General features: G+C 44.1%; 3 protein-coding genes and 1 pseudogene across 13 annotated transcripts; 3 read left to right on the top strand and 1 right to left on the bottom strand.

The window, feature by feature from the left end:
• Positions 1-8,662: 8,662 nt before the first annotated feature.
• On the top strand, positions 8,663-13,656 carry LOC142008286 (zinc finger BED domain-containing protein 5-like; annotated as a pseudogene).
• A 48,914-nt stretch (positions 13,657-62,570) lies between these two features.
• Positions 62,571-272,176, bottom strand: PIGN (phosphatidylinositol glycan anchor biosynthesis class N). 6 transcript variants are annotated; one of them, XM_074985941.1, is made up of 30 exons: positions 272,041-272,176; positions 244,712-244,774; positions 242,444-242,703; positions 238,609-238,730; positions 229,879-229,977; positions 220,088-220,194; positions 206,138-206,262; positions 193,690-193,820; positions 183,448-183,564; positions 175,771-175,811; positions 173,257-173,316; positions 170,874-170,966; positions 169,062-169,117; positions 146,737-146,815; positions 143,748-143,927; positions 130,742-130,881; positions 129,679-129,778; positions 129,466-129,558; positions 123,863-123,954; positions 121,958-122,069; positions 110,463-110,571; positions 107,089-107,191; positions 105,929-106,031; positions 103,782-103,868; positions 96,448-96,503; positions 94,362-94,437; positions 92,864-92,937; positions 77,922-77,964; positions 75,333-75,385; positions 62,571-62,937 (listed from the first exon to the last, which is right to left on the bottom strand). In XM_074985941.1, exons 3-30 carry the CDS (start codon positions 242,668-242,670, stop codon positions 62,814-62,816), a joined length of 2,802 nt encoding a protein of 933 aa, XP_074842042.1. In that variant the 5' UTR covers positions 242,671-242,703; positions 244,712-244,774; positions 272,041-272,176; the 3' UTR covers positions 62,571-62,813. The 6 variants fall into 6 exon arrangements, with proteins under 6 accessions (XP_074842042.1, XP_074842043.1, XP_074842044.1 ...); XM_074985942.1 differs by lacking the exon at positions 272,041-272,176 and adding an exon at positions 245,783-245,842; XM_074985943.1 differs by lacking the exon at positions 96,448-96,503 and having other exon boundaries at positions 103,795-103,868.
• Positions 272,177-272,532: 356 nt separating this feature from the next.
• RELCH (RAB11 binding and LisH domain, coiled-coil and HEAT repeat containing) lies at positions 272,533-397,604 on the top strand. 5 transcript variants are annotated; one of them, XM_074987793.1, is made up of 29 exons: positions 272,533-273,195; positions 294,839-294,928; positions 307,550-307,621; positions 307,728-307,783; positions 307,893-308,006; positions 311,671-311,871; positions 311,967-312,058; positions 314,040-314,345; positions 323,233-323,308; positions 323,591-323,686; positions 331,815-331,927; positions 335,124-335,214; positions 338,885-338,956; positions 342,758-342,898; positions 346,578-346,742; positions 347,724-347,871; positions 350,822-350,978; positions 351,530-351,653; positions 352,856-352,904; positions 353,450-353,529; positions 363,293-363,399; positions 363,951-364,050; positions 371,013-371,095; positions 371,283-371,346; positions 375,669-375,807; positions 376,412-376,528; positions 378,066-378,154; positions 384,023-384,093; positions 395,770-397,604. In XM_074987793.1, exons 1-29 carry the CDS (start codon positions 272,709-272,711, stop codon positions 395,888-395,890), a joined length of 3,621 nt encoding a protein of 1,206 aa, XP_074843894.1. In that variant the 5' UTR covers positions 272,533-272,708; the 3' UTR covers positions 395,891-397,604. The 5 variants fall into 5 exon arrangements, with proteins under 5 accessions (XP_074843894.1, XP_074843889.1, XP_074843891.1 ...); XM_074987788.1 differs by lacking the exon at positions 371,013-371,095 and adding an exon at positions 369,834-369,916; XM_074987790.1 differs by lacking the exons at positions 323,591-323,686; positions 371,013-371,095 and adding an exon at positions 369,834-369,916.
• A 15,933-nt stretch (positions 397,605-413,537) lies between these two features.
• On the top strand, positions 413,538-463,525 carry TNFRSF11A (TNF receptor superfamily member 11a). Of its 2 annotated transcripts, XM_074985940.1 has the most exons (11): positions 413,538-413,962; positions 440,274-440,355; positions 440,822-440,947; positions 441,713-441,856; positions 443,037-443,130; positions 446,205-446,299; positions 447,209-447,316; positions 449,984-450,036; positions 452,857-453,682; positions 459,780-460,003; positions 462,924-463,525. In XM_074985940.1, exons 1-11 carry the CDS (start codon positions 413,906-413,908, stop codon positions 463,029-463,031), a joined length of 1,917 nt encoding a protein of 638 aa, XP_074842041.1. In that variant the 5' UTR covers positions 413,538-413,905; the 3' UTR covers positions 463,032-463,525. The 2 variants fall into 2 exon arrangements, with proteins under 2 accessions (XP_074842041.1, XP_074842040.1); XM_074985939.1 differs by having other exon boundaries at positions 459,780-463,066.
• The last annotated feature ends 58,150 nt before the right edge of the window (positions 463,526-521,675 follow it).

Here is a 521,675-nt window from a genome sequence, read left to right as displayed (position 1 = left end):
TTGAATTGTCTCCAATCTTGAGCAGGACAGGATATAACATATTATTAGCAGGATGCACCAAACCTCAGTGAAGTGACTGACTCCACTGCCAAGTCTCTGTGGCAGCTCACACAGAACAAAATTACATTCCAAAGCGGCTTGAAGCTAACAACTCAGAGTTCCCACTCTCAAATGCCTAGCAGTTTTCAGTCTTACCAGTTTTGTATACAGCCATCCCATCAACGAGCAGAGCACTCCTTCCCTATTAGCAGCTGCACTGATCAACCTATTCTAGCAGCCTGGAAAGAAAGCCAGACTAGATGCTTTAAAAGCCTGTTGTTAGCACAGGGACTTAGGCTACTTCTACACTAGCCCATAAGACACGCCACACCCCGCCTCACCCCGCTCAGGGGTCACTACTTCTCATGAGAGAAACTCTCCCATTGACCTTGCTCAGTAGGGACAGCCAAGTAAGCCGACAAGAGATAGGCGATTCTAGCTACACACTGGCCTAGCTAGAATTACGCATCTGCAGCTGACTTAATTTGCCTAGTGTAGACATAGCCTTAGACTTAGTCTACACTAAAGCTTATATTGGTATAACTTATATCACCCAGAATTGTGACTAAATCACCCGCCAAGAGACACAAGCTACACCAGTCAAAGCATTAATGTGCACAGTGCTGTGTCGGTGGGACAGCTTCTCTTGCTGACGTAGTTACAGCCTCTCACAGAGGTGGAGTTATGCCATCAGCCTAATGCCCCTTCAGCAGATGTAGCTGTCACACAGCTAATGCTGACAAGCCCTAGGAGTTAGGTCGATGCAAGATCACTTACAATGACCTAATTATGGCAGTGGCTATGTTAGAATGCTACTTCCACCAAAATAAGTCCTCCCCTATACTGATAACTCCACCTCCACAGGACACACAGTGCTTATGTCAGGTAGTGAGGGCGATGCAGTATCTGCATACGTACTGCGTTACTTACACGGCCTGTTGGCTGTCAGCCTCCAGAGAAGCTCACCCAGTGCCCTGCTCACAGCTCAGACTTTCAGCTCCAGGACAGGGAAGGGACCAGCTGTCAGGCACATGTGGACCACTGAGGCACACTGACAGCTGGAGCCCAGCCACCCTGGGGCTGACACCAACAGCTGTCGGTGTGTCACACTGGCCCACTTCAGTTGGTGGAAACATTCTTGGTGAGGACACACCGCCAACAGAAGGAGCAAGTGTGAACAGGAACCACTGTTTTTACTATGGTGGTGGCTGTCGGTTGATTTAACTTGGCTGACTATAGTGTTGTGTATATGATGGGGTGAAATTACAGAAATTCCCCTGGATTGTCCTCCCAGTGTGCTGATCAGGTCAAATGATGCCTGCTTTCTTGCTATCAGGGGCTTCCCACCAACCCATCTACCCACAGACCAATGTAAACATTGAACCAGTTCAGCTCTGAGAGGGCTCATCTCTAAGGGTTCGGCAGCCAGGAAATCAATCACCAAAAGGGACCCAAACCCCCAAACAAATCTGCCTTACCCCAGTCAAAGTTTTACACAGGGAAAGCTCATTAGTTTAGCTCACCTTATCAGTGACAGAGAGATATGCATAGAGGTTGCTCCCTTCCCTAGATAAGAATTATTTACACTGGGCTTGATAATGAAGAAAAGTATTTTTATTAAGTACAAAAGGCAGGATTTAAGTGGTTGCAAGTGAAAACAGTCAGAACAAAGTAAATTACTAAATTAAAAATGAACAAAAAATTCCTAGCTAGTTCTAATCCACTAAGAAACCTGTTGCATGCAAATTCTTACCCTAAACAGCTAGTCGTACTTCAAGTAAAATCTTCACATCAGAGTTGATCTTTTATTCTGTCGTGGGTCTACAGCAGGGGTTCACCAGGATTAGACCCTGGTGTCAAGGATTTTTATCCCTTGGGCATCATCGTCCCCGTGGGCCAGGGAAAACAAGCCCTTGGCTATATAACATCATGCAGGCACATGAAAAATCCAAAGTTCCATAGGCTGCCATTTAGCAGCAGCACCAACGGTCACTTTTTGTCAGTTGGTTTCCCCCAGTAACCTGAACTCATAAACAGGTATTTGAATCAAAGGCCTCTGATTGGGTGACACCTGGAGTTTCCAGAACCTTCCCTGAATCAGAGGACCTTGTTGAAAACCACACAAATATGATAATCATGTCATGAATGATTCATGAGACTGCTCTATATAAGTAGAGCTCAGGGCTCTCACTGGGGGACTCACTCACTCCAGTAGGGGGCTGACAGCAGAAAGGTGTGGCTGCACAGAGCTGAGCTGAATCACTCTTGGTGTGGCTGCATCGCAGCGTCCACCTGACAGAAATCACTTCTGGTGTAGCTGCACAGCAGCGTCCACCTGACTGAAATCACTGAGCCAAATCGCTCCTGGTGTGGCTGCCTAGGCAGCGTCCACCAGAGCTAAAATCACTGTCAGCACTGCCACACCACTGCTGTATCAGCAGCCCAGAGCGCCGCCTTCACCACCTGAGGTGCAAGATTTCTTGCCGCCACGTCATCTGCAGCACTCACCAGCCTCAGCTGCCAACGATCCCAAAAAGGTACCAGCGCACCCAAGCGGCAAGCGGTCTCAGCGGGGACGTGGCTGGGTGGCGAACTGGCCCACTGCCCCCAGGCGGTGGGTACTGTGTACCCAGCCACTGAACCCCGAGGCCGCCTTCACACCGGCAGCTTCACCATCTTGCCAGCATTACCATCTGTGCCGCCATCTTGACTGTTCAACACCGGCTACTTCATTACCGATAAGGGCACCTACCCAAATGTGACCATCACCGGACTCGACCACTTACCATAAAGTAACTACTGGACTTGACTATTTACCCGTAATAAAAACCACCAATCTTGACTATCTAACTTTACATAGGGCCTAGCCTAAAGGCTCAGGCCAGGTTCCTTCTGTACTATACTAATTGACTATACTAATTAACAGTTAACAATTAATCAATTGTTTTTATATATTACCTATCTATGTAATAATTGACTATACTAATAAACTATCTTAATACTAACAATACTGACTAATAATTGATACTAACAATATTATCTAATAATTATACATACTTAACTTAACATTAGTATATATAACTACTAATTATTAGTATTATTAGTATATATAAATACTAATGTTATGTTAAGTATGTATAATTATTAGATAATATTGTTAGTATCAATTATTAGTCAGTATTGTTAGTATTAAGATAGTTAATTAGTATAGTCAATTATTACATAGATAGGTAATATATAAAAACAATTGATTACCTTATCCCATCCCTATTGCTCAAATTCCCTTGCTACTAATTAGTTGTGGTAGGAAGTGGTACTACCTACCCGCTTCTCTTCGGAGATAGGCCGGTGTCATAGCATAGTCTCCCTGACACCAGCCGAGCCGGGTTAGCACCCCAACCCAAGGATTGTGGCAGGGAGTAGTGTCCCTGCCCGACCTTTTAGGCAGCTTGAGAATTTCAGCACATTCTTAATCTATGTATATCCATATATATGTACACAGTATAGCACAGCATAGCATAATATAGTAGTATAGTATAGCCTCGTATAGTATAGGGTAGTATAGATAGCTAGTTGTTCTAAATAGAGAGTTGTTATTAACTATAGTGTGTATTCAATAAAAACAGTACTTTTGTTTGTTCACCACTCTCTTGTCCCAATCTTTTTCTCTCTCCGCTAGCTCCTCCTCTCTGGGTGGCTTTAGGTGGGGTCACGTGCATACCCCCGGGGTGATGCGTCTCCTGATGCCTGGGGGTCGCAGCAGGGTCAGGATCGGGTCCTGGGAACCCCGGGGGGGAGGTCTTCGACCCTCCTCATCAGCGCTGCTTTAATAAATTTGGCCACCATTCCCATCTATTTTCCATCAGCTCATGAGTGATTGCGTCACGACACGTGGAAGGCTGCCATTGCTATATTTACCTGCACCTCTCCAGGTAAATATGGCAGTGGTGGCCCCCCGAGGAGCTGACCCTGGGGAAATGGATGTGGCTTGAGGGCCAGTAATTGCCCACTTCTGGTCTACGGCTTCTTCAAAGTTCTTTGTATCCTTGTAGGGTGTGACAGATTTAAAAAAAAAAAAAAAGCCAGAAGAAGACAACAGCTGATTGCTCCCATTGCTTAAATAGACTTTCCCTGGTGTAGGAATCTTTTGTTCGACATCCCCCAATCCCATGGAAAATAACCAGGTTCAAGATGAGTTCCAGTACCGGGTGTTATGGTCAACTATCTTTCTTGGACCAAACACAGTTTAGGCTTACAGGACAAACATGACCATTCACAGGTTGTTGGTTTGAGTACTGAATCATTAAATACCTGACTTATCACTAACGATCCTCATTAACACATTCAGACTATAAACAGATTCACACTTCATATTTTTGTCTTCACATGCAAGAATGATATACATAAAAACAGGATATACAGATCCAGCATATTGTAACTAAAAAATTGATAGGGTACGTGGCCCATTTTGCAGAAAGTATCTTCAAGTTATGCATCTTTGTATTCATAAGCCAATTTTCATAAAGCATGGTGGGTCCCCATGACACCTCCCCTCTAAGATCACTGCAAGAGGATTGGACAGTGTCTACTGCAGAGGCAGTGTGTCCAGGGAATTCTCTTGGGCTTTGGTTACACGGTTACCTTGTGTCACTAAATGCTATGATGTCATTCACAGGAGTTTATCCAAAAGTCTTGGTTCCTGCCCCACAACAGCCCGAAAACATGTTGGGGTATAGCATTGCCCACAGAATGCTGACTGCAATGTCTTTTGAAGTATAGGTATCTTAGCATTTAGCCACCAATGCCATAAGGTAGTGTGCCTCAGTTTCTTCTTTAACATAGGGAGTAGGCTTCCTACACTTTAACTGCTATACCCAGCTGTAAGCCTGTGTACAGGTATTTGCTTAGAAGCTGCATGCTCATGGGAAGTCTTTTGCTCTTGCTTCTAGAATGTACAAAAGCTTTTCCCAAAAACCATGTGTTACACAATTTCAAGGGGTTTACCATCAATGTGAGTTCCTTTGTGCTGTGTTGTAGGAAAAGATATTTGCAATCCTATGACAGAGTAGCATTTGTATGTATAGTTCTCATTTCATCCCTCTGTTCAACCCATTTGTGGTGTATGATATTTCTTCTCCCTTGCAAACCCTTTGTGTACCAAAATGTGTATTTCCTTTTTCCTTAATAAAGCGTGCCAGACTATGTACTCTTTTGAGGCTTTGGGAGAAGGAGTTTTCAATGGAAATGCACCTCCCTGCCTGAGTTGTGGCATTTTCCACACCCTCCCTTGGGTGGTCTGTTAGCATAATTGCATACACTTACAGATTACCAGGGATTTTTACATTCCTGTCTCAGAGAGATGGTAGCAGAAATGTAGCACTTTAAAGACTAACAAAATGCTTTATTCGGTGATGAAGAAGTGGGTCTGTCCCATGAAGCTCATCACCAAATAAATCATTTTGTTAGTCTTTGAAGTGCTACATTTCTGCTGCTTTGTTTTGTTGTAGTACAGACTAACACAGCTACCTCTTTGTGACTATTCAAAGAGATGGTGTTTGATTTGTCAGATACTGACAAGCTGACGTCTGGCACCCATGTGTTTTGGATCAGTGGGTTCCTATTGATCCCTCAGGTTCTGCTCCCAAGAGACTAATCACAGTCACCCCACTCCAGGAGTCCAGACTCACCACTCCCACCATGAAGCCTGAATGAGAGGTGGGCACCTTTGAATTACAGATGCTGACCTTGTACTTCTCTTCCAGACCTTCCTGCCAAAGATGGGGAAACAGCTGTGCTCCATCTCCTCCATGCCATCTGCCAAACTGTAGGCACACAGTTCCCAGCATGATAGTGTAGGATGGAGATTCCTGAGGCAGGTTATGGTATTCTGCTGAAGACCCCCTATTCGAATCCTAGCATCTGGAGTAGGCCTATAATCCCATAGTTCGGAAACCCAGTTAGCATGAGTGGAAGGTTATCCCCACTTCCCACCCCGCCATCTCACTCACAAGACCCAGTGAACGTCGTCCCAACTCAGACAGGACCTTGGAGTTTGGAGGGAGGGATAGTTGCCCTGGGAACCACATTCCAAGAAGAGGGCATGCAAGTGAGAACCAGGATATAGCACCATCCCATTTGCTATCCCAGGCTGGTGCTCAAAACAAATGTGTTATTGCTCTGTGTTGTTACTGTCTGTTTTGCTTTAATGTTCTAGCTAAGCACCCCTGAACGCACCTGTGTAAAGGCACCATCACTACTCTTGTAGACGCATCATACATCCAATTAGACACATAGGTGTTATTGCATGTCTGCTTTAAGTAACTTGTTAAGAAAAAGCCACTGGTACTAGAGATAAGATATTCTATAAGCAATGGGCAGGGACACTCTGTAACCTTTTTAGATTATTGGCTTATTGTGCTCATTTCATCTTTCTGCTAGACCTATCCAGGCCTGGGTAACACCCATGCCATAGTCCACCTCTGCCCCGCTCACCAGTAATCAATTGTAATCTATTGGTTGGTAGTGCTCTACTGAATCCTGATAGATGAAGTGACACTCCACCAGCACTGCGTGTAATAAACCCTCCTGCTTGCTACATACATGGTGTCCAGACTTTGTTCCAACAACTAGGGGCTTGTTTGGGATCCAAGCTTGTGAGCTGCATGGGAGACAGAGACTGACATCCAGCAAGGGGTATGTTTACTTTACCACCCCACTAGGCCAGGATAGAAGTCTCTCTCTCCCTGCAGACACATCTTGGCTCTGTTTTTCCAAATTTGAATTGGAGGGAACCTGGACACGCATGAGCCAAGCACAGAGAGAGATTGGGGGGCGGAGGGGCGGCAAGCGGGGATAACCTTCCAATTATGCTAACTGAGTTTCTGAACTATAGGATTATAGGCCTACTCCTGACTCTAGGATTCGAATAGGGGATCTTTAGCAGAATACCATAACCTGCCTCAGAAATTTTCATCCTACAACAGACCCTTGCTTGGAAAGCCCTACATTCTGTTCTCCTTTTGCTTTGGGTAGATTCTCAGCCATAAGCCCCTGCAGCAGCTTCTTGGACCCTCGTCTCTTCCTGAAGGCTTTCCTTCAAGACACATGCCTCAGTGCATCCCCAGGACTGGAACTGCCCCCCTGCTGCTCCTCCACCCCTCCAGGACACTTCAAAGCTTGAACAGACTCTCGAATGCTAGGCAATAAACACAGGGGCAGGGCTGGCTTCCTTCATTCCTCCCCCTTGCTGCAAATTGCCTAGCACAGCTGAAGAAGAATTAGAACGGTAGTTCCCAAACTGTGGGGGGCATAGGGTGGTTCTGAGGGGGTAGTGGGCAAAGAAGGGAGGAAGCCATGAGGAAAAAAATCAATTTTTAATGTTAAATTCAGCTGAAATACTCAATATTTTTAGACGCATTTACCCATACCTTCCCTAAGCACCCATCAGAATTTTTAATCCATTCTAAATATTTTTTTTTTAAATTTAAGTGGCTAGATTTCAACATTTGCCAGTATTATTCATCACCAAATAAAGAGAACTGTGCAGCATTCCCTCCTGCATATCCTTAAAAGAAGAAAGAGAATTATTTTTAACAAAGGCAGAGGCACGTAAAGCTAACTTCTTTGTACCACAGATATTTCTACAAGGCCAGTGTTCTTTCTCTGCCTTTCAATTGCTTTGTTGGAAAATAGCATTCACATCCTCTTCAAGCCCCACATTCTGCTCAGTTTGCTGATACTCATTGTCAGGATAATCCCTGTGTTATTTCTTCCAACAGAAGCTAAATTCTGTTCTTTTTAAATAGCGATTATAGGCCTATAATAGTTCCCCATGTCTGTGTTCGTGTGTGTAATGCTTTTCAATCAGTTATAACTGTTTTAATTAAACATAGATATTCATTAAATTTGGCACCTAAGTCTATGTAACCAACAAGTACTGTTAATTCTTTTTATATATATTGGTCTTGTTAATTACAGAATTTTTAAAGCAGTTTTAATGGCACTTTATTCAATTTCTGTGAGTTGAGAGGCTGAAATTTTTCTAATATATTGAAGGACCAAAGAATTTTATTTTTCATATTTTGTAGAAATGTCTGTGACACAGAAAATGAAGTATGCTGAAGAGTTTATCAAGTTTGGCTTCTCTGTCACAAAAAAAAGGGGGGCGGGGGTTTGACCTCCCTCCATGTGTCTTATGTCATGCAGTTCTCAGCAATGATGCCATGAGACCTGTCCGTCTGGTGCGACATTTGAAGACAAGCCACAAGGCATTGAAAGACAAGCCAAAAGAGTTTTTTGCTGCCAGACTTCAATACTTGAAATATGTGAAGCTGGACACTACTGGAGCACTTCATCAGGAGACAGCAAAACTGGTGGAAGCATCTTAGGAGCTGCCACTACTCATTGCCAAAGCAAAGAAAGCACACACAACCATACCGACATTTGTGAAACTACTTACTGAGTGCTACAAATATTGTGGTTGGTGTCAAAAGCCAGAAAAAGTTCTCAAACATTTTGCTCTCTGCTAACACAGTGAAGCGTCACATTGATAAACTTGCAGAGGACATAAAAAGGTAGGGGGGGGAAAAATAAAAGCTTTTTTTTCTTTCTACAGTTCGGTGTGATGATCTTACTAATGATTGTTCTGACCCTGCTGGGAACACGAGACTCCCTTCAGCATCGCTTTCAGGTTCAGTGGAACACACAACCCCACTCACCACAACCAGGTGATGATCCAGAGAGAAAGAATGATCTTAAAAAGTCCCCAGTGGCCGTACAGGTGGAGGATAGCAAAGGTCACGCTACCACAGCTGCGAAGGAGGATGAAGGCTTCAGTGGACAGGAGTCTCCCAGTTGTCATGGATTCCAGGCTATTGGACCTGAGTCTTCTATCCATCAAGAACTATGTGGTGGCTGCAGTACAACAGTCCCCCCACATTAAAAGAAGTCATGCACAGAAGTCTTCCCCGGTGCACTACTCACTTAAACTTAAGCCCTACAGTGGCTGATGAATGGCAACAGGAGCAGGATTGTGAAATCTGGAAGCTTTTAGTCATGAACCAGCAAGTAGGCTGTGGATGTATGTGTCCACCGTTCTGTTTCGAGGACTGAGGTGGTAGACAACAGTCCGGCTGCTGCATCCATGATTGAGCAGCCCTATTTATGATCCACTCTGCTCACCCCACACTGGGAGGGGACCAGAAAAGATGCCCTAACCTTAGTCCACCTCAATCCCCCCTGACTGGATAACTGCCTCCAATGGGTTCACCTCCATGCGGTCAAAATCAAACATTAGCTTTGGAACATGAAATATTCAGACTCTAATGGACAACCCAGATAGCGAGCAACCCAAAAGATGCACAGCAATGATCACCCATGAACTGTGACAATTCAACATCGATATTGCTGCTCTGACAGGAACACGTAGACCAGAAGGACAGCTAAGAGAAGAGATCAGAAGGAAGAAAAACGAATACATGGAGTAGGATTTACCATCAAGAACAAACTGACAAAGATCCTATCTGAAGACCCTGTTGACATCAATGAGCATCTCACAATTCTCCACATGAAGTTTGCCAAAAACCAACAGGCAACTGTCATCAGTGCTTATGCACCAACTCTAGACACCGAAGATGATATGAAGGAGAAGTTCTACACCCACCTGGATACAGTCCTGAAAGACATCCCCAAAGAAGACAAGATTGTTCTCTTGGAAGATTTCAATGTCAGGGTCAGAAGAGATGCAGATCTCTGGCAGACTACCGCTGGGAAAGAAGAAGTTGGCAACAGCAACTCCAATGGAGTGCTCCTCCTTACAAAATGTGTGGAACACGAGCTAATCATCATGAACACCCTGTTCTGCCAGAAAAACAAATTTAAGACCTCATGGCAACATCTTTGATTGAAGCACTGGCACCTCATAAACTATGTCACATCCATGCTCAGGATTGGTGTGATGTCCTTCTCACACGTGCAAGCACTAGTGCTGCTGACTGCTGGACTGTTCACCACCTTATTCGATCCACAATGGTGATTAGGATTGTCACCAAATGGGGAAATCAGAGAAAACATAGCTGATGAAAGATCAATGTATAAGGCTTGAAGGACCCCATCAGATGAAGTGACTTCCAGATAGCACTCCAAAGGAAGCTGCCGACAGCACGCCCTGAAGATGTGGAGGAACACTGGTGTCAATTGAAAAATGCCATCATTGGAGTTTGTGGAGAAACCATTGGCTACCAGCCCAGGAAGCAGCAGGAATGATTTGATGAGAATGATGTGAAATTGAACACTTGATTGAGGCAAAAAGGAAAGCCTTTAGGGCTCATGAAAGCGGCATCAATTGCACAACGAAGAGAAGCTCACACCAAGGCCAAGGCTTAAGTGCAGTGTAAAACAAGGACTCTGAATAAAAACAGTGGTGGACTGAGAACGTGTGAGAACTCCAGCATCTCACAGACATCAACGATACAAGAGGTTTCTTTGATGCTACCGAAGCCATTTATGGACCAAGAAACCATGCAATCAAGCCTCTGAGATCAAAGAATGGTACGCAACTCTTGAAAGACAGTGAAGTCATTGCTTCTCACTGGAGGGAGCACTATAATGAGCTTTTGAACTGCCCCTCCACTGTGGTCCTAATAAACCCTTGACCAAATCACTCAGCAACTGCCTTGAGACAATCTTGCAACACTTCCTGCCCTAAGTGAGGTCCAAGCTGCAATCAAAGTGATGAAGTGCAAGAAGGTAACCAGACTGTATGGAATCTCCACGGAAGTCTTCAAACCGGGTGGGCCAGAGCTCCACAAACATCTCCACCCTCCGATTCTCATGATCTCGGATAGGGAAGAGATGCCACAAGATTTCAGAGACCACATTGAGCATCAGTCTTTTCAAGAAGGGAGACAAGTCGGACTATGGAAACTATCATGTCATCTCCTTCCTGGCAACATCAGGGAAAATCTTAGCTCAAATCCTTGCAAACTGACTCCTGCTGCTCTCAGAAGAAATTCTCCCAGAATCCCAGTGTGGCTTCCAACCATTCTGAGGAACAGCAGACATGGTCTTCACTGCCCGGCAACTGCAAGAAAAATGTCGTGAACATGGCCAAGGCTTATATATGAGTTTCATTGACCTGACCAAACCATTCAGTTGAGACAATTGTAGGACCCTGTGGACCATCCTTTCAAAGATCAGCTGACCCAAAAATTCATTAGCTGTTAGTGATTAGCATTTTAAGGCTGCTTCACGACAACATGACTGACACAGTATTGAGCAACAGCAGATCCCAAAGCAACCCCCTTGAGGTCAAAACAGGAGTCAAGCAAGGCTGCGTCATTGCCCCATCACTGTTCTGCATCTTCATCACCATGACCATTCACCTCATTGATGGAAAGCTTCCAGATGGTGTGAAGATTGTCTATAGAATGACCAGGAAGCTTTTCAATCTCAGGAGCCTAAAGGCTAAAAGAAAGACCTCCACAACCTCGATATGGCGCTCCAGTGTGGATGACAACATGATTGTTGCTCTTTCTCCCACAGCCCTTCAGACCATCTTAAGTGCCTTTGCTGAAGCATATGAGAATCAGCCTCACACTGAACATCAAAAAGACCAAGGTGCTCTACCAACCTTCACTGATGAGACAATTTTCTGCACCTTCTATTGAAGTCAATGGAGAACTGCTGGAAAATGTGAAGCACTTCCCATACCTTGGAAGTCATCTTTCCACTAACGTTGATGTTGATGTGGAAATCAAGCATTGTCTGAACCGTGCAAGCTCTGCTTTCACTCACCTGAGACAGAGGGTCTTTGAGCACCAGGACATCTATGCCAAGACAAAGCTCTTTTTATATCATGCCGTGGTTGTTCCAATGCTACTATATGCATGTGAAACCTGGACAACAAACAAGCATCATTTGAAGGCACTTGAACAATATCAACAATGCTGCCTCAGGAGAATCCTAAATACCTCTTGGGAGGACAGACACATGAACACTAGTGTTCTGGAAGAGTCAAACATGACCAGTATTGAAACCATTATCATTCATCAACAACTTCGTTGGACTGGTCGCATGGTTTGAACGTCTGAACGGCAGCTCCCAAAACAGATTCTGTTTTCCGAATTGCAGGAAGGACAGAGGAGCATTGGGCCCAGTGGAAGTGATATAAGGACAAGCTGAAGGCACATGAAAAAGTGTTGACACTTGAGATAAACTTGCCCAACACCATCCCTAGTGGAGAATGGTAATTGGTGAGAAATCCCACCGCAGTCCAAGGTATGAGAAGTGCTTCACATTTTCCAGCAGTTCTCCATTGACTTCAATAGAAAATGCATGAGATTGTCCCCTCTGTGAAGGCTGGTGAAGCACCTTAGTCTTTTGAGTGGTCCCACCACAGTGCAGACAAGGAGAGGTGGAGAAGAAGAAAAGAGCCTCAAAAACTGCCCCGCACCCCTCCAACAGCTACCAACTCCTGACCTTTCTGTATTAAGATCCGCAGCTCCAGAACTGGGCTGATCAGCCATCAATGGATTCACAAATAGGACAGTGACATGAAGCTGTCCTACTTGTTACTGAGTGACCACGAAGACCACTAATAAAGGTCAACGCTATCAGCTGCTCGCCTATTCTCCATTTGTGGATGATGGATCTATGAAAGAAGAAATGCTTTTCCTAAAAGCATTGGAGACCACGTCAAAGGCTTCTGATGTTTTGGCAAATTTCTGATTTTTTTCAAGAAAATGGTCTTTCATGGGAAAAGCTATTAGGTATTTGAATTGACAGTGCCCCCGTGATGCTTTGCTCTCGATCTGGATTTGTAACATTGGTCAAAGAAAAGAATCCAGCCATAACTGGGAATCAGTGTATCATCCACAGACAAACCTAGATGGCTAAGACCCTTACAGATGACCTATGTAATTTGCTGAAATTGGCAATCAAAGTTGTCAGTTTTATGAAGAGGAGCATTTTAAATACAAAGCTTGTTGCAGCTCGTTGCACAGATTTGGGAGCTGATCATAAAGCTGTCTTGCTTCATACGGAAGTCCGCTGGCTCTTGAAAGGAAATATGCTGAGGTGACTCTACGAACTGAAGCATGAAGTGAAAATTTTTCTCCAAGGTCACTAAAAAGACTTGCATGGGGCTTTCACAGACAAAACATTTTAGCTTTCACTGGCATACACTTATGGACATTTTTGAAGCTATCAACAACCTCAATTTTAAACTGCAAGGAAGAAATGCAAACATCACTGCTCACTACAATGCAATCAAAGCTTTCCTGGAGACTATTCAGCTTTGGAAGTGCCGACTTCAAGAGGGAAACTTTCTGTCATTCCCTCATCTCAAAGACCTCCTAGCTGAAAAGGAAGATCTTGTTCAGAATAACCTGGATCAAAAGAACAAAAATCATGTCTCATCTGAAGTGCCTTGCTGAGGAGTTCATGCACTGTTTTTCAGATGCCGCCTTGGATAATCTTGTTTGGAAGCTGATGCGAAATCCATTCAACATTGATGTGGATTCATTGCCAGACCCTTTGCAAGAACAAGCTATCGAATTGCAGTGCGATTCAAGTGGAAAGGATAATTTTGAAACCATGAATCTGGAAGAGTTTTGGTAAAAGAGCTCACTATTTTTCACAAAGCTAAGGAAGAAGTCCTGTGTTCCATCAGTCCCTGGTTTTTGCAAAGCTAATTTTTCAACTCTCACTGTACAGTAAACCCTCAGTTTTACAGACCCTGATTTAGTGACTTCGGGAATAACAGACATCCACCAGATCCCTGTTGTTCCTGAAGTCTGCTTAATCGAGGTCCATAAAATCTTAAGTCATTTCTCCCCACCCCTCAAAAAAAAGTAAAGGACTTACCAGCCACCGGAGCTGCTGCTGCTGGAGCTGCCACCCACTCCTCCCACTGGGGTGGGGTGTGTATATGGCAGAGGACACTCGTGTATGTCCCCACCCCTGGTGGGAGAAGTGTGTGGTGGTTCCAATGGCAGTGGTGGCTCCTGTAGCCATGCAGTGGGCTCTGGAAGCTTTAGCTGCATGGCATGGGGGCAGCTCCAGCTACATGCCCCGGGGTCCCCTGCAGCCACGCAGCACAGGGGCAGCTCCAGCCATGTGGCCTAGGGCTCCTTGCAGCCTTGCAGCCCAGGGCTCCCAGCAGCCATGAGGCACAGGAGCAGTTCCAGTGCAAGTGACACTGGGCTCTGGCTTCTCTAGCAGCAGGTGAGTAGCAGGCATTTTTTTGGCGGGGCAGGGGTTGGGGCTGGGAGAGCCTGGCAGGAGAAGGCCTCAGTAAACCCTTGACTGAACAGATTTTCAGGTTTAACAGATATCTTTTCCCTGCATTAGTCCATTAAATCGAGGGTTTACAGTACGAAAAGAAAAAAAAAAAAGTGCAATCAGCTGGAAGTGGAAAGTGACTTGTGCTGTTTTCTTTCATCCTTTAACTCTGGAATTTCTGAGCTTGTGATGGAAAAACAGTATCATCCATCTTGTTAAATTAATTTCACTCAAACTGATTTTATTTGCTTAAATTTCTGTTTTTCAAATTTCTCTTTCATCTACAAAAATAAGTGACTTTGGTTAACCGTTAACTACCAGTATGTTGCTGTCTCATTCTGTTTCCTGCAGTGTAGTCATGTTTTAGATAGGGACAGAGACATAGCTGTGTTAGTCCCTATTCTAGCAAAACAAAAACTTTTTGTTTTCACGTTTTAGGTAGTTTTGAAGTGGTTTGAATTTGAAGCGTTTTTGTGATATACTATATTATAAGTGTTGAATAAAATATATACACTGACATTTTTGTTCATTTGGAAATTTTCAATAAAATAAAATATTTAACGTTTTTATACCTATTTTTCAATCTTTCCCACTTGCACCAGATACATGGGTAAAATAATTTTGAGTTAATTGGTCATGAACAATAATATAAATATACACGTGAAGGGCTAAATTTATAGTAATCAAAAATGGGAAGATGGGTATGAGGGTTTTGTGAAAACCAAAAGTGAGGTATCATGTCAAAAAGCTTGGGAACCACTGAATTAGAGAGACAATCTGTTACTTCTTCCAGAGCACCCATGGCTTTTCCTACCCCTTCATACTTCAAGATTCCTTCCTGTTGCTAACAGTTCCTGCAATGTACTCAGCCACCTCAAAAAAAGTCACTTCCCAAAATATATGGTGCAAAATGCTCTGAGACAGCAGCAACAGTTAATTCAGCTTGTTTTTGCCCTGCCTGACCTGCGCTCTGGCCAAAAGGGCAATGGTCTTATGGCCACCAAACAATTCTAATTCAGCCAAATCCCCACGGAGGATCTTTTGTTCATTAAGCAAGTTGTTCCAAACTTCAGAAATTTCTGTCCCAGTATTCCTCCATGCAGGAATGGCTTGGCCATTCTCCCTGTCAGACTTCGTCAGCCAGGCTTTGAATTAGCTAGTTTTACAAGTCATGTGGGATAAGTAATCACTGTCTGGGAAGCAGCACCTTCATGAGTTACTTGTTGCTTATCCGACTCACAACTAAAAAATAAGCATTTCCTTCCATTCAAATTAATTCATAATTTTGCAATGTAAACCACATCCCTTTATTTTCTGGCCTGTATAAAACTATTATCTTCAAAGCATATGTTGCATGTTTTCAAATCTGAATATGGAACAAAAACCCACTAAATTAATGAAAGTTGATCTGAAAGCAAAAACCAATATTTATTCATCAAAACTTGCAGGACAAGGTTAATATTAGAACTAATATGCAAAGGTAATTCTGCAAATGTCATCAGGAAGAAAAATTAGTCTGAATCGATATACATGTAGTTTTTGGTTTGGCAGGGATATGACACGCATTTTCCTCATGCAAATATCCATGAAATACATAACACATAGAGCTCCTAAGAATTCCCATGTCCCTGCCATGTTATCAGTCTTGTACACTTTTCATGTCAAGTCATTTAAAACTTTAAATGTTAATACATTTTCCATATATTCAATTTTACAATGAACAGTAATGTTACCTCACATTAAGGCCATGTTGCATTCATGTCACTGTGGAGTTAAATCCTTGTACTTTGTATTCACCGTCAGCAGAGTCTCTTCTGAAGTAGAATCATAGAACACTAGAACTGGAAGAGACCTCAAGAGGTCATCAAGTCTAGTTCCCTGCCCTCTTGGCAGGACCAAACACCATCTAGACCATCCCCGATAGGTGTCTGTCTAATCTGCTCTTAAAGATCTCCGGCGATGGAGATTCCACAACCTTCCAAGGTAATTTATTCCAGTGTTTAACCACTCTGACATTTAGGAAGTTTTTCCTAATGTCTAATCTAAACCTCCCTTGCTGCAGTTTAAGCCCATTGCTCCTTCTCCTATCCTCAGAGACCAAGAAGAACAATTTTTCTCCCTCCTCCTTGTAACCCTCTTTGAAGTACTTGAAAACCACTATCACGTCCCCTCTAAATCTTCTCTTTTCTAATGTAAGCAAGCCCAGTTCTTTCAGTCTTCCCTCATAGTTCATGTTCTCTAGACCTTTAATCATTCCTGTTGCTCTTCTCTGGACCTTCTCCAATTTCTCCACATCTTTCTTGAAATTGGGTGCCCAGAACTGGACACGCTATTCCAGTTGAGGCCTAATAAGTGCTTAGCAGAGTGGAAAAATGATTTGTCACGTCTTGCTCACAACACTCCTGTTAATGCATCCCAGAATCATGTTTGCTTTTTTTGCAACAACATCACACTTTTGACTCACATTTAGCTTCTGGTCCACTATGAGCCCTAAGTCCCTTTCTGCGGCACTCCTTCCTAGACAGTCACTTCCCATTCTATATGTATGAAGCTGATTGTTTCTTCCTAAGTGGAGTACTTTGCATTTATCCTTATTAAACTTCATCCTGTTTACCTCAGACCATTTCTCCAGTTTGTCCAGATCATTTTGAATTATGAGCCTATCCTTAAGCAGTTGCGACCCCTCCCAGCTTGGTACCATCTCCAAACTTAATAAGCGTACTCTCTATGCCAATATCTAAATTGAAGATATTGAATAAAACCAATCCCAAAACAGATCCCTGAGGAACCCCACTTGTTATGCCCTTCCAGCGTGACTGTCAGCCATTAATAACTACACTCTGAGAATCTTTGTTTGAAGTCTGAAAATATGTGGTGCATAAGCCCCCAACCTGGCATCAGTTCAGATGCCTAATGCTTGAACTTACTGTAAAATTCCATGCAAGAGCACAGATGATAAGTCAGGATTTAAAGGCCAGCTTTTCAAAAGTATTTAGGTGCCATTGATTTCCCATTGCTGTTTGCCATCCACATAGCTAAAACTCTCCTCCAGGCTCTCACATGATCTCACGTCTCAATTTCAGCAACATCATGTTCTCTGGCATTCCCAAATGCAGTCTGGTCTCGCTGTCATCCATTCAGAAAGCTGCTGCAAAGAACATTTCCCTAGATAATTGCTTTGCCCATATCATTCATCTCTTGGCAGTCTTCAGTTTCCAGGCCCTTCATGGCATATCCCTATTGCATGGATCATCAGTTACTCAGCACTGAAAAGTTCTGGAGATGGTATGCCTTGGATCCCCCGTGGTGGCACGAAGTGTGTGGCTTGTTGCAGTGCTTACCAAGTTATGATGTTCCCTTCGTCATCTTCCTCTGGATACAAGCACCAAAGAAGTACTGAAAAGTAGACTCTCTAATCACCTCTAATTAGTACACTTGTTAAATTTTCCAACAAGCACCTTCACGTTTTCACCCATGCTTCCCCCCACCCGTAACTGAGAAAAATTCCCTGTTAACATCTGCAAAAAACTCATTATCTTTCTTCAAAAACCTTCCTAAAAGTTTTCTTTTGCTATGATGCCTACAAAAAAAATTGACACTGGTTAGTTAGCAGCTGGCATGCTGAGACACTGCTTCCCTAGGGTTACCATATTTGAGCTTTCAAAAAAGAGGACACCCCTGCGAGTGTGTCTGTATCAGTTGTATTAATATGTTATACAGGTTGAACCTCTCTTCTGGCACACTGGGGACCTGACTGATGCCAGATGAGAGAATTTGCCGGATGACAGGAGGTCAATGTTTTCTAGCACATTACCAACACTTCCACTACCTATTGGGCTCTTAGAAGAGATGTATGGGCAAAGTACAGCTAAATAACAGCACAGAACACTGAGAGCTAGGACTGGTGGCTGTAGACAAACTTTATGGGACCACACGAAACTTGGCAATACCCCTGATAAGTGGTCATCCGCCTTACTGAAATCATGCCAGATTAAGGATGTTCTCCGATGAGAGATTTCTGGATTAGAGAGGTTCAACCTGTAGTATATATAGTACATTAATATAACATGAGTTGCTAGATACTGATACAGTCCCAGTAAAATGTGTCCCTAGCGTACCATACTGACCAATATTGTCTCACAATTTCCTTGTGCTGCCCTATTGATAATAATCTCTTGTATTGTGCTTAAGTTGTAGACTCTTTGCAATGAGGTTTATGTTTTTAATTCTTTGTTTACACAGCACCTCACACAATGGGAGGGAAGGGGCATGAGCCAGGACTATCAAGCCTAGATCCTGCAGTAATGCAACAAACCAACAATAAAAATACCAAGCATGTCATATGCAGAAATAACGTAAAAACTCAAGAGTTACAAACTCCTCAGGAATGTTCATAACTCTGAAATATTCATAGCTCTGAAAAAACATTATGTCTGTTCTTTAATCTAAACATGGACTTAATCCATCTTTGAAACTACTATGCAGAAGAAGAATGCTGCTTGCTCTTTATTTTTAAGTAGTTTATGTTTAGCACTGTATTGGCGGGGGGGTGTCAGTGGCAGATTAACATAAAGGCAAAAGGGGCAGCTGCCGCTGGGCCTCCATAACTCCATTTTGTTTAACCAATTCGCTTTAATGGAACAACAAAAATGTGTCGTGGCACTCTTATTTTAAAATTAATTTGAGTGTAATTTTATTATACATCATGAGTAATTGTAAGCATGAACAGATTCTAAATCATAAATAATGACATTATATGAACATTTTAATATGTTGGGGGGGGCCTTGTGACTGTGCTGTCTGGGGGCCCCACCTTTTCCTAATATGCCCTGGCATATATATGTGTGTGTGAGTGTGCACACGCGCGCACTGCCACTTGATAATGTACTACCAGTTCCAAATGAGGTGTGTAGTTGACTGGTATTGGTAACTCTGAAGTTCTAATGGCTTCTGGAGCTGAGCACAAGCAGTGAAGGGAATGAAATGTATTTTGAGGTGTGACCTACAGCAAGCTTGCAGAGGGGAAAGGTTAGTGCAGTTAAGCCGGTAAGCCAGCTAACCCCCCTGTGGGTTTTCACTTTAAATGGTAATTGAGTCAAGTAAGGAAAAGAACAGTTTTCCCAGCTGACCTGCTTTTCAGTCTTCTGCCATGGCTCCAAATTGTTCTAACGTCAGTCTTTGCTTAATTTCCTGCATTCTGTATGAAAGAAGTCGCTGACAAGCCCTGGCTTGTAGGGAAGCTGGATCATCATCATCATCATCACTATCCATACTGAAGAGCACTTTATGCTCCAGACTCTGCTGCCAGTGTAACTATAATGAGATGGTCACTTCCCCCCTGTGGAGAGAAAGGCTGTTTCTGTTACATGATCTAAGGTAAACTGCACTGTGGCTCGCTTAGGTCTGGCTGACACATAGAAGTGAGGTCAACATAGCTACAGCAGGCAGGGCTGTGAAAAATGCACACACCTGAGAGCAGTGGATAAGATGAGCTAACCCCTGGTGCAGTCACAATTAGGCTGACTGATATATTGTTCCACTGACCTACCACAGGGGTTGGCAACCAAAAATACAAGGGCCATTTTTTTTCTGATTTTGGTAAAAAACTGAGTGGCTACAGGTACACTGCATTCTGCTTTAGGAAGTGGAATGCAAATGAAGGAGATCAAAAATGCAAATGAAACACCGATTTACATATTGTGTGCCTCATTTGCATATTCTTGCACAATCATGCTTCTGAAAGAGGCTTTTCCGGAAGTGAAAACAATTGTGTAGATGGGGTTCCTTTGAAAACAAACCTTATTTTTGAAAGAACCCTTCTTCTGGAAACAAAACACGTAGAAGGTTCTTTCGAAAACGAGGTTTGTTTTTAAGGAACCCCATCGACACGTCTGTTTTTGCTTCTGGAAAAGCCTGTTCCGGAAGACTGATCACATGAGAATATGCAAATGAGGCACAAGAGATGTAAATCCATGCTTCATTTGCATTTTTGAGCTCCCTCATTTGCATTCCACTTCTTAAAGCAGAATGCAGTGTAGACATAACCAATAATTCAAGAGCCAAAATATATGTGAATATGAGACAGTCCTTAATAAATAACATCAAACCATACTTTTGTAACCCCTATTTTAAGAAAAGCATGCACAGATATCCCACAATGCATTGCACGGCACATATTCAAGCAGAAGTTACCCCATGTTTTGAGCTCAAGTATCATTTGCTATTTAGATAGGAGTTACTCATCTGAGATAACTCAGTAGTTTGAGCATTAGCCTGCTACACCCAGAGTTATGAGCTCAATACTTGAGGCAGCCATTTTGGTAGCTGGGGAAAGTAAATTTTAAAGAAATTAAAATCTGTCAGTGATGGTGATAGGTCCTGCTATGAGGGCAGGGGACGCGACTCAATAATCTCTCAGGGTCCCTTCCAGTTCTGGGAGACAGGTATATTTCCATATATTTATGATTGGGCTTTTAGATATTAATCGAAATATCAAAAATTATCAGGAGGGGTTTTTTTACACTCTGCAATTATCGCATCAGGATCCCCAAAGTCCTTAAACACTTGCGTGTGGCTCCAGAGGCGCAGATTGCAGACCCCTGCCTAGTAGCACCAGTGGGGAAATGCAGGAAGTGTCTATGCCATGATACTGTAGCTGCACTACTGTAGCCTCACATTGCACGGCTATGGCTTATGGGTAGGTCTATGCTTAACACTTGGGTCAACGTCGCACTCAGAGGTATGGATTTTTCACAGCCCTGAGTGCTGTAGCAGCGTCAACCTAGTTCCCTGTGTAGCTGCAGCTGGGTGAACAGAGAAGAATGCTTTTCCGTCAACCTAGCTACAATAGGTCAGGCAAGAGGTGTTTCTACAGCAAAAGAGAAACCTCTTTGGTTGCTGTAGACTGGGTCTGCCCTATGAGGCAATGATGGCATAGACATAGTGGCACAGCCCTGCTGTGTAGTCCCTGCAGTGTAGACATGGCCTTTATGCAGAGGCCAGTGGGTCCCAAAATCTGGGCACTCGCTGATCCAAAACCTTTACACTGCAATTTTACAGACCTCCAGCCCAACCCCTGCAAACTGGCATCAGCTGACCCAGACCAGCTGCAGGTGTTTAATTGCTGTGTGGACATAACCATGGTGACAAGATGTGTACGAACTGCCACAGTTACTAACTATGCATATGTAAACCAGGTTCACATCCAACTATGTGCCCCAACCAGTGTTCCCTCTAATTTTTTTGCTCCATGGGCAGAATAAATTTTGTAATGTGCTCCGAAGCATACGTGGATGTGCCCTACCAGTAGAAAAACATGCTGCCAGCTGTGGATGCTCTGCTAATCGGTTGGGCGGCACCTTACTTTCTGCTGGGTGGTTGCCCAAGCATTCAGCTTATAGGGAACACTGGCCCCACATGTTAACAAACTCAATTAAAAGTTTTGCAAAGAAACAAGGGAAAGTAGGAATTTGGTAGATTCTACACCACTGGAGATGGTTTCTGTAGGTCTGTTGCAGGGACCCAGATGAAAGTACCCCAGTCTCATTATTTCATATTTACTAATGCTATTGTCAATAAAGATGCAGACGAGCATATGTATAAAATGTGAATAATAGGCATTAGAGTAAAGGTTTTATTAAATGTAGTGAGAGATAGAAATCATCCCAGCAGACAATTCTTCTTCTTTGGTGTTCCAGACAAGGCATTTCCTGCACAGAATGAAGATCAAAATTAAATTCCTAGAAGTCTGTTAGCAATTCTGAGTCAGACGGAAGTGTCACAGAATATGCTTGGCTCCACCAAGAAGAGGCTTGTTTTTCTCCTTAACTCTTCACTTAACATTTTTGAGTAACGGCCACATATTGTCACATCAGGAACTATGTTTACATTAAGCAAATGGCAGGGATACACTTTCACAGCTGAGTCCATCAAGTCGCTGTGGATTTAAACAGTCCGTTTTTTTTCCTGGATGGCCTTAGCCTGGGGCTGTGATCACTGCACCTTTCTGTGCCTGGGCTCTGCCATTTGAAGAAAGGGGAGATAGATACTGAATAACAGCTAACCACTCTAATTGGGTAAGTCAGAGAACCACCAGCAAACACACGTAGTTTTCACATAATCAGCTTATTCAAACATGTTAAACATTAAAATACTCAGGGGCTTATGCATGTCAGGCTCACATATGCAGTGCAGAGAGGGCAGCAAACAGACATGTTAGGAAGCAGCTCCATTACTTTCTCCCTCTGGACCCCATCACCATGCTGATGACCTTCCATTTCCATAGTCCGATGGCTCTCCGATTTACAGAGTGTTGGCAGGGAAGAGGAGGAACTAGGAAGCATCTGTGCAGCATACGCCACTTGGGTCCAAGCAGTTTTCCAGTCACACGTCCATTTGGAAAGTACTGCTGGTTGAACCAATAGTGAATCCTCTTTTGTGGCTGGTACTCCTTTTCCCTCCAATACCTCTCCAAGGGATTTTGGCGCAGCTGCAGGCAAGAACCTTATTTCCAAAAGTACAATGGAGAAAACTGCCACAAAAAGTCAAATTGAAGTACATACCACGTATCATTTATTTGCTATTATGTGCAGTGCCTGCCACAGTGAAGCCCCAATCCTGATTAGGGCTTCTTGGGAGGTCTAACTGCCTCGTGAATAACTTGGAGCATTTCTTAGCTTTGGAAATGTGCAGAATTTCATAGCTCTCAGGAGATCCTCAGCATCAGGGAAGCATGTGTCTCGTGTGTGTGTGTGTGTGTGTGTGTGTGTGTGTGTGTGTGTGTATCTTAATGGAGTTATTTACATATTTTTAGAGGGGAGTACAGTAACAGGATCCAGATGCCTTGCTTGACTTCTACAAAGGAGCAAATTAATCCCTGCTTAGACCTCACATGCATGAGCAGGCCATAACACCAAAGCAGGGCTGGCACAGCCCCACTTTTGGATAGGATGCAGGAAACCCTAGAAAAACAATTATCTGTTCGTCAAATCAGAAGGTGGGAATGCCTTTGGGAAAGCAGAGCTCTATTCTACTCACAGTGCTGGCTGCAATCCCACGCTAGGGAGCTCTTCCATTTATTTTCTGAGTCTGTTAAAACAATGTATTTTCCTGTTATGTTTTTTATGAGTGTTCAGATACCAAAGTGATGCAGACAGACAGACAGAGACAGAGACAGACAGATAGACAGGTAATCCTCTAACCATGACGAATGAAGTGCTGATGAAGAGCATTGACCATTTTGTTACTGAGGCACTATCAGTGCGTACATGCATATTGTGGAGAAATTGTGCACCATTTTTAAAGGATGCTTCCAACCAGGCTACAGTTCCATTATTCTCTTCAAAGATGCCTTTGGTTTCTAGAACATATGAAGCTCTAATAGAAGAGCAAAGAAGTGACCAAGGAAAATATTATACCATATGTGGCATCAGATTTCTCTGCAGCAAATTCTGCCACCCTTACATTTGCTGAGAACTCTTGAAATCAGTGGGAAAAATTTTACTTCAGATTTATGGGGATGGCAGAATCCAGTCTTTACGAGCAACAGGTCCTTGGAGCATATGACGAACAATGGTTCTTGCTAATTTTAGAGGAAATAAAAGCAAGCATTAATGAGTGTACATGATGATAGTGCCACTCTGGTAAACTTTTAAGGCTAAAAGGTCCATAGTGTGAGGAAAATAAGGTCTACAATTGAACTGGAGGTTCATTAGTTCAGCTCAGGCATCAGCCAACAGCACTGAATTTCAAGTGTACATATTTTGAAGGAACTTGGAGCAAACTAGTCTAATACTTTTACACTTTCATTTTTTCATAACAGCCACTAAGAAGCAGTGAAGGTAAATTTTGGTCATATGGCAGCAACAGTCAAACTCTAATGTAGCGGTTTTAAAAGGTGAGACGATATAAAAGAACGATGTCCTTGGGAAAGGGAAGACATACGGATGCTGCTGTGACATCATGTAAAAACAGCTGCAAATCTCCACATTGAGGCAAGCTGTTTCAGGACGTGTTCATTATGCATCTAGAGAGCTATCTCTTTAGACATTCATGCAAAATGAATAGCCACATAAAACACCTCTTTGTAAGAGCTGCATTGCCCTTCATTTTGCAAAGGGATTGTTATACATGGGAGGAAAACAATGCCCAATGTAATATAATAAAGCATTAAGCCCTGAGTTATGACAACGGCCTGCCCGGCTCAATAAATTAATGGCCTGTGTACTTGTGCACAGTACAGCATTGTCCCGTGTTAACCCAGCACCTCACATTAGCAATGTCAAAGCATCTGACATAGTCCTGTGAACACTGACCCTCCAGGGCATTTCTCACTGCAGCCTAGAGCTGTTTATCATCTACCGACGTGCCAGTCAATGCATGTGGAAAGGCAATTAGTGAGTACTAACATTTCATTAGCCAGCCAACAGCATGCAGGTCCACTTTTAAAAAAAAATATACAAATACAATCAAATACAATCAGATGACCCAGCAAGAGACATGAATGGAATATCAAAACATTCATGGTTTCAATTTCTCTGCTTTCTTTCCTGCGTGCGTTTGACAGGGAAAGCATATGGCTAGAGGCAGAGGCTATCTATCTGCCTTTCATTGCCAGATTTGGCAGAATGGCTGGAACCTTTAATAGGACTCAATCGGACTATTCACAGTTTGCAGTCAACAGATAAGCACCATAGTGGTTCTTCGCCAGTATGTTGCTGAAACACGCATACAACGTGAAGATGTGAGATTCTTTTCCTCCCCCTTTGCAACATTTTTAATGTCACCCTGGCTTCCTAGTTACTTCAACAGTGAAGGCAACTCACAAACACATCTATGGATTGTTAGCACTGTGTACATGTAATGTTTCTAACTTATTTGCAGTTTTCTCTGTGCTTGTCTTACTAATTAGGATTATATTGGCCAGCGGAGGGTGAATGGGGGAAAAAAAGAAGGTGGAGCTGAGCTAGTCCAGTGCAGTAAATAAGGACCTGCTGATGAAAGCCCGGTTAAAAGAATTCAGAATAGGCCAAAGGCTGTTCTATTTTAGGTTAGGCCTGGCTGCTCATGGCCCAGAGAGGTTGGTCTGATAGTAAGCTGATTGAAACAGGTCTCCAGCCAGGCCCCAGGTGACAGATACAGGAATTTCTTGGGCAAACCTTATGGAATCCATTTTAAGTATTTTAGGAGTTCATTCCTTTAAAAATGCAAACGTTTATGTCTTGTTGTGGAATGGTATGTAATATCCTCAGGGAGAGACCTGACTATTGTAAACCTCCGAAAGCCTTGAAAGGACACTTTGAAAGGATGTGCTCGACTAACCAAGTGAAGTGAGATTCCTAGGAAGTGCCTGGGGGAGAGATGTAACCTCATCTCTATACCTATTCTTTCAAAGCTGCACCCTGTGTCTTTGTTGACCACCAAGGCCTGAACTGGATAACAGAGTGACTCACAGATTCATGGGTGTGTTTGTTCTAAACCAAGACAGCTAAGAGTTTGTAACAACAGGAAAATCCATCAGTGGGGGCTGAAGGACAGCTCACTGGCCAGAGCGATTGTTGGAGTTGGGAATGAACTTTGATAAGCTTATTACCACACAGCTTGTTTTATTGTTTTAAATATGTTTCCTCTTTCACCTTCAGAATAAATGTGCAACCTTAAAAATAGCTGTGTGGTAACATAACAATGGGTATTATGCCACTTATAGCCTACAAGGAGTAAGCAAAGCCCAGCTAGTGGTCCATTGAGGTGGTCTGCCAAGTTGCCCCTTAAAACTTTTTTACTAGTGTCCAGCAATAGTGTGATTTAATAGCATTTTTATACTGGCCAAATGCTCCTCGTATGAACAAAAGTTATAGCAGCTATTGCATCTCGGTGCAGCTGCTTGAAGCAACATAAGCAGTACTTGTTAAAGCATCATTTTGCCAGTATAATAGTGCCTAGACTAGGAGATTCTGCCATTACAGGTATGTTGGTCACAGATCACACCAAATCATACCTGACTAGCATAGTTATGTTTACAAAATTTGTAGTCCAGGAGTCAGTAACCCCCAGCACATGCACCAAGAGTGGCACGTGAGTGGACTTCCATTGACATGTAAGATGGGAGCTCAGCCCCACCCCTCTTCCCCCCTACAGTCGGGAGCTTGCTCAAAGCCAGGCCGCCTGTGGATTAACAAAAGACCAGCTAATCAAACCAGCTACTGCTACCAACCACCACCTAAACGGTAAAGCTCTGCATCTCGACTTCTTTGTTAATTTGTAAGCAGGACTAGTAGTGACTTTAAAAATTATTACCGGCACTCAGGCTATACATAGAGGTCACAAGGTCAAATTTTGGCACTCTGCCTTGGAAAGGTTGCTGACCTGTGTTGTAGTCTAAGCAGGAATGGAGACATACTCTGCCAGGGCTGGGGGCCCAGCTCTGGGCCCATGGAAGGGGCGAGGCTGGGGCAGCCAGCCTTCATCCCTACCTAGACCACACCTTTCCAGGCAGTCCTTGGCACTGCCTGAATTGCACTGCATAGGGCTCCAGCAGCAATTTAAATGGCCAGGAGCCCTGGGCCCTTTTAAATCACCTGGCATTGGAACAGCTGCCCCTTTGCCCTCTGACTCCCATCAGCGGCCCTGACTCTAAGCCTGGCCATCGAATTAGGGAAGTAGGAGCTTTCTCTTTATTCCCCTTCACCAGGGAGAGGCAGTGTATCTAGACAGCCCAACAGACCCTCTACAGATAACAGAAGGAAGCCATCTATATCGATAGGTCTCTGAATGTCTTATCAGGGGGGCTGGAGCCACACTGTGCTCCCGCAGACAAGGAAGAGAAGAGTGAACTCTAGCCCTAGGAGGAGTGAATGGGGAAGCTGGTAGCACCAGCTTTCTCCTCCCAGTAACAATCAGAAGGTTGGCCATGGGCACTCTTCAGAGAAATGGCAACTGTTGGAGGGGTGGAAAAGCAAGATTTCTCAGATCTGGGCATTCCCCCAGGCATGAGTGAGGTTCATAAGCCCATCCAACTTCAAACACAAGGCTGGGTTCTAGTGAGTCCAAGGCCTTGATGAAATGCTTTGCAGAGCTCTCACATCAATTTTTGTTTCAGCAGAATTTTTTTTTTCTGAGGCTGGAGCTTTCCCTCTCCCTGAGTCAAGCACAGCCTGTCAGCTATGTTTACAAATGTATTAGAAGTAAATTACTTACAAATACCAAATGCCCTTTTGTGGACATAATACATATATGAATCAAAGCACTGATGCATATGATGAGCATGCAGATTGTTTTCTCCCTTTCATAGCGAGTGGCCAAAGAGAGTGACCAAGATGCTAAACATGAGAACTGTGGAATTAATAGTTTGCATTTAAACCCAAAGAAGAGATTTCAGACAGCCCACAGGTCTTTAATCTAGCAAGCACAGGAATAATAAGATTCAGTTGTTGGAAGCTGGGCATGTTCAGACAAGAAATAAGATGCAAATTTTGACCAGTGAGGGTAATTAACAATTGTAACAAATTACCGACAGGTGAGAGGGATTCACCATCACTGGCAGTCGTTAAATCAAAATTGGATGTCCTTCTGAAAGAGGTCTCTAGATCAAACAGGAGTTGGGAGCCTTGATGAAGACATTAATTGATGAAATTCTATGTCTTGTATTATATAGGAGGTCAGATTATCTGACTACTCTGGAACCTGTTCAGAAGTGTGGTGGCTACCAGCACTGGATAGAACTGAGGCTTCATCTCTGTTCCTCCTCTTGCCTTGGGTCCCTGCCCCTGGCCAGGGCTGAGCCAGAGCTGGGCCATAGTAAGAGCTGCCCAGGAACAACAGAACCTCCACCTGCCCTGGGTGATCTAAGAGCAGCCCTGGCCTGTGTTCACATCCATGACAGACACAGCTATGCCAACATAACCCCCAGTGTGCACAGCTGGTCACACTGCCATTTCTAAGAGTGTAGCAGAACCACTGTGTTTTAAGTGCACGTGTGTATACACATTGTGCACACACAGTTAGAAAGTTAGTGCCAGTTAGAAAATTAAGTAACCTCCATCTACAGGCTTTACCCACCTCAGTCCCTCAGTAAGGCAACTTACGGAGGAAAGCCAGAAACATATTCCAAACTAACTCGTTTCAGATTTAGATATTGTTTTTCTGACCTGGTTTTGGACTGCAGGAGGAAAAGAAAAGATCTGCAAATTCTTATTCTCAGAAATAGGATTTATTCAATGGGGAAACCCAGGCATGAGAGTGGGACAGAAGGGAATGGGGAGGTTGTGCCCAATTACACTTTTCAGGGAATTTTAACAATGCCAATAAAATTTACCCTCACTAAAATGTCACTCTCCATCCTTTCCTCCCCTTCCCCCATTTCACTGGTTCCTAAGGTATGCATATGACCCACAATACTGTAGCAGTATTTGAGCACCTCACAACATCCCTGTGAGATAGGAAAGTAGTATGACTCCCATTTTAAAGATGGGAAACTGAGGCTTATAGTGACTAATGGCTTCTCCACATGGGAGAACTTTCCAGTCATATTGGTATCATTATATTGATTGTTCTATTTAGACTTAAATAATAAAGATGCCTCCAAAGCTTTAGGTAGCTTGACTTAATTAATCATATAGTAAATTAAATCTCAGAGCACAGAAATCACTTCCATAGGAACTTGACATGTCAACCAGCCACCTGCCCCTTTCATCATCTAAATCATCTGCCTTCTCCAGACTCCCTAGCAGGTGGCCTTTGTAGCATGCCTAGAAAGTCACTGCATTTTGGCCATTCCTGTTAAGAGGGTTGTGCATTAAAGTTTCATGTTTACACTGATCTGCCTCCCCAGTTCAAACATTTTTATTTCAAAATGAGTGATTTTTCTTCAGCTATAACAGTATAACCAATATTGAAATCATTGTTATACATATAACCAATTGTTATAACCATATATATATATAATACCACATAACCAATATGGTCTCTAGCCATTTGGAGAGGCCTATAGCTTGTCTGCAGCCAGACTAAAGAGCAACAGGCATTAACTGTGAAGCTACAAGTCACATACTCACATTCCAGCTACATTCCAGTACAACAGTGTCACACCAGGCTGTTCAGAAGACGACCACATCCTAGTGCCACCCATTGTTAAACAGATCTCAACATGAGTAAAGAAAACTTAGTTAACAGCATTTTGTCTGGCAGAAAATGACTTATCAATAGCTGAGGTGGAACCACCATTCTCTGATGATTGTCTTCACTTCTCTACGGTTTTCTGTATACTGTTTTCTGTATATTCTCTGTCTGGTTTGTAATGGTTCCTGTCTGCTGTATAATTAATTTTGTTAGGTGTAAATCAGTTAAGGTCGTGGGTTATGATTGGTTTGGTAATTCTGTTACCGTAGGCTATTATTGGTTACACACAGAAAGCACACTGAGGACTTGACAGACACCCACCACATCTGCAAGAGATGCAGCAAGGACTGTCACTCTCGTGTGGGTCTTCATAGTCACAGTAGACGCTGTAAATGAAGTCCTCAATTGAAACTATAAAGGGCGCGATCCATAGTCTATGCAGACTGAAGGATGCCTACAACTAAAATTGTACAAAAATACTTGGTCAAGATATAGCTAAGCAGGACTCAAGTTTTACTACTTAAACTGGGGTCCAAGAAGGAGGGAAAAAAACTCAGAACATTAAGGGGAAGAAAGAAGAACAGAACATCAAGCAGGAAGGAAGAAGGAACTGCTAAGGAGGACTCACCCCCCAATCCCCGCCACCTGCAAGATCCTGAGGTACAGCAACCAGCATCCAGAGAATGATTTTGTCTGTCCCAACAGTGGAAGTCTGCCTGCCTGCTTTATCAGGACTGGTGAGCATGATACTGTGTGCTTAGCATGTGTTCTGCTTTCTTGGCAATTGCAAACAAATAGAGAATAAGAATATTACTGTGTAAGGCTTTTTCAGTGGCACAGATCCTGCATACCTGCAGGGAATTCCACCCTTACCCAATTCCTAGGGCTCAGGGTGTGAGTTTAAATTAACAGGGTCATGCCTTGAGCCCTACAGATAGAGTTAAGGTGTGTATGTCCCTGAGTGTGGAAGGGGTGAGAAATTTGTGCGGGTAACACAGCTTAGCTTAAACCACTTCCAAAGTGACGTAGACCAAGGTCCTTAGAGGAAAAGGCCCTCTGATACGGAAATAAGTGTATCCACACAAGGGATTCCTCTGGTACAACTGCGGTGCTTAAATTGAAGTTCTACCTTAAACAAGTAAAACTTTCTTACGGAAACACACCCTAAGCAGGTTCGTCAAGTCTAAGGCAGAACAGGGGATTGAACCCAAGTTTTCTGAGTTGTGAGTGCATTTGTTTCAGAAAGGAAAGAAAGTGTTCACATGGGAAGCTGAATCTCTTTTCCCACTGCCATCAACAAAAGGAATTGCTTTTGTGGGCCGCGTCTACACGTGCATGCTACTTCGAAGTAGCGGCGCCAACTTCGAAATAGCGACCGTCACGGCTACACATGTTGGGCGCTATTTCGAAGTTGAAATCGACGTTAGGTGGTGAGATGTCGAAGTCGCTAACCCCATGAGGGGATGGGAATAGCGCCCTACTTCGAAGTTGAACGTCGAAGTAGGGCACGTGTAGATGATCTGCGTCCCGCAACATTGAAATATCGGGGTCCGCCATGGCGGCCATCAGCTGAGAGGTTGAGAGATGCTCTCTCTCCAGCCCCTGCGGGGCTGTATGGTCATTGTGTGCAGCAGCCCTTAGCCCAGGGCTTCTGGCTGCTGCTGCGGCAGCTGGGGATCCATGCTGCAGGCACAGGGTCTGCAACCAGTTGTCGGCTCTGTGGATCTTGTGTTGTTTAGTGCAACTGTGTCTGGGAGGGGCTCTTTAAGGGAGCGGCTTGCTGTTGAGTCCACCCTGTGACCCTGTCTGCAGCTGTTCCTGGCACCCTTATTTCGATGTGTGCTACTTTGGCGTGTAGACATTCCCTCGCAGCGCCTATTTCGATGTGGTGCTGCCCAACATCGAAGTTGAACGTTGACGTTGCCAGCCCTGGAGGACGTGTAGACGTTATTCATCGAAATAGACTATTTTGATGTCGCTACATCGAAATAAGCTATTTCGATGTAGCGTGCACATGTGGACGTAGCCGTGGTTGCTTAAACCAGAACACTGCAGAATGGTCACCATAACAGTGTAACATAACAAGAGGTTTGAGGCACACAGTGCCAAGACAACTTGCACAATTTGCATTTTTTTCTTATTAGAGATGGGTGAGTGATTCTGGGGAGGGAGCAAGGGAGGGAAGACCATTCAAACCAATCCTCAAAAGCCTCAGTATTTTCATTTCTGTCAAGATAGTATTTTGGATGGGTGCTTTAATAACACTGCTTGGCTGGCAAAAGCTATTGCAGAGCAGAGGATCACAAAATGCATGCCTCTTGCTTGACTGCAAAATTTAAATAAATTGGAGCTGACTGAGAACAAAACTCCTTTGCAAGTTAGTCTCCTAGTTTGCCCTGGGACAGGGGTCTGCAACCAAAATAGAGAGAAGAGCCATTTTTTCAAATTCGCTTACAAAAATCAGTCCTTCAAGAGCCACAGTGCATGTGAATACGAGACAATCTTTCATAAATAACATGAAGCTGTAGTTTTTGTAACCACTATTTTAAGAATGTCACGCACACACACAGAAAGTTAGTACCAGTTAGAAAATTGTTACCTCCATCTACAGGCTTTACCCACCTCAGCCCCCAAATCCACCCTATCCCCAAGCTTTATCCCCGCATCCCACCCCTCCATCCCCAGGCTTCACCCCTGTCAGCGCCAAATCACACCCTCCCCCATCCCCAGGTTTAACCTGCCTCAGCCACCCTGCCCCAACCTGCCCACTGAATCCGGATCTTACTTGTCCACTCTCTGCTCTCCCTGCACACGTGCTCTGGATCCCCTCCCTGCCCTCCCCCTGCTCTGGGTCCTCCCCCACAAACTTCTCAGGCCAGAACGTGCCAACAGCTTTCTCAGCCGCTCCACAACCAGTGGCACTGGGTTCTACTCACCAGGTCCCAGGGCCAGGCAGAAAGCTGGACTGGGTCCTGGGGGAGCTGACATTCCACTGCCTGATGCAGCTCCAGGGTCCGGCAGCTGTTGTGGAGCACGGAGGAGCTGTGGGGCACTGCACAGCCTGGGAGGAGGTGCTGGCCCTCTGAGGAGGAAAGCTGTGCCCCCTTCCACCTCTTCCTCCGTTGCGTGGCTGGGCAGCTCCAGCAGGGGCAAGTATGGCCACCTGTCCCCCTGCTCACTTCCCCGGCAGGCAGCGCAGGCGGCTTCCTGCACTGCCCACGCTGAAATAATGGAACTAGATTGAACTGGTTTGATGCCAGCCATGAAACCAATTCAATTCAGTTCCATTATTTCAGTGGGGGCAGCTCAGGGAGCTGCAGAAGAGGAGTCAGCAGTGGCAGATCCCAGAGCCGCAAGTGGCTCCTTAAAGAGCTGTAGGTTGCTGACCCCTGTCCTGGGACAAGCCGTTGTCATGTGATTTGGGGGACTAAAAGACAACTGATGGCATGAGTTGCCTCAGGATCAGGACTCTGGCAATGTGGTAAGTCACAGATGTTTTGAATATGTGTTCCACTTTCCAACTCTGTGAACGTGTGAGACAGATGGTGGGGGGAGGGCTGCTAGTTGCTGGGACAAAAATTGGGGCCTGATGTAAAAAGTTTGCTCACTCCTGGTCTAAGTGCCATTACATTGCCAGTAGGTGTGGGGGCCACGCTGGCATGTGATTGTGTCCCATGCTGGGAACTCCTTGCAGCTGAACTAAAAACATATCCTGCATTAACGCTTCTATCATCCCCTTATACCAGCGCAGCTGTGTATGGGAGTTGTAGCAAAAGCAGAGTACTTGAGGGTTAACAAAACAACAGGAAATAACTGTAGTGGGGTGCTACCTGCCAGAATCCCCATCTAAAGCTTGGGCTACCCTTAAAAATGTTTTGGCTTAGCCACAGAGCTCAGGGCTGTGAAACATTTCATGCCCTGAGCACTCTAGTTAGGTCATGCTATCCCCTGACATGGACATGGCTAGATGAGAACGATTTTTCCAGATCGGAGTCTATACCAGAAGACTTGGACCTGGATGAAACAAAGCAGTAGAAACGTAGCACTTTAAAGACTAACAAAATGATTTATTTGGTGATGAGCTTTCGTGGGACAGACCCACTTCTTCAGATCAATCAGTCTTTAAAGTGCTACATTTCTGCTGCTTTGTTTTGTTGGCGTACAGACTAAAACGGGTACCTCTCCGTTACTATTTTACCTGAATTATTAGTCTTTCTATTTTGTTGCTGACCATTGAAGAAACCATCTGCAGAATTAGTTCTAGAAGTGCAGATTTGAAAGCAGCATTAGCATCTGGAAATAAAATCTTAGCTGCAAATTGGAAATTCTATGCCTTCTTCAGAGAACAGACAGACATATTCACCCTTATCTGGCAAATGCTCTATCATATTTATCTTCCATCTAGGCTGAGGGATTTATATATATTATAGTCATGCAGTAGCGTTAGAACTAAAGGTTGCAAGCACTTTCCCATGTAAAGCCTTATTTTAATACCCACATAAATTTGCCTCAGAATATTGGTTTGGTTTGAAATCTTCCAGAATATTTTTGCCAGAGTTAACGGAAATGGATGGAATTGCTTTGAGCAGTTAAAAAATTATTGGCTGTAGCACCCTCTAAATCTGAAATAATGGTATTGATGTGTGAACAGTCACAATATAAAATCGAGCTAAGTGCCTTACTTCAAATTTATGCTGTAGTGTAGACATACCCTTAGGCTGTCCTAGAACCAGCGTCCCACATGGTGCAAATATGCTTAGTCTCACTGAAATCAGTGAGGCTGTATCAATTCATGCCTATTGAAGTTCTGGCTCATTAAGTTAAACCTGACCTCTCTGTAGCTTGGAGAGGGAGAACTTCTTATGGCTTGGGCTTTCTTTGGAAGACAGCCTGAAACTTTTGAACAGCTCCAAACAATTTTTTCAAAATCACTCACGTTTGAAATATTTGCAAAGTGTCAAATGTAGGGGTGAGCAAACTTTTTACATCGGGCCCCCACTTTTTGTTCCTGCCCCCTCAACCTGTCTAATGTCATCCAAACTGATGGAAATTTTGGTTATGTTCACGTGAAAAAAAAATCCTTTGGGTGTATATAAGCAAATAAGTCGGTAGAATGTAAAAACTTTATTAATCGGCATATAAATGTGAACTATGGTCTGAAGAAGTGGGTCTGTCCCACGAAAGGTCACCTAATAAACCATTTTGCTAGTCTTTAAAGTGCTACTTGACTGCTTTTTGCTTTGATATGCATAGAAAGAGTAACACATGTCCACATATTAATGAGGTGGATGAGCCTGAGACCCAGCAGCAGATTGTGCTGCGCTCCACCTTCTGAAATTTCTCTTTCCCACCAAAGAGACCCACCCCCGCACTTTGTGCACTCCTGGTCTTTTGTCAGCCAACAAACCCATATTACATCAACTTCAAAATAAAAGCTGATGTGGTAGATACATCTTTGTTTTAACTATTTTCTTGTTGGAATTTTTAAGGATTGTATCAAGTCGTTTTATGTATTGTTGTATTAAGCCCTGTTATGTAGAAATTTAGTTATATTTTGAAGAACAGTTCCTAGAAACAGGTAAGGTAAAGAAAGGCCCCTCTGTACCCTTTATTTCTGGATTGCTTAATTGATTGCCCTGTTGAGTGAATGAGGTGTGAATGGAAAGGGGTGGGAGACAAGCACCTCCAGGTACTTGTCAGAGTTGGAGAAAGTAGATCCAAGACCAGTAGGCATCCTTCAGTCTGCATAGACTATGGATCACGCCGTTTATAGTTTCAATTGAGGACTTCATTTACAGTGTCTACTGTGACTGTGAAGGCCCACACGAGAGTGACAGTCCTTGCTGCATCTCTTGCAGATGTGGTGGGTGTCTGGCAAGTCCTTAGTGTGCTTTCTGTGCTCTCGCTTCTCCTCTGTTAGCTGTCTGATCTTCATCTCGCCCTTCTGAAGGCCCTTGTGTAACCCCTGCCTCCATCTGCTGTGGTTGTCTGCTAGTTCTTCCCAGTTGTCCAGCTCGATGTCTGCCTCTCTGAGGTCTCTCTTGCAGACATCTTTGTAGCGCAGCTGGGGGCGTCTGGGAAGTCTTTTGCCAGAGGCTAGCTCACCATACAGGATGTCTTTTAGAATCCTTCCATCATTCATCCTGTGGACGTGGCCAAGCCAGCGGAGCCGATGCTGCCTGAGGAGGGTGTGCATGGTTGGGATTCCAGCTTGCTCGAGGACGGTGGTGTTGGTCACTCTGTCCTTCCATGATAGTCCAAGGATGCACCTGAGGCAGCGCAAATGGAAGACGTTCAGCATCTTTTCCTGGCGGGCATACAGGGTCCAAGTCTCGCTGCCATAAAGGAGGGTGCTGAGGATGCAGGCTTTGTAGACTTGCATTTTGGTGTGAGCGTACAGCTTGTTGTTATTCCACACTCTCTTGCTGAGTCTGGACAGAGTTGTGGCCGCTTTTCTGATCCTCCTATTTAGCTCAGTGTCCAACGACAGGGTGTCAGTGATGGTGGACCCAAGGTAAACGAACTCGTGGACGACCTCTAACGTATAGTTGTCAATGCTGATTGATGGGGATTCAGCAACATCCTGACCGAGTACGTTTGTCTTCTTTAGGCTGATGGTAAGCCCAAAGTCCTTGCACGCTTTGGAGAACTGATCCAGCAGTTTTTGAAGCTCATCTTCTGTGTGAGACACGACAGCAGCATCGTCTGTGAACAGCATGTCTCTGATGAGGACTTCCCGCACCTTAGACTTAGCTTTCGGCCTTGCAAGATTAAACAGTTTCCCATCAGATCTTGCGTGCAGCAAGATGCCCTCTGTTGAAGATCCAAAGGCATGCTTCAGGAGGAGTGCGAAGTAGATCCCGAACAATGTCGGAGCAAGCACGCATCCTTGTTTGACGCCGCTCCTGATTCTGAAAGCATCTGATAATGCGCCGTCATATTGGATGGTTCCTCTCATGTCTTCGTGGAACAACTGGATCATCTTGAGTAACCGTGGAGGACAGCCTATCTTGTGGAGCAGTTTGAACGGTCCATCCCTGCTGACCAAGTCAAAGGCCTTGGTCAGGTCGATGAAGGCTATGTAGAGTGGCTTTCTCTGCTCCCTGCACTTCTCCTCCAGCTGCCTTAGAGAGAAGACCATGTCAACGGTAGACCTCTCTGCGCGGAATCCGCACTGTGGTTCGGGGTACACCCTCTCAGCAATCTTCTGGAGTCTGCCAAGGATGATGCGAGCGAACAGTTTACCAGTGACGCTTAGGAGGGAGATTCCACAGTAGTTGTTGCAGTCGCTTCTGTCTCCTTTGTTCTTATACAACGTTACAATGTTAGCGTTGCGCATATCCTGTGGAACCTCACCCTCTTTCCAGCACAGGCACAGTAGCTAATGTCGGGGTTCCAGGAGTGTGTCCACGGCACACTTGATTACCTCTGGTGGTATACCATCCTCGCCAGGGGCCTTTCCTACTGCAATGCTGTCGATGACTCTCTTCAGTTCATCCACAGCTGGTTCTTGATCCAGTTCGTCCATTACTGGTAGGAGCTCGACGGCATCAAGGGCTGCGTCAACCACAATGTTCTCGCGTGAGTACAGCTCCGAGTAGTGCTCAACCCAGCGCCCCATCTGTTTGGCTTTGTCAGCAATGACTTCATCAGATTTGGATTTCAGAGGTGCCATCTTGTTCTGGGTGGGTCCTAATGCCTTCTTCATACCCTCGTACATTCCTCTGAGATTACCAAAGTCAGCACAGGTCTGGATGCTGCTGCATAGCTGGAGCCAGTGGTTGTTGGCACAGCGTCTGGCTGTCTGCTGTACTGTTCTTCTGGCCTCTCTAAGTGCTTCCTGGGTACTCTGGCTCGGTGAGCGTTTGTACTCCAAGAGTGCAGTGCGCTTCTTTTCAATGACTGGAATCATCTCATCAGAGTTAGCTTCGAACCAGTTGTTCGTGTTTCTAGCTCTTCTTCCAAACACTGACAAGGCCGTGTTGTAAACTGTATCCCTCAGATGTTGCCATTTGGATGTCGCATCGGCACCCCCAGGGCCACTGTGCAGATTTTCCTGGAGGGTCTCTCTGAACTTTTCAGCTTTCTCCAAGTTTGCTGTCTTTCTGGCATCAATGCGGGGCCTTCCAGCAGGTTTAGAGCGGTACAGCTTCTTGGGTCTCAGCTTGAGCTTGGAGCAAACTAGCGAGTGATCTGTATCACAGTCAGCACTATGATAGCTGCGTGTCAGAAGCACGTTTTTGAGGTTATTACGCATAGTGATGACCACGTCTAGTTGATGCCAGTGCTTCGAGCGTGGGTGTCTCCACGACACTCTGTGCTGTGGCTTCATTTGGAAATGATCCAAGACCAATGAGAAGAAAAATGGAACCTGTGAAGTGGGCCCACTGAAAGAAGATTGGACATATGGACCCTTGGGGCCACCAGCAAGTGCCTGCCTTTGGAAGCACCAACCAGAAGAAGGTGCTAAATGTATATTTGTAAGATTGCTCTTCCTGATTATGCATATGATGGAGATAGCTAACTGGTGTCAACATAGTAACAGAGAGAAAGCCGTGCTAGTGTATATACTATCAAAACAAAAAAGCAGTCAAGTAGCACTTTAAAGACGAGCAAAATAATTTATTAGGTGAGCTTTCGTGGGACAGACCCACTTCTTCAGACCATAGCCAGACCAGAACAGACTCAATATTTAAGGCACAGAGAACCAAAAATAGTAATCTAGGTTGACAAATCAGAACAAAATTATCAAGGTGAGCAAATCAGAGAGTAGAGGGGCAGAAGCGGGGTGGGGGTAGTCAAGAATTAGATTAAGCCAAGTATGCAAACGAGCCCCTATAATGACCCCAAAAATTCCCATCCCGGTTCAAACTACACGTTAATGTGTTGAATTTAAATATAAAAGAGAGTTCAGCAGACTGAACTACACTGAGCTTTTCATCAACAGCTTTCAAACTGCTTTGAAAACAAGTCAGTATTTGCTTTCTATGGCAGGGCTGGGAAAGATATGGCTCATGAGCCAGACTGGGCTTGCCAAACAGCCGGATCTGGGCCACAGGCACCTCAGCTAACTCCATGCCTGTCATGCACCTGCCTAGTGCTGGAAGAAGCTGGCTGAGGGGTCACATGTGCACCTGTGACCGCTGAGCACTGGGGGGGAAGGGGCAGAGGCATTTCATGCTACTCCCGTCCCCGGCAGATCCCGGTGACTGGGCCAATAGGAGTTGCCTGTTTGTAGGACAGGCAGCATATGAAGTTCCCCTCCTTGGGCTCACAGTGGTCAGTTCAAAGCAGCACACAAGGCCCCTGTGGCTACTTTGAGCAGGCGCGGCGGCACAGAAGGCAGGGACGCTGGCTACGGACACTGCTGGGCTGCTGACCAGAGGCTGACCAGGTAAGTGCCTCCCAGCCAGAGCCTGCTTCTAGCCCTCCTCCCCCACCCCCCTCCCCACAGCCCTTTGCCACCCAGTCCCCTGCGCTGCTCCCCATGTAACTCAAACTCTATATCCCTGCTCTGGCACTCATAGCCCTTCCCAGACTCTGCACCATGATATGAATGGAGGAGGTGAGGGGCCTTGGATTGAGGTGGGGTGCAGAAAGGAGCTTGGGGTAGACGATTGCCGTGCGGCAGGGGCTGTGGTGTCTGGGAGGGAGTTCAGGCGAAAGAGGGGGTTGTGACTTCGGGTGGCTGACTGGGGTGCAGGATTGACATGGGCTATGGGTGCTGGAGAGGATTCTGATCTGGAGGAGGGGGTTCCGAGTCTGGGAAGAGTTTGTGACCTGGGGCAAGGGACTGGGGTAAAGCATCTGGGCATGGGTATGGGTGTAGGAGAGGAGTCTGACCTGCTGGAGGGGTGTAGGAGGAAGTGCAGCGTATGCGAGAGGGTTGTAACCTGGGGCAGGAGTGCAGGAAGGTGTGCAAGAATTTGGGTTGTGACAGGAGATAGGGTATTGGGGTGCAAGGTTTGGGAGGGGGTTGTGACCCGGAGGAGGGGTGTAGGAGGTGGTGCAGAGTCTGGGAAGGGCTATGGGTGCCGGTGCAGAGATATTGAGCTTGGGTTACATGGGGAGGGGCGCAGGGGGTTGGGTGGCAAAGGGCTGTGGGGAGGGGGGCGTGGGAGGAGGGCTAGAAGCAGGCTCTGGCTGGGAGGCACTTGCCTCGTCAGCCTCTGGTCAGCAGCCCAGCAGTTTCTGTAGCCAGCGTCCCTGCCTTCTGAGCTTCCTGAACTCCCTCCCAGCCACCACAGCCCCTCCTGCATGGCAATCCTCTACCCAAAGCTCCTTTCTGCACCCCACCTCAACCCCAGGCCCCTCACCTACTCCATTCATATCATGGAAAAGTGGAGCTCTTGGCCACTTACTGTTGAAGTCAATGGAATGCAAATGACTTACACCAACTAAGGATCTGTCTCTCTACAGCTTTATGTTAATGATACATATTAATCACCTTCAAATGGAAATGATGCATGCATGCGTCATTTTAATATATATTGACACTGCCCTACTTTTCCTATTAAATTCAATTCAATGCAGTATTCTCAAGGAAGAGTCACTGTAACGACCTTACCAAAAATTCCACCATCAATTTACAATTCTGCTAATAATTGAGGGTGATTAAAAATGCATTTATCTGTACTTGATAAGAATGCATTTATCAAATGGGCAACATAAAACTTGTGATGTACTTAATTAACCACTTAATTGCTTTTAAGCATTGGGATACTAAATGGCACTATAAGTAAGTTTACTGTCCTTATCTAGTTTAAAATCAAAACAACAGTGGTTACATAAATTTTGTTTGCTTTGGAGTTAGCTATTTTACATCCACTGTCATAGCCCCACCAATAACTCTAATATGTGCCAGCATTAAAAGTCATGACAGGCTGTGTTTTACAGGTTCAATAATAACATGCCTTGGGTGCACTGTTGTCTGAAAGCCTGCAACTACTTGAGGCATTAATGGACCACTAAAACAAACTCTGGGCTGTCTTAATACTCTCTCAGAAATGACTATTAGATGTTTTCGGTTATTAAGCTAAACCTAGTCACTTAATTTTCCTATTCTCCTGATGGATTTGGTGTTGGCCAAAGGTGCTCCTTGGTAAGCCCTGGAGCATGTACCCTCTTTCAGCATTCCCTCCTTCCCCTGCCCCACAACAACAGGTGCACCAGAATACCAGCAATAACAGAAAACCAGCCACATGAGCTTCCCTCTCCCTTTCCCCAGCACGTCTCGGGTATAACCTTGTAGGGAGTCCTTGTAGGGTTGAGAGGGTAGTTCACTCACCATTGTGTTCAAGCCAGATCATCCTTCTCAATGCGACAACATGGGTGACGTAATATCTCATTGGACCAACTTCTGCAGGTGAGAGAGATGCTTTTGAGCTTTCAGTGCTCTTCTTTCAGGTTACCTCCTTTCTGTGGGTGGCAGATGGAGCCCTCCTTCAGGGAGGCTAGTTCCAGCTTTGCCCTTTCTGCTTCCCCACCTCCTGCACCTGGAACCCCGAGACCTTCTGCCTTTCCTTCCTGGGCCATGCTATGCTTGATGCAGAAGGACCAAGGTTGCCTAGTATTGGGAACTGTGGTAGAAAACCCAAGGATGGTGCAGAGGGGTAGGATGATGCTCCCTTGATCACCCTGCCCTGGCCTCTGCCCCCCCCCACACCCCTCCCAGCCCTTTTAGGATTTCTGCTGGTCTAGTGTACTTCTCTCCCTCTCACGTGCAGGCTATGGCTGGAAACACTAGCACAGAGCTTAAAACCAGAAGCCCAAATGCTTCCAAATTAGATTATTCTAAGCTCTGCTCTGTGAGCGATATAGCCAGAAGGAAGTGCAGCTGGACCCAGCTGCTGAGAGAGGCAATTTAGCCATCTGGCTACAGTGCTCCACTGACTCAGAAAACTTCCTGCCTAAGTACATCCCCTGGCAGGGTGGCATCCATCAGGAGAGGTGTAATAGTGCTGATTTAGCATTTGTAAATACTGGAGCGATCCCCTCAGGGATATTGCATTCAAAGGTGGAGAACGGGATACTGTATTGATTAGGGGTATTTAGATAGCCACTATGGAAAGGAAAAGCTCATCAAGGCACATGTTGCTGGAAATTTCACTCATTTCTTTTCTAAGGGGCTTAAATATGAGCATCACCAAAAGAATCCAGTGCTCACAGCATAGCCCTGGGCAGTCAGCTTCTGAAGACACAATGGTGACTTTAACTATACCACAGCCAAGAGGGTGCATAGAACACCCAGATGAAATTTTTACTTCATTTACTCAGAACAGTGTATCCATTTATTAGCAATCATTATACAACAACAGTAAAAACAAAAGCATGGTTCCATACCCTAATAAAATTAAAATGTCACAGTTCAATAATTTATTAAAGAATGTCTAGGAGAATATTATGTAAAGAATGATACCTGTTATTACCTTTGACTAAGTGGGTCTTTGCCCATGAAAGCTTATGCTCCAAAAAATCTGTTAGTCTATAAGGTGCCACAGGACTTCTCGTTGTTTGTGTTATTACCACAGCTTTTGTCCCATATCCTGTCCTCTTGCTGATCGTGGTAACAGCCTTCATGGCTTTGGGTCAGGAGGAGCTGCCATTCCTGTCAAAAGACATTTCATAATGCATTTGCCATGGGCATTTGAGTGATGTGTCAGAAGTGCCAGAAGAAGTAAGAGGGAGGTGACATTTCTGCCATTACAGAACCCAGTGCACATAATGAATATTGCAAATGTGTAAAGGAGACAGCTGTGGCTTTTCATTCTGACACTCCACATTGTTAAAAAAAATTCAGTGTTTTTGATTTTATGCTGTATTCTTCATATTCATCTTGCCTATGATTCTTCCAGTATCTTCTTTTGAATTTACTTAGCCTGCAAGTATTTAACTGTAGTGCCCCCTCACCAAACCCTAGCAAATGCCACCCATTACTCCAGCAATATGTAGGAGACCACAGGAGCAAACTAGATTTTATCCCATGCATTCCACCAATGCTGTTCCATGATCTCCGTTGTCCCTCCTTGGGAGAATCCCTCTTTGCCTAATGCGCCATCACCAGTGTCAATGCCCCAAAAGAAATTGTCACTCAGTTAGAAGAGTCAAATTTTGTTATTTACCTGTAAATTGGAATTCTGAGAGAAGCACCCTGGTCCAATGCCAAAAGGCAGCTCTTTTCTCCTCCCAGAAAAAGTAATTTTGAAGATGAGATAAGTGCGTGTTCTGGAGCATCTTGGAAAAAAATATCAACTTACAAGCAAGAGAAAAGCATTTATTTTTCTGCTTGAAGCTCCCCCAGTCCAGAAATGAAGCGTTCAGTCTAATGCCAGAGAGGTTCCTATCCCATCGTGGGAGACCTGTGATGATCAGATGATCAACTTAGCTGGGCCTGTCTTAGACCACATCAGTTAGAACCCCAGTACTTGAGACCCCTATCTGAGGAGATAGTATCCTGGACAAGTATGGCCTAAATGCCAGATGTGCTAGCAGATTCCTCAGGTTCAGACAGATACTTAGAACTCCGGCTGCCAAGGACTGAGGTGAGGGGGCGAGACTAATAGAAGAAAAGGCCTTGAGGATGATGGCTGGGGAGACAGATTGTAATTTTTCCTGTTTGATTTTATTTTCCTAGAAAGAAAATTAACCTTTTTTTACCCAAGCCACTGATCACAATTAAAGGTCTAGGGAGTCGGTTCAATTTGCAATAAGAAATCTATGTTGGAGTCAAGTGTTTCTGTAATTCAGCCCTATTTATGTATAAAGAATGTACAAAATTCTGTTTCTCTGAACACAGACAGAATCAAACAGCCAGAGGACATTTCTTTGCTCACAGGTCTTAGCCCTAAAATGCTAAGATTTTCTCATGGCTACTTTCCTAGTGCTGTGTTCTGACTTTCTGCTCCTTCTCTCTGAGTCTTTTTACGATGTTTAATCTGCTTCTCACATCCACACAAACACAGCTCCGCCAGTCAATACTCCAGTCCCTGAATTTGGTGCATCAATCTCCAGAGAAATCCTTTGGGCTACAATGGTTCAGTTTCTACTCAAGCCTTGCTATAGACCTGGGCTTTGGGTGATGCCTCCTATTATTTCAGCTCTCTGATTTCGTAAAGGAGTTGAATGGGGCTTCTTACAACTTTTTTAAATGAAATGCAATGGTTACATCCTGGCAATGAGGGTGTGCTTCAAAATTTACAGTGTCTTTACATCAGATTAAGGAATTTGCCAGCTATTGGATGAATTTTTAGTCACCTGAGACCCAATACTGTGTGATGTTCCCAGTTCCATGCAAACACACTTGAAAATCAAGTATCCCTACTTTGGAAGAAAGGAATATATAAGTGTTTTCACTTTTAGGGTTGCCATATTTAGCCTTTCAAAAAAGAGGATCCCCCGAGAGGGACTGTGTCTGTATCAGTATATGCCAGCGTACGTTGTATGAATATACTAGATATACTATAACACATGAATACACCATGGCTGCGTCTACACTACAAACTTACTTCGAAGTAAGATGATACTTTGAAGTAGCTTACAGAGCTTCTACACACACTTTTCCTTACTTGGCAGTCAGTACTTCATTCCCGGTCAGGCTCAGCCACTCCATGCACACCTCCATGAAATGGCCCCTCGCATCCACCAGGGCCTGGAGTACGACCGAGTGGTAACCCCTCCTGTTAATGTAGGTGCCCCTGCTATGGTCTGGAGTCCAGATTGCCATGTGCATCCCATCCAGGGCTCCGAAACAATTGGGGAAGTTCAGGTCCGCAAATCCAGCGAGGGCAGTGTCCAGGTCCCCTAGGGTCACGACACATCACAGGAGCACCCTGTTGATGGCTCTGACAACCTGCAGGTGGGGAACAGTGGGAGCGGGGCGGTGTTGGAAGACACATCCATGAACACCTGACTGGGAAGCCCACCTGTCCCCTTCCCCCTGCCCAGCAGCCCCCTTCCCAGGGTGCATCCATAGTGAGGGCTGGATTTACATCAATCATCACTGCTCTGACAGTGGCCCTGCCAACTCCAAATTGGTGGCAGACGAACCGTAGGCTGTCGGGGGCGGTCTGCCTCCAGAGTGTGATGGCCACCCTCTTCCGCAATGAGAGTGCTGGCTGCCTCTGGGTGTCCCGGTCCTGGAGAACTAGGGTGAGCCAGTGGCAGAGGTCCTCAAAGGCCTCTGATCATATGAAAGTTCCTCAGCCACCAGCCGATCCCACCACTCCATGCTGGTGGCGAATACCCACCAGTGCCAGCTTGGGGGGCCCAGAGGAGGGGCAGCAGAGCCATGGCCAGGGCCTCTGGAGGCTGGGTCCCATGCAGGCAACCCGGCCGCGTTGTTGGAAGAGCAGGGAGACCAGCATAGCCAGCAGGTTGGCCAGGGTGGAGAAGACCTCGTCTTTGGGGAGGGTGGGAGCAGGCATGTTGGACAGCTCTTCTCCCCAGCATGTGCTCTGCTGCTGTCCATAGCATGGCAGTCCTGAGCAAATGCAGGGTGGGTGTGTTGGGAAGGGCCCTTTAAGGAGTTGGCAGGCTACGAGCCCAGAAGGGCTTGTCGGCCATGCAACCCCATGCCTGCATCATCCTGGCCCCTTACTTCGAAGTAGGGATTAAGTGTGTGTGGGGGGGTTAACTTCCAAGTAGGGGGAAGGATACTTCGAAGTAAGGGAGGGTGCACTGTGTGTGTGTACGCGCTCTACTTCAACTTCGAAGTAAGCAACTTTATTTTGTAGTGTAGCTTGTGAATTGATGGATAATGATACAGATACACGCCTTCTTAGGGGTGTCATCTTTTTCATATGATAACTAGATTCGCCAGTTGCCTATACAGGGAGAGATGGACAAGACCGCCATTTCAAATACAAGCCACAAGTAGGGGGAAAGCATAAAACTCCTCCTCCCCGCCCCCACAGGCCTTCTGTGTCTGTCATAGTGTGGCAAAGAAAGGTGCAAGCCCTTCTTGTCACTCCCAGCCCTTGACAGATCATCGTTACATATTGGCTGTGTCTACACGTCAGATCTTCTGGAAGAACACAGGCGTCTTCCAGAAGATCTGGGGAGCGTCCACATGTGTAAGGCGCTCTTCCGGAAGGAATCTGGAAGAACACACCACTTCTTCCAGATCCCAAACTCCTGTTCTGTAAGGGGGATATGCCTTCTTTAGGAAGATTCTTCCGGAAGAAAGCATGTGGGGACGTTTGCGTACCGCTTCTTCCAGAAGGAGTGGTCTGCCATGGCAGCTCCCCACTGAAGCTGGGAGACAGAATTGGCAAGCCCACAGGGGCTCTGTGGTGCCTGCGTCCAGCGGCAGTTAAAGCTGCAAGGACCAAGAAACCCCGGAGCAGGAAGCACGGGCTATGAGGCTGGCAGCATGTGCTGGACTGCTGTGCCCAGCCCACAGCAATCCCAGCCCCAATGGCCAGCGGCCAGCCCACCCGCACAGCCCCAGAGAGTCCCAGGGAGCTGGAGGACGGCATCCCAGAGGGGGAGCGGCCCTGGAGGAAGAGGGCCCCTGCTTGGACTGAGCCAGAGCTGCAGGACCTTCTCGCATTCTGGCAAGAGGAAGACGTCCTCAGGGACACATTGGGGCACCAGCAAAATGCAGCTGCCTGCACCTGACTGGTCACAGCCCTGGCCTCCCGTGGCCATCCTGCTTAGACCACAGACTAGGTCCAGTGTGAGAAAAAGGAACTGCAGCAGGAATATACATAGGCCAGGGACAGTCGCCATTGCTCTGGGACTGCCCCGGCCAGATGTCCCTATTATAGAGAGCTGTGGGACATCCTGGTGGGCGATGACACCTCACCACCATGCCATGTCATGGACATGGCAGCCACGGACCCCCACCACACTGGAGAGGGAGGAGGGTACCTCCTCTGAAGAGGCCAGGGAGGAAAGCGAGACCACTGGCTAACCCCAGGGACACTTGGACAACTCTGTGCTCATTGATAGCCCTGGCCTTGGACCCATGCAGCTGGACCACATCTAGCCAGGCATCCCCAGACCTGTACGAGATACTGTCAGGTAAGCATGTGGCACAGGCCATTCCCCAGTGGGGACACATCCAGGCCCCCCTCCATGCTCCCCGATGCCTTGCACCAGAGTGCACCCGGGGCAGCAGGTGAGCCACAGTGCACCATGCAGCACCCGCCCCACCCCCGGGAGCCCCTGCACATGGAGGTCCACACAGGGGGAAAACCCAGGGTACACAACCATGCCCAGCCTACCCGTTCCCCAGGCACAGTGCCCCCTGCTCCTGACCACATCTCCCTCACCTGGTGCCCTGTTCCTGGCCGGGGCCCTTCACAGGTGACAGCATCCCTAAGGCGAGGTGCTTCCCAGGCTGGGGCCATGGCCTGCGACACAGAGGCCCTCTGGGTATGGCCCAGGGGGTGACCAGGGGACCACCACACAGGGTTTGGCTGAGGCCCTAATCCCCCTTCCCCCTCCCCTTGTCTTATAGCAGTCCCATCCCAGGGATGGGAGAGGCGCCAGAGGAGCCTGGCAGTGCGCAAGCTGGAGGTACTGGCACTGCCCTGTGGGGAGCACAGCCCAGGTGCAGAGGACCTGCTGCCGGAGGCTTGCAGAGGAGGCAGTGGCCTATGCAGCTGCCCTCCACAACCAGAATGATGTGGCGGAGAGGTGACTGGCTCTGGAGGAGGAGGACCTCCTGTGGCACCGGGAAATCTGGGGGTGGGGGGATGCTCTGGCAGGTGTGCAGGGCCCTCATGGCACTCCCCACTGCCCCCCCAGTCCCCCGTCGCTCCCCCTGCCATCCCCCCTTCCCTCTCCCACTCCCTCTCTGCTCCCCCTGCCGTCCCCCCTTCCACCTCCTCCTATCCCTCCCCACCATCCCCTGCCCCTGAGGCCCTAGCTGCCCTCCTTCCCTGGGGTCTTCCCACAGTAGCCCTTTGGGACCTGGGGGCCTGGCTCCTGGCCACAGTGGACCCTGAGAGGGGGCCCCCCGCACTGGGAACCATCACCCTCTTCCGCCCCCGCCCCCCTGCCACCAAGGACTGCCACCAGCTGCCCACAATCTCCTCTCTGTGTTCCCGGGGCAGGAGAGGCAGCCGCGGGGGCCAGGGCTAACGGCCCTCCATCCCATCCCTCATGTAGGGCCCCCCACTCCCCCTCCACACCCACAAGTACACCCCCGTTGCCCAGACACCCCCTTGGAAATAATCGATACCCGTTGTTTTAAGGAAAACATCTTTACTATCTTTACTACTGTGCTTAACGTTCTAACCCTTCGATGCTGTTTACAGTTTGATACAGTTCGTTTGGCAACCCCGTGTCCCTGTTCAATGGGGGGCAGTGAAGAGCAGAGGGGACCTGTGCTGGGGGTGTGGCTCAGAGGTCCCTGTGGGTGAAGGCCTACCACCATCCTGGTGGAGCTGCCAGCTGGGGGCTGTGGGTGGCTGCTCGTACTCCAGTGGCAGCGGGGCCAGCCTGCGCTGGTGCTGCGTCCCCTCACTTGCCTCAATGAGACACGTGAGAAGGCATCTGAACTGCGCCTTTAGGCACCCGAAGGCCATGCTCCACCGTGTTCCGGGCACGTCCCAGCTGGGTATTGAAGAGCTCTTGCAATGGGGACAGGTGCCCTGTGCAGGGGCGTTGCGACCACGGCTGCAGGAAGTATGCTGGGTTGGCTACCAGGCATAGTGAGACAGTGACATTGCTGATGACAAGGTCCCACTGGGCGACCTATGTGCCCGCCTCCATCCGGTGGCACAGGGAGGAGTTCTGAAGGATGTGGGCATCGTGTGCCTGGCTGGGCCAGCAGACGTAGATACCAGTCAGCTAGCCCCAAGCATCCACCGTCGCCTAAAGCACAATCAAGTGGCACCCATGCAGTGGATGTACTGGCTGTCTAAACAGGCCAGGGCCCTCATGGGGATATGGGTGCCATCCAATGCCCCAAAGCAATGGGGGAAGCCGAGCTTTACCATGGCTGTGTTGACGTCCCCGAGATGAATGAGCCACTGCATGAGCACGACGTTGATGGCCCTCATGACCTGCAGTGGACAGAGGACGTGCACACTCGTGGGTGTGCCCAGGGTACCTTGGGCCAGGTCCCCAGCCACCCCCTCCCTCCCTGCCCATGGCCTCCCCCACACGGTGCCCCCCATGAGCAGGCTTGTATATGGGTGGGGTATCGGAGTCCCCACTGGTGGGCCCCCCTGGCCCTGTGTCAGGGCCTCCCCCCAAGGTCCCTGGGCTCCCTATTGCTTGCTTCCTCCTCCCTGCTTCCCAAGCCATGCTGGGGCCCAGTGTGTGGCCTACCTCCTGTACGATGGCCCCGACAGTGGACTTGCCCAGCCCAAATTGCTGCCCCATGGAGCAGTAGCTATCCAGGGTAGCCAACTTCCAGATGGCGATGGCTAGATGCTTCTCCACTGGGAGGGCTGGCTGCATCCCCGTGTCCTGGCGGCGAAGCCGGGGAGGGCGGGGGGGGCAGGTCAGCCAGACACAGATCTTATGGAACGTGCCCTTCGCCATGCACAGCCACTGTTTGTCATCACACTGCACCATAACCACGTGGTCCCACCAGTTGCTGCTGGCGGCGTGGGTCCACGCATGGTGGATGGGCTGTTGGGGCCTGGCTGGATCAGGGCCCCTGGTGCTCATTCTGTGTTCATGCAGTGGGCTGAGGAGGGTGGCCAGGAGACTCCCCAGCACCCCTGTCAGGGTGAGCCTGTTCTGCTGCAGCAGCTCAGGGTCCATGGCCAGCACATGGCTGTTGCAAGAGCAGCAGGATGATGAGCTGTGCTGGGAGCAGCACAACAGGCCTCAGCAGCTAGTGCAGGGAGGGGCTGTTGCAGGGGGTGCCTTTAACAGGCTGCGTGGCCAGTGCTCCCCAGACTTGCGACCCCATCTGAGGCGTTTCCTGTCCTGCTCTTTCAGAAGAGCATCTGCGCATGTGTGGACACAATCTTCCAGAAGACTGGGCAGCTCTTTCGGAAGCTGCTTTGTATGTGGAAGATGGCTTCTGGAAGATCTGACGTGTAGACGCAGCCATAGAGAACAGAGTCTCTCCATCAGATCCTGCTTCTGCAATTTTTGGTTTGGCTGACTGCCATAACTAGAGTTTTCTTCTCTAGCATTTTTGTTCTTGTCTGCTGCTAGTGGCACTTAGTTGCTTTTGGTCCTTATTGAGTAGTTGGCAGTTTTCTACTGAAAAAGAAATCAATAAACATTTAATCCAAAAATACAGGAGGTGTTGAGTAAAATAAATGGCTAATAAAGATAAAAAGCCTGACTGTGCTTGTAGGCTTTCTAAATGAGAGTCCGTGGAAATAAAGGTCCCTTTAGGGCAAACACAAGAAAATAAATAAGGGAGTTTATACTTCAACCACAGTATTAAAATACAGATGCCTTGGTTAAGTTCCCATTGAGGCTGAGCATTTAATGCACAGAAGTTAGAACACAAAGGAAGGTTTCTATGGCAACATTAACTGGGAATTATTGTATAGGGTGTTATTGATTATACAATTAAATTTATGTAGTGATATATACTTGTACTGTGATCAAGTTACTGAAGACTTCTTCTTAACTGCTTCTTTGAATGGAAAGTGCTTTTATGTGCCTTTAAAGTGCAACTAATGTGGTTTTACCTCATCAGTAAATGCTGAAACTTAACAAAAACATAACATTTATGAGAGCCACAAGACCAGTTTTGTGCAGTCTTTCCCATGGCAAGGTGATAACTAGATGCTAACTCAGAGATCACATTTACAGTAAAATTGTAGCTGACCTAACCCCTTCCGAACTGCTGTGGAGAAAGGGAATTAGGGAGTGTTATTTACCTCTTCACTTAACACAAAAGTCAGGGGCCACCAAATGAAATTAACAGGCACCAAGTTAAAAACAAACATAAAAAAATGCTTCTTCACACAATGGACAGTCAACCCATGGAACAGGTTGTCAGTGGATGTAGTGAAGGCCAAAGATATTACAGGGGTCAAAACAAAATTAGATAATGGACAGATCCATCGAACTAGTAATAGACTAATAAAACAAAACAGCAGTAATGTGGCACTTTAAAGACTAAAAAAATGATTTATTCAGTGATGAGCTTTCGTCGGACAAACCCACTTCATCAGATCAACAGCACCAATAGCATCTGAAGAAGTGGGTCTGCCCCACGAAAGCTCATCACCGTATAAATCATTTTGTTAGTTTTTAAAGTGCTACGTGACTGTTTTGTTTTGTTAGAATACAGACTAACACAGCTACCTCTCTGTTAGTATTAGACTAGTTCAGGGAGGCAACCCCATGCTCTGGGTATCCCTAAATCTCTGAACATCTGAAGGAGGGGCTGGATAAGAGGAGGATGGATCACTTGATAACTGCCCTATTCTCTTCCTTTGCTCTGAAGCACATAAACACTGTCAACAACAGGATACTGGGTTAGATCAGTTCTTGGTCTGACCCAGTATGGTCTTTCTAAATTCTTATGAATTTAACTGCTTCTTACATTTATCCTGAATAAAGGGCGCTATCATAACCATCAGTTTCAATGGGGTTCCACCCGGTCACCATCATAACAATAAGGGTTTGCACTGAAATGTCTACTAACAGAGAATGTGGCAGTGTTCAGGCTAAGCTTCCCTACTGCATGAATTATGCTGCCCAGACAATATAGAAATATATGAAGTCACTGTAAAAGTTTTGTAAGATTATGAAGATGGGATAGGTATTATTTTTGTGTGTTTGATGGAGATGGAAGTGAAAGTCTTATGGAGCACTCCAGAGCGTTATCTACAGTGTTATGGGCAATATAGAGGTAGAAAGGAATGCACAAATATTTCCCCTTGATTTAAAATATTTGGGATGGATAGGATGTATCCTGTCACAACCTTAAATGTAGCTTTTATTTGGTAATTTCATCTGATATGTTGCCATGTGTACTCTAAAAACAAAGAACAGCGTTTCCACCCCATCTGAAAAACATATCACGCTATTTTTGAACTCTAGGTAATTAAAAATGAACTAGATTTGAAATGCTGACTTCTATCTAATGTTTCTCCCTCTGTCTTTGCCCCCAGGCTCAAAACCAGTTATTTCTACTGCTCAAATTCTCTCTGTAGTTATAGCTCCTTGGTAACATACCCAGCTATAATTGACAAAAATACCTTGTAATTAAACAAAATCATTAACAATATTCATGACAGATCATTTGGAGCTAGACAAGGCCAATTGATGGAGGGATGGTTCAAACTACTGAAACTTGAAAGATTGGATTTGCAGAAGCACTCAGGGTACATCTACACTTACTGGGAGGTTGACCCAGTTAGGGTTGATCTTGTAGGGTCTGATTTCATACACCTAGTGGGGATGTGTAAAATTGAACTATCAGGGCTCAAAAGTCAATCCCTGTACTCCTCATTATCATGAGCAGTAAGAGTGGTCAATGAGAGAGTTTCCTCACATTGATCTCCCCCAGTGAGGACAGCCAGCGAAGTCGATTCCAGCTATGCAATTGTTGTAGCTGGAATTGCATACCTAGGATCGACCTTCAGATATAGTGTAGACCTACCCTTTGCGTTGGTCCAAATCTATGGCCCATGAACCTCTGCAGTGGAAACAGTGCTTCTTCAACTCTGAATGATTCTGAAAATTGCAATCTAAAATTTCATGGCTCCAGAACAGAAATATTCATACTAGAGATGGGAAAGCTGGTATAAATGTTAACTTCCTGCTTAACACTTCAAACCACAGGCAGCAGCTTTATGAGCTGCTGGAGGATGTTTCCCAACTCCATCCCACCCCCAGCTCCCACACCACCCCTTCCCCCAAACCTGTATTCTTACCTTGTCTCTTTTCATTCTGCCCCATCCCACTCTGCTCCGCCCCACCCCATTTTCCCCTTCCCTGGGCATATCCCACCCTCGCTCCCGCCTTGATCCTCCCCAGAGTCTCCTGCATGCCACTAAACAGCTGATCCATGGTAAGTGGGAGGTGCAGGGAGCTGGAGGGGAGCTGATTAGTGGGGCTACCGGCAGGTGCTGGCAGGAGGTGAAGGCACTGAATTGGTGCTTATGTCTCAAACATTGTAAGAGAGCAGGTATAAACAATAATCTTGGCTGTAATCTAAGAATTGCCATGCGTCTGCAACACCCATTTCAATCACTAGGAGCAGCAGCTGCTCAGGGCCATGCAAGATCTGATCTGTTGTTATTCCTACATATCACTGCCACCTAGAGCTGGCCAGAAGACAATGCCTTTCCATTACAAATTTTGAGGTATTGTAATTTGTTGATATTAAACATTGAGACATTGGCCTAGAAGGTGGGAAGCCCACACCTTGCTCTGCCAATCAGGAACAGAAGGTAGGAGGCCCAGGTCCTTGCTCTGCCAGCCAGGAACAGATTCTCAAATTTCGTCAAAACCAAGTCATCTCTGCAATGCATTTTGGCTTTCATGATATAGCAAAAATGTCCTGATCAGCTCTTCTGACATCAGAACCACAACTTAAAAGGGCAGTAGAGGCAAGTGAGACACTATCTGGACAACTTCCGTTGGTGGGAGAAACAAGCTTTTAAGCAACACAGTGATGAAGAAGAGCTCTATGTAGCACAAAAGCTTGTCCCGCTCACCAACATAATTCAGTCCAATAAAAGACATTACCTCACCCACCTTATCTCTTTGATATCCTTGGACCAAAAAGCTATAACGGCACTGAAAGCAGAATTTAAAATATACTTTTCCAGCTTTTGTAAGACATCTGAATTACAGCACATGCTTAACTTCAAGTATACATGCAGTGCTTTTAAAAATTACCAAAGGTTTGATCCTCGCCCATTGGAAGTCAATGGAACTGTCACCATTGATTTCAATGGCAACAGGACCAAGCCCAAAACTGCTTATAGTTAAGCACGTGCTTAAGTGCTTTCCTGTATTGTTGCCAAAACACTCACTCTTTTATAGCTGTCATTAATCATCCTGCTTATGTTCTGGTATTTATGCTTGTGTGTGCAAAAATGTAAATTACTTTTCTAAAGCTGCATATACCAAGCACAAATAATGCATTCCCAGCATTTTACATAACTTCTGCAAACATCCTCTTGCAGAGTTTCATATATCAAAATGCAGTTAAAAGGGGCAATAAGCTTACTTCTTTGTTAGTGAGATGGAATCATCTCAATAACCTAATTGTTAATAGTGAGGAACATTCACAGACTGCAAAATAAGTGCCCAGATAATAAATAATCCCATCTATCTTTATTTTGGCAAGGGTAACATTTTCTTACTAGCAGGCATGTGAGTCTTGTCCATTTTACACACATACAACTACTTGGAAATTAAAAAAAATGGAGTAAACCCTCCGACACAAGATACATATTTTTGAATAACTAGAACACAGGGCAATCTATTCAAATGAACAGACTGAGGGAAGTAGCACTTTCTTGTGAAATATTTTTCACTAACAAGTTTTCCCAAAATTTGCAAGTACCAGGCATCTGTGGGGCAAGCTGTCTCTTGTCGCTCACTGAATGAGAGCCTTCTTTACAAAACTGTAGTTCATGTCACGTGAACACAGAAAATGCACTGAGGCAGCTTCTCTTGACGAGTAGCATTTTTTGTCCCTTGGAGTAGTTGATTATGTTAACACTAACTACTGCTGTTTGACTAAACTGTAGAGCACTTAGAAAAATGTGCATTTGAGTCCAAAAATAGCCTATTGGATTCCAAGACCCATCCTAAGAATATACAGCTCTTCTGTTGAATCCCCATTGATTCAGATGCTAAACCCTTGCATTAAGATTCAGAGTAATTACTGATGAGTCATGCAGGCAGGTGGGACTAATAAACTCAAACCAGGATAGAAGGATATTAGGGACAAGAGCACAGAGTAGGTCAGGGAAGAACAGTAAAACTCAGGCTGAGTTTAACATATTTACTGCTTTTGAGTAATGAATTATAACAAACACTTTGAAGCAGGTGAGTTTTGGCAATGATTCACAATCTAGTATGATAATAATCTCCTAGTACGTCAGAATAAAAACTGGAGAAACAGCTCATTTCAATGAAACCTGGTTTAGTTTTAATTTAGTTACTGAATTAAAAATGAAATGGACATTTTATTCACCTCTTTCTTTCTCAGAGGGAAAACTGTGACTCAGGAAAAGTCAGGATAACAAAAATACTACCACCACTGACCTCTGGGAAAATTGAGAGGGTTTTTATTACAATACATCAATGCAAATTGGGAAGATAGAAGAATGATGCTGCCTTTGTAAAGCAACTTGCTGCTATAAAAGTACATATGAGATAGCTCAGTGGTTTGAGCATCGCCCTGCTAGACCCAGGGTTGTGAACTCAACCCTTGAGGGGCCCATTTAAGGATCTTGGCCAAATAGATTTAAAACAAAAACGAGGTTGGGTGGTGCTTTGTCTTGCTAAGAGGGCAGGGGACTGGACTCAATGACCTCCCAAGGTCCCTTCCAGCTCTATGAGATGTGTTGCTCCGTTTATTATTAAAGTCAGTATAATATACCTTCACAATAGATCAACTAAATCCAAAAAGCTTCCTATTCAAAATCATTGGTGGTGAATATTCTTCTTTTGGGTGCCTCAGAAGGTGAATACAGAAGCATACTACATCTAATTCTGAGTAATAACACCTGGTACAGAAGATCAAGTCTCTCATCTTAGCATGGAAATTGACTGGAAAAATATAATGGCAACTTTTTAAAAGCAAATCCTGTCTGTGAGCTAAATGGAACTCAAACCAGAAACGTCAGCACCAGTTGCTTATTCTGTAATCATTTTCCTACACTATCTCCACTGTCAGAAAGGCAGAATAACCAGGCCAAACACAAAAGGCCATTATCTATGGAATTACACAAAGGTTACTCCATGGGAAGCCCAGCTGAGCACTGCACTCAGAATACTTTGTCCTTTAAAATTTGTACAGGAGTGATAAGCTAAGTTTAATTAGAGGATGTTTGGCCTTGGTCAGTAATTTCACAGCCATAAAATGTCAGCAATTCTGTTTCATAATACTTGCTGCTGAACATATTATTTGGGTTGTCTCAGGAATACTGAACCTTCGATTCAGATTTGGAGAGGCATTGCTGAGAGGAGACACATGAAGCAAGTGCAGTCAAGAGAAAATCTCCATAACGTACAAACTCTACTGTTTGTTTCTCTGTCCATCCAGTGACAGCAGACCTGATAGAAATGAGTCTACGGAGAGCTTTATTAACTTTGGTGGAGAACAGAATCAGCCTCTATGATGTATTCAATATGTTTTACCATTTAGTTCTGGCTCATATAATTTGGTTGGTTTTTTTTTTATACTCACTGAGATAAATCTCAGCTATTGACAGGTCTGGAAGCAGTAACACAAGCAAAAGCTAAATGTCAAACCTGTATTTCAGACTCACCTTATATACGTTGTCATGGAAATAAATTGCCATGCACTTCATCTGTACATTGAAACAAACAGAAATAGGTGTGGTTTCCTTTGGATCCATTTGACATTGTCCACCTTTAAAAGGTTAGGCAAAGTAAGCTTGCTGCTGTCAAATTCAAGTGAGGCATGAACAAGCTAAATTTAGTAACCTTAAGCTTCTAAAGTGCAAATTCAATCATACCCAGCACTGATCCACTCTGAAATGTAACAGAACACTATGACTGGTAGGTGCCAATTTTGTCTCCAGCTACATAGGAACAGAATGCATGTTTTGAGGAATATTGGAAATGCTGGGGCAGGAAAACTGGACCTGATCCTGTAAATCCTCACTAGCATTTTATGGGAAAAGGTGCTATGGGAATATATGCTTTGTCAAGTCAAGACGGCTAGCTACATACAAGCAAAGGGACTTGACTCCATTCCCCATTCTGTCAGTGTCAGTTGTTGCAGGCCCCAGAGTACACTTGGCCCCCAGAACCCATTAGAAGCAAGCGGAATTGTGGAGAAGAAGGCATTCTCCTGCCCACACCAATCCAAATATTAAATTCACATGAGATGGGTTATCCTACCTCTGTGAACAGGAACATCTTGAGCAGCCACCAAAAGGACAAGAAGAATGGTTATTTACCTTATCATATTTGTTTTTTGAGGTGTACCCACATGGACACTTCCCTTAACGCACATCCACACCATCTAAGAATCTTCTAACCAGCCATGTCTGCCGGGGCTACACCTGTGGCCCGGACGTCCCTATCCTTCCTGCCCAGGGCAACACTGCCTATAGGAACCCAGCCACCACTCTTTCTTCAACACACAATAACCCTAATAAAAGGAAACCATGCAGCCATGAAGGACAGTAGGTTGTATAATCCACATGGACAGAACATCTTAAAGAACCTCTGTGTTTCTGTCCATTAGAAAGATTTCTCCCTTCCTGATTCTTAAACATAGTTCTTACCTCTCTGACAAAACATCCTTTTAAACAACACCATCATGCTTTTCCATGCCGCTTGTCAATTAAGACTGCTTTCTTAGTGGCAGTTACCTCAGCACAGAGGGTGAGTGAGGTGCAGTCTTCAATGGCTGGCCCTCCATAGACTGGTTCTCATAAGGACAGAATGACGGTAAGACTGCACCCCCATTATACACAGGAAGTGTTTTCAAACCTTGACATCAGTCTATATATACTGTTGCCAGAGTTTTCCCCTAAACCTACTCAATCTCCTCAGGAAACAAAGCGCCATGCCTTGGTTGCTATCTTATTATCTGTTTAGTATGAAACCACTTGGTAAATCACCCAGGTTATTTGTAATCTTTGAAGAAAATTCCAGCAGTCACAAGAATCAGGGTCCCCTGATATAATCTGAGCTTCATTTATGACTACGAGGACTTTTCTTCAAAGGCTACAAATAACTTGCATGATTTACTAAGTGGTTTCAGCTTAGGCAGATACTAAGATAGCAACCAGAGCATGGGGCTTTGTTTCCTGAGGGGATTAAGCAGGTTAGGAGACAACTCTCATTTAACTGAGTTGACTCCCCACCTCTTAGATTAAACCGCATTCAGCTAGAGATCGCGCAACTTCCAGTGCATGATTTAGACAGGTCCCTATAGCTGTAGTTTGTAGTACAGCTACTCTGAGAGGAATTCAGACTTTTATCAATCAGTATTGTCTCACGTCAGTCTCTTGATTTGATACCCAGTTTGGCCACGCTGTCTTATGTTCATGATTTAGGCAGCACCCCTAGCTCCTGTGTCCTTAGCCAATCACCCAGGGTGAGAGCCACCTGGACAGATTCTCTAAAAGCAACCCCATTTTTCTTGTTAGCTCAATAGGGCTTCAGAGTGAGGCAGCAAGAGTTACAACATCCTGGCTACAGGTGCAGCTAGGGGCTGGTTAACCTACTAGACTCAGCTGCTACACATAAAAAGAGAAGGTGTTTTTATTTTGGACTGTTTAACTTCTGCAATGGAGGGGAACTTGCTCTGCTGGGGAGGGGGAGGAGAGGAGGGAGAAAGTACGTTCTCACTTAGCCTAGTCAGCAGCATAAAGCCTCAGAGCTGTAGAATTTACACCACCTCACAGAACTGAAGTAATCCCAAAAGTGCAGTCAATCCAATCCTACAAGAGCCCCACCATGGGGAGATTCACGAATAACAACCAATCAGCCACTGGAACTGCTCTCAGGGAGTGGGCTGGGAAGGGAATTAAGAAATGTGCATTGAAATACAAGATACTGGCAGGGAATGGGTAGATGTCAGCTAAGGTCCCTGCCATCATCACCTAGACCGAGCCAATGGCAGATACAAATAGCCACTCAGGTCCTTGCAGGGGACTAGTGATGGAGAAACACACCAGACATGTGGTTTCTCTCCCATGCCCACTGTCCTCCACTCCAGTTCCAGACCAAAAAATGGCAAATATCTGCTTGGAGAGGCAGTTAACATGAGTAAGAATCAGTCAGAATGCACCACTGTTCACCTCACAACTCTAGTTTTGTGTGGGTTCCAACTCTCCCCTCTTAGACAGGGACTTCCACCTACCTACCTGTGAGGCTTTTGTACCCTGACTACCATTACTACCCCTTTATAGCAGCCGGAGGCTATTCAGTAAAGTAGTAATTACAGCCCAGCAGTGTCATTGGTCATAGTTGTGTGTATGATATTTTATTACCACCACTATTAACTGTCGACCCTATGCTCAATCCGGGAGGATGAAGATTTCCTTGACAGAAGGGTGCGTTTAATCTTGCAAGCAAGGCAGGTGGAAGAACCGGGGAGGGTGGTAAGGGATGAGGAAGAGAATTGGCAGCATGTAACTTCTAGAAGAAAAAGAAGGCCAGCACGAGTCCCCCATCGATATAGAGAAATAATCGCTTTCAGGCTCTCTCCACCGGTTCTGTGATGGTGAATGCTTTGGAAGGAGCCTCACAGGGAAAAAATCGGAAGGGATCTGCTTCTACTGCAAGACATGGGTGGGGGTTCAATGACCACAACCCCCATAAGATTAAGACAGGTGGTGGTGGTTGGAGACTCCCTCCTAAGAGGGACTGTACCATCCATCTGCTGACCAGACCTGGAATCTCGTGAGGTGTGCTGTTTACCGGCAGCTCAAATTCAGGATGTGACTGAGAACCTTACAAAACTGCTCAAGCCTTCAGAATACTACCCCTTCCTACTTCTGCATGTGGGAACTAACGATATGGCCAAGAATGACCTTGAGCGGGTTACTGTGGATTACGTGGCACTGGGAAGGAGGGTCAAAGAATTTGGAGTGCAAGTTGTGTTTTCGTCCATCCTTCCTGTTGAAGGGAAAGGGCTAGGTAGGGACCGTCGAATTGAGGAAGTAAATGCATGGTTACGCAGGTGGTGTCGGACAGAGGCCTTTGGATTCCTTGATCATGGGACACTGTTCTGGGCACAAGGATTATTGGGAAGAGATGGGGTCCAACTAACCAAGAGCGGAAGGAGCATTTTCGTAAGTAGGCTCGCAAACTTAGTGAGGAGGGCTTTAAACTAGGGTCGCTGGGGGACGGTGACCAAAACCCTGAGGGGAGAAAGGAACTTGGAGGCCGGGAAGAAATGCAAAGAGGAATGTACAACAAGGTGTTTGTACATCAATGCCAGAAGCCTGGGTAACAAGCAGGAAGAATTAGAAGCCCTGGCCCAGTCCAAGAACTATGACTTGACTGGGATAACAGACTTGGTGGGATGACTCGCATGACTGGAGCGCTGTCATGAAAGGGTATAAATTGTTCAGGAAGAACAGGCAAGGGAGAAAAAGAGGAGAGGTTACACTGTATGTAAGAGAGCACTAAGACTGCTTGGAACTCCAGTACCTAGATGGAGAAAAGCCTCTTGAGAATCTATGGGTCAAGCTTAGTGGTGTAGGCAACACTGGAGACGTGGTGGTTGGTGCCTTATTGAAAGCGCAGAAAGAAACCATCCCGATGCACAGCAAGAGACGTAAATATGGTAGGAGACCAGGCTGGTTTACTGGGGAAATCCTTGGAAAATTTAGGCACAAAAAGGGAGTTTACAAAAAGTGGAAACTTGGACAGATGTCTAGGGAGGGATATAAATGTATAGCTCAAGAATGCAGGGCAGTTATCAGGAAGGTGAAAGCACAACTGGAATTGCGAGTTGTGAGGAATGTGAAGGATAACAAGAAAAGTTTCTACAGGCATGTTAGCAAGAAGAAGGTGATCAGAGGGGGAGTGGGGCCCCTACTAGATGAGAGAGGTAACTCAGTGACCGATGACTTAGGGAAAGCTGAAGTACTTAATGTTTTCTTTGCCTCTGTCTTCACGGACAAGGACAGCTCCTGGCCTAATGCAATAAGTGATGCACTGTGGGATGAAGGTGGACAGACCTTAGTGGGGAAAGAACAGGTTAGGAGCTATCTGAAAAAGCTAAACGTACATAAATCCATAAGCCCGGACCTAATTCATCCGAGGGTTCTGAGGGAGTTGGTGTATGTCACTGATGAGCCCTTGGCCGTTACCTTTGAAAAGTCGTGGAGATCAGGAGAGATCTCACATGATTGGAAAAAGGCAAATGTAGTGCCCATCTTTAAAAAAGGGAAGAAGGATGATCCAGGGAATTATAGGCCGGTCAGTCTTACATCAGTCCCTGGAAAAATCATGGAGGGGCTCCTCAAGGAAGTCATTTTGAGGCACTTGGAGGAGAGGAAAGTGATCAGGAATAGTCAGCATGGATTCATGAAGGGCAAGTCATGCCTGACCAATGTGATTAGTTTCTACGATGAGCTAACTGGCTCTGTGGATAGGGGAAAATCAATGGATGTGATTTATCTTGACTTCAGCAAAGCTTTTGACATGGTCTCTCACACTATTCTTGTCAGCAAGTTAAAGGAATTTGGATTGGATAAATGGACAGTAAAATGGATAGAAAGCTGGCTAGAAGGTTGGGCCCAGCAGGTAGCGATCACCGGCTCGATATCAGGATGGCGGTCGGTTTCTAGTGGAGTGCCCCAAGGTTTGGTTCTGGGTCCTGTTCTGTTCAACATATTTATCAATGACCTGGATGAGGGGTTGGATTGCACCCTCAGCAAGTTTGCGGATGACACTAAGCTGGGGGAACGGTAGATACGCTGGAGGGTAGGGATAGGGTCCAGAGTGACTTAGACAAATTGGAAGACTGGGCCACAAGAAATCTGATAAGGTTCAATAGGACAAGTGCAGAGTCCTGCACTTGGGCCGGAAGAATCCCAAGCATTGTTACAGGCTGGGATCCGACTAGCTTAGTAGTAGTTCTGCAGAAAAGGACTTGGGAGTTGTAGTGGACAAGAAGCTGGACATGAGTCAACAGTGTGCCATTGTAGCAAAGAAGGCTAATGGCATATTAGGTTGCATCAAGAGGAGCGTTGCCAGGAGATCCAGAGAAGTGGTTATTCCTCTTTATTCGGCTTTGGTGAGGCTGCATCTGGAGTACTGTGTCCAGTTCTGGGCCCCCAATTATAGGAAGGATGTGGACACACTGGAGAGGGTCCAGCAGAGGGCGACCAAAATAATTTGGGGGCTGGAGCATATGACCTATGAAGAATGGTTGAGGGAATTGGGTCTTTTTAGTCTGCAGAAGAGAAGACTGAGGGGGGACTTGATAACAGCCTTCAACTTACTAAAGGGAGGCTGCAAAGAGGCTGGAGAGAGGCTGTTCACAGTGGTCACAGATGGCAGAACACGGAACAATGGTCTCAAGTTGTGGTTGGGAAGGTCCAGATTGAACACTAGGAAAAACTTTTTCACTAGGAGGGTGTGAAGCATTAGAACGGTCTACCCAGGGAAGTAGCGAAGTCTCTGTTTAAGTCTCGGCTCGACAAAGCCCTGGCTGGGCTGATCTGATGGGTTTGGTCCTGCCTTGGGCAGGGGGCTGGACTTGATGGCTTTTTAGGTCTCTTCCAGCTCTATTGTTCTATGATTCTATGAACTGCTGGGATACATGATAGTCAACTAGAGTGTTAGCCTGTTCCCAGGTGAATTTTCGAAACTGTGGATACTAACTGCATCCTGTGTCTTCATCTGCACAGTGCAACCCCACTCGGCTGTGCCGTGCACAAATGGTGTTCTTCACCATGCCTGGAGAAGCTGCTTCCATCCCTTTTTTTTTTTAAACCCCACTTCACTCTGGCCAAAGGAAAGCAGAAGACATCATTAATGTGTCTCAGCATTTTGTATCATTAATTTCTGACCTGTTTCCATTACATCACATTGCTGCACCTGGCTGAGCTGGATGCTAGAGCTGCTCATGCTGGGGCCAGGGGGAAAGTGGGTATCTTTCCCCTAGCTGCCACAGCTCAGTGCTGGGAAGCATGTCTCTCCCTCCAGCCACAGCAAGTCAGTGCTGAGGCCAGAGGAGTGCCCCTCTCCCCCAGCCACAGTGTTGCTCCCCAAGCTGTAGCACTTCTTTGTTGGGGCTGACAGGCAGAGGTGATGCGCTGTGCTGGAAGAGACACACCGCTCTGTGTGGCAGCCCTGAGGCCTATGCAGGGCTTATTATTATGCAGCTGCATGGCTGTGCAGCTTAGAGGGAACTTAGCCTAAGATCTCCTGTAATGTTTTGTGCGGTTTCAACATATGAAAGTCACGGCAATGACAAAAAAGCTGTAGGATGAGAGCCAAGGTTTTGCAGATGTGTGATGTAACTCATCTTGCAGCCATTTATAGTTAAGAGAAAAAAACCAAGATGGTTGCTGATGTTTTAAATTGGACAATCGCTGTTTTTATTTAAAAAAATATAGTTAGTGAATAAAATAAAAACTGCTTTATCCCAGCTGGTCTCTAAATTCCAATGTCCAAGCATTATCTTTGTCACAGGAAAGTAGAAAATCCCTCAGTGGGTTCCTGCATTCCAGTCCATCAACTATTTACATTCCATGGGTAGACACCAGCTCACAGAAACAGTGAAAATTCAAATAGCAACACCAAGACTTGCAGCTCTGTCACAGGGAATGGCGTTTAGTTCTTCCACAAAGTTCAATTCTCTTTGTAGTGAGCAGCTGGGCCAGACCACTCAGCAGCATGATGAAGATCGTGAAAACCATCACGAGGATGTAGTGGCTAATGCTGCAATAGAGAAAATCAGATCCAATCAGATACGAGAAAAATACTTTAGAACTTTGTAGTAGAAAACTGAGTTAGTCAAGGAACCTTGGTAACAATTTTTTCACATAATTATGGGACCAGCCATGTTGTTTTTAGTAAGGCTCACTGGTGAACAATTCCAAAGAGACGACATAGTGTATTTTTATGAGATGTTGTATCATATTGAAATGGCTCCTCTTTGGTTCACTTTCCTGTTAGTAGCTCATCTGCTTCACCATCATGTTTCACCAGTATTCCTGGATGAACATTACACAGCCCTGGTGACTCACTGCAATTTAAATGATCGCTTCATTCTTACTCCTTAACAGTACCTAAAATTTACTACCTAACCCAAAACTATGCTTTGAAGACATGTCCCCCAGCGTTTTCTTGTGTCATACTTCATCACAAAAAGTCATACAGCACCTCTTCAGTGCTCTTTTCTGCTACAATCACTCCCTTTGCTCTCACATAATCTTAGTTCCTTGGTTACTTGCTAAGTAAGACCCAGGCTCACCTCTTGTGCACCTTTTACATACATATGAGTGAGAGTATCTGGGCTAGGAATAGGTTTGTGAAGAGGGAAATCAGCTGGAAAAGGAGTAAAAGATATTAACTGAAGATAAACAATTCCAGAGTTTTATTGCTTTGACACAGAAAGGTCTCCCTGACAGTTGAGATAATAGTGCTTGCCATGATGTCTGTCATTAACTTTACTGCCTTTGATTTACCAGTAGGTAAGTGTAAGCAAGCATTTTTGACAGCTTTCAGTTCCAAAAGATTGTTGTAGAGCAACTGTTCTTACAGTGTATCAGAGAGGTAGCCGTATTGGTCTGTAGCTTCGAGAACAACACAAACTCTCGTGGCACCTTACAGACTAATAGATATTTTGGAGCATAAGCTTTTGTGGGCAAAGACCCCCTGACAAAGACTCACATCCCTGTCTGACCTGACTTGTTTTTTCCTCTTTTGGTAAGTACTGTTGATACTGGGCTATTTCCACCTTGCTGAATAGACCTTGTCAGCTCTGGCCCTCCCTCTTACTGGGACCCCACTCTTTAAATACCCCTCTGAAACCACCCCCCCCCCACGCATGCATCTGATGAAGTGAGTCTTTGCCCACGAAAGCTTATGCTCCAAAATATCTGTTAGTCTATAAGGTGCCACAAGACTTCGTGTTGTTCTTACAGTTACCATCTTCCTGAACCTTGTGCGGGTCCAGATATGCCCCCCACAAAGCAAATGTGAAGCCTACAATATCACTATGACAGCAGGCATCTGTAAGAATGGAACACCTGTGCATGTTTTGGTTGGGAACTTTGCCAGTTTTAGAACCCACTGGCAGAACAGATCATAGTCTGCCTAGATTTTTGTTTGCTTGGTTTGCAAACTCTTTGAAGCGATCCCTGTAGACCCTGGAGGTGTAATCTGGCATGGGGCACTACGTGACACAAACTAACAAATGTGCCAGCAGTTGAAGGGAATGTCTTACCGTTACTTGGTCTTCACTGAATCTTTGAGATGAAATTCGCTAATGATAAAAATTTTCTAAATAATAGGTACGCTTTGCTTGTCACTGTTTCCAGGAAAAATGATATCCAGACATTGTCCTGGAATCAAAAGGAACTTCCTGAGATTGATTTGAAGGCATAGGCTCTGAAACAGGGAACATGTGACATTTACTGATACCAAAACTTCCCGATGTAATCTGCACCAATCAGCCACTCATCTAGGTATGGGAAAACTATTATACTCAAACAATGTGTTTGATGAAGACACAGGGTGCTCCCTTTCAGCCTACTGATAGTCCTGTTTACTTGAAAACAAAGAAACCTCTGGTGTGAAGGGGGAACAGCAGCATGAAACTGTGTGTCTTGTGGGTCACAACTCTCAAACGAATTTCCTATTTTTAAGACAGGAAAAGACCAGTTACCTGTTCCGTAACTGGTGTTCTTTAAGATGTGTCAGTTCCAAGTTAGGTGTGTGCACTTGCGACATGCACCAGTACCACAAGTTTTTCCCTGAACAGTATCTGTAAAGGAGTGGCTCTGGCAACCCCAGAAGTGGTACTCTCACCATGCAATGTAGGGGGTGCTACATGCGCCCCCACCCTCAGTTCCTTGTTAGAAACTCCAACAGAGGGGAATGGGAGTGAGTCATGGAATGGACATGAGCAACACATGTTGAAGAACATGAGTTACAGAACAGGTCTTGTCTTCTCTGAGTACTTGTTCATATCTGTTCCAAGTTAGGTGACTTCCAAGCAGTATCCACGGCGGTGGGTACGAGTTCAGATATGTGTTGTTCGGACCACAGAATTGCCAAAGCCAACATCCTCCCTATCTTGTAGGATAAGGGTGTAGTGAGCCATGAATGTGCACACAGAAGACCATGCTGTAGCTTTACAGATGTTGTGGCTCTACAATTGCCAACAGCAGGATGTGTGCCAGGTCACAACACACTTTGATGCAGTAGTGGGTGCATTAGGGTAAAATATGGGGAGGAAAATATCCTGGTTAACATGGAACAATGATGCCACTTTCAGCAAAAAGGCCGGGGGTCGGGGGCAGAGCTTGACTTAGTCTTTGTAGAATCCTGTATACAGCATTTCTGATGCCAAGGTTTGGGAGAAGGTCTGACACTCGTCTGGCCGATGTCCCCTGCCTGAGGAAGGTGACCTTCTGTGATAAGTGAGTTAGGGAGCTTGAGACCAATGGCTCAAAAGGCTGTCCCACAAACCTCGAGCGGACCAGACTGAGGTCCCATTGATGGATGGATCCGTGACAGTAGGGAAGAGCCTTTCAAGGCCTTTCAGGAGCTGAGCTTGTGTGAAAGCACTCATTTGCCCCGAATAGGGGGGAAGGGCGTAGAATGCTGAGATGGCTATAAGATGAACCATAATAGACAGGGTCAAGCCCTGATGTTTCAGACATTTCAGGACGGAGAGCAAGGATGAACCCATGGGAATATTCTCTGCTCAGCTGTCCAGGGAGGATAACCTTGTCCACTTTGCCAGATAAGTCATCCTAATGGGGGCAGTCCTACTGCCTACCGGCACCTCCTGCACCTCCCTAGGGTGTCCCTAGGGACAGCTGGATAGAACTTATAAGGGTGCGTCTACGCTAGGAACTAACTTTGAAGTTAACTTCGAAGTGAAGCATTACATCGAAGTAGCCAGCAGAGAGTCTACACACCTTTTTCCCTTATTTGAAGTTAACTTTGAAGTAGGGAGCCCAACTTTGAAGTCCTTACTCCATTCCTGGAGACTCCTGGGAATGGAGTAGTGCCCTACTTCGCAGTTTAACTTCAAAGCAGGGTGTGTGTAGACACAACTTCGAAGTCTGTTACTTCGAAGTTGTACTTCAAAGTAAGAAACTTTGACATTATTTTTGTAGCGTAGACACAGCCATGGCGTTGCAACGTTGCCAACTCCTGTGATTTTTGTCACAAGTCTCAGCTGATTTTCTTAATAACATGTCATCCTAATGGGGGCATTCCTACTGCCTACCGGCACCTCCTGCACTTCCCTAGAGTGTGTGTGCTCTGCCGGTGTAAGCCATGTAGCAGACCCACTGTGAGGTGGAGAAACAGGAGGCTGGAATGCAAGAGACAATTGTGGTCTTGTGATAGAAGATCCAGGCAATAGGACAGTGTCCTCTAGGGGGCTACTGCAAGGTCCAAGAGCACGTAGAACCAACACTGTTGCAGCCACACAGAAGATCAAGATGATTTGAGCTTTGTCCTTGTTGATCTTTGCTAGGACTCTGCTAACCAGAGGAATGGGGTGTGTCTCCTGATCAAGCCAGGAGAAAAGCTCCTGAAAGAGCTTTATCAGGGAGCAAAACTGATGACAACCAACCAAGCACCCTACTTTACAAACCTCATAAAACTGCAGCCTGGATCTGTGCAAGCTACCAATTGCACATACTTTAACTAAAATAGAAGTACTTCCTCAAGTGAATTAAATGTTACTTCATTGAAGGCTTCAATTATATACGAAGAGTCATTTGTCTCGCATTGCTTCTCTGTAAAGAAAATACTCCCTCCCCCGCCTAGTTTTACCGAAATAGACACTATCTTACATGGTTTTTGTTTCTGCTATGCTTTTACAGAGAACATGCAAGTTCAGAAGCTGACAATGTTAAATTGGCTTTGTCAAAGTGCACAAGGCAGCCCGGTCAGCACTCTTTGGACTCTGTCATTCACAGGAACACTTGCAATAACCAGATAACATGACCTCTTCTCAAGACAAACACCTAACCCCAACATGCCAGCTGCCTGTGTTATATAACTTGTTCTAAGTTTCAGTGTAGCAAAAGAAGGAACAGAACCATAAATAAAAATAAAACAATCACACACAAAAATAAGAAAACTATTTTATCAGCATTGTAAACTAAAAGCTGAATTCTAGCTCTACCTGCCTTTCTTCACCCTCAACATAGGAAGTTGCACAAACCCAAAGGGCACCATTCTGTTCAGGGACAGCTGGATAGAACTTATAAGGGTGCGTCTACGCTAGGAACTAACTTTGAAGTTAACTTCGAAGTGAGGCATTACATTGAAGTAGCCAGCAGAGAGTCTACACACATTCTTCCCTTACTTTGAAGTCCGGAGCCCAACTTTGAAGTCCTTACTCCATTCCTGGAGACTCCTGGGAATGAAGTAGTGCCCTACTTCGCAGTTTAACTTCAAAGCAGGGTGTGTGTAGACACAACTTCGAAGTCTGTTACTTTGAAGTTGTACTTCAAAGTAAGAAACTTTGAAATTATTTTTCTAGCGTAGACACAGCCATGGCGTTGCTACGTTGCCAACTCTTGTGATTTTTGTCACAAGTCTCAGCTGATTTTCTTAATAACAAGACTCCAGGAGCTAGGTCTTGATGTGAGAATTTTGGCTTTCATACAAAAGAAGAATGATAATTGTTTCATGGTTACGAGTCAACCCTGACAATCTGAAACTTAAATACACCAAAGGCAGAAGCCACTAAGAAACCCAACATTTTATTATTTCAGAAATTCCTTTAAAGCCAATTTCCACACCATGCAGAGCCAGGTTCAAGATTTCTCAGTGCTCAGTGGTGGCCATACTGAATTCATCCAATCACTTTACTCTTCCCTACTGCTCAACGACTAAGTCCCAGGCTTTTTCACACCTCATTGCTATATGATACATTGTGGAAGCACAGCACATGATTCCCAAAACTGACTGATATGTAGCTGAGGAGAAACACTGCACACCGCAGCCACTCCCAGCTGTCAGTTCTGAAACAGAGGACAAGGCTCACTCTAACAGAGTCTAACGGAAGGATCCCTGTATCCATGGGGATCTACAATGAGAGGGTGGGAAAGAGCGAAACAGAAATACCCACTTGCCTAAAATATTTTCTATTTTCATAGTATGTGCATTTGGATATTGAGCCCACTCTCTTGCCCAGATGCAGTTTCCTGGGCATTATTACAGGCTTACTGCCCATCACCTAATAAATCATTTTCTTAGTCTTTAAAGTGCTACATGACTGCTGGTTTGTTTTGTTGGCTTACTGCAGTAAAATAAACGAGCTCAGCACAAGCAATGCGAAGGACTGATACACAGGGGGATGCTTGATGGGACAAAAAGCTCATTTGTTTGAACTTCCTGGCCTCCAGGAAACTCCCCAAGGAGTCAAAAGTGAAAAATAACTCCCACTCTCCCTACTGTGCTCTGAGACTGACCATCTTCTCCAGCAACAGGTGACTCAGCACAGCAAACAGAAACAAAAATATATTACCACATAGATGCATACACACCAGGACCAGGATTCTTCTCCAAGGGACATACTCTCACAAAAAGCTGATCCTTTTTTTGGGCTTCCCTCGCAAACGACTGTTAGTTGACACCATCCCTAGCCTACTGATGGACTCTTTTGAAGTAATCTTTTAAAATAAACACAAATACTAAATGCGATAAAGTCCAAGTTACATTTACAGGATGTTACTGTTTCATTTTCACCACTGTGCTATCCCTTTACAAGATGCCAAAGGTTGGTTCCTTCAGGCATTTAGAAAGGAAGAGTATGTAGAATCATGCCACTCCTCCATTGTACACTGCGTTACACTGACTGAATGGCTGTAATTCTTATCTACAACAGGAGAGATTTGAAAGAGGAAAAAAGCCACCCCCACACACAATGCATTGCACTAGCCAATTAAAAGCAATGCTCGCCCAACTGTTACCACATAATGGCGTTCTGCCAATACATCTGACGCTATGAGCCATTAGTACTGTAACAATGCACAGGCAGCTCTGCTTGGAAAATTATTTTAATGCTGGGATAATGCTGGTATTTTAAAGGAGGAACAAAAATTCTCAGAGTGAAAAGCAGCATTCAAGCTGTGACTGTGGGGAAAGTCTTAATATCCTGTGTTGCACCCTGGACTGAGTCTATGATTACAGTATCACTGGGAACTGCTAATACCAAATTAATTCATCCAAGCTCAAGGCAGAACTAATACAGATAAAGAAGTGGGGTTTCAGGCTTCAGGTGAGAGATCCTAGAAGTTAAATTTGTGGAGTGTTGTTGTACAGTAAAAGACAGGCCCGAGATGGGGCAATGCTTGGAAAGAAGAGATTCCTGGACAGAAAGGCTGCGATATTGCAATGGAAAGACTGGTAGCTATATCTGGAGGAAAGAGTTAATGAGAACGGGGTCAAGGATCATAGGATGTAAAGAGGAATCTCGAAATAAAAAGCTGAGTAACTTGAAATGTGATGATCAGTGATCAACACCAAGGCTAGGGCTGCCCGGAAATCTAAATAACAGGAAGGGCCACACTGTTGGCCTGGGAAGTAGAAAAGAGACACGGCAACAGGTCTTCTTAAGGGCATGCAACAGAGGGATGGATCAGGAAATTGGAGACAAGCAGGGAAATGAGGAAGGAAACAAACGGAGAAGAGGAGAGAATACAGACAGGGAGGAAAAAAAGGAAAAAAATAGAAACGAGGAGCATAGAAGGGGGGAAATGGAGAAAATCCATCCCCTCAGCACAGAATCAGGCAGTTACAGACAGCATTTTTTGTCAAAAGGAGCTGATGCCAGTATAATGGGTAACAGGAGGAAAAAAGCATAGACTAAACTGCCTTGCATACAAGGTAGAATAACTGGCATTTTAATGAAAATCAACCAAATGGATAGAAAAGAGGGATTTTTTTTCCATTAAAAGGTTTTGATGCTATATATTTTTACATGTGTGTGTGGGAATGCCGGCGATCCTTACTCCAGACCTTGATTTTGGATTTGGATTCAAAACCTACTGCAATTTCAGCTTCTTACTTAATGGCCATGTCTACACTAGCCCAAAACTTCGAAATGGCCATGCAAATGGCCATTTCTCAGTTTACTAATGAAGCGCTGAAATACATATTCAGCATCTCATTAGCATGCGGGCAGCTGAGGCACTTCGAAATTGACGCGGCTCGCTGGTGCATGGCTCGTCCAGACGGGGCAGATGGGAATAAGGGGACTTCGAAGTAGGCGGGGTCCTTTCGAAAAGGAGCCCCGTCTGGACGAGCCATGTGGCAGTAAGCCGCGTCAATTTCGAAGTGCTGCGGCTGCCCACATGCTAATGAGGTGCTGAATATGTATTTCAGCGCTTCATTAGTAAACTTCAAAATGGCCATTTGCATGGCCATTTTGAAGTTTGAGGCTAGTGTAGACATAGCCAATTTGGCCCTTCTGCCCACTCACTCTTCCAGCCCCAAGGGGCCCCATTTCACACTGAATGAATTACAAAGCTAATGCCTGTTAAATGCTGAGTGATGGTCAAAAATTCACAAGGGTGCTGCTCCTGCTTCTTTGGTCTCAGACATTTACTGATAAACAGTCCCTAACCCCTGCCACCAGTTTCCTATTTAAAAATCTTCATTTTAATAGTCAGGTATAGTTTCTGAATATCCAAAACTACAACTTCTTTCCTATGCACACCAAGCATGCCATGCATGGACACCTGCTAGCTGCACTACTGAACAGCTAGAAGAAATGAATTCTACTACAGCCATTTCTACAGCTCTTCCATAGATGAAGAGTACATTTTACACTTCTAATTTGGGGGGCAGGGGTAGGAGAGGGGAGGCAGGGGAGATGGTCCCAGAATTGAACATCGACACCACAGTTAAATAGTCACAGAACCTGAGCCCTGTGAGCCTGACCTAGTGGACACTGGCCAGTTGTGGGTGTTTACCTGCCAGTCTACACTAAGTATTAGGTTAGTAGAAGTACACTGCTCAGGGGTGTGAAAAATCTACATTGCCTGAGTGATGCAGGCATTGACAGAACTATGTCAATGGAAGGGCTTCTTTTGTTGACACAGCTGTCTCCTCCCAGGGACATGGCAGCATTAAGTGTAGATCCACCTTCAGCTATCCTCATGTAGACATAAAAACAACTTCCTGTGCTACAGCTATGCCTCCTGGATTTTGAGCCTGCAGTAGGACAGTTCCAATTATACCTACTCCTGTAACTTGACAACCCAGTTTAACTATTGTATAAACAAGGAGTGGCTGTCCTGTGCTTCTGTATATATAAAAAAATCCCTATGAAACACCCAGCATATAAGAAGGATTTAATAGTTTAGTCTTTTATTCATGACTGGCCAAATCCTTTTGCCCAGTAAGTTGTTCTTATTTCAACTAAATATAACAAACGGGAGACCCTCTACTTTCAATGTAAGGGTCTGTTATTCAAAATGTAAGAATTTGTCAGAATAAACACTGCAGGCAGATAAAGATTCAAATACACGCAGGACAAAAAAGGCTGTAGTTTCCTAGGGGCAGAGCTTTAAAAAATGTAATGAGGATTCCAAAGCAAATTATGCAATTTGTGAATATATTAAGTTTCCTAGGGCATAGGGTTTAACTAAGTATTCTAGTGCCAACCACAGAGCCTGGCACAGAAGCTACCAGTAAGAATTCTGTGGGATAATGCCACAGTGTTACCTTAGTCATATAAAAACAAGCTAACCCCCCTACCCTGTTTGCCAAGGAAATCCTCATTGCCAAATAAATTAAAATCACTTTGGATCTGAGTATTAAATGAGAGAATAGAAACTTTCTAAAAATAAACAAGTATGACAGTTGACAGTTTACTGAGCAGAAAAAATCTGCGAAACTGACAATTTACTGAGTGTTGTGCCATGGGGATCAATGTTAAGGTCTGCTGTCACTTAACATCTTCATCAATGATCTGGAAGAAGGGGGAAACACACCAGCCTCATTAAATGCACAGATGATACTGATTGGTAGGGGATGTAAACACCAGTGAGGATAGAATCATCACAAAGTAGAAATATGGATATGACAAAGATAAAATTATATGCCATTTGGGAAAATTCAAGCGAATTCATATGTCATTTCTGTAGGGTTTATGAAACTTCATCTAATTAGCTGTTCAAGATAGCTGTGAGAGATACATAACTGCCCTGCCTCAGGTGAAGGGGATATATGCCAGCCCTCCCAACGATCTGGATGCCTGGGATACTGGACTCAGTTCAGGATAGCTCCCTTCCAGAAAGAGGTGGAAAAAAGATGGAGTGAGACTAGGGATGATCAAATAGTTTGAGAGTGGTCATTTGACTAAAACTTAAAATAAGATTCTTGGAAAAACCAATGTTGAGGTGACTGAAGGAAAATAATTATGTTCTCCAAGCCTACACATGTTGTTTAAGGACAACACTCTCTTCCTTGGGTTTGGCTTTATTGGTAACTCAGATAACACTGACAGAACATAAACCTCACCCAGAGCTTTCTCTTCAAACTTAGGTGTTCCCTTAGAACTCCTGGAAGGAGTTTTCCCCTGACAGCTGCTCCGACCCCCTCCAATACTCCTAGCCTGGTTGTATCTGCTGTAGCTTCAGGGTAATGCAGAAGCAATTACTTTCTACCAGAGCTGGTTGGGAAGGAAAAAAAAGGAAGGGAAATTTTGCCAACTTAAATTTTGTACTAGCAACACCGATAAAGATTACAGAAGGAGCTCGTACTAACCCTTACACAGTTGCTTTTAAAGATTTTTGCAATTGTTTTTCTTAGAAGCACTAATACATTATTGTACTCAAAAGGGTTCTGAAATGTGATGGGGTAAAGCTCTGAGACTAAAGAAGAGTCTTTTATTTCCATCTAGGTTTTGCTGAGATATAAACTATTGAAAATAATGATTTAGACTGATTTATACCCACTCACACTTGCATTTCTCAGGAAAATTTTTGCAGCTCCCAAATAACAAGTGATCATGGAAGTTCCAAGGCTAGGGTCAGACTACTACCAATGCAGCTGTACAGAAAGGGAAAAAGGGAGGCAAGATTATTCTCCTCCCACACCCCCAGGCAATCTCCCTGACCCCAGCTTGTCTAACCCTCCTCTGAGGTATCCACCTTTCCCCATTCCAACTAATGTACTTAGTTTTGTAGCTCAAGTGGCAGAGGTTCAGGGATCAGAACACCACTGATGATATATGATGAGGGGGTAGTTTCAGTTGTACATAAGAATTCACCTTTTTCTTAAAATCTTTAGAAAGTTACGAACAAAAAAAGTACATTGAAAGAACATTCTTTAGGTTGCAAAGCCAACTGCTCAGAGTTAGAAAATGCAAAATGTAAGCTTGCTTGTGCATTCTGCCCCATGATGCATATGTTTTATGAGACAATCCTTAATTACACAGTCATGTATGTTCTTTTCTGCAGGATTTTTAACTCACTCAGTTCACAGGATGTATACAGAAAGGGACAGAACACAGGTTGCACGCATTCAGCTCCTGGATGACACCCTTCACTTCCTGCACTAAATTTAACTTGGCAAAGACTCAGGCCCAGGACAAAATAAAAACATATAACAGCTGTAAGTACTATGTTCCACAGATCAGAAAAAAATAGTGGTTGACTACTCATTACTTATTTATTTATTTTTGGGTCAGTCAAACCAGTATGTAACTTTGCTCACTGAATTCTACAAGTTCCCACAAACAAGACGTCCCTCAGATCTTCCACATTTCATTAAAAATTCATTTTTAATGGCTCATCTCCACTACAGGGTGTATTGATGCTACAGCAATTGATCCACTGGATGTTGAGTTAGCAGGTCTTGTTTAGACCTGCTAAACTGACCACTGATCACTCTCTTGTCAGTTCTGGTACTCCACCAAAGTGAGATGAATAAGGAGAGATTCTCCTGTTGACCCAATGAGATATGGACCCTACTGTAAGTAAATCTAATCTACGTGAATTCGACTTATGCTACTAACATAACTCAAATTGCATACTTTGATTGACTTGTCTCCACAGTATAGACTCTGTGTGTGTGCGTGTGCGTGTGCGTGTGCGTCCATCCATCCTTAAAAGACCAAAGGACGAGACTATCTACTCAATCATAAACTGAGAACATAACAGTGTGATGGTAAAATACTCTTCTGCTACTTAATCTACTTCGATTTATTCACACTGAGAATATTGCAAATGTGGGTAAGTGCAAAGGCTCAAACAACCTGAAAACAGGCAGGAGGGGGAGAAGAATAAATATACTCTTCAAGCATGCAAAATATAGTAATAGGTGACTATTCAACTTTTATTTGAACAAGAGTTTCATGTGATAACTAGAAGGAACTACAATGAAACAGTTTCTATTAAAGAGACACTACCAAGCTATTTCCATGATTTCTAGCATTGTTTTGGAAGTCTATACCTGAAATTCATACTGTTACTGAAATGCTTCCTTCATTCTCTCTGTGCTAGTTTGTTGTTGCAGGAGTGTGGCTTTACGCTGCACTGGAGTCTGTAATGGGGACACTCACACAGATCACATAGTAGGCTGTGGGAAATGGGTTTATATTAGTCAGAGCCCCGATTTCTGTGACAAAATCTGTGACTTACATTCCTTTACCATGAAAAGTCATGGTATTTGCCACCTTTTCCAGTAGGACTCCTGCATAATTTGCATCTATAAAATATACAATGTAGGTATGCATGGGGATTTAAATAGCTACCAATTATTAAAGATTTAAAACAATTTTATCTGTAAAATAAAGACGTCTTCTCAGAATTTCCCATGAGAAACAATAATAATTTAAAATTGTGTGCCCTGCTTTCCAACTTTTTAAAAAATACTATTTTTTGCATGTTCTGCTATGCCAAATCCATTATTTGCCCACTTTTTGTCATGTCTGCCAACCAATCTTAAACATGATTTCTAGGATGATGACTTTACCCTCAGTAGGGAAAGCAGCAATGAAGCACGGGGTTTGGGGGAGAAGGGCAAGTGGTTTGGAAAGAATTACAGGAATGCTAACAGATAAATCTTTGGACCTACCAACCGGAGGCTATCCTTTTAAGAAAGCACTGGAGGCAGATATACTGTACCTTGTTCCAATATCCAGCCAGCTTCCATAATCTTTAACCAAAAAGAAGAAGTGCTAAGAAAGAAGAAAATAATTTTGTTTAGTATGGAAACATTGCACAACTGGAAAGACCAGACTAAAGCCAGTGTTTTCAGGTTGTTCACCCCAGGTTTCTAACTTTTCAAGTGGAACAAGGACAAGACCTTTGAAGGAATGTTGATTTGGACTAACCTGAATGATAGTTTAAGGGCCAGTGGAATCAAACGCAAGCAGCTAAGGAAGACTCACTAGTTCTATCAAAATGTGCTGTGAAAAGCACAAAGGATTTCCAAAAGAGAATATTCTTCAAGAGAAAATGCCCCCCAAACAACTTAATTGTTTGGAACAATGGTTCTCAAATTTGGCAGTGACCTAAGAACAGGCTACATAGCTGTTTAATATGGACTTCACCACAGAGATTTTGCATGACCTTTAGTAACCTCTGTGTGTCTCAGTTCTTAATCTGCAAGATGGGAATAGTACTACTTCCTTATCTAACAGGTATGTTGTGAGGATAAATTACACTGAAGAGTGCAAGGTGCTCACCTACTATGATAACCGAAGCTACCTAAAATAGTTTTTTAAAGAATTGCCCGGATTTAAAAATAAAAATTAAAAAAAATCTTGATAAAGCAAACACAACAATGCATCCTGCTGAAACTTAAACACTAACAGTTTTATTTGGGTATACACTTTCATGGGTTAAAAACCCCATTGCTTTTTTTTTTTTTTTGACAAGTAGTTGACCTATTTGGGGTAAGCAAATACTCACCAGGGAGGACTGCATAACCTGGACAATTATTACTACTACTAATAAAAAAAGTGTTCTTCCGTTTTTAATATGTGAAACTATCAAACATATATGGACTAAATATAACATTTCCCACCTACAGCCATGAATAACAGGTTGAAATAATTAACCATTACTATACATTGCACAGTGGGGGAGCTGAGTGAAACACCAAGATTCTGAGAGGCAGACCAAAGAGATCTGGAATGTCAGGTAACGTAAGAAAAAATATGTCATTTTGAGGTCATAAATGAAAATGTTTGAGAAACTGTTTTACAATGCAGAGAATGTGCATATTCATCTACTATGAGACAGATACTTCAGTCCCTCTGACTTTCCTCACTCACATCTAGAGTGCTGTCACTTTCTTCCCTACCTTTTACCTGTGAGTAAAATAAAACCCATGAGAAAAATGATGATCCTCCCAACTCCCTATGAAGTAACAGAAAAAAAAAATCTTACTCTGCCCCCTCCTTGCTCTCCCCACCTGAAAGAGTGAGTAAAGAGTGTCATCCCAGGGCTCGAGTCACATAGTTATCAGGCCCTGGCTGCCTGGTCTCCCCTCTCCATACCAGTTAGACAGTCCTCCATAACCTGTCCTTCCCCAGTGACTAGCAGGAGAAGTTGGGAAACGGCAGCATAGGGAAGAGTGTCATGTCCTGTCAGTGAAGGAGGTGCAGGATTCATCAGAAGCAGGGATTTAGGGTAGGTAAGGACTAGCTTCACTTCCCAGTGACCAGGCACACACTCTCCCATTTCTACCACACAACAGCCTTTAATGACCAACAAATAACTTCAACAGTTAGCTACCTCAGTGACTAACACCTTAGATTAAACTACTAACAGAGAGAGGTAGCTGTGTTAGTCTGTACCTAACACAAAAAAAGCAGCCGTCATGTAGCCCTATGACGATTAACAAAATAACTTATTAGGTGATGCGCTTTCGTGGGGTAGATCCACTTCTTCAGATCTGGATATAGTGCTGTACTGGAAATGGTGTTGGAAGCAAATCAAGACCATCATGCCGATTCACTTCCAGCACCATTTCCAGTACAGCACCATCTCCACATCTGAAGAAGTGGGTCTACCTCAGGAAAGCTCATCAACTAATAAATTATTTTGTTAGTCTTTAAAGTGCCACATGACGGCTGGTTTATTTTGTTCGATTAAACTAGTTTCTTAAAGTTTAATTGAAAAGATTAAAACCAGAGACTCCACCATCTGAAGAGGTATATTTAAAGCTAGAGGACTGAGTATAGCTAACCTTTTAAAAATACATGGAAAAGTTACTTTAAATTTCTAATTTAAGTTAAGGTTTTAAAATCTTTCATGAGAGAGACCAACAGAAGAATGATCCTTAGTACTTTCTTTGAAGCAAAGTACGTGAGGAACTCAACCCAGTTAAACCATTACCCTGAAAATCTGCAGTATTTATACTGCCTTCAACTGCACTGCAAATTTAGCATTCCCTTGTGTTTTCACACTGTTAGCTTGAACGCTTGGTTTGAAATAAACGGAAAACAAAAATACTAGCTTTAAAATCACAGAGTGAGAAATGAGGTAAAAAGGAATTATTCGTCTTAAGAAGTGTTCCTTACATGATGTACGGAGCATGAATATGAGGATTTTTATCTGTAAATTACACCAGGATTTTGATTCAATTCAATGCCCTAGTTCTAAAAACTTTGACGTCGGAAACTAATTTGCATATCTCTTGATTGAATTAGCTGAGTGCTCTGCTTTCTTGATCTTATTTGAACAGAATGACCAACGTTAGCTTACCAAAGCCATAATGTCTGAAATCACAAGAACGATGAGGAAAAGGCTGCAAAAAGAAGAGACCATAATTCTTAATTCATAATCACAGACACAATTACCAAGTTATTAGAACTGCAAATTTAAATATGAATTAATATATAATTTCTTGAAGCTACCTTTTCATTCTCTGACAGATAAGTTTCCAATGCATTTCATAAAAGAAGTTAACACACAAATCAGGACTTAACATGCCTAACATGTTTGGAACATATAATTTTATCATGAGACTCTGAAAGGACACTTATTTGGTAATGTAATGACAGTTTCACAACAGGTCCTCCAAAAGAGAGCCATTTCACAGCAAACCTGAGTAGCCTGTCAAATGGTAAGTGCTGCTGATATTTTAAAAGAATATTAAAAGCAACTGAAACATCATGGCATCTGTATCAGTGTATACTGTGAATACACAGTGGGTGATACCCACTCCTTACAGCACAAACCCTATAGACCACTTCAAGCCCTCAGAGTAGGATGGCTTGAAAGCTCCAGAAGGATTCAAGAATGCCACATATGCTTGTGAGCGTAAAATTCTACTCAACATTCTTCAAAAAGAGTTTATTGAATCTGTGCTGACAAACCAGCCTTACAAGATGGAAGGCTGCTAAATAAGATGCTATCAGCTGCTCCTCCAGCTTCTTGAATTATTCAGAGCAAAAGTGCTCCACAAGATCCCAAAAACTTTGGGATAGTGCTCCTGAATCCCCTGAATGCACAAAAACCCAGGAGTGTGAACCTACGGTATGTAGGATAACCTTTGGAAAAGGAGATTTCTGCAAGTAAAATGGAATGAGAGGAAGGTAGTAGAGCTAATAAAGCTCTCTCATTTTCTTAACATTTTATTCTTTACATTGAGTTTTTGCAGTGGTAGATCACATGAAAGTGGTTATTACAACTGGTTAATGACCAGCTTGTTAGCTAATGCCATTAGAGCATTGTTGCAAACAACTGACCCACTAGCAGTCAGGTCATTAACTGTAATGGTTTAATTCATACTGCATCATCATTATAAAATATAATCAATTCACAGCATGAAACTTCATTAGAAAACACTATATCATAGTGTTCTACAAGCATCTGCTTGTGGGCCCTAAAAAACTGATTTATCCCTTTGAGAAAACTGAACTCAGCACTGTTATTTTCTAGCACGATCTTGATAAATCAATTATGCTTCATTAGTTAATAAAGATGTAACAGATTCACTATTTCCTGATCCATCTACAAACATCTTTTCCATTGGAAACTTAGGTCAGATCTACACTAAGAGATAAAAGCAGTTTTAGATACATAACTCCAGCTACAAGAATTGCAAAGCTGGAATCAATATATCTAAAATCAATTTTTGCTGCCATCCCCACAGTGGAAGGTTGATGGGAGAAACTTTCCAATCCACTTTGGTACTCCTCACAGGCTATGTCTACACTATGAGATAAATTCGAATTTAAGACAGTTAATTAGACATTAAAACATTGCTGCCTTCACTGTAAATATGATTAGCTTGAATAGAGAGCACTAATGTCAATATCATAATATCGTCAGAACTGGCTGGGTGCAGTATCAAGTTGAAATCTGAAAGCCCAACTGAAGGCCAGCGTGGAAGCGCCGTATCTTATAATCAAATGTATTAACCTCCAGAAGTGTCCCACACGTATCCCACAAAGCTACGTGGTTACCCACCAGGTATGGCCACTTCCTTCTCCGCTGCTCTCTAGGGCTACGTCTACACGTGCAGCCAACATCGAAATAACCTATTTCGATGAATAACGTCTACACGGCCTCCAGGGCCGGCAACGTCGATGTTCAACTTCGACGTTGCTCAGCCCAACATCGAAATAGGCGCAGCGAGGGAACATCTACACGTCAAAGTAGCACACATCGAAATAGGGATGCCAGGCACAGCTGCAGACAGGGTCACAGGGCAGACTCAACAGCAAGCCGCTCCCTTAAAGGGCCCCTCCCAGACACAGTTGCACTAAACAACACAAGATACACAGAGCTGACAACTGGTTGCAGACCCTGTGCCTGCAGCATAGATCCCCAGCTGCCGCAGAAGCAGCCAGAAGCCCTGGGCTAAGGGCTGCTGCCCACGGTGACCATAGAGCCCCGCAGGGGCTGGAGAGAGAGCATCTCTCAACCCCCCAGCTGATGGCCGCCATGGAGGACCCAGCAATTTCGATGTTGCGGGACGCGGATCGTCTACACGGTCCCTACTTCGACGTTGAACGTCGAAGTAGGGCGCTATTCCTATCTCCTCATGAGGTTAGCAACTTCGACGTCTCGCCGCCTAACGTCGAAGTTAACTTCGAAATAGCGCCCGACGCGTGTAGACGCGACGGGCGCTATTTCGAAGTTGGTGCCGCTACTTCGAAGTAGCGTGCACGTGTAGACGCAGCTTAGGTGTTCAGGAAGGCGGTCACAAGAAGCCAGCGAATTTGAATTCATAAGCACGCAGGCCTGGAAATATAAAGGGCACCCATAATGAAAACTTTCTTTTACACCTTGCATCGCACCATATAGGTAGCCATCATGAGCACTCAGGGTAATGATCTGCCTAGTGGCTCTCCGACTTGCAAGAGACCACCATCATGGAACCATCAGGAGATTCTGGATCTTCTTGCAGTCTGGGAAGATGAATCAGTGGTGAGCAGACTTTGGGTATCCAAGAGAAACATGAGCATATCTCACAGTTGATGATTGCCAGAGTTTACTCCCAGGACTCTATGCAATGCTGGGTGAAGATGAAAGAACTCCAGCAGGCCTATCACAGAGTCTGGCAGTCTGGGTCATCTCCAAAGACCTGCCACTATTATGAATAGTTGCACATGCTTCTTAAGGGGCACCCCACCACATTGCCCAGTCTTCATTTCAACACTTCTGGAGGTCCTGGTCTGGAGTCTGGGGTGAGCTGAGAGGAGCTGGAGGGCAGGAAGAAGAGGCCAATGGAGAGGAGGATGGGGGCAACCAGCAGGGGTCTGAGGAAGTTCTTCCTGATAACCTGGAGCTCTTCACCCTAGAACTAGAACTGGTCCTCTCTACGCTGCTCCAGGAACACCCAGGACCAAGCAGTTCTGGTGAGTATTTTTTGCTGAATGCTAGAAGCTGTTTGCAGCTGGGTATACGTATATGTTATATATAGGTGTGTGCGCGCACACACACACACACACACACACACACACACACACACACACACACACACACACACACACACACACACACACACACACACACACACACACACAGAGAGAGGGATCCCTCCCTATCCAGTCATCCCTGAGGCTGGAATAGAACTCTTCCCCACCCTTCCTCCTTGCCATGTACCTGCAGGGTCTGTGGACCCTGCTATCACAAACCAGCATGTGCAGCACTGGTGGGTTTGCTGACCTTGACATGGCCCTTTTTTCCCCTGATGAGGACTGCTCCAGTGACTAGTGAGAAACATTTTTCCCCTGACCTGGCAGATGGCTGGAAAACTCTCCCCCAGCCACCCCCAGCATTTCTTTTCACTTTACAGGGGTCCCTCCCCCACCCATCCATCCATGCAGCTGGAATGGACCCCTTCCCCACTATCCCTCCTCATGATGTGGCTACCAGGCTCTGCAGGCCTTGCTACTTGTGGAGGATTGCTCCAGGAACAGCCAAGAAACCTTCTTCCCCTGCTCCAGGACACTGGATGGCTTCCTCCTCTTTGCAGTCCCTCTCCTCCCCCTGTAAAGTGGACAATAGCTTACCATGTCCACAACGAAATATTCCGGATAAATAATGGTAAATGATGGGTTGTGCAATGCACGCTTTGAATTCTATCCTTAATAAGCCTTAAGTGGTCTTGCAAAAAGAAACTCTCCCTGATAGTAGAGACAGAGAGCCATTCATTCCATGGGTAAGGGCTTAGTGTGAATTGTATCTCAGTTTTGACCTTCACTTTCCAGCTGGCATCCCCAGAATGGGGGACAGGGTGAGGAAATACAAAAGGTCCAAGCAGGATCTGATCCTGTAGCACATGGAGCAGACTGAAGCAAAAACCACTGATATGAAGAGGGAAACAGTGGAGTGGTGGCAGACTATCTCTGAGCTCCAGAGAGACCAAGCAGCAAGCCAGAGGGAGGATAAGGCAAAGCTCACAGCAGCAGTGAGCAACCAAATGGAGGTCCTGCGCTCCATGCTGGAGCTGCAGAAGGGCTCCCAATGCTGCAATGCAGGCTACACTCACTTCCTTCAGGAGTCCCCTGAAGACAGGTTGCCCAACCCGCACTGTCACAGCCCTGATTATGGGGAGGGAGGGCAAGGACAGCCTGCTGCTCTAGCCCCAAGTGCCACTGCAGAAGGCTATTCCACCACCCTTGACAATGCTTCTTTCCCCTGTTACTTAAACCTCTCCTTCCCACAAAATAGACTTATTCTTTCGAGCTTGGTGTGATGATTTTGGCATGCACAAGTAGTAGGTGCACAAATCATTGCTGGGAACAGGGCAGGGGTGGGGAGGGCTGATAGCACAGCTGCTCGCTGCTATGGCAAGGGCTGCAGAGGACTCATGGCAGAGGCATCCAGGTGGTGGTGGGGAGAGGGCTGATAGCACAGCTATCCACCGCTACACCAGCATCCGCAGAGGACTTGTGGCAGAGGCACCCGGGTGGTGGTGGAGAGTGCTGAAAGCACAGCACCACCACCACCCTTTTTTTTTAGGAAAATAACTCTCCCTTGACATCCATTCTTCTTCTTCCTGCAACTTAACCCTCTCCCACCAAGTAAAAGCATTCTTTCTATGTAAGACATGGTCTTATTTATTGGTTCACATCTGGTGGGGAGCACAAATCAGTTTGGTGAGTGGGGGTTGGCTGGTATTACAACAGAGCAATACATCGCTGTCACGTGCATGACAGATCATTCATAAAGTTATGTTTTAAAGCATCGCTGATTGCTGAATGGCTGTGTAGGTGGCTGCAAGTAAACCCTGCTCATGGCCTCATTCTCAGAACTCCAGGTGTTCGGGAGATTCTCCTGCCTGAATTCACAAATGTTGTGCAAAATAACATAGGCTATAATCATGGTGGGGACATTAGTTTCTGAAAAGTCCCAACAGGTCAATAGGCATCTCAACCTCACTTTTAAATGGCCAAAGGCGCATTCGACAACCATTCTGCACTTTTTGATTCTTTGATTGACCTTTTCCTTGCTGCGGTCCAGGGCGCCTGTGTAGGTTTCATAACACAAGGGAGCAGAGGGTAAGCAGGGTGACCCAATATTACAAATAGGCATCTCCACATTGCCAATCTGGATTTTCTGGCCTGGGGAAAAAGTCTGATCAATTAGCTTTCTGTACAGCCCAGAATTTGTGAAGATGCATGCATCGTGAACCTTCCCCGACAATCCCACATTGATGTTGGTGAAACGGCCTTTGTGATCTATCAACAGAGGCAAAACCATGCAGAAGTACCCCTTTCTGTTTATATACTCAGAGGCCAAGTGGTCCGGGGCCACGATGAAGATCTGTATGTTGTCTATTGCCCCATCGTAGTCAGGTAACCCCTGGCCAGCAAAGCCATCCACTATGGTCTGTACATCCACCAGGCTCACGGTCTTCCTGAGGAGATGCCAACAGATTGCACTGGCTACCTGCATCACCACAGATCCACTGTAGATTTGCCCACCCTGAATTGATTTACCACTGACCAGTAAACTGTCAGGCATGGCATTACAAACTTCCACAGAGCAATTGCTGCTCATTTCTGAACCGTTAAAGCCTGCCTCATTCTTGTGTTGCTGCGCTTCAGGGCGGGGGCCAGCAAATCACAAGGTCCATAAAAGTAGACTTGTGCATCCAAAAGTTCTGCAGCCACGGCTGGTCATCTCAGGACTCCAAAACCATATGGTCCCATCAGTGTGTGCTGGGCTCATGAGTCCAAAACCACCACTCCACTGTCAACAATGCATTAAGAGCAGCCAGCACTTGTGAGTTCTTGGACCACAGTTGAAAGATTTCTTCTTCAAAACCGTCATCATCATACTCAACCACCATCGCCATTTTTAATTGAAAGACAAAGTTCACAACAGTCTGGCAAGTTGCCGTAATGGTGTGTGCAATGAGCTGAAGCATTCTGGGATCCATGCTTGCACTAGCACTGTGACAGAGAAAAATGGTGCAATCTCCCATTTATTTTCATGCAGTTACTGGGTGCTCTGAATTCTGGGACAGTGCTTTGCATTCTGGGATACTGACATCAAACGCTCACAAGCAACCGGGGCTAAGCCACTGTAGGATAGGTACCCACAATACATTGCTCACGTAGTCAATCTTGGATAAGGCAATAGGGACATGGAACCCCGACATGGAGAAATGTTGGGTCGAATTTTCAGAAGATTTGTGGACACAAATTTAAGTTTATAAGAATGAGGTTAAAAAATTTTATTAAAAATCAAATTTATCTCATAGTGTAGACATAGCCACAGCCGCGAGAAGTAAAGGGGGGTGGATTCACAGCAGCACCCTGACAATTTGATTATGATGGCCCCACTAGGTGTGCACTGGTCTCCCAGTAAGTATAGACATACCCTTAGTATAGATTTAAATAGCCAAGGAAGTCACAATCTTGCATTATCTAACAAGTACTTAGCTAAGGTACCACACTGACAGGAGACGTGTAAGTGCATATGCAGAGGGTACGGTTTCATGAAGACATGAGGTACCCTTCCAAAACTGAGCTGAGAGATTGGGAGGCCATTCACATGACTAGAAGAATCCTCACCTCTCGACAGTGCAAATCTACCCCCCCGGAATGCAGCCAGGATATTGCAAAAGAAGAACAATGTTAACCTTGGTGCCCTCTTTTCAAAAAGTAAAAGTTAGAAGAATGTTATTCCAGTGGCAAATTCAAGCCCTCACAAGTTAGGAAATGCCAGAGTTAAGGTTGCCTGTGGAACTTTAATTTGCCCCCTTTGTGCATATGCATTCTGATGGTCTTTAATTACATGATCACAAATTGTTTTTTCCATAGAATTTTTGTAGTAGAGAGAATGGATCTAGTCTGGGGATTATTAGGAATTTTTAGTAAAAGTGGTTGTATTCATATCAGAAGTACAAGGGATGTTGTGAATAAGGAGGGACAGCACAAAGGGAAAGGATGACCTCATGGTTCAAACAGTTAAATGCTTCTCTGGAAACTGCACTCTCCCCTTTCACTGCCACAGAGTTCCTGCCTGAGGCTGGGCAACTGAGGCTTTTCACAAGTCATCACTTACTACATATTCTGTATTTTCTGGGTTCCTGACTTACGACTCAGATCTGATCTGCAGAAAGGCTGAGCACTCAGAGCAGCAGATTAAGTCAGTGAAATCTGGAAATGAAAGTACTCAGAAAAATCATGTCCATTGTCTCAGACCGAGCACTCAAAAGGAGTGGAAATGTTTAACCTTAGTATCTCAGCTGTACAATGGGGATAAATAGAAAAGCTAATGATGATGTTTTCTTTTCAGAGAAAGCTTTGAATAATTCCCTGTAACTAAGGCCTGTGACCACAAACTAAACAGGCAGGGGTACTGTGGAAAAAATGCCATGTGAAATGTATTTAAAGATTATGTCAGAATGCATACACATGAAGGGGGGCAAGATGTGCACTCAATTCTTAACCCTAATTTCTGACAGCTTGATTTTGCAAATGTATTAGTGTTCTTTTAAAGCAGCTTGCGTGTAATTATTTACTTGAAAGGAAACAGTAGTTCCATCATATGGAATCATACTGACACCCACCCTGGATCACTGGCAGGGTTGCACCTTTAGATTCGCCAGAGAGTCCTCGACCAGCTGAGCTAATGGAGTAACCAACAGTAGCCTCAGAAAAGAAATGTTACTCACCGTAGTAACGGTGGTTCTTCGAGATGTGTCCCCGTGGGTGCTCCACAATAGGTGTCGGGCTTGCCCGGCGCCGCAGATCGGATCTTCCAAGCAGTTTCTGCTGGACCGCGCATGCGCCGGCGCGCACCGCTCCCTTGGGCGCTCCTGGCCATATGCGCGATCCGGTCCCCGCCAGTTCCTCGACCAACCGCCTCGGGTGCCCCTGCAAAACACTAACAGAGATCCGAAGCGGGGAGGATGGGCGGGTAGTGGAGCACCCACGGGGACACATCTCGAAGAACCACCGTTACTACGGTGAGTAACTTTTCTTTCTTCTTCGAGTGTCCCCGTGGGTGCTCCACAATAGGTGACTACCCAGCAGTAACCCAAGATAGGAGGTGGGTAATCGGATTATGTGCAGCTTGTCCCCGAGAGGACCGCTGCAGAGAGACGGGTATCCTCTTGGAATACCCTGTGAAGGGCGTAATGTTTGGCGAAGGTGTTGTAGGATGACCAGCTCGCCGCTCTGCAAGTGTCTTTTAACGCAACGCCCTTGAAAAAGGTTGTTGATGCTGCCACCGCCCTAGTGGAATGAGCCCTGGGAGTGGCCGATAAAGGAGCCTTTTTGAGCTCGTAGCACATTTTTTATGCAGGATACAATGTGCTGTGAGATGCTCTGCGAGGAGAGACTTCTCCTTTCGATTTGGGAGTGAGGGAGACTAGGAATCTATCCGTTTTCCGGAAGGACTTGGTCCTGTCTACGTAGAAGGCTAGCGCCCTCCTCACGTCCAGGAGGTGTAGGCGCGCCTCTTCGTTGGAGTTATGAGGCTTTGGATAAAACGAGGGTAGAACAATAGGTTCATTAATGTGAAACTCGGAAGAAACTTTGGGAACAAAGGCTGGATGCAGCTGTATGGTTACCGCCTCCTTGGAAAAAACAGTGCAGGGTGGCGTTGCCATGACTGCCGCGAGCTCGCTCACCCTACGAGCTGACGTAATTGCAAGAAGAAAGGTCGTCTGTACTGTAAGGAGGCGGAGGGGAACCGTGGCCAAGGGCTCGAACGGTGGTCCCATTAGCGTGGTAAGCACCAGGTCCAAGTTCCACGAAGGTGGAATCGGTTTCCGAGGGGGGTATAGGTTTACCAACCCTTTGAGGAACCTGGTAACCATAGGGTGGGCGAACACCGTGTGCCCTTCCTCCTCATGTCTGAACGCCTAGATGGCGGCAAGGTGGACCTTCAACGAGGATAGCGAGAGTTCTCCTCTCTTGAGGTCCAGTAAATACTCTAGTATTGTAGGTATAGGCACCGAAAGGGGGGCCAGCTGTTTGGTAGAACACCAAGCCGTGAAGCGAGTCCATTTTTGCTTGTAGGTCTTCCTGGTGGAAGTCCTCCTGCTACTTTCTAGGACTTGCTGTACTTCCACTGTGCATGTGCTCTCTAGGGAGCTGAGCCATGGATTAACCACGCTTGCAGTCGCAGGCCTTGGGGGTGCGGGTGCACTACGGACCCCATGGCTAGCGTGAGCAGATCCGGCGCCACCGGAAGAGGCATCGGTGGACGGTCCGACATGCGCAGGAGTAGGGGGAACCATTGTTGTCGATCCCACGTTGGGACTATCAGGATCATCCGGGCCCTTTCCCTCCTGGCTTTCTGCAAGACTTTGTGGATCAGCACTGTGGGAGGAAACGCATAAAGCAGGGGGCCCCTCCACGGGATCGCGAATGCGTCCCCCAGGGACCCCCATCCCAGTCCTGCCCTGGAGCAGAATCGTGGGCACTTCTTGTTGTGCTGAGTGGCAAACAGATCTATTTGGGGAAAACCCCATGCGTGGAAAAATCGGCCGTAGCAGATCGGGGCGGATCTGCCACTCGTGTGTGAGTGCAAAACGCCTGCTCAGCTGGTCTGCCTTCACATTGTGCGCACCCGGCAAGTATGAGGCTTTCAAGATTATATTGTTGGCGATGCACCAGTTCCATAAGCGGATTGCTTCCACGCATAAGGCACGGGATCGAGCTCCTCCTTGCCTGTTTATATAAAACATGGTGGAGGTATTGTCTGTACTGATCCCGACGACTTTGCCTTGTATGTGGTCTCGAAAGTGTCTGCAGGTGTTGAACACTGCTCTGAGCTCCAGTATATTTATGTGTAGTGACTGGTACGCGGGTGACCACAGTCCTTGAGTCACCTCTTCGCCCATGTGCACTCCCCACCCTATGAGGGAGGCATCTGTAGTGAGAAAAACCGATATTTGCGGCTGGTGGAAGGGTACCCCTGTTAGCAGGTTCCTGGGGTTTACCCACCATTGTAGGGATTTGCGCACCCCGGCTGTGGGCGACACCACCCTGCGAACGGTGTGTACTGCCGGTTTGTATACACTCGCCAGCCAGTGCTGCATGCTGCACATGTGTAACCTGGCATTCTGTACTATGAACGTCGCCGCTGCCATGTGGCCCAGCAGCTGCAAGCACGTCAAGACCGGCACCGTAGGGCTGAAGGTGATGACCTGCACGAGGGAACCGATGGCCCGAAAGCGAGCCTCTGGTAGATATACTCTCACTGTAACCGAGTTTATGCAAGCCCCTATGAACTCTATGTCCTGTGTGGGGTCTATTTTTGATTTTGCCAGATTGATAACCAGGCCGAGTGAAGAGAACGTGTTTGCTGTGACGCGTATCATGCGCAGAACCTCCCCCTTCGAGGCCCCTTTGAGCAGGCAGTCGTCCAGATACGGGAAAATAAATACCCCCTGTCTGTGCAGGTAGGCTGACACCACTGCCAAGGTCTCGGTGAAGACTCTGGGGGCCGAGGAGAGGCCAAACGGTAGGGCCTTGTATTGGAAGTGTCCGTTGCCTACCATGAACCGGAGGAATCGCCGGTGAGCCGGATGGATAGTTATGTGGAAGTACGCGTCTTGTAAATCGAGGGCTGCGAACCAGTCTCCATCATCCAGTGCTGTAAGGATGGAGGCGATTGTGGTCAAACTTGTGGCCTTTGGCCCCGCCCCGAGGACGCACGGCTCTGTTGTGAACGTCACCTGGGAGTTCTGTACTGCTGGTGCTGTTGATGTCACCCTTGCTCGTAACCCCTGTGGTACTGGGGGCGCTGTTGCTGGTACTGGCACCGTCTTTGTTGAGGGTAGTACCTTTTCTTTGTGTATGGAGGGGTGTAAATCCCCAGGGTCCTGAGTGTGGCTCTTGAATTTTTACTGGAATGAAGGACCGAGTTAGTTGATTCAGCAAACAGCTTCTGCGAGTCGAAGGGAAGGTCAACTATCTTCGCCTGCAGATCCCTCGGTATACCCGAAGTCTGGAGCCAGGACTCCCTTCGCATCACCACTGCCGTTGCTGTGGAACGTGCTGCTGTGTCCGCAACGTCCAGGGCGATCTGAACTCCCGTCCTCGAGGCCGCGTAGCCTTCTTGCACTATGGCCTTGAGCACCGGCTTTTTGTCCTCTGGAAGCGAGTCCATGAGGGAGGTTAACCTGGAATAGTTGTCGAAATTATGGTTCGCTAAGTGCGCTGCGTAATTTGCCATTCGCAACGTTAAAGTGGAGGAGGAGTAGACCTTTCTGCCGAACAGCTCTAGCTTCCTGGCATCTTTGTCTGTTCCCCCTGTCCTGAATTGAGATGTCTTTGGTCTTTGTTGCGACGACTCCACCACCAAGGAATTTGGCTGTGGGTGGCTGAACAGGAACTCCATGCCCTTCGCCGGCACGAAGTATTTCTTATCCGCTCTGTTTTGGACAGGCGGAATAGTCGCAGGGGTCTGCCATATTGTAGTGGCAGACTCTAAGATCGCTTCAGTAAGCGGTATTGCTACTCTGGAAGGAGGCCGGAGGTCTCAAATTTTTGAGGAGCTTATGGTGTTTCTCTTGCACCTATGCTGTCTGGATGCCTTGCGTGAAGGCCACCCTCTTAAACAGCTCTTGAAACTGTTTGAGATCGTCCGAGGATGGACGTCCCCCGGGGCCGTAGCCTCGTCCGGGGAGGAGAGTGAGGAACCGCTGGGGTACGTCTCTCTGGACCCTTCCGGTTCCTGTTGGCGATGGTACACCCTCTCGCTAGAGGTTTGCGAGGGAACATCTCGGGGTTCCATAACCAGTCCCCCCTGAGATGCTTGAGTCTCTGTCCCCGGTCGCAATTGCCCTCGGGGGTACGAGATCGTCTGTGGGGATCTTCCCCTAGTAGATTGCCGATGGTGTCTATGCCCCGCGTGGTAGGGGCGACCATGGCAGTATAGGCACTGTTCTTAGGAAGGTGACCTAGACCACTCCCTTGGTGCATACCCTCTGCGTCTGGGGGAGGGAGATCGTCGAGACACTGGAGAGAGCGATTTTGCATAATAGTCCAGCGGTTCAAACCCCAGGAAGGGTGAAGGTGGTCCCAGCCAGGGTGAGGCTGGTTGCAAAAATGGAGAAGGGGGCTCCGGGTAGGCTAGGGGGGACCCCTGCCTTCTGGTTGGAGTCTGCAACATAAGCGGAGGGCTGTGAGAAAGCAACTCCACAGCCCTGTCCGGAGAGGGGCTGCAATGCCTCCTCTTGTGTGCAGCCTTCCCCCTCCCTTGAGGAGGTAACTCCGCCCCCTGACGCACAGGGGATCCCCGCCCCGTCCGCACCATGCTTGGCACACTCGAAGGCAGTGCCGCACGTGCGGTGTCCTTCGGTGCCTGCAGGCTACGTGCCTGCGTGCTCTGCACCGCCGGTTCCCCGGGGGTCGGTGCCGCTGCCTGCGGTGCCGCCGGTACCGGCGCTTGTTTAGCCGCCGCCCTGCCTGCGGTGTGGGGCGGCTGGCTGATTATCGGAGGCTGAGCCGCTTCCACATGGCTCTCCGTGCCGCCGCCGATCAGCTGTTGCTGCGGCTGGGGGCTGCGCGCTCCTCCCGCCCTGCTCGCTGTTGCTGCCGGCAGGGATCGGGCTGGGGAGGCTTTCCTCTGTTTTTGCGCTGATGGGGTGAGGGAGGCAGCTTTCCTTTTATGGGCCCCGGAGGGTCCCTCCTGCTGCGGCCGCTCCGGCACGTCTGGCTGGAGGGCCTTATGAAAAGCAGTTTTAAGCCGCCGCCCTGCCTGCGGTGCGGGGCGGCTGACTGATTATCAGAGGCTGAGCCGTTTCCATGTGGCTCTCCGTGCCGCCGCCGATCAGCTGTTGCTGCGGCTGGGGGCTGCTCGCTCCTCCCGTCCCGCTCACTGTTGCTGCCGGCAGGGATCGGGTTGGGGAGACTTTCCTCCGTTTTTGCGCTGATGGGGTGAGGGAGGCAGCTTTCCTTTTATGGGCCCCGGAGGGTCCCTCCTGCTGCGGCCGCTCCAGCACGTCTGGCTGGAGGGCCTTATCAAAAAGCAGCATTTTAAGCCGCATCTCCCTGTCTCTCCTTAATCGCCTCTCGGCAGGACTCACATTTTTTAAATCCTGAAGAGGACATTGTTGGTGAGTCTTTCAGTTGTTAAGCGGGTACTTAGCACCTTCTCTGTGCTGTTTTCCCCGTCCGATGACCTGCCTCAGCAGGAGGGCTGATGGCCCGATGCTCCTGGCCTCCGGCGCTTGTTACTGGGACTGGATTGAAGCTGTCCCGCTTGTAGTTTGTTTGTTGTTTTTTTTTTTTGTTTTTTTTTTTTGAAAAATAACAACCGGCTAACTTGCAGTAGCCTAAGTACTTGAAAAACTTTAAAGAAAAACAGTTAAAGTCATTGAATACGCTACTTGGCCTTAGCCTAGTTCGGATTCCGTCTGCAGCCGACGGCGGTTAAGAGGAACTGGCGGGGACCGGATCGCGCACATGGCCAGGAGCGCCCAAGGGAGCGGCGCGCGCCGGCGCATGCGCGGTCCGGCAGAAACTGCTTGGAAGATCCGATCTGCGGCGCCGGGCAAGCCCGACACCTATTGTGGAGCACCCACGGGGACACTCGAAGAAGAACCAGGGATTTTATTCCAGGCTCTGGAGAGAAGTGTGTTCTAGTGGGCAGAGACTTGTGCCTGTCCTTACCAACATAACCTCTGTGGTCTCTTACCTGGTAATTTGTCCCACTTCTGCCTCTTCCCCATCCACAGTCCCATTCTCCTTGCCTACCCATCCCAGTTACCTCTCCTAAAGCTTCTCATTCCAGTACCAGTTTTCCCCCTGAGTTTTCTGTTCAGGTCCCAATCTCTACCCTCCGAACTCTACTTTTCTCTTCCTTCCCATGACCAATCACTCTTCCACCCTGCCATATCCTCATCTGATCTTCCCTCCCGCTCGACTGGCTCCCAACTCTTGCCTCTTCCTTCAGGTTCCTCATCCAATTTCAGTCTCCCCATCCATTCCCACAAACTCACTCCTAGGCTCCTTGTCCCTGGTTCTTCAACCACTCACCCAATCTTAGTGTTCAGCCCTCGGTCAGCTGGCTCCCAGTCTGTTCCCTATTTCCCTCTGTTGCTCCCAGTCCCCATCTCATTTTCGAACCAGCCCCAGTCTTCCCTCTCCCTCAGCTCCCAGTCTCCTTGCCCAGTCAGTCCCAGTCTTCTCTCTCTCAACACAGTTTCATTCTCATAGTCCAACCCCTTCCCCCCTCACCTGGCTTTTCTCCCATCTGCACCTGACTTAGACAGGTTTTGTTCCTCCACGCTGCCTGAGATCCAAAAAGCAGTGTCCAAAATATGAAAATGCCTAGCCAAAGTTTTAATGTAGCTGGCTTTTATGCTGCTTAATTAAAATATATTTGTACTAAACGGAGAGATGCAGTTTAAAATATATTTTAATTTAATTTCCTAATTTTCCACATAAAGACAGAATTTTTTTTGTATCCTTTGTGTTTTAAATGCAGAAAACTAAATGCTTAATCATTCATACCAGGCCAACCTTTAAAACCACCATACATTTTCACTTATTTGTTACTGAGGCAACTTTGAGTTAAGGAAGTTTTAACATGTGCAAAGAGTGAGGAAGAAGTGACACATCATCCAAATAGTTCATTGGTTATTTTAGTCTGAAACCTGATAAATCCAAATTCTTTCAAAGTAACTGCACTGGTGTACTAATGGAGTCAAATCGCTGTTAGTTATACTGCTTGATTCACCCTACCTATCTACTGCTGTCATATTACATTTACTGTACCTTTTAGAAGATAGCTGTGTTGTGACTTGAACAGCTTCAAAAGCACATGATACAAGGACAAAAGGGATTACAATCTGTTAAAACATAAATTGCATTATGGTTTAGAACAACATTTGTAAAGCAGCCCATTAGAACACCACAAGTGGTCATGGAAAATTGTCATGCTTTTCAAAAAGCCATTATGGGAAGCTTTCATTGTAGCACATATTGTAAATGTAAAATATTGACAAAGAAAGGGTGAAAAATCATTTGGCAGAGAGCATGCTTTGTAAGCAGATACAAAGTCTATGGACATGGTCTACCTGAAGGAAAACACTATGAGTCACCAAGCAAGCCAATGATTAAAACATATTAATGGTCCTTGTTTTAGCTGATCAAATCTAGCACTGATGATAATATTTGAGCAATGCTGTAGCGTATAGATATTGCAACATTTTTACATGGTAGTTCCCAGAACTCCCTGTTACGAAAGGGTTATTTCAGCCCATGCATAAGTACTTGTATGTGACAAGTACTGAGCCAGAATAGAATAAATACTGCACTCACTGTCCTCCAAGCAAAGCTGTAGAACTTCATGAATTAAAAAAAAAAACACTCTCAAATGTGTGTACTGCATTATTTTAGAAGTGACCCACACTTCTTTAAGTCTAGAAGTACACAAATAAAATGTTTTTTAAAGACTGAACCTGCCATTTCCCAGCTCCTACCTTTACAGATATTGGAAAGTGCAGGCTGGGCTGCAGATGCAGTAACATCTCAGGCAGAAAGAAAGCACAATACTGCTAATGGAAATACAGCTCAGCACCTAGCAGGTGTGAATTCAACAAAGTCTGGTTTGAATTGATTCTGGTTCCTATTCCAACCCAATGTTCTTCTTGGGAAAGGAGGTGGCAGACTGAATATACCATTTACCTTAGATGTAATCTATTGGCAGGGTTTCTGCTTGTTGTCCCTTACGGCTGTCTAATTATTTCTGCCCTAACCAGAGAAGCAATCCTGAACCTCATCTTCAAAATGGGAATGACAGCATGGGTAGGGAAATGGGAAGTTCAATTTTTAAAGACTTTATAACTTGTTTCTCACAAAATCAGAGAGAGTAAAGTTTACAAAAATAACAATAGAAAAAAACCTCTCAATACATTTCTATTTAGTACGAGTGGGATCGATGGATGTGGTAAAATATATATGTATTTCCCCAGATTTGTTTATTATAAACAGTGTGAGAATTTAAGATGTTTTCAAATTTGAAATTCCTATTTAAAATATAATAAATATATCTACCATGAGTCACTCCTTTATTGTGTATACTGAAGTCAAACACGCTCTAGGATTTAACCTTAGAAATTCTGTAAGAGCAGGTAGTTGCATGCAGGATAAAATGGGTTAATAAATGTTAAAAAACACATATTGCATAAATTGCAAAAGAATTCCTGCATGCAGGATGTATTACTCATTAATCTCTTCTTTGAGAGAACTGCACAAAGATGCAATTACTAACCTTCCACACCAGCAAGCCACCCATTATAAAGGGATTAAACACAGTCAGGAAGCAATAGACAGAAGCAGGGTCAAAACTAGATAAACAAACAAACAAATAATTAAAATGAACCTTTGTATTTTCTTTAAAAACGAACAACATTTCATTTTTTCCTGCTGATGAGGCATTTTAGATTTTGTTCAAAGTATGTGCATGCAAGCTGCTACTATATTGTCTTTCCCAAGTATGGTATCTTAGCCTATGTATCTAAGCATTTTCTTTCTCTGTGTTTATTTACAGCCACATAAAACTCTTCCTCAGTACAAGTGTTCTCAATGCCCACTAACAACTGGAGCTGAAGCAACTTAGTATCTTGCAGGACTGGCCCTTTACGCCAGTGTTTCTTGAACTTTTTGAGACCACAAAACACCAAAACAATAATATTTTTAAGGTGGAACACCTATAAAAATTTTGTTCAAAAATATTGTCAGACCAAAACCAAAAAAACTAAAAAGCCAACAACAAATAAAGAAATCCACACAGCAACATATACAGCAAATGAAGTAACTTAATCAGGTACCATAGAAATGAAGGAGTAACATTGTATTTGGTTTAAATAACAAAAAACACAGTCGGCCTACATCTACACGAGAGGGTTTTGTCAACAAAACCTGGCCTTTGTCTACACAGTCCACCAAGTGTCTACATGGCAAACACACTCTGTCGGGAGTTTCTGACAGAAGCTGGCACATCCACCGACAGTGTTACACCTTTCCCCATTGAGGTATAACGCCTTTTTTGACAGTATACTGTTGACAAAAGTGCTGTGTAGATTCTCCGGAGCCCCTCCTGTTGACAGAAAAGTCCTTTGTGGCGCTGGCTGCCTCTCAGAGTCATTCCCCCCGATGTGGTGTAACAGACCAATCAGGAGGAGAGACAGGGCCGGAAGCAACCCAAGTGCTGCTCTGGCCTGGTAGCGGTCTGGCAAGAATGAGTTCCCACTCAAACAGTAATGGAGCCCTGAAATGGCTTTGCTGTCCCTCCAGGAAGTACCCAAGCCTCAGCGTGGGTAGGGAGTGTGGATCGTGAGGAGGGAAGGGCTTTAAGGGAGCCCGAGACCAGCGGCCCAAGAAGAGCTTGCCTCAATGCAAGCCACATTTCTGGGGTTATGGGGCCGGTTCTGTCAACAAAGCAGCCTGCACACGTGGACACCCTCTGTCAACAGAGGGGATCAATATCACGATACACTTTACTGTGTAGCTGCCATCTGTTGAGAGATGTTTTACTGGATAATCTCTTCCAACAGTGAAACCTCTAGACAGAGACTTCCCATGCAGATGTAGCCTTATTGTAAAACTTCGAATTATTTTTCCAAATGCTCACGGCACACCTGCGAGTTGTTCACAGAATACCAGTGGTCCATGGAAAACAGTTTAAGAAACACTGCTTTACACCACATACCACAGAAAATAATACTTACATATAACCACCATTAGATTACTACACTTATGGTTATCTCTTAGGCCGTGGCTACACTAGCCCCCCCCCTTTCGAAAGCGGGATGCTAATGAGCCACTTTGGCAGATACTAATGAGGTGCTACCATGCATATGCAGCATCTCATTAGCATAATGGCAGCTGCACACATTTTGAAAGTGCCGCTTTTGAAACGCATGCTGCCGGTGTAGACAGGGGCCTTTTGAAAGGACCCATTTGTTTTTGGGAAGAAAGGGCTTTTGAAATCCAGTGGGGTCCTTTCAAAAGGCCCTTGTCTACACAGGCGGAGTGCGTTTTGAAAGTGGAGCTTTCGAAACACATGTGGCCACCATTATGCTAATGAGGTGCTGCATATGCATGGCAGCATCTCATTAGTATCTGCTGAAGTGACTCATTAGCAGCCCCCTTTCGAAGGGGGGGCGGCTAGTGTAGCCACTGCCTACGAGATAACCGTAAGTGTAGTAACCTAATGGTGGTTATACGTAAGTATTATTTTATAGTATCAGTAGCCATGTCCTTACTGTTTTACTAGGCATGTACTTTTGAGTATTTTTTTGTGATATCTTCCTCTTTTGCACTCAACTTCTCTTAACATCATCAGTAAGATTTACCTGTTAACAGAAGCTATATTTCCTGTACCAAAAAACGCTGTCACGATGAAGAATACCTAAATATGGCTAAGGAAAAACTAAAAGACATATAAAATATGCAATAAAAACATGGTTTGCTGCTGAACATTTCTTTATAAATACTTACCAGTACCACATTATGTGGAGCTCATTTACTATTGTTTTAGTTTTACACTTCATTTAAAAGCACAAAATCAAATATGCTTGCCAGATTGTACATTCGGATCCTGAATTTCCGTTAAGGGGAGGGCAGTCCACATACAAATCTGGTGAGTGACCTGTCTGCCCCAAAAACCTGTTTGGAAGACCTAGGGAGTCACCTTTTTCTCTTGGTCAACTTGTGAAGTGGATACCTCCAGCTACTATAAAACCACATGTGGAGGAGCAGGGAACAGAACAGAAAGCTCCTGCTTCCCCTCAATGGTGAGGCCCAGAGCCAATATGGTCTCTCATGCCTCTTTCATCTTGCTACTGATCTGGCAGTTCTCCCCACACTGTGGAGTGGGAAGGTAATGAAAAAGGACTCCTGCCTTTCAGGCTTCCTTGGGGGGAAAGGCAGAGACTAGCATAGCCTCTTCTGACCCTTTCATTCCAGTCATAGGACATATTTAAATACTTTAATATAAAAAGTTCAGTATTAAAAATATAACAACAGTCTTCAAGCATTTGCAAGCAAAATTTTGGAAGGAATGTGAATGCAAATAAAGAAATCTATAGCATCTGCCTCCCAAGAGAAACTAACTTACTGTTGCAGATTTAGTAATGTCACAGTCTAACAATATTGCAAAATTCTTCCAGTTCAAATTCACAACAGTTACAGTTCTCTGATAACACAGGAACAAGCCCAGTAGCTTAACAGGCTTGGCTGCTGCCTAATCAAGATGCTAAACATACGCAGTCTTTTTCTGGAAGATCAGACTAACAAAGGCCTAAGGCCCCTCAGCATAGGCCAACTCTCAAGCCCTAAGTGAGGATCTTGACATGTTCGTTTAATTTAAAATAGTTTCATGGTAGCAGTATTACAGTTCAAGTTGAGAAGTCATTTCTTTCTTCACCACTATAGTAATTAATAACATCCTAAACTTAAAAAAAATGCTTTTGAGCTGAAATTCACTGTTTGCTTGGTCCCATTAAAAAAGATGTATGTATTTTTTTCAGCTGATACAATATATTTCACTTCTTTTAGATTAAGTTGTGCCCAAGGGATTACTACATTTGGGCTTTTAGAACCATCCAGTCTGTTATTCAGAGAAAAACTGATTTTTAAATTTTCAAAAATGGTATGCTGCCTGTGCTGAAATTCCCAGTAATTTTGCTAAATTTTAGAGGTTTTGTTAAATAGCAAAGCTGTGAAGGAAAAGGACAAGCTTACTATTCAGTAAATAAAGCTGCTTCTAAGGTACCTGAGGAGAAGCCCATTGTCATGGGGTTGTCCATAAGCTTTATGAAAATATGGCTATTAATAGGAGTATGACATAACTGGAATATGCTTTATGCAGTCTAGTGAATATGATTTTCCCATTGTAGGCATGTATAATTCCTGTATCTGAAATTAGGAATACCATCTGTAGATTTATTATCAATGCGTTCACACTGGGAAAGTCAATTACCAGCCCATCAGGAACAACAATGAAGAACAAGCAGTCCTGTGGCACCTTAGAGACTAATGCATTTATTACACAGAGCTAATGCTAATGCCCCTTAGCAAGAGACAAGTGACAGGGGAGAAGCGCCTTCTTGCAGTTGTACTACACTGCTGCTGACTTGTGAATTCTGGGGTTCTATCAAGACCTGTTTCCAGCCTGCTATTAAGACATGGTCACACCTTAGACTAAGCAGGAGAAAGGACTGAGCTCAGATTGAGAGGCTTTTCAATCTGTGAAAGAAGCTTACAAGAACAGCTATGAAGGTGAGATAACGCGTGTAACAAGTTTCAGAGGGGGTTATCTTCGCTAGCAGTTAGGCACTACTGCAAAGTAGACTTCAGAGAGTTTACACCTTTTCCCCTACTTTGAAGTTAACTTCAAAGTAAGGGAGCCCCATCTCAAAGTCCTTTCTCCAGTCCCAGGAATGGAGTAGTGCCACCCTTCGAAGGGTGTGTGCAGATGCTCAATTTCAAAGTTGTACTTCAAAGTAAGCAACTTTGAATTTATTTTTGTAGTGTAGACACAGCCTTAGTGCATAAAGCTTAGATTGCATGTTCTGTTTAATAATGTACATTGCTCTGTGTGCTATCCTGCTTTGTATAATTAATTAAATCACTTTTATTTTTATTTTATTTTATTTTATGTATAATTACACTAAATCTAGTGTAAGTAACTGTTACTGGGGGAAGGGGGCGGAGGAGCAAGGAGTCTGTGCGTCTCTCTCTTTACCTTAAAAAAGAGGGTGAACTATCTGAGCTTGCTCCATACTTTATATACAGTAAATGGATTTATTTGGGGCTCAAGTCCCACTAAGGTGGTGCATTTGTGTGCCAAAGCAAGACCCGTTGGTGAGCTGCCCCAGAGCTGAGCTGATCTCATTATCTGTATTCTGCTAAGGGCTGTCATTCTAACTCTGTGTTCATGCTGGAAGAGGCCAGATGGCCTGGATCAACAGGACAGAAATGAGGGTGCCAGGAGGGCACAAATCTGGGCTCAATAACATTTCAGCACATCAAGTGACAGTCTCAGGGAGGTCTCGGTGATCAAACCCATCACACCTGTCAGAACTACATTTGGGCAGGTTGAGCTGGAAGGCAGAGGCTGAGCTTTGGGCAGCAAGTTGCAGCAGGGATGGCACCACAGGGATTGATGGTCTGTAACATTTTTGGGGGGCACTCCATTCTATGAATTCAAACTCTGCATGCTGTAGGATTTGGATTTACCCTCCTCAGATGGATGCCTACAAATTAAAGCACTGTGTTCTCCATAGACCACAAAGGAAAGCTCAGCAGACAGGCTGCCAAACTTGCCAGCTTCTTTCTAACATTTAAAAAAGCTAGGTGGGATCTTAACTCTCTTCTGTCCTCCTCCCTCAGTCCCAGCCACTGCGATAATCCCATTTCCCCACAAACCCACGTTAACTCGTCCGAGCAAGAATTCACTACTCATTGCCAAATTTCTCTCATCTACCTACAGCCATGTAACAATCATTTCACTCTCTCCAGCTACTTAGTCTTCACAATAAAAAAAAAAGAGGAAGAGGATAATTAAACAATTTAGTTTTAGAAATAATTAGTACGTCTGCTATGAATTTTTGGTAGGATTGTCCGGCCAAAATTGTAAAATGACAAAGTCATAGACAAACAGGGACAGTATGTGCACGCACACGCTTTCAGAATTACAGAACTGGAAGGAACTTCAAGACGTCATCAAGTTCAGTCACCTGAATTCATGGTGGTACCGAGTACCATTAGACCATCCCTGACAGGTGTTCGTCTAACTTGCTCTTAAAAAATCTCCAATGAAAAAGATTCCATAACCACCACCAGCAATTCATTCAGGTGCTTAACCACCCTGACCTTTAAGGAGTTTTTCCTAATGGCCAACTTAAACCTCCCTTGTTGCAATTTAAGCCCATGGTTTGTCATCCTACTCTCAGCTGTTACTGTTACTATTTTTTCTCCCTCCTCCTTTTATGACTTGAAAGCTATTATCATGTTTCCTCTCAGTCTTCTCTTTTCCAGATTAAACAACCCAATTCATTTAATTTTCCCTCATAGAGAGTGCGTCCACACTAGGAACTAACTTTGAAGTTAACTTCAGTTAGGCACTGCATCCAAGTACACACATTTTCCCTTACTTCTACATTAACTTCAAAAGTAGGGAACCCAACTTCGAAGTCCTTGATCCAATCCCAGGAATGGAGCAGCGCCCTTCTTTGAAGTTTAACTTCGAAGTAGGGTGTGTGTGTGTAGACACTCAATTTTGAAGTTCATTTTTGTAGGGTAGACACAGCCACATTGTCTTCTAGACCTTTAATCGTTTTTGTTGCTCTTCTCTGGATCTTCTCCAATTTGTCCAAATCTTTTCTGAAATGTGGCACCCAAAACAGGACACAGGACTCCAGTTGAGACCCAATCAGCATAGTATGGACGAATTACTTCTCGTGTCTTGCTTACAACACTCCTGTTAATGATGGGGGGGTTGTTTGTTTGTTTGCAAGTGTCACACTGTTGACTCACATTTATCTTGTCATCCACTATGGCCCCTAAATCCTTTTCTGCAGTACTCTTTCCTAGAGAGTCACTTCTCATTTTGTATGTATGAAACTGACTGTTCCTTCCTAAGTGGAGTAGTTTGCATCTGTCCTTGCTGAATTTCATCCTGTTGAGATCAGATCATTTTGCCAGTGCGTCCAGATCATTTAGAATAATCATCATATCCTCCTAAAGTACTTGTAACCCCTCCCATCTTGGTATTATCTGCAAACTTTATAAGTGTGCTCTCTATGCCATTATCTAAATCATTGATGAAGAGACCTGATCCCAAAACTGATCCCTGCAGAACCCCACTTGTTGAGCCCTTCAAACATGACTGTGAACCACTGATAATTACTCTCTTGGAACAGTTATCCAACTAGCTATGCACTCACTTTATAATATAGCCCCATTTAGGCTGTATTTTCCAACTTTGTTAATGAAACAGTCATGCGAGACTGTATCAAAAGCTTTACGAAGTCTGGGCATATCATATCTACCACTTTTCCCTTACCCACAAAGTTTGTTGTCCTATCAAAGAAAGCTAACAGGTTGGTTTGATGTGATTTGTTCTTTACAAATCCACATTGACTGTTACTTATCACCTTATTATCTTCTAGATGTGTGCAAATGGACTCAGCCATTTGCTCAATTATTTTTCCTGTTACTGAAGTTAAGATGACAAGTTTGTAGTTTCTGGGGTTGTCCTTATTTCACTTTTTATAGATGGGCACTACATTTGCCCTTTTCCAGTGTTTTGGAATCTCCAGTCTTCCATGACTTTTCAAAGATGATACTGAAGACTCAGGTATCTTCCCAATCAGCTCCTTGAGTATTCTAGGATGCATTTCATCAGACCCTAGCGACTTGAAGATAACTAACTTGTCTAACGAGGACAAGACGTCTTGTGGCAGCTTATAGACTAACAGATATTTTGGAGCATAAGCTTTTGTGGGCTAAGACCTGCTTCATCAGATGATGAAGCGGGTCTTTGCACATGAAAGCTTACACTCCAAAATATCTGTTAGTCTATAAGCTGCCACAAGACTTCTTGTTCTCGAAGCTACAGACTAACACAGCTACCTGCCTGATAACTTGTTGAAGTTATTTTTAATTTGTCCTTTTCTTATTTTAACTCTGAAGGTACCTCATTTTCTTCAGCATTCACAATATAAGGTGTCCAATCACCAACAACTTTCTTGGTGAAAGGCAAACTAAAAAAGTCATGAAGCACCTCTGCCATTTCTACATTTTCTAATTATGGAGTGAAGTCACTTCTCTCCATTATCGGAGGGGTAGCCGTGTTAGTCTGGATCTGTAACAGCAACGAAGGGTCCTGTGGCACCTTATAGACTAACAGAAAAGTTTTGAGCGTGAGCTTTCGTGAGCACAGACTCACTTCATCAGATGCTGGTCTTGGAAATCTGCAGGGCCAGGTATAAATAAGCCAGAGCAAGGGTGGGGATAACAAGGTTAGCTCAGTCAGCAAGGGTGAGGCTTACTACCAGCAGTTGATCTGGAGGTATGAACACCAAGGGAGGGGAAGCCGCTTTTGTATTTAGCCAGCCATTCACAGTCTTTGTTTAAGCCTGAGCTGAGGGTGTTGAATTTGCAGATGAATTGTAGCTCAGAAATTTCTCTTTGGAGTCTGGTCCTGAAATTTCTTTGCTGTAGGATAGCTACTTTTAAGTCTGCTACTGTGTGGCCTGGGAGATTGATGTGCTCTCCTACGGGTTTTTGTATATTGCCATTTCTAATATCTGATTTATGTGGGTTTATTCTTTTACGTAGAGAGTGTCCAGTTTGTCTGATGTATGCAGCAGAGGGGCATTGCTGGCACATGACGGCATAAATTATATTGGTAGATGTGCAGCTGAATGAACCCATGATGGTGTGGCTGATCTGGTTAGGTCCTGTAATGGTGTTGCTGGTGTAGATATGTGGGCAGAGCTGGCAACAAGGTTTGTTGCATGGATGGGTCAACCTCATTGCAGCTCTGCCCACATATCTACACCAGCAACACCATTACAGGACCTAACCAGATCAGCCACACCATCGTGGGTTCATTCAGCTGCACATCTACCAATATAATTTATGCCATCATGTGCCAGCAATGCCCCTCTGCTATATACATCGGACAAACGGGACAGTCTCTACTTAAAAGAATAAACGCACACAAATCAGACATCAGAAACGGCAATATACAAAAACCCGTAGGAGAGCACTTCAATCTCCCAGGCCACACAGCAGCAGACTTAAAAGTAGCTATCCTACAGCAAAGAAATTTCAGGACCAGACTCCAAAGAGAAATTTCTGAGCTACAATTCATCTGCAAATTCGACGCCCTCAGCTCAGGCTTAAACAAAGACTGTGAATGGCTGGCTAAATACAAAAGCAGCTTCCCCTTCCTTGGTGTTCACACCTCCAGATCAACTGCTGGTAGTAAGCCTCACCCTTGCTGACTGAGCTAACCTTGTCATCCCCACCCTTGCTCTGGCTTATTTATACCTGGCCCTGCAGATTTCCAAGACCAGCATCTGATGAAGTGAGTCTGTGCTCACGAAAACTCATGTTCAAAACTTTTCTGTTAGTCTATAAGGTGCCACAGGACCCTTTGTTCCTGTTCTCTCCATTAGTATCTGATGGATCCAGTTATGTTTGCTTATATTCTCACCCATGATGCTCAGTTTGTGACCTACAATATTTTAATGTTAACACATTCCTAAAACATGAAAACAGGAATTATATTAGCATAACCTTTTCAGGGCACCTGTCAGTACAATGTAACAGAAATCTTGGAAAGAGGCTACAATGAGAGTAAAGGTTAACTTTAATCATAACGATTCTAAGAAACTGAGCATTTCTAAAGGGACAAGGAAAGAAGTTATAGGTCAGCACTGTTTGAACTGGTTTGTGCAACAGCAGATCAACCAGGAGATTAACTTGGTATTTGTGAACAAAGACCTGAATCAGATAATCTTTAAAAGGGGCTGTGTATGAATTCAGCTATAACCCACCAAGAGTGCTAAGTACAATACACTCAAATCAACCACTGTGCCACTGGCCAATCTTTTTGATGAAATCTAAATTACATTGTCATAATCACCACTTTCCAAAGAAGACAAAAGGATACAAAGAAAAAAGACCTGCGAATGTCATCCAGGTGGAGTTGCCGAAACTGAGTTATATCAGTAGTGTAGGAGAAGTTGAGAACAGCAAGCTGCAACGATAACAAGCAAAAAAACAAAAAAAAACAAAAAAAAACAAAAAAAATCAATACATGAGGCCAGGTGATGCACTTTGATATTAAGGGTATGTTTTAATGTATTCAATGGGGAATTAATTCACTTCCCCATCAACAGACAGAACCATTTGTGATGAAGACTGTAATATTTTCCTATTGTTTTCTTATACTTCAGTGAGTCTTCCAGAAGAAGATACTGTGTAAGTAGAATAATCAAAGGAACCCGAGGAGCTTCTGTTACTGTCTTCAGAAAGAAACAACTCCTGTACCTTTGGTTGACTATTTTGCTCGCTGTCCTCCCCTCTATGTTAAATGGTGGTGGTGGTTTGTTTTTTTAAATGCATGTTCACTGCTCACAGAAACAGGCAGATAAGATCTCCTACTATGAAGATTGCAATTATCTTCAGGTGTAGGAGTGTGTGAATGAGTCTACTGAAAGTTTGTTCAGCTTTTCTACTCCACTCTCGACATGACACCTGTTGACCTGGGAAGAAATTGACTTCATAGTTTAACTCACAGATGGAATCCTTTTCATTGGAAAAAGAAAAATGTAATGTAGTAGATCTGAAATACAGACTGCATATTGCTTAAAAATAGCCTCATAACCACAGAGACATGAGTGGATTTCGAAATGCAGGGCTTTTGGGCAGATGTTAAAGTGGGTCTCTAGAAGAGGTGCTATGTTGTATTGTTGTGGATTTTGTTTGTTTTAAAAATAAAGAGAAAGATTTCTTCTCACTGAAAGCAAGGCAAACATTACACTGTATGAAGGAAAAATGATAATGCTACCAATCACTGTTTTGAGCTTACATATAGTCTTTTTATTCATAGTTCATTCATATGCAAAACCCAAACCATGCATCCTTCACACTGTGCTAGTAATTCTACTATGTGAGGAAACTGGTCGATGGGATATATAAGCCTCACTTTGTTAAGTTATGTAACCAAATAACAATATTCACAACTTGCATTTCTAATGTTCTGCCTTGTATCATAAACGTATCTGAAGTTTTAAAATTGCTTTCCTGAAGCTAAAACATATCGTAATTGCCACATCAGTGCTTGTGAATGCTTCTGCTGCAATTTTACCCTCATTTAAGTATTATTAATCACCAGAATCTGTTATCCCAGTTTGTAGCTCAACATGGTATCAATATACCACTTGTGTCGACTACCTATAAACTATAAAATTGGTGAAAGCTCAGAACTATAGCTTCCCCGCTATATAACTCTGGCAAATTCCACTGATTCTTTGTAATTATCATCAATGATGACATTCCTGGAAAGTAGAGCAGGCATATCTCCTGCCCATCTCTGTACTAGGTCTTTGTAACAGGCATTTTGGTTCTAACCTAACAAAGGGCACAACAGCCTAGACTTAGAAAGGAATCACAATGTGACCCTGGGTACAGAGCATCGCTGACACCACAGATCTTAAAGACAATAAAATTATATTGATACATAGTGTAAACCTCTCAGGGTAAATCCAAGTATTTGCTTTTGTAAAATAAAAGATCACACTGATAAGAAAGACAGGTGAGGAGGCAGGCAGAAATTAAATAACTCTACAGATATTTCCTTTGGGTAATTTCAGAAATCAATTGACCATTTTCTTCTCAGACTCCATCAACAATACTCTTCTGCTAGGTCATTTTATTTGTTTAGATTTTCCCATCTGAAAAATATACAGTAACATTTTGTTTCTCTTAGGAATGGTTTTCACTCCTTATTTAGAATTAGCATTGAACTCAGTGGAGGAAAGTCCCACCTCTAACTTACAAAGCATATTACTTCAATCATACTGGTTTCCTATGCTCTTAGAAATAGCTCTAATATGGAATATAGCAAATAAAATATTTTATAAATCTCTTATGTTTTCTTGTGAGATGAGCACTTGAAATAGGCTCTCCATACTCAAAAAGATGAACATGAGCTTTTTTACAAACTGTTCCCAAAAAAATTGAGAAATATTTTATCTAGTGTGCGTAAGGGGATCTTGTGATGATGAATCAAATGTAATTATCTTGAAATGCTACCTTTTGTTTAAGTGAATCACCACAGAGCTGCAGTGCTCCTGTTTCCATGTATATCCAAGCAAACATCAACCCAGACAATGCCAGTGGAAAGAGAGCTTCGTACCTAAAGAAAATAAATAATATTATACATGTACATAAACCATAACAGGCATCGCATAATCAATTATACAAATAATGCATGTACTTTGAGACCGCCTCCTTGTCAATACAAATGATATTATGTCAGAGATTGATAAAACTGAAAATTTGTCTGAAGGGGAATGTGTGGCGGGAGATTAAACATGTCTCGGTTGATGGGCTGGAGATCAACTGACATGCAGTAAAATGTGAGGAGGATGTTAGTTTATTTCAGACAGATTGCATTTTGCAACTTCTATGTTATTGTGTTTTTAAATGGACATCAAAGGATCAGGTAGCCCAGGACTTCAGATGAACTCAATTTGGTGTGCATTTTCTTCAGAAAAAATTGAAGTATCGTAAGTTTTTCTATTTCCATTTAAGCCCTGACTATACATGAATGCCAAAACAACTTGGAAAGAAACACTCCTTTTTCTCCTTGAGGACACACTTGCTTTAACCATGACAGAAAGACTGGATTTATCATATCTATAAATCCAGACTTGAGGAGACAAAGAGGTGGGACACTGACTGACATCATCTTGACCCACTGAGGATAGAACTAAGTCTTTGGAGGCTAGCAGGACATTTCAATTCAGAGTTGTTTAGACGATCTGTCACAACTTTCTCTACGCATGAGACGGTTTAACCACCCAGCCCTTGTAGATGGAAGTGTGACACTGCCTTTGTTTTTCGCTCCTTTGTCTCCTAGATTTAGGGTGTCCATACATGCAAACTTGCACCAATATGTCAAAAGATCTAAATTAAATCCAATTTAGTTATTTCAGTTCAAGTGGGGATGTATATACACCCTACAGGCCACTGTATGAGGGGTCCTGGAAAAATAAAGTGCATGTTATCTAAGAGATTTCTAGGATATTTTCCGTAGTTCATTAAAAAGATGAGCTACTTTTTCTAGGGAGCAAGCTTTCCACCTTTTTAAGAGCATTCACAGATTCAGTAACTTTTTCACATTCAACACTTAAATGTTTTAGTTTAATATATAGGACAACATGCACCAAATGTAAATAAAATGAAAGTACCCTGTGCTGAGGAGTAAATAGTTTGACATCAAAGAGAGAATTATGCTAAGCAGTCGCTGGAAGAAAAATGTAGGACTCAGTAACGGCACAAAGAAGGATGAGGCTGCAACAAATAGAGAAGTTTATGTCATCACCACAAGAATAAGAGATGTATTATATTATTTACATTACAAAGATAAAATGTTACATCTTTGCAAATACTATGCCTAGAGGTTCAACCCAGATCATATTTGCCTTGGGCCTTTTGTTGGAGTTACTTTTGCTGAACAATTTAAATAATTGATCACTTGAATTATTTAGTTTTTTTTAACACTTACTAAAATAACTGTATATTCCCTATTATACTGTTGAAGAATGTTGTAAAATTTTGGAAGTGCTTTTGAAAACATTTTATTTATGTAAATAATATTAATTTATCAATTTTCAGTCTTGAATGAGCAAAAATAGGAATGTTTAAGGAAGCTACTGGGGCACAACAGAAAGTTGTAATTAGCAAGCCTTTCTTTTCGGGACTGGGGTTAATATCAAAATTACTTCACTAGTGAAAAAAGTGAGTTTCTTCAACCAAGTGTCAAGTCCGCTGTCAGTTTCGCATCATAGCTTGTGAGATTCTATGCTTATGTGAGGCTCGGAACAGGAAGAAAGAGCAGAGGCATTGCATGTCAAGACTGGCAGTAAGAAAGAAAGCATGGCACCCTGTCCTCATTTTGCTTATCTCATGAGATTGCTATTATTCACAGTCTTACAGTGTTAAAAAAAGATATTTTTTTACCTACCATGGATGGCACTGAATGATTGCTTGGCAGAGTATGGTTTTTAATCACATCTCTGAAGCATCAAATCTAGCTTTAATCATAGATGTGATCATGATGGTCCAGACACCCCAAAGGGAGAGCAAAAAATATTAAAAGCCCAGAATAAGCACTTACAGCAGCTGACTGAACACTGTTATTCCACCACAGAATTATATCAAATACAATCTTTTATGAAACACTTGTAATGCACTGAAGTTAACAGTCATTATGAGAGCCATACACTGGCTACAATTATGAATGAAGGTGCACATATAGAAAACTGGCTGGACGACAGCTAGGCTCTTGACTACAGTCTTTTCTGGCTGGGGAGGTAGTCCTTCCCTACTTCCCTCCTCAGTCGGAAGAGATTGTATTCAACCATCCAGCCATTGTCCAGCAAAGGGACCAAAACAAAAAACAACAAAAAACCAAAACAAACAAACAAAACAAATGAGGAGCTATCAAAACAAACAAACAGCTTGAGTCTCAAGGCTTATCTACACTATCTATGCTGACAGGACAGCAGCTCCCATAGACATACTTGATACAGCTCCCTGAGAGGTGATAGCTAGGTCAGTGAAAATTCTTCCATCTAGTACAATCTACACAGGAACAGTGAAACTACACAGCTCAAGGATGCTGATTATTCACAATATTATGGCTCTGCTGAAACATTCAACACATCTCTGATACAGGAGACAGAATAATTTTTGTACAATTAGTTTTATTTTTGTCTTATCACCGCCTCCTCCACAAACATTACCCTTGAGGCATGTAAGACAATTTCCAGCATGTTTTTTCTTGTCATTCTAATTATCAACCTTCTTCTATCCAACTTGCTTCCAATTTAAAATATTATTCTTCCACTTGCTGGTGTTGGTAAAATTTACACAAAAGGAAAACAAATACAAACAAAAAAAACCTAGGTAACACTTCAGTCCTGCACTGAGATTGGCACAAATGGATTGTAATGACTTCAATGGTTTTTCTTCACTCTGACAAAATTGGAGCCTACTTTAAAACACAAGTAAACCAGGAGAAAGGCTGACAGTACTGTAAATTGCTCAAATGAAAACTGAAAAGAATGAACAACAAGCAGTCCTGTGGCACCTAATAGACTAACAGATTTTTTGGAGTATGAGCTTTTATGGGCAAAGACCCATGTACGACACGCATCTGACAAATGGGGTCTTTAACAGATTTTTTGGAGCATAAGCTTTTGTGGGTAAAAAATCCCTTTGTCAGATGCATGTTGTACATGGGTCTTTGCCCATGAAAGTTTATACTCCAAAATATCCGTTAGTCTATAAGGTGCCACAGGACTGCTCATTGTTTTTGGGGATACAAACTAACATGGCTACCCCTCTGATATTTGAAAAGAATGAGAAAAAGCGTATTTCCCCTAATAATGTTCAGTTGTACTAATTATAGGTGTTACTGTACAGTGGTTAGGTTTAAAAGGCTCAGACAGAAGCATGATTTTCATAAATTGACAGCGTCTCACTAAAATATAGCAATTCTACTCATGTAAAGATGCATACAGCATATAGAACATCAAGCGACCAGATAACAAAAGTCAACAAACTAATAAAGGCTGAAGCTCGTATTTTGGTTTTTGAGTTTCAGCTATCAGAAAATTGCTATCAAGCCTTAAACGGTACATAGTTACTTCTAAAATAAATCCATACATTCCTAAACTACTATAGCCATGGATAAAGATAATTTTTGAGACAGTCTCTACCAGAACATCTACAAATGCCTAAAATTACTACAGAGATTACCTTTATAAACAGAAAGACTGATGGTTTCATGTTACTATGTTTCACAGTGTCAAAGATAAGTACAACTGCTTAGGGTAAATCTAAATTCTTAATATTAGGATACTTGTCTACAGAGGCCTGTTTTTGCTACTTTAATGATATTAAGCATTTCACTGACGTTCAACATATACTACTATCAGACCACAAATATTTTCTGAGGCAGTTCTGAACAGTTTCATCGCATGTTCATGGAGGCACTTAATTTTCTTTGCTATTATGTTTCTATAACAACTGAAATCCCAGCTGATGAAAATAATTTTCCTGAAACAACACTGTCTCACCTAGATTTGTTAACTGTTTTGGCATGTAGATGGTCTTAGTTTTTTTTTTTGTTTGTTTGTTTGTTTGTTTGTTTTAAGCTGTAGCTAGGGAAAAGCAAAGTATCTTCAAAATTAATTTTTTATAAAAGGTATACCAGAACTGTGAAAAAATGTCACAAAATTACTAACCCAAAGTTTTTCCACATTTCTTTATGAACTTAAACATAGGCATTTTGAGAACATTTTCTTTGTTTCATATTTCTCAGGAAAAATGGACCCCTTTTTAAAATAAAAAAGTCTAGATTTTGATCAAGGATTATTTTTGCAGGCTGAACAGAGCTACATAAAGGGTTCTGTCAAAATTAGTTATAAAACAATTGAGAAAATTCTGAAAAATTGCACAGAAAAACCAAGAGCTAGTGCAAAGATCTGGGGGGAAAAAATCTCTTCTTTGCCCAAAAGTTATCTATAAACTGGATTTAGCTAGAAGAGCTCCTTACCTAGAGTTGTCCAACTAATGATTTGATTAATTACAGGCAGCCCCTTCTTGTGATGAAGACTGCTGTGGGTACTGTTCACAACATATGTTGAAAGTGCTATGCTCAGCATCTAAAGGGAAAAAAAAATCAGTAATAAGAACAGACAGTTAATCTGGTCGGCTCTCCTATGCCGGGAGTCGGCAACCAAAATAGGAAGATGAGGCATTTTTTTTTCTAATTCAGTAAAAATCTAAATAATTCAAGAGCTGCAAATGCATGTGAATATGAGGCAATCCTTAATAATTTCAAACCATAATTTTTGTAACCCCTATTTTAAGGACAGGGCACACACAATGATTTATAATGCAATATATGTTTATTGCAGGATGTTCACAAATTTTTTTTACATATTCTATTTCCTCACACTTTACAGCTGTGTCTACACGGGCACAAATCTTCGAAAAAGCCATATTTTGAAGATTACTAATGAGGCACTGAATTGAATATTCAGCACCTCGTTAGCATTAGGACACTTCCGGCCGTGGCGCGACTACATGGGGGCCCTTTTCGAAAGGACCCGCCCCTTTCAAAATTGCCTTATTGCAATTAGTGATCGGGATAAGGGGATTTTGAAAGGTGTGGGGCCCTTTTGAAAAGGACCCCCGTGTAGTTGCGCTAAGCCACGCGCTTTCGAAAGCGGGGCTTTCGAAGTGCTGCGGCCAGAATTTTCCTAATGCTAATGAGGTGCTGAATATTCAATTCAGCGCCTCATTAGTAAACTTCGAAATGGCCATTAGCATGGCTATTTCTAAGATCTGTGCCTGTGTAAACACGACCTACACGTGTATGTTTGTACTACTGTCTTACTGACTCTCTCTCCCGTACCTTCTCTCTCTCCGGAGGACACTAGATTCTGAACAATTTTGCTTTTGCTTCTGAAATCACTGTACAACTGCTGTGACACTTTGATAAAGCAATCTTTTATATATTCACTACCCGCGAACGGCTTTCCTCATTTCACTGTCTCTTGAGTTGCTACAAACCTAGCCACAGTTATGCTATTTGGTGATTTCATCCATTTAGTGAATGTGTTGGTACTTTGCTCTGCTTTGTGCAGCATTTCCTCCATAGTGTTTTTTCTGGCATCTCCAGTTTGATACTGTTTAGCAAAAATTGTGTGTTTTTTGTGAAAACGCTTCTCGAGGTCACTTTTTTTTTGTTGTTGGCGAAATTCTCACTGCAAATGGATATAAAGGGAGCCCAGCTGAACTCTAAATACATGAGAGGGATTGGGTCCATTCAGTTTGAAATTCTTTGTTTTCATCTTTGATTTTCCTCCTTTTTGAAACCATTCCAACCCCACTTTTATTAAGCCAATTTTACTTCATGGTTAATTTTAGTTTTCTTCCTTAAAATATGTGTTGCCCTTCACAGTAGGAATGCTGCAAGTTTCCTTTTCCTTTTAAAATCAAAACTTTATTAGCAACACAATTAAAACTGACATACAATATCATCCCACAATGCACTGAACATATTAAAGGGAGAGTCATCCAACATTTCAAGATCACGTATTGTTTGCTATTTAGATACAAGTTGTTCATTGTTGGGCTTTTAGATTCACCATTTATTGAAAATCATCAGGAGGGTTTTTGTTTTTTTTAAATTTGCAATTATAGTGTTGGGAGCAACAAAGAAGTTTTAAAGAACCCATGCAGCGCTAGACCCCTGTCCTAAACTAAAGGAAGAATATGTAAACCATTGCTTCATACTTGCGTAACTGTCTCACCCACATGACACTGAAGAGAAGCGAAGGAGGGACTGCATGAGAGGAAGACAGATTTAAATCTAAAAAATAATTATTTATAACAGAAGTACCTTTTTTTGTTCTTACATATTCATAGAAACACAGTCATTAAAGTGAGATTATTTAGCACAGTGGTTACAGTCAGTTCCAATATATCCCTAATACTTGTCTTTAGCTGTGTTCTACAAATCTTGGACTTTCATTTCTAGTAACAAGAAAAATGGCTCTACTGATCTCTTCCATTCAAAGTTCATATCAAGCCAGCTTTTTAACAAGGGAAAGACCAAGACAATGTGGATCAACCAGTCCGACAACACCACCATCACACTAAGAGGGGATGACCTCGAAGATGTGGAGCAGTTCACCTCCTTGGGGAGTATTATGGGCATAGATGGAGGAACAGATACGGATATCAATGCCAGGATAGGGAAAGCAACAGCTTCATTCAAGACTATCCATTCCATAAGGAGTTCACAAATAATATCTGAAGACAAAACTTCAGATCTTTAATACAAATGTGAAGAGTGTGCTCTTGTATGGATTCGAGACCTGGCATACTAAAAAGTCTTCAAATCACAAGCTACAAACATTCATAAACAGATGTGTGAGGTACAGCCTTCATATCAAATGGTAAGACTTCATCACAAATGGAGGAGTTTGGAACAGAGCAAGACAAGAACCGACTGACACTGAAATCAAGAGAAGAAAGTGGGGATGGCTAGGTCACACTCTCAGAAAACCACCATCCAGCATAGTCTGTCAAGCTCTGACATGGAATCTGCAAGGAAAACGCAAAAGAGAAAAACCTCGGTCAACGTGGAGAAGGTCTACTGAGACTGAAGGACAACAACTGGGGTACTCCTGGAGCCAAACAATGGGAAGTTTAAATGAAACAAGTGAAGTGAAGACAAGTGAAAGAGAGAGGTTCATTATTAAATCACAGTATTGTTTACTGTTCCCTGTCTTACATATTCTTTAAATACCTGCCAGGACTCCCCACTGCCCCACCACCTACTCTCTGATTTGCTCACCTTGATAATTTTTTTCTTGATTTGTCAACCTTGATTAATATTTTTGGTTCTCGGTGCCTTAAATATTGAGTCTTTTCTGGTATGGCTATGGTCTGAAGAAGTGGGTCTGTTCCACGAAAGCTCACCTCATAAATTATTTTGTTAGTCTTTGAAGTGCTACTTTACTGCTTTTTAGTTTTGATAGTATATAGACTAGCATGGCTTTCTCTCTGTTACCACAGAGAGTGACATCTAGTGGCCATAAAATTATATGCTTCATAACAGGGAATTTATGGCTCAACGTTCACAACTGCAGAACACCTGCAGGACCTATTTACTACCATCATTTTTAAAAATCAGGCCTTAAGAGTATATACCAGATATTTCTGCATACACCTATTGTGGCTAGTAATATATGATAAAGCTCCAAAAGCTCAAAAGGATCCACTCAGCCATGCATCCACATGTTGGAAAGCATTTGCAGGATTTAGAGGAGTTTGATAATCCCTCTTCCCTTAAAATTCTTCTTCTTCAGTTTGGAAAATAATTTGGTGCCCTGGGCTCTGGCTGCCTTTAAGCTCTGCCCTATCCACAGGGGGAAATCAAATCACATCTAGTAAGTGATATTCCCCATAGAGTACACTTCACACCCCTGTGGTGACCTGGGTAAGATGCTAACCTACCAAAGTGGCATCAAAGTAGCATCAATGCCAGGTTCTGGGCATACCTAATTCTGGAGACATAAAAACATTCAGACTGGTTGCAGCTTTCATTAATAAAAGGTCTCCAGTGTTTGTGAACACAACGTTGACAATGTGAACCCTACGCTAGAGTTAGGATGACCATATTTTCCAAAGGGAAAATGGGACACTGCGTGGAACTAGCCTGAGCTCATGCCCGAACAAGTTGCTGGCTAAGATGCTCAGCTGGGGCACACACTCCCCTCCCCACAAAGGGCAAGCGTCAGTGCTCCCTCAAGCCCTGCCCACCAAACTGGAATGGGACTGTTGTCACTACTCACCTATGCCCTGCCTGCCTCCTGCCCAAGCCCTGCTCCCCTCCCCATGCAGTGCTGGTACCCCTGCCCATCCTCACCCTGGACATTCAACCTTTTTTTATTTTTTTTTCTTTGTGGACAGAAGCCAGCATTTCCCTCATTTGCTCTTGCCAACATGGTCAATGGCAAGAGCAAAAGGAACAAATAGCCACTTTTGTCAAAAAACAAAAACAAACAAACAAACAAATTAAAAAAAACCAAACAATCAGGATGGCTAGCACAGGAATTACCAAAGGGACTCTACTGGAGAATATAGAGTGTGTGGTCAACCTAGCTAGAGCTGCAAATCTTATCCTTGATTTTCCCTAAACCTCACAGGCTATTCATGATCCAAGGACCTACAGATGCCCACAGCTGGCCTTCAGGGTCTGTAAGAAACAGAGACAGTTTTCGGCTTCTCAGTGGACACCAGACCAATTCCGGGGTATAGAAGGTGATATCTGAGCTACTATTACTGAAGATCCGTCCAGTCAGCAATTGAAGCAGTTCAGCAGCTAAGCAACCAAAATGATCTATAACCACGAGGAAAGAGAATGGTGGGAGAGAGAGTGAATTATGCCTAAGACTGATGGCCAAGAACTCCTGTGTTCTAATCTGAGCATTGACAAGTGACTTCTGTTGTGGCCTTACTCTAGTCAGTCTTCCCTAATTTCCCCATATCTAAAATGAGAATAATAATTCAGCTGTTTCTTAGGGAATGTGTTACCTTCACAACCACATGAAATTCAATCACAGAATCCTAGAACAATAGAGCTGGAAGAGACCTAAAAAAGCCATCGAGTCCAGGGCCCTGCTCTAAGCAGGACCAAACCCATCAGATTAGCCCTGCCAGGGCTTTGTTGAGGTGAAACTTAAACACCTCCAGGGATGGAGGCTCCACGACTTCCCTGGGTAGACTATTCCAATGCTTCACCACCCTCCTAGTGAAAAAGTTTTTCCTAGGCTGTGTCTACACTAGCCAAAAACTTCGAAATGTCCATGCAAATGGACATTTCAAAGTTCACTAATGAAGCACAGAAATACATATTCAGTGCCTCATTAGCATGCGGGCAGCCGCTACATGCCCTACATCATCTGTCACTGGGTTACCTCCCTCATCCAGTCGGGGCCCCACGCCCTCTCTGATCACCTTCTTCTTGTTAACATGCCTGTAGAAGCTTTTCTTGTTATCCTTCACATTCCTCGCGAGTCACAATTCCAGTTGCGCTTTTGCCTTCCTGATAACTGCCCTGCATTCTCGAGCTATACGTTTATATCCCTCCCTAGACATCTGTCCCAGTTTCCACTTTTTGTAAGCTCCCTTTTTGTGCCTAAGATTTCCAAGGATTTCCCCATTAAGCCAGTCTGGTCTCCTACCATATTTACTTCTCTTCCTGCGCATCGGGACAGTTTCTTTCTGCGCCTTCAATAGGGCTTCCTTAAAATAGTACCAATTTTCGTGGACTCCTTTTCCCTTCATGATAGCATCCCAGGGGATTCTGCCCATGAGGTTCCTGAAGGAGTCAAAGTCTGCTTTTCTGATGTCCAAGGTGAGTAATTTGCTGCTCTCTTTCCCTCTTTTGGTCAGAATCCTGAAGTCTACCATCTCATGATCACTGCTTCCCAGGTTGTCCCCCACCTCTACCTTCCCTATTAGTTCCTCCCTGGTTGTAAGCAGCAGGTCGAGCCGCGCATGACCTCTGGTTGGGTCCTTCAGCACTTGTACCAAGAAGTGATCCCAACGTTCTCCAGAAATTTCCTGGACTGCTTGCGTACCGCCGTATTGGTCTCCCAACAGATGTCAGGGTAATTGAAGTCCCCCACGATAATGAGAGCCCGCGATCTGGAAACTTCTCTCAGTTGTCCAAAAAAAGCCTCATCTACCTCATCATCCTGATTTGGCGGCCTGTAGCAGACACCAACCACCACATCTCCAGTGCTGCCTACACCACTAAGCTTGACCCATAGATTCTCAAGAGGCTTTTCTCCATCTATGTACTGGAGTTCCAAGCAATCATAGTGCTCTCTTACATACAGTGCAACCCCTCCTCCTTTCTCTCTTGCCTGTTCTTCCTGAACAGATTATACCCTTTCATGGCAGCGCTCCAGTCATAAGAGTCATCCCACCAAGTCTCTGTTATACCAATCAAGTCATAGTTCTTGGACTGAGCCAGGGCTTCTAATTCCTTCTGCTTGTTACCCAGGCTTCTGGCATTGGTGTACAAACACCTTCGATAACCAGTCGATCTCTCCGCCCTCACTACTCGAACCAAGGGTCCACTTTTGTTGTACATTCCTCTTTGCATTTCTTCCCAGCCTCCAAGTTCCTCTCTACCCACAGGGTTTTGGTCACCGTCCCCTAGTGAACCTAGTTTAAAGCCCTCCTCACCAAGTTTGCGAGCCTACTTGCGAAAATGCTCCTTCCGCTCTTGGTTAGGTGGACCCCATCTCTTCCCAATAATCCTTGTGCCCGGAACAGCATCCCATGATCAAAGAATCCAAAGCTCTCTCTCTGACACCACCTGCGGAACCACTCATTTACTTCCTCAGTTCAACGGTCCCTACCTAGCCCTTTCCCTTCAACAGGAAGGATGGACGAGAACACCACTTGCGCTCCAAATTCTTTGACCCTTCTTCCCAGCTCTACATAATCTGCAGTAACCCGCTCAAGGTCATTCTTGGCCGTATCCTTAGTTCCCACATGCAGAAGTAGGAAGGGGTAGTATTCCAAAGGCTTGAGCAGTTTTTTAAGGCTCTCAGTCACATCCTGAATTCGAGCTCCCGGTAAACAGCACACCTCACGAGATTGCAGGTCTGGTCGGCAGATGGATGGTACAGTCCCTCTTAGGAGGGAGTCCCCTACCACCACCACCCGCCTTTTTCTTCTGGGGGTTGTGGTCATTGAACCCCCACCCCTAGGACTACACATCCCCTGTCCTGCAGTAGAAGCAGTTCTCTTGCGATTTTCTTCCTGTGAGGCGCCTTCCAAAGCATCTTCACCACCGCAGAACCAGTGGAGAGTGCCTGAAAGCAACTACTTATCTCTATATTGATGGAGACTCGTGTACCAGCCTTCTTTTTCTTCTAGAAGTTCCATGCTGCCAGTTCTCCGCTTCATCCCTTACCGCCCTCCCCGGTTCTTCCACCTGCCTTGCTTGCAAGATTAAATGCTCCCTTCTCTCAAGGAAATCTTCATCCTCCCTGATTGAGCGTAGGGTCAACACTTGAGCCTCCAGTCCTCTAATTTTTTCTTCTAAAATGGAGACCAGCTTGCACTTAATGCAGATGAAATCCCTTCTTTGCTCAGGGAGGAAGACAAACATGGCGCATCCCGAGCAGGTAACAGCAGCAGACCTGTCACTATCCATGCCTGCCATCCTAGAACAGTGATTTAAAAGAAAGGCAAGTCTCTTAGGAGCCATAACTGAGCGCCATGTTAGTAACACATGGACAAAACAGCTTCCTGGCTTCCTACACCGGCTTCTCTAGACAAATCTGCTGTGACACCCCTGTGGTTAACTTAAACTAATGTGTACTGCAGTGAGAAAATTTTAAGTGAGATTCATTAAATACTGTACAACTGGCAAATGATAAGTGTCCCACATTTCTTCTCATCCCTGCTTATGATTCTTGATTTTTTAAACACAAAACCACATTAAAAAGACAATACCTTATTCTTTGTATTGAACAAAATGCAACGAAAAAAGAAATTTCTGGTCTAACACCATCAACAGGAAACCCCTGTTTGCTGTTTTTATCTTTACAGACTACAGGGGAATAATTAGTATTTTATAGCTCAAATAAACAGTGAATTGTGTCAAACAGAGAATTAAGGTCTACAACTGAAGTCAGGACATGAACAGGGCTCAGAAATGGAACAATGGGTCTATCTTAGAGAATTATCATGCTGCCGGAGGGAAAGGAGTGGGTTGCTGCTGGCGATAAAACACATGCTGTCACTGTTTTTGCCTACCTTGAGGCTTCTGCTGCCAGGTTGCAGAAAATGCTGATTGTAGCTTCTGCCAGCCTCCTACTGACAGAGGTAGTAACAAGTCTCCACATGAATCCTTCCTGCTGAAGTAGAGACGTATGCCACCAAGGCCTCACTACCATCCCACCCCAAAGATCTTAGCTGACAAAAAGTCAGAGTAGCTCAGTAGTGGACTCCTCTGTGCTGTTCATCTATGCTGCTTGCTGGCCTGGAAACCTATGAGTGTGTAGGCTCACAGCACCTCTAAAATCTAAATGGTGAGGGAAGAAATGTGCAGGGATGTGCTCCAAAAGCAAAAGGCCTGAAACAAGAGAACTGCCCACTCTCTGCTGAGAAATTCTGAATGTTGCTTAACTGAAGTGCCCCCTGATCAACTATGGAAGATGCTGGCAGACAGGCTAAGAGTATCTTGGGCACATGATTAAAACTGTTGATGGCGAAAGGAGACAGACAGTGAATCAATTGGTGGCTTATAAAGAAATATGAGAATGATAGGTAGCTTTGGCAAAAAGAGCCACCTCCACCCTTTAAGTCCCAGATCCTTCTAGAAAAACTAACCAACCAACACAACTATGTTCTTGTTCCTTGGGTCCCATATAAAAATGTTGACGCCTCAGTGAAAGAAGGTCTGGCTTCTTCAGCCATGCTGCAACCAGAGAGTGCACTTCATAAGACAGTAGTCAAGAAGGTGAAAATTACTACTAAGTTTGGAGATGACATAGGCAGAGATACCTTGGAGTCTAGAGTGATCAAAGTCTGTCTTTTAAGATTTTCTTCAGAGGGGCAAGCAGGTAAAGCTGTTTCTCATCTTCAAGGAACCTCAGCAGTTGTCTGAAATCCTTTTCCCTCTTGAGCTCTGATACATTTAACAATGAAGAAAGATGTGTTTGTGAAAGTCTGTGAAAGGCCTCTGTAAGCTGCTTTTCCAAGTCAAAGTCTGAATTAATCTCACTGAAGAAGCATGAAGGGATGAGAACCCCCCTGGGACTCTCGGGTCTTTGGAAACTGGAGACACATTTGAAATAGCATGTAATGGAGATTACTGATTACTGGTCAATGAAAGGAAGCAACCACTTCTCAAAAGAAGTGATCTGGGAGATTCTGAAGATCTTCACCAACCAACCAGATAAAAAGTTGCTGATGCACTCAAGTGTTCTGAGAATGGGTAGAATTTCCTCTTAGCTGGCTCCTGAAAAAGCTGGCATTTTCCCTCCCCTCTAACTCCAGGTCTGCTTCCATGGAATTTTCCACTAGCCTTGATAAGGCTGTGTTTCCCATGACTGGAACACTATAGCACGGACCTGCAACTGAGACAGCTATTGCCTCCTGAGTGACAGTTATGAGACTTTTAAATGTGGAGCTAAAACAAGCAGCCCTGGAAATTCAAACACTTCTTTTCATGGCATTGAGTCATCGGGGCAAAATGTTACCTTTGTGCCCATATACATACTTACTTTAAAGAAGCATTTTAGGCACCTGATTTTTTGGTGTTAGTTAATCTGGACTGTTCAGTCTTCAAGAATAACTCCATGATCTACAGTAAGGTCTCAGAGGAGGCGAATCCAGAGTACACGACCCTGCTCTTACGCGGCTGACCCCCAATTCATACAGTAAGCCCTCGCTTTACACGGCTTCACATTCATACAATGCAAAACTGCTGGGTTCTCAGGCAGCGAGGCAGGCTAAGGGCCCCTTCTCCCTGCTTCCCAGAGCAGCACTAGGCACTGCCCTAGGAAGCTAGGGAAAAGGCTTAGAGCTCACCAAACTGTCTGCCACTGCAGGCAGCCAGGCAGGCGAAACCCTGCTTCCTCATGCTTCCCAGTGTGGCACCGCTTGACAACTATGCCAGTTCACCCCGCATTAACGCCTCCACCAGCCCAGCCCCCACAACTCCCCCACCCCCATGGCCCCAGCTCACCTCCCCGAGCAGGGGGCTCCAGCCACATGCCTGGGGCTCCCCTCCAATGCCCCCTACTCCAACCCCCCACGCACCTGGGCCTTGACCCCCTGCCACCCAGCTCCAACCCCTGCAGACCCCGACTCAACCCCCAAATCACCCCTCCCACACACAGCTGGTTCAGCACATGCAGGGCTTCAACCTGTCCCCCTGCTCAAGCAGCCCACCCTCGTGCATCTCCGTTCCACCCCTTCCCTACCCGGCTCAACTCCTCCCTCCCACAGCCCCAGCTCACCACCCCTCCCATGCTTGGGGCTCCAGCTGTCGGTTGCTGCCAGCATGCACAGGGGCTCTACCCCCACTGCCAGCTCTACCCCCCGCCCCGTTTTATCCCCGTTTAATCCCCCCTCTGCCCGGCTCATACCCCTGCCCCCAGCTGACACCCCCTCCCCCAGCACGCGTGGGCTGTCAGCTGCCAGTGCGCGTGGAGCTCCAGTTGTCAGCTGCTGAAGGTGCATGAGGCTAACCCCCTGCCCCAGTTCACCCCATTCAACCCCACAGCCTCAGCTCACACTCCCTGGCACCCAGGGTTCCATCTTCAACCTGCACCTGGGGCTCCCAACCCCCAGGGATCCAGCTCCAACCCTGCTACCCACCACCCCTGCAGCCCCAGCTCCAACCCTCTGGCCAGGCTCAACACCCACCCCAACCCCCTGCTGCTCGGGTCCAACCCCCTGTAAGCCCCAGCTCAACTGCACCCTCCCAACACCCCTGCTGCCCTAACTCACCCCAGGTTTAACCCCCCCCGCCCCTCCCAGGGTCCCATCCCATCACCCTAAGCCCCCACAACTTACACGAAATTCAAGCTACATGAAGGCTGCGTGAAATGCAACCCTTGAGTACCTCGAGAGATTACTGTACTGAATGAATTGTTTAGGTCAATAAGAAATTTCAACACCTTAAAATCATTGATCAGACTTCTAAAAACTGTTAGAACTGAAGTCAGGGATGGATTGGAGGACAAATGCTATAACACGTTTAAAAATGAAGACAACAGATGTGCAAAATTAATTTTCAAAATCCTTCCTATAATTTACAATTAATATATATTGTGCAAGAAATACCAAGCAATTTCTGGAAACCATGGGTAATTCTCAACTTTGTCATAATAGAAGAACCAGTTTTAGTCAATGGAAAAAAAACCAGATTACAGATTCATGCTATTCTTCAAGTTCAACCCTTAGGACTACATTGTGTCCTTGTGCAGTACCCAGAGGCACTGAGACCTCATACTAAGGTGAGTGAAGTCTCTGCTCTACAGCCTTGGCTGGGAGCCAGCTGGCCTTTAGCTCATGTGGTAGAACACAGGGTTTTAGCTCCCGGGATCACAGGTTCAACCCCTGGTGCCAGCAATCCAGGTCTGTCAACGTTACACTTGGATTAGTGAAAGGAGTTTACACAATGGTCACTGGAGGGTAAAGACACTGAGCTCTAAGAAGGCATACATAAATATGCATTGTGTATGTTCCCACATAACTATCCATATCCACTGATACACAGCTTCAGAGATGAGTATCTGATGCTCCAAATATTACCACTTTTGGAAATGGTTAGTGCCATGAATATGATATCATTGAGAAAGTAGTCAACTGGGTAACTCCTGATAATAAACAGTACCTCCAGGTAGTTTGAAGGATTGTGTCCTTACATAGTACATACAAATATACATATATAAATTATTTTGCAACATTAAAATGTATTGAAAATTAGCAACTGACCTGAAAAAAGTGTATTGACAGATCTTTCATGGGCACATATTTATTTTTGCTTTTACAAAGAGAAATCACGGAGAAGAAAGAGATCAGGAAACTCAGCATGCCTGCTACTGTTCTGTAAAAAACAAACACAAGTTATTTAGCCATTCCTCTTTATAAAACTCGCATAGGAATTATAAAATTACAGCTAGAAACACTCAACACCTCTTCCATCTATCTTCGGGAAACTAATATCCAGAGCCAGGGGGTTAAAACTGATGACGTGGCAGATTTTTTGTAGGTTTATCATCCACTCACTGTGGCCTTTTATTTTTACTATGCTGAGTCCTAAGTTAACGTGATGAACAAGACACACAAGCAAAACAAACACCCATCATTCTTTGCTTTCTTTGAATTACCTTCTTTGCAAGTTGATAAGTTGAATTACAAAGAACTGTGATTTAAAGTAATTTGCTTCAAGGTTTTTCTGGTCACAAATTAACAAATTGCATTTAAATGATAATAAATAGTAGTAGTAGTACAAAGTCTGATTCTGATGGAAAAAAAGTTTTACTATGCATTGAGTGATAATTTCTTTCCTGAACGATTGTTGCAATTCACTTGAACAGAATAATCTAACTTCTGTTTTATTTTGCTATTATAAAAATGAATAAAAATTGAAAAAAAAACCTTATAACAGTGACAGCTGTACATATATTTTTACTCTCTATTATGATGTTTAGGCTACACATTAGGAAAAGCTTCCTAAGTGTCAAAACAAAAAAGCAGTAAAGTAGCACTTTACAGACTAACAAAATAATTTATTAGTAACAGAGAGGAAGCCGTGCTAGTCTATATGCTATCAAAACAAAAAGCAGTCAAGTAGCACTTTAAAGACTAGCAAAATAGTTTATTAGGTGAGCTTTCGTGGGACAGATCCACTTCTTTTGCTAGTCTTTAAGTGCTACTTGACTGCTTTTTGTTTTAATAATTTATTAGGTGAGCTCTTGTGGGGTAGACCCACTTCTTCAGACCCTAGCCATACCAGAACAGACTCAGTGGCTACGGTCTGAAGAAGTGGGTCTGTCCCACAAAAGCTCACCTAATAAATTATGTTGATAGTCTTTAAAGTGCTACTTTACTGCTTTTTTTGTTTTGATAGCATATAGGCTAGCATGGTTTTCTCTCTGTTACTATTCTTAAGTGTCAGGGTGCTTAAATAAGTGATGCCTGCAAGAAGAAGCAGTAGTTGGCAACGAGAAAGGAATAGACAATGGAAATAATAGAAGTGCACAAGAAAAAAGAGATAATAGTATAACGGTGGAATGGACAAAAGGCAATAAAGAATAGGAAACTCATAAAATGGGAAGAAGGCAAAGAAAAATATCAAGGAGGAAAGGAAATAGGAAGCAAGAAAACAACAAAAAAGGTAGATACATAGAATAAAAAGAAGTCCATCCTATTAATGTAAGTGCTTCATTTGCTACTGACTTTTATTCAATGACAAATTACTTAAAATTAGATACTGGAATTTAAGAAGATAATGTCAAAGCAAACTGCTTTTGGATATATGATCTTTTTTTGGGTTTGTCAATATAATGCACCATCTTTGCAACCAAATGAATACTCTCTGTTCAATAAGGCCTGTATTTTTGCATACTATTTACACGTTTTATTAAGAAAATCTTCCCTCTACATGAGATTCCAGATCACTCTTTTAAGCAAATGGATGTAGCTTTTTAAAAAGTAATGTAGGAAAATTAAAAGTCTTGTGTTAATGACTGAGATCTCTATAATCCCATTGTTTACATTCTGAATTTCATTATCTGTCTCAGCTGGTTTTCAATAGTACAGTTGCTTACATTTGACTAAACTAAGCCTAAATTTGTGAATATTAAATGGAAAAACAGATCAATAAAACACTCTTACACGAGAGAAATATTTGGCTCTCTTCCTACAACAGGCATCAAGGGAAACACTGCCAAGAGCAAACATAATACAGTCCAGCTCATTGATGCTACCTGAAACAAAGAAACAAAGGAGAGCATCTTTTGACATCATGTCTGCAGACAAAACTGACTGCACAAAGAAAACATTTCAGTATTTGCTACATGGAGCTAGAAGTACAGGCAGCTATTGGAATCCCCATCAAAATAAACGGTTGCATACACCATGGATAGGATAAACCTGAAAAAAAATGGTATGGCTATTCATATCACAGCACTTTGATCCTGATTCAGGGTAGCATTTAAAGAATTGCTAAAGTCCTATTGAAGTTAAGAGGAATGAAAATTAAGAGTGTGTTTAAATGCTTTCCTGGGGCATTTGAATATATCTTGTTAGTCAGAAAACAATGACGGAAATTCATCAATAACTTTATGGAAACGAGTGAAATGCAAGATTAGATCTCAATAAAATATTAACATCACAGAATTCTACGCTATTGCTATTCAGAAGAACAAAACTGTTGTCTTAAATACCATAAAAAAAATCAAACAGTCAAATAGGGAGCTGCCACCTGGCCAGCTTTATAACGCTGTATAGCCACGTCTACACATGCCAGCTACTTCGAAGTAGCCGCGCCAACTTCGAAATAGCGCCCATCACGGCTACACGTGGCGGGTGCTATTTCAAAGTTGACATCAACATAAGGCGGCAAGACGTCGAAGTCGCTATCCCCATCAGGAGATGGGAATAGCACCCTACTTCGATGTTCAAGGTCGAAGTATGGAACGTGTAGCCATTGCGCGTCCTGCAACATCGAAATAGCGGGGTCCGCCATGGCGGCCATCAGCTGAGGGGTTGAGAGACGCTCTCTCCAGCCCCTGAGCTCGATGGTCGCCGCATGCAGCAGCCCCTTAAAGGTCCCCGCCCCCTCTCTTCCTGTGCAGGAAGCTGAGAGAGCGTGCAGGCGGCAGCCCAGACACACGGCCACCCTGCACGCTCCTCTGCAGCCACAACAACCCCCCACTGCTGCCCCCCAGCCCCCTAGAGCGCCCCCAGGGCACCCCCCCTCCAAGGGGAGCCAGGGCTCCCAGACCGGCAGCCAGGCTGGGAAGCGGCAGCGGGGCCCCTCCTGGACGGAGGCCGAGCTTCGGGACCTGCTAGGGTTCTGGAGTGAGGAGGAGGTGCTCCAGGTAATGGGGAGCAAGAGGCGGAACGCGGATGCGTTCACTTGGCTGGCCGAGGGCCTGGCCGCCCGGGGTCACCCTGCCCGCACTCCTGACCACGTCAGGAGTAAGGTGAAGGAGCTGCAGTAGGGTTACGCCCGGGCCCGGGATGCGGCCAGCCAATCTGGGGCCGCCCCGTCACTTGTCCCTCAGCTCCCTGTAAAAGGGGCATCCTGGGCCCCCGGTACACCTCCTCCCCTCTGGCCACTCTTGATACCTTGGCCGACGAGCCCCAGCAGGCCCCGGAGGCGGAGTCCGCCCTGGAGGTAAGCCCCACACCCCAGGGGCCGCCCCCAGGAACCCACCCCTGGGGCACCGGAGGAGGAGGGGGAGTCCTCCTCCAGCGACGGGGGGCTCCAAATAATCCTGCCATCACGGAGCTCCAGCAGGGCGTCCGCCCACCGGGTGTCCCCCGACCGTGGGAGCGGACCATCAGGTATGTACCCCCCCTGGTGCACACCCCTGGGGTTGAGGGGCGGGGGTAACAGGTATGACCAGGGCCCTCCCCATGCCCAGATGACCATGGCCCCAAGGACAGCAGTGGCATGTCCCTCAGATGAGTGCATCAGCCCCTGCCCCGCCAGCATGACAGTGCCATGCCCCATCCCTGGGGATGGGGGGAGCGGAACCTAGGGTCCCCCGGGGGGAGGGGTGGGACACCCATCAGCAGCAGCAGCATCTCCCAGGGACAGGGATGGGGAACCAGCAGCAGAGGGGTGGGGGGACAAGGGCCACGGCTCAGGGGCCATGCTAACGGCTGTCTCCACTCTTCTTCCCCCCGTGTTCCGCAGCTGCACCATCGGAAGGACTGGAGAGCGCCGGCGAGGTGTCAGTGATCCCGGAGAGCCCACCGGGGCCATCACTCCAGGACAGCCCCTCGGCGGAGCACCGACCGGCCCCAGGGCGGGGACGATGGCGGAGCCAGCACCATCCCTGGACGGCGACGGACCCCCAGCTGCTGGCCATCCTTCATCAGCAGCTGGAGGTCTCCAAGCAGCATCTGCAGGTGGAGGAGCGGTGCCTCCAGCTCCAAGAGCAGGCACTGGTCTGGCGCCAGGAGGCATGGGGGGCCTTTATGCGCACTTTTGAGCGCATAGCAGACTACCTGGCCCCCCATGCTGCGCTGGCTGCCGCTCTGCCCGCCCTGCCTGCTCCACCGGCCGCTCCACCCGCCATCGCACTGCCGTCTGCCACTGAGGGCCCATCCGCCGAGGGGGACCTGGGGCCAGCTGACATCCGCCGGCCTTATCTCCTGGTCCGCCCAGCCCCCAGCCAGCCCCGGCGTGGGCTGCGGCCGAGGCGTGGGTCGCGGCCGCCCACCCCCAGCGCTGGACATTGGGGGGTGTGGGGCCCAGGACGTGGCCCCCCCTCCCCCTTTGTATATATCCCCCTCACCTATGTTTTGTAAATAGTTTGTATTAGACCCCTGTTCTGTTATGTTATGATGATACCTGCCCCCCCATGTAAATAGTTCTCCCCTTCCTTGTCTTCCCCTTTTTTTTCCTTTCATCTTATAATACATATATATATAATATTTATTTTGGCTGTACATAGTTATCATATAAGAAGAAGAGTTCAACATATATATTCTGGTTTGACGAAAAACATGTCTGTTTTTATTTACAAGAAAAGTGTGGGGGGGTGCTCTTGTGTGCTCTGTGGTATGGGCGTAGGGGCAGGGAGTGTTGTGGAGGATGGGGGGCATGCAGTGGGGGGCCTGCCAGCGTTCATCCCACGGCCTCATCGAACTAGGCCCACAGGGCCTCCCAGACCCGGGTCCCTTCGGGGTCCACCTGGCGACTGGGGGCAGCGGGTGGCTGCACATCAGCCCTGCCAGCTTCCACAGCCCAGCCCTGAAAGAAGGCCTCCCCCTTGCTCTCCGCCAGGTTGTGGAGGGCGCTGCACGTGCCCACAATCTGGGGGATGTTAGTGGGGCCCGCATCAAGGCGGGTGAGGAGACACCTCCAGCACCCTCTGAGGCGGCCAAATGTGCGTTCCACCACCTGGAGCACGTGGTTCAGGCGCTGGTTGAAGCGCTCCTGGCTGGCAGACAGATGGCCCGTGTAAGGGTGCATGAGCCAGGGCCGGAGGGGGTATGCCGCATCTGCGATGACGCAGAGGGGCATGGTGGTGTCCCCCACGGGGATCTCCCGCTGGGGGATGTAGGTCCCCGCCTCCAGCCGGCGGCACAGGCCCGAGTTCCGGAATACCTGGGCGTCGTGGGTGCTGCCAGGCCAGCCCACATATATGTCCAGGAAGCAGCCCCGGCTGTCCACCAAGGCCTGGAGGACCACTGAGTGGTAGCCCTTCCGGTTTAGGTAGCGTCTTCCACTGTGCTCCGGGGCGCGGATGGGGATGTGGGTCCCATCCAGAGCCCCGACGCAATTGGGGAAGCCCAGGGTGGCAAAGCCCACAATGGCGGCATCCGGGTCCCCAAGCCTCACGAGTCTGTGGAGGAGCAGGGTGTTGATGGTGCGGACGACCTGCAGGGGAAGCACATGGGAGAGCAACAGTGAGGGGTGTGCAGGGTGTGTGTGGCCCTCCCCTGCCAGGGCTCCCCTTCCCGGGCTCCCCTGCCCTGCCAGGGCTGCCTCCCCCTCCCCCCGTGGGTCCTCTTACCTCCATGAGGACAGCCCCGATGGTGGCCTTGCCGACGCCAAACTGCTGGCCCATGGATCGGTAGCTGTCTAGAGTGGCCAGCTTCCAGACAGCGATGCCGACCCATTTCTCCACAGTGAGGGCACGCCGCATGAAGGTGTCCTGGTGCCTCAGTGCGGGGGTGAGCCACTGGCATAGCTCCAGAAATGTCTGCCAGCTCATGCGAAAGTTCCTGAGCCAGCAGTCATCGTCCCACTCTCCGAGCACCAGCCGCTCCCACCAGTTGGTGCTCGTGGGGTAGCTCCACAGCTGGCAGAGTGCGAGGCGGGGGGGGGTGCGGGGTGCTGCAGGGTTGGGGGTTGCTTCCTCCTCCCCTGTGGGCAGCTCCTTCTCTGTGGCTAGGATGTGATCAGCTGCCTCCTGCATGGCACTGAGCAGGGCGAGCACTGCTCCTACAGGGGCGGCTGTGTGGACCTCTGGCTGCTGCTGCTGCTGGGGGTCCATGACTGCGTCGCTCGAGGTGTGCGTGCCTGTGGCTCTGCAGACCGCGTGTTGTGCAGGCTGAGTGTGTCTGGGAGGGGCCCTTTAAGGGAGCGGCTAGCTGTTGCCCCAGAAGTGGTAGTCCGCCCTTTGACCTTGTCTGCAGCTGTTCCTGGCACCCTTATTTCGATGTGTGCTACTTTGGCGTGTAGACGTTCCCTTGCAGCACCTACTTCGATGTGGTGCTGCCCAACGTCGACGGCACCGGCCCTGGAGGACGTGTAGACGTTATTCATCGAAATAGCCTATTTCGATGTCGCTACATCGAAATAAGCTATTTCGAAGTAGCATACACGTGTAGACGTAGCCTATAAGACACAGGAATCTCTCTCAGTTGAATACAAGAGAAACCAAAGATATTGAGAGTTGTCAGAATACATTTTAAAAATTAAAAATTTGCTGTGGTTTTTGGATGGAAAAGGTTTCTGAATAAATTCACATCAATGGCTGATGTTAAAAGCTGCAGCTTTCCTATGCTCTCAGGGGGAAACTGTGACACCCGACTCCAACCCTACAGCACCAGAGCTTTTGCTGGGAAGCATTAATACAACAGCAGCTTCAGATGTGAGACAAGGTACACCATTTGGTTACTCACACAGTGAAACAGCAACAGAGGATCACAAGGGCTAGTTTAAAAAAAAAGGAGCTTTCAGGAATATTTGTATTTAGTAAATAACTACAAGCCTACAGTATTATGAATAATCACTGTTAGCCTCCTTTAAAGACTTCAGTTATTATAATTCTACCATATTTTAGTGCAATATCTATGCATGTTTTATGACTGTTTTCATGGGATTTTAATACAAGCACTTTTAAGTCCTGTATCGCAGACTGCAGTAACTGAACACTGGTAACACTGAAGCTAGCCGGAAAATAGGATGGCAGCATGACACAGCTAACTAAGATACTAGACTTCAAGAGAAATTGGTTTTCTCAGTCAATTGTCTTGGCCCATGACAGTGACTGCCAAAAGCAGCGCAGACACTACCGACAGGATCAGCTTTCAACCACGTATCATGGAAGTTCTGATCGGTCATCACCCCTACAGCATACACTATTGGCATTATTTTTCTCTGCTTGAAGTTAGTAATTGCAGCGATAACAGTAAGCACATTACAAGAATAAGAATCAGGAGACCATAGTCCAAAAGAGGACAGCAATAATTTATTAAAAGACAACCAACCACTAATCAACCAAATTCCTTTTGGCAAAGCCTTACTGTACCTTTGCTTGAGCCCACAGTCGTGTGATATATGGCCAGCCAGCAAAGGCAACAAGACCAACAGTAAGAGTAGAGCGGTAGAAAAAGCTGAAAACCTAGTAAAAAATTTCAAGAAGAAAATGAAAAATAAGTTTGAAGGAAAGAAACATCTCCTCAAGCAGATAAAAAGCTAACAATAAGGTCCTTTATAAAAAATACAAAAATAAAGTACTTACTAATATTTCAATTCCCAGAGTACCAATTACTAAGAATCCAATAGACTGACCCAGAGGGAATGCCAAAAGCAATGACACAAGGTCTTGAATAACTCTGAATCTGTTTAGAAAGATTGTAGAGGATAATCACTGTCTTTGGTTAAAACAAATGAAATGGAATCACTGCCTGACACTGGAAGATTAAAAAGTGCAAGTTCTAAGAAGCAGCCCTCATTTTTTCCAGTTTTTACAACCATCAGAACTACATTCACCTGTATGGACTCTTGAGTTAACAAATATTTACCCTATGCTCAGCATCCACTGAAATTGATAAAAACCATGAGGCTCTGACAACAAATATGCCTGGTGAGCTTTATTAAATGTCAGATTAAACAAGTCATTACGAAAGGCCAACAAGAGCTTGTCCAGTTTGCTTTGAATAATACCAACAGGTACCTGATGTTGGTAGAGCTGCCGGTATCAGGCAAGAAACAGCAACTTCAAACTTACACAAATATTTCTATAATTGACAGTAATTTTTCAGCACAGGTCAGAACCATCAGCCAGTTCTGAAGCATTAGAGCCTGATTCTGAATGGTGCTGAGTATCCACTACTACAGTGTGGGCTGAGGGTGTTCAGTACTTCAGAAGACCAGACTTAGTTTGAAATAACTGAAATAACTGAAAAAAGAAACATTATATTCAACTTATTAAGGCAGTTTCTGTATATTACGCTCCAACACTTGCGAACTTGCATCAGGGACTAGACGCTAGAGGCATTTCTCTCACAAGGATTCTGTTTCTGAAGGGTGTGAGATCTTTTTTACCCATTAAAAAATTTCCACATAGAAGCAGTATCATTTAGAAGGGCCAGCTATAGCTGTCAGTGTGGAAACCTCAACTCTACCTGCCTGGGAGAGGATAAAACAGAGTGTACTGGAATGTCCTGGAAAAATGAATATTTAATGAATTAAAAAAGAAGAAAAATATTTCTCAATGACTTTCTCAATAAGTTGATTGACAACAAGGAGGGAGCAGAGGATGAGTGAGATGGGTTTATTAAACAGCTTGATTCTTTACTTACTCTTTCACAACTGCATACCATACTGTTACAGGTAACAGACAATATACGTAATACATCCAAGGACAGGTTTGAATCATCAGGAGAAAACCTATTAATACTCCAATAGCTGCAAAACCATACAAGATGAGAAGAGTAGATGCCTGAAATGTAAATGATTCAAATAAACATTCCTGAAGCAAACAGCTAATGTTTCAAACTCCAAAATATTATTTCCCAGTTGCCTGATGCACAATACATTAAACATCATTCCAAGAAAGCAATTATTCTAAAGTACAAGGCAACTTATCAGCAGTGTTGTGTTGCATTGTGTTTTCAGACAGAAAAATATTTTGGAATGACATTTAGGGCTAAATATTCAATCTTTTTAGCTGAAATTTACACCAATTGCTTCCTGTTCTATTATCAGGGGTCAAGGAGAACAATTTTTCTCCTTCCTCTTTGTAACACCCTTTCAGGTACCTTGAAAGTGTTATCATGTCCCCTCTTAGTCTTCTCTTTTCCAAACTAAACAAATCCAATTCCTATGGTCTTCCCTCATATGTCATGTTTTCTAGACCTTTAATCATATTTACTGCTCTTCTCTGGACCCTCTCCAATTTCTCCACATCTTGCTTGAAATGTGGTGCCCAGAACTGGACATAATACTCCAACTGAGGCTTAATGAGCGCTGTGTAGAGCAGAAGAATTCCTTCTCATGTCTTGCTCACAACACTCATGTTAATACATCCCAGAATCATGTTTGGTTTTTTGCAAGGGTACATGAAACTGCATGCTCCTTCCTAAATGGAGTACCTTGCCTCTGTCCCTATTAAACTTCATCCCATTTACCTCAAATCATTTCTCCAGACCATTTTGAATTATGACCCTATCTTCCAAAGCACTTGCAACCTCTCCCAGCTTGGGACTGTCTGAAAACTTCACAAGTGTACTCTCTCTGCCTTTATCTAAATTGTTGATGAAGATATTGAACAGAACCAGTTACAAAACTGACCCCTAAGGAACCCCACTTGTTACGTATGCCCTTCCAGTATGACAACAAACCATTAATAATCAGTCTCAGAGAACAGTTATCCAGACAGTTATGCACCCATCTTATACTAGCCTCACCTAGATTGCTTTTCCCCAGTTATTTATAAGAAGGTCAAGCAAGACCATATCAAATGTTTTACTGAAGTCTAGGCATAACATGTCTTCCACTTCCCCCTTAGCCACCAGACTTGCTATCCTATCAAAGAAAGCTATCAGATTTGTTTGACATGATTTGTTCTTCATAAATCTATGGTGGCTGTTACTAATCATTTCAGGCATTTGCCAATAAACTCCTCAATTATCTGCTCCATTATTTTTCCTGGCACATAAATTAAGCTGACTGGTCTGCAGCTTCCTGAGTTGTTTTATCTCCCTTTTTATAGATGTTCACTACATTTGCCCTTTTCCAATCTTCTGAAATCTCTCCCATCTTCCATGACTTTCAAGAATAATAGCTAATTGCTCAGATACCTCCCCTGTCAGCTCCTCGAGCATTCTAGGGCACATCAGGCTCTGGTGACTTGAAGACACCTAACTTTTCTAAATGATTTTTACTTGTTCTTTTTCTGTTTTAACTTCTAAAACTACCCCATTTCCACTAGCTTTCACCATTTTAGGAATCCAGTCATCACTAACCTTCTCGGTGAAAACTGAAACAACACTGATATATGTGTATGCACACCAGATACTGCTTCAGTTATTTAGTATTTTGGAAGATAAGAACTTTTTTATGTTGTTTCCCAAATATCCATTTAGGAGACTAAATTTCAGCACCCAATTTGATAAAACATTTACTATGTCCCAAAGTTTCAACCTAAAACTCCATTTACAAACACGTTTCTTTTATGTAGCAAATTAGTGGGAGAAGAAACTTCAGTAATTAAACTGGAATACAATTCTTAAATTGCTACTGGAAAATCAAACCACCTTACAGGAATTAGAGATTGATTCTCCACATCTTTCTCTTATACAAGTAAGTTTTTTTCTGTCTAAGACAGGCTTGAAAGAAGAAACGTCAAGTTTGCATTTACTTGCTGAAATAAGTTCACTTGGTATTAAACATTTTTTTCCCTAAACCTTTTTGAATTTTCTTGTCCATACAAGAAAGAAACCAAGGGACACAGCTATTATTATTTGTATTGTACAGTTTCTAGAAGCCCAAGCCCCCGTTAGGCTAGCAACTGCAGAAATGCATCACAAAAAAGATGAAACTTGTCCTGAAGAGCTTACCATTTAAGCATAAGACAAGAAGTGCTTTAGGTAACTGTTGCATACAAGCTTCGAGATACAACTAGCCCTGTGATGATTTAATGATTTTAAGGAATTGGGCTTCTCCAGAGAGTTTATAATCTATCCCTAAAAAGAATATTCCTTTTAGTAGCAAAAGGCAACATAGATTGTTTTAACATACTTATTTATTGCAAAATAAAGTACCTGTATGAAAGAAATTTCACAAAAGTATAAACCTGATGTATACTTAGAAATGGGTGACATTTTCTGAAATGATAGGCTACACTTAGAAGTGCATGTCATCAACTCTGTGTCTTCAAAGAGGAACATTAAATAAGAATTTACCTGCCTTGTCATAGCTCTCACTTACTCTGATTCAGGAACCATTCACTGTAGTCTGGGAACATTCTGACATTTGAAAGGTTAAAGTCTTACTAAATATTTTAGTTTTCAAGCTCATTACAACTTCACAAAACGTGCAAAAGCCTTAGGATCCAAGGGCAATCTTGGGTACATTATGCTGAAAAAGCATTTTAAAAAACCCTGTTTTTTTAATTCTAAAAGTTGTATCAACTTCTTTGAAGAAGTAAACATACAAAGTGAGATATCCAAACGCATTAAACATCTAGGGGAGAGAGACAATTAATTAGCAGCCTCAGTAGCTAAATTTAAAACATTCATTCCTCTTCCTTCCTTCCCTGTAACTGACATAAAACTGTCTCTTTTTAAACTGACAGCAACTATCAGACCTAAATGACTTTTAAAATAAAATACCTGGCATGTTATGTCATTTTAAGTTAAGATAAAACATCACTCTGAAAGCTGACTGAATGCAACTCATTCAACCACAAATTTTAATATATATCTTTTGGCTTAACTACTTGGTCTCAAATTGCAAATGAAAGGAGATTTACATTATCTGTAGATGTTTAACAATAGGAAAAACCCAGTTACTTGTTCCATAACTGGTGTTCTTTGAGATGCGTTGCTCGTGTCTTCACCATGTGCCCTGGTGCCAAAATCTTTTTTCCCCCTCAGCAGTACCCATAGGTGAGCACCGCTAGCAACTCCTGGAGTGGCAACTCCATGGCACACTGTAAGGGGCACTGCATACTCCTCTTGCCCTTTTCCTTTTTGTCAGAAATTTCGATATTGGGGAAGAAGAGTAGGACATGGAGTGAACGTGAACAATACATTTCAAAGAACACCAGTTATGGAACAGGTGACTCCCGCGATGACATGGCCCCTCGTAAGCTCCACTGTAGAAATGAAGAGTTGAGTAGATTTCTGGAATGGTTTAGTCTAGTCCAAGTAGAAGGCCAGGGACCCTCTCCCATACAGCACGAAAAGGCATTTCTCTTCACCCAGTGTGTGTGGTTTGGGGTAGGACTGGTGGGAAGATGTCCCGCTTACGTAAAACGCAGACACCAACATGTGGAGAAAAGCTGAGTGTGGCCAGAGCTGGACCATGCCCTTGTGGAAGACTGCACAAAGCAGTACTGAGGTCAAAGCTCAGAGATCCGTCTGGCCAATGGTATAGCCATAAGGGAGATCACTTTTCAGGACAGATGGGACCAGGAGCATATGAGCCTGGCCATGACAAAGTTTGGATCCCACTGGAATTTGGGGGCCTGAACTGAGGGAAGAGTGGCTCTAGGCCCCTGAGGAATCTGCTCATCATGTTGTGAGAGAAAACAGTGTGGACCGGGAAGTGAAAGACATAAATGGCCACCAGATGCATCTTGACTGAGGAATGTGCTAGACCCTGTTTTTCAGATGGAGGAGTTAATCCAATATTGATTGGATCATAGCAGTCAAAGGGGATATGCTGCAGTCGGCTGCCCAATTCAAGGACCACATCCATTTTGACAGGCTGATCTGACAGGTTGAATGTTTTCTGCTTCCAAGGAGGACCTGGCAGTTACCCTCCAAACAGGTCTTTTACTCTGAGTTCAGCGACACAACATTCATGCCATGAGCTGGAGGGTCACAAAGTTGGGGTGTAGTGACATGACCATGGTCCTCGGATAAGAGATCTGGTCAGCTGAGTAGTGGTTAAAGGGCAAGCACCAAGAAGGTAGTGAACGACAATACTGCCTGAACCACATGGAGGCAATTCTGATGCTTGGGCCCTCTCCCTCTTGATTTTCTGCAGAAGCTTGATGACCAGGATCCTCGGAAAACACATACAGCAGATTTCCTGCCCAAGACACGAGAAGGCATCAGACAAGGAGCACTTGTACAGGCCCCAGAGGAGCAGGACTGAGGACATTGCCTGTTCTGCCTAATCTCAAAAAGGTCCACTCAGGGAGTGACCCAGTTCTGGAAGATCTTGGAGGCCACCTCCGAGTGGAGCATATACTCATGGTTAGAAAAGAATTCTCAAAGGAGTTTTAGATGTCTGGTAGGTGACAGGCTTCCAAGCTGATGTTATAACTCATGCAGAAGTCCCACAGCCCAAGGGCCTCATGACAGAAGGCTGAAGAATGAGCTCCCCCTTGCTGATTGATGTAAAACACCACAACCCTGTTGTCTGTTAGGAATCTGACTGCTGCCACCATCAACATGTAGTTGGTAAATGCCCTGGGTGCAACTGACAGGCCAAATGGATGGACTGCAAATTGGTAGTATTGCAGACCTACCTGAACTACAGAAAGAGTCTCTGGCATTTGAAGATTGGCACGTGGAAGTATGCGTCTTTTGCATCGAGGGCACCATACCAGTCTCCCAGATACAGGGATGGTATAGTGGAAGCCAGACAGACCATACAGAACTTCATCCTTGCTAGGTATTGGTTCAGGTCTCATGGGTACAGGATAGGCTGGAGGGAGTCTCTGGATTTGGGGATGAGGAAATAGCATGAGAAAAAAGAGAAGTTACTCACCGTAGTAACGGTGGTTCTTCGAGATGTGTCCCCGTGGGTGCTCCACGTTAGGTGTCGGGCTTGCCCCGGCACCGCAGGTCGGATCTTTCCAGCAGTTTCTGCCGGACCGCGCATGCGCCACAGCGCGCTGCTCCCTTGCGCGCTCCTGGCCACGTGCGCGATCCGGTCCCCGCCAGTGCCTTGACCAACCGCCTCGGATGCTCCTGCAAAACACTAAACAGAGATCCGAAGCGGGGAGGATGGGCGGGTGGTGGAGCACCCATGGGGACACATCTCGAAGAACCACCGTTACTACAGGGAGTAATTTCTCTTTCTTCTTCGAGTGTCCCCTCAGCTGGTCTGCCTTCACATTGTGAGTGCCTGGTAAGTACGAGGCTTTCAACGTTGTATTGTTGGCGATGCACCAGTTCCACAACCAGACTGCTTCCGCACATAAGGCACGGGATCGAGCTCCTCCTTGCCGATTTATATAAAACATGGTGGAGGTATAGTCTGTACTGATCCCGACTACTTTGCCTTGTATATGGTCTCGAAAGTGTCTGCAGGCGTTGAACACCGCTCTGAGCTCCAGTATATTTATATGCAGTGACTGTTCCGTGGAGGACCACAGTCCTTGCGTCACCTCTTCGCCCATGTGTGCTCCCCACCCTATGTGGGAGGCATCTGTAGTGAGGAAAACCGATACTTGCGGTTGGTGGAAGGGTACCCCTGTTAGCATGTTCTTGGGGTTTACCCACCATTGCAGGGATTTGCGCACCTCTGTCGTGGGCGACACCACCCTGTGAACGGTGTGTGCTGCCGGTTTGTATACGCTCGCCAGCCAGTGCTGCATGCTGCGCATGTGTAACCTGGCGTTCTGTACTACGAACGTCGCTGCTGCCATGTGGCCCAGCAGCTGTAAGCACATCAGAACCGGCACCGTAGGGCTGAAGGTGATGACTTGCACGAGAGAGCCGATGGCCCGAAAGCGTGTCTCTGGTAGATACACTCTCGCTGTAATAGAATTTATGCGTGCCCCTATGAACTCTATGTCCTGTGTGGGGTCTATCTTTGATTTTGCCAGATTGATAACCAGGCCGAGCGAAGAGAACGTGCCTGCTGTGACGCGTATCATGCGTAGTACCTCCTCCTTCGAGGCCCCTTTCAGTAGGCAGTCGTCCAGATACGGGAATATAAATACCCCGTCTGTGCAGGTAGGCTGACACCACTGCCAAGGTCTTGGTGAAGACTCTGGGGGCCGAGGAGAGGCCGAACGGTAGGACCTTGTATTGAAAATGTTCTTTGCCTACCATGAACCGGAGGAATCGTCGGTGAGCTGGATGGATAGTTATGTGAAAATACGCGTCTTGTAAGTCGAGGGCTGCAAACCAATCTCCATCGTCTAGTGCCGTAAGGATGGAGGCGATTGTGATCATCTGAAAGCGTTCCTTGCGCAGGTACCGGTTGAGGCCTCGAAGATCTAAGATGGGCCTCCAGCCTCCTGTCTTTTTCTCCGTGAGGAAGTATCTGGAGTAGAACCCTTTCCCTTGTAGTTGCTCCGGCACTCTTTCCACTGCCCCTATGAGCATAAGATGGTCTACCTCCTGCTTGAGTCTCGCTTCGTGGGAGGCATCCTGCAGGTGGGGCCTGGGTGGAGGTCGTGGCGGTGGGAGCGACTGGAAGGGGATCGCGTACCCCGTGGCTATGATCTCGAGCACCCATTTATCTGTGGTGATCCTTTGCCACTGGTCGTAGAATGGTCGGAGGCGATGGTGGAATAACAGCTTCAGATGACATTGTGCGATGGTAGTGATGGCGCAGCCCTGGATCTGTGTGTCAAACTTGTGCCCTTTGGCCCTGCCCCAAGGACGCACGGCTCTGTTGGGAACGTTGCCTGGGAGTTCTATATTCTTGATGCTGTTGATGTCGCCCTTGCTCGTAACCCCTGTGGTACTGGGGGCGCTGTGGCTGATACTGGTACCGTCTTTGCTGAGGGTAGTACTTTTTCTTTCTGTATGGAGGGGTGTAGATCCCTAAGGTCCTAAGAGTGGCTCTTGAGTCTTTACTGGAATGAAGGGCCGAGTCAGGTGATTCAGCAAACAGCTTCTGTGTGTCGAAGGGGAGATCGACGATCTTCGTCTGCAGATCCCTCGGTATACCTGATGTTTGGAGCCAGGACTCCCTTCGCATTACCACTGCCGTAGCTGTTGAGCATGCTGCTGTGTCCGCAACATCCAGGGCGATCTGAACTCCCGTCCTCGAGGCCGCGTAGCCTTCTTGCACGATAGCCTTGAGCACTGGCTTCTTGTCCTCTGGAAGCGAGTCCATGAGGGAGGTTAACCTAGAGTAGTTGTCGAAATTGTGGTTCGCTAGATGCGCTGCGTAATTCGCCATTCTCAACAGTAGGGTGGAGGAGGAGTAGACCTTTCTGCCGAACAGCTCTAGTTTCTTGGCATCTTTGTCCGTTCCCCCTGTTTTGAATTGAGACGTTTTTGATCTCTGTTGAGACGATTCTACCACCAGAGAATTTGGTTGTGGGTGGCTGAATAGGAACTCCATGCCCTTCGCCGGCACAAAGTATTTCTTGTCCGCTCTCTTGTGGACAGGCAGAATAGTCGCAGGGGTCTGCCATATCGTGGTGGCGGACTCCAAGATTGCTTCGTCAAGCGGTATGGCTATTTTAGAGGAGGCCGGAGGTCTCAGATTTTTAAGGAGCTTATGGTGCTTCTCTTGCACCTCTGCTGTCTGGATGCCTTGCGTGAAGGCCACCCTTTTAAACAGCTCTTGGAACTGTTTGAGATCGTCCAGAGGATGGACGTCCCCCCGGGCCGTAGCCTCATCCGGGGAGGACAGCGAGGAACCACTAGGGTACGCCTCTCTGGACCCCTCCGCATCCCGTTGACGGTGGTACATCCGCTCGCTAGAAGCTTGCGAGGGAAAATCCCGTGGTTCCAGAACCAACTCCCCCTGAGATATACGAGTCTCTGTCCCCGTTCGCGATTGCCCTCGGGGATACGGAACCGTCTGTGGGGATCTGTCCCTGGCAGTATGCCTATGGTGTCTATGCCCCGCATGATAGGGGCGACCATGGCAACATGGGCACTGCTCCTGGGATGGTGACCTGGACCACTCCCTTGGTGCATACCCCCTACGTCTGGGGGAGCGAGATCTTCTGGAGACATGGGACGCTGGAGAGACCGATTTGTGATAGTACTCAAGTGGCTCGAAGCCCAAGAAGGGCGAAGGTGGTCCAAGCCATGGGGAGGCTGGCTGCAGAAATGGAGATGGGGGCTCCGGATAGGCTAGGGGTGACCCCTGCCTTCTCGTTGGAGTCCGCAGCACGAGCGGAGGGCTCAGAGAAAGCAGCTCTGCAGCCCTGTCTGGAGAGGGACTGCGGTGCCGTGTTTTCTGTGCTGCCTTTCCCCTTGCTTGTGGGGGTGGCTCCGCCCCCTGACGCATCGGGGATCTCGGCCCCGTAGTCTGCACCGCGCTCGGCACGCTCCTCAGCGGTGCCGCGTAGGTGGTCTCCCCCGGTGCCTGCAGGTCGCGTGCCTGCGCGCTCTGTGCCGCCAGTTCCCTGGGGTTCGGTGCCGCTGTTTGCGGTGCCGCCGGTTCCGGCGCTTGCCTGGCCGCCGCCCTGCCCGCGGTGCGGGGCGGCTGTTTGATCATCGGAGGCTGAACCTCCGCCACGTGCGTCTCCGCGCCGCCGCCAATCAGCTGTAGCTGCGGCTGGGGGCTGTGCGCTACACCCGTCCTGCTTGCTGTTGCTGCCGGCAGGGATCGGGTTGGGGAGATTTTCCTCCGTTTTTGCGCTGATGGGGTTAGGGACGCGGCTTTCCTTTTATGGGCCCCGGAGGGTCCCTCCTGCTGCGGCCGCTCCAGCACGTCTGGCTGGAGGGCCTTGTCGAACAGCAGCATTTTCAGCCGCATTTCCCTGTCCTTCCTTGCTCTGGCTGTTAACTTGGTGCAGAAGGAACATTTCTGAGTGACATGGGATTCCCCCAAGCACCTTATACACTGACTGTGCCCATCAGACGCTGGCATCGCCTCGCGGCATGACTCATACTTCTTGAATCCTGAAGAGGACATTGTGATGAGTCTTTGAGTTGTTAATAGGGTACTTAGCACCTTCTCCGTGCTTGTTCCCCTCTCGGATAAAGCCTGCCGCGGCAGGAGGGCTAATGGCCCTAGGCTCCTGGCCTCCGGTGCTCCGCTTGTTACTAGGATTGGAAGCTTTGAATTCCTTCCCTTTCTTTGGTTTTTTTTTTTTTTTTTTTTGTTGAAAACAACAACCGACTAACTTAATCTAAGACTGAAGAAACTTTAAAACAATTAAAAACGTTAAATACGCTAACTCTGGCCGTAGCCTGAGCGGATTCCGTCTGCAGCCGATGGCGGTTAAAGAGGAACTGGCGGGGACCGGATCGTGCACGTGGCCAGGAGCGCGCAAGGGAGCGGCGCGCACTGGCGCATGCGCGGTCCAGCAGAAACTGCTTGGAAGATCCGACCTGCGGCACCGGGGCGAGCCCGACACCTAACGCGGAGCACCCACGGGGACACTCGAAGAAGAATCCTCTCTTTCTGTGCTCTATGGGAATCACTTCCATTGCTCCCAGACCTGTGCATCTCTTGTCTGAAAATATGTTCACGAGAAGGGTGGGGAAGAATGGGAGGTGTGGTTGGTTAGAACGTAACTGGAGAGTATAGCTCTGGAAAAAATGACATTGAGGTCCCACTAGTTGGATGTTTTCAATGGCTATAATTGGAAGGGGCAGTTGGAAAAGAGGAAGCAGAGCTGGATACACTTTGCAGACTAGTAAGTCACAGCTGAGCATCCCATCAAAAGGGGCACTTGCTATCCTGCTTGCCCTTGGAGGAACTAGGCTGGGAGGCTTGTTGAGGCTGGGAGAGGGGTTCTTCTTATAACCCCATTCATAAAAATTACAGTACACCCTCCATTTCCCCGGAAGAACACACGTTCTGCAGCTAGGAAAGCAGCAGGAGCACCTGAAGCTCCTTTTGAACAGTAAGTCCTGGGGTTGGGGGGGTAGTTGGGTAGGGTTAGGCCGGGTAGTGGGCTGGGGGCATGGGAGCAGGGCACGGGGGTTAAACCTGGGGTGGGTTAGGGCTGCAGGGGGGGTGTAGGGTTGAAGCAGAGCCAGGAATGCCCGCGTCTGCCACTTCCCGGGGCTCCCCAGGCTGCTGCTTCCCCAGGGCTCTGAGTGGGGAGCACTTGTGGCTGCCTCTTCCCTGGGGCTTAGTGCAGCTGGGAGGAGCTGCCTCACCTGGTGAGGGGTGAGCCGAAGCTGTGTGTGGGGATGAGCAGGGCGGGGAGCTGAGCCGGAGCCACACGGGGCTGGGGGCGGTTAGCCAGGGCTGAGTGGGGGAGAGGCATTTTGAGTTGCCCTTAACTCATGCTAATGCAAATTAGGCGCAACTCGAAATCGTGCATTTCGAGGGTTTACTTTATAGGACTCATGGCAGAGATGACTTGCCTAACTCTGAGCCTGCTGGGGCTTGAATCTAGTGTGAAGTGAAGATACGACATGGAGACCTACTGTCTTCAATGTCATATGCAAGTCTTTAAGGCCATGGAGTTTGTGTAACAAACATCTACTAAGCAGGGTCTTACCATCAAAGGGGAAACTCTACAGTGAACTCTATGCCTCCAGGAAAAGGAAAGAAAGGAGGAGCCTCGACACCCTGCACATTGACCCTGCTGAAGCCGTGGTCCAGGCAGCAGCGTCCAAAGCTGCCTGCAGAGCTGTCCTGGTGGATGCGGTGACCTCCACAAGGAGGGCCTCGTACTCCTTCCTGGCAATTTCAGGAAGGCAGCACTCAGATTTACCCATGTTCTACCAGAAGTTAAAATCATAATGTTCCAGGAAGGCCTAACGGTTTGTGCCCTTCAGTTGGAAACTGGAGGACAAATAAATCTTATGCCCAAACAAGTCCAATCCCTTTGAATCTTTATTTGTGAGGGTCACTGAAGGCTGTCCCTGTTGTTCTCTGCGGTTAACTGTCTCCACCACTAGTGAGTTGGGGTCAGGACGGACTTAAAATATTAATGGTCCTTAAAAATCATGAGTATTTCTGCAGGCAGCAGGAAAGATGGAGTTTGCCACCGGTCATTTGTGATCCTTGCCCCCCTTTCACAGAGCAGCAGTGTCACCTTGGCCAGAGCTGCAGCACTGAGCACATTAAACAGAAAATCTGCAGGCTCCTCCAGCTCTTCCACTTGCCGACTGAGACTGGCAGCCACCCTCCTCGTTAGCACTTGATGACGTTCATGTTACGGGGACATCTGGCTAACTAAATTCACGGATGTTGCCGGACAAGAGAGTGCTGGACTAGAGAAGTTCAACCTGCACCAAGCTTTTGTTTAAAAGAGCTATAATATTCTGAATAGCCTTCATTGGTTTGTTTATTATGTGATGAGTGTTTTGGAATATTTCCTTAGATACTTGACAACAGCTTTTTTAAAAAGTTAAGTAGTATTTGTATTTCTCCATTTTTTCCATTTGAAAATTTTTATTAAGCAGTAAGAATATCTCCTGTCAGTCCACAGAGAGTAGATGGTTAGGGTCTTATCACTATAGCAATTTTCTCACAGAAATTTACTAGAAAGAGATCACAGAGATCAGATTTGTAACACAGATCCTCATTTACATTACAATGAAACAAGTCCTCTTATTATTAAACAAATATTGAAAAAGATTTTTGAAGCCTCCAATCACTGACTGAAAAAGATTTCCTAAGAATCTGAACTTGGTGGCTCACACTCCTTTTTGCTTATTTCAAAATTTACCTCCTGTATTTCCGATATAGTGTGCTGCCACTTTACAAATCAGAATGAACAGGCATGCAAAAGCAAGAGCTGATCTGTGAAACCACAACTAACGTCTCTTAGTGGAACAGGCTATGTGCTTTACAAATGCCAAGATGAAATGACAGAACTTCAGAAAAATATAATTTTAAATGGCCATACAGGGGTAAAAAGAAATAAGATTCTCATGGAAGAAGGGGCCTCTGGAAGAAGGACTTCCTTCCGGAAGACACCCTGGGAGCCGTGCTTCTAAACGGCGTTTTGGAGTCTGGAAGAACGTCTTCCAGACTCCAAGTCGTGTGACCTTATGCTAATGAGGTGCGGGGAATTTGCATCCATGCCTCATTAGCATATTTTGGGCCATTTATTAGCATGCCACTTTAAAAGAAAGTGGCCTGTGTAGAAACAGCCCAGCAATAAATTAGAAATACCAATATTAGAATGAATTCCCTCAATCACCAACTAAAGCCTGCATTTTTAAATAAATTGCCCATTACTATGCATAGAAAGAAAAGTGTCTGAGTGAGGTTTCAGAGAGCGGCTGAGCAAAATACAGGTAGTTTTCCTTTAATACAACTACACTACATTTCTAAACATAGGTTCATGAATGGCAAGCAGTGGGAAGTACTGAAAACACAAACAGAGAACCTATGACCGAAATTCATCCCAGTAAAATGACTATAAAGAGAACAAAAGAAATTTGGTCCTCCACTGTGTGCAGACTGACCTATGGACATATGGGCTGTGTTTCATGATTTTAATGAAGCTACATACATATAGAGTTACAATGAACTACAAACCTACACAGAAGGAATAGGATATGTTCAGTTCTCCTCATACATAATGGCTCATCTTTTCAGATGTCCTGAATGTACCCACAGGTTGGTGAGGAGATTTTCCCCAATCTACAAGTAGTTGCTGCTAGCCAGGATCATTTATTCCAGCTTTGCTTGTGAAGGTACCAATTGACCCACAGGTTTTTTTTTAATACAAATGAGACTATGTATGCATAAATTGCTGATATTTAGGCAGCAACATCTCTTCATATTTCAACCTACCTTATTCTCCTGGTTACTCCTAGTCAGACTGGTATGTGTCTTGATAATCAACAAAATCACATAAGATGTCCAGCCCATAAAACCCATGGCAACACTTATGCCCAAGAACAATCTGTCATAAGTATGGTAATATGCCAGTCCTTCCAAAGCAAGGTTAATCAGGTTTTTGCAAAGAGATACCTTCAAAGAAAAACAGAACATATATCACAACCATTTACAACATAATCAGCTTGAACACACTCAAAAATAAATTTACCAAGAAAACATAGCAAAGAAAAATGACTTGCCTAACAGTAACTAGAATCCTTTGAGATGTATTGTGTATAAAGTCTGATCTTGGGGCACTTGCACCCCCATACATTAGAGACGAAACTGTTTTGGCTATCATATTCATTGATAGAATGCATGAGCCCTTGGAGTTCTGCTCTTATACTGAGTGCAAAAAGGACAGTGTGGACTCAGCTACCATTCTGTTCCTTCGTCATCACAGAATCCAGATTTTCCAGAATTCTGTAGTTATGGGGATGGTGAGCAGATGATGGACTACACGGACAACACAACTTGAACTGCAGCTACTATAAGTTAAGTAAATTTTCTATCCTTAAGTGGTTCTCCACTAATTCCGCTCTTGGGCTACATCTACATTAGAGGGTTTTGTCAACAAAACCCGGGGAGCATCCAGATGCCCAAGTGTTCTGTTGACAGGAAATTGACAGAATGCAGCACTTTTGTTGACAGTCTTATCCAACACCCCACAAGGCATAATGTCTGTTGACAGAGATCTCTCAACAGAAAGCTGGTCTGGAGGGCCCTCTGTCAACAGACAGGGCTTCCAGGACACTGGGCAGCCCTGTCTGCTGTGCTTCTGGTTGGCCATTTTGTCAAGAGAGTGGACAGGCAGTCTGGCTGCTCCCTGTCTCTTGCAATCCGCTTGGCGGTTTGGCCGCAATCTGTCGACAGAAGCTGAAAGACTCTTAATCCATATATCAAAGGGATTGTTTTTACACAGATAAAGAATGGGAGGAAGACATAAAAGACAAGAAAGGTTTTTAAAAATACCCCAAAAACAAACAAACAAAAAAACCCTTTTTTTTGCTGGTGCAAAGCTCTTTTTGATGGTCTCTTATCTAGCATAACTGCATGGTGTTCACTGTTTTCCCTCAAAAGCCAGTGTAAAAAACTCTAAAAGAGAGGAGAGTGTGGCCCAAGAGTCCTTCAGTAGGGGAAAAGCCTTGTCAGGGTTTGGTACTAAACACATTCAGGCCCTTTAAGGGAAAATCTTCCATGATCAATGCATCTCTCCCTCAGGATGCCAGAATGTTGGACTCAGAATAACAACAGATGACACAGATCAAGAGGCAGTATCAGTAGCATTCAGAGTTGCCTGAAAGTACATTTTGGCAATTAAAGATTATTCAGAGATCAAAGAATTCAGCTCCTTCCTGTTTGCTCAAAGAGTTTGTCAATAAATTCTGAAAATATTAATATCTTTAATAGGTAATATATTTTAATGGACCAATTTCTGTTGGGAAGAGACAAGTGTTTGCGTTTACACAATTTACTGTAATTTAAGAAGTCACAATGTCAGTAAATGCCTGATACTCAGCAACTGAGAACTTCAGGTAGCCTACAAATAATTTACATATGAACAAATTTAGCTGCTTAGACATTTTATCTCCCAGAATCATCCTTGGTTGTTATTCTCTGCTCTTTTTTGTACACTGCCACAACCGCTAGTTAGCCAAATACTGGATGTCTGTCAATTCACTATGGCAATACCACCCAGTGCCTTTTATCAACTGTTAGAAAGAAGTCAGAGCTACTGTCACTCATGTTTCCCAAATATGCCTTGCCAGCACTACAAGGGCTTTGTTGATGGGAAGTGTCAAATGTCTGGAAACAGAGTGGAGAAGGTTCAAGGTATGTAAGGGACCTTCTCCCCTTGGGCCTTGTAGCTCAAGAAAATTGGCTGTACAGCTGAACAGCTCTTGGAAGCTTTTATAGTCAACCTGCTCAAATAGGAGCAATTGCTCAGCTTAGGGATGAAGATGAAATAGCAGGGGATGAGATTCTTAGCGTAGAAGATAGTGCAGAAGTGTGATGCCTTGCGCATTGAAAACCCAGTGTGCCAATAAAGCCATTTTGGCACATTACATAGAAAAGAGTTTGGGTACCAGGGAGAAGGATTCCAGGGCATGCTCCTGAACCTATGCAATCTAGGCATGCAGGAAGCTTTCAACTTTCTTTCAGCCTCATACAACTTAAAAAGACTCAGACTATGTGGGGGGATTTGTCCCTGCTGTGCTGTAAGTCCAACTTGGGCCATGGTGTCTTCCTCAGCTGGAAAGAGCAAAGAGTTGTGGACCTGTTTTGACTGAGAAATCTCAAAGAGGATGTGCCCATACTCTTTCTAGAGGAGCAACCTCTCTCTCTCTCTCTCCCGCTGAAACTGTCCTACTCAAATATAAAGCTATGTCAGCCTTTGATGATGAAACCTGGAAGCTACTGGAACCAGAACTCAAAGGAGCACTTCCTGAACCAAGATGGAACTTCTCCAGAAGGTCTACCCCACCTGATTTAGAGCTCCGCTGCCTAAAGAAGTCTAATAAAAACATTATGAATGTCTCTCTCGTCTTCAAAATCCTTCTTGCCAGACAGCATTTTTAGGAGATGGGACCCATCAGCAGCAACAAATATGGTTTATTTAGTCAAAAATATTAGCAACAGCAACAAACAATTTTAAAAATATGAAAACATTTATCATTTTTAATAGGAAATCAAAATTATTGTTCAGAATTGAATGAATGAAAGCATGAGACCATGGAGACTGACTATAGGATTAATTTTATGATGATAAATGACAAGTCGGTAAAACCAAAAAGAAATCAACAACTACTTATATGAAAAACAGAAAAAAAAGATGATGGAAATTCAAGATTCAGTCTAGGTTTTTCAAAGACTTGTCACTGCAGAGTGATGATTCACTTACCGCCTCATGATATTTTTCCTGATGAATATAAGATCTTGCTTTTCTTAAAAAGTTTATCTGTTCAGCATCTGAAAGCAAACTGTGTAAAAAAAAACATAAAGGTCTTTTTTAAAATGGTACTTTTTTTCGTAAGAGGGACAGGAAGCATGGAAAAAAGAATGCATTTAGTTTACATTTCTTAAAGTAGACTGCCTGGCCACTCATTTAAAAGTATACCGCACATGCTCAAAACACAGGGTGTCCTCAGCCATTTCTCTACCTGCACGCTCATAAATTAGTAAATTTGAGAATCTATTAAAAACATTTTCTTAATTTAGAACTTCTGCCTAAATGTGTAGGTGGAAATCCGATCCACAGTTTCCAACAAGTGCATTGTTACTGTCCCTGGCTGGGAGCTTTGCCAAAAATCAATCAATCCATCAAATCAACCAACAATACTTCTACTGGTAGTTCAGATGATATAGGCACATCTTTTAAATGACGTAGCCTTTGAGGCAGATTTTGTTACTTTTCCGCATTTAACTAGTGGCCATCATAATGGGACCTCAGTCCCAATTAGGGCCCTTTGTGCTTTATTCTATGAATAAATATAATGAATAGATACTTTTTTCTTGAAGAACTAGCATTTATTTTCACACAGAAACATAGTGATTCTCTAATGCGACCTAAAAACAGCAGGTGAAATACTGACCTCATTGAAGTCAATGGCAAAATTCTCATTGATTTTAGTGGAGCCAGGACTCCACCCTACACTTTCTGAGAACTTCCCTATCACAGCAAGTGACACAATACAAATGAGGGAACAGAATGGGATGGAGCAGCATGAGTCTTCACTCATTTTTCCAGGGTGGAGCAGTGCAATGGAGCAGAGAATTCCCATGCCTGATCACTGAGCTGCTCCCAGCTTTTATTATTCAAGGAACCTCCTGGTACGTTCTACCACTGCCTCTTCATTTGATTCCAATGTTAGCAGTATCCCAAATTACACATAATAAAAGTAAATATAAAACCTCTGCAGCTTCCCTCGAAGCAGAGGAATTAGCACTCCAGCTATGACTGTGGACACAAAATCAAAGGAATGGATAAGAAGCAGCTACAAGGATGGAAAATGATCTATGCTTTGATGGCTACAGAGGCCATCCAATCAGGTCAGGATCCACAGTACAGGATCCAAGGAAGATAATCTGTATGTGTGAAAATTAGTGAAGTCAGGTAGAAAAAAAATGGAAAATATTGTGTAGAGGAGGAGAAAGAGGTATTTAAATTGGACAATGAGTTGATTTAATTTTACTTGTACTCCCACCAAGAAGGGACATGGCCAAGTATTCAACCACTTTACCCCCCCGAGGCCTTGCTTCCTTCTCTGGTGACAGAGGAGACTGTCACCAGGACTTCAACAGATGACGGCCAGAAAAAAGGATGAGAGACACCTGCCAAGGGACATGACAGGAGATGACAAAGGACCGCGCCAGGGGAAGCATTGGCTTCCATGGCCTGATGACTGAGTTAAACTGGACTGAGTTAATTATTATTATTATTATTATTATTATTATTATTATTAATCTTACGACATCCCCAAGAGGGGCAAATTCCTGCAATTAATATATTTACTTACGTTGACAAACCAAGAATCTTCTATGTGTCATGGATGGTTGCCCCGGGGTTACTTATTGGCTAAAATGTAATCTTCCCACCACATGCGTCCAGGGCAAGGTGGATTACGATGTACATTTGTTAACCATGTTCTGTGCTTTTTACTGCTGTAACCCACCTCTGCACTGTGGATGACTTTTTTTTTTTTTTTTTTTATTTCTTACCCTATGCAAATTGGCTATTAATTGGTTGTAAACATTTGCTCAATAATACTTTACAAGGTCTGTTTTGAAATCCTAGGTAATGAACAATTAAGACAGAACCACTTCTGTGCTTTACACCCATTCATAAAATGTTCCCCTTCTAGGCCATTGATATTTTATAGAGGAAAAAAAAATAACCACCACACCATTCCCAGTGAGTGTGCATCAATTTTGGTGCTGACAGGATTATAATAGCTAGGTTGTAGATTGAAATATCAGGCTACACTCAAAAGACCTAAGCACTGTCTACACAAGTGCTTTTGAAGGGTACTGTATTCACTTAACAACCTTTTCCAGTACCTGTCATATTCTAAGTTTGTTCATTTGTTCTGAGAGAGGATTGGGAACAATAAGGCAGGACAGTTTTATGGAATAATCCAAGAAAGGTAGGTTGACTATCCCTCCCATATTAGGTGGGACAGTCCTGCATTTAGGACACCAAAAAGGTGTACCTACTTATTTTTTAAAAGGGACTCACTGTCCCATATTTAGGCCCTTCCTGGCTGACCTTTTCTGCCAGCAGCTGTGCAGGCGCAGATGCTGGCGGGAGTCACTTCCCCAAGCCTCAGGGAACTGGGGGACCGTGGGCAGCTGCCACATCCCTGCTGCTTCCCCGGGGCTCCTGGAGAGCACTGGGGGCTTCCACTTCCCTGGGGTTCCCGGGGAATACCAATAGCTGCTGCCTCCTTCCTGGCTCCCTGGGGCTTGGTGGAGCCGGGAGAAGCAGCCTCTCCCCTCTCATATCTCCCTGTCCCGTATTTGGGATGGGAAGATATGCTCGCCTTAAAGAAAGAAAACAGTTTAACATCATATCTGATTGTACATCTAATAAACATATGGTATGATTTGCACATGATGTGCATTGCCATTTATTTTATATCTGTACTAGTTTTTGCCTATTTTATCCATGTCATCTTCAAATTCAAACTTTCCCAATACCTGTCATAGTCTAAGTTTGCTTAGCATACAAACAACATACAAAAGGCATTATTTTAATTTTTCCCACAGATTATCCCATAGAGTCATTTAGACTATAATTATTCTCTAATGCTTGGTGAATAACTTTATTATTAATGAAATTACTACAGTCTTTGACTTTTCCTTTCCTCCTAGATGAAAGTTCTCAGGTTCTTCTGCATACGGAATGGGTTCAATAGAATAAGGGACCTTTCAGGTAGTACAATTTTTGTCCATTTATTTTGTAGAAATAGGGTAGCATTCAATGTGCATGGTTAATTTTTTTAAGAGCCTGACTTTAAAACCAAACCCTAAATATTACCACACTTCTATGTAAATGCTTTTATAAAATACCAAATGCTATTAACTGAAGTATCAATGAAGATGTTTCAGATAAAAATTTGGAGGCACTTTTAATTTGCTGCAGTACTGTAACTGACTGGTCGCTGGTACACCCACACATATTCACGTGTGGTGCCCCATATGTTTAAATGAGACTCTGCATGAGTATGGGATGGCACTCAAAGTCATTTGAAGAATGAAGGTTGTGAGAAGCAAAGGAAATAAATATAATGGATCCCAAAAAGAAAATTATTCAAGGGCAGTAAGCTACTAAAAATCTAACAATGTAAGGAAAGGATTTTAGATAAGGAACTCAGGACAAAAAATAGTAATGCAAAGCATAAATGAAGAAAAGTGGTCAGGTTCGGGCAGGATTAGAGATGAATAACTACGATGATTAGTTTTAACAAAGCTTAATGCATACTGGATTTCAGTCCTAAAGAACAAATAGCACAGAATTGTCTGATCTCATGAGATTTCCACCATTTAGAGGCAAAGTTCATGGGAAACACCGAGATTGAAACAAAACCTGAACATTAACTGGAAAATAAGTCTATTTGGTCTTGGAGCTGACTAGCAACCAAAACGAGAGGTCAGATTCATATCTGGGATTCAAAGCCACTTATCCCCTCAGCCCCAACCCCAACAATTTAAGGGATTCAGACCAAAACAAATATTTATTTTTACCACAATCTGACTCTTAAATTATCCCCACGCACTTATGTCACATGTATGCTGTAATAACGGGGTATATTGTATGCCTTTGCTTGATTTCCCCTTTTGTTACATGTTTACGAGTAACTTACTTTAATACTATTCACATAGCTTACAAAGTGACCAGTTTCAATAAATACTGAGCATTCGGAAAAAAAAATTTAAAAAGTTAAAATATCTAAGCTTAGTATAATGAGCACAGCTACTAACATCAAGCCCATAAGTTCCACAAGCAAAAATTAGAGGGCATAGTAGATCAGTTATTTTTTTAAAAGGAGTTTAATAAATACCGAAGAAAATTCATCTTCATTCTTTCCCATGAGTGAACAAAAACAGAACATGTAATGAGAATAAGGATAGTGCATACACTCTTCCCTCCCCTCTTCTCAAATACTTTTGGGAGGAATGAGACCTGTAAAATAAACAAAAAAACCCTCACGCGGTCCTATAGCACAGAATTCTGACCCTTAAACAGAGGTCATAGGTCATTTTACAAATGTAAAAACTCGAGCTCTTGAAAGGCTATGTCTACACTACGAGATAAACTTGAATTTAATTTATAACGATTTTCTAATTCAGAAATTTATAAGTTCAAATTTGCCCATCCTCACTTCCCATGTGCTCCTCACAAAGTCTTCATTGCTAACAAATTGGCTAACATCAACTGTTGCGGTAGAGCATTATGGGAAACTACCCCACAAATCCCTCATCCCCTTGGCATTCTGGGTATGCTCGCTGGTCTTTGACCTCATCTTCTCACATTGTATTTTCCTCATTCCCCTCCCAACCCTTGAAAATATGCCGATCCCTGGAAATAATGCAGGGACCCTTAAAGTTGGAAGAAAGAGGATAGAAAAGTCTAGGAAAAAAGAATTTTTGATTTACCCTCCCATTATATTGCCCATGTAGGTGCAACAACTGTGTTCTCAACTGGCCATCCACTGCGTGTCCCACCTCCCATCATCGTATGCATGTGACCCCTGAAAATAATGCAGGGGCCCAGACTGTTTTTTAAAGTGAGAAGAAAGGGGATAGAAAAGTGCAGGAAAAAGAATTTTTGGTTTCCCCGTTCACTACATTGGGACTGGGGAGAGTCTTTGGCTTTCTGGTGCACTATAAAGCTTCCGTGCAATGACTGTGTTCTAACTGGTCATCCACTGAGTACTCCACCTCCCATCATAGCATGTGATCCCTGAAAATAATGCAGGGGCCCAGAATGTTTTTTAAAGTTACAAAAAAAACAAGCTTGCGCTGAAGGCCCACTTGACATGGTCCCTTCATGGGCAATCAGCACCCCCAGCACATGAGACTTTCCCCCGGTGGCAGCAATCCCCATTACGGGCTTTTCCCCAACAGCAGCAAAGGTCCCTGTGTACCTTAGCCGCAAAGGAGACTTTTCCTGGGTGGCAGCAAGCCCAAGTATGGGTGAAGGGTGGACAGGTTCAGTGGAGAGGGGCAGTTAAAGTGGTCCTTCCCCACAGTGACAGCAGAGCCCCAGTATCTTAGCTGCTGGGGAGACTTCCCCTCGGTGGCAACAAAGCCTCCAGTACCTTCACCACTGGGGGAGACTTCCCCACGGGCAGCAGCAAAGTCCAGAATATCCCTCCTGCCCTTGAAGCCCTAAACACATGACTGGCAGCAAGGTCAGCACCAAACAGCGGGCACATTCCTTTACTCGGTTGGGTTGGGGACTACCCATATGATGTGGCTGAGGCAGGAAAGACCTAGACTGTGTGGTGCCTGTGGGGGAAGGAAGAGGGTTTGCGCCCAAATGTAAACCGTGGAGAAGAAGTTTCTTGGCGTGTTGTGCAAGCACGACCCCCATCAGAGCCTTGTTGACATGTGATATGGCAGGGCAGCCGCTGGCACCAGGCAGCGCAGAAAAAAAATAGCACATGTACAGACAGAGCCACAAACTCCCTGCAGGGGCTATTTGAATGGGCAGACGCACTCACAGCGCTAATAGCAAAGAAAGAAAGTCATTTCTCAGGCTGTCATTCTAACGTGAGCCCACTGCTAAAGGCTCACTGCTCCCACTTGGAAATTCACAGTCCTCCTGTTACTGGAGAGCAGCGGCCAGAGCGGAACAGTGAGGGGCATTGTGGGTTACCTACAGGACACCTCTGAAGACTAATAAATTCGACTTTAAGACATGGCGCTTCCACGCTCAACTTTAGTCAAACTTATGAATTCCAGCTTGACACCATACCCATCAGGTAATTGCGATTTTGTAATCCTGAGATTAGTGCACCCTAAATCGAGCTAATGGTATTTACATTGAAGACAGTCACATGGTAACATGGAACTAACTGAATTAATCTCGTAGTGAAGACACAGCCAAAGAGCTGACATTGTGTTCCCCTGAAAAAGTTAAAAAAAAACCAAACAAAAAGAACCCCAACACGCACACATGCATCAATACACATGTGCACGAGATAGATTCCTACTTCAAAGAAGACGGATAAGAAGCTTCAGACTGTATAAAAACAATTCATTATGAAACAAAACAATTGGGCTAACCATGCAATTACTTGTAATACTGTCCCTAAAGAGATGTGAGCTACTCTTGCCATGAGTACCCCTGACAAATTTAATATTTCCACACCATATCACTCATATGTCACATAGAAAATGGCGCTTGACAGCATTAATAGAATGTTGTGTTGAAATGAAGCTACAGCTGGTTTCTCAAGGGGCCTCCATCTGGCAAATCAGTGACTGTGATCTATCAACATTCTACAGAGTAAAGTATCGCTAGCAACATAATTTTGGTTACGTGGGATGTTGTAATCAAGCTATGAAACAGAGTCCCAGAAAAGGAGACATCTTACAAGTACACCTGGAAACACCACTGCTAGTGAACTTATTTTATTATACCTGTTTGCTATTTATATCATAATTATTGTGCAAAAGATTTTCCTTTATTAGACTAAAAAATAAAACCCTTCCAATCAGCAGTAAAGCAATGCTAATAAAAGAACCCTGAATTTAACAATGAGCGAGAAGATTGCCTCATAGATTAGGGAAAGAGGTTAGTGGAATGGTTTCCTTTACAGTAGTTGTTCTTTTGACTCACCACATTGTTAATTGAAGTAATTAGCACTTGGCTTTGCTTACCCCAGGTGTGAGCATCCCAAGGCTAAAGGTGTACTCAGGTTACTGTGTCCTCACTGTCTCTGCACTCACCAATATACACCTGTCTATTCCATGCAGAGATATTCTAGGATTCTTTCCCAGTCAATGGAGTCAACTGTGAAAGAACCTGTCTTTCAGTGGAAACTGCGCAAAGGTCAGTGGAAGATCAGCATTTGAGCAATTTTCCTTGCATTCTCACTGAAAAGTGGGCAGGTCCCAGCTCTAGTTAATCTGTAGTTGGGAGGCTAACTTATACCTCCAGCCAGGTCCATTAGCTTGGGCCTATAGCACTGCCAAACAGTACAGAGATGTGGGCTAAAATCTTGGTAAAAGTTTGAGCTACCTGTGCAGTGAATCCATAGCAGTTTAAAATCTTCACTTCGGTTACCTCATACATATCCCCATTCGTTCATTCACATGGACAAGCACAAACAAAACCAAATGAGCAAGTGATAAACAAGTCAAGCCATTTGTAATACAGAGTGAGAAAGAAGGCAAGAAGGCAATATTTTACCTACTCGTAAATATTTATAAGACATAACAGTGTGAAAGGACATCTAATCTATTCCATCTATCATCTCTCATTCACGAGCAAGATACTGACTACCCTCTCCAATAGGTGCACAAAGCCAGCCTCCATCATCTACTTGTTACATTTTCAAGGAAACACCTTCATGCTTTCTCCCATGCTGCCCCTCATGCTTGGGAGAAGCTCCCTGTAAATAATCGCAAATCTAAAGCATTACCCGTAAGTCTCTCCTTAAAACACATCTTTTCCATGATGCCTACAAAAATATTTGATAACATAAAAGCTCCTCTTCTGGGACCACCATCTTATTTCCCAATATTGTCTCACTGTTTCCCTGTACTCCTGTCTTTATTCAGGTCGTCTTACATTTGGAACTCAGACACCTCTTTTGGGTTAGGGACTATCTTTTTTGTTGTGTTGGTACACCACCTTGGAAATTGGGATTCTGGATCCTGTCTAGGATGCCTGTGTCCTACAGCAATACGAATAATTAATGAGTCACAGTATTGATGCTGCCCCTACAGCTACTGAATCCTTTTTTCCAGCTCTCAAAAAAAGGTGCTGCATTCAGTCCCCTTGAACTACCAGTCTCGGCGTTTACACTGTTAACACTACCACACTTCTTCTGACTATGGTTTGCAGCTGTATAAGGCATCTGACTCTGGACATAATTAACAGTGTAGTTAGAAACTGGTCTATCTTTTGTAACTACAACATTTGTTTTAGTGATGCATGCCAAATACCATACAAAGAATATATCATGTACAAGGCTGACAAATTTTCCACTGAAGGATCTTTATTAAAGGAGAAAATTTCAAACATTGTTACACTATAAGACTATAAGATCATTATATCACTATAAGATCATTTAGTGAACTGTGCAAAACCTAAATGACAAAAATATTTCAAAATCAAAGTCAGAATTGCAACACTTATTTCCAGTCAAACTTGTTTTTTTGTTATATGGTGCTTACAGAGGCAATGATCAGACAAAAAAAATCCTTTTATGAAAATTCTGGACTTCACAAAATTACATCTGTACACGAATTTTAATTTATTCCAAAGCTAATATTTTGATATTTAAAATGCAATTACAGGGCTTCAGGTTATCTGTGACTGCCTAAATGTGTGCAAAGCTATCTTGCTGAAACTATGTGAAACACTGACTTCATAAGATGTGGGAACCTCCCTTGCTCGTGTTAATGGCATCCTATTAACTTTGCTGAAAAATCATCGATTGCAACCCAGACTTGTGGAATCTTTTAAACCCTTGTTGTAAATCGCCCACTCCACTGGAACTCAGGGTTTCGTTTTACTAACAGTTTACAAGTAATGTTGATAGAAACAGACACTATGAAGCCAAGTAAAAAGGAGATTAACATCTGGAGTAACAATAGGAATCTAACATTTCTGTTTTAAACTCCTGCTATTCTATTTCATAGATGGTAGTGCCATGGTATGTAAGTAGGAGGAAAGTACTTTTAGCAGCAAATAAGATCCCAAAGGCATCTCTATACTGTTCTATAAGACGAGAGAAAACACACAAATAAAACTCCCTAAAATGTCTGCTGGATAAACTTATAATCCTGGACTTTCAGATTCTTAAAATTACATTTGGCTTTTCATTTCCCATAAATCAGCATCCTCAATGCAGCATATTTATATATTCAGTAGTAAGTGCCTTAGGAGACTTATGTAAGCCCCTTGAATGGTTGAGACAAAAAAAAAAAGTGCAGGCATGTTAAACAACCTTTTGCCAAAATAGTGACAGAGACAATGAGGATGGATTGGGTACATATATATTTGCATATTTGGTACATAAACTAGTATCACAAGTATCAGAGAGGTAGCCGTGTTAGTCTGTAGCTTCGAGAACAAGAAGAAGTCTTGTGGCACCTCATAGACTAACCGATATTTTGGAGCATAAGCTTTCGTGGGCAAAGACCCCGCTTCATCTGATGAAGCAGGTCTTTGCCCACGAAAGCTTATGCTCCAAAATATCGGTTAGTCTATGAGGTGCCACAAGACTTCTTGTTGTTCTAGTATCACAATGGTTATGGTCAACTTGAGGCCACTAGGAAGAAAAACATGCCGTGCAGCAACTCCTCTGGCAAATTCAGAAACCGAACTGAGAAACTCCAGTTGAAGATGGATCAGGCTGGTTTTAGCCTGAATGGTGATAAAGTGGATGTGGGACCCTTGAGAGTGGAAGAAACTTAATGAGGTAGTGGAAGAAGATCCTTGGCATGATGGAAAGAGCATTTGAAAATCTAATTTCATATTACATAGGTTATGTGCTGGTTGGCTCATTAAATAAAATGACGATACCATTTAATGAACCAATCCTTGCTCACTATAAAATGAAGGAGTAAGCAAACTGCATCTGTATAAAGTTATACTGGGGATGCATAATCTAACATTACCTCTTTAGCTCATTCTCAGCCTTACTTTCCCCCCTATTTTACTGTAAATCCAATTGTGCCACATTTCTCGGAGCTGGACAAAAGCACTTTCCAGTGAGCTTTTCTGCAAAAATTAAAAAGCTGCTTCGAGTGCTATTGAAACTGGAAAAAACCAGAAAGCCTGATTTGTTTTTGATCCCCCAGTTAAAGTCTTGGACTAATTGTTATGTTTTAAAACACTACTTAACTGTGAACTTTATAAACAGTGTATTAAATAAAACAGATATTGATGGGCATTTTAGCTGTGACTAATTGCACATTATAACCCACTTACTCATTGTTTTCAACCCGTGAGGTAATCGGCTTTTACTTTCAAGAGTAATTTTTATCCAGTGCGTTTTTTGTACAAAAAGAAGAGCCAGCACTCAGCTGGCTCCCCAGCCCCGAACCCATGGCTGGGGCCGCCAAGTTGCCAGTACTCAGTACCCGCACAAAAAAAGAACTGATTTTCTCAATACAGTACAATCGTTTTTGTCTTCAGGGCAGTATGAATGTCACCACGGATAGATACACAGAAGTTCTCAAAACCTGGAAAACAGTGAAGAATAGCCGACATAAAGACAACACAAAGGCGAGCTTGTTGCCCAGCTTGCTCAAGGTCTGCCAGCACTGAAATCTGGGTCTTAGCTTTCTAACAAGGTGAAGAAGAGGCCATACAAACAAAATACCGGCTTTCTTGCTCAAGCTATCTGACAAAAGGGAAGCGTCCACCTCTCCAGCTAGAGCACAGAGAAGAGGACATGAGCCGATGCCCCGATACACTAATCCCCCATGATGGTCACAGTACCATTTGAATCCCACATAATCCTTCAGATAACTGAGGTTGCACTGTACATTTTTATTGCACTATAAAGTAAGAAGCAAACAGAAGGGGAACAGACCCTGCATTAGTAACACTTCTCTCTACTACAGTAGCCTCTTTTCCCTCCAATTTCCTTCTGAAACCCCAGAATTCTCCAAAATAACTGTCACAGAGCATTATAGAAAACATAATATGCAATGGTATTTTCTGAACTAAGAACCACCACAGGATCCAATCTGTTAATACTAGGATGCTTCAAAAGAGGAACCATGGGCTCTAGTACCTCCCAAACCACAATCTTAGGTTAAAGCATAGAAACCAGCCACTCCCTTTTCTTTGCACCAGCTGTCAATTTTTCAAGCACACCTCACTACACCAGCTTTGAAAGAACATCAGACAAAATGGAGATAAGGCAGTTTTGCATCTTGAACTGTCAGGCAAACAGTAAAGACAGAATAAATGTGTCTGTGAATATGGCATTTCTTTGAAGTTCCCAGATTACTTCATTACTTCAAAGATGCATTCTACTTTATAAAACCTATATTTTCTTTCCTGTAACCATAGCAAATAATGCACAATTATGCAGGAAGGCTTGCCTTACATGAGCTAACCTTTTCTGGGTAAAAATTTGCATAACTAATACTGGAAAACAAAGGCTGGATTTTCAGTGTTGCGCATGGCAAGGTATGGACACAATTCTCATTGAACTATAGTTGTGGACTGAGTTCTAGATGCTCTGCACTACAGGTGCAGCAGATGACTGATCTATTGTTTAAAAACTAAAAAAAAAAGCTGTCTTTGGTATAACTAGGTTTCAGCTGTCACTAAATTCAGTTATCTCAAGATCATCATATCAGCTGTGAAAATACCTCATATGTGACAAGATACAGGCTTACTATTAAGTAGTACAAAATATCCGAACCCTATTTACTAAAATAATTTTATTTTAGGCTTTAAACAAGAAACACAATTACTGAAAAGTGAGGGAGAATTAAAATTTAACTGCTAAACCTCTGTTCTTTGTATTCACTTCCTACATATCTCCTCCATTTACCTGATTGTGAGGCAATCAGAAAGCCTTGTAAGCAGAATTCTTCCTGAAAATATGGTGAGCAAACAGTTCCATGCTTTTGGTAATTAATTTTTAACCTCTCACATGTGTCAGAATAATAACGTTACATTTATTAAGAAGATTTTGGTGAGATACTTGATCTTCTGTCTAGTCACTTCATTCTCTTGATCAGTCTTCCTGCTGCACCTTGTACTATTACTTCCCTCTGTGAGCATTTTTGCAATAGTGGCATCTGGTTCCTTTGTACTCCCCTGGGGCAATGGTGTCGCCTTTGCTCTTCTGCGGTTGCCTAAGGGCAACCATGTGGTCAGACTGCTAACAAGATAGACTGACAGACACAACAACAACCACACTGTGATGAGATAGACTGTCTGCCTGGGCATCTATTTTTACCTCTAGTAAATCCCGAGATTTATTTCACTATTTGTCTGCTCACACTATTCCTTTTATTTTTAGTATGGCATCTTGCTAACTTCCTTTCTTATGTGCAAAAGTCGAAAGGTCAGACTTTAAAAGCCTTCTGTTTTTCTAAACAAATAGCTTTTGAAGATTTTTTTTCCCTGAAACAGGAAGGGTAAAGAAAAAATACCCTACCTAACCAAATAGATTTTTTCTTCAGTTGACGTTCTACAAGTTTGAGAAAACAGAATTTTCCACTGGTATGAGCCACACAATGACTTTGCACAATGATTTTGATTTATTCTTGTGGAAGCAGCTCGTGGTCCTGTTCAATCTGCAGTAGGTTTATAATTGGCAAATAAGTACGTCCTGAATTTCACACACTTAACAATCGTATATCTAGACTTAAGGTATGATTTTGTTCATATTTGATCCTCTGCAAAGGTATCTGCCAGGCTTTCAGATGTGAACACTATTGCATCACTTGGAATCAGATTCTTCCTTATAAACAGCTAAGGCTATTGGGCTACTTCTACACAGCAGAGTTATTTCAAAATAATCCATTCCAGAATAGTTACGCACAAAATGTATTTCAAAATAGCAGACAGCACATTTCCAGACACAGTGTTATTTCGAAACAGTGCCACTGGAGCCCGTTATGGCTTATTTTGAAATAGCGCTATTCCATGTCTTAATAGCACCTATTTCGAAGTAGCAATTTCAAAATAGGCATTATTCCTGCTGCACTGAGGGTTAACAATTTCAAAATAACACACACATTATTTTGATTTTATTTCATAATAGCATGTGTGTAGTACAGACACTAGCCAAGTTATTTCAACATAACTCTGTGGTGCAGCCATAGCCTCAGAGTCCTAACTCATCTCAATCTGCTCATGCAAACACCAACCAAGTTATGATGGCAGTACAGAATGGTCACATATGTCCTCCACATCATTATACATAAGGCTGCTGAATCAAACAAAACAACTGGAAATGGGATCCACATGCAAAAGGCCAGAGTCTTCCTTCTTATCCTCTGAACATCATGTTAGCCAAAATCTTCCTCACTATCAGAGAACTTGTAGAAACCAGAAGACTTTTGCTTCATTTGAATGTAATCCCTCACTATAGCCAAAAGTTAATGTAAACAGAAGTACATTTAACTGAGTTACTCTGTGCCAACATTGAGTCAAGTGTCTTAAAGTTCTAAGCACTCTCATATTATTATTTTCAACTATACCAAACACATCAAAGGCTCTAACTTTGGAAGCACGTAATCAGCACTTGACGTATACATTTCTCACAGCACTTGGTAACAAAGTATCTGGAAAGTAGAGCTGGTTGGAAAATACAATTACTTTACCATAAAAGTGTTGACAACAATTAAACAAAGGAAAGAAGATTTTGGTGAGAAGCCAAAATTTTCAGATGTTTCCTTTAAAATTTTCATTTTGTCAAAAACTAAATTTTCTGTCAAAAGTTTCAAAAGATTTTGACTAACACACCTGGAAATACAGAATTTCTTATGTAGACATTACTAATTTAGATTGGTTCCAGAATCTCCAGTTATATGGAATGACTTAAAAAGATTGAAAATCCATGTTCCTTGTGATATGAGTCTAAGATAAGCATGTGTCCAATTATATCTTTTAAAAGTGATCTTTAATCGTTTTAAAAGGGTCTTATTGAAGAACTTCCTAAATGGAGTTTTAACATGCTTAAAATACACTTTAAAATGTGTACACTTCTAAAATAGGAATAATATTAGATGTTTGGATTTCTACAATATCTTTCAAACAGTCTCAAAGCAGTTTACAAATGTTACTTAATAGCGTCCCACAAAAGCCCTGGAAATTAGGTGAAGGAACATTACTCAAACAGTGTGCATTCTTCTTCTGTATTGCTATTTTGAGATTTATGGCATATCAGGAAAAAAAGTGCAATTAACTCCTTTTACAAATTCACCCATCACTGACTAGTGGAGGACAGAAATTATTCTTACGTTAATGAGAAGGACAGTTGTGCCTGGAGAGAATGCACACGCAGAAACAACACTGCTTATTTGCAACACCAGGCAAATATAATCATAGATTAGCACAATCTGTGTATAAATCTTCCATTAATTAATTCCTTACTTTCAGGGCGAAATACTATGCATTTTTAATGAATTTTCAGTCATTTGCACCATTTCCACTTACAATGAAATACAACATACAGGTTGTACCTCCCTCGTCTGCCACTCTCAGGATCTGAGTGGTCCCAAACAAGGGGATTTGCCAGATGAGGGAAGGTCAAGCCCTCAGGCTACCTGGGGGGGGGGGTCCCACTCCTTGCATGGGTTTCCCATGGGGTTGCCAGGCTCCCTGGTGGTGCTGCTCTCCCAGCAACCTTGGCAAGGGAACCCACAGCTGCAGGGTTACTGGGAGGGCTCTGTGCCCGAGCCAGCTCCCTGCCACAAGGTTGTGGCATGTATTCAGGCCAATTCACTTGTGTATTTAGTGTAGATCAAACAGATTACTGAAGACGGAAGAATGTATTTGACTTTGTAAAATTAATGAGAAGGCACTTGCACTGTTTTTTATTTGTCTGTATCCTTTCATAACTCAGCTTCAACCATTTACATTGTGTATATCTCTAAGTAAATAACCCATCAGGAGAAGCCTTGTACAATGCTAATGAAGGACTTAAACAGAAATATGCTAACTCCAAAGCAAGTGGCCACTCTGTGTGGTGATTGGAAGTTTAAAAACTGAAAAATGCCTTCTTCTCTCATCATAATTAAAGGAAAAGCCCATGTTGGCAGAGACAGTGACAATTTGCTTTCTGTTAAATGAAGCTATAAATATAGATTCTAGGAATGATCCTTCATTTCTGGACTCTTAAAGGGATTTGTACCAGGCACAAAACAGAAATACATCCCCCACAAAAATCTGGATATCCTTAAAAGACTTTGGGAAATGGGCTATTTATTATATCACTGCCATCATTTGGAATTGCAATTTGTTATTCATCTGTACATATACTTTATGTGCTTTAACCTCTCAATAGCCGTGTCTACACGTGCACACTACTTCGAAGTAGCGGCACTAACTTCGAAATAGCGCCCGTCACGGCTACACGTGTTGGGCGCTATTTCTATGTTAACATCGCCGTTAGGCAGCGAGATGTCGAAGCCACTAACCCCATGAGGGGATGGGAATAGCGCCCTACTTCGAAGTTGCACATCGAAGTAGGGCACGTGTAGACGATCCGCGTCCCGCAACATCGAAATAGGGGGGTCCGCCATGGTGGCCATCAGCTGAGGGGTTGAGAGACGCTCTCGCCAGCCCCTGCGGGGCTCTATGGTCACCGTGTGCAGCAGCCCTTAGCCCAGGGCTTTTGGCTGCTGCTGCGGCAGCTGGGGATCCATGCTGCATGCACAGGGTCTGCAACCAGTTGTCGGCTCTGTGAATCTTGTGTTGTTTAGTGCAACTGTGTCTGGGAGGGGCCCTTTAAGGGAGCGGTTTGCTGTTGAGTCCGCCCTGTGACCCTGTCTGCAGCTGTGCCTGGCACCCTTATTTCGATGTGTGCTACTTTGGCGTGTAGACATTCCCTCACAGCGCCTATTTCGATGTGGTGCTGCGCAACGTCGATGTTGAACGTCGACGTTGCCAGCCCTGGAGGACGTGTAGATGTTATTCATCAAAATAGCCTATTTCGATGTCGCTACATCGAAATAAGCTACTTCGATGTAGGCTTCACGTGTAGATGTAGCCAATAAGTGCTCTTGTGACTCAGAGTAACCTGACGAATGTGAATTTTCATTTAAGTGACCATTATGACAAAAGTCATTTAGGCTGGGGAGTCTAAGGGGACTGCCTGTGACTCTATGGTAAGGCTGTTATAATGGCCCAGAAGTTCACATTTGATACTGGCTTGGTGAAATCTGAATGCAGAACACACCACCAGCTTGGGTTCTCTCCTCTGTCTTCTGACAGTCTCTCCTGAGCATAGTGGAACATTCTGTCCTTCAGGGCTGGGCCCAGGTCGATTTTCTGAGTAACGTGACTTGGACTATGTTATTAACTCTCCCACCTTCACAGAGTCTCACAGCCCATCTGTCAGAGGCTACTGCAGACAACTTGGGAGATTTTGTGCACTAACAGTTTGCAAAAGCAAAGACAGTTCACCCTCGCTCCACGCGACTCCTGGAAGACTCAGGCACCATCCCTGTGGCCTGGGGTGGAGAGACCAAGGAATCACTGTGCAGCACCCTAACTCCAGTTCCAATTCACCCAATGGGACCTGCAGGAGGAGGGGGACAGTGCCATGAGCAATGGTGCACAGTGGAGACCCCCAGCCCTTTCCCAGGAGTTGCCGCCAGAGGGATGTGCTGGTTGCTCTTGGGAGCTACCGAAGGACTGACCACTTGCACCCCCTTGCATGACTAACCCTCCTGCTCTAGCCCATGGCCTGCAGCATCCCACAACCTGACCACTCATCCTCTCCCTCACCCAAACTTCCTTCCAGAGCCTGCACCTTGTACCACCTCCTGCACCCTAACTCCATGCACAGTCTGGTGAAAGTAAACGACAGAGGGAGGGGGGCATTGAGTGATGAGAGGTTACGGGCCCTGCGAAGGGACAGGACAAGGGGAAGGGGAAGGGTCTTTGGGACTGAATGATTAGACAAATGGGAAATCTAAACCTGAGTGGTGCTACAATCCTATGTGCCAGCTCACAACACTCACTCATACCCATGGAGTCAGGACTCTCTCAAATGGCAGGGTCTTTAGGGAACTTTGCCTGTTAAAGTTAATTTGTTCTTGTGGCCTTCATTTTCCACTATTTCCAAAAATAGGAGGAAACATATACATGTAATATATTATGTGATGTTTTTCAACTCTACAGATTTCTTCTCCTAGTATAGAATAGTAATAGAGCAGTAAAATTCTGTTTTGTGAAGTCACTATCCAACTTGAGTAATGATGAAACAGCAAGTAGCGTGTGCTCAGTTACTGACAATATGCACACTGCGAGACAATAGCATTACTGTCTTCCAGAGACTCAATAATGTGAGATGCTAAGGAGAGGCCCTCTAACCCAATCATGCACTTTAGCACATGTTTATCTTTATGCCACAAAGTCGATGGGGCTATTCATATGGTGTTTTGCTAGATCAGAACTGAAGTAATGAGCACGCTACAGAATTATACTCTACTATCAAGCAAACTGACTAATTGTAAATTTTCAAGTAGAAGACAATTAGAACTTCAGGGCTACTATGAGAGTTGGGTAGTGATTCCAGACAGGTTTTTTGCTCTCTTTCCCCAGAATAAAATTGGAAAGATCATCGCACGGTAGGTAAGTGCACTCATTTTCAGCACCGCAGCAAAACAAGAATATTTATCTCTAATATAGTAAAGATGAAAGATTAAAATATTCATATCATAAACTATTATGTGCCAGTCCAAATTCTTTCACCATGCCGGATGTAAACACACTACACTGAACACTTTCATATCCGGCATTCTATCATCCAGAACTCTCAATAACCAGCATTTTAACCGTAAGTAAATTTTAGTTGTTTTCCATCAGTATAGTGCAGTGTTTCCCAATTGGGGTTCCGCAATCAGGGGTTGACAACTCGGGGCTTTGGAGCCACATGTGTCTTAAGGAGTCATGTGTGGCTCTGGACACTGCCACTGCTGAATCTTCTGCAGCTCCCTGCTCTGTCACCAGCAGAATGGGAGTCACACGGGTCTTGCGTCATCCTGTATCATTACGCATCAGGCCCTCGGGACTAAAGTTGGAAGAGCACAGGTAGGTTCGTTCTCCATGTTGGGTGAGGTACTGAGGTGGGTTTGGGGATGAGCGAGATCAAGCCTGGGGAGGTGGGGGTGGCAGGAGATTGGTGCTGAGAGGGTTGTTAGGGGGTTCTGCAAAATTCTTTTGAGTTTAAAAGGATTCTTTGGGAAACACTGGTATAGTGAAAGCAAATACAAATACATACAACAAACACGGTGTAAGTTTACAGTGTGCAATACTAATATTGTTGATAAAGTACTCTGAACACATATTTGTTTCTTAATATCTCATCTTGTTTTTCTTTAGTATTATGCACTGCTAAGTATACCTCTCTATTAACCAGAATATTTGACAATCCAGCAAAATCATGGTCCAGAGGCTGCCAGATATGAAAGAGTTTACTGTATTTACAAACTATATTTGTACATTTTGGGGATTTTGTTTGTTAATCTTTAATACACACATACATACATACAAGAAAGTAAGCTATTGTTAGACTTATTACTGAATCAACTGAACCAGATACTATTAAAGAGAATCTCAAAAACTCAAGTTTTTTCTGTTTGCTACTTAGGCAACAGACTGTAAAATTACTATAGGCTCATAGTAAGTTTAAATAACATGTTTCCCAGCCACCCTGTGGAGAAACCTCACTGACTTCTGGGCTTATGCTATGTGACCTTGTGAGAGTCTTGGCTATTCGGGAGAGATGTAGAGTAAAGCCAGTACTCCTCCAGACTGAGAGAAGCCAGCTGTGGTTTTTGAGACACCTGGTAAAGGATGCCCTCTGGGAGTCTTCCTCTGGAACTCTACTGGGCATGTCCCAATGGGCACATGCCCTGAGGCCCACCCAGGACCTAGTGTAGGGATGATCTCTCTCCTAGCTGGTCTGGGAATGCTGGGGAATCCCCCAGGTGGCGTCGGAATCTACTGTAGGTCCCAGGGAGATCTGGTGCTCCCTGTTCTCCATACTGCCACCACTATCCTTACCAAGAATAAACCATAAAGGAAAAACAAGAAGAACATTTCCCCCCACCACCCACAAGCACACACATTTGTTATATTATAAATATCCCTGGCACTTCCACTTCCACTGATCTAACACGCAAAAACCAAAACAGATGCAAAACACTAGCCTACCATGATATCACTATAATTTCTTAAAGGTATATTCCACATTAACCAAAGAGAGATGTCCCTTCTAAAAAAATATGAAAAAAAATGGAAAATGTCCTCAAGGTAGATTCAGACATATGTAAAAATCTGAATGGCCCTCCTTCCCATATGGCATTTTTGTTCCATGTGGATTCACAATTTCTTTGATAACAACACTATCATTTCTAATCAGCATTTTGATTAAAACTTACTCATCTGCTTCTGAGACTGCTTTGACTGAGGGCTCAAAGCTTAAAGATCCTGAATTCCTTTGAAGAAGGGATACAATATAAAATACCACACCAAATAATCTCAATTCATAAAGTCTGTCATCTTCTGTAGCAAATTTAACCTACATCACAAAGAGAGATCTTTCAAGCTCTCGCGATTTTATAGCCCCAGTCAAGTCAGTCTCATTTCCTGAAGGAAAGGCTACTGCTCCAAATGACAAAACATTTTTGGAGCACTCCAACAACTGAACTTAAGAGAGAGGAAGCCGTGCTGGTCTATACACTATCAAAACAAAAAGCAGTCAAGTAGCACTTTAAAGACTAGCAAAATAGTTTATTAGGTAAGCTTTCGTGGGACAGACCCACTTCTTCAGACCATAGCCAGACCAGACTCAATATTTAAGGCACAAAGAACCAAAAATAGTTATCAAGGTGGACAAACCAGAAAAAATATAATCAAGGTGAGCAAATCAGAGAATGGAGGGGCAGAAGGGGGGGGGGGTGCTGAACTGTCTTTTATATTCAAATTCGACACATTAGCACATGGTTTCAACCAGGATGGGAATTTTCTGGATCACTATAGGGGCTCATTTGCATACTTGGCTTAATCTAACTCTTGACTGCCCCCCATCCCCCATTCTGCCCCTTTACTCTCTGATTTGCTCACATTGATAATTGTTTTTCTGATTTGTCCACCTTGATCACTATTTTAGGTTCTCTGTGCCTTTAATACTGAGTCTGCTCTGGTATGGCTATGGTCTGAAGAAGTGGGTCTGATCCACGAAAGCTCATCACCTACTATATTATTTTGTTAGTCTTTAAAGTGCTACTTGACTACTTTTTAGTTTTGACTTCATTAAAGATTTTTGTGAGAAGCATGAACAATCTATGTGAGAGGAAGAGATTCCAGGTGAGTGCATTGGGTGAACAGCGCTCACTGAACACCAAAAAAACATTCAGAGGACTCTACGTTGCTTTAGAAATGGAGGTCCTACAGAACATAAATTCTTCAGGGTTTTGAGAAACTGGGGCACAAGTGCACTGCAGGGTTCCCTTCTGTGTATATAGCCTGAAGTCTAACACATCCACACAATGGGAAAATTCTCTCTTCATTCAGTCTGACATACATATTACCAGCTGTCGTAAGAGAAGCAGCAAATCATGTCCCACAATCTTTTATCTATAAAACACTAAAACTCCACTCCACTTCAGTGGAATTCTCAGACATCTTCTAATCAAGTTAAATTCCCACACAGTTTATGTCTGCACACTAGTACGTTGTCAATGGAATGTTGGGAAATTATTAATAAGACGACACCGTTGGTTTTTAATAATTTCAGTAATATTCCACACACGAATAAGTATGTTTTAAAAGCTCTTAAAACTCTGCCAAGTCAAATCTAGTTTTCATGCAACAGATAGACCTTTTAACTGATGACCTACAGACTAACTTCCTGCCAGATTTTAAGTTTCTAATACCTTTGGCTGAGGCTAAACAGTTGTTTTTAAAAAAGCCACTAATATTTAATCTGAGGAGGAAATCTTCATTGTTTTCCCCTGTTCATTCCATGCTTAAAAATGGCTCAATCATTTCCGAATAAACTTTCTAAAGGGCAAGGAAGAACAACTCCCTGGCTCAGATTCCCACCAAAAGTTATCCAAGACCATAATTAGTAACTAAAATTCACCCCTTCGTAATGGAACTACTCAAGCAACTGTATCCACAGATATCACTATAGTTGATGTATGAATATATTTTGTTCATAGGGTGGGAACACACCTGGAAAAAACATTTTTGTACACTCCTTCAATCCTAAGAATGTCTAAACTATTATTTAATAGTCTACCATGCCAATGTCAAAAAACATTAGCAAACATGTCTACCGTGCCAAAATCATTAACAGATTCACTTGGCTGAAAATATATTTTAAAATTTGATTTTAAGTATGATTAAAAGTTATGTGATTAAATACTTCCACAATATAAATTCCAAGGAAAATCTCCATGCTTATATAATCATGCACAGCCCTCATTCATATCGGAGGGCAAAATCTGGGATACCATCCTCACAGAAGACTTGAAAGAGAGACTGCATTTCTGTGGGTTAATGCTTGTCTCTTCTGCTTTACCAGAGAGTAGCAAACTACAGCCCACAGGCCACATCTGATTCGTCAGACACATCTGTTCAGCCCTTGAGCTCCCACTGGGAAGTGGGGTCAGAACAGCCTTTCTGGGAGGAGCCAGCCCAATGCCTGTAAAGCACTGTGAGCAAGGGCAGACAGCCCCCTGCCCTTCTGCCCCTCCCACTCCTGCAGTCTCAGCTCCCCCAGCACCTGGGCAGTGTGGTCATTGTGCCATAAAAGCCTCAATGTTCTGGGTGGGCAGCACGACTGGAGCTCCAGCCAGCTGGCGTGGCTGCAGTGTCACCAGCCCCCATGTCAAGGAGCAGGAGAAATTGGATTGGGGATAAGAGTTCTGGGGCTCAGACATGGCTTGGGGAGCAGAGTGACTGGGGTGGGGGGTGGTCAAGGGTCAGGGCAATTGGATAGGGTGGTCTGCAAGGATCAAGGGAGCTGGACAGGGAATAGAAGGGCAGTCAAGGATTGGGGCATGGGAGGGTTGAATAGGTGATGGGAGACCTGGAGGGCAGTCAAGGGTGGCAAATGGGGGGAGGGCTGGATAGGAGATGGGTGGCAAGCCATGCCTGGCTATTTGAGCAGGCACAGCCTCCCTCAACCTTCCCTATTGTTACACAATGTCTCTACCCAATGTGGCCCTCTGGCCAAAAAAATTGTCCACCCCTTTTCTATGCCATTGAAGCACTTATGAAAATGAAAAATATTTTTAATTCAGTTAAATATATAAAAATTAAAATGCACTTACTGAAAAGGTGTAAATAAAAATGATAACGTAGATTCCTTCTTCTGAGTCATCTTAACCTGCAACCAAAATAAGGAAGCAATGAACAGAAAAGATCTAACTAGAAATGAATGCTAGGAAAGTGTTCAGGTTGAACTATAAAAGGGTCTTAATGTTGTGAAAAAAAGAAACAAAGGCCATTTTTTTCCCCTCAACGGACAGGGAGTTCAATTTTCTACTCATTTGTAAACAACAATGCACCCTAAAGATTCAATCATGCTCTTAGAAAGACAAATGGGACTCACGTACCAGAAATTCCACAGCAGGACTTCCACAATTTACAAGGTGTGGAAAAATAATCACTTTAACCCAGACCTTGATATTTATTGGGTGGTTCCACTTTGAGTACAGAATCAAAGCTAAACACAATCAAGGAATTTAAATGAACGATTTAATCACTGCAAAACACCAGAGTGGACACCAACAGATAGGAACTAATGCACCACTATAAGATGTGAAATGATGCTACTGAACTTCTCCAACTGGATGTACACTGGTCTGAAGAAGTGGGTCTGTCCCACGAACGCTCACCACCTAAAAAAATTTTTTATTAGTCTTTGAACTGCTACTTGACTGTTTTTTTGATAGTATAAAGACTAACACGGCTTTCTCTCTGTTACTATTGGATGTACACAAAAATGGGAGGCTCTGATGCGATCATAGTCCCTCTTCATGAAGGCCCTTGAAAACAACTTTCAGGCTTTCTACACTAGTTTGATGTGGGACCTAATGGATGCATACAAGAAGCAAAGAAATTTCTAGCATACTGCTTCCAAGATCGGACAGCTTCAAGCAACCATCTCCTACATATATCATGTCCATTCAAATGAAATCTTTCCCAAGAATTGCAAGCAGTGTTCAGGTCTATCCATCATCGGAAACTTACAGACCCACCTAGCATCTCTTTAAGCTGCTGAGCTACTTCTCATTAATTTTTGAGTTAGCTTACATTTCCTTCAAACGCACACAACCAATGCCCCCCCAAAACTTCAAAAATAAGCTAGCAAACAGGAAATTTAACACTGGAAAAAGACAGGAAAAGAGTTAACAAAAGCAAAGAAACAGGAACAACATTTGAAGAAGGATAGGAGAACACCCTATTAACAAAAGAGGCAAATGTGCCTGATGAAAAGAAAGGAAAGGAAGAGGGGAACTAGTTGGGAAACTTGGTCGTTATGCTTCATAAGCAGATAGATACTTGTTACCTTCTCGTTAAGTTGCTGAATGGCCTTGGACTTTGAGCTTGGCATGTTCTAACTCCAGTTCCATAGAAAACAGATTCTTTACTCTTGATTAGTAACAACGTTTTTTTCAGATATCACAATTAATTTTAGGGCTAATTTCTATCCTCACATAAGCAAGCATTGTTCTCATTTAACTTCAGTTTTAGCTGTGTTTCCAACCCCAAGGCCCAGCTGGACTCTTAGAAATTAAATTCTCTATAATGAACATAACACACAGGCACTGGTTGGATGGATATTTCTAAACAGAAGCTGGGACAATGCTTTGCAGCACAGAGGTATGTGCAATAGCTGAAACAATCATTGATGAATTTCATTTATGTCCAAAGAAATAAAACGGAGTAATTATTCAAAAAGTGAATGTTTTCCTTAAATTTAAACAAGAAATTTCCAATCCCACACAGAACTGCTGTAAATGTGGTTTCCTTTTACTGTGACTTCCTATATGTAATCATCAAAATATCTTAGATGTAAATGTTGCACCACTTTTAAATAGAGAGGCATGAAATATTTACTTAAATATTAACTTATTTACCTTAAACTGCTCAAGAATTTGAACAGCATTTGTAAACATGCTCTCAGCTTTGAAACGCACACTATTGTTCAGATAGTCCAAAGGCAGAACTCCCTGCAAACATTAAACATAAATTAACAACATTCATATTTGTTCAAATAATCCAAAACCAGACAAATGTAAAGCTAGTTACGACTCATATATCTACTGTTATAAACTACACCACTCTTCCTATAATTATTCCACTGTATTAGACCTAATCTGTGCAATTAGTATAAGATCTACATTTTTGAAACCTCACAGAAAAAAACTGTAAACGAAAGAACATACAAAAAATTATCTTCAGGCAGAGAACTGGGCAGCAGAAGAGATACAGGAGGCATGAGCAAAGTGGAGGGTGGACCCCCTCGGGAGCGAGGGGCATGAAATTTTGTAAGCTGGGGCAGCACATTTGGCTCCTGGGACTCAGGCTCATCCACCTCAATAAAATGTTGAAATATGTTACTTTTTCTATGTATGTGTATTCACATTTATATGCGGATTAATCAAGTTTTTATATTCTACATACTTATTTTTCTTACACACGCCAAAAGGGTGGCTTTTTTTCATATGAACATCACCAAAATTTTTGCTGGTTTGGATGACATTAGAGAGGTTGGGGAGGCCTTGCTAAGTGCAAGAATGAAAAGTGGGGCTCAGCACAAAAAGTTTGCTTACAGCTGGTCTAGGTGACAGTCCTGCTTCCATTTAAGTCAAAGAAAACTTTCACCAACTTCCTTCATTTCAGCATTGAACCCCACAGGTCTATTATTACTGGGCCACATATTTTAAGTGCAACATCAAGTAAGTCAGCCTCTGTCTACACTTACCTGTATTGTTGAGCTATTTCAGCCACGCAAATAGCCATACAGCTGAAGTTGACATAATTACCACAGCATTTTGCATGTGGTAAGGTTGGTAGGGGCTGATTTCCCATCAACATCAGCTATTCCTCTCATCTTGCAAGTGTACTGGCATAGATGGGAGTGAGCTCAGAGATTGAGTTATTACATGTACAGTAGACATGATAAATTAATGGCCACTGGATCAATTGCTGCCACATTGATCCACTGTGAAGTGGAGACAAGGCCTCAGTTACCCTCCAATACATTAATTTGAAGTATTTTTTGAATATTACAACTTGTGAGCCCATTAATAGTCTCTCCTTTGCCTTCTCTTTAAATAAATCTGTGTATCATCCCTGCTATATTTTAAAATATATCTGTTTCCAACAGAGGCAGGCTGCAAGGGAACTGTTACTGCTCCCTAAAGGCTTGTCTGCACAGGTAAATTCACAAGCATAACTTCCGAAGTGGAGTTATTTTTGTAGAATCAAGTCATTTTCGTTCCCAAGCAGAGAGTTCAGCTGGGAGAATAAGGGGTTATACTAACACAGCTAGAATGAAATAGTTATTCCAGTATGCTGATGCGGCCAATTTGTCCTTTTGAAAAGCTCTGATTCTAAACTTTGTGACTCTCCAGCCTCAGCTCCAGCATATGTAAAAGAATCCCCAGCATTCTAACCCGCAAGATCAGATGGCAATAGTCTTCAGAAGTGTTCCAGTGAGATTTACTTCTTGGGTGGAGAGGAAGAGTGGCATAGGAACTGATCAAGCTTACTTTACACTAGCAAATAACTCTCCCAATACCAGAGGAAGTCTCAGCTTAACACACATGGAAATGGAATGCAAAGAGACAGGACTAGAAGACAGAAATTGTCCAAAGTCTCCAGAAAATTTTGTTACCATTTTTTAAATACATGCTTTTATTTCTCCTCTCAAATTCTGTTTTTCACTGCATATACACGAGATAGGTAATATAAAAGCAAATGAAAGCTTCAGCTGCTAATTAGGGTTAACTAAATTGTGTTTCATTATATGAGACAGCCATTGATAGACAGAAATAATGGAGACAAATAAATACATTGTGAAGTTAAAAAGGATATATCTAGCACAAAGAAGGAATCAAACCATTGACTAACTTAATGAAATAAAATATCACCTCAAAGTAGCTCAGTAAACTCAATAAATAATCAGATTAAAATTATCCATACATTAAATTTTGGGAACTTTTTAAGAACAGTTTCAGCTCTTACAATGAATAAAAAGAAAAATAACCCATATCTTACTGTATCTTTACAGGATATTAACAGACTATCTGCATGTCTTAAGTAAAAAGGTAGCCATTTAATACTTAATTCTATCTACTTAGGCCCTAACGCTGAAAATACTTATGCTTAACTTTACATCCCTGACTAGCCCCCATTGACTCCAGCAAAAGTTTACAAAATTATCTTTCCCCACCCCCTTAGAACACGCAGCCTTTATAAAAGTAAACCTTGTGGGTTTTTTTTCAAATTTCTTACCACAGAATTAAGGGGGAAAGGAACACCAATAAGGGAGGCCATCAGCGGCGCTATATCAGCCTGTGCAAACAGAAATGTTCTCAGTTTGAGCATCCTTCAAAACATTTAAGCATTCAGAAATTTAAATCAATTTTAAGGATATTGCTGTATTTTGAAATGTGAATAGCTTCTTGTCTGTTAGACTCTACCACAGAAGTAAAGCATTCCAGCAAATGGATGGCTGAGATTCCCATCAAAGATTATTCAAGACCATTATTAATAACTAAAATTCACCCTTTTAATGGAAATACTGAAGCAACTGTATCTACAGCCATCACCATGGTTGGTGTATGGATGTATTTTGTTCATAGGGTGGGAATACACCTGGAAAAAAACCCATTTTTTGTACACTCCTTCAATCTTAAGACTGTCTAAACTATTATTCAGTAACAGAGAGGTAGCCCTATTTGTAGTTTGTATTCTAACAAAACAAACCAGCAGTCCTGTAGCACTTTAAAGACGAACAAAATGATTTATTAGGTGATGAGCTTTTGTGGGACAGACCCACTTCTTCAGACCTACAGCATTTCCAGTCCAGACTTGATTATATAATACAGACGTCCAAAACAAACTGCAATAAAAACTGACAAATCAAATCCATGGAACTGAAGGAGGGGGATGTTAATTGTTTTGCCTGAGACAATTACAAACATCAAAGGAAGGGAAACAGTCCTTATAATACATGAGATAATTGCTGTCCCTGTTCATACCAAGTATTAATGTGCCAAATTTGAGTATGAACCAAGTGCTACACGAGTGCTGTTTTGTTTTGTTAAACTATTATTTGATAGTCTACCATACCAAAGCCAAAAGACTTTGTTAATGAATGCACTTGGCTTGCAAATACATTTTAAAATGTTATTTTAGGTATGACAAAAGGTTATGTGATTGAAAATAATTATTTTGATTCTGAATGGAATCAAAATACTTATAATAATAAATAAATATGTCTCATTCTTTGCCCCATCCTTGAAAATGATTTGTTTTAGGTAAAGCAAAACTGTTGCAGCTCTTGAAAGCAAAATAAACAAATAAAAGTAACTCTTCACTGTGTTTTTTCCTATTTCAACAAATTTTTTGCTATGTAATTTAACAGCCTTACTACAGGTTGCACCTCCCTTGTTTGGCACCCTCAGGACCTGATCCGTCCCGAATGAGGGAATTTGCTGAATGAGGGGAAGTCCCCTACCTCGTCCCCTCACCTCCAGCCCTAGCAATTCCCTTTACCTGTAGCTGGCCCCTGCTGGGCTGATGTCGCTGGCCTCAACACAGCCCAGCCATGGCTCGGCCACAGTCAGGGAACTGCTACAAGCCATGGACGAGGAGCCAGCTCCAGTCTTGGGCAGGAAGGCAGCACAAGCCCCCACCGCTCTGACAACACTGGCTCTGGGTGGTCTTCCAGCACAGGGAGCCAACCAGTTGGCTCTAGCCCTGGGTGGGGAGCTGGGACAGGGAGGAGTCAGAAGGCTCTGCTGTGGAGCCAGCACCAGGGACAAGCCCCTGGCCTCCCCTGCACAGGGCCACACAGAGCTCCCACCCGCCCTTCCTGGAGCAGCTTCTCAGCTGCAGCTCTCTGATCCATGGCTCTGCTGGATGACGGATGTTGCCAGATGACAGAATTCCAGCTTTGAGAGGTGCAACCTGCATCAAAACAACTGAGGACAGAATAATAAAATTTAGCATGGAAAGAAACTTCACGGAGAAATGCGTGTCAGGAATCCAGTGATAGCAGCATTTGAAAATTACATGCAGGAAAAGCATTGCGATTTGCTGTTCCTGAAGGTTACACTGCAGATTCAGGAATGTCCAAGTCCTTTGTATAGAGCAAAAGATCATGGGCTAAGGCAATTACCACATAACCTTTTGCTTCTGACCCTGAGCATCTTTGGAAGGTGGGCCGGGAATGCACTAAAAGGCTCAGCTCCAGCCAAGCCTGCAAGTTGCACAGTGATTGTGGAGCACTGCCGTGCACTTCCTAAGATCTGCAGACAGAACCCCTTTTTGAAGCCAGACATCATGCAAATTCTATATGCGTGGAAGAGAGGGATACCATAGACAGACTTTTTAAGGGGCATGAGACAAGGCACTCAACTGGTATGGTATAAATTATTGCTGATGATTTTCAAGTTCTCCTTGTATCATCACACAGGTCTTGGATTCTTCGGAAAAGAGTATGCAATCCTGACACTAAAGACTGATTACTAATGCATCCACAGAAACAGAAGCTTACACATAATGGATGCATTAGCTGATGCAGATGACAGTTTTGAGTATCTGCAGGTGGAATTTTCCCCTGATACATGTTGTTTCTGAGGATAGTGGCCTATGTCATTTAATATTTAAGTGGCAAACTCTGGGAAAATATGTTACTGTAACAACTCATTCTTTCATAAATTCCTTTGTAAGTTTGTGTGGGAGATTTAAAATAATTCAAAGAGGAAATCAAGTAACTTTTGAGTTGGATACGTTTAATACCTGATTGAGATCCAGCCTTTTCCAGTTCTCCAGTTTCCATTCTAAAAGAAATAACAGAGCACATGAGCAGCTGATCCAGGTAGATTTTAGCACAGTGATACTCAGACTGAAGCTCACCTGCCACCATTGGCTCTTTTATGTTCCTCCTTCAAGTCTTTGCACCAAGTGATAGTAAAACAGAGTACAATTTAATTATTAATCAGTCTATGTTTTAACCAATCAGGATGCTTCACAATGTTATTAGGCAAATGCAATTAATAAAGTAATAATACTTGGTCAGTCATTTTACTGTGAGAATGTAACTAAATATTTCCCCTGTCGTGTTGCTGAAATATGATTGTCTAGTAGGGAGATGGGAAACCTGCGGTCTGGATCTGGACAGTGGGTCAGGGGTTCCCCACCCCGATCTAGTACTACAGGAAATGGAACTATCAATTCACACTACTGTGGCTCTTTTGGATAACGTTTATCAGCTCATTTGGCTCCTGAACCACAGAGGTCTGAGTATCGCTGTTTTATAGAAATAATTGATTTGATATTTAATGAGTTTCCAAATATTTTCTGGAAAGATTCTTTCCTCCTTAGATAGACTAATACTTTTGCTCCAGTGCACAGGTCCAAGGCAAAATATAGACAGAAAGAACAAAGTGAACTTCTTTCAGTTCAAATTTTCTTCCATTTATAAGGAAAAACCATTGGCTGTATTTGTGAGTGCAGTCATCTGAAGGAAACTTTTCTCCAAACCCAATATATTTCTATAATAGGGCACACCTTCCTGAGACAACTAAAGGATTCAAAGTGAGATCTGGAAACAGGGTGTCTATAACTCACAGGCAGCTTTGCAAAATGTAATCCTCTAGTCCTCCAGAAGCAGCTCCTTAGGACACAGGCACTGAGAGGTAAATCAGTATTATTTATGGCAGACAGTCAGACCAGGCTCACAAAAATTCTACCGCTTAACAGCACAGAACACACCAAAAGGCTGGTCTGGACAAAGTAAAATTTAATTATTTACTGCTAGCCAATTAAGCTGCTGACCTCACGTAAAGGCTCTTTTTCTACCAGGCTCCAAACAACTTCTCTTCATTGTTTCTACAATTGCTTCTTAAGAAAGCAACATCCAACTAGGAGGGTTTGGGGCCCATTTTAAAACAATTCAGCAGCTTTTTTTTTTCATAACTGCTTTTGTTTCCTAATTTTTAAATTAGTCTTCCTAGCAATGGTATCATAAGCAGAGGAGAACAGGGAGTTTACCTATCTTTTTGTATAAGCAAATACAGTCACCGCAGGAGAAACAGAGAAAAAAGACCAGGATTGAAAATAGCTGCCCCCAGCATTTTAAGCAGTTTGCCATGTATCCAGTCAAAGCAGGTCACAGACCAGGTTTTGAAATGCCATTGGCAGCCTCTCTATACTAGGAAGCTGAATTATAGTGATAGCAACACGGGGAAAGCACTTTGTAAAGTTCTCTCAGTATAATGCCCTCCATCTGCACCTGCATCTTCCACTGACATAAATGGATACCATACAGAGATCAAAGTCAGGATTCTGTCTACTACATCACATGAGTCAGACAGAATTCATTCACCTTTATAATATTTTCTGTTTAATAAAGTTTATAACCAACATGGTTCTTCATAAAGAAAAACATAAATTAATCAAACTTACCACATCCATCAGACAAGCACTCATGTAACATAATGAAGACTTCTAATTATTAAAATAAGTATTAAAAATCCCAGTCATTCCCCTGTCTGGGCCTCCTAATGTCTCTTACGTATTCTACCTTCTTTAGACGGTAAGCTTACTGGGGCAGCTATATTCCAGGTCTTGTACTGTGCTAAGCTTATTCTCATCACTTAATTCATAAAGTGACTAGATTCTGGGTTTTGATTATTGGTTTAAGTTTTTCGAGTGCCTCTGTTCTCAGCTAACACACACCTTTACAGCTTAACAGTGAGATACAAATTTACAGCTAGTTCCTGCAGTAACACATGAAGGCTGTGTCTAGACTAGCCCCCAACTTCGAAGGGCGCATGGTAATTAGGTATTGGGAGATTACTAACGAAGGGCCATGGTGCATATGCAGCACTTCATTAGGCTAAATCTCCCCCACGGCAACTTCGAAGTGTGAAACTTCAAAGTGCTGGCTCGCATGTGGCTGCAGGTCAGATGTGGGCACTTCAAAACGCCCCCGCTACTTCAAAGTCCCTTTACTCCTACACGCAAGCCGGCACCTCATTAGGCTAAATCTCCCCCATGGCAAACTTCGAAGTGCTGCATATGCACTGCAGCACTTGATTATTAATCTCCCAACACACTAATTACCATGCCCCCTTTGAAGGTGGGGGCTAGTCTAGATACAGCCAAAGTGTATCTTCACTATTAGTCATGATTAAACAGTGATATATTTACATAAAAATATATATTATTTAATTAATTAGATTTGCATTTTGAGCTACATGCCCACAAGCTGAAGAGGACAAGAGGTAAAGGAGGAAAGAGGTGCTGGTTGTCAGTCAAGGTCAACAGCCTCCTGCCATATCTGGAAACATCTGTCCTCACTGTAACAGAACATGCAGTTCAAAAATAGGCCTTATCAGCCACCAGGGGATTCACAATTCCCACACAAGATGATCATATCGGTTATGTGCGATCACTGTCATTTATATAAAAGAAAACAGAATTGATTTTCACAAGAATTTCACTTGTATATCCGTTCCCTAATTCGCAGTAGAACACGTTTTCTGATAATAAGCAAACAATAGTGCAGAAGAGACACAAAAGAAGAGCAAACTACTTGCACTGCAGTTCAAGGAGGCTGATCTGTTAGAAACTTTTGAAGTGATGAATGCTGTACTTTCCTCGGAAAATGCTTCCAAAGACCCACTATTTCTCTCTCTCATAGCTTCTCATGGTACCATAATTAGCAAGATTCAAGAGATGCTGGGATACTAGAGGGTACAAGGGAAATGACCATGTTGGGTTTGGACACACAGGACCACAAAGGAGAAACACCTTCAGAAAAAAACTCTCCCCCATCTAACTGCAGGCCAGGTCTTTCTAAAAACAACCTTAGCTGCCATTTCAGGTGGATAATGCATGGGCTCTGTATACGGTGTGCACAGCAATTTTCTTGTCATTGTATAGGATTTACTGATGGACAGGAAACATACATTCTTACCCTGCTCTCCAAATAACTACCTGAGGTCTGCTGGACACTCAGCCACAAAGGGAGTGGAGGGAAAGTAGCACCAAAATACCAATTTAAAGAAAGAGATGTGGGGGGGGGGGCAGGGGGAGTTTGTTAAGGCCCATCCAGTCCAAAGAGAAAAAGCTCCATAATATACTTTAAGAAGGGCACAGAGTTAATGTGCAGAAACAGTAAGCCTCAGCTCCCTATATAAAGGGAACGCTGTTTCCAGTAGCTTCTAGCAGAGCTGCCTCCAGAAGCCGCAATTGGGAAGGACAGCCCATCAATTCTAAGTCTCTTTTGGAATGGCAAATTCTGTATGCGACAACAAAATTATGTGATTCTACTCCCACTGAAATCAATGCCAAAACTCTAATTGACTTCACTGGGAGCAGGCCCTAAAACTGTGTAACATTAATTTCACCCAAGAATCGGAAGGCAACTTTTCAGAAAGAAGAGAATTACGCAGAAATGATTATGATGGCCAAATGGAGGATGCTACACATGGCACAAAGCAGACACTGATACAGGTGTGCTGTCTGGACTCTTGCTAAACTGGTAAACTCATTGGCCTTTAGGGGAGGCAAGATACAGGTGAAAATGACTGATAGAGAGAAGGCGGTCACTTCCAAGCAAGCAGCGTTCCCTTCTAGCCATAGGAGCAGCACACCAATCACTCCATACTAAATTGGATAAAGTAACTTTGGTACAGCCACTGCCTTGGGTAACATCCGCCCGTGATGGGACAAGGAAAAACTCACTAAATCTCCAAGGAACTGTTTGCCAGAAACAGAGAATAAAATGTTTTCCAGCATTAAAAATGATTGTGCAATTTCTTATGGATTCTTGTAAATTTGAAAAATTCAAAAGGATTTTAAAACACTGTCATGAAATTAAGCTCATCTTTGAAAAATACAAAACTACAAAAAAACAAGGATTTTAGAAGAGATCCAGAGAACTGTTCAACTCAGAGGCCTTCAATTACATCTTTTCTTTAGAAAAAAAAATCCAGATTGTTTCTCTCCATTGTGAACAATACTAAATAATCTTCAGTTTTCAACCAAAGACTCTCAAGATGGATGTGTGGATACGTTGCATACTGACGCCAGTCTCATCATCTTCAACCTCCTTCTAGAGTTGTAGCTCACTCTGAGGTCCCTCTCTACTTCAATAAGCTTTGAAAGAACATTCCTGTTGTGGAAACATGTAGAGCTGTGACTTGGACCTGCTTCAGAGATCTTTACAGCTGAGCTTTGTGACAGAGAAGGAACTGAGGGTGGTTCATCACTCAGTTCTGTATAGCCATAGTGCAGGGCATGAGAGCACACATGTACCGGCCAAAGGGACAGTACTATTTAAACAGAGTGACCATACATCCCATTTTGGCTGCGACCAGTGTTCCCAATAAGCTGCGCACCTGCACAGCCGCTCAGGAGAAATTCAAGTGCCACCTAGCTGATTAGCAGAAGGCCCACAGCTGGGTTTTGGGTTTCTGTTGGTGATGCACATTTGCACATGCCTTACACAAAATTTACTCAATGCATGAATGGAAAAGGTTAGAGGGAATGTTGGCCGGGACAACTTTTTTTTTTTTTTTTTTTTAAAGCAAAAATGGACCTTTGTACCTTTGCTCTTGCCAGCTGATCACACAAACTGAAGAAATGGACAGTTTTGCAAAAAAGTGGAGTGGGACTCCTAGCACGGCATGAAAAAATGTGGGGGGGCCAAGGGGAAGTGGCAATGCCAGCTTGCTCAGGAGGGAGGGTTCACAAGAGCAGTTCAGCCCAGGTGGAGCATGGGTAGGGCCTTGGGGAGGCCTGGAGTATGGGCAAGAAGTGGCAGGGCTAGGTGCAGGAGAGGGATTGTCCTGGGCCTCACACCTGGGGCAGGAGTGTCATGCTGGGCCCTGCATCCAGAGACAGCCCTGCCCGCAAGCTCCACCCCCACTGCTTCCATTGACCAGGAAAAGCCACCCAATGTAAGCGATGGAGAACAGTGCCTGCAAGTGCAGAAGGGCATGGAACCGTCTGTGCACCCCCAGGAGCTGAACAAGGTATGTGCCCCAATGTTCCACACAGTCTCGCCCGCATACTCTGCTTCTCCACCCTGATATTTCAGTGCGTCAGTGACTCCCCACCCCTGCTTCAGAGGAGTGCTGTGCCAAGGAGGGCAAAATAATTGACTTGCTCAGAGACCATCATGGGTTGAGGGTGGGAAAGGGCAGAGGGCCTCCTGGCTAGGATCAGATGCCAATTTCAGTGAACTCTCCATCATGAAGAAATGTAGCGGAAGTTCCCAGTTCTTGCTGGCTCTCCATCTTAATGCCAAGCGGAAATTACATTTTGGGAAACATGACTATACAAGGCAAACCACATACTAGGCATACGTGTCACTGGCTGTGGTAGCCTCTTGGCATGAAAGGCAGCATTTCCTCCCAGCATTTAAGTTCCCATGAGGGGAGAAAAAAAATAGACACAATGACAACAGTCCCTACCACAAAAGTATAAGTAAAGCTTCTTTTATTTCAAACTCTTCTTTCCGGTTTTTTTTTTTTTTAACATTTCTAAAATGAGTACAACTAATACAAAGTAAACATTAAGAACTCCCACTAAGTAACTAGTAAGATACAAGAGAAAAAACACAGCTGAGGCAAGCTCAACTGAGACACTGCTGAGATTTCAATCTCAAGCTGAGGCAGCTGAGAAGAAACTGAGGATTGTCCATGCAATTCTATCTAGCCACAGTGCAGGACGTGAGGCTGCTAAGGGTGAGCACATGAACTAAATGGATCCTGTGACCTAAAATTTCTGATCTGAAGCACAAGAGGTACCTAGAGTGGAGCACTCACTCCAAGAAGAAAAGATTACCTCGCCTATCTTATCCCTCTCATATCTTTGGATCAACATAGCTACACCTACACTGAAAACAACACTTCACCATTTCTGGCAGTCCAGTATTCATGACATAGCTTCAAAGTCAGCTGTTTTTGTGTACTATCACTATTATTTATTTTGTGGCTTATTTTCAAACCTGCTGGAGATGGAAAGGTTTTGTGCAAATATTTGAGTCTAAAAAGTGAAACGTTAGCATGATCTAGACCCAGAGAAGTTAACGTCATTTAGTCTCTGCCACCATTACTCTCCTCAAGCACACGCCACAATGAAAACTTAGGCCTGCAGTCATTTTGCCTCTTTTCTCCCCTCTCTAATACAGCAACCTAGAAACTCATTGCTCCATCGATCCTCAACACTCTTAGACCCTCAAGAAGCCTTGAGAAAGGAAATAGGCACAAAAATGGAGCACAAGAGAAAAAGAAAAGCAAGCCAAGTGCATGATGTAATATTTCAAAACATGCACAGCACCACTGCACCCCAATGAGCTTTCCGCAATCCACTATCTTAATACCATGTATTTATAATATGAAAAAATGACTTTTCCGTATTTCATGTATTAGAACTGGGCAGAGACTGCATTTTTTCTGAGAGAAAAAAATAAAAAGGGAGGAAAAAAAAACACACAGAAAGGAAGAGTCATGGCAGTGGTTTCTTTGACTCAAAAAGCACAACTACCTTACATTCCACTACAGCCACAGAGAGGAAAATGAAATGGAAGAGCCCTCAATTTGCAGAAGAGGAGCGTGGGAGGAAAGCATTGCTTTCATAGCATTGCCACGTCTTCAGCAGAGCAAGATATATGCACCTGGGGCTCAGAAGACCCTGCAGTGCCTCCGACCCAGACTCTGCACATCCACCTTGATTTTTATGTGGGTCAGTGGCCCCCAACTCGAAGAAGGTTTCCCCACCCCTGCTCTAGAGGAGTGCTGTGCCAAGGAGGTCAAAACTGTCATCAGGATGAACTAATGCCAGGAATACAGCCATGCTCTCTATTGTATTCTGTTCAGCTGGAAATCTGAAGGATTACCCACAATCAGTAGTTTATGCAGGCAGCTTTGGCCTTTTAAGAAACCCTTCAGGGATGGGGAGTATGTTCAAGCCATCTGTGAAAAACAAGACTCTGGAAGCATCACTATTGCAATCCTTCTGTAGGGCTGCAAGGAAGTCTGGAATTAATGTACAGCTATCTGGCTTCTGTGCAGAAAAATTAGCACATGGAAGGCATCCCCAGAACAATGCTCCATGTGGAACATACAAAGATTAGGAACACGGACAGCCTTCTTGCAGGGAGAAGCCCACGATATAATAACTGAAGGAAACTCCGTGAGTGTGATTTTATCCATGAGACCAGCCTTCCACAATCATCATCACATATTTACCCAACCACCCACTTTTTAACACAAGATACTCTAGGGCTAACTCCATCTTTGTTTTCTTGCCTGCAAACCTAACTGCTCTGTAACATCAGTTTGGTTTAAATGGGGTGGGGTGGATGTATGTAAGGGTCAAATATTGCCGTTCCCCTTGAAAATTAGTGCAATAAAACTAAAGTAACTTCTTTTAATGTAGCTTGGTGATGCGTTTACATACCTTTTAAAAATTCATCTTCAAAGAACTGGAATGTGACTTTCTGTGGATAATTCACTCCAGCTCCCCAAGCAATCAATGGTGTTAAAGTCTCTGAGGGATGACCAGCCCCATGAGAGCCTGCAGATATGACAAATCAAAACCATAATGACTTGATAAGCAAGAATAGTAGTGCTCTCAGAGAACCTAGGAAAAACATTCTGTCTATACTCTTCAGACAGGCAATACTAGCACCACACTTTATTTTTCTGCAATGACAAGAAACATTTTAAAAACCTCTCTTTGAAAAATTTTGCTTGTGTAGTTCCAGCCGTTTAAGAATCACAAAGCAACTTGAAAGCACTGGTTAAGGTCAGCTTCACTACACAGTCTGAAATAGGTATTTTTCCTCATTTAAAATATGTGGAACTCAAGGAAATTTCAGTTCAAATTTTCAGATGTGGGTATCTAAAGCAAAACATTTAAGCTCCAACCCTTCAAAAACATATATGTGTGCCTAACTCGCATCTGCCATTGAAACCCAAGGGAGGACTTAAGTGTGTACAGTGAAACATGTATAGATTTGGGCAACTTTGAGGCATAGGGAACTAAATGAGCAACTTGGTTTTTAAAGGTACAAAGTAGCTGTAAGCCTCTATTTTCTGCTTCCTGTGGTGAAGACACCCATTGAACAAGCTGGGGAACCATAGGAACCCTGTCCTACTCTCAGTGTACCTTACAAAGCACAGTCTACAAAAATGTATGTATGTATGTGTGTGTGTGCACACGTGTGTACACATAAGACGCCTTTGATAGAATATCAAATTTGTTTATGTAAGAAGATGAAATCTTAATATATATGCTCTAGAGGTAGAGATGAAGTTACATGTACAATGAGTGAGGATACAGATGAAAGGTTAAAGTTCACCTGCTTTCTATTAAGCCACTTGAACCCTAAAAGCATGCAGGTCTGGGAAGGATTTGTGGATTTAAATCCCCCTCCCCCAAGTACTCTCCCTACCCTTTGTTTTGATGATTGGGTCAGAGCCAGTCAGTGAAACTTCTAATCCAGGATGAAAACCCCTTGGTGCAAAAGGAAACTAGCTCTGAGCAAGGGCGGTGGGGGAGAGGGGGTGGCGGGCAGAAATGCAGGAGCTGGGAAAACACATGTTGCTTATCTGCATGGGGATCACTACAGGAGAGCTCCTCCCACAAATGAATTTGTTTCGACTTTTTTTTTTTTTTTTTGCTTATGCCAGGTCCTAGCAGAGGTCTCTCTTGCTGCTGTATATAATGTTCCACAAACTGATTTCTAGTAAAGTGGTTCATAATGGAGACAAGTCAGGTTGGCATCAGGTGCAAGGAACACCCCTCTGAATGACTTGGTGTACCCTAAATCCACTGTTCAGTAAAGCAGAAGACTACTAAATTGCTCTCTGTGGAAACAAGTGACAACACATCTCATGGAGCAGTAACCACTTCTGGTGCTATGAAAATATGCCTCAGTCGTGGCTCTCCCTTCCAAAGCAAGACTTCATCTACAAGTTCATAAGCAGGAGCCTATCCGAGTTGCAACAGCAGCTGCTTCAGTTTGTACTACTACGTATAAGGTCATGTGATATACTACTAGTGTTTGGAAGTTCCTAGACACATACATCAAAGCGTTTCCAAAAAGATTATCTCCCACCCAAACAAAGGCACAGCCAAAGAGAGAAGCAAAAAGTTAACAGTGGAAAAAATACAGAAAAATATTTTTCAGGGGAAAAAATCCCTTCCCAAAGGTTCTCGCACAGAGAGCAGAAAAGGCAAAGTTTGTTCTTCTCTGTAGAGCACAGAAAGGCTACATCTACACTGCAGAATTATTTCTAAATAACAGCTGTTATTTTGAAATAACTTTGATAGCATCTACACTACACACACACTATTTCAAAATAAATTGAAAATAGCAAGTGCATTATTCTGAAATTGGTAACTCTCATTGCAGGAGGAATAATGCCTATTTAGAAAGAGGCACTATTAAGACACAAACTAAGGCTGTTTCAAAATAAGCCATAATGGCATCTAATGGCATTATTTCGAAATAGTGCTGTGTGTCCAGAAATGCTATTTCAAAACAACTCGGTGCTATTTCAAAATGCATTTTGTGTGTAGCTGTGTTATTTCAAAATAAGATATTTCGAAATAACTGTTTCAAAATACTTCTGTAGCGTAGCTGTAGCCAAACTGGGAAGGACCAGAAATTTTCAATTTTTAAAAGGGAGTTCTGGACCCATTTGTCAGACATGGGTTAGGGCCTCTCTCCAATGTAGTGAAAACATCACAAGAGAAAAGTGATTTTTAGTGGGTTGTTTTAAATTGGCCCATGAATGTGCTTCACTGACTTACTGAATAGCCACATGGCAGCCACTCTTACTATTCCTCCCCTCTGCTCTTACTGAATTCTTTGCCCCTTTAGGTGTGTGTCTGACCATCATACCTTGTGGCATGCCAAAATTAAATTATAACTTCTTTGTGGCAAGAACTGTATTGTTTACTTGTTTTGTTTACACCTTTTGAATGGACTCAAAATAAATAACTGCAGTTGCTAGCACTGTAACACTAATAAAAGCATTGATCCACAGCCTTTAGATTCTAAGCTATGGTCCAGATGTGATTTCTTTGGGTTGGAGCCTGAGATCATTAAAGTTAATTGTAATGCACCCACTCAAAGGTAAAGGATGAGGCTATTAGAAAAGATGGGCAGGAAGAATCTCTCAAAAATTCTAAGGATACACACATTTTACAAAGTCATAAAACAGTATGGTTGAAAGATCATCTATTGCTGAGGTAGGACCAACTATTTCTACATCATTCTCAACATATATTTGGCCAATTTGTCCTCAAAACCTCTAAGAATGAGGTTTCCATAACCTCCGTTGGTAATCTATTCCAGGTTATATCCTTATTGTTCGGAAAATTTCTTCTTACACCTAATCTAAATCTCCCTTATTCCAAATTAATCTTTTTAGTTCTGGTACTACCTCCACTGGTCACAGAGAACAATTAATCACTATTCTTTTTGTAAACAGTCAAACATACCAGAAGTCTTCTCAGATGTATCCCCAACGCCTCTGCCTCTGCTTTGATCAAAGCTAAATATACCCAGGTTTTTTTTTTTAACCTTTCATCACAGGTCAGGTTTTCTTAACCTTTTATCATTTTTGTTCCCCTCCTCTGGACTCTCTCATGTTTGTCTATGTCCTTCATAAAGTGTGGCACCCAAAGTTGGACACAACACTCCAAAAGAAGTTTCTACTGCATCAAGACAATTACCTCCCATCTTGCACACACACCTGTTAAAACACTTGCAGAAAGAGATTAGCCTTTTTTGCAACTGCACCACATTGTTGGCTCATTTTAAGTTTCTTTGATTTTACTTTCCAAGGCCCTGTGCCATGATAAGATCCAAGCTAAAGACAGCCTTCTGAGGAATCCCTAAGTATTTTCCAGGATTTCCTTTTTTTTCCAGCTAATGAAACACAAATAAAAATATTTATCAACCAAAAAGCTTAGGAAGATGACAGTGACACCCAAAGCCATTAGATCTTTTTATTGTTGTGAATGCAGACTGCAAGAAGAAAGAGTCAGGAAGGAAAAATACATTCTAAAATTCACATATTCCAATTTAAATGTCAGCTAGCTCAACAATAAGATTTAATAGTCAAAAGAGACCTTAGTTTTGCATATGAGCAAATGATAATGGGATTGACTGCTTTCAAAGTAACTATAAATAAACTCTTACCCTCTCTGATGGATTTTTAGGGGTAAACAAAGCCTGTGATTCCATCTCTGAACAGTGTGTAGTTTTATGCAAAAGGAAACTATTAAACTCTGTTTTTTACTCTTGAACTGTACCTGAAGCATCAATGATTCAGCACACTTCATGCTAATAAATACAAATATACTGCTATTTACCATCAACAGCTTCCATGGATGCTGGGCTGGAAAGTTTCCATGGCTTACCACCTATTAGAATAGAATCTACAGAATTGCAGAACATTAATTACAGCAAGTTGTTCTGCTATACTGCCAAATGGACACATGGAATTATGTCTACACTATAGCGATCTGTGATCCAGACAGACGTCCTTAAATATTGAGTCTATTCTAGTCTGGCTGTGGTCTGAAGAAGTGGGTCTGTCCCACGAAAGCTCACCCAATAAACTATTTTGCTAGTCTTTACAGTGCTACTTGACTGCTTTTTGTTCTGTCAACAGAAGTTACTGTCGGGAGGTATCTTCGGACAAAACTTCTGTTGACAGACTGCAGCCAGACTGCAAAGCAGATCGAAAGAGAGATCTGCTCTGATGACAGAGAGGCCAGACAGCCCAGCTCGTCTTTTGATAAAGCAGCCAACCAGAAATAGAGCAGACAGGGCTTCCCAGTGCCCATATCGCTGTCAACAAAGGCTTTCTGCATCATGGGGGAGAGGCAGAACGCTGTCGACAAAAGTGACGCGTTCTGTTGATTCACTGTTGACAGAACACCTTGGTAATGCGGACGCTCCATGGGTTTTGTTGACAAAACTCTCCAGTGTAGACATAGCCATGTAGGACTGACCAGCGAGCGCTCAAGTAAACTCACACTGTAACTCACATTAGCCGCGTCTACACGTGCACGCTACTTCAAAGTAGCGGCGCCAACTTCGAAATAGCGCCCGTCACGGCTACACGTGTTGGGCGCTATTTCGAAGTTAACATCGACGTTAGGCGACGAGACGTCGAAGTCGCTAACCCTATGAGGGGATGGGAATAGCACTCAACTTCGACGTTCAACGTTGAAGTAGGGAATGTGTAGTCGTTGCGCGTCCCGCAACATCGAAATTGCGGGGTCCTCCATGGCGGCCATCAGCTGAGGGGTTGAGAGACGCTCTCTCCAGCCCCTGAGCTCAATGGTAGCCGCGTGGAGCAGCCCCTTAAAGCTCTCCGCACCCTCCCTTCCTGTGCAGGAAGCTGAGAGAACGTGCAGGCGGCAGCCCAGACATGCGACCAGCCTGCATGTCCCTCAGCCACCACAGACACGCACCCCAGCTACGATGGCCGCACGGCAGCCCCCCAAGCACCCCCAGGGGACCCCCCCAAGGGGAGCCAGGGCTCCCAGCCCAGCAGCCAGGTGGGGAAGCAGCAGCGGGGCCCCTCCTGGACGGAGGCCGAGCTTCGGGACCTGCTGGGGCTCTGGAGCGAGGAGGAGGTACTCCAGGTAATGGGGAGCAAGAGGCGGAACGCGGATGCGTTCGCTCGGCTGGCCGAGGGCCTGGCCACCCAGGGTCACCCTGCCCGCACTCCGGATCATGTCCGGAGTAAAGTGAAGGAGCTACAGCAGGGTTACGCCCGGGCCCAGGATGCGGCCAGCCAATCTGGGGCTGCCCCCATCACTTGCCCCTTTTACAGGGAGCTCAGAGACATCCTGGGCCCCCGGTACACCTCCTCCCCTCCGGCCACTCTTGATACCTCGGCCGAGGAACCCCAGCAGGCCCCGGAGGTGGAGTCCACCCCAGAGGCAAGCCCCGCACCCCAGGGGGCCCCCCCAGGAGCCCACTCCCGGGGCACCGGAGGAGGAGGAGGAGGAGAGGGACTCCTCCTCCAGTGACGCCGGCCTCCACATCATCCTCCCATCCAGGAGCTCCAGCCGGGCGTCCACCCACCGAGTGTCCCCCGACCGTGGGAGTGGACCGTCAGGTACGTACCCCCTCGGTGCACACCCCCGGGGTTGAGGGGCGGGGGTAATAGATATGACCAGGGCCCTCCACATGCCCAGATGACCATGGCCCCAAGGACAGCAGTGGCATGTCCCTCAGAAGAGTGCATCAGCCCCTGCCCCCCACAGCACGACAGTGCCATGCCCCATCCCCCGGGCTGGGGGGAGCGGAACCTCTAGGGTCCCCCGGGGGGAGGGGGTGGGACACCCAGCAGCAGCAGCAGCAGCAGCAGCAGCAGCAGCATGTGATGGAGTGGGGGGAGTGCAAATGCGAGACTCAGGCTACATATGAGAAACAAGCTGAAAAGCTCCCAGTGGCTAAGGATGATCCTGGGGCTACAACTGGCATGTTACACCTCTGCCCTGAACAAAGAGGAGGGAGAAGCCGAGCTGGGTTTGAATCGGGGGCGGCAGTTAGAGGCTAGGGGAAGGGAGAGCTAGAAGGCAGCCAGCCTGAGGAGGGGGAAAGCTACACCCCAGAGGGGCACCCCTCGGGGTCTTCTCCCAAGGACGGGTTGGAAGGACTGTCTCTGACTACTGTACTGTCGCTTCTGTGAGAAATTGGGCATCTGTTGCCTAATAAACCTCCTGTCGTACCTGCTGAGTGAGAGTCACTCCTGCCAGCAGACGGGGTGTAGTGCAGGGGGACCCCTGAACCCCATCACAGCAGCATCTCCCGGGGACGGGGAACCTGCAGCAGAGGGGTGGGGGGACAAGGGCCACAGCTCGGGGCCCACACTAACGGCTGTCTCCACTCTTCTTCCCCCCCCCCGCCCCGTGTTCCGCAGCTGCAGCATCGGAAGGACAGGAGAGCGCCGGCGAGGCGTCAATGGTCCCAGAAAGCCCTCCGGGGCCATCACTCCAGGCCAGCCCCTCGGCGGAGGACCAATCGGCCCCACGGCGGGGAAGACGGCGGACCCAGCACCAGCAGCCGATGGCGACGGACCCCCAGCTGCTGGCCCTACACCATCGGCAGCTGGAGGTCGCCGAGCAGAGGCTGCGGGTGGAGGAACGCCGCCTCCAGCTGCAGAAGCGGGCGCTGGCCTGGTGTCAGGAGGCATGGGGGGCCTACATGCGGACCCTCAACCGCATCGCGGACTCCTTGGCCCCCCAGGCCGCGCCAACCACTGCAGCGCCCACCCTGCCTGCTCTACCTGCTGCTCCAGCCGCTGCGCCATCCGCCGTCGCACCGCCACCCGCCACCGAGGGCCATTCCGCCGAGGGGGATCTGGGGCCAGCTGACACTCACCGGCCGTATCTCCCGGTCCGCCCGGCCCCCAGCCAGCCCCGGACAGGGCTGCAGCCGAGGCGGGGATCCCGGCCGCCCACCCCCAGCGCTGGACTATAGGGGCGTGGGGCAAAGGATGTGGCCCCACTCCCCCTTTGTATATATTCCCCCCAGTTTATTGTTCTTTTCTTGTAAATAGTTCGTATATTTGACCCGTTACTATGCTGATCCTTACCCCCGCATGTAAATAGTTCTCCCCTTCCTTGTCTTCCCCTTTCATGTTATCCCTATTTTTATAATGTATATATATTTCTCAGTTAGATTTCCCCTGTACATAGTTAGTTTGTCTTGTTCATAATATTAATAATAATAAGAAGAAGAAGAAGAGTTCTAGTAAAGATGTTTGAGTTGACAAACAACTGTCTGCTTTTATTTTTACAAGAAAAGTCAGGGGTGTGTGCTCTTGGATGCTCTGTGGTGTGGGCGTATGGGCAGGGAGTGTTGTGGAGGATGGGGAGATGCAGTGGGGGTCCTGCCAGCGTTCACCCCACGGCCTCATCGAACTGGGCCCGCAGGGCCTCCCAGACCCGGGTCCCTTCAGGGTCCACCTGGCGACTAGGGGCAGCGGGTGGCTGCACATCGGCCCTGCCGGCCTCCACAGCCCAGCCCTGAAAGAAGGCCTCCCCCTTGCTCTCCAACAGGTTGTGTAGGGCGCTGCATGCACCCACAGTCTGGGGGATGTTGGTGGGGCCTGCATCAAGGCGGGTGAGGAGACACCTCCAGCGCCCTTTGAGGCGCCCAAATGTGCGCTCCATCACCTGGCGCGCGTGGTTCAGGCGCTGGTTGAAGCGCTCCTGGCTGGCAGACAGATGGCCCGTGTACAAGTGCATGAGCCAGGGCCGGAGGGGGTATGCCGCATCTGCGATGACGCAGAGGGGCATGCTGGTGTCCTCCACGGGGATCTCCCGCTGGGGGATGTAGGTCCCCGCCTCCAGCCGGCGGCACAGGCCCGAGTTCCGGAATACCTGGGCGTCGTGGGTGCTGCCAGGCCAGCCCACATATATGTCCAGGAAACGGCCCCGGCTGTCCACCAAGGCCTGGAGGACCACTGAGTGGTAGCCCTTCCTGTTTATGTAGTGTCCTCCACTGTGTTCCGGGGCGTGGATGGGGATGTGAGTCCCATCCAGAGCGCCGAAGCAATTGGGGAAGCCCAGGGTAGCAAAGCCCGCGATGGCGGTATCCGGGTCCCCTAGCCTCACGAGCCTGTGGAGGAGCAGGGCATTGATGGCGCAGATGACCTGCAGGGGAAGCCCTCCCCTCCCCTCCCCTGCCAGGGCTGTCTCCCCCTCCCCCCGTGGCTCCTCTTACCTCCATGAGGACAGCCCCGACGGTGGCCTTGCCGACGCCAAACTGCTGGCCCATGGATCGGTAGCTGTCTGGAGTGGCCAGCTTCCAGACAGCGATGCCGACCCATTTCTCGACGCTGAGGGCACGCCACATGGTGGTGTCCTGGTGCCTCAGTGCCGGGGTGAGCCACTGGCATAGCTCCAGAAATGTCTGCCGGCTCATGCGAAAGTTCTGGAGCCAGCGGTCGTCGTCCCACTCTCCGAACACCAGCTGCTCCCACCAGTCGGTGTTGGTGGGGTAGCTCCACAGCCGGCGGCGTGTGCGGCGGGGGGGGGCAGCGGGGTCCTGCAGGGTTGGGGGTTGAGTCCTCCTCCCCTGCGGGCAGCTCCTCCTCTGTGGCAAGGAGGTGCTCAGCTGCCTCCTGCATGGCATCGAGCAGGGCGAGCACTGCTCCTGCAGGGGCGGCTGGGTGGACCTCTGGCAGCTGCTGCTGCTGCTGCTGCTGCTGCTGGGGGTCCATGACTGCGTCACTCGAGGTGTGCGTGCCTATGGCTCTGCAGACCACGTGCTGTGCAGGCTGCGTGTGTCTGGGAGGGGCCCTTTAAGGGAGCGGCTAGCTGTTGCCCCGGAAGCGCTAGTCCGCCCTGTGACCCTGGCTGCAGCTGTTCCTGGCACCCTTATTTCGATGTGTGCTACTTTGGCGTGTAGATATTCCCTCGCAGCGCCTATTTCGATGTGGTGCTGCCCAACGTCGACGTTCAACGTTGACGTTACCAGCCCTGGAGGACGTGTAGACGTTATTCATCGAAATAGCCTATTTCGATGTCGCTACATCAAAATAAGCTACTTCAATGTAGCGTTCACGTGTAGACGTAGCTATTCACAGATAAATAGAGACATGTAAAACTGTAAAATTAGTTCCAAATCACAGTTTTTCTTTTACATAAAGAAAAAATATTTTCCACATAGTGACATTTTGATACACAAACCTCACTTGTAATATCTGGCAACAAAGATTACTTGTGGAATCCAAAACAAACCTTTAAATGTGTTTACTAGTATTCAGTTTGACCACAGATGTTTCGTTGCTTGAATGGGGCTAGTCCCAACAAGAGGAAACTTTAGAGTAAATCTTGAGCAGACTCTCTCTTTATTCCTTTAGTTTGCATTCCTCCTCAGAAGCTATTAAATGATCCAGATGCTTTTAGGAAAACAGATTATTTACTGGAAAGCAGCAATTTCCCCTTGAAGTCTGACTGTCACCATAGTGGTACATTTCACCCATGCCCACCAGAAAAACTAAAGTGTCTCTAAATCTAATATGGCTTACACTACAGCACAATTGCTGCCAAGACCGCTAACTAGTAAAACGTACCTCTTTTTTGGTATCTGACATGATTATTCCTTGCTAATTAATTTATCTGGGGGGAAGGAAGTCATACGTTACCATTCTTTAAGAGGACATATATAACGAAACCCTTCCAAACGTAAGGCGAACATGTCCTTTGGTATTACTAACAATAATATACATTAACAGGACTTTCACCACACAAAAACTTTTAAGTAGAAACTGTGATGTGAACAATGTAAATTAAGGCTGGCTTTGTCCCGTTCTGTTTCTTTGGAGGTTCAGATAGCCTCAACGTAGCTTTAATTAGCAGCAAAAGACAGGTTTTGACCTTCACAAAAAGGACAGAGACTCATTTAAATCAAAATTTGACTGCAGTAAACTCTCCCTCTCTCTGTCAGTTCTGAATGCCATCCCCTCAGCATCTTCTCCTCCACTGAAGTTGTATAGAGTCATTTGGCCAGATATAAAATCAAGCACCTGGCACAGTGGAGACAGCAAACCTTTACTGGTGAGTGAAGTCCCCAGATCTCCTCATACTCTAGTAACTAGAAACTTGACAACAATCTCAAATGCTAACGAACTTTAGAGGTTTAAAAAGTCTCACCCCAATCTGTCATTCCATGGTCAGAAGTTAAAATAAAGGCTGTTTTTCCATCATTTCCATAAAAATCCTCAAGCACTGAAACAATTTCTTTTATGCCTTCATCAACTTTTCTGATATTGTCCTTGTACTCCCTGTAACAAGGAAAGAAAAATATGTTACTGGATTTACTGTGGCCTTTGAATAACATATGGCAGACTACAGTGTACATGGCAGAATATGCATTGCCATTAAGGCAAGCCGATTGATTAGATCCAACTTCATGATTTGCATGATTATCAAGCTATCAAAGGGAATGCAGAAGTGCCTCTAGCTTCCTCTGAATCTGATATCAGTGCAGGGGAAAAAGATGAGTTGACCTTCTGCAGTGTAGTGTAGATGGCCCTTGTATTGTTATGCCTACCTAATGCAGGGGTGGGCACATCTGCAGGTACAGTCACTTGCAGCTCCTGTTGATTGCAGATCAGCCTTCCCAGCCAAAGTGAGCTGCAGGAAGTAGCATGGACTGGAACACTGCTTCCGATAGCTCCCAGTGACAAGGAAGGACAATTCACAATCAGCAGGAGTTCAAAGTGGCCTTACCTGCGGAGACACTGGTGTATATAAAGTGCTGGCAGCCTGCAAGAGGCTACTGTGGTGAACCCTGTCCAGCTCACCAGATGCTTATTGCCCACCCTGATGAAAGGTCAAATCAACCTTTGACAGAAGACTCTGGAGTTAGTAATCTGCAGTAATTAAGTAGGATAACACGTAACAACTCAGCGTGTTTCGGGTTGAGAATCACTTTGTTAATCCCTTCCTCCAATGAGAGGTAGCCTTGTCCAATGCCTGGGTGTTAGCCCTCTCACACCACCAGCCAGTTAACCATTCACTCTCCTCTGGGCTCTGCCAGTCCAGTGTCTGCTTTTCAAGTCCTCAATAGGTACAACCCAGTCCTCAAGTCTCTTTGAAGGTTCCTCCTGTTATCCAGACTGACACTGACTTCTATCAGAAATTTCAGATCCTTTGCACCCATAGGAGCATTTTCTAGTTTTACCTTAAGCCACTGTTCTTGTAAATCACACAGCACTCATGACCACTTACAATAAAACAATATTAGGTTTGTTTAAAAAGTGGCAGAAACAATGACTACAATACAAAACAAGAGCATAAAATACAAACCTGGGTCTACACTCATAACCTCTCCTACATAATTAAGTAGATTATCTCCCCAAATTCAGTGTGCTGCAGAACCAGCTGGTTTCACAGAAACTAGGATCCAAACTCTTGAAAACATACCCTTCTACAAGGCATTTCCCGAGTAAATTTATGCATGGGGCCTGAAACAGTCTTTTGTCTCTATTCTTAGCCAGGGTAAGCCCCTAGCTGTAGTAGTACAGGTTGAACCTCCCTAGTCCAGCACTCTTGGGACCTGACGAATGCCAAATGAGAATTTGCCAAACCACATTGTCTAGCACATTAGCAATACTTTCCCTGCCCACTGGAATCTCAGAAGACATTAAAGGGGTAATTTAGAAATAAATAACACCACAGAACACTGAGAGTCAGGACTGCTGGCTGTACACAAATTTTATGGGACCATGGGCAATTTGACCACACATGTGCCTCCTGGAACCCCTACTTGAGCTACTGTGCCTGTGCTGGAGAGAGGGAGAGGTTCCACAAGATAAGCACGACACTAACATCATAACCTTGTATAAGAACAAAGGAGACAGAAGCGACTGCAAGAATTACCGTGGAATCCCCCTCCTAAGCATCACTGGGAAACTGTTCACTCGCGTCATCCTCGGCAGACTCCAGAAGATTGCTGAGAGAGTGTATCCCGAATCACAGTGCGGATTCCGCGCAAAGAGATCTACCGTTGACATGGTCTTCTCTCTGAGGCAGCTGCAGGAGAAATGCAGGGAGCAGAGGAAACCACTCTATGTTGCCTTCATCGACCTGACCAAGGCCTTCGACTTGGTCAGCAGGGATGGACTGTTCAAACTGCTCCACAAGATAGGCTGTCTGCCACAGGTACTCAAGATGATCCAGTCTTTCCACGAAGACATGAGAGGAACCATCCAATATGACGGCACATTATCGGATGTTTTCAGCATCAGGAGCTGCGTCAAACAAAGATGCATCCTTGCTCCGACATTGTTCGGGATCTTCTTCACGCTCTTCCTGAAGCATGCCTTTGGATCGTAAACAGAGGGCATCTTTTTGCACACAAGATCTGATGGGAAACTGTTTAATCTTGCAAGGCTGAAAGCTAAATACAAGGTTTGGGAAGTCCTCATCAGAGATTTGCTGTTCGTGGATGACGTGGCTGTAGTGTCACACACGGAAGACCAGCTTCAGAAACTGCTGGATCGGTTCTCCAAAGCATGCAAGGGCTTCAAGCTTTCCATCAGCCTAAAGAAGACAAATGTACTTGCTCAGGATGTTGCTGACCCTCCATCAATCAGCAATGACAATTATTCGTTAGAGGTCATCCACGAGTTCGTTTACCTCGGGTCCACCATCACTGACACCCTGTCATTGGAGTCTGAGCTAAATAGGAGGATCGGAAAAGCAGCCACAACTCTGTTCAGACTCAGCGAGTGTGTGTGGAATAACATCAAGTTGTACACCCACATCAAAATGCAAGTCTATAGCGCCTGCATCCTCAGCACCCTCCTTTACGGGAGCGAGTCTTGGACCCTGTATGCCTGCCAGGAAAAGAGGCTGAACGTCTTCCACTTGCACTGCCTCAGGCACATCCTTGGAATATCGTGGAAGGACAGAGTGCCCAACACCGCCGTCCTTGAGCAAGCTGGAATCCCAACCATGCATACCCTCCTCAGGCAGCGGCGGCTCCACTGGCTTGGCCACGTCCACACGATAAATGATGGAAGGATCCCAAAAGACATCCTGTATGGCGAGCTAGCCTCTGGCAAAAGACCTCCCGGACGCCCCCAGTTGCGCTACAAAGATGTTTGCAAGAGGGACCTCAGGGAGGTAGTCATCGAGCCGTACAGTTGAGAGGAGCTGGCAGACGATCACAGCAGATGGAGGCAGGAACCACACAAGGGCCTTCAGAAGGGTGAGATGAGAAAGAAAGGTTACTCACCGTAGTAACGGTGGTTATTCGAGATGTGTCCCCGTGGGTGCTCCACATTAGGTGTCGGGCTCGCCCGGCGCCGCAGATCGGATCTTCCAAGCAGTTTCTGCCGGACCGCGCATGCGCTGGTGTGCGCCGCTCTCTTGCGCGCTCCTGGCCACGTGCGCGATCCGGTCCCCGCCAGTTCCTTGACCAACCACCTCGGATGCTCCTGAAAAACACTAAACAGAGATCCAGGGCGGGGAGGATGGGCGAGTAGTGGAGCACCCACGGGGACACATCTCGAAGAACCACCGTTACTACGGTGAGTAAACTTTCTTTCTTCTTCGAGTGTCCCCGTGGGTGCTCCACGTTAGGTGATTACCCAGCAGTAACCCAAGATAGGAGGTGGGTAATCGGATTACGTGCAGCTTGTCCCCGAGAGGACCGCTGTCGAGAGACGGGTATCCTCTTGGAATACCCTGTGAAGGGCGTAATGTTTGGCGAAGGTGTCATAGGATGACCAGGTCGCCGCTCTGCAAATGTCTTTCAGCGCAACGCCCTTGAAAAAGGCTGCTGATGCTGCCACCGCCCTAGTGGAGTGAGCCCTGGGCAGGGCCAGTAAAAGAGTCTTTTTGAGTTCGTAGCACATTTTTATGCAGAATACGATGTGCTTCGAGATTCTCTGCGAAGAGAGACCTTCTCCTTTTGATTTGGGAGCGAGAGAGACTAGGAGTCTATCCGTTTTCCGGAAGGACTTGGTCCTGTCTATATAGGAGGCTAGCGCCCTTCTCACGTCCAGGAGGTGTAGGCGCGCCTCTTTGTTAGAGTTATGAGGCTTTGGATAAAACGAGGGTAAAACAATAGGTTCGTTAATGTGAAACTCAGAAGAAACTTTAGGAACAAAGGCTGGATGCAGCCGTATGGTTACCGACTCCTTGGAAAAAACAGTACAGGGTGGCGTTGCCATAACTGCCGCAAGCTCGCTCACCCTGCGAGCTGACGTGATTGCGAGAAGAAAGGTCGTCTTTATCATAAGGAGGAGGAGGGAAACCGTGGCCAAAGGCTCGAACGGTGGTCCCGGTAGCGCATTAAGCACCAGGTCCAAGTTCCACAAAGGTGGAAGCAGTTTCCGAAGGGGGTATAGGTTTACCAACCCTTTGAGGAACCTGGTAACCATGGGATGAGCGAACACCGTGTGCCCTTCCTCTTCGTGTCTGAACGCCGAAATGGCGGCAAGGTGGACCTTTAACGAGGATAGTGAGAGTCTTCCTCTCTTGAGGTCCAGGAAATACTCTAATATTACAGGTATAGGCACCGAAAGGGGGGCTAGCTGTTTGGTAGAACACCATGCTGTGAAGCGAGTCCATTTCTGCTTGTAGGTCTTCCTGGTGGAAGTCCTCCTGCTACTTTCTAGGACTTGTTGCACATCCTCCGTACATGTGCTCTCTAGGGAGCTGAGCCATAGATTAACCACGCTTGTAGTCGCAGGCTTTGGGGGTGCGGATGCACTATGGACCCCTGGGCTTGCGTGAGCAGATCCGGCGCCACCGGAAGGGGCATCGGTGGCCGGTCCGACATGCGCAGGAGTAGGGGGAACCATTGCTGTCGATCCCACATTGGGACTATCAGGATCCTTCAGGCTCCTTCCCTCCTGGCTTTCTGCAAGACTTTGTGGATGAGCACTGTGGGAGGAAAAGCGTAAAGCAGGGGGCCCCTCCAGGAGATCGCGAATGCGTCCCCCAGGGACCCCTGTCCCAGTCCTGCCCTGGAGCAGAATCGTGGGCACTTCTTGTTGTGTTGAGTAGCAAACAGGTCTATCTGGGGAAAACCCCATGCGTGAAAAATCGGTCGTAGCAGATCGGGACGGATCTGCCACTCGTGCGTGAGTGCAAAACGCCTGCTCAGCTGGTCTGCCTTCACATTGTGAGCGCCTGGTAGGTACAAGGCTTTCAAGGTTATATTGTTGGCGATGCAGCAGTTCCACAACCGGACTGCTTCCGCACATAAGGCACAGGATCGCGCTCCTCCTTGCCTATTTATATAAAACATGGTGGAGGTATTGTCTGTACTGATCCCGACTACTTTGCCTTGTATATGGTCTCGAAAGTGTCTGCAGGCATTGAACACTGCTCTGAGCTCCAGTATATTTATGTGCAGTGACTGCTCCGTGGAGGACCACAGTCCTTGCGTCACCTCTTCGCCCATGTGTGCTCCCCACCCTATGAGTGAGGCATCTGTAGTAAGAACAACCGATATTTGTGGTTGGTGGAAGGGTACCCCTGTTAGCAAGTTCTTGGGGTTTACCCACCATTGCAGGGATTTGCGCACCTCTGTTGTGGGCGACACCACCCTGTGAACGGTGTGTGCTGCCGGTTTGTATACGCTCGCCAGCCAGTGCTGCATGCTGCGCATGTGTAACCTGGCGTTCTGTACTACGAACGTTGCTGCTGCCATGTGGCCCAGCAGCTGTAAGCACGTCAGAACCGGCACCGTAGGGCTGAAGGTGATAACTTGCACGAGGGAGCCGATGGCCCGAAAGCATGTCTCTGGTAGATACACTCTCGCTGTAATAGAATTTATGCGTGCCCCTATGAACTCTATGTCCTGTGTGGGGTTTATCTTTGATTTTGCCAGATTGATAACCAGGCCGAGTGAAGAGAACGTGCCTGCTGTGACGCATATCATGCGTAGTATCTCCTCCTTCGAGGCCCCTTTCAGTAGGCAGTCGTCCAGATACGGGAATATAAATACCCCCTGTCTGTGCAGGTAGACTGACACCACTGCCAAGGTCTTGGTGAAGACTCTGGGGGCCGAGGAGAGGCCGAATGGTAGGACCTTGTATTGAAAATGTTCTTTGCCTACCATGAACCGGAGGAATCGTCGGTGAGCCGGATGGATAGTTATGTGAAAATACGCATCTTGTAAGTCGAGGGCTGCAAACCAATCTCCATCGTCTAGTGCCTTAAGGATGGAGGCGATTGTGATCATCTGAAAGCGTTCCTTGCGCAGGTACCGGTTGAGGCCTCAAAGATCTAAGATGGGCCTCCAGCCTCCTATCTTTTTCTCTGTGAGGAAGTACCTCGAGTAGAACCCTTTCCCTTGCAGTTGCTCCGGCACTCTTTCCACTGCCCCTGTGAGCATGAGATGGTCTACCTCCTGCTTGAGCCTCGCTACGTGGGAGGCCTCCTGGAGGTGGGGCCTGGGTGGAGGTCGTGGCGGTGGGAGCGACTGGAAGGGGATGGCGTACCCCGTGGCTATGATCTCCAGCACCCATTTGTCTGTGGTGATCCTTTGCCACTGGTCGTAGAATGGTCGGAGGCGATGGTGGAATAACCGCTTCGGATGACCTTGTGCGATGGTAGTGATGGCGCAGCCCTGGATCTGTGTGTCAAACTTGTGCCCTTTGGCCCTGCCCCGAGGATGCACGGCTCTGTTGTGAACGTCGCCTGGGAGTTCTGTACTGCTGGTGCTGTTGATGTCGCCCTTGCTCGTAACGCCTGTGGTACTGGGGACGCTGTTGCTGGTACTGGTACCATCTTTGTTGAGGGTAGTACTTTTTCTTTCTGTATGGAGGGGTGTAAATCCCCAGGGTCCTAAGTGTGGCTCTTGAATCTTTACTGGAATGAAGGACCGAGTCAGTTGATTCAGCAAACAGCTTCTGTGTGTCGAAGGGGAGATCGACGATCTTCGCCTGCAGATCCCTCGGTATACCCGAAGTCTGGAGCCAGGACTCCCTTCGCATCAGCACTGCCATAGTTGTGGAGCGTGCTGGGGTGTCCGCAACATCCAGGGCGATCTGAACTCCCGTCCTTGAGGCCGAGTAGCCTTCTTGCACGATGGCCTTGAGCACCGGTTTCTTGTCCTCTGGAAGTGAGTCCATGAGGGAGGTTAACCTAGTGTAGTTGTCGAAATTATGGTTCGCTAGATGCGCTGCGTAATTTGCCATTCGCAACAGTAGAGTGGAGGAGGAGTAGACCTTTCTGCCGAACAGCTCTAGTTTCTTGGCATCTTTGTCTGTTCCCCCTGTCTTGAATTGAGATATCCTTGATCTTTGTTGCGACGACTCCACCACCAAGGAATTTGGTTGTGGGTGGCTGAACAGGAACTCCATGCCCTTCGCCGGCACAAAGTATTTCTTATCCGCTCTCTTGTGGACAGGTGGAATAGTCGCGGGGGTCTGCCATATCATAGTGGCGGACTCCAAGATTGCTTCGTCAAGCGGTATTGCTATTTTGGAGGAGGCCGGAGGTCTCAGATTTTTGAGGAGCTTATGGTGTTTCTCTTGCACCTCTGCAGTCTGGATGCCTTGCGTGAAGGCCACCCTTTTAAACAGCTCTTGAAACTGTTTGAGATCGTCCGGAGGATGGACGTTCCCCGGGGCCGTAGCCTCGTCCGGGCAGGAGAGCGAGGAACCACTAGGATACGCCTCTCTGGACCCTTCCGGTTCCTGTTGGTGATGGTATATCCGCTCGCTGGAAGCCTGCAAGGGAAAATCTCGGGGTTCCACAACCAGTTCCCCCTGAGATACTTGAGTCTCTGTCCCTGTTCGCGATTGCCCTCGGGGATACAGGACCGTCTGTGGGGATCTTTCCCTGGTAGACTGCCGGTGGTGTCTATGCCCCGCGTGATAGGGGCGACCATGGCAGCATGGGCACTGTTCTTGGGAAGGTGACCTGGAGCACTCCCTTGGTGCATACCCTCTGCGTCTGGGGGAGCGAGATCGTCGAGAGACCTGGGACACTAGAGAGAGCGATTTGTGATAGTACTCCAGCGGCTCAAACCCCAAGAAGGGTGAAGGTGGTCCCAGCCAGGGCGAGGCTGGTTGTAAAAATGGAGACGGGGGCTCCGGGTAGGCTAGGGGGGACCCCTGCCTTCTAGATGGAGTCTGCAGCATGAGCAGAGGGCTGAGAGAAAGCAACTCTGCAGCCCTGTCTGGAGAGGGGCTGCAGTGCCTTGTTTTCTGTGCAGCCTTCCCCCTCCCTTGAGGGGGTGGCTCCGCCCCCTGACGTGCAGGGGATCTCGGCCCCGTCCGCGCCGCGCTCGGCACGCTCATGGGCGGTGCCGCACGGGCGGTGTCCTCCGGTGTCTGCAGGCTGCGTGCCTGCACGCTCTGCACCGCCGGTTCCCCGGGGGTCAGTGCCGCTGCCTGCAGTGCCGCCGGTACCGGCGCTTGTTTAGCCGCCGCCCTGCCTGCGGTGCGGGGCGGCTGTTTGATTATCGGAGGCTGAGCTGCCTCCACGTGGCTCTCCGTGCTGCTGCTGATCAACTGTTGCTGCGGCTGGGGGCTGTGCGCTCCTCCCGTCCCGCTCGCTGTTGCTGCCGGCAGGGATCGGGTTGGGGAGACTTTCCTCCATTTTTGCGCTGATGGGGTGAGGGAGGCAGCTGTCCTTTTATGGGCCCCGGCGGGTCCCTCCTGCTGCGGCCGCTCCGGTACGTCTGGCTGGAGGGCCTTGTCGAACAGCAGCATTTTAAGCCACATCTCCCTGTCCTTCCTCGCTCTGGCTGTTAATTTTGCACAGAAGGAGCATTTCTGCATGACATGGGACTCCCCAAGGCACCTTATGCAGTGACTGTGCCCATCAGATGCTGGCATTGCCTCTCGGCAAGACTCACATTTCTTGAATCCTGAAGAGGACATTGTTGGTGAGTCTTTTAGTTGTTAATGGGGTACTTAGCACCTTCTCTGTGCTGTTTTCCCCCTCTCCGATAGCCTGCCGTGGCAGGAGGGCTAATGGCCCTAGGCTCCTGGCCTCCGGTGCTCCGCTTGTTACTACGACTGGACTGAATGCCATCCCGCTTGTTGTTTCTTGCTTTTTTTTTTTTTTTTTTTTTGAAAATAACAACTGGCTAACGTAACAATAGACTAAGAACTTGAAAACTTCAAAGAAAACAGTTAAAACCATTGAATACGCTAACTTGGCCGCAGCCTAGTCGGATTCCATCTGCAGCCGACGGTGGTTAAGAGGAACTGGCGGGGACCGGATCATGCACGTGGCCAGGAGCGCGCAAGGGAGCGGCGCGCACCGGCGCATGCACGGTCCGGCAGAAACTGCTTGGAAGATCCGATCTGTGGCGCCGGGCGAGCCCAAAACCTAACATGGAGCACCCACGGGGACACTCGAAGAAGAATCAGACAGCTAGCAGAGGAGAAGCGAGCCCACAGAAAGCACAGTAAGGACCTGCCAGACACCCATTACACATGAAACAGATGCAGCAAGGACTGTCACTCTCGTGTGGGCCTTCACAGTCACAGTCGACGCCGCAAATGATGATCCCAAATGGAACTACAAAGGGCGTGATCCATAGTCTACGTAGACTGAAGGATGCTGCTACTACTACTACTACATGTGATTAGTAGCCCTACAGCTACTAAAATCATGTCAGATTAAGAATGTTGCCAGATGAAGAGTTGCAGATTAGAGGTTCAACCTGTATTCCTATTTAAAGAGAAACCTTCCAAGTGCTTTTGATTACTTCCAGTTGTCTTTGAAGGTTGTCCATTCACAGTCTTGGGGTGGCACAAGGTTAGAAAATTGAACAATGCATTATATCACAAGCTAACCAGGGAGAATGGCCAACTCTATCCTGTTTGAATGGGACATCATTGACAAATATTATCCCTTGGTGACTAGCTTTTAGATTCGAGACTATGAAGTTTGCTTTCAGTATAGTTATATCATTCTTTAAACTTCACTGTAACAGTCTACACCATTCTATTCACCACTTAAACAAACCTACGATAAAATGTTCAACAAAGTATTCCTTGCAAAGTACCATTGGAAAAATCATAATATACTGAACATTATTACCCTATTAAAATGGGTGTATCAATACTGTGTGTAAAGTTATAAGATTATGCTGTATAACATTTCTACAATACGCTCCAGAGTTAGAAAAGCAGGCCCAAGCCAGTTTCCAGACACAAAGACACACCAACATCCCAGCCAAGTGTTAGTGAACCTTCACCTGCTTAAACAGCCATTTTCTGGCTAAGGAAAGATATCAACAAGAAAGTTACATTTCATCACTAAGACAATTCAAACTTCATGTCCCCAAAAGACTCAGCAAAGATGTTTCTAGCACTAGAAGGAAGAAAAATAAATCGTAAAGAAGGAAAAATGGTTGCTCTCACTCTCATTCGTCATCTCTGTTCATGGCATCAATGACTCAAAATGCTGAACTGGGAGCGGGATGGAGGGAAGCCTGGCTGGGAGGATTTTTGGCCAACACAAACTGCTGTAAGCTTATGGTCAGGAAAGCCTTTTGCTCTTAAGTGAGACATTTAACTTTCGTTTTATCTTTTCTTTCTTTTGTAAACAATCTTGCCCTTTATGCCTCATTACTAGTAGCACTCACTACTGTGCAGCTGGGAGCAAGTAGCCCACATAGTACCCCGTGTACTGTCACAATTACCCATACATATATCTCACAATGGTTATTTGTCTAGATCAGGTACAAGCTTTCTGTAGATACCTTACAAGTTACTCCTTGTGGATAAACGCCCTGAAAGACCTGTGCTTAGTGTAATAATTTAGTTCGGTATGATATGATAGCTGTTTGCAAAGAACAGAGAACCATTTCGCAAGGTCACAATAAATTAAAGTGAACTTCAAGCACTGAAAGTTTAAAAATTTTAGAAAAGCCAAATGTATTAACATAGCAATTATAGGCTTAAAAGGGAAATTTTTGAAACTTTAAGTTACTATACCAATAATTGATTTCATGATGTAATGCTTGTCGTGAGCTTTTGATGAGCCATGTATTCTGTGGGCCCCAAACATGCTTTTGTGGCTAACGGTGGGCCATAAATCAGTAATTTTTATGTGGGAAAAGCCACAATAACTAGCTTCTCACCAACCAATCAATCTGCATTTTTCTAAAAGCTACAAAGAGAAACACAGGCCTCCAGAGGAAAATAAATGGATTGTTATAAATTTTGTTTTAAAATGTTTTGTTGTCTAAAAACTTTCTTTTCAATTGTCACCCAGAATACTCCACAGTTCACCTACACTAAGGCTGCAATACCACCCTTGCCATACCTAGATTTAATAATAAATAGAGTTACACATCTCATGGAAGTGGAAGGGACCTCAGGAGGTCATTGAGTCCAGTCCCCTGCCCTCTTGGCAGGACCAAACACCATTCCCTTCCCCCTACCACTTCCTATTTGCCCCAGGCCCCTAAATGATCCCCTCAAGGACTGAACTCACAACCCTGAGTTTAAGCAGGCCAATGCTCAAACCATTGAGCTAGCCCTCCTTCTTGCTGATAACCATGAAATTAAGATGTACTCTGAACTTCATTTGGGCAAACTGAAGAAACCCACAATCTCCCAAGTATTCTTTTTGATTATGTGAATAATCATTAAATTTACTACTTTCTTTGGAAATTGGAATTAAGAGGTATAATACTCAAAGTAGCAGCTCCACAAAAAAAACAAGCAGTCCAGTGGCATCTTAGAGACTAACAAATTCATTAGCTTTTGTGGGTCAAAACCACCTCCTCAGATGAACGGAGCGCAAAAAACAGAATCTAGGCTTTACATAACAAGGATGGGGAAGGAGGGAGGAAAAAAGGGGTTACCTATCACTAGTAGGACCAACTGATCAAGGAAGTTAAGTAGGATGTGCCCCATTCCAGCAAATTTCAAAGGTGGTGAAATTGCCCTTGTAATGTTATTTAAGATCTTGCAAGATCTTGAGATCTTGCCCTTCTAATGATAGTTAAGGAGTTTCAGGCCAAGGTTAAATGTGTAAAATTCCAGTTCAAATGCATATATACATCCTCTATAACATTGTGGTAAAATTCTTTTGTAGAAGAATGGCTTCTTTAAAATCAATTATTGAACGATCAGGGAGGTTAAAATGTTCTACTATAGGTTTATGTGTATTCCAACTCCTGAGGTCGGATTTACGTCCATTCATGTTTTGGCACACAGACAGTCCAACTTGTCTATAGGTACGTGGCCCCCAACCCAGAAAAGATTCCCCGCCCCTAGCTTAGGTGCTAAGAGACTGGAGGGGTCAGGGAGCCAGCAAATCTCCAACTTGCTGGAGGCAGGGAGAAACAACATGCCTCTCAGTATTTGCCCCCCTGATAACAGTCAATAATGGTAAAATATTTGTATATGCTACTGTAGCTATATACAAATTAATGAACACCTGCTGTATTAATGTAACCTTATAAGATTTTCAACAAACAAAATACAGGAATTTTAGAATTTAGTTTTTCATAACAACTTAAAACTTTGCCCTTTATATTATCTCATCAAAGCAACAAGCCTTTTATCTGAAGTGGTGAATACTGTAGCAGAGAAAACTTTGACTTTGGACAAAAAAGAGCGTAAAATGCCAACAAAAAATTATACTTAGCTTAGCAAATTACCTGGAGTTTGGGCGGTGAGCATGTCCATTTGTGTCTATCCCTAGCAAATGCAGGAATAGAACTATTTTTTCTTCATTTACTTTCAAGAACAATGTTTGATTATTTCTAGCAGCTTGGAAGAAGTTCTATAGGGAACAAACATCAAAAGGTTGTTCTGAGAACCACAGAAAAAAGGAGATGCAGCCATTAAAATGCAGATTTTATATAATGTTTCTATCACAGGAGTTGTATTGGGTACAACTATGAAAGAGCAAATGACGTGATTCTGCTTACCTGAAGAAAACATTGCAGTAAAATTTTCGTTACTGGGACTCGCAGAAATTATCCAGTTCTTAACCTTTTATAGTCCCTATGAGCATTGATAGCAGGTAGACTGTGAGCCATCCTTTCCTTCTGTATTGGTTGTCACACACTGCCCCTAAGCTTAACTACTGTTTTGTAACCTCCCTCTTATTTCTTGATGTAAAGTGAAAAACACAGATGCCACAAATCAGAATGAAAAAATAGAAAACTAAGATTCTTCCTTAATAATCACTGTAATTAAACTAAATATTGGTTTTAGCTATCAGATTACCATTATTTTTGCTTTCTACCCAAATACTCAAACAAAAAACATCCCAAAAGGGAGTGAGATGATTTGGGATCTCCTAATTTGGAAGTAAGTTTTGCAGGACTGATTTACCAAAACATGATTCATCTCCATATCCAGTCAAAACAACAATGCTTTGTAAATGTATGGAGGGTAGAAAAGGTATTATCCTGCAGGGGCTTGAACAGAAACTTCTCTGAGGCATGAACTAGAGGCCATTCTGTTTCAGAACAAATGAGCGCGGGGCTGGCCATCTGGTTTTATACTAGCCATATTACATAACGTGAAATACAATCAGACAGCCATTTTAAGGTGATCATCTCAGTGACAATGCACTGCCCAGGGAAACAGTGTCAAATGATACAAGACGCTGGGTAGACATTCTAAGGATCTTTGTCCAAGAAGACTCTCAAGCACCCTGCAACATGAATAACATGGAAAAGGACCTCACTGGGCTGGCAGGTCGGCGTGGAAATAACACTGTCAGCAGCATATGCTGATTACGATTTAACTCTGTCACCATTCTCAAAGAGAAATTTCCAGTTTCTATGTAAAATCTGTCACTGGGGCCCTATCAAATTCATGGTCCATTTTTGACGTTTCACAGCAAGTGAGTTTTAAAATTGGTCAATTTCACATGTTTACTTCTGAAATTTTACAGTTGTAACAATGGGGATCCTGATGCAAAATGCAATTGTAGAGAGGGTCACCAAGCTGTCGTGGGTAGGAGCGACTGGTGAGGGGGCACACAGGAGGCCACTGACCATGTGATGTCCCCACGTGTCTCCTTCTCACACCACCTCTAGCCCAGGGAAGGCCTGAAACACGCCCCCCCATCTGCCGCAGGCCCTGTTTCTTCCCCACAAGCCCCTTCCCCTGAGCAATGTGGCCCAGGAGACTAGCAGGAGTCTGACACCAGCAGCAAAGGTTGGGGCCCACCCAAACTCATTGGCCGTGACACAGGGAAGCAGAGCTATGTGGTTCTAATTCACTCTGCTCCCCCTCAAGTAACATACCAGGAGAGCAGAAGGAGCTAGGGCTGTGTCGCTTCATTTCCATGCCATCTCCCCACCCACATCTCCCAGCTGCTGCCAGCGAGTGTGGGGGTGGGGGCAGAGAAAGCTGACTCCTACTGCCAGGTCCCAGATCCCATGACTCCCCTGGGCTATCCAGAGAATCTGGCCACATCAGCTGCTTGCCTCTTATCCTGCACCCTCCCCCCAGGTGTTTTGGAGAGGCATACGACCCCTCATGCCCCCTATGTGTCACCCCTTATTGGGGAGGTCATAGGATTGCCTCTCTCACTTGTTTGCTACCTTCAGAGGCAGGTGCTGAAGCCAGCTTCCTGAAGCTGATTCTTGAGGCTGAGGTGACTCACACAGGTGGAAGTGGGTCTGGTCTCCCTCTGCTACTGGGTTCCTGTTGGAATATTGACACTGACAAGAAAGCCACTCACAGCCCAGGCTGTCAAGCTTTGGCAAGTGGAGAGCTTCTGCTGAAGCCTGGTTGCCTGTGGGGTCCCCACATCCAGTTGGGCTGCTATCCAGGCTCCCACTCTGAGCTGGACTGCCTCCTTGGCTCTCAACTCCCACTCCAAGTTGGCTTACACCTGCCCAGTTCCCTTCAGGCTCCCTGCTCCTTGCTGAACTGCTGCCTGGGTTCCCCACACATGGAGATGGTTGCACCAAGGCTGCAGGTTCCACTCTGGAAGTCTCATTGCATTAAGGCTCCCAGCCCCTGATCCACTTCCCAGATAGCTACTACACTATGTTTCCAGTGGGAAGCATAGTGCTAATATCAGGGGGAAGGGCACAGGCAGGCTCCCGGTGAGGAGCTAAGAGTTGGGCTCTCAGTGAAGAGCTCTGTGCAGAGCTGAGAATCCAGGGTCTTAGTCCCCCTTACGGCTCCTCTTAAATCAATGAAAGCACTGCTGGCGAGAAGACGCACTATCAGCAGAAGGAAAGTAGCATGGATCTTAATCATTGCAGTAATTTCTCACATAAGTCAAGTTAAGGTTGTCACATATACATACCCTTACATTAGCATGGGTATGAAGTGCAAGGCAGCTAGAAATTGAGGCTTGTGCAAGCCACAGTGAGACCTTGTGCACACAAGCAGGTTACAGGTGTTAGGACTCTGAACAAAAGTTGCATAGCATCAAAACACCCAACGTTACATAGTAACAGAGAGGGAGCTGTGCCAGTCTACATACTATCAAAACAAAAAAGCAGTCAAGTAGCCCGTGATTCTGTGAATAACCTGGTTAGGTCCAATGATGGTATTTCCAGAAAACTTCTGGAAAATTCACATTCTCATGTTCCTCAACTAACATCATATATGCCATCACGTGCCAACAATGCCCAGATGCTCTGTACATTGGACAGACTTCTAACTCCCTTAGACAAAGAGTTAATGGGCACAAAACAGACATAAAAACACTCCAGAGCCACAAACCAGTTAGTCAACATTTTAATGGAGTGGGCCATTCTGTTAATGACTTAAGAGTTTGCGTGTTACTGAAGAAAAATTTTTGCACCGCTCTTGAAAGGGAGACAGCTGAGCTGTCTTTTATATTCAAATTCAGCACATTAACATGTGGTTTAAACCGGGATGGGAATTTTCTGAGTCACTACAGGGGCTCGTTTGCATACTTGGCTTAATCTAATTCTTGACCTCCCCACCTTCCACCCCTCTACTCTCTGATTTGCTCACCTTGATCATTTTTTTCTGATTTGTCATCCTTGATTACTGTTTTTGGTTCTCTGTGCCTTAAATATTCAATCTGTTCTGGTATGGCTATGGTCTGAAGAAGTGGGTCTGTCCGAAAGCTCATCACCTAATAAAGAGAAGTTACTCACCGTAGTAACGGTGGTTCTTCGAGATGTGTCCCCGTGGGTGCTCCACCATAGGTGACGGCTTGGCCGGCGCCGCAGATCGGATCTTCCAAGCAGTTTCTGCCGGACCGCGCATGCGCCGGTACGCGCCGCTCCCTGGCGCGCTCCTGGCCATGTGCGCGATCCGGTCCCCGCCAGTTCCTCGACCAACCGCCTCGGTTGCCCCTGCAAAACACTAACAGAGATCCGAAGCGGGGAGGATGGGCGGGAAGTGGAGCACCCACGGGGACACATCTCGAAGAACCACCGTTACTACGGTGAGTAACTTCTCTTTCTTCTTCGAGTGTCCCCGTGGGTGCTCCACCATAGGTGACTACCCAGCAGTAACCCAGATAGGTGGTGGGTAATCGGATTATGTGCAGCTGGTCCCCGAGAGGACCGCTGCAGAGAGACGGGTATCCTCTTGGAATACCCTGTGAAGGGCGTAATGTTTGGCGAACGTGTCGTAGGATGACCAGGTCGCCGCTCTGCAAATGTCTTTCAATGCAACGCCCTTGAAAAAGGCTGTTGATGCTGCCACCGCCCTGGTGGAATGAGCCCTGGGAGTGGCCGACAAAGGAGTCTTTCTGAGCTCGTAGCACATTTTTATGCAGGATACAATGTGCTTTGAGATTCTCTGCGATGAGAGACCTTCTCCTTTAGATTTGGGAGCGAGGGAGACCAGGAGTCTATCCGATTTTCGGAAGGACTTGGTCCTGTCTACGTAGAAGGCTAGCGCCCTCCTCACATCCAGGAGGTGTAGGCGCGCCTCTTCGCTGGAGTTATGAGGCTTTGGATAGAACGAGGGTAGAACAATAGGTTCATTGATGTGAAACTCGGAAGAAACTTTGGGAACAAAGGCTGGATGCAGCCGTATGGTTACCGCCTCCTTGGAAAAGACAGTGCAGGGTGGCGTTGCCATGACTGCCGCAAGCTCGCTCACCCGACGGGCTGACGTAATTGCAAGAAGAAAGGTCGTCTTTACTGTAAGGAGGCGAAGGGGAACCGTGGCCAAGGGCTCGAACGGTGGTCCCATGAGTGTGGTAAGCACCAGGTCCAAGCTCCACGAAGGTGGAATCGGTTTCCGAGGGGGGTATAGGTTTACCAACCCTTTGAGGAACCTGGTAACCATAGGGTGGGCGAACACCGTGTGCCCTCCCTCCTCATGTCTGAACGCCGAGATGGCGGCCAGGTGGACCTTTAACGAGGATAGCGAGAGTCCTGCTCTCTTGAGGTCCAGTAAATACTCTAGAATTGTAGGTATAGGCACCGAAAGGGGGGCCAGCTGCTTGGTAGAACACCAAGCCATGAAGCGAGTCCATTTTTGTTTGTAGGTTTTCCTAGTGGAAGTCCTCCTGCTACTTTCTAGGACTTGCTGTACTTCCACTGTGCATGTGCTCTCTAGGGAGCTGAGCCATGGATTAGCCACGCTTGCAGTCGCAGGCTTTGGGGGTGCGGATGCACTATGGACCCCTGGGCTTGCGTGAGCAGGTCCGGCGCCACCGGAAGAGGCATCGGTGGGCGGTCCGACAGGCGCAGGAGTAGGGGGAACCATGGTTGGCGATCCCATGTTGGGACTATCAGGATCATCCGAGCCTTGTCTCTCCTGGCTTTTTGCAGAACCTTGTGGATCAGCACTGCGGGGGGAAACGCGTAAAGCAGGGGGCCTCCCCACGGGATCGCGAACGCGTCCCCCAGGGACCCCCGGCCCAGCCCTGCTCTGGAGGAGAATCGTGGGCACTGTTTGTTGTGCTGAGTGGCAAACAGATCTATTTGGGGAAACCCCCATGCGTGGAAAATAGGCCGTAGTAGATCGGGACGGATCTGCCACTCGTGGGTGAGCGCAAAACGTCTGCTCAACTGGTCTGCCTTCACGTTGTGCGTGCCCGGCAAGTAGGAGGCTCTCAGGATTATATCGTGGGCGATGCACCAGTTCCATAGGCGGATTGCTTCCGCGCATAAGGTACGGGATCGAGCTCCTCCTTGCCTGTTTATGTAAAACATGGTGGAGGTATTGTCTGTACTGATCCCGACGACTTTGCCTTGTATACGGTCTCGAAAGTGTTTGCAGGCGTTGAACACTGCTCTGAGCTCTAAAACATTGATATGCAGAGACTGTTCCGTGGGTGACCACAGTCCTTGAGCCACCTCTTCGCCCATGTGCGCTCCCCACCCTATGAGGGAGGCATCCGTAGTGAGGAAAACCGATATTTGCGGCTGATGGAAGGGTACCCCTGTTAGCAAGTTCCCGGGGTTTACCCACCATTGCAGGGATTCGCGCACCCCAGGTGGGGGCGACACCACCCTGTGAACGGTGTGTACTGCCGGCTTGTATACACTTGCCAGCCAATGTTGCATGCCGCGCATGTGCAACCTGGCGTTCTGTACCACAAACGTAGCCGCTGCCATGTGGCCCAGCAGCTGCAAGCACGTCAAGACCGGCACCGTAGGGCTGAAGGTGATGACCTGCACGAGGGAACCGATGGCTCGAAAGCGAGCCTCTGGAAGGTATACTCTCGCCGAGACTGAGTTTATGCGAGCCCCTATGAACTCTATGTCCTGTGAGGGGTCTATCTTTGATTTTGCCATATTGATAACCAGGCCAAGTGCGGAGAACGTGTTTGCTGTGACGCGTATCATGCGGAGAACCTCCCTTTTCGAGGTCCCTTTGAGCAGGCAGTCGTCCAGATACGGGAAAATAAACACCCCCTGTCTGTGCAGGTAGGCTGACACCACTGCCAAGGTCTTGGTGAAGACTCTGGGGGCCGAGGAAAGGCCAAACGGCAGGACCTTGTATTGGAAGTGTTCGTTGCCCACCATGAACCGGAGAAAACGTCGGTGAGCCGGATGAATGGTTATGTGGAAGTACGCGTCTTGTAGATCGAGGGCTGCGAACCAGTCTCCATCGTCCAGTGCTGTAAGGATGGAGGCAATAGTGATCATCCGAAAACGTTGCTTGCGCAGATACCTGTTGAGGCCACGAAGGTCTAAGATGGGCCTCCAGCCTCCTGTTTTTTTCTCCGTCAGGAAATACCGAGAGTAGAACCCTTTCCCTTGCAGTTGCTCCGGCACCTTTTCCACCGCCCCTATGAACTCTAGGTGGGCCACCTCCTCCCTGAGCCTGGCTACATGGGAGGCCTCCTGGGGGTGGGGCTTGGGCGGGGGTCGCGGCGGCGGGAGCGACTGGAAGGGGATGGCGTACCCCGTGGCTATGATCTCCAGCACCCATTTGTCTGTGGTGATCCTTTGCCACTGGTCGTAGAATGGTCGGAGGCGATGGTGAAAAAGTCGTTTCGGATGATCTTGTGCAATGGTGGTGATGGCGCAGCCCTGGATTTGTATGTCAAACTTGTGGCCTTTGGCCCCGCCCCGAGGACGTACGGCCCTGTTGTGAGCGTCGCCTGGGGGTTCTGTACTGCTGGTGCTGCTGATGCCGCCCTTGCTCGTAACCCCTGTGATACTGGGGGCGCTGTTGCTGGTATTGGTACCGCCTTTGCTGTGGGTAGTACCTTTTCTTTGAGTATGGAGGGGTGTAAATCCCCAGGGTCCTGAGTGTGGCTCTTGAGTCTTTACTGGAATGAAGGACCGAGTCAGTTGATTCAGCAAACAGCTTCTGCAAGTCGAAGGGAAGGTCGATTATCTTCGCCTGCAGATCTCTCGTTATGCCCGAGGTCTGGAGCCAGGACTCCCGTCGCATCACCACTGCAGTTGCTGTGGAACGTGCTGCCGTGTCCGCAACGTCCAAAGCAATCTGAACTTCCATCCTCGCAGCCGCGTAGCCCTCTTGCACTATGGCCTTGAGGACCGGCTTTTTGTCCTCTGGAAGCGAGTCCATGAGGGAAGTTAATCTGGCATAGTTGTCGAAATTATGGTTCGCCAAGTGCGCTGCATAATTTGCCATTCGCAAGGTTAAAGTGGAGGAGGAGTAGACCTTTCTGCCGAACAGCTCTAGCTTCTTGGCATCTCTGTCCATTCCCCCTGTTTTAAATTGAGATGTTTTTAATCTTTGCTGCGAGGACTCCACCACCAAGGAGTTTGGCTGGGGGTGGCTAAACAAGAACTCCATGCCCTTCGCCGGCACGAAGTATTTCTTATCCGCTCTCTTTTGGACAGGCGGAATAGTTGCCGGGGTCTGCCATATGGTAGTGGCGGACTCCAAGATCGCTTCATCAAGCGGGATTGCTACTCTGGAGGAGGCCGGGGAGCTCAAATTTTTAAGGAGCTTATGATGTTTCTCTTGCACTTGTGCTGTCTGGATGCCTTGCGTGAAAGCTACCCTCTTAAACAGCTCCTGAAACTGTTTGAGATCGTCCTTGGGATGGACGTCCCCTAAGGCCGTGGCCTCATCCGGGGAGGAAAACGAGGAACCGCTGGGGTACATTTCTTTGGACCCTTCCGGTTCTTGATGGTGATGGTGCGCCCTCTCGCTGGAGGTTTGCGAGGGAAAATCTCGTGGGTCCACGGCCAGCCCCCCCTGGGATGCTTGAGTCTCCGTCCCCGATCGCGATTGCCCTCGGGGGTACGAGGTAATATGTGGGGATCTCCCCCTGGTAGATTGCCGATGGTGTCCATGCCCCGCGTGGAAGGGACGACCATGGTAGTATAGGCACTGTTCCTGGGAAGGTGACCTTGACCATTCCCTTTGCACGTACCCTGTGTGTCTGGGAGAGGGGGATTGTCGAGACACTGGAGAGAGCGATTTTGCATAATAGTCCAGCGATTCAAATCCCAGGAAGGGCGAGGGGGGTGCCAGCCATGGGGAGGCTGATTGCAGGAAAGGAGAAGGGGGCTCCGGGTAGGCTAGGGGGGGCCCCTGCCTTCTGGTTGGAGTCTGCAACATGAGCGGAGGGCTGTGAGAGAAGAGCTCCACAGCCCTGTCTGGAGAGGGGCTGCAATGCCTCCTCTTGTGTGCAGCCTTCCCCCTCCCTTGAGGAGGTAACTCCGCCCCCTGATGGGCGGGGGATCCCGGCCCCGTCGGCACCATGCTAGGCACGCTCGAGGGCGGTGCCACACGTGCGGAGTCCTTGTGCGCCTGCAGGCTACGTGCCTGCGCGCCCTGCACCGCCGGTTCCCCGGGGATCGGTGCCGCTGTCTGCGGTGCCGCTGGTACCGGCGCTTGCTTAGCCGCCGCCCTGCCTGCGGTGCGGGGCGGCTGGCTGATCATCGGAGGCTGAGCCGCTTCCACGTGGCTCTCCGTGCCGCCGCCGATCAGCTGTTGCTGCGGCTGGGGGCTGCTCGCTCCTCCCGTCCCGCTCACTGTTACTGCCGGCAGGGATCGGGTTGGAGAAACTTTCCTCCGTTTTTGCGCAGATGGAGTGAGGGAGGCAGCTTTCCTTCTAAGGGCCCCGGAGGGTCCCTCCTGCTGCGGCCGCTCCGGCACGTCTGGCTGGAGGGCCTTGTCAAGAAGCAGCAGTTTAATTCTCATCTCCCTGTCTCTCCGTGCTCTGGTCGTTAACTTTGCACAGAAGGCGCATTTTTGTGCCACATGGGACTCCCCCAGGCACCTTATGCATAGACTGTGCCCATCGGACACTGGCATCGCCTCTCGGCAGGACTCACATTTTTTAAAGCCTGAGGCGGACATTGTTGGTGAGTCTTTGAGTTTGCTTGTGGGTACTTAGCACTTCTTTGTGCTGTTTCCCCGTCCGATGGCCTGCCTCCGCAGGAGGGCTGATGGCCCTAGCTCCCGGCCTCCGGCGCTGGTTACTGGGACTGGCTTGAGCTGTCCCTCCGTAGCTTGTTTGTTGTTTGTTTTTTTTTTTTTTTTTTTTTTTTTTGCAAAATAACAACCGGTTACTTATGGTATCCTAAGAACTGAAAAACTTTAAAGAGAAAAACAAATAAAGTCGTTGAATACGCTATGTGGCTTTAGCCTAGTCGGATTCCGTCTGCAGCCGACGGCGGTTGAGAGGAACTGGCGGGGACCGGATCGCGCACATGGCCAGGAGCGCGCCAGGGAGCGGCGCGTACCGGCGCATGCGCGGTCCGGCAGAAACTGCTTGGAAGATCCGATCTGCGGCGCCGGCCAAGCCGTCACCTATGGTGGAGCACCCACGGGGACACTCGAAGAAGAAATTATTTTCTTAGTCTTTAAAGTACTACCCAACATTACAGTGCAAGCAGTGACAGAACCCCTTATTGGTCTGGTTCCCAAAATGTCACATCCACTCAAATCTGCATGTAAATGGCATTATTATATAGTCTATGCCTATGTCCTTATTCGAGAATGCTATAATTGAAATCATTGGGTATTTAAAATAAAAAACAAACAAACAATATAGCTTGAATAGGGACACTGAAACTGAGGGACTGCGCCATTTGACTGCATTCTGAAAATTCTTGCAGAGATCCATCTACACTTGGTTGCAGGATCAGAGTTTTCTGCAAGACCTTCCAGATGTCAGCCATACCAGCAGTGCTCTATTTGAATGCAGGAGAGAGTAAGCCTGCTTTTATGTTTAAAAAAATTCTGTGAGACGAGTTTGAATATCTTTTAAACAGTGGATCATGTTTCAAAGCAAATCTTTTCGCGGCCTAATTAGCCAGAATGTCATCTGAAATGAAAGAACCAGACTGCTGGTGTTCTCTTTAGCTAGACGAGTTCCCATGAAATTTCAAAAATCTTACTTTCCTTGTCTAAAATCAAGATTTCCATGTAATAATCTCATTTGAAAGTGACAGGCAGAAAAAAAGACATACCAATAAACGCTGGTCTATAATGAAAAACAGGCACCAACAATTTTCTGGATACTCCTTCCTGCAACTTGGAAGTTACCTTATTGACACATAGCTGAATAAATGGAATGTGGCAGAGAAGAGGAGCCATACAGTTTTAAAGAAATGTTAAGTTTTCAGATTTAAAATTTCATGTGTATGCATATGTAAGGGAACAGAAAGAGTGTTGAGTGTTCTACTAATGATGCAACAGGAGCAGGAAGGCAGACTTATATTACAGCTTCTGGGGTGTGCACTACATCTAGCTTTGTGCGGACAGTACATGACAATACACAGTCCAAAATCAATGCAGTGTCACACACAGGTGTGTTGTGAAAAAAGTACATTAGAATTTTAAATTCAGGTGCAGCTTCTGAATTACCCACACACCAATCAGAAACTGAAGAGATGACTAACAGAATGTTTTACACTAGAGAATCCTAAGTCCCTCTTGTTCACAGCACAAAAATTATATTGACAAACTGTTGTACAAATAATCATGGCTTGTCCAAGAGAAACTGAACAGTGTATATATAAATTGTACACCATTATTGTCCGATAAGGTAATGTCATTAACTTACGGGGTTTTACGTGCAATAAAATGCAATTCTATCCTAAGAGACACCTGCGCAACTCCATCAAGCTCCAGCAAATTTATATAGATGTTAGTAAGGGCACTACCCCAACACAATGGAGTTACACAGATGCAGCTGAAAGCACATTTGGTCTACATTACTCATACTTATTATGACATGCAACACAAAGTGAACGCAATTGGATTCAGTGCCTGTGAATATGGAGCTGACAATTTAAAAAACACTTTTTTATCTGCAGACTCAGTGAACTGGATATATCAAAGCCAGTAACATACAATGACTATTGAACTCCACAGTGCCTTTTCTCCTTCCACCACTCTTCAGGATATGGCCCCACACTTTACTTTGGGCCTCAAGCCTGCAATAATGCAGTCTAGTATGTGATCTTGTGGGAAATTTCATTGCCAATCTCAAATTACATGCTCCTTTGATTTTATGATAATTGGAGAATTTAAACTATGTCTCTTTCTTGAACAGATATCTCCGCTAGTGTATCAAAATATGGATGGATGGATACTTACATGCTATGATGAATAACACTTATGCTGGATAAAAAGAACTTGAATAAAAATATTGGCAAAGGGATCAGAGCTTGCTGGCTCTCCCACATCAAAATGCTTTAATATGGAGATGATACACAAAAATAAATTACAAAAAAACAACCACAGATCCTTCACAAACTTGGAAGGAGTTTTCCATAACTGGTCCCAGACTAATTTTTAATATGTCTTATTTAAAGATTCATTCAACGGCAGAAAACATTTTGCTATGGGAGAATAAGCAAATATTGTTATGAAAGAGAGTAGTGGAGAGTGTTTAAAACATATTTATTATGGTTAAAACAATAAATATTTTATTACTAACCATTCTAAAACTAACAGAGAGGTAGCCATATTAGTCTGTATTCTAACAAAACAAAACAGCAGTAATGTAGCACTTCACAGACTAACAAAATAATAAATGAAAAAAAGTCAGACTATGAACAGGAGGCAGCTCGACAAATCTAACACCACATTTTACAGACCCCTTTCCTCAGCTCTCACTTTAGAATTCCAAAAGGAACTACACATTCTACTTAAAGAACTCTCTGCCTCTACTCAAGATCAAATTCACTCACACACACCATTTGAACCTCGACCTGGATTATTCTATTTACTGCTTGAAATCCACAAACCTGGAAACCTAGGACGCCCTATCATTTCAAGTATTGGCACCCTTACTACTGGATTGTCCAGCTACGTAGACTCCGTCCTCAAATCCTACACCACCAGCACTCCTAGCTATCTCCAAATACTACTGACATCCTGAGGAAATTACAAAACATTGCAAACCTGACAATTCCATCCTTGCCACCATGGATGTAGAGGCCCACTACACCAACATTCCACATGAAGATGGACTACAAGCTATCAGGAATACCATCCCTGATGTTACCGCAGCAAATCTGGTGGCTGACCTATGTGACTTTATGTGACTTTGTTCTCACCCACAGTTATTTCCAATTTGGGGACAATTTATACTTCCAGATTAGCAGCACTGCTATGGGCACTCACATGGCCCCATAGTATGCTAACATAAAAATGGACAACTTAGAACAATGATTCCTTAGCTCTTGTCCCCTATTGCCCCTCCTTTACTTACACTACATCGATGACATCTTTATTATTTGGACCCATGTAAAGAAACTCTGGAATAATTCTACAGAGATTTTAACAACCTGCACCATACCATCAATCTCAGTATTGACTATTCCACACAAGAGATCCATTTCCTCGATACCACAGTACAAATCACTGATGGCCACCTTCTCTAACAGAAATCCACGGACTGCTACACTTACCTACATGCCTCCAGCTTCCATCCAGTACACAGTACACAATCCATTGTTTATAGTCAAGCCCTGAGATACAATTGCATCTGCTCTGATCCTACCGACAGACACTGAAATCTTCAAGATCTCTACCAAACATTCATGAAACTTAATCACCCACCGGGAGAAGTTTAAAAAAAAAAAAAAGAAAAGAAAAGAAAAAAAAATTGACAGGGTCAGACAAATACCCAGAAACCAGCTACTTCAAGATAGGCCTAAGAAGATCAATAACAGAACACCACTTGTCATTACATATAGTCCCCAGATCAAACCCCTGCAATACATCATTAAAAACTTACAACCCTATGCTAGATCATGATGTTACACTCCAGAATACCCGAGATGACAGGCCTGTCCTTTCTTATAGGCAACCTCCTAACCTAAGAAAGATTCTCACTAGCAATCACAGGCCACACCACGGTAATACTAATCCTAGAAATTTTCCTTGCAACAAACCCCGTTGCCAACTTTGCCCATATATTTATTCTGAGGATCCCATCAAGGGACCTAACCACGTTAGTTACAAGATCATGGGCTCATTCTCATGTACCTCGACCAATATTATATACGCCATTATGTGCCAACAATGCACCTCCAGTACGTACATTGGACCAATCCAGGTAAACTCTTCGCCAAAGAATGAATGGACACAGAGCAGACATCAGGAACCCCAATACACATAAGCTGGTCAGTGAACACTTCAATGGAGTGGGCCATTCTGTTAAAGACCTAAGAATTTGTGTCTTACCACAAAGAGACTTTAAAAACAGTTTGCCTCGAGAAAGTTATGAATTGGAGTTCATCTTCAAATTCAACACATTAACACTTGGTATGAACAAAGACAACAATTACCTTATGCATTACGAGACCTGCTTCCCTTCCTTTGATGCCCGTAATTATCTCAGGAAAGAAACTAAACATCCCCCCACTCCTCACCCCTCTCCTTCAGTCCTATATACTTGATTTGTCAGTTTTTATTGTAATTTTCTTTTGTTTTTGGACCTCTGTACTTATAGAGGTCAGTCTGTATTGGAAATGCTATTGATCTGATGAAGTGGGTCTGTCCCATGAAAGCCCAAACAAATCATTTTGTTAGTCTTTAAGGTGCTACGTTACCGCTGTTTTGTTTAATTGTAAAAGTAGTTACGTTTGGTTCAAGGAACCAGTACTGTATATTAATTATCTCCAAATTCCAGGTCAAACATGACACCTCCAGAAACTCAAAAGGAAAGTATTTTCTTCAATTCCCTAGTTGTAACTGGTGTTTAGAGCATGTAAGTGATACAGAACAGAGACCTATTTATTCACCTTAACATGGTCGAAAACCCAAGTGTCTAATTTAGTTGCATCTTGTGCTCCAAAGTCTTCCTTTTCTGCTGTGTAACAAAACGTATAAACATGATCCCCACTAGCACCTAAAAAAACAATACAGAAACAGTGTTGGGAAGGAATAAGAACAGTGAACATCTCTCCTTTAACAAAAGAAATACATATCACGGCTACATTTTCACTACTGTGATCTTTTGAAGGAAGTCCTTCCAGAAAATCTCAAGAACATCTTTCAAAAGACTGCATCCACACACAAAAAAGCAAATCAAAAGAGTGATCTCTTTCAAAAGAGAGCATCTGCACAGCCCCTACTCTTTCGAAAGAACAGGCCAGGGATCGAAAAGTCTGGCACCATCAGGACTCTTCTTTAGGAAAAAAGGGCCCGTGGAGCATCTACATGTTTTCTTTTGAAAGAAGCTTTCAAAAGAAGGCGCTCCTCCTGATATGGGAGTTACAGAGCACTTTTGAAAGGAGCACTGCATTCTTTTGATTTAATTTCAAATGCTTTTTGTGTAGACACTCCGCTGGATATTCTGTACGTGCGCCTTCTTTCAAAAAATATTTGACAGAACTTGCCAGTGTAGACGCAGTCTACGTGTTAAGCTACAGGACACAAGAAAGTAAAATACCAACACAAACAAGAAAACGTATTAGAAAGAAGAGATGCCTCTTGAATAAGCTTAAATCTCTCTTTATTTTGTTTTCCTTTGTTCCTTGAATTGTACAACTGTTCTCTTTTCATCAAGTATATCGATATTACCAAGATCAGAGATGCACTTATGCATCTTTTTATCTGTGTTATCCCTTCAGTTCCTGGAAGGAAATATCATTTTGAAAAGCAAAAAATGAGTGTAATACTATCCAACTTTATCAGAATGAAACAGGGGCTATAGAACTCATTTAGAAAAACAAAAGGTTGGAAAAGGGTTTGTTTACATAAACAATTAGTCCACGGAAACTGGGGCATAAATTTACCCTGCCCTGCCAGACACCAAACAGTATGCCTATCTTCCAAGGCACTAATTCATTTTGGAAGTTTCATTAACTCACTTCAAATTGACAGCTTTAGTTAATCTGAATTGTCTTTCCTGTGCACCACCATCCACACAGACCTTAAGAAGATGACTTTTTCACATGAATATATTGCTTGGCCCCATATTTGAATTTAGATTTTCAGATCACAAATATTTTAATATACTGCTTCTTCTCATTCTGACACAGATCAATAACTGGACATTAAGAAAAGATTCAGAGAAGATACACCCCAAGTCATTAAAATTTCATTTTATTACAACTGTGGCAACATCAAAAGGTCAGAGTGCAGAATGTTAGTCTGGAATTGGTGATCAAAATTAAAATTGGTGACAGAAAATTAATATTAAAAATCTAGCTTTGAAAAACAAAAGACTTCTAATTTCTGGTATTAAACCTTATGGGAAACCAGGTTACACAATGCCATATTATCCAGACTTTAATTAAAAGACATTAAAACATTCAAATTTATACAAACAAACAAGACAAACAAAAAAAAAAGGTCAAAGAAAGCTTGAGGAATGATGCAAATTAGTTACTCCCAATCAATTCAGAAGGGTAACCTCACTACTGTAACATGCAAGGATAATTTGAGAATGGATTGAGACCTGCACAGTCTTCAAAGATTTTCTTTAAAAATTCACTATGATGTATAAAAAGGGTAGGAGTTATTCACAATGAATGACAATTTTCAGAAAAATGCAGACATGGAACTTCATTTCCACTGATGTGGAAAAATATAGGCTCCAGATAAGACAATCTCATTCTGTACACGTTAAAGACTATACCACGCTGTCTTGTGAAATAAACAAAAGGGAAAACACATCAAAGTACTGTATTTTTGAACCCCTGGTGAGAGCTGAAAACAGGTGGAACTTATAGAAATGCTGCAGTCTGGCAGTGCTGTTAAAATCACAGGGCTCCAAACAAGTCTATTTCTATTATTTATGCATAAATTCCCAACAGGGAAATATTCTTCTGCAAAATCATAGCAACAAAGACTCGAACTGATTTGTTGTTTGTTTCAATTATATAGCGCATTTTCCAGGCTTGTGGGTGAGCTACCGTATCAAGTCCAAGAGCTAGCATTACCTGAATTATACTCAATACCCTTAAAAAGAGATTCTAGGACAGGAGTCTGAAAGCTGTAGTCCTTCACATGGTGTCCCTGTTTTATGATGGATTTTATCCAGAACACATGCTGTAGTTTGCTGAGTTGCTGTCAGAATAGTGAGTAGAATCCTCCAAGGCATTTTTTCAAATCTGCTTATTACTGTCAGTGAAACTGAACAGAGTGGATAAAGTATATCAAAAAAAATGAGAGCGCTCACCATCTCTGCTGAGTGCTGTAACCAGCCTTATTGATGTTATAGTATGCATTGTTGTGCTACCTTCTGATGATGAGATACAGCAAGTGGGAGAAACCGGGAATCAATCTGAAACAATTTTCTGTCCTTGAGAAGTGCCAGAGTCAAGAAACTTAAATGTTCTGTATGTAGTACATGGACTGATTAGAGGAAAGCTTCTACTGCTCCCTACCTTGATCTACCAAATAGAATAATGTGTATTAATGTACAAACAAAAATGGAGAGTACAATGGGTTCTTCCATGGAAAATTTTAGATGCTCTTATAATGGTTCAAAAGGGATATTATAAACAATATCAATTGTGTATTAAGTATCTATCTTTGGAGGCGGAAATGAAAGGCGAGGGAAAAGCCTCCTTTTCCCTCTTAACTGCCAGTAAGGAGGACGCCATAGAGATTTGGGGAAACTTCCTTCAGAAGAGCAGAGGAAAGCACATGAGGTTCAGCTAGGACACATACAACCATGTGGTGCTGCTGCTCAATCCACTAACTGGACACACCGGGAGCCCCAGAAACTAACCAACTAGGTATCAGCTTCTCCCACATCACATGTCCCTGTCTGATGTCTTTTCTCAGCAACAGAATGCAATCTTGCGGTCGGGAGCAGAGTCACCTTTAAAAAGCAAAGAAGGGATGCACAGGGGTCAACACCGTGCAGGGGTCTCTTCAAGGTAAGATCTTTTGAATCTAGCTCTGCTACTCATCAATAGCAGGTTCATGCTGTGGAAACTGTATGCCAGGCACGCTATATGTAAACTGGCACAGGGTAGGACACCCTAAGAAAAAAGAAAGTCTCTCACGCAGTAAGCATGCCTCTTTGAGATGCTTGGTTTCATGGGTTTTCAGATCAGTGATGCAACTTGGAAGTTCCGAACAGTACTATTGAAGAAGCCCCGCGTGTGGCCTATCTGCGTCTCTGAGCCCCAGCCACATAGTTATTAGAGTTAGCATTAGAATTTCTGCTCTTATCTAGTCTCCACCAATGCTCCAAACAAGTTGTTCATAAATTATTGCAGGCCCACACAGGCATGGACAAAGCCAAAACGTACCGGCTTCAAGCGGTCTTCCTCTTGCGATAATATTACGTCCTCTGAAAAGCAGAGCTCTTAGCTCTGCTACTGCAGCAGTTTCTCTCTCGAATGAATTCCCCATGGCTCATTAGAGGAAGCACCACTCTAACAGAACATCTGTGTCAGAGGTGGACTCACACTAGTAAACTATAGCACAGGAGTGGCTAACCAGTTAGGGACTCAGAGCCACAGACAGACTGCAAAGAGCCACATATTATATATCTATCTTAACTATCTAGATATATATTATATACACTCATCCCTCACTCTACGAGCACAATTGGTTCCCAACTTTGTGCTCATAGGCAAAAACTCATAAGAGGGACACTAAATTCTCATTAAAATACATGTAAATGTCTCTGATTGGTTCCTAGAGCTCAGGGAAGGAGTGGAGGTGGGTGGCGCTGCTTTTGGAAGGTAAGTGAACCTTGGGTTTGTGGGTTGGAAAAGGTTAAATGCTGGGGGCCCTTTAGGGACATGAGTGGGAGGGAGGGTTAAAACCTGGCAGCCGGTTGGGTCTGTGGGGTGGGTGGGGGGTTCAGGCTGATGAAGGCTGGGTGTGTGGTTGGGGGAGGGGAGCGGTCAGGCTGTGGGGAGTTAGGTCTACCAGGCTGGCGGGGAGGGGAGGAGGGGGGTCAGGCTGCCATGGGGCCAGTCTGCAGGGCCAGCGGGTGGGGGGAGGTAAGGCTGCTGTGGGTTGGGGCCATGGTACTGGCACAGGGGTCAGGCCACCACGGGGCCAGTCTGTGGGGCCGGGGTCAGGCTGCCGTGGGGCCCGTCTGTGGGGCCAGTGGCTGGGGAGGGGGTCAGGCCACCACCGGGCCAGCAGAGGAGTGGGGGTCAGGCTCCTGCAGGTAGGCACTGCGGGGACGGCAGAGGGTCAGACTAGGGGAGGCTGGAGCCACAGGGAGGGGATTATCCTCGTATTAGCGACGGGAGTTCACTGAACTGAGTGAACTGAGGTAAGCAAATGTGTCCCTCATTTAAGCGAGCGCTCGTAAGTTAAGTACTCGTTTAACAAGGGATGAGTGTATATCTAGATAGACAGAATAAATGCACAATACATAGCTCGGTGCCCACCACCATGGCCAGGCACCCCCAGCCCTCACCCCTTCCTCCTGCTCTAACCCAATCCCCTCCCCCTCCTCCAGAAACAGGAATCCTCAGCTCCCTGCTATAACCCAATCCCCCACCCCTTCCCCAGAGCCAGGAACCCCCAGCCTCCTTGCTCTAACTTGGTGCCCTCCCCCTCAGCCAGCTAACTTCACTTCCCTGCTCAAACTCGATGCCAGTGACTCAGCAGAGCCGCCGCCACCACCACACGCTTCTACCACCATGCACTGGGATGCATGCGCAGAGCGGCAGGTGGCACTCCAGCGTGCAGCTCCCAGTGGCAGCTGCATTTAGTTGCTCAAAGAGCCGCATGTGGCTTGAGAGTTGCAGGTTGGCCACCCTGCATGTGACCAGGAGTCAGGAACCGACAGAGAAGAGCCATAGAGGGAATGGAGGCAAAAGGCAGTTAGGAACACAAGCTGTCTGAGACAGCATGAGAGCCGAGGGATCCTGGGCAGCAGAGGAGAGCTAGCTACAGCTAATAGACGTAGCTGATGAATCTAAGCAGTAGGGTTTTCTTGGCCTAAAGTAGTAACAATGAATTTTGGGGGTGGGGGACAAAACAAAATTGGCTTTTTATTAAAGTCCAAAAAGTGGTCTGTGACAATTATGTACTAAAAATGGGTGAACTTGGAGTTTTGGGGTTCATAGCGACTGTTGCGACTTAACTAGTTTCAAGGTCAAATTTTAAAAAGACCATTTTAAAAAAAAAAAAATCTTTCCTCAGAAAAAAAATATATTTACCACTAAAATATTACAGAAACTCTATTAACCTCTGAAAAATTAGTGTTAAATTTGAAAACTGAATGTATTCGTTAAAGAGAAAAATAGAAAGATTTTAACTATGTCTGTAAATTAAAGCCTAGAATTGCTATGGGTACACTGACGGTCAATGGAAAAAATAAACCTAAATCAACTGTTCAAAAATCTTTCAGAAGTGCAGATTTTAAGGCTCAGTATTTTAGAATTTAAGAAAAACAACAATTAAAAACTATTATTTTTACTAGGGGGACAAAGAATCTACTATGTGTTAGGTTTTTCTGTTGACACATACAATAAATCCTTTACTGTAACATACATTTCTTTCTGACAAGACAAAAACAGTTTCCTGACAAGCTATAGTTTAAGCACTGTTGCTGATAGAACCACGATAGCTGGTATTTTTCCCCTAGTTGGCTTTGAATGGACTATACAACTACTATATGGAAGTCACATTGAAATGTGGATGACCATACAAATGTCTGAAGGAAATCAAGGATAGCTAATATAATTATGGCAACTATAATCTAACTCATTGATGATTACTAGGCAAAAGGCTTTTCATGTGAACGTTCTGACTATTTAGTCATGATGCTGTCAACAAGTGGCATAAAAGAGTCAGTTTTATATTTTATACTATAAACATATAAAACTAACAGTAATAGTAAGCATTTACTTCTACAATAAATATCGACACAAATATATATTGGTGAAGTAATTTCTTCTTAGAAACTAATTATCCAACCCTTTTCCCAGGGCTATATCTACTCCTTAATGATTGCCTTATGAAGTTGCATCACAAATTTCTCAAGTGGTATGGTAATAACCATTTACCTTCTTTCGCAAAAAAAGCCAATAAAAGACAGCACAGTACACAAAAACTAGATTCCACAAATCCCCTCCCAAGAATACATGGCTGCAAAAATGTAAACAATCTGCCAATGGGCTGCATGCCACCTTCTCTTCTCAACACTGCCGCTGCCCCGCCCCCCCCGCAACACAAGCTTGAAGCGGCAGTCCTGGGAAAGCACAACTTCCCCAGAAGACATTAGTTTGCAGCTAGCCAAAAAACTGTTTTTCTGACTAACACAGAAGTGGACAAAAGAGGGAGGGGGCCAAACTATTATCTCTTTATCCAATCACTAAACAACAGTATTCAGGCAAAATACTATTATTGTCATGAAACATATTTAATACAATTTTGTCAGTTCTAAAATTATCAGGGGGAGGAGAAGAACTGGAATTTATCATGTATTAATCTGGTTCATGGATTTCAAGTTTAGTTACAACTGTAGTGTGTACCTTCTTCACTGGGGTAGGGAGGTGGGAATCTTCCTTTACATCATTTTCACTACTCCTAGGATCCTCAATCTGCCATTCCCCTCTTATATCCGTGTTTATATTCCCTACTCCAAGTCCCCAGAGCATGGCCACCACCTTTCTGAAGGCAAGGCTCTTCAAGCCCCTTAATTGGATGAAATGTTAAGTGAAATGCAAACTATATCTCAGCCAAACATACTGCACGCCAGTGTTCTCCCAGCCCTTACCAACCCTGAGAGTGAGAAATCAGCACTAGGAACCTAATCCTGAGCTCAAGGATAGCATCACAACACCTCATGTTTACATTTTTCATATACATTTATATTTTACTGATCTATAATAGGAATGAAAAAACAAACAGTAAATCACATTTCGATTTAATCTATACAGTAGTCATAGGAACAATACAATTAGGAAAACAATTACTAAACATAATTTCTTAATGAAACTCATATGTATATTAAATTCAACTGTAATTTTTTAACTATAAAAATTTCACATTTGCAACAGTATTTACAATATTTATATTACATGCACTGGACCTTACAAACCACCCTTGGAGCCAAATTGCACTCTTCAGGCACAGTCCTACATTGGAGAAAGTGTGGAACCATGACACCCAGAAAGAAAATGATTTAGATGGTGCAGCCTGCTCTACAGAGAAGTCCACCTCTTTGTTAAATGGCATGAATGTGGGATGGAAGAAATCTCCCATCATCTTAGGGACAATAACACGTGCACACAAATAGAACAGCCTTGGTATTCATTCAGTACAGGCATGGCGACTGCCTCTCTCCTTTGCATGGCATATCCAATGGCAGGTAAGATAAGGAAAGCATCTAAATACAACATACATAATAGTGAGAAGTTATGTTCCTTTTCAAGCCTGTTTTCATTTTTTCTGGACTGTGAAGATTTTTTTCCACTCCACTCCCAAATTAAGAGGCCTCAGTCTTGAAAAGATGTGTAGCATTCACTATATTAATGAACAACAAGTCTTGTGGCACCTTTTCGACTAACAGATATTTTGGAACAGCAACAAAGGGTCCTGTGGCACTTTATACACTAACAGAAAAGTTTTGAGCATGAGCTTTCATGAGCACAGACTCACTCCATCAGATGCTGGTCTTGGAAATCTGCAGGGCCAGGTATAAATAAGCCAGAGCAAGGGTGGGGATGACAAGGTTAGCTCAGTCAGCAAGGGTGAGGCTTACTACCAGCAGTTGATCTGGAGGTCTGAACACCAAGGGAGGGGAAGCTGCTTCTGTATTTAGCCAGCCATTCGCAGTCTTTGTTTAAGCCTGAGCTGAGGACGTCGAATTTGCAGATAAATTGCAGCTCAGAAATTTCTCTTTGGAGTCTGGTCCTGAAATTTCTTTGCTGTAGGATAGCTACTTTTAAGTCTGCTACTATGTGGCCCGGGAGATTGAAGTGCTCTCCTACGGGTTTTTGTATATTGCCATTTCTGATATCTGATTTGTGTGCGTTTATTCTTTTACGTAGAGACTGTCCAGTTTGTCCGATGTACATAGCAGAGGGGCATTGCTGGCACATGATGGCATAAATTATATTGGTAGATGTGCAGCTGAATGAACCCACGATGGTGTGGCTGATCTGGTTAGGTCCTGTAATGGTGTTGCTAGAGTAGATATGTGGGCAGAGCTGGCAACGAGGTTTGTTGCATGGATGGGTCCCTGAGTTAGAGTGACTGTGGTCTGGTGTATAGTTGCTGGTTAGGATTTGCTTCAGGTTGGCAGGTTGTGTGTGGGCAAGGACCGGTCTGCCTCCCAAGGCCTGTGAAAGTGGGGAATCATTGTCCAGGATGGGTTGCAAATCCCTGATGATGCGCTGTAGAGGTTTTAGCTGAGGACTGTGGGTGATGGCTAGTGGTGTTCTGCTGGTTTCTCTCTTGGGCTTGTCCTGTAGTAAGAGGCTTTGTGGCACACGTCTGGCTCTGTTGATCTGTTTTTTCACTTCCTCAGGTGGGTATTGCAGTTTCAAGAATGCTTGGTAGAGATCCTGTAGGTGTTTGTCTCTGTCAGAGGGGTTGGAGCAAATGTGGTTATATCTTAGTGCTTGGCGGTACACAATGGATCGTGTGGTGTGTCTGGGATGGAAGCTGGAGGCATGAAGGTAGGCGTAGTGGTCAGTAGGTTTACGGTATAGGGTGGTATTGATGTTGCCATCTTGTATTAGCACCGTGGTGTCCACGAAGTGGATCTCCTGTGTGGACTGTTCCAGGCTGAGGTTGATGTTGGGGTGAAAGTTGTTGAAGTCCCGGTGGAATTCCTCCAGAGTCTCCTTCCCATGGGTCCAGATGATGAAGATATCATCAATGTAGTGTAAGTAGAGACAGGGTGTTAGTGGACAAGAGCTAAGGAAGTGTTGTTCCAGGTCAGCCATGAAAATATTGGCATATTGAGGGGCCATGCAGGTACCCATAGCTGTGCCGCTGATTTGAAGGTATATATCGTCGCCAAATCTGAAATAGTTGTGTGTGATGATAAAGTTACAGAGCTCAGCCATCAGATGTGCTGTAGCATCATCAGGGATACTGTTCCGGACAGCATTTATTCCATCTTTGTGTGGGATGTTGGTATAGAGAGCCTCTACATCCACGGTGGCTAGGATAGTGTTTTCTGGTAGGTCATCAATGTCTTGCAGTTTTCTCAGGAAGTCAGTGGTGTCTCGGAGATAGTTTGGAGTGGTCTTTGCCCATGAAAGCTTACGCTCCAAAATATCTGTTAGTCTATAAAGTACCACAAGACTTCTTTTTGTTCTCGAAGCTACAGACTAACGCAGCTACCTCTCTGATGTATTAATAAAACCACAACCACCATAAAGCATTGCTGGAAAATTTGGTTTACCTATTGCAAAAGACCAGGGCTTATCCTACTCCCATATGTAGTATTTCTTTAAGATTCTGGTTTTATAATTTCTGTATGCAAAGGGTAATTTATAATAATACAAAGGCCTACAGAAGTACTAATTATTGGAAACTCCTGCCAATACCTCTCTTACTAATTTACTTTAAAAAAAACTGTTATACACTACACTGGTGGCTATGACATGGTTTATCAGTTAAACTGATGCACATAATGTAAGCTTACCTTTAGCAAACATAGGTAAAATATCTGGACTTCCCCAGCTCCAAGTATATTTACTTTCATTGAAAAATGAATCAAATTCAACTGGATTCTCTTTCCATCCTGTCAAAACGAACATTAATGTTAATGGGGTTTTCCAGGAGTAAGAGAGTACCAGATGCAGGCCACTGCCTGATGATTAACAGCACTAGAAAACAGAAAACATTTTAAAGGTTTATTTTAATAATATTGTCATGAGGCCCCTCATACTTTTTGAAAACTGGCTCATGAATATACATAAGTTGAAAACACTTTCTGCAAAACAGGTCATGTAACCTACCATTCAAAAGACTGTGATCCCCTCAATGTGTATATCCTATTTCTGTGCATTTATCTTTCTTTTATATGAAGTTCAAAATATTAAGTGGAAACTTATTTTGTTAGTCTATGTATTCTAGTAAAAGCCATTAGTAATACTTTGAGAACTTGATGGCTCAGTGATCAAGTCAATTACCCGTGGATGGTTTTGCATTTCCTGTTAGCACACTGTGGTTGGTCCTACAAAGATATGCGCCCAGGCCAACGGATGCTGGAACCTATTTTGAATCTGGTATTTGTTCTGGGATAAGGAGGCACTTTTACCCTGATGTGCCAATATGGCTGAGCTCCATTTGGTTTTTCTGCCTTCCTCAAAGTATTATGGAGCCACAGTTAGGTTGCAACCTGTTTTTCATCTGCGTAAGTGTGTTCATCAATACCTAATTACTTTAATGAACTTTGAATCAGGGCCTGACTGAGGCTTGGCTCTGTGGGAACCATTATCAGCCTGTCCCAGATTAATGACATTTGTATTGAATAGAATCAGGTATCCTATCCACCCTATTAAATGATGACTTCATTTAGATACACAAAGGAAAAGATAAAGATGTTAAAAATAACCCAAGAGCTGGGAAATTCCAAATCAGAAAAAATAAAACTACTTTCAAAAACCATGTCACTTTTCACATCATTCACAAAACCCAAACATTTAGAAACAACTAAATAACCATATAAGGACATAAATTTTACAATAATCATATACGTACAACATATACTTGTCAAGTATAAAAAAATGCATGTTTCATCACAGTTCAACAAACTGGTCTTTCATCTGGAATTTCAAAACAGAAGACAAAACAATATTCTGTAGAAAATATTAAAAATCTACGCGTTAACACACTGATCAACATGAAATTCTACACAATACATATAAATCTACCATCACTGATAAATGTATACATTTCCCTATTAAATGACACATGCAGTAATATAAAAAGAATAGCAATGAATATTTAATAAAAAAAATGTTAGTAGATAAATAGTTTAGCTAGTATTTTCCACCCAACAGAAGAAAATCAAGCTAACTAAATAAAACATTAAATCTGGTACTTTTCCACTCAATGGGAACATAAGAACATAAGAATGGCCATACTGGGTCAGACCAAAGGTCCATCCAGCCCAGCATCCCATCTGCCGACGGTGGCCAATGCCAGCTGCCCCAGAGAAGGAGAACAGAAGACAATGATCAAGTGATTTATCTCCTGCCATCCATCTCCTGCCCTTGTTCTGAAGGCTAGGGCACCATACTTTATCCCTGGCTAATAGCCATTTATGGACCTAACCTGCAAAAATTTATCAAGCTCTTTTTTAAACCCTAATAGAGTCCTGGCCTTCACAGCCTCCTCGGGCAAGGAGTTCCACAGGTTGACTGTGCGCTGTGTGAAGAAAAATTTCCTTTTATTAGTTTTGAACCTACTACCCATCAATTTCATTTGGTGTCCCCTAGTTCTTGTATTATGGGAAAAGGTAAATAATTTTTCACTGAGAAAAATCTTAACTGAGCACACAAAATTCCCACCTTGGGCAAAATGGATATAAAGCGGGGGGAAACAAACAATGGGAGGTAGTTGCCAGATGCCAGACCCTGACCTCCCACACTTGCCACCCAAGATGCCTGCTCGAAACATCTAAGACTGACCAGAGGAAGGGACTGGGTCCATGATAAGAGGCTTCCTAGCTTGTGAAAGAAATCATTACAACTGTCAGGGTAAGCATCTGCTTGTAACAAGTTTCTCAGTATATTAGGATTAGCTGGCCTGTTTTGTTTATTTTGGCTTAGTATCTTATTTTGATCTGTTTCTTTTCACTTGTAAGTAATTGCTACTGAGTGCAGCGGGAGGGGAGCAACCACTGTGCATACCTCTCATTAATAAAGAGGGTGAACTTACAAGATTTCCTGTGTAAAACCTATTCAGAATAAGACAGATTTATTTGAGGTTTTGGTCCTTTTGGGAGTTGGATTCTTGGGTACTGTCAACAGCCCTATAGCTGAGCTCTCTCATAACTGAGATGGTTCAGTGTCTGTGTTAGGGCTGTTACCCCAATTCTGTGCCTTGGATGGGAGAGACCATAGCTTCTGACCCAGCAAGAAAGGGGGATACAGAGCCTCAGAGGGCAGGAAAGTGGGCTCAGTGGCTTGATCAGCACACCAGGTGCCAACCCCAAGGGAACCCCTTTGAGTTAACCCATCATGGAATTTTCTAGTAAATGCTAGAGTTAAGATTACACCTCACTTCATTTTAATCCAATTGGTTTATGCTTATAACTCTAAACAAATTTTGGTTGATCTTCATTGTGTCTGCTGTTAAAGGTTTTAATAAGTCCAAGATACTAGTCTACTCTTTCTTTCCACTGGCAAGGATGACAAACAAACTTGTTATCACTTTTTTTCAAAGTAAGATAATTTAAAGACTACTTTGTGCATACATAGCTCAAAAGTGGTTGAACTTGACCAGTACTTCCAGGTATTAACCTGGAAGCTTTTCTTCTGTATTGATCAAATAATTTTAAGTGACTTAGGCTGCGTCTACACTAGCTCTCAACTTGGAAGGGAGCATGGTAAGTAGGGTGTCGGGATATTACTAATGAAGTGCTGCAGTGCATATGCAGCACTTCATTAAGCTAATTTTCCCCCACGGCAATTTCGAAGTGGCAAACTTCGAAGTGCCGGCCTGTGCGTAGCCCCAGCTAACCTGCGGGGACTTTGAAGTAAGTCCCTTTACTCCTCAAAAAGTTTGCAGCTTCAAAGTTTTCATGGGGGAGAATTAGCTTAATGAAGTACTGCATATGCACTGCAGCACTTCCTTAGTAATCTCCCAACAATAATTGCCATGCTCCCTTCAAAGTTGGGAGCTAGTGTAGACACAGCCTTAAAGTTTTGGCCTTCTCCATGTGCAGTACAAGTTGAACCTCTATAATCCAGCACCCTCAGGACCTGACCCATGCCAGACAAGAGAATTTGTCCTGGACCACAGGAGGTAAATATTGTTTAGCAGCATTAGCAACACTTCCACTGTTTACTTGGCTCTTAGAAGATATTTAGGGGTAAATTACAACTAAACAACAGCATAGAACACTGAGAGCCAGGACTGATGGCTGGACACAAACTTTACTAGATCACAGGAAACTTGGCCACACTCATGACATGTGGTCACCAAGCTAATTAAAATCATACTAGATTATGGATGTTGCCAGCCAAAGGAGTTCTGGATTAGAGAGGTTTAACCTATACAAAGTTTCCATCATGTTTAGAGTTCAATAGGAACTGGACTAAGATCATCAACTAATTTTATTTAGACCCAGGTTCAAATGCATCAAGTTAAAAAATAAATAAACAAATATTTTTTAAAAGAACAGTCTTTATGATAGCTTTGCTATATGGCCCTCCATAAGGGCCTTTGACCCCTCATATTCTACGTTCTTGTCCCAATCTCCAGATATTTATTGAGTAAATTCTGCCCTATGAGGCAGGATTTATTTCCCATAAAGTGGCTCCTTCCAGAGTTGTTGCCTGTTTCCATAGAGATAGGCAACAGAACTATACAGAGAGACAGTCCATGCCATCTCCTCCAGGGTGCGTCTACACTAGCTGGCTACTTCGAAGTAGCCGGCACAACGTCGAAATAGCACGCAACGCGTCTACACGCGCCATGTGCTATTTCGACATTCAAATCGACGTTAAGCGGCAAGACGCTGAAATCTCTATTCCCATCTGAAGATCGGAACAGCGCCCTACTTCGATGTTCAACGTCAAAGTAGGGCATGTGTAGATGATCCGTGTCCGGCTACTTTGAAATAGCAGTTTCCGCACTGGTGGCAATCAGTTATTAGGCAGAGACATGCTGTCCAGCCCCTGCGGGGCTCCATGATCTCCATGCCCAGCAGTTCTTAAAGCTGCATGGACCCAGAAACCCCATAGCAGGAAGCTGACACTGTGCAGGCAGCGGCCATGCCACGAGGTGTCCTTGCACAGCCCAGAGGGGCACCATGGCAGCCAGCCAGCCTCCCCAACGCCCGCCCTCTGGGCCATCCCAGGGCTCCCAGGCCTCCATCCGGCGGGGTAGGAAGCGGAGCCCCTCCTGGACTGACCCTGAGCTCTGTGACCTGCTGGGGCTCTGGGGTGAGGAGAAGGTGCTACATATCATGGGGAGCAAGCGGCGGAATGCGGAGGTGTTCGCCTGGCTGGCCGAGGGCCTGGCTGCCCGGGGTCACCCTGCCCGCACTCCTGACCATGTCAGGAGTAAGGTCAAGGAGTTGCGGCAGGGTTACGCCCAGGCCTGGGACTCAGCCAGCCGGTCTGGGGCTGCCCCCACCGCTTGCCCCTATTACCGGGAGCTCAGGGCTATCCTGGGCCCCCTGGGGCACCTCCTCCCGCCAGCCAACCTTGACACCACGGCCGATGAGCCCCAGCCGGCCTCGGAGCCAGGGTCGGATCCGGAGCCCAGCCCTGCCCCCACCAGGGCCAGAGCCGGGACCCTCCACCCCCGCCACCAAGTGGTCCAGCGAGGAGGGGGAGCTCGTGCTGGACATCCCATCTCGCAGCTCCAGCCAGGTGTCCGCTAGAGGGGCCTCTCCTGATCCTGGCAGCGCACCGTCGGGTACGTACTCCACAGGGCACAGACCCCCTGAGCATGGGGCGGGGGCACCACTCGATCGGGGGCCCCCCACATCCCCACAACACCCCAGCCTGCCATGGCCCAGGCAGACCATGGCCCAGGGACGGTGCCACAGCCACCAGTGCCCAGCAGCAACTCCACTCATGGACAGTGCCCTGCCCCACCCCCACTGGGAGGTGAGGGGGTGGACCACTGGAAGGGGCCACCCACAGGATCACTGCATGCACCTATGGGGGAAGGGGGGGGAACCACAGGCCCTTGGGGGGATGGTGGTGGGCCACGGGTCAGGGCTGGGTACTCACGGCCTCCCTTCCCCATTTCCCCCTATTTCTGCACCCACACCATCCATGGTCCCGAGACCACCGGACCACCAACACCCGGGGTCGCCGCCTGCACCGGGAAGGGCCCACCCCCACCAGGGCCACTGCCGCAGCACATGTGACCCGGAGGTGGCTGCTGCCCTCCGGCGCCCGGCGGACATCATGGAGCGGAGACTCCAATTTGAGGAGCGGGAGGCTGCCTGGCACCGGGAGGCCTGGCGGGAGTTTATGGCCACCTTCAACTGGGTGGCCAACACCTTTGAGGAGCTGGTGGCCCGTCTGCCCACCCCCAATGTCCTCCGTGCTGCCCCGCCCGCTGCCCCGCCTGCCACCCCACCCACCAGCTCTGCAGGGCAGGAGCCACCTGGGGCCAATGACCGGGCTGAGGACCCACCTTGGCCATACCTCTCTGTCCTCCCGGCCCCCAGCCAGCCTCGCCGGGGACCCCGGCTCGGGGGGCACTGGTCACCCGAACGCGCCGGGGGTCGCACCCTTCCACCTCCGCCCTGGAATGATGGGACAATGTGTGGCCTGCCCACATCTCCCCCCTGTATATAGTTGTCCCTGTCCTTGTATATAGTTATTTATAGTTGACCCCCCTGTACATAGTTTCTTATAGATGCCCCCACCTGTATATATTTATTTTCAATGATTCTGTTTTATTTGGTTTATATATGCTGAAAAGAGGCAAAAATTTTGGTTATGTAAATAATGACAGTTTTATTTTTCAAAAAACCTGTGTCTCATGTCCTTTTGGTGAGGGTGGGGTGTGGGTGCTGGGGCGGGTTGCAGGGATGGCCTGGGTGTCGCTCACTAGGCCCCCTGGTCGAAGTATTCCCTCAGGGCCGCCCGGACCTGGACCCCATCCTGGTGGGCCTAGCGGCTCAGGGCAGCGGCTGGCTGGGGTTAGGCTGTTCCAGCCTCCAGTGCCCAGCCCCGCACGAAGGCCTCCCCCTTGCTTTCCACCAGGTTGTGGAGTGTGCAGCAGGCCCCCACAACCTGGGGGACGTTTTGGACGCCCAGGTTGAGGTATGCCAGGAGGCAACGCCAGTGGCCCTTCAAGCGCCCGAAGGCTCGCTCGACCACTTGGTGGGCATGGTTGAGTCGGGCGTTGTAGCGCTTCTGGCTAGCATTGAGGTGGCCTGTATAGGGCCGCAGAAGCCAGGGCTGGAGCGGGTAAGCCGCATCCCCAACAATGCAGAGGGGTACAGTGGTGGTATCCCCCAGAGGGCATAGTCCCAAATTCCAGAAAACGCATGCATCATGGGTACAGCCGGGCCAGCCCACGTATATGTCCTGGAAGCGGCCACAGCTGTCCACCATGGCCTGCAGGACCACAGAGTGGTAGCCCTTCCTGTTGATATAGCAGCCACCACCGTGTTCTGGGGTGCGGATGGGGATGTGGGTCCCATCGACGGCTCCAAAGCAGTTGGGGAATCCCATGGTGGTGAATCCCTCGACGGCTGCGTCCAGGTCCTCGACTCTGATGACCCTCCTCAGCAGCAGGGCACTGAGTGCACGCACCACCTGTGCAGAGGGAACATGGGTGCCTGTGAGGGTTTGCAGAATGTGACCCCCTCACCCAGGACCCCCTCCTCAGGCCCCCCTCACCCAGGGGGTTCAGACCCAGGCCTCCTTACCTCCATGAGGACAGCCCCGACTGTGGCCTTTCCCACTCCAAACTGCTAGCCCATGGAGCGGTAGCTGTCTGGAGTGGCCAGCTTCCAGACAGCTATTGCGACCCTCTTCTCGACGGGGAGGGCGCGCCGCATCCGGGTGTCGTGGTGCCCGAGTGCAGGGGTGAGCCACTGGCAGAGCTCCATGAAGGTCTGCCGGCTCATGCAGAAGTTCCACAGCCACTGTTCATCATTCCATTCCCCCCATAACCAGGTGCTCCCACCACTCGGTGCTGGAGGGGTAGCTCCAGAGTCAGCGGGGCACCCGGAGGAGGGGGAGGAGCCGGAGGGCCCGATGGTCTAGGGTATCTCCTGGTGCCACTGGGGAGGGCTCCCATTCCAAAAGGTGCTGGGCAGCTGCCCAGGCAGCATCTAGAAGGGCACCTGCTCCGCTGGAGGAGGCTTGGAGGGCTTCCAGCTGCTGCTGGACGTCCATGTCTGCGGGCTCAAGGTCTGCGAGGCTTGTATCACCAACGCAGGGCTGCTTGTGCAGTGAAAGCCAGGTGTGTCTGGGAGGGACCCTTTAAGGGAGCGGCTTGCAGCTGCCCCGGAAGGGCTAGTCTGCTCTGTGACCCCGTCCACGTGCCTTCTTGGTCCCTTATTTCAAAAGGGGGGCTTGTGTGCGTGGACACTCCGTGTTTCGTTCCGGGTCGGCTCCTTTCAATGTTCCCCAGCTCTACTTAGACGTTGAACGTCGACGTCACCATCCCTGGAGGATGTGTAGACGATAATCATCAAAGTAGCCTATTTCCATGTTCTTCCTTTGAAATAGGCTACTTCGACTAAGTGTCCTAGTGTAGATGTAGCCCCACTCCCACATTTGCAGCTGATGCTGGCATGTGGATCCCTTTGGGAGCAGGAACACACTATTGAAGATCAAAATTCTTTTCACCACCACCTCCAGATGAAGTCCACAGAAATTTGACCCACCTATGTCAGGTGAAAGCCTGCATGCAGACCAGTATACTGGTTGGCTGAAGTCCTACACACAGGTTATTATAGAGACAACATAAGGTAAAAACATTCAGTCACTGCTAACTGGGGCCAGATCTGAATTAACATCCTAAAGACAAATTGTAAATAACCCATTACTGACGAATCCTCTAAATCAGGGGTCCACAAAGCAGGGGGCAGGCCCCCAGTGGGGGCAAGCCATTTCATAATGGGGGTGCAGCACAATCAGCTGTTGGGTTTTAGACTCATCCATCTCATTAAAAATGTTAAAATACGTTATTGTTTTTATGTATGTGTAGTCATAGTTATATACACCAATTAATAAAGTTATACAGTCTACATACTTATTTGCTTACACGTGCTGAAAGGTTGTTTTTTTTTTCTGTTCATGTGACTATAATCCAAAATTTCCCTCAGTTTGTATGACATTAGACAGCTTGGGGGTACCCCTACTAATTGCAGGGACGAAAAGTGGGGCCCAAGGTAAAAACTTTGCCCACCCCTGCTCTAAATCACCCCCAACTCAGAAGCACAATTAGCAGTCCCTAGTCCAGGTGTCATGAATTACAAACTCCAAACTCATGGACTCATGAATGAAAGTACAGTACAATAATTAACCCTCAAACATGAATAAAACTATACAAATCCTATTTCTGCAAATATTAATAGTGGAGAATTCTTCAAAAATTAACTCATGTTTTTTAGTCTATTATGTTCACATGTAGTGACCGATTTTTTACTTCACTATGCCACCAAATGAACTTATTTGGTGGATGATGTTAAATTTGTTGGGACCTGTTGCTTTCCTACCTTTAGCAACTGCACTGACATCTTCATAAAATCCAGCTATAATTGCCACATGCCCTGGTCTAGATTCTGTTGGAACGTGAGTATGAGATATTCCCCAGCTGCCTTTGTTTTCTATGATTTTCCTGAAAAGAAAATACAAGTAATTACTTCACAAGACTACATATTCATGCAAAGGTAGTTTGTTGACACAGAAAAAGTAATGGCTAGATGCTATTAGTATTAAATTCAAAAATCATATTTTTGTCACTATAACTAATACTTACCAGCCGTAATTACCATCATAGTCAGCCACCATTGTGGAGATAGGAGGTTAATACATATTATCATCCATTTCTAGTTAATACATTTTTCTATTTCTACCTTTTTATAGTAGAGGTTATTCACTTTTTTCTAATAAAGGTTATTCATCTTTTTCCTCCCTCAATTTTTTTTCTAGCTTTTGCATCTCCTTCATTTTACCTGTAAATTTCCAGGTTAGGTTTCTTTCTTCCTCAATAAATAAAAAAGAGCCCATTGTGCATATTTCTTGTAATGCTGCCCTTTTTCTGGACTAAGTTTCATAACCGAGAGGGGTCACTGATGAGGGACGAAGACAAGAGGTACAATGGAGCTACTCAATTTTACAATCTTTAATACCCATTTCTCAGAAGTAATCTTCTCCCATGAAGACGGAGGGAGAGAAAAGTCCCCAAACGGAGAGAGAGTCAAGTAAAACAATGGAACAGGAGAACCAAGAAGCAAAATTGATCTAGAACCATCAAAAAATATCAAAACTTAAGTCGTCGAAGAGTATGTGGTGAGTGGTCTCTGTCTGAAACATTATTTTCTTTTTAGGCAGATCAGTAGGTGTCTGGAAACCAGCAAACTGGACAAGGTAGAAAATCTGAGTCAACTGGGATCTTTGTTTAATTACAGGTATAAAAATCCCGAGCTATTGCAAAGAAGCCCAGAGTCCCTCAATGTGTGCAATGATTCATCACGGACCTCAGCAAAAGCTTTCAGAAAAAGGGAGATTCTAGACAGTATTTTGGTGCTTCCTAGAGAATCCAGAGGATTGCAGCCAGGATGCTCAATATACCATGACTGCCATGGAGTCATGCAGTATCAGTTGCACCTAGGGAGGTCTGTAATGATGTTCTAGCAATAAACGAACCTTCTGTTTGCAAAGTTCTGCCTGAAGGTAGTCAATAAACCAAGTGAAGTTGGAATAGTTACTGTAATTGTATTTTACCATATGAGCATGGTAATTTGCAGTCCTAAATTGTGGAACTGCTGCGGAGTAACTCTTATGGCTATAAAGGTCAAGGCATTTTTTCCTTGCCATGCTGGGTAAATTAAATGTGGTGCTCTCTGTCACATTCATTTACTGTTTAAACAGCCTCAGAGTTCGAAAGATGTGAAAATAAAACATCACAGTTATTGGCTGGGACACACTAACTTTTAATAACATTTTACATGAGGATGGTGCCATTAGCTGTAGGGTTGCCAGGCCTCTGATTTTCTTACAGAATGCAGAAGAGAGACCAAGGCAGCTCCAGTTAGCACTGCTGTCTGGGCTTTTAAAAGTCTGTTCAACAGTGCAAAAGGGATAAGGGATAAAGCAGACTCTATCCACCTTGGCTCTATGCCACTCCCAGAAGTGGCTGGCACCTAGGCACAGCAGGGGTGATCAACAAGCTTCACTTGCTAAACTCCCCGCCCCCCCCAGCACTGGCTCTCCAACTCCTATTGGCTGGGAACTGCAGCCAATGGGAGCTATGGGGATGGCGCCTGGGTGCGTGGACTGTGCACACCCCACAAACAGAGAGCCTGCTTTAACCCTGCTGTGATGCTGACTGGGAGCTGCCTGCAGTAAGTGCCGTCTGGTTAGAGCCTGTGCCCCAAACTACCTGCCCCAGGTTGGAACCCCCACCCATAGCCAAGCTACCTCTCAGAACTCTACCCCACACCTGCCCTGCCCTGAGCCCACTCCTGCACTCTATACTTCTCATCCCCAGCCTCACCCCAGTGCCCACACCCCCAGCCAGACCCTTCACTTCCTCCCCAACCCCCTGCCACAGCCCAGTGGAAGTGAGTGAGGAGGGGGGAGAGTGAGGGCTGCAGTGAGTACAGTCAGGGCCTCAGAAAAGAGGCAAGACAGAAGAAAGTTGAAAACCCAACTGCCACCCCTCCTGGTTTCGCCAGCAGTCACCTGGAAGGCTACTGAAGCCAAACCAGGAGATTTTAAGGCCACTAAAAATCCAGCAGCACAGTGGGGCTCAGGCGGTTTCACCACCTATCTTGGATCCATTCCACTCCCAGAAGCGGCTGGCACAAGCCGGGAGCAGGAGCAGCACGCAGAACCAACCCTGCGAGCACTGACTCTGAATCTCTGGCTGGTCAGGAACTGCTGCCAATGGGAGCAGTGAAAGTAGTGAAGATTGTCCCTACAGGTTGGAGCAGCATGCAGGGGCCACAAGGATGTGCTGGCCACTTCCAGATGTAGTGCAGGACAAGGGCAGGCAGGAATCCTGCCTTAGCACAACTGTGCTATCAAATAGGAGCCACCTGAGGTATGTGCCACTAAGCCAGCACCCAGGCTCTTCGTCTCTCCCATCCGAAGCCCTGAGTCCCCTCTCAGCATCCCAACTTCCTGCCCCAGTCCCCTCCTGCACCCAATCTCGCTCCAAGAACCCACATCTCTTGCACTCCAACTCCCTACCTCAGGTTCCAAAGCACCCTCCCACACGATGAACCCTGTGGTGACAGCACAGAGCCTGCACCCCCTCCTACACCCAAATCCTATGCCACAGCCCAGAGAGAGTGAGTAAGGGTGAGGAGAACAAGCAACTGGGGAGAAGGGATGTAGCAGGACAGAGACTCTGAGATGTGGCAGGAAGGGGCATGGCCTCACAGACGGGGTGAGACAAGGATGTGTGCTTTGTGAGATTAGACAGTTGGCAACCCTAATTAGCTGGGTCTGTTAGATGGTCTTGGAATCTAGAAGGGCCTCATAAAAGGACAGAGTCACTCCAAAGTAGAAGGCGTCACATACAAAATGTCTTTGAGCTTGTGCTGCAACTCCAGGAGCAACTCAAGGAGGATGTGCAATGAGTCCGCAACACATTTGATTAGCTCCTTAAATTGTTTGAAGTCATTGGCCACAAAAGTGGGGGAGGCCACTGGGGAAGATAAGGAGATACTAATTAACAGCCTTCTTGTCTGCCCTCGCTTCTTGCTCTTCAAAGTCTTCCTCCAATTATTGAGATAGTGAAGAAATGAAGTAGAGGCCTGCCTCCCCGGTGTCCCTGCCAGCAGCCCAAGAACTGTTGTAATAGGCAGCTAAGGGTCCCACTATGGAACATAGGGTCAATGACATGGCATCCACTGCTGCTCACAGCAGTGAGGAGAAGCCTGGGTTTGCGGCTCACATGAATCATCACAGTCCTTGAAGGTGTCATAGAAGGTGCCCCTAATTTGGCAGGTACAGGAATCTTACACAGAAATATGGGACTCTAAAGAAAGATCCTCCTCATCGTACAAAGGGGGAGCTCTGCCCAGGTGTGGAGTCCAGTGGTACCAGGGAATAAGATAACACACCATCAGTTTGAACTCAATTTATGTTTAAATACTTTTCTTCAGAATCCTAAGGTTTGATTTTTTTTTAATTTACTTTTGTGGAACATAATTCTGCAATATAATATTCAGCCCTGGAATCACAGAGGACCTGATCAGAAATTACCACTATTCTGAATCTGTTTCTCTTCTCCCTGAAGAGAAGGCAATTTTGCAAAATGTTTAATGGGACAGCATGACTTAAGATTTTTAGGAACAAAGTGTTATCAGAGACACTTACCTAAGGTAAGGTGCTCGAGGAGTACCATCATAATCTAATTCATACAACACATCTGCCCGCAAGCCATCAGCAACAAAAAGCACCAGTCGCTTAGCAGGTGGTGGCAATGGAGTACGGTGAGGAGTCATGCCATGAACCAAAGGAGAGGTGAAGTAGATGTCAAAAATAGAGGCCAAGAATACGCAATGCACAAGGAGACCAGCAATTACGAAGATTAGCATATCCATGCTGATATGTGGTTCCTAAAGCAAAGGTCAACGCTGAGGAAGGAAAATACAGGAAATTAGTTTACTCAGTCACATGAAACTTCTGAGCTACATTTATCATAGAAAGGCCTCTCCAGAGTCAGATATACAACCAGGTTTTTCATTATAAATCCTTGCCAGTCTGTTCCTCTCTCCCAAAATGAAAGCAAAGAAAAATGTTTCAAACTGTTTTTTGCAATAAAGATCATTAACAATTACCTTGATCTGAAATATTGTCTTTTCCTCAGTACAGTAAACCCTCAAAATGCATGACTTCAAGTTGCGCTTACCTCACATTACCGCAAGTTAAGTGCAACTCAAAATCCCCCCCTGAGCTCAACCCCGCCAGCCCTGGTCACCATTGGCGCATGGCTCCAGTTCACCTCCACCCCCATCTCCCCTGCACCCTTAACCCATCCCAGGCTTAACCCCCTTGCCCCCTCCCACAGCTAGGGCAACCATATCTGCCTGTCCCACATATGGGACAGGGTGATATGGGGGGGGCAACTCCTCCTGGCTGCACCAGTGGGCGCCCCCCACTTCAGCCCTGGGAAAGTGGTGACAGCAGGCGCTGCCCCACCCAGAGCCCCAGGAAAGTGGCAGCCGCGGGCACTCCACTGGGGAAAAAGCCACCCCCGACTTACACAAAATTTAGGGTATGCAAGGTTGTGTGGGAATGGAACCCTCATGTAAATCGAGCGTCTACTATAGATACATAGGTAAGAGTTATTGTCTGAAATGAAAACTGCTAGTTACTATTCCTGCATGATTTTCACATAGTTACTAATTCTTGGAAATTCATTCGTGGTGTGTAGTTTAAGGCCCAATGGTTTCAGAGTGAGTGCCAGTCTAAGCCACCTCCCATTAATTTCATTTTGTGCCTTTAATCCATTTACAATCAACGACAGTAGGATCAGATGCTACATACGTCCATTAAACACACTTCCCTCTGTTGGCTGGTTGTTTGAACATGCTGACCTCTGCTAGGGAATTAACATTTAGAAAAGCCAAAAGATCCATACAGTAAATAGCAATCAAAAGCCTTTCTTTAGCAGATTAATTATTGCTAACTGTTAAGCAGGTGTGGCTCATTAAAAACCACCTAAGCTTAAAGTTGGAGTTGCTATTGCCAGTACAGTTGGGTTAGTAATACTAACTACTGGCCTTTGAACAGTGCTTTGAGATATACAGATGAAAAAAAAAATTGTGTTAGTCACATACACTAGATGAGGTAGCTCAGGCAGAAAGAAGTTGGTGACTTGGGTGGGAGGCACTGTGGCCTTAGCTGTGGAACCAAGAGACCTATTGAATTGGAGGTTTGATACAGTAGACCCTCGCTTTGCGTGGACTTGACTTACGAGTTTTCATATTAACGTGAGTCAAGTCCAGGGGGACCCTGCTCTCCTGTATCCTGCTTCTCCACTTACCCCTGCACGGCCAAACAGCTCAGGGACTCCTTAGGAGGCAGCTCCTGCCTTATGGCTGCCTGGTACTGCAACACCAGGTCAGAGAGGGGCAGGCACGGCTGGAGCTACCTGGGACCAAGCTGTAGCATGGCTGGAGCAGCCCAGGGCTCCAGTGCTGCAGCAGCCCTAGCAACCCCGGGGCCAAGACACAGCTGGGGGTCAGCAGGGGTGCCATGGCTGCTCTCCATGGCCAGCAGCTGGAGCAGGAGGCACCTTATCCTGACCCTAACCTGGCCCCTGCCTGCCTGCAGCAGGAGCCAGAGTTGCTGGCTGGAGCAGAGGCTCCAGCCACCCGCTTCCCCCAGCCAGGGGAACTCTGGGGAACTCCCCAAAACCCTCTCTCCAATTTCCACAAAATATGATTGAAATGCAGGTTGCCCAGGGTGCAACCTTCACATAAATTGAGTGTTTACTGTGTGTTGATTTATCAAGAGTTATTAATGTTTGGAGTTAAACTAAACTGAGATGAGCAGGTATGCCTTGTTTTTAGGAACATGACGAATATGCATATTTTGTAGGTACGTGCACATTGAAGGCCTCATCCAAAGCCTACTTACAGTGACGGAAATATTGTCCTTCTCCCCATCCACTGCCACATCAACAGGAGGAGGATGCTGACCCTGGACATCAGAGGACACGACAAACGTTAAGAAGGCAAAATTAGGGCTGGCCCCATTCCTTCCTCAGGTCCTTGGCCTTCCAACTAGCTGTTGCAATCAGGCCAATCACATACACTTAACCACTTAACACACACAACCACTTAAACTCACCCGGGGTTTTCAGAATCTCCCTCTGTGTAGGGTAAATCTTTTTCTCAAGCTGCAGATGTCATTTGCAGCTCGAGCAGACATATGTGCACTAATTTTGACCATGCTAGTGCACCAAAAATATAAGTCTGCCTGCAGCAGTGCAGGTGACAGGAGGGTCTCACAGTTCAATCAAGTACCCACTACCACAAGAGACCCTGTCCTCAGGGCAAGTACCCATTCTGTTGCCTGTCCTGCCACAACTGCACTTCTAGTTTCAATACAGTGCCTCTATCAAAGCCAGCTCAGGTAGACACAGACACATTGAAAATTATATTTCCAGCTTGAGTGCCGGTGTATCTTAATTGTTTTTCAGAAGGTGCATTGTCAGGATACTGCAAGTCAAAACAATTGTTCTGGGATAAGGAGGCACTTTTTACCTAATGTGCCAATATGGCTGAGCTCCATTTGGTTTTTCTGCCTTCCTCAAAGTATTATGGAGCCACAGTCAGGTTGCAACCTGTTTTTCATCTGCGTAAGTGTGTTCATCAATACCTAATTACTTTAATGAACTTTGAATCAGGGCCTGACTGAGGCTTGGCTCTGTGGGAACCATTATCAGCCTGTCCCAGATTAATGACATTTGTATTGAATAGAATCAGGTATCCTATCCACCCTATTAAATGATGACTTCATTTAGATACACAAAGGAAAAGATAAAGATGTTAAAAATAACCCAAGAGCTGGGAAATTCCAAATCAGAAAAAATAAAACTACTTTCAAAAACCATGTCACTTTTCACATCATTCACAAAACCCAAACATTTAGAAACAACTAAATAACCATACAAGGACATAAATTTTACAATAATCATATACGTACAACATATACTTGTCAAGTATAAAGAAATGCATGTTTCATCACAGTTCAACAAACTGGTCTTTCATCTGGAATTTCAAAACAGAAGACAAAACAATATTCTGTAGAAAATATTAAAAATCTATGCGTTAACACACTGATCAACATGAAATTCTACACAGTACATATAAATCTACCATCATTGATAAATGTATACATTTCCCTATTAAATGACACATGCAGTAATATAAAAAGCATAGTAATGAATATTTAATAAAAAATGTTAGTAGATAAATACTTTAGCTAGTATTTTCCACCCAACAGAAGAAAATCAAGCTAACAAAATAAAACATTAAAAAAAAAGAGAAAAGAAATCCAGGGATCACAATTAAAGCTGTTGTACTATCATTGAATAAGAAATTATTTTAACTAACTGGAACAGTTTGTTTAGTGTGCAGACAATATAAGTTTCAGAACATTTGTTACTATCTATTCCTTTGCTTTTAAAGTGCTTCAGTTTTGTGTATGATGCAAGAGATAAATCCATTAGTCATTTGGCAATTTACCTTTTTTTTTTTTTTTTTTTTTTTTTTTTAAGATGAAGATCTTGGTATGGGAATATCTGAAAGGAAACACCTATGCTTAGCTACACGTACACAGTATACCAGAACGTTTAATTCTGGGAATGTTATGTTGAATTCAGACTCAAGCTGGAGCCCAGGGTCTGGGACCTTGAGAGGTAGGAGATGTAGCAGGACATGGTTGCTGGGCTCAGCTAGAGAAATCAATCCAGGGTATCTTTGCTTCAATACCAGGCTGCCTACAGCCCCAGGCTGGGATTTCCTTCTTGCTAAGGCAAACCCAACCAGCCACCACAGCACCTCTGCCAGCCCCAATGGCCAACCAGAAGCCACCCAAGCAAACCCACAGATTTCTCAGTTGCTGTACCAGCCCAGACCAACAACCCCCAAATTCAGGTGAGAGGCTCTTAAGCCTGTTTCACCAACACCACACAGATTCTTCCAGACCCCCAAAGGGTCCAGCCCCATCCCCTCGTCATTATATACTTGGAACTTACCCAAATAACCATGCAAAAAAGTGAGATCCTTAGATCTAATATCTAAGGGTTTTATTAATACGAATAAAGAACAGGGTTAGAGAGATGAATTGTTAAAGCAATACTTTACATGCATCGGTCATAACTACTGAAGTAGGCCAGTGATGTTATTGGCTGATTGTTGGAGGTCTCTGAAAGGTCATTTCAAGTTACATAGATTGAGCCACTGGAGCATTGTAGATCCAGCCCGCTAGGGTCCACATGCTGGGACATGGACCCCTGGAGGCCACAAGACAAAAGATCCAAGATGGCCAGTACTAAATCCACATCATCTCTCTGAGGGATGGGCCCCCTGTCCAGACAGTCTTAACTCATGAGGATTGAAGAACAAAGAATAGTACCTGCCAGGGCCCATCTGATAGATTTTCATATGTGGAGGGAAACTTCTTCTCCATAGGCCTTGGCTTACCACCTGACCAGGCAGGTCACTGTGCTGAGTTTCCATTTGTTGCACTCCCAGTAGGAAAACCCCACCATCACAAAACGGGTGTTGGCCATCTGGGCTTTTGCTCAGTCTATTGTCCTGGCTGGGGTGGAGCCCCACCTCCCATTGTGAACCTCAGCACTGAAACATTTCTCAAACAGCTGCATGACTAAACATCTGTAACTTTACACACGTGATACAAACATGGAAGTAACATACACAGATTCAGGGCATCATCAGCTTTCATTTGACACTGCACACCTCTGACCTCTAGAGCTGGCCAGGAAGGATACCTAAGGTACAGCTGCTCAGGCATCTGGCAACCAGGCTCTATGGCCAGCTGGGAAGGGTGGGGCTGCACCACCTGCTCAGACTGGGGTAGACTATAGGGCCTTGGCTACTGCCAGTCCCAGAGGTTTGACGATCCAAGGCTCTGAAGTTAAATTATCTCATCTCTATTTCAAAGTGGAGGCATCCTCTCTTCAATGTCTGCAGAATCATGAAAAAACAAGTTTTCCCTTCCACCATCTTCTGTGATTATGCTGAAAGACCTCAGATAATATCTTCGCTTCTGTCACAATCAGGAGAGTTCCAGGCAAGGAAATTTCAGTATTTTTTAATCTTTCTGGGCATTCCTCAAGTCAATTACTTTGTAACTGTAAAGACAGGTGTTCCACAATGGACTAGCCAATAATCCTTACTCAGGTTAAGCTTATTCCGTTAACAGGAGATTTCCTTGAGTAAGGACTGCATTGTTTTCATTCAATGTTAGTTTTGATACATCTCTTACTAGCATAGAGGAAAATGGAGAACATCAAAGGCCAAAAGAGCCTCCTGTGTTTTGAAGGCCACTTCATGGAGATCTTACATACATAATTGGCATAAAATTTCCCTTACTTCTCCAAGGCTACGTCTACACTAGCCCCAAACTTCGAAATGGCCATGCAAATGGCCATTTCGAAGTTTACTAATGAAGCGCTGAAATACACATTCCTGCCTGATGGGAATAAGGGGACTTCGAAGTAGGCGGGGTCCTTTTGAAAAGGAGCCCCATTGGGATGAGCCACGCGGCGGCGAGCCGCGTCAATTTCGAAGTGCCGTGGCCGCCCGCATGCTAATGAAGCGCTGAATATGCATTTCAGCTCTTCATTAGTAAACTTCGAAATGGCCATTTGCGTGGCCATTTCGAAGTTTGGGGATAGTGTAGACACGGCCCAAAAGAACAGAGAAATTGCTATATTCTGGACCTGATCATTATTTCTTCCTATGACCTTAGGCAATAATGAATGCTTCAAACAAAAATGCTTTCTTCTCTTTGGTCTCTCATTCAGTCTCCTAAACTGTATCTGAACCTAATAATAATAGAATCTAACCTTCAGCCTACAGTATTTAAGCAAGTTTGAAGTTAAACACAGGAAGGTAGTTCAAAGCTTAAAAAGAAAGGTAAACTCACAATTTTAGGCTGGGCTTAATTCTTTTGATACGGTGAACCCTCAGGGACAGCAGCCTGACTCTTGCCACCCCGAGAGGAGCAGTTTCCTGCTTCTCTCAGGGGCGGCAGCCATGAATCAGGCTGACATCCCTGTGAGGAGCAGGGAAACTGCTCCTGGCAGGGGCATTTTCCCAGTCCTCAGAGTAGAAGGGAGCTGGCAACCAGGTGGCAGCCTGGCTCCTGGCTCCCAGAAATGGAGGAGAACCGGGAGCCAGGCTGCCCCTGGTCCCCAGCTCCCCTCCACTGGCTGGAGACAGGACACTGACCAAATCAGATGTCCTGGTCAGTTTCCCAGCTCTGCAAGGGGAGGAGAGCTGGGAGCCAGGGGCAGCCTGGAGCCATGTGCTTGTCCGTCTCCCAGGTCCCGCAAGCAGTGGGGAGACGGGAACCAGGCTGCCCCCTGGTTCCTGTCTCCCCTTGACTTGCACAAAAATTTGAGTTATACAGAGGTTGCAAGAACGCAAACCCCACGTAACTCAAAGGTTTATTGTAGAGGACAAATCATCACCAAAGGTAAAGCTCAACCTGCAACATAATTCATTGTAAGAAATCTACTGATAATTCACTGAGACATACACACAAGATTTGTTCGCAGATGGCTCTTGCGCACATGAAAAAAAAACAAGTGCCACTACTGAAAGTTACAAAAAACTATGGAAAATAGAACACCTACAACCTCTCAAATTTACTCGATTTCATTCACTGTTTTATATGAACATGGAAAGAAAAAAAAATGTTGTAAAAAAGGAAAGGAAAAAAAAATGCCAGTAAGAACATAGGGACCCAACAGATAAACATTAGAACCGTTATGCTCACCAATATGACTCATCCATGTGATGCAAAAAGACAGCCAAAGAGGTAAATAAGAAGCCCCTGTATCAGACAAGAGCTCTTGGAAGCAGTAAGAATTCAAAACAACTACATTTAAATGTGGCAGACATGCATCAACTTTTGGGACAATAACAATTAAGTGGGTTTCCTGAAAAAAATCAATGGGTGCGTCTACACTAGCCGGCTACTTCAAAGTAGCCGGCACAACGTCGAAATAGCACGCGTCGCGTCTACACGTGCCGTGTGCTATTTCAACATTGAAATCCACATTAGGCGGTGAGACGTCGAAATCGCTATTCCCATCCGAAGATGGGAATAGCGCCCTACTTCAACGTTCAACGTCGAAGTAGGGCGCGTGTAGACGATCTGCATCCTGCTACTTCAAAATAGCGGGGTCCTCCATGGCGGCCATCAGCTATGGGGTTGAGAGACACTCTGTCCAGCCCCTGCGGGGCTCTATGGTCACCATGTGCAGCAACCCTTAGCCCAGGGCTTCTGGCTGCTGCTGCTGCAGCTGGGGGTCCATGCTGCATGCACAGGGTCTGCAACCAGTTGTCGGCTCTGTGGATCTTGTGCTGTGCAGGGCAAGTGTGTCTGGGAGGGGCCCTTTAAGGCAGCGGCTTGGGGCTTTGCTGGCCCCTTATTTCAACGGGGAGTGCTTGCGCGTGGACGCTCCGCATTTCCTTCCAGGACGGCTCCTTTCGGCGTTCTCCATTGCTACTTCGACTTTGAACGTCGATGGCACCAGCCCTGGAGGATGTGTAGACAATACGCGTCAAAGTAGCCTATTTCGATGTCCTAACTTTGAAATAGGCTACTTCGACGTAGTGTGCTAGTGTAGACGTAGCCAATGTGTATTCCACAACTCTAGTTATGCAAAAGTCCAATCTTCTGAAGCTATGTGCCGAGGAAAAGGCCACTGACCAGCCACTTCCTGTTCCTTCAGACTGGATATGAACTCTCTGAGCTGTATAAAGAAACGGCTGACCCATCTGGTCACAGTTCTGGTTCCCAATCTTAAAAATTAATATGAACTTTAACCAACGCGTACAAGTTGTGAGGTATGAAAGAATGACACCTACCAGAACCTAGCAGAGGAGCTGTGAGTGAACTCTGGTAAGTTTTAATAATGCATCTAAGTTCTTTCAGTGTGTTTTCTCTGTAATGTTTTTACATAGAGAATAAAAGTGGTTGCTTATGTAACCACCCACAGACGGACTCAAACCTGGGATCTCTGGAACTTCATCTAGGAGCTTCTACAGTTTGAGCTAAAAGCCAGCTGGCTTTCAGATTAAGGCACTAGCAGACACTCATTTTTGCGCTCTGTAAGTGGTCTACTTACCATTACATGGGACAGTGAACCACACCCAGTAAGTGTATGGGATGCACACAGAAGGAGCTGTGTGATAACCTGTAACTGCTGGCAATACCCTGTTAATACCTCTCAAAGAGAAAGCAAAGCACTGGCCTTTACACAGGCTGACTTCCTGGGGGTGTTGCTGTGTAAGGCAGGGGACTGTGCAGCCATAAAACCTCTTGATCTGAAGGGAGTGGACATGGGTCCCTATCCAGACAGGTGAGGAAGAAGAGAGACAGAGTCCAAATAATTAGGACGGGGAGGCAACCAATTTATCTACATGAGGTCTCCTCTTTCCAGGCAATTCCATAACTTGCTGACAAGAACATTTCCTCTTTTCCATTTTTTTGGCTTAGGCTTCAGGAAAACATTTTCTCTGTTAAGGTGTCTGCTGTTACAGAAGCTATATCCACAGCCTTGTGCTGAATCAGGTTCTTTAAGATTAATAGTAAGGCTGGCGTAAGTAAATGCAGAAGCTTCCCCAAAGCCATTAACATTTATTGTTTTAGTTGTTTGGTGTATTAATCTCAAAAATATTACAAATGCCAATTTTGACCAATTTAAAAAGAACACAGTGTAGGACTTTAAAAAATAATGTAAATATTTTCTATTTTCAAATATGTAGTGGCACATAGACACAACATTATTAATATGAATCTGCTATGTTGGTGGGAGGATATTTTTAAAAAGGTAATAAGATGTCAAGACAAACATCAGAATATGTTAGTCATCTCTTTTGGAAGGTGCACGCTCCACTGAGCCTTCTACGCCTGTTGTGTAAAATTAAGAGGCTCTATTTGAAATACATTTTCGATAAATATCAATGGCCTTGGTAGGTGTCTTTTGAGGAACACAATAAAATTGGCAAGACAGTTTGCTATTTTTCTGGATGACAGATACATTTTTCAGCTAAACACAATTACCTAATATTTAATTTAGATTGTCTAAAAGGGTGGCTGTACAATTTGTTCACACAAACATGATTTAATCTACCTAGGTAGGATCAGAGGAAGACAGTGAAAATCTCTGGTGCAGAGGGGGTAGAATTTTACATGGCACTGGGACATTACATGAATGTTTAAACACTAAATTGGTTCTCAAATACAGCAAACTGCTTCTTTTTCATAACTTAAGCATCAAAATTTCATAATTCACAAATACAATTTGTTGACTTTTAATGTCAGACAGTAAATTCCTATTGACAGTAACACTGAATTGATATGACTGAAAACTTACCAACCAACCTCAAATTAACCTTCCCTAGGATCAATATGCAGAACTCAAACATATGAAATTGAAATTCGTCATTTTAATGACACAGTACAGAATTACATTCTGAATAATATTCAGATGGTGATCAAGCCCCCTTTGCCCTCCTTGTCAGAGCCTGATTCTCTCCCTTCTGTATTGAGGCACAATACACAGCAGATTGTCACACAACGAAACTGCAAATATGGTACTTCCACTTGCCCTTATATTTAAATATGCTTTTGTGACTCAGGCCATCTGCTTCAAATTATTTTATGCTCAACATTTTAATTTAATACTTTGTACATTACAATAACAAATACAGCTCTTTTAAATTGTAAACGTGGTTCAGCAATGCACAGCTAAACCCAAGGCTAAAAGCTCATAGAGAATTATATATGCTGTTTAATATCACTCTGATTATCAAGATGACTCTCCTTCGCTAACTTTGCATAATCTTCAAGGGGTGATCATCAACATTACACCTTGTAGGTCATGAAATAGCAAAGACAAATCTAGCTTTTCTCCAAACCCTGCTGTAAACACTGAAAAGAGGTCATCTAGGACAGGGGCTGCAGCTCTCCTAACCATATGGCTGAAAATAATATTAAAGCTAAGGGGTTTAATATTAAAGTTAAGGGTATGAAATTGTATGGGTACTTCCATTGAGAGGGAATGATTCCATAAAGTATGAAAAACTACGCTATGGCATTGTGAAAGAATCAAGGAGCTCACCCTTAGGTGATGCACATTTACAACTTGGAAAAAATGAGCTACTAGTATGAACCTTTCATCTAAAGACACTGCCTCAATCTGCACAGTTAAGGCTGTTGCCTGAATGAGAAGGGATCTAGCCCAGAGACCCCTCCTTACATTCCTGCCTCTCAACAGGACAAAGATTCTGCATAACTGATTGTATTAAGACAGCTGCCCCACTGCCGCAGGGAAGTGGTTAAAGCAGGCTGGAGGGAACATGTGCAGCATTCCAGCCAATTAGGAAAGGGCTGCTAGGGGAGCCAATCAGAGGGCATCTTGCCGAAGAAGCCCTGCATATAAGGTGGCAGAGAAGTGACCCAGGCAACAGGAGGCAGAAGAGGAGGAGGAAAGAAGGATGGCAAGACAAGGCTGCTGGCCAAGACCCAGAGTAGTAGGCAGGCTGGGTTCCTCCCCTTCTCCTTTGCACCATTATGGACTGTGTCTTGACCCTCAAGTGAGGTGCTAGACCAGGGGTGTCCAACATGCAGCCCACAGGCCAGCATCTGGCCTGCAGAGCCTTTTCACCCAGCCCACAGAGTTGGGTGAAGGCACCATGTTGAAAGCCTGCCCCACGCCGGCTGACCCAGGACACTCAGGTGCGACGAACCCAGCATGGTGCCTCGCTGCCCCCTTTCCAGCGCCTGCAGGGTGGGACGAGCCAGGGCCCACTCACTGGGCTGGCAGCTCCCCAAGGGTGCTTGGGCTTGGTGCTGACACTGATGCCAGGCCGAAGTCCTTCCACTGCCTCTGGCAGCCCCCAGGAGCAGCGCCGCCCACCATGGAGTGGAGCCTGTAGCACTGGTCTCTTCCCTGCCACTGCCCGGAGATCAGTAGGAGGGCAGTGGAGGCCAGCTGGGAGTGCATTAATCTCCTCTGTGAGGTAGGTAGAGGGGTGGTTTGGGGCTCAGAGGGTTTTAATCCTGGGGAGGGGGAGCGGCTTGGGGCTGTAGGCAGGGAGATGAAGCCTGGGAGCAGCTTGGGGTTGTGATGGTAGTAGGGTAAAGCCTGGGGGGCATTTTGGAGTTGAGAAGGGTTAAGCCTGGATGTGGTGGGGGGTGGTTTGGGGCTATTTTGTGTTTGGTCCCTGGAACATGGAAAAAATTGCCACGTGGGCCCCCAATGAAAAAAGATTGGACACCCCGGGCTAGACCGAGATTGCAGTTAGCCGCAGTGGTGGGATGCAGAACTACTGATACCCCCAGAAAAGGGAGAGAGACTGGCAGGGAGCACTGCCAGAAGGCAGCATCCTGAAGAGGATTCTGTGATCTGGGGAGCAACATGGTCCAGAGCATATTGTGGAGGGATGCCTAACTGACAAGTGAGCTAATTCCCAGAGTAACCAGCAGGAGGTGCTGCACTGGTGACTCATGCACTGTGACACTGATGAAAGATATGGCGCATTTATGGAATTGCAAAAGCACGGCAGTCACCCAGCCAGAGCAGTTTTGCTGTCTCAAGTCAGCCATATCAGACAAGATAAGACTCAGCCCCTCAGATTTTCTAAATGTTACTAGCCACTTTAATCAGCTTTTATATTACTATACCAGATATCTCATCCAGCCTCCCACCCACAAGTACAGTAATCAATAAGACAGCAGGAAGTGCATGAGAGCTGCATCCCGATTTCTGATCTCCTTTGTTTTGTGCAGCATGAAGCACTTCCAAGCCATGCAGAAATAAAGCAGCTGGAAAAGAGGCAAGCCCACTCAAAGTGAATGAATTCAGGGGGCACACTGCTCCTTTTCTATAAGTAGAGAGGGTTGAAGGAGAAGCAAAAGTATTTTTGTGAGTGGCACAGCAAATATGAATGTAGAACATGAAAGGGACAAAATGGTGGTAGAGTGACCCCAAGTGGCAAACAAGAATATGGTGAACTCATATCAGATCCATCCTGTAACTAAAGTAAAAACCATCAGGTAACTACACATCACATCTTGCAATCATTAAAGAACTATTTAAAAACACACACACACACACACACACGTTACTAGATATGGAAGAGAACAAGAAGTCCTGTGGCACCTTATAGACTAACAGCTATTTTGGAGCATAAGCTTTCATGGGCAAAGACCCCGCTTCATCATTTGCCCAGTGCCCATCCATCATTTGTCCATGAAAGCTTATGCTCCAAAATAGCTGTTAGTCTATAAGGTGCCACAGGACTTCTTGTTGTTCTCGAAGATGCAGACTAACACGGCTATCTCTCTGACAGATGTGGAAGAGAACACTGTTTAAAATTTGTTCTATAGGAGTAAATATGCAAGAGGAAAGCTTTAAAACAGAGCTTACATACAAATCTGTCTAATCTTAACCTAATTTTCATTTTACCTGTTAACTGAGTATTTAAATTAGTGCCTCCTATCAGCCTATTTTCCAACCTAATGTATCTAGAATTGAGGTTACAATGCTGATATTGTAATATGTTATCTTCAATATTAAAGAGCTAGAGAAGAGGGTGAGAGAGAACTGCATTTCATTTGCTAATAATTTCAGTAATAGCAAGAGCAATAAAGAAAATACCAACCAGGTAAACTGCTACTTGTCTTCCTTTAATGTCTTGACTTCAATGTCAGAATTGCTCTAAATTTTATTCTCCCAGTGAGGGTGGAGAACAGAAATAATTTAAAACATTTGTAAACTATCCCTTCTTTTAGATAAATATAAATAGTGTCAATCCAAATGGCTTAGGAGGGAAGGGAAAGAAGAGGACATCAGAACATAAACCCTCACACAAAGAACATGTCTACACAGCAGCCTTATTTCAAAATAAACTATTCCGAAAGAGCTACTCCTGAATATCTTATTTCAAAATAACACAGCTACACACAAAATGCATTTTGAAATAGCACTCGGCTATTTAAAAATACAGGCTACATCTACACTAGCATTCCTTTTTCGAAAGAGGCATGGAAATGAAGGAAATTGAAAATGCAAATGAGGGGCAGATTTACATATCTGGTGCTTCATTTGCACATTCCTCTTTCGAAAAAGCTTCTTTCAAAAGAAGAAAAGCAGTGTAGACGCGGCTCTTTTGAAAGTAATCCTCATCCTCAAAAGAACCCTTCTTCCTTAAAAAAAAAAAAAAAAATAGGAAGAAGGGTTCTTTCAAAGATGGGGATTACTTTCAAAAGAGTCACATCTACACTGCTTTTCTTCTTTCGAAAGAAGCTCTTTCAAAAGAAGAATGTGCAAATGAGGTGCCAGATATGTAAATCTGCACCCCGTTTGCATTTTCAATTTCCTTCATTTCCATGCCTCTTTCAAAAGAGGAATGCTAATGCAGACATAGCAACAGTGTCTAAACACATACAGCCTATCTTGAAATAGAGCCATTGGACACAATATGGCTTATTTCGTAATAGACTCTATTCCCTGTCAACACAATCTATTTCAAAATAGCTATTTCAAAACAGGCTCTATGCCTTGAGCAATGAGGTTTACCAATTTCAAAATTATTTCAAAATAGCAGTTGTATTGTATCGATGCTAGGTTAGGTTACTTTGAAATAACTGTTCTGTTAAGACATACCCTAACAGTATGCATGATTAATGACATACCCTAACAGAATAGCATGACTAATGATTTAACTTTTACCTCTTATCTGTACTTTTACTGGGCAGCCCATTTTTCCAGTGTTTCCTCAGAAAGTGTAAATTGATTTTTAGCTTCTCAGACTTTATATAAGGTACAGTAACTTAATAACATCTGTATCTGTATAGTTAAGTATCAGAGGGGTAGCCGTGTTAGTCTGGATCTATAACAGCAACGAAGGGTCCTGTGGCACCTTATAGACTAACAGAAAAGTTTTGATCATGAGCTTTCGTGAGCACAGACTCACTTCATCAGATGCTGGTCTTGCAAATCTGCAGGGCCAGGTATAAATAAGCCAGAGCAAGGGTGGGGATGACAAGGTTAGCTCAGTCAGCAAGGGTGAGGCTTACTACCAGCAGTTGATCTGGAGGTGTGAAAACCAAGGGAGGGGAAGCTGCTTTTGTATTTAGCCAGCCATTCGCAGTCTTTGTTTAAGCCTGAGCTGAGGGCGTCGAATTTGCAGATGAATTGTAGCTCAGCAATTTCTCTTTGGAGTCTGATCCTGAATTTTTTTTGCTGTAGGATAGCTACTTTTAAGTCTGCTACATCATGTGCCAGCAATGCCCCTCTGCTATATACATCGGACAAACTGGACAGTCTTTACATAAAAGAATAAACGCACACAAATCAGATATCAGAAATGGCAATACACAAAAACCCGTAGGAGAGCACTTCAATCTCCCAGGCCATGGAGACTGTGTAGATTTGTGTGGGTATTGCAGTTTCAAGAATGCTTGGTAGAGATCCTATAGGTGTTTGTCTCTGTCAGAGGGGTTGGAGCAAATGCGGCTATATCTTAGTGCTTGGCGGTAGACAATGGATCGTGTGGTGTGTCTGGGATGGAAGCTGGAGGCATGAAGATAGGCATAGCAGTCAGTGGGTTTACGGCACAGGGTGGTATTGATGTGGCCATCGTGTATTAGCACCGTGGTGTCCAGGAAGTGGATCTCCTGTGTGGACTGCTCCAGGCTGAGGTTGATGTTGCGGTGAAAGTTGAAACTGCAATACCCACCTGAAGAAGTGAAAAAACAGATCAACAGAGCCAGACATGTGCCACAAAGCCTCTTACTACAGGACAAGCCCACGAGAGAAACCAACAGAACACTACTAGCCATCACCTACAGTCCTCAGCTAAAACCTCTACAACGCATCACGGAAGATTTACAACCCATCCTGGACAACGATCCCCCACTTTCACAGGCCTTGGGAGGCAGACCAGTCCTTGCCCACACACAACCTGCCAACCTGAAGCAAATCCTAACCAGCAACTATACACCAGACCACAGTCACTCTAACTCAGGGACCCATCCATGCAACAAACCTCGTTGCCAGCTCTGCCCACATATCTACACCAGCAACACCATTACAGGACCTAACCAGATCAGCCACACCATCGTGGGTTCATTCAGCTGCACATCTACCAATATAATTTATGCCATCATGTGCCAGCAATGCCCCTCTGCTATATACATCGGACAAACTGGACAGTCTCTACGTAAAAGAATAAGACACACACAAATCAGATATCAGAAATGGCAATATACAAAAACCCGTAGGAGAGCACTTCAATCTCCCAGGCCACACAGTAGCAGACTTAAAAGTAGCTATCCTACAGCAAAGAAATTTCAGGACCAGACTCCAAAGAGAAATTTCTGAGCTACAATTCATCTGCAAATTCGACGCCCTCAGCTCAGGCTTAAACAAAGACTGCGAATGGCTGGCTAAATACAGAAGCAGCTTCCCCTCCCTTGGTGTTCACACCTCCAGATCAACTGCTGGTAGTAAGCCTCACCCTTGCTAACTGAGCTAACCTTGTCATCCACACCCTTGCTCTGGCTTATTTATACCTGGCCCTGCAGATTTGCAAGACCACCATCTGATGAAGTGAGTCTGTGCTCACGAAAGCTCATGATCAAAACTTTTCTGTTAGTCTATAAGGTGCCACAGGACCCTTTGTTGCTATATCTGTATACTGTATAATGGAAATGGAAAAGCAGTCTGTACCAGATTTAAAGCCTAACAATATAAGCTTTGCAACTTTTCAACTCAAGCTAGCTTATTGGTTCACAGCTGGTAAATGATGAGGAACATCAGTCACTATGTCTTGCACAAAAATAAAGATCTATTCTAATGTGAAGGAAAAACAGGCTAAAAATAGTTGATGTTTAAACTTTAGGGTTTATGCACATCTAGAAAATGATATCAATGTTTATAGAAAGTATGTTCATCTGTTATTACTAGCAGGGCTACGCCTTTCCAGAGGCTACTTATTTGCACAGGTAGACTTGGTTGTTTCTAATATGTAAGCGAACACATATCCTATTGGTTTTTCAATCAAATTTTATTTTGCCCCCATACAAAGACTACATCAATTTTTCCTGCAAGCATTCATTACATCTATATCACTTCTGGATACGCAACATTTCAGGTAAGGACACTCTTAGACCTAACTTGTACATTCCGCCTTGGTGCCCTGTGGAAAGTTTGCTGATCCACATATATCTTGAGGTTTCCAGGGATGCCTACCAGACTCATAGCCACATACACAATGGGGTAGGGGGTTGCTGCTCCCTCTTTCCCTGGCAGGACGGATCTACTGCCAGCAGCCACATTACCCTCTTCCCACTGCACCTGTTTGCTCCCTCTTCCTGTCCCCAGCCCCTCCCACTGCCCCCCTGGCTACAACCACCCCCTCCCAGCTCGCCGCCAGCCCATCTCCTAGCATGCCCACATTCTGGGCGCTGCTCTATGCGCCCCACTGACAAGAAGGCACAACCCTCCAGCAGCTCCTTTCGCCGGCCCACGACTGCAGCACCTGAGGCCCCTTTCTCCTTCCTCGCCCAGTCCGGAGCTGTCTGTCCAGCCCAGCTTTGCCCTCTGACTCCTCAGTGAGCTGGCAGCTGGGAACTCCCAAGTGCACTGCAGGGCGGTGCAGCGAGGAGCCAGGGGTGCCCCCACGCGTCCCACTGTACTCATGAACATTCCCCGTGGCTGTCGTGCACACAAGGCTATGGTGGGGTCAGCGCAGGGGAGCTCTACCTCTGTGCCCACTAGCCAGGTGCAAAGCCAGGGTGGGGCTCATGTGGGGGCAGCTCTCCTGCCCGCTTCTCCATGCCACAGGAGGGAGGTTACCAAGGAAAGGAAAAAGGAAACTGTAGGGCCAAGATGGCCCCTCTTGGAAAGGAACAGCCCCCCATTCTGCGGCCCCCTCCCACAGCCCCCATGCTGCGCCAACCCAAAACCACTGGGACCCCCCGCCACAGCCTATCTGCCCCTCCTCCCAGCTGTAACCTCACCCATCCCCGCCACTTCCTCTACCCGTCGGCCCCCCACTTCCCCCTCTTCCCGCTATACTTCACTGCTTCCTTCCCCCCAGCCCCAGCCCCTTCCACTGCCCCCCCCCGATGCAACACCCCCACCAGGCTCATTGCCAGCCTGTCTCTTCACACACCCATGTGCTGTGCTCCCCACAACCTTCCACCTACTCCCTTTGCCAGCCCCTGGCTGCAGCACCCGAGATCCCTTCCCCCTTCCTCACCTGGCCAGGAGCCTCTGTCTGACCCAGCTTTGCCCTCATAACTCCTCAGCAAGCTGGCAGCTGGGAACTCCGAATCATGCTTAGGATGTAATATAGGGGAAGAAGGGCACAGAGACTGCCCCATGCCAATCCCTCCGCATCCTCGCATGCGCCATGTTAGCCCCAGGAAATGTTCATGGGATGGACAGATGGACCAACAGCTCTCCTTTTATAATAGTATAGATTCAAGGAAACAAAAGGAAAACCATTTCTTTGCATCAAAATAGTTTAAGAACCTTTAAACCACTGTCCTTGATTCAGAATGAGATTGATGTTCCTCTGCCACACGGAATTTTAACAGCATCAGTGTAAGCCATTCTTTTAGTCTTTTCTGCTTCCTTATATCTTGCAACCTTTCGTTCTGGTGCTCCTACTAACATTCGTTTTGCTCAGTGAGGTATTGGATGTGAGCGTTTTTCTGTACATAATTTGCGGTGTCTTCAAAATAAGATTGTGCATAAGCATATCAAGGTTTGTTTTGAAGACAAAAGCCTTGAATTCTGTCTGTTGTCCAAATGTCTGACACACCTCTCGCATTGTAGGGAACAAAAACTACTAGGTACATGCAGTAGACCCAGAAATTTGTATAAGATGGGCTAATTAAAAAAGGTAACACAGCTTTCAAACACACCAGATATTCTTAGCTTAGATCCAAAATCAATGGTAGCCCGGCTATGGCCCATTGGGGTTGTGTGTGTGGCCCACAAGACATTTTGTTTACCACTGCCTGTGTGCAGAGCTATAACAGTCCACCGGTTTCCATCTGCATTGTTTTTCCCCCCACTGGTATTAATAAAGTGACACACACATGAACCAAGAGCACATGAAGTTAGGTGCAAGCTGACTGCACACAACATGGACTCAGAGAGCTGTGTGCTCCCTCTGCATCCAATCAGAGTGCAGCTATGGTTCACCTGGCACATTCTGCAAATTCTAGGCACATGAGCGCAAGTAGCCAAACTACCATATCTAGGGAGACTGTCTTGATTATGACAATCTTACAACTCATTCAGCTGAGGGAGGGCCACTCATGCAGTCGACTTGCTAACTTGGTTGCCCATCTCAGTCCTAAACTATGTTATCTCACAAAGCCTGCAGGAATGAATCACTTCAGTTTGTTTAAAGCTCACTATCAGGACAGTGGCTCACATTCAGAAGGACCAGAGAGACTAGGACCTTGGAGAGCATCAAGCTGTGTCATTCACATGCACGTGTTCATGAAAGGCACACTTATACAAATGAAATTCAGCTGGCCCAGTATTCCAAAACAACGCTATAGCACCGCTACCCTCTATGACACAAGTTTAGCCAAGAAGAGGAAGACATTTCATATCATTCTATAGCTGGATCCAACATTTGAATTATTGGATAGACAGATGGGTCAATATTTGGACTGTTCATTGATAAACATGATGATTTACTAGCTTCAGGCCTCATAACTATACAAATGACTAGCATTAAGATTATGGATTATTTCAGTTTTTTGTTCTCATAGCTGTCAACATTATAAGTGTTTCAAGGGAAAGTCCTGAAAATATTTAGGAACTATAGGTCTTGATACCACATGGTTACAACATGCCATGGTGAATTTTGGAACTTACCACTGAAAGGTAAGTATCATTACTGGTATTTTACAGGAGGAAACAAAACCAAAACACATTGCAATTTGGCAAGAGCGACAGAACCAGTTGGTGTCAGAGTCAGGATTAGAATTCTAGAATCGCTTGCACTCTGGTATCTTAATCCTCTAGATCAGAGCACCTCATGCTACCAGATTTCACTCCTTGCCGCCAGAAAAACTGCCAGCTAGTTGAGCTGGGATCTTGTAGTTGTTCTACTGCAGTTCTATACAATCCCCCCCTCAAAAAAAAAAACCCACAAAACACAATTAGGTCTGTATTTTCCTCAAAACCATAAGTACCCTCTTATCTTTAAGAAAGAATTGATGGAGAAAAAGTTTTTAACCTATGTAACTGATGTAACCAAGACTGTAAGTGCTATGAGGCAGGGAATATTGTTTTTTTTACTACTGAGAAATATTACCAGGATGGATAAAAATCAAAGATTCTTTTAAATCAAAAGTGGATTTTATTTAAGCCTTTATTAAAAAAATTAATTTTTTAATTTAAAAGTAAGATACAATTAAATCTCATTAAAATATGCTATGCATACATTTACAGTCTAATAAAAATGAATTAACAGCTGTAGTCTGTCCAGTCTACGTAGTAGCTCAGGGGTCTGCAAACAAAATCGCAAGAGCAGCCATTTTTTCCAAATTCACTTACAAAATCAACCCTTCAAGGGCTGCAATGCATGTGAATACGAGGCAGTCCTTAAAAATAATGTCAAACCGTGCTTCTTATGACCCCTATTTTAAGAGCAGTGCACACAATGATTTGTACCAGTAAGAAAGTTACCCCCCATCTTCAGGCTTTACCTGTCTCAGCCCCCAAATCTGCCCCCTATCCCAAGGCTTCAGCCCACCCCAAACCACAACCTCCTTCCCCCTCCCAAAGGCTTAACCCCTCTGAGCCCTGACCTTCGCCCACCCGCCCCAAGCATTAACCTCTCTGAGCCCCAATCTTCTCCCCACCACCCACAGCCATAACTCACTTCAGACTGCACAGTTCTGCAAGAGCCATGACTGCTGCCTCCCCTGCTGCTTCCCGCCAGGTCCTCCTCCTACTACTACTGGGTGCAGCTGTGTGGCTCCAGCAAAGGCAGGCTTCTCCGCCCTCCCGCCGGCTCTTCTGCCAGCTGAGACTTCCACTCACATGGGGCAGCTCCCTGCCCAGCCAGCTTCCTCTGCAGGGCTCCCTGCCGCATCTGACTGCTGAGCGGCTCTAGCTGCCGCCACTTAAACAAACTAAATTCAGCTGGTTCAATGGCGGGCAACTGAATTTAGATTTTTGTTTAAGCGGCGGCAGCCTCTGGAGCCGCAAGAGGAGTCAGCGGCAGCGCTCAGAGCCACAAGTGATTCCTTAAAGAATTGCATGCGGCTCCGCACTGCAAGCTGCTGACCCCTGTACTAGCTCTTGCTCCTTAAAAGTTCTGGGCTTTCACTTTCTATTTCTCACCACACTAAAAGGTAACGTGCAATAAAAGACAAAAGCTGGACAGGACTGTTTTTGTTCTGTGCTTACAGGGTGGAGGACCTTGTTGAAGCGTGGCAGAGGAGTTAGTTAAGACATTGTGTTAAGATGGAGGGACAATATATGACAGGACAAAGGCAGAATACAAAGGAACCAGTATAACGGAGTACAAAAAAAAATTCAGCACACTCAGACTACATTTCCCCACACTCTTGCCAAAGAAAAACTGTTATACAGCTTCTGGACATAAGAGATCTTGTCAGGGAATATTTTGATGAAATTTGTTCCCCGAGTAACAAAAGAAAACATGTCAACTCAAGAATGAGATGAAGAGCCCAGTCGCAAGAATGAAACATCTTAAGGAAGATTGCTTATTGAGAGAAAATGAGACAGATGGAAATGTGGATATGGCTGAGTGGGTCAACTAATTAGTAACTTAAATAATTTACTTTGTAATGAATCATTCTTCAAAACTCTCTCTGTGCCTTTTAATATAAATGTGATTTGACAAGTAAATTCCTAAACTGTTTCCCGTGTTGAATGCTCCTTAAAAAAATGTTTTGCTTAGTTAATCCATGTAGCTTGTTTAATAAGTCAACTAGGTACAGAATCTGTCACTCACGTATACAATACAGAAAGCTGCAGTGCAAGAAATCTAGTGCTGCTGGTTGCCACTGAGTATTATTTTCTTATTTTATATTACACAATACATACACCTTATTTTGGAATACAATGGCCACAGACCATAATGGCGCTGTCGTAAATCTATTCCCTATTTTAGTTCAACATAACACAGATTTTCCAAGGGAACTCAATCCTGTACTTGTTTGCACAAGAAATGGAAGTGCAGGGCAAGACTCTGAAGAAAATGTTTTGATTTTGATTGCATGGATACAAATTTTGTCTTGACACGTAACAATTTGTCAAGGCTTACTTTAGAAGAAATATCCTCTCATTAGGCAAGTCCATGCAATCACTTATGTCTTTACACTTCCTTCAACTTTTAACATGTTGGCTATGTCTACACTGGTCCCTCCCGTTCAAAAGGGGCATGCAAAAGCAGTCAATTGAAAATGCAAATGAGGTGCTGATTTGCATATTAATAATGGCAGTCACTCCTCATTCCAGAAGAGCTGCTTTTGAAAACCAAAACAGCCACGCAGATGAGGTTCCTTCGAAAGGAAGCCCCACTTTCAAAAGCACACTTTCTCCTAATTTTTTTCTGCCTCTTGGCTGCCACCAGGGGCAGGAGCTGGGAAACTGACCAATGCAGATCAGTTTCCTGCCTCCTGTGAGTGGAGGGGAGCTGGAGCCTGACTCCCTGCTCTGTGCCCGCTCACAGGAGACAGGAAACTGTCCAGCATTGCTGCGCTGGTCAGTTTCCTAGCTCCTCAAGTATCACGAAATGTGACTTAATGCAGGGTTGCGCAGGAATGCAAACTCTGTGTAACTTGGGGGTCAAGATTGTATAAACAAAGATTTTCAGACATTATTATTACCCACTGCGAAATTCTGAGCGTGCATTCTTGAAAATTCCTTTATGTTGTCTTAAGTTGAGCACTAGAAGTTGGGGTATCTAAAATCATTAGTCATTTTTGAAAATTCTTAACATAATTTCATTGCTAACTTTTTTTTCAACTAACACTTGATTTCTCCCTCAAATTGCAAATCTCAGTTCATCTTTCATAGCTATGTAGATAGCCACCAGTGAAATGGCTTAATTCCAAAAGCTGTGTCTACACTTGCCCTCTCCTCTCGGAGGGGGCATGTTAATGACACAGTTCGGAAGATGCTAATGAGGCGCTGACATGAGTATGCAGTGCCTTATTAGCATAATAGCAGCCATGCATGATTTGAAAGTGACGCTTTTGCAATGCACACTGCTTGTGTAGGCAGGGGTGGGACTTTCAAAAAGACACCTCCCCCCCCCGACTTCAAAAGCTCCTTCTTCCAAAAACAAAATAGGAAGAAGAGGCTTTCGAAGTCAAGGGGCCCTTTTCAAAAGCCCCCCCATCTATAAGTTTGACATGTGTTCCAAAAGCGGCACTTTCAAACCACACACAGCTGCCATTATGCTAATGAGATTCTGCATATTCATGTCAGCATCTCATTAGCATCTTCCAAACTGCCTCATTAACATGTCCCCTTCTGAGGGGGCTAGTGTAGACACAGCCAAAATGTAATTAGTGGGAACAGAGTAAAACAGGATGTTTTGTTTTTAATACTTAAACACCAGGGATTCCTGCAAAACTTAAAAGGTACATTGCCTCTTCAATGTTCTTTCCTTACTTTCCCTTCCTCAAAAGCTTTCATCTCAGGCCTCTCTGACCACATTCATCCCCACTCCTTTGATATACTGTAATGCCAAAATAAACACATTTTCTATATCCAGTGTTTTCTCACTTTTGGTATGCACATTTAGGCAATGTTGGGGAGGTCCCAATTTTCCATAAAATATTGCTGAATAACCATGAATGTGCCTGTTTAACTGACTTTTTTTTGTCAATACAAATTACGTACCACTTCACCAAAATTACATACAGTACTGAATTGGATGAATACTTAGCTATGGGATACAGATTCACTTTGTACTCCAGGGCAGTTTTTAGCCCATGAGGCATGCATCTATACTGACTTTAGTGGAATTATGTCCATTTAGAGTAGAGCTGAATTTGCTTTCTAATAGTTAGCCAACAAGTCTAAAGTGCAGGCTAACACGGCAGTGCTTAATGAAGGCCACAAGAAGATGCTCAAAGATAAAACTATTTTTGATTTTCAGTTTTCACTCCAAAAGCAAACTGCTGGACACATTAACTGTGCATCAGATTACTTAACTCCATATAAATAAGGAGCATAGAACTTCTGCACCAGTAAAGTAAAACACGCTTAAACCAGATTTAAAAACACACATTCTGACAAAAGATTGTTCCAGGACTCCCATTTCCAGTAAAAGGCCTCTTGCAAGGCCACCAGCCACACAGGGCATTAAAGGCCCCTCCCCAACAGCACTTCCCTGCACAAGCTGCTGAGGCCTGCCATGCTGCTCACAGCAAGGCTCAGCCTGTCCCTGGTACTGACTTCCCCAACCAACAGTCATAGACTCTCAGCAGCTGCAGACCTGAGGGATTGTCCTGAACCAGATGTTGGTCATTCTCCTGGCCTCCCTCCTGGGCCTCCTGTGGCGAAGGAGACCCAGGCCTGTGGGTCCCAACCCACCACTGCACCTACTGCCCTTCCCACCACACAGGCCATCCCATGCATCTGGACCCACACCACCAGCACTGCCTGGTGGGACAGCGTGGTCATGGGCAAGTGAGATAATGCACGCTGGCTGCAGACTCTCTGCATGAAGAAGGAGACCTTTCTGGACCTCTGCATCTGGCTTGCTCCCATCCTTCAATAACAGGCACCTGGATGCAGCCACCCCTGTCCATCAAGAAGCGCATGGCCATTACTATATGGAAGCTGGCCACTTCACACAGCTACCGGTCTGTAAAGCAGCAATTCGGTGTGGACAAGTCCATTGACAGGGCCGTTGTCCTCCAGGCAAGGCATGCTCCAGGCCCCGGCCTGGCGCAAGGAGGGGGGCTGTCAGGTTTGGACTGGTGGGGGCAGGGAGGCCTGGACCTGGGGGAGCTACACAAGCCCACTGCCAGAGGGGTGCCCTGCTGGGGGGGGGAGCGGAGGGCCCTGTAGGGTGGGAGGAAGAGGGGGCCTGGGGAGCGGGCAGGGGCATTCCTGTGCACACCCATGAGTGTGCTTGCACTCTGTGCCCTGCAGGTTGTGAAAGCCATCAACCACATGCTGGTGTGGAGGCTCATGCACATGGGGAACCTGGATGCAGCTGTCGAGGGCTTTGCCAAGCTCAGGCTCCCCCCAGTGCTTCAGGGCTATTGAAGAGACTCACATCCCCATCAGGACCCTGAACCACAGCACCGGCCATTATGCGAACCGCAAGAAGTACCATTCCATCCTGCTCCTGGCAGTGATGGACTCTCAGGGGCAGTTCACTGATATCCATGTGGGCTGCCTGGGACGGGCACACAATGCAAGGGTCTTTCATAATTCCGTCCTGTCCCACTGGATGGAGGCTGGCGTCTATATCCCCCAGTGGGAGTGCACCATCAGGGATGTCGCCATGCCGCTCTGCTTTGTGGGTGACCCAGCCTGCCCCTGCAGCCCTGGCTTATGCAGCCATATGTGGGCCACCTCACCCGCTCCCAGGAGCTGTTCAATGCCTGGCTCACACAGGCCCGGTACCTTGTGGAGTGTGCTTTCAGCTTGAAGGCAAGGTTTAGATGCCTCTTCATGTGCCTCGATGTAGGGATGGAGACTGTTCCCCAGGTCATGGGCTCCTGCTGTACCCTCCACAACTTCATCAAGGTATGTGAGGAGACCATCCCCGAGGGCTGGATGGCCAAGGCTCTCCCCGGACACAAGCAACCTGCCGTGGCCCCGACCAGCATCTCAACCACAACAGGAACCGCATCCGGAAGGTATTTGTCCACAGGAAGCATTAACCCTTGCCCGAGTCCTCTCACAGTCCTCCCCCACATCCCTGACCACCCTCTCCCCCAGTAATCAGGGAGACAGGGGGTTCGAAACTAGTAAACTCTATTTAGACATAACTTGCAAAAAACAAGCAACATTTCTTAACAAATAATTAGAGAACAATAAACAGATGTTCAGTTGAAACCTGTAAAACTATTTACATGGGGAGTTAGAAATCAGGGGCATACCAAATTGGATGGAGACAGGGATGGAGGGGACCCTACTCAAGGGATGGGTTGAAGGGCCGTGAGCCCTGGCGCCCCCAGGTGCCTCTCCCGCCCTGGGTCCACAGTCCCCATCAGGGCACTGGCAAGACCAGGAGCACAGGGAGGTAGTGGTGATTGGCCATGGGCTTGGCCTCAGCAGGGGAGATGAGGGAGCCAGGGGAAGGGTTTGCAGGGTGGGGGGCCCTCCACAGGCCCCATCATGGCCAGCAGCCAGACCCCAAGGCTCCTGAGGGCAGCTGCAGAAAGGAACAGGGGAAGTAGGGTTGCTAGGACCCCAGGGGCATCGGCTGGGACAAGAGCAGCTGGATGGACAGCTCCAAGAGGGCTCTGCACACTATACAGAGCATCCCTACAACCTCCCCACTGTGTTCCACCACCAGTTCAGCCTCGTCCAAGGCCAAGCGCCTCTCAGCCCGTGTATTCTGGTGCCAGAGGGCAGGTGTATAGGCTGCAGCCTCCTCATCGCGGCCCTGGCATCAGGCCCTCCAGACATGTGGCTGCCAGGTGCTAGGGCTGGTCCGGGCCGGGCTACAGGATGGGATGGGGCTGGCAGGCCCCAGGCTCCTTGTCCGGCTCTCCCAGCCCTTGGATGGAGCTGCTGTAAGATGGGAGGAAGGGGAAGGAGAGGGAAGGTTGCCATGCCCGCTGCAGGCAGGTGAGCCCATCCCAGACCCAAGGGATGGCCATGTCCCAGGGATGCCCCTTAAGCCGTGTCCCATGTTCCCAGCACCCTGGCCCATGAAGTACATTGCCTTCATAATGGTGCTGCCAGTGGCGGGCCCCCGAGAACAGGCTAGTGGGCGAGGGGTGATGTTTGGACATGGGGGAGTCCCTGCCCAGACAGCAAGTGGGCTGGGCATAGCTGTGCACCCTGAGGTCCCCCCAGTGCATGCGCGCAGCTCATGGGGCTGTCCACAGAGTGGGGTGCCATGTGCCACCTGCAGCCATGGCCGCGGCCCTAGGGCACATTCTGGGGTGGGACACCTGGGTTTGGGCCGTTGCATGAGGGCCTGGGTGTGCCCCCCCCAGGGGACTCTGCCATGGCACACACTTATCTAAGGAGGCCTCAAAAAGGTCGGGGGATGCCCAGCTGGAGGTGGCCTGGGTGCGGGAGGCAGAGGGCAGCTCAATTACAAGGAAGCCCTCTGAGGACTCATCCCGAGAAGGAACTTCAACATGCTGGGCACTGGGCTCTCTGGCAGGTCCATGTTGGTCTTTGGCTGGATCTGCATCCCCCTCCAGTGCAACAGGGGGCTCCAGCATCGCCGTCTCAATGGTGGTGCAGGGTGGGGAGGTGTCATCCCCCACCAGTCGGACCCACATCTCCCTGAAGTAGGGAAAGCTGGCTGGGGCACCACCAGATCGGCGGGCGCTGTCCAAGGCCCTTGTGTGGTCCTGCTGGAGTTCTTTAACCTTACACTGGACCTGCTCCAGGGTCCATGATGGGTGGCCTCAGGAACCCAGGCCATTTGAGAGGGGCATTACTACAGCGCCCTCTGCTGTCCTGCAGCACTTCTTCATCCCTCCAGAGCTCCAGGAGGTCCTACAGCTCTGGCTCCGCCCATGACATGGCCCGGTCAGGGTGCTGGCTCTCCTTGGATAGCTCCCTGGGGGATCACCTGCGGGGTGTGGGGTGTCTGCCTGCTGGCCATCAGTTGGGCTTGAGGCTCAGCAGTCACTGCAGGGGACTTCGAGCAGTGTGTCTGGTACATTTGCACATGCTGCCTGTCTCCACAATCTCAGCTTCCTGTCACGGGGTCTCCGGGTCCCTCTAACTTTAAAAGCAGACAGAGCCAGAGACTGCAGAGCCCCGCTGGGGCTGCCTGGAGCATCTTTGTGCTCCAGCTGGCTGCTGTCATGGCAAACCACTCTTTCGGAAGAAGGGGATGGAGAGCATCTACACATACTTTCTTCCTGGACAGTCTTCTGGAAGGCACTTCCTGATTTGGAAGCAGAGTACGGAATCCGGAAGACAAAGAGCATTTTTCTGGATTCCTTCCAGAAGAGTGCCTTTCACGTGTAGACACTCCACAGATCTTTCAGAAGCCAGCGCTCTTCTGGAAGATCATACATGTGTAGACACGGCCCAAGGTAACTCATATCCAGCTACACCTTAAAGGCATTTAAAAGTGGCTAATTCAGTCTTTTGAACACACAAACCAAGGCTTTTTGCTGACCCAACTTTAATGTTGTGCCACAGATAACTGTTATTTAAAACGCAGCTTTCAGAGAAAGTCTAAAATGTTGATTTTGACTTTATAAAAACCTAAACATATTGGGACTTGGCTAATTGACAGCATGTCGACAACATGGAAATTTTTTAACCAATTTTAAAGAGTGTTTAGCCAAATGGGTTAGAATTGTAGATTTTAAACACTAACTGAGGGGTGGAAAAGCTACCACAGGCTGGATGAGAAATATAGAACCTCACTTAGCTCAGGCAACAGTAGGCAATCACTTTTTCATAATTTTCTTGGGGAAACACAAATGTGAAAGATTTGATATTTATTATTAATTATTATTAATTATTATTATTATTATGCCATTTGTAAACGATCATTAAAATTCACCAATTTGCTCAGACTCCCTCCCTACATCACTTGTTCTCCTGGACCTCCAATCACTCAGTTGCTCATTTTCACAAGCCTGGGGAGGGTCCCTTTTTGCGGTGTTTTTTTTCTTGAAAACTGGACACCTGACAACTATAATTTTTACTTAACATATGATCCTAATCTGAGACGTGATTATATAAGACATAGCACTTTTACTCAGATCTATATAAAGAGCTATATGTTGATGTAAGCAAACAAATAAATCTTTCATTCCTGTTAGACTGCAGGAGTTAAAACAGTCATAAGAGAGTGGGCTAACCTCTGCTACCAATTATGGAACAACACTTGTGTTGAATCCTTACTTTATTACTGCAGTCAATGCAATTGCCCAGGCATCACATAACACACATTTGGGTCTGTAAAGATCTTTTATTACTGGTGATATGTAAAATAGAAAGAACCTAGCTAGACTGTCTGAGCCCAGATTTGAATGTGTAGGAAGGGAAGAGGGGGGAACCAACTCTGGTGAACACAAGTAGCAGGGGGTAGCCAGATTAGTCTGTATCCTCAAAAACAACAAGAAGCCCTGTGGCACCTTTTCGACTAACAGATATTTTGGAGCATAAGCTTTCGTGGGCAAGGATGTATACGACCAAACGGGTCTTTGCCCACAAAAGTTTATGCTCCAAAATATCTGTTAGTCTATAAGGTGCTACAAAACTTCTTGTTGTGTTTAGTGAACACAGTGCATTTTGACTTGAAATCATTGAAAAAGAAAGCAATGTGTAAGCACACTGCAGCAATTTAGCCCAAACTGCCACTTAGTTTCACGGGTAGTTCACACACAGCAACCCACGGAGCAAAACTCCACGTGCTCAGGATAGTTACCGATCGCTAGCCACTGACAGTGCTGTGGGAGATGTGCTGATCCCAGGATGAGAGAGGTAGTTCCGTATCTTTTATTGGCCCATCTCGCGGGTGAAAGAGACACGTTTTACAGCCGTGCACACCGGAGGAGCGCCACAAAGCGTCTCTTCGCACCAACAGAAACGGGCTCAATAGAGAGTTACCAGACCCTCGTCTTTCAGCTGTCACCGGTCACCTACCCGGCCGCCAGGATCAGGGGCTGCAGCTCCCCGCCAGCCCGCCCACCCGCCTGCCGCCGTCAGCCCATCCCGCACCAGGCCGGGCGCTGCGGTGGGTATGAACCTGACCGCGCACAGGGCTCGCGGCAGCCACCGCTCGGAGCGCCCGGACGGGCAGCGACGCAGCTCTCCACCCCGATCCCGCACCAACCGGCGCCCCCGGCTGGGCCCACCCGCGCCCGGCCCGCGGACACGAGCCATGGCGCAGGCCCGGCGGCGCAGCTAGTGACAAGCAAGCAGAAGCCCCAGCCGCCCGGCGCCCCCTCCCCGTCCCAACCCACGCGACGCGCACTGCGCAAGCGCCGCTCCCGCAGCTACTTACTCGATCGAGGACTGTCAGCGCCGGCACCAAATTTCGCCCCACGCGGCCGGCCTGGCTCGCGGACTCTCTCGCGAGACGCAGCAGCCTGTCACTTTACCCCGAGCCTGGCTCGCTCTAGCTCTCGCTTCGGGTCCCGGCTGTCACCACAAACACACTTCCGCCTCCGGGCCACGCCCCTTCCCCCTGAAGAGGTTAGTCCCTGTCACGTGCTTCTACGAGCCCCCCCCCCCCGCAATCCCTTTAAAACCCGCCCATCGGGCTTGGGTCTGGCCCCAGCCTTCTTGTGCCTACGTCATCACTTGAGCTCCGCCCCTTCCGCCCTTCTCAGGCTTAGGCCTCAAGTCCCCTCCCACCGCCGTACACCTTCCTCTCCCCTCTTCCCGTGGGGGTGGGATTCCACCGCACCTGACAGGGGAAGGGGGTGGAGTTTGGGATTCTGATCCTAGCCGTTGTCCCCTGTTGGAGGGGGATCGTCTCGCGAGAGTTGGCACCCGGAAGCTGGCAGCGGAGCGGGGGGAGATAGGAAGAGAGTGGCGGCTGCACAGCCCGCTTGTGTCCGTCCACCCTGTGTACCAGTGCGCGGGGCTGGAGCGGCAGCAGGAGCCGGGCGGGGGTGCTGGGCCGGCCGGCTGGGCGGCAGCGCTGCGCGACCTGTGTCACGCTGTAAGATGGCGGCGGCGGGCGGGGGCAGCAGCGTGAACCCGTTCCTCAGCGACTCGGAGGAGGAAGAGCCGGAGGAGCCGAGAGCTGGCGGCAGCAGCGATCCCGGCCCGGCAGGCCCGCTCTCCCCGCAGCAGGAGGAGGCAGGGGCGGTGGGGGGTCCCGGGGCGCTGCCGGGTCTGCGGGCGGCGGCCCCCGGGGAGGCCGGCTGGGCTGGGCCCGGTGCCGGGGAGCCCCCCCGGGTGCCCGTGGACGCACTGGCGGCGCAGCTGCTGCGGGACCAATTCCTGCTGACGGCGCTGGAGCTGCACACAGAGCTGCTGGAGAGCGGCCGCGAGCTGCCCCGCTTGCGCGACTATTTCTCCAACCCGGGTAACTTCGAGCGGCAGAGCGGCACCCCGCCTGCGGGAGGAGCCCCGGCACTCTGGGGAGCTGCCGGAGCGGTGCCGGGGGGAGCTGCGGCCAGCGGCAAGGAGCCTGGCCCCGGACAGTTAAGTAAGTGATCCTGCCGGGGTCTGTAGCAGGCAGGTCTTGGTGGCACAAGGGGGGCGATGGTGGCCTAGAGGGAGGGATGTCTGTTGGCCGGACTTCAGTGTGTGTTGCGGTGTGCGCGGCGGGTGGTGATGTCCACATAGTTAGAGGGCTTGGTGCATTTGAGAGCCGGTATGGGCGTGGGTATGCAGCTGTATAGAGGCATGGATGGAGTGTGAGAACGGCAGGCAGGGATGAAGTACGCGGGATCATAAGTTGAGCTAGCGATGGGGTTCTGTTAAAGTCAGGCTGTTGTATTTTTCTCCTGCGACGAGTGAGATGAATTTTAAGGCGGCCTTTGCGTGGAAAGTGGGGCATTTCTGTTTTATTTCTGGGCCATTCTCGCATTTTGTTAGTTTTTCTTATCTGACTCGCCAGATATCATGGGTTCATGGTTCCACTGGGAGTGAGTTTTCCTTGTCCTGAATTAGAAGGAAATAAATTTTTGCTTATGACAGACGTACCTAAAATCTCTAATTTCTAATACAACTGTCAAAGTTTACCCTGACAACATAACACTATCAGGGTACTCAACTGTTTGTGTCCTGTCACTTCTGAACTGTTTTGATGGAAAATGTGTGTATGAGCGGGGTTGGGGGGAAAGGAGTTTGGAAGGCAGGCAAGTGGGTGGGAAATTGTCATAGCCCTTACTGTTCTTCAGAATCCCTGACTCATATGTTTGTATTAATTACATAAAATATTTGTTTTTATCAAGACTCTCATGGCAAACAGAGTGTAAAACATAAGTTTTATGTGAACTAAAAGATGAGATTAATTCTTTGAGAGTAAACCAATTCTTCTTAATCTCTTGATTTACAATTTATGGTTTAGTGACATCTTTATATTTTATTTGTAGTTAATAAAAACTTGGAAGATATGTACATATGTTCTGTTTCTGTGGAATATCTATTTTGGGTGTATAAGGTGTCTCCTGAAGAATGGGTCACTGTCATGACCCATCTTGACAAATTATGTAACTGGTACAAAGCCATGTCACATACTTAAACTTTGCAAATAGTTTATGGGGTTTCATTTATTATCTTCACTTTCTCACAAATTAAGAAGGAGCACAAGCTCATAATTTTATTGGAAGTAGACTAATAGATGATTATATCTAAAATTACATCATTGCATCCTAGCTAATGTATTATCATTTTTAATATTTTTGTAATATCTAAGGTATTGTGAAAGAGTGAGAATTGCAATTTTTTTTTCTTGGCAAAGATTAATGAGTTTTGTAAAGGCTTGTGCTTCAGGGCCATGTACTTTTCTAGAAGAAATTAAAAAGTGACCATTTTAGAACTATATAACCAGTCAGATTACTTAATTTAATAATCTCTCTTCTCTCTGAACATGAAATCTTGTAATTCTTCTAGATAGTAGTATACTAAACTAAGTGGACTGTAAGTTTGATCCAATAAGATAAATGTGGGGAGTTTTCACTAATGATGTATAAGAACAATATAATGAGAAGCCAAGTCTAGCCCTCCCCTGTAACCGCCCCAGTATGGAGTTTCTGCTAGCTTGCAAAGTGGGAATTCTAAGCCATTTCTACAGTAGTGCATGTTTGGTTTTGCTACCGCTGTAGCTCAGATGCCTCCTACTTTGATTGAATGCGATTTTTTCATCAACGTGGGCTATGTCCACACTTAAACTCGACAGCATCACAGCTGCTGCTTTCACCATTGAGGAAAACCATTGCGTTAACACGAGTCTACACTGGAGATTAGGTTAGTTTAATTAAGTCTCTCAGTATGTGGATTTTTCTCATCCCTGAGACACATAACTACTTTGGTTGTAACTTTTCCATATAGATCATCATTTTTTCACCTCTCCAAGATGCAGTAGTGAGGCTGCTGGAAGAATTGTTCTATTGATGTACCTGCGTCCACACTGGGGGTTAGATTAAGTTAAACACTACTTGGGGTGCACAATTTTTCGTAGCCCTGAACAATGTAATTAGATAATTTCTGAGCGTAAACCGGGTGGCTTCCCTTGCAGAAGATCTGAGTATGGCCAAGTTGGAGCTGGGGAAGGGGGTCCACCCAACCCCCAGGACCCTTTAGAGTTGCCAGCAGAGTGCCAGGCAAAATGATCCCAAGCTCCAGGCCAGGCGTGGCCTGCACTGATAAATTAGCTTGATACTGTACGTTGCTCAACTGAAGTAAACTCTGCAGTAGACACGGCTAGGTCAGTGGAAGAAGTCTTGTTGACCTAGCTACCACCTCTTAATGAGGTGGATTAACTACAACTATGAGAGAATCCTCAAGTGCTTCCTAATCTGTGTGTGTCATATATAGTCTTAGTGCTGATGTAGAAATTGGGGACAAGTGTGTATTTACTATGCTGTCAGGACAGCTGCACCCTGTAGCACTTTAATGAAGTCACTATAAGCCCCTGGGTCTCAGCCCTTAGACTACTGTTGGCCCACTAAGCACACAGATGCAGCCGTGTGTCATCTTCAGGGCCATACAGATATACATGTATTATGTGCATGTGAATACATGATATGCAGAGAGCTGTTTATGCTGCTCATAATGGTAATTAGGTTGAAAGCCACTTCCCCAAGACTTCAGGAGAGCACTCTACTGTTGAAATTGTCGATCCTGCTACTTAAGAAGCAATATCTGTTTCCTTGGGAGAAGCTCTGCTGCCAAGAGACCATTGTACACAACAGGTCAGATTGGTTTAACAGTGTCTCTCGAGATGTGAGCTTTGCATACACCTGAGCAACCTGTGTATACGGCTATGGAACAGTAGTGTAGGTTAGACCTGACTCTCTAAAGCTAAGTGTGTGGTAAAGCCACATGTCTGATGCTGCAGGTGTTCTGCTGTAGTGCCATAATGAGGACACTCGCTAGAGGAAGGGAAGGGGATTTCCATTTACAATAAACTTTCACATCCAGCATTCTACCATCTGGAATTCTTAAAAACTGGCATTTTAACCATAAGTAAATTTTAGTTATGTTTTCCATGAGTACAGTATAATGAAAACAAATGCCAATAAATACAGCAAATACAGTATAAGTTTACAGTGTACAATACTACTGTTGGTAAATAAAGTACGCTGCATACATTTTTGTTTGTTTGTTGGTATCTAACCTTATTTGTCTTTAGTGTTACACATTACTAGCTATACCGCTCTATTATCCAGAATATTTGACTATCCAGCAACCTCCCAGGCCTGGGACTGCCATATGTGACAGAATTTACTGTAGTAGCTAATCTGCCAGTCTCAGAGGCAGAAGCTAGGTTGGGAGAATTCTTCTATTGACCTAGACGTCTTGATCCTGGGCATTACAACAGTTTGGTTGAAGTATTTCTCACCCAAGTGACATTGCTGCTAGATCGGTCTAAATCAATTGTGTTTGGTGAGTCATTGAAAAATCCTTTTCAACTAAGGCTAAAAAGGTACTTTTCTTATTCACATTTTTTAAATTTTTTTAATCACAACTGGATGAATTTCACTGTCACGTGTTCAACTAATGTCACACAAGCTGAAATGAATTTCTCATGCTGTTAAAACCTCCACATTTGGGGAAGTGACTGAGTATATCAAGCGAAACATTTCGCAACTTAATGTGCAGGTGTAGCTCTTCCACAGTTCGAGTCTTTGTATGAGGTTAGGTTTTATAATCGTGTATAGAACAATAGTTGGAAACCCCCGCCATGCATGCCAAGAGCAACACGCCTGCTACATTTCATTGGCACACCAGCTGGGAGCTCAGCCCCATCCCCTCTGCCCTCACATATCCAGGAGCTTGCACCACTAAAACAGCTCTCTAGAGACTGGTGCCTCTGTTGCTGGAGCAGCTGAATTTACTCACCTGTTTTAATCACATTTTGTACCTTTGTTGGAGGAGAGTCACAGGCAAGACCCTCAGGTTGCTGATGCACTGAGGGTAGTGGGCAGGGACGGTGTTCCAGGGACTGGACATCAGCAAGACCATGCTTCTCCTCTGGACTCAATATGGAGCCGCAGGAGAGGAGCTGGCACTTCACTCCCTTTGAAGAAACCTACCTAATTGAGGCCTTTGATGCCTTTGAGAGGCCACTGATTTGTTTCTGTGGGAAGAAGAATAAGGATCTCTGCGTGCTGTCATTTAAAGAGGACAGTTGAAGCTGACAGCTACTGAGATGCTCAAATTACCTGGGGAAATAAAAGGAAAGGAGGAACAGGGCACTCTATGCACTAAAGTTTGTCATGTGTCCCGCTACTTCTGTATCTTCTTGGGGCAGCGATGGGATCAGAGGGATTGTTTGCAGTGCCACAGTGCCAAGCCCACACACAGCCCCTTCTCTTGCCCCTACCCAGCCCCCTGACCTGCTGTCAGGGGCTCCTCCCGACTCCACACTCTAAGTGCACAAAGTGGGGCCCCATGGAGTCTTAAACACGTTGCCTGTAAATAGGCTTTATCTTAAAACTTCCCAGGGTCACAGATTCCCTGGCCCTGGGGGTAGTTCACTGCCAGTACCAAGTGAGAAAAGATCCCCTATCTCAAGAAGACATACTCGGACATCCTCCTGTGGGGGTACCCCAAGATGTTAATCCCCCTTCAGGAAAGAGCTTGGACACACAAACCTGTAATTCAGTAGCTAACCATTTGGTCTGAGGTACAGACTCTTTGTAGGACACACAAATCAGATCAGGTGCTTACAACAGTGATTCATTCACAAAACAAGAGAAAAGTAAATCATGGGTTGCATGCAGAGAAAAATACTTCCCTGAGATTCGGCTTAAAAAGTTAGAGGGGGAAAATCTCAGGTCAAACAACAACACAAAAGAGAAAAACAGAGCAGCCAACAACAAAACAAGGTAACAAGCCAACAGTCCATTCAAATTCAAAATAACCAGAAGTCTGAATGCCTCTAACTATTCATTTCCCTTCTTCTTATATCTCTATGGTTGATTTTTGTGTTGGTGGGGGTATTTTTTTGTTTTATTTCAGTTGCCTGGGAGCCATTTCCCTTCTGGGTCTTTCTCGCTGTCGCAGAAACAAAAGCCCAGGAACTGTAATTGTTGTCAGTTTAAACACAAGTATCAGAGGGGTAGCCGTGTTAGTCTGGATCTGTAACAGCAACGAAGGGTCCTGTGGCACCTTATAGACTAACAGAAAAGTTTTGAGCATGAGCTTTTGTGAGCACAGACTCACTTCATCAGTTTAAACACAATTACTTCACTCCCATTTGCTCAACTGGGATTCAGGTTACCTCAGGAAGATTAACCCCTTCCCTGCACTCATTCATGACACCTGCAAACTGCAGCACCCCCCCATTACAGGGTCACCTCTAAACCTCATCCTGTGAGACCCCCTACCTGGCCTGTTCCCAGATGCTGAGCTGCTGTGCCCATTCCTGGCTTCCCTGTTCCCTAAAGGGGTGGGGTGGGCCTGTTTGCTGCAGAGATGGTTTGACACATGGCAAGGGAGTGCAATGAGGGAGTAGGGGAGGCCCCTAAAGCCCCATGGCACTATGCACAGCCCTGGACAGTGCAGAGGCTTGGGAGCACTGCTCTGGGGTGGGTGGTGGTGTGGGGTTGGCATGAAAAAAGGGGCTGTGCACAGAGGGTAGGGGGCTAGGTGATTGGGTAAGGGGCTCAATCAGGGATTTGCATGGAGGGCTGGGGGGAGGAGGGTTTTTTTTACTGGGGGAGTTCCCCCCAGCAAGGCTATGGACAGAGGGTATGGGGCTGCACTATGGGGGAAAGGCTTCATCTGGAGCATGTATGCAGGGCTAAGGGTCCCACACCAGCCCATGCACGGGGCGTGGGGGGGAACTAAGCAGTTGGGGGAAAGGACTCAACTCGTTTAGGAGCTTGCATGAAGGGCTGAGAGGTGGGGACCGGTACGGGAATGCCCCCTGAAGCCATCCACAGAGGTGGGGAGAGGGCATTTCCCCTGCTGCCTTGTATCAGGGTCTCACTGGACGTCCAGCTGTGTGGCTTTTGATCTGACCACTGTGACTTTGAAAGTGTTGTTTCCTCTTTTGCCAAAAGTTAGATAACTCGGACCTGCCCTTGCTGGAACAGAAGGTCCTAGCAGCCAGCAAGTGGGCTGCTGAATTCCTGTCACTCCTCAGTGGGTTTCGCTCAGGTTTCCCTTATCCAGCTGGGTATAGGGGTTCCCTGCTCAGCTGTGGTCCACCTCCTCCCCAAGATGGAAGAGTGTGTTAGCAGCAGCCAAGGCAGTTTGTTTCCAGCAGCTGGGGCTACTCTTGGGAGGGCCCTTTCAGAGGTAATATCATGTACTGGAGGTAGTATTGTGTATTGAACCAGCTGCTGTGGAGTACATTGATAGTGGGGGTGCGTGCGTGCGTGCGTGCGTGCTGATAGAACCAGGTCTGGCCATGAGCATCTGAAAACAGACCTTGCACCATCCTGGTGCATCACAGGTGTCAGGCTTCAGTGTGCTGACCAGTGTTCCCTCTAATTTTTTACATCCAGGGCCAGAATAAATTTTATGTGTGCCAAGGCATGTGGGGATGTGTACCACCGGTAGAAACGCATGCTGCCAGCTGTGGGCGCTCTGCCAATCTGCTGGATGAAACTTGAATGTCTGCTGGGCAGCTGCCAAAGTGCTCAGCTTACAGGGAACACTGCAGCTGACTGGCCCCCTGGTGTATATAATGTGCTTAGTGTGTGAAACCATGTCATCCTCTAGTACAAGGGTCAGCAACCCATGGCACATGAGCTGATTTTCATGCACTAATAGTACAGCTCTGCATCTTAATTTATTATTGGAGCTGTTATAAGTAGAAATATTAGTGACTTTAAAAAGTGTCACCAGCACTCAGACCATACACAGAGGTCAAAAAGTCTTAATTTTGGCACTCCCACCTCAGAAAGGCTGCTGACCCCTGGTAGAGAACAAGATTAAGGAGCCTCAGTTACGTTGGCTCAGTGAGTAAACAGTATCTATTTAATGAGCCAAAAATTAAGTATGCAATTACATTTTTTCATATTTCTTTTCAAAATTAAGAAATTCTTCAGTTGAGAATTGTCTGGTTAACCTCAGAAACTGCAGTTGGGATGATAATTTTAACTTTTTAATGCAAAATAGCAGCTACAAAAGACAGCTACTAGCCGTTGGCCAGTGACCTGTACATGGTTCACTAGCAAGTACTTTGCAAACCACTGGTAGCCCTTGGACCAAAGTTTGGGATATTAATTCAGTGGAATTGTTTTTTTATTAATGACGATATGAAAGATAGTAACTTTTGAGTTTTCAGAAACTTTCTCTGGCATCTCCGACATTGGTAAAATAGGACTCCCAAAGACCATTCATATTCACATGGGTGTTGGGTTTTTTATTTCTGCAAGTGTCCTCTCCATTTTGAGGTAACAATAATGTTAGACTTCAGCTGTAAACAGAGAAACAACGGTATTGTTAGAAATGAGAAAGTTGGCATTCTTTGCAACAACCCTTTCCTTTCCATGTTAATGATAATTATCTGAATGAGACCATTAAATGTTTTCCTGAAATTTTAAGAGTTTCATTGCCCTTTTCAGTCCTTTGGTTTTCAGTCAGTGTTATAGAGCTCACACCCAAGCAAACTTAAAATAATTTTGCATCCATTGTGCAGAAGCACTGCACTACCATTTGAGGCATACTAAGTTTACTTAAAATTCCATTTTTTGATTCATGAATAGTGTTCCTCCTTCCCCCTCCCCACCCCCACAAACTTTTGTTGTCTCCTTTGAGGAGATGTGCCATGAGCTGACTGTCTTAACGCTGAAATTAGCAAGGTCAAGAAATAATATAGACGGTATGGAAAAACAGTGCTGTTCAGTGATGTTTGATACGTCCTTTCAACAAAGAATCCAGACTATTCAGCCTGTGATGTTTGAACCAGTTGGAATCCCAAAAAAAGACCTACTAGTACACTTGTTATGGTTGTGACTAGGCCAAAGCACCAAATCTTTGTCAGTTAAACCTATTTTAAAAAGGGAGGTCAGACTTAATAGATTAAATAATTTAGCAGGTTTTTAACAAAAGGTAACTTTTTTCTGCTCCTCCTCGTCTGCAGTGAAATTAGCGTGTGTTTTCATGGCTGTTTTATGGAGGTGGGGGTGCAGCATCTGGGTGGGAGGAACGGAAGATGTGGAAGGGAGAGTGCAGGAAGGGGAAGAAGAATGGGATTGGGGTGAGGAGGAGGGTGCAGGGAGGTATGGGAGTATTTGGGGTCTGGGTGGGAGGGGTGGACGGAAGATGCAGGAGGGAAGAGGGGTGAGCCCAAGCCTCGGAGGCTAGATCCAGGGAAGCCATGGATGGGGATGTGGCCCTTGAGCCCTAGGTTCTCCTTTCTCTTTGCTGTTGGCTATGCAGATGGTCCTTGGTCCTGTCAAGAAGACAGGGGACTAGACTCAATGATCTCTCAAAGTCCCTTCCAGTTCTAGTGTTCCATGATTCTGAACCCTGTAGTGTAGATGCAAGATATGCTGATGGAAGGGTTTTTTCCCATTCCTGCAGGATCACCAGCTCTCCAAGCATCTGTAGCTAGACTGACAGAATCATGCTGCTCTTGACCTACCTGAACCTACATTAGTGGTTTGATCAGCATATCATGGAATTTTCAGATCTGTGGGAATTGACACTTGAGATTAATACTGATATTTGAAACCACCAGACACTACTTTAACCATCATTTATTAATTGCAAAGGTTAATTATAAATGCTATTTATACAATTGCTCTAAACCTGCCCAGAGTCTAATTAACTAAGCAGTTAGCTATATGCAAACAGTAACAAAACATTTCTAAGCATATGAACAAGATAGGCTAGACCTGTGGGTGCTTTAGATCAATATTGGTTGGTTCTAATATGGTCAGGCAGGTGCTAACAATGAAACCTTTAAGAATTTGGCAATTAGTTTCTCTTCAGTTAAAAACAGTCTGAGACAGTTCACACCCTTTTTGTCCGTCTAGTTCCAGATAAATTTTGTACCATCTTTCTTCCCAAGGCTCTTCCTTCCTCTCTGGTCTCCTTTTAATGCACCAACAGGGTGTTTTTTTGTTGCATTGGGGTTCACATAGGTGGGGGACAGCAAACAAAATAGCAAGAAGAGCCATTTTTTTCAAATTCAGTAAAAAAAAAAAAATTGAAGAGCCACAATGCATGTGACTACAAGATGGTCCTTAATAAACAACATCAAACCATACTTTCGGTGACCCCCATTATAAGAATAGTGCGCACAGTGATTTGTAGTGTGATGTATGTTTACTCTAAAAGGTTCACAAACTTCTTACATAGTCTGTTTTTTCACACTTCATGTGTGTTTGTGTCACTGTCTTCTGACTTTCACTTAGAACCTTCTCTCTCTCTTTTTTGGTGTGATACTGGGGGAGTTAGCCAATGTTTCAAGATCGCATACCGTTTGCTCTTGAGATACAAGTTTTTCATTTTTGGGCTTTTAGATCTTCACCATTTATCCAAAATAATCAGGAAGGTGGGTGTTTTTGTTTTTGTTTTTGTTTTTGTTTTTTTTTGTTTGTTTTTGTTTTGCTTGGGCTTTTTTAACTTGCAGTTATAGCACTGGGGGGCCACAAAGTCCTTAAAGAGCTGCATATGACTTCAGAGCCTCAAGTTGCAGACCCTGAGGCTTTAATTCTGTTGTGTTTTGTGGAAGGGCTTTGTTAACTCATTTTAACACAGATGCTCTTTGATTTAATGGAAAACCATCTGCAGTCATTCCTCTCAGAGGATTTTTACAAAACTTTCCCAATTTTATTAGTTATTTTTTTGAACCAGGTATCCTTCCTACTTGTATCAGAGAGGTAGCCATGTTAGTCTGTATCTTCGAGAACAACAAGATGTCCTGTGGCACCTTATAGACTAATGGATATTTTGGAGCATAAGCTTTTGTGGGCAGAGACCCGCTTCATCATCTTAAACAAAAACACCCACCTTCCCGATTGTGTTCGATAAACAGTGAAGTTCTAAAAGCAAAAATCATCTGATGAAATGAGTCTTTGCCCACGAAAGCTTATGCTCCAAAATGAATGTTAGTCTATAAGGTGCCGCAGGACTCCTTCCTACTTGATTATTTTTGACCTTGTAATTCATTCTTTGTAAGGCCTTCCTTCTGCTTGATAGTCAGGGCCTTTCTTTCCAACATACATGTATTTCCATAATCATTAAGCTAACTTCTTTAATTTTATAATTACCCTGCAACATCACTGATCAATATAGCTGTGTCCAGTTAAATGTTATGTTTCTATCAGATTTACCTTCCGAACTCCAGATGTGTAGTACTGAAAAAGCTGAAAGAAGAAAAGAATAGTTTTCTGCGCCCTTACTAGTAACCATTCTGGGGCCTAAATCATAGGTAGAGTGAGGCAAGAACACGATCATGATCATTGCTCTGTTGTGCCACACATTGTACAAATACATTGTAAAAAGTTTCTTCTGTAAAGAGTTACCAGTGTAATTGAAGTTAATCTGTATAAAATGGATGTAACAATTAAAAGAAGCAGTAAGAAGGTGAAGTAACAGTGATGGATACTTGTCATTGCATCAGCTACCTATATGCAGTTTTTGTCAGTTTTTTTATAAAAATGGAACGAAATGTGGGAATGTGCCAATAAAATGTGTGGGTGAAAGTTGAGAGTATTGCAAATATGGATGAGGATTAACATATCCCTAAAAGAAGATCTGGACAGCCTTGTAAACAGGACTAATAAAAGTGGGATGGAATTTCAGGAAACTGTTTCATATCTGGCATCCCGGAACCAGGATGTTGCTGCATAGTCAAATATTCTGGATAATAGAGAGGTATACCTAGCAAGGCATAGCACTAAAGAAAACAAATTTAGATATTAGAAGTAAATAAAATTTTATGCAGACTACTTTATTTACCAACAGCAGCATTGTACATAGTAAACTTGTACAGTATTTGCTGTATTTATTTGTATTTACTTTCACTGTATTACACTTATGGAAAACATAACTAATATTTACTGATGGTTAAAATGCTGGTTATTTGAGAGTTCCAGATGATAGAATGCTGGTTCAGACAGTTTACTGTAATAGTATAAAGTGCAAGATTGTACAATTAGGGACTAACAAAGATAATTTTTGCCATAAGCAGAGGATATATCAGATGAAAGTGACAGAGGAAGAGGGAAAAACCTGGGTGGGAGAGGAGTTATTTAAGTTAACCATTAGTGTGGACCCAAGAACAAATGGATGTAGACTAGCCATCAACAAGTTTAGGTTTGAAATTAGGCAAATTTTTCTAACCAACATAACAGCCATACTGGATCAGACCCAAAGGTCCATCCAGACAGTGGCCAATACCAGGTACCCCAGAGGGAGTGGACCGAACAGGTAGCGATCAAGCCATCTCTCTCCTGTCATCCATCTCCAGCTTCTGACAAACAGAGGCTAGGGACACCCTTCCTTGCCTATCCTGGCTAATAGCTATTAATGGACCTAACCTCCATGAATTTATCTAGCTTTTTTTAAAACCCTGTTATAGTCCTATTCTTCACAACCTCCTCTGGCAAGGAGTTCCACAGGTTAACTCTATACTGTGTGAAGAAGAGCTTCCTTTTATTTATTTTAAATCTGCTGCCCATTAATTTCATTTGGTGTCCTCTAGTTCTGATATTATGGGAACAAGCAAATAATTTTTCCTTGTTCACTTTCTCTTCACCATTCGTAATTTTATATACCTCTAACGTGTTCCCCCTGTTAGTCTCCTCTTTCCTAAACTAAAATGTTCTTTTTTTGAACCTTTTCTAATACTAATATATCTTTTTTGAGATGAGGTGACCACAACTACGCAGTTTTCAAGATGTGAGAGTACCATGGTTTTATACAAGGGCAGTAAGATATCCTCCGTCTTATTCTCTATCCCTTTTTTAATGATTTGTAACATCCTGTTTGTGTTGTTGACTGTTGCGCCCCACTGCAGAACGTTCTACAATGTCTCCAAGGTCTCTTACCTGATGAGTTGTAGCTAAATTAGCCCCCATCATACCTGATGTATAATTGAAGTTATTTTTCCCAGTGTGCATTACTTTACATTTACCCACATTAAATTTCATTTGCTGTTTTTGTTGCCCAGTCGCTCTGTTTTGTGAGACCCTTTTGAACTTCTTAAGGGTCTGCTTTGATCTTAACTATCTTGAGTAGTTTAGTATCCTCTGCAAACTTTGCCACCTCACAGTTAACCCCTTTCTCCCAAGCCTTTCATCCTTCTCAACAGCACAGGGGTTGTCTGACTGGAGGTGGGAGTTGAAAAGAAATTTTCCTGGGTCAGAATAGCAGAGACACTGGGAGAGGAGGGGTTGCTGTCTTCTGCGGCATGGAGAATGGATCAGTGGCAGGTTTAAACTAATGTAAACTATGGATTTTTCTCTCACTTTGAAGTCATTAAATCACAATTTGAAAACTTCAGTAACTCAGCCAGAGACTGAGTCTATTATAGAAGCGGATGCATTTAATTCTGTGGCCTGCAACATGCTAAAGTTCAGACTAGATAATGATGGTCCCCTCTGGCCTTAAAGCCTCTGGATCTAATCTGTGATTTCCTATTGAAATTGTGACAGCAATGAGACTTGAGAATGAGGTGTGTTTATTGACTGATCTGGCAAGGGCTGCCCATTCATAAAGGGAAGAAAAAAGTGGAAATGGGGAATTGAGGTAGGCATTATTGGCAGAGCCAGGGAGGTTGCAGACAGTCTAATAAAATAATTAATGCCCAGTGTTGAAAAGAGTAGAGTGCAAAAAGTGAGGATAAAAGTCCTGAGTTTGTTATTGTGGTGAAAGAAAGGGAGGCATTTCAGGATACAGTCTCAGCAGCATTTTTGAACATACCTGTAGATGGTTTGAGGATTGAGGGACCTGGAAGTGGGTGAGATTTAAGGATATGCATGCACGGAAGTGTGTGCGCAGAGTTCAAACTGAGGTTAAAGCCTAGACCTCCCTTCTGTCTATACACAAATCACATGTCTGAGTCTGAATCAAGATGCAGACAAGGGTTCAACCCCTATTGTTTTGCAGTGTAAGTGCTACCCACTGGACTCTTGTTCTGGGAGTCTGCAGGAAGTCCAGGAGAAAACTTTTTGTCCTCCGAACTGTCAAAGTTTGGTAAACAGCGGTACAGTTTCCCCCGCTGCATTATAAACAAAAGGCCGCATTTTAGGACAGCACTAGGAATCCTGGGGGTGTGTTTGGTTGCATTTGGACTTGCATACTGAGGTTACAAAAAGGTATAGATGCTCAAGCTCTAATTTAACAAACTTAGGGGCTATGTGTACACTAGACCAAAACTTCGAAATGGCCATGCAAATGGCCATTTTGAAGTTTACTAATGAAGCGCTGAAATACATATTCAGTGCCTTATTAGCATGCGGGCAGCCGCGGCACTTCGAAATTGTTGTGACTCACGGTCGCACGGCTTGTTCAGACAGGGCTCCTTTTCGAAAGGACCCCGGCTACTTTGAAGTCCCCTTATTCCCATCTGCTCATAGGAATAAGGGGACTTGAAAGTTGCCGGGTTCCTTTCAAAAAGGAGCCCTGTCTGGATGAACTGCGCAGCGGCGAGCCGCGTCAATTTCGAAGTGCTGCGGCCGCCCACATGCTAATAAGACACTGAATATGTATTTCAGTGCTTCATTAGTAAACTTCAAAATGGCCATTTGCATGGCCATTTCAAAGTTTTTGGCTAGTGTAGACACGGCCAGGGTGTGTTAACTTGAGTTGAGCTAATTCTGGGCTTACATTGCAGCATAGACATTCCTAAAAAGGCAAAAACAGAAATCAAAGTGAAGTTATGAATCTCAGTGACTCTCAATAATCCCAGACAGTTGGCCACCCTAGTTGGAGGAAAGGAATTTGAGGCAACAATAGAAATAAGGCAAATTTATTGTGTCTAGAGATGAAAGGAGAAAGTAGCATAAGGGGCAGATGGGATCAAGGATGGCTTTCTATAACATGTTGATGTCAGCATAATTATATTTAGAGGCAAAGGTACTTCGGGGAATTTTAAAGAAAAAAATTGAAGGAAAGATCAAAAGAAGTCAACCAGTGGAACTATTGGGTGTACTGGGAAGGGCTACAGGATGAGAAAAGTGCAAGAAGTGTCCAGGTCATAAAGTGTCCAGCTTAATGGTGGTTGCTAGATTGTTAGGGCATGTCAAATTGGCAGCTCAAATTGGACAGGAGTCAGCAAACTCGGAGGAACGGTGCTGCTTGACCAGGAGGGTATCCTCTCCTTAATTTCTACCAAGCTTACAGTGGATGCTATCCATGTGGTAGTAAACAAGCCACAAAGGTTCTGGAGAATCTGTGAATAGCTAATACTAATATTAAGTGAAAGATTTTAATACCAAAAAGGTTTCTTTTGCAGTATTTGAACTTGTTATAACAAAGAAGTGGGAAATTGCAAATGCTCGAAAGCTAAAGATTTTGGAATTAATAGAAGACATAATGGAATTACTGCTAATAAAGTTATCCTACTTAGACTAAATGTTGATTTTTAACTTTAAAGAATGTATAGAATAGTTCATCATGAGCTGGGTATAGTAAAAGAGGAAAGAATGGTTGGCCGCTGGCTGTTCTTTTGCAACACAAATAAAAAGCCTCAGAATATCCAAATACAAGTGGCTCTCAAACTTCATTTTACTGCAACCACCTTCTGACAACAAAAATTAATACGTAAGTCCAGGAGAGTGAACCAAAGCCTGAGCCTGCCCAAGATCTTTTGCCCCAGGTGTATGGGGGGGGAGGTGTCAAAGCCCAAGCCTAACTGCTAAAGCCCTCTGCAGATAAAAAAAAAAAAAAAAAAAAAATCATATCTACATCAGTCTCTGTAAAAATGAGCAGTGTATATGTGTACCCGTGGATGCAAAGCAAATATCTGTATTTGCTGAGCTCTACCCACCATACTTGACAGGGGGACCAAAACTGAAGCCCCAGTACTTCAGTACCAGGAAGGTGATGTATAACTTTAGTTACACGGTCCACAACAGAAGCCCTCTCACTTTAGTCAGGGGCCACAGAAACTAATCGAGCCCTGGCAATCCTATTAAAAAGGGGTTGCAACCCACTTTGGGGTCCTGACCCACAGTTGGAGAACCACTGCAGATGCTGGTAGCAAGCTCAGTTATTTTCCCTAAGTTGGGAACTCCACACTCATAACAAGAAACTTATTGACAGCTTGAAAAAACCTCACTGCACTCCAACTACTGATTGTAATGCTATGAAAAATGAAATCTCAAACAGCAATTAGATGGAAGGAATCCTGAAACATAGCAGCTTCAAAATACACTCTGTCGCGGTGGAATGAGTCATAGGTAGCGACTACATATGTTGGTTTTGGCAGTGTGTGAAGTCACAGCTAGGCATATTTTATTTACAAATCAGTTGGTTTAATAAAATTTGAAGAGAGATTTGACAAATAACCACTAAAAGCAACCTACAGACTTCAGGTTTTTCAGCATACTGTTGGATGTGCCTCTCTTCCTCCTTTTCACTCTTGGGAGCAATTGTAACTTTTTTTTTTTTTTTTTTTTTACTGTTGCTCTATGTTCACCAGAATGCTCATTTGTTGGAGAAATGCTCACTCTATTTGATGGTACTTGTTGCCGCTGGGTTCCGAAAACTGCATTTCCTCATCCAGTTGAAGCTTCTGCACAGTCCATGTCAGTACATTATTGCAAGGCTAGGGATGGTTTGTGTCATTTTTTCCTTGGTCATCTCTGGGACAAAATAGGTAATTTTTATAACTACAGTCTTCACCAAAAAGGGTTCACAGTTGCCAACAGAACCAGAACAACAAAAAAAATCCACCAAAATGGATAATGAGTTTGTCACGTATTGGAAGACCTACAGGACTTGGCATAACACCACAGATGGGAAAGGGAAGAGGAGTAGGTAGGAAGCATTAGCAGTATCTTGTGGGATCCCAAAATCTAATAACATGAACTGGCACAGGAAACCAGTATTTGCCCTTGTACTTGAAATTATTTTAGATATTGATTGATGGAGCCGTGAAGTCGAGCAGCTTGACTTGAAATCAGAGGTTAAGTCTCTGCTGAGATCTGAATGGACTTTTGGCTTCCATTGCTTCTCAGTAATTATTAGTCCACACCTTCTGGAAATATTGATTCTTTTTTTTTTTCCTACAAAAACTATACAGATTACATTATGAAACAGCTGTTTCATAAGCTTTCCCTACATTAACTACACTTAGTTACATTTTGTTCATTGCTCATCTCTGTTATAGTATACCTTCTGTAAAAGATTTTTTTTTAAATATACACAAACTTAAGCAGGCAGGCAATCAGCAGCCCAAAATCTGGTACCTTGTGCCTGTTGTGGTCAGCTTTATCATAAAATTCCATAGCCAGCCCCTTAAGCTGTCAGCTCCAAGCAACTGTAGCCTTATTTCAGATAGGCATATAGGGAAAACAACCAACTGGGGCAGATGAGCATAATACAAGAACTGTAAAAATGAAGGGGAGAAAACAAAGGTGGTCATGGGGAAATAGGGAGCATGGGAGAAACAGAAAAGAAAAGAGTAGAGCTATGGTAACTGTGTTGAGCATAGGCTGAAGAGACTTGGAGGAGGCTTGCCTGCTCACCAAACAAATGCACGTGGGTTGCTACAGGAAAAACTTAAGGACTACAGTAAACCCCCAATATGCACAATTTTGACTTGTGGTTAACCCAGAATCTTGGAGTTCCTAAGGGCTGGGGGTTGGGGAGCGCAGCTGCTCCCCCAGGTCCCCCAGCTGGGGAAAGCTGGGGAACAGACAGCCCAGCTGGAGGAAGCCAGGGAGAAGCCAAGCTTGGTTACCCTGGGCTTGCAGTAGTCAGGGAACTGACCAGCACATCAAAGCTGCTCCCTGGTTCCCCTCTCCCCATCACTCTGGGAGCTGGAAAACTGACTGATGCTGGTGCACTGATCAGTTTCCCAGCTTCCACAACTCCAGGGGTCTACTGTACTGGAATAAAAGTACTAGTATAGTTTCAAGGTAGAAATATCACTCCCTTTTAGAAGTTTAATATGAAGTAAAACTTTGTCAAAGTTAGAAATTAACATACTGCCTAGTCATTTTCCCGAATGGGAAGAATTATTTTGGTCATTATTTTTCTCCTTTCAAAACCAAGATGTGTGTAGTGATGCTATACTTGCACTGCTTTTGGGAGTTTTTCTAGGTATAATAGAAGCCGCAGATGAGAGTTTTGTAGCCATGGAAGAAGACATTCTTAGTTTTTATATTTCTAAATGCTGAACTTTTTAATCAGTTGGCCAAAATACTTAAGTTGGGGAAAATTCCTGCTCCAATATTCAGTTAATCATTAGTGTGCATTTTTGTGTTTCAGGAGAAGGGGGAGTTAAAATAACCTTTTTGGATAGTGTGTTAAAAGTAGTAAAAATGTTTTTAAAATGTTTTTGTTTTGGGTTGGAGTCTGAACAACTCGGTGCAGGAGAATTCTGAGTTTAATGGCCCTAAAACAGTAATCTGTTATGCTTACAAAAGAGAGGATGTTCTTTCTATCTGCCAGACCTGCAAACTCAGAATGCATTCTGTATCAAGCTGTGCTTTCTCTGGAATATTAGGCATCAGTGGTTACAAATATTGTGCACTGTGTTTCACTGAGATTTTTGAAAGTTTTGCTCTAATTGGAATTCAGATAACAAATCTGTTTGTGCCAGAATGGAATTCAGTTTGCACTCTGAAAGCTGTCTGAGAGGGGGTCTAAGGGCAAGAACCATTATGCTCTGCAATGACCACACGGGGGCAGCAAATAGGGAGCATAGTTATTCTTTAGTGTAACCACAGAGTCACGGACACACCTGGAAGACAGTAGCCAACTGGGGCGATGGATCTCCATGTTACCATCCATAGGTAAGTGCCCTCACAACCCTCCGACTAAACCCCTCCTGTCTCAGCCATAGCGCCTCGGGGAGCTGGTGGTCAGGGCTAGCTCTCTGCCCCATTGGCTGGCTCCAGGCTGCCAGCTGTTGCTGCAATGTGGCCCTGGACACCCTAGAGACCCACCACTGCCAGACCGACGCTGCCCACATGGCCATGGGTAGCCATAGTGAACCCCTCCCAGCCCCTTGCCCTGACTCCTGTATCCCCACACCTCCCAGTTCCCTGCATTGAGCCCCCCACCCTCTTCCCTGATTGCAGCATCCCCATCCCCTGTTCAGAGTGCTCCACTCCACCTCCCAGCCCTGTGCTATGACTGGCACCCCCTGCCCTGAGCCCCCACAAGGACCTGTGCAAAGCCAGGTAAATTGTCTGGTGGTTGTCAAACTCATGTGCATGCTCTCAGTGAGTTATGGGAGATGTGCCTCTTTGACTCCCAATAAATGGCTTCCGTAAAATCCCATTGAAACTTTCTTCAATTTTGTATCTGTGGCAGAGGCAAGGATAGAATATAATTCTCCAGAGTATCATTCAGCTGCCTTAACTATGCTACAAGCTTTTCTCTTCTTGAAGTCCTCTGTTTCATTACAGGAAACCCTCGAGTTCCTCCAATTCCCGCGTAACTCAAGTTTTCATGCAAGTCATGCGGAGATGGGAACTAGGCTGCCCTGGGCTTGCAGGGCTGGTCATTTTCCTGGCTCCCAGAGTGGTGGTGAGATGGGAGCCAAGCAGCAGCCTAGTTCCCATCTCCCCGTCGCTTGTGGGACCCAGGAAGCTGACCAGTCATAAGCTGGTCAGTTTCCCAGGTCCCACAAGGAGTGAGGAGAGGAACCAGGTCTTATCTGGGGCTGCCCCTTGGTGCTGGGCTCCAGCCTTGAGTCTGTGTGGTTTCCCTGCCCCCCTCCCTCTGCACTACTTCCCCCCACACCACCTCTCGCATAAAGGCAAGATATGCTCATGTCTCGGGGGATTACTGTACTACATATTCCAACTTATGCAACAAATGAAGATAGGGTCCTTTGAGTCTGGGAGTGGGTGAAGATTAGGATGTGTTAATGTAATTAAACACTGTCTTAATTAGAGATCAATATCTGTCACAGAGGTCACAGAATTCTGTGACTTTCCATCTGCAGGGGTCCACTGCAGTTGACCCCCTGGGACACCAAAGTAGCACCAGGGCCAACTGTTCAGGTGGATCCAGAACAGCCACCAGCTGCTACTCCAGTAGCACCTGGCAGGGGTACCCCTCCCAGCCAGGTAGATTTAATTACAGGTATTTTAGGAAAGTCATGGATAGATCATAGGTGTGAATTTTTTTGTTTATTGCCCATGGCCTGTCCATGATTTTTTACTAAAAATACCCATGACTAAATTCTAGCCTTAATCATAATGCATATACCCAAGGGGGTTGAATTAAGGATGCATTGGCAACCTTCAGTCTGTCATTTCCAAATTTTCAATGGTCAACTTTGCAACTTAATGTTCTTTTGGTATCTAACTATAAATTTGTGGCTTCAGGCTGAAAATGTATATTAAGCATCTAGAGAGAAAATGAAACTTTTGAAGTTTTTTGGCAAAATGCACAATTTAATCTTTAGAAAGTTTGCTACTTCAGAAAATTGGTTAACTTTTTGCTCTCATTCTTTTTTGGCAGTTTTGGGGTAACCTGTTAAGGGTTGTCCATACAAACCGTTAATGCATATTATGGGAGTGTGGGTTCTAGAGCACTGTAATGTATTGCACACTGCAAGGTCTGTGTAACCCTGCTAATAGTCACTAAAAGTTCTCCAGTACATTTTCATGTTGTATTTATTATACTGCACAAGAGGACTTTTAGAGCACACCAACAGTATTCTACACAGGCGCAACAATTAGGGCACAATACAGTGCACTTTAGAAATGACATCCTGGTAGTAGTATACATTACTTCTCTGTATAGACAAGTCCTGAGTTTCAGTTCATACTTGTAGTCAAGGCTTGTCTTCACTTACCTGGAGATAGTGCTCTGGTTTAATGGGTCTAGTAAGGACACCCTGGTGACATTCCCATCAACCTCAGTACTCCACTGATTATGAGGAGTGAGGGAAGTCTCACAGTGGGAACACTGCAGAAATATGACATAAGATACTTCAATGCCACTTACACTATTCACGTAGCTGGAGTAGCTATCTTAGGTCAACTTTCTTTGGTTGTGTGGACCTGGCCTCAGTTCCAAGGCTTTTTAATTACAGATACAAGATAGCTTTTGTTCACTTGCTCCATGACAGTATGTTAATTCTTCGGACCCGTAGAGATTTGGGACCTGCTGTTTGTGTTCTGGGAATACTGAGTTTAGTTCATATGACTTAAACTTTTCCAGAGAACTAGATGGAAACTTACGTAATTTCAAAGAATAAAAAAAACTGTTAGGCTATTCAGAAAAAAAAAATTAAGCTGTGTCTGTCTTCGTGTTTTGAAAGCATCTCATATTTTGGTCACCAGTACAATTGGAATATTTGCCATGTTCATTTTCAGAAGTTGCAAATTATATTTTGCATTAAATCTAGTCAGACACTTCCAATTGTACAAATATATATATTTAAAAAAAAAAGGAAGTATGTATACTGTACTTAAAACAGCATAAAAGGAGTCCAGGGCTTATTTTATAGTATTGTTCCCCGCATATAGATTTAATTTAAATATCATATAAACATAGCTTGTCAGTTATAAAATATTTTGTGTTTGTGACTAGAATGTTGAACAAAACTAACTTTTTGCTTCATTTTGTCAAGCATTCATTGAATACATACACTGGCTTATGGTTGTGTTTTCTAATAGTTATATGGCTAGCATGAGTTGTTAGAGAAGCATTTCTTCTGATTACAGTATCTCTGTTGAACTACCATTAAAACATTAGAATGAATTCTGCTAGCCACAAAACTGAACCTCATTAGAAACTAAACTTTCTAACATGATTTCAACTTGTATTCTTGAAACCCATTACTACAGGGCTGTGGGGAATAGGTTTTGATAGTGGGGACACGCCAAGATTGGTATGTGTTAAGGGCTGCCCGAGAGGTTGTGTGCTATGGGGAGATCCTGGTAAGAACTGGGGTGCAAGAGAGGGCCTGAGGTATGAGAGGGTGTCTGTGAAGGAAGGGATTGTGACCTGGGGCAGGGTTTTGGGGTGCAGAGTCTGAGAGTGAGTGTGGGTACAGGAGAGGATTCTGGCCTGGGGAAGGGATGCAGGAACAGGTGCAGGGTCTAAGAGGGAATTGTGGCTTGGTGCACAGGGCTCCTGGTGCATCGTCTGTCTGGGGGTATGGATGCAGGAGAAGGTTCTGGCCTCCCTGGGCATGGGTGTGCAAGGTCTGAGAGGGAGCTGGGGTTGGGTGCCAGAGGCAGTCTCTGGCTGAGAGGTGCTCACCTAAGCAGCTCTTCACTGGCAGCGCTCCAGGCAGGCCTCTCTGCCTGCAAGCCAGCAGCCCTAGGCTGCTCCTGGCTGTTCCCTGTGGCACTCTTGCCACAGTGCTCTTAAAATTACAGTAATTCCTAAAATCTTTGTCAATTATATTACTTTTTTGAAAGTGTAAAGGTTTAAAAAAGTGAACCATACACAGTACTGTAGAAACCTTCTGCTTCAAAATGACAATCTCAAATCTGCTTTTTGTTCATTCTCTAAACTGTTGTAATTTTGAGGACTTTCTACAAATGGTTAAAATGCTGTTTCACTTCTTGTAGATCGAGCTGGAAGCATTAGTACCCTTGATTCCTTAGACTTTGCAAGATACTCTGATGATGGAAACAGGGAGACAGATGAACGAGTAGCAGGTGAGTAGGATTTTTGTGTGGGATACAAGTGTTAGAGTACTAGGGTTACCATATGGCTTCATCAGGTTTTTTGGGCAGCAACATTTATAAATTACGTCTTTCCTCTTCAGGAACATGTTAAAGATTTCACTAGACTGTAGTTTTACTACATCAGGTTTATTCTAAATAATCTTTGTTAGCTCCTAAAATCACTTAGGAGTATTTTAGCTGAGTGAAGCAAAATATATCCTTTAAATGCCCAGCATTATATTTTATGAGATTCTATGCAGAGTTCCCTCTCCTCGATTGTTTGCCACAACCACAGAATCCTTCAAGATTGTCCATGTGCACAATAAAAGCAATCATTGTTTACTGATAGTTATTGCATCAATTTATTGCTCACAAGAGAGTTGTAAGCAACTCAAGCGTTGCCAGTTTAACAGCCAGTAAGCATACTGGCCATAAATTCTGCCTCTGTCGTCTTTCTTCTGCTTCATTCTTCCATTTCCCAGTTCTGCAGACAATGTGTGATGGCAAGGAAAAGGGGCCATTGTACATTGGCAGTCTTTTCCCCGCCCCCCCCCCCCCCCCCCGCAATCAGATCTGCTCTCCTGAAGTATTTGGCATCTGTGTGCCTTAAGTGACACATCTTTTCTTGTCAACAACACAGAGCCAATATAACCTTGGAGAGAGTATATTGGGTTATTTTTGGTCTTGAACAAAATCACCTTTTAATTAGGTTCTAATCTCAACATCGTCAGTGGTGATGCATAAGCTAGAAAAAAGGTAGATTTTTTTTTCAGGTTTCATTATTTGCAGTGCCAGCAGATGAAAACTGGGTTTTCAGATTGCACCTCCTAAAACCAGCACTCTCTGGTCCAACAACATCCCTTGTCCAGCAGGACCAAGGATGTTAGTGGACCAGAGAGCCAGGCAGGAGGGCGAGCTGCAGTCTGCATCCTTTGGCAGTCCTGGGTGTCTGCAGCTGGTGTACCCAACAGCCCTATGGGACGGGAGGCAGTAGTGTCTGTTTCCCCACGCCCACCAACCATGCAGCCCTGAGGGAGGGCAGCTGTGCAGAGCTGGAGCTGTGTCCCCAGCACTGGCCCAGAGCTGGCTTGCCTTGGCAGCCCCACAGGGGACAGCATGGGCGGAAGCTCAGCAGCAGGTGAAGGAGCAGCCCAGTGGAGGGGGTTTCAGCTTGGGAGCCAGTGGCAGGGAACCCTTCCCTGATTTGGGCAAATTCTCCAGCTGGTCCCAACCGTGCTAGACCAAGAGGGTGCAAGGTGTACTTGTAATATAAGAGACTTTGATATAACAAATTACCGAGGGACATTTTATCCAACTACAATACTTGCGTCGCGTAAGCCTCATCGTAAGATAATGGTGAAGACAAATATATTCTTAACATTTCAATTTTCACCTGTCATCTATCACTACATGACTTTGTTATTGCTATACAGCGTTCCCTCATATTTTCTCCACGCTTGGGTGGAATGAAATTTATTATACACCAAGGTATGTGTGGATGCGCACCAGCAATAGAAACTCATTCTGTCTTCTATGGGTGGCTGTAGACACTCTGCTAATCAGCTGGGTGGCACCTGAATCTCTTCTGTGCATCTGCCCAAGCAGTCATCTTACAGGGAACACTGCTGCTATATGAGATATACAAAAGTGTTGAATTCATTTTACCAAAACCCAAAGCTGGATCTCATCAGATGGGCTAATTAACAAAGACTAGCTGACCCTAGCAGCCTTGTGAAATTAAGGGCCCAGATACTTCCCATCATCTTAGCCTATATCGAGGTTAGGTAAACATTATCTAGATCAAAAACATAAATGAGAGACTTCTCTTTGCTCCCAACCTCAGCTCTAATGCATTTTTCTCTGGTACCTGCTCTTTTTTGTGAAATACAAGATGTTGGATGAAGAAAACAGCAAGAATGGATGGCAAGGATGGCTACCATTTTTAGCTGGTGTATTTCTGCCTTTTGTAAGTTTACCGTCGAAGGGTCTAGTAGTAGGTCCAGCTGCAGTACATAGAATCATAGATTAGGGTTAGAATAGACCTCAGAAAGTCATTTAGTTCAGCCCCATCTTCTAATCAGGACCAACCCTAATAAATCATTCCAGCTGGGGCTTTATTAAGCCTGACCTTAAAACCGTCTAAGGATGAAGATTCCACCACCTCCCTGGGCAAGCTATTCCAGTGCTTTATCACCCTCCTCAAGATTTTTATAAATGGGTCAGATTCAGTCATACGGTACCAAATGGGCACCACCTTTAGTAGAAATCATTTGAGACCATTTTGATGCACATTTTATCAATATTTTGATTTCTGGTGTGGTGCAAAAACTCAACCACTAGAAACTCTTTGGAAAAATGTCTATTTTGAGGGTTATATCTTTGCAATCCCTATTTCAGACTACTCCTGATTTGGATCACTAGCCATGCCTTGCACCCTCCTGAGTTCATGCAATTTACCAAGAAATCTGAATTAAACACGCACATTTTTAAAGAGTGGGTCAACTTTTGAAAAGAAGTCTTGATACATGTTGAACCCATCTTGTCCTGCACTCTCGGGACCTGACCAGTGTCATACGAGAGAATTTTCTGGATGACAAATGGTCAGCATTTTCTAGCACATTACCAACACTTCCACTGCTTACTGGGCTCTTAGAAGACATTTAGGCTGTGTCTACATTACCACCTTCCTTCAAAGGAAGGATGGTAATGAGGCTGTTTGGAATTTACTAATGAAGTGCTGCCGTGCATAGGCCACACTTCATTAAGCAAATTCCCCCCCGCGGCAGCTCCGAAGTTTTAAAGTACGAAGTACCGGCACGCGTCTAGCCACGGCTCACCCGAGGAGTAAGGGGACTTCGAAGTACCGGCGGATGCGCTGTGGCTAGACGCGTGCCGGTACTTCAAAGTTTAAAACTTCGGAGTTGCCGGGGGGGGGGGGGGGGGGGGGGCGGAATTTGCTTAATGAAGTGCTGCCTATGCACGGCAGCACTTCATTAGTAAACTCCAAACAGCCTCATTACCATCCTTCCTTCAAAGGAAGGTGGTAATGTAGACACAGCTTTAGGGGTAACTTACAGCTGAATTACAGCACAGAACACTGAGAGCCAGGGCTGGTGGCTGTAAACAAACTTTATGGGACCATGGGAAACTTGGCCACACCAATGGTAGGTGGTCTTCCAGCTAATTAACATCATGCCGATGAGAGCGTTCCAGATTAGAGCAGTTTAGCCTGTACAACCATAACTACAGTGCTGCAAACATGCCACTGTAATACTGTCAGTCCCTTTGGATGAGAAGTGTGCACTCATGTAAGGAATCTTAATTGCAGAACTTTTGATAGCACTCCAATGTAAAATCTAAAAAAGCATACTTCAAACCAAAGTAGCAATTAACTTTTTTAATATAGCAAGGGGCATATTTGAAAGAATATGATTTTTTTGGGCCTTCCTTTTAATTTTGCATCAGTGTAACAGGTCTCAATGGTTCTTTATAAATGTGACAGTTCATTGTCCATTTCCAATACACAATAAACTAGTGGTACAGTATTGCTTGACATTGCTATGTAAGTTGTGATGTGTAACACATTTTTGTCTTCAAAAAGTGTCTAAAGAACTTTGGATCAGGTGCAAGTTTGAATATGGTAAACCCTCAAGCAGCACAATTTCAATTTGTGCTTAATTCGCATTAACACGAGTTAAGTGCAAATAGGAACCAGCGCCCTTCCTCCAGCCTCCCACCTCCCCCAGATGGGAGAGCCCAGTGGGAAAAACCATGCCACAAGCAGCTGTTACACACGCACACACACACACCCCTCCCCCCATCCCCCCAGCTGGGGATTTCTGGGGATCTTCCCACCCCCAATTTACAGGAAATTCAGTTTACGCAAAGGTTGCCCACAACTCAGGCTCCATGTAAATTGAGGGATCCTGCTTCTTTGTGGGTAGGACCTTTTAAAATGTTCAAAAAGATTTTCTTCTCTAAAGGCAGCACGATTCCCTAAAGACTAACAAAATAATTTATTAGGTGGTAAGCTTTCGTGGGACAGACCCACTTCTTCAGACCATAGCCATACCCAAACAGACTCAATACTAAAGGCACAGAGAACCGAAAAAATAATCAAGGTGAGCAAATCAGAGAGTAGAGGGGCAGAAGGCAGGGTGAGGGAGAGTCAAGGATTAAGCCAAGTATGTAAAAGAGCCCCTATAATGACCCAGAAAATTCACATCTCAGTTCAAACCATATGTTAATGTGTCAAATTTTAATATAAAAGAGAGTTCAGTAGCCTCTCTTTGCAGACAGTTGTGAAAATTCCTCTTCATTAAAACTCAAACTTTTTTAAGTCATTAACAGAATGGCCCACTTCATTAAAATGTTTACTGACTGGTTTGTGAATCAGGAGTGTTATGTCTGTTTTGTACCCATTATTTCTTTGTCTGAGAGAGTTTGAAGTCTGTCCAATATACAAAGCATCTGGGCATTGTTGGCACATGATGGCATATATAATGTTAGTTGAGGTACATGAGAGTGTGCCTGTGATTCTGTGAATAACCTGGTTAGATCCAGTGATGGTATCTCCATAGATACGTGGACAAAGCTGGCGACAGACTTTGTTGCAAGGAAAAGTTCCAGAACTGGTGTTCCTGCAGTATAGGTTGTGGTTGTGGGTGAGAATCCTCATAAAGTTGGGAGGTTGTCTGTAGGAAAGAACAGGCCTGTCACCTAGGGCCTTCTAGAGTGTGGCATCCTAATTTAAGGATAGGTTGTAGGTCTTTAATAATATGTTGCAGTGGTTGGAGTTGGAGGCTGTAGGTAATGACTAGTGGTGTTCTGTTCTTGGCTTTTTTGGGCCTATCTTGGAGTAGCTGGTCTCTGGGTATTCGTCTGTCCCTGTCGATTTTGGTTTTTTATTTCTCCTGGTGGGCAATTCAGGTTTATGAATATTTGGTAGAGATCTTGTAATTTTCAATCTCTGTCAGTAGGATCAGAGCAAATGCGAGTGTACCTAAGGGCTTGACTGTAAACAATGGATCTAGTTATGTGTGCAAGATGGAAGCTAGAACGGTGTAGGTAAGTATGGTGATCAATGGGTTTCCAGTAGAGCATAGTACCGATCAGGCCATCCTTGATTTGTAGTGTAGTGTCCAGGAAATGCATCTCTCGCATGGAGTAATCAAGGCATAAGTTGATGGTGGGGTGCAGATTGTTAAAGTCTCTGTGGAATTCTTCTAGAGTCTCTGTACCATGGGTCCAAATCCTAAAGATGTCATCAATGTACGTTAAGTAGAGGAGGGGTAATAGGGGACGAGAGCTGAGGAATCATTGTTCCAGTTCAGCCATAAATATATTAGCTTATTGTGGGGCCATGCGGGTGCCCATAGCAGTTCCACTAATCTGGACGTATAAATTGTCCCCAAATCAGAAATAATTGTGTGAGAGCAAAGTTACAGAGGTCAGACACCCTATTAGCTGTGGTGACATCAGGGATGGTATTGCTGATCGCTTGTAATCCGTCTTCATGTGGAATATTAGAGTACAGAGCCTCTACATCCATGGTGGCAAGGATGGTGTTGTCAGTGGTATCTCAAAAGATAGCTGTGAGCGTTGGTGGTAGAGGGTTTGAGGAGGGAGTCCACGAAATTGGATAATCCGGTGGTAAGAGTGCCAATACCCGAAATATAGGGCGTCCGGGGTTCCCAGGTTTGTGGATTTTGGGAAGTAAATAGAATAATCCAAGTTGGGGTTCAGATGATGTGTCTGAGTAAATAAGGTCCCGAGTAGCAGCAGGGAGTTCCTTAAGTAGTTGTAATTTTTTTTGGAATTCCAAAGTGCGATCAGAGGAGAGAGGTCTGTAAAATGTGGTGTTGGAGAGTTGTCTGGCTCTCTCCTGTTCATCATCTGACTTATTCATGATGACAACAGCACCCCCTTTGTCAGCTGGTTTGACTATAATGTCTGGGTCATTTTTGAGACTCTGAACAGCATAGTGTTCAGCATGGTTGAGATTGTGTCTCATTTGGCATTGTTTGTGTATGTCAGTCTGAGCATGGTTGCGAAAGCGTTGTATGTAGAAATCCAGACTTTCACTACGACTCTCAGGGGCAGTCCACATCGAGTTCTTCTTCTTTTGATGTTGGTCGGGGGGGGGTCAAGAGAGTCAGACTGTTCGTAGGTGTGTTGGAAGAATTCTTTTAAGACAGAGGCGGCAAAAGAAGGCTACAAGGTCACCACAGAATTGTATTAAGTTAGTGGAGGAAGTAGGGCAGAAGGAAAGACCCCTGCTAGGCTGAGTTGGTATCTGGAAAGGTTAACAATATTGTTAGTTGAGCTGTCGTTATTGTAGTTGTAGTATCCTGAGGTATGAAGTAATTTAGAAAATTTATTCTCTTTTCTTTTTAGTAGGAAGTGGAAGTGGTGTTATAAATTTCTTGTCTAGTACAAGTAAAGCCTCGTTCTGTGTGGTCTTGCGTGGATGCCTGATTGTTGATGAGAATTTCAAGTTCACAGAATTAATTTTTAATCATCTTTTGTTTATTGTAAGGATTTTGATCAAGTCGTTCCTCAGTTTCTTAGAGAGCGTGTTGCATAGGTGCTCACTGTAGTGTGTGTATTATGTTGATTGTAATGGGTTTTTCACAGTCAGTCCTTTGGATATAATGTGCATTTTCTTGCTTTTGGAGAGAAAGATGATGTCTGTCTGGATCTGGGCAAGTTTTTCCATATAGTTGGTGGATTTCCATTCCAAATTGCTAAATGTAGTGCCTTGCATGTTGAATAGTTTTGTTTTGATAGTATATAGACTAGCATGGCTTTCTCTCTGTTACTATTCCAAATGATAAACTTACTGACTACACAGAATGCAGGGTTTTTTGCTGCTTTGTAGATCCTACGATATTAGAGGGACAAAGTGGATGAGACAATATCTTTTATTGAACTATTTTCTGTTGGTGAAAGAAATGGGCTTTCTGGCTACAAGGTCATGCACAACATAAAATAGAAAATAAATTTATTTTCAATCTTACATAGTCATCTGTGTTGTTCCAACATAGGGGAGAATCGATTCTGGCATTGGACATTTATGTTTAAGATGTCCAGTGTCCCTTTAAACAAATAAAATCTGAGCTAAGTTGTTGCTCTAAAAGTATCTCTTAGTTGCCAAGGCAAGCTGTTTTTAAATATGCAAGATAAATTAGGATGTTTAAAACTGTAAACTGGTTTCAAAGGAGCACTTAACTGATTACCCATTTTAACTTAGGGCCTGCTGCTGGGCCTTGTGCCACGGCCATGAGGTGGTACTGCCTGGTCCACTGGCTCCTCTGCAGCTGGGGCTGCTTTGCAGCCAGAGTGTGCTGGCAATAGCCAATTAACCAGTAAGTCTCATGCTTGCCAGTGTGCTTTTTGGTGAACTGTTTACCATCCTGAAAATAAAACTTGACTAACTTAATCCTCTTCTCTTTTTTTTTTTTAATTGTTCTCTCTTTGTCTCTCGCCTTTTTTCCTCTTGTCTAAGAAGACCCTTTGATACCATAGTGCTCTTACGAGACTGAATTTCAGCCTTTTTGGAAGAAGTGAGACATAATCTAATATCAAGGCTCCTTTTGAGAATCATCCGAGCTCTTGGAATTAGCCGTCTTTTCATTCTGCTATCTTCCCTATTAAAGATTTCTCAAGACAACCCAAACCTTCTGGTTTTATTGTTGTGCCCCTTGAAAGCAGTATAAAACAGAGAGAGCCATTGCATTCTTCAGTAGCTAAAATAAACTGGTCACAATTTACCTGTCCAATCAGATTTGTGTCATGGCTAGTCACTACTAGAGCCAGTTTTACTATTGCAAAGAATTTGATATCGGCCTCTTTAAGGTGCGTCTGAGCAGTCACCTGCAAGTTGAGGCACTGAAAATAAGTTTTGGTTTTTTTTTAAATTTTGATCCTTGACCTTTACTCATGCATCTTCACTAATGCAGACTCCGTGCTTTTCTAATGCAACTGAAACAAATTGAGTTCTTCTTCCTTAAGGGAGGGTCTAGCCACTCCCAGTCTTTTGAACCAAATTTCTATTCAGGAAGTTTTGCCTTATTTGGAAGGTGAATAGAAACCATTGACTTTTAAGGCACAGAGAACTTCAGTGATGCCTTGTTGTAGGGAGATTAGTCACCTTCCAGACTCAAGCTTCTGAACCCTCACAGACATGTGAGGAAACAGCTTCTCCCCTTAAGACATGTCTCACATCAAACACTTAGAAGTATTTTGATTGCTTTTGATAAGCCCTCCCTCTAAGTTGCCTAAGCTGTTCCATCAAGCCTGACACTTAAAGCAGTCCAATGGTGTGAGTCCATTGGAGGTACTTATACATGCTGCTCTTAAATCAAGGTCAGCAGCCTTTGGCATGCAGCCTGCCCACAGATTACCCTGATGAGCCATGCACCGAAGGTTACAGACCCCTGCATTAGATCATAAGGGAATTTAATCCTCCTGACAATAAGGTACCAGTACCATCTAGTGCTTAGTATTTGCTAAGTTATCAGTCAGAGTTATGGTACTGTAATTTTTCTCTTAAGTAAAGTAAGAAATATCTCCCCACCTCCAATTAACAGTATATATTGATTTTGGTGCTTACTGTTGTGTGTGATAAGGAATGCTGTAACAAGACATGAAATGCAGCTGCTGCTGAAAAATGCTTAATTGGCTCATTCAAATAAAATGTTAATTCTGGATTATCTTTAAAGATTAATCAGTATTCTGGGATCACATGTTACAAATCATGCGCAGTAAGAAAAAGCAAATGCTGACAAATGTACACATTCTTCAAAACAAAATGAATTTAGGATGCTGAAAATTGAAGTTTTGTCAGCCTGATGGAAGTTAAAATAGCTATGTTACGCTAAGGATGCACTCTAGTTGTGGGTGTTTTTAGCAAAAGTCATGATCAATGAACAAATTCACAGCCAATAACCTGTCCATGATGTGTATTGTGTATCCCTAACTATAAAACTAGGGCCGGGGCAGCATGAGTACTCTTGGGAGTAGTGGGAGGCAGCGCGTGGCCCAGTACCCTTGCTGATACAGGGTGGAGGGGAGGATGGCAGGGCTAGCAGGCTTTTCAGAAGCAACCAGCATGTTCCTGTTTTTCCTCCAGGGAGGGAAGATGGTAGAGGAGTTCCTCTATGCACTGCCCCTGCCATGAGCTCTGTTTCCGCAGCTCCCACTGCAGGGACAGAGCTAATAGTGGGGGCAGCATGTGGAGGAGCCCCACTGGACTTCTGTCTCTATAGGAGCTTCAGGGCGGTGCTGGCCACTTCCAGGCAGCATTCCCCAACCCCAAAATAAGTGCTGCCTTGCACCCCAGCCAGTATGTTCTGTAAGCTGTGCTCTTTGACAGCCACCCAGGAGAGACTGCAATGCCTCCCAGCAAAGTGCCCACAGCTGCCTGCAACATGTTTTGCTGCTGGTGGTGCACATCTGCATATGCCTTGGTGCTCAAAACAAAATGTATTCCTCACAGAGGGAACATCAACTGTAACCTCCTGCTCCAGCCTTGAGCCCCCTCCCACACTCCAGCAAGCTAGCAGCCACCAGAATGGCTGGCCCAGAGGCTTGTCTGATCTGCTGAGACATTCCCAGAACCAGCCCTCAAATCTGTGACTTCAGTCACCTCCATGATAAATACAGCTTTAACAATAATAAATGAGGTCTGGGACTTAACAGCGCAAGTTATACTTTGTGCAGTATAGTGTGTTCATTTTGAAGTATTGTAGAGCTAATGCTCGTCAGATATTTGTCTTATTCAAATTCTTAAGCTGTTTAAATAGAAACATGCAGCAGAGTAACCAACTTTGGTAGGAACAAGCAGGTAAAGTCATAATGGTTGTTTTACTCCTTCAGGATCATTGCAATTGTTTACTCAAATTTTAATTCTTGCAGTCTGACATGGGTTTTTTGCCTTTCTGTGCCTTCAGTCATGTGTCTCTCATTTCTGCTTCAGTTTTCCTCAGTGGGATTCCTGAGTTTCTCCAGTTTGTTTTTTTTTACCAGTATTCTTTTACATTTGTATCATTCTGATGCAGGGCACTCCTGATCTGCAATTGTTCTGTATCATTCTTAATATTTTAAATGAAAAACTGTGAATACATGCTCATTTTAAGTGATTTTTACCTAAATTCAATCGGTATGTGATTTTCATGTTTTTCAAAATTGAATAAATCGCCACCTTACTATTTAAAACCTAACTGTAAACTTCTGATATTTGTATGCTAAAGGAAATATTAAATGATTATGTAAGAAGTGTAATTTTCAGTAAAAATCATTTTCTAACTTGGTTGCACAGAAATGTTTGCAGATCAGCATTGCTGACTACTAAAGAGATCTTTTACATACTTTCTCATCAACTCCTCAGTTGTGCTTTTGTACCGCTGGCATAAAATTCTGTGCATCGAGCAAGTTACTTTCATATCGTAAATGTGATGTACTGTAGTTACAACTTCAGTTTTATGGATAAATGCAAACTGAGTGAATATTTTTTTCCATGTACTCGTTTCATAACCAACAGGTTCTTTTTAATCAATGTCCAACAAGGAGCCTGAATTATTTGTACAGTTTTTTCAATAACTGAATAGTACATCTTACATACAAGAACCAGTTAAATAAGACACGGATTTCACACCATTGTTATCTAAAGTAGTCTGTCAGCATATTCCATTAAATAGTTCCAGGCAGTGGTTCCTCAAAAACTACATTGAGCTTATTCTTTCTTGGCAGTGTTAAAGCATCATTAGTTTCACATTAATATTCAAGTTAAAATAGTTGAGACAATATCAGCTGTCCGAAGTCATTTTAGATAATAAAGTAAGTATATAATATTGAATAGTATAGTACAGCTAAATTCTAAACTACTTCATTTTCTCTAGATAACTGAATATCTGATGTTTGCCTACATTTGGTAGTCAGACTAACATGCATACTACATACAGTACAGTCTTTTATATCGTGCAGCCCTGGACTGTCTTTGTTGTTTTTATTTTCACTATATTGCACCTATAGACAACATAACTAAAATTTGCTTATGGTTAAAATGCCAGTTATTTGAGAGTTCTGGATAACAGAATGCCAGATATGAAAGAGTTTACTGTACCTGGCTGTGTTGAATCAGTAAGGTGTCTGGACACTGATAACTGTCTGAATAGATTCCCTCAAAACTTTTGAATGTAAAGAACTTTGAAAAGGAACATTGTTAAAGTAAATCCTCTTACAAAGGTGCAAAGTATATTTTAAATTGGCAGTCACTGTATATCTAGCCTTGATTTTTTTGTTCTAACCTTTCAAGGTAGCAGCACTGTTCTTGCACTTAAATACAGTTTGAACCTCTTTAGTGTGGCACTCTTTTTTGGCAAAATCTGTGGTCTGGCATGATGTTAGCCGAATATCCACTTATCAGGGGTGTTGCCAAGTTTCCCGTGGTCCCATAAAATTTGTTTACAACCACCATTGCTGGCCCTGTGTTCTCTGTTTTTATTTACCTGTAATGTACCCCTAAATGTCTTCTATGAGCCAAGTAAGCAGAGGAAGTATTGGTAATGTTGCTGAACGTTGTTGACCTCCCGTTGTTGGGCAAATTATCTTGGTCAGCACCAGTCGGGTCCTGAGGGTGCTAGCCTAGAGAGATTCAGCCTGTACCAGTTTGAGCAAACTTTACGGGGACATTTGTTAGGATAATTCATAATAGAGATGTTGAACAGCTAAATCTCAATTTGGAACTTGTGCACAGTTTTAGAACTGTAGCAAAAATGTAGAGTATCAGAGGAAACATTATTTAGGAATAAGTGGGTGTACTTGAAGCTCTTTTGAGGAATCTGAAATACATATGTCTTCCTTTTAGCAATGCATAGCTAAATGTATTTGAAGCAAGTCAAATGCATATAGAGATGCTTCATTTAATCTTATTAAAGTGAAAAATCCAAGGCTACTATTAGAAAATAACTGAATTTGTAGAAGCTAACAAAAAACTTGATAAATATTACTTTACCTCATAGCAAAAATATAGTAGGATTCAAACATTGAGATTTTTGAATCCATGACATTCATGCAAAGTAACAAAATGGTGTGTAATTTATTATAAAACAACTTCAAAAAGTTTAAAAGGCCAATAATACCATAAATTTCAAAATTATTTTGGTTTTGCCACACATACCGCTTACACTAATTTTTTTTTAAGAAAAATCCTCTCCTTTTTGTTTTAGCCCAAAAAAATCACAGCATGTTGATTAACAGAATTTGGAGAGGGAAAAGGATAGAAGCATCAGAATATTTTCCTCAATTTAATGCAAGGTGAAGATACATAGTACAGTAATTTTACTAAAAACCTACAGCGATTCCTTGTCAGACAGCTTGAACTTCCATTTTGGTTAACTCTAGACCACTATGATGATGGAAAACTTTCACCAGTTTGCTTTCAAGCCAACTCTGCTGCATGTGTCCATAAGTTCCATAAAGACTGCATGCTTTATGTTTTAATACAAACTGTATATTTTTTTTACACCCATCCTTGCTTTTTATATTTTATTTTTGTTTCCCTTTCCTTGGTTGGATGCCTGTGTGTGTTTAATCCAAATCCCTGTCCAGTCCTGGAGTTTGAACTACGGAAAGCCAAGGAGACCATTCAGGCCCTCCGAGCCAACCTGACTCAGGCTGCAGGTGGTGTACATAAACCTTTTCTTTAGTCTTTCTACTTTGACAATGTAGAAGTAGCTGAGCTCTTTCCAGGTGAAACACAGTAAATTTTATGTTAATTTTTTTGCAGAAAGTGAAGTTCCTTTGCAGGAACGAAAAAATTATAAATCAAGTCCTGAAATTCAGGTAGGTGCTTGACAGAAATTGTTAACTTCAGTGCACATACAGCAATTTTATACCAATCACAAAGAAGGTGAGCATAATATTTAGTTTTCATTGTGTTCTTTTTTTCCAGGAGCCAATCAAACCTCTTGAGAAAAGAGCTCTAAACTTCCTAGTGAATGAATTTTTGTTAAAGAATAGTTACAAGCTTACTTCAATAACCTTTTCAGATGAAAGTGATGATCAGGTAAAGTTTGATTACTCTTTCTGATAAGTGTTTGCCTGTGCTTACTTTCAAATCTGGGTTGTTTTTTTTTTAATTTGTTTTTGAGGTCAGAGTAGTTGTTGAAATAATCTCTGATTCTGCAGACTGCACGCATGCACTAAACTATATGCACCTGAGTAATCCCGATGAAGTCAGCAGGACTATTAGCACACATAAAATTAAGCATGTTTATCAATACTTAGCTGATTAGAGCCATAAACTGAAAATTCAAGAGCACTCTGTAATGCATCAAAATAGGCTGGTTTTCAAAATCTGCAAATAAAGAGCTAAAGAACACACAAAAATGGATAGAATTGTATAAACTCATATCAACTAATCATCAGTATTCAGATTATCTTTTTACTGGCAATTAAGATTTTACTTCAGACTCCATCGGTACAATAAGTTTTCTAGTAATTACTTGCACAAGAAACAATGTGGTGGTTATTTTAGAGCCTTTTATAACTTGGTAATACATTTATTTTTGTTCTTTGATGCCACAAACATTACCTAGTTATAATTTGTAAATGCAAAACCACTTTATATTTTTCTTTCACACTGATATGCTCATTCAATGTACTCTTTCACAGTACAGCAGAAGCTTTATTATTCAGCATCCCTTGGGAGCTTGAGCGTGTGGTCAAATGTGTCAGATATTGGAGCGGGGACAGTGGCCCTGGCCCTGCTGCCGCTGCCAGCCAAGCAGAAAACAATCCCTGCCTTGTGGCAGCTGTCCCTGCTCCACTGACAACCACCAGCAGAGCTGATGCTGGTTAAGTGAGCATGATGGTTGTCTGAATTCCAGATAACCCAGATTTTACTGTATATCCAAGAATTCAGTTGTAATATTTTGAACGTATCTTCTCAATACCTTAAGTTGATCATAAAGTTTTTATTACCAATAATCATGTGTATTCTATTTAAAGCATATAGAGAGTCAAATGAGAAATTAATTTTTTAAGCAATTTGCCAGGCATTTGTCATCAGAAGTGAGTACATGGAGTTAAATAGCCTACTAAGGGTAACTATTCTAAGTTTGTATAGTGATTCCCTCACTTTAGTGTCTTTAGAAAAGTTTGATTATCCACATATTTCTGGGTTAATGTAAACAGACACTGAGACGTCAAACTAATGTGCAGAGTTTGGCTCTTGTACTTACTTAATTCTTCCCATGTCACCATTGGTGTTATGACCCGTAATTGAAGTTTTGCCAGTAAGGGGGGGAAATATCAATCTCATTTTACATGCAATGGAATAAATACCAAAAAAAAAAATGTATTTGGCTTTCTACCTAAAATAGCTAGAAACAGATGCTGCAAATTAGTACAAGAAACAGCGTGAATTCTCTTTAGTTACTGGCAGTACATATATTTGATAAACTATTCAAAACCCTCAACTAAACTTCCTGTGAAGTGTGTGAATAGAAATCCAGATGATTCCCGCCCACCCCCCATATATTTAAGTGATGTAAAGCAAGCAAGCAAACCTTCCCTGGCTTAAAATACTGCACTGCAGTTTTTAGAAATGTTGACTATCTTTTTTTCTCAAAATATGTGATATAAACTCTTGGAGTTTACAGTTCATTTTTAAGGTTCAATAAAAATTAAATAAGGAATGGAAATAACTAGTAACTATTATTGAATGATATTTTGTAAATCTGTATAATGGTTAACAAAATACACGTTTTTATGGCAAAATTTAATGTTACCACTATTATACAAATGTTTTTATGTGGTTGAAATAGTATGCAACAGAGCTATCTGCTTATCTCTCTCTAAAATAATTTTTGAAGCCCTCCATTAAGTGTGGTGTCCTTAACATGCACTTCTGTTGTTCAGATTGACTCCGTTAAAATCAAATTGGGTTTCACATATGTGTCACACTATGTACCAAATGTGTTCATTTTCGGGGGCGGAGGGTGGTAATTAGTGATTAGCCCTGCAAACTCAGTCAATTCTCTGAGATGCTCTGATTCTCATGCATAATCTGAAGTCAGAGAACTTATGTGGGTGAAATTCCACCCTCAAAGACAGAGAATGGAAGAAAAAAATCCTACATGTCTCATATAAAACAAGAAGTGTGCTCATGAAGAACAGTGGGGAAAGAATTGTACAAAAATGTCAGCATTTATTACCTGTGGTGATGCTCTTTAAGCATACCCCCTGGACAGACAGACACACACAACTTCTACTCTGGTTAGCACCTTAAAGTAGCAATGTGGCTATGGTGTCGTAGATGGCAACTTAAGCTTGTTACATGCATCCATATGCAGAGTTGTACATACTTGTGTTTGGCTGGTTAACTCTAGATGTCATGGGAACAGCCACACTGCAGTTTGTGGCACCTGCCCAAGCAGAGCTATTGCATGCCCATCTCCCTGCCCTAGGAAGCATGCTCCCAGCTTCTGAGTGGACAAACACCAGGTGACACCCCACTTGGTTAATGAAATGTGTGTTTACTATCTTTAAACGTTTTTCTATTTTCTTACGTTGGGTATTTTGAACACCTACCTAACATAAGGTAGATAGAAGTAATGTAGAATAGTCAAACAAGAAAATGGACAATGTTGGGTGAGGGTCTGAAAAAAATAAAATGGTCCCCATGTTTTCAAATGTATACAGTTACTGTGATGTAGTAACCAACAGGGTGGCGTGTAATGGAAGCTGGAGGGGAGGCTAAGTCTCTCCAAACTTTTCACCGATGGTGTGGCAGCGATGTAGTTCAGGCCTTGAAATAATCTCCTTTTCCTGCCATGGTGCCCGGAGGCTGGAGCAGCGCTCATTCCCCACAGCAATTCTGGGCCCACAGAATTTTCTCGTCTTGGCACCTCACTAAGAGAGGGAAAGGAGTGAGCAGGGAACAGGTCATGTCAGATGATGGGAGAGTCAGTGAGCAGAGATGGAATGGGCTTGAAGCACCAGCCAGTGCTGAGAGCTTGACTCATCTGAGGTTATAGGAGTCTGAGAGCAAGCAGGGGCAAGGACTCAGCTGGAAGAGGTAAGGTAGGGAGCTAGTCTCCCCAAGGGGAAGCCTCGCCTGCCAACTGTGATACCCAGTAGTGAATTTGAGTATGCACATAAATAACCAGTTAAGTAAAGTATTTGTGCACACAGTTTTTGTGACTTAGCATTTTTGAAAATTTAGGCCTGTGTATTATATAGGAAGATAATTGCAATGGAATCCATATATATGTATGAAGTAAAACTTTGACATGCACCCCACTCCCCCAAACAAGCTGTATCAGTTGTACATACCCTTCTACTAGCTCCTTGCTTTATCCTAAAAAATTGCCTGGCCAGAGTACCTGATTAAGGTGTACTTTACTTATGAAAGTAGCAACTGCAGATTTCATGAAATGTTTATTTTAGAATTCTTTTTAATGCAGAGGTTAGACTTTTTTTTTTTTTTGGTGGGCGGGGAGGAGAGGTAGTGATACTTCTTCCCTGGAGCAGAAACTTTGACTTTTGCTATTTTTCCTTTCAGTTGGGTATAAGCAGCTCGCATTGCATTCTCCAAATTACCTTAACGTTTTGCTATAAGTGTCTTGTTCTTACGCCGGAGTATACATTATAATGAAGTGAACAGAAATTCAAGAAGAAAAAGGAATGTACCATGGACTTCTGACTCTGCTTTTAATCTTTTCCAGGATTTTGAATTGTGGGATGATGTAGGATTGAACATTCCAAAGCCTCCAGACTTGTTACAACTCTATCGTGACTTTGGCAACCATCAAGTAACTGCAAGAGATGTTGTAGATGTAGCAGTTGGCGTGGAAGAGGATGAGTTAGAGGTTACCACTCCTACACTAGGAACTGTTCCCATATTTGGAGCACCACAGTCAATAGAAGTAAGATCATAGTTAAGAAACTTACACAGGTGTGTTATATGCTGACATAAGTGGAGTTTGCTAAATTGTTTTTATTATTTTCATCTTGCATTTAGCAACGCTTAATGGTGCAAAAATTAGAAGATCAAATTGACACATTAAACAATGACAAATGGTCTTTGATGGAACAAATTCGGAGACTTGAGAGGTATGTAGTTTTGATATTGCAGCATTTTACATATAAATATGTAAAATATTCAGAACAAAAACAAAAAAATCTCACTAGTTGTTCATAAGGGTTGTCTCTAGAACTGACAGAATCTTACCTTTTTAATATACATAATTACATGAGAACCAATAGAATATTTTCATCTCTGAAGATTTTAAGGGCTCCTGTTGCATAATAATTTGTTTATATCTTGCATTTATCTGTCAAAGAAAATTAAGAGGACACAGACAATTTAAATATAGATGGCTAAGGAATCTTTTATTTAAATATGTGTAAACAATAGAAGTAAAATGAACATAAGTACTTTTTGTTTTTCATTGTGCTTGCATTTCTCTCTGCTTGGAAAATGAAATTCTGTAGGATTCTGTTTCAGTCCTGTCATCAATTTATTTTGATTCCTAAGTGTGCAATATTTGAGTTACAAACACTGCTGGGAGATGTTCATTTTAACAGTTTTCTCCTTTTGAAATTAAAGAAAAAGTCTTACACCAGCTTTTTAAGTAGCCTTACGTTAGAAAATAACACTTCAGAGTGTGGGGGTGTGTGTGTGTGTAATGTAAAAGTCTCTGAATCATTTTGTCAGTGTGTATAGTTACCATTTCAGAGGAGGTGAAACTACATTAAATAGTGAGCTCTGAAAATTGTGCCATACAGACTTGCACTTCTTGATACTTTGAATTCTTTTGAGCTCAGCCCAAAATGTACAAAGCTGAGTCTTTATGCCCTTTCATCTTTAAGGTATTTCTGGCCACACCACTTCATGTGCTTTTCAAAAAGGATTACACCAATGCTGCAAAAAAAACCCACACAAGTCCAACAAGTCTCAGAGCCAAGTCAGCTGACCCAGGCTTGTGGTTCAGGACTCTAAACAGCAGTGTAGACATACCCATTCAGGTTGGACCTGTAGCTCTGAGACATGTTCCCCCCCACCCCCTCCCCACCAGGCGGGATGCATTTCTCAGTGCAGAGACTGTTGCTTGGACTGCTATTTTTAGCCCTGTGCCGCAGCCCTGAGTCAGTTTATCTAGGCTCTGAAACATGGGTGGTTTGTTTCTGTGGTGTGTTCTCTGTGGAAGGAGCATAGCAGTCCAGAGTGCTCATCAACACTTCCCATGTTATCTGAGACTAGAAGACTTACCAGCATTGCTTTGGTCCTTAACACAGATCATTTGTTTTTCTTCATTTAAATCATTGTTTTGGGGTGGGGGCTGCACCTGAGGAGGGGTTCAGTATGCAGGCAGCCGCAGGGAGAGAGGATTACCCCAGCCCTCTCTCAGGGCTTCGAAGTTGCCACGAGGGGGATTTGCTTAATGAAGTGCACCGCAGCACTTCATTAATAAACTCCCAACACCCTACTTACCATGCTCCCTTCAAAGTAGAGAGCTACAGTGTAAACAAGCCCTCAGTGTAGCAGCTTGGAGACAGGTGAGAAGCACCTGTCATGGCCATTGCAGCTGCATTCAGCAAGCCGGAGTGGGGTGCATCTCCCTGAGCTCGGGGACAGACAGACAGACACGGATGCACAGTCAGACAGACTCTGAAATACGTAGTAGATAGCTGTTCCCTTGTCCACGCCTGCCTCCTGCTGCCTACCTGCTGTGGTCACTACAAAGTATAACTGTCCTTGCTAACAGACTCTCACTTTCCATGTTATGAGAAACCATTGCATTCCAGGCACGTGCCATTGTCCTGGCGTAACAAAACCCTTACCTTGCTTTATGTTACAAGAGGAAGCTGCATTGCAAATTTGGTTGTTCTAGCTCGTACTGTTTAGGAGGCTTTCTTGAACAAACAGAAGGGACAGACAGACATTCTTGCAGATAAACTCAAGTATATATTAGATGATATATGACTGAAGCTGTAACAAAAGAAGTGATGTCACATGCTTCATATTTTAATTGCCTGACTCAGATCTGCTTTTGAAAAGCTATAATGTAACATTCGTTTTTCTTCTTTTTAGTGAAATAGACTTCCTCAAGAGTGAAAACTTTGCGGTTCCAGCGGCTTGTGAATTAGTCCTCTCCTCTTTAGACCAAGTGCCCCTCTCAGTTCCAGAGGACAATGGACGTTACTTAGATATCAGGAGTTCAGACAATGACAGTAAAAATGGAAAAACTGAGGAAAGAAGCCTTTCCATATCAGCCGAAGCAGATTTATGTACTCCTAAAGATGATACACTAAATTCTCTCCATGGTAAAGTGAGAGAAAAATTGCCCTCAAGTGCTTCATCAAATAAAGCAGCTATACACTTTGATAAGCCTAATAGGTTAGTGATAAAAGTTTTAAACAGCAATGCTTTTATTTTCATAGGTTTTATTTTAACAGTAGGGAGATTTTTCTAAAAGCATAGTGCTACAGAGTTCTTCTTGTTTTGTTTTGGTTTTGGCCTCCTAATTTCCTGTTGTTCCTTTCATTTAAGGTTAAGAGATGACTTTTACAAATTTTTCTAATTTTTTTTGGTGTGTATTTTGTAAAGGGTGTGAGTTCATTGAGTTTGTTTGGTAAACACATTTTCAATTTTAAAACTGAATAATTTTTTCCTTTCTCTCCACTCTAAAGTTCAGAATTGTAGGGAGAAAATATGGCTATAGAGGCAAGGAATGGGGGAAGGAGATGTTGATATTTTGTTCCTGTGTTTCTTCTCTTCATTCAATAATTCTGCTTCTCCTCCAAGGAGTTTGGTATTTAGGCATGGTTTTAAACAAGCGTGTACCAGTATAACTAAAGATGTTAACTACATGATTACAGTTGAAATATGAGAAATCTATGGAATTTATTGTCTTATCCTTTTTGGAAGGATGTCCCTAAAAGTCTGATAACATTCAGTTGTTGGAGACTGAGAATTGTCATCACTAGAAAGGTATTAAAATGCAACCTTAAAACACTGTTAACTTAAATGAGATTAAATAAGACTGCATTCAGCATGTCCACAGATATAGTGTCATCTGGTGATGGTTAAATTCTGCTTATTCATGACAATCTAATATTAAATAAGGATATTGATATACTATGCATCATAGCAATGTGGTGGGATGATGATGATGATCAATGAAATACTTCAATAATGGGATATAGAATATGTGTGAATCACAAGAGTCAGTTATTCTGGTCAGAGACTGGCTCTCTGTGTGAAGAAAGGATAGTCAAATAGTCTACAAATCTTCAGTGAGTCAAACAGTACCACAGAATCTCTATGGATAGAAATTCCATTCTTGAATAAAAGCATAGGAGTGTGGATATACTGCTGACCACCTCACCAGGGTGAGGAAGGTGTTTATGAAATGTTAATGGACATTTAGAGCAGCTACAGAAACAAAAAACTTGGTGGTAGTAGTTGAAATTCCCATACTTATGCCCATATTCACAGGGTACATCATCTCAGGGTGGGTTGCAGAAATAAAATTTCTAATGACTGCTTCTGGGAGTAGCTAGTTCTGAAAACCGGAAGGTGAGAGGCAAATCTTGATTTTAATCCGAAGTGGAGCACAGGATCTGGTCTATGACAAAGATAACGGAACTACTCATTAATAACAAACATTTAATTTCTGAAAGGGGAACTATGCAACAATAAGGAGGCTAGTTAAATGGAAAAGAAACAGTCTGAAGAGTGAAATGCCCACAGACTGCATGGGAACTTTTTAAAGAGGCTGAAGCTAAGTGTATACTCAAACTTAAAAGAGAGAGAACCAGGAAACTAGCCTTGGAAAACAGCAGAGTAGAAGAGGCTGTTTGAAGCAAGAAGGCACCCTTTTAAAAACTGGAAGTCAAATCCTAGTGAGGAAAATTTGGAAAGAGCATGAAGTTCAGCCAGTTAAGTGTAAAACTATAATTTGGCGGGGCAGAATGGAATTAGAAGAATAATTAGCAAAAACCGCAATAACTAATCACACCAAAAAAATCTGCAAGTATTTCAGAATCAGGAAGTCTGCCACATGTTCAGTTTGGCAAGGCCAAGTCCTTGCATAGAAGTTAAATGCATTCTTTGCATTGGTTTTCATCACAGAGGATGTAGAGGAAATTGCTGTACTTTATCCTTCTTTAATTTACATCTGAGGAGCTATGCCAACTTGAGGTGTTTATGAAGGAGGTTTTGGAACAAATAGATTAATTAAATAGTAAGCCTCCAGAACCAGATGGTATTTGCCCAAGAGTTCTAAAGGAATTTAACTACAAAATTGCAAGGCTATTGACTGTGGTGTATAACCTCTCTCTTAAATCAGCCTCTGTACCAAGTGACAGAGGGCAGGTAATGGAATGCCAATTTTAAAAAAAAAAAAAAAAAAAAAAAAAAAGTCTCCAGGGACAACTTTCCTGAGTTAATCCTAGTTTTTGTGTGACCATGACCTTAAATATTTGTCCTGAGTCCTCTAAGAAGAAGCATCACACTGTCACCTACCTACAAATATTTTTGATAAGTGTAGTGATGGTGAGAAAGACAGTGAAATATGCATACAACAAATAAGAATATTATAATCCAAAAGTGTTTAGAAAAGGTGTTTGTAGTACCACTAGAGTTACTGTTCTCATACCAATACAGCTGTCTGAATAAGATAACCTTATGTACAGTAAGGTCCCCACATTTGCGAACTTAATGGTCGCGAATTCAATTATTTGCAAGTGGCTGCTTGAGGCCACCAATTCCCCGGGGCTCTGGAGCCAGGAGCACCAGCAGCCGCTGCTTCCCTGGGGCCGAGAGCGCCCCTCACCCCCATATTCATGAAAATCAACATTCTCAAGGGTTCTGAACACAGAACCGTCGTAAAAGTTGAGATCCTACTGTATTATTTCATCTCTTCCCCCTTTCTAAGGGGACCACTATCCAACAACCTACTGTTTGTTTTCTGAGCTTTCCAGCTGTTCTAGTAGTGAACATTGTAGCTGTGTTATTCTTTTGGAATTAGTTTTCATGTAAGAGATTGTAATGTGTATTCCTTTTCAGTTATGTGCTTCACAACGTAACAGATCAGTGACCTCTCTTATTTCTATTCCTTTTTTAAAGTTAGTTTTAAATGTACCATTTGTTTCTGTATTTTGTTAAGGTGGTCAAAGTTTTCCAGTCAAAACATTTTCATGCTGAAAAATGTTGAAAACATTTTTTTCAAGGTAAAATGCTTTCATTTATGTGTGTCTATTTTAATGGAAAATTTCAAAACAGATATTTTCTTTTGGAAAAGCAAAACTTATGGGGTCTGGCTTTTTTTCCTCCCCCTTGTTTTCCCTCTTGCACAGGATACAACAGAGATGTTCTAGGATTTTCCCTCTTTCTGTGAGTGAGTATGTGTGGGAGGTTCTTCTCCCAAAAACTTCCTTAACTGTTGAGGAGTTTCTAGTGACAGGGAAAAATAAAAATGTAGCTTTCCCATTCTAACTTCTCAAAAGCTGCCAACATTCTGAAGAGTTGGAGTGAAAATAGGAAAGAAATGCAAATGCAGATATGCTGAACATTCTTTTATTGCCAAAAATTGAAGCAAAAAAGAGCAAGATTGTTATATTCAATACTTACCTTTTTCTTCCAAACAACCAATTTGTTGTAAATCCTGCAAAATCACAATTTTTGCCGAATTTCTTCATATTTTGAGTAGCCTCTAGTATTTTCTTGAATATCCAATATATTCATTCTTCAAAATGTAAGACTAATAAATTGCTCTAACTTTCTATGAAGAATGATCTTAACTTGGAGAAATTAAAATGCCTTTCACCATTAAGTTTTAGGTAGATACTCAAGATTTTAAATAAAATTTTGAATGTGGTTTTAAACTCAAAATGCACTTTTGTGCATCCAATGGAAGACTTGATCCTGAAGGCATCCCCCCCCCCCCCCCGCCCCCAGGCAAAGGAATAAGAGTAAATCACTAGCAGTCGTAAGTTTAACAAATTTTAAAACTAAAAACTAGAATACTTGCTCCTACTTTAGAAGAACTTAGTGGCCTTGGTCTGACATTTTTTCAAATTGAATAAATACAAGTGGATAGTAATGGTTTTTTGAGTTCTGATTTAGGCTTTGATTCGGAAGAACTTTTGTCAGGCAGAGTTGTGAATCTACATAGAGCCCTTTTGACTTCAATGGTCTGCCTGTTGCAGGAACGGGGCCTGAATTTATGCTTTGGTTTTGTAATCAATAGAACAATTTATATTCCTGAATAATATGTAATCCTCCCTAAGGAAAAGCAGTATCACTAATTTTAAAATGCAGTCATCCCTCATTCAACGAATACTTCATTTACAAGTACTCGCTTAAATGAGGGACACGCTTACCTATCTTGGTTCACTCTACAAGTGAACTTCCCCCGCTCATATGAGTCTTACCCCTTTCCCCGCAGCTCCAATCCCACAGTATGACACACACACCTCACGGTCAGCCTGACACCTCACTGCTGCCTGCACTCCCTGCAGCTGCAAACCATGGCAGCCTGATGCCCCTGTGGGTCCCATGGCCAGACCCCACCCCCCGCCTGACACCTCCCCTGCAGCCCTAACCCGCTGCAGCCAGACCCCTTTACCATCCCCCCGGCCTGAAACACTCCCCACCATCTGGACGCCTCACAGCCCTGCAGCCCAACACCCCTGCCGGCCCCGTGGCCAGACCCTGCTGCTGCCTCTTACCCCCACCCCCGCGGCCAGACCCCTACCTGCTGCCACCGGTACCCCCTGTGCAGCCAGACCCCTACCTGCTGCCACCGGTACCCCCTGTGCAGCCAGACCCCTACCTGCTGCCACCGGTACCCCCTGTGCAGCCAGACTCCCCCCACGACTAGACCACTCCGCGTCCACCTGTACCCCCCATGTCCCTGCAGCCAGACCCTCCCGCAGCTGCCTGTAACCCCCGTGGCCAGACCTCCCTACAACCTGACTCCTCCCCACAACTTGACCCCCGCTGGCCCCGTGGCCCCAAACCACAGCAGGCCAACCCCCTGCCCCACCAGCCCCAAACCCTGGCAGCCTGAACCCCCCCCCCCCCAACCCACCACCAGATTTTAACCCTCCCTCCGCTCACAGCCTCAAACTACCCCCAGCCTTTATCTCTTCCCATCCCCCTCTTCCAATCCAAGGTTCACTCACCTTTCGAAAGCAGTGTCACCTACTGCCACTCCTTCCACGAGTTAGGAGCCCTAGGAACTAATCAGAGACTTTTACATGTAATTTAATAGGAATTTAGTGTCCTTCTTACACGTTTCTGCCTACTAGCAGAAAGTTGAGAACCAATTGCTCTTGTAATGCAAGGGATGAGTGTAAAGTTGAGAGGCAATTTCAGCCGAGTATCATTCAGGCTTCCTCTCACTCACTCACACACAGAAACGTGGTAGCTTGAAATCCTGTTACTTAGTAACTTATTTTTTTATGTAAGGAAGTTAATCATTGCCTACTGTTAATGGAATAGTTTTGTTTTCAGTAGACTGCTGTTCAGTGTTCTGGGTATTCTGTCATATGTTGGTGGCTGGATCTGTTCTAACAGTTAGTCTAAATTAGCCTGAAAACTGCTTTGTTAGGAGGTGTGAGATTGAAAGAATGATCAGGAGACTAGTATCTGATTCTTTCACTGCCACTGTGTTGAAATTGCTAACTGTATTGCTCTCAAGAGGAATTCAGTTGCTAATTGCAAACATCTGTAATTTGTTGAAGCCCAGTACCCCAGTTGAGAGAGAGACCTGAGACAAAGCTAAGATAGTGAGACATTTAAATATTGAGCAAATCCAGTTACACCATCACATAATCAATCGAGTGCTGAATGTATGTATAGCAACTGTCTTGCTGTTAAACTGGCAATACTGTGTCAGTAAAATCTCGTATGAGCTTGGAATCCAGGGAAAGATATGTCCCTAGCTGTACATACACCCAGCCCATATATTCATACTTCTAGACTTTCTCCTTAAGTCAGGTGGGCTCATTACAAAACATGTTCGTACAGATGGGGGATGTCTACTCCTACTTGACTGCTAGTGATTGTATGATTATGTACAAATAGGACTTCTTCAAAGCCTGGTTGAAACAACATGGAAAAAAATCCTAAAATTCCTTAATACAGCTTGAGTACATATGCTGTGACTGTGCATGTCTTGCCCAGATGGGAAGATGAAGAGAGCCTGCTCTGGATCACTGTAGTTGGCAAAAAGCCATTTAGAACCTGCAGAGTAGCTGGAGAAATGCCTTTATAACAGATTGTGTTAGAGAGCTGGACCATGATTTGAGTTGAATGCATCATAGATATTTACCTGATGATGCTTAGTGTTCAGCAGTTAGAAATAAACCTCAGAAGTCCGGGATACTTGCATCCTTTGATCCAGATAAGCTTGCCCTTGCAGTAAGTAAGCCACTTACTGTGTTTGGTTTTTTTAGTTATGTATTTACTTTTTGTTCTTCGTTAGTGTCATATTAGTTTTGAAAATACATGTTGAGTACTTGTGTTTATCAGCCTTCAGATATTTTAACTCTTTGTACATGCGAGGACAGAGCCAAGCATATCAAAGCCTTCAAGGATTTTACCAGATGTATTAAAGCAAGTTCAGTTGTGACAGAATAGATGCTCTTTGACAAGAGCTTGCTTTCTTAGTGCTGTTTATCAGGCTATTAGGAAATTTAGTGACAACTTGTCATAATTACTTGTAACTATCTGGGAAATATGGGGATAGAGTATTCATCTTGAGATTTAAAAACATATCAAGGACACTTTCGGAAATATCTAAAACAACATACTTAGGATATGATGCTTGAGGGAAAATACTTACAAACATTGAACAACAAGGCTTTAAAATCTCTGTACCTGAAAATGCCTTCATGTCCACAGAATAAGGACAAATAAATAGTTTAGTTAAATCAAGGTAATCACTTCACACTTCCTGCCTTGTAGATTTTGTTTTACTTAATCTTTTTAATATTATGTGAAACTTACCCTTTTTGAAATGTAATTGCCAATGTGTTGTGGTTATCTAAATGTGTTTTCTTCTCTGTAGTGCTCTAAGCAAGGGATGGCTGTTAATCCTTACCTTGTATCAAGTATACTGATACTGTGTAATTAACCAATCTGTGTAATACAGGTTGTTCAAAATGATGAAGGCAATCCAAGGACACGTCTACTGTCCCTGGACTTCAGGAAAATAAGTACATGCCATATCAGAAAATATCAAAGATGATGAATCAACAGGAGCACTTTATAATTATAAAGCTTGACTTTTTGGATTAGTGATTTCCAAAAAGGGTGTCTTCATAATTTTTCTTGCAGTCCTAATGGACGGTGATGTCAGCCATTTTCTTGATGATACTCTGATCAGAAATACTTCAGATAACCAAGTCAAGTCTAGGAAGTCCCCATGTTTTTTAGTTTCATAGATTGGTAATGCCAAACAATGCTAAAAAAGGGTCAGTTATAAGGCACCAGTTTTATTCATTTGTTGGCCACGACAACCATGACTTTTAGACCTAGATCTGTTATCAAAATCTCATTCTCTCAGTTGTTTAATGATAAATTTCCTGACCAAAAGTTTGTCTACATCCTGTTCCCATTGGATATCCCCTTTGATTGGCTGACTAAAACAAATAAATTACTGGGAAAAAAAGAAAGAAAGCTCTTCCAGAATCAAGAAAAACTGTAATAAATGAACTTTTGCCTGGATAGGTATAAGATTTTTACAGATCATCAGGATAAGTCTCTCTTAAGCAAACTTGGAAAGTACAAACTTCAGGAAGATCGGGAGTGATAGCAGTAAGTGGGGGAGTTGTTTTGGGGTTTTGTTTGTTTTTTGTTTTGTTTTGTTTTGCATCATTCTCCTGACAGAAAATCTTGTAAAGCAGCTTCTCTGAACCAGCCACAATACACACAACCAAGTATACGTAGACATTCTCTGTGCTTTGGAAGATACCTTCCAAATGGAATTATTTAATTTATACAAGAGTGGCTTTCTAAATTTGGGAATTTACCCATTAGTTAGTTGTCCTAAGAAAAGGCAATCCTCTGAACCAATTAAAAAATGGATGGTAGATGTAATTTGAGACATGGCTCCAGCTGGCATATAGGGTGAGGGGATAGATTAGGGTCTAGAAAACATAAGACTGTGTTTTTGTTGGTTCTAGCCTGCTGAAAAGAGCTTAGGTAGGCATTTAATTTGCCAAAATCTTACATTTGAGTTATGCAAAACAAGTTGAAGTTTGGCTGTAAGTCATCAGTACTCTGTCAGATAACCACTAAACCCCAGAAGTCTATAGACTTCCCGCAAATCTTGGTGGCAGCTTACTCCTGTGATCATACTTGTCTGATATACAAGTTACATCTGCAGTATATTAGGCTGAAAACAGTAGCACTGTAGTGTGACAGGTATCCTTAGCCTTTTAGTACAGAAATATGTCTATATTAGAGGAGCCTTTCCTTTCAGGAGTATCACATACTGTTGATTTCAGGAGTATTGGACAAATATGTGCCTAATAAATGTATGTTTACCTGGTTTATGTTCTCTGAAATTGGTATCTCTGTTTCACACAGGATAAAATATTTCCTTTGTTAGTTTGTCGTGTATCATGCTCTAGGTGAAGCTCTTCATCTTATGTTCTCCCTTTTAGAAGTTGCTTTTAACAAGCAATTAGTAGGAAATATACTGGGAATTTCTTCCTGGGTTGTCCAGATTGCTGGAGCTTGTTGCCAAGGGATGTAATTGACTTCTCTGTTGCCGTTATTTGTACAGTAAGATAGAAAATATCTCCGTGGCTTGTTGGATGGTGATATGTACAAGAAAATAAATTGTGGCAGAAATAGTTCTTTTCTCTTGTCATTTGGCAGTTTGCAAAGTTTGTATTTTTTTTCTATTGCTACTGGAGCTAACACAGCTTTATTTTCCTCATTCTTTGAATCCTATTTTTGTCTGTGCAAGGATGTAATTCTCTGTCTTTAAGAATGTGAGCCCAGTGGGACTAATTTGTGAATTAGAAAGATTACATTTTAAGTTTTGGTCCAAAATGGAAGTTTAAACAAAACTAAGGGTTTGCTGTTTTTTTTTTTTTAAGGTTAAGATCAAATAAGACATTAAACAAGTTAAAGTTGTCCATATGCAGCATAGAAAACATGTTTTTCACATGTCATTATATGTGACTAAAACTGAATGAGTAAATAGCATTCCATCAATTTAAACTCTTTCTTATTAATTTTTTTTCCAATAAAATTATTTCAGGAAGTTGTCACCAGCTTTCCATCAAGCACTACTATCTTTCTGTCGGATGTCAGCAGAGAGTCGTTTGGGATCAGAGGTATATTTCACTTAGCATAAACAGCATGCCTTTTTTAATCTTACTGACTTCCATTAACCAAGCAATAGCTCTAGTTTTTAAGACTTCACATACATATAGGTTTCCTAATAATTCTTTGCACAAGAATTCAGAAACAATGGATTGATTTGGTGAGATTTAAATGGTAGATTCTAAATTTTGAGGCGTACTTCTTGGAAAGTTTAGTCTCTGAAAAATATTTTAATAAATTGCAAAGGTTGCATTTCAGTCCCAGCGTGTCAAAAAAAAAAATTGAATTTTCAGGTATCTCGGATTGCAGACAGTGAAAAAAGTGTCATGTTAATGCTGGGACGTTGCCTGCCACACATTGTTCCTAATGTGCTGCTCGCGAAACGAGAGGTGAGGAGAATCCAACAGCAATTTCTGTACTTTATTTTTTTTCTTTTTTTCCTCCCACCATGTTGCCTTTTTGTTTGAAGTTTGTGGTTTTATTTTTCGGAAGTCTGTTACTTGCAATCATATTCTTACTTTTTGCATGCATCTCTGCTCCTAGAGAATGGTTTTACACCTCTGTCAGGTGAGTTCAGTAAGACTGCATGCTGTATCATATTTCTGTATGTGCTTAAATACCCATTAGCTTTCTGCAAGGCTTAAGTGTTACTGTAGGTCCTTCTATTTGACTTATTATGATGTTTTATATTATATTGGCCCATTATAATGAGTATTGTTTTTAACAGAGTGGGGATTCAAGTCAATCGATATTCCAAAAAGAGATTACTTTGTCAAAAATTAGCAAAGATCAATTCAAATTCATTTAGAATAATAAATACTTACATAGTAATGAGCATTTTAAATTTATTATTCAGTGATATAACTTTGTGTGGAAGAAAAGTAAGTCAGTCCTAAGAATAGAGTTTTTTCAAAATAGACTGCCTACTAAACTAATCTTTCCTACATTATTTATTTTAATTTGTAATAATAGTTTAAAATTAAATGAAGATGTCCTATTAATCTTGACTATAAATGTATTTGGGGATTCTGCATAATCATGGATACTGTGATACTCAAATATAGTAAAGATAAACTGCAGATGCTTGATTTTTAATGCTTGGATGTAGGGTTTGGTCTTCTCTAAAATATGAGGGAAAATATTCACTGTACCAAGAATGATTTTCAGTTTTAGCCCTTTTCAATGGGACCTACAGTATGGTAGGTTTTCTAGTAATGCACTTGGCTTAAATCCATCAAAAGCTTTGTCAAAAAAGTTCTTGTCAAGAAATATGTACTGATCCTTGAATGCTTACATGTTTGTAACTTGAGTAGCTTTCAGTGATTGGTACAGTGCCATACCAAGATGGAGGGCATTTGAAAATTTCAGAAAAAATATTCCGGGAAAGATTTTTGTACAATGATGCTTTTCTTAAAATATCATTGCAACATAATTCTGTGGAATGTGCAGGATCAGTGCTTAATTTCTGATATCTGCTGTTCTGCTTGGCAGGGTGTTTTTTCAGCTTTTTTTCACAGCTTGTAGAAAAGCATTACATCTGTGTAATGCTTTTCTAACTTGTTTAGCCTGTTTCCTACCTATTTTATAAGGAATAAATTATTAACATTTTATTTCATTGTGCTTCTGTTTTGAATATGGTTGAAGACTTTACAAGAAAACTAACTTCATGGAGAGCGTATCCTGTATATTTCATTAAAACTTTTGCTATAATAAGCGTTAAGACAACAGTTTCTTCAGTGTAGCATTCTCTGAGGTAGGATCTTGGAATCTGGAGAAAAGATGAATATAGACTAACATCAACAGTTCTGCTGCCTGTTCTGTGGCTCCCACAGTGGTGGGAAGCTGGAAAGAAGCCGCACCTCCATGGCTGCCTACCCACCTGCCTTCCCCCAGCTGGGGGGAGCCAGACAGCCGCAGCAGAGTGGGGGCTGGAGCGGGGAGCTGGCAGAGGAGCTGTGCTCACCCCCAGCCCTGGAAACCCCAGGATTTCAACTTGTGTTAACACAAGTTAAGTGTGAGTTGAAATCACATATAATGGGGGTTTACTGTATTTGTGGTTTTGGAAAGTTATCTGTGCTACTTTGATGGCTATGATTTAGACTCTTTTGGCAAGAAGGATCAAGAGGAGAGGGAAATTAAGGGAATCTCAAGCATTCTGGGTTGATACCACAAATTATATTTTAAATCATTTTTAAAAGATCAGCTCAACTAGATTAAAACAAGTTTAAAGTGAGATAAGATACTTCAAAACCATTCAAATACATGAAACTTTCATGTATGCAATTTGCTATTCATATTTTATTTCTGCTACAGATTTCCAGGTAATTTGCTTGAAAAATCACTAGTCTTACATTTTACTCAGATACAAAATATTATTACATAAATGTTCACTGGACTAAATTGTAACAATTAGGATGTCAAGACTTCATTCTCAAGAATTTCTGTGGATGTATGGGGCCTGTCAGCTGACAATCTTTGCAGAACCTGAGCCTAGGATAGTCTGTGTTGAGAGAGATTTCTTCCCTTTGGCTTTATTAAATTTAATGAAACATTTAAAATACAAATAGTGTGACTAGCAGATGTTCAACTACATTGATATTTGACTAGCAGTAATACCATGAAAAAGATTTATTTGACTAAACCATAGCTAAGAAACAACTCAATTTAAACCAGTGGTGTCCAACAGAAATTCCAGGATCACCACAGTAAAACGCACACGCACACGCACATACACAACAACGGCTGGTGACGCACGAGAGCCGCTGCCAGATTGCGTGATCAATGCCGGGGCTGGAGATGATGATGCTGCCACCATGCGCTTGCACCACCAATTGATAGGGCTCATGTGTGGAGCAGGCTGAGGGTGCTCCATTTTGCCACATCTTAGTGGGGAATAGGAAATGTATTGGACACCACTGCTTTAAACACTTGAGTAAGAAAGTATTATACAGAGTTGTTCAAAACTCAAAATTTCTCACCTTTTGCAAGACATACATATGTGTGTCCAACTTGTGTCCTTGTGTCCAACTGTTGCACTGATTCTGATGTGTGTATGCAGTCTCATTGACTAAGAGCTCAGTGAAAGCCCTCTTGTCTGTAGCAGCAGAATTTTAGTGCTTTTTAATTAAAAATGAATAAATGTGACCTTCAAATTAGCATACTGCATTGTTTAAGTAACTGTGGAGGTTAACTTCAAAGATTTTATCTGTAAATGTAATTTTTTACAGAATTGAGGGAGGAGGTACAGCTCATTCAGTGAAAACAGAAGACTCATCACTGACTTACTTTTACTCTTATCTGTTAAACATTTTAAATTCAATTTATCAAACTACTATACACAATTATTTAAAATAAATTTTCAAGCAAGTTTCCATGTAACCCACAGAGAACAACACCAACAGCTATACAGACACTCCAGTTAATGAAGATTTATTGAATATTCTCACGTTCTCTTAGAGCTGTCTTGTGTGGAGTTAAGATGTTTAAAGAGCTCAACTGGGGTGTTGCTAATTATTTTCTCTTTGATGTTTGTGGGGAAGAAATGCAGTGCTAAGATCTTATGCAGTACCTAATATGGAAGTCATGCCAGTCTTCATGGTGCATATGAACGTATCACATAGAACTGGAAGAGACCTCAAGAGGTCATCAAGTCCAGTCCCCTGCTCTCTTGGCAGAACCAAGCACCATCCCTGACAACTTTTTCCTTTTTTTCAAACCTGTATGCCTCAGACCCCTAAATGGCCTCTGAAGACTGAACTCACAACCCTGGCTTTAGCAGGCCAATACTAAGAATGTAAAATACACTGTATTTAAAAATACATTTGCATGAAGATATGGAGCAGTGGTGCATGCAGCCCATCAAGATAAACTGATTATTGGCCACAGGACATCACTGAGTTGACTGTCTGCAGGCACCATCACCCACATCTCCCAGTGGCTGCAGTTCTCTGCTCCCAACCAATGAGAGCTGTGGGCGGGAGTGATGCCTGCATATGGTCAACATCAGCAAAATGTCTTATGGCCCACAAATTAGATTGCCCTGATGGGCCAAATAAGTGGCTAGATTTTATGAGATAATACACTAACCTGAGAATTTGGCTACTTTCTTTGATTCATAACTGTAGTTGTGGGTGGCCTAACTTTGGGTTTCCAAGTTTGAAATTACAATTTTATATTAGTTTTAAATAACAGAAAATAGTCAAGTATGTATCTAATGTTTTTAAGCATGGATCTAGATGAAGACTTTTTTCTCTGTATGTATCTGGAAATACATGTATTGATATTTAAAGTATTTGAGTTTGTTTTGGTGTATTGCTGGGCTGTCGAACTCAAGCCTGTAGGCTGGCTCTTCTCTGCTTAATGTGCTTGTTTCTCCCAAGCCAATATCAACCTGCAAATATACCTGTCTTAGAATGAAATAGCGTTGAGAGGTATGACACATCTCAGTTCATTTCAGTGTTGTGTTAACTGCAAACTTTGTTCCTTTAATGGGGTTGTATTTTCTTTTGAAATGTCTATGTTCATTAATAAATATGAGCAAAGCTTGAATTTTGCTTGGTTACTACAGCTATATGCATGAATAACAAAGAAACAAAAGATGTAACTAAATGGTCATAAGTATCCACACTTTTTTTCCCTCCTGCTGACTCCTTATGTGCAGACCTTCTAGTGAAATCCATGACGGATTTCACGTGGATTAGGGGATCGTGTTACCAGCCCATGAGCCATAATTAGGAATGTAATTTGTTCTCCTAAAGTCAATCTTGCATACCTTCTCTCTCTCTCTCTCTCTCTCTCTCCTCCACCCACCCCCAGATCTTTCATGCATGATTAAAGTGTGGCATTCTTCTAAAAACTACCATGTAGTTTTTATTCAAGCAGTTTTTATTTCCTCTACCCCTTTTTTTAAAGGAGGCTCAGCAAGAAAAGTTACATACACCATCTTTTGAGAATATGAACATGCATGAGTAGAGAACTCTTTATAAATATGGTTCCCTTATTTAATCCCATGATTTAATCACATTTTGCATTGTTATATTTTATTGCAAAGTAAAAATACCCAATGTAGTACTGACACATGGAGTGATTTAAATGGCTTCCCGTGTTCAACCCAGAATTAGAATTTTGAAATATGTCTCATTCCAGTATTCTAAATGCTAGATTCAGTATGTGGCCAGCCTACTACAGGAAGTAGTATTTTCTTGGACTTAGTGTATTTAAACAGTTGAAATTTACAATCTTAATTCATAAAGATTGTAAAGCATGGTACATTGCACATTATGGACACGTTTATACAAACAAAGCTAGAAGATTTGACGCGTCAATCACAGTTTGACATGGCCATCAATTTAACAGTTTAGAAAACTAAATTTCTTCTGAGAGGTAAGAGTTTTTTTAAACCTTGGGGTGACTTATGTACATGAACTATCTGAGGTAGGATCACTGAAGACAAGGCACATTAATTTTAACATTAGGTCAACTAGGTAAGGTCAGTCATGGCTGGGAATAGAGCATTGATCTCACCTAGTTTACCTTGTGATAAAACTAATATGCCTTGTCTTCTGTATGTTGTTACTTTGGAATAGCTCATGTATAAGTTATTCCAGGGTGAAAACACACCTTTCCCTACCATTGAATGACAGACCTCTGATGTGATTTTTACATTTCCAGTGTCATTGATCACGTCACAGGTTCTGGGAGTTGTGGGGTGACCCTGTGCTCAGCAGTCTAAAGGTTAAGTGTCTCCTCTGAAAACCACCTCTTTGGATGAAGTTGACGAGCATCTATAAAAGTTTAATCCAGTCCTCTTAAACCAAAGATAAAGCCTTCCTTTCCACACTGTCAAGGCTGAACAGGGCTTTGTGGACCCCAAGTATAGAAGAGATGAAGAAAGTAGGAAAAATCTTTTAAATCACAATCGTTTTTCATTGTATATTTTCAGCACAAGTGTCGTTCTTCCTTGAGAAACGCAGAAGTGTTTTTAATAAGACTGGAAATCCCTCTCCTTGACTGCTAAGCCAACAACTTTCTCTAATATTTTTTGTTGAAATTAAAACCCTGGGAACTTGGCTTTGTATGTTTCCTGCTTGCAAACTGTAACACTTTTTGAAATATTTACTTTGCCATCCTTGAAAGTCAAAAATCATAGATGCTTATCGTCCTCACTGAATGAATAACTATCCAAAGCATGACAGCTGGTAATAGACCTTTCTTCCAGTAAGATAATCACTCCTGTACAACTGTGTTTCTCCCTTCTGCCTTCTATTGCCAAGAGAAGGCTTACCCATTTTTTGAGTCTGAGACACTTCACTTGCCCTCTGTTAGCCACGTGCAGCAACTGTTGAACTCCTCACAGGAAATCCCCTCTTACTTCCACTTGCACCTTCCCACTTGTCTTCCTCCCATTAATTATAGGGGAAAACATAATAGGACATCCCTACATGAGAAGATTTCTCATTGTTTTGCCTATCCCCTTAATAGAAGGAAGTACAGAAGCATAGATGCAACAACACAGAGAGTGCTCGATTCTTCTGGGCATATTGTGGGAGAATGTGACCAATGGACAAGAAAATACAACTAATTCTATCTGCTGTAATAGCCAGTTTTCTGCAGGGTATAGAATTAGCCTTCTATGTGCCCCATTTCAATGGTTTTAGATGCCTCATCAGTCTTCTATACAAGAGTAAGTCAATATCACAAAATCTAACTAAATAAAAAGTAACACATTTCTATCTTGGCCTTAAAAAGTACCTATTCACATCATCATTGGGCACATGAAGTAAAGGAAATAGTAAAGTGGCCAAACCTGTTCATTGTCTACATCCACTCTCCCTGGATTTTGCAAGAATAGATGAGACACACACATCCCTTCCAATCTGAACAAATACTTTATAATTGGAGATGCATTTCCTAGAACGGAAAGGAACCTCAGGAGGTTATCTCGTCCAGTCCCCTGCCCTTTCGTCAGGACCAAGCACCATCCTTGACATCTATTTGCCACAATCCTTAAATAGCCTCCTCAAGGATTGAGCTCACAACCGTGGGTTTAGCAAGCCACTGCTGAAACCGCTGAGCTATCCCTCCCCCATGACAGCTTAAAACACTTTAAGAACCTGTTTTATTTATAATTGCCCAAGGTGTCTCATTTGGGAAAAATTTTACCTGCAGTATGTCAGTGATGTGTCTTTAATGTGTACGTGTCTCGTTACTATCCTTAGGTGAAAAGTAGCATAAGTAAAAATACATTTTTATTAAATCTGCCTCAACAATCAAATTGCAAAGATACTCCTCCTATTGTCAGGAATTGGCAAATTTGTACAACATGCGATTTTATAAGTAAGATCAACTGTCATTAGAGAAATTGAAAAATCAGGAAAAGTGAGCTTGTATTATTACACACTTATCCTCCCCACTTGTAGCTCTAGTCCATCAGAGTCATTTAATGAGTTGTGAAAATCTCCCTTTCAGGAAGTCTAAAGCAGAAACTCAAGTCTCCATGCAAATTGCAACAGCAGCAGGGTCTTTTAATTTTTGTTCTTTATTCTTGCCACAAATTGCTGAATGAGCAGACCAAGGAGGACAAGTGCAAATTGTGGCTGTCTGTCTTAATGGCACTATGTTTCTTTCTCCATCTATCCTGCCATGTAGTTTCTTAACCTTTATTTTGAATTAGGTTCATTTTCAAATGGGAGACTAAGATGAATAAGGTCAAGGAAAGGGATTTCCAGTGCATATTTCTAAAAACTATTTCCTCTAAGAATAAATATCAGGTTTTGAGGAAGTATCTGAAAGGAAAGAGGGTCCTACTATTGTGAACAGCCCTTTTTCTTTTCACATAAGGTTTTGCCACGTGTATTTAAATAGAAGTTTGGTCTGGTAGGAATATTATTGCTCTGGGAAGAGAATTTAATTTCAAATTTTTTCATTATTGAAAAATCCCTTTTTAGAGCATACGGTATTTCATATAAATGTCATAGAGGTTGTGTCTATGCAAATTCATGCATCCATATATTACTTTGACACTTTGATTTACATTTCCATATGAAATCATGTGAACAGCTAATGTGAATGGGTTATTCTTTCTCTTGAATCCCATGCTGTCATAATTAGCTTCTCAGAACGAGCTTTGTGTAACCAATTGATTTTGTTCAATTGATTTAAATTTCCTGCAGATAATGTACATTAATCTTTAATCATTGCTGTCCTATGATGATGATGATGATTATGATTATTATTATTACTTAGTATTATCACTATTCTAGGTGACCTGCAAATATTAATACTAATCTTAGGTTTTTATGTGCTGAATTTCCAAAATCACGACAAGGAGGAATATAGCACATAATTTCCTTACGTCTTTTAACAATTTCAAGTCATTTCATGAGAGGGACTTCAATTAAAATATCTTCTGTATCTGTTTTGCTCTTTTGTGGCTAGATACAGCTTTTCACGTTGTCAATGAATATTTGGCCGAAGTATTTTTACTTTGGTTTTTCCTCTACCCACAATTTTTTTTAGGAATTGATCCCACTCATACTGTGTACAGCCTGCCTCCATCCTGAACCCAAAGAAAGAGATCAGCTCCTACATATACTGTTCAATTTGATCAAACGACCAGATGATGAGCAAAGGTATGTGTGTTGGTCTGGGGTAAGGGGTTGCTTTATCTTTTTATTAAAAAAAGTGTTTCGTGGAAACTGGATACTCTTACAGAATTAAGATTGATTTTCATTAAGTTTTCATTCAGTTCACAGTATGTTATAACAAACTCATGTGGACTTTGGGACTTTCCATTTGTATGACCTGCACTTTCATGTGTAATTTGTGGTTATGGAAATGTCAATACATTCTGCAAACGTCAGTGTAATATTTCAGTTCCGTCATGAAAAAGGTGAACCAAAATATCTTAAACTAAGCTTAATGTAATAAATCTAATACCTGTATAGATATAGTAATGATATACCAATGTTTTACAATTAGTTTCTTCATCGCTTGCCTGTCAGGACCTATAGGTCCTGAGTTGCTTCCAACATTTAATGACTTCACTGACATGTAAAGTAGTTGTGGGAAAAGCAGTTGCTGCTCTTCAGGGGTCAGTGACACTTGCCATGACAAGAAAATTGCAGAACACTGAGTCTAACGTATAGTTTTGGTAGGTAACAAGTTTTTCAGTTAATTTTGAAACTCTTTGTATGTAACACATGTGTTAATGATTTAAGCTCTTATATAATTGAAAAAAATCAATTTTTCATTAAGTAATACTCAGGAAGTATTTGTGTTCCCCTTTACACTCTTGTTAAGATTATCACTAAGGGTGAAAGACGTTTCTCTAACTGGTATGTTTCCTTACGTACTAGTGGAAAGATTTTTTTTGTAACTGTTAGGCTACGTCTACACGTGCACGCTACATCGAAATAGCTAATTTCGAAGTAGCGACATCGAAATAGGCTATTTCGATGAATAACGTCTACACGTCCTCCAGGGCTGGCAACGTCGATGTTCAACTTCGACGTTGCGCAGCCCAACATCGAAATAGGCGCAGCGAGGGAACGTCTACACGGCAAAGTAGCACACATCGAAATAAGGGAGCCAGGCACAGCTGCAGACAGGGTCACGGGGCGGACTCAACAGCAAGTCGCTCCCTTAAAGGGCCCCTCCCAGACACACTTTCATTAAACAGTGCAAGATACACAGAGCCAACAACTAGTTGCAGACCCTGTATATGCAGCACGGACCCCCAGCTGCAGCAGCAGCAGCCAGAAGCCCTGGGCTAAGGGCTGCTGCCCACGGTGACCACAGAGCCCCGCAAGGGCTGGAGAGAGAGTATCTCTCAACCCCCCAGCTGATGGCCGCCATGGAGGACCCCGCTATTTCGATGTTGCGGGACGCGGATCGTCTACACGTCCCTACTTCGATGTTGAACGTCGAAGAAGGGCGCTATTCCCATCCGCTCATGGGGTTAGCGACTTCGACGTCTCGCCGCCTAACGTCGATTTCAACTTCGAAATAACGCCCAACACGTGTAGACGTGACGGGCGCTATTTCGAAGTTACTGCCGCTACTTCGAAGTAGCGTGCACGTGTAGACGCAGCCTTAGTCTGAAACATTTCTTTTGTTTTGGTTTTTTTTGGTGGCTGTCGTGTTTTTTTTTTTCTTTGGCTAAAAAAGACCGGCTCTGAATCATCTAGATCTGTCACTACTCTGTGCTTGACATAAAGAGTTACATTCTACATGCTTACTTAAAGCTTCTATCACAATGTTCTCCTGTGACAAAGAAGTTTTAGCTGTATAAATTCTCACAGACTCTAATATGTATGATGTGAAGTTAGTGGTGAGATGTTTTTCTGTCCACAAAATGTGAAAATTGCTACAGATTGCACCTCTCTTGTTGAGCACCCTCAGGACCTGACTGGTGCCTGATGAGATAATTTGCTGTACTGCAGGAGGTGAATATTGTCTAGCACGTTAACAACAACTTCACTACTAACTGGGCTCTTAGAAGATACTTAGGGGTAAAGTACAGCTAAATTACAACACAGAAAACTGTGAGCCAGGACTGATGGCTGTAAACAAACTTTATGGGACAAAGGTAAATTTGGCCACACCCATGATAAGTGGTCCTCCAGCTAACTAAAATCATGCCGAGTTACAGATGTTGCTAGATGAGACAGTTAGAGGTTCAACCTTTACCTCTGTCACAGGGTCTTCAGGCAATTTGAAAGTCCGTATAAAAAGAGTGAGTCTTTATTCCTTTACAGAATTTGCAGGCATGTGAATTTCACCTCCAAAATGTACAGTGCTATCAGCTAAAAAATATTTAATGTCCCAATACAATTGTACATTATTCTGTGCTTTTTTTTCAATATAGAAAGCAACAGTTTCATAAGATTTTAGTAATTTGTGATCCACATGAGGGAGGATTGATTTTAATCTAGATGATTTAAATCACTGATTTCAATAAGGTTAACAAAAAAGCTAAGACTAACTCTTCTTAGAGTGCACTTAGTTTTGGAATAAGCCCCACTGAACTCACTTGAGAAAGTAACTATAGAGCAAGGTTCCCTTGGAAAAGCTGACTTATGCTGAATTAAAATAGGAAATAGGCTTATGGTGTCACCATCATGATCTGTGGCCTTGATTTTTAAAATAAAGGGCATGTATTATGTAACAAGAAAATGGCACACAGTGGCAACTGGCAACTCTAGATTTCTCTTTCTGTAAGATACAGCCATTTCTGCTCCAATCCCACCAACAGAGACAAAAGAAACTATTAGATCTTTACCAAGCATTCATGAAACATAGTTACCCACCAGGAGAAATAAAGAAACTGCTTGACAGGGCCAGACGAATACCCGGAAGTCACCTACTTTGATAGGCACAAGAAGGAAAATAACAGAACGCCACTTGTCATCACGTACAGCCCTCAGTTTAAACAAAGTTATTACTCTGCAGATGTTTACATTCTTAGAACGTAGTATTACAGGATTCCAAGTTATAATTACTCTTTTCAGCCTAGTGACAAAAGAAGTGTATATGTATATATGATGGAAATGATTTCTTAAGGCACAAAATATATCTATGTAGTAGTGCACTTTTTTTTTTACTAATGCACCGACGAATAATAGTGTGAAAGAACTAGTGCATAGCAAAGGGGTTTAATTACTTATAATGTGTATCTGAGACTAGATATCCTCTAAATAATCTTCAGCCTACCGTACCTGCTTTTCTTTTTAAAAAAAAAAAAAAGTCAAAATGGAGACACAAAATTTTTATTGTAGGAAAATATTCACAGTGTAAACAAGTTCAAGATTATCCTCTGTTTTTCAGACAAATGATATTGACTGGTTGTGTAGCATTTGCTCGACATGTTGGACCAACACGAGTAGAAGCTGAGCTCTTACCACAGTGTTGGGAACAGGTAAATGAATATTTCGTGCTTAGAGTATCTGCAGTTTATTAAGGATTTATCTTAAACCTGCTTCTGTTCCTTCACTCAATGCAGAGTCATCTTGCGGATTTGCTTTGCTTGAATGTTGTGAAGACCAAAGTTATAAACAGGTCCAAAAAAATTTGATAAGTTCATGGACGCTAGGTCCATCAGTGATTATTAGCCAAGATGATCAGGGAAGCAGCCCCTTCCTCTGGGTGTCCATACACCTCTGATATGATAGAAGCTGGGACTAGACAAGAGGGGATGGCTCGCTCAGTAATTGTCCTCTTCTGTTCATTTCCTCTGAAGCACCTGGCACTGGTCACTGTTGGAATATGTGACACTGAGCTAGATGAACCGTTGGGCTACCTAGTATAGTCTTGATGTTCTTAAAATATTTCTGATTTCTGGAGATACTTCCATTTTATTTAATGTATTTTTGTGCAGCATTAATAGCACAAGAACCAAGAAACAGGAAGTCAGTTATAGAATTGGGAGATTCTAGTCATCTGTAATACACAACTTAAAAAAACTTGTTAAAATGCAAATTACACTGTGTAGGACAGGCATTACAGAGAATGGGAATTTGTATTTCAAGTATGTGGTTCTCTAAATTCTATACCTTAAATATTAACTGGAAGAATATTTTGGTCACTGATGTCATTTGATGCTGAGTGTTCATTATAATTAAAAATATCCTATATTTAACAGCCTTGTTAATATAGCTGCAGGGTAAACAGAACAATTTTAGTATCAAAGTAGATTCAAAACTGAGAGAAAAAGCTTTTAATAGGAATTAGTAATGTGATGTATTGTTCTTCAGGTATGTCAGCATAGATCCTGCTCTAAGTACATATGTACCTTATGAGCTCAAGCTCCATTTTTTGAATAGCAGTGTGTGAGGACCTGTTCATACACCCTGTGGTTGCCTGTGCTCCTTCACGAAGGCATGACAGGTGGCATGGCTGAGTTCTCTCTGGCCACCTAGTCAGGAAAAAAGAATTCAGCAAGTGTCTGACCCTCTGACTCTCTTTCCTGACTCTTAAACAAGCTGTTTTTCAACCTAATTGATAAGAAAATCGTATTGGAGGGGTAGCCGTGTTAGTCTGGATCTGTAACAGCAACGAAGGGTGCTGTGGCACCTTATAGACTAACAGAAAAGTTTTGAGCATGAGCTTTCGTGAGCACAGACTCACTTCATCAGATGAAGTGAATCTGTGCTCACGAAAAAGAATCGTAGTTAGTCTGATTCCACAGTATATCTTCCTGTACAGTGAGGAGAGGTGCTTTGTGCCAAGCACCATACCTTCTGGCAGAATACATGAAACCCTCAAGTTTCTATCCCTGTCCATCCTGCAACACACTGATCTCAAAGGTGTCAAAGCCAGTGTCTCTCCTGCCTGAGAGAGAGCTGAATTTTGGACAGGTGCTCTGTTTATAACGCCTTCTCTGTAAAGACCTGTGTGTACAGTGACTCTTCTCAAACTACTTCTGTTTGAAACAGTCCATGCAGGTCACTTCAGAATGGCAGTTTACAACCAGAGCAAGGCCAGATAAGTGACCACTGGCTAGCGCTCCCTAGAGTACTCACCATGGTGTGAGTTCAGGCAGCAGAGGGAAAGCCAACAGTACAAAGGCAATTCGCACAGATTGCTTCAGGTTTGACTGGGTACGGGCTACTCTAGCTCCTTCAGAACCAGCACCTCAATCATTAAAGTTGGCACCTGCATCCGCTCCTAAATAGGATGCCAACTCAGTTCCTCAGAGCAAGCCAAGTGACACCAAGACTCAAGGAAAATCCGAGGAGAGAATGAGACGTTGCTGCAAACAGGGCAAAGCCCCAAGCAGCAGGACAGGCAAGAAACCCAACATCAATCCCAGTAGTGATGACGTGAGTTGAACAAGGACCTGGTATGTGTCTAAATCATTTCAAGAGAAGTTCCTGACCTGTTCTCTTTTAAAGAGGAAGTACTACAGTTTGCCATTGCTAACTCATTCCTTGTCACCAACATCAAGCAAAATCACTCTCCCTTGCCATCCGAGGAGCCCATTCAGTGAACAAGCACAGGAGCGGTGCCTGGCTAACCACTCTCACTATGTCAATACACATATCGCATGCTACATAGACACCATTGGTCTTACTAGTGCCAGTCCTCGCATGTATCAAAGCAGATCAGCATCCTCCATTTCTGGAAAAAGGAGATCACTTTCTTGTGACCACATACACCAAAACCAGACACAGATCTGGATTCGTAGGAACAGGAGATGATGCACAACTCCAGCTATGTTAATAGTCTAGCTGGAGTCAATGTAGCTTAAGATGAATTTCTGTGGCATCCCCAGAAGAGAAGTATGACAGGAGACACTTCCGTGTACCTGTGTATGCCTCACAACCCCATGAGAAGGCATTCATCTAAATGAAAAGTTCTGTATGATCGCAAGCTACCATGGTCTAGATTCAGTCCATACCATAATACAGAAGATCCTGAATTACATCCTGAATTACACTGCAGGAGTTACACACTTTCCCACCTGTAAAAGACAGTACTCTTTCCTGGACCTCAAGTCTTTGTGAGTCTCATGAGACTCATTTTGACCTTCTCCCAGAATGCACCTTATAGCCCAGGGGTCAGCAATCCCCAGCATGGGTGCCAAGAGTGGCACGCAAGCTGATTTTCATTGGCACTCAAGGGAAGAGCTCAACCCTGCCCCGCAGAGCTTGCTCAAAGCCAGGCCGCCTGTGGATTAACAAAAGACCAGCTAATGCTGCCAATCACCACCTAAACGGTAAAGCTCTGAACCTTTATTTACTAATGAAGCTGTTGTAAGTAGGAATATTAGTGACTTAAAAATTATCACCAGCACTCATTTTGACTGTACTTAAATATTAAGTCAAATTTCGGCACCCTGCCTTGGAAAGGTTTCTGACCCATGTTAGTGACTATAATTTAGGCCAGGAGAGTGACTGAGCTTCAGGCTCCTGAAGCTGAACCCCTACATGACATTCCATAGGAACAAGTTAGCCCTGAAACCTCTAAATTCATGCCTAAGAATTTCAACATTTTATCTGAATTTTATCAACATTTTATCTATCTGCCTCTCTTCTTCCAAGTGCTACCCTCTGCTCCCAGAGAGAGAAACTGTGTGCTAAATGTATCCAGGACTTTTGCTTTTACATCAACAGGACTGGCCCATTCATATTGTTATTGCTACCTTGTCCCTTTCTAGCCATAGCTAAGATTAAGCTATCTCTCTTCACATGAATACACAAAGATCTCTTACTATCTTATCAACTAGCTGTTGTACTTTTCCCACTGAGTTTCAAGGCCTCTGCTGTGCCAGAACTCAAGTAACGTTTTCCACTTGCTTCAGAAATCTGCCAGTATCGGAAATCTGTACAGTGCCAATGTGGAGTAACCCACTGACTCATATTAAACACTGCTCCTTGGACTTAAGTGCGAAGTCGGGTATAAGAGAGAGGTGGTACAATCAGTGTTGAGCTGATATTCCCCAGGCGCAATGGAAACTACTATTTAAAGAGATGTGCCATTGTATGCCTGAGGATCATGTATGCTTTTAGTGAGGGAACCACACTGACATCATCTTGAGGAATCAAGGTTGTTATAGAATGCATGAGTATTTTATTTCTCTTCACCAGATCAATCACAAATACCCAGAGAGACGATTGCTGGTGGCAGAATCCTGCGGCGCTCTAGCACCTTACCTTCCTGTAAGTATTTGTATTAACTGCTAACACTTTGCTAGAAAGTAAGAGGAAAATCTACACCAGGCTGGCCAAGCAGTCTCTCCAAGTTTGAGAAATGGGGTGTCCTTTCCATGGCTCAGGGCTTTAGTGCTACTCCTGCTGAACCCTGAGCCCTGGCAGTTCCAAGACCCACTCCCCCACATGAGACAGAAGCCCCTAGCTCCTCTACCCCAGTGCAGGGCAGGAGTCCCAACCTCCCTTCCCATTCCCCCAGTCTGACAGGCATAGAATTAGAGGGGTGGGGAGCTCTCTTTAGCTAACTGTATAAGAGCCCGGTGTGGCTCACAAGCTGCTGTTTGGCCATCCCTGAACAAGTGGCTTTCACTGTTACCCTATCATTTCCCTGTTTCACGTTCTAAGGGGAAAAAAGATCTTGAAGGATGATGTGTTCGAATGCATAGATGTTTATTGTAATGTGTTCTTTGAGTACAGAAGTGCTCCCTTACAGGTGCTCCACTTAAGGTGTGCTGACATCCCCTGGATCTTGAATTGGAGATTTTTGGTGGTAGTACCCGTTTGGCCTGTGTATGAGTCTGCTTCCTCCTGCCCTGCTCTGAGGCTCTGTGGGGCTGTATGGATGAATTCTTTCCTTACCAGCTGCCTTATTCTGCAACAGTGTCTAGTATCTTATTTCATTTTATGAAATGGTTTAGGGGCAGTTTCTTTCATTCCCAGGAACTTTATTCTATTGAGAGAACCATTGCCTTGGGTTATGCCAAGCTCTCTGAGCTTCAGATGGTATATCTTTTGCTGAATAGCTGTCAGGATCAGTGACATACAATTCCCACTGTATCCATTATTTAGGAAATTTTTATACTGCAAAGTGTGTGCTTTTAAAGGCATGACAAGTTAGACTCCATCACTAAAATCAAGACTTAATGATGGAGTGCTTCCTCCAGGGGGCCGCAGGTTTAGACCAGAAGACACCTCCCCGCTCCCTCAGGCAGCAGTCTGAGAGGACATATTGCCCGCTCAGCTTCCATAGGTTCACCTGAGGCAAATCCACAAATGTCCAGAAAAGAGGAGCCAAGAAAAAAAAAAAAGAAAAAAGAAACACTACTTAGGTTCCTGGGAAGTAGGACTGCTTCAAAGACCTCTTCCCCATTATGCGTACATCTGAGGCACCAGATGCAGTTTGTACCAACATCAAGTCCAGAGCTTCAGGCTCCTCTGAGAACAAGAGCAACAAGCATGCCTTGGTGTCAAGACCTTTGGCATCACAGAAGCAGTCCACTGCAATACGGGTAGAGCACCCACAACTCCTTTGGTATTGTCCGTGTCAAAGTTGGCCCCAGCATTGGTACCAGGAAGATAACATACTTCTCATACAATCTCTGTGCTTCTCTAGGCATCCTCATCAGTACTGAGTACTTTATGTAGAAGGGACTTTCCAGTTGGACATATATGCTCAGTACTAACAGTAGACCAGAACCTCATTCTCCAAGTTCAAAAGCTCCAGAGACTTACTGTTTTGGAAGAATCAGTGTCTCTCTTGTTAATGATTACAAAAGATAATTATTATCAAGATAAGCGTACTCTCCAACATGGGATCTTTTCCACTGTCGCTTAATTCTACAACAAATTCAGTGAGTACTGGGACTTCCTCCCTTAATGAGGATAAATGATCCTCTAATTCATATATTTCAGTCCAAGAGTCCCTTTCTCTTCAGATAAGCTAACTTATTCCTGACGCTTTTGGCTGTGTCTAGATTGTGAGAACTGGCGGCATAATATGTACATTTGCGTGTCTCTTGCTGACAGTTCTGTTTTGGAGAGGCTTTCCAGACATTGGGCCCATCCACCCAGGGCCAAATGTTGGGAAAACACCCCCTCTGCCAAGACATCCCTTCTTCCTCGTGGAACGAGGAAAATAGGGATGTCAGCAGAATGCTCCCGAAGTGGCAGACTTCTGTCGGGAGACTGGAGGTCTCCCGACAGAAGCCTGCAGTTTAGATATAGCCTTTGAGAAGAGTGAGAAGTTACATCAGACAAGCCCATGTTCCCCCAAACTAGATTGAACACCAGAGACGCCATCCCGGTGTCTTGCTCCCCATGTGGCAATACTGGAATCCTTGAGCTGCATACTGACAGGAGTTTTCTCTTTCCCCTCATTTTTCTTGTGTGGATAATAGTGGAGGATGCTCCCCTAATCTAAATGTCCTTCCTCCACTACCTTAGGCACAAGAGCAGGAAAAATAGGAAGATGGTAGATGAAGGCTTGTCCTCAAATATTTCTTCATTTTCCTTAGACTAAGTAGCTTATTTCTCTGCCACGTCTCTCAGTGGATGATGTTTTCCAACACTTCCAGGAGTTAATGAATTGCTCTACAAATCCCTTTTTGAAAGAGGTCATGGAATTGGAGCATCAGCTCCCAGATACTTTGCAAAAGTGTCTCTTCTCAAGTTGCCCTGCCTATTATCACGTCCCTGTTGGATCTTACCATATCTGTCTGGCTGACCCCTGCGAGGATATCACCCGTATGCTAGTGGAAGAATAAGAGATGTTATGTTCTGTCTCAAGACTATGAACTTTTGTTCACCCATCTAGCACTGAAATTCGTGATTGTGTAGGGCAGCGAATTAGCATATCAGACAACACCATGGAAAGGCCGCACCATTCAGAAAAGACCAAAAGGCCTTGATCTGTTTTGCAGGGAAATGTACTTCTCTGTGACTCTTCACTTTAACTGCCAACTATCAGGCACCCACGGTGAAGTATAGTCACTCAAATGATGTCAAATTCACCGCCTTTATTGATCATCTGGTGACTGATTAGCATGAGCAGTTTCAGGCTCTGATTAAAAGGTTCAGGTGTTAACCAGAACATGGTTACAGGCCTCACTGGATATAGGTAGCGCTGCCTCTTGGTATTCATTTCTAAAAAAGAGGTCATCCTGACTCCAACTGTATAGGTTCCCAAAGCAGGTTCAAAACACATCTGAGGAGTTTTCCTTTGAGGTAAAGCTGTTTGCTGAATCTGCTTATGTACTCTTAAGAGTGTCAAAGCCACATTAAGAGTTCTTCCGATGTACGTACCTGCAAACAGTGGACCCCAAATGACACAAAGAATCTTATCCCACTTCATTTCTCAAATTCCAGAGATGTTGTAAACTCCCTAGGAAGCAATCAAGGTTCCAGAGCGAGAGACCACCTGCTTCCTCTGCATCTGCTACTGAGCACTTACCACTTAAGCATCAGTTTTGGTGGGCTGGTTATGGGCCGGGAACAGCACTGCAAAACCAATTTCCATCTACTCCATTCTGAATACCTTCTGCCATTTGGAAGCAGTCTCTTCTACTCTCTGCCCACATTGTGTAGGAAGCGGGTTGGGGAATCACTTCAGCCAAATGCGTGCTGGAGAAAGTTCAGTTCAGCATACACAATATGTTTTACCTCCCTTTCCATACCTACTTTGACAAATTAGTAACAAAAATTCTCATTCAGGACAAAATGCAAAACTGACGTCTTTGATTTACTTTCGGTAGGACATAACCAAATGTTTAATTGCTTTTCTAAGTGTAGTCTTTTTTCTGAATCAAGATTTTATATTGATTCTTACAAAAGAATTCCATCATTGGATGAGGAGAGATACCAGTCTTCCTACTGCCCCTCGGTGATTGTGGTACAAATATCAAAAAAGTAAACAAACAGATTACTTAACCACAAGAGTATTGTGAGAATAAAATACATTGTTTGGAACTTGTTATCTATGTGCAAAATAATTATTTACTCAATTTACACATTTCGGTATGTCTTTATATTTAGAAAGAGATTCGTAGTTCATTGGTGCTTGCCATGCTGCAACAGATGCTAATGGAAGATAAGGCTGATCTGGTACGAGAAGCAGTGATCAAAAGCCTGGGTATCATCATGGGATATATTGATGATCCAGACAAATATCAACAGGTATCGTTCAGGGCTAAAGTCCATATTATATTTTGTGTGTATGTGTGTGTGTGATTTTTATTTATACATATACTATCGCTATTATTATGCATCCATGCTTCCAACATTTTTTAATGTATTTTTCCATGTAGATTACTCACAATTACTAATTATTTTACATGAAAAAGAGTGTATTCAACACCATCAGTGAGTGCTGGGACCAAAGAAGGAGAGAGAGTGACAGTCTGAGCTATCTGTTGTCCAGAAGGGATGAGCTCATGTAGGATACTTGTTGCAGCTTGTCCTGTTTTTCATATCAAAGAGCTGACCTTAGCTCCAATCAATATCTACATAAACTTGCATGGACTGTGCCTAAACTTTGTGTCAAAGCCCTAATACAATTTTTTAATCACTTACAGAAATAATCCCTTTTTGGGGCATCGTAATTTACCTAGCAAAGCTTCAAAATGAAGCACAGAAAATTATAGTACATCATGTACAGAAAATATACTGTGTTTATATTATAGTAGCAAAATATTTTCATAATAAGGTGTTCAAGTGCTCGCTCGTGTCTGTTCAGCTTACGCGCACATGTTCTCCACGCGCATCAGTGGCAAAAGATGTTTCCATTAGCAGTACCTTTAGGGGACAGCCAGTTCAGGGACCCATGAGGGGTGCACATGTGCCAGGCTAAACAGGGTGTCTCCACACCCATCCACCCTCATTTCATTCTCGTCATCAGTAACAGTGCTCGAAACTTACTCGCTTCATTAGCTGTCGCTCCTTTTTCCAGTTCACTTCGCTCTGACTTTCCCTGTCAGTAGTTCTCATTGTTTGTTTACTGTTACAAGTTAGTGTAGGTCCTGTAGAGACTTAGCCTAGGTCACGGCATGCCCCAGCCTCCAGGCCTCAGCTTGTCACAGTTGCAGTCAGCCAGCTGCAGTACTTAGGAGTGCACATATTGGTGATGAGTCCCACATTAACAAATTGTTTCTCTCACACCAGAAAGGAGGGCAGACGTTCATCTCAAGACACTCCTAATGGAATCTGCCTCGTCTCTGGTGTGCAGCCACTCATACTCTGCACTGAGTATCAGTGCATCAGCGTGCCCCACTCCACCACTTCTGTTGTCACAGCATAGGTCTACGCATGGCAAGGGCAGGTCTCCAGGATTTGAAGAGGACAAAACAAAGCCTCTGGCCATCTCTGGCTCTTCTTCCATGCCAGCTGACCTCTCCGTGCTCTTCTGAGTGATTCTCTTCCTCTCACTATCTTACTCCCTCCCAGAGCGGCCTCAAACAGCTCTGGATGCCATTGATGTTGCAGGTCTTACAGACAGCCTAGGACATGTCACAGCCACCTACACCTGTAATCACAAGCCCATGTCATAAGGGTAAGCCTGTCATGTCTCTGCAGAGGCATCGCTCCTTCTTGGGAGGAACATCTAAGACCTCACCTCCACGTGGCAAAAGCCACAGAGCCCATAACCCAATTTGGTCCCCTGCAGGATCCAGGACTACAGAGGACTTCAGATGAGGTTTTCCAGGACTTATGCACAGCTCTCCAGAGGCACACGCTCCTTGGTAAGGACAGTATACTTGGGACCGGTGTTCACCTTGGTCTGAGCATCATTCAAGGGACAGTTCGCTGGCACCCTGGCATCACTCCCCATGCCAGTAGCAGTCTCCAGCTCCAGCTGCACTGCAGCATGTCTTAAGGAGCAAGGGAGACAGTGGTCCCGCTCCACATCATGGCACCACTCTCAAGCCTACTGTGAGTTATCAGATCACTGACACCCTCACTACAGGTTTCCCAACAGTTGACATTATCCAGGGGACCATTTGCGCAGCTCCAGTGCATCCTGGGCATCTGCTTTTTTGACCAGCACATGGTATTACACCGATCCTCGTTCATGGTCTTCCAGCACTACACGCTCCATCACCCTGCCCTCGGGCCAGACCTCCGTGCATCCCACTCAGGCACGTTGCCCATTGCCTTTGGTACTGCAGGTAGGTTACCAGACTGCTCAGTGGCCAAAGATCTATCCATCCCAATTCTACCTTTGGAATCCATAGGGGTTTCCCATGCAGTCTCAAGTACTGTGCTCAGTAGCTGCCACATCCAGGGCACCCTCTGCTTACTCTGTCTTGCTCTGCCAGTCCAATTTTTTTTCCCCACATGACATTACCGTCAGGGGGTCTGAAACAGCTCTTCCCACGTGTACAGCCTCCTATTCCCCTATGAGACCTTAATCTGGTGTTCTCCAGATTTGCCAGGCAGCTCTTTGAGCCCATTGCTGCATGTTCCCTTCTGCACCTGTCTTGGAAGGTGTGGTCATCCTGGTGGTGATCAGGTTGGCAGGGAGGGTCTCCGAGCTGTATGCCTTGACTTCAGCGCTCCCTTATTCTATCTTCTTTAAAGACAAGGTCCAGCTGCAACTACACCCCATCTTCCTACTCAGGGTGGCCTTAGCCTTCCACGTGGGTCAAGGCGTTTTCCTCCTGGTCTCATCCTCAAAACCTTGTGCAACCAGTTAGGAGAGGTAACTGCATATCTTGGACAGTCACAGGGCCCTCACTTTTTTACATCAACAGAACAAAGCTGTACTGTTGCCCCAGCTCATTGTTGCACTTGTTGAGAAAATGAAGGAGATCCCAGTAACCCCCTCAGAGGCTCTCCAAATGGATAACCTCTTACATTCAGACATGCTGTTACTCAGTGCACAGCTACCCCCACTTACCAGGGCCCATTCAACCAGAGTGCAAGCCTTCTCTGCAGCCTTCCTTACCAAAGTTCCCATCCAGGAGATTTTCAAGGCTGTGAGCTGGTTCTCCTTACACACCTTTGCTATGTACTGCATTCTGATGTCACAAGCCACAGAGAATGCAGCCTTTGGAAAAGCTGTGTTGCAGTCAGCATGCCCATGAATTCCTCACACCTCCAGAGATAAGGCTTGCAGTCACTTAACATTGAATGGACGTGAGCAAGCACTGGAAAAGACCTGTTTCTGTAACAGGTGTTCAAGATGTATTGCTCATGTTCTTTCAACATCCTGCCCTCCTCACCCAGTTGGCAATTTCCAGCAAGAAGGAACTGAGGGAGGAGGGTGGGCCCGAAAAGCACCCTGTATAGTGTGGCATGTGAACACCACTCCAGGGGGCACCGGACCCAGCTCTCTGTACAAGTATTGGTAAGGGAAGATCCTTTCAACACTGCTGCATGTGGGAAGCATCTGCGTAGACTGGACATGGAATGGCGTATCTCAAAGAATACCAGTTATGTAAACAGGTAACTGTCTCTCTCTCCTCCCCCTCACCCCCCATTCTTTTTTTAAGCATCTGTTTAAAATCTGGTTGCATCCTTACTGGGCAGGTGCCTTTTCAGTGAGTGATCTCTTCACCCTTTCACTGTTTGGGAGTTTAGCTTACTTTTTCTTCCTTCCTTTAGTTTATTCTTTAAAAAAAAAAAAAAATTACTTATTTGAGCATCACTGGTGTGTTGGTTTTGTAGGTGATCCATATACTATAGTGAGTGATACATAAAGTTGTATAACAACTTAATAGTTTGAAAATAATGCTAATCTAACACTTCTAAAGGCACATTTCCACTGTGTTTGATATGTTACTTTCTGTAATCTGTATTTGGGGGAAAATGAGATATACAAAACATTCCTCATATGTGCTTTACTATATTCTGCCAGGGTTTTGAATTGCTTCTTTCAGCTTTGGGAGATCCCTCTGAACGAGTAGTTAGTGCAACACATCAGGTCTTTTTACCCGCCTATGCTGCCTGGACTACAGAACTGGGAAATTTACAGTCTCATCTTATACCTACTCTTCTTAATAAGATTGAAAAATTACTCAGGGTAGGTGTTCAATTCATATATCTGTAATGAAATTTCTTTCTTGTGTCTTTTAACTGATTTGCACACTTAATTTTCACATCACTTGAAGTATCAGTTCCTAGAGCAGGGGTCAGCAACCCCTGGCACACATGCCAAGAGTGGTATGTGAGCCAATTTTCATCAGCAATTGAAGACTTGCTAGTGCTACCAACCACCACCTAAACGGTAAAGTTCTACATCTTCATTTATTTGTTAATGAAGCTGTTGTAATTAGGACTATTAATGACTTTTAAAAGAACCACCAGCACTCAGACCATACATAGAGGTCAAAAGGTCAAATTTTGGCACTCTGCCTTGAATATGTTGCTGACCCCTGTCCTAGAGTATTTTGTGGGGAGAATCCTTCAGGAGATTTTTAAGTTGGGATTCCATAGCTTTTGCTCTTAAGAAAAACTTGTTTACATTGTGTTTCAGGTCTTGCAGTCAACATGCCTACATTTATGGAAATTGTATGAAACAACTAGTTAAGCTGTTTTAGGTAATTAGAATGGATAGTACTAAAATAAAAACATTATCAAAAAGTAGCAAAACAGAAAGCACTTCTTGCCTCAGTGGTGCGGATGATGTAATTTTAAATTCTCAACCAATGAGTAAGTTTGTATATTCAAGGATGCAGTTTTCTTATAGGTACTGGACCTGAGCTATGAGTCTTGATCCTTCAAAATATGAGACTGACCATGGACCCTAATGACTTTCAGAAATAAACACAAAATTTGTTGTTGTATTTAGTTCTCCTGCTTTTTCTAACATTAGCAGGTAGATGTGCTCACAAAAATGGTAATGCAGCTAACCTTGCTCTTGCTGGCATAGGAGCGTGCAAAGAATGCTCTGTTGGATGTTCTTAAGACTAAAATACTGTGGTAATAAGGGATAAATGTGTATACGTTAAAGCAGCAAAAAAAAATATGAAGATGCTTAAGAGACCGTGTACTTTCATTTTAGGAAGGAGAGCATGGGCTGGATGAACATAAGCTACACATGTATCTTTCTGCTTTGCAGTCCTTGATTCCCTCATTGTTTTCACTCGTACTGCAGAATGCACCTTTCACATGTAAAGCTAAGCTCCAGGGTGATGTACCACCAATAGAAGGTACCTAATCCATTAAATACTATGAACGTTTTCTCTGGAATCCAGACAATGGTAAACTGGGAAATCTAGTACCAATCAATGTTAAATACTTGCGGGGGTGGGGGAAAAGCTGGAAACTCTATAGGGTCATGTAAATTACTTTAGTTGGAATGTAGGAGTGAGTATGTAGGGTTCTTCTGTAGACATGAACTGTGGAAATTATAATGTAATGTGAACTTTGTAATTTTACATAAGGTCATTATGTGTTTGCCATTTTGGTTTTAGCTTTCCAAACCCAAGAACACCCACCCCCCTTTTTTTTAAATATCTCCTGCTTTTTCATGTGGCATCACTGGAAATCTGTTTCAGTAGCATGTCTCTGGAGTTGTCTGAAATTCCCATAGTGTAACCAAGTCGATGGAGAGACTTCTTTGCTCCCAGTTCTATTTTCCAATGTTTTATTGTATCCCTCTTCTTTGTTCCTTTATTTTTTGTGAAACTACATTTTTTTCATTGAGTTCACAAGTAGTAGCAGCTGTAAGCTAGTATATTGAAATAAAAAGGGAAATCTTAATGAATTATGGAGATTGTCAATAGAAAAAGGAAGCCCAAAAGGGTAACTAAGAATAATAAAATATTTCAGGGAAATTTTAAGAAGGTAGGGTAGGCACTTGCTGATGGGCTGTATAGCCTGAGGCTAAGCCAGCCTTGATTACAAAATAGGCCTCACCAAAACGAATCAGTATCAGAGAGGTAGCCATGTTAGTCTGTATCTTCAAGAACAACAAGAAGTCCCATGGACCCTTACAGACTAACAGATATTTTGGAGCATAAGCTTTTGTGGACAAAAACCCACTTCATCAGCTGCAACACTTAAAAGGCTGCAGACAGTGGGGCTGACATCCATAGTAGACCCTGGAGCAAGGTCTGTTGGCATGGGGGAGTAGTTCTATGCCCCTGGGAAAAGTGGAGCTTCAAGTGGAAAGGGGCGGGACTGGGCCACTCAGCTCTCAGCACTATCTGCGCTGCTGTGTACTTCCCCCCCACTCCAGCAGTCGGTGCTACAGGGAGTCTTAAAGCCATGCAGAGAGCCCGGAGGAGCACTCCAGTGGTGTCAGCAGCAGCATCTGGGACTGCATCACTGAGCTCCAGACAGGTCACCTCTGTTGGCAGGCCTGGCTGCAGGAAACAGGTTTGGTAGAGCATATCAGAGATTGTCAAAGGCAGGAGGTCTGTCAGTAAATTGGAAAAGCAGAAGCCTGAGAACTAGTAGCGAGCCTGAAGAAGCAGCTTCAGGGAGCAAGATGGCCTTCTGCAGAGGTAATGAATTATGACCCAGATAAGGACTAGGAATCTGCTGCCACCAGCTATGGGGAGTGAGATGCTGTGCTATGCAGACAATTGTTCGGCCTCTAGTTTCATTATGTAATTCATTATATAGTTGTCCTTTATCTTTTTTATATTAATATTTTTCCCCTCACTTCTATAAACCAATTATATAGTGTCATCAGAAGCTGTCTGCATTTCATCCCTGTTCACACTTTTATTTTTTTTAATAAAATTTTTATTTTTAAAAATAAAAGATTTAACAAGCAACCATAAGAACTTCTTGGATCAACTTCCGAAGATCAGTCTGAAGGCTAGCATACTTGGAAAACTTAGGCATAGGAAAATGCAGCTTAACTTTAAAGTCATCTTTTGTTTTGTTGGTTTACCTGAGTTGTTAGTGTAAGTGGTCAGTTTTTTCACGCTGAAATAGTAGTAGAGAATAACAGTCCTGGAGCTTCTCCTCCTGTGGCATATGTATACGGAATGGCTAGAGAGGTAACAAACAGGCTATAAACAACCCTCCATGGCTGGAAAATATTTTTGCATTACATTCATCTGCTGAGGCTTTTCTGGCAATATTATCTGCATAGGAAATGTTGAGTGTTTGTATATCGTGTTTTGAATGGCTGCCATACACACAATAATGTGCCACATGTCTGGGTATATGTGCAAAGGAGATGTGAATGATTTAGATATTAAAAATTCTAAAAGTTATCTGAAATAGGTATGTCTGCTATTTTGATGCTAAAATATACATTTTAAATTTAAAAATTTAAAGTTAAATTTTTTTACCGCTATAAATGTTTCATACCAACACTTAAACCACATATGGCTACGCATAAAATACTAATAGTTTCAGGTTTTAGCTGGAGTGACAATTTCTCCTCAGATAAAAGGAAGATTAAAGAGACCAGGTGGATAAGCTTGAAAGCTTCTCTCTTCCCCCAACAGAAGTTGGTCCAATAAGAGAGAATACTTTGTCTGCCTTCTCTCTAATATCCTGGAACCAATATGGCTACAACAGTATCTCCTATCTGCCATTTCCATTGATCTAGTAGCTTCTGATGGAATCACGAGTATGTTCTTTTTGAGTAAGTTCAATAATGGAGAGATGATCTCCTTGAAGTTGAACTTTTTTGAAGGGTACAGTTATGTCCTTAGGGTTGAGTGTAAAAACAAAAGCCATAGCCATTATGTTAAAATTGTTAGACTGGGAGGCTTGCTCCCCAGAATTCACCTTAGCCTTATTTTTATGGTTTTTAATTCATCAATTTGAGCATCAGTAGTTCAGAGATTAAAAAAAAAAAAAAACCATACAAGTCCTTCATGTTAATATGGAAAGAAGGGATTGTGATTTAAACTGTATTACTTGGAATCAGGACACTCAGTTTTCTATTGCTTGCTCCTCCATAGACTTTCGATGAAATCTTTGGACAACTTCCTCATCTCTCTACCTTCATCTTGTACCTCTGTTTCCCATCCATAAAATCTCCACCTACATTTAACACTTATATTTGACTTATTTCTATAAAGCACTTTGATAGCCTTAGATGGAAAATGCTGTAGAAGTTGAAATTAATAATTACTATTTTATGTATTGACCTCACATCAAGGTTCTGTTATTTGCTTTTTGTTGTTACAGTGACTAGATTCCCTCGGCCTGTGTCACCTCTTCAAGATGTGGCTACTATCATTGGAAGCCGTGAGCAGCTAGCTGTGCTGCTGCAGCTTTATGATTACCAACTGGAACTTGAGGGTACCACAGGCTGGGAGACTTTGCTATGGGTTGTCAATCAACTGTGAGTATATCTGTTTTCCTTCCTTTCTAATACAAAACTTTCTTGCCTTATAAACAGTTGTGTGTGAAAAGTTCAGGTTCTTTTCAATATCTCACTATTTAACTCTCATTTTCATGTACTTTGCATACTAAAAGTGGCCTAGAATTCTGTGTTCTTTTTTGATTTGTTCAGAAAAGTCTTTAATGTGTTCATAGGATAATATTATTTGTACCAAAGAGTTAAGAATGTTTTTTGTTCTAAATTATAAATACATTACATAACTGGTAATGATTACATTTTAAGACATTTACAGAATATGGGATTCCATGATAAAAGATGGTATTTAAAATTAAAGTGCCCGACATTCCTCATGGAATAGTATTCCATTATCGCCAATGGAATCATAGAAGGAATTTCCTCAACTGTTAATGTTCTTGTATTACTGGGATTAGAAATGGCAATGATCAGAAATATCAGTGTTGTGCAAAGTTGTCAGTTCGTAGGGTGAAGTGAAATGATAGGGAAGGAAACTAGCAGACTAACTTTTAATGAGCTGCTACTTCCTCTTTTAGGTTACCACAGCTTATAGAAATAGTTGGTAAAATCAACGTTGCTTCAACTGCCTGTGTCCATGAATTCTCCAGGTTTTTCTGGCGGCTCTGCAGGACATTTGGGAAGATCTTCACAAACACTAAGGTAATAGAATTCTTCTGTGTCTAGCTGTGGTGAATTAAATATAGGAATACTTAGTATACAGGGTTGTATTTACATTATGTGCATACATGAGAGATGGATCATAATATTCAAAAATCACTGACACATTTTCACTTGCCAGCTTTAAAACTGTTCTTGGCCACACTCTGTTCTTTCTCTCCACTCATCTTGGATTCTATTGCTGCGTCCCACCTTTCACAATATCTCCCTATTAGGCAGGGATGCTGTTCCGAGACAAAGGGGTCTTTCCCATTGTAATCTACTTACTCTTGGTTCGTGAACACATTGGGCTGCTGACTCTGACCTAATTTCAATGAATTATGTCAATTTTCCTTTTATTGTAGTATGTTATATATATGTACTACTACATACTAATATATATATATATATATATAAGTATGACATTTTGGATGCCAGTTTTTATGTATGTATGTCTTGCATGTCTGTCTTTCATTTATTATTAGGTTGTTCATTTAAAATAAGTACTTTGCTTCGTCAGTGTGTTTTTAAGGTAGGCAGGGTCTGTTGTAAATCAACAAAGAATGATATTTTAAAGGATTATAATTACTCAGTAAAATGTGAGATGTGATGAGAAAACAGCTGAAAAATAGTCATTTGAAAATATTTTACAGTAAATGTTTGTGCTGAATTTATTTCTATCTTTGTAAAGGAGCATTTACAAAGACTGACAAGTATTGTGGACCCAGGCGAAGTGTCTCCATAGAGAAGGCTAATTCCAGGTTCTAGTCTAAGGTCGCTCCTGGACTTAAGCCTTAAACTTAAAAAGCCTTTTGGTGTAAATTGTTGTTATGGGCTCGGGGAGAAAATTTTGGGGATGTTTCAGGGAAATGAGCTATTATACTTGCAGTAGGTTTAAAACCTGAATCCTTTCTCTCCTCTCCTCCTCCCACTGCCACCAGTTTTGCAGTTAGCGTAATTTTGTGGTACTTTGCAGACAATGTAGAGCCTGGTTCTGAACACTTCTGAAGTGCCATGTTCGGTATCAGGTGCGCAATACAAAGCTTGAGTTCATGAGAGCTTCCAGTGAGTTTTGATTAAAAACTTGAGGAAACTTTCAGGTTTTTTTTTTTAAGCGTTTCCAAAATTTGTTTCTCAAATCTTTACCTCTTTTATAAATAAATTATTACAGATTTTCTTAAATTGGGTACCCATCCATTCTGTAGGTGAAACCACAATTTCAAGAAATCTTGAGACTGTCTGAAGAAAACATTGGTGAGTAACACATTCATGTTTATTAACATGAATAATCTAAAGTGATCAACATTTAAAAATAAGTCTATAGTCAGAAGGTTGGTTGAAAGTAAGTCATTTTAAATTGGCGTGACTACCTTAATTATGTTTTAAAATGCAAATAAATATTTTTGTAATACTGTCTATTGTAGTTGAAAGGCCAGAGGAAACTGTTTAGTGCTTTTGAAAATTAAGACACTTGGATTATTAAATAAGGATTTAAGCATAATTTTAGACTCCCATTTTTTAATATCTTGGTGTGAATCAATAGACAGAACTATGTACTTACTTTAGTTTGACCTGTTTGAACATTCTTGCGTATCTTAAAATAAATTGTAAGTGGTGCTGCTGAGCTACCTGCCAAAATGTCCCACAGTTACTAACACCCATTCAGTTGCACAACTCTTAATAACTCAGTGAATCAATCTTAAAGGTGAATGTTCTGCAATTTTGCTCAAAAGTAATTAATTATAAGACAAGGAATTCTAATTTTAAATTTCCCTAATATATTATATCAATGACTTTAGACTCTGCAGCAGGGAATGGGGTACTAACAAAAGCCACAGTTCCCATCTATGCCACAGGAGTCCTTACGTGTTATATTCAGGTAAGCGTGACTTTTTAAAATATTCAGTATTGAAATGTAGAAATTGCTGTACAGTCCTTTGGATAAAATTACTGTATGTAAATTAAACCAGACTATAAAAGTGGGTGAACATATTACCATGATAAATATCCTAGAGGATTTCTGATCTAAGCAGCTAAAACCCATAATCCATAATCTGACTAAAGTTTGATTTGTAATTGGATAGCCAGGCTATTTTTGTTGGATGTGGGAAAGCAAAGAAGAAATTCGCTTTTAGCTTCTTTCAGTTGCTTTATGATTTAAAAAAGAATTGAAAAGATATTTTTTTTCTTTTAATCTTTTGACATTTGGGTTCTTTCTATCCATGGAAACATTTGGGTGATTGTTGCCATGTCTGTACGGGCAAGATTTGCCCTAAGCAAATTCTGATTGCTAACCAAGTGTTAGCATTGCATGAAAGCTCTAGCATACACTCCCAAACACACTTGTATAAAGTCCTTTAAATCTGGTCTGGTCAAAATATTTGTTAAAAAAAAGTCCGGTGGAGGGCATTTTCCCACACTCAGGGTTCCACCAATACAAATATTAAGTCAGCTAAACCAGTGGCTAAAGCTGTGGGAAGGGGTTGTAAATTCTCATAGTTCAGAAGAGACTTGGATTTGATCTGGTTTTATGACCGATACCATGAGAGGAAGTGAAATTTGAATATGTGTGTGACTTCTTTTCTTCTGATAAATTAGAACTCTCCTGTGTAACTTTTTGATATCTTCAAAATATTTGAGCAGAAGGAGGCCTTCTTCTTAAGGACTGAATCTCTTCATTCTCAGAGCTAAGAACTATGTTTGACACATTTAGGCTACGTCTACACGTGCAGCCAACATCGAAATAGCTTATTTCGATGTTGCGACATCGAAATAGTCTATTTCGATGAATAACATCTACACATCCTCCAGGGCCGGCAACGTCGATGTTCAACTTCGACGTTGCTCAGCCCAACATCGAAATAGGCGCAGCGAGGGAACGTCTACACGTCAAAGTAGCACACATCGAAATAGGGATGCCAGGCACAGCTGCAGACAGGGTCACAGGGCAGACTCAACAGCAAGCCGCTCCCTTAAAGGGCCCCTCCCAGACACAGTTGCACTAAACAACACAAGATACACAGAGCTGACAACTGGTTGCAGACCCTGTGCCTGCAGCATAGATCCCCAGCTGCCGCAGAAGCAGCCAGAAGCCCTGGGCTAAGGGCTGCTGCCCACGGTGACCATAGAGCCCCGCAGGGGCTGGAGAGAGAGCATCTCTCAACCCCCCAGCTGATGGCCGCCATGGAGGACCCAGCAATTTCGACGTTGCGGGACGCGGATCGTCTACACGGTCCCTACTTCGACGTTGAACGTCGAAGTAGGGCGCTATTCCTATCTCCTCATGAGGTTAGCGACTTCGACGTCTCGCCGCCTAACGTCAAAGTTAACTTCGAAATAGCGCCCGACGCATGTAGACGCGACGGGCGCTATTTCGAAGTTGGTGCCGCTACTTCGAAGTAGCGTGCACGTGTAGACGCAGCTTTAAGGTTGAAATAGGGTACAGGTATTCTTCAGAGGGAGAGAGGGACATACACTTTTTCTTATCCTTTACAGAGCACCTTTAAAGACTACATAAGGGGTTTTTTAAGGTTTAGGAATTGGCAATAAAGTGAATAAGATCTGCTCAGTGGTGTCCTTGATTTATCATGACATGCATTTTTACCATTATTATGGGACTATTTTCTTTTTGTTAATGAATGATTGTCTCATTTTTCACTGAGGTCTCCCACATAAAGAAAAACAGTAAATTCCAAATGTAGAATCTTTCCCGCACTTGACAACATCCTGTCACCGTGTTAAGATGAATAAAGTGACTCATACATCACAACATGGGATCCCAAGGCAAAAGTGTATTTATTAGGAGAATGCTTATGTTTAATGTTATGTAGCACTGTTATGGTCTTGCTAACAAATATCATTGCTATGGCTTTCTGGGTAATTTTTTTTAATTTGTTTATATTTTAGAATGTTAAGAGAATTGGCTGTTCCATCTTTAATGTAGTCAAAATGTTTACAATCTGTTAAGTTTTAAATGTAAAAATATCAACTAACTTAATGAAATTAGCAGACTTCTGTTCTTCCAAATATTTGAAAGAATTATTTATTTGGTTTAGTGTGGAATGTTGCTGCTGGTAAATATCTTGATAGTTCCAGTTTTTTAAGGAAGCCATGGTTTTCAGAAATATTATATAGGTAGGTGGTGGGTGGATATGGCGTGTCTGGGGTAGAGGTAGTACCTTTGACTCTCCAGCAGCTGCGCCTTTTCAGGAGGATGGAAGCACTGGTCCTCACCCACCACTCAACTCTCACTGTTGGCTCCTAGCAGCTGTTGTGCATTATAGCGACGCCATCCCCCAGGTAACTGCGTCAGCTCGCAGGTGAAACACATTGAGGGGGAGTCTGGTCTGTCTCACATACCGACCTTATGGAGGGACTTGTTCCTTCTCCCTTCTAATGCACAGTCTCAACGGCGGACCAGGAAGTGTGGTGCTTCAAATCAACAACTCCTGTGAAGGCGGAGGAAGACGCCCCACTACCTTGTAGGTTATCCTAGGAAGGAGTAAGGCTAAGGGAGTAAACCCTGACAGAAAATCCAGAGGGAAGTCCTAAGGTAGTTCTGTGTCAACTTCTGGCACTGTCCCAGCAACTCCTGCAGCTGAGCTGGTACCAAATGTAGAGGTTACCCTTTCCTTTGGACTATATCAGTAAAGCCGAGGGTGGGGGCCTGGTGCCTGGGCAGCCCAGGGTCTCCATAAAAATTGCCCAGGCTCGCGCCTGGAGAGGTACTCCAGCATCGCTTAACAGCATTGAACCAACACAGGAGGCAACAGATACCGGTTGTAAACTCTTGCTCAATTGGCGTAGAGAGCAATCGCCAGGGGTTGCTTCCGACAGTGGGAGAGATCATTGCATCTCATTGGACAGTCACCGCCTGCCTTAAGCTGGGCAGCCCCCAGCCAGTAGGATACTGTCTCGCCACAGTTCACTTGCCTCACTGGATCCATGAGTCTTAAGGTTCCCAAACCTGACAAGTGACTGAAATGAGCACCAGACAAACCAACAAGAAAATTATTAAGAAAAGGAAATCATCAAAGTTTCAAGCTTGCTTATTGGAATGTACAGACCACGTTGACCTGTTGGACTGAAGATCTTCAGGACATCAGCAATGCCTGAAAGACTGCTGTCATCAACGAGGAACTGAAGAGGCTCCAAGTTGACATCGCCACTTTGTAGGAGATGTGACTCACAGCTTCAGGATCCCTAAAGGAAAAGGACTACACCTTTTTCTGGAAGGGCAAAGCCCAAGATGAACCCAGGGATCACGGTGTTGGCTTTGCCTTCAGAAACACCCTTCTGCAAATGGCAGAACTAGTCGTGGGCAGATCAGAAAGACTCCTTCAGGTCAAACTTCAAACTTGCGCTGGTCCCGTCCGCCTGATCAGCACTTACACTCCAAGCCTGAATGCCACACCAGAAGTAAAAGACAAGTTGTATGACGAGCTCAGTGCCGCCATAGTGCAAATACCTGCTCGTGAACAATTGTACCTTTTGGGTGACTTCAGTGCAAGAGTTGGAGCCAATCGTGACTCATGGCCCTCTTGCCTAGGTCACTTCGGTGTGGGAAAAATGAATGACAATGGACAGCGTCTCCTCGAACTTTGCACATACCATAATCTGTGCATCACAAACACATTTTTACAAACCAAGCCACAGCACAGTGTCATGGAGACACTCACGCTTGAAACACTGGCACCAATTAGACTTGGTCATCACCAGACGCGACAACCTCAAAAATGTCCTCCTGACACGCAGCTACCATAGTGCTGGCTGCGATACAGATCATTCGCTAGTCTGCTTCAGACTCAAGCTGAGACCCAAGAAGCTGCACCATTCTAAACCAACTGGAAGGCCCCACATTGATGCCAGAAAGACAGCAAACTCAGAAAAAGCTGAAATGTTCAGAGGGACCCTTGAGGAGAATCTGCGCAGCAGCACTGGGGGTGCTGATGCGACATCCAGATGCCAGCATCTGAGGGACACAATGTACAATACGGCTTTGTCAGTGTTTGGAAGAAGAGCTGGAAACCCAAACGACTGGTCAAAGCTAACTCCGATGAGATGATTTCAGTCATCGAAAAGAAGCACACTGCACTTCTGGAGTATAAATGCTCACCGAGTCAGAGTACCCAGCAACCACTCAGAGTAGCCAGAAAAATAGTACAGCAGACAGCCAGGCACTGTGCCAACAACTACTGGCTTAAGCTATGCAGCAGTATCCAGACCTGTGCTGACTCTGGTAATCTTGGGGGAATGTACAAGGGCATAAAGAAGGCAATGGTGCCTATCCAGAATAAGACGGCACCTCTGAAATCCAAATCTGGTGAAGTAATCACTGACAAAGCCGAACAGATGGAGTGATGGGTCGAGCACTACTCTGAGCTGTACTCATGTGAGATCATTGTGGCTGATACAGCCCTCAACGCCGTTGAGCTCCTGTCAGTCATGGACGAGCTGGACCAGGAACCAACTGTGGTCGAATTGAAGAAGGCTATTGACAGCACTGCAGTAGGAAAGGCCTGGATGGTATACCACCAGAGGTAATCAAGTGTGCCTTGGACACACTCCTGGAACCCCTACACGAACTGCTGTGCCTGTGCTGGAGAGACGGTGAGGTTCCACAGGACCTGCGGGACGCCAACATTGTAACCTTGTATGAGAACAAAGGAGACAGAAGTGACTGCAACAATTACTGTGGAATCTCCCTCCTAAGTATCACTGGTAAATTGTTCGCTCGTGTCATCTTCTGCAGAGTCCAGAAGCTCGCTGAGAGGCTGTATCCTGAATCCCAGTGTGGATTCCATGCCAAGAGATCTACCATTGACATGATATTCTCCCTGAGGCAGCTACAGGAGAAATGCAGGGAGCAGAGGAAGCCACTCTGTCACCTTCATCAACCTGACGAAGGTTTTCAACTCGGTCAGTAGGGATGGACTGTTTAAATTGCTCCACAAGATAGGCTGTCCACCATGGCGACTCAAGATGATCCAGTCTTTCCATGAAGACATGAGAGGAACCATCCAATATGACGGCACATCATCGGATGCCTTCAGCATCAGGAGTGGCGTCAAACAAGGATGCGTCCTTGCTCCAGCATTGTTCAGGATCATCATCTTCACTCCTCCTGAAGCCTGCCTTTGGAGCCTCAACAGGGCATCTTTTTGCACACAAGATCTGATGGGAAACTGCTTAATCTCGCAAGGCTAAGTCTAAGGTGCAGGAAGTGCTCATTAGAGACATGGTGTTTGCAGACGATTCTGCTGTAGTGACACACACAGAAGGCCAGCTTCAAAAACTGCTGGATCAGTTCTCCAAAGCATGCAAGAACTTTGGGCTTACCATCAGCCTAGAGAAGACAAACGTACTTGGTCAGGACGTTGTTGAACCTCCATCAATCAGCATTGACAATTTACATGCTGGAGGTCATCCACAAGTTTACTTACCTCGGGTCCACCATCACCGACACCCTGCTGCTGGAGTCTGAGCTAAACAGGAGGATTGGAAAAGCAGCCACAACTCTGTTCAGACTTAGCAAGTGTGTGGAACAACAACAAGCTGTACACTCACACCAAAATGCAAGTCTACAGAGCCTGCATCCTCAGCACCCTCCTCTACGGCAGCGAGTCTTGGACCTTGTACGTCCGCCAGGAAAAGAGGCTGAATGTCTTCCACTTGCGCTGCCTCAGGTGCATTCTTGGGATATCATTGCCCAGCAGTGCCGTCCTTGAGCAAGCTGGAATTCCAACCATGCACACCCTCCTCAGGCAGCGGTGGCTCCACTGTCTTGGCCATGTCCACAGGATGAATGATGGAAGGATCCCAAAAGACATCCTGTACTGCGAGCTAGCCTCTGGCAAAAGACCTCCTGGACACCCCCAATTGCGCTACAGAGAAGTCTGTAAGAGGGACCTCAAGGAGGTAGACATCGACCCAGATAGTTGGGAAGGGCTGGGCAGACGACTGCAGCAGCTGGAAGGAGGAACTACACAAGGGCCTTCAGAAAGGCGAGATGAAGATCAGACAGCTGGCAGAGGAGAAGTGAGCCCGTAGAAAGGACAGCAAGGACCTGCCACACACCCACTCCATATGCAGCACATGTAGCAAGGATTGTCACTCTTGTGTGGGCCTCCCCAGTCACAGTCGATGCCACAAATGATGATCTTAAATGGAGTTACAAAGGGCGTGAGCCATAGTCTACACAGACTGAAGGATGCCTTGGATATCTAGGTGGAGTTGGTTAATACCACCTATTATTAAAGTCACCCAACATTTCCTATTATAAGACTGCTTTCAGTTGCTTATCATGTCAACATTTGACCATTTGTGCTTTTTTCCACAGTCTGAATGTCTGCTTCAGACATATTTACGTTTAAATTTCAGCCAAAACAGTACAGTGACTTCCAAGAATGAAAGTACCAATAGTTGTTGTGTCCCAGTTTAAAAGGAAAAAAAATCTGGTGACATTTCGTTTGAAAAGCTCTAACATCCCAGCTTTGAATCAGGGACTTGTAATTTGGCAGTGATGTGCCTTTTGCCCTCCCTCTGAAAATGCAGCCAAGGAATACTCCTCTGAAACACCTCGATTTTCACTTGCATAGTAGAGGCTTCTTTACTTTTAGTGGAGCTGGGCAACTGTTTTAAACCATGCTCTTCACAGTTCGCTGCTAATTTTTGTTTCTCACTTTCTGGATGGCTGTTTTGAGACTGTTGCAGGGAGTCATGGTTTGCAGAAGTTCTGAGCACTGACAGCTGCCACTGATCAGTCTGTGCTGTTCTTAGACTATATGGTGAACTGTGTTTTGTGCTGACTACTCTGAAAAATCAGGTCCTAGGGTATGGCAACTGGGCACCTAAATTAGTGGAAACTTATGACATAAACCTTTACTTATCTGTCCCCCACTAGGGGAAGACAGATGGTGAATATTTACGAAACACTTAGCTTCTACAGAGATGAGCACCTTAGAAAAGACCATGAGCACGTTAATAATTCTGTCTTCAAAGCGAGGCTTAAATCATGGACAATAAGTAAGGCCTGAGGTTATACATACTATAGTGAGAAGAAAACAAAATATTGAATAGCTGCTTATTAACTGATCTTCTCTTCTGTGCACTGCGTAAGATAAGGTTCTGTGGCAAAAGCTGTGTGTGATCCATTACATCAGAATGCATACCAGCATCAAATTAAGCAAACATAATGCTGCCCTTCACTAACCTTATAGAGTTTGACTTTGCATTCTCCATAGTGGGGGTGGGAGGCTTGACAGTGAGGGTGGAGGGCGGGGGTTATTGGTAATAATGAAATAGTAGACTGAGTAGTATATTCAGTCAGATGGTCCTGATACTTAGTGAGAGCACTTAGAACTGCTTAAATGAAAACATATTAACATTTCGGTGGAAAGGTTAAATGAAAAGGAAATTTAAAAGTAACTTAGTAGAAACCGTTTCAAATTAAAAATGAATCTATGATCTACAAAATTAGAAAGACTTTGTATATGGAAGATGTGAAACATTTTTAGATTTTATTGAACAGCTTGGATATTCTGCTTTAAAAAATTTTAGAAAGAGGTATAAAGAAAGACATTTAAAATTTTTGCAAGTCTCTAATTTCCCACTTCCCAATTAAAAATAAAATTAACATTGTACTGTCCTCATTTTATATCTTCAGTTAGAATTTATTCCTTTGGAAGTATATACCTTACCTTGGTTAGGAGTATGGATAACTATAATTAGTATCCACTAAGGAATTTTAAACAAATTTAAGGCAAAGGCAATTGAAAAATTTGCAGATCATGAAATGCAAACCATACAGTCAGAGGGTAGGCCAGTGGCAACTGATAAAGCTCTAGAGAGAGGGCACTTTTAATGCACTATTCATCCACTTAGCTTTTATCTGAACTCTCCAAAGCTCTTAAATTCTACCCATTGCTATTTAAGATATGCTTTTGTCATGTCCTTAATATTCTAAATTAAACAATCCAGGAAGAATATAAGTGTGTACTGGTACATGCATACACAGAAAAAACATTGGTTTCCTGTACTTTCAAAGTGATATTGTTACATGGACAAAAAAAAAAAAAATCAGAAATTAAGAAATAACCCAGGAACCTCCAGACCTGTTAGTTTAATTTCAGTGCTCGGAAAGATAGTGGAGCAAGTAATTAAGGAATTCATCTGCAAACATCTGGAGGAAAGTAAGGTGATAGGTAACAGCCAGCATAAATTTGTGAAGAACAAATCATGCCAGCCCAATCTGATAGCTTTTCTTTGATGGGATAACAAGTCTTGTGGATAAGGGAGACACGGTGGATGTGATGTACCAAGACTTCAGTAAGACACATTTGATACAAACTCATATGATCTTCCTATCAATAAGCTAGGCAAATAAACTTAAATGAGGCTACTATAAGGTGGGTGCATAACTGGCTGGGTGACCATTCTCAAAGAGTAGTTATTAATGGTTCGCAGTCATGCTAGAAGGGCATAACAAGCAGGGTTTTGGGACCAATTCTGTTCACTATCTTCATCAACAATGTAGATATTGGCATAGAGAGTACACTTATTAGGTTTGCAGATGATACCAAAGCTAGGAGGAGTTGCAGCTGCTTTGGAGGGTAGGGTCAGAAATCAAAATTATCTGAACAAACTGGAGAAATGGTCTAGATAAAGAGGATGAAGTTTAATAAGGACAAATGCCACATGCACCACTTCGGAAGGAACAATTCAAAATGGGAAGTGACTTTCAAGGAAGGAGTACTGCGGAAAGGGATTTAGGGGTCATAGTGACCCCAAGCTATATGATTCAGCAGTGTGATGATGTTGCAAAAAATGCAAATGTGATTCTGGGATGCATTAACAGGAGTGCTCAGAGCAAAACTCAGGAAGTCATTCTTCTGCCCTACTCAGCACTAATTAGCCCTCAGTTGGAGTATTGTGTCCAGTTTGGGTACCACATGTCATGAAAGTTGTGGAGAAATTGGAGAAGGTCCAGAGAAGAGCAATAAGAATGATTAAAAGTCTAGAGAACATGAGCTGTGAGGGAAGCCTGAAAGGACTGGGCTTGTTTAGTTTAGAAGACAGAGGACTGAGAGGGGACACGATAGTGGTTTCAGCTATCTCAAAGAGAGTTACAAGCGAAGGAGATTTTGTCTCCTTGGCCTCTGAGGATAGGACAAGTAGTAATGGGCTTAAACTGCAGCAAGGGAGGTTTAAGTTGGACATTAAGAAAAACTTCCTCACTGTCAGGGTGGTTAAACAGTGGAATAAGTTACCTGGGAGGGGGGGTGTGGAATCTCCATCACTGGAGATATTTAAGAGTAGGTTAGACAGACATCTATTGAGGATGGTCTAGATGGTGCCTGGTCCTGCTTTGAAGGCTGGGGACTGGGCTCGACCTCTCAATGTCCCTTCCAGTTCTAGTGTTCTATAGCTTGTGTTCTTTAAACTGTTGAATTGGGTTTGTTAAAATATTTTTTTTCTGGCTATTAATATTGGGATATCTAATGAAATAGTTAAATGTTAGGAATGTTAAAATTATTTTCCTTTTTCCATTCTGTGACATCCTTGCCTTTAAACTTGCTGATTTTTTTTAAATGGCTTCATAGCATAACTTATAAAACTAAAATTAATATTTGTATACTTTCTAGGAAGAAGACCGTAAACTGTTAGTTGGGTTCTTAGAAGATGTAATGACTATGCTTTCACTATCACATGCTCCTCTTGATAGTCTGAAGGCTTCTTTTGTGGAACTAGGGTAAAGTATATAACATGGAATTGATTTCAAATTGTTTCAAGATATTTACAAAAATTTTCTTCATGTACTTTCAGCTCTAAGTGTAATTGCAACAAAAGATCAGGTGAATTAGACATATTCATCATCTTTACTTGATAACTTTAAAAGTTAGTGATGAATCCAGTATATACTATAAGATTAAGGTAGCATGTATTCTGTATTTAAACATTTTAGTGAATGTTTGTACTTTATATAGCTTATCTGCCTTATTGATGGAAGTTTGTCCAGTAAGATAGTGTCTGACCCACTTTGCCTCTGTGGAAAAAAAATTTGTAACTGTAAATTGTTCAGAACATAAAGTGGCTTTCCTAAAGTTTGAAGACTCAAGCACAACCCATTTCCCTACCACCATCAGTAAAGCTGATTTTCAAAAAGCTCACGCAAATAAATGTTTTTGAAGTGTGAGTGTTTTAAAGAGTACACCTTTCTACAGGCTCTTGGAGACTGCCTTAGTAGTTTATAATCATACCCACTTTATACATAGTGTTAGCTTGACTATCATTTTCTTTTAGTGCAAATCCAGCATACCATGAACTGCTGTTAACTGTACTGTGGTATGGAGTTGTCCATACTTCAGCTCTTGTGCGTTGCACAGCTGCTAGAATGTTTGAGGTAAGTGATTATCAAAACTGTTACACTTAGCCTACAGTTGCAATGTGTTAAAAATGAATTCATCTTAGTATATGAAAATGCATATATTTTGATCTGCATATAAAAATGTCTCAATAGGTTGTGTACTGTGTGATGGAGCAGCAAATTACAATGTTGTACAGTTTTGGCTCTTCATCTGTGGCACATTCAAGTTAATTAAACAGAATTGTTGCTTTATCAACTGCTTGCAAGACATTTTTATAGCAATTTGTACAGTTATCTTTGTTCTGCTTCTGATTTCAGTATTATATTTGATCTTTGCTTGCTGAAAATGATTGGATATGAGAAATCATTTCAGGGCTGAATTGTGTGTTCAAACCAGTTTCTAATACCACGTCAGATTAAGAAATGTGCTTAGATAAGTCTACATATAAGCTTTGCATGCGCATCTTGGACTTGATCTATTCTTTTTGCGACTTATTTTACACAGTCATTCACAAATTAACTATCTTCAGGACCTCATTCTTTTACTCTAATGCTTCAGAATTGTAATGCAAGCCAATTTCCATCACGGCTTGATGCCGAGGGAGAAGAACATACATTGTCAATAGTATTTGATACATTGCTTTATCATTTTATACTTGTCATATGAAGGTAGGGTGAACCCACAAGAATTACTCTATATCTCTTTTCATACTTCACAAATTTATAGAGATTCTATAGAATCACTAAGTTTGCCTGAATTTGTTTGCTGTCTCCTTAACTGGCAAATCTAAAAATATCAGAAGAAATACAGCAGGATGTACTAAATGTCACAGTTGCTGGATGTACCATGATTTTTTGCTTTACACACTGGAAAAATGTATTTATCTTTCTATAATCACACTTACTCCTTATGCGGACTATCTGGTGCTTCAGCTGTGTCTTTGCAGTATATTACTATGGGGCACCACTTGAATGCAGAGATCTGCACACTTGGATCCAGGTGAAGGATCAGACCCTAAATCTGCTCTGCGTAGCAAAGACTTAATTAAATCATAAGCATGTTTTAATATAAATAGCTCATCCTCAGCCAGAATAATGCTTCTGTTAATACTCCCCCCTACTATCCCCTTCAGTAAAAGGCAAATAGGAAAAATATTGTACTGAGTGGGGTGGGATCTATGCCACCTAGAACAGTGGGCTAACTACAACTGTGATAAGGAACTACCTTCTAATTGTTTTTGTGATAAAGATGTTTTAGAACTCAACAGAATCCTAAGCTAGCAAATAGTCCTAAGGATGAACTAGGAAGCATTGTGGTTCTGGCACATCTGCCTATGCAACCTTGGTTAAATCCCTTAATCAGTCTGTGCCTCAGTTTCCCCCTCTGTAATATGGTGACAGTGAGACCATCATCAAAGCATTTTCAAATAGTCTCAAATGTTACACAACGCTGGCTTACCTTTTGGAATATTGGAGCTTTACTCCTCTTTTCTTGCTGAAGGCCCTTGGCAACCTCTTTGGAGGGTCTCAGTTGTAATAGCTACAGCCTAAACTGTAATGTTTCTTCCCAACAACAGAGGAGCAAAATAAGTGATTTTTTTTTTTTTTGCAGTCTGTTGTCTGACAGTTTTTTACCATCCTATAATTTATTTTAATTTTTCCTGATGTGCGTAAGCTGTTGCACACATTGTTCCTAAACATAAAAACCTGTTTTGAATTATATCATCATTTCTCAAATGTCATTAGCATGTAAATAGACATCACTTGCTCACTTGGGATGAGATCTTTGTTCTTGCTCTGAGAAGTTTCCTCTTCATGGGAGGGCAGGAGTGGTGTAAATAGATCCTCAAAGTTCTGGTTCTGACCATTGGAGGTTCTCTCCACATAGGTACTATGGAGAACAGTAAGGTGCCTTTTCAGGACACTGTTGTACCCTGGCTTGTGAGAAGGAGTCTCAGAGGAGTAGCCGTGTTAGTCTGTAGCTTTGCAAATAAGTCCTGAGGCGCTTGGAGACCAACAAATTTATTAGGTCATGAGAGCAGCTTTACAGGGCCTGGACCACTGTATGCTGTGTTGCTGAGGTTCTGTGCATTGGTGTGTCACATGAAGCAGCCCTGGGAGGCTGCTGCAACTTGGACAGACTTCTAGGATTCTGTGTTATACTGAGGGACATTATTGCTGCCCAAGATCAGGAGGGTAAAACGTGACTTAGAGCCATGTTAGCATTCGTCCTACTCCCTTTGGACTGAAGTTCCATGCTGCATATCTGCTAACTTAGTGTCTGTAGCTAGACATACTTATTACAGCTATAAAAGGAATTAAAATACAGAGTAAAATCAAAGGAATGTGTTAGCTTCACTGTGTAAACTTGTATTGAATATTATCTGGCTTGCTTTTTTTCTGCGCTTTTGATTGTTACCACTTTGTTAGTAATTTTCAGTTTTTAGTGTTAACCCAAATTTGACTGGCACTGGTTTGAACACTCTTAATTCATAGTTGGGTTATGAGTTTTGCTGGTCCGTGTGATAGGTTCTAGTTCAGTTGCAATTCAAATAAACATAATAAAAGAGAGCATTTTGCTTCATTCAAAAATATATTTTACAATAATAGAACTGGTAAAATGCAGCTTAAATGGTGATGCAACTGTGATCCTGTTTCTTTTCTCTAATAATGCCAATCCCAAGTTTTCTTGTTGTAATCAGTATGTTTCCTCAAGACTTTTTATTTTAAAATATCATCTGCATTTGGTAAAGAAAAGTCAGGTTTTATATTTGTTCATAAACTATAGCAATTAAAATTAAAAAGTGAACATTGTGTGTTTATTAAATGAGAAAATTGTCATGTAATCACTGAATGAACGGAGGTTAATGTTAATGCAACAAACTGTGGCCAATTCCTTGAAAATAATTGGAAGAGCTGTACTTAAGAGGAGCATTGCAGAGTTTTTCAATTGACTTCACAGTCAATCATGGAAATAATGGATATTTAATATAATTATGTAGTCTGAAATGTTCATTTTTTGTGCTTTGGGGAATTGTTTTAATGTTGAAAATCAAATTATAATTTTAAGAAACTTGGGCAATGTCTACACTAGTACCCCCCTTTCAAAAGAGGGATGCTAATGAGACACTTTGGGATATGCTAATGAGGTGCTGCAATGACTGTGCAGCTCCTCATTAGCATAATGGCTGCCACGGCCCTTCAAAAGTGCCACTTTCGATCGTGCAGCTTGTTTACACAGGGTCCTTTTGAAAAAGACCTTGCACATTTCTAAATCCCCTTATTGTATAACCAAATAATAATTACCATAATTATAATAGTTACCATATCATTGAAATATACAATTTAGTTGTACCTCATCCACTTTGTCTCTGTAATATCCTGGGACTAAGAGGGCTACCTCTGGTTAGAACAGCTACAGAAGTTGGTCCAAACAAAAATAATGCCTCGCCCACCTGGTAATGGAAGTGTTTAGCAGATACACCAAAGTTCACCCAAGAGGTCCATTTTAGCCTTCTGCATTGTATATTCTGTGAAGTAGCACAGGTTTAGGGCGACCGCATCTTCCCTGTTCCAAATACAGGGCAGGGTGATATGGAGTGGGAGGGGCACCTCACCCCAGCTCCACTGAGGCACGGGGAGTCAGGAAGGGGGTGGCAGTCACCGGTGCACCCCCAGTCTCTCTCAGCCTCGGTGAGCCATGAAGCAGGCGGCAGACACCAGTGTTTCCCCCTGGCTTCACCAAGCCTCAGGGAGCCGTGAAGCAGTCAGCAGGCTCCGGTGCTCCCCCTGGCTTCACTGAGCCTGAGGGAGCCATGATATGGTGGCAGTTGTGGTGTTCCTCCCCGCTTTTGCTGAGCCATGAAGCAGTGGCAGCTGCCTGTGTTCCCCCAGGCTTTGCTGAGCCTTGGGGAGCAGTGAAGTGGGTGGCATCCACTAGTACTGCCCCAGCTTTGCCAAGCCTTGGAGCTAGGAGGGAGGCAGCAGCTGCAGGTGCTCCTCCAAACCTCGGGGAGCTGGGAAGGAAGTGGCAGCCGCTGGTGCTCTCCCGACTTCCCAACGGCAGGGAAACGGAGCACCAACTTACTCTACCTTTGGAGGACCCCCTGCTTATTTCCTCTTCCTGTGGCCTGAGAGCACGTTAGCTCTCCACATGCTCTCCAGCCAGCAGCTGCATCTGCACACACGGTTGAGGAAAAAGGTCATGTGGTGGGGGGCCAAAAAAAGAGCAATTAGTCCTTTTTAAAAAATGAGTCTGGATGCCTTCCTGATGCCTGGAATACGGGGCTCTCCTGCCTGATACGGAACAGATGGTCACCCTTCCCGGGTTAGATTAGGGTTTTGTGATACCCTTGGCCATAGCAACGGTGGGCCCCTGGCCACCTGCAGTACCCTATTCCCAGTGATCCTGCCTGGTAAAGGTAGTGAGAATATGAGGGCTTGCCCCACTTTGCCCACCTGGCACTTCAGCCAAGAAACAAACATGGGGTAGGGCATGGCCCTTTGACTCAGCTGGAGCACAGGGCAGGCAGAGTGGGGCCAGGTTCCCATGACTTAGCTCCACTTCCCAGCTGAAGTGCCAGGTGGACAGAGTGGTATAAGCTCCTACACCCTGACTCAGCTCCCAGGCTAGAGTGTTGGGGTGAGCAGAGTGGATCAGGGTGTGGAGGTGCTAATATTTTGGGGGCCCTTGGGCATGGGCCACGTTACCTGAGTAGCTAATCTGCCACAGAAAGTAGTACATAAAATAAGATTTTAGGATTTTCTTAAGTGCGACATAAGATGGAAGAAAAATTGCAAAACTTTCACTGTTTGAATGATGCTAATAAAATACCCATTTGATTAATCCTTGGAGAAAGTTTGGGATTTGTCATTTATGAAACAGTTTTACGGATGTTGCTGTTTGCTGCTTGGCCAAAATTAAAGCTACCAAACAACCAACACCTTTATTTTGGAAAAGGAATCAGGGTATGTTCATATGCCCTTTTGATATGATGTTTTTTAAATTTAAAAGATTTCTGGATATTTGTAGGCACAGGCAGAAGTGTTCATGAACAACACTTGCAAATTTGGGATATATTGCAATAAGTAAATATATTGTTTTTAATTGGGAAGTATTTGAAAATCTGATAACCCATCAGATTTTTACTTGCATGGACCAGCAAAAACAATTTTAGGGTGTTTGGGATGTTTTACGTGTGCTGCTTGATGGCTCTGATATCTAAAGTATTCCTAAAATATTGTGAGGAAAGCCAAGTGGCATTTGAGAACGTATTTGTTGTGCCCAGTTTTAAAAGTGTAGTTTTTAACAGTAATGTTTGAAAATTGTATGCATTCAGTCTGGCAAAGCCATTCATTTGCACCTGTTAGTCATATATTGGCTGTGAAATATAATCCTGTTGACTTTGAACTGTATTCATTTATGCTTGAATTGTCAAATTCAAATCTGCATCACTTTGGTAGTTAAAATTGTTTGTAGTCTAACAAGTAACTTAGGCGTTAGACTTTGTTTCCTTTCGTGATCATTTGAATTTCAAAATAGCAAAAAATCTACAAAATACAGACCAAGAGATTTTGAACAGTTGAAGATAGTCCATCACGTTTGAACTGACTGCCAGGCCACTGGAGCTTTCTTCAGCCTTCTGCATATATAAAACACTAGTGCAGCTGTATTTGCTTAGCTTCTAATTTTGGTTTGCTTTTTGTGTTTTTTCTTTCTCCCTCCCTCTCTCTCTCGGTTGTGCCACTCTTCTTCCCATGGTACTGTGCTCGCTCTATCCGTGCATCACCTGTGATACCCCCCTGCTCTGACCACTCAGCTGTTGGTGAAGGGGGTACATGAAACTCTGGTAGCTCAGAGAGTTGTTCCTGCTCTCATTACTCTCTCCAGTGACCCTGAAATGTAAGTTTACTGATTGCTTTATACATTAAGCATCCCTCTTAATACTTGTCAAGAAATAGACATTATTTTCTTTTAGTATTCCAATGACAGAAGCTTTCTAATTGAAAAAGCATGTTGCATAAATCACCTTTCAGTTTCAGGTTAAAAACTAATTTGATTAGAGTCTAAAAGTAAAATTTTTGTAATGCCCAGAGGGTAATAGTTATAGCAAACTAATTTTAAATTGAATTTTTAAACATGTATATTAATTCCCTTAATTGAATAATTATTTGGATCATTTTTAGTAATAACATTGTTTAGTATAGCTGCAGTGAAATATACTCCAGATTTCAGACCTTTAGGCTGTCTCTACACTACTTCCCTACTTCGAACAGAGGATGGTAAGTAGGGTATTGGGAGTTCATGAATGAAGTGCTGCGCTGCATATGCAGCACTTCATTAAGCAAATTCCCCGCCATGGCAACTTTGACGTTTTAAAAGATTTTGAGGAGTAAAGGGACTTCGAAGTACCGGCAGGTGAGCCATGGCTAGACGTGAGCTGGTGCTTGGAAGTTTAAAACTTTGAAGTTGCTGTGGGAGGAAATTTGCTTAATGAAGCGCTGCATATGCAGTGCAGCACTTCATTAATAAACTTCCAACACCCTACTTATCCTCCCTTTGAAGTAGGGAGGTAATGGAGACAAGTCCGTACTGTAGTGAAATAAATATGCAAATATTCCTTACAGTGCTACAACAGTTAACTTATGGAAAATACATAGATAAACAAGACTCAAAATATTGAAATACAAAATAATTTGCTGGCTCTGCCTAATAAGTAATCTTAGGAGCTAGGCGCTTGTGTGTGCATTGCGAGGGCCAGCATACTGCTGTGATATTTCTGCCAAGATTAGGAGGGATGCTTTGCTAATCTCACTAACAGGTTGTTATCAGTAACTGCCAGAGCATGAACAAAGAGCTTTAACCATTTTAAAGTCTTGTGTGAGTGACTAAACCAACAAAGGCCCATGAGTCTGCCTGCCCATCCTCAGTCACAGCTAACCCAGTTCTCCTTCCAGTTTACCAAACCATTTTTTATTGCATGTTGACTGGTTTACAGCTGACTCTTCGAGGCATGAGTGAAGCCTTAATTGACAAGCGGGTTGCTCCGGCCCTTGTTACCTTGTCCAGTGATCCTGAATTGTGAGTTTCAGACTGAGAGCTTGAGTTAATCAAGTCTTTTGAGCATTTTTTTCCTCTTTTGCTTATTTTTATTTTGTCACTGCTAGAAGCTAATATATCTTAAATTACTAACTTTGAATTTGCACTGCTTTTAATTCCATCCATCCTTAAACTTAAACACACCTTAAAGACTGTTCTCTTTTTATAGCTCTGTAAGGATAGCCACGATTCCTGCTTTTGGTACCATCATGGAAACAGTAACTCAGAGAGAGGTAGGAATACTGCATATCATAAAATATAATATTAAGCAGCAGTCAAGCTGTTGCTCAGTCAGATGTCTGAGTTGGATAGGTACAGTAACTTACTGCCAAATGGTGAGAAAGATATACTACATATAAATATTCTTTCACAGAATTGTTCAAGAAAATCCCCCAAATTCTTTCTTTTTGCAAAACAATAATTTATTGTGAAAAGAAATTCTTGTTCCACACACAAAAATTATCTTACAAGATGATGGAAGCACAAGTTACTTAATGTTTCTGTGCTAGGATTTTTTTAACAATTATATTCTTTATGAGGACATTCCTCATTATGGCACAGAAATCCAAAATGGCAGTCTGACAGCAGTTAACAATAAAGGTGGGAATGAATGATAATCTTGTTTTGAGTTATTTAGGACTTTCTCGAACAAAGATTTTTGAACAATAGTGCATTGGGGTATTGAATGTTTTGGTGCATTGATAACAAGGCATTAGGGCATTTTCCTGAGTGAACTCCCTTTAGTTGCAGTCAGAAGTAAAAATATTACATTTCTTTACCCTGTGTTTACAAGACCGATCATAACTTGGAATATAAAAATTGGATTTAGCAGAAAATTGCTTACAGATTAAGTGCAGATGTTGCTAATCCAGCACTAAAGTCAGGCACAAAAAGTGGTTAACTTTAAAATGCTAATTGAAATCTTTTAAGCAGTTAATAATTAGAACTGCGTAAGCAATGAATTAACTGCTTCTACAGCAGTTTTTGGTGTTAAATTAATGGATTGAACAATTGTGAGCATGATTGACGGTTTATAGTCTTTCAAAAGTTAGGAGTATCTGCAAGCTCAAGGATGTATACTTGATTTTGCTTAGTGTCTGTACAATGAGATATAAAAAGCACAACTTTCTGCAGAGTTTGCATTCTTCTTGTAATTTCAACATGTTCTTAAATCCTAAAATAATGTGTTTGAGGAAATGTGAATAAGGAGTCAATGATGACTCAGAAGTTACGTTTTTGGAAGATGGATAAGTAGCTGTTTTGTACTTTGGAATTCGTGGTACATACTGCATTTAGCTATAGAGTCCTTGTCTATCTGAAATAAATATACTGTTTCCTCCTATTATAAATCTCTTTGTAACATGGAGGTTCTTCTTCCAGTGATTTGCTCCTGTGCATTCTGATATGTGTGAATGTGTTTGCCACATGCACTGTTGCTGGAAGATTTTTCCCTAGTGGAACCCATTGGGTCAGTCGTAGTGTCCTCTGCTGCAGTGTCATTGATGTTGCCTGTGAATAACCCCACCAACCCGAACCCCTCTCAGTTCCTTCTTCCCACCTACTGACTGTTGTTGGAGCTTTTGCTGCTTTGCAGTTGTTGGCATTCCCTAGTTAGTAGTTTTTTGTTTTTAGTCAGTTGTTGATTGCTTTCAGTAGCTATTGTTAGTCTTTGAGAGGTTTTTTCCCCCTTACTTAGTGCTGCCTTCAGCCCCAAGGGCTGAGTTGATCTTCATCAGTGCAGAGCGTGGCAGCCTCAGTGCGCAACACTCTGGTGCCGAGGTCAGACAAAGAGCATTGGTACCATTCCCCGGCACTGAAGACTGCCTGCCTCACTGGTCACGCTCCCTGGCACAGAAGGCAGGGCCTTGACACCACTCATTTTCCCTGGGGTCAGAGAAGGAGGAAGTGAATAGGAGGCCAAGTAAGGCTCCAAAGGGTCCACGTGCCAGCAAAATCATGGCAGCTGCCTGCCCATGTTGTTGACTCCAGGCCCACAAGCAGGTCCGTTGACTCCAGGCCCACAAGCAGGTCCGTTGACTCCAGCACCAGTGATTGTGCAGGACTTACAACTTCCCTCCACACCGGATACCTTCGAGACCTCCAGGGAATTGATTGCATTGGCTGCACAGTGTGGTCTGCCACGCACGGACCCGGAGCCTCCCATGGCCTTGCCTCCAGAACCACACTCGCTGCTGGTGACCCTCCGCTGCCAACCCAGAGTCCTGGCACTTAGTCTTCTGCCGACTCCAGTACCAAGCCTGACACCAGCTTCCACCCTGGTACTGATGGCAGCACCAGTGTTGGCTCTGGCATCCTTTCAGGCCCTGAAACTGGCACCACTTCTTCCACTGGCCCTGGCACAAGTGTGGGCAGCACCAGAACAGTCATCCCCTGCAACACAAGCTACATTTCAGATGCATGCAGTGGGGAGGCTGGAGCCATCATAGGTCTTTCCTTGCAGCAGAGAGGTCAAATTTGTTGTACTTCTCTTTGGTTCCATTGGTTCCTACACACAGAGGCAAGCCAGAGACTGTCATTCTGGAGCAGATCTCCAAGATACCACTCACCAGCACCACTCCATATTGGTCTGCTTCAGACTATACCTCCTACTAAGAGGCAGACTTCATGTTGTCATGCAGCTCCTGGTACCATTCCAGGTCCAGGTACCATTCCCATTGTCAAGTGGCTCTTCCCCAACCCCACTGTAGACCTGGTCCCCTCAGTGGCAGGCACTGGTGCATTGGCTCCTTTGGACTACCTAGACCTACCCCCAGGTGTAGGGCCAGCGTACTCGCTCTCAGGCCCGATCTGCACCAACCTCAGAGCAAGAGGGCCTTTCATTAGCTGTGGGTGCTCCAATCCAAGAACCTATCACACAGCCCACCTCCTCCCCAGCTCTCCCCCTGCTGGGAGTTACCCGGCCCCAAGATAAACCCCACCCCTCCACCTCACCCCCAACAGCTCAGGGGGTTGAGAAACAATACTTTGTGCCTCAGGAAGGGTACAAACACCTATATACCCACCCTCCACCAGGGTCACTTGTGGTAGTTACCATCAGACAGCCAGGGAGAGATTCTAAAAGTAAAGAGGCCAAAACACTGGACTTATTTGCGAGAACTATTTCTTCCGTGAGCTGTTCACAACTTTGGGTCTCCAACTAGCAGATGCTGCTCAGCAAGTATGCCTTTAACACCTGGGCAGTCCTGGTCTGCTTTCAGGATAGACTGCCGGAGGATGATACAACTGACTTCGCTACCATCTTGCAGGAGGGGCCTATAACGTCTCTATTGGCCTTGCAGGCTGCATGGGATTCTGCTGACTCCCACTTACGCACTTCCCAAGACCTGTTGTTCTGGGTCTCATCATGCATTAAATTCTGCTATAAGCTGGCCAGGTCCCTGCCCTGCCCATCATAAGGGCCCAGGCTTTCTTTTTGGCATTCCTAACACCTATGCCTGTCTCCCGTGTCTGCAAGGCAGTAACACAGTCATCAGTGCATACCTTCACCTTGCACTACACCCTTGTACGGCAAGCCACAGGCTGATGCAGAATTGGTCAGGGCAGTCCTGCGGTCAGCTACCAGATAGAGGTAAGATACAGTTCCACCACCGGGGGAATACTGGTGGTAAGTCACATTAGAATTCACAGGAGCAATCACTCAAAGAAGAAGAGACAGTTATCTTGTAACTATTGTTCTTTGAGATGTGTTGCTCCTGTCCATTCTGTGCATGCCCATGCACATGGACTCCACTCTGCCAGATGATCGGGCAAGAAGGAACTGAACGGGGGTCAGGCTGGCAGGGGTATTTATAGGCAATGTCAATGACATTGCTGCAAGGGGCACTACAGCTCACCCGACAGGTACCACTAGGGGAAAATATCTTCTAGCAACCCTGAATGCAGCACATGCCCACACATCATAATGGACAGGAACAACACATCTCAAAGAACAACAGTCATATGGTGAGTAACTGTCTTTTATATATCATCCAGAAAGCTACCAAAGACGACATCTGGTCAGGGGAATGTTGCTTTTTATTTATGCTTTTAAATGCTATTCAATCCGTTGACACGTGAGTCAGAAAAAAATTCACCAGTGTGTCCATAATATTTTTTCTATTTTGATAATGTAAAATGGTTTTTAATTTTTTCTGGTGTTTTGTGCTCTTTACTTGCATTAATTATTTGTAAATGTTCTGCCCACATTTCACTCCATTTTTCTAATTCTGAAATTAAAAATATTGTTAGAGCCAGGTAATAGTTCAGTTCTAGCTAAAAAGAGAAAATTCCAGATAACGAAAGATAAGCAAGCCTTTGGTCAAATCTGTATATAAAACAATTGCCTTGATCAAGTAGAATATTATCCTAAAAGGCAGGACACAGTATATGTGTTAGAATGTCCTGTGATAAAGAACACTAGATTAACAAAACAGCCATCAGTATTTTGAACAAAATTTTAAAAATGGATAAAAAACAGAAATATACTGTACGTGACTGAGGTTTTGTTACCTTAACTTTTATGTTGTCAAATTTTACATTTTTGTGAACACGTAAGCTGCTGGAACGAGTGAAAATGCAGTTGGCTTCTTTCCTGGAAGATCCTCAGTATCAAGACCAACATTCATTACACACAGAGATCATAAAAACATTTGGAAGAGTGGGACCTAATGCTGAGCCTAGATTTAGAGATGAATGTAAGTTGCAACTTAAGTAAATATTCCTTACCTAAAATAACAATTAAAAAACAAGTATGAAATATACTTCATAAGTTGATTAGTTTGTTCAGTCGAATGTGTGACATTGATAGAGAGTATTTGGAGAATATGAAAAATAATATTGAATGTTTCATGTTGAGAAGTGTTTTCTATACATTTACAACTTTGTATTCCACAGATGGATGTGAACAGTGTTTTATTGCTTGTGATTTTTTTAATTCAAGAGCCAATCTCCTGCTAATTATTTTTTTAAATATATTTGCAACATAGTAATTGAAGCCCCACTACCAGTCCCACTAAGGCCTTTTTTCTGTCTCTGATGCTACTTTTTAACAATTGTTGACAAATAGTATTTTCAAGAAGGCTATAATACACTGTATCCTTTTTCTCCTTAAGTTAGTCTGGTGCCTTTTTTATTGCATAAAAAGAGGGTGGGAATATTTTTTTTTTGTTGTTTTATCACAGTCTACTGGCTGCAGAAAAAGAACCTTCTTGTAGCCTAGTGTATGGGATGATGGAGGGGGGAGGGATCTTTTAAAATCAATGTAAAACAGTATTTTGACTCAAATATTTACTCTTCCAGTTGTTATTCCACACTTACACAAGTTAGCCCTGGTCAACAACCAGCAGTCTGTGGATTCAAAGAGACTGGACATTGCAACCCATCTATTTGAAGCCTATAGTGCTCTTTCCTGTTGTTGTATCCTTGCTTGATTATTTTTAACTGTTAATAGTTTTTATCCTTTTGTTTTTTAATATTTGAGAAGTGCCTGATAGCTTGCTCTTTTGCAGTAGCTTATATAAGTATGAGTTTCTCAGTCTAATAAGGAGATATTCATCATAGATAGAACTGAAAATTATTTTCAAAAGATATGAGATTTTTATATTTTTTGTTAAATCTTCTTTTGGATGTAAGGAGTAATCCTGAAGATAATTATGTAGGTATATCATGTTAAATGACTTCCACCATCAACCACCCTTTATTTAGCATCCTTTTGATGTATTGATAGCACAGATTGGCTACGTCTACACGTGAAGCCAACATCAAAATAGCTTATTTCGATGTAGCAACATCGAAATAGGCTATTTCGATGAATAACGTCTACACATCCTCCAGGGCTGGCAACGTCGATGTTCAACTTCGACGTTGCGCGGCACCACATCGAAATAGGCGCTGCGAGGGTACGTCTACACGCCAAAGTAGCACACATCGAAATAAGGGTGCCAGGCACAGCTGCAGACAGGGTCACAGGGCGGACTCAACAGCAAGCCGCTCCCTTAAAGGGCCCCTCCCAGACACAGTTGCACTAAACAACACAAGATACACAGAGCCGACAACTGGTTGCAGACCCTGTGCCTGCAGCATGGATCCCCAGCTGCTGCAGCAGCAGCCAGAAACCCTGGGCTAAGGGCTGCTGCCCATGGTGACCATAGAGCCCCGCAGGGGCTGGAGAGAGAGCATCTCTCTACCCCCCAGCTGATGGCCACCATGGAGGACCCGGCAATTTCGACGTTGCGGGACGCGGATCGTCTACACGGTCCCTACTTCGATGTTGAACGTCAAAGTAGGGCGCTATTCCGATCCCCTCATGAGGTTAGCGACTTCGACGTCTCGCCGCCTAACGTCGAAGTTAACTTCGAAATAGCGCCCGACGCGTGTAGCCGCGACGGGCGCTATGTCGAAGTTAGTGCCGCTACTTCGAAGTAGCGTGCACGTGTAGACACAGCTATTGAGTCAAATACTTTGCCCTATGTATATTTACCAATTATTTCTTTTTTTTATGTTTGTAAATATATGACATTGGGGATAAATACAGTTTGTCAGTGGATTATTCTGATTAAATTCCAGGGACTGAAACTTTTTTATTTTTGTGTTGTCATGGTTACTAAACTTGTTACAGTGAAAAAGGTCATAGCAAAAATAATTCAAACCATGTCTTGTCTCCCTTCCTTGCCTTACTTTCATCTGGACCATTTGCTACAAATCTTCTGTTATTCAGAATCAGGATCTACATTTTTTAACATTTAATGCTTGTTTAATGTGTTATTCTCTGCTTACTTTGACTTTGTTTTAGATCACTTGATATCAAATTGCTAAAACTAACCAAAATCTGCAAAACACTTTACAATAATTATAATATATGCTAATATGTCTGTTAGATAATTTATTGCCTTGAGATAAAACCATGTAACATCAAATGATTATTTTTATAATGTCTTAACTGCTTTCCTGCTAGTTATTTCGGAGGATTTAATGGTCAATCACTTTTTGCCTGGACTCAGGTGTTTACGAACTGACATGGAACATCTCTCACCAGAACATGAGGTGAACTAAACCATTTGGGTTTGAGGGACATGTAATGATACAGGGATGAGATGTTTGGTCCTTAACCTTAAGTAGTTAACACTAGAGTAACTGTTAGTGACTGATGGTTCAAGTGTATTTCCTAGCATAACTTTCTTAATAGAAAACATTTAGTGTCCTCTTGAAATTCATAAGCTGAAAGGACTTCTATTAAAACTATTTCTGAAGTAAATCCTCCAGTACAAAAAAAAAAGAAAAAGAAAAAGTGATTTGCAACTCACTGATTTTTTTTTCCATGATAAAAATGGGAGAAGAAAATGCTGTTGCTACCATGCATTGTTTTTAAATAATCAATAAAGGTGTACTAGAACCAGGAGCCACAACCCATTTTAGTAAAATGATGCAAATGCAGGTTGAACCTCTCTAATTCAGCACTCTCAGGTCTGGTAATCTACATGGTCCAGCATGATTTTAATTAGACAGATGTCCACTAACGATGGGAGTAGCCAGGTTTTCTGCACATCCTACTTAATTGCTTCAGTAACTGGGTCTACTGGTGGCAGGTAACCCTTATTTTTCCCCGTCTACCCTCCCTCGCTCCCTCTTCTTTCCCCTGCTTATATAAACCCTGACTTCTGATTCCCCCCCCACCCCCGACTCCATTCTGAGGAGGTGGCTTTTACCCACAAAAGCTACTGGCCCAATACATTTGTTGAATCTCTAAGGTGCCACAGGGCTGCTTGTTTGTGAAGCTCCAGACTACCCATTTGGGGTAATAAAATGCATATCTTAAAAGGTAGAATTAGGGTGAAGAATATTAAGATGGGGACTTTCTAGCGTGAGACAGAAGGAAGGAATCTGATTTTGACTTCCGAAGGGTGAGTCAGGAGTGACAGTAATAATCTTAGTATCAGTCAGAGGTGACAAGAGTTGCACTTCCCTTACCCAGACTGGTCTTGAAAAGGATCTGGCATGGTGCAGTCAGTGTGTGCCCAGAATGAGTTGGATGATTGTAGGGAGTGTGTTCAAAAAGTCTGAAGACAAATTAAAAAGCTGCAGCAGCTGGAAGTTCTCTACTTTCATTTCCTTTCAACCATTTTATCATAATCATTAATGGCTTACATTATCTGAAAAATTGAACATTTTGAGGAATGTATCTGTTACACCATCATTGCATATAGTAGACCCATTTGGTTTTATTTATTAGGTTTATGTAGTAGTTTAAATAATATGTAAAGCTTAAGGTATTAAGAGGCCTTTCATTGAAGCTATAGAACTTGTTTATGCAAATTGGGGTCTCATGATGTGGAAAAGACTAATTCAGATTTGCATCAGCTTATCATAGCTAGGCGCAATTTTTTCTTGATCTGTTCATCAGTGACTTGGCTTGCTATAAACTGTGGACATGATATATCAGGTATATCAGTATACCTCTTTGTTTTTTCTTGTCTTACTGATCTGCAAGGGTTGCTGTTGCCTGCTAAATGAAGTCACAAGCTCCAAAATTACCATATAGTATCTTTAAGCGCTGCAAGAAGCAGGGCTTCTGAAATTGTTGAGCATGCTCCATGTCACAGTGCGTGTTTGCCTTTATGAATAATCTCAAATGCTTTACTTTTCAAGGACGAACACAGATCTGGTCCTTCGTCTAATTTAATAGTCTCCAATTCCATCTTAATAGGCATGCATATTCACTCAGTCTTCCCAAAAATCTGATTTCCATATGCATAATTAGACTTCCTCAGCTTTATGATAAAGAGCTCTTATCTGGAGTGGACAAAACCTTATGGCGCTCAGGAACAAGGCAGGAGTGAATCAGTCCTTGTTCAGTCTGTAAAAGTCTGGAATTCAGTCCTGTGTTGTGCCAGATGATCTGTGGGCCAGATCCACTGGCTTTTAGAGAGCTCCTATGCAGGCATGAGCAATGTCCATTACTCTAAAGTTCCTAACGCTGCCATGTGAAATTCTGTTTACGCTTTTTTTTTTTTTGCCCTGTTTTGTTTTGAGGGTGGGGAAAGTTCTCTACGTACGACAACTAAATATTGACAAAATTAAGTGCTTGTGTACAAATGCAAGATTTATACTTAGTTTAAATACTAAGATGGGTGAACTTGAGTGCCTGGAGGCTACTGATTCAGTAGACATCACAGAAGCTTGATGGAATTATGATAATTAACGGGATTTGGTAATACTAGGGTACAAAATACATTGGAATGATATAATAGGTAACCTTGGTGGGGCTTTGACTATATGTGAAAGAAAATATAAAGTCAGATATAGTTAATATCTTAAATGAATCAAATATTACCACAGCATCTCTATGGAGAGAAATTCCATGCCTGACTGGTCAGAGTATAGCAGTAGAAATATTCCTGAAACCACCTGACCAGGATGGTGATTATAATTGTGAAGGGCTCAGAGGAATTAGAGGGAATACTGGATTTTCTCTTTCTCTGAGGGATTTCAGCTATCTGCATGTTGACATGTTACCTCATGAATGGACACAGGGATAAAATTTCAATACACCATTAATGACAGCCAGGATCTCCTCTGGAACAATTACAGCCTGGGAAGTCTAACTTCAGTACCAGGAAATTGGTTGAAATTATAGTAAAGAACAGAATTATCTGGTACATAAAGAAAAAGGACATGCTGGGAAAGAGTCAATATAGCTTTTTGTAAAGGAAGCTCAGACTTCTTTGATCTATTAGAATTCTGTGAGGGGAGTCCCTAAATATGTGGACTGGGTGATCCAGTGGTTATATTGTTTGGACTTTCAGAAAGCTTTTGACAAGGTCCTTCACCAAAAGTTCTTAAGCCAAGTGGACACTTAGGGGATAAAAAGGAAGTGCCTCTTATGGATCTGTAACTAGTTAAACGATGAGAAACAAAATGTAGAATAAACAGCTGTCACTGTAAGAAAGGTAAATTGGGGTGAGGCGTGGTTCCCACAAAGATCTGTATTGCTATTCAACACATTCATAAGTGAGTTGGAAAAAAGAGTAAACAATGAGTTAGCAAAGTTTGCAGATGGTACAAAATTGCTCAAAATAGTTTTGTCCAAAGATGACACTCAGTTTAATGTGCCACAGTGGTCAGAAAAGATAACAATGTTAGGAAGCATTAAGAAAAGGATAAATAGTGAAATGGAACATAGCAAAATGCCACTATATAAATCTATGTTATTCCCATACTTTGACTGCTCCATAAACTAGCACTGTTCAGGTTCGAAAGACGACTACAGGAGGGAAGGACATGACGAGGGTGGTTTATAAAAATCATGAATTGTGTGAAGAGAATGAAGAAAAAGGTGTTACTTACCTGTTCGCTGATCTCACACAGCAAGAGTCACCCAATTAAATTAGTAAGCAGTTGGCTTAAAACAAAAATAAGGAATCACTTCACAAGTTGACTGTGCATCATGGAACTAGTTGCCAGGGGATGTTGCAAAGACCAAAATATAAATGGATTCAAAAAAGAGCTAGGCAAGTTCATGGCAGTTAGGTTCATTAATGGCTATTTGCCAAGATTGCCAGGAATGCATCCCTAAACCTCTGTCTTCCAGAAGCTGAGACTGGACAACAGGTAAGGGACAATTCCATAAATTGCCCTGTTGGGTTCATTCCCTCTGAAGCATCTGGCCTCTGTCAAGAAAGGATACTAGGCTGAAGGGACCATTGCTTTCAGCCAGTATCTGTCATTATGTTTTGGTAATTATCAGCGCTCCGCTATCGGATTAGTTATGAATTATTCTCTGGAGAAGTGGTCTGCAGAGGTTTTATTTATCAGGTCCCAAAATGTTTAAGTCCTAACTGCATTAGCTCATGCCTCTCTCTTTAGCCAATACTGTGGCAGTTGTAGTCACTCAAATTATTAAGGCTGGAAAAGGTAGGAAAAGGTTACTGATTATTTGGTGGGGGTTTCCCTGGGCTGGAAAGCATCTAGATCTCTGGATAGGTACTTATATTTGATAGATCTGAATATATTTAAGATTTTGTTCTTTTACTTGTATAACTTCTAATTAGTACCATTTAGACATTTGAATACACTTTTGATCAAGATAGGAAGCCTACTTACCTTTTAACTGACATTCTGAGATCTGTGTCTCCACCTTCATGTTTTCATATTTAGAAGTCCTTCAACACTAGTTGGTTCTTCAAAATAATTGAAGTCCACAAGAACTTCAGTCCTGCATATAACGTCACAAGTGAGGACTGGATCAATGTGTACACATGGCTGCGATGATTGCCCCTTTCCAATAATGCGGATATGCTAAAACAACCTGGTTCTCAGAACTTCAGTCAACTTTGTCAGTTTCCAGCACTGCTTTATCCTATTAAAGACTATCAATAAGGATATTGATAGTGATGGTGACTCTGATACAGGCACCTTACTGTCGCATATTTTAGGAAGAGATTAATTGTTTCATCAGGCTTTGATTGTATCTGAGGTTTTATGGTTGTCTAAATAGAACCAAGAAGTAAATCAGGGAAAGTCCTTGGTTTTCTGCCAAGCTATTAGCCAGTGAAAGCTTCAGGTGATTAGTTTAGACACTGAAAAGGTCTGTTGCACAATCCATGCATTGTTACTGATTTGCATAACTGTTCCAACTGCAATTTTTCTATTATGTTAAAGACAATGATTTAGTGTTTCAGTTTCCATTTGTATCCTCTTTGGCAAATGTGTTGTGTGCTTTATTCCAGAACACAGGGTTTCTGCCAAAACTTACATCTTTCAACACACAATATTTCTCTCCCCAAACCCACCAAAAAAGAATGTTCCCTCATTTCCTCACTTTAAAAGTACACACAAATCACTTTTCTCATATTCAGTTTTAAAGATTATCTCTAAATCTCTAAAACAAGAATTTTTAAAGGAGGTATCCGTATATCTCAATTTATAGCAACATTGCCAGACCCTATGAGGCACCAGTTTACATAATCAGTAGTAGAACTGTAGTACAGTAAACTCTTTCATATGTGGCATTCTATCATTCAGAATTCTCAAATAACTGGCATTTTAACCCTAAGTAAATTTTAGTTGTTTTCCATAGTGAAAATACATACATGTTCCGTAGTACATTTCCAAAGTACAGCATAATGAAAGTACATAAAAATAAATACAGCAAGTACAGTATAAGTTGACAGAGTACAATACTACTGTCGGTAAATAAAGTACTCTGTATACTTCTTTTTTTCTCTAATCCTGTTTTACTTTATTGTTGTACATCGATAGGTGTATCTCTCTATTGTGCAGAATATTTGAATGTCTGGCAACTTCCAGTCCTTGGGCTGCCAGATATGAAAGAGTTTACTGTACTGGCTACCATCTCAATTTTTGTCATCTTTGCTTTGGAATATAACACCTCAAAAGATAACTTAAAGAGCTGTTAATGCTATAAGCCAAAACTGACAGGTTGACCTGTTTAAAAAAAAAAAAACAGAAATGTTCATTTTTATAAACATTACGTTGAAAAACAAAGTAAAGCTATTATAGGTGAAAAACAAATTAACAATGTGATTGTGTTTTGATTCATTAGAAAGACATCTGTGAGCATGGTAACTATTTTTAAATAGCAACGAAGGGTCCTGTGGCACCTTATAGACTAACAGAAAAGTTTTGAGCATGAGCTTTCGTGAGCACAGACTCACTTCATCAGATGCTGGTCTTGGAAATTTTTAAATAAAAATTCTTCCTTGAAAGGTTTTTTGTGCTTGTAACCACAAAAAGTCATTAGTTATTTGTATTTTCAGGCATTTGAAAATATAATGCACCTTTAAGATTTTAGCACGTAGTTTGTGCAAGCGTTAGAGGGTTTTTTGTTCAATTTTATCCAGAAATATTAATGTTGTTAGAATGTGGGTTATTTATTTTATTATGTTGTTTTAGGTTATTTTAAGCTCCATGATAAAGGAGTGTGAACAGAAAGTGGAAAACAAGACTGTCCAAGAGCCACAAGGGTAAGACTTCCACTGTTATGTTTTAAGAGAATGAAGGAGATCACCCTGTTTTTGTTAATTATGGTCAGAAAATTTTGTGGGTGTCTTTCTGAATGCTTTGCTTTTCATAAGTCCAACATTAGCACCTGTGAATCCTATTCTGTCATGTTCTATAGTTAGAAACGGATTTCAGGAACTTTTTCAAAACTCAGTTTGTGGTTGTTGCCATATCCAATATAAAATGTCAGGCAGTGCACTTTCATCCACTTGGTGGAAATGAAGTTCTTGTTTTCTCATGTTATTTTGTTCTGACCATCAGAAGCAACAGTTTAAATACTATCCTGTCGAACAAGGCATAGATTCTAACAGGCTACTGGAAGAATTACATTTGAACACTGTCTAGGACTCTTACAGGAATGAGTCGTTATGTACCCTTTAAGTTGTGGGAGTTCAGCAGCATTGGCTGGAAAGGTTTATAAAGATAGGAAATTATCAAATGGCAGAGACAGATTTGGGTGTCAGTTCCCAGCTCTGGCACTGATTTGCTGTGTGACTCTGAGCAAGTCACTTAATCTCTCTACCTCCTGATTTTTAAAATGTTGGTAAATACATATCAAGGTGTCTAGGCTTGATTCTCAAGTCACTTTGAAAATTAGTAAAGGCAGGGGTATGTAATTTTACATTTGTTGAAAAACTATTTTTGGTGTAGAGATTATATTTCAAATGTCTCTGATACAACCTCTTAGACTTGGCTATTAGTATTTAAGATGTTGTATGCTATCCGTAGCTGACAGTGAATAGATCATATAACAAACAGTGAACAAATTCTGAGGAGGTTAGTGTCAAACCAACAGTTGAAGGGACTTTTGAAGAGTTCACTTTGAATCCACAAAGACTTTAAACAATGCCTAGATTGTTAAGCCATCTTTTTTTCTTCCTCAGTCCTGGTCAGTCATATGAAATGTTAATTGACTTGTTTCTAGTCATAGATAGTGCTTTTGAAGGAGGAGAAATTCAAAAGCTTTGTAATCTTTGCAGAAAGGAAGCAACCTCAATTTTTATATCTGTTTTTTTGTTTGTGTTTGTTTTTCTCCCTCCCCTTCCCCCAAACACATAACACTATAGCAAAACGCAGTGTGAATCATATTAGGCTAGTAACCAGATATTTTGTAGGCTCAAACCTGCCATGTGCCACACCTCATTAATAAACTGAAGCCAAGAAGTCTTTCAGAGCTTTATTTCACTGTCCCATTTTTCAACTTTCATTATACTCCTTCACTCTCTCTTCCCATTTCTCTGGGTGAAATTAACAGAATTGGGAGAGAAAGGACCAAGCATGAAGTGGACCAATTCAAATGACCATCATTCTTTAGTGACCATAATGTTCATTTGTTCCATGAAGAGTAGCAGAGGATGAAGGAGCACCACAAAAGGCAACAAAGTAGCAGGAAGGGAAGTAACTATTTTTTTGCTTTGGTGACAAAGCACTGGTCATTGTGGGTAGAGACAACACAGAGGAAGCATTCTTCAGTTTCAAGAAAAGTAGTAGAAAACCAGGCAGGAGGGGCAGAGGAATTCAACAAGAAGGAAAAGCTAGGGGAAGCAGAGCAGCACAACAGAAAAATGGATCAGAGAAGAGGAAGACAGTGGAGACTAAAACTTTGATAGAAGAGTGAGAAACCCAAAAAACAAAGCTGGTTTAATTCAGGGCTATCTCTGGTGGTTTGTTTTTAGAAGGGGAGGACAAGTAGGAGATGCCATGGGCCTGGCTCTGCAGCAACGTAAACAGCAATTTGGCTGCTAGTGACTAACGCCTTGCACCATTACAAGTGTTATAGCACACGTGACAAGAGGACTTAGTGTGGCAGACTGTGCAAGATCCAAACTGTCGTCTTAGTATAGTTCGAAAACCAGAAACATGATGATTACTCCCATTCAACCAGTCCTAAGTTCATTTCACAGTAGGAAACACCTGTTTGGCAAACAAGCATTCTTTGGAAAGGTTTGCTCTGCTCTGTGCCCTCTGTACCTTCTTAGATGCACCAGCAACATCCGTAAAGGGCAATTAGAGTACAACATTTTGGTGTGGTATGCAATATGCACCCCTGAAAACTGCAGTAATAAACATAGTGTGCATTTCTTTGGGAAGATAAGAGTTGGCCTTAAGTCAAAAGCAACTCTTCACTTAGAAGCATTGATAGGCATCTCTTTTTTTTATTGAACAGAGAAGCTACTTGGGGGACGTTGTTCTCTTCTGTTAAGTTTCTCTCTAGGTGTACAGATTGTTTTTTGAATAAGCATATTGTATTATCTCTTTGGAGCTTTAGTCTAATAGTTATTTTAGATTATTAAACTCAGTCTTAAAAACAGATAATTAGTAAAAACGCTGTAGTACTAAAAACTTGAATAAAAGTGTAATGTTTCACAATTGGAGAAGGAATTTTGATACTACATTGAGTATTTCCTGTGCAGCTTGTAGATACAAAAATAAGTGTTACATGTGCGTCAGTGACGCTGCATCCAATTAATTTCCTTCTTAAACACTATTGAGAAGTAAGTTTGAAAAAGAGAAGTCTTCACGTGTCACGCTTGTTTCCTTTGTTTAACCTTCCCTTTTTTGTGTCTTTTCAGTATTAGATTTCTATTGCAACATTTTTTTTTAAAATGTAGAAAAGTAATAGAAAATATTTTATGATTTAAGGTATATGCGATCAAACTTCCTTGTTTTCATAAAGCTAAATCAAAACTTGAGGTCATTTTGTTAGAGACTTTATGTACCCCACAAGTGGGTTTTTTAAATACCTTTTTATAACAGATTTAAATGCAACCAAAATATGATCACGTTAGCAGTATTTAGGTATGCTGTGCAAGACAGCTTTAGAATTAATCAAAATCAGTTGTGGATATTTAGTACTGTGGCTCATCATATTTTCACTCCTTACAGTAGAAATTTTGAGCAGTCACAAAGGGAATATGATTTTCTGCTTTAAAAACGAAGCATGCCAAGTATTGTAAATCCTCAGACTGTTTTATAGATGGTAAATATAAACTCAAATTTATATATGACAAAACAGTTTGGTCTTAAGTAACCAACTTACTTTTAAAAAGTTATTTTTATCAAGTGCACACTAATACAATTAAGGAAAAAAAAACATACCTCAGACCTTTGAACCAAATTATAAGATTTCTCACCTAATTATTAAAAAAACTAATTAAAAAAAAATCTTTAACTAATCAATTTGGTAATACTAGACCTATTTCATACTTGTTTTCAAATGTTTCTATATGTGTGGGTTATAATATTGTAATGTTATCTGTGAAAAGCTGAACTTTTTAAAGGCCCAATTCTTAACTTGTTCTGAGTTCTAAAGTATTCCAGAAACTGGCATATATATTTAGCAGTGAAGCTCAAAAGCTTGTCTGTCTCGCCAGCAGAAGATATTGCATCACCCATCTTGTCTCTAAATTTCCTCTAATAACCTTTTTTATGAGACTTTCAGAATGGAAATAAAATGTCTTTCAGTACATACGGATTAGTTCACTGGGTAGCACAGGGCATGATATTCCTCAGTTAGTCTTGGGCTGTTCTGCTCTTTCCTAGCCTCAGGCTTTCCTCCTTTCCTCAAAGTAGCTGGTGTATTTTCTTTCACTGTTAGAGTATGGAGTATGCTACTTTCAGTTTTAAAACAACTTTTTTCTGGGATAGATTTATGTAACAAGTTGAAGAGACTTCTGGTTCTGGAAAAGCAAACATCAAGCACAAGGATTGATTCCTTGTGCAATCATTATCCACTTCTTTGATAGTCAAATCAAAGGGACGTTGATTATGAAATCCAGTTTATATTATTATAATAAAGAGTAAAAGCAAAGTATGCTACCAGTGGTTTCCAGACTGATCTGCAAGTGGCTGGTGACTGATCTCATGGCTTTCCATGTTTCCAGACTACTAAATATTATTAAATGACAAGTTAAAAGATATTAAATCATTTCCTGATATTAAATAGCAACAGAGAGGAAGCCGTGCTAGTCTATACACTATCAAAACAAAAAGCAGTCAAGTAGCACTTTAAAGACTAACAAAATAGTTTATTGGGTGAGCTTTCGTGGGACAGACCCACTTCTTCAGACGACAGCCAGACCAGAACAGACTCTATTTAAGGCACAGAGAACCAAAAACAGTAAGCAAGGAGGGCAAATCAGAAAAAGATAATCAAGGTGAGCAAGTCAGAGAGTGGAGGGGTGGTGGGGGGAGGTCAAGAATTAGATTAAGGCAAGTATGCAGATGAGCCCCTATAGTGACTCAGAAAGTTCCCATCACGATTTAAACCATGTGTTGATGTGCTGAATTTGAATACAAAAGCCAGCTCGGCTGCTTCCCTTTGAAGAACGGTGCAAAAATTCTTTTTCAGTAACACACATACCTTTAGGTCATTAATAGAATGCCCCATTCCATTAAAATGTTGACTAACTGATTTGTGGATCTGGAGTTTTTTTATGTCTGTTTTGTGCCCATTAACCCTCTGTCTAAGGGAGTTAGAAGTCTGTCCAACATACAAAGCATCTGGGCATTGTTGGCACATGATGGCATATATGATGTTAGTAGAGGAGCATGAGAAAGTGCCCGTGATTCTGTGAGTAACCTGGTTAAGTCCAGTGATGGTATTTCCAGAGAAGATATGTGGACAAAGCTGGCAGCGGGCTTTGTTGCAGGGAAAGGTTCCAGGACTGGTATTCCTGGGTTATAGACAGTGGCTGTTAGTGAGGTTTGAGAAGCTCTACATTTTACTATAGAATGAAGAGAGAGATTAAAAAAGCTTGTCAGTTCTGCAATATTATAATCCTAAAATTAAGCCAACTTCGCTTCACCAGTCTCGGATCAGCACAATAAATGTAGACCCATTATGTAAGTTGATTTTTGTCATATGCTGATTCAAGTGACGTATTGAGCCCAGATTGCAAACTTGTGTTCTTAAATGACCATCTAGACACCCAAATACAAATTTAGGGGCTCAAAATGTAGGATTGGACATTGGGAAATGTTGAACTGTGTTCTACTTAATATTAGTGTATAAACTTAGCACTAATATTGAGACATTTATTTGATGAAATGTTTAATTTTATGATTTTTTCCCACAGTATTTCAACAGTGTATGAGCTTATAGTGGTATGTAGGGGCTCTAGTGGTTGCTAAGGGCCTTATTGAAAGCAGGCACTTTACAAACATATAAAGGCAATCTCTGCCCCAGCGCTTAGTGTAGGACACTAGCAAGACTCAGTAGCTAGAACAAAACAAAAAAGACGGGGTGTAAAGGATACTGCAATGTTATGTACAGTAACTATGGTTTTTTTTGGTGTAAGTGGTAATTTTATAATTTAAAATGCTTTGTTTAAACAAGTGAGGATGAGATATCGAGTACTTGCATGATTTTTGTTCATGGAGAAGAGAGAGAATTTAATATCTCCTCTTTGAATGCCCATCTGCTTCACATAAAGAAGATGCTGTTTTTGAATGGTAGTCCCTCTATGTATCTGAATATGGGAGAATACACCCAGCATAGGCCAGAATACTGTAGACCAGCGTTTGTATCATGCCTCCCCTTGTGCTCCTAGCCAAGTGTATAATAAACCATGTGGCTCAGCACTTCTGCAGTTCCCTCCTGTTGCTTCATGGCCTGGATCAGAACTCCCTGTTCTTGCATGTTGTTAGTCTTGTAGCTAAGAGGGACTTCACTAGTTTATCGTTGTTGCAGTTGTGGTTTGGTTTGTTTTTTTGGTAGGTAGCAGTATAGTCATTGTAGTTAGTGATAGCTAAATTCCATCTGGGATAAGCTTCCCTTCCCCTCAGTCCTCTTCTGGGATTGCCCCATGCTCTGCTGTTTTAAAACTGTTTCTTGTCTGTGTTCATTCTTCTTGTGGTGATTACCAGCAGTGTTGGTGTTGTCTCAGGAAGGCTCACATCGTGGCTTTTTGCACGAGTTGTAATTCTTTCTCACCTCAGACTGAGGAATTTCACCTCTGAAAACATCACATACTCAGTCAGATCTGGGACTACAGAAACAGGGACACATCTGTCATTGAAACTTAGGACACCTTTCAGCATTTCACGTGCCCCAGCACTGGCAGTCAAGGAGAAACATCAACATGAGAATGAGAAGCAGTGGTACAAAAGCAGGGCCCTCTTGAGGGCTGCTACAAAGCACAGCATTATTCCCCAAACCAAGTTAAATGAGATGTCTCATGTTAACTCAACCTCACAGGGGTCCAGCCTTCCACAGGTGGAGGGTAAAGTGAAGCACAACAGTATCGGTGGTAATGATGGTCGTTCCTGTACCATCCCACTCAGAACAGTCACTAGCTCATGCACTGCTTGTCCTGCTGCCATCTCCATCCCAGCCAGCACCATAGATACCACCTGAGAGTTCCTGTGTGTCCCAAGACGCTCCTCAGACTCCTGATTGCCAGGAGCCCCCTCTTCCAATACAGGAACTTAGGCTGTGCTAAGTACTTTCACTGGCAAACAGCCTGCTTCTGCTCATCCTGGACAGGGCACTGCTGACACTGTACCAGGGCTCACTGGTTCCACGGCTACTTTAACATTCTTTGGAGTTGGAGAGATTTTCCATGGGCCACCTTAATCTTTGCCCACCACACTAATGCCTCAGTTACCAGTTTTGATGTGGCACTTGAGACCTACAAACCTTTCCAGGGATCTCTTGCCCTATTCACCCACAACTAGGGCATGATCCCCACAGGCCGTTTGGTACTGGAAGTCATCCTCCAAAGATACTGCCTAGAATTTCTTGCTCCCCCCTCCTCCAATCACTGGCTTCTCCAACTGGAAGCAGATGCTCATCTCACAAAGGGAATTCCAGAGCAAGTGGCGTGTTTCTGTGCAGAGAGAAGCTTCTGCTCCCCATACTTCTCATCCTAAAAAAAGATAGAGGGCCCCATTCTTGGCTTTTGGTTACCAAACACTTTTATCAGAAACTCCAAATTTCATGCAGTGATGCTTGCTTCTGTTATTCCATCCCATGCCTTCCCTTCCCTTCCCTTCCTCAAGGAGCCTGGTTTACAGCTCTTGACATGAAAGACACTTCCACTTCTACGTTCACCTGGCCCAGGAACAATTTCTCCATTTCCAGGTGGAATTCCACCATTACCAAGTCCTCCCTTCCAGCATAGCAGTGGCTCCATGAGTAATCATGGAGGTCTTTCCTGTTGTTGCAGTGCAAGTGAGCCACCTCAGCTACTTAGTATACCCCTATTTGGACAGTTGGCTCCTTGTCACAGTGTCCTGAAGAGAACTCACCTCTGCCATCCTTGCCCTTTGCACTCTCCTGATCTCTCTAGATATCTGCATCAAGAGGAGAAATTGGTGCTCATACCTATGCAGACTATTAAATTTAATGGGGTGTAGCTTGTCTCAGTTGCAACACAGGTATTCCTTCTGTCAGACTGCTTCACAACCCGTACACCATGGTCCACTCTTGCCTCTCCCTCCCTCACATCCGTGACACTGCATGCACATCTAGACATATAGTTTCCAATTCTGGATCTTCACCATCTACAAACCCCACATGGACCTTGCCAAGGCCAGAATCACTGTCCCCCGAATTATTCTCACCTCCTGGTGGACCAAACCTCCCAAGGTCATGTTCAGTATCCCCTTCACTTCTCCCATAACACAGGCCCCCATCACAACAGATGCTTCTTTTGGGGATTAGAGGCCCCATCTAGATCATTACACAGCACAGGGCATCTGGTTGGAAGGGGCCAGAATGTATATAAACGTGCTTCAAGTGAGGGCAGTCTCTCTTACGTGCCAGGTATTTTTTTTCCCTTATTTGGTCCCTCTGTTCATCTGCTCTCCAACACCACTGAAGCAGTGATGTGCATCAACAAGCCAGATGGGGCCAAGTCTCCCTCTGTACTGAATCCAGCCACCTTGGAACTAGTGCATCAAATATCGTGTGATGCTGTAAGCCAGGCACCTTCCTGACCCCCAAAAGTCCCTGATGAGCATGCTCCGCAGGGCTCCCTCTCTGCCTTAGTCATGACTGAAAATAGGACAATGCCACTCTTCAGTACTTTTCCCATCAATGGGGCACCCACGCTGGCTTCTTGTTTCCACTTATGAAAATCACAAGTTTCTGCTTTATTATTCCAGGGAGCCATGGGGGAGGATTTGCAGGGTGACACTCTTCTGCCCTGTACAAGAGACCTCCACGATGCTTCCCTCACTGTAGCCAGACATGAACCCCCCATGTGGCCTTTTCTTCTTCTTCCCTCCCCCCCCCCCCCCCCCCCCCAGAGAGGGAGACAGGCAGCCTTTGATGCCCTGGGAACACAGGTGTGCTGTCTCACCCAGACTCTCTACCATACACAGAAACCAGAAACCAAACACAGAAACCAGACAGTGAATGGGCTAGCTAATGGCCGCCCTTCTGGCTGATAATTGGTAATTGACACGCCTGATCACTGCCCCAGAAAAAACGGGTAACCTCCGCCCATCCCCTCCAAAGGTGCCCAATTGTCCACAATTCACAGGTGCGAATTGAGCCTTGCACCTTCCCTGGGAAACCTGGGGTTCAAACACATTCCTTCCCGATTGGCCACTTGAGACCAGAAAAAAGCCTATGTGACCAAAGGGGTATAAAGAGGGGTTTGGCAGCCTACCCCCTTTGAGCTCCAATCACCCACGCCTGCTGGCCAGGTCCGGTATTGACTCTCGAGACTGGGGACGCCTGGTTCGTATCTACTTCTTCCCAAGGGATTGAGAGAGAGATTCTGGGTCACACCGGATCTATAAGGCAGGGGTAAAAATTACACCTGTATTACACTTCTTTCCTGTAGAAATTGAGGGAAAGACTCTGGTTCCACCAGGTCTAAGAGGCAGGGGTAAAAATCACACCTGCAACGTGCCTTTCTTGTGTACACATTAATTGTATTAGTTTAAGCTAGCTAGTTTGTCTAGAACTTTTCTTAAGTTAAATTGTGTTGTTTCCCCTTTAAAAACCGCATGTACTAATTATTTTTGGCTATAAACTGCTAAAAACCATTAGCCTGTCAATCAAACCGTGGGAAGCCCTTATCTTACCTTTAAAACGGGTTTACCGTTTAGATCTATTAGAAAACTGCGGATCGGCCATTACCTTTTACATAGAACTGTAGAAGATCATTATCTTGTCTGTCAAACCACAGGGGGTCCTTACCTTAAATGGCAAGCTGCGGTCAGCAATTACCTTCTGTAAACATTAGTAACCTCAAGAAAATCTTTATCCTGTCACTCAAACTCGGTGGCCATCTTGGTTTCATTCATAAAATTGGGCGGTCAGTTTAAAACCCCTTTTACTCACGGCAGCCGCTTCTGTTCTAAAATCACTGCCAGCGGTTTCCTATTTACTGCTGCTAAAGTTATAAACAAAAATTCACAATTGTGGTACTTAATCATTTGTCTTAGTTAAATTGTTTCTATCTTTGTGTAAATAAAATAGTAATTGTTAAAGCCTCTAATAAGTGTAATTATTCCTCTTGCTGCTGTACCCAAACTAAACGCAAACCAAAGAACCCAGCCTGCCTTGGCTGCTTAGCATAGCTGCTGGTGCAGCATCACACCCTTTGCCCCACCGGACCTTTAGCTGGCAACTGGGCATCGGCTCACACCCGCCCCCATTCCCAAAGAGTGCTGCACAAGAGTCAGCAGGACTGAGGTAGTGGGGTCATAGTCCTGTTCACCTCCTTGTAGCAGTGAAGGGGCTTGCATGGTTCAGTGTACTCCGTTAGGGTCACCCGTGGCAGAATGGTTAAGGGCAAGGTTCCAAACAAAGTGTGATCCAAGAAGTCCTCCAGAGCAAAACAGGCAGAGAATAACTGCACAATGGATGTAAAACTGTTGTGCAATGTTATAACAGCTGTGAAGGTGGATGAAGGTTGTAGCTGAGAGGTTTTCCAGTCATTGTGGTGTCCATGTCATTGGTTTCAAGCCCTCTGTCAAGTACAGTGTGGTGACTGTTGTGCACCAGTTGCACAACTTTAAAAGAAGTCTAGCATAGGCATCTTCCAATTTTGGAAAAACAGCACTTGTTGAGGAGGACAAGGGGCACAGGAGGTAGGGGAGAGACTGGCTTTCAGTCATGGTCAAAAGCCTCTTGCCATACCTGGAAACATTTGTGTTCCTTGTAATAGAACTTCTAGTTCAAGGATAGGTCTTATCAGCCACCTAAGAATCCACAACTTGCATGGAAGATGATTATACTCTGCAATGAGTGATCGCCGTCTTCATCAGTCCTATTGTGGCCCCATCAGTTTTGGTTCATAGACCTCCTCAAATGCTCCTTCTGAATGCTACACCTCTAAACATGCCCAGATATCCTCGCACAAGATCATGGCCAAGTGCATCATCCCAACCTGGGGACTCTTCGCTTTGGGGTCTGGTTTTTGAATGTGGCTTGGGTTGGAGAAAGCATGTTCCATCTTGATGATATATCCTTACCCAAAACAAAAGGGCATTCACCAAAGAGCTTGCTACCAAGGTAAATGGAGACGATTCATCTCATGTACTTACTGCTCTTAGTGCCTATTAAGTACAATCTGCCTAACAATCATCCTCAGTTACCTCAAGATCAAGATGTCAGGCCTTCCGTCAGCTCTATGCCAATTTACCTGGCAGCCCTTAGTGCCTTTCTCCCCCTGTCTCGTTGGTACTGTCTGTTACATGTCTGATTTCAAGAAATTCATGTTTATGGATTTGGATGCTGTAAGCACTTTAATTATCGAATGGACAGATTCCCTAATTTGTAAATGAGGACTCAATTTTAATTTAAGAAAATCTTTGTGCTGCATTATACTGAAAGAAAGTTTTGCTTTGACATTTTAACCACAAATATCTTGATGTAGTACAGGAAGTGCAGCCCATTTATTGGTACTTCTGCTTTCTGTGATAATTTCGTATATAGAAGAAATCCACCTCTTGAGCACTAGCTCATTGCAAATTCCAGAAATATGTGCAACTGAATGACTGTTTAAAACCTATGGCCACATAGTCTGGTTCAGTAGTTTTGGCTTTATGGCTTTTCTGAATCTATTTTTAGATAAAATGTGGCTTTGCAAATGAATTGTACTCGGGGAAATGAATCCTTAGAGTTCACACTTCCAACTAAAAGTGATAGTGGATGTTTCACAACGGGATGCATCCTTGAGAAGTAATCATCAAATTATTATGCTCACCTTAACATGAGAACTTGTAAAGATTTTCAGAAGAATACGTAAAGCCATTTTAAAGTCTTTCAGATGGGCTCTGTTTAAAGGACTTCTATGACTGCTTTTTCCTGGAACTTTGAATGCAGAAAACTACCGTTTGGGTTGAGTGTGTTGCTGCACCCTGAGGTGCACAGGTAACATGGAAACTTTGATGGTGTTGGTGGCTTTACCACTGTGGAGGCTGGAAGTTAAAAAATGGAGTTGAGAATCGCATCAGGGTAGCCCATAAAGAAATCAGTTGTGCACCTGGGATGTAAACTTGTCACTTGTGTATCCTTGGATTGGGCTTTTTCATAGCTATTCACAACTTAGCCTTTCATGATTTTGAACCATGAATGTGCTGATAAGACACTTACGTTGCCTACTAAGAAGCAAACCACAGCATTCCTTGGGGGTTTTTAGTTCTCTTACATGACTAATTTCTTGACTCTTTCCTAGCTCGATGTCGATTGCTGCAAGCCTTGTGAGTGAAGATACAAAGACCAAGTTTCTGAACAAAATGGGCCAGCTGACTACGTCAGGTGCAATGCTGGCCAACGTGTTTCAGAGGAAGAAGTAAAACTTGGAAAACAAAATCCAACACTAAGATGGACCTCATGCAGACTGGTTCCTTGTACTTGAAGTACTTGCCTTTTTATTTCCCCTGTCTGATGTTCTCGTAGTATAATTTTATTCTAACCTCCAAAGATATTTGCACTGCTTTTGAATATCGCCGTGTATCTGTTAATTTTTGGGTTCACTGTGGTTGATATAAAATTGAATTCATAGTCTGTACCAAGTCCCTGTTCTGTGTTCTTGTCTTTCCAGCATTTTTATATAGTGAAAGGTATTTTTTATTTTATTTTCTGACAAGATATCAGCAAATATCTGTATTATACACGGAGCTATTACAATGGTACTTAAAATAATGTAAATTTGAAGTCATTGTCATAAAGTAATAAAAGTGGAGATTACTTATGTATTTAAATTATGAAAGAGTAGTGCAGAATTTTTTATGTTTCTAAAATGACAAGGAAGAGCCACCAGCACTAATCTCTGCTTTTTGGATTGTGTTTTTGTAAGTACTGTACATCTCCAGTCTAGAGGAACTGCAGCACATAATGTATAGAACTGCTTGCACTGCATCAATCCATGGGAAACATTCAGCATTTCAGCTACTGCGGTGCATATGCTGTAAGTAGTGTATCAAATTCTTCAGATAAACCTCTTCTCTCTGTCAGGGTTTATTTACTTTAACTGAAGCACTTTAACTATTGGTCTACCTACTGGAAGGCACATGCCCTGATGAAAGAAAGTAAATTGACCAAGATAAATCTTACCCCAGTATTCAAGCTAAAACAGTCTGACGCTTTTGGGATCACGTGAGGTCCTCTGGTCAGAGCCAGTGCAGCACTGCAATCAAGATGCCTGCAGACAGAAAAACCATCCACAAAAGCAAAAGAGCAGTCTCATCTTCCCCTCGCTGCACAGTAGTGTGCATGATGATGGCAAAAAGCAATAATTAGATTGGTTAGTTATCTAACTCTCTCAATTCAGAATTTGGAAAAAAGTTTTAAATTGATAATTTTGTGACATACAAAGATGTCTCTAAAATATACTCGAGTAGATGATATACGTGTTTATAAAACCCATATACCTATTTTTAAAGAATAAAAGCAGTATATTGAAGTATTGTTAGGCCTTTTTTCCTTAACAGCAAAACATTGACAAAAAAGCATGTTCACAAATTCCAAGTCTGTTCTTGCTCTAATGAACACTTCCACTACATTTCAGTTAATGGAAGGAAGCGTATGAATGTAAACTGAAGTGCTCATGTCAAATGAAAAAAAATCTAAATGGAAAAAGTGAAATATTCGCTAAGTGTCACTATCATTAGAATTGGAAGTATTAATTTATTTTACAGTTGGGGAAGTGAAAGGAGTGGAAAGATAATGAAAGGATACATTTCTGAAACAGTGTTGCTGTAATGTTCCCCAAACACACAGCTAATACCCACTACTGATATTCTTAACTACTTGGTATTGTTGCCTCATGGTACTGTACATGCATTGTCCCAAGATACGTGCAAAGTGAGAGCCTGTGGCACCCTACCACAACAACCCTTTTTATACTGTACAGAGGCCTTTTAACAGACAGCTCAGTTCCTTCCCGTGGCTTGTTACCATGAAATAATTGTGCTCTTACAGACTGACTGTGAAATGATGGAGACATTCCTGAGGAATTGGAAGTGGCTGACTTTCCTGTCAATTGTTCTGTTATAAATAAAGAATTTTCCATAAGTCTTGCATGTCAGTCTCTCTCTTATTTTAAAATCTGCATTATGTATTGCGCTTGCTAGGTGACGGTGTGTGTGTATGCCTACAGGTATGCACACAGCATTAGTTTACTTGACTTACAAAGTATGCATTGCACGGATGCGGCTAACTAAAACCAGGCATGGCAATGATGGGGGAAAACTACAAAAGGCCCATAGGGCCTCTTCTTGGAAAGCCAAAGGAGGGAAAGTCTCACAGGAGTTGTTTTCCCATACCAAACCTTTGTGGCTGGAGAAGGGAGACTCGAAAGGAATGGGGCACAGCTTGCGAGGTCTATCAAAGCTTTGAATGCTTCATGGAGGCCTTAGGACTCCCATCAGATTGTTTTCAGGTTTGACCCTAGACTGGATCTGTGTTGCTGCAAAGCCGGCATAATTGGAGTCAAAAGGAATGTTTATCACTCATGAGAAATTACTGGCCTCCATATACAGTCTAGTCAAGATTTATGTGGTCTTTTTATGGTCTTTGTATGACTGTAAGAAGGCTGGAGTCTCTGCAATACCTATACAATTAAGAGCAAAGAATTGAAGTTTTGTCACTACCAAAATAAGGGATGAGTATTCCTGTCGGTGTGATCTGTATTGTGGGTATGTAGGGGAGATATTAAACTCATCTCTAATTAAAAACTTTAAAGGGCCTAGTTAAGCTTTTAAAAAGTTAGGGAATGCCAAAATTTAGATTGCCTGTGCATCCTTAAATCTGCCATATGCATTCTGATAGTGTTTAGTTATAAGATCATGAACTTCATTTTCCACAGGTGCCCTGCGTTAGTCAATGCACTGAAGAGGTATGGCTCAGCAAAGGAGCAACTATTCTGTTTTATCTTCTCATTCTGAGTGATAAAATGTCTTTATTGCACATGATTTGAACACTGAATGCAGAATTATTAATTTCCTCTTGGGTTTTTTCTGTGACACTCCTTGCTTCAGCATCTGAGTGCACCATAAACATAATACATTTATTTCCATGACACCCTTGTGAGAGGAAAGGAATATTACCATGTAATAGATTGTATTACAATCTAGAGACGTCAGAAGTGTCCAAGATTTTCAAAATACATAGCATTATGTAGCTTACATGTCCAAAGCACAGCTCTGATTGACTTCAGTTGCAGCTGTGAGTGTTAAGCACTTCTGCAAATCAAACTCTGAGTTTCAGATTAAGCTCCCAAAAAATGAGGAACACACAATTAATGATGACCAGTGAAAAGCTGGGTTTAAGTGACTTTCTTAGCATCGGATAGGAATAGCTCCCAGTTCTCCATGGCACCATTTAACTGCCTTTGTCATGAGACTCTGTTCTCTGCCTACAGTCCCCTGCCTCTTGGAGAAGCTGGTTGCAGAACCCACAAAGGGAGAAGCAATTCTTGGTTTAGTTCTAAGTGGAGCACAGGACTTCTGGTAAATGAACGGGACCACTTGGAAATAGTGACCACAATGTAATAAAATTTAACATCCCTGTGTGGGGAAAACATCTCAGCAGTCCAACTCTGTGACGTTTAACTTCAGAGAGGGGAGCTACACAAAAATGAGGTTAATAAACAGAAGTTAAAAGGTACAGTGTCAAAAGTAAAATCCCTGCAAGCTGCATGGAGACTTTCAGAGACGTCTCAACTTAAATGTATGCCCCAAATTAAAAAAAAGTAAGGCTGTCTCTACGCTACAAAATATCTTCGAAGTAACAGACTTTGAAATTGAGCATCTACACGCAAAAAGCTGCCTGCCTTCACTTCAAAGTAGGGTCCTACTAGTTTGAAAGGGAGCATCTATGCATCAGTAGCCTCTGCTTCGAAGTAAGACGCCAGGAAATGATGTAGATGGGTTGCATGGCTGACAAGCCCTTCTGTGCTTAAAGGGCCACTCCCAACACCCCCCACCCTGCATGTGCTCAGGGCTGCCAGGCTGCTGCACACAGCAGAGCAGACCATGTGACAGGGAGCAGAGATGGACAATGTTCCTCACCAGCTGCTCCCACCCAGGAGATCTCCTCACTGCTGTGACCAGCCTGCTGGTCATGCTGCTTGCTGCCATGTTTCAGCAGCAGGCTGAGGCTGGTCACATGGGCCCCATCCTGCAGGCACTGGGCTCACCCCTTTGGCCCCGCCCGTGATCTGGCGCCAATCGGCCTTCCCCACCAGCACAGAATGGTGGGACCAGCTAGTGCTGGGGGACTGGGATGGCGAGCAGTGGCTGAGAAACTTCCGATTGGCCAGGTGCACATTCCAGGACCTCTGCCAGTGGCTCACCCCAGTTCTCCAGCACCCGAACACATGAAGGCAGCCTGCGCTCCCTGTGCAGCAGGGGGTGGCAATAGCACTGTGGAAGCTGGCCACCCCAGAAGGCCACCTTTGGGGCAGTGCTGCTTGAGGTAAGCCTGGCTCAGACCATAGAGCCACCCTGGGGAGGGGGCCCCTGCCAGAGATGGGGGTGGAGGACCACTCAATCTGGCGTTCATGGACATGTCTTCCTTCCACTCCTGCAGGTTGTTTCGACCGTCAACACTGTGCTCCTTCAACACATCATTGCTGTCGGGGACCTTGACGTTGCCCTCACCAGGTTTGCAGAGCTGAGGTTCCTGAACTGTTTTTGTGTGATGGACATAATCCACATTGTGATCCAGGTCCCAGACCACAGCGTATGTGAACAGGGAGGGGTACCACTTGGTGGTCCTCCAGGCCTTGGTCGATGCAAGGGGCCACTTCATGGACATATGTGTGGGGTGGCTGGGCAAGGCCCATGATGCCCTGGTGTTCCAGAATTCGTGGCTGGGACACTGGATAGAGGAGGGCACCTATGTCCCCACGCGGGAGTTCCCACGGGGGGACATCATGATGCCCCCCAGTATCATGGCTGATGCCCTATACCTGCTGCACCTGTAGCTCATGCGGCGCTATATGGGCCGCACCACCCCATCCCAAGACTTTTTAATAGCCACTTCAACCACACCATGGGCACTGTCGAGTGGGTGTTTGGGAGCTTGAAGGAGGCAGTTCGCTGCCTCCTCACGAGGCTGGACGTCAGCCTCCCAAACGTGCCTACAGTGATTGCTGCCTCCTGTTCCCTCCACAATATAGTGGAGAGAAGATGGGAGCCCTTCATGTAGGGCTGGGCTGTGGACCTGGGGGCTGGGTATGAGCAGCAGCCTGCTGCCCCATGCTACCAGGCCCAAAAGGATGCGATAAGGGTCCGGGAGGCCCTGAGTGAGGCCTTTGCCTAGGGCCTGCTCTGACCCTCCCACCCACCCACCATGCCATACGCCCCCCCCGCACCACATCATAGGCTCACCCTCCCCGACCACACAAACCCCTTCCCATTCCCTTACCACAAACTTGGGACCCAGGGTTAGGGTTTGAATTTAAACTTTACTGGATTTTTGGGGGAATAAACATTTTGGCACAACAAGAAAGCAATGATTTGACATATTTACATGTGGGAAACTATGTACAGAAGTGATGTGGGGGGCCAGGTAGGGGACCAAACCTGCGGGGGGAGCAGAGTTGGGGGAGGGCTCAATTGCCCACTGGCATGGAGGGCCGGGAGCCACAACGCCTGGGGGTGCCTTTACTGCTCCAGCTCTGGGGCCCCCTGCAGCGCTGGGATGGGGCCATGACCACGGAGGTAGGAGCGGGGTGGGGGTGCTGCAGGCATGCCCCCTCCCCTACAGGGTGTCCTGGGCAGATGGCTGGGGATGCCGCTGGTGTGCCTGCACTTGCCAATAGCCAACGGCCAAGTTCCATGTGGGTGGCTAGGGACAGGTCCTCCAGAAGATGGGTAGCTGCTGGCCAGGCTGGCAAAAGAGTGGGAGGTTGGGTGAGGCAGGTGGCCACAACCTGGGTGAAGGTGTCCAGGCTGCCATCCACCCACACTTACATCTCCCGCTCCATCACCAGCCAGTCCCAGAGCACGGCGGTCCTCTCCCGCATAACCGCCCAGTTGGTGGCCACCTCCTCATCCCGCCATCACCGCTGTTGTGTGGGCCGGGCACAGCTGTGTGGGAATGCGGGCTGGGGTGAGGGAGTGGACTCCCAGTCCTCCACAGCTGTGCGCTGGTCAGACGCAGGGCTGGAGTGGCTCCCAGATGGTGGACCTATGGAGACAGAAGGGAATGGGGGACAGTCTGTAAGTGCTGTGTCCTGACCCCGGGGCTGGGGCCCCTGCTTCGCTGGCCTGCACCCCACTGCCTTGCTGTCTGATGGCCCGGGGGCCCCCTGCGATCCTGGGTGCTGATGGGCTCCTGCATGGTGAAGGTCAGGCCGGGTTCGGTGCCCTGCCTCCTTCCCCAGGTGTATGGACTATGGGGCTCTTGGGTGCGGGCCGTCCCCAGGCTCTGAGACATCCCAGACACCCCGTACCTACCAGCTGCTATCTCCAGGACCTTGGGCAATGCACAGGTGGAGGAGGCCTGGCTGGTTGTCTTGCAGGGGAGGGCGATGATGAGGGTCCTGTTGCAGGACCCTCATCGTTGCTCTTGGTGGCGCCTGACGGACCCGCCTCCTCCTCCTCCTCCTGTGTTTGCCGGGTGGAGGCAGGAGGCTGGTGATGTTGACAAGTGGCATGGAGGGGCCACCTCCTTCAGCTCCAGGAGGCAGTGCAGCTCCCCGTAATTGGGGTAGTGAGCAGGCCGTGCCCCCGAGCGGCTGGCTGTGTCCCTGGCTCAGCAGTATGCCTGATGCAGCTCCTTCACTTTTGTTTGAATGCTGTCCCCGGTCTGGCTGGGGTTGTCTCAGGCGGCGAGCCCCCTGGCTAGACTGTCGAAGGCATCAGCATTGTGCTGGTGAGCCCCAGTGTGCAGAACGGTCTCCCCCCGCTCCCCACCCCACAGCGAGGACATCCTGCAATTCCCCCTTGCTCCATGAGGGACCCCTTTTCAGGCGCAGCTTGCCCAGCTCCTGTAAGCCCTCAGGGGTCTCACCAGTGGGCTCTGGAGAGACTGGGGGGCGGGTCCTGGTGTGATGCCATGGCCAGCAGGGTGTGTGGGTGGCAGCTGGAGCTTCAAGATGGGACTGTACAGCAGGGAGCTCATGCTCCTCTTGCATGTAGCATGCTCTCAGCTTCCTGCCTGGGGTTGCTGGGTAGCTGCTTCCTGTCAGGCGGCCAGCATTGACCATAGAGCCCTACCTGGGCTGTCTGGAGTGTCTCTGGGCTCCTGAGGGGCCACTGCCACAAAGGACCCCTTACTTCAAAGTAGGAGGTGCAGAGTGTCTACACACGCCCTACTTTGAAGTTAAATTTCGAAGTAGGGTGTTACTCCATTCCCAGGAATGGAGTAAGGACTTAAAAGTTGGACTCCCTTACTTCAACGTTAACTTCAAAGGAGGGGAAAGCATGTGTACATGCTCCATAGGCTACTTCAAAGTAGCCCCTCACTTTGAAGTTAACTTTGAAGTATGATCCTAGTGTAGATGCACCCTAAGAGAACCACTAGATCCTCCTTATCCACATCCTTATTGACCCCCCACGCTTACTCATCTACTAGAGCTTTTTGAGGGGGGGTCAATAAGCATGTGGACAAGGGGGATCCAGTGGATATAGCGTATTTAGATTTCCAGAAAGCCTTTGACAAGTCCCATCACCAAAAGGCTCTTATGCAAAGTAAGTTGTCATGGGATAAGGGGGAAGAGATTAAAAAGACTGGGGCTTATCTTAGAAAAGAGGAAACTAATTAGGGGGGAATGTGACAGAGGTCTATGAAATCATGAGTGGTGTGGAAAAAGTGACTAAGGAAAAGTTATTTACTTGTTCCCATAAGAATTAGGGGTCACCAAATGAAATTAATGGGTAGCAGGTTTAAAGCTAATGAAAGGAAGTTTTTCATGGTGGGCCTGTGGAACTCCTTGCCACAGGATGTTATGAAGACCAGGACTTGAAGAAGATTTGAAACGAACTGGATACATTCATGGAGGTTAGGTCCATCAATATCTCTTAGCCAGGAGGGGTAGGAATGGTGTTCCTAGCCTGTGTTTATCAGAGGCAGGAAATGGATGACTGGAGAGGGATCACTTTATGATTGTTCTGCTCACTCACTTTAGGGCACCTGGCATTGGCCACTGTTGGAAGACCAGATTCTGGGGTAGATGGACCTTTGATCTGACCCAGTGTGGTTGTTCTTGTTTACTATGTCTTCCAAATTCTGCAACATACCAACTGTGCTACAGATAAACCACCTTTACTACACTGGTTAATCTCCGGTGCACTGAATGAGGCAGGGATTTTGTGGAAAATGTAGTATATGATCATATAATTAAAGATGATGGCCAGAATACACGTGCCCAAAGGAGCTGAATTAAAATTGCACTGGAATTTTAATTCTGGTGTTTCCTGACTTTCCAACACATGACTTTGCCCTCTTGGGGGGGGGGGGTGTCTTTCCATTGCAACTACTGTTAAGAGGGCATCTACCAGCCAAGTATTCTTTAACAGGTTAGTAACACATACAATTATCCTGATTGTTGAATAACTTTGGTTAATGATTAAATCGGCGAGTGTTTAAATATTAGGTGCTGCAAAGATCTGCAAAGAAATGCATTAAAGGTCCCCTTTCGGCTCCCACACCTCGGTTCAGAGTACCAGTGCTGTAGTTAGACTAGCATTAGGAGGGAATGGAATGCTTTGACAATGGTTTTCACAGATATTTGCTGACAAAGGAGTGGTGAGACTTGAAGGATGCTTACTTGCACATTGCAATAATCCCATCCCACGGAAAAGACCTCAGGTTTGTGGTGAACACCATCCACTACCAATTCACAGTCCTCCCACTTGGGCTGGCAGTAGAACCTTTAATCTTCACCATGTGCCACTTCACTGCACAAGTGACAGGTGGAGGTGTTCCCCTACTTTGACAACTGGCTGGTCAGGCTGACCCAGGACTCAATTAGAAAGGTAAGTCACCTTCATAAGAGCATCTTTGAATGAACTGGGACCCCTACTGAACAAGGGGGAATCGGTGCTGTCCCTGGTTTTGAGGCTTGAGTTCACAGGAGCAGTACTGGACTCAACACAAACCAGGACATTCCTTCCCAAAGTGATTGTTTGAGCCAAGGTCACACCGCCACTGCATGGAACTGTCTAAAACTTCTTGGGCACACAGCTGTGGGTACCTGTGAAGTACATCATGCCAAACTTTGACCTCGTCAATATATCAGCCAGCCCAGGGCAGTTTGGAATGGGTTATATCCTGCCTTGCCCAGTATTTGACTCTCTCCTACAGTGGGTTAACCTGCTAGTAGAGTCGGGGGGGGTCCATTAATCAGCTTAGCCATCTCTCTAGTGATGGACCCTTCAGACGTGGGCTGGGGGGTACAATTGGGAAGTTTTAGAACACAGAGCTTCTGACCTCAGGCAGACCCGGTGTCATGGGAGATGTGTATCAGCCACAACAGATGACAAGATGATGTTCTATATGTGTATCAACGCACGTGGGGCTACACACTCCCCTTCTGTGTGCTGGGAAGCCCTCAGGCTGTGGGACTTCTGTTTGGAGTGTTCAAGACACTTGAAAGCATTGTACCTCCCTGCAGTACAGAGCAAGTTGGCAGGCCATCTCAGCAGGTTGTTCCATGGCCACGCGTGGTCTCTTCACCTGGATATCTTGAGCCAAGTCTTTCATCAGTGCAGTTTTCCCCCAAGCAGTCCTGTTTGCCGCAGAGCGTAACGGGCAATACCAGCACTTTTGCTTCTTCCTAAATCACAACCTGGGCACCATCACAGACTAGTTCCACTTTCCGTGGGGAAGCTGTCTCCTACATGCCCAACCCTCATCAAGGTGCTCCTCAAGAAATAGGGGGATCAGGCTTTGGTAATTTTGATTATTCCAGCCTGTCCCCACGAGCACCTTCCCAACCACTTCGCGGCTCTTCCGAGACCTTCATCCTGCGCAGCAAGAAGCCCTCCAAAAGGGCTACCTGCCTGACCAAATAAAAGCTCTTTTCACTCTGACTGGTGCAACACTGTCCCCGATGCCTTTGTGAAATTTATGGACTGAAGTAGCAGGCCCTCTCCATATCATCAATAAGGGTTCACGTGGCTGTCAACTCTGCCCTCTGTTCTGGTGCAGAGGGCCACTCAGACTTTGCTGTCCCCACAGTCAACTGTTTCACTCAAGTCTTGACCAGCTACACCCGCAGGTCCAACAGTCTGGCCCAGCGTGGGCTCTCAACCTGCTCCTATCCAGATTTAAGGGACAATTTTGAGCTCTTGGCAATGTGCTCCCTGCTTTCTCTCTCATGCAAAGTGTCATTTCTGATAATGATAACCTCTACTCAGAGGCTGTCCAAGCTCAGGGCCCATACGTTAAACTCCCTCTGTGTTCCACAAGGACCAGTTTCTGCTCAGGCCTTCCTTCTGAAGACTGCCTCCCAGTTTCACATCAGCCAGCCATCTTCCTCCCATTGTTCCATCCTAAGTCTCTTGAGTGGCAGGGAGCAAAGGTTTCCCTTGTTGGATGTCTGCGGAGGACTAACTCCCACTGAGAGAATGAAACCCTTCCAAAAGTCAATCCAGTTACTCCTGGGAATGACAGATAGAGTGAGTGGTCTTTCGGTCTCTTCTCAGCGGATTTCATCGTGGGTCATGTTCTGCCTCTGTGAGTGCTACAGCCTGGCAGGGTGCCCACTCATCTGATCAACGTGCACTCCACCAGGGTTTGGGCCTCTTCAAGGGCATTCCTGGAGCAGATTCCCACCCAGGATGTCTGCAGAGCAGCAATGTGGTCTTCCATACACATTTTCACTACACTACACAATCACTCAGCAGGCCGATGACAATGCAGCCTTTGGAAGAGTAATTCTCCCATCTGACCCCACCAGCTGAACTTGGGCTTGTGAGTCACCTGAATGAAATCAATATGAACAAGCACCTAAGGAAGAAAAAATGGTTACCTTCTACTCATTTCTTAAGATGTGTTCACGTCCATTCCAACACTCATCCTTCTAACCATGTGTTGTACGAGCTGGCAAGAAGGAACTGAGGGGAATGGGGTTAGCAACTCTATAGCAAATGCCAAGAAAACATGACTCTAGGGATGCCTGGGGCAACCCGACAGATGCAGCTATGGGAAAATCTTCTGCCTACTGTGCATACCTGACTGGAGTGAACATAAACTACAAATTTGAAAGAATAACACTTACGAGGTGAGCAATTGTTTTTCCCCAAAAGCAAGTATTCCTCAAACTCCATTGGTTCCCAAAATGGAGCCAACAGTAGAATAACATCCCCATATTATTTGTGGTTGGTGTATCTTAAATTACTAATAAATATTAAACAAATACAAATGGAAAATGTTGCCTGGCGCATAATATTCTGTATTAAAGCGGGAGGTGAGGGATACTTGCTGACCAACTACAAGGAGCTCATGGTCCCACCCATTAATAGCCAGTAAATGTCCCACAATAAGATAATTGCTGTTATAAGCTGTAAGTGAGGACCACTCAGAGAAGATTTTGGGGAAACAGTGTTTTAGCTGGATGTCATCTCCCCAGAGGACAAAGGTACTGCACTACTCAATCATTTTATGTGACTTATCTTGATATTTGTAGCTGGTTTTATCTTCAGGTTTTCATTTTTGCTACTCAAGTTATGTTATATCACAGCTTTAGTGTTGTTCTTTGTAACTGATAAAACTAAGGAATATGGGGGCCAGCACAGGCCACTGGATGGCTTTGGAGAATGAGTAAAGAGCCCTGTAGCTTTCATCATTGCAAGCTATGACTCTAAACCAGCACAGTTTGTAGTAACTGGAATCATCCAAAATCTGGTGTCAGATGAGGTAATAGGTTCAATCTTCTTTCTTGTGGAAGCCACACTGAAAAAAATCACCATCACAGAGATGCCCAATGCCACAGGGACATGGAAATTGAACTGTCCTCCCTCACACACCTTGAAAAAGTATTACCCCCAGATCAGAATTGAGGCTGGGCACTATAACACATCTTCTACTGTAGTGTCCATTGGTAGAGTTGTGCTTGATAAATAAACAATTTCAGCCTCCAAACTTGTTTTGTCATCAATTTTGCTCTCCAAGGGCATCAAACTGGTAGCTCGCAAGAACACTAAAAATGTTAAAAGTTAAAAATCAACCAACAATTAACATTTCCTACCAGGAATAATTAGGTAGTGTTACAGCCTCAATTTTCTGAGTGCTAAGTTATCAGTTATGTGTGCTGGTATGCTTTCTTTAAATAAATACTTCACACATTAGCAGCTGCTGATGGAAGGAATTTTTTAAGTATTTAAGAGGTAGGCAAACATCATTTTATTGACACAGTTAAGTCTGTTACGTTCTTATGGGGATGTAGAAAGTATGTTCAGTGAAAGCCACTCTACGCATACTCTAGTGGTAATGAAAAATATTGTCTACTTAAAATCATTAACAGAAGCAAGAGGAGTGAGGTCATTTCTTTTATTGGACCAGTTTCTATTCGTGCAAAAACAAGCTTTGGAGCTACGCAGACATCTTTGGGAACCTAATCTCCTGGGACTAACATGACTTCAACATTCCAAATTAAGATAATAAATGAAAAGACTGAGCAAAAGTCACGTCACAGCAAGAATATTTCTTTTCAAGTTGTCCTTTTGGTACAAAAATTGCTTTATAAATTGTTTAGTCCTAGTACTACTACTATATTTTTCAAAGTAGTAGTGGCTAGGGCCCATATGCTAAGCACTGTGCAAAGGGAAGAAAGACTCCCTGCCCCGAAGAACTGCAAAGATGATACCTGTTTATGAAGGAATGGTATCTAAAGAGCTATGATAGAAATATAAGGTCCATTTTACAGATGGACAACAGAAAGATTAAGTGATATACCCAACATGATGGGGCATTTGATATAGAGTTGGGGATTGAATCCAGAGCTCTAGAATCCCATTTTCCTGCCTTAACTAAGGGACTACGTTTATCTTCATGTTTTTCCTAACAATTTTTTGGTAAGTGAGAAATGGCTTGTTTTGCACAGTGATTAATCATTCCTTACCTAAACTCCTTGAAAATACTAGGTATTTTTTCTAATAGAGATTTAATTTTTAACTCTTTTGAAAGCTTTTAATATTGTATTTACTGTCATGTTCCTAGTTTTCAGCCATTGGTGTTAGTGTTATAATTTTCATTTCTTTCATTTTTTCTCTTTCTCCTCTTCAGGATGAAAGGTGTTTAAGATAGGGCAACAGGAATGGCTGGAGTGTCCAGCTGTTAAAATGTTTCATAAGTTTGATCTCATGGTATGACCGATCACATAACACACAGGGTTTTGCTAACAGGTGCCAGATGAACTTGCCTGCTTCTGCCATGTCCTGGTGAACAAAGTGATAATTCAACTCCTCACATTTTTTTAAAAAAAGTGCATCTTTAGCCAGGGTTTCCTGGTTGGATGATGCAGTCAAGCCAAGTTCCTACGCAGAGGCTTGTCACAGCTCATCATTTTATATTGTTGCAATCTCTTTGACCTCTTCCCTATTAAAAGAAGTTCTTTGAAGTTGATAGCTTGGCCATGACTGCCATTGTCTGTGAAGGTGATGTTGCCCTTTGGTAGACACTACATCAGTATGAAGCTTGTGAGCCACTGCTAGGACGTTTCTTTGCATATTTCCTGGTGATGTTCAACCTCTATACTTCACTTGGGATCTCCTTTATTAGTATGTGCACTGGCAGCATATCCCTAATTTGTTTATTCCCATAAATTTTATATTAAAAGCTGGTATTGGCATTCTCAAAAAAAAAACGTGGGGGTGGGAGGGAGAAAAAGCTCTATTGATACAATTTTAAAAAATGTGAATACATGAAAATAGCATTTCAGCTTTTTTGGCAGATGGAAAGGAAGAAGCAATTAAAGATTTACTAAACTATACCATACCTGACATCTGTGTCTTCCCGCTTTCAAACAATAAAGCTGTCATATATTGTGGTTAGCCTTTTTTTCAGATTCACATCATCAGCATCACAGCATTCTTCAAAACCAGTTTTCCCACATTTTTAGTTTACCCACAGATATCGTCCATTAGACAGAAAGAAATTATGCTTAAAAATAGAATATTATCACATTACACAGTGGCATAATGAATACTCCCAGTGAGGCATAAAGTTGTGCCTTCAACTTAACCTTTAGCATTTCATAATTTTTCAAACCTCAACTGTATATCCTTAACATAGAATTTAATAATGCTTAGACATGGCTCTTTTATGGGGCAAGTACAGAAGCCATTTTGCTGTATAGCTTTGAAGGCATGCTTCAAGCTGTGCTTTTTTGGTGGAAATTTTCAACAAAAAAGAAAGTTAATTCTGGTGTGAAAACTCAACAGAATTGTTCTATTCAGAAATGTTACCATGGTGCCTTAAGGGAGGTTGTAGTTCAGATGCCTTGTGGCCCATTCGATGCGCTTAATGCCTAAGCCAGACTACGTTTCCCCAGTACACCACAGCCTCATCACTTTTGAGCTACTGTAGAGAATGAAGAGAGTCCCGGAGCAAGTGGGGATCTGTGGAGATGTACACTGGCTGAGGCACCCAGACTATAGTGGAGAAGAGGTACGATGCATCGTGACGTTTGGGGATATTTGGTTCTTTTGACATCATTTTCACAGAAAGTGGACATTTAAAAATAGTGTACAGTTGAAAACCCTATTTTCTTTAAAACAGTTTTCATGCAAAACTTTTGCCCAGCCCTACGTAGAAAGTCTAAGGCTAATGTTATCAGTTGTATTTTGTTAAAATTTCCCACTATACATTTTCCAGCTCTTATTTTTCCAGATCCTCATGAATTGGATTTCCAAGGCTTGGCCCCACTAGACAATACAAGCAGTAAGGAGACACCTAGTAATTCGCTGGGGCTTGGATCAGGTTCTAGGCATGTAAATCAGAAACAAATGCCTTTCCTCAACAAATAATTGACTTTAACACAGAGGCAAAAGTTTCAGGAAATTCAGTGGAAATTTTATCCCCACCAAGGTGAATGTTTCAGGAAGAAACAAGCACCCATATGAAGGAGGTATAGAAACTGCTTTCTCAGTGCTGGGCCTCCTAAGGCCCTTGTGACTTCAACAGCAATTACAGTCACTCAGCTCCTTGCAAGGCGGAGCCTATGATGTGCACTAATAGTGAAACTGTGTTTGTGCCTGTAAATCTGTTGCCTGAATCAGCAGCTAGTAAATAAACAGTACTTACAGTATTCTGCATGAGAGTAAAAAGAGGAAGAAACTTAACCAATTGTTCTATTTCAGCGCAACATTTCAGGGTATCTTAAATGTGACCGTTAAAAAAATTCACATGAAGGGCAGAAGAGTGAGGATTTCCAGCATGAGAGGTGTGCTAAGCTTCTTCAGAGGAATTTTCATCCATTGCTGCGAGTCTGTTCTGTTACCACCTTTCCAGAATACTTTGCTTACAAACATACCCTTCTTAGTGATCAGCCACATACTTCATCAACTTCTAATGCCATACACTGTAAAGCTCGTGTGTGTGTGTGTGTGTGTGTGTGTACACACACGGCAAAGTGAAAACACAGAGGGAAACTGTGTCCTTGTCCCACCGTGCCCTTGAACTCATTTGCAATCTTCTCTCAGTTTGAGGTTGATCTCTACCAAGGATTTATATAGGGGTCCTGAAATAGTTCAGGCATCCAACCCTGCCTGGAAGAAATTTCCTAGTGGATCAGCTGCCTTTGGAAAGAGTTCCTTCTTTCTTTCTTTCCAAAGGCAGTCAAGGCTGTGCTCCTTGAAGTGGGCCACTGCCTTCTGGAGAATGTGGCACCTCTGAGGTCAGTTGGTGGCTTGTTCATCCTTGCTTGTGATGTCCACATCAGTTTCCTTGATATACATGCACAGTGTGTGTTTGTAGCATTTCCTCTGACTGCTGCAGGATCTCTGCCCACAGATGATCTGAGAGTAGAGAGCTTGTTCTGGCAAGCGAGGGAGTCTGGCGTCAACACAAAATGTGCAGCAATCTTCCCAACTGATGCAAAGGATTTTCCAGAGGTACAGTCATTGGTACGTCTCCTGACTCTTGAGGGGCTGTTCACTATACCAGTGCTGCCTTGGGAAATGTGTTTTCATGGATTGTGACCAGAGGCGACTAGTGTGCAGATTCCCAGGGAGGGGGCAGGGCACTGACTCCTGTACTACCCTCTCCTGCCTTTCCCATGCTCAATTCCCTCCGATCCCATCTCTGCCCTCACTCATCTCTTTGTGCAGAGGCTCCATACCACTTACGGTGAGTGTAGGGGCAATGCCTCCCTCCCCCAGAGCAGCACAACCAGAGAATAGCCTGAGCTAGGAAGCTGATGATGCATCAAGACTTCAGTAGGCTCAAAAAAGGGTTGGGGTAGAGATAACGAGATCACCTGCAGGGACATTAACTAGCATTTTACCCCACATGTGGGTTATTTACCACATGAGCCAAGCACTAAGTGAGAGGTTTAGAAAGGTTTTTTCTCCATAAGTGCATATGATTTCCCGCTCCAGGGTTTCTAGCACCTTCCTCTGAGGCATGTGGAACTGGCAATTACGGGCAATGGGATGAGATGCAATGGTTGACTTCATATAACAATTCCAAAGTACCTCGTGACAGGTTTACCATCTCACCTGGCAGTTTCATTATAGCTCAAGTATTGACCAAACTGGGAAAGATGAGCTGAGCTGCTCTCTCTCTCTCCCCAGAGGCAGCTTCATCCACACAGGACTGGAGCCACAAGAGTGAAACTCATATGCTGTCGCCCTTGCTATATTTATGTATTTATGGGAGAGAAACAAATGGATGAGGTAACAGCTCTGTGTGGTTTAAAAACCTCTCTCTCACCAACAGAAGTCTGTCCAATAAAACACATTGCCTCATCCACTGTGTTTGCCTTCTGGTGACCTACCTTGTCTCTCTTGTATGTATAATGCAGACAGATCAGACTTTGCCTTCCAGGTTTGTCCAGCCAGCCCTTTTCACAAGCATTGAAATGTGAAAGTAAATTTAAGATTCCTGGAATTAGACAGAAGGGGAGTGGCCATAAATCGTAAGAAATCACTGTCATTTAAAGAGGAACACCAATGCATTTATGTCGCCACTCACCATGTTATTGTCATGTGCCTTCGGGTGTGGAGTTTGTGTGATTTCAGAGCCAAGCTGTGCCGTGCATGAAGTCCTTCCCTGGATTAGAATGCTCTGAGGAGAACCCAGGGGCTCATTTTCTACTCGCACCCGAGGCTGTTTGAAAGGGTAATTCATCTGTGCAGAAAGCAAACAACAGTGGCACAAGCAACGAGCACTGTTGGTGTGCATTTGATCTTTTGTAGGTGTAGAATAACCTATAAAGGCATGTTCCATCTGGTCATAGGCTATATTTAGGGAGAGCAACTTCCTTATTAGATCAGCTTAGAGTTGTTACGTTCCCCACCTCCACCTGTCCCGCTGCAGCATATATACCCACAAAGGCAGCACAGCTGAAGGCGTCTCACTGGTTTTATGGGATCTGTTGTTGATGAAGAGGAGAGGGGAGTCGCAGCGTGGTGGATGTGATGCCTATCTGGTGTCGTTTTCACAGCAGCAGAGGCAAAGGGCAGGAATTTGCTGGGCTCACCCAGGGGAGTTGCAGGAGGCACTGTGTGTGGTGGGCAGCAGGGCAAAGGGTGGTTTCAGGAAGTAGTGGAAGGAAGGGTCATCAGGAAATTGCTGGATGGAGCAGGAGGAAGGGAGTGACAGGAGGCAGTGGGACATAACAGGACAGTAGGAGGTTGCCAGAGTTAGTGGACAGAAAGGGACAGGCGGGTGCTTGAGACTGAAAAGAGAGGGGGATTGGGAAACTTCAGGGTAGGGCAGGAGGCAGTGAAAAGAAGGAAGAAAGCAGAAGACTGCAATAAGTAATCGAGAAAAAGAAATTATACAATAGGACAAGAGGGAAGAAGGGGTAAGGCAGGAGGCAGTGGGATGAACTTGAAAAGGGAGACAGTGAAGGCAGCACAACCAGCAAGAGGAGGAATCACAGTCTTGGTGACTAAATTTCTTCTAACGTGGGGGCGGGGAGAGGAAAGGGAGGGACAAGAAGAAAAAAAACCTTCATGTCAAGTCCCGAGGAAATGCTGTGGGAACTCAAGCCAGATTTTTTTTTTTTTGCATGTTTGTTTTCTCCCCTCATGTAGCTGAGAGGAAGGAAAGGGAGAAAGAGAAGTAGCTAACTCAAATGTGCCTCACTCTGTTGTGGCCGGGGCTGGGGGATTTGCTTTGGAGGATCTAATTTCTGGTCAGTGGCAGCAAAAGGAACAGCAAAGGCAGGCAGAGACAGATACACGGACATGTCCATCTCAGTAGGCTGTTGGCTGGTTCTCTGTCTTTTCTTCGCTGACAAGCAGGTAAGGCTCTCTTAAAGTATGTGTAAAATATTTGGGAGGTGAGCATATGAACTGTGTGCACAGAGGTTCGTTCTTCTCTCTGCGGTGTAAAGAGCCTAGTTATGCATGGGTCAGCTTTTCTAGCCACTGCTGCTGAGAGGAGGAGGAGGAGGACTAACCCCTGCCTTTTTCCTCAGCTTGGCTGTCTAGTTGTTTTGGTTTTGTTTTGTTTTTACTTGCCCTGCCTCACAAGCCTCCAGCTCCCCTGACCCCCGCCTTTAAAAACAAAGCCCCCAAACCCTAAATGAATCCAGAAGGTCCATTGGAAAACCGCCTGCTCCTGCCTAGTCCACAGTGTGAGAAAATATTTGCAGAGAGCTTGTGGAGGACTGTAATTTAAATGTAGCCAAAAACAAGGCAAACTCCACCCAGCTGAAGAGAGTTTACTCAAAAGAGGCTGTTAGCACTTGTCTTTGGTATTGCACAGAATCAAAATGGATGGATGTGGAACAAATCTGTAAGGTCAATCGGTAAATCTCACAACAGACTGCCGGTCCCCTATGGTGTCTTTCCTATCTAAGATACCTACATTGCCTTTATTATTACACTCTCTGAGGACCTCAGAAGCATCAATAGGTTTATCTTCCCAATAGCCCTGTGAAGTATGAATGAGTCCCTTTGACATACGGAGACATGAGACACAGAGAAATTAAATGAGCTGCCTAAGGTGACATACTGAGTTTGTCATATAGGAGTGACTAGATCCAGGCTTGCACCCCAACCAGGGGGCATCCTTTCTATTTCAGACAGAGATTATTCACTCTCTATGTGACAGACTCAGTGGGATTGAACCAGTGACCACACACACAACTCTTACCACAGCTTTCCCTAGCATTCAGTCTAACCAACTCTTAGGTGACCCTAGGGCTGGGTCTTCCATCTTTGCACTTAAGGAGACCATACCACAGCCAAGGAACCTTACAAATACTATAGACTGATCAGAATTTTTTTTCTCATTTGGTTTAAATGTTTATAAAGTCACTGTTATTCCTAGTTATACCTCTGTGCACCTGTCAAAATTAGAGCTTTCTTTTCTTTGTGTCAAGGCCTTTCAAATATTGGTAGTGTGGTATCATAATCCCAAACTTCCTTATCACTTAGGTAAAGCTGCAATTATGTACACATTTACTGTTTCCTCTGAAAGTATATTCCTGCCGCTCCATGATCAGTTTTGTTATTCTTATCTGAATGCCTTATTTGCCAATATTTTTACTTGTTATTTTAATATACTTGTCTTAGAATTGCAGTCTTACCCGGAGTTCTGATCTGGGACTGGGGTTTCTGCTGTGCAAGGCACTGAACAAACACAGAACAAAAATTATCCTTGGCTTGCAGTCTTATGATTGAATGCAGAAGAACAGGGGCTCACTGGTCTCTCAGCTGCTTCTGCATACATAGCCCAAAACTGCACTGACTGTTCTTTTTTGGAAAGCCATGTGCCTACCTTACACCTTTCAGAATTGCAAAGTTTCTTCCTGCACTTTTATGAGCTGACTATCTTTTGTTTCCTGGCTATCTTTTTAATCTCAAACTCATATTTGTATTGTTTTTCTGTCTTCATGAATGTTTAGAACATCTGCCAAGATGATATCATTTGCAGATCTCATTGATGATCAGTATAGTTCCTCTCCCAATCATTAGAAAGGGCATTTTTGTTTTTTCAATCAAGAGATTTAATTTTGGGGAAATTATTTCCTGTAGCCCGCTATCTATGTGTTACTTAGCTGGCCCTAGGAAATACATCTAGTTCAGGGTCCTATGAGGCAGGTCCCAACGAGCTCCACAACGCCAAAATGAACAGTTTGATTGTCCCCTCCCCCTGATTTATTCCTTCTACCACCATATTTTCAAGACACACAACAGTAAGAGGAGGATGCTTTGATATTTTTTCCTGCGCTTTCCCTTGTACTTAAACATATGCTTCATTCTAAGCATGCTGGTGGCTGCTTTGTTAGATAGTTCACAATCTTCCATGGTCAAGATGTTGAGTAGCAAAAAATCCAAAATTATGAGTCCCAGGAAAGGCTGTAGTGTGGGAAAGGTTAATGTTCTGTGCTGCTTATTTTGTGTGATCATTAATTGTTATAATCTCTCTACATTATTTGACATTTTCTGACATAAATAATTGACGACAATGGAAGTAGTTTGTCTACATATTAGTAAATTTTAACCAAAATCAGTGACACGCCTCTTAATTGGGAACAGTCCAGAGGGATGTTAATATTTCAAACTTTTATCATGCTTTCCCTGTGAAGATCACAAAACACTTGGAAACAAAAATTAAGATCTGGTCTACACTAGGGATCAAAGCTGATCTTAGATACGCAATTCTAGCCACACAATTAGTGTAGCTAGAATCAATGGATCAGGACCGACTTTGTTCCCTAGTGTAGATTGGGGATCTTCAGGCTCGTGCCAGTGTCTCTTATTACATGCAATACTTCACCCATGTGGCAAAATTGATCTCAAGAAGATCAATCGCAGCACATAGAAAACATGCCCCTGTAATTATAGGCATACCCTAAAACTTTAAGCCACTTGGAGATAAGCATCATCTTTATTTTGACAGGTAGGGAAACAGGCACAGAGAATATGTGATTTGCCCAAATTCACACCAAAATCCTGTGGCAGAACTGGCAATGAAACCCAGACCTCCTCTCTTCTACCCTTGTGGTTTAACCATGAGACAAGTTTTCCAAGACATTTGCCTTATGCTATGTCCGATTATACAGTATCTTGCCTCCTGACGCATGAACAGTGCAGTTTGTTTGTGGAATTTTATATAAAATTCATATTTTTTCTTTATTTGCTTCATACTTGTAATGTGCCTCATTCAGACAGGCAACAAAGACTATGGGAATATGTGTTTGTCAGTATCATACAAGTTAGTTGCCAGTCCTTCTTTCTGAGTGTCAATGAATTGGATTCTCCTTCCAAATCATACAGTAACTCCCTGCTTAACGTTATAATAAAATAAAATTAAGCTGCTTCAAGGCCTCAGCCTAAAATGTTGGATTCTTTGCCTTTCAAAGTACAGATCTATAGCACAGCCTATTTGGATTAAATTAATTGGTTGGTCAAAATGTACTTTCAGCAAAGAGAAATGGCAGGGAAATCAGATTTTAGCTGCTTGCAGGAGAGGGGGAATGTGACAAGTCTAAACCAACTCACCACAGGGTATCACATAAAGGAGATAATTGTGTGGCATATGAGGCTAAACCCCTCCTACCCCGACCCCATGAACATGAAGTATCATTGTCGGGTAGCCACAGTAAGTGAGAATGTTGTATGATTACTGCATTTTCCATCCACAATTTGAAATCCTCTAGAAATTTTCCATTAATATTAAGCTTCCACAGTGCCTCCCTCCCCTGTGCAGCCAAACATGCTTACTTTAAATTTAACAAGTTAATAAAAAGCAGAGCATTCTCAAAATTGTAATGTCATGAAAATATCCTAGATCTTGTAGCTGGGGAAGATTTTTTTCATTGTGTACTTTATTAGTCTGTCAGGGCGTAAAGCACAATTCAAACACAGTAATTCCAGCTGAGCCATAATATTGACCCCTTTGCTAGTATTGCACAGGTACTACACCTCCAATCATTCACTAGGTCAAAAGAGAAAATTCCCAGGATAGCTATGCAAAAACCAGTAGTCAATATAAAGAATTCACACTCTGAAGCCGGATGGATTGATTGAGTCAAAGTGATTTAGATCACCAATATGAGCATTATTTCAATCAGCAAGACAAAACCTTTGATTTAGATAAATTATGTTAATCTTGTTTTGCATTTACACTTTCTATTTTCCCTAAAGAAAGATTGTTTGGTAAACGTTCAAACATGTTGATTTGCAATTAAATAAAACCTTTACACTAAATTTGATGCTACCTTTTTCTTGGGTAACCCAGCAAGATATGCAGTATCAGTACGTATTTACTTAGGCAATCATATAGCTAAACTTATATGTTATGTTCTTGGTTTTTTCATTTTTTATTTTCTTAGGAAATGATGAATGGTATATTTCTTATTTATTAGATCCTTTTTTTTTATTTGTGGTTAGTCAGGTTCTATTTGGATGGAAATTCAAACAATTAAAAATTCACAAAAACAGTACATTTTAATTACACAACTGTAATTATTCTGGATACATAAGAAAAAATTATCAAAGTATGTTTTGCACTGATGATTTATTAAACAAAGAAAGTATTACTTCATTAATTGAACTTCAAGAATTGAACTAATTATTTTTGATCGCTGTGTTCATCAAGATTTTTAGAACTAGTAGAGTTCTTCCTCTTACAACCTTTCCCTAGATTTTATTATTAGATTGGAAGAAGAAAACAAACTTTCTTCTTTTCCAACTCCTAATGGTTGTTTATCTTTGAATGAAGTAGTTATAGAACAGAATTAGTTGAATAAAGTGAAACAAAGAAAATATTTTCTATGAGCTTGTAGAAAACGCAACTATCAGGATTAGCACATCAGCAAACTCTGGTTTCAGGTGCTTAGCTGGTGACTTCCGCTAGTTCAGTGGTCTGACTTTCCTTAAAACTTAGCAGCAAACACATACTGCTTAACATTACATCGTGTATTTCATTTATATTATTTATTGAACTGTAATTAGTTTAGGTCTAAACATAGGGTTGTTAATTTTACATTTAATTTCAATTTGTTGAACTAAACTTGCATTACACTACTTTATTTTATATTTATATTTAACAACTCCATTATTTTAGTTCATAGATTTTTATCCGCACTGATTTTCAAAGTAAAATGGCAGGAGGATAAAATATCTAAGTGTTACCACCTGAATAAATTATTTAAAGGCATCATATTGAGGTCAAATAATTACTGTTGTTAAGAATTAATTGTATTGTGGTAATACTAAGTCTCCTGGGAGCTGTATTACTATTGTATAATCCAGGTAATAGGGCTCAATCAAGGGATAATTGATAGAAGTTTAATGCTCGTGTTTGTGCAAATCAGACTTGATGATCTAATGGTCTCTTCTGGTGTTAAATTCTGACCAAAGTAGTCCCAGTCACAGTTTAATACTCCCTTTGTACTGATGAGGTGCTATACAACACAGAAGAAAAGATGGTCCTTGCCTCAGTGAATTTACAATCCAACTGTAAAACATGACACCAGATGGCTATAGACAGACAGGCACAGGAGCATAAGGAAACAATGAGATACTGGGCCATCTCATGCCATGTCTAGGATGAGTATTCTTTTTCTGTCTATACTGAACTGTGGCCAGACAGATGGTTCATAATTTTCCTTATATTTCTTGGAGATTACATTTTGTCTTTCACTGGATACCGCTGTTCACATGTGATTTTAATTATGCCCAGGGTGGCATTGGTTCCTTCGAAAGGTTAGTGCACAGAGTTAAAAAAGGAAGAGCACAGTGAGCGAAGCAAATATTTGTGTGTAATTCATACAGCATAAAACTAAAGAGCAGTTTAGATAAATTGCACTATGGACTTTGTCATACAATAAATCTGTTTACAGTAAGTTCTGGTACTCACCTTTTTATGACTTACCTATAGTCAATAGAAAGTACAAAGTTCAGGGACTCATACATTGTAGAACAAAGACATTCATGAGCCTTTCAACTGCTGGAAATTGCAGGGCTTGCTGTGGCAAAGAGCCCAGCAATGTGGTATAGTACACATTTCCTTCATGTCGCTTGTAGTCCTGTGACTTTCAACTGGGGGGGTCCTCGCATCTTGTGGGGTCCACAGATTATAGCTAACATTTCCAAAGATTTCCTCTATTCAAAAATGTGTAGGGTTCTGCAAATGAAAACAAGTTGAAAATCACGTGTCTGGGTTGTCTCCATTGCACCTGAGAAGGTTGCATGAAATGTCAAAGCAGAGGAATTCTAAGCTCCAATTTTCATTTAGTTCACTTTACCCCACATTTAGGTTCTATTTGTGACATATCTTTACTGAGGAACTCTTGAATGTACTTAGGGCCAGATAAGAGGAGTGAGGCAGAATTACACCCACAAAGGTGCTGGTCCATAATATCCTGATGTTGTGACCACTTTACCTGTATACTGCACCCTTTTCCTGTGTTTCTGCTGTCTCTGGCCGTGTCTACACTAGCCCCAAACTTCGAAATGGCCATGTAAATCGCCATTTCGAAGTTTACTAATGAAGCGCTGAAATGCATATTCAGTGCCTCATTAGCATGTGGGCGGCCGCAGCACTTCAAAATTGACGCGGCTCGCTGCCACGCGGCTCGTCCCAATGGGGCTCCTTTTCGAAAGGACCCTGCCTACTTCGAAGTCCCCTTATTCCCATCTGCTCATGGGAATAAGGGGACTTCGAAGTAGGCGGGGTCCTTTCGAAAAGGAGCCCCATCGGGACGAGCCGCGAGGCGCGTCAATTTCGAAGTGCTGCGGCCACCCGCATGCTAATGAAGCGCTGAATATGTATTTCAGCGCTTCATTAGTAAACTTCGAAATGGCCATTTGCATGGCAATTTTGAAGTCTGGGCTAGTGTAGACACGGCCTTTGTGTTTAGACAGTGCTTCAGACGTTTGGGTGAAACCAAAACCAAACAGAGATTATTACTTAACTTGCTCCCACCGAAATTAATGGAAGTTCTGCAGGTTCCAGGTCAGCAGTGTGTGAATTCTAACCAAGGTTGAAGGCCATGTCTCCCAACGTCTTTTTCACATACTGCAATTGCCAGCTGGTCTCACTTTCAAATCCTACTTTCCCATTGTCTCCTTTTTAGATACTGCCTCATAACTAATACTTAAGTCTATTCTCTGTCAACATTCTAGGCAAAGGGGTGTACGATCCTGTAGTTCACACTTTTTAGAAACTTGTTTAACTGCAATAGGCAAAGTGAATTTATGACTGGAGCTTTGTCTGGCTTCCAGCAAACAGGGAATTCATCTCTTCTCCTCTTCTCCAGTTCAGCTCTCCCACAGATGGGTGGGGGAGCAGTGAAGCAGGGTTTTTGTGTGAGGACCCCTGGTCCCTTATTTGTGTTCAAAGTGAATTAAGCCAAACCAAATTAAGGCCACTTTTCATTCTGAATAACATCATCCACACACACAGGGTTTAAATAAGGTATAACTAATACACTTAAAAATCACACTTTTTGTTAATTTTTATGAAATTTCCTGGCTGGCCCCATGTAGAAAGGCCATAAATTCAAGTCTAGCTATGAAAAAAGACCTGAGCTCAGGAAAAATTTCTTTTTCTTGCAAGCTTAACTAGTTCAACCCACCTTATCAGTTTCACATACATGATCAGTGAGAAAGAAAATGATGTAATTTTCTTTCACCACTTTATGGCAAAATAAATAGATAAGTAAACAAGTAAAGATAAATAAATAGAATCCGTTCATGAACAGCAAAGAATTATACTGTGACTGTTGGTTGGTACGCAGTATATTTATTTGTAGCAAACTTGCATGTTTTATACTCTTCAGTATCTTTTCATAGTATTGGAGTAATGGCCTTAGCTCTCAGGGCTTAAAAGGCTTCGGCTACACTTCAGTCGTAACTCAAAATAACTTAGCAATTTGCATTGCCCGAATTGTGTAATTTATTTTGAGTTAACTTATTTGGAACTTTGGTGTCATGCGCCCAGCATCGAAGTTTGAAATAAGTGGCTATTTCAAAGTTTCCGCTACTCCTCATACGACGACAAGTATCAGAACAGGAATACCGCGCTCGAAATAGTGCTGTTACTTCGAGCATGGTGTTTAGCTGTGGAGTTGCTTTTTCCGCATATATTTGTATCCCAAAATATCCGCTATAGTGTAGCCACAGCCTAAGGGTGTGATCCAAAACCCACTGAAGTCAATGGGAATCTTTCCATTGACTTCATTGGTCTTTGGATCATGCCTTGAGTACATGTTTGAGTCTTAAGGATGACTGCTAAGGAATGAAGGCCCAAATTCTCAGAGGTATTTGGGGTCCTAATTCGCATTGAAATCAATGGGAGTTTGGCACCTTTGAGGAGCTGGGCCAAAGTGAACAGTGAGCTCAGTTCTGCAGTTTCTCATGTTACTCTTATAAGGGGAGCAGAACTGGGCTTTGTGCTCCCTACTACTCTGAGAAAGTTGTAGGTCTAATTATGTAATTCTTGCCTAGATGATGAGACTATATAGTTTATTTCAAGACTCAATCCCCTGGGTGTGTGAGGAGCGCCCATTTTATAGAGCCGCCATCTATCAGAGGAGTGGCTGCATCCCAAAAAATATCTGTGTTATTGTTGCGCAAAGAAGCCCGTCCAGGTGATGCACCTAAGTATCCCAGGAAGAGACAAAAAGCAATAAGCCGGTTCCTCAGATACATACCCCATTCTACCTTTCGGTTCCCACAGGAGTTGTAGCTTGCAAGATTATATTAAGCCCTTGTTGTTTGCCATATTTCATTGCACTCAGCTCAGGCCCTCCAATGGTTGCGACGGAGAGGGGAGGCCAAAGGGGCAAGTGCTCTGGGGCTCAACAATTCAAAAGGGTCCAGGGCTCCCTCCTGCCACAGTTACCGTGGCAGTGGCAGCAGCCATAACTCCAGGCCTCTGAAATTGCCACTGGAGCGTGATGTGGCACACACCAAGCAGGGATGAGGGCTGCCTGTGGGAGGCGCTGTGCACCTCAGGGAGTGCTGAGGATGCCAGAGGAGGCTTGCCCATGCCCCACTCTTGCTACCTGTGGTGGGGCATGGAGCTTGGGCGTGTACACACACACACCCTGCTGCCTTGCCCTGTGGCCTGTCAAGGCTGTCAGCTCCACTGACTCTGGTAGCCTTTTGAGCAAAACAGTATATACCACATTTACTGTCACTCGTTTAAAACACACTTACCAAAAGAGTTCTTCGGTGCTCATGTTAATTTCTCTTCTTTGTGTGTGCATTTTACTAGTTTCTATAAATATATAAACTGTATCCTTGCTTTATGGGTACAGCCAACACACCCAAACAACTTCTTTTATATTTCCTGTGCACATTCTTACCTGGGCAGACTTTAAGAACAGAGGACATTACTATGATAATTTACTCTGATAGTCTTTTAACACAGATATGTGTAATTCTACTCAGTAATGCCTTCCTCAAGCCCATAACTTTAGGTTAATTAAGTAAGCAAAAATACTCACCTATACTGTACCTACATAAAGCAGCACAGGATCCTAGCACAACTGGTGATGACTCTCTGGAATCTCCTCAGTGTGAGCACCAGTGTCTTGCATTTCAGGTTATTCACTTTAAATTGTATATCGGTTTTGATCTGTCGTTATGACTCCATGTACAGAAAGAAGAAAACATAAAGCTTCGTTTACACTTTATTTTAAATGTGTTTGTCCATGCAGGTTTTAGAAGATACTCTGTTTGGGAGTTTGATTCCTCTGTTGTTTTTTTTTCTTTTCTTTTTCCTGCTTGTCTGACAGTTTGCTGAAGAAACCTATTAGTAGATATTTTCCCCCAGGCTTTTATAATCATAAGCTTTAAAATATTTTAACAAATAATTTAATGTAAATAACTGTAAATGAAAAATTACTTGCAAGTACATGGTTCACAAACTATTAGTGCACGTCCTGTTGTCTTAAAAAATGGCAAATCTCTCCTTTTTTCACGTATTTATTTTCAGTCTTGTTAGCCTTTACTTAAGAATTTCAGAACTTTGTGGTAAAATAAATGCCTAAGGAAATCTGAAAATTTTAATTATAAGTATGGCTGGATAGGGTGTGTCTCTGTCTAGTTTGGCCCAGAAATACTGCTCTGGACTTGAAAAAACTTCCCAACCAATGTTTGCTTGAAATTGATACATTTCCATGTGAAGGTTTGGATTCATGTTAACAGCATTTTCCAGTGACAAATGATTTATCAAGAGGTTCATGTCCAGCTGTAATTGTAGTTTCCTTTTTAAACTTCTCTAGAATTTTAGACACTGCATTATAAACAAACACATTTCTCTTATTTTTTGTTCAAATTACAAAAAAAAGTATGTAATAATTTATATTTTGATACATGCTGGAGGACTACATTCAGTGGTCTGACATTTTAACTTGTCTAAGGGAGAAGTTCCTGATAATTCTTTTTGTATCGTTTTTGAATGTGAGCCAAAGTTCACTTTGCTTCCCTTTTTTATAAAAAAAATAAAGAGAAATGCAAAACAATGGAGGTAGCAACTGGATAAAACAAAGTGCCATTAAATAGAAAGGGGAATGAGAAGAAGAGGTTGAAAAACAGAGTTCAGGCAGTTTCTTTCAGTATCTGTCATCTGTCCTACAAGTGATTGTATGTTTTGGCTTTTGTTTAATGGTTTTTAGTGAACACAAAGAGATGAGTGATTCTAGTGTTGTGTGCGTAGTGGCAAGAGGGTTCAGAGGGGAAAGGCAGGAGAGTCTTATTGGAAGTGGGGAGGCCTTGCCCTCAGCCTGAAATGGGGAACCTCCAGCCTGGGCCAAAGAGGTTAGGGGACCTCAGAGGGTAACCAGACAGCTGCTCCTCTGCTGAGGACCTGGATGGCTCTCATTAATCACGTAGCCAAACCTGACAGATCACTCCCACCTACCAGCCTCACTGCAGAGACAGGAGAGAATTTCCCGTTTATTTCCTCCCTTCCAGCCCTGCAGTGGCCAGGCTCCAGCCTCTGTGCAGCAGGGAGCTCTTGTGTGGCAGAACTTTCAATCTCAAGGTTCCCAGCGGTTTTGCATTCACTCAGAACTGGTCCTGTGAGGTTGTGTCTTTTTGGACGAGATAAACTGTGGCAGCATGAGACAGTTTGCCTCAGCCGCTTGAGTTGTGCAGACAAACGAAAAGCACAAGTGGAAAGCTAGGCCCAGAAAGCCAACTGGCTGTACGCTGGATGAAAGAGTTCAGCGCCCAGTGACAGCTGCAGCATCTAACACACCGCTAAAAGACATTACCATGTCACTGTGGTTGGCGAGTGTTAGTCACCATTAGAGCTGAAAACACCCAGGAGAGTACATTTTTGCTTCTTGAGCATTCTCTGGTATGCTGCAGGGACATGCGCCATCTATTCATTGAAGCAGAAAGGTTTGTGGTGTTTTTTAAAGAATTTCTGGTACAGGATCCCCTTCTCTAGGGAATAGGACACAGGAGACATGGGCTGTATACAGAGCTTTGCCCTCACAGTACTTTTATTTCATGTCACTTTTCTTTAATAAGTCACTTCAACTCTCTTTCTGTTCCACCATTTGTCTGGGTTAAATATTATTTTTTTTCAGGGCACTAGTGTCTGCATACGGTTTAGTCCCCTCCCTCCTCCACCTCCCATACACATGGGGTTTAATCTCACCCAGGAATCGTGGGCACTATTGTAGAAAAAGTAATAATGTCCAGTCTCCCGGAACAACTCAGTAAATAAAAATACGCCTTATGTATGTGTTCATGTGCTTTGTTTATTTACACCTGACTGATTGTTATCTGCCAATAGTAAGGTGGATGAATGTTATTCATGTGATAAGCATCAGAGGGGTAACCTTGTTAGTCTGTATCCGCAAAAACAATGAGAAGTCCTGTGGTGCCTTATAGATTTACAGATTTATTGGAGCATCAGCTTTTGGAGTCAAGGACTCTCTTCATGACTTTGCCTGCAAAAGCTGATGCTCCAATAAATCTGTTAGTCTACAGGGTGCCAGAGGATTTCTCTTTGTTTATTCATATGATGAGCTGTTTAAAATCCCACTGAGGAGCTAAAGGGAAGTTAGTTAATTGCACAGAATTGATAGCCATCTCGACACTGAGCAAATCTGAAGCTGTTTTATCTAATCTACCAAGGTTCGATCGCTATAGATATGTTTGGTCAATGCCACCACTTCTTCTCTTTTCCACAGTCTGCCTAACAGAAATAACTTCGGAGGGTTTGTTATTAGTTCTTTATGGTTCTTCCTGTTGACAGAGTTCTGACACTGGTCATAACTGGATTTCCTGTCTGCTGCTCATTAAAAAGACCCCATAGGAATGACTACAGTATGCAATACCATCAGTGGGAATGAGCTTTTTTTTTTCAATGTATTTCTGTGTTACCCATCAAGAAGTTATAGATATTTTTAAAACCTCCTTATTAGTTATTACTTTTACCCTATGTTCTTACCACTTTGGGTCTGGAAGGTTTCAAGATCTCTCAAGTTTTACAAGGATTCATTTGTAAGAGTGAAATAGCATTGAGTCTTCATTCCGCCTTTGCATTTCCTGACTCTGTTTTACCATCTGATGGTGGTTCTGTGATGTGGTTTACTGGTCTCTGGAAAGTCGACATCACAAAAACCATTTTGTTCACAATCTGAATTGCAGGCGGCCAAGTGAACAGCTGGAATGGCACAGAGCTATCTGTGTGCTCTTTGACAGCGGTCAGTTGAGATTGCATGGGTCCATTTAAATCAGATTATGCCTTTTCTGTATAAATCTTTCATCTCATTTAATCCCTCTGATGTAAAAATAGAATTGAGCTCTCCTGTAATTAACAAGGTAATATTTCCTCAGGTGGTGATTCTGAGTGGTCCTGGAACCAGGAAAGTAACAGTAGCCATACTATTTTAGCCATACTATATTACCAATATAATAAGTATAATATAGTAACATAGCCATACTATATTACCAATGCTTTTAAGCCTCCTCCAACAAAAAAAATTGTTGGCTAGTGAATCGTTTATTGGAGTTGCTCAAGCAAATCCACCTCCATGAGGAATAGAATGTCTGAGGCTGAATTGTGCCATCTGCATTAAGGCAGAATTCCACGTTGATTTCACATCAGGGCTCCAAACTTTGAGTTAGCACATGCTAGAGTTCAGCCTACATGACGTGGATGCTGGCTTCTAAAAAAATTAGTTTCTGTCCCTTTCTAGCAGTGTGGTGGTTTTGGTTCTTTTGGGTTATTTGTCTTGGGACAGCAAGGCAACATCTAGACAGAAGCCTTATTTTGAAATAAACTATTCCAAAATGGTTATTTCAGAATAAGGCAGCTGTACACAAAAATGTGTTTAGAAGTAGCACTTAGCTATTTTCAAATACATAGCCTGGACATACAGGCTGCATTTACATTAGCCCTCTCCTTTCGGAAGGGGCCTGGTAATGAAGGATTTCGGCAGAGGCTAATGAGGCGTTTCCATGAATATGCAGCGCCTCATTAGCATAACGGCAGCCATGCGTGTTTAGAAAGTGCCACTTTCTAATTGCATGCCTCCCCCATGTAGCCAAGGGCCTTTTGAAAGGACCCCTGATTTTGAAAGCCCCTTCTTCCCATTTGGTTTTGGGAAAAAGGGTTTTTGAAGTTCTGGGGGGCTCCTTTCGAAAGGTCCTTGGCTACACGTGCGGCGTGTGCTTAGAAAGTGGCACTTTGGAAACATGCATGGCTGCCATTATGCTAAAGAGGCGCTGCATATTCATGGCAGCACCTCTTTAGCCTCTGCCGAAATCCCTCATTACCAGGCTCCTTCCAAAAGGAGGGAGCTAGTGTAGACGTGGCAATAGTGCATATTATGAGATAGCACCTATTTCAAAATAGGTGCTGTTAAGACAAGCTGTGTCTACACGTGAGCGCACTTTCGAAAGGGCGAAAAGCGAAGTTTGGCTTTCGAAAACGTGGCCATCAAAAGAGAGCACCCGCCACCATTTTTCAGATCAGCGTTCCGATCTGCTCTTTCGAAGGGCCGTCGAGGTCTTTCGAAAGGGAGTGTTCACATGGCTCCAAGCTCTCTTTCGAAAGAAGGGAGGCAGGAAACTCCGCGGACGGGGTCCCATGGCTGACAAGCCCTTCCGGGGACGCAGCCAGCCACCTCCTTTAAAGGGCCCCTCCCTCCACCCTGCCCTCCGCACAAGCCGAGCGCTGCCCAGTCTGTCCCAGCCTGGCAGAGCCCACTCGTGCCCACCATGGAGGCCCAGCGACAGCTCTTGCAGGAGGACGCCCTCGTTACGGACACCCTGCTGGCAGTGCTGTGCACCCTCGCTGCAGCTGCACTCGAGCTCATCGCGTGGCTGCAAGGTACCCCCCGGGCACCGCTGGGTGCGCCCCCGGGTGCTCCGACGCCTCTGGACCCACCCCAGCAGCACTGACTGGTGGGAGCATGTGGTGCTGGGGGAGTGGGGTGAGGAAAGGCGGCTGCGGAACTTCCGCATGTCGAGGCACCTTCGACAAGATCTGCCACTGGCTCACCCCCGCACTCCAGCACCACGACACCTGCACGCGGCCAGCCCTCACCCTGGAGAAACGGGTCGCTACTGCCATATGGAAGCTGGCCACCCCAGGCTCCTATCACTCCGTGGGACAGCAGTCTGGGGTGGGCAAGACCACCGTTGGGGCTGTACTTACGGAGGTAAGGTGGGGCTGGTTAGGTGGGGGAGCTGGGGCAAGGAGCACCCTCCCCTGCAAGGGGCTGGATGAGAGGGAGGCAGGGGCTACACGGGCCAGGGGCCGGATGGGAGGGGGACAGAATGGGCCCGAGGTGGAGGGTGGCACCTGCCACACCCACACTAGAGCACGTGTCTCCCTTCCCCCTCTGCAGGTCGTCAGGGCCATCAACACGATGCTGCTTCATAAGGTCGTCCGCCTGGGGGATGTGGACAACACGGTTGCTGGCTTCCTGGACGTGGGCTTCCTGAACTGCATCAGCACTTTGGATGGCACGCACACCCCCATCCGCGCCCCGCCACACAGCGCCAGCCAGTACATCAACCGGAAGGGCTACCATTCGGTGGTGCTCCAGACCCTGGTGGACGCGAGGGGCTGCTTCACCGACCTCTACGTAGGCTGGGCCGGCTGCATCCACGGTGCCTGGGTCTTCCGGAACTCCGGCCTCTGCTGCCACATGGGGGCTGGCACTTTCGTCCCTCAGCAGGAGATCCCCGTGGCAGAGGACGTCACCACGCCGCTCTGCATGGTGGCAGATGCGGGGTACCCCCTGCAGCCATGGCTCATGAGGCCCTACACGGGACACCTTGACCCCACCCAGGAGGCATTCAATGAGCGACTCAACCATGCCCGCAATGTGGTGGAGCGGGCCTTTGGGCGCCAAAAGGGCCACTGGAGGTGCCTCCTCACATGCCTGGAGGTCGGGGTCTGCAACGTGCCCCAGGTGGTGGGCGCCTGTCGCATCCTCCACAACATAGTGGAGGGAAAGGAGGATGCCTGTGTCCCTGGGAGGGGCCCTCCAGCTGGCACCGTCTATGACCAGCCGAGCACCGCCCCCATCCGCCAGGCCCACCGGGACGGCCACCGCATCCGAGAGGCCCTCAGGCAGGCTTTTGCCAATGGCCACCTCTGACCCGCGTGCATGCCCACATCCCATGCACATCCATCACCCACCATCCCTGCCACCCCCACCAGCACCGCACCCACACATCCCCCATCCACCAAGGAGCACAGCATGGGGTGGTGAACAATAAAGAAACATTTATGTAAAACTGGGTCCTGGAATACATACAGGGGGAACCTAACTTGGAGGGGGGCATCTAACTTGGAGGGGGGCACTCATTCTGGGGCAGGGTGGTGGCCCGCGAGCCCTGTCAGCCCCTGGAGCCCCTGCTCCCCCAGATGCGGGCTCCTTGGTGGAGGGTGGGTAGGAAGGTGCCGGTAGCACCGGCAAATATTGCCAGAGGGTGGGCCTGGGAGGGGGCAGGCTCAGTGGGGGCGGAGGAGCCGGGCTTAGTGGGGGCGGCAGGGGCAGACTCAGTGGGGTCAGAGGGGGCAGGCTCAGTGGGAGCGGCGGGAGTAGGGCCAGCAGGGGGAGTCGCCGGGGGGGGGGCCAGGAGGCGGGCCATAGTAGCTATGTGCTCCCGCACAGCCTGGCCAATGCCCTGGAGCGTGTCCAGCAGCCTGTCCCAGGCCACCCTCCACCACTCCATATCCGCCTGGGCGAACTGGAGGTGCTCCTCAGCCACCTCAGCCTGAGGCTGGGTGGCCGGGTCCTCCTCAGCCCTCCACCCACAGCCCCGACGGTGCACTGCCTGGGGTGGCATCCGGACGGCTGCAGCAGGTGGGGCTTTCTGGCACGAGGGATGGTGCGGGGCTCTCCTGGCCCCCGGATGGTGCGGCTGTGTGGAGAGAAGGAGAGCATGTCAGTAGTGTGCCCCGGACAGAGGGGAGCCGGCTGTGGTGTACCTGCCTCAGCCCACCCCATGGGGCCCCCCGCCCCCACAAGGGACACTGACCCCCCCCCCCCCCGGGAGCACTGACCCACCCCCCTCACCCCCCCCACCCGGGAGCGGGCCTCCCAGCCTGGGTGTGATTCCAGGGGTCTCTCCCTCAGGTGGCCCTTCCCAGCCTGCGGTACGTGGGCCCCGGGCGCCATCCAGCACCGACCAGCCACCACCCCTGTGCGGCTTATGGTGCTGTCCACTGAAGGCAGGTGCTGGGCGTCACTGATGTGCCCCCACGGGGTGCCGCATCCCATGTGGGGGCTGGCTGTGTACGGCCTGGGACGACCGGTCCCATGTGCAGGCGCCTAGCTGTTGCATCACCCCCACCCTTGGAGTAGGTGTGCACCCCTCCCTGGACGTACCAGAGAGTCCTTCGGGGAGGTCCGGGGATGGCCGGCCCTTGGTCACCTGGCTGGAGGAGCGGGAGGGGATGAGGATGGTCAGCTCCCCCTCCTCGCTTGACCAGTCGGTGGTCCCCTCGCCCTCCTGGGTCCCCGATCTGGGCTGCTTCTCCACCTCCTCTGCCTGCAGCTCCTCCCTGGAGGTGTCCAGGAAGGCCATGGGGAGTGAACTCTCCTGGGGCCCCAGGATGCTCTGGAGCTCTTGGTAGAAGGGGCACATGGCTGGACCTGCCCCGGAGCATCTGGCCTGGTCCCTGGCCCAGGCATATTTCTGGTGCAGCTCCTTGACCTTGGAGTGTACCTGGTCTGGGGTATGCTCTGGGTGGCCCCTGGTGTAGAGGCCCATTGCCAGGAGGCCAAAGGCTGCGGCATTGCGCCACTTGACCCTCATGTGGCAGAGGACCTCCTCATCCTGCCACAGGCTGAGGAGGTCCCGCAGCTCCCTCTCCGTCCAGGAGGGGGCCCTTTTTTTTTTCTCCCACGGGAGGCTTTTGAGGGCTCAGAGGGAGGACCATGGGGCTCGCGGGGGGGGGGGGGGGGGGGGCTGGCTGTTGGCCATGTGGGTGCTGGAGCGTGCGGCTGGAGCTCATGCGCAGGCTGCTCCTAGCACGCTCTCAGCTTCCTGCCATGGGTTTCCTGTCTGTGTGCGGCTTTAAAGCAGCCGAACACAGGGATCATAGAGCCCCGCTGCTGCCGGCTGGAGCGGCCTTGCACTCCAGCTGATCAGCGCCATGGTGGACCTGTATTTCGAAAGAGTGGGTTGTGGAGCGTCTGCACGTGTACTCTTTCGATTTATTATTTTTGAAAGGGAGAGGTCTTCCTGATGCAGGATCAGGGTTCAGATTTCAAAGTCTGAGCCCCATTCTTTCGATTTTCTTTTGAAAGACAGGTTTATATGTGTGGACGCTCCTCCTGCTCTTTCGAAAAAGGGCTTCTTTTTTTCGAAGTATTTTGCACATGTAGACACAGCTACAGAGAACAACACTGATAGCGCTATTTTGAAATAAGTGCTATCCCATGTCTTAACAGCACCTACTTTGAAATAGGCACTATTCCTCCTGCAATGAGGTTCACCAATATCAAAATAATGTACTTGCTGTTTCAAATGTTTATAGAAATAGCGTGTGTGTAGTGTAGACAACAGCAAAGTTATTTCAAAATAACAGCTGTTATCTCGAAATAACTTGGCTAGGTGGCCATAGCCCAATAAACTAATGGGGTTGTGGTGCATCTTAAGACTGTTGCTGAAGGAAGACAGGAATTGTTAAACAACATTAGCAATGTGGGAGAAATGGCAGAAGACACAACACTTTTAAATGTGTGGAGATGACCTCTTGTCTCCCAAGAGGGTAGAAGTGTGTTCTTTAAACAAATGAAACTTGCAGGGCCAGTCCCAGCTGCCAAACAAGATGGCTGGGTTATCAGCCAGATGTCATTGGGCAAACCCTGATCGTCTGGGTGAGGATGGACAGGCCCAAAGAGCAGTTCTGCTTCATGGACAACTGAAGGGCTGAAAATCAAACCATTTCTGCTGCTTCTATTGTCACTATTAATACCAAGCTCAGGAGTTTAAAAATCAGCTGGCATTGTGTGAGACAGGATACACGTCACTTGCTCTTCTACATTAGGTCTGCCTTCCGAAGAGAAGCAAAAATGCAGTGTGGTCAGTAAAATGGTGAGCTCTGACTTGACGACCCTTTGGCAGCATACACCTTGAGTAAGAAGGTGCCACTTACCTCTTGTTACCTACTGTCAAAAACCGCTGTTAAATGTTAGCTTCACTCATCTGAGAATATTACAAATAATCCCCAGTGTGCCTCAGGGTTTTGACCAGAAATGACATTTAAAAAAAGATTGCTGGAAACCCCCTAGCTTGTCCTTCCAGATTTTTTTCTTTTGAAGGAAAGGGGCCCATGCAACTCTATCCTCCCTCTCTGATACGTCTATCTGAGTCTCCATCTGAGCGAGAAAGTAATTTTAGCACCTATGACGCACCATTTCTCCTGCCATCTGAAACATACACATTTCTTTAAGCCTGAAGGCAGGAATCTGAATTCTGTTATTCCTGTGCGCCCCCTCTCTCCTGACTCCACCTTCAGAAACACCTGAGGGTGCATTCAAATGTCTGACTAACACAGATCAGCTTTTACAGCAATGATTTATTAAAGCAAAGGTGTGTAGAACCTGCAAGTACTCATACACTTGCTTACCTTTGAACACTCCCATTCTCCCAGTGAGGTTAATGCAACTACTTATATGCTGCCAGCTAAGAGTATGATGAAGTGCTTTGCAGAATCAGACCCTTATGAAAATGAAAATTTTCAGTTTTGAGATGACGCATATTTGAACAGGCAGACTGGATTAAATTTGTTGGTATCCTACCATTAAAATATGAGTGGTGTTCCTTAAAATGTTAATTTTCATTTGTCCATAAGGTCCAGTGAAAAGATTCACTAATACTGAAAATGGCAAGCGAACGACTGACTTTATTTCAGATTAGAGTGTTTATATTTTATTTGATATTTGTAAGATTATGTACAACCATCTGTGGAAATTTGACCCTTTTTCCTCACACACCCGTACCATTTATTATCAGAGTAAACAAGCTTTAAATGTACAGAATTATTATTGGTATGGAGGAAGGATGGCCCACTCATTAGGATAATCACTTGCGACTCCAGGTACTTAGGTTCAGCTCTCCATTCTAGCCCAGACTACTTCTGTGATCTTGGGCAAGTAAATTAGTTTCTCTTTACCTCTGTCTCACAGCTGTGAAAAGGCATAATAGCATTTCCCTATTTCATGGATGTTATGATAAATGGATTAAAGACCGTGAAGTTCTTGAGTACTATGCTGATAGGGCCATAGAAGTAAAATAGCTAGATTCTCCCAGCCAAAAAAAGCTTATGTGCAGCTTGGTGCTCAGGTACAATCCTCTGGCAAACCCTTACATGAGTAGTTCCCTGACTGCAGTGGGATTGCTCCTTAAAAACAAAGGTATGCAATATCCAGTCCATTAAAAATAAGTTCCAATTCCCAGCAGCCTGTTTGACAGGGAAAAGTTTCATACCAAGTCTTTGTACCAGTGAATGTATACCTTCCTTCTGCCTCACAAATAGAAGTTCTCCTTAGCTGGAGATAACAAGGACTAAGGCTTCCAAAACATAATAGAAAATAAAACTTCCTTTCCCCAGCTGCACTTATTTAGCTTTTGATATTCTCTTCCACGCCAAATTAGGTACTCTACAACACCAAAGTCCTATCCACTTTAGGACAGGAATCACCTCCCTGTCCCCCCACATTGCATGGCTAGGTTTCCATTTGATTTGAGATGCATGTAAGAAATTTGGTGTGATTTTTTTTTTCCTGTTTACCTCACCAGAAGTGTAAATAAAAAAGACAGTAGTGAGACTTTTTTAAATACTAGGCTACCGCCATAGAAAAGGAGAGACGGTTGTCACCATCCATGTATACATATAGAGAGATAAATAGCTCTTGTGAGAATATACTTTAAATGCAGCAAAACCACCTGTGTTATGTTTTGCTGCCCTGTTTTATAATGGTCAACTAGACTAAGCAGCTCTGAGCACTTAATCCAAATGTAAGAGGAACCACTGAAGAGCTATCCATGCAGCTTGCCTGCCCATTCATGCTATTTGTATTTTTTTAAAAATGATTCACTGCCTTTTGGCTCTGTGTCCTAAAATAAAATTCCATATCCTTCCTTAAAATTAAGGACTTTGCCCTCAAGTGGCTCTTCAGTGATTTTAAGTGTCCCTTATATAAAGAGGAACTTTCATACTGGAGCAAACAAGGAAGAAAAGAATGTTTTGTGCAGAGCCCAGGTGACTCAACCAGTGGTGTGCCACATTCACATAAGATTGTGAATAACAATTTATTCATTCACAGCCCTTCATCTCTGTCACGATCCTGCAGTGAAGTCGCAATCGGCAGCTGGTGATAGCTAGGCCTTTTAGCACATACCACCATTTGAATGTAATGTCAGAATTTCAATAGGTTGCAAGGACATGATAGAACATCGTCCACAAGATGGTGAACAGTTCTGTCATTCAGCCACTGATCTGGCCAGTGCTGTTTTATGACATTTCATGGGACTAGCTAACATCTTGGCAGGAATACATACAGCCCTGAATACTAATTATTCAGTGAGAAGTATCATAGGGGTGCAACAGTCAGAGCTATAATTAGTATTAGTCATTTATCTTACAGTGAGAGCCCTGGTCCTGAATCAAGACCTATTTGTGATAGGCCCTTTATAAACAGAACAGGAAAAAGATTTCTGCCCCAAAGTGCTTATAAACTAAGTAAAATGTCAGAGACAATAGGAGCCCAGACAGGGGAGCACAAGGGAGCAATGAAACAAAAGAGGTATGTTTTCACTGGATTCTTAATTTGCCTCAGAATTACTATTATATGTATATGGATGGAGAAAAGCCAGTTGAGAGTCTTTGGGTTAAGCTCAGAGGTGCAAGCAGCAGAGGTGATGTTGTGGTTGGTGTCTCTATAGACCGCCAGATCAAGTAGATGAATGATTTCTTCAGACAGCTAAGAGAAGCTTCCAAATCGCAGGTTCTGGGTCTCATAGGAGACTTTAATCACCCAGATGTTTGTGCAAAGATCAATACAGCAGCACATAGCCAATCTAGGAAGCTTTTTGGAGAATGCTGGGGATAACTTCCTGGTACAAGTGCTGAAGGAACTGAACAGGGCTATGCATGGCTTGACCTGCTGCTCACAAACAGGGAAGAACTAGTAGGAGAAATAGAAGTGGGTGGCAACCTGAGCTGCAGCGACCATGAGATGGTAGATTTCAGGATCTTGACGAAATGAAGAAAGGTGAACAGTAAAATACAGACCCTTGATTTCAGAAGAGCAGACTTCGCCTCCCTGAGAGAACTGATGGGCAGGAGCTCTTGGGAAACGTATATGAAGGGGAAAGGAGTTCAGGAGAACTGGCAATATTTTAAAGAAATCTTATTGAAGGCATAGGAACAAACCATCCTGATGAGCAGTAAAAAAAGCAAACATGGTAGGCAAATAGCTTGGCTTAACAGAAATCTTTGGTGAGCTCAAACTCAAAAAGCATGTATATGAGAAGTGGAAACTTGGACAGCTGACTGAAGAGGAGTATAAATATGTTGTTGGAGAGTGCTGGGGAGTAATCAAGAAAGCGAAAGCACAACTGGAACTGTAGCCAGCAAGAAATGTGAAGGGCAACAACGAGGGTTTCTAGAGGCATGTTAATGATAGGAGGATGATCAGAGAGAGTGTGGGGCTGTTACTGGATGAGGGAGGTAACGTAGTGACAGATGAAGTATGAAAAGCTGAAGTACTCAATGCTTTTTTTTTTTTTTGCCTCAGTCTTCACGGACAAGATTAGTTCCCAAACTACGGCGCTAGGCAATGCAGTATGGGAAGAAGGTGGTCAGCCCTTGGTGGGGAAAGAACAGATTAAGAGCAACTTAGAAAAGCTAGATGCACACAAATCCATGGGTCCAGATTTAATGCATCCAAGGATACTGAGGGACTTGGCAGATGTCATTGTAGAGCTTTTGGCCATTATCTTTGAAAATTTGTGGTGATGAGGAAAGATACCAGATGAGTGGAAGATGGGAAATGTAGTGCCTATCTTTAAAAAAGCAAAGAAGGACCATCCAGGGAATTATAGACCAGTCAGCCTTACCTCAGTCCCCAGAAAAATCATGAAGGGGATCCTCAAGGAATCCATTATGGAGCACTTGGAAGAGGGAAAAGTAGTCAACATGGATTCACCAAGGGCAAGTCGTGCCTGACCAATCTGATTACCTTCTGTGATGAGATAACTGGCTGTGTGGACATGGGGAAGTCAATGGATGTGATACACCTTGACTTTAGCAAAGCTTTTGACACAGTGTCCCGCAACATTTTTGGCCATAAGTTAAGGAAGTATGGATTGGATACATGGACTGTAAGATGGATAGAAAGCTGGTTTGAAGGACAGGCCCAATGGGTAGTGATCAATGGCTCAATGTCTGGTTGTTGATCAGTTTCAAGTGGAGTGCCCCATGGATCAGTTCTAGGGCCCATATTGTTCAGCATCTTTATTAATGACCTAGATGAGGGGATGGATTGCACCCTCACCAAATATGCAGATGACACTAAGCTAGGGGGTCAGGTAAATACATTGGAGGGTAGGGATGTGGCCCAAAGTGACCTAGACAAATTGGAGGATTGGGCCAAAAGAAATCTGAGGTTCAACAAGGATAAGTGCAGAGTCCTGCACTTGGGACAGAAGAATCCCAAGTATTGTTACAGGCTAGGGACCAACTGGCCAAGTGTCAGTGCAGCAGAAAAGGACCAGGGGATTGTGGTGGATAAGAGGCTGGATATGAGTCAACAGTGTGTCCTTGTATCCAAAAAGGCTAGCGGCATATAGGGGTGCATTAGGAGGAACATTTCCAGCAGATCTAGAGAAATTATTATTCCTCCCCTAATCAGCACGGGTGAGGCCACCTCTGGCGTATTGAATCCCAGTTGTGGGCCCCTCCAGAATACAAAGGATGTGGATGCAGTGGAGCAGGTTTAGTGGAAGGCAATGAAAATGACTAAGAGGCTGGAGCACGTGACCTATGAGGAGCGGCTGATAGATTTGGACTTATTTAGTTTGCAGAAGAGAAGACCGAGGGGCAATTTGATAGCAGCCGTCAACTTCCTGAAAGGGGCCTCTACAGAGGATGGGGAGAGAGACTGTTCTCAATGGTGACAGATGGCAGAACAAGGAGCAACGGTCTGAAGTTATAGAGGGAGATGTGTAGGTTGGATGTTAGGAAAAGCTATTTCACCAGCAAGGTGGTGAAGCACTAGAATGCATTACCAAGAGAGATGGTGGAATCTCAGTCCCTAGAGGTTTTTAAGTCCCAGCTTGACATAGTCATGGCTGGGATTATTTAGTTGGGGTTGATCCTGCTTTAGGTAGGGGGCTGGACTAGATAAGAACATAAGAACATAAGAACATAAGAATGGCCATACTGGGTCAGACCAAAGGTCCATCAAGCCCAGCATCCCATCTGCCGACGGTGGCCAATGCCAGGTGCCCCAGAGAAGGAGAACAGAAGACAAGTGATTTATCTCCTGCCATCCATCTCCTGCCCTTGTTATGAAGGCTAGGGCACCATACTTTATCCCTGGCTAATAGCCATTTATGGACCTGACCTGCAAAAATTTATCAAGCTCTTTTTTAAACCCTAATAGAGTCCTGGCCTTCACAGCCTCCTCGGGCAAGGAGTTCCACAGGTTGACTGTGCGCTGTGTGAAGAAAAATTTCCTTTTATTAGTTTTGAACCTACTACCCATCAATTTCATTTGGTGTCCCCTAGTTCTTGTATTATGGGAAAAGGTAAATAATTTTTCTATATTCACCTTCTCCACACCATTCATGATTTTATATACCTCTATCATATCGCCCCTCAATCGCCTCTTTTCCAAACTGAAAAGTCCCAGTCTCTCTAGCCTCTCCCCATATGGGACCCTTTCCAAGCCCCTAATCATCTTAGTCGCCCTTTTCTGAACCTTTTCTAATGCCAATATATCTTTTTTGAGGTGAGGAGACCACATCTGCACGCAGTACTCGAGATGTGGGCGTACCATAGTTTTATATAGGGGAAGTATGATATCTTTTGTCTTATTATCGATCCCTTTTTTAATAATTCCTAACATCCTATTTGCCTTACTAACTGCCGCTGCACACTGCGTGGATGTCTTCAGAGAACTATCCACTATAACTCCAAGATCCCTTTCCTGATCTGTCATAGCTAAATTTGACCCCATCATGTAGTACGTGTAATTTGGGTTTTTTTTTCCAACATGCATTACCTTACACTTACCCACATTAAATTTCATTTGCCATTTTGCTGCCCAATCACTCAGTTTGCTGAGATCTTTTTGTAGTTCTTCACAATCCCTTTTGCTTTTGACTGTCCTGAACAACTTGGTGTCATCTGCAAACTTTGCCACCTCACTGCTTACCTCATTTTCTAGATCATTGATGAACAAGTTGAACAGGATCGGTCCCAGGACTGAGCCCTGGGGAACACCACTAGTTACCCCCCTCCATTGTGAAAATTTACCATTTATTCCAACCCTTTGTTTTCTGTCTTTTAACCAATTCCCGATCCATGAAAGGACCTTTCCTCCTATCCCATGACCACCTAATTTACATAAAAGCCTTTGGTGTGGGACCGTGTCAAAGGCTTTCTGGAAATCTAGGTATATTATGTCCACTGGGTGCCCTTTGTCCGCATGTTTATTAACCCCTTCAAAGAATTCTAATAGATTAGACAGACACGACTTCCCTCTGCAGAAACCATGCTGACTTTTGCCCAACAATTCGTGGGCAAATTAAGATGACCTCTTAAGATTCCTTCCAGCCCTGGAATTCTGTGATTCTAAGATTATTTATCATTGTTCACATTCATCCCCATACAAGCATACAAAAAGACATGGTCTTTGACCTAAGCATCTTAGTCCAATTCAGATGCAGCTACTACAATTTAGACACAGAAATAATGCACCAGCGTATGGTCTGAACTCAAAACAAACAGGTAATGTGCAAATAAATGATCATTTAAGCAACAGAAGGCACTTACTTGGCACAAAAGTTAGGGAGGTAATTCCAAGCAACCAGCTCCACAATTTCAGATAGTGCATGGTCAGAATGGCAAAAGGATATCAAAGCACAGGAGATTAGAAAGGAGAAAAAGGAACAACCAGAGCAAGCATAAAGGAGAGCTGTGATCAGGGGAATGGAAACTGATACATGTTTCACTCTAGCGATGCACACGGTGCTTTTATAACATGCTATATATTGAAAGCATGACACTACAAGCAGCAACAATGCTAATGTGCTGAACTCAAAGGTATTTCAGTGTTCTATAAACAATATTTCAGCAGCTATGTCCAATTACAATGAAGACGCAAACACTATAAAGAAGGGTTTTTTAAGTGTCTTAAAACATTATTAAAAGAACAATGGGATGCCTGCTTTGCTCTCATGTGGGAAAAGTAATAGTGAGTTCTGAAAGTCATTCTGTGTGCTAATAAAAAGTGAGAAATGTTGCTTAATTTCATTAGCAATAAGGCTGCTCTCTTCAGTGTTGTGTATCCCAATGGGAAGCTGGGAATGTTTCTTTTTCAGTGGTTTAAAATAAATCACTTGTTTCTGCCTCTGCTAAGTTGCCAAACGTTAGATTTTTTAAATCTGTCGCTGGTCCAGTATTAAATCTTGCCAGACTTGAATCTTGGGCTGAGTTCATTCAGATAGAGTGAGGAAGCATTTCTGTCAGGTCTCTTTTTGTTTCTTTTGTTTGTTTATTAAATTAATGGTTATTTGACTGTTCACGGGGCTCAAATGATAAGAGTACAGTACTGGGAGTGATGGGGTATGGATAAGAGAAGAGGTCAAAAGTGCATGATAAATTCCAGGATAATGTGTATTTCTTAAATGGCTGTCACAGCTTCAAATGTGTATATACCACATTTATATTACTTACTTTGTCAGCAAATGAATTTTGATGATGGAACATAGAATGTCTGTGCTGTCTGATATTTACTGTTTTGCAATATGAAGTGTTGTAACAAATCAGCAATGCTTTCCTTCCACTTATCAGGAGCATGAGTGGGCTTTTCTAAAACCATTTCAGAAATACTTCTCAAGGTGTCGCTTCTATTGTTCTGTTTTCCAGTTATCACTACAAATCTCTCCAGACTGTGAAAGTGAGCAACACTATGAATATTCTGGACGGTGCTGCAAGAAGTGTGAGCCAGGTAAGTATATTCTAGTGTTCATGTATTTAGAAAATGAAAATCTTCCTTACAAAGTTAGCACTAGGATCACAAAGTCATTTTGCTATTCAATCCGTGAGTCTATTTACCCAACTCCGAGCAAAGTGTTTAAGCACATGCATAATTGTAGGCATGCACTAACCTACCAGCCTATACTTCCATCTTCAACAAAAGATACATTAGATACTTGGCTTGTTCAAGATTTTTTAGAGCTGGAGACGCAAAGTGGTATGATTCTCATTGACTGCAATGAGACTATTCACGTGCTAAAAGTTATTCAGGTGCTCAAGTGCCTTGCTCCGTTGAGCCCAGAATGAGAACAGGGATGACAATGAGCAAAAACCTTCCTAGTGCCCATAGCATCAGTAGAGAAACACACGGGTTGATTATCTTTAGAGTGCGTTATGTGATATGATATGTGACCATGGATTTATTCCTCCTTTTTCAGGAAAGTACATGTCTGCCAAATGCACTGCCACATCTGAGAGTGTGTGCCAGCCTTGTGGCCCAAACGAATATATGGATGTCTGGAATGAAGAAGACAAATGTTTATTACACAAAATCTGTGATGAGGGTGAGTTGCTCATACTGAGGCATTATGTACCTTTGAATCCAACTGCAAGGATGGGTGAGCGGATCTAGAAGACAAGTAGTCAATAGGCAGACTGCAGGCCAAATCTGGACTGCCAAAAGCTTTTGAACAGACCCCGCACTCATTTTATTTATTATTATCTTTATTCTTGTTTTTTTTTTATTTGCTGTGGGGTCTGGACCTTGACTGTACCTTGACCAAGAAATTTGGATCTTAACAACAGAAAGAAGTAATTGGTTATCCCTGGTCTAGAACCTGTGTTTTAGTTTACCCAAGCAGTGACTGACAGAGGGATTTTCAAGATTGGTGCCCAACTCCCAGTTAATTTCTATCCCTCTAGGTTGTTTTGGAAATCTCAGCCATACCTTTAGCCCACCACTAGTAAAGCTTCAGTGCAGTGCGCTAAGGCAATGCAGGTGGGCGCACAGACATGCTTTATCTTATTCTCTACCGGAATAAGTAACCAATATTAATTGAATCTATTTGGCTTCCCAGCATAAAGGCTCAATTCTGCTCCAACTGAAGTCAATAACAATGACGTCCCTTTATGATTCTAAACAGCAAAGTGTCTTATAGAACCCAGCTCTCTACCACACTTTTCAAATATTAACATAACGTCTCACAAGAATGATTTTGCATCTGACATGCAAGCAGTGTGGACACATGGGGGGTGAGGCTGGCCATCCAAAATCACATTGAAGGAGAGAGTTTGTTTTTTTTTTAACTTCCATCTGCTTTCTCTTTTAGGAAAAGGTTTAATGGAAGTGAACCCAGGAAATAGCACATTCCAGCGGCAATGCGCATGTACTTCGGGATACCACTGTAACGAAGATTGTGATTACTGTCTGCGAAATACAAAATGTGCCGCAGGGTTTGGCGTTCAGCAACCTGGTAAGATATATAGAGTTGGTATCAGGGTGATGAATGGAGGGGGGTTGGGTGGGTTCTCAGGGCAGAGTGAGAAGGAGACGTGTTGTAGGTATAGTAACTGGCATATAACCTTCACAATCTGTTCACGTTTTGAAGGTTGCCTTTCACAGAATCATATATTCCCTGGGACTGTTGTGATCTAGTCTGAGCTCCAGCATTACACAGGCCTTAGCACTTTCACAAATTAAGAAAGAGATGTGAGAATTTTTATTGTGACTAAAATTTCTTAGTTGAGGTGAATCTTGCACGTGTTATCATGAATTCTCTGATAGTCATGGGGGACTTCACTGCACTTCAAAAGTTACGGAATTTGACTCTGATTAAGTTTAGCAATTGTAACTCCAGTATTCACAGAAGTGTACCCATGTGTGTGCTCTCATTCCAATCGCAATGTTCAGGTTAAGTTGAACCAAATGAATCACGATAAATTCAGTTTTATAGCATTCGAAGATATGGGCACATTCTGAAAATTAACAGAACAGTCGTTTTGTATGTAATATAACTCAAACAACTTTGGCTTTACTTCAGATGTGAGAAGAAAACCACCTCTGAGATCAGACTAGCTATGAAATTTTAGGCTAAAAGGAGGTGAGTTGGCAGGCTTCTTTGTTTGTTTTTTTGGAAGTAGAAGTCTGAAAGGGGTCAAAGTGAGTTTTATACTGGATGTTGGTAAGAAAGGAAGGCATTGAAGTGGAGGGAACTACACAAAAAAATATACGGGACAGACTGCACAATGATTTGTTCTCCATAGTAGCTGGTATTGTGAACACCCAACATAATTATGAAGTTCTACTGTGGCTCTGCAATAGTATAAATGACTAACATAATTAATGAACTGAACTAACACAAGACTGGCAGTTAAAATGGAATTAGCTCTGAACAATGATTTGTTTGGTTTTTTTTTTTTCCACCAGAGGTGTGCCTATAGCTCCTGTAATTTCTGACTTTCATTTTGACTCTGTACAGACTTCATTGAACACGGCTTTCTGCCCTGGTTAAGTCCCCTTGCCCTTTTCAATATAACATAATGTTTTCCTCAGGAGGGCGAGATGTTCAGAAAAAATGTTATCAGCAAAATCTTCTCCAGGTCTGAGGTGACAGTACAGTTTCTCAACTATACTGTTTGGTTCCTCTCCCACAGTGCAACAAGACAAGGACACAATATGTGCACCATGCCGCTGGGGGTATTTCTCAGACATCTCCTCAGCCACCGATGAGTGTAAATCCTGGACCAAGTAAGTGCCCCTGTGTTACAACATAACTAGGGTAACAACAAAGCAGCAAGAGGGCTGGACAAATTGATTTTTCACCTGACAAATTTCAGTCTTGCTATGGGATATTCAGTGGGCTGTCAGTGAACACCTCTGGCAGTAGCGCACTGATCAGAAGCCATGCTGCTTTTGACAGAGTATCTACTATAAATTTTAGAGAGTTTGTCAGTTTGAGCAAAAACTCCTAAACCGTAAGAGCTAGGGCTGCCCAATTCAGTATACAGCTTCCTCTTATCATGACTTACGGTAACATAAAGGGTTGGTTGTGCCAGAAAAGTGGGATGTGCCTCAGATGGGATTGTTTTTCATAAAAACAAACAGGAAAGAGAATCACCTAATGAAAGCCAGTCCTCAAAACTGACATAACTGAGTGAATGATGAAAGAGACTTAACCAAGAGGAGCCAGAAAAATAGGATGAACATGGAATAGGATCACTTCTCAATAAATCTTACAGAAAACAGATAAATTGAGAAAAGTGGGGTAGTGCTCTGTTTGCCTTCGCTAAATCAATGCTTAAGGTTTGAAAACTAGAAGAAAATGTTGGACATCAAATTGACCATAGCCCTTTTTTTGTTAAAACAGAGAGAATAATAAGAACTTATAGGGATGAAGAAAAAATGCAGTGAGTGGAATTCCCAGTTTAAAGAATTACTAAAAAAAAATTAAATAGAAAAATGTTAACAATCCCTTTTATTAAGGAATCCAAACTAATTCATTTCATAAAAATAACACTATTTTTGAAAAGAATAGAATCACTTCAATAAAGCATGTCCATTTTATTTTTACTGTTTAAAAAACCAGTTGAGTTATGGACCCAACCAAAGCCAGGTAAATCTGCAGCCATTTAAATATGGGACTTCCCACATCAGAGCTTGATCTTCCCCAAGGAAAAGCAAGTGAAGGGAACTGCAACACAACTGTTGAGTTAAACCATTCCTGACCTTGGTCCAGGTCTATACATTTCTTGCTTTGGTCATGATTCAGCTCTCTCATCCCTCTCATCCTTTCCACTTCCTAGCATCTTAATGGCTTCCATCAGAGCACCTTTTCCATCGACAGGAGGTTGCTTCATGGAGGAGGAGTTCTCTGCCTCCTGTTTTGCTTTCACTTGACCTTTTCTCTCACCTTTCCTATTTCTGCTTTTTTCACTGTTAATCTCCCCAGACCCTTATTTCTCCCCCCGTTTTCATCTGTTTTGGTGTAATAAGGACCTGAACATACACAAGCTATGGTAAGAAATGGATGTTTGTTTCCTGTCACCTGACATAAATTTGGGTTATAAATACCAGCCCCTATCACATGGCAGCATCAATGTCCATTAACTCCTGTGCAGCGGGGTTGACAGCCCTCACAGGCCCTGGGACAAGGGTAGGAGGGGAGCCCCAGCTCAAGTCAAAGGCCAAAGACAGAATGGGGAGGACCTAGGGCAGTCAGCCCTTAGCGCCACTCAGACCACAGTACTAGGCTTCACTCCCTCAGAGCTGTGTGGAGCAGCAGAGTGGTGTTGCTGCAGTGTTCCAGAGGGGTCCAGAGCTCCTGCTACAGCCAAAGTAGCAGGCTGCTGCTCCAGGCCCCAGTGCAACTTCACCCTTTCTTACCCCTCCCCTCATTGATGGACCTGCTCCTGTGGCTACTGTTATACCTTATATATTTCCTCTCCTCTGAGTCATCTTGCCCTTTCTTCCTTCCGTCTCTGCAACCTCCAGTCTGTTCTGTATTTTTCCCCCCTTCTCATTGCGCTTTCGCATCTTCAGACATTATCTCATAAAAATGAAGCAGTTCAGACATGCATGGCATCATCTACGTTCCCACCACCCTCTTTTGTGTGCTGGTGGGTTTGACAGACATAAAACAATTCAGTGGTGGCATGGTGCTGGGATATGCTGCACAATTAACCAAAATATAAGAGACTTACTTTACCGCACTGGGGACCCAGCTAATGAAGGTGTTACATATTACAATATAAATTAGAAATACAAATTTGAAACTATAGAGCAAATAAGGCAGTATTGTGCAATGACCACAATAAAACGAAAGCAGATAATGCACCTTAGCTGTATGTATGCGTTCACACCATTATATAACACATGCTACTTTACATACCAAAACCCCTAATTTTAAATAATTGTTTAGATTGCAAAGATGAGCACTTGAAAGGTAGGAAATGTCAGATTTACATTTGCCTGTGTATCCCTAATTCCACTTTCCACACCACCACTCTCCGCCCCCAGTTAAGGAGGGTTTCAGAATGCACAAGAGGGCTGAATTATGGCTTCTCAGGCGAATGCAAACCTGACATTTTCCTACCTTCTCAGTTTGACTTTGCAACCTAAATAAGGCTCCTGTAATCTCATTGTTAAATTTATAATTTCCTAATTTTTAAAAAAGTAAAAATAACTAATTCTGCAATATACAACTGTAAAAATCCCTCATAGCATATGATCCGCAGCATTTGAACCCTGACCCTTGGACGTGGACTGCTGTTACTTGAGTACTGACTATGCTAGCTTGCTGCAGAAGGCTGCTATCACAGAGGGAGGATGGGCCACCGACACAGTGCACTGGGTCTAGAGTTGGTCAGAGGAAGCCTGGAGCAGTCTGACGCTCCATCTCTTCCCTGGTCCCCTAAGAGTAGAGGGCTTGTACCCCTTCCCATCACTGTGCTCCCATGTTCCCAGTGCAGTATCATCTGCTGCTATTGCAGCTGCTTTGGTGAGGCAGGGGCCTGGTGCTTCAGAATGTTCCTTTTCTTTTGGCAGGCTGACAAGAAAAATTAAGGAATATGAGCGGAGGAAGAGCCGCAGTAGCTGTTAGCATTTTATAAATCCACAAAATCTCAATATATTTTCATAGGACAAAGGAAATCTTTATGTTGAGGGCTTTGTCTGCCAAACTTCAAAGGGAAACAACAGAAGTGTTAGAGATTAATTAAAGGCTCCAAAAAGCTTTTCTAAAGGAAAGTGTTAGGAACCCTGAATGTATGTGTCATTGCCAACTCTCTGTGATCATCCAGCATTTTTTTCCTTTATTTTTGTAGCTGCACAGCTCTGGGAACTGCAGAAAGGCTTCCTGGGACCGATCGGTCAGATGCAGTTTGTGTGGAGCCTACAATATCTATACAACCACAAGATGGTATATTTCATCATACATAATTATCCATCAGAAAGTATAGGGTAGGATTTTCAGAAGGGCTCAGAGCTGGCATAACTCTGTTCCCACTGAAGCTGGCTCTAATGGGAGCAGTTAGGCCAACTCTGAGTCTTTTTGAAAAACTCCCCTGAGAATATTTTGCTGTTAAAGATTATTTTATGTATTCTGAATTGGAGCTCCTTATGAGAAATCACAACTACAGTCTATGTTCCGTACTGCATAAAGCCTTATACTTTTCCCTGAAATTACATACCAGATGAGATTATTATAATGCCCATTTACATCCACCACAGTTGCAGTTCTGACTCTTTTGCATTCCTCTCATTTTTAACTGCTAAAAGAAAAGCTACCAACTTCTGTCTGTGCAATGTTGATAGCAATGGGCAGTGTCAGTCAAAGGCAGCCCTGGGTGTTTGATGATGTGACCCCATTGCCATTTTAATCTTTAAAGCGGATGCGTTGTCCCAGGGAGTCTGTGTTTCAGTGTGCACTGAGCCATCATAATTGGAGCTGAAGGCTAAGTGTTACATGCTAGGACCTGTGTAGCTCATGGAGGCTGCTTTAAGAGCCTCTTCAGGCAAATCTAATGTAGCTCTTGGTCTGCTGGCAATTTACCCAAGAACCTTTCAGCTTAGAAAAATGTGGGCAGCTCTGCATTGGGCTGTCTTCTGAATTTAAATCTGTAGCTCTTTTTAAGATGGCATTGTAAAGTATTGGCTTGATCGGGTTCCTTGTTACTTAACGTGATGGGTTATAAAGCTATCAGATTTATTTTAGTAAGTTAGAGTAGAAAAAATGCTACTGCATTTAAGTAAGAAAAGTAAGCAAGGGTCATGTCATTGCTAATTATGAGTTGCAAACATTAATCTGTTTTTTATAATTATTTTACAGAAACAAACAAGATCTTGTATGTTCTGATTGTTCCAGTCGTCTTTGTGATATTAGCCAGCATTATCACCCTTACTGTATATTATAAAAATAAGGGAAAAGAACTGACAGGTACATTATGGCTAATGATATTTAAGAAGTCAACTAAATGTGAAATCCACATTTTTATTGGTAGAGAAATAACTGTGTGACTTGACTTTAGTGGGAATCATTAAGCTAAAATATGTGGTGTTTGGAAAATTATATGCTGTACAATTTATGTATTTTAGCTGGCACAAAGTAGGACTTTGGATTCCTTTTCTCTAGGTCATAAACTTTAGGCTTATTGCTCTGGTACCCTGTCAAATGATCTATTGTGCAGTAACTGGATTGTCAGAATTAGATCTTACCTAATGTACAGATCAGTGGAGTGCTGTTTATGTATGCAAGGCATGTATTGTGTGGCCTGCATGATTGACAGCTGTGCTTCCTCTAACTGGCAGCCTGTGGCCCAGAGTTGGTCCCCAGGACTATTCTATCCGGACTCTATAGAGGATTCCATTTTGTAAAACAAAACCGTGTCCTCTGCTCCCTGTCACCTCACACACACCATATCTATATGAGGTCACACCAAACAGAGGATGCCTTTTTTGAGTGCCTTACTAAAACAGTCACTGCATGCCACTAGTACAGTTACAAACCTGAGAATGTGATCAAGCTTATTGTTTGAACTAGGGTCAACATTTTGAAACACTATTTCCATAATAGTGGAGAAATGTGATTTTTTTTCCTCTATTTTCAGTGACATTAAATACTGTGAATATGGGGGAAATGCTTCAGCAATTGGTCTATGGATGCTGATGCACCTGCAGAAACTCATTTTCATCTCTGAGCATTAGTGGATCTGAGCAAATTGTTATTACTCCTTTTGCATTTACTTCCCCCTCCCAGGAATCCCTTTTCCCATCTGACCTTTTTCTCTTTCATTCCCTCAGCCCCTGTCCACCTGCCTGGGTGTTTTTGTGCCATTCTTCTCCTTCATAGTTTAAATAAACTTCTAAATGGTGTTTTAGAAGTTGGCTACTGCTTGCACACTAAATGCCTCATCACCCTAAATCACGAGCCATTCGCATGGGCTGGAGATAATGGCAACCCTCAAAGCAGACAAAGCATTTTAGATTCAGTGCAGGGGTTAGAGTGGAATCCTCTTAATCTGGATTTTCCTCACCCTGCAGCCTCCGTGGCCTTTCGTGCCCTTGAAGAGAAATTCCAGACTGACAGATGATATTGCTAAAGTAGCAGTAGTGCTGTCAGGGCTTTGCAGAGTCCCATGTGAGCTAGTGGCCTGCAAAACTGGAAGGAAGCACTGTCTGCAGTGCAGTGGATAGGTGTGTGCGCTTGGTACAAATGGAACAAATGAATAACCAAGACTGGGCAGTAGCTAAGTACTTGATATACGTGCTGCTTTCCTACAGACTCACAGAACCAGCGTGATATTAAAAAGCACACAGGACACAGCACAACAAAATGTCCATAAACCAGCAGCACCGAGAGGTACTGCAGACCCCGGGGCAAAGTGGGAGGGTGAGGGCTACAGTATTTGATGATCAGCTATGCCCTGGTCATGGCACCAGGCTTCTCCCCTCACAGACACTGCCATGGCAAGGCCCCTTTGAAACACCACACCCAAGGCTACTTGCCCCCTTTGCCCTCCCCCGTTAGTGAGCCTGCCATAAACTATAATTACCGTAAAGGAGCAGTCACTGTTGTAAAGCTCACGGAGTTTAAACTTTTTCCTTCAGAGATGTTCTCCATTAGTACTTCTCCCAGTTAAGCACATTGGCTATGTCTACCCTAGCCCCAGAACTTCGAAAGGGGCATAATAACGAACCTAACTGAAAGATGCTAATGAGGCACTGCCATGAATATGCAGCACCTCATTAGCATAATGGCGGACACAGCACTTTGAAAGTGCCATTTTCAATTGCATGCTGTTCGTCTACGTGGGGTCCTTTACAAAAGGACCCCACACGCTTTGAAATCCCCTTATTTCTATAACCAAATAGGAATAAGGGGATCTTGAAGTGTGCGGGGTCCTTTCAAAAAGGACCCCATGTCGACGAGCAGCGTGCAATTGAAAATGGCACTTTCGAAGTGCCATGGCTGCCGTTATGCTAATGAGGCGCTGCATATTCATGGCAGTGCCTCATTAGCATATTTCGATTAGGTTCATTATCATGTCCCTTTCAAAATTCTGGGGCTAGTGTAGACATAGCTGTCCTGCTTAAGTGGAACAGACTATTCAAAACTGCCACAGCAGTTTCAGTAGCTGCGTGCTCTTGCTTCCCCCATCCCCACATTGCTATTTGGGCCTTCACGTGACATCTTCTGAAATAGACTAACCAACTGTATGGTTGTGACTGGGTCGATATGAGGCCAGTCATTGTTTGTTGGCATGTGACCAGGACTAAAGTCCCATTGGATGTGGAACATAGTTTAACCACATTCTATTTTAGGAACTTATAGGCATTTGTTCCGTAAGAATGTATCCTATTCAAGGGGTAATGAACCAAGCTAGAAAATTGTTTTGACTCTTGAGCAGGGTCAATCAAAACAATCTGGACTGCTAGGTTTTATTTAATATACGGGATTATTGGTATATATTATTATATATTATTACTATATATTATTATATTATAACATATAATATTATAATATTATTACTAGATATTATTTGATCTGTGATTGACTTAAGAAAGCCAGCTGAACACTGTGGCTGTTATTATGTTTCCCTTACAGCAGATCTACAGCACTGGGCTAATGAAGTATGCAGCCAAATAAAAGGGACAAAGGTAAACTCTAATGTTCGAAATTTTTCACTGTTGTTGTGTTTAGCTAATTCCTTTCCTGATCCTCATGGCAGCCTCAACACTTTGTATAGACAAATGAAGCCATAGCTTTCTTCCCATTCATTCAGTAACTATTGTGCCACCCAAAGGAAGATAGCAGAAGGCGACTGGATATTATAACAAAGGATGGAGAGCTGATGGCATGCTGGCTTCAATACCTGTAGAGACAGTGAGCCAAGTCTTGCACTCAGTTACCCAAACGTAATTTCTATGAAAGTGACATGGAGGCGAAATTAACAATAGAATTAGGCCCATGGACTCATCCTTGGGTATGCCATTTGCATTCTTTCCCCACCGCTCTGCACAGCTAGATGATAAAGAACCTCCCTTTGCATTCTACATAACTGTTTATTTTTCTCCATTTTTGAATGTGGCAATTTGCATGCTGTTGTTTTTTTCAGCCCTTGTTGTCTTTTCTATGAAGTGCTCAGTTAATTATGTTAATTGTTCTAATATACAGGTTGCACCTCCAAAAACAGTCACTTTTTCATCCAGCAACATTTGTGGTCCATAGGACCACAGGTGCTCCTGGACCAGAAAGCCCAGGAGTGGAGGAGCAGGCTGCCAGATGCAGGGAGGTGGGCAGCCTGAAGCCAGAGCCCTGCAGCAGCCCACAGCAGCAAGGGGCCAAGGCCAGAGTCCCTCCATCGGCAGTGCAGGGCTGGGGCTGGAGAGAAAGCCAGAGCCCAGTGGAGGTTGAAATTGAGCTGTGGAGGGGCTGGGGACTGGAGCCCTAGGTTGCCAGAGTCAGAGCCCCACTGCAGCTGTGGGGAGTCCAGGCTGGAGCCGCAGGAGCACAGGGCTGGGGGTGGAGACTTGTGGCTGTGCCAGCTCGCTGGAGCCCTCCTGCAGTCAGTCCCAGGTTGCCCAGGACTGGGGCTGGAGCCCCACTGAAGCCTGGGGCCAATCAAAATCCCACTGCAGCCCCACAGAGTCCTAGGCTGGGGCTGGCGCTGGGGCTGGGGCTGGAGCTCCACATGTGGGGCCATCATGAATCCCACTGCAGCCCCAGGCTGAGGCTGGAGCCCTGCACATGGGGCAGACCAGAGCCCCAGGGAACAGTGCAAGGGCTGAGACTGGAGCCCCCAGCAGCATGGAGAGAGAGCCCCATAGCAGCTCCATAGCGCCAAGGCCGGAACAGCAGGGAGCCTCACAGTCGGTGGGCGAGGAGGTGGCGGGAGGGAGCCAAAGCAGGTGCTTGGGAGCCAGTGGCAGGAGACCTCCCCTGGTCTGGCAAATTCTCTCATTTAGGACCGGTCAGGTCCCAACCATGCCAGACCAGGGAGGTGCCACCTGTACTAGAGTTTTTAATCACTAGATGACCCCAAGAAAGTTCCTATAAGTGCCATTTTTGCACTCATTGTACAAAGTAGCCCAATGCCAAAATGCCTGGAATTTGTGGAACATATAAGGGCTGAATCATCTCTCACGAGGGCAACCACATCTCCCTGTCACAAATATGGGAGGGGGGGACATGAAGGGAGAGGGGCACTCCTCCCGGCTCCCCGACCCCCCGGGCGCTGGGAAGGGGGTGGCAGCCGCCGGTGCTTCCCCAGCTTCTCTGAGCCTTGGAGCCAGGAGGGAGGCGGCAGCTGCGGGTGCTCTCCCAGCTTCCTAAAGGTGCAGGGAAGTGAAGCACTAACTTTACCCTATCTTTGGAGGCCCCCCGGCTGGCTTCTTCTTCCTGTGGCCTGAGAGCACATGCTCTCCTGCCAGCAGCTGCACCTGCACACACAGCTGAGGGAAAAGATCGGCCGGTGGGGGGCCAAAAATGGGGCAATTAGCCCCTTTATAAAAATAAGTTGGGACATCTTCCTGGTGCCTGAAATAGGGGGCTGTCCTGCCCAATATGGGAGAGATGGTCACCCCCCGCACCTCAATCGAAATCAGGAGTGACTCTATTCATGTCAGAGGAATTGAAGGTGTATGTCACTGGTGTAAGTAAGAGAAGCAATCTCCCCTTTGTTAAAATGAGGAAGTGTATTGAAGGTCAAATACTTTGCTGAGGTAAATAATCACTGATACGCTGACTTCAGTGGAGTTTCACACAAAAAGAAGGATTTCCAATCTAGTATAGTATAGATCTGGGTATCAAACTTGAAAGAATAGCCCATTATTCAGAGGAAAACCTCTTGTGCTTTGAAGTGCAGCTTTGCCCTGAAAAGTGACTGTAAAAATGGCATCATAGATTTCCACATTCACTGTCTCAAAAATTGTCCAGGTCAAATGTGCTCAGTTCACAAGTAAATATGTGTTTTTAACTCTCTGCTTAGCAAGCTGACCCAGAGTTCTATAAGCCATCCTGCATTTTTCCTTTTTCATGCATCACTATCTTTAATAAAGGCTCAGCCCTCACTGCCATCTGTGCAAACCTCATTGCCTAACCAGGCTTGTAACTGATTGGACTTTTGTAATAATTTTGTCAATGAGACAAAAGGGAGAATAGACTCTATCTCACTCTTCCTTAGCTGTTTTGGCTCTGAAGAGCCAACAGAGCAATAACCAGTTGTAAACTTATTTTGGTCATTTAGAGGAGCAGATTTGACTCTGAATGCACACAAGAAGCAGACCTGTCCAGCAAGATCCTTGTCACTTATCCAAGTAGAGTTGTATTTTGCAGGTCAAAAATGCATGTGGCGCTGCTGTAAATCAGCAATTGTAATGTAAGAATATTAATTTCTCTAACTATCATTTCTACACTAAGAAAAGTAATATTCTGCTCACCTATTTATTAAACTTTTTTTTCTTTTGAATTTTATTTAGGAATCTCCCAGAGATCCACTTGTTAATACAAACATGGTGAACAGTGAGAGTCTTCATCCTTCTGAGGGAATGTATTTGCTAGCACTTGACGACTATGTTTTTTCTGAAGACATGGTTTGCCCAAATGGACACACACTCTATGGGAAAGGCAGCCCAGATACAATCCACTATGAGTTAGGAGAGAACATCCCAACACTGTCTTTAGTAACAGAGTCTGAGGAGGACCACTTCAGGCAGATTCCTATGGAAGATGAATATGTCGACAGAGCTCCGCATGCCGATGGTTTTTTACCTCTACTGAGTCAACGAGACAGTAAACCCATGTCCCCATTTTCAGAGCCCCTGGAGGTCGGGGAGAATGATAGCTTAAGTCAGTGCTTCACAGGAACTGAGAGCACGGTGGATTTAGCAGGCTGCGATAGCTTTGATCTGTCGTGCGGAATGGACTGCATCCGTGCATCCTCAGACAAATACCTACAGAAATCGTTCCATTGCACCTGTCATGTGAAGGAGGCCGAGAGAAAGGACACAGATCGCTTCCCAGTGAACAACGGCCTGGGCTGTGGGGTTTCATTGAGGGAATCTCCTAGAAAAAGGAGAGAACCCGTTGGTGCAGCAGTTGACTATTCCGCAGTTTCAACGGAAAATGGACTTTATCCACAATGCACCTGTGGCTTGGACATTCCTTCTGCAGGTCAGAGTACCTTAGCGAATAATCCTGGCATTGAAGATATTCCCTCCGAAGGTACTGACACAAAGCACCAGAAAACAAACAGAAGCACTGCAGGGGCAAACTGTAGCACTTCAGACCTCCCACAAGCATTGGGTAAGCAACTCCTTTAGGAGGCTGATTATCCTTCATACTTTCCCAGGATTGTTTTACTTTGAATCCTAGTGAAGGATATGGTTTGGGGAAAGGAGAGATGAATAAATTGAAGCTTTTTTTCATTTATTTGTCTTGCAGCTACTTTGAATGACCGGGATAAAAAAGCCAAGACGTTTGTTTTCTATTGGATTCTGGAAATGGTCTAGACCCAATGAGGTTTCATGCTGGTGCCAGTGGTTATTCTCCACCCAGCAACAAAACCTCCATCCTCTGGCTCCCACTGCAGAGCCCAGACAGTTTATGTTGTTGTCTAACTTTTTAGATGGTGGAACAAAATGAATTTATTGCACTTTTGTCTCTAATTATGATGTTCTCAGTTATACGCCAATCAGAAGAATGAAGTTTACAGTTAAATATCATTGTAACTGACAGACAGGCCTAGTTTTTGTTTCTTTAACTTTCTTTTCAACACATTCAAATTAATTTTTAAATAGTTTAATATACACTCTTGTTCTGCCCACAATCTGACTTTTCTGTCTTCTCACTTCTGGAGCCCAGTTATTTAGCATATTTTTTAAAAATATCCCTATGATAAAAGTTAAAAAAAAAAAAAAAGAAAAACAAAGAAAAGGAATGGAATGACTTAGGGCTAACACCTGTCCAACCAGAGGGGCCGACAGGTGCTGTGGGCTCTGGGGCAAGGTGGGGCGGGGGGCCTGGCTCCATGCCCCAGAAGAGTCAGAGCTAAGGTAGAGGGCCTGAGACAGTCCGCCCTCAGCATCACCCAGATTGCAGCACTGGGCCCTGACCCCAACTCCCTCATTGCCCCAGCACAGCAAAGGGTCCTAGAGCGCTGGCCACTGCCGAAGTAACAGTGGCAGCGGCCAGAGCTCCAGGTCCTTTTGAAACACTGAGCCTGAGGGCAACTGGCTCCTTTGCTCTCCTGTCAGTGGGTCTGTGTCCCCCAGTAGCACCTCCTTTGTGAACTGATTACTTAAGAGCCATTACAATTTCTTCTCTCAAACTTCTCTTCAATACCCCCAGCTAGGGTGACTAGCCAGAAAAATTGGGGTGTGGAGGGAGGGGAGCAAGGGTAATAGACACCTATATAAGATAGCCCCAAATATCAGGACTGTCCTTTCTGAAACCAGGACATCTGGTCACACTACCTACTTCTGTTACAATGACTAGAATAAATCATCTGTTTATGATGGCTGTAGGAACAGATGTTGTTTCGTTGATCCATTTAGAACTGTTTTCATGTGGGCAGGAATGTGCACAGAAACTGCACATATGTATATTTCTGTCTTCCCACATTTCATGCATCACTAGTACTTTTAGACTGTAATCTCTTCAGGGCAGCAACCCTGCCTTTAATACATGCTTATACGGTGTCTGACAGAATGGGACTTTGGTCTTGATTAACGCCTCTGGGTACTATAGTTACACAAGTATTAATAATAAGCACTCACTCGTCTATAAATGCATATTATACCTTAGAGTAGTATCCTGGAAGAATTCAGGTCAGCCTATCAAAGCCCAAATGTGGTAGGTAATGTGTCAGAGACCTGAAAAAAATCTTATCCATGTAGGAGACTTAGAATACTGCAGAATTCATTCCTCTCTCATTAGTGATTCATTCTGTTGCACATGATTTGTGTGGAATGTAGGTGCCTTTGGGGCAAAAATGAGGGGCCTCCAAGATATGCCTAGAGGTCGAGTCCTTTTTGACACTGGCGGAATGTTACCCTTCTCCTTCAATCCTACAGTGGAATAAAGAGAGTGATTGAGGGGCAGGGGGACAGAGGAGATTAGGGCCTGAGGAACAGGGGAAAGGGGAAGTTTGAACTGACACATGCTTGGAAGCATGTCTAATGTGGTGTGATTTTAATTCTGTCTGTGCAGTTTTGATTGCATAAGCACCACAGGGTGCCTTCACATACTACAGTGCCCCCTGGTGAAACCTGAGCACGCCCACCGTGTTGCTTCTTTACTATGAGTGGCATACGGGTGCTGATGTGGCCTTTCACAGGGACAGCCCATTTTTTTAATTAATCAATTAATAGGAATCATTTTTAGTTAATCAACCAACTCTAGGTGCACTGTTCATGTGTTGTTTTTCCACTTTCAGAATGTCAGTGTCCTGACGGGAATATCTGTGAGTGCATGTGACCTGAAATAGGGCTTAGTAAACGGTTCCATTCTGAGTCATGCTTAAGAACTGGCTGTGGGTGTATAGGGGCATTAATCCTCTGTGAAGTGCTAGGACAGAAAAAGGCACACAGCACACATTTTTAACTTGTTCTTACCATAGGCTGACATGCCACCAGAACCATTTAGGTTAGTGAGCAGGAACAGAGCCAGCATCTTCCTGGTAGGGAGGGCTGAGGTGGGAGAGACCAAAAATTGCAGGGCTGCCCTGTCCTTCCTGTGGGTGCTTGCACGTTTTTTTTAACATGTCATTTTTAAGCTTGTCTTTTATTTATGTTATTCTCAAAAGGAGAATACAGGCAGATGAGTTTTAGACTACCATTCTGTCAGCTCATTGATGCAATATTTATTCACAGAAATCAATTGGAAAAAATAATCTAATAAATAAATAAGCTAATGACACTAAGGCTACGTCTACACATGCCCCAAACTTCGAAATGCATATTCAGCGCTTCATTAGCATGCGGGCTGCCGCGGCGCTTCAAAATTGACGTGCCTTGCCGCCACGCGGCTCGTCCCGACGGGGCTCCTTTTCGAAAGGACCCTGCCTGCTTCGAAGTCCCCTTATTCCCATCTGCTCAATTTCGAAGTGCCGCGGCCACCCACATGCTAATGAAGCGCTGAATATGTATTTCAGCGCTTCGTTAGTAAACTTTGAAATGGCCATTTGCATGGCAATTTTGAAGTCTGGGGCTAGTGTAGACACGGCATATCACCATTGTGACACAGAACTGCCTTGAAAAGCCAGAGTGGGTGGCAGGGGCAGAGGGAGGGGGATTAGGCTGCAAATTTGTGTTGAAATGATGGAAATTTGAAGCCTAATATTTTCACAGCATTCACTCTGGAGTGACTCAAAAATTAGCAATGTGATTCAGAGTCTGTTATTTCTAAGCTCAAATCCAGTCCAAGTCAGTTGCAACCGACAGTTATTACCATCTGAAAGCTTGTGCAAACTGAGTTTTGGCCACCTTTTCATTCAGCAGGTAATAGTAAAAAGCTCCTGTTATATTGACCTCCAGCACCTGGCAGTCTCGGTAGAGAAAACCAAAGAGCTAAATGGTTGTAGAGAGTAATATATCTACTTATTCCTGCAGAGTAGGCACATAAGTCCAGGTTTTATGCACATTTGGCAAGGTAAAGTAAATTCCTTTCACTACCACTTTGGCAAAAGAAGATTTCAGTAACGACCTCTTCTATTAACCTGGCACATTTACCAAGCAATTAAGGATCCCATATCACATTCCGCTAAGCATTAACTGACTTTTTATTTTCAGCAATGAAGGGTCCTGTGGCACCTTACAGACTAACAGAAAAGTTTTGAGCATGAGCTTTCGTGAGCACAGACTCACTTCATCAGATGCTGGTCTTGGAAATCTGCAGGGCCAGGTATAAATAAGCCAGAGCAAGGGTGGGGATAACAAGGTTAGCTCAGTCAGCAAGGGTGAGGCTTACTACCAGCAGTTGATCTGGAGGTGTGAACACCAAGGGAGGGGAAGCTGCTTCTGTATTTAGCCAGCCATTCGCAGTCTTTGTTTAAGCCTGAGCTGAGGGTGTCGAATTTGCAGATGAATTGTAGCTCAGAAATTTCTCTTTGGAGTCTGGTCCTGAAATTTCTTTGCTGTAGGATAACTACTTTTAAGTCTGATACTGTGTGGCCTGGGAGATTGAAGTGCTCTCCTACGGGTTTTTGTGTATTGCCATTTCTGATATTTGATTTGTGTGCGTTTATTCTTTTATGTAGAGACTGTCCTGTTTGTCCGATGTATATAGCAGAGGGGCATTTCTGGCACATGATGGCATAAATTATATTAGTAGATGTGCAGCTGAATGAACCCACGATGGTGTGGCTGATCTGGTTAGGAAAAAGAGTTACAGAGCTCAGCCATCAGATGCGCTGTGGCATCATCAGGGATACTGTTCCGGACAGCATTTATTCCAAAAATTATTTTTTTTATTTTCACATACCTTTTCTAAAATTGCTGCTCTACCGTACATTAGTAAATATATATGCACATTTTTGGCTGTAGCCAACATTATGAACACTCCAAGGGTTATTACTTTGTCCACAAAGCCAGCATTTGTGAGATCAGAAACATGTTGATGGCAGAGGATTGCGACAACTGGATTGGAACTTCACCAGAGCAGCAGTGTGGGCAGGAAATCAGTGCATAAAGAAGAGAACTTTGTACATTATGATAATAATAGGGAAAAAATCACACGCCTAGTATGGCTGTTTTTGGTCAAAGTAACTAATATTACTAAAGTGAGCATTTTTAAAAAAGAAATCCATGTGCTCATGTATGAGTTCAGTATCATTTATTGTAACTCAGTAATGGCATGCAAATGTTGCTCTGGGCTAGGCCATGCTCTGTCAAGGCCAATTGTAAGTGGTTTCCTCGTTAATGTTAACAAATAACTGTATTCACAGGAGGCTATCAAATCTGCTGATTGCAAGGTATTGAAAAGGCCAATAAAACATGATGAATTTCCAATAATCTCTAGGCACTTTCCATAAAAACGGATTAAATATTCTGTAATCAGAAGAATACATTTTAGAGCGAGCATGTGCATGCACTAATAATACTCATGAAAAACAGTTTTTATTTTTGTATTTTTTGAACTTAGGGAAAGTTAATTCTTCTCAGCTTTTCTCAGAATTTTTGTATGAATTTGAAATTTCAGGGCTTTATCCTTCTCTTCTGCAAGTTAATGGCAAAATGCCCCCTTATTTCAGAGACAGCAGGACTGGGCTCATAGACTGTGGCCACACCAGCCCCCTCTTTTCGGAAGGGGCATGTTAATGAGGGATTTCAGGAGAGGCTAAAAAGTCACTGACAAGAATATGCAGTGCCTCATTAGCATAATGGTGGCCACACGTGATTTGAAAGTGCCACTTTCGGAACACATTCCACCTGTGTAGACAGGGGCCTTTTGAAAGGACACCCTGATTTCAAAAGCCACTTCCCAAAAGCAAATGGGAAGAAGGGCTATTGAAAGCAGGGGGGCCTTTCAAAAGGCCCCTGTCTACACAGGCTGCATGCATGTTGAAAGTGGAACTTTCGAATCGCACATGGCCGCCATTATGCTAATGAGTCACTGCATAGTCATGTCAGTGACTCATGAGCATCTTCTGAAATCCCTCATTAACATGCCCCTTCTGAAAGGAGGGGGCTAGTGTGGCCACAGGCATAGTGTATGCTCAGCTGTGCCTGCCATGAGTACCTCATGACCAAAAGAGGCTTCTGTTATCATTCTGGTAGGATTTTGTGATATAGGCCCTGGTTGCGCTATGTGTTCAAGATGTGGATCCCTCTGCCAACGGAAAACACCACTGAGCACACAGCAGGATCTGGATTATGAAGTATAATCTCATATGATCCTAGGACTGCCCAACAGTGTTGGAGTCTAGAAGGCGGCAACCTTTGAAGTCTTTCAGATTTTATTTAGTTAAACTTACGGCATAATGTGCAGAACAATTTCAATCATTTGAAAAATCACCATGGTGACTGGTAAGCTATAAATATCTCAGACATGGACATATATTCAGATAGACAGACAATGAGCATTTTATTACACATTGATTATGTGAGTAGCATTCTCTGGGTTTGTGTTTGAGAGCAAACCTATAATCCTGATGGGTTTGTTGCCGGTATCTGGACAGGGAGAGTATATAGCAAAAGGTATCTCTCTTGCCTCCAGGTGATGAGTTTTAAAGGAAGAAATTTGCTTACCACCCGAGGTAGTTGCACTAAGATGACAGGTCTGGTGCTGGGAGGGAAAATAATAGGAATCAGATTCACTCAGCTAAATACTCATCTCACGAGACAAAATTCTGACACAAAATATTAATCACGCACATATGCTTTTTCCCCCTTCCTTTCCCTAGGAAATGTGACTGGAAACAGTAACTCCACGTTTATATCAAGCGGACAAGTAATGAATTTTAAGGGTGATATAATTGTCGTCTATGTTAGTCAAAACTCCCAAGAGGGGACAACAGCTACTGCAACATCTGAGGAGAATGTGGGGAGTCCAGTGCAAGAGGAAAACCTGAACCGCTGTGAGACTTTTGCGGGCAACACCCAACAATACAAGGAGAAATATGCTGAGGTCAGCCCAGCTTACCCTGCAGAAAATGAGGGACTAAATAGCACGAGGGAATATGAGAGAAGGCCAGGGCCTGTGGTTCAGGAAGAGACCCAAGACGGCCAGGACAGGAAGTGCTGCTATAGCGGGGCATTTCAACCTGTGCAAGAGGAGGGAAAGCCAGGACAATATTCAGAGAAAGCATTGCACTGATGGGATTCAACAGCTCTTTGCTCAATCTCGGTGCTTGACTGAAGTATCTCTAGTACCGAGAGATTGAAGAAGAGACAGCAAATGGCATGAATGGCCTGCACAGTTGTGTTAGCTGCTCAGAAGCCAGGTGGATCATTAGATCTGAGACCTTTATTATTCCTGCTGTCTCTTGGGGGGACCTCATAAAATGGAACATACTATTCCTCAGGAAAATCCTGGGATGCTATCGCTATGGAAATTATTCGTGGAGATGGACACAAGTGTAAAGCTGCTATCACCGCAGAAATATCTTTTCCCACAATTGTTCAGGTTGTTCAAGACTCGCTGTCCCTCCCCTTATCCTTAAGACAAAAAGTGGAAGACTGTAATTAATTTAGATAGGTTATAAAGTCTTTGGGACAGGGATTGTGTGTGTGTGTACACAACACCTAGCATATTGTGACTGATGTTAGTGTACAAATACTAATTATGGTTAATATTCAGAGGGCAAGCCTTAAGTATTAACTCCTGATGATATCCAAGTAAAGAATGTGGGTAAAGATTAAACCAAACCTTTGTGCCTGGCCTTTCACTTCCCCATTCCTTTGCATGGGGCTTGGAAGGAAAACATACACTGCAGCCTCTGTGAGGTGGGACAAAAGTCCAGGTAACCAACAGGCCCCCTGGAGCTCTAGCACGCATCATTTTAATTCTTTGGCATAATGTTTCCCAGCGCTCGTAGTGGGATGGTGCACCTTTGCCACAGCTGAAATGCAGAGCTGTGCTTTAAAAGCATATTCAATTGTTCTTCTACAAAGAAAGTCACAGACTTTGGGCTCAATTCATGTCTGCATTAGAGGTGTATCTCCACTGAATGAATCAGTCCCCTTATGTTTCAGACACAAAGGGTGTGTCTGGTGTCTGGTTATATAGCAAATATGACAGAAAACCAAGGGCAAGAATCTCCATTTGATAGGTCAGAATTTCCTGCAAATGTGTGTTGTGGGCGTGGGCCAGATTTCCAGCTCCTTGAGGTCTAGGGATGTTTAATTCAGGGACAGGCAAAATACAGCCTGAGCTGAATACAGCCCACAACCCAGCAGGAGCCGCAGGCAGGCTCACTGCGGTCTGTGCCCTGCACGCCACTCAAAGCATCTGGCTGTGGGAGCCATGAGTTCTCTGCAAGCCAAGTGCCAGAGAGAGGGCTGCCTGGGCTGGGCTTGTGGTTCAGGTAGCATGCAAAGTCCTGCTCCCGCTCCCCACTGGGCACACAGTACATAGAAAACACACGGGCCCTGCAGCTGGCCACTTCAAGCAGCATGTGGGGGGCGGGGCAGGGAGGAAGCCTGCCTGTGGATTCTGCTACGTAGGAGCCACTTAGCTAAGCATCATCCCCCCCTGTGATATTTACATTAGTGAAAGGAGAACTGATGAGGCCGCACAGGTAGGTATCTAAAGCGCATGCTTTCTGAGCCGATGACAAAATTTAAACTAGGACCGCTCTTGCTAAAAGCATGAGCCTTTACAGCTCGAGCTAAGGACTTAAGGCCTGGCCCCAAAGAACACTGAAGACAGTGGAGCATCTCAGTGCCTTGAGACTGGTTTTTGGATCAGTGGTCTTTGTTGTCAGGCTGCAAGTCATTCAGGGATATGCCCTGCTATATGGACCAGCCTATAAATGTCTGCAGAGACCCACAGGGGATCTCACAGTAGCAAAAGGAAATTTTCCTTTTTTTGCTTCTGACAGGGGACTGGACTCAGTGACCTCTCCAGGTCCCTTCCAGTTCTAGTGTGCTATAATTCAATGATTCTATGACATGAGGTTATTTTCAGACTGCGTTGCAGCAATTAGCATGTAATACAGCAGAAGTGACATTTATTCAAGGCCTAATAAATTTGACCCAAGAGCCTTCCATATAAATTTAATTCTGTCTTATCACCTTGAGTATCACGCTGCAATGATCCTATGGGCCTCATGAGATGATCCATGAACGTCGATGATCCACTTCTTTGTACACTATAGTGTGAGTCTCGCCCATCCACCTGAAGGAGTGTCTTTTACTAGGTGGTTTCTTGTTAGAAAAGATCTGCTCTTAAAAAGTTCCAATACTGCTAAGCCCACTATGCAGCTACTCAAATTTACAGTAACATTTCTGTATGTGAAGACCACCTCAAATCCTGTAAGCAGACAGATTGTTGAAGTCACATCATCATTAGATGCCCATTCATAGGTTAAAAAAAAAGGTTTTCACATCTTTTCAGTGCACCCTTGGAGGTAAATTTCAATACACAAACGTAGAGACCACATTTTTCAGCCCTCTTTAGAAAGAAAACCTATGAAGGAGAATTCCATTTTAGAGCTTGGGGGTCACAGAATTCTGCTGAGAAAGAGAATTCCACCAGCCAGTCATTGGTAAATTAGCTGCTTTGAGGTACAAGGAATAGCTTAAAACACACACATCCCTTCCCGAACCACTCTTTTTTCCCTCTTCTTATGTTACCTCCCTTTCCATTCTTTGCATGTGCTGCAATAGAAGGGAGAGAGGTAGAAGAATCAGGGTGAAACCATAGCTCTATTGAGATCAATGGGACATGATCTCACCAGAAGAATCCAAATATCATTTTAAACCAAGTGTAAAAGAGTTTGAAACAAAAGAATGAAAAATGGGTGTGTCAACGATGGTGCTGTTATGAAACCATGATGGAAAATGGAAAATCCAAGAAGGTTCAGTGCTTTTCCTTGTTCCAACAGAGCCCAAAGCGAAGTATCCACTCCATGGTTATCAACACACTGATGTGCTGTTTGGGTTCTCTGCCTTGCTGCTCAGGCACTGACAAAGTAATTTCTGCATCTTTGTAATTTAGTTTGTAAGTACTCCAGGGCAGGCATTGTTGTTGACTACATGTTTGTACAATGGGGGCCTAACACATTTATGATCTCAGTTGATTGGTGCTCTGGCTGCTATTGTAATACAAATAGTTGATTATGATAAATTCCGACTGCTCTTTTTCGGCAAAAGCAAGATTTTATTGCATTAAATGGAAGAAATTAAATGACATCCTTAGAACTTCCACTGTCATTTTTGCCAAAAGCTCAAATGTGACTATAAAAATCCTCTCACTAGCATGCTTAGGCAATATGTATCCTTTTTTTGTCTGGTGGGTTCCCTCTCCCCTCATGATTCCCACAGGGTAATCACTGGGTAACCTGTGGAACTGTATAGCAACAATGGACCCTGTCGCCCCTTAAGAAAGGAAGAAAAGAAATCTTGGGTTTCTAGGTTTCAGCTTATTGATATACACTCCTTTACATGTAATACTTTGTTTTAAAATAATATGTATACCCATCTATAGTTGAAGGCATATGGGAGTAAGAAATGGGGCGTGATTTTAAAAGTTGATATTTCTGCATTGTGACGAATCTCTTGGTGGTCTGAGTCATTCGCTCTTGTGAATATTATAAACTGGATGGAATGCTGAGTGAAGACTCTTGAGAGCTGATTGGCTAAAACGGAAGATATTTATCTGAGTAACCATGCAGATTTTAGAGCACTTAGAAGAGTAGAGCTTTAAAAATAAAAAGCTGATCTAAACCTTAATTATAATATATTATATGATTATACTTAGGATTACAATATATGACACAATTCTCTAGCAAGGTATTGTACGTACCAGTTGAAACTTTATAATCAACTAAAAAAAGTCAAGGCACCTATTTTTTAAAAATCTTTTAAAAACAATAACAAATTATCCTCCTGATATTTCCAAAGCAAGTAAAGCTCTCTAGCACAAAGCAGTTATGCACGTTAAACACCAGGACCCAGTGCTTCTGGATTCCATGCCCAGCTCTGCCATGGACTTACTCTTTTGACTTTGACCAATTCACTTAAACCCCCATGCTTCAAAGTAACCATTTAAAACCAGGGATACTAATACTTGCCTACCTTGTGTGAGTGTTGGAATGCTTAAATAATATATGTAAAGCACTTTGAGATCCACAAACTGAAGGCTCTACATAAACTTCAGGTACTGTTATTGATAGATTCAACTGCATCTTCGACAATTAAGCCTCCCAACAGGCAATTAAGATCCAGAAAATATGATATTCCTATTTCAGTGCAGTAACATTGCAAGGCAGAGAATGGATTAATGCTTTGTTGAACTACTTTGTTGCATGTATCCTGAGCCATGCCTTAGATTGCCATAAAACTCTCTCAGCTCCATCTACAGTATGAAAGCAGCGATCCCGAGGACCAAGTTATCACATGGTTCCCTCTTGTGGTGTAGATAAAACTCTATTGCTACAGCTCTGGACATGGCTAGCTCCTATCCACACTACAAGCAGTAACTATATTTTTACCCCCTTAGGGTCAATTGTGTTATAATTGTGTCTTCAACATGACTGTTTTCATAATGCAGGTGTGCTCTAAATTTACAGGTTAGGTGAAGCTTCCTGCATCACTCTTTTTCATAGGGAAGGCTTTTGGTTGCTGAGCAAAACAAAATAACCTCTTTGTTCATATATGATGATATATGATATAACAAAAGGTGTGTCTTCCAACATGTATCTGATAATGCAAGAAAAGAAAAGAAAAAGGGTAGTTTTCCAAAAGTAATGATTACAACTCATTACTGGTGGGCTTTTCAACATCACCTTGGAACTTAAACATTCGATGCCCATTTATTTCTAAAATAGCCCATGTAGCAGCTGACAGACGTTACAAATTACGTATTTATTCAGTATCCCTGGCCTATACTAGCAATTCAACATAGAGCAGAGAAATTTTGGCCATGCACACTGAGACAAAGCCCTCCCACTCTGAAAAATGCTCATGCTCACAGGACCTGTCAACTCTATCGTGACTTTAGTCTATAATGCTGCACCCTTGGACAGAGGCTGAATTTGGTGTCATCAGGGGTTGTGGCATTTCTGAAGAGAGAATCATTAATATAAATTCATTTTGACTTCTTATCAATTGAGTTCCTGAAGCATGTCCTTCAGTGCAGTATTTGAGAAACTAAGCTGCTTGCGATGGTACAGGACAGAACCTTGCTTGAATCACATTGGGAGACATCCTTACTGTAACCAGGTCCCTAGCAGTTGCTCTTGTGCTGTACACAGTTGCTATTCGGATGAGACAAAACACTTCTTCTCAACACCATGGAGATCAATGTTGTTTTACACAGAGTCAAACCCCATGCTAAAATTAATGCAAAATCTTCGCATCAGAACATTGTTTCAGGAAAACATACAATATTTAGTTAATCTGACAAAAATACAGGTGACGCTTTTCTTCACAATCTGATAGGCTACGTCTACACTACAGCAATCTTTCTAAAGAAGCCCTTCTGGAAGGTCTTTCAAAACAATGTGTCCACACACAAAAAAGCAGATCAAAAGCATCATTTGCTCTTTTGAAAAAGAGCGTACACACATCGCCCGCTCTTTTGGAAGAATGGGCCAGGGACCTGAAAGTCAGGCACCATGAGGACTGCGCTTTTGAAAAAGAGGGATTGCAGAGCATCTGCACATGTTTTCTTTTGAAAGAAGTTTTTGAAAAAAGGCGCCCTTCCTGAAACAGGGAGTGGAAAAACACTTTTGAAAGGAGAGCTGCATTTTTTCAGTCTAATTTTGGAAAAACGCCTTTTGTATATAGACGCTCCGCTGCATATTTCGAAAGAGCCTCTTAGAATCATAGAACACTAGAACTAGAAGGGACCTCAAGAGGTCATCGAGTCCAGTTCCCTTCACCATCTAGACCATCCCCGATAGGTGTCTATCTAACCTGCTCTTAAGTATTTCCAGGGATGGAGGGTCCACAACCTCCCTAGGTAACTTATTCGAGTGTTTAACTACTCTGACAGTAAGGAAGCTTTCCTAACGTCTAATCTAAACATCTTTTGTTGCAGTTTAAACCCATTGCTCCTTGTCCTAACCTCAGAGGACAAGGAGAACAATTTTTCTCCCTCCTCCTTGTAACCCTCTTTGAGGTACTTGAAAACTGCTATCATGTCGCCTGTAAATCTCCTCTTTTCTAAACTAAACAAGCCCAGTTCTTTCAGTCTTCCCTTATAGCTCATATTCTCTTGACCTTTAATCATTCTTGTTGCTCTTCTCTGGAACTTTTCCAGTTTCTCCACATCTTTCTTGAAATGTGGTGCCCAGAACTGGGCACAATACTCCAACTGAGGCCTAAAGAGTGCTGACTAAAGCGGAAGAATGACTTCCCGGGTCTTGCTCGCAACACTCCTGTTAATGCATCCCAGAATCACATTTGCTTTTTTTGCAACAGCATTACGCTGTTGACTCATATTTAACTTGTGGTCCACTATGACCTCTGAATCCCTTTCCGCCATACTCTTCCCTAGACAACTGTTTCCCACGCTATATGTATGAAGCTGATTGTTTCTTCCTAAGTGGAGCGTTTTCCATTTGTCCTTATTAAACTTCATCCTGTTTACCTCACACCATTTCTCAAGTTTGTCCAGATCATTTTGAATTATGAGGCTATCCTTCAAAGCGGTTGCAACCCCTCCCAGCTTGGTATCAGCTGCAAACTTAATAAGCGTACTCTCTATGCCAATATCTAAATTGTTGATGAAGATATTGAATAGAACCGGTCCCAAAACAGATCCCTGTGGAACCCCACTTGTTATGCCCTTCCAGCATGACTGCAAACTATTAACTACTCTCTGAGAATAGTTATCTAGCCAGTTATGCACCCACCCAACTAAGCTGTATTTGCTTAGTTTATTGATAGGAAGATCATGCAAAACTGTGTCAAATGCCTTACTAAAGTCGAGGTATACCACATCCACCACCTCTCCCTTATCCACAAGAATTGTTATCCTGTCAAAAAAAGCCATCAGATTGGTCTGGCATGATTTGTTCTTTCCAAATCCATGCTGGCTGTTATCTATCAACTTATTTTCATCCAGATGTTTGCAGATGAATTCCTTAATTATTTGCTCCATTATCTTTCCTGGCACAGAAGTTAAACTGACTGGTCTGTAGTTTCCTGGGTTGTTCTTTTCTCCCTTTTTATAGATGGGCACTATGTTTGCCCTTTTCCAGGTTTCTGGAATCTCTCCCAACTTCCAGGACTTTTCAAAGATGCTAGCTAAAGGCTCAGAAATCTCCTCTGTCAGTTCCTTAAGTATTCTAGGATGCATTTCATCTGGCCCTGATGACCTGAAGACATCTACTTTTTCTAAGTAATTTTTAACTTGTTCTTTATGTATTTTATCCTCTAGACCTACCCCCCTTCCCACTAGCATACATTGTTAGGAATTTCTGCATCAGTCTTCTTGGTGAAGACCAAAACCAAGACGTTATTAAGCACCTCTGCCATTTCCAAGTTTCCTGATATTGTTTCTCCCTCCTCACTGAGTATTGGGCCTACCCTGTCCTTGGGCTTCCTCTTGCTTCTAATATATTTATAGATTGACTTCTTGTTACTCTTTGGCTATGTCTACACTCGCCAAAAACTTCGAAATGGCCATGCAAATGGCCATTTCGAAGTTTACTAATGAAGCGCTGAAATACATACTTCGAAGTCCCCTTATTCCCATCTGCTCATAGGAATAAGGGGACTTCGAAGTAGGTGGGGTCCTTTCAAAAAGGAGCCCCGTCCGGACGAGCCACGCAGCGGCAAGCCACGTCAATTTCGAAGTTCTGTGGCCACCCCCCTGCTAATGAGGCGCTGAATATGTATTTCAGCACTTCATTAGGAAACTTTGAAATGGGCATTTGCATGGCCATTTCGAACTTTTTGGCTAGTGTAGACACGGCCTTTATGTCTCAAGCTAGTTTGAGCTCATTCTGTGCCTTGGCCTTTCTAATCTTGCCCCTGCAGGGGCACGTACTGTTTTTTATATTCATCTTTTGTAGTTTCTTCTAATTTCCACTTTTTATGTGACTCCTTTTCGATTTTGAAACCATGCAAGATCTCCTGGCTAAGCCAAGGCGGTCTTTTACCATACTTTCTAGCTTTCCTATGCAGCGGTATAGTTTGCTTTTGGGCTCTTAATAACATCCCTTTGAAAAACTGCCAGTTCTCTTCAGTTGTTTTTTTCTCTTAGGCTGTGGCCACTCTAACACCTCCTTTCGGAGGGGCTATGGTAATGTGGCACTTCAGAACAAGCTAATGAGGCACTACCATGAACATGCAGCGCCTCATTAGCATAATGGTGGCTGCGCGTGCTTCGAACCTGCCAGTTTCAAAACATGTGCCGCCCGGGTAGCTGGGGGGGGTGCCTTTTGAAATGGACCTGTGATTTCGAAAGCCCCTTCTTCCCAAAATCAGATGGGAATAAAGGGCTTTCGAAATCAGGGGATCATCCTGAAAGGCCCCCCGGCTACAAGAGCAGTGTGTGTTTTGAAACTGGCAGTTTCGAAACTTAACGCAGCTGCCATTATGCTAATGAGGCACTGCATATTCATGGAAGTGCCTCATATGCATATCCCAAAATGCCACATTACCATGGAGGGGCTAGTGTGGCCACAGCCTTCGTTTTGCTTCCCTTGGGACAAGAGGTCAAATTTCAGCCCGCCACCTCAAAAACGTTGCTGACCCCTGTTTTAAACCTTCAAAGTGGGAAAACCCTGCCAGAAACCCGTGTATCTTGCCCCTGCGAGGGAAACCCTGTAGGATTTCTGACCAGAATCTGGTTTGGAGGGAACATGGCCAAACAGCCAGCCTGGGAACCAGGCCCCTGGGTTCTAGTCCTGGCTCTGAGCGGAGGTGAGGACATGCCAAAGAACTTACTGGTTGGTACCATTCCATGCCAGCCCTGCTAAGCGCCTGAGTCCAGAACAAGAACGGTCAAACTCCCAGTCCACCATGTTTTGCATCTTTGCCAGAGCACAAGTGGGAGAGAGATGCCCTCTGAACTTGCTGCAGCTGGCACAAAGCCCTTGGCCCTGCTGCTGGTGAGTCAGCCGGCTGCAAGACCCACCCCTCTCTTGCCTCAGGAGTCCATCAGCAGTGCACCCACAGGAGCATTCAATAGCAGCGCAGCTGGGAACACCCCACCCCAACCTGCTCACTCTTCTCTTGAAAAATACTTCAAAAGAACTTGCTAGTGTAGACGTGGGCCCGGAGAAATTGTGAGGACTTTCACACCAAAAGTAGGTCACCTGCTGAGTCAACAGGCTACCATTACGGAATTTGCCACCCAGCAGCGCTCGGTTCGGCTGACAGGGGAAGAAGCACGAAGCTCGAAGTGGTCAAATGGCAGGAAATACCCAGGTTTGTTCCTTTCCAGGTGTCATACAAGACAGTTGTCTTCTGTTTACATCCCCTAGGGGCCTTGTCCTGCAATTTGAGGTTTATGAATGAAAAGTGCTATGTGACAGCTAACTATTATGATTTAAAGGGGGTTCTACACATCAGGCAGTAGCAGAAACAAGTGTTTGCTTTATTTGCCTAAGTATTTTTTAAATACCTGCAGTACAACTTGATTGGTTTTGTTTCTGTTGTTGATGTTGAATTACCGCTTTGCTGGACAGCCCTGTTTCATGGCACTGTTTTGGTATTTTACAGTATACACATAAATGTATTTGCCAGAGACTGATGATGAACACGTTCCTCCCAATTTGGGGATAAACTGTATTTCTAAATTATGTAAAAGAAGCACCAGCCTGATAAATACTTCAGAAATGCATGGATTAATAACCACACCACAAATAATGGTATTACAGGCTATAGCTGCTGCTAAAATTTCCAATACGTTATTCAGATCCCTGAATTCTGTTACTGCGTCTATTACTTAAACAAAAAAATACAAGTTCATATCCTGTAGAGTACGAAAAACCAAAATCTACTTTTTTCACACCACAGAATAGTCATCTATTTCTATTCATTGGAAACAGAGAACATTGCTAATTACTAGAGTGCAAAATGCTGCACATCTGCATTCATAAATAATCTCCTGCACCCAGTGTTACATAAAACAAATCCCCCAGCTTGCCTCTTTACCCAACATGCACACAGCACTGTGCTGCTTTATTTTTATGAGAATGGGCCTAGTACAGAGAGCCTAATGGATTTTGTTATAGACCCATCACACCAGTATGCAAAAGCAAAGGCTTAACTGCAAAAGTAGTCCTCAGGATTACTTTTGTTATCAACATCTGATTACTTTTCCAGTTGAAAATTAGCACTCGTTTCTTTCTTACTTTTCTGAGGAAACTACTTCCTTGCAGAAGTGTAAATACGGAGGTCGTAATGGTGTGTCAATGGGCTGACTCTCTTAGCTGAACTAAAACAAAGTGAATCTCATGTTGCTGCGAGAAAATGAGCAGGTTACTTTTTATTCCATTTACCAGTGATATGAAAGGTTGTTTTTTTGTTTTTTTTTTTTCCCAGTCTTCAACAGACTAATATAGGGGTGTGTGTGCAGGAAATGTGGACAGTGCCTACATGAGTGTCCATGGTGTCTCTTCTCCACTCTCTCTGTAATCACTACCACAGGGCCGTCTCTTGTTCTTTGTGAGGACAGAGTAGCCCCAGTGCTTAAAGTACTACACACACAATCCCAAGAGGGCTTTGGTGTCCTGCCCGCAGCTTCCTCAATGCTGGGGAAAAGAGCTCAGTGGGACAAAGTGACTCCACAATCTCTTACCGAGTAATGCATCTCCATCCTGTCAGTTACAGACAGGTTCACTGTTCTGCTACAATAGAGAGAGACACGTGTTTTTCTAACCAGCTACAGAAAGTTAGCCATGTTAGTCGATAGCTTCACAAAAACAAACAGTCCTGTAGCACCTTAAAGACTAACACGTGTATTTATTCGTTAATTAGCTTTCACTGGTAAGACCCACTTCTTCAGATTACTTCAGTCTGAAACGAAGAAGTGGGTCTTGCCCATGAAAGCTTGTTACCGAATAAATAAATGTATTAGGCTAAGTCTACACAGAAAAGCTATTTTGAAATAACAGATGGGGGCAAGGATAGCTCAGGGTTGTGAGTTCAGCCCTTAAGGGGGACATTTAGGGATCGGGGGAAATAGATTAAAAAAAAAGAAAAATCTGCCCCAGATGGTAGTAGATCATCACTGGACTCAATGACCTCTCAAGGTCCCTTCTAGCTCTGAGATAGATATATCTCCACATAAACAATGCAACCTCTATTTAGAAACATTTTCAAAATAGTAGTTGGCTTATTTCAAAATTGGTAAGCCTCTTTTTAAGGATTAGAATCAATTTTGAAATAAGCCATAGTGTGGCCAATGGCTCTATGGGTGTGTCTACACTAGCACCCCCCTTTCAAAAGGGGGGTGCTAATGAGGCACTGCAATGAATATGCAGCACCTCATTAACATAATGGCAGCCATGGCACTTCAAAAGTGCTGCTTTCGATCGTGCGTGGCTCATCTACACGGGGTCCTTTTCAAAAGGCCCCCCCACATATCAAAGTCCTATTTGGTTATAGGGATAAGGGGATGAGCCATGCATGATCCAAAGCAGCACTTTCGAAGTGCATTGGCCGTCATTATGCTAACGAGACACTGCATGTTCCAAAGTATCTCATTAGCATCCCCCTTTCAAAAGCCTACGTGTGTAGATGCTGTGTTTTGAAATAGCTAAGCATTAGCTTGAAATGCATTTTTGTGTGTAGCAGCATTCACTATAGGCTATTCCAGAATAGCTCTTCTGGAATAACCTCCCCCACCCACCCAATGTTTCTCTACACACACCTAGGAGGAGGGATACACCTGACATTTGTCTTGTTTGCTCTTGCCAACTGATCATCAAATGGCATGAACAAACTTTCAAAATGCCTAGCAGCTTTGAAGGAAGAAAAAAAAAAAAAGGGGGAGTCAAGATGTCTGGGCAAAGCTTACAAAGGGGAATGTCTCAGTCAAAATGGGCACCCTAAATATCACATACTTCCTTTGGACTGGGCATAAATGTAACCAGTACTCACTTCCCACTGCAGCTTATCATTTACATGGTCAGATATAGAAATAAAGTGTGTTACACTGCTACCCTAATGTACCACGTACGTGCTGTTTGTCTCCATTCAGTTTCCCAGTTGAAAACCAGAGCCACTAGATGGCACCATATGGAAATCTGTGCCTGGGTGATTTCTTATTTCAGAATGCTTTGTAACAATGTGTACTTTAAAAATAAATTAGTTAGATACAGAAAGCTGAAGGCTGCTGCGCTTCCACAGAATAGGCCTTGCACCTGATGTGCATGGCATCTGAAGAGCACCCATTATATTTTCAGCATAGGATGGCCTTTTCTTTCTACCCATAGAGTATAAGTTCTCAGCCGTTGTCAGACTAGATCATCGCATGTGGCTCCTTCCAGCCTAGACTTCCACAAATCTCTTGTAGCCTCCCCAGCACCTATTTTGTCTAAAGCTGTGCAAAATACAATCTTTAGATCTTCCTCAAGCTGCGTGCTAAGTGCACGCTAAAAATTTAAAATGCACATCTCCTCTAAAGACTCAAGTATAGGCTGCCACAAAGCTGTACAGTAAATCCTCAAAATGCACAGTTGCGAGTTGCCCTTAACTCCCATTAACACGAGTTAAGTGCATCTCAAAATCCTGCTCCCCCCCCCGGCTCTGGCTTAACCCCTCGGGCCCATGCAGCCCTGGTTCAACCCACCCTGGTTCAACCCTCCCCAGCTCAAACCCCCTGCAGCCCAGCTCCCCACCCGCGCACAGCTCTAACTCACCACCCCTGCGCATGGCTCTGGCTCAACCCCCGCATCCCTGGTTCAACACCCCCCCCAGCACGTGGCTCTGGCTCTGGCTTAACCCTCCTCCCCCTGGCCTTGGTTTAAAACCCACCCGGCACAGTCCCAACTCAGCTCCACTCCCCTGCAGCCCTAACCCATCCCAGGCTTAACCCCCCTCCCACAGCCCCAACCCGCTGCCAGGCTTAACCCCCCCCAACTGCCCCCACCTTAACCCCAGGACTTACCATTGAAAAGGAGCTGCAGGGGCTCCTGCTGCTTTCCCAGCTGCAGAACGTGCGTTCTGCCGGGGAAAAAAGGTGCCCCCCTCAATTTATGCAAAATTCAAGTTCTGGGAAGGTACGTGGGAATACCGCATAAATCTAGCTGAGATTTTTCAAAGTAATTTAAGGAATTTAGACAGGTAGTGGAAGATATGTCTGTCTCCCTTAGGCTGCCTTGACAGTCTCAACCACTGAACCTAAACAGCTGGCAAAGGAAACCCATCTGCACTGTAACCAGAAGGACTAATGGGTTGACAAACTGATGCTGATGGCTTTAAAGTAAGATGGTCGGTCAAAGCAGAAAACGTCAGTGAGAACTTAGATTTTGTACCCAAAACGGGCCTAATTATTCTTTAACTGTCCAAACGCTCAGACACACAGGATGTCTATCAATTTCTGTCACTTATTTCCATTTTGCACTGATCAGTTCCAGCTTCCTATTAATGGACTTAGATTCTTTCTCTATGGTTTTACATCACACTTTTTAGGTTGTCCTCTCTCTTTCCAAGTGGGGTCTTAACAAGGAAATTGTTTTGGTGGCATCCTTAAAATGTATCCTAAATATCTCTCATCATTGTCATGCCATGTTTGATACTTAAAGTTGGTGTGCTCTAGTGAGCATTTCCAGTTGTAAGGAATTTTTTTTTCTGGGAACTCTGAAAATCTTCTGAGAGCATTTACTCTGGAATGAGTTTTCCTTATCAAGTGCTGTTATGGATTTCCATGATTGTACTTCATAATGGAGGACAGATATGCTAGTGTTAAAAAAAAAATCTATTTTGTAGCAGCGCTGATCGTATTACTTCCCCAATCATTTCAAGTTTGTAAAAGTTTTTTGCTGTTTTTGATATTCGTTGTTTGAGATCTAGCATAGAGTTACTGTCATTGTGCCTCTTGTGCGCAGATATATAATGTCTCATTCTTCTAATATTTCTCCGTTTTCTCTGCTGATTGCTTTTGGAACACTGACAGCCATAAATTTTGCTTTCCCCTTGTTGAAGAACAAACCAATTTGTTTTTTGGTGACTGGCAAATGCTGGGTCTTTTCTTCCATTAAGTGAGGTGTTGAACTGAGCAACACTATGTCATCAGCAAAAACAAGGTCATCCAATTGTACTTTATCATTTGCCCATCAAATTTCTCAGTTGCCTTCTGCAGTTAATTTCCTCTCAACATTGTCAACAGCCCGTAAAACAATACTAATTATTTTGCTGGTATTCTATACTATGCAATAATTTTCCAGAGTCTTTCTCTATGTGCACTACCAAAAACCTCCTGGCTATAAAATTTATCACAGGAGGTGCTTGTCACTCTCCATTTTATTCTATAATATGTCTGTGAAATCAACAATATGTCCTGCAGATACCTCAGCAGCCTAAAACCTAGGTGCTCCTATTGAAGTTGGAGATCTTTTTTGGTTCTTGATATATTGCAGGTTGATGCTGAACATGATATTCGCAGGCACTGAGAATAATGTGACTCCTCTCAGTTACTGAAGTTGGCATGTCACCCTTCTTTCAGATTTCTCTCTTCCATGGGGTTGAGTTTTTTCTCTATTCAACATTCAATTCAAAAACACAAGGAAACACTTACTACAGGCACCTCTTCGGTAATATTGTTCTTTCTAACTATTTTCCCATTTCTGAGTTTACTGATGGCTTTTCTAACTTCTTCCACTATAACAACACCTAAAGTTCTTCCATTAACTCCATTAGAATACTGAATAGTCTTTAGTTCTAGCTGAAAAGTACTTTTTGTGTTTGGATCTTTTAATTGTGCTCTACTAACAAGCAATCTTTGACTTTCTTCATCCTTTTAAAATTAATCTTCAATTTAAAAAACACAGATTGTGGTCACTGCCCACATCTGCTCTTCTCTACACACGGACATGTGCCAACAAACTATTAAATGTTAATATTCTTGAAATGCAGATGTGAACTCTCCTATCCTTTGTAGCACTATCTTCAGACAAAAGTAAGTAATCCTACCAAAGGTGGGTCTGTGCACAGAGTTCAGGTGAAATATCAAAGGTGCATGAAAAATAAAATGTATCAGATGTCTGCAGAAAATAAGACCTTGTCTCCACTTGAAAATGTGCCACTCTGGAATAGCAACAGAGAGGTAGCTGTGTTAGTCTGTACTCCAACAAAACAAAGCAACAGAAACGTAGCACTTTAAAGATTAGCAAAATGATTTATTCGGTGATGAGCTTTCGTGGGACAGACCCACTTCCACAGATCAATTTGCAGTTATTCAGGAATAACAATCTTATTCAGGAATAGGGGCACCCAGATGAAGTTTCATACCTGAAGCATATCAGGTAACAATTAGACTGGAGTACATATTTTGGTAAACTCTCAAATGCAGATAAGCCCCAAAAGAAATTTATTTCATAGTGATCATACTTGGGTATCTGTTTGGCTAACTACCTATCTGTAAAATAGGCCCTGTTTCTCTGAGCTCATTGAGCTAATCAGTGCCAGATGACAGACAGGCTACAGTGACACGGCCAAGTTATTTTGACATAACAGCTGTTATTTTGAAATAACTTTGCTATTATCTACACTACACACACGCTATTTTGAAATACATTTGATATAGTGGGTGCATTATTCCAAAACGGGTAAACCTCATTGCGGGAGGAATAATAGCACCTATTTCGAAATAACTATTTTGAAGAAAGTGCTATTCCCTGGCTATGTCTACACTAGCATTCCTCTTTCGAAAGAGGCGTGCAAATGAAGGAAAGCGAAAATGCAAATGAGGCACAGATTTATATATCTGGCACCTCAGTTTCATATTCTTTCAAAAGAAGAACAGCAATGTAAAGGCAGCTGTTTTGAAAGTAATCTCCATCTTTGAAGGAACCCTTCTTCCTGTATTTTTTTTAGGAAGAAGGGTTCTTTTGAAGATGGGGTTTGCTTTTGGAACAGCTGTGTCTGCACGGCTTTTCTTCTTTCAAAGGAAGCTCTTTTGAAAGAAGGATATGCAAATGAGGTGCAAGGTATGTAAATCTGTGCCTCATTTGCATTTTTGATTTCCTTCATTTGCACACCTCTTTCAAAAGAGGAATGCTAGTGTAGACTTAGCCCCTGTCTTATCACCGATTTTAAAATAGTTATGTCAAACTAGGCACTATTTCAAAACAAGCGCTATGTGTGTAATCTATGTGTTTTGAAATAGCTAAGTGCTATTTCGAAATACATTTTTGTGTGTTGCAGCCCTGTTTCAGAATAGCTTATTTCAAAAGAGGGCTGCTGTGTCGTTGTAGCCACGGAGGGGGACAGAAGTGGTTCTATGACATCCTTGTATCACCCGCTGTAACCAGGAGTTGGAGCAGGTAGCATCTTGAATCTGAGAGATTAATTTATGCCCAGAAGCCTCTGAGCCCAAGAATCTATTTCAATAGTTTCGCACTGCCAGAATACAAGAGCACTGCAGCTTCCTGGATGGGAGAGGGGAAGTATGAGGCTTTATGCTGTACTGCTCAGGGAGGATCGGTTCCAGCAGGATTTTGGTTGCTTTGCAGCAGGAAGTGGCTGGAGCTGCCCTGAGACTTCTGCCCAAAAATCCAGGACAGGAAAAAGGAACCATTCAGGTATGTCAAGATGCAAATTATATAGACAGTAATAGCAAAGAAGGGTGAGCTGTATGAATGGTTAAACTGACTAGGTAAAGTTTAACGACAGCTCCTCCAGACAGAGCATTAAATTATTTTTTAAATGAGCTCATTATTCCTAGAGAGCCAAGGTGAGTGAAGTAACCTTTTATTGGACCAATCTTGGTTGGTCTGCGAGATGTGCATTTGAGCTACACAGAGCTCTTCTTCAGGTGTGGAAAAGATAAGCTCAGCGTATACAGTAAACCCTTGAGTTACGCAGGGGTTGCGTTCCTTCAAACCCCTCCCCCAACCCCTTAACTCAAATTTTCACACAAGTTGGCAGGGGAGGGAGACGGGAACCAGGCTGCTGCCTGCTTCTGGGCTTTCAGGCTCTGGGAAACTGACCAGACCACTAGGGCTGCTCAGTTTCCTGGCTCCCAGAGTGGCAGGGAGCCGGGAACCAGGGGACAGCCTGGTTCCCAGCTCCCCGCTACTTGCAGGACCCCGGAAACTCACCAGCTCATGGCTGATCAGTTTCCCAGGTCCCCCATGCTGGTGAGTTTCCAGGGTCCTGCAAGCAGTGGGGAGCTGGGAACCAGGCTGTCCCCTGGTTCCCGGCTCCCCGCCACTCTGGGAGCCAGGAAACTGAGCAGCCCTAGTGGTCTGGTCAGTTTCCCAGAGCCTGAAAGCCCAGAAGAGCCCAGAAGCAGGCAGCAGCCTGGTTCCCGTCTCCCTCCCCCGCCAATTTGTGTGAAAATTTGAGTTATGAGGCGGGAGGGGGTTGCAGGAACGCAACCCCTGAGTATCTCAAGGGTTTACTGTATACACTGAGCTTGTCCTTGCTTCTCCTGGCCTTCCCCCAACCGTGCTGTTAGCTGGCCCAGCTGCTCACAGCGGCAGGCAGCTAGGCAGCCTGACAGCCACAGAGTGGCTTCAGGTTGTGTTTAACTCGCTTTTAAGCGAGTTACGTGCAACTTGAAGCTGTGTATTTCAGATATTTACTGTACTTGAAAGCTTCTCTCTCTCGCCAGCAGAAGATCATCCCATAAAAGATGTTACAGAGGCAAGGCGGAAGAGGTAACATCATGGGATTGACATGGCTACGACTACACTATCATTAATCTTAAGCATTTTAATGTGCAGCTGTCATCTTTAATTCTGTCTTTTTCCAAGGCTCTAATTTCCATGGAAGGGAGTTGTGAGGGCTCCTAAGTGTTTAATCTCATGTGTTAAAAGTAGCTTCCTCTTGAGGTTGTAAAAGCACAAATTAGACATAACACCCTTCTGTGGAAGTGTTCTCAGGGTTGTAGGAAGTGGGTGTTTAGTGTTATATTAATTTTAAACCTATAATTACTGTGCTCTAAGTCTTGGCCATGTTCCCAATGAGTTTAATATATTCTACCTACACAAATTCCCTTGCACATTCATTGTGATGCAGTAGACCAGTTTCTCCACACTATTAAGTCTTTTTTGTACTGCTCTAGTAGTATAAGCTGCTGCTACAGCTCCTATACCACTCACCATGGCAGAGATGTGTGTCTAGATGATCCCTGGCTACTGAAGCTGCCTCTGTAGGGCACTGACAGCAGGTTGACACACCAGGTTGACACACACTTCCCCCCGAAATCAAAAATCCTCTAAAATAGCTCATTGCCATTTTTGCTGTCTACTTATTTTGTGCCTTCCCTCTCCCCATTTGCACCAAGTATACCTCAGCTAATCCAAAGGATCTTATCTGGTTTTTTACTTGCTATAAAATTGTTGTACAGTGTCCTTCGGTGCTGTTAAACAGTTGCCTGCAGTCCACCACTGAGATGTTTTCATCCCTCGGTGGGTGTAGAGAGCGCTCCATCCATCTCAATACATCCTCAGCATCTTGCAAAATCAATCCCAAAGTTTGTGAAGTGTTCTGACAAGAATGAACAGTCTTTGTGTGGGTACATGGCAGAGATTATAATCACTTTCTATTTTCTTCATGTTGCATGAAAATAAAACACTAAGGAGAGCTTGAAGAACAGAAAGGACAAATTGGGTCCTTATCTCAAACGGCACAATCAATAGAGTTGCCTAACCTTTGGAAACAAAGTAAATTCACCATGAAGACTTCTTTATGTGTGCAGAAGATAAAAATGTGGTAGATATGCCTAGGGAAATATTCCTTGATTAGTTATTCAAAACCACAGCACTTCCAAAGAAGCTGCTAATGAGCAACAGTAACTGTGAAGGCTATTTTCTACCTTGTGTGAACAGTTATTCCACAGGAACTTGGGTAGTTATAGAGCAGAGATTTGGAGGAGTTATCTGGGTTGAACAGATAAATGTGGCTCTCCAGATATAACACTACAACATAACACAATATTTGTGACCTATTGAATTCTAGGAACTCTTTACAGTAAACCCCTGATATACATGATTTCAACTTGCGCTTAACTTGTGTTAACGCGAGTTAAGCGCAAATCAAAATCCTGGAGTTGCCAGGGGCTAGGGGCTGGCAGAAGCACAGCTCTTCTGCCAGCTCCCCGCTCCAGTCCCTGGCTCACCCAGCTGAGGGAAGCTGCAGAGAAGCCGCTTTGCCTTCTCTGCCTGCCTCCTGGCTCCCCGCTTCACTGGGGTCGCAGGAGCCGGGAAACTGACCAGTGCTGGTCAATTTCCTGGTTCCTGCCAGCAGAGGGGAGCCAGGAAACTGACCAGCATTGGTGCGCTGGTCAGTTTCCTAGCTCCTGCAAGTCCAGGGGAGCTGGGAGCCAGGCTGCTGCCTGGTTCCCGCCCCCACCCCCCCGACTGCTGCAAAATTTCAATTACTTGAGGGTGCATAGGAGCACGGCCTTCACATAACTTGGGGAACTACCGTACTAGGACGTCTAGTATATGTACAGTATTTCACCAAAGAGTAACATGTAAGGTGTCCACTGAAAACTGGTAGCCCACTGGTCAGAATCATTGTGAAGTACATGTAAAGATAATCTATAAAAAGTTATGTATTATGGCAGGCCACAGGCAGCACACGACAAGAGCAGGATGGAAGGCAAATACACTGGACACTGGGGCAGTGCCTTTTTTTCCCCCCACCTGAGCCAGCAGCGAGTGTGGTACAGCAGCCAAGGCAGACAGCTTAAGAACCAGTCTTCAGCAAAAACCTAATCAGATACCTGCTGCCAGTTGAGACCTGCTGGCCCACTATAAAAGGTTTGCATCCAGGCAGCTAGAGTGGGAGAGGGAAGATGGAGTAGAGGAACAGAGTGAGGAAGAGGAGGAAGTGTGAAGTGGGAAAGACCTGGCTGGAGGGAAGAGGAAAGCCCCCAGAGGCAGAAGGAAGATGCGGTGATGGTGGCTGGGGAAGAGGCCCAGGGGGATAAAGGGCAAGAGCCCCTTTTGTGGCCCTGACCTAGGGCCTAAGCTGGAATCTGGAGCGAGTGGGCAGGACTGGGGTTCTCCCCAGCCTCCCTTCCTTTTTCCCCTTCACCATGGTGGGTCTTGGACCCTAACCAAGGGATTTGCCCATGGTGAGTAGCTCAATAAGTGGTGGGCCTTGCCCCCACAACATGGGGGGCACTGCAAGTCTCTGAGGCATATGACAAAACCTGCCAAAAAAGCACAGAATCTATAGGGGGCCGCAAGGGACTTGCCACAGTTTCTAAACTGAAAATCATCATCTTAGCAGTAAGGCAAGTCACCAACATGTGACATGGAACCCGCAAGGAAAATGCAAAAGAGGAAGACCTCAGACAATGTGGAGAAGGTCTACTGAGACTGGAGAACAACAACTGGGGTACTCCTGGAGCCAGCTAGAAGTTTTGTCCCAAGACAGAGTGAAGTGGAGGAGATTTGTAGATGACCTGTGCTCCACGCAGAGTAAAAGGGTTAAGTAGTAGTAAAGATATCCCCAGCAGTCACACAGCAAACAGGTGTTAAGAAAACATGTTAGCAAACAATTACTCTTTACTTACATTGTACAGCTGTGATTCCGATAGCTCTCTATGGGCTTGCCTATACTTGCCCCCGACTTCAAAGTGGGCACGTTAATCAGAGCGATGGGAGATTGCCAATGAAGCACTGTGGTGAATACGCAGCACATCACGAGGCTAATTCTCCCCCGTGGCAACTTCGAAGTGTCAGACTTCTAAGTGCCAGAATGCGTGTAGCTGCAGGCACTTCGAACTGCGACATTGGATACCTGTCTCTGCCTCCATTTCTCCATTTGTAAAATGGAAATTATATTAAACTATCTTTGTAAAACATTCTGAGAGTGAAAGATAGAGCACATATAAGTAATTATTGCAGGGGGAGCTAGTACCAGTATGTATATTTGAGTTGCCGTATATTTTCTTTTACAAATGATTTAATTAGTGTGATATTTATAAGCTCTAACACCTGTTTATGGCAAAATTTTTGCAACTCAGCAATTAGAATGCTTTCAGGCTAGCAAAATGTATTTGTGAAATTCTGTTAAATTGTTAAACTGCTAAAATTTGCCCCATCAGGGAAATGGTTTGTGTTTCTGAGGAAAATTCTGTCAGCATCTAAATAACAAATGAAGATGAACAATTCTAATGCAGATGTTCTAAGACAATTTTTAGTGGCCTCAGCAGGCAGCCACCAACCCTTGAGGGTGGCCACTCTCACACTTTTCACTAAAATACTTAGCTTTAGAAAAAAATTAATAGGTACATATACACATCCCAGTTATTGTAATTTATAAGCCTGCTGTCAAAGATGATGTTTGGAACATACAGGTGTCATTTTTCACAACAGATTTATTCCACCCCTGCTAGCCTGGAGAAAAGTTAAGCCTTGGATGGGGAGTCAGGTGAGGGCTGAGGGATGCAGCAGGAGCCTGCAGCCTGAAGTCCTGTGGCTGGAGGATGGAGCCCAAAGCTGCACAATGAGAGCTGAGGGTTGGAACCCAAAGCTCCACAGCCAGAGCCCCAATGCCCCCTTCCTTCGCCCCCCACACAACCACCACCTCAGGGTGAAGTCCAAAGCCTGAGCCCCACCACTTCTGCAAATGTGGGAACTCACTGGCTGCCTACTTCTCCAGCATTGGGCCCAAGGTGGTTGGGGGTGGGAGGAGGGGACGCACAGGCACCAGGAGAGGAAGGAGCTACGGCTTTGCTCTCACTTCTCCTCCATAATAACCCAGCTGCAACACATACTGTACTCATGCCTAAGAACTGCTAGAACACTTGAGTGCCTGAGGTCGGGTGGGTGGGGATCCCTGCTACTGGTGTCAGGTTCTCCTACTGGCCGCTGGGCTGCCCATGGACCCTGTCCCTGCTGGTTCAGGCTGGTTCTTTGCCCCTCTTGTCCATGGTGTTTGAGGAGCATATGCCCCCTCCCCATGTTGCCCTGACCACTGTTACGAATTATTACTACCTAACTATTGTCCAGGCACCAAGTCTGTTTACAAAACAGACCAGAGGAATGAGACCAACAAAAAAAAATCCAAAATCTAATGGCAGGATTTCTTCAGCCTGTCTGAGCTGCTGCAGTCTTTTGCAAGAGTGTACTGCAGAGGCAGCTAATGAGGTTTCCCTGTTTTTCTGGTATATAAATGAAATGAGCAAATTAAAAAATATATGTACACACCAAACGTCATGATATCATATGATGTTCCAGATAAAGTAGTGAAATGAGGGAACATGATAGAAGCTAAGCTTGTGATTAAATTAAATTGTCTGTATAAAGGGGAAGTCAATTGTAAGCGATACAGCTTTGGGCAAAATGGTTTATGGCAGGGTTTAATGACCTTATAAGCAATCCTGTTAGGTTGTGTTAATACATAGACTTTTTGTAGTTCAAATTATGAAGAGAAGAACTGAGGTTAATATTTTCAGTCAAGGATTCTTAGGTTATCAAGGTAATGAAATACACCCATGCTGAAAGAGCCAGTAATTAAAAAGGAAGTGTGTTTAAAAGGATATTTGGTCAGAGTAGAATAAACAAAATATGTGTGTTTCATTAATAATGCACAGCTCAGCCATCTGTGCTAAGGTCCCACTTTTGTTTCAAAACAAGGAGAACAAATTTGGAAGGTATATACAGCTGTTCAAGCCTGCTGGAAAAAGCAGTCTTCTAAGTGACTTTGCGTTTTAAAATGGACTGTTAAAACAAGATTAAGTAACATCATAAAATATGGAAAGATTTGCGTAAATTGTATGAACTCTAAAGTGAACATTTCAGTAACTAGCACAGAGTTGAGGGAGAAACTGCGACTTGAACACACACAACTGAAGAATTGTCCAAGAATGCACCAGAGAAGGGGCTACAGAAAGTGACTATCAGAAGTAAGTCACTGAGCAGAGCAAATCAATCATGTCTTACACATGCTGGTGTGACAAGGTGTGTTGTGCAAAGAAACAAGAAAACTCTAGTCTCAGTTGCAAGCACTCAGAAGTGATGCATTGTTCCCTGAGCGGATGGTGAGCAAGGACAAGTCGCAATTTGAATCTTCAGAAGATGTATGGAACGCCTATTCATACAAGCCTCTCCAAAGAGATAAGTTGGACCATGCAGCAGAAATGGGATTAAAGCCGCTGTTGCTTTCAGCATGCTGCTTCCTGAAAGCTGAAGACCCCTGAAAGGAAGAAGACAGAGGTCTTGGGACGGCTGCCTGGGAGTTCTCTGGGTGACATGAAGTACTGATCTCAACTGCCTCTCTTTTCACTGGGAAAATGCCAACATCATGCTCATTGTTCATCTGTGTTTCTGTGTCATTTCCTACTGTGAACAGTAACTGGAGCTTAAACCTGATGGCTTAGCACAGATCTGATGATAAACAACACAGAGGCTTTCTCTTGAATGACTATCCAAGTGAGACAGTTGGCCACTTCCTGAAAGTAGGTAGCAACTTACATGGTTGTGTATGCACTTAACACATTGTTACAGAGCTACCGTATGTTCCTTGTTTTACAAAAGGCTCCAAGCAAGATTGTAGTAAAGTAGTTTTGAAACTGAGTAAGTTACTGATGTTAAATAAGATTGAAAACACTTTGCATACGCTTAGCATAATTGATGCTTTCAGACTGCCTTTCAAGTTTTCTGTACTTACAGACAATCTGCTCCGGCTACACAGTCGGGGATTATGGTGAATCACAAATTAAATATGACTCAACAAAATGTGATGCAGCTGTGAAAAGATCTAGTAGTCTGGGGTGTCATATGTAAGGCATGGCAGGTAATTGTCCCACTCTACTAAGCATCCACCAGGCCTCACCTAGCGTAATGTATCCTTTTATATCCACCGCAAGTTTGGAAGGAGGTGAACAAATTGGAGAGAGTCCAGAGGAGAGCAACAAACAATTATAAAAATGTTGAATACCTGACCTATGTGGACAGGTTAAAACTAGGCTTGATTAGTTTTGAGAAAATGACTGAGGGAGGATCTGATCATCTTCAGATGTGTTAGAGGCTATTATTAGAGTATGTCCATCAATTGTTCTTGATGTCCACTGAAGGTGGGACAAGTAGTAATGGGATTACTATGCAGCAAGGAAGATATAGGTTAGCTATTGGGGAAAAAAATCCTGACTATAAGGGAAGTTCAGTGCTAGAATAGGTTTCCAAAGGAGGTTGTGGAATCCCCGTCACCTTTACTGCATGAGCTAGCACACATAGCTCTGTAAATAGTAAAACTGCAGAAAGAGGTGACATTTAGAGTCGTGCAGGAATCATTCAGAGCTCACTGGGCTGCGATAATGTGGTCAAAACAACAACTGTCTGAGGGTAGCCTTTCTCCTTTCCTTGTCTACTCAGTGTGCCTGCTTGTGTCCCAATCCATACGTCACCCCTGTCCCTTCTGGGCCTGACGTCCCTGCTTCTCCTTCATCTGAGCCCTGCCTCTTGGACCCTCCTTCTGACTGACTTCTTTCCACAGCAGTCCCTGCAGTTCTCTCCCTTAAGCTGCATCTAGTCTCAATCCAACTCCAGATCAACTCCACTGACTTTCCTTTCACAGGCACATTCTCAGTTGCATCCCTTCTTCCTGGCTGTGACTCCAACTGCTATCCTCCTCCTTACTTCCACTGGCCTTAAATTCCAGCTACTGCTAAATCTATTCCCAGCATCTTCCTGAAACATTTTTTTGTTCTGCCTTCAGTTACATCTAATTCCCTCCCTCCATATGCAGGAGAAGTCATAGAGAACCAGTCCAGCTGGATGAGGGTGAATACAAGTAAGTCTTTATTTCCTGTTTGCAGAGACTCTTACCTCCTTGGTGAATGCCGTCTAGTGGCTGCTCTAAATGTTCACACCTAACTTTCCTTTCTGAAAAGAGAAAGCAGTCAAGTAGCACTTTAAAGACTAGCAAAATAGTTTATTATGTGAGCTTTCATGGGACAGACCCACTTCTTCAGACCATAGCCAGACCAGAACAGACGCAATATTTAAGGCACAGAGAACCAAAAACAGTAAGCAAGGAGGACAAATCAGAAAAAGATAATCAAGGTGAGCAAATCAGAGAGTGGAAGGGTGGGGGGGGGAAGGTCAAGAATTAGATTGAGCCAAGTATGCAGACGAGCCCCTATAGTGACTCAGAAAGTTCCCATCACGATTTAAACCATGTGTTAATGTGCCAAATTTGAATATAAAAGCCAGCTCGGCTGCTTCCCTTTCCAGAACAGTGAGATAATTCTTCTTCAGTAACACACATACCTTTAGGTCATTGACAGAATGCCCCATTCTATTAAAATGTTGACTAACTGGTTTGTGGATCTGGAGTGTTTTGATGTCTGTTTTGTGCCCATTGATCCTTTATCTAAGGGAGTTAGAAGTCTGTCCAATATACAAAACATCTGGGCATTGTTGGTACATGATGGCATATATGATGTTAGTAGAGGAGCATGAGAAAGTGCCCGTGATTCTGTGAGTAATCTGGTTAGGTCCAGTGATGGTATTTCCAGAGAAGATATGTGGACAAAGCTGGCAGCAGGCTTTGTTGCAGGGAAAGGTTCCAGGACTTCTGTTCCTGGGGTATAGACTGTGGCTGTTAGTGAGGATCCTCATGAGGTTGGGAGGTTGTCTGTAGGAGAGAACAGGCATGTCACCCAGCGCCTTCTGGAGTGTAGCATCCTGATTAAGAAAAGGTTGTAGGTCTTTAATAATTCATTGCAGTGGTCTGAGTTGGGGGCTGTAGGTGATGATGACCAGTGGTGTTCTGTTCTTGGCTTTTTTGGGCCGATCTTGGGGTAGCTGGTCTCTGGGTATTCGTCTGGCTCTGTCGATTTGTTTTTTTACTTCTCCTGGTGGGTAATTCAGGTTAATGAATATTTGGTAAAGTTCTTGTAGTTTTTGGTCTCTGTCAGTTGGATCAGAGCAAATGAGATTGCACCTAATAGCTTGACTGTAAACAATGGATCTAGTCATGTGTGCAGGATGGAAACTAGAAGGGTGTAGATAAGTATAGCGATCAGTAGGTTTTCAGTACAGTGTGGTACTGATCAGGCCATCCTTGATTAGTACTGTAGTGTCCAGGAAATGTATCTCTTGCATGTTGTAATCGAGGCATAAGTTGATGGTGGGGTGTAGATTGTTAAGCCTCTGTGGAATTCTTCTAGAGCCTCTGTACCATGGGTCCAAATCATAAAGATGTCATCAATGTATCTTAAGTAGAGGAGTGGTAATAGGGGACGAGAGCTGAGGAATCATTGTTCCAGGTCAGCCATAAATATGTTAGCATATTGTGGGGCCATGCGGGTGCCCATAGTAGTTCCACTAATCTGGAGGTATAAATCGTCCCCAAAATGGAAATGATTGTGTGTGAGAACAAAGTTACAGAGGTCAGACACCAGACTGGCTGTGGTGGCATCAGGGATGGTATTCCTGATTGCTTGTAATCCGTCTTTATGTGGAATATTAGTGTACAGAGCCTCTACATCCATTGTGGCAAGGATGGCGTTATCAGGAACTTTTCCGATGTTGTGTAATTTCCTCAGGAAGTCAGTGGTATCTTGGATATAGCTGGATATATCCTCCCAACCTCATGAGGATCCTCACTAACAGCCACAGTCCATACCCCAGGAACAGCAGTCCTGGAACCTTTCCCTGCAAACAAAGCCCACTGCCAGCTTTGTCCGCATATCTTCTCTGGAAATACCATCACTGGACCTAACCAGGTTACTCACAGAATCACGGGCACTTTCTCATGCTCCTCTACTAACATCATATATGCCATCATGTGCCAACAATGCCCAGATGCTTTGTATATTGGACAGACTTCTAACTCCCTTAGACAAAGGGTCAATGGGCACAAAACAGACATCAAAACACTCCAGATCCACAAACCAGTTAGTCAACATTTTAATAGAATGGGGCATTCTGTCAATGACCTAAAGGTATGTGTGTTACTGATGAAGAATTATCGCACCTTTCTGGAAAGGGAAGCAGCCGAGCTGGCTTTTATATTCAAATTCAGCACATTAACACATGGTTTAAATCGTGATGGGAACTTTCTGAGTCACTACAGGGGCTCGTCTGCATACTTGGCTCAATCTAATTCTTGACCTTCCCCCCCCCCACCCCTCCACTCTCTGATTTGCTCACCTTGATTATCTTTTTCTGATTTGTCCTCCTTGCTTACTGTTTTTGGTTCTCTGTGCCTTAAATATTGCGTCTGTTCTGGTCTGGCTATGGTCTGAAGAAGTGGGTCTGTCCCACGAAAGCTCACATAATAAACTATTTTGCTAGTCTTTAAAGTGCTACTTGACTGCTTTTTGTTTTGATAGTGTATAGACTAGCATGGCTCCCTCTCCATTTTTGTAAAGAGAAGGGAGATAACACCTTTATCCAAACTTTATATTAAACACAATGTAAAAGGAATAAAATATCCGACCAAAACAAGAATAACCAGGTCTATAAAGGACTGGGTAGACTGCCTGAACCTTCAGCCTCATGTCAGAGATTCAGACTGCCCTTTTAAGAAATTTGGCTACTGCTCCTCTGAATCCCTTGAATTTTCAAATCCTTATGCAATTGTCCAGGAAGCCCTCTTTCTCTAGCTGGATCTCTCCTTTCAGGGATAGGATCTGAAAGATGCAATGGCAGTTCTATGTGGGCGGGGGGTGGGGGAGTTCAGTATTTGGGTAACGATCAGGATGTATTGAAGGGCCATCTGATGATGAAATGCAACTTTCAGGGGCTGATTCCTGCTGGCACCCAAAAAAAGTAGGAGCAAGGGGGGCTCCCCACTTCCCTATACTGTTCACAGTTGGGCAAAAGAGTCTTCAGAAAAGGGATCTGCTGTACTCTCAAGGATTTGACTCTTGTCATCAGTCATGTTCCCTCTTCTGAGAAGTTTTATATAGATCCCCTCCTCTAGGATCTGGAAGTCAGGCCAGCAAGGATCTAGCTGGAAGGGATGGCTGGAGTAGCAGACCTCAACTTCCTTCCCATCAATAGTTCTGTGGGGCTGAATCAATTTGCTAGAGATGTGACAGAGCAATTGGCTTTAGTATAAATTTAATGTGATAGTCTCCCTCTGCTTTCCCCAATCCATGGAATAGTTGGGAAACCTTTTCCTTACCGCAGGGTCGAAGGCTGTGGTAACCGGTTCCAACCTTATAACCAGGACTAGGACAGGGATTGCTGGGCAGCTATGTAAGGCAGTGCATAAGCAATCTACAACAAAAACTTCTACACTTGGGGTGTAGTCTTCTGTCCAATTTTTCCTTTGACATTTAATGGAGACTGTCCACTCTTTTGGCACAGGTACCGTATAGCACTTTTCAGTTTCAACATTAATTACAAATATTAGCTACTTGATCTTCAGCACCTGTAAGGGATGTGTGAGAAATATATTTACCCTAGTTCTGAAGTTGGGCAAACTGAGTGGTTAAGCCCTCCTCTTCCTCTTGAATTTATTTCCACCTGAGTTCCATCCTTCTGCTCATTGGAAGTGGAGTATGTTGTGCAACCAGCTTTGTCCAAGAAGTGACTCCATGTGCCGGCAGTGTTTAGGAAAGAGATACTGTGTTTGGTTATTGTCTCCTATAGATCTGTGAGGCAGCAGTAGCGGATTCCATGTTCTTCCAGATTTCTGATTTATAGCTTCTAGTACTACCTTTTTCTTCTTTAGGGAGATTCAGATTTGTTATTCATATAATGCCCCAAAGTACACTAGACACTTCAGAGATCTAGAAGATAAAACTTGTCCATGCTTTTAGACAGACGGACAGCTACCTCATCTCTCCTTTAGGGAGCTTTCTCAGTTAGCAGAAAGATAGAACTCAGGTGGAAGGCCAAGGAACAGGAAGCTTGACCACGCTTGCCTCAATTTCCCCACCTTCAGACTTAGGGGAAGAAGCTTTCTTACCGGTCGCTAAAAGGTGCTGAAGATTAAATAGTTAATTATTTGTGAAAAACTTTGAAGTTGAAAAGTGCTATATGGTCTATGCAGAAATAAGCACTTTCAGCTGCTCCATATAATGGGCTCTCTTACTAAACTGCACATCACAAATTAGCTTCAACACATTTTTCTAATGGTTCCAAACTCAATTGAAAGGAAGACAATTTTTCACTTCTCCAGCTCTTAAATTTTTAAAACGCTTTACCTGGCTAAGGTTTACTCTAGCATCCATCAATACAGTATCTCAGCACCTAATGACACAAACTCCTGACGCATATTTTTCAGGTATATTTTTCTCATATTCAGGCATTGCTTTTCAGAGGCATTTAAGAGACTTAAGCACTCCGCTCCCAGTGAAATGTGTTGAATGCTGGAGTTAAGCTAGGTTGCTCTTTACAGATACTTCATTAACAGTTGGAAGAAGCCCATGTTGTACACATATTCAAAGTCTCTACCAGAACTGAGAAATAAATATCCCTGAAGATTCTCTAAAATGGGGAAAGACGAGAAATAAAAACCAGACAAAATTATATTCAAACTACTTCACAATGTTGACTGCTATTTCAAGTGGCAAACAGTTTGAAACTACAGTGAGGACACTAATCTTCTCCCAAGGACATGGAGGCTGTGTCTACACGTGCCCCAAACTTCGAAATGGCCATGCAAATGGCCATTTCGAAGTTTACTAATGAAGCGCTGAAATGCATATTCAGCGCTTTATTAGCATGCGGGCGGCAGCCGCGCTTCGAAACTGACGCTCCTTGCTGCCGCACGGCGCGTCCAGACGGGACTCCTTTTCGAAAGGACGCCGCCTACTTCGAAGTCCTCTTATTCCGGAATAAGAGGACTTCGAAGTAGGTGGCGTCCTTTCGAAAAGGAGTCCCGTCTGGACGCGCCGCGCGGCGGCAAGGAGCATCAGTTTCGAAGCGCGGCTGCCGCCCGCATGCTAATGAAGTGTTGAATATGCATTTCAGCGCTTCATTAGTAAACTTCGAAATGGCCATTTGCATGGCCATTTCGAAGTTTGGGGCACGTGTAGACACAGCCGGAGAGACTTTTTAAGGCAGGCTGCCAAAGGTTTTGACATTAATACATTTTATTATTTTATTTAACTGGCTATACAGTGTTTTTCTGGTTGAGTTTTGCCACTTTATCTCTGCAAGGCAATACAAATGGTTGCAAAGACAAATAAGAACTCTTCATTGTTCAGTAACTGTTTTTGATTATTGCCTCATTGATCTGTGGGGAACCAGGAGTGAATTCCATGCTCTTCCAAATTTCTGATTTATAACTTCTATGACCATTTTTTTTCTGTAGGAAAATTCCAATGATTTTCTATTCATGTAGCCTCAAAGTGCACCAGGCACTTTAGAAGTCTAGAAGATAAACTCTCCTGAGCAACAGATGTCTTATTATTATTTAATATGATAGCCTCTAGAAGTCCCAACCAATGTCAGGACTCCATTGTGATTGGCACTGTAAAAATAAACATTGAGAGACACAGTCTCTTCCTAGATTACTTTAAAATCTAATTAGATAAACCTGGCAAAAGGTGGGAGAAAGTAAGTGCTATTGTCCCTGTTTCACTGCTGGGGAACTGGGATGCAGAGAGATTAAGTGACTTACCTGAAGTCCTATATGAAAAATCAGTGTTAAAACCATGAACAAACTCCCCAGATCTCATAAGTTTAGTGGCTGCAGTGGCCACCTAAAAAACAGAATTTGACATCTGCATTGTCTTTTTACATAAAGCCCTCATCTAATCCACGTATTTATCAAAGCAATGAGAACACAGACTTTGGCCCCAACCCTGCTTCTTTTGAGGTCAATGGTAAAATTTCTATTTACTCTTTTGTTTGGGGGATTTTTTGTGGTTGTTTTTCTTCTCCCTACACAAAATTTCAACTTTTCAGCAAAAATGAAATAAAATAAAATAAAATAAAATATTTTCAGCCAAAATCTTGGAGATGAACTGAAAATTTTAGTTATGCAATGCTGCCATGGTGCCTCACACCTGTGCTCTCTTCTAAGCACCAGAACTGCCTGGACAGCCTATATGTCTTATAAGCATGTTGACAATGATGTCATCTATGTAGGCTAAGGTGAAGTGGTAGTGAAGCTGCAACACCTTATTCATTAGCCTTTGGACAATGGCAGCTGCTGTGTGCAATCCAAACAGCAGTGTTGTGTATGGTATAGGCCTTATAGACCGGGAAAGGCATTCTTCACCTGGGAGTTAGAAATTAAGGGTATCTGTTAGTACCCTTTCATCAAGTCCAGAGTTCATAGATATTGGCTAGCCGCTCTAGAAGTTCCTTATTGCAAGGCATTGGATATGCATTGAACCAGAACATCTATACAACATTTACAATATGTCTTTGGGTGTTCCCCACAGCTCACCGAAGCAAATATCTTTACCCATTCTGTGCTGACATTTGGGGCTGTGGCCATGTAGAGTGTCACCTGTATTGCTCTTCTCTAATAGTTCAATAAGATTCATCTGGCTTTTTTTGAAAGGGACGTCTACCACCCGAAGAGATATAAGGGGAGACCAGGGCACCCCCTAAAGTCCAGTCCATTGGCATTCGGGGCATGAGGCACAGCACACTCTTACATGCTGGTATATGCCCAGTCAGGAAAGTGGCAGGCTATTCTCTGGAGAGTTTTTTTCTTACTTGGGTGTCTGCCCACGGTGTTATTTTGGCCAAACATAGGAGACTTCTGCCTAATCTCCATGGAGCGAGAAGCTGTTTGATATCTTCGTGTTTTGAGGGGGTCTGAAACCATGTGATGTATGAGTCATTTCAGATCTCAAACCAAGGCACATGTGGTCTCTTCAGCTCATTGACCACTTCTGGATCTGGAGCTATGGCTTGTTCCCAGGCTTGGCTCCAGGTTGGGTCCCGTCTTTGTTTCCACAGAAAATCTCCATTTCTCTCAAGATCAGTTTGGGCATCTTCTATTAGCTGATCCCCACCCAGGCTGGAGTTTGTGGTGGGCACAGAGAAGTTGGATGGTCCCTCCTCAGGCCTGGGGTCTTGGTTCAAAACATTTGCCACCTCAGATATTGGCCAATCCCATTCCAATGCAACCAAGTAAGCCAGACAGGAGGCTATGCCTACCTGGAAGCCATTTTGTGACCAAGAGTCTTACCCAGGCATTGGGGTAGAGTCAGATGTCTCCATCGATATGATGTAACTATATAGTGTCCCTGGAATGTTTGCGGCCTGGGACCAATACTTCCTGGTTGATCATCTGGCTTCGGCCCATGTCTTTTGGCTTTAATCCCTTTTACTCACACTGAGATCAATAGTTTATCTGGGCTGTGCTTCCAAGCCCTTTGTCCAGGTACAGACATGTCCATAACAACTGTCCACGTAGGGGCAGTCTCAATGGAAGTGTCCGCCCTGTCCACAATGGTAATACTACTTTCAGTTGTCCCCTGACAAGGCGATGACCTGTATTGCATCTCACCTTCACAGGGAAGCATCTGTGCCCCAGAAAGGGGTAGTCCCACCAGGGTGTCTTGCACAGGGGCACTGGCATGGACACCTGCTTGACAGACTGCCTCCTTTGGCCTTGTGAGACACCCAACATGAAGCTGGTTTCACTTTCCTAGGCTCCTCATTTTATGGTCAGTTTGCTCTGCTCCCTCAGTGGCCAGGCAGTCCTCTGTCAGGGATACTGCTTCAGCAAGAGTTGTCGGGCAATGCTACTCTACCCACTCCTTCCCCGCAAAGGGCAGATCTGTGTGAATTGCTCCAGGGCCCAGTCCGGTGCTCCATTTCTAGTCTTTGCCAACAATAATCCTGTATTCACTGTGCCACAGCTCTAGGTCTGGCCCCAGTGGGTACCTCTCCCGGCAGAGTTGCTGGAACTAAGTTTCAGGGTCGATGCCCATCCAGTCCAGGCTGGCAGCCTTTGCTTTAGAAGAGTCTAGCCCATCCTGGGAGATGAAGCTGTGGTATGCTGACATGTAAGTAAGGGGTTAGGAGTGCGGCTTAGTGCTTGGGGAGCCACCAGGCTTCAGGGGCCACCTCCTGGAAGGTCACGAGGAATGCTTCTGGGTCATCACATGGCACCATCTTTGTCAGGTGTACAGAGGTACCCATTGAGCCAGCCCCAGACGCCCACCCAGTCAGGGAAGATGAAGGACTTGAAGAGGGTTGTAACAACGATGCCATCTGTTGGACCAGCCATTGCTGCTGCACCTGTGGCTGGGCAGCTAACTCTTGCATCAGTGGTTGCTACTGCTCCTGCTGCTGTGCCACCAGAAGTTGTCACAGTGAGGCAAAGTGCTGGAGTAGTTGTGCCTGTTGCTGGTGCCGCACAGCTTGTTGCTGCTGATTGGCAGCCATTTCAGGAGCTTTTTAGGCTCCATTGATCGGATTTGGGTCCTTCTTGCAGCTCCCAACTTGCTAGTCTCCACCGTTCTCTACCACTTATAGCGGTGTGTGAACACCCCATCCAACTGGGGACACCACAATTAAATCTGTGGGGTCAGAGGCTGCTGGTGAGGGGGGCTCCAGGAGGGCACTGGCCACATCCACCCCCTCAGCCCAGGGAAGAGCCAAAACAACCCCCCCCATCTAAAGCCCTGCCCCAAGCCCCGCCCCCTGCCTGCCCATGCTCCATCTCTCCCTCACCTCTCGCTGCCCTTGCGCCACTCCTGCACTGCCGCTGCTCCGCCCCTCCCTCCTGCAGCACTGCACCACTTCCTGTGCTGCTGGCGGGAGAGTCAGTGCAGGAGTGGTACCACCCCTCCCCCTGGAGCAGCCCAAGAGCAGCGAGAGCTAGAGGAAGGAAACTATAGGGACTCCGGGGGGGTGGGGGGGAGTGCAGAGGGGGGTGCAAGGGAGGAGGGTGGGGTACAGTGCTTACTTTGGACACCCCCCTCTGGCAGCAGCTCCTGGGTGGGGGGACTTAACGGGTCTCTGCATGCTGCTGCCCTCAGGCACCACCCCCCACAGCTCCCATTACCCACAGGGGGCAGCATGTGGAGACACATACACACCCCACTCAGGGGCCAGAGGAAGCCAAGCTAGCCCAGGCCCTGTACTTTCCTGGAGCAGGGCCTTTGGGCCAGGATATTCCTGAGCCCGGGCACCAAGGACCCCTATAACTCGCTCTCCCTGCTCCCAAGCGCAGGCTCCCCCCTGCGACAATCTCTCCCACTAGGCTCTTCCCAAACACTCCCAACCTTTCCTCACCACCAGTTCACAGTCCCAAGTTCCTTTTCCAGCCAGTCCAGCTGCTCTCCAGCCTCCCCATGCAGCTCCATGTCTAGCTTTTCTCCCTGACACCCACCCCAGTTTCAGTGGACCATTCCAGTCTACTTCTTTCCAGCTGTCCTTATCTGGCTCTTGTCTCCTCTGCATTCAAGTCAGGCAGCTTCCTATTCCATGCTGTCTGGACAGCTGCCGCATTGACAGCACAGGAGAGACAGGCTCCATGCTTCTGTCTCCAGTGCCACTGCCAGCTCCAAGGCGCTAAAAGCAGCCACTGCAAGGCAAGTCCAGCTTTTCGCATGCAGCCTGGGGCTGGAGAAAGCATGCTCAGTCTCTCTGTAGGGCTAGTGCATGCACAGTCCGGTCATACATGGGCACTGTGAAGGGATGCAACATGCTTAGTTGCTCTCGTCAGCACAGGGTGGCCAGCACTAGGAACTGAGAGAGGAGCATGCTCGGTGAGGGCACAATCTGTGGAGATGGTAGTTACTAAAATAAAAAATGTCTCTATGAGCTGACTGCATTTTTTCAAAGGCTTATGACTTGGCCAAATTGGGGTTGTCTTTCACAGGACTAGCAAAAGTTACAACAAACACAAAGACCCCCTCCAATGCCAAATTTCAAGCTTCTGCTCCAGAGGTTCGAGTGCACAAGTATTTCAAATAAAAGATGTGTTTCTTTGTTTGTAAGTAACATGGGCAACATTTTCCCCTAGGCTTTTTATTGGAAATGGCTGAAACATTTTGTTTGAAATTTTCCAGAGAAATTCAGCCTGAGCCAGAAAATTGGCATGGAAAATTTTGAACCAAATTGTAAGGCTTCACAAAGTTGAAAGCAACTGAAAACAAGGTCTTATAATGGGAAATGTCAAGCAGTCGCAACAAACGGTGTTACCAATCCTGCTTATAAAGATTTAAATTAATTAACTGGATCACTAAACTCCATAAAAGTAAAATGTATTTTTAAATGAGATGATAGTTCTGGCTATTGAATTACAATGAGGCTATGGAAAACTCTGTACCAAAACCAGGCATATTCTTAACAATGGTGTTCCCCAATAGATGTTATTTCTGCTCTTGCGCATTCATCAGTTTAAATTTCTGACTATTCTCAAAGATACCATCATTGGGAAATAAATTACCTCTCAAGATTACCTATGTCACCTTGTCTTTGCTCAAATATAAAAATATTCCATAATATTCTTCAGAAGTTACCAATAAGGTGTTGGAGACCTAAGGGAGGTCCAATAACCCATCTGGACAAAACAGCAATGCTTCCATCTCACGATTTTATTGCAATTCTTGGACTATTAAAACCCCAGCTATTTAAATTCTAATGTGGCATGCAAATCTCAACTTTCCTTTTAAAAAGTAAATTCCTACCTGATGATTTGAAATTAAAGCTTTAAAATATGAAGTAAACGCACCCTAAAATACTAGAAGGCAAATTTTAAAAAAGCCAAAATATATTTTTAAAATATTATTTTTAGCAAATGTCAAGACTTTTGGAGCCGAACTCATGACTTTTAACAGAATAATGACTATGTGTAACATAACTGAATTAAGTCAAATTTTCTCAGTGAGTCTGAAGCGCTGTCTTAAACACGCAAACATTCCTTCTAGTCTACTAATCTTTATTTATTCCTTATTTTACAACCAAAGGAGTCAAAATAGTCTTGTATTAACAATAGAGATGAAGTTTGTGAAAATAAAGGAATGCTTTTTCAGTTTGCAATAAAATACAGTGCAGCTAGTTGGCTCAGATATTTAGTAATTGGACATGAAAACTTTCAACTACAAATCCCGCTGGTTTGCATCCAGGGCATGCACCAATTTTCCAAAAAGGGCCATATTTGGAATTCAAGATATCCTCCCCGCACATCTGCAGCGTAAATCATTTGAAAGCTTGTTTTATATATGCTTAGATGAATTATGATGTGGAGCTGTTCAGGCATGCTTTAAACCCGTATTACTGTAAAATGATAATCTCCAAAATGAGAGAGAGCATAATTTTCTGCACAGTTCCAAAAACACTGCAAAATGACTATGATGACAGTTTTACTGTTTGTTAATTTTAATGCCTTAATACAGATGTTAGTAGTCAAAGCTAGCAAATGGCAACATTGTAAAAAAGAACATATTGGGTTTGCACGGGCAATGTGGTTTGTTTTCTTTCAGAAATAATTAGACTGTTTAGCATGTGCCAAAATGGCAAATATGAACATTATGCTAACATGAAATGTTTTCACACATATTTTTGTGTCAAAACCACCTTGCAAGAGATTATAATAACGTCTAACATTTTCAGTTAATATTTGCTGACCCAGTCTCATACTGAAGACTGTGCATGAATTCCTAATGTAATGCTTTTCCTTTTGTAAGCTTTTCCACATGCAATGTTGTGGCACCATCAACACTATGAGATCACTTTGAATTTCAAGGTGTCAGCTCCATACTAAAATGTTCTGTCTTTACACTTAATGCTGTTAACTTGCTTTATTGAGCCGTTAATATTGATTTCAAAATATCAATATTATGGGATGTGTATAGCATCAAAATTGAACTTAAATCAAGACTAGTGTGGCAGCGCCATGTGCTTAATTCAAATTTGTTAGCCTCCAGAAGTGTCCCATATGTATCCCACAAAGCTACACAGTGACCTTCCAAATAATGCCACTTAATTGTGCACTGCTGTCAGGTGCACAGGAAGGTCAAAGTAAGCCCATAAAGCTTTGATTGAATTTGAATTTAAGGGGAATAAGAACAACGCAGGAAACTACAGACCAGTCAGTTTAACTTCTGTGCAAGGAAAGATAATTAAGTAATTAAGGACAACATCTGCAAACACTTGGAAGGTGGTAAGGTGCTAGGGAACAGCCAAACCAGTCTGATAGCTTTCTTTGATAGGATAACAAGCCTTGTGGATAAGGGAGAAGCGGTGGATGTGGTATACCTAGACTTTAGTAAGGCATTTGATACGATCTCACATGATATTCTTATCAATAAACTAGGCAAATACAACTTAGATGGAGCTGCTATAAGGTGGGTACAAAACTGGCTGGATAACCGTACTCAGAGAGTAATTATTAATGGCTCTCAATCCTACTGGAAAAGCATAACAAGTGGGGTTCCACAGGGGTCTGTTCTGGGACTATTTCTGTTCAATATCTTCATCAATGATTTAGATATTGGTGTAGAAAATATGCTTATTAAGTTTGCAGATGATACCAAGCTGAGAGGAGTTGCAACTGTTTTGGAAGATAGGGTCATAATTCAAAATTATCTGAACAAATTGGAGAAATGGGCTGAGGTAAACAGGATGACGTTTAACAAAGACAAAAGCAAAGTGCTTCACTTAGGAAGGAACAATCAGTTTAACGCACACAGAATGGGAAGCGGCTGTATAGGAAGGAGTAAGACAGAAAGGGATCTAGGGGTTATAGCAGACCACAAGCTACATATGAGTCAACAGTGTGATCCTGTTGCAAAAAAAGCAAACATGATTCTAGGATGCATTAACATGTGTTGTGAACAAGACACAAGAAGTCATTCTTCCACTTTACTCTGCACTGGTTAGGCCTCAGTTGGAATATTGTGTCCAGTTCTGGGCACCACATTTCAAGAAAGATGTGGAGAAATTGGAGAAGGTCAAGAGAAGAGTAACAAGAATGATCAAAAGTCTAGAGAACACGACCCATGAAAGAAGGCGGAAAGAATTGGGCTTGTTTAGTTTGGAAAGGAGAAGATTGAGGGGGGACATGATAGTGGTTTTCAGGTATCTAAAAAGGTGTCATAAGGAGGAGGGAGAAAACTTGCTCTTCGTGGCCTCTGAGGATAGAACAAGAAGCAATGGACTTAAACTGCAGCAAGGGAGGTTTAGGTTGGACATCAGGAAAAAGTTCCTAACTGTCAGGGTGGTCAAACACTGGAATAAATTGCCAAGGGAGGTTGTGGAATTTCCATCTCTGGAGACATTTAAGAACAGGTTAGCTAGATGTCTATCAGGGATGGGCTAGACAGTACTTGGTCCTGCCATGAGGGCAGGGGGCTGGACTCAATGACCCCTCCAAGTTCCTTTCAGTCCTAGTGTTCTATGATCAAAATTTTAACTGGAATTTGGCAGCCCAGCCCTGCAAATGTAAAGGGCATCCATTATGGTAAAAAACCCTTTGCCCATCAAGTTGCACCATATTGGTAGCTATTGCATAGCATAGGTAGCAATTTTCAGTAGCTCTGTACTGCAGTTGTGAGCCCTCAGTGTAGAGATCTGACTAGCACTGCTCAGGCTCACAAGAGAGCCCCAACTTGGACCCACCAGGAGATTATTGATCTCATTGCCATTTGGGGAGTCAAATCGGTGGTGAAGACACTTCGGGTGGCCAAGAGAAACACAGCAATCTATGATCAGATGGCACGTGAGATGGCTGACTGACGTTAGTCCCAGGACTCAATGCAATGCTGGATGAAGACTAAAGAACTCCATTAGGCCAATCAAAAGTTCGGAAAGCCAACCAGCAGTCAGAGGCAGCTCCACAGACCTGCTGCTATTATCAACAGCTTATGGGGAGTGACCACACCACGGAGCCCAGACTCAATTATGATACTTGTGAAGACCCTGGTATGGAGTTTGGGGTGAGTCCAGAGGAGCAGGTTGGCCTGGAGGGCAACAGAGACGAGGAAAGGCACAATGAGCAGGGGACAGAGGAAGTTGTTCCAGACAGCCCAGAGCTCTTCACCATAGACCTGGAACTGGTCCCCTCCATGGCAATCCCCTCTATTCTGGGACCCTCCACGCCAGTCACCTCTATGCCAGGACTCTCCATGGCAATCCCCTCCATGCTGGTCCCCAAGCCCCCTGGAGCAGGTGTTTCAGGTGAGTATTTATTCTGCATTCTAGAAACAGGTTGGGGTGGGTATAGCTATAGGGTTTTGCACAGGTACAGGTTTGCTAGCTGTAGTTCTGTGCCCCTCAGAACAACAAGTTAATGTTTCTTGGGATGGAGCGCTTCTCCTTTTTGGAGATCTCTTCGAAGGCCTCATCCAAGCACTCGTATTTTTTTCAGGAGGTTCGTGGCAGGCCTGACTTCTTGTGGCTTCGATGGTAGTACACCTTGCCACGCCAGGCAACCAAATAGTGATCTGGTGTCATGAGCCGTGTCTACACTAGCCAAAAACTTCGAAATGGCCATTCAAAGGCCATTTCGAAGTTTACTAATGAAGCGCTGAAATACATATTCAGCGCCTCATTAGCATGCGGGCGGCAGCAGCACTTTGAAATTGACGTGGCTTGCCGCCACGTGGCTTGTCCAGACAAGGCTCCTTTTCGAAAGGACCCCACCTACTTCGAAGTCCCCTTATTCCCATCTGCTCAGAAGCAGCAGCAGCAGCAGCAGCAGCAGTAGGGTAGCCAAGCATCACTGAGCTTTGGAATTGAAAGACAAACTGCGTGACAGGTGCTGAGGTTGCCAAAACGATCTGCACTATGAGTTGTAGTCTTTGAGGATCCATGCTTGCGCTGGAATGCTCCAGCAGGAAATGGCATGATCTCCTGTTCTTTTTCTGCACGGTTAGCGATGCAGTGAATTCTGGGATAGTGCTTGGAATTCTGGCAACCAAGAGCTAAGGCACTGTGGGATAGGTACCCACAATGCATTGCTTACGCTGTTGAACTTGCATGGGGCAAAGGGGGTGCAGAGATTTGACATGGAAAAAAGGTGGGTTGGACTTCAAGAAGCTTTGTGGACACTTTATTCAAATTCATAATATCAAGGTTAAATATTTGAATTTATTAAATATTGAATGTATCTCATAGTGTTGACTCAGCCTGTATCCAAAACTAGGGAATATCTAGTGACGCTTAGGCACAGGTCAGTATTGGTGTTAGAGGTGATAATATATAGCTTCATATTAGGCATCTATAAAAATGCTCGCTAAACAAAAATGGCAATTTTGCTACTACTCCATAGCTCTAATTTAAATCTAATTTAGCACAAGGCTGCATACTTATAGAAAATTAAGAACAATGAGATCCTGATGGTAATGCTAACAATATTCTTTCTGAATTTTTACCTATACCTTTTTACCTTGTGATGTTTTATTGCACCTGTGGGGAGAAGCCAGTTTGTTTGTTAGTCTGGTTGATTCTGCAATGCAGCTTGTACTGTAAATCAATTGCTTGCTGGTAGGTCGCAGTTGAAGTGCCGACATGGCTTGACTCTAACATATGAGTCTCTGAGTACTCTGAAATGTTATTCATTTGCTAAATGGTACAAGCAGGGAGGAGGTACTCATACAGTTCCAACTTTAGTCTGGCAAATATTGACTGACACTCGAAAGGTGTTTGAGTCTTAAGACACTGAATCCTTACAGCGTGTTATTTAAAAGCATGATGCATAGTTACTTGTCAGCTATGCAGCTGCACAGCTGCTTAAGGCACCTGCACAGGGAGGGGATCCCTACCTGTGAGAGGGACAGCCTGAACCACGGGTCTCCCACAGCCAGAAGGCAACTGACAACTGGGCCCAGCTTCTCCATCACCCTCCATTGTGGCTGGAGCAGCCTGGCTCCAGAGCTTCCCTGCAGTAGCAGAATGCCCTGGGCGGCCCAGCCCTGGAGCAGCCGTCATCATGGCTGGAGAAGCCTGGATGCCCACCTCATGCAGCTGGGGCAGCTTGGACCCTTACCTTCCATGGCTGGGGCAGCCTGCACACTCCACACACCATGGCCCAAGCAGCCCAGTCTCCTGCTGCCCTCCCACCGTCAGCCCTGGAGTCCCTGTCCTGGAGCCGCGCTCCTGCTGTGGCCTGGCCCTGAACTCCCCCGCACACCACTCCCCGCAACCCTCTGCCTCAGCCCCACCCCAATGTCTGCACCCCAGCCAGAGCCCAGAGACCCTCATTTGTGGCCCCTCCCTAGAGCCTGCACCCCCAGCCACAGCCTTCACACTCATGCACTACAACCCTCTCCCCAAGACCAAAGCCCTCCCAAACTTGGAACCTCTTGGCCCCCACCCCCACCACAAATTATGTTGTATGCACCAATAGAAAGGTGACGTGTTGCACCTCACCTCTGTATTGGTGCACAATAACACAATTCACTCTGCTCATGGGGTGGGAGCAGAGGGAACACTGGCATGATGGTGCTGCCATTCAGCATCGGCTACCATTACTGGAGTATTATCCTCCATGGGGCTATGTCCAACATTCAAGTTCTGGGATAATTTTTTTTTCCAGATTATGCAGATACTACTTCTAAATAGATTTGCTGAGCAAGAAGGTGACTGGAAACTTCATCTACACGCACAGCTTGCCATGCTTCCATACAGCATTAACAAAAACTGGCCTAACTATACCAGCTGGGTACCAAGCTACATTCTTGATACATTACATCTCCCTAAAGAAATATACAGTGCATCTGAATTTGGGGAACTGGCTGTGCATCAGATTCTTGGAGTTGGGAGTGACATGAGAAAAGACTCAAAGGGCAGCAGTGGAATTGTAGGACTGACACGAAAGAAACATTTAGCAGATGGACCATCACAAGATACATCCTGGGTGAACATGCAAATCTAGGAGAGATAGAAATGGTCTAACAGGCTGTAGAAAAGAGGAAGACCATGTTATGGCTTTGTCAACTATGTCATCAACAATATGACAAACCCATCTGACCCTGGATCACATCAACAGGTGGTTTTCAACAAATCTGCTGGATCAGATACACAAGAAAATAGTACATGTTAGTGAAAAACAAATGAAGAAATCTGTGAGAGGTGCACTTCATTCTAATGATGTACATAGCTTCTTCAGCTCAGTTAAAAACTTTGGTGTCAGAACATTTCCTGATATGGCCAAGAAGACCCAAATTTCAGCTTGGCAGAAGGACAATCACAGGAGCTTTCAATCCAAATGCTGTTTCCCACAGTCCTTAACCAGATACAGAAGTGACACTTTAATGACAACTGTTCTTAATCACCCAGTAAGGCCTTGCTTGTGTCATTCCATGATGATGCAAAAATGAGAAGAAAAGGCAAAGATGAATTAGGGCACCAACTAGATGCTCATCCTGAAAGAATCCATGAGCTCAGAGCATGAACTAAAAAAACCCTGATGCCCAGAGATGTCACAAAAATGATGGTTGGAGACAAATTCTCCAAGTTCAGTGAATCGGCTGCTGAGCACTTGAGACAGGTCCTAAATGGATTTGACAAAGGTTATTCTGTAATCAAAGTCTTTGATAGATACAACATCAATAACGGTGAAAAATGCAGAAAGACAGCACCAGATAGGATCTAAGGGAGGATGAAAAAAGTACTGGGTGTTTGGTGGATACTCTGAATCTCCATGGAAAAAGTTTTTCTAAACGTGGCATCCAACAAGCAATCATTTGTAAAATTCCTCTGTAAATATACAGTTCACCTGGAAATGCACCTGAGAATTAGAAGCACACTTAGCACAAACACTTCTTGCTGGAGGCTTTTCCAATTGTGAAGTAGCAAAATCCATCATCAGAAGAGGTGTTGAAGAAGCCCAAGATTTGTACAGTACTCAAGGGAAAGCAGAGACAAGAATGCCTCTGTGTGCTGTCTGTGCCAATATGGCATTTGCGTCTATTGATCTCAAAGGACCCATAGTAATTAGGTCATGTAATACAGATGGTTTTGTCTTTGCTGTTTGTTGCTTTCCAAACATGGAACACATAGATCATACATGGCTTGAAACAGATACTGTTACCAACTTCCTTTCACATCTGTGCATGCAATTTGTAACATTCTCACTGCCAAGTTCTGCAACATACTTCTTTCTGTATACACGTTAACAGGCTGTAACTCTGCATCATCCTTGTTTGGTACGGGGGGGGGAAGAAAATCTGTATAATGATTTCAAAGCAAAGAGAGCTTATCACTTCAGAGATCTTGCCAAATCGGGGGAGAATGATGGACAAGCTGCAATTTCTGTAGCAAGGAAGGTGGTGGCTGTGCTCTATGACCTGAGTGAGAAAAAGAAGCAGACCCATAGGGCCCTGAATTGCTTGTACCTCAAAAAGGACAAGTCACTTGCAAAACTCCCTTATATATTAACAGTTTTAAAGAGCTAATTAAAAGACTGTCTCAGCAAAGATCTTGAAATCTTAACACAAAAGTGAACCAGGTATTGAGTCATTACTGCAACATGAATAGAAAAATGTGAATGGTGAAATATTTTCTGTATGCTTCCAGGGCCCAATGCCCTCTGAGCTTCGTCAAGACTTTACTTGTGCCTATACTAGTGAGAGTTAATGCACGATCAACAGTGTCTGTCATCAGAAAATTCTTCCCCATACAGAATTCTGTGCATCTCTCACCAGAGATCATAATGATGATCAAGATGATGCTGATGATATTGACTAGAAATGTCACCAGCGCTATTACATTTCAAAGATACCTATACACATTTGTCATTACATATTGTTTTACTTTTTTGGTTGTTGTGATGCTTTGAAGTATGGGTGCGTCTACACTAGCCGGCTACTTCGAAGTAGCTGGTACAACATCGAAACAGCATGCGTCGCATCTACACGCGCTGTGCGCTATTTCGATGTTGAAACTGATGTTAGGCAGCAAGATGTCGAAATTGCTATTCCTATCCAAAGATGGGAATAGCGCCCTACTTCGACGTTCAACATTGAAGTGGGGCGTGTGTAGACGATCCGCATCCCACTACTTCAAAATAGTGGGGTCCTCCACAGCGCAATCAGCTGACAGGTTGACATGCTGTCCAGCCCCTGCGGGGCTCTATGATCACCACTCGCAGCAGCCCTTAAAGCACCACGTACCCAGACTTCCTGTGGCAGGATGATGTGACCGTGCAGGCAGCAGCACATGCATATGCTAGCCCTGCACACCCTCCAGAGGCCCCAAACATCTCAATCAGAGCCATAGCATGCAGCCTGCCCCCTGAGCACCACCAGGGCTCCCCCCCGAGGGGACCCAGGCACCCCCAGCAGCCAAACAGGGGGCCAAAAAGTGGCAGGGCCCGTCCTGGTGGAGGCGGAGCACCGAGACCCACTGGGGCTCTGGGGTGAGGAGTAGGTGCTCCACGTGATGGGGAGCAAGCAGCAGAACATGGAAGCATTTGCCCAACTGGCCGAGGGCCTGGCTGCCTGGGGTCACCCTGCCTGCACTCTGGATCACATCCACAGCAAAGTGAAGGAGCTGCGGCAGGAGTACGCCCGGGCCCGGGACTTGGCCAGCTGGTTTGGGGCTGCCCCCACCACTTGCCCCTATTACAGGGAGCTCAGGGCCGTCCTGGGCCCCCGAGACGCCTCCTCCCCTCAGGCCACATTGGACACCGCAGCCAAGGAGTCCCAGCAGGCCTTGGAGCTGGGCTCCAGCCCAGAGGCCAGCCCCACACCCCGGGGCCCACCCGAGGAGCTACCCCCTCGGGACACTGGAGGAGGGGTCCAGCAGTGAGCACAGTGGGCTCCTCAAAGACCTGCCCTCCCAGAGCACCAGCCGGGTGTCCGCCCACTGGGGTTCCCCCGACCACGGCAATGGATGGTCAGGTACGTATCCCACAGGGCACACACCCCCAGGCCACAGGGCAGGGGCATCAGACACAACCGGGAGCCCCACACACCCCCAGGAGGCCCCGACCCACAACTGCCCAGCCACAGCACAGTCCCAGGACAGCAGCATGGCCATCAGCGCCCGTCAGCACCCACACCCATGGACAGCACTGTGCCCTAACCCCCAGGTGCAGGGGGACCCGGGCAAGGTACAGGCAGGCAAGGAGGCACTGTCAGTGGCCCTTCAGGTAGCCAAAGGTCCTCTCCACCACCTGGCGGATGTGGTTCAGTTGGGCGTTGTAGTGCTCCTGGCTGGGGGTGAGGTGGCTGGTGTACAGGCGCATGAGCCAGGGCTGGAGGGGGTAGTCCACATCTTCCACGATGCAGAGGGTCACGGTGGTGTCCCCCAAAGAGATCTCCCACTGGGGGATGTAGGTCCCTGCCTCCAGCTGGCGGCACAGACCCGAGTTCCTAAAAACGCGGGCATCATGTGTACAGCTGGGCCACCCCACGTAGACATCCTGGAAGTGGCCCCAGCTGTCCACCATGGCCTGCAGAACCATGGAGTGGTAGCCCCTCTGGTTGATGTATCTTCCCCCGCTGTGGTCCGGGGTGTGAGTGGGGATGTGGGTCCTGTCCAGGACCCCGAAGCAGTTCAGGATCCCCATGGCTGCAAATCCAGCAACAGCTGCATCCTGGTCCCCGACTTGGATGACCCTCTGGAGCAGCAAGGCATTCAGTGCACAGACCACCTGTGGGGAGGGAACACAGGCATCCATGAGGGTGTGCAGGGTGCCCCAGGCCCCTCCTGCAAAGGTCCCCCTCCTGGGCACCTCCCCAGGCAGCCCCCCGCCTAGCCCCTCACTCCCTGGTGCCCCTCACTCCCCAGCCCCACACTCAGCCCCCTCCCCAGCCCCCCCGCCCCCCCTACTGGATGCGTGCACAGGCCTCCTTACCTCCATGATGATGGACCCAACCATGGCCTTTCCCACTCCAAACTGGTGTCCCATGTAGCGGTAGCTGTCTGGAGTGGCCAGCTTCCGGACAGCTATTGCAACCCTCTTCTGGACAGGGAGGGCACGCTGCATCCGGGTGTCCTGGTGTCTCAGTGCTGGGGTGAGCCACTGGCAGAGCTCCAGGAAGGTCTGCCAGTGCATGCAGAAGTTCCCCAGCCACCTGTCGTTGTCCCACTCCCGCATGACCAGCTGCTCCCACCACTCGGAGCTGGTGGGGTAGCTCCAGAGTCAGAGGAGCACCTGGCGGAGGTAGAAACAGGGGAGCCCGGTGGTCGGGGCATCCCTATCTGCCCCCCGGGAGGGCCCCCCTGCAGGAGCTGCTGGGTAGCCTCCCATGCAGCACCTAGCAGGGCGCTTGCTCCCTGGGTGACTACCTGAAAGGCTTCCAGGTGCTGCTGCTGCTGCTGCTGCTGCTGAGGGGGGTCCATAGCTGCTGTGCATCGGTCTGCAAGAGTGTGGCTAGCGCTCTGCAGACCTCGTGCTGTGCAGGCTGGGTGTGTCTGGGAGGGGCCCTTTAAGGGAGCGGCTTGCTGTTGCCCTGGAAGGGCTGGTCCAGCCTGTGACCCCATCCGCGGGCTTTCCTGGCCCCTTATTTCTACAGGAAGCGCATGTGTGTGTGGACGCTCCGCATTTCCTTCCAGGGTGGCTCCTTTCAACGTTCCCTGTCGCTACTTTGATGTTGAACATCAATGGCAGCAGCCCCAGAGGATGTGTGGATGATACGCGTCGAAGTAGCCGATTTTGATATTGCTACTGCAATGTAGTGTCCTAGTGTAGACATAGCCTATGTCTTGAAATAATATGGAGTCATTAAGCTAACAAAAATGAGTGCAACTATTTCAGAGTGGATATTTCAATGTGCTGATGGCACAATAAGTCAGCAAATCAGTATGTGTCTACCTTTTGCCTATTAGTAACTAAACACCATTTCTATCTGATGGCTGCCTGGTGACCTACATGAAGTAAACCAGGGGGCTCAATAAACCAGTGTTTACATCACAAGCAATGCCATAATAATTGCCACCCTTACTGACAAGCTCATCCAAGTGTAAATGGATTGGCTTTGAAAGCAAATAACCCAATCATTTTAACATTAGAAACAGTCCTGTTGGGAAAAAGGTGAGGCACAATGTGGCTCAGTTTACACTGCCTGTGCTGTAACTATTTTTTGGTGATTAAAATAACTGCCCCTTATTCAAACCAAATCTACCAGTTGAAACATTCCTACATGGAATGAGTTTCACCTCTGTAGCAAACACTTCATTACCCCACCTGCCACCCTGAGTATCAAATCCTAAAAATGCTATTTCATTGATTTATATGCATGGTTTTTGACAAGGATGTGGAATGGTATATGAAATATCTTTTCTTAAACATATACTTATTTTTCAAAGCTGTTTATTAGTGCAACAAGAAACTACTCCTCCAAGGCACATGCAAATTTAAACAATAAATCTGTTCTTAAGTTATGAGCTTTTTTTACGTGCTATATTTGCACAGACTTTGGACTCAGTTTTATGCAGGACATTTCTACTAAATCACCCATTTAGAGGGCATCCTGACAGCAATTACTAAAAATGGATTTATTCTGAGGGGATTTGCTGCACATTTTGTAGACAGAGGATGAGGAGAAGCTTGTGACGCATACTCAATACATTTCTCTTTCCCCTCTCTCTTTTTCTCTTGTTATACAATAAATCCTGTAGTCGGGAATTTGCACAGTGAAACATCTACAACAATTAGTCAGTTGTCTTGCTTTTGAGCTGGAAGTCCAGTTTCAGTAAATTCCTACATGCACTCTCAGCCTACTTCTACACTGCCGTGGAAGATTGACCCACTCAGGGTTAATCTTCTGGGATTTTTTTTTTTCGGTGCGTGCATCACACAGCGCTTTCTGGGGTCACAGTCAACCCTGGAACGCCTCGCCAGCGGCAAGAATTAAGGGTCAATGGGAGAAACGCAAGTAGCCAGCATGTCACCCATGAGGTTCCTATGAATAGGGACAGCCTGGGGGCTCCCACATGCTGCCCCTGCAGCTCCCGTTGGCTAGGAACCACAGTCAGTGGGAGCTGTGGGAGAAGTGCTTCCTGTGCTGTGCCGTTTTTCCATCTGTGAGACACAAGGAGGACACGCTGCTGCTTCTGGGAGCTGCTTGATGTATGCGTCGCCTAACGCCTACACCTCTGAGGCCTCCCCACATACCCCACCCCTTTCCCCAGCCCTGATTCCCTCCTGCCTCACACCGCTCAGTCCCAGCTCAGAGCATCCTCCTAAAACCCAAACCCTTCATCCGCTGAGTCTGTCCCCCAGACAAAGCCACACACACTGCCCCGCCCCATGCATCTCAACCCCTTGCCCAGCCTGGCTCTTCCTCCCCCCCTGAATCTCTAATGTCTGACCCCATCCAGAACTGGCATGCCCAGAGCCCATAATGCCTCCCACCCCTTCCTCAGCCTGGAGTGCCTCCCACAGTCCCAACCCTTCAGCTCCATCACCCAACCCAGAACCCCCTCTTGCACCCCAAATCCCTCCTCTGTGGTCCCACCCAGGAGCACATACTCCCTTGTGTGTTGCAACCCTCTGCCTCAGCCTGGAGCCCCCTCCCGTACTCTGAACTCCTCCTTTCTGGCCCCATCCTGGAGCCCCCACCTCTAGCCTAGCCCAGCCCAGCCCAGCCCAGCCCCCTGAGCTAGCCCAGTCAAAATGAACGAGTGAGTGAGGGTGGGGGTAGCAAGCAAGAGATGGGGGGGAAATGGAGTGTTTGGGAACAGGGCCTTTGAGAAGTCTGGACCTGGACTGGGTCTTAGAGGAGGGGTGGGGCAGGGGCTGGGAAAGGGTGTTCAATTTTGTGCAAATAGAAGGGGGTAAACATAAGGGCACACTTGGGTTGTGGTTTGGGGCTTGTCTCAGCAAACCTAAGGGCAACTTTTAAAGAGAAAGCCAACAGTCTCATGTAATCTTTTTTCTCTAGAATCTGCAGCTTCAGGAACAGCATCTACTTTCACAAGATACATGACAAAATCATGAGAGCTGGCAGCCCTGCTTCACTTTAACATCGCATCTTCCAGATCCTTGGTGTGTGACCCCAATCTAGAGCAGCGGAGAACAGCAGTGTGTGCTATGAGGGAGTATACCACATCAGTTCTAGAACGTGACCTTAAGAAGGAAGGTGTTTTGTTTTTTTTAAGCTTTAAAAGGAAAATTAAAGTGCCCTGACTATTTATTTAAATGTTTCCCACTCTGCAAAAAAAGTGCGTCTGTCACAAGCTCTACACATCCTTCATAGTCTCTTAAAATACTTCTGATAAACAGACCCACTTAGTTACTCGCAGATCATAAATAACAAGCTGTCCTGTAGCACCTTAGAAACTAACCAATTTTTTTTGTGGGTAAGACCCACTTCTTCACATGAAAACAGAGTAGAAAAAGAGAATCCAGTGTTTATATAACAGAGTGGAAGGGGAGGAGAAGGGAAAAAAAAGGGGATTACCTGTCACCAGTAGGATGTTGATGAAACTAATTAAGTAGGATGTGTCTCTTTCCAGCTGAGAGCTCTGTCCAGGCCTAGATTAAATCTATCAAATTTTGCAACTGAATTCAAATTCAGATGTCTGCCTCCGTGATTGCATGGTAAAATTCTTTTGTAGAAGAATGGCTGCTTTTAAATCCTTTATTGAAAGTCCAGGGAGGTTAATGTGATCCCCTAGAGATTTATGTGCATTCCAATTGCAGATGTCAGATTTATTTCCATTCAGCCGGTTTGTCCAACGTACATGGCAGATGGGCATTGCTGGGACATGATGGCATATATCATATTAGTGGGTGCTGCGGAGCATGAACAACTGATGGTGTGGTGGATGTAATTAGGTCCTGTGATGGTGGACATAAATATGTGGACAGGATTTGTTGCAGGGATAGGTTCCTATGTTAGTATTTCTGTGTTATGGTGTGTGGCTGCTGGTGAGTATTTTCTTGAGGCTGGACAGCTGTCTTTGGGAGAGGACAGACCCAGAATCCAAGGCCTGTGAAAGTGAGGGCTCATGTTCTAGTATAGGTTGTAAGTTGTCAATGGTGTACTGGAGGGATTTAAGCTGGTGGCTATAGGTAATGACAAGTTGTGTTTGGTTATTTTCCTTGTGGGGCTTATCATGAAGGAAGTGGCTTCTGGGTACTCACCTGACTCTGTCAATCTGTTTCTTTACTTCTCCAGATAAGTAATTAAGTTTTAAGAATGCTTGATTAAGAACTTGTAGACTTTTGTCTCTGTCCAGGGGCTTGGAGCACATACAGGTGTATCTTAGGGCTTGGCTGTAGCCAGTGGATTTTGTGATGTGTCTTGGATGGAAGCTGGAGGCATGTAAGAATAACAGGCAGTGGGTTTCTGGTACAGAGTGGTGTTTATGTTACCGTCCTTGACTGTACTGAAATAGATCTCTTGTGTGGAATGGTCCAGGCTGAGATTGATGGGGGGGGTGGAAATTGTTGAAATTCCTGTGGAATTCTTCAACGATCTCCTTACCACGAGTCCTTATGATAAGGATGTCATCAATTTAGCATAAGTAGAAGAGGGGTGCCAGAGAATGGGGGCTGAGAAAATGTTATTCTAGGTCATCCATAAAAATGTTGGCACATTGTAGGGACATGCAGGTGCCCATAGCAGTGCCGCGGACTTGATGGTTTAAATAAATTGTCCCCAAATCAGAAATACTCCTCAGCTCCCTCCTGCCTTGCCTTGCCTCTGCATCTCCACTCCCCTGCCTACTCCATGAGCTTATCTAGTTCTTTTTGGATCCCATTATATTTTTGGCCATCACAATAGCCCATTAGTTGTGTTGTATGAAAAACTACTTTTTGTTTTTATGTTATCTTCCACCTATTCATTTAATCAGATAACCTCTGTTTTTTGTTAGTATGAAAAAATAAATTACATTTCTCTATTCCACTTTTTCCACCCTTTTACAGGCTTCTATCACCTTCCCCTTTAGTTGTCTCATTTCTACACTGAACAGGCCTGATCTTTTTCTTCTTAGCACATATGGAAGCCATTCCATGTCCTTGATCTTTTTCTGAACCTTTTCCAGTTCCACTATATCCTCCATGAAAAAGGACAACCAGAACTGTACACAGTATTCAAGACAAAAAAGCAGTCCAGTAGCACTTTAAAGACTAACAGAATAACTTATTGGGTGATGAGCTTTCATGGGACAGACCCACTTCTTCAGACCATAGCCATACCAGAACAGACTCAATATTTAAGGCACAGAGAACCAAAAATAGTAATCAAGGATGACAAATCACAAAAATATTATCAAGATGAGCAAATGAGAGTAGTGGGGCAGAAGGGGAGTGGGGGAGTCAAGAATTAGGTAAAGCCAAGTATGCAAAAGAGCCCCTATAATGACCTAAAAAATTCACATCCTGGTTCAGACCACGTGGTAATGTGTCAAATTTGAATATAAAAGAGAGTTCAGCAGCCTCTCTTTCCAAAGTAGTGTGAAAATTCCTTTCCGGTAAGATGCAAACCTTCAGGTCATTAACAGAATGGCCAACTCCATTAAAATGCCGGCTGACCGGTTTGCGGATTAGGAGTGTTTTTATGTCTGTTTTGTGCCCATTAATTCTTTGTCTAAGAAAGTTTGAAGTCTGTCCAATATACAAAGCATCTGGGCATTGTTGGCGCATGATGGCATATATGATGTTAGGTGAGGAACATGAGAATATGCCCGTGATTCTGTGAATAACCTGATTAGGTCCGGTGATGGTATCTCCGAAATAGATATGTGGACAAAGCTGGCAATGGGCTTTGTTGCAAGGAAAAGTTCCAGGACTGGTGTTCCTGCGGTATAAACTGTGGTTGTGGGTGAGAATCCTCACAAGGTTGGGAGGTTGTCTGTAGGAAAGAACAGGTCTGTCACCTAGAGCCTTCTGGAGTGTGGCATCCTGATTAAGGATAGGTTGTATGTCTTTAATAATGCTTTGCAGGGGTTTGAGTTGGAGGCTGTAGGTAATGACCAGTGGTGTTCTGTTCTTGGCTTTTTTGGGCCTATCTTGAAGTAGCTGGTCTCTGGGTATTTATCTGGCTCTGTCGATTTGTTTTTTTATTTCTCCTGGTGGGTAGTTCAGGTTGATGAATATTTGGTAAAGATCTTGTAGTTTTTGGTCTCTGTCAGTAGGATCAGAGCAAATGTGACTGTACCTAAGGGCTTGACTGTAAACAATGGATCTAGTTGTGTGTTCAGGAAGGAAGCTAGAACCGTGTAGGTAAGTATAGCAATATGTGGATTTCCGGTAGAGTGTGGTACTGATCATGCCATCCTTGATTTGTACTGTAGTGTCCAGGAAATGCATCTCTCATGTGGAGTAGTTGAGGCATAAGTTGATGGTGGGGTGCAGCTTGTTAATGTCTCTGTGGAATTCTTCTGGAGTCTCTATACCATGGGTCCAAATCATAAAGATGTCATCAATGTATCATAAGTAGAGGAAGGGCAATAGGGGACGAGAGCTGAGGAATCATTGTTCCAGGTCAGCCATACATATATTAGCATATTGTGGGGCCATGCGGGTGCCCATAGCAGTTCCACTAATCTGGAGGTATCAGTTGTCCCCCAAATCGGAAATAATTGTGGGTGAGAACAAAGTTACAGAAGTTAGACACCAGATTGGCTGTGGCGACATCAGGGATGGTATTCCTGATCGCTTGTAATCCATCTTTGTGTGGAATATTAGTGTACAAAGTGCTACTGGACTGCTTTTTTGTTTTTATAGTATATAGACTAGCACGGCTTTCTCTCTGTTACAGTATTCAAGGTGTGGGTGTGCCATGGATTTATATAAAGTCTTTATGGTATTTTCCATTGTATTTTGTTTCCCTTTTCCTAATAGCTCCTAACAGTCTGTTAGCTTTTCTGTGTGCTGCTGCACAATGAGCAGGAATTTTCAGAAAGGAACTATTCATGTGACTCCTTGATTTGTTTTTGTTTGTAATAGCTAATTTAGAATCCATAATGGAGTATATATAGTTGAGATTATATTTTCCAATTTGCATTACTTTGCACTTGAATTTCAATTTGGAATTTCATTTCCCATTTTGTTGCACAGTAACTCAGTTTCATGAGATCCCTCTGAAATATTGCACAATCAGCTTTTCGGACTTAACTACCCAGAACAATTTTGTATTGCCTGCAAACTTTGCTGTCTCCTTGTTCAACCCTTTTCCAGATTGTTAAGCAATACGTTAAATAGCACAAGTCCCAAAACTGATTCTTGCAATCTCACTATTCACCTCTCTCCATTCCTATCCTGTATTTCCTGTCTACTTATTGGCCCCAGCTTCTATACCTTGTCCCCTCCCCAGCAATTACTATTAATTGCCAGAGACACTTATGTGAGTTGCACAATAAATTACCTGGATGGTAGCAGAGTTATAGTTAGTGGAACACTGTGTGAAACTTTATTTTCAGGGGGCCTCCTCTGGGGATCCAGCCAAGAAAAACAATGTTATTTCTATTCTCCCCCACCCCATTTTTTCATTTTTTTTCTTCTTCCTCCTCCTCCTATAAGTAATAGGAAGTAAATGAAAATAAAGTGAGGTACTTTAATTGGGGCAGGGGTTGGGGTGCAGGAGACGAAAAGGGGTGAGGCTTGGGGAGGGAGATTGGGTGCTGGATGGAGGCTCTGGGCTGGTTGCAGTGCAGGAGAGGTGCAGGCGTTGGGCTCTGGGAGGGAGTTTGAGTTCTGGGTGTGGGATCTGAGCTGGGGCATGGCACTGGGGTGCAGGAGGGAATCAGGGGGAACACTTCCCTTAAGAGGTGTGACTCTCAAAGCCACTGGAACACCCCTGTGGTGGCGGCTCCTAGATGGAGGGCAGGGGGTCTCTGAACACTGCCCAGAAGAGTGTGCCAGTCTCTTTGTTCCTGGCCAATGGGAGATGCAGAGTCAGAGATCGAGGTGGTAGCAATACATCAGGCTGCCCAGGGGCTTCAGGGGTGTGCCAGCCACTACCAGGAGTGACATGATGAAAAGGGAGGAAGGTAGAGTGAGCAGGGAGCCATCTTAGCTCTGCTACTGGCATATATCTACAAACCCCTTGGAGAGAGGGAAAGCGGGTCCCTGTGAGCTACCCAGGGTGGGGTCAGTACACGTGTGTACCCACCTCTCTGCTGCCCAGGGCACGCAGAGACTTGCCAGGAATGGTGTGGGTCACCCATCACAGTGTGCAGGCTTCCTGCCTGCTTGAGCCTTGCGCTGCACTTCCTCATTTTGGGGGATCCCCTGCAGTGGGGGCCCTGTGACACCTCAATGTGTTTCATGGTAAATCTGCTCCTGTATCAGGTGCATATCTACTTTGCTGGGTAGAAAGAGCTAAATCCTGGTCCTGCTCTGGCATACAGAAGTTTTGCCTTTTTCTTCCTTGAGCCCAACATTTGTTTTCAGTGGATATATACAGTGTGTTAAAATTTCTTTTCCAGCTTTAAGGAGGACAGTCAGATTTTTTACATAATAACGAGACTACTCGAAGGAAACCAGACCCATTTTCACTGGACGTGTCAAATTTTGTAATAGTGTCTTGTGTTGTTACAGTGGACACTGGTATACGTCCTTTTTTTTCCTGTTTTCCATTTCACTGTTATCTCTGAGTTTCACTTTCGTTTCATGGTTCCCTAGGCACTTAAGTTTCCTTTCCTTTTCTCTCTGCCAGTGCCCTCCCATTTTGTTTTGGTTTTTGGTTTTTTCTTTCCCCAAGGCCACTGCCACTGGAATATGTTCATATTCCCCTTCTTGCATCGACTTTCAGCGTTCTTTATGCTGTTCCACTTTCTTATTCCTTTCCTCTCCCTCTTTCTCAGACTTGGCTTCTCTCAGTTTTTCCATTTCTGTGCTTTGTCTGCTTTTCCTTAAGTGCTACATTTTAAAACAGAACACAGTTACAGAAAACCAACTAGAGTACTGCAAACCTAAGAGCAGCTGGGACAATCGATGAAATGTAAGAATGCTTTAAGTTAAGCATCTAGTGCTTTCCTGAAAAAGGATGGATTTAAGCATAGGCTTCGGTGCTATCCTCTGTCAGTGACTATGGATATATCTACACAACATACAGCAGTGAGCTGGCCTGTTCACGGTGACGGACTGAGACTAGCAGGGCTCAGAGTAACATTCTAAAAATAGTCTGGACCTCACCCCTTGGGCGGGAGCTCAGGCTCAGCAGCCCATCCCCCCAGACTAAGCTTCAGTGTTTTAGTCACAGCTTGGAAGCCAGATCTGCACATCTGTTTTTAGATGGGGTGCCAAGGTGCCCTGTTTTTAAAGGGACAACCCCCTGTTTAAGCTCTCCTTCAGGTGTCCCAATTTTTTCATAAAAGTAGGCAAATTGTCCTGTATTTTCTGTCTCTCCCCTCCCACCAGTACTGGTGGGTCCTATGGCTGGCTGGATCCTTGCTCACCAGGCTCCCATCCACCAGCAGTGAGTGGTGGGGGTCCAGTGGCTGGCTATGGGGTGGGTATACGCAGCTAGGGGGCTCAGCCGCTCTCCTGCTGGTCCATCAGTGCAGTCCCTGCTGTGTGCCTCCTCTTGGTCAGCAAGCCCTCTTCACTGTCTGTGCCATTTCCAGCTAGCATTGTCTGCTTGCTGCAGTGCCTGGTGACCGCAGGCTGGCGGTGGCTGGTTACCTGTTGCCTCTGCTACTGGCCCTTTACATGCTCCTCTCCAAGCTGTGCCCCTACATCTCCCAACCTGCCCAGATTCCCCGTTAGGATAAATCCTGCTCCCAGCACTGTGTGGAAAACCTACCTCTGGCCAGCTGGTTCAGCTCACCAACAGCCTGACTGGCAAGCTCCTTCCTCTCCTCACTGCCTCTGGCTGGGCTGCAGACAGCTCAAGACCCTCTGGCCTGAGACGCTGTCCAAGAGGGCCAAGCCACTGCGTGTGCCAAGGCCCCACACAACATTGGCATGGGGAAGTTCCTCTGCCACTCAGCTAAGCTCTGGAGTAGTGGGAAGGAAGTTATATTCAACCTGTGTGCAGCCCAGCCCCGCAGGTTCCTCAGCAGCTCCCCAGGCAGGGGCTTAGCATCCTCTTCACATGCTGTACCTGCCCTAGGTCCTGCCCCCAGGCAGTGCAGTGCTGCTCTGTCCCCTTGGTAACCTCATCTTTCTGAGCCACCTCTCAAAGACCCTGAGGGTCAGGTTCCTTTGGCCCCAGTGCACGAGGCATCCTTAAGGCTTAACCCCCTTCTTGTCCATGCTCTAGCCCAGAGACAGAACATGGTTGGGTTATGCCAGTGGCCAGCAGCAGCTTGGAGGTCTTAGCTGCTTTCCTGTGAGCAGAAAGAGACAAGCTGTTTGAATAAAAGTGATTTTTATCAGGTGGCCCCTATTCCACATGGGAAAATATGGTCACCCTACTTTTAGAGCACTAGGACAAACCCCACTGGTTCGACTGTGTCAACCTGGTCTGGGAGGCTCATGGCCACATGCTGGTCAACATACTGTAAATTAATAATCATTACCACCCATCCAGCTCACCATTTATATATACGGTTTATCATATAGTAGGAGATCTATGAATGAGTCACTTTTGGATCAATCTTCAAACCCTCCCACCACCCCCAACCCACCCCCCAAAAAAGAAAGAAAAGAAAATAATATTTTACTGCTTTCATCATCAAGTTGTTATGTGTTTGGAATTGTCATGTGTCAGGTTCATATTATATATTCATATTTATTAAAGTATCAAAAGACTTATTTCTACACTATTCTAGCACTAAGAGATCATACTACAGTATTCTCTGAAGTATTTATTTGTACAATTATGTAAGAGTGGTCCAGGTTTTACTCAGGCAAAACTACCACTGAAGTTATTAGCCTATGAGTGCAGGCCCTGCATTTGCACTATCTTTCCTCATTTGCCACACCATCCTCTTCTCTGTAACATTTTTAAAATCATCACACTGCAAACATGAGACCTCAAAAATGTAAACACTACATTGTACATAAGTAATCAAAGCAGCTTTGTGGCAGTTTTCAAGTCATCTAATAAAATTCCGGAACCATGATTTCACAATGACAACATAAGGAAATAGCTATGGTGTAATGGTGCCTGGATTGACTAAAGAATATGTCTATTGGGCCTGGTCTCTGGGTCTGACCAAGCTTTTACCAGTATAGTCCCTGAGAGAGAGGGAACAAACGTACCTATATACCATTTTAAACCCTGTTCAACTACTAGATAAGTGTGGGCAACCTGTGGGTTGGGGGCTGCATGTGGTCTATGAGACATAGGCTAAGCGTGCAAGCAAAATTTACTGTTGCCCACGCACAGGTTTGTCAGATTCCACTGGTTTCCATCTGCATAGATTTTTTTCCTCGTGGTATTACTAAAGTGACATGCACTTAAAGCAAGGGCACGTGAAGTGAGGTGCATACTGACCGCACACAGCATTCACTGTGAGAGCCATGTGCTCCCTCTGGATCCAATCAAAGCACTATTATGGTTCAGGCAGCACACCAGGAAATTATAAGGCTATGTCTACACTACGGGACACTCAGCAATGGCTATGTCTGCACTATGGGATGCTCAGCAATGGCTATGTCTGCACTATGGGATGCTCAGAATGACAGGTCACAAGAGAAGAGCACACGCACCTGAATCTGGCTTTTAAACAGCCAAAGGCACATTCCACCACCATTCTGCACTGTAGTTGAAGCATTCCTTACTGCGGCGCGTCCAGGGTGCCTGTATATGGCTTCATGAACCAAGGGAGCAGAGGGTAAGCAGGGTCACCCGATCTCACTATGGGCATCTCCATGTTGTCAATCTTGATTTTCTGTTCTGGGAAGAAAGTCCCATCCTGGAGCTTTCTGTACAGACCAGAATTTCTAAAGGTGCACTCATCATGCACCTTTCCCAACCATCCTACACAGATGTCCATGAAATCACCTTTGTGATTCACCAACAACTGCAATGCCCTGGAGAAGTAGCCAAGCCATCCGTTATGTGCTTCATATTTCCCAGTCAGGGTCTTCCACATCAGACAGTCACAGATTCCACTGCTGACCTCGAATTGATTTCCCACTGATCAGTAGCTATTGAGCATTGCAAACTTCCACAGAGCAATTGCCAAGCCTTTGTGAACTGTCAAAGCAGGTCTCATTTTGGTATTGAAGAACTTCAGGGCAGGGGACACAAATCACAAAGTTCCATTAAAGTGGCCTCACGCATATGGAAGTTCTGCACCCACTGCTGGTCACCCTAGACCTCCAAAATGATATGGTCCCACCAGTGGGTGCTGGTTTCGCATCTCCAGAACTGGTGCACCACTGCAAGCAATGCATCCAGGGCAGCCAGCAGCTCTGCACTCCTGTGCTCCACTTCTTCAGCATCACCATCCAAATCATCCACATCCATCTCATCCTCACACTGGCTTTGTCTAATAAAATACTGCACGACACTTCAGGAAGTGGCCATATCACACTGTGCAATGACTGTATGCAGTTCAAGATCCATGTTAGTGCCATGCAGCAGCATGACAGGCTTTTGAAAAACATCCTGGAAAATGGTGTGAAATTCCTCGAACTGGCCGTTTGTTATCCAACCACAGAGAGGGTGAGGGAATTGTACTCTGGGACGATGACATCAGACACCCACAAGCACTTGCAATGCATTTTTTCCCCAAGAGACACTGGCACAAAAGGCCAGAATGCAAAGGGGCAACAGGCACTGTGGGATAGGTACCCACAATGCATTGCTGATGCAGCAAACTTAAGTAAGGCAATGGAAATACGCTATGTTGACTTTCTGTATATTTGCAGATACTCATCTTGAACTTCATAAAATCTAGCAGTAAAATATTGACTTCAATAAATTTGATTTTATTCATAGTGTAGACATAGGCTAAGTGTGCAAGCAAAATTAGAAGAACTACCCTATCTCAAGAGACTACTTTGGTTACCCCAGTCTTGCGGCCCACTGAGATGGAGAGTGCCACTCATGCAGCCCACTCACTAGCATAGCTTGCCTGTCCTGCATCCTATAATCAGGCAAAAGATTGTTCTAGCACCAAGATATCATATTGCAGTGTACTGGTCACTTCCACTTCTTTGCTACATCCCTACATCAGGAGGAACTGCAGGGGTGGCTGTCACAGAGATGCTGATATCTACTCTTTGCCATTGGAATAGTCCCCTGTGAAATGGGAACTCTTCAGCTGGCCATCTAGGTGAGCATTAAGCCTGTTGTCCACCATTGGAATGGACCAAAGTAGCCAAAGTCTATCCTTGACTATACAGAATAAAAAGTTTGGGTTTTTTTATAAAGTGAAATAGCTATTTGCAGAATAAATATAATAAAGATACACTTGGCTTATAACCAACACTCAGCTCTACACTGATATTCTATGGCAAATCTGAATTATGTTTATACAATTATTATAATGTGCATGGCATTTACTTAAGTGTTTAATAAATAGTCTCTTTCATTATTGCAGGATTAGCTTCCACAAGGATAAATAAAGCTTTTTAGTATTAGCATTCTATACTTTGTAATTATAAGCAGTTTGAGGTTATTGTTTTGCAGCCTTCTAATTAAAATATATTTTATTCTTCACAATGTTGTTTTGCAAATCATCGATTTAATTCTGTTCTCACTTACATCAGTTTTACATAAATATGTGCAAACAGAAGCCAGAGCTCTAATGTGGTATAGACTAGGTTTTTTCAACCCATGGATTGGGACCCACAAATGGATCATAATGTTTCAAAGGTCGCGTGGCAGCTCCATTTCCACAGTGCATGTTCCAAGCACTGCAACCTCCGGGGTCCCAGCCAGCTCCACTCAGTTTTGGACAAGCCTTTATGATGACAGAAATCTGTGTAGACCAAATTTGAGTGAGTGGCACTGCAAGTCCATGAGACAGGTCACAACTCCACCCACACAAATTTGGTCCTGTCTGGGGAGTGGGGCCAGACCCAAGCAGTGCTGCAATCCTGGAAATTGCTGTGCCTGGAGGTGAAAGCCAAGCCAGCCCCACAGCATATTAACTATATCTACAGGGTGAGTGCCAAGTGGGAGCAAAACTACCCCAACGCCATCTCAGTGAGGCACCAGGCAGGGAATGTGACTTCCACCCCTTGGACTCACATCAGTGGGCCACCCCTCCTGTCTGGGTTGGGGGAAGCATAACCAAAACATTGGGGGAGGCATGTGATCCCATATCTGCCCCCCCCCCAGCTCTTCGTTGTCTCTGGTAAGAGGTGCAAAAATACTTGCTCACCCCGGTACTAAAAAGCCTAGTTACTGCTCTGCCCCGGGCCTCATATGTAACTATGATACATTTATAAAGGATATAAACTATGCTCTGAACCTAGCACTGTTCTGCTCTTTGTACAGATAGAGGTTCAGATCCTAAGCCCTCTGAGAAATTAATTCCAATTAATTCCCCACCCCTGCTTACTATTCATCCTTGTTACCTGTAACTGCAGATAGGAACTTTTTTTTTCCCCCCATTTCAATACAGAGGTGATTGTATTATACTCAACCAAGATATAAAAATATTGAATTTGAATTTTGTATCGCAGAATAGTTGTTTCACATATTGGACACTATAATAATACTTTGCACAGCTACAGTCTTTCATCCAAGGATATCATAGCATTTTAAAACAAATAATTATGCTCCAATTAACTCATGTCTCTGAGCAGGTGATGTGTATTGAAGGATCACAAAGCTATTCCTTGAACTTCTTTAACAAATACTCAACTTTCATTTAATAAAATAAATGGTTTACAAGGAGCGCTGAAGATCAAACAGCAGTTTGACCAGCTTCCTAAAAGCTGTTTTCCTCCACTGCTTTCAAGCTGTGCTGCTCAGTTTGTGGAGTGATTAATTTAATACAGGTGCAGACAAGAACGTTCATTGTAGAAATGCACTGTCTCCTTGTCTATTTCCTGGTGCTTCAACCAACAAGAGTATCTGAGGCAATTCACCAAGGGTCTTATGCTCTATGCCACTTAGGGCAAGGCTATGCTACAGCACTGGCTCAGCTACACCCGAGCAGCATGAAGGGGGAGTGACTGCTTGTTCACACAACTACTCCACCTCAGTGAGAAGTGGATGTTATGTCAGCGGGAGAGCATCTCCCACCGACATAGCACTGTTGGGTACAATGCCAAATTTGTACATCACTTGGGGAATTAAAGGGAGGGAGATAGTTCATGCCACTGAGTGCCATAAGCGCTAAGGGAAGCCTGGTCTAGTAGTGGTAATGCCTAGCATCTGGGTATACCAGGCAAGGGAGTCAGGTGCCTTCGTTCCCAGCACAGTTCATAAGGAAAGTTGGGCATTTAAACATGGTAGCCACAAAAGCCAGCGGGATGGGGGAGGGGGAAGCCACATAGGTTTGCCAATAGCAAGTGCTAGGAAAGTGTATGTGACCTGAACCCCACCCTTTGCTGAAATGCCTTTGGGAGTCCGGGCCTATTGGCCTAGATTGTTTTTGGAAGTCATGGGAAGGGAAGGCATGGCCCCAGGCCTTCCCTTGTGTGGTCTGTCACCCAGGGGCTACGGTAGTCACCCGGGCTGTGTAAGAGACTGGTTCGGTTTCCCGCGCTCCCCGAGAAGGGATCGCAACGGAAGCCTCCCCCAGCCGTTCCCTCGAGCGCCAGTCTCACACCCCGTGGCACAGAGGCACTGCTGAAAGGTGAGTTTATTGTTGCCGCGCCGCACGAGGCACATAACAATGAGTGATGGACCCAGGAGCGCGGGACCCCAAAGGCACGTGGCTGGGGCTCCCCTGGGGTCACCGGGCTCCAGG

The sequence above is a fragment of the Carettochelys insculpta genome, chromosome 2 (genome assembly GCF_033958435.1).
Source record: "Carettochelys insculpta isolate YL-2023 chromosome 2, ASM3395843v1, whole genome shotgun sequence".
Lineage (NCBI taxonomy): Eukaryota > Metazoa > Chordata > Testudines > Carettochelyidae > Carettochelys > Carettochelys insculpta.
This window is presented reverse-complemented; position numbering and strand designations above follow the sequence as displayed.

Bases quoted from the DNA above. Each gene is read 5' to 3' on its own strand.
- TNFRSF11A (XM_074985939.1), top strand. From the start codon at position 413,906: ATGTCCATCTCAGTAGGCTGTTGGCTGGTTCTCTGTCTTTTCTTCGCT. The intron at 413,963-440,273 runs GTAAGGCTCTCT...TCTGTTTTCCAG, and splicing joins TTTTCTTCGCTGACAAGCAG to TTATCACTACAAATCTCTCC. The intron at 450,037-452,856 runs GTAAACTCTAAT...AATTTTATTTAG, and splicing joins GCCAAATAAAAGGGACAAAG to GAATCTCCCAGAGATCCACT.
- RELCH (XM_074987793.1), top strand. From the start codon at position 272,709: ATGGCGGCGGCGGGCGGGGGCAGCAGCGTGAACCCGTTCCTCAGCGAC. The intron at 311,872-311,966 runs GTAAGATCATAG...TCTTGCATTTAG, and splicing joins GAGCACCACAGTCAATAGAA to CAACGCTTAATGGTGCAAAA. The intron at 378,155-384,022 runs GTGAACTAAACC...ATGTTGTTTTAG, and splicing joins ATCTCTCACCAGAACATGAG to GTTATTTTAAGCTCCATGAT.
- PIGN (XM_074985941.1), bottom strand. From the start codon at position 242,670: ATGGATATGCTAATCTTCGTAATTGCTGGTCTCCTTGTGCATTGCGTA. The intron at 143,928-146,736 runs GTAAGTGAATCA...TTTTCTTTGAAG, and splicing joins AGGAAAAATATCATGAGGCG to GTATCTCTTTGCAAAAACCT. The intron at 103,869-105,928 runs GTAGCATTTCAA...TTATCGTTGCAG, and splicing joins GTGATTCACTTAAACAAAAG to CTTGCTGTTCTCAACTTCTC.